Source organism: Eschrichtius robustus, chromosome 1 (genome assembly GCF_028021215.1).
Source record: "Eschrichtius robustus isolate mEscRob2 chromosome 1, mEscRob2.pri, whole genome shotgun sequence".
Taxonomy (NCBI): Eukaryota; Metazoa; Chordata; class Mammalia; order Artiodactyla; family Eschrichtiidae; genus Eschrichtius; species Eschrichtius robustus.
The window spans coordinates 49,918,204-50,494,919 of record NC_090824.1 but is presented as its reverse complement, the minus strand read 5'-3'; the positions used below and the strand labels follow the sequence as shown (position 1 = coordinate 50,494,919).

Genomic DNA, 576,716 nt, shown 5'->3' with positions numbered 1-576,716 from the left:
AGAAGTTTGTTTCTTCTCTGGATATGCTCCAATTAACAAGCCCAGATGGCCTAGCCACGGGGATCAACCCTCTTCAGCACCCCTCAGTGCCTTCCCTCGGTACACTGAAAGCTTTAAAAAGTCTCCTGCCTTCAGTTTCCACAAAGTTCAGTTCAGTTCACAGTGCATCCTCTTCCCCATCACAATAGTTTGTTACTGAACACAATCTATCCTTGCCTCCTTAACTAGTGTCCGAACTGGTTTGTCTCTGACAAGGCCAGAATGGTGACGTGGCTGATGTGGTTTTAGGAATGAGGGTAATCATGTTCTATTTGAAATTATTTTCTTTCTGTGATATAAACCCCTTCTCTGTCATCTTTTTACTTTTACCTTTTACTTCAGTAAAATTTAGTAGAAGTACAAATGACCTTTAAGAGTGGGTTTTGAAAGAAAATACAATGTGCTTCTATGTTTCAGGTCTGGGGTGATGTGAAATAGCATGCTCCATGGGCAGAGGATCCATAAACCTGTAAATGGAATTGCTCCAGTAGCAGTAGGAGTTTAAAGCCAGAGGTGACTATGAGATTATAGCCCTAAGAATTCACAGAAATCTTGGAGAGGGCTTTGGCATTCCACTGCAGGTGGAAAGGGAGTTTCTGGGACAAAGGACCACCAGGTTCCATACGTTAATAACAACAACGAGAGCTGGTCTCAGCACCCCCAGAGCTAACGTGTCATTGCTAGGGACACAGGGTGCCATCTGGAGATGGACCCCACCTCACCCCTGGAAATGGAGGTCAAGGCCAGTGCTCAAGAGGGGTTACTACTACTGCTACTACCATTTATGAGCACCTACTTTACACCAGAGCTGTCCTGGGGGCCATCTGCTTTTCTGCCTTCAGTCCTGATCGCCTCCACACCCCACCGCCAATCCAAAGTAAAAGTTCTGATAATCAAGTTACATTATTTACTCCCCTGCTTAAGACCCTTTGGCCTTACAGTTAAAGTTCAGACTCTTTAGCATGACAAGGCTTCAAGATTGACTATTCTTGGCTGCTCCCTGCAAGCATTCTACACTCATAGGGAACTATTTATACAACTTGTAAGAAAAACTTGTGTCTCCCTTTGTGCGCCCCCCATGCCCAATAGATCGTGTATTTCCTTTCCACTTTTCTGCTGTATTTTGTCCACGTTTCTACTATGCCACTTTTCATCCCACACTGACTGCATGCATTTCTTTACATCTTTCCCTCTAACGGGACTTTGAAGTCCCTGTGGTAGAACTAAGTCTTATTCATCTTAAAATTCATTTTGTTTATTCATTCAGTCAACAGATATTTATTATCTACATATTTAGTATTTCTTTAGTATCTACTACTACAAGGCTCTGAGGAATCAATTATACTTGATTCCTTGAGCGTTTGTGTTTAACAGGGCCTCAATACCAACTATCTACAGCAAGCAGGCACTTAATAAATATATACCAAATAAATGAATAAATTAACTTGTCTGAGTGGTGGGCAGCCACGTTCTCTTCAAAGGGTAACTCTGGACAAGTGCATTTATAGACGCTGGTATAATTATTTTCTTCCCTCCTGGCCCTAGTTTTACTTCAGTACATCATTTAATAGCAAGAGTTAACCAGCTTTTTCTGGAAGGGGCCAGACAGTAAATATTTTCGGCAGTGGGAGCTTTCTGGTCTTTGTTGCAGCTACTCAGCTCTGTCTACTCAACTCTGTGGCTTACATCAGCTGCCATAGACAATACTTAAACGAATTAGGGTGGTTGTGTGGCAATAAAACTTTATGTACAGATGCTGAAATATGGATTTCTATCATTTTCATGAGTAATATCATTCTTCTTTGAATTTTTTTCAACCATTCAAAAACGTAGAACTGTTCTTAGCTTGTGGGTGCTACAAAAGCAGGCAGTGGAAAGATTTGGCCTGCAGGGCCGTAGTTTGCTGGCATACGTTTTAGAAAATTCTTAATTGAAAAAAAAATGTATATATATACATATATATACATGTATCTTTACATATATATTTAAAGACCTCTCTCTCTCTCTCTCTCTCTCTCTCTGGGTAACTATCTCTGCTAGAGGTTGAATGGAAAAGGCAAACCCTCACAAAGCATTAATGTATTAACATATTGATTTAAGTCACAGCAGCATCAAGCCCATGGACCAGAAGTCCACTGAGCCACTGGATAAGGTACACAGGTTGTTCCGCCCACACAACACAATCGCAAGGGACACGAAATCAGCGGGTGGCAGTGTTGCGGGGAAGCCAAGGCACCTCCCTGCCCACTCAGACCTCAAGCATCCCTAACTGGCGACGCCGCCCCAGGCTCGGCTTCCCGGGCGGGCTTCGGCACGGCGCAGCCGCACTGGTGCCGCCTTCCCACCAATCTCGACCCTCGACGCGTTCCGTTCGTGCGTGGAGGAGCCGGGCGGGAGGAAAGGCCGCTCCGTGGGTAGGGGGCTGCAGCGCGCCGAGCGGCTGGGCCCAGCGACGGCGCGGATGGCGGACTCGCAGCTGTTCTGCGTGGCCGAGGAGCGCAGCGGCCACTGCGCAGTGGTGGACGGAAACTTCCTCTACGTGTGGGGGGGCTACGTGGTAAGGGGAAGAGGCGGGACGGGGCGGACTCGCGCCGGGAGCCCGCCCGGCTTCTCGGCCAGAGTGGCCGCCGAGCACCCGCCCACACCCGGCCCCGACGCGGGGGCAGGTCCGCGGCCCAGGCCGGCGCCCCCGGCGCCCCCCGCGCCCCGCCCGGCCCTCCGCCGTCGGCCGCTCTCCCGCCGCGCCAGGGCTTGACGCCGCGCCTCCGTTGCTTCCACTAGGAATCTAGCCTTCAAACCCCAGTCCGGGGCTCTTCCCACTCTCCAGTTCCCCCGGTCCTCGCAGCTGGCCGATAACCCGGCTTACCCAGCACTCAGTCGGTTACTGCGCGATTGATGATCATTTTTAACTGCTTGCGCAGACTCAAAAAAGCCCACCGAGGATGCCGTGCTATATTATTTTGTAAATATTTCCTTATTCCCGCGGCGCGATCCGAAATATCGAAATCACTGAAGCATTTACGTGTTTCTAAGTAATTTTTAGTGGCATGCCTTTACCAAGGGATAATTACGAAATTTTTTCGAGTTTCAAAACAGACTTGTACTAGCAACAATATACTTAAGAGTATTATGCTTTAAAATTCTTACTACAGTGGAGGTTTGAATATGTGTATTTGTTTTGTCTCTATAATCGTAGGATAATAGAGTCAAGGATTCTAAAGATGGAAAACAACCCATTTAGTGTACAGATTAAAAAAAAAAAAAAAAGCGAGCCATCTGGAGTTCTACTGGATGTAGAACCTACATTTTTCTGACTGACTCGATGCTATTATGTGACAGATGTAACATGACTGAACCACTCACTGAAATAAAGAACATACTGTATATGTTAAATGATTCTCAGATCCAAGTTGGTTTTTGTTGTTGTTTTGTTTGTGTGTTTATTTTTAATTTGATTCAGTATCAGGATGAGAAAATCAGAACTCACATTTGAGTGCCTACTATACGTGGCATGTGCTAGGAAATCTCATATCCTTAATCTTGTATAATCCTTACCATATCTTGTGAGGTAAGTAATGTCCCCATTTTAAAAATAAGGAAGATGAATCAGTAAGAGTAAATAATTTGAATGACCGTTTGACCTCAAGGGCAGCAGATTCCAACATAGGTATATTGGATTTCCAAAGGCTATTTTTTCTATGATAAACATAAATTCGGTGACTATGCTCTCTTAAGGTCTAATATTTCTACCATTTGTTCTTGATGAAAAAGTAGTCTAGATATAATGATGGTTTTTGCAGAAGAAATATTTTGATTGTTTTTGAGCTCTGCCACTTGAAGATGTACAGGTGTCAAACTTCATCTGCTATATTGATTCTTAATATTGTAAAAGTGAAATGAAAAAAAAATCTCACTTAAAATAGTAATCTGTAATATCTTATATCTTGTGACAGTATAGATTTCGGTTGGGCCCATAACTGAAATGTCTGAATTTTTTATATCTCATTTTAATCTTGAAAATTGTGTAATTGATAAGATTTCAGGTCTTCAGGTGGCAGTCAGTGAATAGAAATACTTCCTACTACTGATTGATCCAATGAGTAAATGCTCTATGAACCACCCTGGAAAGTACCACACAGATTTAGATCAAGTCTACTACTTTTTAAATTCCAGGGGTTGTCAGCGCTTAAAATATGTCTAAGGCATAAGCGGAAGGAAAGGGAGAGTAGGAGGCAGAAAAGAAGACATGGCATATCGTGAGAAAAAATAGAATCCTTCCCACAATTGTTTTATTCAGATCCTTCTGAACAGCTAAAAGGCCCTGGAATCTGGAGGTAATCCAGTAGTCAGCAGTTAAGAATAATGGTCAGATGATTCCAGATTGTATGTTCCAAGCACAATTTTCCTCCTCATTAACACAATGTGTGTTAAAATTGACACATGTATATCCTAAAACTTGAATGACCAACATATATCTGTCTAAATTACTTATTACTCTATCGTTGAGCATTTTCTAAAGGGCATTGTATCTGAAAACAGCCCTGCCTCTAGAGGTAAGAGCAGCAAAGCTGAAAAAAGTAAGTAGTAAATTATAATTGGGGCCAGAATATTCTCTTGCTCCTAGTTCTTCCATGTCCTTTCGACATTACTGAAATTCATACAAACTTTAGTATTGCAACTAGGAGCATTTAAAAGTTGTGAGTAGTTTTTTCCAAATTTTGGAGAAGCACAGTGTTTTAGCATCCTTACAGATGATATGCTTTCTTCTTACTGTTTAATCATATGAACAGTTTTATTTCCCTAACACAATTGATATTAATACATTTTGCCCTAAACTTTTCCTTATAGAAACTAGCAGCTGAATATGTTTAACTATATATTTCTGTTTTGAATAGGACTTAAAGGGAAGAAGAATCAATTTAGAAAATGTCTGAAAAGAATGAAGGTTTATACTACCAGATATTAAAACATATTATGATACTTTTAAATCAGTGGTCCTGATGCACGTTGAGAAAGCATGATGGAGTGGAGAAGAAATAACATAAACAGCCAAGCATATAAGAGTATTTTGTATATAAAAGGTAGCATTTCAATTCTGGAAAAACAATTGCTTATTCAATAAATGGTCCTGGGACAGCTGGAGGAAAATGATAGTGGAGTTTTAGGATTGACAAATGTAGAGAAGTTAAGCTATATGATACCAAATAAAATATGTGACTTTTGTAAAATCTTGAGTTGGGAAAAGAAAAACTGAATTGGGAAAAAAACTATAAGGGAAAAAGATTGGTAGACCAAAAATTTTTTTAATGTAAGTGAAAATTGCTTAATCATCTTAGAGCAGTCAAGATCAAAGTTTTAAAAAATTAAAATCTGTGCTTTTTAAACATCATAAAATAAGAAGGCAAATGACAAACTGGGGAAGGTATTTGCAACATTTATGATAGACAAAGGTCCTGTAAAATTAAAGATGAATATTTCCCTTGAAAAATGAGCAATGGATATGCACAGCAGTTTACAAAAGAAGAAATAAAAATAGAATATGAATCAAAGAAACCCAGCTGAAAATAATGAATTTTCTCTTTTCCAATTTACAAATATTAAAAAGAATTTTTGAGAAGAGCATGGGGAAATGAATTACTCATGCACTGGTAACCTTTTTTTTTTTTTTTTTTTAAAGAACAACCAACCCACAGGTTTTTAAAATTTATTTATTTTTATTTATTTATGGCTGTGTTGGGTCTTCGTTTCTGTGCGAGGGCTTCCTCTAGTTGCAGCAAGCGGGGGCCACTCTTCATCGTGGTGCGCGGGCTTCTCACTATCGCGGCCTCTCTTGTTGCGGAGCACAGGCTCCAGACGCGCAGGCTCAGTAGGTGTGGCTCACGGGCCCAGTTGCTCCGCGGCATGTGGGATCTTCCCACACCGGGGCTCGAACCCGTGTCCCCTGCATTGGCAGACAGATTCTCAACCACTGCGCCACCGGGGAAGCCCTGGTAACCTTTTCTGAAGAGAAATTTAGCAATGTGTATTAAAAGCCTTAAGTGTGTATTTCTTTAACTTAATAGTTCACTTTATATATTCATAGATGGTGACACAGACCATCCATATTATGTGGAAGACATTTATTCTTTTCAGATGCCCAGCATTTGAATCCCCTTCCTCTTGTAGTACCCCCCACTAAGCGAGTCTTGTTGGAGTATTTATTTTAGTTGTCTGAGTACCTCCTACCTACCTTCATAGAATGTATATTCTATAAAGATGGGGATTTTGTTCCCTATTGTGTCTCCAGTGTCCAGAATTGGGCATGGCTCATGGTAGGTGCCCAATATAAAAGAACCTGAGTGCCAGGTATTTTTCAGCTTCCCTTGCAGCTAGGTTGTGAGCAAGTAACTTAGATGCTGTTTGTTAGATGTATGTGTGCTAGATTTGGGCTCAGGAATAAACCTGTAAAAATCAAGACCTAAAGAGGATTCTTAGCGAGCAGTAGAAGTTGTAGGAAGATAAGGTCCCTGGCATAAAAGGCAGTGCTACAAGCTGCAGTTTGATGCTCACCAGTGACTGGGGCAGTTCGTGCATCAGACTGGTTCTCTGGAAGGGTTTCAGGCCTTGCTCCTCTCCACATAGATCAGAGGCTGGTCCTCCAGCTTCCTTGATGATTCCGTGAGCTACCTAATATTCATTTCTTAAAGTTTTATTCTTTAATTTTAAAATTTGAAATGTATGTACAAAAGAGTATGTAAAATAACTGTCGTGTTTAACTTCCAGATTAAAAAATCAGCTAGAATCAGTACCTTAGAAGCTTCCTGTTTATCCTTCACTGATTATATTTTTCCTCCCACCCTCACAGGGTACCACTATCTTGATTTCTTTTTTTTAAATTATTATTATTTTTAATCAGTCATCAGTTTTATACACATCACTGTATACATATCAATACCAATCGCCCAATTCAGCACACCACCATCCCTACCCCACAGCAGTTTTCCCCCCTTGGTGTCCATACGTTTGTTCTCTACATCTGTGTCTCAACTTCTGCCCTGCAAACCGGTTCATCTGTACCATTTTTCTAGGTTCCACATACATGAGTTAATATACGATATCTGTTTTTCTCTTTCTGACTTACTTCACTCTGTATGACAGTCTCTAGATCCATCCACGTCTCAACAAATGACTCAATTTCGTTCCTTTTTATGGCTGAGTAATATTCCATTGTATATATGTACCATATCTTCTTTATCCATTCGTCTGTCGACGGGCATTTAGGTTGCTTCCATGACCTAGCTACTGTAAATAGTGCTGCAATGAACATTGGGGTGCATGTGTCTTTTTGAATTATGGTTTTCTCTGGGTATACGCCCACTAGTGGGATTGCTGGATCATATGGTAAATCTACTTTTAGTTTTTTAAGGAACCTCCATACTGTTCTCTATAGTGGCTGTATCAATTTACATTCCCACCAACAGTGCAAGAGGGTTCCCTTTTCTCCACACCCTCTCCAGCATTTGTTGTTTGTAGATTTTCTGATGATGCCCATTCTAACTGGTGTGAGGGGATACCTCATTGTAGTTTTGATTTGCATTTCTCTAATAATTAGTGACGTTGAGCAGCTTTTCATGTGCTTCTTGGCCATCTGTATGTCTTCTTTGGAGAAATGTCTATTTAGGTCTTCTGCCCATTTTTGGATTGGGTTGTTTGTTTCTTTAATATTGAGCTGAATGAGCTGTTTATATATTTTGGAGATTAATCCTTTGTCCGTTGATTCGTTTGCAAATATTTTCTCCCATTCTCAGGGTTGTCTTTTCGTCTTGTTTATGGTTTCCTTTGCTGTGCAAAAGCTTTGAAGTTTCATTAGGTCCCATTTGTTTATTTTTGTTTTTATTTCCATTACTCTAGGAGGTGGATCAAAAAAGATCTTGCTGTGATTGATGTCAAAGAGTGTTCTTCCTATGTTTTCCACTAAGAGTTTTATAGTGTCCGGTCTTACATTTAGGTCTCGAATCCATTTTGAGTTTGTTTTTGTGTATGGTGTTAGGGAGTGTTCTAATTTCATTCTTTTACATGTAGCTGTCCAGTTTTCCCAGCACCACTTATTGAAGAGACTGTCTTTTCTCCATTGTATATCTTTGCCTCCTTTGTCATAGATTAGTTGACCATAGGTGCGTGGGTTTATCTTTGGGCTTTCTATCTTGTACCATTGATCTATGTTTCTGTTTTTGTGCCAGTACCATATTGTCTTGATTACTGTAGCTTTGTAGTATAGTCTGAAGTCAGGGAGTCTGATTCCTCCAGCTGCGTTTTTTTCCCCTCCAGACTGCTTTGGCTATTCGGGGTCTTTTGTGTCGCCACACAAATTTTAAGATGATTTGTTCTAGTTCCGTAAAAAATGCCATTGGTAATTTGATAGGGATTGCATTGAATCTGTAGATTGCTTTGGGTAGTATAGTCATTTTCACAATATTGATTCTTCCAATCCAAGAACATGGTATATCTCTCCATCTGTTGGTATCATCTTTAATTTCTTTCCTCAGTGTCTTATAGTTTTCTGCATACAGGTCTTTTGTCTCCCCAGGTAGGTTTATTCCTAGGTATTTTATTCTTTTTGTTGCAATGGTAAATGGGAGTGTTTCCATAATTTCTCTTTCAGATTTTTCATCATTAGTGTGTAGGAATGCAAGAGATTTCTGTGCATTAATTTTGTATCCTGCAACTTTACCAAATTCATTGATTAGCTCTAGTAGTTTTCTGGTGGCATTTTTAGGATTCTCTATGTATAGTATCATGTCATCTGCAAACAGTGACAGTTTTACTTCTTCTTTTCCAATTTGTATTCCTTTTATTTCTTTTTCTTCTCTGATTGCCGTGGCTAGGACTTCCAGAACTATGTTGAATAATAGTGGTGAGAGTGGACATCCTTGTCTCGTTCCTGATCTTAGAGGAGATGCTTTCAGTTTTTCACCATTGAGAATGATGTTTGCTGTGGGTTTGTCATATATGGCCTTTATTATGTTGAGGTAGGTTCCCTCTATGCCCACTTTCTGGAGAGTTTTTATCATAAATGGGTGTTGAATTTTGTCAAAAGCTTTTTCTGCATCTATTGAGATGATCATATGGTTTTTTTTCTTCAATTTGTTAATATGGTGTATCACATTGATTGATTTGCGTATATTGAAGAATCCTTGCATCCCTGGGATAAATCCCACTTGATCGTGGTGTACGATCCTTTTAATGTGCTGTTGGATTCTGTTTGCTAGTATTTTGTTGAGGATTTTTGCATCTATATTCATCAGTGATATTGGTCTGTAATTTTCTTTTTTTGTAGTATCTTTGTCTGGTTTTGGTATCGGGGTGATGGTGGCCTCATAGAATGAGTTTGAGAGTGTTCCTTCCTCTGCAATTTTTCGGAAGAGTTTGAGAAGGATGGGTGTTAGCTCTTCTCTAAATGTTTGATAGAATTCACCTGTGAAGCCATCTGGTCCTGGACTTTTGTTTGTTGGAAGATTTTTAATCACAGTTTCAATTTCATTGCTTGTGATTGGTCTGTTCATATTTTCTGTTTCTTCCTGGTTCAGTCTTGGAAGGTTATACCTTTCTAAGAATCTGTCCATTTCTTCCAGGTTGTCCATTTTATTGGCATAAAGTTGCTTGTAGTAGTCTCTTAGGATGTTTTGTATTTCTGCAGTGTCTGTTGTAACTTCTCCTTTTTCATTTCTAATTTTATTGATTTGAGTCCTCTCCCTCTTTTTCTTGATGAGTCTGGCTAATGGCTTATCAATTTTGTTTATCTTCTCAATGAACCAGCTTTTAGTTTTATTGATCTTTGCTATTGTTTTCTTTGTTTCTATTTCATTTATTTCTGCTCTGATCTTTATGATTTCTTTCCTTCTGCTAACTTTGGGTTTTGTTTGTTCTTCTTTCTCTAGTTCCTTTAGGTGTAAGGTTAGATTGTTTACTTGAGATTTTTCTTGTTTCTTTCGGTAAGCTTGTATAGCTATAAACTTCCCTCTTAGAACTGCTTTTGCTGCATCCCATAGGTTTTGGGTCGTCGTGTTTTCATTGTCATTTGTCTCGAGGTATTTTTTCATTTCCTCTTTGATTTCTTCAGTGATCTCTTGGTTATTTAGTAACGTTTAGCCTCCATGTGTTTGTGTGTTTTACGTTTTTTTCCCTGTAATTCATTTCTAATCTCATCGCGTTGTGGTCAGAAAAGATGCTTGATATGATTTCAATTTTCTTAAATTTACTGAGGCTTGATTTGTGACCCAAGATGTGATCTATCCTGGAGAATGTTCCATGCGCACTTGAGAAGAAGGTGTAATCTGCTGTTTTTGGATGGAATGTCCTATAAATATCAATTAAATCTCTCTGGTCTGTTGTGTCATTTAAAGCTTCTGTTTCCTTATTTATTTTCATTTTGGATGATCTGTCCATTGGTGTAAGTGAGGTGTTAAAGTCCCCCACTATTATTGTGTTACTGTCGATTTCCTCTTTTATAGCTGTTAGCAGTTGCCTTATGTATTCAGGTGCTCCTATGTTGGGTGCATATATATATTTATAATTGTTATATCTTCTTCTTGGATTGATCCCTTCATCATTATGTAGTGTCCTTCCTTGTCTCTTGTAACATTCTTTATTTTAAAGTCTATTTTTTCTGATACGAGTATAGCTACTCCAGCTTTCTTTTGATTTCCATTTGCATGGAATATCTTTTTCCATCCCCTCACTTTCAGTCTGTATGTGTCCCTAGGTCTGAAGTGGGTCTCTTGTAGACAGCATATATATGGGTCTTGTTTTTGTATCCATTCAGCAAGCCTGTGTCTTTTGGTTGGAGCATTTAATCCATTCACGTTTAAGGTAATTATCGATATGTATGTTCCTATGACCGTTTTCTTAATTGTTTTGGGTTTGTTTTTGTAGGACCTTTTCTTCTCTTGTGTTTCCCACTTAGAGAAGTTCCTTTAGCATTTGTTGTAGAGCTGGTTTGGTGGTGCTGAATTCTCTTAGCTTTTGCTTGTCTGTAAAGCTTTTGATTTCTCCATCAAATCTAAATGAGATCCTTGCCGGGTAGAGTAATCTTGGTTGTAGGTTCTTCGCTTTCATCACTTTAAGTATATCATGCCACTCCCTTCTGGCTTGTAGAGTTTCTGCTGAGAAATCAGCTGTTAACCTTATGGGAGTTCCCTTGTATGTTATTTGTCATTTTTCCCTTGCTGCTTTCAATAATTTTTCTTTGTCTTTAATTTTTGCCAATTTGATTACTATGTGTCTCGGCGTGTTTCTCCTTGGGTTTATCCTGTATGGGACTCGCTTGGCTTCCTGGACTTGGGTAGCTATTTCCTTTCCCATGTTAGGGAAGTTTTCGTCTATAATCTCTTCAAATATTTTCTCTGGTCCTTTCTCTCTCTCTTCTCCTTCTGGGACCCCTGTAATGCGAATGTTGTTGCATTTGATGTTGTCCCAGAGGTCTCTCAGGCTGTCTTCATTTCTTTTCATTCTTTTTTCTTTAGTCTGTTCCGCAGCATTGAATTCCACCATTCTGTCTTCCAGGTCACTTATCCGTTCTTCTGCCTCAGTTATTCTGCTATTGATTCCTTCTAGTGTAGTTTTCATTTCAGTTATTGTATTGTTCATCTCTGTTTGTTTGTTCTTTAATTCTTCTAGGTCTTTGTTAAACATTTCTTGCATCTTCTCGATCTTTGCCTCCATTCTTTTTCCGAGGTCCTGGATCATCTTCACTATCATTATTCTGAATTCTTTTTCTGGAAGGTTGCCTATCTCCACTTCATTTAGTTGTTTTTCTGGGGTTTTATCTTGTTCTTTCATCTGGTATATAGCCCTCTGCCTTTTCATCTTGTCTCTCTTTCTGTGAATGTGGTTTTTGTTCCACAGGCTGCAGGATTGTAGTTTTTCTTGCTTCTGCTGTCTGCCCTCTGGTGGTTGAGGCTATCTAAGAGGCTTGATGGGAGGCTCTGGTGGTGGGTAGAGCTGACTGTTGCTGTGGTGGTCAGAGCTCAGTAAACTTGATTTCTTATTAATCACTATTTTCTTTATAGTTTTATCACACATGCATCTGTCTCTAAACAATATATTATTTGGTTTTTGAATCAGAGCATGTGTTTTCTTTCATGACTTAATTCTTTTAGTTAACATTATGTTTTTTAGATTCACACATTACTTGTATTCAGCTGGTGTGCACTTGCATGGCTGTACCTGTGTTTACTTGGTGTTTATTCTGTTTGGTCAGTTTCTGTGCTGTCCAGTTATTAAATATTTTGAAAATCATCCCTGGATGCATTCATTTGATGTGTGTCCTGTATAATATTCTATTGTGTGAATTTACGGCAATTTCCTTATCTATTCCACTATTGATGAATATTTGAATGCTTCAGGGTTTTTTTGGATTGTAAGCAATGCTACAGTGAGCATTCTTGGTAACATGTCTCCTATTATACACACAGCAGGACATGTACACTCCCTAGGGCATATACAAAGGAATGGAATGCTGGGTTGCCTGTTGCACACATCTCCAAATTTACTTGGGAATGTCAGTGTTGCCAAAATATTTGTGTCAATCTACACTACCACCAGCCCCCTCCTTGCTCCACATCCTTGACAACATTTGATGCCATCTGGCCTTAAAGTTTTTGCCAATCCAGTGAGTGTGACATGATATTTCATTGTGTTTTTTGTTTACTTTCCATGATTATAGCGGAGTGTATTTTCATAGCCTTATGAACTATTTGTGTTTTCTCTTCTGTAAAAATGCTGGTTCCTGTCTTTTGCTCATTTGTCTATTGAGTTGTCTTTTACTGATTTATAGGAATACTTTAATTATATAGTTATATGAGTTGAATATGTCTTCTCAGTTTGTAGCTTATCTTTGCAATTTCTTGATGATTATCCTTTGTTCAACGGAAGTTTTTAATTTTTATGTAATTTCTGTCTTTTCCTTAATGCTTTGTGCTTTCTGCATCTTTAGAAATCTTTCCCAGTGTGGAGATCGTAAAGTCTCCTGTATTGTCTTCTAAATGATTTTTGGTTTTGCCTTCCATGTTTAAATCTTTTTTTTTTAATCTGAATTTTTTATTTGGTTGGTTTAAGGTAGGGATCCAATTTCATTATATTTTCAGTGTGGATAACCAGTTGTTCTTATGTCATATATTAAATAGTCCCCTCTTTCCCTACTAACATGCAAACTCAGTCTGTTACACATCCAGTTTCCATGTATGTGTGGTCTGTTTCTAAGTTCTTTATTCTGTGCAGTTTGTCTGATTATTTATTCTTGTGACAGAACCTCAGTATCTAAATTACAACAGCTTTACTAGAAGTCTAAATGTTGGGTGGTAAAAGCCCCATCCCCACCCTATCTTGTTCTCGTTCTTCAGGAATATTTTGGTTATTTAGGGCCTTTTGTTCTTTTGTATGAATTTTCTTTACTATTTTTCAATAATAGTAAAATATATAAAACATTTAATTTGCCATTTTAACCAGGTTAGTGTACAGTTCAGTGGCATTAATTACATTCACAATGTTGTGCAGTGTTACCACTATCTAGTTCCAAAACTCATTACTCCAAACAGAAACTCTCCCTCCTTCCTTATCCCAGTCCCTGCTAACTTCTAATCATTCTGTCTTTATGTATTTGCATTTTCCTAGATATTTCATATAAATGGAATCATACAATATTTGTCTTTTTGAGTCTGGCTTATTTTATTTAGCATAATATTTTCAAGGTTCACTGTGTTGCAGTATGTATCAGAACTTCCTTCCTTTTTATGGTGAATACGATTACACTGTATGCATATACCACATTTTGTTTATCCGTTCATCTGTTGTTGGGACACTTGGGTTGTTGCCACCTTTTGTGTATTGTGAATAGTCCTGATATGAATATTGGCATACAAGTATCGGAGCCCCTATTTTTTATTCTTTTGGGTACCTAGGAGTGGAATTCCTGGGTCAGATGGTTATTCTACATTCAACTTTTAGAACTGCTAAATTGTTTTCCATAGCGCTTGTTCATTTGTATAAACTTTAGAATCAGATTGTCGAATAAAGTACCATATTGAGATTTTATGTTACTGTACTCAATCTTTAGATCATTTGAGGGTGATAAACATGTTATGAAATTGAGACTTCAAAGCCAGGTATATAGTATGTCTCTCTATGCCGGACTTCTTGATGTCTTTCAATAGAGTTTTATAATATCTTCATAGGGATCTTGTATATCTTTTGTTGGGTTTATTCTTGGCTTCTTTGTATTTTTTATTGTTTTTTAAAGACTAAATTTCTTTTTAAAAAATTTCTTGATTGTTTCTGGTGTTTTGAAATGCAGTTGACTTGAATATTTTTGATTCTGGCAAGCTTTCTTATATTAATTTTTGAAATTCATCTGTTAATTATCTTTTTATTTTCTATGTAGAGTCATGTAATCTACAGATGATGACAGTTTTGTTTCTTGCATCCCAATCTTTATTCCTTTTTTTTCCTTTTCTTTACTCCACTGGTGGACCTGAAGTACAATGTTAAATAGAAGCCAATTTTTTCTTGCTCCTAATCTCAGAGTGATTGTTTTCAACTATTAACCATTAAGTTTGATGATTGCTTTAGGGTTTTGCTTGTTTGTTTGTTTGTAGATGGCCTTTTTCAAATTAATGACATGTCCTTCTACCTGATTTTCAATTTATGAATGTTGAGTTTTCAAGAGTGATTTTTTTGCATCATACTGAGATAATTGTTTTTTCTTCTTTGATCTCTTACTATGATGACTATACAAAAAATAAGTAATATTTGTAATATTAAACCAATGTTCCATTCCTTGGATTAAGTACAAGTTAGTGTAATATATTACCCTTTTTATACATCACTGGATCCTATTTACTAATTACTTTTTTAGCAATTTTACATCTATGTTCAAAAGTGGATTGGGTAGTGTTCCTTCTTTTATATTCTGGAATAGATTTTTTGGAAGATTGAATTATTGGTTCTTTGAGTGTTTGTAAGAACTCATCTTTAAAGCCATCTGGGTTTGGTACTTTGTGGAGGAGGTTTTAAATCTCTGATTCAATCTATTTAAAGCTGTGGAATTATTCACATTTTCCATTTTTTCTTGAGTCAAGTTTCCTCACTCCCACCTCCAGCCCCAGGAGTCTATCCATTTCATTTAGGTTTTAAAATTTATTGGTATAAACTCAAGTTGTTCATAATACTATTTATTCTCTGTAGTAGCTATAGATATGGCCCCTTTTTCATTCCTAGAATTGTCAAATGGTGCCTTCCTTTCCTCCCCGCCACCCACCTTGAATAGTCTTGCCACAGGTTTATCAGCCTTCAGAAACACCAATTTTTGGTCTACTTGATCCTCTCTGTTGTTTTTAAAATTTTCATTAATATCTGCTCCTTCTTATTTCTTCCTACTTTCTATGGGTTTATTATGCTGTTATTTCTTGAATTTCTGACGTTGGATGCTCAACTCATTCTTTTTGAGACTTTTTAATTCTTTAATGTAAGTATATAAAGCTATACATTTTCTTCTAAATACCTCTTTAGCTGTATTCTTCAAGTTTTGATAAGCAGTATTTTGTCATTTTAGTTCTAATATTTTATACTTTCCATTATTATTTATTATTTGACCCATAAGTTGTTTAGGAAAATAATTTAAATTTCTAACAATATGCTGTTTTTATAGTTACCTTTCTGTTATTAATGTCTAACTTAATTGTGTTAATATTCAGAGAGTGTGGTCTCTACTTATCTAATACCAGTCCTTTGGAAAATGTTGAGGCTTGCTTTAAGGACTAGCATGTAATCAGTTTTCATAAATATACTCTTTGTTCTCATTAAGAATATATATTCTAATTATATATGTACATATACATGCATGGATAGGTATATATATACACAGACACTTCACGGGAGTGTTTTATATGTGTACATTTTATTAATCTTGCTAGTTGTGTTCAAATCTCCTATATCCTTTTTTTATTATTTTACTTCCTGTTCTATTAATAACTGTAACAGATATTACAATTAAAAACTCCCACTCTAACTGTAGATTTGTTAGTTTCCCCTTATGATCCTGTCAGATTTTACTTTATATATGTATATCTTTAGGCTACCTTTTTGGGTGTATATGAATCCAGAATTCAGAACTGTTATAGCTTTCTGGTTAATAGAACATTTTATAATTTTGTAATGATCCTCTTTATCTGTAGTAATGTTATTTGCCTTAAAATCTATTTTGCTGGTGTTAATATGGCTACACTAGTTTTCTTTTGGTTAGTATTTGCATGGCATATCTTCTGATGGAAACTTTGTGTATCTTTATATTTTAGATATGTCTTATAACCTGAAAATAGCTGGATTTTATTTTTATCTAGTCTGACATATCTAGAGAGTTTAGCCTATTTCTACTGAAAGTAATTCTGATACACTTTTTTCGTCAGATGTGTTTTATATTTGCCCCCCTTCATTTCTCCTCCTCCTCCTTCTTTAACTTTGTCATTTTGAAAATGTTTTGAGTTTTTTGTTATCTTTCCTTTTTTTTTCTCTTTGCTTGTATAGAAATTAGATGATTTATTTCTAGTCATCTAGTAGATACTCTATTTCAGCATGAATGCTTCACAAAGTTCAAAGTTAATAATTTTACTTCTTTCCACAGGGTTCAAATACTTCACAAACTTTTAAATCTGAGCACCCTCTTCCCTAGTTAGTCCTATCCTGTTCCCCCAACCCCCGCCTTAAATTAGGCATCAAAAAAAACTTAGCCTTTTTTATGTTTAAATCTACCCACACACTTTACCAGTATCTTGTCACACTATTGCTTGTTGCATTTCAGATGTTTAATTTTGATCATTTGTCTTTTGCCTGAAGTACAACATCTATTAGAATTTCTTAAAGTGAGGGTCTGTTATTGGCCAGCTGTCTCAGTTTTTGTTTGAAAATTTCTTTATTTTACCTCGGTTCTTAAAAGATATTTTTACTGAGTATAGAATTCTAGGTGGACAGTTACTTTCATTAAGCACATTGGCTAATATGATTTAGTCTTGAGTTGTTGCTAATGAGAAGTCAGTCATTAGTTGCCATTCATTTGAAGATGATCTTTCTTTTCTCTGGCAGCTTTTGAGAGTGTATCTTTTTCTTTGATATACAGTTTTACTATGATGTATCTAGGTATGGATTTCTGTTTATTTACCCTGCTTGGAACTTGTTAGGACTTCCTAGATCTCAGGATTGATGACTTTCAACAATTTTGCAAAACTCTCAGGCTTTGTCTCTTCAAATATTGCCTCTTCCTCATTCTCTCTATTACATCCTAATGTAATTCTGATTAGACTTAGTTCTTCTCTCTCTTCCTCCATGTCTCTTCTTTTTTATATATTCCATCTCTCTGGGCTATGTTTCTGGATGAATCAGTTCACTAGTTCTCTTTTTTTAGGGTGACCTTGACAAAAGCAGTTTTAGTGGAATGAGTCTGGATTGATTAGTCTGGACTGATGAAATAATGAGAGGTGAAGCAATGGAGACTTCTACTATAGTTAACTCAGTATGGAAACTTTGTTGTGAAGGGAGCAGAGAAATAAGATAAAGAGTTATGGGAGAGTTGGGTTTTTTTTTGTTTTTTAAAGATGAGTCATACTAAGGCATGTTTAGGTATTGATAGGAGTGATCTAGTAGAGAGGGAAACTTGATGTTGTAGAAGAGAAGGGATAATTTAGGAGTGAAATTGCTGAGAAAGTAAGAAGGAAACTGAAAGAAGACTGGAGCGTAATGACTAAAGGCAAGAAGAACTTTGGAGGGATAGCAGGTACCATATAGCACAGAATCATAAGGATTTTAGACTATCCTGAAAGCAACAGGGAAGCATTGAAGGGACTTTAGCAGAATAGTAACAGAATCCATTTTCATACTGTTTCTGTTGTAAAGGTGTACGCGTGAGACTACTAGAGCCTGATGCCATTAAACTTTAGAATCAAGCAATTATAATCTCCCTTTCTTAACATTTATTTACTTAGCCATGTAATATGGTTTCCTCAGTCAGACATGAGTGGAAGTTTCCTTGGAATTAATATAATGGTTTTCTGCTGTGTGTGTGTGGGAGAGAGAGAGTGTGCGTGTGAGAGAGAGTGTGTGTAAGAGAGAGAGAGAGAGACAGAGACAGAGGCATAGACAGACCTGGTAGCCAAGATACTATTTTAAAAATTTAACTAACATAGCAATGAGAAAATTAGCTAACTCTGCTTAGCGTGTTAATAATTTATGTATCATATAGTCTTAGAAATTCTTAAACTGACATCTTTTACAACTAGCTATTTTTGAGTTATTTTATAGATTCTAAGTAATCATGATAGATTTATGTAAGGATTTGTTTTAACCCCTAAGTTTTTAAACTTAACATAAAGAAAATTATTATTCTATTCTTAGTTTTCTTTTCATCATAAATATCAGAATGTACTATTCTGTTTATGTTATCGGCTTCTTTAGAGATTATTCAGATTCTGCGTTGTCATTTTGACTAGCTAAATTTATCTTGATCCTTAGATTCTATATTTAATGAATATCTAACACTATGCTTGCACATAGTAGGCACTCAAAAAATATGTTTAGTGAATCAAGGTATATGATACAGTGCTCTTAATTATACTTTAAGTTTCCTTTCTTAACTCCTTCCCTTCACCCAAAATATATTGCCCTTTTTTGATACTCCTTTTCTTCCTGGCTTCACATTCTTCAGTATTCTGCTGTAATGTTATTGTTTTGCTATTTTCTCTTACTTGAAATTCCTTGTAAGGTTTAACTACCCTGAGTCTCTTCTTGAGACTCATGTACTTGCTATCTTGTATTCTAACCCTTATTGTTTGCCCACTTTCTCTTAGAGAATGTCTGTCTTCCCCTTCCCTTTTGATCTATCTTTATTTCTGTTGAAAAAGTCATCTTTGAGGCTGTTTATGGTTTTGTGTTTTGTACTATTTCCATTGCAGTTTTCCCATCCTGAGGAACTATTTAGTTGTTACTTTGTAATTAATAAACATAATTTTATGTATTCTGTGTTTTTAGTCTATTGAAGACAATGAAGTATATTTGCCTAATGATGAGATTTGGACCTATGAGATTGATAGTGGGTTGTGGTAAGTAACTTTAAACTGTAGACTGTCCAGTCTTAATATCTGTTATAACTGCTGTCATCGCCCACAGGGAGTCTGAGACCATACTTAGAACGTGCTGCAACATTATATTGTCTCCCTTTCCTTTTCTTTCAATGCTTTATTCTCTCTGGCTGTTTCTTTCCCCAACTCGCTTCCTCTCTCCATTCTTTGTCCTCTACTATTCCTCTCAAGACTAAGGCTGTTTCTGAAGACTTTGCTTTGTTCTACTAACTAATTCCCAATTCTGGCGACATGTGAAGATTTTGTAACTTTTTCTTCCCCAGTAGGTTGAAAAATCTTTACCATGAATCTTCTTACAGTTTTTACAGTATTGGCTACCATTACATCTTAATTGTAATTGTCAGTGACAGTTTTCATTGAAAAAGTGCTCATGGAGTGCAAAGGGAATCTTAATTTGCTTTTCTGGAAAGTTATGGAATTCCACGTTATTCTTGCTGCAGGACGATGCACCTCATGGAAGGAGAACTCCCTACCTCCATGTCAGGAAGTTGCGGTGCTTGCATTAATGGAAAGCTATACGTTTTCGGAGGATATGATGACAAAGGATACAGCAATCGAGTAATTTTTTTTTTCAATTCAGAGCGCAGAAAAATGTAATGTTTAATGTGTCACTCCATCTCACAAGTTTACGAATGTATTTTACAAAGAAGACATATGTAGAGAAGCTTGAGCTTATGATGATAAGGTTTGAAAGATAGGGTGAAAATGCAGCATCATGCTTTCTTCTGCCGTGTCTTTCTGCTTCAGAATTAACTACGTACTTAGTTGATATTCATAGGACAAGAGCATGATGGGAAAAGATCCATTTCAGTATTTTTCATATATCATTTTTGCTTCTAAAACATAGTTCCATTTTCATTAACTCTACAATTAAAATTTTTACCTTTTAAAAATGAAAAAGTAATATTATTAATTTTGGATCACATATCCCTGTGACATATGTTTAATTTTCCAATGTCCTGTCTGCTAATGGTGTTCTCCTCTTTTAAAAGCTTTATTTTGTTAATTTGCGAACAAGAGATGGAACCTATGTTTGGGAAAAACTCACCAACTTTGAAGGTCAACCACCCACACCACGTGATAAACTTTCCTGCTGGGTATATAAAGACAGGTAATGCAGCAAAACCATCTCATTAACTGCACTCAAGTAAGGATTACAGCTTGTGACCAAAATAGAGAAAACTTGAAAGTCTGAAATTTTTTTCAAGATAGTTACAAACTTGTTTTGACACTGATGTTAAAGGCAGTTTTGAACCTGGATAAGAGCCAGGTCATAAGAATAAACATGGTGGAAGCAGCTATTTGGTTTTTAAAAATTCGTTACTTTATTAATTTTCTGAATCGTTAATACAGTTACATGGTTCAAAAATCAAAACCATATTAAAAAGGATACAATGAAAAGTCTGGCTCCCACTCCTGTCCCCATCCATCCTGTTCCCACCCTCCACATGCACAAATGGCTACTTTTATTAATATCTTTTGTATTTTTATAGCAGTGGTTCTCAAACTTGTCTGCCAGAGAAATAATCTGGGGATCTTTTAAAAGCTCTGAAGCCCAGGTGATACCCCAGAACTAATCAAATTACAATCACTGGGGGTATGATTTTTTTAAGCTCCTCAGGTGATTCCAAGTGCAGGCAAGTTTGGGAACAACTGCCATCCCTGTGACTTTGTGCAGATAGAAGCAAATACATAGGTACGTGCTCTTCTCTTCCTCCTCCTTACACAAATATCGGTGTACTCCGTACACTATTCTTCACCCTGCTGCTTCCTTTTTTTTTTTTTGAGGGGGCCATGCCACACAGCATATGGGAATTGTAGTTCCCTGACCAGGGATCGAACCCGCACCCCCTGCATTGGAAGTGCGGTGTCTCAACCACTGGACTTCTTTTAGTCAACAGTATACCATGGGGAACTTTAATCTTTCTGTATCTCTAGTTAGAAAGCTTGATTTTGTTTCTGTTTTTACAGTTGCATAGTATTCTCCTGTGTGGATATACCAAGTTTATTTAAACTTTCCCATATAGATGACGCAACACTTAGATTAAATGAATATATTTGTGTATATATACATATGATTGCAGATCTATTTGTTGGATAAAATTCCAGAATTTGATTTCTGGTCAAAGGATAATACATTTATAATTGTGATAAATGTTTATTTTGCTAAGGTTGCTGTAACAGAGTTCTATAAACTGAATAAACAACAGAAATGTATTGTCTCATAGTTCTGGAGGCTAGAAGTCTGAGATCAAGGTGTCAGCAGGGTTGGTTCGTTCTCTGGGTTTTGAGAAAGAATCTGTTTTATGCCTGTCCCCAGCTTCTGGTGATTTGTTGGCAACCTTTGGTGTGTTGAAGCAACACTCTGATCTCTGCCTTCATAGTCACATACCATTCTCTCTGTGTGCTTGTCTGTCTCCAAATTTTCCCTTTTTGTAAGAATACCAGTCATATTGGATTAGGACCTACCCTCATGACTTCATTTTAACTTGATTGCCTCTATAAGGACCCTGTCTCTAAATAAGGTCATATTCTTTTTTTATTATTCTTATGTTTTTATTTCTAGAAAATATAATTGTTTTGCCTTCTTAATTGCAGTAATTCCTACTCTGCTTTATTCAATATTCAGTTTATTTTTAAAAAATCTCTTTTTAAACTGCAGGGGGCACTTATAATAATTAAGATGGAGGGTGTTAAGTTTCAAAGAACAATCAGTTTAAATAATACACATTTATATTTTGAATACAAAAGGCAGACATTAAAATTTGACAGAATATTTTATAATTCTCAAAAAGCATATCAGAATTCCAGAGGGTAAGGAATAAGATTATCTTGGTCATGAAAAGGTACATGGATCAAAATACTCTCTAGAATATGAGAATTTGGAAAGGAAAATCTTAAACCTTTGAATTGTGGATTAATCAGATTTAAAGAGAAACCAACTATGATTATGCTGTTGTTGCTTTCTCTGGCCCTACAAATTGATAACCATTAGTACTCTGCTTTGAGTAGCCAGTAATGTCACATTCTAAATACAGGGGCTTAGGACTTCTATATATGAATTTTGTGGGGGACACAATTCAATCCATAACATTGGATTTTGCCAACTTTTCCTCCAATAAAGTTGTGCTGTTTTGTGTTGTCAATAATGGAGTGCCTCTTTGTCCCCAGCCTTGCCAAGAATTTGCAGGCAAACTTAGATGTTTTTGGCCAAATTTTTAGGTGAGATGTGATGCCTCAGTCTTATTTTAATTTTCATATATTTAAGGGCAATTTTTATTTCTTTTTCTCTGAACTGAAAAATAAATCCTTTGCTAATTATTTTTTATTTGATTGATCCTTTGCTAATTATTTTTTATTTATTTTATTTGATACTCTTGATTTCTAGGAGTTATTTATGTATAAAGAGATTAGTGTTTGACTGTGATATATGAAAATATTTTTTCCAGGTTGTCATTTGTCTTTTGACTTTGCATAAAGTGTGTTTTGCGTGTATTAAACAGCTTCTTAAAGCTGTTATTTAGGTAAATTTATCACTAATTTCTTTTCTGGCTTCTTGACTTTGAGTCAATTGCAAAGGTTTTTTCCACTCCAAGATTATAAACTAATTCTCACATACTTTCCTCTAGTACTTTTGTTGTTTTTAGAAACCTGGGAGGGCTTCCCTGACAGTCCAGTGGTAAGGACTCCACACTTTCACTGCTGAGGGCACGGGTTTGATCCCTGGTCAGGGAACTAAGATCCTGCAAGCTGTGTGGCACAGCCAAAAAAAAAAGAACCAGTAAAAACCTGTGAATGGTATGAGATATGAATCCAAGTTTATCTTTTATTATTTAGTTTTTAAATTTTATAACTGGTGGTTTGTACCTATTCATCCCTTCACTATTTCACCCATCCCCCACCCTTCCCCTCTAGCAACCACTAGTTCGTTCTCTGTATCTGTTGTTTCATATTTGTTCTTTGTTTTGATTTTTACATTCTACACATAAGTGAAAACATGCAGTATTTGTTTTTCTCTGATTTATTTCACTTAGCATAATATCTTGAGTCCATCCATGTTGTCACAAATGGCAAAATTTCATTCTTTTTTATGGCTGAGTAATATTTCATTGTGTGTGTGTGTGTGTGTGTGTGTGTGTACATACATACACACCACATCTTCTTTATCCATTCATCTGTTGATGGACACAGGTTGCTTCCATATCTTGGCTATTGTAAATAATGCTGCAATGAACATTGGGTGTATATATCTTTCTGAATAAGTGTTTTCATTTTATTTGGTTAAATAGGAGTGGCATTGCTGGATGGTATGGTAGTTCTATTTTTAATTATTTGAGGAACTTCCATACTGTTTTCTATAGTGGTTGTATCAATTTACATTCCCACCAACAATGCATGAAGGTTTCCTTTTCTCCACATCTGTGCCAACACTTGTTATTTCTTGTCCTTTTGATAATAGCCATTCTGACAGGTATAAGGTGACATCTCATTGTGGTTTGGGTTTGCATTTCCCTGACGATTAGCGACACTGAGCATCTTTTCATGTGCCTGTTGGACATCTGTATGTGTTCTTTGGAAAAATGTCTGTTCAGGTCTTTTCCCCATGTTTTAACTGGGTTGTTTTTTTTAACTGATACTGAGTTGTTTGAGTTCTTTATATATTTTGTGTATTAGCCCCTAGTGGACATATCATTTGCAAATATCTTCTCCCATTCAGTAGGTTGCCTTTTTGTTTTATTGACGGTTTCTTTTGCTGTACAAAAGCTTTTTAGTTTGTTGTGGTCCCATTTGCTTATTTTTGCTTTTGTTGCCCTTGCCAGAGAAGACAGATCCAAAAACATATTGCTAAGGCTGATTTCAAAGAGTGTACTGCCTAAGTTTTCTTCTAGGGGTTTTATAGTATCAAGTCTTACGCTTAAGTCTTTAATGCATTTTGAGTTTATTTTTGTATATAGTGTGAGAAAATGGTCTAGTTTCATTCTTTTATAGGTAGCTGTAAGTTTTCCCAACACCACTTATTGAAGAGACTGTCTTTTCTCCATTGTATATTCTTTTTTTTTAAAGAGTATAGTAGATTTTTGTCTTTTTTTTAAATTTAATTAATTAATTAATTTATTTATTTTTGGCTTTGTTGGGTCTTCGTTTCTGTGCAAGGGCTTTCTCTAGTTGCGGCAAGTGGGGGCCACTCTTCATCACAGTGCGCGGGCCTTTCACTGTCGCAGCCTCTCGTTGCGGGGCACAAGCTCCAGACGCGCAGGCTCAGTAGTTGTGGCTCACAGGCCTAGTTGCTCCGTGGCATGTGGGATCTTCCCAGACCAGGGCTTGAACCCGTGTCCCCTGCACTGGCAGGCAGATTCTCAACCACTGCGCCACCAGGGAAGCCCCTGTATATTCTTATGTTGTAGATTAACTGAGCATACGTGCATGGGTTTACTTCTGGGCTCTCTATTCTGTTTCATTGATCTATGTGTCTATTTTTGTACCAGTACCTTACTGTTTTTATTACTGTAGCTTTGTAGTATAGTTTGAAACCAGGGACCATGATACATTTAGCTTTGTTCTTCTTTCTCAAGATTATTTTGGCTATTTGGAGTCTTTTGTGGTTCCATAAAAATTTTAGGATTATTTGTTCTAGCTCTGTGAAAAAAATGCCATCAGTATTTTGATAAGGATTGCATTGAATCTATAGATTGCTTTGGGTAGTATGGACATTTTAACAATATTAATTCTTCCAATCCATGAACATGAAATATCTTTCCACTTATTCATGTCATCTTCAATTTCTTTCATCAGTGCCTTATAGTTTTCATAGTACAGGTCTTTCACCTTTTTGGTTAAATTTATTCCTAGGTATTTTATTCATTTTGATGCAATTGTAAATGGAATTATTTTCTTGATTTCTGTCTCTGATAGTTCATTATTAGTGTATAGAAATGCAACCGATTTATGTCTATTAATTTTGTGTCCTGTAACTTTATTGAATTCATTTATTAGTTTTTATAGTTTTTTGGTGGACTCTTTAGAGTATTCTATATATAGAATCATGTCATCTGCAAATAGTGACAGTTTTATTCCTTCCCTTCCAATTTGGATGCTTTTTATTTCTTTTTCTTCTCTGATTGCTGTGGCTAGGATTTCCAATATTAAGTAAAAATGGGGGCATCCTTGTATTGTTCCTGATCTTAGAGGAAACGCTTTCAGCTTTTCACCATTGACTATGATGTTAGCTGTGAGTTTGTCAAAAATGGCCTTTATTGTGTTGATGTATGTTCCTTGTCCACCCACTTTGTTGAGAGTTTTTGTAATGAATCGATGTTGGATTTTGTCAAATGCTTTTTCTGTAGCTATTGAGTTGATTGCATGATTTTTATCCTTCATTTTGTTACTGTGGTGTGTCATGTTGATTGATTTGTGGATACTGAGCCATCCTTGCATTTCTGGGATAAATCCCACTTGATCATTGTGTATGATCCTTTTAACGTATTGTTGAATTCAGTTTGCTAGTGTTTTGTTGAAGATTTGTGTATCTATGTTCACCAGGGATATTGGCCTGTAAGTTTCTTTTTTTGTAGTGTCTTTTTCTGATTTTGGTGTCAAGGTAATGCTGGCCTTGTAGAATGGGTTTGGAAATTTTCTCTCCTCTTCAATTTTTTTGGAATAATTTGAGAAGGATAGGTGTTAAATCTTCTTTGAAGGTATGATAGAATTCATTTGTGAAGCCATCTGGTCCTGGACTTTTGTTTTTTGGGAGTTTTTTTGATTACTGATCAATTTTATTGCTAGTAGTCAGTCTGTTCAGATTTTCTGTTTCTTCCTCATTCAGTCTTGGGAGATTGTATGTGGCTAGGAGTTTATCCAGTTCTAGGTTGTTCATTTTTTTGGCTTATAATTGTTCATAGTAATCTCTTATGATTTGTATTTCTGTGGTGTTGGTTGTAACTTCTCTTTTATTTCTGATTTTATTTACTTGGGTCTTCTCTCTTTCTTTATTGATGAGTCTGACTAAAAAATTTTCAATTTTGTGTATCTTTACAAAGAACCAGCTCTTATTTTCATTGATCTTTTCTATTAGTTTTTTAAATCTCTATTTTATTTATTTCTTCTCTGATCTTTGTTATTTCTTTCCTTCTGCTGACTTTGGACCTTGTTTGTTCTTCTTTTTCTAATTCTTTTAGGTGAGTCATATGGTAATTCTATGGTCAACATTTTTTTTAATTTAATTTAATTTATTTTTAATTTATTTATTTTTGGCTGTGTTGGGTCTTCGTTGCTGCGTGCAGGCTTTCTCTAGTTGTGACGAGCGGGGGCTACTCTTCATTGTGGTGCACAGGGTTCTCGTTGTGGTGGCTTCTCTTGTTGTGGAGCACAGGCTCTAGGCGCGCGGGCTTCAGTTGTTGTGGCTCATGGGCTCTAAAGCGTAGGCTCAGTAGTTGTGGCACATGGGCTTAGTTGCTCTGCGGCATGTGGGATCTTCCCGGACCAGGGCTCGAACCCGTGTCCCCTGCATTGGCAGGTGGATTCTTAACCACTGCACCACCAGGGAAGCCCCTATGTTCAACATTTTGAGGAGAACCAAACTGTTTTCCACAGTAACTATGCCATGTTATATTCCCACTATAAACGTTCCAGTTTTCTACAGTCTCACCAACTCTTGCTATTTTCTTTTGTTTTTTGTTTGTTTGTTTGTTTTATAATTGCCATTGTAACGGGTGTGAAGTGGTATCCATTGTGGTTTTGATTTGTATTTCCCCAGTGACTAATGATGTTGACCATCTTTTCCAGTGCTTATTGGCCGTTTGTATATCTTCTTTGGAGAAATGTCTATTCTAGTCCTTTGCCCATTTTTTAAAAATTGGATTGTTTTATCTTTTTGTTATTGAGTTGTAGGAATTCTTTACATATTTGGATAGTAAACCCTTATCAGATATATGTAGTTTTCTTGTTGTGTTTTTGTCTGGCTTCAGTTTCAGGATAATGCTGACCTCATTGAATGAATTAGGAAGTGTTCCCTCCTTCTCAGTATTTTTAAATGTTAGAGAAGGGTTGGTATTAATTCTTCTTGAAATATTTGATATAATTCACCACTGAAGCCATCTGGTCCTGGACTTTTCTTTGTTGGGAGGTTTTTGGATTACTGATTCAGTCTCTTTACTTATTATATGTTTATTCAGATTTTTTATTTCTTCATGAGCCCCTTTTGGAAGTGTGTGTCTTTCCAGGAATTTTTCTATTTCATCTAGTTTATACAGTCTGTTGGTATGCAGTTTTTTGGTATTCTCTTATGATCTTTTTATTTCTGTCATGTTAACAGCAATGTCCCCTCTGTCACTCCTAATTTTAGTAATTTGAATTTTCTCTACTTTTTTTTTAGTCAACCTAGCTAAAGATTTGTCAATTTTGTTGATATTTTCAAAGACCCAACTTTTGGTTTTGTTGTTTCTCTCTATTGTTTTTCTATTCACCATTTTGCTTATTTCCCCTTTAATTTTTATTATTTCCTTCTGTTATCTATGGGTTTAGTTTGCTTCTCTTTCTAGTTCCTTGATGTGTACAGTTATATTATTGGTATGAGATCTTTCTTTTTAAATTTGTGGGCATTTATAGCTATAAGATTCCCTCTGAGCACCACCTTCACAGTATTCCATAAGTTTTGTTTTATTCTGTTTGCATTTTCAGTCATTTCAAGGTAATTTCTAACTTTCCTTGTGATTTTTTTCACTCATGGGGTTGACAGATTTTTTTCTTTCTTTCAGCACTTTAATGACTTTATTACATTGCCTTTTGGCCTCCATTCTTCTGGTGAGAAATTCACTCATTTGTATTTATCCAGCTTGGAGTGTGCTGAGCTTCTGGGGCTGGTGGATGTAAATCTTTCATCAGTTTTAGGAAGTTCTTATTAATTAACAAATATTTCTTCTACCCATTTATTTGTCTCTTCTCCTTCTGGGACTCCTATTATATGCACATTAGATCATATGATATTGTTATACAGAGCTTGGGCTCTCTTCCCTGCCCCCCACTCTTTTATTCTCTTTGTTTTAATTTGGATACTTTTTTTGACCAATTGACTTATCTTCAAGTTCATCTTTTCCATTGCTATGTCCAGTTTCCTGTTATGACTATCTAATGAATTTCTTTATTTCTGACATCTTATTTTCCAATTTTTTGCATTTTCATTTCATTCTTTTTCATGGTTCCATGTCTGTGCCAAAATTACCTAGTTCTTCCTGCACATTGTCCACCTTTTACAAACTAGTCTGTTACTATTTCTACCATAGTTATTTTAAAGGCCATGTCTAATAATTCTAATATCTGGGCCACCTTGGAGTCAGCTTATATTGACTCTTTCCTCTCTTGATCATGGGTCACTTTTTTTGCCTTTTCTTATACCTTGTAATTTCTTCATCATTTGACAGACATTCTGTACGAAAGAACAGTAAAGATGGGAATAAACAATATTTCTTTCCAGAAAAGGACATGCCCTTTTTTCCTTTTTCAGGTTGCTAGAGTGGGATTTAAGTCAGTCTAATCTATAGTTGATCTGTGTTTGGACTTTGTTGCAGCTTTAGTTTGATTCAGTTTAACCACTGGCTTCAAATGTTCTGATGCAGGACCAAGACTTTCCTTTGCTACAGCCCAATGTTTGAGCACTAGAGATTGTCTAGAGATTTTGAACAGTGCTTCACAGCTGAGTACCTACTTCTCAGAACTGTGGGAGATCTCTCCTTGTTTCATAGCCTACCTGCGTTGCTAGGGAGTTCTGTTTGCTCTCCAATCCCACTTTATACTTTCTGCACCTTGAGAGATCTCTTTCAGCATTGCACCTCCCCCACCTGGCCTTTTGAGGGCACCCTCCCTGTATGCTATAATGGCTTGGCATGCCTCTGAGGTGTTTCTGTCAGATCTCCTGCCCAGATCCCAAACTTTAGAGTTGATAGCTCAGATTGCCTCAAGGAGAGTTGCTCAGCTCTTCTCTGCTTCCAGCTCTTGGTGACTGACCCTGAGCCCTCCCTGAAGACTATGTGAAAAAGTTGTTGAGTAGGTTCAAGCTCCCTCTGTGGCTGAGTTTCTTAAGATTCTAATTTGCTATGCCAGCCTACATGTGACTGTAAAAATTTTGGGTGGCTTCTTTTACAAACCCAGTCTGTGCTGGATTCTTTCTCCTCCTGCTGTTACATCAGGGATGAAAGCAGCCATGGGCCTCTTCTCTCCTACTGGGAGCTCATTACTTTCTGGAATTAGTTCATTTAGGTCTCTTTGTTCCCATAGCTCTTTGATTTTTTTTTAAACTATGGTTTTGTAGTTTATATGGCTTGTTTAGGTTGTGAGAGAAATGATGTCTTCCAACTTTCTGTGAACAGACTGAAAGTAGAACTCCTAAAGTGTGTCCTTTGTTTTGTTTTTCAGATTAATATATTTTGGTGGCTATGGGTGTAGGAGACACAATGAACTCCAAGATTGTTTTGATGTTCATGATGCATCTTGGGTAAGAGAGTAATCCCTGTTTACATTTTCCTCTAAGTTAGTGTCACGTTACAGTCTTCAGAAATAATGAGCCCAGTTTTTCTCATTTTAATTTGCTGTAATTGATATTATGAAAAAAAATGTATTTTTTCTCTTTTGAATTTGGGTTCAGTTGCAGGAGGTTCTGTCACCTAATTATATCAGCCTTCATGGCTACTGGCAGAGTAATGTCTTTTCTGATGCCATTAATCACTTATAGCTGCTTCTGTTAGACAACTAGTGGCTTTAGCACAACTTGGAAATACTTTGTTCATAGGTAACCGCAGTGGCTATTGCTGACATACACCTCCTTTTAGGTACGTCCACCAGAACTATTCATAGCTCAGTCTGGCTTCTGTATGAGAGTGAGTAAGTTGGTAGTCATATTACTTTTTCTATTTATTCTTACTGGTTAGAGAATAAACTATTATTAATGAAAGAACTCATGACTTATAAAAATGAAATCTTTTAAAAGACAACTTTAAAAACCATTGATCTCACCACCAAGATACACAGTAGCTCTTCAGTTTTACCTTCGACTAGCATGTATTATTATTGTACTTTATTAATGTAAAGGTATATGTACATTTCATGTATATCTCTTTGTATATGGGTATTTAAAAATTCTCCATAGTCTTTATTTAGACTATGTGTGAAATTAATATATGCTAATTAATAAAACTGAATGGTTTTTAAGTGCTAAAAATGGTTTACATGGTTTTTGAGTTTTTAAAATGAAATATCTTTAAAGTTTTGCTACTTACAGTATTACTGATAATTTTTAGTAATATAACTTCCCATTAATTATGTCTACTCATCAGTGAAATCTCTCATTTTTTTCTCCTCTAGTACAGTTAGGCTAATGATCATGTCCTAAAGTTTATGGTGTACAGGTAGATTTTTTCATTTAGATTCTAAACTAAGTAAATTATTTAGTTTATTTGACTTGTTTGACAAGTCCTGACAAAAATGAATGATATATTCCTGACATATAACATAAAACTGGTACAGAGGTAAGCTAGAGTAGTGGTAGAGGATTTTAGCAATGCAGAAGATGCTAAATACAGTCTAACTGCTAAATCTTTGCCTTGCCAATAGTTTGGTCTTCCTAGAAGACAAGAGAGTGAGCATAAGTTTGATGCGTAAGAACAAGGTGCTTGGTTAAGTAGAATTGATTGGAAGTCTTTGGAAAAAGGAACCATTGTTCCCTAAAGTTTCTAACAGCAGTGATTAGGAATTCTGAACCTGTACTTTAGGAAAAGAGATTTCCAAATGTAAATATCATTCTGTTCTCTGCAATTTTAAAAGAGATATTCCTTTGAGAGAAGTGGAAGATTGTCAACAAGTAAAGTCATGACTCATGCAAGCAATACTACGAGAAGGAAAGTTGCCAGGTGATGCTGCTATGGCCTAGGGACCACACTTTGTGAGCCACTGGTGTATGCATTAGCTTTACGACTGTGGTTACACTGGTGTATGCGTTAGCTTTATGACTGTAGTTACCCTGGTGTACGCATTAGCTTTATGACTATGGTCACACTGAACTCTATTTCTGTAAAAGTGCCTATTATTTCACCAGTGAATATACCGTGAAACTATAATACTAATCTAAAAATTATAAAAGCTTTCAAAAATATTTTTTAAATTTCTGTTTTAGGAAGAGCAGATATTCTGGGGTTGGCATAACGATGTTCACATATTTGACACAAAGACACAGAGTTGGCTTCAACCAGAAATTAAAGTAAGTATTGTAAAAAGTTACCTTTATGTTTGTGTACTCATTAATACTTTTAAAATCTATTTCTTTTACTGGGTTATTGGATTTTAGTAATTGAGTTTGTTATCATATACAAAGGGGTTCTCTTATGAGAACTGTTATTAGTACTTTTTTTTAATCACATATTTTTCTCCAGGCTAACTAAGGTTTTCTAGAAAAATCTAAAGAGGTGCCATCATCATTCTTTACCCACAAGTGTAATGCCCTGATTTAATGAAGTCTTTTTTAAAAAGTCCTTTCGTAACAAAGTCCATGATTTTAAAAAGCCCATGTTTCATAAACCCTTGCAATCTTAATACTCTTTCATCTGCTCATGAACAAACACAAATTCACATTAGTTTAAGCCATTAAAGAATTCTCACATAGCTGGGAAGCGTATTTTGAAGTGGTTCACACAGTGGAAGGAGCTACAGGGACCAGGACCTTAGGAACTGGAGCAAGTTATCCAACACCATCACAATATTTGCATCTCTCTGTCGGTTTCTCCCTGCTTCTCTGTGTGCCAGCTTCATTCTGTCTACTGCAGACTGTCCAGCTCATTTAGAAGGGAATATGGCCCCTGGCTACACCAGATCTTTCTATTGGTGCTGTATTCTGTCAATGTCTATATCTTTGTCCTAGAAAAGGACTCTGGCTCTACTTAGGCATGTTCCTACTCTATATCAGTCCCTGCTGCCAAGGGGATGACTGGCCAGGTCTGAGTCTCAGGTCTGTCCCTAGGGGAGCAAGGTATTGTGATTGGTCAGCTCACCGGAACTGTGCAGAATAGAATGCTGAACAGGCAAAACCAAATTTCTGTCACTAACATGCACGTATGACTAAAATTCCTTGCAGTGCAGCTTCTGTAGATGGTAGTGAGGGAGGTTCTGTGCAAAATAGCAAGTGTTACAAGGTTTGACCCTTCTCAGCATCCTCTTTTTCCAAGCAGTGCTTTTCAGGTTTCCAGTGCTCTTCTGTTCTCTTCTAATTTTGGAACTGATCAACTATCAGTCGATCATATTTGTTGATTGAATTTTCCTGCAGTCAGCATTTTATTTTATTTTATTTTATTTATTTATTTTTAACATCTTTATTGGAGTATAATTGCTTTACAATGGTGTGTTACTTTCTGCTTTATAACAAAGTGAATCAGTTATACATATACTTGTGTTCCCATATCTCTTCCCTCTTGCATCTCCCTCCCTCCCACCTTCCCTATCCCACCCCTCTAGGTGGTCACAAAGCGCGGAGCTGATCTCCCTGTGCTATGCAGCTGCTTCCCACTAGCTATCTATTTTACATTTGGTAGTGTATATATGTCCATTTTTTTTTTTCCTTAGATTCCATATATATGTGTTAGCATACTGTATTTGTTTTTCTCTTTCTGACTTACTTCACTCTGTATGACAGACTCTAACTCCATCCACCTCACTACAAATAACTCAATCAGTCAGCATTTTAATGTTAAGATTTGTGTATTAATGAAATAAAAGCATCTTATCTCTGTTAAAATAATTTCGTGTCAGCAAGCAGGTGGAGAGAAATATTATTGAGACTGGATCTACTGAAACTCATCCTGGATCTCTTTCAGGCCTCTTAACGCTCTGCTCCCTTAGAGAATAAGCAAGAGTCTGGAGCTACTGCAGGCATATTTTTAGAATGTGCTCCTTGGAATAAGTGAACTGAGGTAGCTTATAATTAGTTCTTTGGACTTCAGGTCTTTCTGTTGTGACTCCTTCTCTCTCTCCTTACCTTAATCCATACCCCTTCCCCCCTTCTGCACCAGCAGCCTAACAGGCACTGGCACTCTTTCAGTTAGTGTTTAACAGTATTTTCACTGTGATTTCTCTGATTATTTCTTCAAATAAGTTCTTACATTGTTTATATTATATCTGAAGGGTTTTTTTTAATTTATTTTTTATTTTTGGTTGCATTGGGTCTTCGTTGCTGCGCACGGACTTTCTCTAGTTGTGGCGAGCGGGGGCTACTCTTCATTGCGGTGCGCGGGCTTCTCATTGCGGTGGCTTCTCTTGTTGTGGATCACGGGCTCTAGGTGCACGGGCTCAGTAGTTGTGGCACATGGGCTTAGTTGCTCCACGGCATGTGGGATCTTCCCAGACCAGGGCTCGAACCCATGTCCCCTGCACTGGCAGGCGGATTCTTAAGCACTGCGCCACCAGGGAAGCCCCTATAGCTGAAGGTTTTTCTGATGCGGTTGCAGCTAGAATTTGTTCCCTTTATTTTTTAGAGACATTCTTAAATTAATTAATTGTTCCTAAATATCTGCAGCAAAAGGAAAGGTAACATGGTAGAGTGTAAGAGTTATTGCTGTTGAAGTTGAAGAAACTGGTTGAAAAGAACTATGTACTTTTAGATAAGCCATATAATGTCATCTGTTAAATGGAAAGTTGAAAGTGTTTTCCTACATGGGACTTTTAACCCTATGAGAACAGTAGAGTATAATAGTGGTCTTTGGGTTATTTTCAGTATTTCAAACGACCTAATAAGCACTGTGCGTTATTTATGCAGTTAGCCACACAGGCTAATGCAAATGCCATTACTTTGTTTCTGTTTGGACTGGTATGAACTCAGTTTATTCAGAAGCTTTGGTTGGATATTAAATGTATTTCATAAATTAAAAAGGAGAAAGTCAATATTTATTTCATAATGAATGTGTATATAGTAGAAGAATTTTTCCAGAATTTCAGATCAGGGATGGGACAATAAAACTTTTGTTTTGTTGGAAGTGTTGGGAACTGCAGCACAAATGGTTCTCTCATTTATTTAAGTGTTATATAGGTAATATCTGAATTATTTCTTACCATGTTGACCTCATAATTATTCAAGTAAAAAAGTCTAGGAGGTTATGATATTGGATGTAGTGCTTAAATTTCCTGTGCCCACATTCGGTAGCCAATGAGCTGAAAATGTTGGGTTCTTTCAGAACTTGGAATTAAATACATACACGAAGGTACCCACCATGAACACATGGAAATTATGCAGAAAGTTCTTCCTTCAGGGGCTTCTCTGGTGGCGCAGTGGTTGGGAATCCGCCTGCCAATGCAGGGCTACACGGGTTCGTGCCCCGGTCCGGGAGGATCCCACATGCCGCGGAGCGGCTAGGCCCGTGAGCCACAACTACTGAGCCTGCGCGTCTGGAGCCTGTGCTCCGCAACAGGAGAGGCCGCGACAGTGAGAGGCCCGCGTGCCGCGATGAAGAGTGGCCCCCGCTCGCTGCAACTGGAGGAAGCCCTCACACAGAAACGAAGACCCAACACAGTCAAAAATAAATAAATTAATTAATTTAAAAAAAATTCTTCCTTCAAATCTTATTCATTAATCTACCCATTATACCCTCTCTTTTCCCACCAACCCCAAACTTCTCTGAAGAAAAGATCTGCTATATTTATTCAAAGTAAAAGTATAAAGAAGTATTATCAGTTAATGTGAAGAGTTTTAGTAAGAGATAAACACTGGCTTAAGCCAAGAGTGAAGTTCTTATTGTGGAATTTGAAGCATCAAGAGTTTTGGGGGGGCAGATTGATTTTTTTTTAAGTCTCTGAGATCATCACACAGTGTACTGCTCACTCATATTAATATTAACTCTGTGTGTGTTTGTCTCTGTGTGTGTGTATGAGTGAGAGAGAGAGAGGGAGAGAGAAGAGAGAGAGGAAAAGGGAGGGAAGGAGGGCGTGGGATGGGCAAGGGAGAGAAAGAAAATGTTTTTAAATATAATTTTTTAATCTTTATATTTTAAGCTAAAATTTATGTGAAAATTTTTTTCTTTTTTTTATACATTTATTTATTTATTTTGGCTGCGTTGGGTCTTCATTGCTGTGTGCGGGTTTTCTCTAGTTGGGGCGAGTGGGGGCTACTCTTCGTTGCAGTGCACGGGCTTCTCATTGCGGTGGCTTCTCTTGTTGCGGAGTACGGGCTCTAGGCGCCCGGGCTCAATAGTGTGACGCATGGGCTTAGTTGCTCCACGGCATGTGGGATCTTCCCGGACCAGGGCTTGAACCCATGTCCCTGAGCTGGCAGGCGGATTCCCAACCACCACTGCGCCACCGGGGAAGTCCCTATGTGAAATCTTATTTTGCCAAATAGTGTCAGGCATTTAAGAAAAACGCTTTAAAAAGTAAAGATCAGGGACTTCCCTGGTGGTCCACTGGTTAAGAATCTGCCTTCCAATGCAGGGGACGTGGGTTCAATCCCTGTTTTGCTGTGGGGCAGCTAAGCCCTCGCACCACAACTACTGAGCCCGCATGCCTCAACTAGGGAGCCCGCATGCCACAATGAAAGATCCTGCATGCTGCAACTAAGACCCAACACAGCCAAAATAATAATAATAATAATAATAATAAATCAGTCAATATTGTAAAAAAAAAAGTAAAAATCAGGGTGAATAAATGTAATTCCTTAGGAATAGTATTTGTCTATAATTATTACTATTGAGAACGAACTTTTGCATTAAGGTTTTGAATTAAGTTACATAGGTAATGGTAACTTAGCAGTCAAGTATTTCTCATACTGAGCATAGGAATGTGACTTCATTATAGATGTTTCAAACCTTTGCGCTCCATTTTCTGATCTCTGCTTGCAGGGTGGTGTTCCACCGCAGCCACGAGCCGCGCATACGTGTGCAGTTCTCGGAAATAAGGGCTATATCTTTGGCGGACGTGTTTTGGTTAGTGTTTTTTATGAAAATGGTCTTTAATGTTTGATGCTTCTTACAAAAATTGATCTTTTGAGTTTGTGGAACAGCTGAACATTCAAATAGTCTAGAGATTAAAATGCCATTCAATAATAACTTTTTAAAATCTTCTATTCCCCAAACGGACCATACATGAGTAATCACAGATGATTATAAATCATATTTTAATGGGGGAGAATCCTTCACTTCAGTGATTTATCAGAAAAGTTTAATTTCTTATTGTCTAAATCTTGTTAGTTTAAACTCATTTTTTCCTTTCTCCCTTGATACATTAATTTGGTAGCTCTATGCTAACTTTATTAATACTTAGCATTGTTTCCCAATATATAAACTTCTGATGTTAAGTAAAATAGAGTTAATCTATTTTTAATCTGAATTTATTTTAAAACCAAAATTTTAGCCCATGAAATATGTAAAACACTGACCAATTTCATACACTTTTGTTTTAGCAAACTAGGATGAATGATTTGCACTATCTAAACTTAGATACCTGGACCTGGTCTGGAAGGTAAGTTCGAAATTTAAGTGTGTTTTAATCTGTAGGCATTTGTGTGTGTGTGTGTGTGTGTGTGTGTCTGCCTGCACAGACGTGTGCACACATGCATGGTATAATCCAAACTTGGATCTGTAAAACTGAACTGATATTTTCTTCCCCTTCAGATTGTTTGCCTAAGCAAGGGATATATAGATTTCAATATAGCGTTCATTCTTTAACTAGACTATATAAAACATGAGAACACTAGCAGTTGAAAATTGATTATGTAAAAGTACTGGTTTTATACTACATATTCTTGAGGACTGGTCAGTGGAACAAATGACGTTTTAATGGGTTCATCACAGGTCAACAGATAACCGAGTGAGTCAAAGTCAGATTTTATTGCTCATAATATATATTTAGCAATAGAATAAATATATTTAGCTATCAATTCAGCTGTTCATGTAATGAGTTGGAATCAGACCTATATATTATGCCAAAGTATAAATACTATTAAAAATAAAACCCCAAAAGTGCTAGAAGAAAATATAGCAGATTATCTTTAAAATCTTGGCATGGAAAAAGCTTTTATAAAGATGATATAACCCAAAATTCATAAATTAAAAGACTGATTGATAAGACCATTTAAGAATTAAATATTTCTGTGTAGAAATATATACCACAAAAAGTTGAAAAGCAAATTGGAAAATGCAAACAAAAAACAAACTAGAAGTAATATTTACAGTATTTCTAACCAAAAGGGCTGAGATTCATAAGAACTCAGAAAATCAGTAAGAAAAAGACAAACAAGCCAATAAAAGTGAACAAAGAACATGAATGAGCAACTCATAGAAGAAATACAAATATGCAGAAATTATTTTTAAAAGATGTCCAACTTCATAAATTATTAAAGAAATTGAAATAAAAATAATAGTTTTCACTTACCGGATAAAAATAATTACAAATGACCAGTTTGTGCTAGGTTGTAACACAATTAGTGGGAGTTTAAATGGGTATAATTTTCTGGAAGGTAGTCTGGTAATATGTTTAAAATATAAAATGGAATTTCTACTTTGATCCAGAATTCCTCCTAAGACAAAAATTGGACAAGTGTTTATATGTGTGTGCATATATGTACGTGTGTGTGCACACACAACAAAGATGTTTATTGCAACATTATTTATAAGAGCAAAAACATGACATCAGCCCTCATGTCCGTAAGTGGGGGTTGTTTAAATCATGGTGCATTTGCCCAATGAGCTGCCATGCTTCCATTACCAAAGGACACTATGCTTCATGGAAATATTCTGCAACATACTAGTTAAATGAAAAAAATTGACTGAACAGAGTATATGATCCTATTTGTATATTTTTAATAAATGTCTTTATATGTGCATTAAAGTTAGGAAAGATATATACCAAATTATTAATGTTTCTTATTGCTGGAGGACAGGATTATAGGAGAACTGTCCTTTTTAAAAACTATTTTTGTGGTTGTTGAATGTTTTGTAACCCAAATGTTTTTTATAGTTAACAAAAACAGTAAAAATATTTCCATTTTGGAAAAAATAAATTACGTCTTCTACCAACGGCCCATGTTATTCTGGAGCATTCCGGAATGTTGGAGAATGGTGTGATCTCACCTCCTAAATTAGTTAAAGTTTTGTGCTTATGGTTTTGTTTTGTTTTGTTTGGCTGCACCATACGGCATGTGGGATCTTAGTTCCCCAACCAGGGATCAAACCCGTGCCCACTGCAGTGGAAGCACGGAGTCTTAACCACTAGACGGCCAGAGAAGTCCCTGTGCTTATGTTTTTATTTCTGTTTTTATTTTAAGAATATGACAATATTTGTTTGAAATCTTTAGAGGTTTATCCTGGATCCGGAGTGGCTTGCATACTTTTATTTTGAAGTTAGAGTAGCATTTTCAGGAAATTCTACAATCAATAGACCAAAGTAAACAGCAGCAGCAACAACAAAATCCCATAATATCCTTAAGGAAGTCAGCTGAAAATACAAAATTAAATGTGAAACAACAGTAAAAAATGACAGACATGAAACTATTTATGTTAAAAACCTGAGGAAGTTTTACTCATTAACTAACAGGGAAGCCAAATCCAGCCTCTGAACACTGACACCAAATTAAATCTCAGAGACAGAGTTTTGGGTGAAGTAAAAAAGAATAGCTTTATTGCTTTGCTAGGCAAAGGGAGCCACAGCAAGCTAATGCCCTCAGAACTGTGTGTCCCAACCAGGGGGAGCCTGTGAGGAGTCTTATAGTCCAGGGGCGGGGTTGCTGATAAGGATCCGGGTATGTGCAGGGCCCACATTCCTTCAATCCAGAGGTCATCTGGCGTCAGGTGGTGATGGGCAAACTGTGACCTTCTCTGGAATGAAAAATGCTTCATCATGTAGTTAACATCTTGCATTTGGTGGGGGTTTCAGTTCAGCAGAAGAGCTCAAAGATATTATGTGTATCCCTTGAGGCAGAACCAGGACCCTGCCCCAAGGCTGCACTGTTGTTTCTTGGCTGCTCCTCCCTTGTGTCTGCATCCTCTCCCTTCCCTGATTAGCAGCTGTTTGAACCTGCCCTTTGGAACTCAGGGAAGGGGACACAGAAAGGCTTTTGTGCCCAGGAGCCCCACCAGGTCCGGCTTGGTTTCAATAGGAATGATGTTCAGTATGCATTGTGAATAACTGGGAATTGACTTTTTAACTTTCAGTCTGTGTTCTGGCCAAGTGGGATAGACATTAAATGGAAAGAAACTGTGTAAATTCATCAAGAATTTAAGAATGTTTTTAAAATATTCTTGTAGGTAGGATTAGTAGAATCTAAATTTTTTATACTAGGGAGGGCAGTTTTTTCTTTTGAGATCTGAGATGATCAAAAAACTTTTATTTTGACTAACACAGTACCTAGAGTCTTCTATTTTTTTCCCTCACCACAGGATTCCAATTAATGGAGAAAACCCCAAACATCGGTCATGGCATACTTTAACACCAATAGCTGATGATACACTTTTCCTATTTGGTGGACTAAGTGCAGACAATATTCCGTTAAGTAAGTTGATTAAAGTTTAGCCTACAGTTAACATTTTATTCTTTTTTTACTTGATTGTATTTGATACTTAAGGTATTTTTACTTTTCTGATTTTCTGGTTTACCTTTATCACCAACTATGTGGTTGCATCATGAATTAGAAGTAGAAGGCCCCTTTCCTTCCGTACCCTTGCCTGTCTAAGTTCTCCTGTTTCCTAGTGTAGGGAAAGGAAGAGTGGTTGAACCTAGAGGAATTAAAGACCCTTTCAACTATAGTATTTCTGATTTTGTGTCTTCCTAATTTTTGATCCAGATGCTTATACTATAGGCTAGAATGGGGATCAGAAGAGGAACCTTTCCCAGGAAGCTCTAGAAATACAAGGTGGGAAGGCCAGTTGCTTCTCTTTTTGTTCCAGAACTATAAAGGAAAGTGCTTAGCTAGAGTTTTTTAACTCCTGTTACTGCTCATCCCAATGGCTGTGAGTTTTGTAAGACAGTTTTTCTTTCACTAGTATAATTGTGGCACCAAGAAAGACAAGTGACCAAGAATATCCACTTAGTTTGACAAGTGTCTTGTAATTTAATGCAGAAGTTTTCTATGGCTAGAGACATTTTTCTTAAGAAACTTTATATACCATTAAAACCATTTATATAATTTTATATAGGATCTAAAAACAACTGTTCGTTTTTCAACAAAAATTTATTGAGCATCAACTGTGTATCTGGCAGTCTTCTGGCCAAGAAATGCCAGATGCTGGTTGGAGGAACAGCAGTTCCTCTAGGGGATGTTAGTTACTGTAGATTATTATACTTCTCTAATTTTGGGGGTTTTTAATTAAAAAGGATTTGGAATCTAATTTAAAAACTAACATCTATACATCTTAAATATATACAGTATTGTATGTCAATTATATCTCAATAAAACTGGAAGAAAAAAAACCTAAAATCTATCCATTTCACTAGGAGTTGTTTAATAGCGTATCTTCATGAGCTCTACTGTTTCAAATTCCTATTTGCTTTTTTTCATCATTGAACTATGGAGAATTAAATGTCCTAACTCCTAGTCTAGTCAGTTTCCTCCCTCAAAGATTCAGCTGAAGAAATGGTCATATGGGTATCAGACGATACCGAGAAATTACTTTTAGTTTTGTTGACTGTGACGGTGGCATTGTGGTTAAGTGATAATTACATGGTGGCTGTGTAAAAAATGTCCAATTTTTTTTAGTAATGCTCACTGAAATATGGAGAAAATGATAAGAGCTAGGATTTGTTTTAGAAGAATTCAGCAACAAGAATAACAAACAGATAAATGGAGCACATATGGTAAAATCTTAATAGTTGTTGAATCTGGGTTATGTGAAGGTTCATTGTCGTGTTCACTTGGCTTTCGTACATGTTTGAGAATTTTTATGATAAAATATGCACATGCACAAAAAATAGTCATATAAATGTAGCATGATAAATTTGGGGAAAAAATTAAAATTTCATCCCAAAGACCTAATCTTAATTTCTGAACTGTCATAATATTGCAGGCGATGGTTGGATTCATAATGTCTTAACAAATTGTTGGAAACAGCTTACACATTTACCTAAAACAAAACCCAGGTAAGTCTAGAAGTTGACAAATAAGTAAAATAGTTAAGAATTTTAAAGTATTAAAATGTAGCACTGAATTTATAGTGTTTGCCGTTAAAACCAGAAACCCTCAGGAAGGATATCTTTCAAATAAGCGTGATGTTACCCAAATAATTTAACTGTAATTCTAATTATATCTGATTGTAGAAAGGAACTATTCAGTCTCTATCCATATTTGTATATTTGAAAATTTTATTCTTTTAGGTAAATGTATAATCTTGCCTGATAAATGTGAAAAGGCTAGGAAATTGAAAGTATGATATGATGTTAATATTTTTAATAAGTAGACAAGAATGGGGTTGGCTTTAGTAGTAGTTATTTAGGTTTGGAAGAGGTTTAGAGCAATTTAATGAGGAAATTGCTTTCATGTTGATCAAGTAGATGACAGATTATTATTTTTCTTTATTAACTGTACGATGTATTCATTAATGTAAATTTCTTAAAAAAGAAAACAGTTGTTTGTGGTATATTATAGAGAAAAAACTGTAGAAAAATATACTATTATTAGACTGCAAAGAAAATCACATTCGTACTGTATTTTTTTCTTATTTGACTGAATAGTATGATAAAGATATATTCATAAGAGATTCAAATTCAGTACCTTATAATCATTATGGTCAGTAATTTTATTATTTTTCATGCCATGTATTTCAGAATTTTTTTACTATAGATTATTTATATTATTGTGAAGTCAATGATATAGTAACGCATAAGTTAATGATATGCATTTCAGACATTTAATAACAAGTAACTTACTTGAGAAAAAGGCCTGAAAATATTTATATGTAAATATATATATCATTGTGTATATCTATATTAATATGCACAATACATTTAGAGTTTATCATAACTACATGTGTGATTCTTATATTTTCATGTATAAAAATTCAGTGGAATGTATTATTTTAGCAATTCTGGATCTTTTGAAATATATTGTTTAATTTAAAGAGTTTTATATTAAATTCAGGAGCCCAGTGTTCTGGTCCTTGCTCAGCTACCACTTAGCTTTTTGGCTTTGGGAAAGTCACTTAAAGAAACTGAGCATCAATTTCTTCATCTGCGAAATGAGGGAGTTGGACTAGATGAGCTCTTAGTTCTCTTGCAGTTGTTTGATTGTGTGAATGAATTAATTATAGACCAAAGTGGTAGTAATATGTTTAATTTTCAGTTGCTCCTATTTTATACTTCAATCCTTAATGAGTAATCAGAGGCATAGAACTATTATCAATAATATACTAGTTAGAACTGAGCTATGTAAAGAGATTTCTTTGAATTCAGCTGATGTGTCATGTAAATCATATGCTTTATTAGAATGTTTAGGTAATAAGTTTAGAGCAGCTGTGAGAGGACATAAACTACCTGTCTGTAGAAAAAACATCAGGTTGCAAGCTAGATGTCACCAAAATCAAGGCAGGAAAGGCTTTCCAGTGTTCCTCGATGATGAAGTCCAGGCCAGAGTTTCCCTAAGGCAGATAAGACAGAGGCAGATCTATCTTCAGGTCTGAGGTGAGGAGGAGAACAGGTGGGATACAGTTTAGTGTAAGGAGAACATATATATGTGTATATATACTAATTTTTTTTGAAAGTAAGAATTTACTTAACATCTAAATGTATATTGTGCAAACTTTTCCAAGTTATAATTTGAAATGTAAGCTGCCCAATTCTCCTCTTGTAATTCTATGGAAAGTTTCTTAACTTTGGTACTATTGACATTTTGGACCAAATTATTCTTTGTTGTTGGGGGTATCCTGTGCATGTGTAGAAGCATCTCTGGCCTTTACCCAGTAGATGCCAGTAGTACTGTGCCCACTCCCCCCGCCCTCCCCCAACACACACCTGGAATTGTGGCAATCAAAAATATCTCCAGATATTGTCAAATGTCCCCCTGGGGGCAAAATCGTCCCTGGTTGAGAACCACCGTCCTACAATGTAACACTCTCTTCTCCAGGTGTCATCTTAGATAAAACTGTGCTTGGGTGAATAGCCGTCTATGTAGCCATATCTGATCGCCTATATAGGTGGCTGTCAGCAAGGTCCCTTTTTTGTGTGTCTGTAAAAGATGTCCCATAAGGTGTTGATATATAGAGCCTTAGGCATTGTTGGATCCATGAGTATTTCCAAGGTTACACATGGCTTTCTGTCCTGGAAATTAAGCTATTCCTTCCTATGAGGGAATTTGTTATACTCGATCTCCTTCCCTCAGTCCCTCCTCCAATCCCCATCCCCAACCCCACAGCATAAGCTGGGGGTTGCTGAAGATCTGTGTCAATTTATGTTCTAACATACAAGTTAGAGAATTGGGCAGAGTATTTCACAAACAAAATTTCTAATGACTCAGTCCTATTCTGGGTCCCAAGTGCATTTGTCCTTGAATATGTCATGATTGTTTGAGAAAACTATTTTAACAAATTGTGCATAAGCCCACTGTTTGCATTTGTGGAAATTAAATTAAAAGGATTAATGTACTAAAAATAAGTTATGTGGTAATAAAAGACGTGATAATATGTAATTGTTTGGGGCATCCGATGCTTCAACAATTTGGTCTATTAAGAAAAGTGGGACTTCCCTGGCGGTCCAGTGGTTAAGACTCCACACTCCCAATGCAGGGGGCATGGGTTCGGGGAACTAAGATCCCACATGCTGCACAGTGCGGCCAAAAAAAAAAAAAAAGCAATCAAGTACTCTCAGAGTCAAAGCAATGATTCTGTAAAACTTTTAATTTATTTTCTAAAATTGAGAAATTTATGTGTACTTTTTTTCAGACCCACAGAAACATTAAATTTTATAAAACTATAACGTTATTTTTGGTAAATAATGTGAAATTAGAGATGGATATGAGCTATCAGACCATTTCCAAAACAGCATTAGATGCTCTGCTTCTTTATGAAATAATTTGTTTATTTAATCACTGAGTAAATTATGCTAGTATTTTGTGTTTGCTTTTGTTAATCAGAAGTTGTTGAGCACCTACTGGATGCAGAACAACCTATTAAGCATTTTTAAGAATATAAAATTAGATTACCCAAATTCCAGTGGTGTGCTGGTAAACAGTTAACAACCGCTCTCCAGGAAAAACAAAACCAAAAAAAAAAAAAAAGCCCTAGTTTGTGGCATTTGCTAATTTGCACCATGGCCAATGTGATATTGAACATGGAGTTGATAGGCACAGTCGGCTTTACACCACTGGGGCCGTTTTTGACCTTAAGGACCTTATATATAGTCTTCGTAGGGAGTTAGGAGACAAATTACATCAAACAATTGAAGTAGTATATAGAGCAATTTGTCTTCAAATGTGAGTTAGGAGATTATAAAATAAGCACATAAATGTTGAAACGTGCTGAACAGAGAGGGTAACAGAGCCAATTTGGGTGGTATTTGGAACACTTCCTGGGGATTTTGAGCCTGTTTTTAAGGCTCTGAGAGAAAGACTTCTCATTTTAAGCCCAAGAAGCAGGGTGAACGAACAAAAGCCTAGAAAGTGGTACAAGCTTTTCTCTTAGGGAATAAATGGACTTGGCTGAAATAGAGGGTTCATTTGGGGAAAGGCAAGAATTAAAATTTATGGGAGAAAAAATAGCTATTGATCATAAATTTTAGGCTGAGAAAAGTGGCAGAGATGCTTCCTGATCAGGAAATGTCCATGGTTAAAAACAATAAATATTTGAAAAATATTATTTATCAGCTATAGGTAGCTGGAAGAGATTAGAGACAGAGAAATAAGGAACGTGTGTGGTATTCTGTACCCAGGGTGATAAGTAGTGTGACAATATAAATGTAAAGAGAATGACCAATTGGATTTGTCCGGTGGTGGGGACCAGAGAACAGGGAAGGAAGTCAAAATGCTGAGAACAGCACCATGGCAGAAAGCAATAAGAAAACTGTTTCTGCAATAGGCTGATCAGTTCTTTTTTAAATTGTTTTATTTCATGATAATATCTGTGAGATAAAGAGGTTAGAAAAAGGTCGGAGGATATAATAAGAAAGAGTTATTGGGAGGCCTCTCTTTCATTGAAACAATGTGATTTAATGAAACCTAGAATCTAATTCTCTAATAATTCTAGAGAAATCTTTAAAATCTAACCCCTTTGAGGATATGACAAAGGCTCAAGTTCAATCATACCCCTTTTGAAATAGATTAAATTTTAGAGTGTGCAATTTAAAATTGGTTTATATGTAATGTACAGTTTCTTCCTTGATAGTATTTCACTGTTTATAATTTTCAATCATAGGTTATGGCACACAGCCTGTTTGGGAAAAGAAAATGAAATAATGGTATTTGGTGGGAGCAAAGATGATTTACTTTCCTTGGATACAGTAAGAAAATTTCATATCTAAATATTTCCTCTGAGTAATTGTGTTATTCAAACTAAATGGCTGTTCAAAAAGATTGTTGATATTCCCACATTGAAAACTATGGAAGGGCATGAAATGTTACACTGTTGTACGATTAATCTTTAGAATGAGTGGCTTTTGTGAAGCATTTCAGGATATTTGGGGTTTACAAATCAAAATAGGTCTATTAACTTCATTAGTCAAATTATTAAGAAGAGCTTCTAAAGGATGACTCTTCGTTTCTCTTTGACCGTCCCCGTAGTCCCGAGCGTTGATAATTTTATTGAATTAAAATATTTGTACACAATATTTGGTGCATAAAAAGACTATATATAAAGTATATGTGAACTACTAAGTATAATAATAAGTACTTGTGAAATTTGCTACCTAACTTGATAACTAGAACATTACTAATGCTAGCTTCTCCCCTCAAGAGGAAACTACTTTAGAATGTTTAAAGTGTATTTTTTAATTTTATGTGCCTTTTGCCACTGCTTCACCCCTGTTTTACATTTGAGTTTAAAGCATTCTAATTTTAAAATCTGATAAAACTAAAGTGAAAGGAATAAACGAGTAGCATTTGGAAAGTATTGTTCTTCCACTCCTTGCACCTTGGGAAATTCAGAGAGATGGCCACACTTATATTCTGTACATGATGGGCCAGGAGCTCAGGATTGCTCGCTCTGGTTTGCATAGGACACTTGGGAATGGCAGACGCTGAGCCGTCAGGGATGGGCTACAATGAGACAGAGCCCACCAGAGGGCCCCAGTGCCCTTTCACCTCTTCAGGCCTCGTTATCTCCAGAGTTGTTCCTATGGAGTGGTGAACCCTGAGATAAGGTGGCTTTTCTCCAGGGAATTTGGTTTATTTTAAGGTTCTGAGGCCTCCAACTTAAATGTTATGTGTAGTGAAAGTTTTAGAACTTTCTTTGGCTGAGGATTCAGTGCTTCAATAAAAAATTAAAACCACAACTTTACTTAAAAAGCAACTTTTGTGGTTTGTCTTCTTTTTCTTGGCACTAGAAATCTTTATTTAGGCTACAAAGTCTATCATTAAAATATGAATTCTGATTAAAATCATAATCATAAATTATGAAATTCTAAAGACCTATTTGAAAGTATTAGAAAAATTTTCTGCTGACTTCTCCACATTAACTTTTAGATGAGAGAGTCATTATTGAAAAAATCTTCTGGATCTGTGATTTTCAAATTAGGAATTCCCAGGGAATCTGTCACCTGGAAAAGGGGGACAGAATAAAGAGATTTTAAAATGAGTCATTTGGAAGAAAAAAGTCCTGCTTAAAACCCAAAAAACTTGAAAACCACTACTATTCTCATTTTGAAACCACTGTCTTAAAGGGAAAACATGTTTCTGATTTTAAAATTTGCAGTTATATAGGCTGTGGTTAGGTAGAAGTTTGGTCACTGAAAAAATGGTAACCATGTATCTAAAGTTTGTGTAGCTAGCAGGTATGTGTATATTTGTGTGTGTGTGTATGTGTGTGTGAATAGTTAGAGATTTATTTGCTGCTTTACATAATTTCTTTTACATTTATAAAATAAAATTATTCAATTATTAATGTATTTTATTTTTATCGAAAGTCTTGATAACTCCTTTTTTATGTTGATTAGGGTCATTGTAATGATTTATTGATCTTTCAAACACAGCCTTATTCACTACTCAGGTAAGAAAATTCATTACTTTAAAATATATATGTTATTAATGTATGATAATTTCTTCTTCCTTTTTGGGAAACGTTATAATATTTTTCAGGTAGATTATTACTTGAATTTAAGTTTACATCTTCCTAAGAGTATAATAAAATTTGTAATGATGAACCATATACCAATGTGATTTTTAAAAATTAAAATATACAGTATAGTCACATTTTTGTTTTGTTTGTAAAACTGAATTTAGTTCATGTAGGAATGTTAAACATACTGTATTTCCTTGATTCTAGGCCTGACTTTTTTCATATTTTAACTTTTCTGAAATCAGAGTGTGTCTCGTAATAGACACACATATATATGAATTTAGTTTAGTAGATTTTCTTTTTTTAACCCCAAAGTTGTTATTAAATCGGTGGTATGACTTACAGTGTATTAGCTGATATGCTTTTAATTTAAAAGGAATATATACAAAGTTTAGTGGGTGGATTGTGGAGCAAGCCCCTATTTCTGCCTGTGAGAGTCAGGAGGAAGGTTTCGAGTGAAGAAGAAGTTGTCTAGTGAACAGGTGTGGGTATTTTATGCAGCAGGGATAACAGGGGTGAAGGCATGGGACAGAGGGAGGGAGGGGAAGAGAGAGAGAGAGAGAGAGAGAGAGAGAGAGAGAGGAGCTTACATGCTCTGTGTCAAGGAGTGTACTCTAACTTCTAGACTTTCCACAGCTTTAACCACTTGAAAACCATAGCTCAAACTGGACATTCCTGAAGTCTTTCTTAGCCACTCCTTCTGTAACTGCTGTGGTTCCCAAACTTGTCTGGACATCAGAATCCCATGGGGAACTTCAAGAAATATTGATGCCTGTGTTTCATCCCCACAGATTGTGATTTGATTGGTCTGGGGTACGGTCTGTACTTTGAGAATTTTGAAAGTACCGAAGGTAATTCCACTGTGCAAAGTTTAGAAGTAACTGGTGGAATGATTTATCCTGCCTTGTATTGTTACTTAACTTTTGTTGTGAACATAACCACTTTCCTTAAGTAGATTATAAGTTCTTGATATGCAGGGATCAATAAATATAATATTTGGGTGCCTACTATGGGAAGGCACTGTGCTATGAAATGAAAAGCCATGACCTTTCCCTGAAATTGCTAAGAATATAGAAGGCAGGCTTTCAAACAACTATTATAGAAAAATAAAATTGCTTTAAGTGGAACATATACAAAGTTCGTAAGAATACTGGAGAAGAAGGCCCTTGGTTAAGATAGCAAAGGTTAGGGAAGTCTGCAGAGGAAGAAGAGTCTGAGACAAGAATTTGCTGTGAACAAGCAGTGCAAAGGTGTTAGTGCAAGATATATATATCTTGCACTAACATGCTTACATATATATATATATATATAGGCATGGTGTTCTGGAAACTGAATTCCTGAGTATTCCTGGGACATAAGTATGAGGTGGGGAATTGTAAGAAATGAGGCTGGATAAGAAATCAGAAACTGTATGTCATCTAACACCTGTGTCTCTCACGCACAAGAGTTTACGTTATCTTGTAGGAGGTCAGGAAGCATTGAAAAATTTGGAGCAGAGGAATAAGATGATCATATTATAAGTTATAAAATTTTTTTGGCAACAGCGTAGGTGAGAAATTGGAGGGATAAGTGACTGTGTTAGGAAAGTTAGTAGAGACTGTTGCATTGATCAGGAACAAAGTGAGGGTCTGATTTAGAAAGTGGCAGCGGGGCTGGAGAAGGGAGGGAGGTAGAGATATTTAGCAGGCTGAATGGACTTGGTAGTTGAATGGACGCTAAGGGAAAGAAGAGGGAAGAATTAGTGATAGAGTATGGAGAAGGCATTGGGTTTGCAGGTGGGATGGGGTAGAAATGATGAACTTGGTTTGGGGCATATCGAGCTTGAAGTGCTTGTGGGACTTGCGACAGAGCTTTCCATTAAATAGTTACTAACTGAATAAATGGGGCAAGGTCCAGGCTAGACATAAAGATTTAAGAATCACTGGGGTGTGAATGGGTATGGGTTCGCTCTGCCCAGGAAGAGTTTTGAGAGTAAGGGTGAAGCCAACAGCTGAGCATTAAGAACTCATAACATTTGAAGTGAAGGTAGAGGACAAGGAGGCACAAGAGAGTGACCAGAGTTAAAGGTGAAGCAGGAGATAACGGGAGCACGAAAACTGAGGCAGGAGAGAACTGAAGATAGAGCATCTGCTTACTGTAAGGGGGTCGCGGAACATCTGGAGTGACAAGTGCCGCGGAGCTTGGCAACACTAAGACGTTGGTAAGGTAAAGGGGGAAGCCAGGATGACTTCTGGGGACGAGTGCCACGACCCGGGAAGGAGTGAGCATATTTGTTTCTGTGCTCAGGGAAGAAGCCATCGGGGACTCAGTTGTTGGAAACAGAATAAATGAAGGGAAAATGAATGGAGTAAGCTCTCGAGGAGGTCGATTTTAGCAAACAGGTAATAGAATTATCCCTTGACTGGAGGAAGGGATAATCATAATGGCGAAAGAAGGAAGTATAGCTATAAAAATAGATGAATTTCGTGGTTGGGGGCAGGGCACTGAGAAGGTTTTGGCTGATGGTGAGGTCGTCTGATAAGGAGGAGGAGAGGTAAGGTTATGAACTTAAGAAGGGCGATGAAGACGTGACGTAGCTGCTGAGGTGACGGGGAGCGGAATGCTGCCGAGGGATGTGTAACATCGTAGTGCCGAGCACTCAGGAGGGCTCAGCGGAGATGGAACAAAGTCGGTATGCAGCGGGCCACGTCTGCAGAAATGTGGTTTTCTCCAACAGCACTAAGAAGCCAGGTTGCAAGCGCAGAAAGGAGATGGTTGAGTTTATCCGTGGTTGGAGTTTAGCCAGGATGGCGTAACAGAGGGACAGTGAAGAAGGAGGTGAGAACGTGCTGGCAGGAGAATGAAGTGCATGCGGACAGGCCGGATAGGGAAGAAGGTTACCACCGGAGGGGTCTTATTATTTGGAGAACCGGGAAGAGTCAAAGGAGTAAAGGGGTGCAAGAGTGAAAAAGATACAGGCGTACGGTCCAAGAGGAGGGTGCGGAAGTTTAAGATTTCCGAGGTGGAGCTGTCCTGAGTAAGGTCATAAGAGTGAAAAGGGTTTTCCACACAGATGCTAAAATCAGTCAGGAGACAAGACTGTGATGAGTCCAGGGCCAAAATCCTCAGCGATGGGGGAGAATGAGCAGGAGGTTAACAGATGGCGACACCCGACGGCAAAATGATCGCAGCCTGGAAGCAGCAGTGAGCAGCGAGGAGAATACGGACTAATAATATTGGCTCCTGACTGTGAAAACAGAGCTGAGGGGAAATTTGTCCTCTTTTCTCCAGAAGGCTGCACACAAAGCAATTTTCTTAGATTTCACTTAAAGCAAAGACAGAAAGTCACAGGAAAGCAGGGGTGTTTGTAGACACAGCCGGCGTTCCAAAAAGCAGAAAGGAGAGGTTTGGAAGGGGAGATAAGCAGTGATAGGGAAGATGAACCAGTATAGAAATGAGAGGAAGAGCAACGACAGACTGCACGTGGCTGCCTTTGAGGCTGGGACTCAGGGCGGCTGTCAGTCAGACCAGTGCAGTCGTTTCTGGAGGGGGTACGGGGAGGGCCGGGTCACAGGGCATAAAATGGACGCCAGGTGCTGCATCTTGGGGTGATGGAAGAAGAAGCAGCTCGCAGAGAGGAGTAAATTGTTATTGGGCTGGAAGGATGTGTGAAAAGGGGTCTGCTTCAGACTAACCTGCTTCAAAATTAAGTCTGAATCTTTTTTACTTAAAGAACATTATGCATGGTAAGTTGTACCTGGATTTTGGTCAGATATGGTCCCCATGCTATAAAAATATACAATTACTGTGGTGCTCTGGAAAGAATATATATCCTGTCATGTTCCAAACAATACCAGGGGAGTACATAATCGTGTAAAATTTTTATAGTTTTATTTTTTGTATTACTTACCTATAAATATTTTATAAGTTCAGGTTCAAAAACTAATAATTCTGTTGTGTTTTGTTTACAGGTCATGCCTTGACTGCATTGGTAAAAATGCTATAATTTTAGAAAGTCAGATATCTTTATTACCTCCTAAACTTCTCCAACAAGTACTCAAAAAAATAACATTTTGGACTGCAGTTAATCACCGAGAAGAACAAAGAGCCCAAAAAGAAGAAACAGAAAATAAGTATCAGTGGATCAGTAGCAATTAAGTTGTGATATACTCTACGTATTTAATATGTTTAAACATTTTAATCAGACTGTATACTTACCCCCCAGATTGGAGGCTTTATTTAGAAGATAAAATCTGAAACAAAAATTGTATGTTAAACTGATTGTATGGCATGAGATATATAGGAAGAAGATGTTAATGGCAGATTAATTTGTATTTTATTTGTAAATTAACATAAATTAATTTCCTTATAAGCTGCAGAAAAAAAAATCTACTTTCTGAAAGTAAGTATAATTGTAAGAGACTTTAACTCACTGTGTCTTCTTTACTGGAAAGATTATACAAATTTGAGGAGAATAAGAAATTACCCCAAGGACTTTAGAGATTCCCCAACCTAAAGATAGATAGATATATAAAAACACCTCATATCAACTTTCAGAAAGAATAGATTTTTCTCAAGTCACTTTAAAATTACATAAAGCTTCCCATTAAATGACTCAGTTATTTAAAGAACTTCTCCTTAAATAACTAATACAGCTGGCCAAAATGATAAAATAGGCAAGCACTGCTATGCGATTAAATATTGAACTCCTACCCTCTTAGCACTTATCTAGTAAAGTATTCTTCCTCACCTTTGAGTAGGGGAATAAATGTCTTCAATTGTTTTTCTGTTACCTCTAAGTTGTTAGTTTGTCCCATTTTATATGTATATAAAGACCATGTTTGAAAGTGTCTAAAGTGGAGATTTATTTGTCATACAGGCTTTGAAATATTGAGAGGCAGTATAGTTATTAACTTTAGAGACACCTGAAGATACATTTTGCCTTAGGGGAATACTTCTAAAGTAACTTTCAGTGAATTATGAAATGGGATGATAACCTAGTAATTTGCCTTCCTAGAAACCCCTCCTTTTGGCCCACACCATTCTACAGAGTTGGTGCTCAAGACCCAGGATATTCAAAATATGTTATCTTCCCATTTCTTTTCAGTATTAACTGCCTATAAAGAAATGGAACATGAATATTTATCTTTATGTCCTTTAAATAGTACTTTTGCCATGGTTAAGAAGTTGTTCACATATCACAGTTGTACCCATCCATTGAATTACTAATAACAAGGAATTACTAAGAATTTGGTATATAAAATTACTGTCTACCATGCCACCATACACGTTGACTCTGAAATTTAAAATGTTGGAGTAAATATATTTCTGTGTTGAAGTGCATGTATAATTTATAATGAAAATTACAGTAGTTTATAGATCTCACTACATTGTAGAGATATATTTTATATATATGTACTGTATTTTAGACGTGCAAAGCTTCTATTTATGTATTGAAATATTTTGTGTTTACATTTTATTTATTATACAAACTATATAGAATTACTATTTTCCTAGTTTTGTTAGTGTGAACCAGTCATTAGAATTGATTGTGCAAACAATATTTCAGTGTAAGTTTTCATTTTTTCTTACTATCTTCAGGCTGAATAACAGATTTAGAAAGTGAATCTCATAGGTAATATGGGTCTTAGAAGTAATTATTTTATTACTATGAACTTCAGTATTCGGCATTCTATAAGGAACAAATATCAAAACATATTAGACAGTGATAGATGACACTGAGTGGGATGAACACTTTTTAAAATGGCTTCTGGGTTGTGTGAATGGCTTCTCTAGCCTCTTAGAGAAGCACTGCTGTTTTTAAATGGTTTACCTAAACACTAAAAGTTAGATTAACCCCCTCAAAACACACACTCTTCGTTTAGGCTTCAAGAGAATGAAAATCTATATATTATTTATGGCACACAAAACCGGTACTCTTCTTATTTGACTTAATAGATTGTACTGCTTCAAAAAGTTATATGTCCTGAGGTAGCCCCATAGTAGGAGTGGCAGGGAATTCTAATCTGATCTTCAATTTCCAAAACTTGGCTTATAGCAGGGCTTCCCTGCTATTAGGAGATGTAGAAATTCTGCGAGCTGGCAAAGCCAGTTTTGAAGATCCCTAGTCAAGCAGTATTCATTCCTCACTTCTTAGCACTTATGGTTTACTATCAACTTCTGTGTTGTTGACCTGTGCAGTGTATAGGAACCCAAGGCAACATCAGCCTCATAACTTTCTCTCTTAACTCTCCCTTACGGGTTCTTTGTTTGAAAGATGACTCTAGAGGGTTGACTTTTTTTTTTTTTTTCAGGTGGTTCACAAAATAGGTTTCCAGTCTGATTCTCAAGGAAAAAGAATTTCTGGCCATCTTTATTATGTGTATCAGGATATTCTTCCAGTTGTCAGGAAGGATTCTTTTGAGGTATTACCATTTTTAGAATGATATATAGTAAATGGCATATCAAAGTTAGTGTACATTTTTTACAGATCGTATCTTTGCATAAGCACCTTTTAAAAAATTATTAGCCTTTTGATAGAAGCTTAAAAATATTCTTTAGAACTTCATACTGTCAGCCCAGGAACAAAGTGATGTTTTCACCAATACATTATTTATATGTATGTATGTGTGAGAGAGAAATAAAATAAACTCACTAAGATAGAATAATTTTCAGGGTAGTACATAGTGTCTGAAAAATTAAAATTTTGATTTCAGAACACTTCACAGGAAAAGAAACAGTTTTAAGAAACAAATAGTACCCCATTCCCACTTTTTTTTGGTGCCTGTTTTTTCATTGTATTAATGTGATTCTATATGAATTTCTAGTTTGATGAAGTTTTCAAACGGTCCAGCATGTGGGTGCAGCAAGAACATTTTTAAAATCACCCAAGTAATGGACTGAATGTTTGTATCCCCACAAAATTCATATGTTGAAACCCTAATCCTCAATGTGATGGTTTTTGGAGGTGGTGTCTTTGGGAGGTAATTAGGTTTAGATGAGGTCATGAGGGTGGGGACCCCATGATGGGATTAGTGTACTTAGAAGAAGAAGAAGAGACCAGAGCTCTCCTACTCTGTCTCTATCACATGAAGATGCAATGAGAAGGCACCCGTCTGCAAGGCAGGAAGAGGGCTCTCATTAAGAACCAAGTCTGTCAGCACCTTGATCTTGGACTTCCCAGCCTCTAGAACTGTGAGAAATAAATGTCTGTTGTTTAAGCCATCCAGTCTATGGTATTTTGTTATAGCTGCCTGAGCTAAGACACGTCTGAGGTCCACAGTTTACATTAGAGTTCAGTCTTGGTGGTGTACATTTTATGGGTTTAGACAAATGTGTAGTAACATGTATCTACCTTTATAGCAGCAGTCCCCAACCTTTTTGGCACCAGGGACCAGTTGGTTTCGTGGAAGACAATTTTTCCACAGATGGGGGGGTGGGGTGGGATGGTTCAGGCGGTAATGTGAGTGATGCGGAGCAGCAGATGAAGCTTGGCTCGCTCACCAGCCACTCACCTCCTGCTGTGCGGACTGGTACTGCTCTGTGGCCCGGGGGTTGGGGACCGCTGCTTTATGGTATCATACAGACTAGTTGCACTGCCTAAAAATCCTACATGCTCTGCCCATTCATTCCTCCCTCCCCGCTAAACCCTGGCAACCATGGATATCTTATTGTCTTCATAGTTTTGTCTTTTCCATAATGTTATATAGTTAGAATTACACAGTATGTACCCTTTTCAGATTGGCTTATTTCATTAGTGATATGCATTTAAGTTTCTTCCATGTCTTTTCATGGCTTGAGAAGATGGCTCATTTCTTTTCAGCACTGAATAATATTCCATTGTCTCAATGTACCACAGTAACTTTTTTACAATTTTCTGTATAGACAATTGTGTGTCTATGATTTGTCATGAACAAAAGCGGTTTTATTTCTTCCTTCCCAACCTTTTGTTTCCTCTTCCTGTCTTACTGCATTAGCTAGGTCATCCGGTAGGATGTTGAAAAGTTGTGGTGAGAGGGGATCCTTCCCTTGTTCCTGATCTTAGTAAGAAAGCCTCTAGTTTCTCATCATTAAGGATAATATATATTTTAAAATTTATTTATTTAATTTATTTATTTTTGGCTGTGTTGTGTCTTCATTGCTGCGCGCGGGCTTTCTCTAGTTGCAGCGAGTGGGGGCTACTCTTAGTTGCAGTACGTGGGCTTTTCGTTGTGGTGGCTTCTCTTGTTGCAGAGTGCAGGCTTCAGTAGTTGTGGCACGTGGGCTCAGTAGTTGTGGCTCTCAGGCTCTAGAGCGCAGGCTCAGTAGTTGTGGCGCACGGGCTTAGTTGCTTCACGGCATGTGGGATCTTCCCGGACCAGGGCTTGAACCTGTGTCCCCTGCATTGGCAGGCAGATTCTTAACCACTGCACCACCAGGGAAGCCCAAGGATAATATTAATTGTAGGTTTTTTTGTAGATGTTCCTTATCAAGTTAAGGAAGTTCCTCTCTATTCCTAGTTTGCTGAGAGCTTTTTTTTTTCTGTTATCAGGAATAGGTGTTGGATATTGTTAAATGCTTTTTCTTCATCTATTAATGTAATCATGTGATTTTTCTTCTTTAGCTTGTTGATACGGTGGATTACATTGGTTGATTTTTTAAAAATTAATTTATTTACTTATTTATTTTTGGCTGCGTTGGGTCTTCGCTCCTGCGTGTGGGCTTTTCTCTAGTTGCAGTGAGTGGGGGCCACTCCTTGCCACGGTGCACGGGCTTCTCATTGCAGTGGCTTCTCTTGTTGTGGAGCACAGGCTCTAGGCATGCGAGCTTCAGTAGTTGGGGCACGTGGGCTCAGTAGTTGTGGCTCGCAGGCTCTAGAGCACAGGCTGAGCAGTTGTGGCGCACGGGCTTAGCTGCTCTGTGACACGTGGGATCTTCCTGGACCAGGGCTCCAACCCGTGTCCCCTGCATTGGCAGGCAGATTCCCAACCACTGCGCCACAGGGAAGTCCCACGCTGGTTGATTTTTGCATGTTGAATCAGCCTTGTATACCTGGGATAAGTCCCACTTGGTTGTGGTATATAATTCTTTTTTAATTTTTTGGATTTGATTTGCTAATATTTTGTTGAGGATTTTGGCATATATGTTCATGAGAGATATTGGTCTGTTGTTTTCTTGTGATGTCTTTGTCTGGTTTTGGTATTAGGGTAATACTGGTTTCAGAATGGGTTAGGCAGTATTCTCTCTGCTTCTGTCTTCTCAAAGAGATTGTAGATAATTTCTTCCTTAAATGTGTGTTAGAATTTATCCATGGACCCATCTGGGCCTGTTACTTTCTGTTTTGGAAGGCTGTTATTGATTCAATTTCTTTAATAGATATAGGCCTGTTCAGATTATCTATTGATTCTTATATGAGTTTTGGCAGATTGTGTCTTTCAAGGAATCGGACCATTTCATCTAGTTTATCAAATATATAGGCATAGAGTTCTTCATAATATTTCTTTATTATCTTTTTAATGTCCATGGGATCTATAGTGATGTCCCCTGTTTCATTTCTGATATTAGTAATTTGTGTCTTCTTTTTTTCTTAGTTAGCCTGGCTAGAGGTTTATTGACTTCATTATCTATTCAAAGGACCAGCTTTTGGTTTTATTGCTTTTCTCTATTGATTTCCTGTTTTCAGTTTCATTGGTTTCTTTCTTTTCATCATTTCATTATTTTTCTTCCTCTTATTTTGGATTTAATTTGTTCCTCTTTTTCTAGTTTTCCAAGATGTAAACTTAGGTGATTTATTTTAGATCTTTCTTCTTCTCTAATATACGCACTCACTGTTATGAATTTCTCAGTACTGTTTTTACCCACCCCGCAAATTTTGATAAGTTGTAAACACAGGGGCAGTGGCTAGGGAAGAAATTACATACTCCGAAAATTTTAGTGAGAAAAGCCTTTTGATGTTGTTGTTTGAAGTATTCTACATAATGGTCCGGCGTGAAGATGGGGGAGGGAGAGGATAATAAAGCACACTCCTCTCACCAAATACATCCAAGTGTAGAGGCACCGTTAGATTAGGCATTTAAGATGCAGTCGAGTCTAACCCCGTTTTACAGGTGAGGAATCAAATTTAGATTAGAATGATTCTTAATTTTCTCTTGACCTAATTGAAAAGTATCATATTAAATGTAAGCGAAAACAGTATCTGTGTGAAAAGGATTCATTTTCCTCCCTGAAGGCTTGGGTGGTGAAGGTTTCTGAAAAGTGTCATATTAATTGTAAGCGGAAACAGTATCTGTGTGAACACGATTCATTTTCCTCCCTGAAGGCTTGGGTGGTGAAGGTTTCTGAGACACTTTTTGAGCAGTTTTCCAAACTGGGTGGAGGATGCAACAGTAAATTAAGATTTCAGCTGAACCAAAAGACCTTATCGAGAGGAGATGTCGTGAACCTCTCTGCAGGCACAGTCGGGGTGGCACGCAATCCCAGAAATGCCACGCGCACCCAGCGGCACCTCCGCCGGGAAGCCGCCCAGCAATAGGGCTGGGACCACCTGGGAGAGGAGAGGAGAGGAGCCACCCCCACCCCATGTCATCGGGAAGACAGGGCACTGACTCTGGAGACCCTGAGACCAGAAACTTACTAGTTAAGCAATTTGCTACCCCTTTCCCGGCTGTGAACCCTTTGAGAACATCCCTCAATCAAACAAGGCCTTCTGGGAAGAAACATTTTTTGCGAGAATCTGGCTAATTCAGCATATCCTTGTAGTGAAGGGAGGCGCGGAGTGTGCGTGGAAGTGCCTCCAGCTTCTGCGCCCAGACTTCGGCGGGCGAAGAAGAGGGCGGGGCGCCCCGGAGCCGGGCCGTCCGGGAGAAGGCGGCGGGACGACCCTGCGCTGGGGGAGCTGATCGTCGGCCGCGCTTCCGGAGCTGGGCGGGCGGCGTCAGCGGAACGGGCGGTTCCTGCCTCGGCGTAAACAAAGGCAGTCTGCGGCGAGAAGCGAGCTGGAGGTGGGGCGGAAGGGCTGGAAGCAGGTACCGGCCCGAGGCGGACCCCTGCCCGTCCTGCTCCCGGCTCTGAGCCCTCGCCGCCCCCCGCCCGCGACCCCCGCCAGCCGGCGAGAGGCCGTCCTCGGTGAGGCGGGCCGGGAGGACGCGAGCGCGGGCGGCGGGGAGCGGCTCTAAAGCCGTGCCTTTCGCCGTCGCCGCCTCGCCTCGCGCCACCGTGCGTCTCCTTCCTTTTCCTTTGTCTTTTCCTCCGTCGCGGGTGCGGGGATTGTCGGTGAGCCGAAGTGCAGCCTCAAGATGGCCGATGGCTACGAGGACCTGCGGGAGGACGAGCTCCCGGGGCCGGCCTATGAGGGCTACGAGTCCGCGGAGCTCGCCTGCCCCGCTGAGCGCAGCGGCCACGTAGCCGTCAGCGACGGGCGCCACATGTTCGTCTGGGGCGGCTACAAGGTCAGTGGGTGGCCGGGCCGCGGCGGGCGTCGCTCGGCTGTTACTGGGTCGGGGGCGGCGGGCCGGCGGGAGGACCAGAGCGGCCGACCCGATCGCCTCCCGCGCCCCAACGTCGCGACTCCGCCCATTGGTCCCTTGTCCTCCGCGAGTGTGGGAATCTTCCCACGGGTCTCCCTACCGTCCCAAGCCTCCTGGTCTGTTGTCACGCCCGCCTTCTGCTTACAAAGCCCGCTCCCCGCCCCGCGCTGCTCGCGGCCGCCCAGCGCGCTCTGTTTGACATCCGGGCGTTATCTGGGGAGGGCACGGCGGGCGGTGCAGGACCGCGAAACGTGTTTTATTTAAAAGGGTTGGGGGTGTATAAGGTAACGGTGTGTGAGATCACTCTTATCCTTTATCAGGTCTACCTAGGAGCACATTACCCTGTGGAGCCGGGCTCAGGTGGCCCACTGATACCGTGGCCCACTTATGGGGAGACGGCAGTGTAGGAAAATGCCTCGGAATTCCCAAAGGCCGCAGGAATCGTCTTATTGAACCTTCCCGCCTGTTCAGGTGTCCCAGCTACATCCCAGTGTTATTGGAACGCTTTAGGGCTATTTTCCTTTTGGTTTCAGCTGAGAAAGGATGTTTTTCACAAGAAATCCCTATTAAGAAAATTAATGGAAAAGCTCTAGAAGTAACCAAAAAAATCAACAGGAACAACTTTTAACTACGGAGTGCGGCTCTTTGACCCCTACTCGTGAACAATATGATTAGTTACCAGTTTAGAGCATTTACTTGCATTTCTTCTCTTTTCCTCTGTCTGGAAATCCTACCCAAGTGTCTCCTATTTAAACCTTCTCACTAGTTCTGCCCTTTGCTTTTAGAGGTTCCCAGTAGCACTCCACATTCTAGAATCGTCTTATTTTCATTTGCTGGGGTGGTTCTGATCTATTCCTACCGAAAATATTCTTTTTAGTCTCTTTTGGTTTTAAAAATGATCTCCCCCCATCCCCATTTGCTTGAAATCTAGTCCGCTACACCTGTACCTTCCATGACTTGGAAGCACTTCTTGATTCTGGTAGTAGATTTTAGCTTATGGTACAGTTGATCATAGTTGACCGTCTTTGAGATGACTCTCAAAAGATAGATGGGATAAAGCTTTCCTGATTACTTCATTTGGTTCCTTTTTGCCAGTCCTAATTAATCTGGAATGTTTTCCCCAGCCTCCAATGAATGTGTTCAGAGGAGAGTATTTGGTAGGAGGAAGGTGGCCAGTATGTGGTGACCTTAATTAAAACGTAAGTAATTCCCTTGGAGAAAAGTAAACCTGTTAGTCTTCAGCCTAAACTACTTTATTCGTAATTCTATTTGTAAAACTCAGCAGTGTTGAGGGAATGGGACTTTTCACAAAGAAGGAAGGTGGGCAGAAGGAGGGTTGTCAGGGTGGAAGATTTCTGAAGCTGATTTGTGGAGGGCCTGGATGCCTAGGGCTGAGGCCAGGTGGAGAAGCATGATCAATGAAGTAAGTTGGTGGTTCCAAAACAGGCCATCCTCCCCATTTTGGCTAGAACCCTAAGAGTACCACAAACAGGCAGCCCTTGGAGATTGTTTTGATGGCAATAAACCTTAGCTTCCTACACAGAAGTCAGTTTTCCTCCTCCCACCAGCCTGATGTATTCCAGGTCAGCCTGCTATCTTGCTTCCAGCCTTTCCTTTCCTAAGTGGTGGAGTGGAAAGAGAAATGTTTACATGGCCAGCTGTTCTATTCTCTGTAATACTCAAGCTTGTAAGACTCTGACACCCATTTCAGTGAACTGCAACAGTTTACTGTATATCGACATTGTTCAGAAAGTGGCCAGGGTGGTTCAAAGGCTGGAGAGCTCAGGCAGTGGCTGAAGCTGGAAATGCAGGGAAAGGAGGCGGGAATTCTGGTTCCACCATTCCTTGCTAAGCAGCCTTGGGCAAATTACCTTCCTCTCTGAAAAACCTGTGCCAGCTATTTGTTACGGTGGTTGTGAGGATTAAATAAAGCACTCCATGGACAGCACTTAGCTAGTTCTGGCATATGGTAAGCTCAGTCTGTTACCTGAAGGGAACTGGATCAGAACAAGGAACAAAATTTTGCACAAGGACTTAATATTTTCAGTTCTGCCCTCTCTGCTTCTTGGTGGAGAATGGATGGGTGAAAGGGGAGAATGGCTAGAATACTCTACATCACCTGTTAGTGATCAGGTACTTTTTTTTTTTTTTTCTAATTTATCTATTTTATTTATTTATTTTTGGCTGCATTGGGTCTTCGTTGCTGCGCGTGGGCTTTCTCTAGTTGCGGCGAGCGGGCACTACTCTTTGTTACAGTGCGCGGGCTTCTCTTGTTGCGGAGCACGGGCTTTAGGCACGCGGGCTTTAGTTGTCGCTCGCGGGCTCTAGAGCGCAGGCTCAGTAGTTGTGGCACACGGGCTTAGCTGCTCCATGGCATGTGGGATCTTCCTGGACCAGGGATCGAACCCATGTCCCCTGCATTGGCAGGCGGACTCGTAAAACAACTGCGCCATGAGGGAAGCCCCAAGGATCAGGTACGTTCAAGGCAGACCTTTCTTTAGCGTGCTGACCATGGCACAGGTAATCTCCCATGAAGTCATGCAAGTGAGATTTGGTGCATGGACTATTCAGGATAAAGTGGCCTTAGAGATTACCTGAAGATCTCTTAACTTCCTGCACCATTACAACTGCTGTATCAAAAATTTGTCTATATTAAGCATTACCTTGAGTATGTGGCATGGTGCTGGGAGGATTGTGCATTTGATAGAACTGTTATAACCTATTTAACTTTTCATAACTCTCAGTATCTCAAATAAGATATACAATATGTATACAACATATATAAAATATACAATAGTGCCTCTTTAGAATACAAATTATTTTTTATATTTGCAATTTTTTTTTGTTTCTTTGTTTTTTCTTAGAGTAATCAAGTCAGAGGATTATATGACTTTTATCTGCCTAGAGAAGAACTCTGGATCTACAACATGGAGACTGGAAGATGGTAACTGTGGATATTATGAGGGGGAATAAAAAATCCAAAAAAGGTTGCAAACAAAAACATACTCTGTAAAACCCACACTAATGAATAAAAATACTTTAATTAAAGATGCTAAGCTATCTATATATTCTGAAAACAGTGTTCTGCTAGTTTAGCTTAGCTGCTAAGCTTAGATGCTTTTGCATCTCTTTAGTAGTTCAGTAATTACTAGATGCTTTTATGACCTTGAAGAAATTTCTATTCAGAGCTGTGTCAAGTATTATAGTAATATTAAAGAGGTAGAGGCTTCAAATCCTGGAATGGAAATATAATAAAAGTTCCATATATTTTTTTTTTTCAAGATGTTGTCTTTGTTGTGTGCTATCTTGAATGAGAAAAGAATTTCCAGATTGTATCTGCTAGAAATAAAGGTAGTATTCTATTTTAATGAGCTCTAATATTAAAATTTCTATGCAAATCCCTTTGAAATAGTACGTTTTGCCTAAAAAACAAAATTAACTTAAATTTGCATACAAACTGTGGATATTCTGAAAGGACCTTTTGCCAGTTTCATACCAGTATTACTCGAGTATGTTCTTAGCAGAATTAATGTGATTCTCAAAATACTGGGTTGGCCGTGTTTAGGGACTTATAAAGTAGTTTTCCCCATGGTTTGCTTTGTGAAAACTTTGTGCATTACATTCTTTAGCATATTAGAGATCTCAGAACTAGGAGAATAGTAGTTCCACTTGATTTAAAAGGTCAACTAAAAATAAACCAGGATTATTTTTGCACATAGCCAGTCAGTGTTAATCTAGCTGTTTGATGATCTTTTTCTAGAGAATTGGACATTTATAATAGTATTCCTTTAATATGGAAATTCTAATATTTTCTTTTAACAATTCAGCCCCATAAGGAATTTTACAAATTAAGCCTATCAAAACAAAGCTTGGGAATTCCTTGACGGTCCAGTGGTTAGGACTCTGCACTTCCACTGCAGGGGGCACGGGTTCAATCCCTGGTTGGGGAATTAAAATCCTGTGTGTCGCATGGCACAGCCAAAAACAAATAAAAAACTTAAAGCTTAGTTAGCATAGATGAAGTGATATTCTGAGCAAAAGACCTTGAGTGTCGTATTAATATTCTGAATCTTAGAATTACTAGCTTTTTGATTCAGATTCACTTTTAGATTCAGAATGAGTTAAAACATGTAAAGAGCACTCAGAGGAGAGACTGGCCTATAGTAGGCACTACCTGAGTGTTGGGAGTATTACATAAGGTCCGAAACAGATTCGTTTGAATGGCTAAAAGGTGACTGAATTAAAAACACCTATTAATCTGTCAGGACTGAGATACTGAAGTGTTTTTTCTTTTGGGTTCTTGGCCCACTCAAAAACAAAAAGCCATCATTTATGGCCAAGTAAGTAGAAAAGCAAACAATTTAGTTTGAGAAATGTAAGATGGTTTGCTCCTAGAATAATAAAATGACACGTAGGCTTTTAGAACCTCCCATGCTGCCATGTGTAGTACCTGCTGGCACAGCCTGTGGAATGAGTGAAAGGGATGAGTTCATTCTTTTAAGTAACTTTAGAGCTAGAAGAGACCCTCGACATAGCTACTCAGCCCGCTTATTTTTTCTTTTATTGTGGGAATAGAATTAGAAGAATGAATAGATTTTTGCATTTCTTCCTTTTTGGGAAATGTATTTACATTCAGTTTTTTCCCCCTTAGGAAAAAAATTAACACTGAGGGTGATGTTCCTCCTTCTATGTCAGGAAGCTGTGCTGTGTGTGTAGACAGGGTGCTGTACTTGTTTGGAGGACACCATTCAAGAGGCAATACGAATAAGGTTAGTGTTTCTAAGGATTATGGTTTAAGGCAACTTTGTTCTTTTTCAGACAACTTCAGATTTCTAAGGTTAGCCCATACTTATTCTTGTTCCAGTTAAAAAATACATGTACTTGATTATGGTATGAATGTGCATTTTAGTATTTTTGTCTACCAGCCGGTATTTACCTGGGCCTTCTGTAAAATCAGCTTTGGTTGGTAAGGTGTGTGCAGTAACTTCCTAGGTTGTTTTTCTTTGTGTTCTTTGCAGCTACTTGTTCTTTCAGAACCCTGGAGTATTAGATGAGTATTAGTAAACTAAATGAAAACATGCAGTTAAGGGGGGGGCAGGGTAAAATTTAACAGGCCACAACTCAAAAAGCCATAAGGAGAAATTAACACTGACAGATTTTATATACTAACATTCCTATAACATGGCACCATAAGATACTGTTGTTCAGACTTAGTCTGCATCTTTACCAAATAGGAAAAAGGTATCAGTTTTTCTCTCCGGCCAGTAAGAGACAGATGCAGTCAGAAAGGTGCATGTGATATAGATAGACTCTTAAAAATTCATTTATTTGGCAACTTAGTAAGCACCTTAATGCTGAGCACTTGCTTAGACATGGAGACAGAGATGAATGACACCGTCCCCGCCTCTAGGAGCTCACATTCTAGAAGGGACACATATAAGTAAACGATTTCAGTAGCATATCATAAAGAGAAACACAGAGTCAGCTCGTAGTAATGGCTCAGTAAAAATTGTTGAAACTGAAAAAGAATCCTTACCACTGTGTTTGGTAGGACAGAGGAACAGAAAAATGAAGTCTTCACCGAAGAGGTGATGCTTGAATAGGATCATACAATTGGAAGGGGTAGCCAAGATATAAGTACCAAGATGCAGAGGTATAAGCAAATATCTTGTTCATGGACATGCCAAGTGATTTGCTGTAGATGAGCATATGGCTGAAGTGGTTTCAAATTTCAAACTGCGCTTCTAGAACTCCAGGGATTTCTTTGAGATGCCTTGGGATGTGTGAGAGAAGCACATGGTGTTGGGCAGGCTCCAGACTGCCCCTTCCTCCTCCACTTTAACAAGTGTAGCTCCACTTTTATTTTTATCTAATTTATCTATTCATTCACAGTTCACCTTAGGGTTCACTTTAAGTGAATAGTGTTGCACGTTCTGTGGGTCTGGACAAATATAATGAGATATATCCATCATTATAATGTCATATGAAGTATTTCACTGCTCATAAAAATTTCTGTACTCCGTGTATTCATCTCTCCTCTCCCCCCAAACTTCTGGCAACCATCGATCTTTTTATTGTCTCCATAGTTCTGCCTTTTCCAGATGGCATAATTGGAATCTATTTTTCTTTTCTTTTTCCTTGAAAAGAGAGGTTCAAAGCCTTTATGTCTGTAAGACCATTCATGGCCCATGCATGAGTGGACCTGACAGGCTCTAGGTGGCAAACTTCCCCGCTAAATACTGTAGCTTTTCTTCCAATATTGAGCCCTGTCCCACTGGTCCTGCCTAGCAGCCGCGTGGAGGTGCAGGGGGACATGTGTTGGGTATTTGCTCATAGGAAGGCCACAAGTTTTGTGCCTCTTGTCACAATGAACCCAGATTCCTGTTGGGTATGCTGTAAACAGAGGAGCCATTTCTTCAGGCCCTTATTTTTATATTTAGGCTTTTGCTAAAGATTTTGTTTGAAGAAAGGGTTCCGTGCCTAAAAGGTTTTGTGAGGCGCTACTGTAGGCTGTAGTTGAGCCATGTATTTTTCAGGGCCAAGGGGGAGAAAACTAAGTTTGACACAACATGAGGAAGCTTGGGAAAAAGAGAAGCTGTGGCTTTAGGGGAGTGGTCAGAGAAATGGTAGCAGTTAACTGACTAGAGTTGAGGAAAGGAAGCTTTAGGAGTCTAAGTAAAAAAAAAAAAAAAAAAAAAAAAAGATTTATTTAAATACCTGGATGTGAAAGACAGACGAATACTTAATCTTTTCAGATTTATCCTTAGCTCCTAGAGTTAAGTAGGCACTTAAGACATGTTTGTTAAATTGAATTTGAAGATGAATTACTAAGTCTGATTTTTTGGTAATACCATCCTGATACCTGTAAATTAGATCAGTACAACTCAAAGTGCCTATCTAAGGCCAAGAATGTAAATCAACACGCGTTCTATTCCTTCATCAAAAAAGTGTGGTATGGGAAAAAAATAAGCTGAACTAAACAGGGTACACAGTGACTTAGGTAATTTACATTCTGGCAGAAATTTCTTATCTAGACTCAGACCAGTAACACTTCGCAGACTAGCAGCCAGTCTGCAGTTACACTTTCAGTAGTACTGAATTAGATGACATTCTTACTAGCATGAATGCAATAAAATTAAATGCCAAGGTTGAATTTCTTTCATGTAACCAAATCTAACTGAAATCATTGCTTCTGACAGTTCTACATGCTGGATTCAAGGTCTACAGACCGAGTATTACACTGGGAAAGAATTGACTGCCAAGGAATTCCTCCATCATCAAAGGACAAACTCGGTGTCTGGGTATATAAAAACAAGTGAGTTAGCAGCACTATAGGTTTGGGTTTTTATGTGGAAAGTGCTTTGCCATCCAAGTATCATTAACCAATAACCATTGTAACAGTAGAACACGCCTTCGAGCGCCTATGAGGATTAAGTGAATTGATGGTAAAGCACCTAAGACATAAATGTTAACCGTATTAGCCATTATTATTTGAATAAGTAGTTTTATATACTCAAGTGTGCCTTCTCAACTCATGGATAAGACAAAATAAAAAAAAATCTCTTGTATCCTGTGGATGTTTGACTTTTTAATGTCTTGGTTTTTTATCAAACAGGTTAATATTTTTTGGAGGGTATGGATATTTACCTGAAGATAAAGTATTGGGAACTTTTGAATTTGATGAAACATCTTTTTGGGTAAATGAAGTTTCGTATTTGCATATGGCCTACTTAGTCTGTTGAAATAATACACTTTGTTTGCTATTAGCTTTGTTCATTTTGCTCTGTTAATAAGCCAGACAAAGGCTATATGATTTTACAAGCATTACTTGTAAAATAACTCAGATTCTTATTTATTTTCTGTAGAATTCAAGTCATCCAAGAGGATGGAATGATCATGTACATATTTTAGACACTGAAACATTTGTCTGGAGCCAGCCTATAACTACTGTGAGTTACTGAAGAATAATGAATTATTAAAGCAAGGCTGCTTAGACGAGAAGGAGAGTTGGCAGGTGGTGTAAAATTGACAGTTCGTTATTCTCCAAGGAGTCTAAAACTCAAAAAAGTTTAATGAATGTATAGACTAGCCCAGCATCTATTATCTAATAGCTGTTAAAGTGGTATTGTTTGTAATTAAATAAATGACCTAGTGCTGGATTGGAATTTTAAGTTACTCAAATATTAGATTTCTTTTTCCTCTGACACAGATGTCATATAATATGCTAGCTTTTGTTTTAAAAGATAAAAGTAAAGCAAGCAAGCATTCTATTGTATTAACTATCCCCTTCAGTAATGTAACTCAGAAACTCCCAGTTTGCTAGTCAGCCTTCAGTACTGCTGTCTACTGTAAGTTTGCACTTCAGCTTAAAAGCTCAAGTGTCTTGCACGTTCTTATCCCACATCCAGAGTAGACTCTTTCTGGTATTTACAAAATGTTCACTTATTTATTAAATTGCTTTTATGACTTTACTAGGGTAAAGCACCTTCACCTCGTGCTGCCCATGCCTGTGCAACTGTTGGAAACAAAGGCTTTGTGTTTGGAGGCAGATATCGAGTGAGTATATAAAACAGTTTCAATGATTTGCTTTTGAATTACTCAAAATGATAACTAGTTAATTATCCTTTTCTAGGATGCTAGAATGAATGATCTTCACTATCTTAATCTGGATACATGGGAGTGGAATGAATTGTAGGTATCATTTTAGATAATTATTTAGAAAGTTTTTCAAAGAAATTTCAATGGATTTTTCCCTTACTCTATTATTAGTATATAATGTACTTGCTTACATTTTCTGTAACTATGAATTTAAGTAAACATAATCACCAAATCCTTAAAGAAGGAATTTTAAAATTTTCAGTTCCCATAACTATGCCTGGCACATAGCATGTGCTCAGTGTTTACTGAAAAGATCTAAAGTTGACTCTTCCTTCAAAGAAAGTAGTCCATTCTAAAGCATGTAGTTAATACCAAGAAGCCTCTTTAAAGTCTCTTTTCAAAATTCCATATAAATTTTTAAAGAAAACTTCTTTAGTATTTCTCTGCATTAAATACAGTAGCGGCTTTTAAATGTAGATATTGTAACTTAGCTATTATTTTCAGAATTCCACAAGGCATATGCCCAGTTGGCCGATCTTGGCACTCAATAACACCAGTTTCTTCAGATCATCTCTTTCTCTTTGGAGGATTTACCACTGATAAACAGCCACTAAGTAAGTACTTTAAAAACATTAAGAAGTTATTATATATCATTCATAAGTAATATATGAATAGCTGAAAAAAATCAGTATTTTAAATTTATCAGGAGGCTATAGGGTTGGTTAGAAGGTTTGCTATTAATTTTGATCCTATAACATACCTATAATTGGTTTCATATGACACATCCATTGGTCCAGTAAAAAAATGACCTGGAACACTTTGCCCTGCTAAAGGGCTGTAACATGCAAAGGGCTTACTTGGTTAATTGCAGGAAAAGAAAGGAAATATACTTTCTGTATCTACTCAAAATCTGATTTATTAGTGTTCTTACTAAAGCTATGCTCTTTAAATATCAATGTCACGTTAACAGAATAACATACTTCATAGCTCTTTTTCTTTGCTTCAATCAGGTGATGCTTGGACTTACTGCATCAGTAAAAACGAATGGATACAGTTTAATCATCCCTATACTGAAAAACCAAGGTATGAACTATTTAAAAGCTAATTCTTGTGCTGAATGAATGAGGTCCATAGAGATGTACAAGACTGCTAATGATTGAGGAAATTTGATTGGCTGCATTCAGTTCATCATTCTTATTATAAGAACCCTAGCATTCACTAAGGTTTAACATCGTAGCTTTTGGAAGAAGAGAAAACCAATGTTATCCTAGTATCAGTGCTTTCTTTTTTATCATCTGTGTTTGAAAAATAGGGCTGGATTTTGATTTTTGCTTCATCATAAAATTACTGACATTGTTAAAATTTATACTCAAGCTCTTGCTCTTTAGTCAAGTGAGTTGAACTGTTTCTAGGTTTTTCATTAAAAAAACAAAAAGGAACTGGAAAGGAGAGAATTTCAAAACCCTAAAGAATGTTTATGGCAGTGGGGGGGAGGGGCTGGGGGGGAGAATCAAGAACTTTAAATCAGATTTGCAGTTGTGCTGTATAACAAAGATCAAGAAGTCAAATCATCCAAAAAGAGCCTATTAAAACACTGATAGTTATTTTTCTTGTTAATCTCGAAAAGAACTGTTACAAAGACTGCTAAAGGAAATGATGCAGTCAAAGTTGGTGTTCAAAGCACATTTGGATAATGTCAGCCTGCATTTTTCCCCACACCTCTGACCTAAGTACAGTCATGCTGCTAAGACGTCATTTGGCACAAATATTCTTTCCATAGAGTTATCAGGCCTGAAGAGACTTTGTTCACTCAGGCAGAGTCAGCATCCCTCAGATGTTTTGTGTGAGGCCAACTGGTCCTGCCTATGAAAAGAGGAAAAGAAGCAGAGGGCATATACCACTAATCCCCCGTAAGACTTTTATTGCTAACAAAAACCTAGAGAACAGTTCAGTTCAGATTCCTCATTTCATAAATTAGGAATGGACCAGAAAGATAAAATGGTAACATCCAGATAAAACAGACATTGATTTTTCTAGCTTTTGCTATGTTTCCTTGAGATAACTGCATCTCACCATTATGTTTTGGGCTGCACTAAAGATCTTTAGTCTTTATTTCATCATCTCTATTCTGTAGTATAAATGATCAGTTTGGTGTTCAGGGTGACTTCAAACTCAGGTTTTTGTTTTAAATGTAGATTATGGCATACAGCTTGTGCCAGTGATGAAGGAGAAGTCATTGTGTTTGGTGGGTGTGCCAATAACCTTCTCGTCCATCACAGGGCTGTAAGTACACTACCCTTTATTAAAGGACACTTCATAATATTGCTGAAGCTTTCTTGTGAAGTACTTTTAATATATTCTTCATGTCTGTTTTTCAGGCACACAGTAATGAAATACTTATATTTTCAGTTCAACCAAAATCTCTTGTAAGGTAAGTAACTTTTTACTTGGTACTTACTTTAAATTGTGTTTCTTAAACACTTTAAATTAGTGCTCTTGAAAAAACAGGTTTATGGATAATTTAAGGGCAATAGCAAGCCTTCACTGATAAAACTATCCAGTTCCTATGAAAATCTTTAAAGTGCTTTTTCTTTTTTGGTAGTTCTTCAAGTGAATGTACTTCTAAACCGTAAAGTGAAATTATTTTTTTCTTTCTTTGTCCACTTTCAGGCTAAGCTTAGAAGCAGTCATTTGCTTTAAAGAAATGTTAGCCAGCTCGTGGAACTGCCTTCCAAAACACTTACTTCACAGTGTTAATCAGAGGTTCGGTAGTAACAACACTTCTGGATCTTAAGGCTTCATAGACAGTGCCTCTGATCACTTGCATGGACAGCAATTCTGTAAACATCAGAGTGACATTGTTTATATAATTATGTGCATTGTTGTAGTTTGCAGCTTTTTAGTTTTAGTGTGCATGTGAATGGCCTAGAGAACCTATTTTTGTGTCTAAAGTTTACAATAAATGTATTTAACACCAGTAACTGTCTTCTATTAAAACAAAAGTAAGTTAATACTTGGGCTTTTTACCCCAAAAAATGGTTATTATATTTCCTATTTGGTAACATCAGGATATATACCTGTAGAAACATTATACTAATTATCCTTACCATTATCAAAATGGTGGTTATTTTTTAAAGAAAGACATGACTATTTCAGATTTTTTTTTAATGGCACAGTAGTCTATTATGTTGTATTTACAACACTAGGCTACATAAAGGTTTTTGTTTTTAACAGTAACTTCAAAAGGAAAAATATTCTCGATAAGGTTAAGCAGGTAAAAGAAACCTTGGAAGGACCAACAGCTGTTTAGTACTTTTTGACCTTAATGCTTCGGCATAGGGGCTGGGGCAAGTGCTCATGTTGACTCTAGGCAGCTGTTATCTAATTAATTGTTTTAAAAGTAACAGTTTTGTAGCTCATAAGGAATGGAAATAATGTATGACTTTATTCTCCATTCTGTTAGGAGACAGACAGAAGAAGAAAGCTGGGTCAGGAGTCTTTAGTGGTAAGCCTAAAAGTGCACTTATGATATTATAGGTTAAGATACTCTGTAACATGCTACTGATAATTACTAGAAGTGAAAAATAAATTGGTACAGAGCTGAATGAGATTACAAGGAAGAAATTAAGATGAAAAGTAAAGGTGTATAAATGCATGGAAATTATCAACACCAATTTCTTCTAGGTGTTGTTATCTCTTAAGCTGAGTCATGGAAATGATTGATTTGTATTTAAAATCTGGTCTAATATGGGTAAAGGCAGAAGAAAGTCTACTCTTTCACTGCTAGGGTTTTCAAGACTTACTTAATCCTAAATGTTTAACCACCCCCAATCCCCACCACCACCAGGAAAAAAACTTGTGATTGGCCTGTAATAGATACACGTTATATACAGTAAACTACCAAGTCAATAGTCTAAGCAGTTGAGCCACTTCACTATTCCATTTCTTTACAGCATGAAATGAATACTTAATATTAACCTCCCAAATTTCAAGAAAATGTAGGAGGGTAACTACAGATGTATACAATTAATTAGCATTTAGCTGTCCACAGGTATTTTAGGAAATCCTATCATAGACAGACACTGTTTCCTCTCTATAAAACTGGAAAAAAAACAACAATAAGTCCTTTTGGCGAATACAAGGCAACGTTTAGTTCATTTTTAAATGCGGAAGTCTTGTTACATGATGTTTTCATCTCTGAACTTCCAAAAGGCTATACAAAATTGACTCTTCTCAAATATTTTAGGATTTCATTTCAGCTATTTTCTTTTTACATTCAGAAGATTGGGTGCAGACACTTTCACTTTGCCAGGAATGTTTCTTGATAAATCCGTGTCCTAAAAAAAAGAATTGTTGAGTATCTTCACAATCATATTTTCTTTTATGACAATTATATGTCCTCTGCTGTCAAAAGAATGGCATTTCTAAAATTTTCACCCAATATGATTTTACTTGTTTTATATTGCTTCTAGTAAGACCGCATTTTCTACCAAAATAACAGCTGCAGGGTTCCATCTACTAACAAAGCAATAACTAACTGCTAACATTTTTAATTGCACCACCAATCTCCAGAGGTTTCTAGAGGAATACTTTACCTTTACACTGCGGAATAAGTCTTTTTCTCTTGCTGTTGCTTCCTTGGAATGCATGAAACTATTCAAGGCTGTTTTTGCAGCTGTAAATAGAAAATAGAAAAATCTACTTCTGTTCAGTCAAGAAATGTTTAAACATAATTCAAAAAAAGATTTTAAATACCTTTTCCCTTTTTCTGAATTCCAGGAGTAAGTTTCACTTTGTATCTTTAAAAAGGAATTGCATGTGTTACTAAATAGAGATTACAAAACGATTCATGAGTCAGTGCTGTGGCAGCAGTTTGAGTAAACTCATGATGACTTACTTATAGTTTGTCATGGTGTTGTATGGGGCACATATTGGAATGGCAAACAGGAGTACATCTTCAGGATGTGGCTGCCCCGTCAAAGAGTCAAACAGATTTTCCTAAAAAGGGAAAATAAAAACGATTATAAAAATAATTTATACCAGTCCTAAAAGAGGAAACTCTAATAAAACACTGTCAGAATCAACATATTTTATCATTTTCTGATAAACAGTCTTACACCCTTCGGAGCAATAAAGCAGAGCTTAATGACGATTTTTCAAATGGCACCTATTGAAACATTTAAGAGAAAGGGAGAAACAACTTGTTGGAGACATTTTTGGTTGTCACAACTGAAGCGAGGTTGGGGGAGGAACTAGAGTACGACTGACATCTGCTAGTGGGTAGATGCCAGGGATGGGACAACTCCCCACAACAAAGAATTACCTCCTCCAAAATGTTAATAGTGCCAAAGTTGGGAAACCCTGGGCTAGAACAGTCTTCTCTCATGCCTGTCCTTAAGGAGAAATTCTATGGCTTCTTAGAGTTCCCGTTTTGTGGACTGAATTCAAGATTACCCATATTTATTTAACAACAGGAGTAAATTTAGATTTAGGACAAAACACTTGGTACAGTTGGTGCTTACTATATGCAGTGAACGTTTCTAAACACTTTATGTATATTATCTTAATTCTCAAAACAACTCTCTCAGTAGGGGCAATTATTATCCCCATTTTTCAGATGAGAAAACTGAGGCGTATAGAATGTTTCCAAGGTTGTAGTTATATGTAGTAAAGTTGGGATTCAAACCCAGAATGTGTGACTCCAGAGCTTGTAGTCTTTTCTTAGTGTTTTAAGTTTTAATTAGTTAGAAGTTGTGTGTCAGGTATTCTGGGAACTGGATTGCAGTTAGTGTTGTAGTAGGAACCCCAATACAAAATCATACCTCATTTCCCTGTTGCTCCAGATCTTGCTCTTCCTGTTCCAAATATATAAAATTTTAAGTCAGTTATAACTTAAATTGAAATTCCAAACCATTAAAAACTATGAGGAGAAAGAACAAGTGATAAATAAGACTGTGAGTAAATTAATATGTGTATCTAATATAGCAGAAAGCAATGCCATTCAAAGAGAAAAGAGACTGTTTCCCTAAAGTTTCAAAAAAAAGACTTCCACAGACTATATGCTAAAGTAGTGAATGCTATTAGGACAATTTAAAGTGACAAATAAGCTTGATAGGTTTGCCAGGGGGAAAGAAAATGGAGAATTCTGGTGAACAGAACTTTTATTTGCTAGTCTCTGTTCAACAGTTTTAGGATGAATTTTTCACATGTTACGATAAGCTTAATTTTATTTGCTTATTCACATTAAAAAAAATCTATCTGAAGATAATCTATTATTGATGAAAGAACATTCATAATTAACACCTCTGAATATCTGAATCTAGGGTTTACAGAATAGTATAAAAATTTGAGGACAAAAATGAGTTTTAATATTACTAAACAACACTGTTCAGGGAAAAAAGAAAACAGTATCACTTAGCATCCCTGTAAGCACTACCTGCACTGAATAGAGCACACAATTACAACCAAAGCTTTAACTGCCATAAATAAAAATACAAAGTGAAACAATTTTTTTTACAAATTGATAAAACAATAAATCCTTTGTTCAGAATTTCAATAAGATATATATATTCATGCAAGAAGATATACGTAAGGGGGGGCTTCCCTGGTGGCGCAGTGGTTAAGAATCCGCCTGCCAATGCAGGGGACACGGGTTCGAGCCCTGGTCCGGGAAGATCCCGCATGCCGCGGAGCGGCTGGGCCCGTCTGCCACAACTGCTGAGCCTGCGCTCTGGAGCCTGCGAGCCGCAACTACTGATCCTGCATGCCACAACTACTGAGGCCTGCGCACCTAGAGCCCGTGCTCTGCAACAGGAGAGGACACCTCAGTGAGGGGCCCGCGCACCGCGGCGAAGAGTGGCCCCTGCTCGCCGCAGCTGGAGGGGACCCGCATGCAGCAGCAAAGACCCAACGCAGCCAAAAATAAATAAATTAAATAAATAAGAAAAAAAAAAAAAGCTAATCAGAATTAAAAGATATACGTAAGGCTGGGCTTTTGTATTCAGTTGATAGAACAATTAGGCAACTATATTAACTGGAAAAATTGTTAACATCTCACACTGTAGCTAGGTTCAACATCATGTAGGATACTATAACATATATATATTCTTATAGAAAAACCTAGAAAAGTGCAAATTCCTTTCCCACTCATCATCAAGATAATCCTAATTATCTGTTTTATTTTAACTAAGTTCCCACCAGAATCTAGCCTCTCCATAAAATTTTCTAATGGCTTATGATAAACTCTTTATGAGCTATCAACACTACCATTTTTATGCTTATATACTGCAATTTTAGTCTTTTAGGTTGTATTTCTAAGATGACTTTCCATTAAGAATAGCGTTAACCACTCATCCTGGTTTTAGCACTGTAAATCCCATGTCCTGGGAACCCTGGGATGGTTGGTCACCCTAATTAAGAAGCAAAAGCCCACATGTGTGGTAGCCTTACCTTGTCATCATGTGGATCATCTACAGCCAAGTCTTGTAACTCATGAGTTGTAACTTCAAAGGATGGAGTTTCTTTCTTTATGCTGTCTGAAACTCTTGGTCCACCTTTAGGTTTCTGGGGCTGTTTCTTCACTGGTTCATCCTTTATTTTACCTTTCTTCCCCTTCTTCCCTTTTTCTTCTTTGTTTGAACCTGCAGACTTCAATTCATAGAGGGAAAAACAGTTAATGTTGTCAGTATTTTAACAAAGTATTGAATGTAAAGCATATGATAGGCAGTGGTCTGGATGCCCTTGAAAAACAAAAGAAGAAAATGTTTTTAGATGTTATTTACCCCTAGCAATTTCATGATGAGCTCACGTTCTTCTTCATCTTGGTCCTTGTACTTTTCCTTCATTTTTTTCATTTTACTCTACAAAATAAAAAAATTTTGGTTGGAAAAATTCAGCAGTAAAAAAATGTCAACACATGTTTTGTAAAGAGAAGGTGCTACTTTATTTCTGTCAAAGTTGCTTATTGAGTAAGGCACCATTATAACAAACAACATGAAGTCTATAAAGATGGATAAACCATAGTCCTCACCCTCAAACAATTTACCATCTGGCGGAAAAAGAAGATACACAGAAGAGTAAGGACAAATTAATGCAAAATATTCTAAATACAAACAAGTTTACTTTTAAGATAATTTAGAGAAAGGAGACATTTTTTTCACCTTGAGCAAGAATTGTAGGGAAGAAATAAAGCACAACTAAAAGATGCATAGTACCTGGGAATACATGAACAGCAAGATTATAAGGTAAAGACAGAGCAGAGTAGTAACAGCAAGTCATCGCACTTGGTTGGCATCAGGATACACATATAGAGGAAGAACAGGAAATAAGGCAGCAAAGCTTAGCTGGGTATTTATTGTAGAGGCTATCTAATACTTCGAATTTTACCAGTTAAACTACTGATTCTGTACTCTGGGTACACATCCAACTCACCTGAGCAGTTTTTAAAACTACAAACATACAGGCTTCACCTTCAAAGACTTTTTATCTTGACTAGTCTTAGCTAGGGCCCAAATAACAAATTTTTTAAATTTTAAAGATTGCTTTAAACAAGACACACAAAAACCCACTAACTATGAAAGACTGATAAATCAGACTTCATTAAAATTAACTAATGCTGCTCATCAAAAAACACTACTACAGGGACCTCCCTGGCCGTCCAGTGGTTGGGACTTTGCCTTCCAATGCAGGGAGTGTGGGTTCGATCCCTGGCAGAGAGCTGAGATCCCACATGCCTCTGGGCCAAAAGACCAAAACATAAAACAGAAGCAATATTGTAACAAATTCAATAAAGACAAAAAAAAAAAAAAAAAGTCCACATCAAAAAAAACCCACTACTACAGAAGTGAAAATGCAAGTCTTGAAACATGAAAAGTAGTTACAATACATATAACCAAGAAAAGACTTGTATTCAGGATTTCAAAGAACTCCTATAAATCAACGAGAAAGCTGGACAACCCAACTTTTTAAAGCCAAATTAAGTTTCAGTATACACACACTTGAATGACTTAAAAAACGCTAACAATACCAAATGTTAGTGATGACGTGAAGCAACTGGAACTCTGATACACTGCTTGATGTGAAATTGGTCCAAGTACTCTGGAAAACTGTTTGGTAATATCTACTAAAGCCAAACACAATATGTGCGCTATAACCCAGCATTTCCACTCCTAGCTATACACAACAGAAATGCACACTTGCGAACCTAAAAGATACATGTCTTCGATTATCAACAATACAGCAGACAGAAATTGTGGCAGATCCATCATTGGAATGCTATTTAGCAATGCAAGCGAACTACTGTTACACACAACAACATGGATGAGTCACAAGGTTGAGTGAAAGATGCCAGACCAAAGAATATATACAGTATGATTGCTTTTTTACATAAAGTTCAAAAACAGGCAAAATAATCTACAGTGATTAAAGAATAATGTTTTTCTCTGGTGGGGATACTATTTATAGAAAGGGACAAGGGTGAGCCCTCTGGAGTAATATAAACATTCAAGTGTCTTATTCTGAGTGGTGGTTTCACAGATATTTGTGCATATAAAAACTGAGCTAAAAACAAGATTTGTGCATTTTACTATGTGTACATTACACCTCAAAAAACAAAAAACCCCAAGAATAAAATAAACACTATTACCAATAAATTGAACCAAGAAATGGAAAACCCAATAAAAAGAACAGTTTCTTGGAAAATATAACTTAGGAAAACCAACTTTGAAAAAACCAGAAAACCTGAATGATAATCACTAAAAAAAATTAGTTAGAACTTAAAAACCTACCCATATATCCCTAAATATCAGGCCCGGCTTTATAAGCAATTGCTAAAAAAATTTCAAGGAACAATCTCCATTTTACACAAAGTACTAGAGAGCAGAAAAAGGGAAAAGTATCAAACTTACTTTATGAAGCTGGTATCACCTAGATACCAAAAACAGGCAAGGACAGTATTAGGGGCCAGTTTAAGAGATTTTCTTAAGTAATTTACCACACTAACTCATGAAGGGAGAAAAATAATACATGCAGAAAAACCATTCAATAAAATTTAACTCATCATTATTAAAAGTAGCCCTTTGTAAAGGGTATTTATCAGCAACCCACAAGAAACATCCTACAATGTTAAAGATCTCAGAAATAGTCCCTTTAATGTATAACAAAGAAGCACACTACTGTTACTTTTATGTAACACTCTACTGATGTTTGAGCCAGTACAAGGTGAGAAAAATAATAATAGATGTTAGGATTAGAAGAGAAGAAAAGCCGTTATCTGTAGACAGTGACTGCCTGAATCTCATCTGTAGATGAAATATTAAATATTCAGTGAGATTGCCTAATACTAGATCTACACATGAAAATTGTCTTTCCATATACCAGTAACTAATAACCATGAAGTGGAAGTTTTAAAAATACAACATTTACTGGACTTCCCTGGTGGCACAGCGGTTAAGAATCCACCTGCCAATGCAGGGGACATGGGTTCGAGCCCTGGTCCGGGAAGATACCACGTGCCGTGGAGCAACTAAGCCCATGCGCCACAACTGCTGAAGCCCGCGTGCCTAAAGCCCATGCTCTGCAACAAGAGAAGCCGCCACAATGAGAAGCCCGTGCACCACAATGAAGAGCAAACCCCGTTTGCTGCAACTAGAGAAAGCCCGTGCGCAGCAAGGAAGACCCAACGCAGCCAAAAAATAAAAATATACCATTTACAAAAAGTAAGACAATTATAAGTAGGAAGGGATAGGATGTACAAGACTCCAAAAGGAAATATATCTTTATTGAAGAATATAAAATATTATGTACTTATGGTCCACATTCGCGAACAGTTAGACTCAATATGGTAAAGATGATAGTTCTCCACAAAATAATCTAAAAATTTAATGTATTTTAGTAAAAATTCCATCAGGATTCACCTTGGAACTTATCTGCAGAATATTTCATTGTATAAATGCACCATGTTATTTTTTGTTATTTTATATTATTAGGCATTTATGATTTTCAGATTTTTTGCAATTATAAACATCAACTTATGAGAATTCCCTGGTGGTCCAATGGTTAGGACTGTGCGCTTTCACTGCCAAGGGCTCAGGTTTGATCCCTGGTGGGGAACGAAGATCCCACCAGCCGTGTGGCGCAGCCAAAAAAAAAAAAAAAAAAAAAAAAAAATCAACTTGATGAATATCCTTAGTGCATACATATGATTTTTTTAGGATAAATTTCTAAAAATAAGAATTGCTGAGTGAGTCAGAGGACAAATGCATTGTTAAGGACTCTTTTTTTTAAAGCATTTATTTATTTACTTATGTGGCTGCTTTGGGTCTTAGTTGTGGCACGCAGGATCTTCACTGTGGTATGCGAGGTCTTTCATTGCGGTGCACGGGCTCTCTAGTTGTGGCGAGCAGGCTGTAGAGTACGCAGGCTCAGTAGTTGCAGTGCGCAGGCTTAGTTGCCCCGTGGCATGTGGGATTGTAGTTCCCCAACCAGGAATCAAACCCACGTACCCTGCATTGGAAGGCAGATTCTTAACCACTGGACCACCAGGGAAGTCCTGAATTGTTAGGACTCTTGCTGGAAATTCCCATGGTATATATTCAAACTTTTATTGAATGACTGAACACACATTATCTATTAATTTGATGGGTGAAAAAATTCCCCTTGTTGACATAAGCATTTCTCTGATCCCTGCTCCCCCAACCCCCAATCTGTCATTTGTCTTTCAATTTTATTGATGGTTCTTTTCTCCACCTGATATTTACTTCAATATTTTTAAACACATGACTAGCCACTAATTTTTAATGTTTCATACCCTCCCAATCTGTAATAATACTTTATCAAATACTAAATTTTAAAATACACAATTTATGGTTCTATGTGTAGATTTTATTCTGCCTCACTTTTCTATCTGGCTGTTCCTATGTTAACACATACTGTTTTAATAATTCTAACAGTAAACGTTTTACTACCTAGTAGGGAAATCGTTCCTTGATCTTCTTTTTCAAGATTTTCTGGGACTTCCCTGGTGGTGCAGTGGTTAGGAGTCCGCCTGCCAATGCAGGGGATTTGGGTTCGAGCCCTGGTCCAGGAGGATCCCACATGCCGTGGAGCAGCTGAGCCAGTGAGCCACAACTACTGAAGCCCACATGCCTAGAGCCGGTGCTCCACAACAAAGACAAGCCACCGTGATGAGAAGCACGAGCACCGCAACGAAGTGTGGCCCCCACTCGCTGCAGCTAGAGAAAGCCTGCGTGCGGCAATGAAGACCCAACAGAGCCGAAAATAAATAAATAAATAAATAATTGTATTTTAAAAAAAAAGATTTTCTTAGCTATTCTCTGGTATTTACTCTTTCAAATGAACTTCAGAATTACTTTATCAAGTTAATTAAAATCTCAATTCTTTTTTGAATGACTTCATGTTGAATTTACATATTAATATGAATTGATTTCTTCCCTTCCATATGTATAGTATATCCTTTCACTTATATGAAGCCCACTGGAAAAAAACATAGGAAATTCTGACTACTATGGATGGAAGAAAGATAAAACATGATCTTTACTAAGATTTCAAAGGAATTTAATTTTCCTAAATATATACCTATACATCAGCTCACAATCTCTTTACACTGCTACAACATTTTTTAAAGTACAGTCTATACCCACTACCTCTTCCTTCATTCCTTACCTTTATAAAATATGTAAGAACTGTAACCAAAATTGCATTAATAACTGAAAAAGAAATTACTGAGTTAAATTATCAGTGGAGACCAGCATTGCCAGTTATTAGCTGAGTGTCTCTGGCAAATAAATCACAATCTCCTCTTACTCTTCTACATAACATGAAAGCTTCTGTACAGATGATCTTAAAAGAACAGGACAGTGATCTCTATGCTCCCTAAACACTATCTTTTCAACTAATTTTCAAAAGAAGTCACACAGGATTATTCTTTTGTCTACATCTTCTGTTTCATTTACACCTCAGAACTTCATTTGTGAATCATGTAGTACTAACTTTAACAGCTCACCCCAAAGTTGTATTACCTTTTGTCCTCGTTTCATTGGCTGCACAGCCGGGACATTTTTGCTGGTGTTCTGATGAGTTTCAATGTGTAGAACATTTTCTTTTTCTTTGTCCTTTCCTTCTATCATTTCTAAATCCCCTGAGTCACTTGGAAGCTTTTTTTTCTTCATTTCCCTAAATATAAATGAAATGGAAACATCTAAGAATTTCATATTCTTAGTACCCTAAAAAAATTACATGGGGAGGGGAACATGTGCAATATATAAGAGATCAAGGCTTCTGCTTAATTTGTTATCACCAGGCTGCAGTATACAAGAAGTGCAAGTCATTATACAAGAAAAAGCTGAAAATTTTTCTCTCATGCATTTATCATTCTTTCTGTCATCCAGGCTCAAAATACTGTCATCCTTGACTTATCCTGATTCAGTAGCCACATTTAGTCCCTCAACACTTTGATGGCCAGGCACTGGGATTTGTAGTCTTCGTATCAACATGGCCTTGGCATACGTTAGGTATTCAATAAAACATTTGTGGATTGGTTAGCAGAATAAATGGATTTAAAAAATAAGCAGATTAAAGAGGAAAGGAAAATTCTATTACTGTGATATTTTTCATGTGCGATCTCTTCTATTCCCAATGCCACTGCCCTAAGTCCAGGTCCTTATCACTTGCCACCCAGACTTCCTCCATATTTCCCCCATAATCTGTTCTACATGAACTTCTAGATTATTTTTCCATAACTGTTTACCTATGTCACACTCCCATTCAAAGTCTTCCAAAAGTCCTCCTCACATCACTTTCAGGATAAGTCCAAAACACTTAGCTTGTCATCCTAGGTTCTCCACCTTTAGTCCAATCTCACTTTGCCAATCTTATCTGCCAGTTCACAAACATGAATATTCTGTTCCTTTCACCTCAATCTATCTATCATTTCCCCAAAGCACTTCGAATATTACATCCAAATACCCACCACCTCCTCCCCTTTGATCATACTAATTCTCCTTGGAGTCTCTGACCTTCTTACCTTCATTTGCCTAAGATCCTACTATATCTTCAAGGTATAAACTTCTGATGTTATTTCCCAAAACAACTGAACTCAAAGTAAATTCTTACTCCAGAACTACTGTATCACTTTCAGATAACACTATTTATAGATTTATGGCTATTTCCTGAATCCAGGACTCAAAAGCTTCTTGATGGCATGAACTTTATATTTTACCTCTTTGTGTACTCAGTATCTAGCATAATACCATGTATTCAGAGAGTTTTCTGTAATTGTTTCTAATGATTATCTTTCTCAAACAAAAGAGTTTATTATCCACTTCAATCTAGGGCCTCTTTCTGGAGTGCTTTACTAGCTGTAGTCTTTTTCACCCTACAGTAGTTGTCTCAGTTGTCCCTTTCATTCTGCCTCTATCTTTTTCTGTTCGCCTTCTGAGCCCTACTATATTAGAGAAAAAGAAAAGACAAGGAAAAAACCACAAGTCTTCTTCTTACATAAAAATTTCCTAATTTCAGTACAGGAATGCCTCAGAGATATTGCAGATTCTGTTCCAGACCACTGCAACAAAGTGAATATCACAGTAAAGCGAGTCATGAATTTTTTGGTTTCCCAGTGCATATAAAGTTATGCCTACACTCTACTGCAGTCTATTAAGTGTGCAAAGCAATATGTCTTAAAAAAAGCAATGTATATACCTTAATTTAAAAACACTTTATTGCTAAAAAATGCTTACCACCATCTGAGCCTTCAGTGAGTCGTAATCTTTTTATAATAGTAATATCAAAGATCACTGATCACAGATCACCATAACAAATATAATAATAATGAAAAAGTTTGAAATATTGCAAGAATTCCAAAATACGACCCAGAGACATGAAGTGAACAAATGCTGTTGGAAAAATGGTGCCAACAGATTTGCTCCATGTGGGGTTGCCATAAACCTTCAATTTGTAAAAAACACAATATCTGCAAAGCACAATAAAATGAGGTATGCCTGTATTCCTGTTTATTTCTGTCAATATTATCCTAGAATCAGCCTGTCTAATACACTGCAATTATTATTGTACATATTTATGTAATAAAAGGTCTGTCTTGTGTTACTTGACCTATCTCACTGATTACAGTGGAAGACTGGGGCCCTAAAACAGAAAAACCTGTTAGAGCTGAATATGAAAAACTAAACAAAATTTATGCTAAGTCTTGGTAATTTTAGTAAGGGAGATCTTTATAACAGCCAAGTGATCTGTCATAACTGAATTGTTAATTAAAAAAAAAAATGGATGCTTTTCAGTTAAATAACACAAATATATTTACCTTCTTTCCTTGGCTGACAAATGCCTCCGGCTCTGCAATTTACTGTCGCTCTATTAAAATTAAAACAAAAAACAAGCAAATACAAACAATAACATTGCCACTGTTAATTTTTCAAAAGCTAAAATTAAAAAGTAGAAAATTATTTATTGAGAAGGACATGATGTTCTTCATAAAACTGAAAAAAACCTTTACCATATTAGAAGATTCCTCTTTTGAAGCCAATTTCTGGAGAGACCTATGGAAACAAACAGAAAGAGAAGTCCACTACCCTATAAAAGGCATTCATTTACAAAGTCCCAAAACATTCCCATATCATATGCTTAGTTAATTATCAGCAATCCTACAAATTTTCAAATTTGGTAAAATTAGAAAAAATATAATCAAACTGCTCATCTCCTCACTTTAAAATATATTTTTAAATAGCTGACATGTATTGGACACTTACTATGTACCAGGCACTGCTAGATGCTTTACATTCATGTAACCTTCAAAACCCTATGAAGGGGGGTACCATTCTCTTTTCACCAAGAAGAAAACTGAAGCTTAGACATAGAGTCACTTGCCCAAGGACATACTCTAAGATTCAATACTGGTCTGACTCCTAAGCCTTTCCTAACTACTCCAATAATAAAGCTTTTATAGCTATGGTATTGTTTACCTGGTGATCAGTAAGACATTAAAGACTAAGACAACTTTTTTTTTTTTTGTAATGTAACTGCTTTTATTATTAGCATTTATAACCATTTACTTGTTTCTATTTTGACCTAGTTTGGCCACTTTTATATGTATTGTGTTTTTCTACCCTGGGTCCTGGGAATTTCTTAAGAGATCTACCCCCCTATCAAATGGTGAAAAGATAGTAAGCTCGTAGGACAATGGAGGGTAAAAGCACTGAAGTCAGTCTTGGTATTATTTGTATAAGGATTAACTCTTCATCACTCCCAGCTTACAAGATAAAACTTAAAATTACAGTTTTTAAATTACCTTTGGGATTGAAGGTGGGACAAGTCAATGGAAGTATCAGGATAATGTAATGTCTCTTCCCCTTCATCCTTCATTTCACCAACAGGTTCCTGATGTTTTACCACCTCCTCAGATTCTCCTTCATCTTCAGAGCTTTCTTCCTGAATTAGTTCATTTAGCTCATCACCACCACTCTGAATAGTAATATCCCCTTGGTCAACCTGAGTCACAAGTTCCACTTCCACAGGAGTTTCATGTAATTCCTCTTTATCTTCTTCACTGCTACTGTCACCTCCATCTGCTGAATTACCATAAGGAAAGTCAGGAGTGCTATCACCACAACAAAGTTAGACGATTTCCTTGAAAACTTCATAAAAATATTCAATTCACTCCCTCTTTCTCCAAAAGATCACCAGAAAAATGCCTGATCTTCCCCAAAAGTTACTCTGACTTAGACAAAAGGATACTCTGTATCAGGAATTGTTTGGAATAAATTATCTCCAAGATCCTTTACTACAATACATTTCTTAGACATTGCGACCATTTCTACAATGAAAACTACAGCTTGTCTTTGTTAAGTATTTCCAGAAAGGAGGAAAATAGAAGTAGTTATATAAATTCTGCCACTTTTATTATAATTTGCACATGAGAACTGAAATGAGATAAAACAAGTTACATAACTGGCACACAGCAAGTGTTCACACTTTTGCAAAAGGAACACGGTTCTAGTAGTAATAATATGGTCTAGTTACCTCACCTATAAAATAAGATGCCACCAACCATCTGACACGGATGGTTGTGAGAATTCAATAAAAAATAATGTAAATAAAGTATACATGTCACGAACATGGTGAAAATTCAAAAAAATAGAATCATGTACAATAGCAGTTGTAAGTGAAACAATGAAATATTACTCCTAAAAAGGAATGACTCTAGGAGATGTAAAAATAACTTAGAGGGCATACATTCCCTAGTTCCTTTAGGTAGGTAGGTAAATTTATTTCAGCAACCACAGCTGCTCTCTATTTGAAGCAAATACATTATTAAATCAAGCTAAATTCTCATAAGAAATTGTACTTGTTATAAACTCATCTTTGTATTGCCTCTAATTCCTAAACCCAAAAGTAAATGCTCACTTATATATACCCGAGTCTATCTCTGTTAAACACATTTATGTACTACTCATTAAATACTGGGGAAGTTTTATAATATAAACATCTATTCAAGTATTAGTTATGGATCTAATTAAACACTTTATAATTCACTAGAATTAGTGTATTTAACATTTCCAAAACCAAAATTCAATAAAGTTGACAGGAAGTTGGGGTTTTTTGGGAAATTTTAATTACCCCAAAAGACACGATCTTCTAAGTAAGAATTTAGAAGCAAAACTAAACAACAGAAAACATTATAAGCTACTTTATTAAAATCTGTAAACTACCTAGTTGTTCCATTTCTTCTGATATGAGTTCACTTGTGCAAATCGCCAGTGTCTCCATGTCTTCATCCTGCACTCTGACTTTTCGTTCACCCCGATGTCTCCAAATACAAGACTCATCTACCTATGGAAACAGTTCTTTTCACTAGTGGAACTTTAGGTTAAGACTAATGAAAATCAGAAAAAAAATAATGAAGAAGCTGAAGAGTACCTTAAAGAGGAAGCTAAATCCCATCATTAGATGTGAGGGAGGAAGGAAATTCTTTTTTCCTACAAAAGATAATGTACATAAGTGTTTTAAAAATACTGTTTTCTCCATTTTATGCTTGTAAGATATCTGCCACAATGGTCACATTTGTTCTGTCTTTTCTCTGTCATGAAGGAACATTTCCCATTTACAGAGTTTGGCATTATATACAGGAACAGGAATTAAGAAAGAAAAAATATGAATGCTTGCTCTCATCATCTGGGTTAGTCAGATCCTGAATAATCTATTTTTAGAAAAAAGGTCATGCTATACTTTCTTACCCTTATAAATGTAAACTATATGAAAGTACACTGTCATCAATAAAAATATATATGGAGATGACATGTCAAATGCTAAATTTGCCACACCACAGCAAAATTTTCCTTATTTAATAACAGACTTCATATATGAAGTCAGAATAGTTAGTTTCTGTTCTGAGAATATTAGTAGATGGTCCTCAAACCTGTCTCCATAATCCACTGGCAAGTCATTACCTCTTATCATGAAGCTTCCTGTTGTCAAATATTCTCCAGTTGGTGCTGTTTTAGACACCTGAGGAACACAATAATACATTATACTCTTGTCTTAAGAAATATGTTTTTTTTAATTTTCACCTGAGAAAGTACAGCCATATTGAAGTAAACAGTACTACATCCTGAAAAGTTTATAATTTAGCAAAAATTCTTAACACTGAAGGGCTAGCTCTTCAAAGATACATGTATCTTTGTCCATAACAAAGAAAAGAAATAATGAAGAATACACTACATCAATCATTTTCAAATGCCATGGACTAGAGCCACAACTGATCCACATTTCCTCTAATGTGAGACATAATAAGAAAAACAAGGATAGTTTAATAAGCTCATCATAAAGGTATAAAACCATATTTACTATATTTATTACATTAAATCCTTTCCTGAGATACTTTTTTTTGGTAATAACATAACCTTTCATCTTAGTAAATAAAGATAATAGCATATTTTAAAAAATATCTTCTAATTTGGCAAAATAGGAAGTGAGCAACGTAACTCCACAATTTAAAAAAATTTTACACATCTGTGAAACACCCAAATCTGAGAGTATCTTTACTAGTAATAGTTATGCAAGGGATTAAAAGCACACTAAAAAAACCTATTCATAAAAGAATTAAAGCCACTTCTACAATAGTACCAAGGCAGAAAATATAATCCCAGAAGTGATATTAATTTCCCAAGGACACAATATCACAACGTAGCAGAAAATAATAAATATAAACAGATATAATATGAAACTAAATCTAAGGGAGGATAATAGTATTGAACTCTTTTTACCTTGCTGTATAGCTTTAAGACTTTGTAAAAGTTTATCATTATCAATTATAATTCTTGAGAACGTGAAATGAATAGCAATGTGAAGTCATATATGGAATGAAGTATCATCAAAAAAATAGCATTAACCACAAAGAAGGACAATCACTAAAACCAAGTGTATAGAAAAAAACCACTGGATATACCTACTTTACAGGAAGGGCCAAAGAGAATTCAGAAAATTTCAACAAAGGTGAACAGGAGAGAGACTTTTTAGGTCAGTACGCCAGTCATAACTGGAACAGTCTTTATCCCATATAATTACATGGATCACCCTCAAATCTTACCTTTCCAGAAAGGCCTTCCCTGACACTACATTCAAAATGGTAGCCTCTATCACTCTCTATCTCCTTACTCTGCTTTAAAAATAAACTTTGTTACCTGCCACTACATATCTATTTTTCAACACCAAAATGTCAACTCCATCACAAGGTACTTTGTCTGCCTTGTTCAATTCTATATCCTCACAATTTGGAACACAGTTGCTCTTACTAAATTAAGAAAAAGGACCACAGCCCTTATTACCTGATGATGGTACACCCACCAAGCACTAGTGATAACTCGTGCATCCCAAGCAGCACTGTAGCAAAGTGCCATTGTGCCAGCTTCAGTCAAGGTCCGAGGGGGAATTGGTTCTCCTGTAATAACAATACTACAACGCTTCAGTACCAAAGTACAGACTTTCTAGAGCAAGACATGGAAACCACATGCAGCATAACAGGTTCACTCCTCTTATATTTTAAATAATAATACCACACTTTAATTTCAGTATTACAAGAAGTTACTATTTTTATTAAAAATGTATTTACAGGGCTTCCCTGGTGGTGCAGTGGTTAAGAATCTGCCTGCCAATGCAGGGAACACGGGTTTGATCCCTGGTCTGGGAAGATCCCACATGCCACGGAGCAACTAAGCCCATGCACCACAACTAATGAGCCTGCACTCTAGAGCCTGCAAGCCACAACTACTGAGCCCGTGTGCCAGAACTACTGAATCCCACACGCCTAGAGCCCATGCTCCGCAACGAGAAGCCACCGCAATGAGAAGCCTGTGCACTGCAATGAAGAGTAGCCCCCGCTCGCTGCAACTAGAGAAAGCCCGCGCACAGCAACGAAGACCCAACGCAGCCAAAAATAAATAAATAAAATAAATTTTAAAAAAAAATGTATTTACACAGCAGGTTTTTAAATGGTCTAAGTAAATGAAACAAGTCAGAGAAGAAATATCCTCACTTTTATCAGTAATTCTAACTTCATTCCAGATAATTTAGAAAAATCTATTCAAAGGTTGAAGACTTCCAGAATTACTATATATTGCCTAATTTGTCAAAATGAAGAGCATATTAATATACCCCTACAGTAAGAATTCAAATATTTTAAAATTGGGATATAATCCACATACCATAAAATTCACTCTTTTAAAGTGTACAATTCAGTGGGTTTTAGTATAGTCATAAAGCTATGCAATCATTACCATTAATTTCAGAACATTTTCATCATCCCCAAAAGAAATCCTGTATCTATTAATAGTCACTCTTCATTTTCCCAGCCGCTGGCAATCACTAATCTACTTTCTGTCTCTAAAGATTTGCCTATTTTGGAATTTCATATACATGGAATCATACATACCTGGCTTCTTTCACTTAGCATGTTTTCAAGGTTCATTCATGTGAGAGCATATGTCAGTACTTCATTTCTTTTTAAGTCTGAATAATATTCTATTATATGGATACACCACATTTTGTTTATTAATCAATGGATCGACATACAGGTTGTTTCCATTTCTTGGCTATTATAATGCTATTATGAATATCTGCAAATAAGTTTGGACATATGTTTTCAATTATCTTGGAATACCTAGGAGTGGAATTGCTGGGTCACATGGTAAAATCTATGTTTAACTTTCTCAGAAACTATGAAACTATTTCCTATAGCAGCTAGATCATTGTCCATTCCCACCTGCAGTGTATAAGGGTTCCAATCTCTCCACAACCTCACCAACTGTTACTGTTTGTTTTTTTGTTTTTTGTTTTTTTGGCCGCCCTGTGTGGCTTGTGGGATTTTAGTTCCCCGACCAGGGATTGAACCCGAGCCCTCGGCAGTGACAGTGTGGAGTCCTAACCACTGGACCGCCAGGGAATTCCCACTGTTTTTTTATTTCAACTATTCTTGTGGGTGTGAAGTGGTATTTCTCTGTGATTTTGATTTGCTTTTCCCTAACAGACAAATAATGCTGAGCATCTTATCATGTGCTTGTTGGCCTTTTGTATATCTTTGGAGAAATGTCTATTTCACATTTTAAAAATTTTGTTCATTTTAAAATTGCCTTTCTATTGTTGAGTCAGAAGAGTTCTAGAGTTCTTTGGATATTGGTCCTTTATCAGATAAATGACTTGCAGATATTTCCTCCCATTCTGTGGATTGTCTTTTCACTTTGATAGAGTCCTCTGAATTAAAGTTTTAGTTTTGCTTAAGTCTGATTTGTTTTTTCTTCGGTTGCTTATGCTTTTGGTGTCATATCTAAAAAATGACTTCCTGGTCCAAGATTATGAAGTTTTACACCTTATTTTCTTCTAACAGTCTTATAGTTTTAGCTCTTAAATTTAGGCCTTTGATGCATTTAATTTTTATAAATGGTATGAAGCAGGGGTCTAACTTCATTCTTTGGCACATGGATATTAGTTGCATCAGCCTTATTTGCTGAAAAAATTATTCTATCCCCACTGAATGGCCTTGGCACCCTTGCTGAAAATCAACTGACCATAAACAAGGAATCTCAATTCTCTTCATTAATCTATCAGTCCATCCTCACACCAATACCACACTGTCCTGATACCACACTGACTGTTGTTTTGTAGGAGGTTTTGAAATCAGGAAGTTGGAGTCCTCCAATTTTGTTCTCCGTTTTCAAGAATGATTTGGCTAATCTGGGTACTCTGCATTTCCACATGAATTTTAGTATGAGCTTTGTCCATCTCTGCAAAAACAGGCAGCTGGAATTTTGAGAGGAACTGCACGTATCTGTACATTAATGTGGGAAGTACTGCCGTCAGAACAATATTAAGACTTCTAATTCATAAACATTGGAAGTGCTCCCCTTTATTTAGGTCTTCTTTAATTTCTTTCAATGATGTTTTGTAGTTCAGTGTGTATGTCTTGCATTTCTTTTTGGTAAATTTATTACTAAATATTTTATTCTTTTGTAATGCTGTTATAAGTAGATGTTTTATTAATTTCCTTTTAATATTGCTCATTGCTAGTATATAAAAATACAACTTTTATATATTGACCTTATATCCTAGACGTTGCTGAACTTGTTTATTAACTAATAATTTTTAGTAGATTGCTTAAGGTTTAAATATATAAGATTATGTCATTTGCAAACAGAGATAGTTTTATCTGTCCCTTACCAATTTGGATATTTTAAACTTTTTATTGCCTAATGGCCTACTTAGAACCTCCATACAATGTTGAGTAAAAGTGTGGCAAGAACAGATGTGCTTATCTTGTTCCTGATCTTGGGGGAAAAGCTCTCAGTCTTTCACCATTAAGCATGATTTTTAGCTGTGGATTTTTTCATAGATGTTCTTTACCAACTTGAGGAAGTTTCCATCTATTCTTAGTTTGTTGAGTGTTTTTATCACAAATGAGTACTGGATTATTACCAAAGGCTTTTTCTGCATCAATTGAGATCATCATGTGGTTTTTGTCCTTTATTTTACTAACACACTGTATTACATTAATTTTCGTATGTTAAACCAACTTTGCATTCCTGGGAATAAATCCCACTTTATCATGTGTATAATCCTTGTAATATGCTGCTGGAGTCAGTTTCCTAATATTTTGTTGAGGATTTTTGTGTCTATATTCATAAATGATATTGGTCTGTAGTTTTCTTTCCTGTGATATCTTCGTCTGGTTTTGTTATTAGGGTAATACCAGCCCTATAGAATGAGTTAACAAGTTCCTCTCTCTTTTATCTTTTGGAAGTTTATGAAGGATTGATGTTCAGTCTTCTTTAAAAGTTCTGTAGATTTTAGGAATTTGAATCTTATTGTTTTGGTTAGTCTAGCTAAAGGTTTATCAGTTTTATCGATCTTTTCAAAGAACTAACTTTGGTTTTGCTGATTTTTCTCTACTGTCTTTCTAGTCTCTGTTTTATTTCCACTCTAATCTTTACCATTTCCCTTCCTTTCCTTACTATGGGTTATCTGCTTTTCTTTTTCTAAATCTTAATGTGTACAGTTTTGTTATTGACTTCAAATCATTCCTCTTTTTTATTATAGGTAGTACAGCTATAAATCCCTCTCTGAGCACTGCCTTAGTTGCATCTCATAAGTCTCAATAAATTTGTTTTCATTTTATTCATCTCAAAGTATTTTCTAACACCCCCTGTGATCTCCTCTTTGATCCACTGGTTATTTATGAGTGTGTTGTTTATTTCCACACATTTGTGAATTTTCTAAATTTTCTTCTATTAGTGGTTTCTAATTTCACTCCATTATGGTCAGAAAATTTACTTTACATGATTCATTAGTTTTAAATTAACTGAGACTTATTTTATAGACTATCATATGGTCCACCCTGGAGAATGTTCCATGTGCACTTGAGAAGAATGAGTAATCTAGTGTTGTGAGGTAGAGTGTACTAGATATGTGTAGAATCTAGGTAACCTGAGTGTTGTTCAAGTCTTCTATTTCCTTGTTGATCTTATAGCTAGTTATTCTATCCATGATTGAAAGTTAGGTACTGATGTCTTGAACTACTATTATTAAATTGTCTATTTCTCCCTTCAATTCTGTCAGATTTTGCTTCATGTATTCTACAGCTCTGTTGTTGTATGCATATATGTTTATTTATTATTTTATAAATTCATTTATTTATTTATTTTTGGCTGTGTTGGGTCTTCATTGCTGCACGCAGGCCTTCTCTAGTTGTGCGAGTGGGGGCTACTCTTCATTGTGGTGCGTGGGCTTCTCATGCCAGTGGCTTCTCTTGTTGCAGAGCACGGGCTCTAGGCATGCAGGCTTCAGTAGTTGTGGCACATGGACTCAGTAGCTGTGTCTCGCAGGCTCTAGAGCGCAGGCTCAGTAGTTGTGGTGCACGGGCTTAGTTGCTCTGCGGCATGTGGGATCTTCCTGGACCAGGGCTCGAACCCGTGTCCCCTGTACTGGCAGGCGGATTCTTAACCACTGCACCACCAGGGAAGTTACAGATGCATATATGTTTATAACTGTTACATCTTATTGATGGATTGACACTTTTATCATTATAAAGTGTCCTTCTTTATCTGTATTAGTGATTTTTCTCTTATACTAAAAATATTTTAAACAAAATAATTAAAGTTATGAATAATAGAAATATATTACCTGTTGGATTCTTAATTACACAGCTAGTTGCTCCATGAAGGTCAGCATGTACATAAATGTCCCCTTTAAAACAAATAAGAAATAATACTTTAAGTCCTGTTTCTTTGTTTTTAAGTTGAAATTGTTTATTTACTTATTGTTTAATGGGTTCAAAATCCAAAAGGTATAAGAAGACATATAAAGAAAAGTCTATCTCCCACCCCTGGGAGATTTCTCATAGGCCTCCTCAGAGGAAAGCAATGCTAATAAGGCAGATTACAAAAATATTCACAGTTCTTCTCCCTCCCTCTATCCACACCTCTTTGCTCTATGACCTTGAAGCTTCTCCCATCAAGAGGTGGAGTCCACTTCCCCATCCCTCAAATGTAGGCCGACCCCTTGACCTGCCTTGGCCAGCAGAATGTGGCAGATGTGACCAAATGCCAGTTCCCAGCCTAGGCCTTGAGAGGGGCTGTATGCTTCCTCTTTTTCTCTCAGAAATTTGCTGAGTTACCATATAAGCAAGCCCAGGCTAGCCTGATGATGGGTGAGAGACACACAGAGATGAGTCATCCTAGCAAGTGCAAAGGTCCTGAGGACCATAGATGGTTGACAAATATGACAAACAGCCAGGAAGCCAGACTGAAGGAAAGTAAGAAATGAGGCTAGAGAAGAAGTCAGGAGCCTTGTAAGCCACAATGAGGACTTCTAGTTTTATTCTGAAGTGTGTGATAGCAACAAATGAATAAATGAGCAAACAGATGAATGCAGGAATGAATGGTCAACTAGGGAAAAGTAAAGTGCATGGTTTCTAACAGAAAAATGAGCAGCCATTGTTTGCCATGGATAGTTCATCTGGGATTTGAAACTCAAAGAAGAGCAAAGCCCATACAGTTCCATGAAAGGCTCAGCTCACAATGAACAAAGTTAGAGAAGACAGAGACCAAGCCCTGGGTACCATGTAACCTAACCCTGTTGCTTTCTTTCCTGGTTCTGGATCCTCAAAGGACATCAGATTAGCTCTGACACTGATTATTGATTTCTGATACCCACACTGAGGGTTCACACAGTGAAGTGGTGGTTATCAGCAAACAAAAACAAATGAGAGGCCTTACAACACAGCGCTTAAGTCCTGCTTCTAAAAGTGAAAAACGGTCACAAACTTCAGCACTGAAAAATTAAGCTTTTAAGAATTTGATCTACAGTGACTTTGGAGGATTGAAAGCTATTTTCTTAATGTAGTAGAAAATCAAAAATCTAATACTACAGATTAGCTCGGCATTACTACTTTAGGGATATTCACTTAAAATGTGAATCAAGTATCAAAGCACATATTCAACAAACCATAAACCATGAAATTCTTCCTACCAATTAAATCTGTCAAACAAAGGAGTACAAGATAAAAATCTACACCTAATATTGAGATAACCGATCCAGTTACTTAAAAGAAAATTCTTCAGAATTTTACCTACCTGGTGTCAAGTATCTTTTCACAATTATTTCATTCTGTTGCTGATCTCGTCCACCAATAATTAGATAGTTCTCTGAGCTAATGAACCAGAGGAATTTCTCAAACCTACCAAATTTTAAAGAAAAAAGTTAACATTTCTTTCCCTTCATGGTTGCCTGAATTCACACCCTTAACAAACAAAATAAAACAGAAAGCTCTCCTACCTGTGAAGGTTAAGACAACTTGATGGCTTAATTTCTTAAGACATCAAGCTGAATTTTACTGAAAACTTGCAATACAAATTGTCCTAGCATATTCTTAAGACAGTCTCAGTAGAAAACAATTAAATTTTATGTTTAAAAAATATGTTCTCTCTTTATCTCCCTCCCATATAGACAGCCTTCTTAAACTGACGTTATAACAATGAATTACAAAAAGCAAAAGCATGAAATGTCACATGGTCCCTAGGTTTAGCTTTCTTTCAGTGGGGCACTGGATAGGCTTTGGGACCACTGATGAGAAAGAAAAGTTGTTTTCCCATTCTGTCCTCAATTAATCAACTGAATGTTTACATATATGATATTCTTTACAGTTTAAAAAAAATACTAAAAACCAAAAATTGCTGTCAGAAGTGTAAAATTATAACTTTTCTCAAGAAACAAATTAACTTGGGTTTTCGTGATTAATACATACCACCACGATAAAAAGTAAAGAGTGTATATTTGTATGACATTTAGAAAATGAGATGAACATAAATATTTCCTATTTTACATATGACTCGCAAGATAATTTTTTTATGATTTAACCTAGAATTTTAAAATTTCTGGTTAAAGATGATAGATTGAGCACAGGCATTAAATGAAACTTCCTCATAGCTCCCAAAATATAATAGCAAAAGGATTCTATTCCTATTTTCTAACCTGATTTTTTATTGAGTAATACATATACATGGTTCAAAACATGTTTTAATTACATAAAAAAGTATAGTGAGAGATCCTACATCTCTTCAGTTCCCACAGCTACTACTAACCAATGGGCCATTAGCTTCCTGTATCCCTCTCCAGAGTTTCTTTACACATACAAAAGCTAAAATAAAATGCTTATTCTAAACCTTTTCTCTTTTTCAGACACAACACACTGTTCTGCATATTTTTTTCTTTTTTCACTTAAAAATATATTTTCCTCATTGCTGAATGGATGTACTATACTGATTTAACCACCTCCCTATTGATGGTAAAGAGGTTTGCAAAAAGACATAGACCCACAAGGACAAAAAGAATGTGAAAGATAAATCAAGGATGTATTTTGTAATCATCCTAGCAGAGGAATGCGTAACTAACAGGCCAAAAAAAAAAAAGCCAACTAATCAAAAGAAAGCAACAAGGAAGACAAAAAAGAACACAGAACAAATAAGACACATTGAAAGCTAGTAGTAAGATGGTTAGATTTAAACCCAAATATATCAGAAATTATATTAAATATAAATGTAGTCAATTCTCCAGGTAAAATGCAAAGACTGTCAGACTGGGGAAAAAACAATGATATATATACTCCTTTAAAATATAAGGCTATAAAAAGGTTGAAATACAATGATGGAAAAAGATAATACCATGCAAATACTAACCAAAAAACAGTTTATACAGTTTTAACATCTCACAGAGATGGAAAAAAATAGATATAAGTTAAAAGGACATTTCATTAAAATTAATAAAAGGCTCAATTCACTGAGATGATATAACAGTTCTATATTTCTATCACCTAATTACATAGCCTCACATATATAAAGCAAAAGTGCAGAAGTAAAAGGAGAAACAGATAATCCAAACTGTATATTTAACACACTTCTCTCAGTAACTGGGAAAACAAGCATTAAAAAGAATTATAAAGGGACTTCCCCGGTGGCACAGTGGTTAAGAATCCGCCTGCCAATGCAGGGGACACGGGTTCGAGCCCTGGTCCGGGAAGATCCCACATACCACGGAGCAACTAAGCCCATGAGCCACAACTGCTGAGCCTACGCTCTAGAGCCTGTGAGCCACAACTACTGAGCCCGCGTGCCACAACTACTGAGCCCGCATGCCTAGAGCCCGTGCTCCGCAACAAGATAAGCCACCGCAATGAGACGCCCGCACACTGCAACGAAGAGTAGCCCCCGCTTGCCGCAACTAGAGAGAGCCTGTGTGCAGCAACGAAGACCCGACGGAGACAAAATAAATAATTAAAAAAAAAAAAAAAAGAATTATAAAGGTGCCAAAGATTTGAACTTGATTGATAAACATGACCTGATATTTAGAGAAATGCACTCAGTAACTGTAGAAAAGACACTCTTTTCAACTATATATGAAACATTTATAAATAAAGCTGTCCATAAATAGACTGGGCCATAAAGCAAGTTTCAACAACAAACAACAAATGACTGAGATAATTCAGAATATCACCTCTTTTACGCAAATTAAGCTAAAAATCAGTAACAAAAAGATAACCAAAAACCCCCATGTGTTTGGAAAGTAATATACTTCTAAATAATGCATGAGTGAAGAAATCACCATGGAAATTAGAATATATCTTGACATGAAAGATAATGAAAATACTAAACGACAAAACTTTTTAGATACAGTTAAAGCCATGCTGAGGGAAATTTATTGCCTTACATATATTAGAAAAGAGGCCGGGAGAAGGGGGAAATCAATGAACTAAGCTTCTGTCTCAAGAAGTCAGAAAGGGAAATGCAAATAAATCCCAAAGAAAAGTAGAAGGATGAAAATAATTATTAAAATAGAAAGCACACATATAATACTGGAGATCAATAGTCAAAAACTGGTTCTTTAATGATATTAATACTACTGAAAATCCTCTGGTCAGATTAATCAAGAAAGAGAGAGGCACAAATAATTCTTGAATGAAAAGGGAGAAGTAATTAATGATTCTAGGGATGTTAAAAACTTAAGTGGAGGGACCTCCCTAGTGGTCTAGTGGTTAAGACTCCATGCTTCCACTGCAGAGGGACCGGGTTTGATCCCTGGTCAGGGAACTAAGATCCCACATGCCATGCGGCATGGCCAAAAAAAGTTAAGTGGAATATTATAAACTTTTTGCCAATAAATTTCAAACTTTGGACAAAATAGACAAAGTCTTAGAAAAACATTGCTAACCAAAACTAGAAAATCTGAGTAGTCCTTTTATCTACTAAAGAATTTGAATCTGTAATGAAAAACTTTCCCATAAAGAAAACTCCCGGTGACTTCCATCAACATTTAAGGACAATTGATAAAGGAACACTTTCCAATTTGTTTTACGAGATAATATAACCTTGTACCAACAGTTAACAAAAACATTATGAGAAATGAAAATTACAGGTCAATCATATTCATCAATAAGATGTCAGAGAGAGAAAGAAAAGAAAAGAAAAAAGCAACAAAATTTTGAAAGCTGGAAAATAAATGAACAAGTGAGCAGACTCAAGAAGCTGAATCCTGAGCTGACGGTGCAAAAAGCCAAGAGACAAATAGACTTACACTGTATGACCCATAAAGAGCACAGGTACTGCTAGAAATAGGGTTTAAGATGAGGTTTAAAAACAGAAGTACTGGCTGAAAATCTGATCAAGAAGTAAGCACTTCCCTAGATCTTTCCAGCTCTGAACATGGTGGTAACTGCCCCTTCAACACTCTAACAGAAAGTCAGAAATTAATTCTCTAAAAAGGGTACAAAGAGGATCTCTGGACTAGGGGAAATGTATCACAGTTGTAAGTAGGGGTAATATATGTAAAATAGGGCAATTAAGTAGACATATGAAATACTGGATACTAAGACTCTCCAGCTTATTATTTCCACTGAGCTCCCAAAATGGTGATAGCCAGGTCTTCACTTTACAAATAGAAGAGAAAGAAGCTTTTGTGGGAAATGAGACCAGCCGAAAAGGCAAAAAGCTAAAGACTTCAAGAGTTCCACAGATGGCCCACACAGATCATTTTACAAGTCCAACAACCCACAAAGAACTTCCAATCAGCATTTTAATGTTCTGCTATAAAAAGTGAGTAGACAGTCAAGGATCACCAGACGTACACAAGTGAACACTGGAGACAAAACCAACAAATAGAAAAAAGAAACTTGGAGAAGACAGACCTGCAAGAAAAGGATACTAAATAAAATGTAATACATCAAAACTATTCTCAGTTATAAAGAAACTAGAGCAGTAAGTTTTTTTAAAGTAACATTCAAAAAACCAAAAACAGCTTAAAATTAAAACATGATAGGAAGAAATAAAAGATTAAAAAATTCAATGGAAGGATTGAAAGATAAAGTTGAGAAAATCTCAGAATACAGAACAAAAAGTTGAAAAACAGAAAATGCAAAGCAATAGGACTGCTAAGGGGGGGTGTCCCATATGTAAAACATGAGACTTCTAGAAAGAAAAAGAAAACAAAACAAAAAACCAGACAGAAGGTAGGCAATTTTCTAAGAAATAGTTCAAGAAAATTTCTCCAAACCGTGTTTCCAATTTAAAAGGCCCACAAAGTATCCAGCATAATGGATAAAAACATCGTCACCAACCTACATTCCTGTGAAATTTTGGAAAACTGAGAGGAAGAAAAAAAAGATCTAGAAGCTTACAGAAAGGCAAAAACAAGTTTCCTATTAAAATAGCAACTATCAAAATGACAGCAAACTCAAGATCAAATCTGGAAGTTAATACAATGGACAATGCCTTTTTAAAAGTCTGAGGGAAACATATATTCAAATTAGAATTCTATACCCATCCAAACTGTTATGAGTAAAATAATTTTTTTATACATTGGACACCTCAAAAACTTTACCTCTACATACCCCTTCTCATGAAGCTTCTAGAGCACATAGTCCATAACCAAAGAAAAAGGAAGTTTGAGATTCAGGACAGAAGATACAACACAGAGAGAGGTTAAAGAGAAGTTCCAGGATAATAATAAAAGGAGATCTTAAAATGCTTACAGTAACCAATCTAGAACAAAGTACGTCAAAAAGCTCCAGGAAAGACTTCTGCAAGAAGATGATACTGATAAAATTCCAATGTGTTTGAACACACTTGGAAGCGAATTTGGACATGACTAATAACAAGAACAAAAATAAAAAGAAAGCAAATGAAACAATTATTAACTTCAGGGAAGATAAAATACTGAGCAGGAAAGGAAAATACTATATGATCCAGCTCTGATCACAACTTAAATATTCATAATAATGTTAACACAGAACATCAGTCTTGACAGAATTATGCTGTAAGTATATTGAGAAGCCAGGTGATGTGTGTGTATGTAATGGAGCACAAATGGAAAGAATAAAACCTTCATCTTTCCATAGTGGGAAGTTATTAATAGAGTGTAAAACAGAAAAAATAAGAAGCAGCAATATATTACTAAGAGAAATGGAGGTATATACCAAAAGATTCAGCTAAAAGAGCTAAAAGTTTCCTTGGGAGAGGAGGCAATAGGAGTAGGGATAAAAGTTTGTGGGGTTACTGGTTTTTTAACAAGCTTTGTAGAACTGCTTGATTTTCTAAATAATGTGTATGTATAATTTTGATAGAAAGAAAAAATGTATTTTAAAAAGGTCGAATACTTACCAATATACTTTTCTTGCTTTTTGAATAGAGGTAACTGTCTGGACTTCTTTTAAGGTTTGCTTTGTTTTCTTTTCTGCTGATTTGAATGCCTATTTATAAGAAAAGAGTTTTTAAGTAATCTGTTGAAAATTTACTTAAATAACACCAAGTAAATGACAGGGGAAGAAATGGGTTTTTAAATGTCACAAATGGCACTATCTATACACACACACCATACACACATGAAAGTAATAAAATGGGGACTTTCCTGGTGGTGCAGTGGTTAAGAATCCGCCTGCCAATGCAGGGGACACGGGTTCGATCCCTGGTCCAGGAAGATCCCACATGCTGTGGAGCCACTAAGCCTGTGCACCACAACTACTGAGCCTGTGCTCTGAAGTCCATGAGCCACAACTACTGAGCCCACACCACAACTACTGAAGCCCGTGCGCCTAGAGCCCATGCTCCACAACAAGAGAAGCCACCGCAATGAGAAGCCCACGCACCGCAACGAAGAGTAGCCCCCACTCGCCACAACTAGAGAAAGCAAATCAACGACGACCCAACACAGCCATAAATAAATAAATAAATAAATAAATTTTTTTAATAAAATGAAAAAATTTTGGCCTTAAATATTAAAATGATTTGTATACAAATATCTGCTCAAGACCTACAAATGAAAAAGAGTTCATCTGTTTACCAAATACTCAGTGCCACCATGTAATAGGCTTTGGGCTACATGTCAGAGACACAACAATGAACAAGACAAAGTTTCTACTTCCTACCCCACTGGGGTCTAGGAGAAGAGACATATATAAAATACATAATTATTCAAATAAACATGGTAAATGTTTCAAAGGATGCTACGAGAGTACAACAAGGGAACCTAATTTATAACTTCATATGGTCAAAGAAGGTTATTTCTGAGGAAATGGCATTTAGGCTAAAGCCTGAAGGATTAATGGAATTATCAAGGCAAAGAATACAAAGAGCGCACTGTAAGCAGAAGGAAAAGGCCAGCGTGACCAGCAAGTATGATCACAGGGTAAATGAGGTTGGAGAGGCAGATAGAGCTAAGTCATGAAGACCACTCTTTTTTTTTTTTTTTTTAATTTTATTTATTCATTTATTTATTTATTTATGGCTGTGTTGGGTCTTCGTTTCTGTGTGAGGGCTTTCTCCAGTTGCGGCAAGTGGGGGCCACTCTTCATCGCGGTGAGCAGGCCTCTCACCATCGTGGCCTCTCCCGTTGCGGAGCACAGGCTCCAGACGCGCAGGCTCAGCAATTGTGGCTCATGGGCCTAGTCGCTCCCCGGCATGTGGGATCTTCCCAGACCAGGGCTCGAACCCGTGTCCCCTGCATTGGCAGGCAGATTCTCAACCACTGCGCCACCAGGGAAGCCCGAAGACCACTCATTTAACAGATATTAACGTGACTATGTTTCAGGCAATATTCTAGGGACTGGGACACAGCAATGAATAAAACAGATAAAGATCCTACTTTCATGCAATCTACATTCTAGAGGGAAGACAGATAAACATATGTTGGGATGGGTGTTTTTAAAAAAGAAAAACAAGAGTAAAAAGGGAGTGATTGAGGTAGTATTATTTTTACTATGAGTGGTCAAGAAAGGCCTCTCTGATAGTCTTACTTAAGTAGACACATGAATGATGAGGGGGATCAAACCATGAAAAATCTGAGGGGAGAACATTCTTGGCAGAAAGAGCAAGTGCAAAGGCCCTGAGAAGGCAGTATGGGCCACTGATGTAGGAACAGCTTAAGATCCCACTGTAGCTGGAAACAGTGTGTAACAAGAGGAGTATGGGTGATGTGACCAGAGGGAAGCAGATAGGCCTCCCGACCTGATCCAGGCTTTAAGGTGTCTTGAGTAAGATGGGAAGAAACTGGAAGATGTTGAACAGAGAGAAATGACTTCATTTTTTTATTTAAAAGGATTGACTGGATATGAGAAGAGTCCAGGATGACTCCAACATTTTTTTAAAATTAAGTAATTTATTTATTTATTTATTTATTTTTGGCTGTGTTGGGTCTTCGTTTCTGTTCGAGGGCTTTCTCTAATTGTGGCAAGCGGGGGCCACTCTTCATCGCGGTGTGCGGGCCTCTCACTATCGCAGCCTCTCTTGTTGCGGAGCACAGGCTCCACACGCGCAGGCTCAGTAATTGTGGCTCATGGGCCCAGGTGCTCTGCAGCATGTGGGATCTTCCCAGACCAGGGCTTGAACCCGTGTCCCCTGCATTGGCAGGCAGATTCTCAACCACTGCGCCACCAGGGAAGCCCCAACATTTTTAACTTGAGCAAAAAAGGGAAAATTACTGAGATAGAGACCTGGGGAAGAGAGGGTTAGGGGAGAAAATAAATACTGGAAATACACACATTTAAAGCAAAATTAAGTTTGAAAGGTATTTCTGAATTTGAAAACCTCATTTAAAGAGAAGAAATAATTAAGTCCATTAAATTAATAAAGCAGAGAAAAACAATTAACGTTCACTCTAAGAAATATTAAGTACCTTCTCAGCAGCTTCAACAGTCTTCTGTGTTTTCTTAGCAGCATATCTCTTGTGATCATAATACCTAGAAAAATATATCTTTTAATTGTAGATAAAATCTTCATTCTTTAGTTTTCTATTTATGTTATTTCTAATTTTACAGACTCACAAATCATCAAGAACAACTTTAAATACTTTTAAAAAAGTATTTCACCTCAAAGAATATACAGTCAAAATAATGATAGTTCTTATCCTTAATGCCCTAACAGATTTATTGCAGATAATATTTTACCTAAAATTTATACTTATGGGAATTCCCTGGTGGTCCAGTGGTTAGGACTCTGCGCTTCCAATGCAGGGGGCACAGGTTCAAACCCTGGTCAGGGAACTAAGACCCCACATGCCGTGCAGCGTGGCAAATAAATAAATAAATAAATAAAATAAAATAAATACTTAAATTTATGACTTACTTTTTGGCATTGGCATATGCTGACAAGCTGAGATCAACATCAATAAGCAATGGCCTATTTTTCTGAGGCTTTTGCAGTTGTTTATTCTTTTGCTTTTTCTTTTTTCCTTTTGGTGGTTCGGTTTCATTTTTCTCAGTACTGATGTCACCATCAACATCATCATCTTCCTCCTCTGATAACAAGTATGGATTTCTATTAAAAATATTCAATAGTATTTCACTAATGTCAATGACATCACTTTTTTATTTGCAATTTTTTTTCTCACGGAAATTATAAATGGTTTACAGTACTTAAATAGTTGCATTATTTTAATGTAAATTAATTTTTTTCTGTATTTTCAAAGATAAATTTCCAAATAAAAAAAATTTTAATGAATACAGTGGAAAATTAAATAGCAAAATAAAGACAAGCACTAACTGCTTAACTAAGAATCAAACTTACCTTAGTAGCATTGTAACATGATTTGTTTGTAGTTTTAGTTCTTTGATTGCATTTGCAACAGGGTCTCCTTGAGCTTGGGCTTCTTTCACAATTAACCCGATTTCTGTCCAGTCTATCTGGTTGGCTAAAGCACTTCGAACAACCTGAATGGCTCTGTCAACTATTTGTAGGTTCATTTCTATAAGCTCTCCTTTAAGTTTGTCTATTTCCTTATGAAATAAACCAAAAACATTTGTTACAATGCCAAAGTTACCGTTTTTGAAAAAGTATCTGAAAAAGCTAAACATAATACCTGAGCCTGCTGAAGAGCTTCTAATCTGTTTTCGTGATCCTTTCGGACATTGTCTAATTTCTTCAATGCTTGTTTTTCCTTTTGTTGACAAAACAGAGTTTTTAAAAATTAGATTTATTCTACCTTCTGTACCTTCTCTCTTTTACCTCCTGAAACTCACTATCCCACCCCTACTTCTGCCCCCTCAATGTTGTTACCTAACTAGCTAAAGTTCCCCATAGTCCATCTCCCCAGGTCTATCCTACCCCAAAGTGTTTCATGCTCCAAAATTACCTCTCCTGACCATCTACATCCCATTCCCTATATAGGAAGGTATTTTGATTACAGGTTACATTGTATGTAAGATATGCCCCTACTGCCCTTGCATTATTCAAGCAGGCAGAATTCAAGACATTTTTCCCTATGGCATTAAAGTTTGGGGGAATGCATTTTTAGCATTAATCCCTAAAATAGCTTCCTTTTATTTTATTGCTGCTTTTAATTTTCTCAGCATTATTTCTAGTATTTTACAAAGTATTCTTTTTCCTAAATTAACAACACAAAGGCTCATGGTAGTTATGTGAACTTTTATACAGTCAGCCCTCCGTACCTGCAGATACAAAACCTGCAGATATGGGAGGCTAACTGTATTCACTGTACTACACCATTTTATATAAGGGACTTGAATATCCTTGGATTTTGGTACCCACAGGGGCTCCTGGAACAATCCACTGCAGACACCGAGGGATGGCTGTATAGCATTCTATCACATGGAACTTACATATTAAGGTTACTGATGTGGGGCTAATTTTGTAACACTAGTAATAGCATCACCAATTAGTGAATGTTTGCAGGCTGGACGTAATATTAAAAATATTTAAGTTATAAGAATGGTGACTATTAAAAGAACACACAGTGATTACTAAAATAATTCACGGGTATTCTGATGTACATAAAAACATGGGGTTCAATGTTACTCTTAAATATCTGTTTACTTGCTAAAGTGCTGCCACCATGTGGCAATCACACTATGTAACTCATGTGACCCACTTGCTTTGAAATTCCGCTCTTGTTAATTTTTTACAACCGAGGTGGGGAGGATACAGAGATTCACATAATTTCAAGTTTTTGCACACATATTTTAAGATTCTATGAATATTTTTGAAAAATCGCATCAAGAGCGACTTTGGCCATTTTCTAAAACTGTTCTGCAGTAAAAGCTCCCCAAACATGGTCAAATGTGCTGGGAAAACAAAACACAGCATATTAAACCCTCCTTGTGGAGTCATGATACATGCAACGCATATTAAAGGCCTAGTTCAAAAGCCCACTTTAAAAAAGAAAACAGTTTAGTGATAAACAAATATATGCTTATTTGTATAGAGAAAACTATTCCCTCTCCTTTGGCCTATTTAAAAATCTCCTTTTTGAAACACTATTCCCTTTACAGCAAAGTTTGAGAAGCTCTGGGTTGTTGTAATAAAGCAAATCATACCAGGGAATAAATAACAGGCCTCCTTCCCACTGTATTTTCTGGTTTAGAGAATATTTGATATTCTAATGGAGCAAATGAGCGTATTTTTTTTTAAACACTGATAGTTCCCCTGGACCTTTATTACTATACCAAGGGATCAGGGCATTCCCAAACTACTTCTAAAAGGCTGCCCATTCCTGGATGACAGCATCACCTACCCAGCAAACCACACTCAAGGCTAGCTGGTTTATATAAATGTTTTTAATAACACCATACCTGTTGTAAAGCTTTTAAATCTATTTTCTGACCTTCTATCTTGGAATAAAATTCATCTACGGCCTTATCAAAAAAAGAAAAAGACAATCAACTAGCTGGAAAAAAAACACACAAACATGGTCTCTGCTTCAACTTGCATACACAGAATTCTAGGGTCCATTTTGTTTCATAACACCACGCAAAGAACTTGAGTAGATTTCCAGTAAATGTATTATACAGCTAAGCAGTCAGGAATCAAATTAAGTTCAAATCTTTGGTCCTTCATCTTGAAATAAAGAGGCAACAAACATTTCCACTAGGTTGTATCTGTGACTGCACTGGTTTTTAATGTCCAGATTCATAATGATTGTAAAGCAGAAATATTTTCAATTTCTCAATCAAAGCAAGTTGATATTAATTTAACAACTCACATCATGCTAACTGGTCAAAAAACAGAATCAGAAAACCCACCTTGTCAAATGATTCAAATTCTATATATGGACATTGTGAATGTTGAGAAAACAAGAAAGGATGAAATTCCTCATACCTGTAAAACATATTTACCAAGAACATTAATAGGGACTTCCCTGGTGGTGCAGTGGTTAAGAATCCGCCTGCCAATGCAGGGGACACGGGTTCGATCCCTGGTCCAGGAAGATCCCACATGCCACAGAACAACTAAGCCCGTGCGCCACAACTACTGAGCCTGCGCTCTGGAGCCTGCGAGACACAACTAATGAGCCGTGTGCCACAACTACTGAAGCCCGCACGCCTAGAGCCTGTGCTCCACAACAAGAGAAGCCACCGGGATGAGAAGCCCACGCACCGCCATAAAGAGTAGCCCCCGCTCGCCGCAACTAGAGAAAGCCCACGCACAGCAACAAAGACCCAATGCAGCCAAAAATAAATAAATCTATTTTAAAAAAAAGAAAAAGAACAGAACATTAATAAACACCCAAAGCAAATTGACCCATGCCTACATACTTACGTGAGTATGTCTTCGGTTGGTTTATCTACTTCCAGGCTTGGTTTTATTTCTCTTTTCTGAATGATATACCCCTACAAAAATCCAACATTAAAACTAATTTCTATTCATAATTAACAGATTTACTTTCCTTGAATGATATTAATTGTATTAACTTACAAAATTATTCTAGTTATAAACAATCAGCATTTGTCTGATTGTATCATTTCTCAAAGTGATGTTTTTAAGACTCAGTAAGTACCATTAGAAAATACTGACTTATTCATATGAACAAGAAAAAAACAGGGAATAAAGAAAATGAAAACTAATGATTTGATAAAGTGGTGAGATTATACATGTGCATTTCGCTTTTTTCTTTCCATTTTTCAGATGTTCTGCAACTTAAAAAAGCCAAAAGCACTTTACTTCCAGCAGAAAAATCTTCGGTTCACTTTGCCGGTAGGAAATTTTAATTCATTTTAATAACTGGGTGCAGGGTATATTTGGAGTGAATTTAGCTGTAATGAATCAGAACCTTTCCTGAACGTTTTTTGTAAGTAAAGTTATACTTTGAATAGGGAAGAAAAACAAGATATGAGGTAACTCAGAGGATATTTAATAATTAAAAAGATGTTAATCAGTAAATTTTTGGAAAGTGCTGGCAAATTAAGATGTGCTTCTCTATCTAAAATCAACCTAAGAGGAAATATTTTCAAGTTCCTCAACTTTTCAGGAGTGCCAATATCGACTTGACCCAGTACTTTGTAGAAGATTTAAGGAACAGAACAAAAATCAGAAACCAACAGCAATTAAAAAAAACTACCCTAGAATAAGCATATTACAGGTGTTAAATTTCCAAATTACAACAAAAAATTTACATATACTGATCCTTCAATGAACATTTAAATCCTAAAACTCTAAATACGTAAAATATCAACAATATACAATAAGTATATGTGGCACCACCTTTCCACTGAAGTTGGATGTTGTTTTCATATACTCTTCTGCTTTCTGAAGACAAACAAGTACTTTTTCAATATCTAATAGGGGAATAAGAAAGGAAAAAAGGAGTGCCAATCAACTGTCCATAACTATTATTAAACATCTATGTAGAAAACAGAAAGTGCTTATGAAATAATGCAAGTTGTTCAAGAAAATTAAATATAGTTATTTCATGTTTATAATCAGTTTATTAAATAAGAATATATTTTGGCCAGCTTGTTGTCCCAATAGCTTTTATTGAATCCATCTTTCCCCTCATGATATGAAAGCCACTTTGTTCATATGCTAAATTCCCATATATATTTGGGCTTGTTTCTGAATTCTTTATTCTGTGTATTCCTTCTCCCAAAACTTAACTTTTAATTACTATAGCTTCATAATACATTTTAATTTATGAAAAGATTATACTCCATCATTACTATTATTTTCCAGAGTTTTCCTGAACATTTTTGTATGCTTTTTATTGCACATATCAGATTCATTTAAAAAAGGAAGTGCAATAGCAAAAATAACAATACCACCTGTCGGCATTTCGAACAGGATTGCACTAAATTCATGTATTTCAGAAACTAAATCATTCACTTCAAACACTCAATTTGTATTTTTAAATGCACAAAAAAATTTTACATTTGTGCATTTGTGCATCATAAAAATGATCCCTAAACCTTAAAAAGTGATATAAATCCCAAAATATAAATATCAAGAATGAAGACCAAAGCTTCCATTTTCCTTATATTTCCTCTAATTTTCTATTATCCTAATCTGGAAGTTAATTTAGGTTCCCTTAAGTAGTTACAAAAGCCTAATTCATTATAAAGTCACACCACAGCACTTACAGAATTAAAATGCATAAATAATGCTACTTCTAGAAGCCCCTCAGGTTCTGAGTCTGAAGGTGAATAATTCAACTCCTTCAAGCCTTGTACCAGAGACTATCTCAAGTGCAGTAACCCCTTCCAAAATTTAGGGGGAGGGAGAGAGAATATTCTAAAATCAGAAGGTAATAAGGTAGGTCAAGAGATTAAACTGCATGTTACTACGGATAAAGCGTCACATTAAGAGTAGGAAGTCAGGAATACCATATGGATAGAACACTAATAGGTCAAATGTTTTTAAGTCTAGAACTACCCACGCACTTATTACTTTTTCCAGAAATAATTTTCATAGGTTTAAAAAAATGAAATAAAAATGGGCAAAACTTGTAGCATGCACACATACCCTTACTTTCAAATTTTTCATCCACTTTGACATTGCCAGAGAATCCATTTTCTATAAGACAGTGTTCAATGAGAGCTGGTCCACAGGCTATAAAAGCAGAGGGTATTATTTGTAGTATTTTCCTATAAAATTTCACATTCAAATTACTAACGTATATCCCAATATAAATGATCTACTCAATAAGAGTAGCCAGTGAAAATAACAATTAGTTTACCTATTTTGAAATGTTATTAGAAATGACAGTTCAAGTATTTATAAAAATTTGAGACTACAATAAAATTGTAGAAGTCAGTGCAAAAGTTATGGGAATTTAATGGAATTTAGCCACGTACAAAAAGGATTATAAACCAGGAATGAAAGGTTGGTTTAGCATCCAAAAACTGGTTGATGTAACACATCATATTAACAGAATAAAGAAATAGAAAAATCCAAACTTACAAATTTTACACATGCTATACTAACAGATGGAAAGTTTTAAAGATAACTTTTTTAATGCATTCTAAACAGTAACTCCTGTAGTAATCAATGGTACCTGCCTTCTCATATGTCCTCCCCAGATTCCTTAGTATAGGGATAGGTGATGATTTTCTCAAGTGTAAAAGTTGATTAGATTATCTTTACCTTGGTTATCAGCAGCACCTGGCAGACCCTGGAAAGCCCTGAGACTCACCAATAAAAAACAAAAAGCAAAACAAAGAAAACCCAACCAAGCTAAGTGACTATTAAACCAAAAAGACAGACACTGAAAAAAACAAAAAAACAAAAAAAAGATTTCTTAGAAAACTACAGCTGGCGCTCAAGTGCTAGACAACATAGTTTGTTTACATAACTGTATTGCTTTCAAATAAGACATAACATAAAGGTCAAAGTTCATATGGTATAACAAATTTCTCTTTCCTTGAAAATAAACACTTAATTCACTCAAAAGATCATTTTAAACTCCTTTCTACATTTATCAAGTTGTTCTAATTTTCTACTAGAACTAGATTTCAATGTGTTACATATATTTCTAAGAAACCATATTATCTTACAAACACTTCATTGCTCTATATAGGATTACTCACGAAGTAATGGGTTAAGAACTCTCTTCAGTAGTTCACCCTTAGGTGCACTGGCTATTATTTCAGTCAATCTGTGAAACAAAATTGACACACTCCTTACTATCTTATATTTAATAAACCCTACAGCCATATTCATATCCACAGTACTTTCATATGCATCAATTTGCCTGATCTTCAAAATACCCTAAAATATAAAAGGAGTTAGTTCACTTTATAGGTTAAAAAAAAAAAAAAGGATCATAAAAGTAATTTATCTAAGTTTAGTAGGTTCCTGAACAGCAGACTGGGACTTGAAACCAAGTTTTCCAAGGAACATCAATACTTTTTCAACTAAGTCATACTGCTTATCGTCAGCATGCCCATACATGACATGAAAGACACATTTTTATGCAACAGTTAAATGTAGTTTGTGGAGACTGGTGATATATGGGTTTTTAAAAAAATTTTACTGTAGTTGATTCACAATGTTGTGTTAGTTTCAGGTGTACAGCAAAGTGAATCAGTTATACATATATCAATACATATATCCACTCTTTTTTTTTCAGATTCTTTTCCCATATAGGCCATTACAGAGTATTGAGCAGAGTTCCCTGTGCTATGTAGCATGTTCTTACTAGTTATCTATTTTATATACAGTAGTGTGTATATGTCAATCCCAGTCTCGCAAGTTATCCCTCCCTGGTGCTATATCTTAACACCTGAAATGGCTTTACCTAATTAAACATTTAGAAAGAACTCAAGGATGCTGTGGGCCACAGTATTCCCCCCCAAATCAGCATCAACCTCACGTGCAAACTTGTTAGAAATGTAAGTTCCTGGGATCTACACCAGATCTACTTAAAACCTGGCAGGGGCGGGGGGATCTATATTTTACCAAGCCCTCTAGGTGATTCTGATGCATTCTAAACTTTGAAAACCACTGCTGTAGCCTATTAGCAAAGCCTTCCAGCCAGAAGAGTACAGTTATAGTCAGCACCTTATCCCACCATACTCCTATTTTTTAGCTAAACCAGAGTTCCCATCTCCTTTTGCGCTCTGCCAAGATATCCATTTGTCTTCTCACAGAACAGCTAATAAATTCCCCCACTTTACCAAGAAATCATAAACATCTGAAGTAACACCAAACTTAGATTAAAAAAACATACATTTGCTACTCCCAAATAAGGCTTAATTGCTTACATCTAAGCGCACACTTATGTAGTTCAAGCAGCCCAAATTTATTTTATGCAAGTAAACAAAATATTTTCTTATGTGACAGTTCTTTCATATTCTGACATATGATCTATTTTACTGTGTAATACAATATGAAATGAGTTAACAGACAAACATGTTACCTTTCCAAGGTAAGCAAAGGTTCAGCAGCTCTAGCATGATCAACTGGATAGTGTTCACGAACAGCAAATTTAACATCATCTGACTCATCAGTTCGAAATCTTAGGATATTTAAAATTAGGTACTCATAATCTGTAAGAACAATGTTCCCCTGTAATAGAATAAAATATAATTTAATGCTTTTCCCAAATCATTCTTAAATCTTCTTAAAAACTGAGAAAGAAAATGTAGTCTCTTAAAAACCCAATCAAGGCTATATAGAAATGAAGTTACAAACACAAAGCATTTGAGTTGCATCTAAACAGTGCTCCTTGCACTTGCCCAGCACAGACTATGAAATAAAATAAATCTAAACACCCCAAGTTTGAAACATAATGAAGGAATCTAGAGCAACTTTAAACTCATTGTCTGGTGGTTCTGCAGAGGTCACTATTAGAAGCAAAATAATCAATTAACACCTTGATGACCACCAATTGAACTTAATGTTGCACTTGGTTGAGGCAAATCTACAAACACTGTGGCTTATTAAGGAAAACAACATATATTTCAGAAGCCAAACACAGAGCTATTTATACTTTCACCTGCAATTTGTCTTTGAATAGCAATTAGTTATACGGAAACATCAATAAAGGTCGTTATACACTTTGACCAAGGAATTCCACACTTGGTTATGTGGCCTAGTGTAATAACTCAATAAAACCAAAAGCTACATGCTTAAACTGCATCTTATTTACAATAGAAAAAAACTGCAAACAGCCTAAATGTAAAAATTGGAGATATTGAGAAATAAATTATACCAATATGACAAAATATTTAAAAGCTGTTAACTTAAGAAGACTATGTAGGACTTACCTGGTGGTGCAGTGGTTAAGAATCTGCCTGCCAATGCAGGGGACACAGGTTCGAGCCCTGGTCCAGGAAGATCCCACATGCCGCGAAGCAACTAAGCCCACGTGCCACAACTACAGCCCGCGCGCCTAGAGCCTGTGCTCCGCAACAAGAGAAGCCACCAGAATTGAGAAGCCCGCACACCGCAATGAAGAGTAGCCCCTGCTCGATGCAACTAGAGAAAGCCTGTGCACAGCAACGAAGACCCAACACAACCAAAAATAAATAAATAAATAAAATTGATTCTTTGAAAAAAGACTATGTAAAAAAAGTAGGAAGATGTTTATAATGTTAAGTAAAAACTAGGAAGACAAAAAAATCCTCTATCCTGGGAAGTAAAAGGCAAATGTATCCTGGGAAGTGGAAGGCAAACACAAGGAAAAATTAAAATACTTATTAGAGAGTGAGGATTAAAAAGTCTTTTTAAAACTTAATATTGTTAAATAATCTTTTCAATAAAAAACAGGGGAGAAACCTAATGAAAATAAAACTGCCCAAAAAACACAAACTTCCAAATTTATTATAGACAGTGAAGGTTGTTGTATAATTAAAATACAAAGAAGCATCCATGAAAATAAATGGTCACAAATGCCTTAGCAAGTACTTACAAGGTGGTCCCAGAAGACGGTGGGAACAGCCCCAATCTCATGAAGAATAACAGGTTGCAAGATAATGTTAACTAGATGGGGCCACCATTCACCTCGATCACAAATATACAGGCATACCTCGACGTTATTGCAGGTTTGGTTCCAGACCACCGAAATAAAGCAAATATTGCAATAAAGCAAGTCACACGAATTTTTTGGTTTCCCAGTGCATATAAAAGTTATGTTTACACTATATTGTAATGTATAATAATATAATGTAAAATATAATGTATAATAACACAATGTATAATATAGTGTATAAAGATAATAATATACTTTAAAAAACAAGGTACGTACCTTAATTTAAAAATACTTTATTGTTAAGAACTGCTAACCATCATCTGAGCTTTCAGTGAGTTGTTCGTAGTAACATTAAAGATCACTGATCACAGATAACCATAAAAATATAATAGTAATGAAAAAGTTTGAAATATTGTGAGAATTTAAAAAATGTGACAGAGACATAAAGTGAGCAAATGCTGTTGGAAAAATGGCACTGACAGCAAAAAATTACTTGATGCAGGACTGCCACAAACCTTCAATTTGTAAAAAATGCAGTATATGAGAAGCATAAAGCAAAGCTCAGTAAAATGAGGAATGCCTGTAGATAACCTGAAGTTACTAGGTGTTGAAAGAGTAGGACCTACTGCTAAAGGTTCTAACTTCAAAGAAATCATGCATTTAGAAATTTAAACATTTAACTTAAAGAACAGAAATGTTAACTGGAGAAGGAAAGTAGGAGACTTGGATAGAAGTCCATATAGTGTCTGATTGGTTCATAAAGGTGTGACTTGAAAAACAGACCTGGCCATAGGACCCGGCACATAGAAAGTGCTCAATAAATGTTTGTTGAATCAAATTGTGCAGTTATCAAGAACATCTGGAAGATTCCAGTAAGGCAGTTACTTCCCTCAGAGGGCTTTCTTTAAACCAAGGTTTCCCAAAAGTATTCTGTTAAGAACCACTACTCCCATTAAAAAGAAAAAAATTCCGTGATCTAATAAGTTTTGGAAATTCTATGTAACATATCCTTCCCTAGGGGATGTACACATCACACGATCATATTAAAGGCACTGGTAAGTCCTAGAGTTAAAAAAATTTTTTTACCTTATTTATTCTCAAGGTTCTTCAAATTTTTATGACTAGGGGAACCATTTTTCTAGGCTATTATCATATGGAAGTGGTGTCGAGGAACTTACTTGGGGAGATACTGCACTTGTCTCTGATGTACTCAATAATCCATTTTCTAATCTTACTTTCTCCAGAGTCTTTCTTACTGGAACCTTCTTTTCACAAATTAATAAACTGACTTTCTTAAGTGAGTCTGAATAGCAACAGCCTCTTTACCCAAGGTCTGATCAACTCTAGATAATCCATACATCAAAATTCCAGACATGAAGGCTAGAAGCTGAGACCCTGGTACAAAGACAGGAGAGAGCAATCTTCAAGATCTACTGTAAGAATCAAGCAACATACTTCTCTTAAATACCACAGTGAGTACTGAAAATTCCCAAGCACATACTCTCATATATAAATCCTGAATATCTATTCCAAACTCATCATTAAGTGGACCTCTGGAACCTAGACAGTACACATGCCAATTGCGCAGAGCCTTCAAAACAGAAAGACCCTAAATGCAAGGGGGTATCCTGGATTGAATCCTGGAACAGAAAAAAGAACATGAGTAGAAAAACTGGTGAAACCCAAATGAAGTCTGTAGTTTAATTAGCAGTAATGTACCAATGTGAATTTCTCAGTTTTGACAAATGTACCATGGTTATATAAGATGATAACATTAAGAGAAACTAAGTGAAGGGTATACAGGAATTTTCTTTATTATCTTTGCAACTTTTCTACAAATCTAGTATTACTATAAAATAAAAAAATTATTTAAATTTTTAAATGATAATAAAGACTTTTTTATTCTGTGGAAAGAAATTTTACATCATTAAGTGCTAAGTTTAAATTGAAAAAGGAAAAAAAGAAAAAAAAGGAAAGGCCCATGTCTGATATATAACTTAAACTTCACAATGAGTTAAACCTAAGGCAGCCTGCAATTAGTTACATTCTAGAGATTTCTTCCCCCCCCAATGAAAAAAACCTTCTCTTGTTTTTTAATTGGGGTGGGCGGGAGTGGGGGAAAGGGATCATAAATAGAACACCAAACATAACAGTGGTTACTTTGGGATGAGGAACTGGTTGGGCCAGGGGTGATAAGACCTTCAATTTTAATTCTACAAACTTTTCTATATACTGAGAATGTATTCGTGTACTACTTGTATAAACATTTTTAATTTAAATGGTAGTCTAGATAATTCTAACTATTGTCCTACTGAGAAAAAGAAAAACTGGACAAAATACAAAGCAAGTCTCTTAAGAAACAAAAAATGCAAACAGGCAGTAAACATTTATAGGATCAAAATCTAGGAGAGGAAAACTCAGAAAGGTGAGCTCCACACTTAGAGCTACTACTTCCCTAGGATTATTTATCTAACAGTTAAGAATCAGCTGACAGGCTGGGAAGCTGAGCATGAATTTTGATAGGCTCACAGGACAACTAAGGAGAATAAAAATTTGAGTTCAGGGTCCAAGTGAAAGGGGTAGGGGCTAAGGGGATTTATCCCTGATAAGTTCAGCTATGAATACTGACCCCAAAAGGCTGCATCCCAGGAGAAGGAGTGAATTGGAAATTTTCCAGCTTTCCCACACCCAGCTCCTAATCAATTCAATTCTTGATTGGAGTAAGGTAATATGGGATTACTTGTGTACTTAGCTACCTGTCTAAAGCAAATATCCTCTCTAAAGGAAGATAACATCATTCCAGGTCTCACGGTTTATCTATGACTTTTCCTACTCAATGCCTGGCACACAATAAAGTAATCAGGCACGGGAGGAGACAAGACAATGTAATTATAGTTAAAAGAACAACGGACTATAAAACAGACATCAGAGGAATCAGATAATAGAGCAATTACAAATGGTTCCAAATGATTCTTGTCTGATAGCAATAAAATTAGTGAATTGGAAGATAGATCAAAAGAAAATATGACTGAATTTTCCCATACTGATGAAAAACACCAACTCACAGATTCCAGAAGCACTGTGAACCCCAGAAGGTAATTACAAAGGAAAATCAACTAGACATATCATAGCAAACTACTGAAAATCAAAGACAAAGAGAAAAAAATTTAAAGCACCCAGATAAAAAGGAGAGATTACCTTCAAAGGAGCAACAGTATGACTGACACTGGTTTCAACAGAAACAGTGGTCACCAGAAAACAATATACTATTTTTATAACTGCCAAAAAGTTATCCAACTAATTAATGAGAGAACTAGATGACAAAACTGGTTCTAAGAGAAATGAAGTAAGTGGACTACTTAGAGTGGGTGAGAAAAGAATGATTGTGTAAGATTGCCAATGTAGGGCAATAAAACTGCAACCTCTGGGGATATCTTTTCTCTGGACAGAGATAATTTGAATCTCTACTAGATGAAATTAATTTTCATTGCTATCAGGCAAGAATTATTTGCATTGCTATCAGTTTTCTATAAGTTAAAGTCCACCCTTAACGAGTTGTAAAAGAGCCTAATCAAGAGTAAATAGCAGGGTCTTCCCTGGTGGCACAGTGGTTAAGAATCCGCCTGCGAATTCAGGGGATATGGATTCTATCCCTGGTCTGGGAAGATTCAACATGCCGTGGAGCAATGAAGCCTGTGAGCCACAACTACTGAACCCGCGTGCCGCAACTACTGAAGCCCTCACGCCTAGAGCCCGCGCTCCGCAACAAGAGAAGCCATCGCAATGAGAAGCCCGCCCACCGCAAGGAACAGTAGTCTCCGCTCGCCACAACTAGAGAAAAGCCCATGCGCAGCAACGAAGACCCAACGCAGCCAAAAAAAAAAAAAATACACATCCCTAGAATCCCCAGGAGTGCTGGCTAGACAACGCTAGACAACACCTGGCAGGATACTAAAATGACATTTTGTCCTTTTTGTCTCTTTTCAAATTTTGGGTAATTTTTAACAGTCTCCTCTCATGATTACAACATCTCAAATTATTCTTGATTACACATATACACAGAAAAAGCTACTTTGTTTCTTGGGCTGATTTATTTACACAAGTGCAGCAAGAAATGTTAGATAACATATATAAACCTCCTTGAACTATAGACAGCAAATCTAGAGCCACATGGTATCAAGCAGTTACTGAAGCCTTATTAATCACTGCTGCCTGAAGAATTCATAAGAAATTCGGAATTATATCTTCAATAGCCTCTATTATTCCAGAGACGTAAAAATTACTATTTGCTTCTAACTCAAAGCTATGGAAACCAAAAAAAGAAAAGAAAAAATCGCTACTGGTTTTGTCTGTGGTGCACCTATAAATGTAAGTAAATTCTTCTCTACGTGAAGTCACACAAATCTACAAGAAGTGACCTTCCTTACTTCCTGCAGGCTAGGATCCTATATGCCACAGATAAGGTACAAGACTAGGTTCTCAGGAGGGCTTTGTGGACACTGGCTTTACATATGAAGTATAACCTTTGTTCCTTAATGGTGAGCTTTTCACACCTAACTGAATGAGATTTATTCTCAAATGTGACACTCTAGGTTTGACCTTGGCTACACAATCAATTTGCCTAATTGTAACCTGGTAAAAAGGACAAATTCTTATTGAACCTATGCAAATAGACACATTGTCTTGAGCAGTAAAACAATCTCAGTAAAAGGCAAGTGTTCCTAAATTCTAAGGGACCAAAGAGAGCAGACTACCATTTAAAGAATGTATCACTCCAACTAGCACTAGTATAGTTACTAAATTACAGGTCAGAAGGGCTTTATCATATAACTATTATAAAAATAATATCAACAACATTCTGAAAAAAATAACCACAATTAGATTCTCCCCAGTTTATTCAGTCCTGTGTAATCAATTCTGATTGTCCTAGATCATAGGTTAACACTCTATTTTCATGAAGGCATCTGCTTCTAGACTAAAAAGAATCTTAAAAATCCTAACTTGACATCCCTGATACAGTCTGGCATCTGTCCAAGCAATATTAGCTCAGACAATATGAATCTATTATTTAAGAGCAGGGGTCAGCAAACTTTTCCCATAAAAGGCAAGATAATAAATGTTTTAGGGTTTGTGGGCCACATATGGTTTCTGTTGCATATTCTTCTTTCTTTTTAAAGAGCTCTTTTAAAATGTATTGTAAAAACCATTCTTAAACTCACAGGCTTTACAAAAAGGGGCCACAGGCTGTAGTTTATCAACTCCTATTTAAGACTATCTGGTATGTCCTTTTCACCAAGGTTCTGAGACTGCCTTCTTTGTTAAAGACCCGATTTATAATGACAAAATTATGGAGATGGAACAAATTAGTAGTTGCCAGGGTGCAGGGATGGGAGGAAGAGGGGTGGGTGTTACTACAAAGGGGTACCACAAGGAAGATCTCTGTGGTAATGGAAGAATTCTGTATCTTGAATGCAGTGGTGGTGGTACATGAATCTACAAACATGGTAAAATGCATTGAATTATATGCATACATTGTACCAATACTGATTTCCTGATTTTGTTATTGTAATATAATTATGTAACATGTAACAACTGAGGGGAACTGGGTGAAGGGTACACCAGACCTCTCTGTTCTATCTTTGCAACTTCCTGTGAATCTATAATCATTTCAAAACAAAAAAGGTTTTAAAAAGGTTATCATACTAATTTTTTTTTTAATTGACCACTACCTGAGACCACATACAAAAATCAATTCCAGGAGAGCAGCCGCTGCAGCTGTAGCTGCTGCTGCCTGCAGGGGACGGGGACAGAAAGATGGGTAAAGGAATTAGTGGCAAAGAGAAGTGCATAGACAATTAAAGACAAGTGCAAGGATCAGCGGGTGGTCTTGCTGTCCCGGGCCCACATCCAGGTCAATAACTAATACAGGTATGTCCACTTCTGATAGTTCACTAAAGTGCACACTTACAATGTATGTGTCATATATCTAACAAAAACCTTAAAATGATTAAAAGCATGTGGTAAAAAACTGATAAGAAAGAAAAAAAACAAACAGCTCAATATTATTTTTTAAAAATTACACATTCTATTATTCGGGTCTCCCTTATTTAACCAATCTCTTATTCAAAGAAATTTAGCTTTGAATAATGGAGTAGCTTGGAGTCTAGCTAGAGGTGAAAAATTCCACACATGAGGAACAATTAGGGACCAATTTCCACTTAAGAGCTGTGATAAGTCCAGCCCAAGTGACTCATGCAAGAAATAAATGGGAACATTTAAGAGATGACAATCACAGAGAAATGGAGAAAAAGCAAAAAACAACGAACAATAAAAAAACAAAGACATTTAGCTTCCTTCCAAGTTTTAACTATTATAAACACTATAAAGACTATCCTTGGTATGATCCTTCCCGAGCACTTGTCTCAAACATTTCTTATGATAAATTGCTAGAAGTGGAATTCCTGTGTCAAAGGTTATGCACATAAACTTTAAAAATCATGTTATATACTGTCAAACAATCTTCCAAAAATAATGTTCTAACCTACCCTTGTTCCCGTACATCCTTTTTTTTTTTTTTTTAATTCTCTCTCTTTTTTTTTTTTTTTTTTTGGCCACACCACACAGCTTGCAGTATCTCAGTTCCCTGACCAAGGACTGAACCCAGGCCACGGCAGTGAAAGCCCAGAATCCTAACCACTAGGTCACCAGGGAACTCCCTGTACATTCTTGATAATACTGGTTATTGTCAAACTTTCCAATCATTTATATATTGACAGAGAAAGAAAAAAAGGGGAGGAAGAAAAATATCATTTTTATCTTTCAGTAATCTGTTAATATATACAGTATTCATGCTTTCATAAGCCATTTGTATTATTCTTTTTTGAATTGTGTAATCAAGCACTTTATCCATTTTTCCACTTGAACGGTTTGTGAAAACTACGTATTAGGATTATGAGCATTTTATTTACCATACAAGTTAAAATATTTTTCCCCAGTTTTTCACTTTTGATATATGTATCAACAGTTCATGGTGTTTTCTGCCTTACACAGTTAAATTGCCTTACACAGCTTTAAAATTAAGCAGTCATATCTATCAATATTTGTTTTCACTGTTAGGCTTAAAAGTCTTTTTCATCCCAAATTCATACATCTTAATCCATATTTTCACCTAGTACTTCTATGGTTTCACTTTTTATATTTAAATTTTTGATGCAAATGGAATTTATTTTGCTGTAGGTAGCTCATGAAACATTTCCCAGATATAACAGGTAACTACATGGAAGGATTAAGAGGCAAGAAGCAAGAATGGTGAGGCCATCAGTAGTCTTCCTCTTATGACTGATGACACTGAAAACATGGCAATGTCCCTGAGTCTCAACTGCAGTCTTATTTATGACAAAACTATCTGACAATTTGCTGGTTGTACCACTCTAGTCCTGAAATGTAAAGTAGTAGATAATTTCTTCAGTTCTCAGATCTTCATCTCCTACATTCAAATGCTGTTTTATTATTGTTTTTGTTCTTTTTCTTTTTTTTTTTTTTTTTTTTCTGGCCATGCCACATGGCATACAGGATCTCAGTTCCCAGACCAGGGATTAAACCTGCGCCCCCTGCAGCGGAAGCACAGAGTCTTAACCACTGGACCGCCAGGGAAGTCCCTCACATGCTATTTTAAATGGCTACAGTCTGCCTAAATTCTGGCCTCCAGATAAAAAGGAAGATTAATGCAAAATTACATTTTACTTGTGTTGCACTTTATGATCCTAGCGTATCAATGGCCTTTGAGCAGAAAAAAATGTTCCCTGCCCATGTCTGACAGCACTATTACATGAATAATTAACAATATAATGAATTCTCCTCACCCCATCCCTCAAATTTAACTTACCCTGTCATAGAGCTCAATGATTAAGTGATAAGCAGCTTCATCACTTCCAAATTGAAAATCTACAATTCTATCCACACCAAGCTGTTTTGCACTGACTAATCTCCGACTCTTCAAATGTTTTCGGCACTAGCAAGAAAGAGAAGAAAAAAGGCATTTATATAGTAAAAGTGAATTCCTAATCATTTGGTATTGGTTTATAATTAAGTTTCTTCTTTTCATTTCCATCAAGAATAACATCTTAAGACTAACGGATGAAACAGTATAGTCAAAATTAAAACTTACAGAATCATAATCAGAGGAAACAATTTTATTTCAGACAACTCTGACTGCTAACTCTGCAACAGTATTTTATATCCAATTTTTAAGTAGACAATAAAAGACCTACAGGGAAGTTTACATTGTTGCTTTATACCACTGCTAAATAAATCCATTCTTATCCTGACGACCTCACACAAAGCTGTAACTTTTTTTTAAGCCTCTTCTTACTGAAATTTTTTAAGTATCCCAAATTTCCTTTCGTGTGTTTGTGTTCAAGATTAACTAGTGGTTTCCACTAATCTTTCACTTCAAATACAAATTCTGAACCAGGAGCTTACTGGAATTCTATAAATTAGTCCTCCAACTTACAACCAATTACCCTCTATTCCCACAAACTTTATTAATAAAACCCAAACAGAATTTTTCTGGTACTATCTCCAGGCTTTTGAACAACCTAGCTCAAATACAAATGTAGTAACTCCTATCCTTTATCAAATCCCATTATTCTTATCCCTAGTCATAATGTTCTTGTTCTTATAAACAATTAAAATAAAATTAACATGTAAAACCCAAAGACAATTTACTTGGTAAATACCTACTGTTTTATATTACATGTACAAATATTTATGTATGACATGGACCAAAAACAAGACGACTCTGTAACTCCTAAAAAAAAATTGCTACAATTGTTTCTAAATTTGAATTTGAAAGATCCCATAGTCAAGACCAGAAAGAAAGAATGCTTTCTTTTCTTCAAGCCTCAAATCCAAAACAAATTTTACAGAGAATTTAACCTAAAACCATCTTTAAAAAAAATAAAGGAGAAGAAGAAGAATATACAGGGTCATTCTTAGAATTAATGCCAATTCTTTCATAACTAAGAAGAGTTCTTCTCCAGATCTATAGTTCAAATTGACTAAAATTCTCATTTTATGTATTCAGGCAGAATTATATACTCACATATATTCAGGCAGATGTAAGACTTTTCAACCTTCATAGAATAATCTCTCCCTCCTAAATTCAATAGTTCTCATTTAAAAGTGGCCTATATTAATTTTGAGTTAAACAGTGACCTACATTCAGGGCTGTCTTTAAATCTCCAGGTGAAAATCATAATCAATTCCCCCAGTAATATTTTGAGAAAAATAAAGTTAAAATGAAGATAAAAGGCATCCTTGAATGGAACAGAAGTCCACACCATGGAATGGTGAAAAAGGGAAAATTATCATGAGTATAGATGGACATATAATACATACGTAAAACTTGTTTTTTCTTTATTTCCCTACTAGCAGCTTGGTGAAAACAAGCTTCTGTCAGTGCCACAAAGCTACAGCTGACATCCCCAAATGTGAGAATTAGGAACAATCACTGTGATTTACCACGTACTAAACATGACCCTGCCTGTAACATACAGCAGTAACAGCTCTTTTAGTTATTTATAAAGTACTTAACATTGTCTGCTCCATTGAATTTTTATAAACATTTGGATTGACATGTACACCTAACTCATTAAATTCTAAGTTTTTTTTTTTTTTGAGTGTCTGACCTCCTATTGATGTAGCCTCGTTTGGGGATGTTTACACAGTCCCAGTATCATACATCTTATTATCTGTTATATCATATGTAAAACTGAAACAATATTTGTTTTTCATATCCAAGTTATTAAACAACTTAAATGAAGTATGCATTATTCTTTGAAAAGTACTATACAAATATAAAGTGTCATTATTATTAAGGACAATCCCCAAAATAGAACCATTTTGGGTTACTATTAAGTAAATTAAACTTTTAAGAATTTGATAATTTTGTGACAGGCCTTGTGATTTGGGAAACACTTACCTAACGTGTAATCCAAAACAGATTCTAAGTTGCTGGGGATAAGGATCTTCTCTGTAAAGCCTCTAATGAAATAACACAATGCCAAAACAAATAAATTTCTGAAGGAAAGTGAGGAGGAGAGGAAGAAGGAAATTAATACATATGGAGCCCTATTATGTGTCAGGCATTGTGTTAGGTGCTTTACATGTAACTTCAATTAATCCTCACCAAAAACCCCATGAGGGAGGCATTATCTACATTTCACATTTAAAGAAACAAGTTCCAAGAGGTTAAGTAAAATTTCCAGGTTATAAAATTATTCAGCAGCAAAACCATTAATTCAAAGTTAGGTATATTTGACTCTAATGTCTTTCCTCTGCATCATGAGCTTTTCAGTATATCTGTTGTGTCAATAAGCGAAAGGGTAATACATCCACAAATGCGGGATCTCAGTTTTAATAGTACAAACAAAAAGAGAAGCGAAAAGTAAAAAGATATGGTTGGTAGCATACTAATGTCACTGAGTATTCCAACAAAATACAGATTGGTAGCTGAAAAGTGAGCTGTGGAAGACAAGGCTAGGGAAGGAGGGAGGAGGGCAAATTACAGAAAGCCAAGAATGCTGGGGTATAGGATATGGATTCAGCAATTAGAGAATCATAAAAGGTGGGATAACTAATGACAATGATGCTTTAGAAAAATCAATGTTGGTCTAACACAGAATTGTTTTGATAGTGAGAAGAGTAGTAGAGTTAAATGGCTATAATGTCCAGCATTATAAAAGCTTGAACTAGAACGGTAACTGTGGGAACATAAAGATGTGGCGCACAAAGTGGCGTGAAGGGTAAAAGGGAGAAGTTAATAAACATCTCCTTTATTCATCCAGTATCTATCAACTACTCTATTTTATCTCTATTTTATTTATAACAAGTGAAGAAAAACCCGTTTATAATTTCAATTGTTAGTGACCAATCTCAGGGCCTTAAAATTTAGCTTCAAGTATAACTTAAAACTTACCTTCATAGCAAAACTAGACGGCATCATATTCTTAGGCCATTCAAATTCTGTCGTGTGAATTCGTATGCCAGATTCAAGTAAAAGTGTAGCTTTAAAGTCTGGTCTGTAGAAGAAAAAAGTCAAAAATTTTTTAGGGCAGCACTAACTCAGGTTAAAAAAAACAAACAAGCTCATATTTAATTATACAAAAGATAAAACAAGCCTATAAAATGCTCTTACTTTTGAAGACGAATAAGATAGGTCTTATTATCCACATCGTAAACATTGTTTACTCTCATTCCTAGCAAGCTGCAAAGAGAAAGGAGACATGTAACAAATCATACTACCATTTGAAACATAAAACTTCACACAATTTAAAGCTGTAGGCGGAAGTAGAGACGGCGAAAGGGGGGATCTTTGACTCTAAAGATACGGAGTCAACCAGTGCGCAGTCTGAAGGCCATCAGACATTGAGCCCAAACCTTGAGTTTAACTATTTAAAAACGAAAGTGGTCTATCAGCTCTAGGAACACTATACAATGCCTTGAGTCTTTTAAGTGATCCAATATATATTTTAGGAAATACAGTAAAATCTAACCCACTTAATTATAAAAGAAAATATGTAAACGAGGCCCGAGAAATATGACAAAGCTCACACAGCTGAATAATACAAAGCAGATTAGAATGCAGACCTCAGGCCAAATCTGCTACCTCCGGCTAAAAAGGCGATGCTGCCTTTCTTTGCGGTGAGGAGGAGCGTCTAACAAACCAAGCCTCTGGTCTGGAAACCTCTGAAGCAAATGACTACACTGGCGTCCTCCACCTGGCGTCTCGTCTTTTACTAAACGTTTGCTGCCAGACCCGGGCGACTCAGGCCCACAGGCCGAGAGCCCCGCCAAAGCCAGACGCCAAGACCTGGCGAGACTAGCAGCCCACGAGAGCAGGGAGTGGGGCACGCGACCGCCGGGGTCCCCCCGGTATCCTGAGGGCCACGGAAAGATGTCACGCGCTCGCCCACTCAGGCCTAGCCAGGTCCACAGAAGAACAGGACCGGGGGGGCCCAGGGAAAACATAAGGCCGTTCTTGTTTCCACGGTGGGGCCATGGCCTCTGCCTCCTGCACCACCCGCACGAGCCTGGTCACCCGTCATACAGTACCGGGCATTCAGCTCCGCGAGTACCGCGCGGAGGTCAACGGTGCTAAAGCGGGTCTTCATGGCGAGGCTTCACGCTCTTTACCACTTTCCTCCACCGCCGGCCTGACTCAACGCCGCTACTCTTATGCGCAGGCGCACTTGGCGGATCTACGGCCGCGCAGAAGACCCAATATTCCTTGAAGCGAACTGCTTTGCGTCACTTTTGTGCAGTGTTCGGCTGTCAAGTCCGTCGTCAGCTCCCTTTTCGTTGTACCAAAACAATTCGAAATAGATCCAAACTATTCTCTTGAAACTGCATTCCTTCCTGGAAAGCTTATGGACTAGGCCGGTTACTTTGCTCCCTTGCGTTTCGGGACTTAAGCCAGCCTCCACAGTGACCCCTGCGGGTCATAACAATTTACGAGAAGCGCACTGGGAGGATTTCCCCAGATGGGGCTCTGTGTACAGGAGCAACGACCCCTTTCCCTGACGTGCACAGTGTTGAAATTTAACGAAGTGGACTATTTCATACACCCTACAGTTACCCTCAATGATCAAGGCAAATCAACCCTCAAAAAGGAGTTCCTATTCTGACGTCTTGCTCTCCGAAGAGCATTTTGTGGTGCACTGTGGGATTCTCATCCAATCTAGGTATTGGGATCCCCTGGGCTCAGCATAGTACCTGGTATACAATAGGGGCTCCATAAATGCTTGGCAACCTGAATATTCAATTGTTTCGCTAGGTAATGGTGAAGTAAGATTAAAAATAAAAACAAGACAATATTGCCCTGCCAAAGGAATTCACGATGCAGTGGGAAATTAGTCGTGCAAGAATGTAAACATGGTACTTTTTGTTGTGATATATACGTGGGAAGAAAGCCTATTTTAAGATAAGAACTCAAAAGAGACCGGGTCTCGCTATGTTGCCCAGGCTGGAGTGCAGTGGCTATTCACAGGCGCGATCCCACTACTGATCAGCACGGGAGTTTTGACCTGCTCCGTTTCCGACCTGGGCCGGTTCACCCCTCCTTAGGCAACCTGGTGGTCCCCCACTCCCGGGAGGTCACCATATTGATGCCGAACTTAGTGCGGACACCCGATCGGCATAGCGCACTACAGCCCAGAACTCCTGGGCTCAAGCGATCCTCCTGCCTCAGCCTCCCGTGTAGCTGGGACTACAGGCGCGCGCCACCGCGCCCGGCAAGGAATCCGGACCTAGGAGGATTCTAGAGCCTATGGGCTACAAGTCGTGGCAATCAGAATTCCCACCAGCAGATGGCGACTCTAAGTAAAAAGGGCTCGGTTGACATTTCAGAAGAAACAATTGTAGACGCTAAGGGGACTACTGTAGCAGGTACAGCGCAGAATTAATGCGACATATGGCACAGAAAATCATGCAGAATAGCTCAAAATATGGAATCAACCATTTGGAGGGTTTAGGAAAGGCTGGGAACCAAGTCGACTGTAGTGCAAACAGTAAAAGCGAGAGGTTTAACTGTACATAAACAATGCTAAGGTTCTTATGTTGGCTCTGAAGCCATTACCCAAATAATGCCTAAATATTTTGCATAAAAGCAACCCATGTATAAACTCCACATTGAAAGGGACAACACTCCGATGCTTCTTTATAAACAAAAACTGAAATACTTCATAGCAAAACTCCCACTTTAGGGCCCTAAACCTATGAGATAGGAGCAGGATACTAATTTAAGTTATACTTGAGACAGTCAGCCACTTGACCAACCCACACATTGCTTCTGCTTTGTCTGTCAAGGAAAATGAGCAACAGAAGTAAAATGCAAGAAAATACATAAGGGGGAGAAGGAGATGAAGATAAGTGTAAAAATGATAAAGAAACTATCATTTACTATTGAATTCTATCATTTCTGGGTTTTGGAATAATTTCTCTACTTTGAAAAAATTCTGAACCAGGGATACTTAAGGACTTGTGGGAAAAATAAGAGGCAACAGGAAATGGGAAAATCATCTTCCAATTTTCAAAGAGAAGATAAAGGTGAATATCTGAAATCCAAACAGGTGCCCTGGGCATTTGTCCCAACCAAAAAGTTAGAGGTAATTATTAATGGATGCCTTATGGGCATCTAGAGCTGTGATTCTCAAGTCTTAGTGTGATTCACTGATTACTATGGAGATAATCAAAGCAAATTCCTGGACACCACACCAGGAGATTTTGAATCATTCCTTAACTTTGGCTCAAGGTATCTGCATTTGAAAGTGCCAAGATGAAAGGGACCTGGAGCGCATACTTGGAAGTTTACTGATCTCTAGAAGATGAAGTGGTCAATGATGAAGTGTCAATCATTAGGAACCAATATAGTTTCATTCAGAATAAGATATAATTTATTAATTTTACTTTCCACTCATAGAAATATTCGATGCGTAGCGTCAGGGGGGGAAATCTCGCCTTCTATCCATTTTGAGTTCTTGTGGCTGGACTAATAATAAAATTGATGCTAGACAAATTAACAGGGGAAAAAAACCCCAAATTTTAATTAATGCACATGGAGGTCTCTTAGAAATGGGACCTAAGAAGTGGCCAAAGCACGCAGCTTTTATACTTTTTAGACAAATAAATAAATTTGTAAGGAATTGACAGGACAAGAAAACTTAGGTTTTGGGCGCTAATTAGTGAAGAATCTAAACAGAATATGGGCTTGGGTAGTAAATTAAAGAAGTAACAATGTTCATTTATATAGACTTCTCAGCCTGAATTCCCTATCTCTGGTGATAAAGGTATCCTTCTACTTTCAGATGCAGGGAATGTACCTTCCACATGAGAGATTATTTCCTGCTTTCAGGGAAAAGGAGGGTGAGAGTATCTCTCTTGTGTTGACCATTTCTTAAGTAACTGTAATTCAAAATAATCAATATGCCTTTGGGGCACATTTTGGGGCAGCCTACCCTGGCCCAGAGGACACTCCTTTCCCCACAACGGTGAGAAATAAATTTGTGAGGGGATCCTCAGCACCCTTGAAGAGCTCTGTGATCACGTTTCTCTGCAGGCCAGAACTTACAGTGGGAACTGCTGCCACTGAATTGGGAAGCCTGAATGCAAGGGGAGTAACTGGAGCCTGAGGGGCAGAGTCCAATGGCAGCACCCCATGTCCAGAGGCAAGCTGGGTGTGATTATCATAGTGGGCAGCAGAGTCAAAGCAGCAATCAGAGTAGTCTGACTCATGGAGACCGATGGTGCTGGCTATTTGATCATGGTGTTCCTAGAAGTGAAATGTATGGGAAGCTTACTAAATTCTTACATGGTCTGTATAAGCAAAAGAGTTGTAGCTCAAGTGAAAAAAAATGATAAAAACAGAGTCATAGTCTTTCACTCAGTTCTCAGACTTGAGCCAGTTTACAGAACCAGAACCCCTTGTATGAAAGGAAATCTGGCTCCCCTTGAGGAAGGACACTGCCAAAAATGCATACTGTTAATCTCTCTCCCAGACATCCCCAAAGGGATCTACGGCCTTTTACCAGGATAACTGTGCACTGGGGAAAAGGAAATGATCAGGCTTTGGGGGGATTACTGGACACTGGCTCTGAACTGACGCTAATTCCAGGAGACTCCAAACATCGCTGCGGTCCAGTCAAGAGTAGGGGCTTATGGAGGTCAGGAGGTGGTCAATGGAGTTTCAGCTCTGATCTGTCTCACAGTGGGCCCAGTGGGTCCTCAAATGCATCATGTGGGTATTTCCCCAGTGCTGGAAATCATAAGTGGAATACCCGTACTCAGCAACTAGCAGAATCCCCATGCAGGTTTCCTGATCTGTAGAATGAGGGCAATTATGGGGGAAAGGCCAAGTGGAAGCCACTAAAACTGTCTCTATGTAGGGAAATAGTAAACCAAAAGCAATACTGCATTCCTGGAAGGACTGAAGAGATTACTGCCACCATCAAGGACTTGGAAGATGCAGGGGTGGTGATCCCCACCACATACCATTCAACTCACCTATTTGTCCTGTGTAGAAGACAGATGGATCTTGGAGAATAACAGTGCATTGTTGTAAGGTTAACAGGGTGGTGACTCCAATGAGAGTTGTTATACCAGATGTGGTTTCATTGCTTGAGCAAATTAACACATCCCCTGGTCCCTGCTATGCAGCTGTTGATCTGGCAATGTCTTTTTCTCCATCTCTATTAGAAGGACCACCAGAAGCAGTTGACTTTCAGCTGGCAAGGCCAGAAATACACCTTCACTGTCCTACTTCAGGAGTATCAACTCTCCAGCCCTATATCATAATTTAGTTCACAGGGACCTTGATCATCTTTCCCTTCTACAAGATATCACACTGGTCCATTACACTGATGACACCATGCTGATTGGACCTAGGGAAAAGAAGTAGCAACTACTCTATACTTATTGGTAAGACATTTGTGTGTCAGAAGGAGGAAATAAATCTGACAAAAATTCAGAGAACTGCCTCAGAGAAATTTCTAGGGATCCAGTGGTGTGGTATATGTCAAGATACCCCTTTTAACGTGAAGTTTAAGTAGTTGCATTTGGCCCCTTTACAACCAAAAAAGAGGTACAACACCTAGTGGGCCTCTTTGGATTTTGGAGACAATATATTCTTCATTTGGGTGTATTACTGTGGCCCATTTACTGAGGGACCCAAAGAGCTGCTAATTTTGAGTAGGGTCCATACCAGGAGAAGGCTCTGTAGCAGGTCCAGGCTGCCATGCCAGCTGCTCTGCCACTTGGACCATATGATCCAGCAGATCCAATGGAGCTTGCAGTGGCAGTGGCAGACAGGGATGCAGTTTGTAGCGTTTGGCCGGCCCCTATAGGTGAAGCACAGTGTAGGTCCTTAGAATTTTGAAACAAAGCCCTGCCATCCTCTGTGGATAACTGCTCTCCTTTTAAGAAACAGTGTTTGGCCTGCTACAGGGCCTTAGGAGAGACTGAATGCTTAACCATAGGCCACCAAAATTATCATGCAACCTGAGCTGCCCATCATGAACTAAGTGTTACCTGACCACCGTGCCATAAAGTTGAGGATGTACAATAGCCCTCCATCATCAAATGGAAGTGGTAGATATGAGATCAGACCCAAGCAGGTCCTGAAGGCACAAATAAGTTATATGAAGAAGTGGTCCAAATGCCCATGTTCCCCACTCCTTCTATACCACCTTCTCTCTCCCAGCCTGCACCTATGGCCTCATGTGGAGTTCCCTACAATCAGTTGACAGAGGAAGAGAAGCCTTGCACCTGGTGTATAGATAGTTCTGTATGTTATGCAGGCACCACCCTAAAGTGGACAGCTGCAGCACTATTGCCCCTTTCTGGGACATCCTTGAAGGGATGTGGTGAAGGAAATCCTCCCAGTGGGCAGAACTTTGAGCAGTGTACCTGGTTGTTCATTTTGCTTAAGGAGAAATGACCAGCTATTCAATTATATACCAATTCATGGGCTGTGGCCAATTGTTTGGCTAGATGGTCAGGGACCTGGAAGGAACATAATTTGAAAATTGGTGATGATGAAGTCTGGGAGAGGTATGTGGATAGACCTATCAGAATGGGTGAAGAATGTGAAGGTATTTGTGTCCCATATGAATGCTCACCAAAGAGTGGTCTAAGCAGAGAAGGATTTTAATAATCAAGTGGATAAGATGACCAACTTATTCTGTGGATACTAACCAGCCTCCTTCCCCAGCCACCTCTGTCATCATCCAAAGGGCTTATGAACAAAGTGGCCATGGTGGCGGATGGAGCTTTTGCATGGGCTCAGCAACATGGACTTCCCCTCACCAAGGCAGACCTTGTGCCAGCCAGTGCCAAGTGCCCAATTGGCCAACAGCAGAGACCAACACTGAGTCCTGGACATGGCACCCATCCCCAGGGTGGCAGGTTGATTACATTGGACCTCTTCCATCATGGAAGGGGCAAGGTTTTCTTGTTATTGGATTAGACATATATTTTGGGTGCAGATCTGCCTACCCTATATGCAATGCTTCTGCCAAAACTACCATCCATGGGCTTACAGAATGCATTTTCCACCATCATGGTATTTCACACAACATTGCTTCTAATCAAGGAACTCACTTCACAGCAAATGAAGTGTAGCAATGGGCCCGTGCTCATGGATTTCACTGGTTTTACCATTTTCCCCCACCATCCTGAAGCAGCTGACTTGATAAAACGATAGCATGACCTTTCAAAGATTCAGTTACAACACAGCTGGGTGCCAATACTTTGCAGGGCTGAGGCAAGGTTCTCCAGGAGGTTGTATGTGCTCTGACTCAGTGTCCAATATACGGTGCTGTTTCGCCCATAGCCAATATTCATGAGTCCAGGAATAAAGGGCTGGAAATGGGAGTGGCACCACTCACTATTACCCCCTAGTAACTCTCTAGCAAAAAATTTGCTTCCTGTTCCTCATGGTCTTGTAATCTGTTGGCCTAGAGGTCTCAGTTCTAAGGGGAGAAATGCTTCTTCCAGGAGACAATGATCATTCCATTGAACTAAAAGTTTAGACTGCTGCCTAGTCACTTTGGGCTCTTCATGCCTCTGAATCAAAGGCAAAGAAGGGAGTTACTACACGGGCTGCAGTGATTTGTCCTGACTACTAAGGAGAAATCTGATTGCTACTCCACAATGAAGGAAGGAAGACTGTGCCAAGAATATAAGAGATCCCTTAGGGCAAATCTTACTGCTGAACTGAGGAGTGGGGAACGGTAACAGAGAAAATGAAATGCCACAGAGCTCTGGTACTGAAATTCTGCAGTTTTTTGTCTTCATTAAACATTTCCCTGCTTGCTGTAAGTTTTTAAACCTAGATTCTAAAGTTCTGAAAAAGGTGATTCTGACAGTTTTTGCCAGCTTATTCATTGCTTCTGAGAGGAACGGACAGAGCCTGGGAGTTCCCTACTGCACAATATTCCAGTCTGGCAAATTTTTACAAGTTTTTTTAAATTCATTTATTTATTTACTAGCCATAAATTGAGCTCCTGGCATTGTTTTATATTACGTATTTTAGTCTCTTATAAAGTCAGCATTAGGCATCAGTGTTATTTGGCTTTCTCAATAGAAGTCTGAGATCTAGAATAAGAGATGAGATATTCCAGTCCTATGCTTAGATGATAAACCAGAGATAGAATACTATGCTCTGTATTGGGGATCATACTTTCCAAGAAAGATACACAAACTGGACAAGCAGAAAGGTGAAATGAGATTGAAATCATGCAATGTAAGAAATGGTTGAGGTGTTGATTGAAACCATGCAATGTAAGAAATGGCTGAGGTGTTGATGGGTAGAAATGTTTGATTTGTTATCTGTAACCCCTAGGGTTATAGTTACTACTAATGAGAGAAGATTTCAGGGAAGTAAATTGTCTTAATACAATGAAGAACTTCCTAGAAGTCAACACTGTTCAAAGAAGGAATAGCTATTTAGAGATGCATACACAGGTGGTAAAACCATAAAGTATGACAAGATAATGTCACAAAGTCAGAATAGTGGTTACGTACAAGAGCGAAGGGTATTTGGGTATGGGCTTCTAGGATGCTAGCAAGTTCTATTTCTGAATACCAGTTATATAGTTGGTCACTTTATAAACACTTTAAACTTTACATTACATTTGTGTCTTTATCTATGACATATCTCACAAAAGTTAAGAAAAAAAAAAAGGTAATGGATACATGTGATGGGGTTTTAAAATGGTCACAAATTCTTTTTTTTCTTTGGCCACACAGCACTGCATCTTAGTTCCCCAACCAGGGATTGAACCCGTGCCCCCTGCAATGGAAGCACAGAGTCTTAACCACTGGACCACTAGGGAAGCCCTGGCCACAAATTCTTTCACACCCATAGAGTAGGTTCTGTTTTCTCCACACCTTTGAATCTAGGCTGGCCTGTGACTGCTTTAACTAATAAAGCACAGCAGACAGAAGTGATGCTATGCTATTTCTGTCTCTAGCCTTTAAGAGGACTGGTAACTTCCAACTTGGTCTCTTGAAGCCCGAGTCGCTATGTAAGAAATCTCACAACCTGCCACAGAGAGGCCTTACGACTACATGGAGTGGGAGATGGGCCTGACTGAATGCAGTTTTACAGCCAAGTCTGCCAAGGTACCAGGCATGTGAATTAAGGCATCTTGGACCCTCCAGATTAGATCAGCCATCAGCTGAATACCACCAAGTGACCACAATCAATATCACCTGGAACAGAATAATAGTCTAGCAGAGCTTTGCCCAAATTCCTGACACTCAAAATAATGAGATATAAAATAGTCGTTATTTCAAACAAGTAAGCTTTGGAGTAGTTTGTTGTTCACTGTCTTAGTTCCTTCAGCCTTCTATAACAAAAATACCATAGTCTGGGTGGCTTAAACGAGGAACACTTTATTCTCACAATTCTGGAGACTGGGAAGTCCACGATCAGGATGCCCACAGATGTGATGCCTGGTGAAGACCTGCTTCCTGGTTCACAGACAGCTGTCTTCTTGCTGTGACCTCACGTGGTGGAAGGGGCAAAGGTGCTCTCTAGGGTTTCTTTTATAAGGGCACTTAATCCCATTCATCAGGACTCCACCTTCATGACCTAATCACCTCCCAAAGACACCACATCCAAATACTATCACATTGGGGATTGGTTTCAACATATGGAATTTTGAGGGGGCACAAATATTTGATCTATAGTATACCCTATAGATAATACAAACAATAGGCAAATTTAAGCAAAAAAAATGTTTTAAAAAGAACGTGTTCTAATATTAATAGTAAAGCAAAGTAGAGTTAAGAACAAAAATGCATTGTTTTGGAGAGAGCAAGCATTATTTTTTAATCAGGGATGTGTGTACTCCAAAGATAAAAGAGTCCTAAACAGTAATGTCATTATATATATGTCTTTGGAATGGGTGAGACCCTTCAAAGCAAAACACCAAAAGCAGAAACCATAAAGGATAAGGTTTAGTAAGTTTGAAAACAAAAAATTTTAAGTTGCTGTATGTCTAAAATATTCCACCATTAACAAAATTAAAGGCTTAAAAAAAAAGTATGGTCAACTGCATGATATATTGAACTTCTTTCATGGATGTTGTAGGAAATTGTAAAGTATAACCAAGTATTGGGTGGATGGTTAAATTATGTATTCCGTAATGGTGTTGAGTAAATGCCAAACAAAGTGCATTTGTAATAGTGGCCTTCTGAAAACCATGCTTTAACCCAGGAGAGAGTTTTGGTATTGGATATTTCAGGCATTCAGGCAGGCTAATGAATTAGATATACTCTGCAGGGATCATGAGAACTTAAGTCACTTTACGTGGCCCATTTTTAAATGACTGTTGCCCCTACCTCCCACTAGACCTGAAGCTCTACAAAGGCAATGGCTTGGACTATATTATTTCTGATTATCTAGTATCAACATAGGATCTCGTAAATATTTGGCACATAACTTTTTAAAAATGGATGGATGAATAAATGAATGGATGGATGGATAGATGAATAGATGATGAATTGCTAAAATATTATGCTTTAAAGAAAGACACACACACACGAAAAAGATTGAGGCTGAAAACTTGCTGAACATGAAAAGTTCAAAAAAAAAAGTACAAGCATTTTAAGGAAGACAGTTACTGGAATGATTCCTTTCTGATCTCACAAGTTTTTTCAGGTACAGACTAACCTTGTATCTGTTTTCTATTGCTGCTGTAACAAATTACCACAAATTGAGTGGCTTAAGCAACGCAAATGTATTATCTTACAACTCTGAAGGTCAGAAGTCCCAAATAGGTCAGCATGGATGCAGTTGTTCTGGAAGCTCTAGGGAAGAATCTGTTTCCTTGCCTTTTCCAGCTTCCAGAGGCTGTTAACATTCCTTGATTGGCAACCCTGCATGGCTCCAATCTCTGCTTCCAGGCCACATCTCCTTCTCTGACCCTCTTGCCTCCCTCCTATAAGGATCCTTGTAATTACATTGGGCCCAATGGGATAATCCAGGATAATCTCCCCATCTCAAGATTCTTAATTTACTCACATTTGTAAAATCCCTCTCACCTCCTAAGGTAACCTATCAACAGGTTCTAGGTATTAGGAAGTTCACTTCTTTGTAGGGGAGGGGCATTATCCTGCCTACCACGCCCCAGTTCCGCAAAGCTGAGAAGTTCTCTCAGAGGGTGGAAAACACCAAAGGTACGGGTAGGAACCCCAGGGCTAACAAAGGTGGCTACTCAAATGCAGTCCTTACATCCACAGCTAAGTCATTCTGGGTCAAATTCAGGGATCTATTTAGTGAAAAACAAATGAGACATGTCAGAAGTATTTTGCTTCCCATTTTTTGGGTGAAGTGGGGTAAAGATTTAAAAAATAAAAAAGCATCCCTATATGTTAATATTCAGTGAAAATGCACTCATTTGGAGGTGACTTTTACATTCTTGAAAAATTGTCCTGAATAATTGGACAATGACTTATTCCACATAGTTGTAGAGGGCAGACCCAGAATCAACCGGGGGTCTGTGCAACTCAAGAAGGGCCTTTTCTAACAGTTATGTTTGTTCCAATGGAATGAGTCGCCTAAAAAAAAATTGAATACAATTAGTTTTATGAAAAGCTTACTACATTGTCCCCTTTCCTCTTCATTTTAGAAGTTGTGAAAGTCTGTGTTCAGAGCCTTTAAATGCCCAATAGATTATCAGATTAATTTTAAGACTGATGTGAATGCTTGATCAATTTCCACTGCCCCTAAAAGGCCTAAATTTAAAAAGGAATCCTCTAAGACAGCGGTCCCCAACCTTTTTGGCACCAGGGACCGGTTTCGAGGAAGATAATTTTTCCACGGACCGGGGTGGGGGGCGAGTGTGTGGCGGGATGGTTCAGGCGGTAATGCGAGTGACGGGGAGCGATGGGGGGCAGCAGATGAAGCTTCGCTCGCTCGCCCGCCGCTCACCTCCTGCTGTGCGGCCGGGTTCCTAACAGGCTGCGAACCGCTACCGGTCCGCGGTCCGGGGGTTGGGGACCCCTGCTCTAAGACAGTTCTTTCATGAAGATGAAATTACTACCGCAGACCACCAAAAACTTCTGGCAATTTTAAAGATTCTCTTCGCTCATACCTTATTTACTTATTTCTTTTAAAAGCGAGATAAAGATAACACTTGCTTTACACAGCTCAGTGGAGGGCTCTCAGGCGTTGCTCTCATCAACTGAGTTCCAGACCCAAACCCACCCAATGTTCGAATTGCCTGCACTTCAATTCCACCTCTGTTAGCTGTTGGCAATTCGAGAACCAAGGGGAGCGACAGGCTGACGGCATTCTGCCACGCTGCCCCGTTACCTCGGCTTTCACAGGGACGTCTGGGCTCCACTTAGGTTGCTTTTTCCCCTACAAGGAGGGAGTATCCGGGTTCCCCGTCGGAAGGTCAGCCCTATCTGTAAATGGGCAGAATGTAAGGATTCGGATAAAAGCCAGATCTTCCGCCAGCAACAGCTAAAAGCAAAAACCTTGACAGGAGAGTGGTGAATGAAGGTGACAGGAGGTGGGGAGGGAAGGTCCGGGTTAGGTAAGGGAAATGGCGATAACAAAGTAGCAAACTGGACAGCCGTGGGAAGAACTTAGGAAATCTGGCCTCGGAGGTGAACTTTTTGCACTGAGGCCGGGCAGCCATTTTCTCCAACAGGTTGTCAGAAAACGAGCATCCCCTGCTGGCTTCGAGGGTGATAACAGCTTTTTGCAAAGACGTTTTGACGATTCTCCAGTAGGGGTCAGCGATGAGGTGGCTACAACTATCCGGGTATCCAACTTACCCGGTGAGCCTTAACTGTAAAGGAACGTAAAATAGGAGACTAGCGTAAAACAGTGGGAAGAGAGAGCCAGTAATAAAGACCAGTTATATCTCGTCAACTTTTAATGCACACATTAGTGAACTACTGAACTCGTAAAAAGTATGAATCTGGAAAAAGGCAAACATTTGTTATTTGTTTAGGGGAAATACACGGATTTAGAAGACACAGGATTTCCTTAAATGAGGGAGGGGCAAACAAAAGAGACGGGGTCTCGCTATGTTGCCCAGGCTGGAGTGCAGTGGCTATTCACAGGCGCGATCCCACTACTGATCAGCACGGGAGTTTTGACCTGCTCCGTTTCCGACCTGGGCCGGTTCACCCCTCCTTAGGCAACCTGGTGGTCCCCCGCTCCCGGGAGGTCACCATATTGATGCCGAACTTAGTGCGGACACCCGATCGGCATAGCGCACTACAGCCCAGAACTCCTGGGCTCAAGCGATCCTCCTGCCTCAGCCTCCCGAGTAGCTGGGACTACAGGCGCGCGCCACCGCGCCCGGCGATGAGAGCCGCGGCAACGAGATACTAGAGGTTGTGGCGTGGTGACGTCACCTGGGGGCGGGGCGAGGCCGAGGCCGTAGCGGGGTAAGACACGCCCAACGCAAGGTGGCCTCGAGGCTGATGATCGTGTGATGTCATCGGGGCGGGGTTGTCATCCTGCCTTGGTGGTTTGCGAGCAAGGAACAAGCTACTTTCCCTGTTCCGGCCTCGGCTCCTGGTGTTTAGCTTGGAACACTGGTCGGTTTGCGCTTAATGGTCGTAGGCGTTGCGTCCGGACACGCAGCGAGCACAAAAGGAAAAGCAATACTTTGGTCCCTCAGCATTGCCTTTCTTCAGCAGGCCTTAAATACGTGCTGCATGTTGGGGGGACGTTATTCACGAGGGAACCGAACCATCTGTCCCTAAATCTCCCATTGTTCACAGCAAGCATTTAGGAGGTGCCTTCGCTGTACGAAGGAGTGTAACCCACAGTAGCGGAGGTTGGGGTCCGCAAAAGTGCTGGAGGCCAGCTCAGTTTTCACTGTTGGAACGAAGGGAACGTGCGGGAGCCGTCTGTTTTCGCTGTCCCCACGTGTTCGTTGCCCATTACTGTTGGGGGAAAAAAATCTAGTATCTGAGTAGACTGTGCAAAAATTACGATTTGGCAGCCTGAAGTCTTTTTGAAACAAGACTAGGTTAGGAAGGCATAAAGAGGAAGAAGGAAAAAGAATTTCCAGCCATGGTAGATCTGCAATCAGCTGACCTTTTCTGTCTCCTACCGGCAATGTTTTCCATCCCCCTTCTCTCTTAGAAACTGGTCCAAACTTCCCCCTCAACCTCCTCTCTTGCAGCAGGTAACTCTTGCAGCAGGTCCCTCCTTTATGTTGATGGATAAATTAAAGGTCATCAGAAAAAACTCAACTCCTTGTTACTCTGCCCTTCTCTGAAATTCATCTTTACATCTTCAAGGGAGGGCAACTCTGTTGTCTCTTCCTATCTTAGACCCAGTAGGTCGAAATTCCTCCATCAATCATTTCCACACCCATCTTCTCTTTCTCTCCCTCTCTCTCTCTTATATAAAGAGATTCTGAGCTTTCTTTCAACTCTCTTCTTTGACCTTGTCTCTCTTTCCAAATAAAATCTGTTGTTTTCATAGCGGCACTTCCTGAAAGCATGTTCTACAATTACTACATTCACTTCCTAACATTCTATCTTCAGACCACAGCCCACCAACCCACTGAAATTATTCTAAAGCTACCATATCTAAGCCTCCTAATTGGCAGTTCTAAGGGACTCTTTCAGACTTGTGTGACATAATTTACGCCCCCCCCCCCAGCCCCAACTGAACCACTTGTGACCACTACCTCCTCCCCGAAGGTTTCTTCTCCCTGGTTCTTGTTAACAGCCTCTGCTGGGTCCTTGAAAGCTCTGCTGATCTTTCTGCCCACTGTTTAAATATTGTTCTCTGTAGTTCCTTCGTAAACCTTCTGTGTAGTCTTGCCATGCTCTTCATGAGTGACCTCATCAATTCTCAAGGCTCTCAAAACTATAGGTCCAATGTGATGCTCTTTCCAGAGCTCCAGATCTGTGTTTCAAGCTGCCTACTAGGTGTCACGCTGAAATTATTCAAAACTTCAAATTCAACATGTGCAAACAAAATTGATCATCTTCTGATCCCTTCCTCCAAATGGTGTCTAACCATTCCTGTATTCTCACTCTCCACCAATACATTTAGTTGGTCACTTCAGAACTCTCTGAGTCATTCTTCACCACTGTTTGATTCATTTAACACCAGATATTTATTTATTGTCTATCCAATGACGGGCAGTGTGCTAGGCGATGGAGATGTAGTGGTGAAGAAAAGGGACACAGTGGGGCGACAGAGAACAACATAGAGAAAAAAAAAGTAATTACAAGTTGTGTTAAGTGCCGCAAAGGAAACGAAGTGCTGAGATAAAAACAATAATGGCAGGAAAAGGGAAAGGGACCTACTTTAGAGAAAGCAGTCATGTAAGCAGATAGGGTAGGGGGTCCCTAGAGAAAGAGAACCAGGCATGGCTTTCTTGACATAAGAGAAGCCATTTTTGATCTAAGCCATTTTGTGATCCAAGCCTGGCCATGATGCTTATCCTTGAACAGGTCTCTAATGAATGATCTTAAGGGAAAAAAAGAATGAAGGAACAAGTGTCTGTTATCAGGCAAGAGAAGTAACAATAGCAAAGATAATATATGATTTATAAAGACTCCCAGTTCTGTTTCAGCGGTAAAGATTAGCCTGAAGTGCTCAACTACCAGATCAACTGGAACCTAAGGGATGATGATGTTGACCTTTTCAGACCCTCATTACTTCAATCAACTAAAGCTTAGACTCTGTCTACCTTTGCCCCAATTCTCTGCTGAACTCTCCTCTGCCCAAGCCCCTTCATGATTATGCATTTATCCTTAGCTTAAAATTTCCCCAATTTTGCAGTTCCGGGGGTGGGGGACACACTGCTTTGGGAAAGATCCCTGGTGTTCTCCTTACTTTCTGCAGGTAATTAATTCTTCCTTCTCCCAATCTTTGGCTTGGTTGTGTGTTTTGGCTCAACACCCACCAAGAGGCCAACCGAGTTTTTGGGTAACAGCCAGATAAGCCTCCTTGAGGAGGCATCATTTAAACTGGGAACTGAAGAATGGGGCGTCAGTTAAGGTACTTCAATTGCAAGCAATAAGGACTGTTTGTAAACTGAAGTAAGCAAACTTCTCTTAAGAAGGAATTAATTGGAAAGAAATGGGAGTGTGAAATAAAATTGATATTTTATGGCAAGACAAGAAAAATTTAAACATAAAAAATTCTTCTCTGCCCTTTGGCCTCTTCTCTCTCCTGCCACTGTGCGTAGTGTATCTGCATCATGCATTGACCAAACCTTCCCCATCAGCAGGAATACCTGCCCAACCATAAACAGCAACATTCTCCTAGCATCAACAAGACGACTCCTTAAAAGATAACATTCCTTCTTGCTCTTTTAAGGGGTCACCTGACCTACCACGATGACATTTAGATCTGGATTATGTAAACTGTCAATAATACGTCATTTGATGTACAGCCTCTGTCTCAAAAAAAAACTTATATAACTGTGCTTTTACTTCTAATGGATAGAACAGTTCTCAGAGCTTTCTGACATGCTCTTCCTGGGTTATAATCCTCAAATTTGGCTTGATAAAACTTTCCAATTCTTTCTTAGCTCGACTGATTAATTTTTTTGTTGACAGGAGAAATGTGGCAGACTGATAGTTGTCCCCCCAAATCTGTTTTTCCCTTTTACTAATAAATTTTTAGTTGGGCACATGAAGCCCAGGTTAAAGACCACATTTCCCAGTTTCTCTTACAACCAAGTGTTGTCAAGTTCTCACCAATAGAATATGCATGAAAGTAATATGTGCCACTTCTGCCTCACTTGCTTAAAAGATAAATCAGTTGTCCTCCAGTTCTGCTCTTTTGCCCTTCTCCAGAGCTAGATGGCGCCAATGCAAACCCCTGTCAGTGCCCAAGCTTTAACCATGCAAATGAGGAAAATATCCTAGGGTATGGTAGAGCATTAAGAGGAAAGAAACCAGGGTCCATGGATAACTCAATGGAGCTGAACCACCCTGCCAGCCTGGGCCACTTCTACCTCCAGACTGTTACGTGAGAAATAAGCTCCTGTAACCAAGCAAGACCCTATCGGGCCTTCCCAGGACAGACCCTCCCCCCGCCCCCCCCACCATGTCCTCTGCCTGCCTCTTGTTTGTAGAAAAACTTTAGCCTCCTAGGCCATCCCCAAGGACCAAATAATAAATTTAATCAGAGAAGCGAGAAAATGCAAAAACAAAGGAAAACAGTCAAGCAGACAAAATAATAATAGTTTAGCTATTAAATAAAGTCAAGGACCTTTAGTTCCTCCTCAAGGGCTAGAGATAATATTCTGAACCCTATCCTTTGAGCTGTTTTGCAGATACTGAAATCCCCACCAGGTGGAAGAAGTTAACTGTATGCTGCCCACAAGAACGTAGACCCCAGATGGCTGGGATCAGAAGGTTGATGATGGTGACGCCTGATTACCTCACCACCAACCAATCAGAAGAATGTCCATGAGCTGATCACACACCCTGCAACACTCTTGCTCACCCTGTCTTTAAAAACCTTTCCCTGAAAGCCACTGGAGAGTTTGGGCCTTTTTAGCATTAGCTGCCTAGACTCTTTGCTTGGTGCCTGCAATAAACACCACACTTTCTTTCACCACAACCCAATGTCAATACATTGGCTTTACTGCACTCAGTTGAGTGGACCCAAGTTTGGTTTGGTAATGCTGCTATTTCATTTAAATCACTATATTTGGGGTTTCTATTATTGCAGCATACTCTGTACTCTGATTTAGGGAAGCTCACAGAGGAAAACCCTGGCTAACCAAAACTCAGAAAGGGCAGGAACTGAAAGAGTTCCAGGCATCTCCAGGACACCCCAATGGGATGAATCAGCCTCAACCTCCCGTAAGGAGACTGATTTTCTATTTTGAGTCCTGTATCCTCCTACAATCTCTTTTTATATTCATATCCATGTTTTCATTATAATTATGTTGTAAATAAAACTTTTATGTTCTGCTTTTCAAATTTGTCACTATACTTTTAGTGGCAGTATAAGTTTCTCAATTTGACATAAAATTTATGATTTAAATTAAACCACTGTCAGTTACACTAACCACCATTTCATCATTCTATATTTTTCACCTGTATTGTTTTATGAATTAGTGATGTGCATAATATCCAGTGCTAAGTTAATTATGCACAAGCTTGAATCAGTGCTTGCTTTTTTTATGTTCTGTCACTTTTCTTCCAGCTTTATTGAGGTATGATTTTCAAATAAAATTGTAAGATATTTAAAGTGTACAATGTAATGAATTGTGTATATTGTGAAAGGATTCCTGCCATCAAGTTAATTAACACATCCATCACCTCACATGTTTACTTTTTTTTTGGTGAGAACATTTAAGTTGTACTCTCTTAGCAAATTTCAATTATACAACACAATGTTATCAACTATAATCACCATTTTATACGTTAGATCCTCCGACCTTATTCATCGCATAACTGAATGTTTTCACTCTTTTACCAACCTCTCCCTATTTCTGTCACTCACCTGCCCCTGGCAACCGTTTTCTATTCTCTGTTTCTATGAGTTCAACTTTTTTTTTTTTTTAATTCCACATATAAATGCGACCACACAGTATTTTTCTTTCTCTGGCTTATTTCACTTAGCATAATGCTCTCCAGTTTCATCCATGTCACAAATGACAGGATTTCCTTCTTTTTAAAGGCTGAATAATATTCCAGTGTGTGTGTGTGTTTTCTTGATCCATTCATCTGTTAGTGGACACTTCGGTTGTTTCCATACCCTGTTTATTGTGAATAATGCTGTAATGAACATGGGAGTACAGATGTCTCTTCCAGGTGATGATTTGTTTCCTTTGGATATACACCCTGAAGCGGAATTGCTGGATCATGTGGTAATTCTACTCTGACTTTCTTGAGACACCTCCATACTGTTTTCCTGAGTAGCTGAACCAGTTTACATCCCCACCAACGGTGCACAAGGTTTCCCTTTTCTCCACATCCCCGCCAGCTTTTATCTAGGTTTTTTAACAGTGCAGAAAACAAGGTTATGGTCTGGCTGTCTGGGGTTTTGCTTTTTCAAAACATAAACCTAGTGACAGTTAATTTTGAGGCACTAAATGTTGGAATAGATTCTGCATTCATTCCAAATGGTTATGTCTCAATCTGTCTACGGAACTCCCCTCATGGAGCTCAAGCCACTTATAAATTAGTCCTTCGGGGGAACGTTAAACGAGAAAGAGCATGGGCTCTGACGCAGAAGCTTTCTGCCCCGGGCGGGGGAGAAGGCTTGTGGGCAAGCGGGGTCCGGGCTTGCAGCCTCAGCAACTATCAGGCAGGGCCTCACAGCCCGGAGAGAACACCTGAGGAGGAGATCCGACGCGGCCGAAGAAAAGAAGACGGAAAGACCACCAATCAAAGAGGGGAAGAACGCGCCCAGGGGACTGCCGCCGGCGCTGACCCCCAGGCAAGCCCCTCCCACTACTGAGGAATGGGAGAGGAGCCTGGGCGGGAGAGCTCCACTGGAGCGGGGAAGGCGGGGCCTCCCAGTGGGAAGGCGGGGCCACCGGGAGAGAGAGAGGCGGGACCACCAGGGGAGGAGAGGAGAGGCGACGGGGGCCTGGGGAAGGTGGGGACACCGGGGCGGTGGGTGGAGGGGAAGGGGGCGAGAGGCGGGGCCACCAGGGGAAGGAGAGGCGGGGCTTTTCGAGGACCGAGAGGCAGGACCGGCAGGGGAAGAGAGGGGAACCGCCAGGGGGCAAGGCGGACAAGGTACCAACTGAGACGTCGGTCCCTTGGATCTCAGTCCAGTCCTGGGCTGCGTCCTCCCAAAGAAGGCTCCCGAGCCCCGCGCTGTGGCAGATTTGTTCGCGGGCCCCTTACGGCCGCGGGATCCTTTGCTGCTGCGGGCAGGATTTTCATTATGATAGGTTATTTGCATTTCACAGACATGCCCCTGTGGGCTGACCCTGATTCTATTACATTTAATAAACGAACCATGGATTAACGAGAATTAACGCTTTGACGTAATAAACATTACGTCTTGGCCACACTCTGCTTGGAGGAAAAGCCTTTAATATAATTAATACACAATATCTCACAATATCTATCGTCGACCCAGAAACTCATTTCTTGTGGCAGGTTTTCAAATATCAGAATAAATCATGACAGTGGACACAGTTACTTATACGGTGTCACGCTGCTAGACCTATAAATATAAGTTAAACTTGTGGGGTCATTTTCCTCAATTTGAATGTTTTGACTTTCAACCGACAGTTCTGCTGAAGTGTTTTAATGTTTAAGAACTTAGTAGAACTCCATTATAGCATGGCTATTTGTTACATTGATTCTGATCTGACGTGGAATAAATCACGTCCCCAAACCAAAACTTAATACATAAAAATCCCGATATTTAACAACCTTTATCGCAGCTATCGATTCTATCTCTTTACACCAGTGTGACAAAAGCTTTCTGCTGTATTTAATTTATCCGTTTTTAAAGTATTAGAATGAATTAGAATGTTTCATTTTCATCAGATAAAGTTTGAAAGAGTGCTTCCTTTGTTTGAGGACCCTGTAGACTTAGCCTAATGTCACGCCCTGCCAGAATAATTGGCAAATTGATTTGCTTTTTCGTAAATTTCAAGTCTCAAGGTTAATTACTTATCGAGGTTAATATATTTGAACAGCCTGGCTTTTGATAGAAAAACAAATACTTTAAACTGCATACAGCTTATACTGACTAAGGTGAGAGGGGATCAAGATAACATTCTTTGTTTAAATCATTCATTCACACATCCAACAATTAACCATTGAGCACCTGCTATGGGCTAGGTGTCCTGAAGGGTCAACTATTATTTAATATTGGGGATAAAGGTTAGCTTTGAGAATAAAAGTGTAAACAGAGAATCAAGGAAGTTGCTTGACGTGATACAAATAGTCTAAGATATAGGTTTATGTCTATTCACCTTGGACCCTGAGGAAAGGGCATAATTTCTAAGAGAAGAATGATTGGAAAAGTTCTGATCTTGCATGACTGCTGGCCTCTGGGTATGACTAATATAAAAATCCTAGGGCTTTCCCTATGTAGAGGTGGTGAGGAGGGTAAAATCTTCCCCTTGAATCAGTGGAAGATCACTGAGGCTTTCTGAGGTTCAAATGGCAACAAACTTTCACTTTTATCTTGGAGGGGGAAATTTTAAACTTTTTGAGTGTGGTTTAGACAACTTCCTATTACTTGTTGAGATTTTATGATGTGATGGTTGAATATATAGCACCATGGTGCTTGCTAGGGGATGCTTTATAAATACATTATGTTATCAGAAGTCACATTGTTAATAATTAAATCATATTGTGTTACACCAAGTTTTCTGTGTATGGCAATTTATGATCAAAGTGATTTGTAGTTTCCACAGGGGTTGCTTTTAGGGCTAATGCACCCTGAAAGTAGCCCTATTTATACAGAGAGTACTGAAGGCACAGGCTGCTTGTGCCTGTTCAAATGAACCCCCTTGCTGTACAATGGCAGAGCTCTAATTCATTTTGTGGCCCAGCTCATTTCCCAAGGGGCCATGGCCTGGCATGTGGCAAGAAACGAAGAAAGACAAAACCACTACATATTAGTTGCAATATTCTGTAAAAGGAGACTATAGTCACCATGTTGTATGGATAAACAATATTACACATTACAAAAAGGGTATTTATATAATCAAAACAAATGTATACAAATGATGAGTTATTATTTATCATTATTAAAATGAATATTATTGCTCTTGTACCGTAATATAATAATAATATAAACTAGAAGAGTGATTTATCCTTTGTGACAAAACATTTATTAAACTTTTAAGCCCCTTTAGGCTTTCATTCATTCATTCTTTCCTCTGTCATTAATCATTAAGGAAATGCAATCAAAACCACAATGAGATACCACTTCATACCTACTAGGATTGCTATAATTTAAAAAAAAAACTGGATAAGAACAAGTGTTGGCAAGAATGTGGGGTGCTCTTGTTGGTGGGAATGAAAAATGGTGCTGTGAAAAATGGTTTGGCAGTTCTTCAAAAAGTTAAACATACAATTACTGTATGGTCCAGTGATTCCACCCCTAGGTATATACCCAAAAGAATTGAAAACGAGAAGTCAGTTACGTGTATATGGATATTTGTTGCAGCATTATTCACAACAGCCAAAAGGTGGAAACAACCCAAGTGTCCCAATGGAAGACTGGGTGAACAAAATGTGGTATTATGGAATATTACTCACCCATAAAGAGAAATAAAGTTCTGATACATGCTACACCATAAATGAACCTTGAAAATATTATGCTAAATAAAATATGCCAGGCACAAAAGGACGTATATTGTAGTAGTCCACTTATATGAAATAACTAGAAAAGGCAAATACATAGAGACAGAAAGTAGAGAGAGGCTGAGGGGAGCAGAGAATGAAGGGTTATTGCTTAATGGATATAGAGTTTCTGTATTGGGGTGATGAAAAAGTTTGGGAAATAGTGCTATAAATTTCCCTTTCAGCACTGCTTTAGCTGTTGTCCTCCAAATTTTTATACATTGTATTTTCATTTTCATTCATTTCCATGTATTTTTTTTTCCCTGAAGACTTACTCTTTGACCCACGGATTATTCAGAAGTGTGCTGTTTAGTCTCCAAGGGTTTTGAGATTTTCCTGTTATCTTTCTATTATTAATTTCTAGTTTGATTTCACTGTGGATAGAGAATATACTCTGTATGATATACAGTTCTTTAAAATTTGTTTTATGGCCCAGGATATGGCACTTGATAAGAGTGTGTATTCTGGGACTTCCCTCGTGGTCCAGTAGTTAAGAATCCGCCTGCCAACGCAGGAGACACAGGTTCGATTCCTGGTCTGGGAAGATCCCACATGCCATGGAGCAACTAAGCCGGTGAGTCACAGCTACTGAGCCTGCGCTCTAGAGTCCACAAGCCACAACTACTGAGCCCGTGTGCCACAACTACTGAAGTCCGCACACCTAGAGCCTGTGCTCCACAACAAGAGAAGCCACCACAATGAGAAGCTCGTGCACCGCAACAAAGAGTAGCCCCTGCTCGCCACAACTAGAGAAAGCCCACGCACAGCAACAAAGACCCAACGCAGCGAAAAATAAAAATATATAAATAATAAAAATAAATTATTAAAAAATTTTTAAAAAAGAGTGTGTATTCTGTGGTGTTAGGTGAAATGTTCTATAAATGTTGATTATCTTGTTGGTTGATGCCACTGTTGAGTTTTTCTATAAACTTGTTGATTTTCTGTCTAGTTTGTTCTATCAATTATTGCAAGAGAGGTATTGAAGTCTCCAACTATAATTGTGGATTCATCTATTTCTTCTTTAAGTTTTTGCTTCACACATTTATGTTCCTTTGTTATTGTTTATAATTGTTTCTAATGCTTCCTCAGCAGACATTTAGAACCAAATCAGACAGTGTGATAAAGTTTTGCTGCAGTCATCAAACATAATTTAGAAAACTCAAAGAAGAGAAGGAAAAACTATTGTATTTACCTATATTTTTACTTACAATGTTCTTTCTTCCTTCCTGATATTCCAAGATTCTTTTTTAAAAAATTCTTTCCTTTCTGTTCGAGAACTTCCAACTTCTTTTGGCCATATTTTAGGAAAGTTCTGTTGGTGAAATTCTCTTAATTTTCCTTTATCTGAGAATGTTTTGATTTTCCCTTCATTCTCAAAAGATATTTTCACTGGACATAGGATTCTGGGTTGACAGTTCTTCTCTTTTGGCACTTAAAACATGTCATGCCACTTCCTCCTGGCCTCTATGGTTTTGGATAAGAAATCCACTGTCATTTAAATTGTTTTTTCCCCTTGTCGGTAAGGTGCTGTTTTTCTCTGGTTTTGTTCAATATGTTTTCTTTGTCTTTAGTTTTCAGAAGCTTGACTATAATGCATCTTGATGTGGGTCTCCTCAGATATATGCTATTTGGAGGTTTGTTCAGCTTCTTAAATCTGTAGGTTTATGTCTTTTGCCAAATTTGGGAAGTTTTTAGCCATTATTTCTTTGAGAACTTTTTCAGCCTACCCTCTTTCTCCTCTCCTTCTGTGAGTCCAATGATATGAACATTAGAAGTTTTGTTATAGTCACACAGGTTTCTGAGTCTCTTCTCATTTTTTTTTTTTAAATTCTATTTGCTCCCTGTTGTTCAGATCAGGTAATTTCTATTGTTATATCTTCCAGTCGACTGATTCTTTTCTCTGTTCCTTCTATTCTGTTTTGGGTCCACCCATTGAGTTTTTAAATTTCAGTTATTACATTTCTTCAGCTCTAAAATTTCCATTTCGTTCTTCCTTATATCTTCTATATCTTTGTTGAGATTTCCTATTTCTTTGGTGAGACTCTCTATTTTTTCAGTTGTTTCAAGTGTGTCCACAACTGTTCATCGAAGCATTTTTATGATGGCTGCTGTAAAATCTTTGTCAGATAATTCTAATATCTTTGTCATAGTGGTGTTGGCATTTATTGATTCCCTTTTTTCATTCAGTCTGAGATCTTCGTTTGAGAATTTGATGATTTTTTGGAGAATAATCTGTAATTTTTGGTTGAGATCTGAATATTTTGAGCATTATAAGACTTTGGATCTTATTTACCCTTCTGTTTTAGCTGGCTTCTTCTAGCACCTCTCCAACAGGAAAGTGGAGCACCACCTCATTACTGCCAGGTGGGAACAGAAGTCCAGGTTCCTCATTAGGCCTCTGTTGACAGCCTAGGGGGATGGCTCCTTGTTACTGCTGGGTGTGTGGTGGGGATTACTGGCTTCCCACTAAGCCTCCAGTGATACCTCCCTGCTGGAAGGGGTAGAAGTGCCTCATTACTGCTTCCCACATGGTTTTCACTGATACCACACCACGAGGGGTGAGCAGCGTTGGGGATGAAGCTAGTAATGGTGGAAGAGGGTGCTGGCCTCCATATGGTGAAGATCCTGACTCTCCAGTAGGCCCCCTCTGATACCACCCCAGCAGAAAGGAGAAGGCATACCTCCTTACTGCCTAGTGGAGGCGGAAGTCCAGGCTTCCCATGTGGTCTCCAATGACAACAAGGGCTTGGGTGGGGCTCATCACCTCCTGATGGGGATGAAAGGCCCCGTTCCCTACTCTGCCTAGTGGGGAGGCAGGAGATTGGGACACCTCGTTAAGAGCCTGGCAAGGGTGAAAGTCTAGGCTGCTCACCTGGCCCTGGCTACCATGGGTGAAGGTGGGGCTACAGTATTTTTCTTTGGGTTTTAGCTGGAGTAAAGTGGCTATTTTCTAAAGGTTTTCTGTCTTGCTAGGTTGCCCCTTTCCTAATCCTTTTTTTAAGGAGAGCAAGCTTTCCTTGAGGCTTTTTGGCATTTCCAGGTTTCCAGCTTCTTGAGCTCTAAGTCTGGGATAGATATGGCAAAAAGAAAACCCAGAGAACTCACCACCATGTCATTCCTTGGGCCTCTAGGTCTCTAGTCAGTCTGCCTTCTTCCCTCCATTTTCAGAGTCTTCTTTTTTTTTATTTTTATTTTTTTTTTTAATTTTTTTTAAATAAATTTATTTATTTATTTTTGGCTGCGTTGGGTCTTCGTTGCTGTGCGCGGGCTTCCTCTAGTTGAGGCGAGCAGGGGCTACTCTTCGTTGTGCACGGGCTTCTCATTGCTGTGGCTTCTCTTGTTGCGGAGCACAGGCTCTAGGCACGCGGGCTCAGTAGTTGTGGCGCACGGGCTTAGTTGCTCTGCAGCATGTGGGATCTTCCTGGACCAGGGCTCGAACCCGTGTCCCCTGCATTGGCAGGCAGATTCTTAACCACTGCACCACCAGGGAAGTCCCAGAGTCTTCTTATGCTTGTTTTATATGTAATGTCCAGGATTTTTAGTTGTACTTAGAAGGAGGAATTGGAAAAAGTATGTCTACTCCGTCTTCCTGGAAGCAGACTGTATTAACTTTTTTTGGTTTTTTTTTTTTGGCTGTACCACATGGCTTGTGGGATCTTAGTTCCCCGACCAGGGATTGAACCTGGGCCACAGCAGTGAAAGCACCAAGTCCTAACCACTGGACCGCCAGGGAACTCCCCCAGATTTTATTAATTTTTATGATTACCTTCTATTCAGGGCAAATGATATTGATTGAAAAGTTCTCCAGCAATTCTGTGATGTCTCTTTTCCTCCCACATTAAGAGAATTATTGCTATAGCATAACGGAATGTATTAAATTATTCTAAGATCTCTATAAAGGAATTCAGGAATAGGTCAAAAGACCAGGTCACAGAACAGTTTAGAGCTTTTCATAAATTAATTAGATTTATCAATAGTCCACTCCTACCTACTCTAATTCTAATGTTGGTTTTATTATGTAATAGTGATGGTAGTATATAATTATTTTATATTAGGTATTATTATATCAGATATGATTCTCCATGAAGCATTAAAGTCTGTGACTTTGATATATTTATGTTATTTGATTGTTAAAATTTTGTTTTGCTTACACACTACATTGATATGTTTTGTAAAGCTATAACTTGTATTTGTAAGTAACAGAAGCCTACTGGAGCTTGCTTTAGCAAAAAGAAAGGTAATTTTATATAAAGATACAGGTACTTCATGAAACTCAAGGGTTGGTATGGAGACAGACTCCAGGAAGGGCCTGGAACTGTGCAGTGGAGCCCGAGGAATAATCTGTTTTGTCTCTACTTCTCTCTGAACGTCTGCTTTTTCTTTCTCCCCAAAGACTAACTCTGTCTGCCACGCAGTACTCAAAAGCAGAATATGGCTGTGACACAGTCCCTAGTTAGGAGGATATGGACCCGCTGGGAAGAGACATACTGATATGGTCTTCCTTCCGATCTGATTTTAAATTCTTAGGAATAAGAATCTGATTAGCAAATTAGGATAATGAGTCTATCTGTGGTCCAGCTGGTATGGCCAGAGATGTATGTGTGGAAGGGTCACATGGAAAAACCAGTAGGACTGACAGGAGTCTACTCCCGCGCTCTTGTGGATGGGGATGGCCATTTCCAAAGACAGCCTAAAAGTGACCAATAAACTGGGTATCTTGTTCTATTCCTAGAATCTTTGACATGCGGTTAACAATGTATCTATATGGAAATTGTTATAAAGTCCCAGGTTAACCTTATATAACCAATATTACTACTGTGAATGTAAGTTGAATTCATGACTTATGTTTATTATAACGTTTAAAAGATATAATAAGCAGCAGAAAGACCCATTTTTACATTTGGAAATAAAGTCGAACATCAGAAACTGCTTCAAAGGCTCTAGAACTTTCCTTTTCCAGCAACAATCTAGTCAATTTGGGAAGTCAGCACACAGGGTAGCAGGTTTTCCCATGGTGAAGACAGCATAGGAAATGCCGCCCTAGTTCACAAGAGAGAGTCACAGCACCATTGACCCTGGTTTATTAAATTGTCATGTTACCCCTGAAGCCAGTCTTTAGCTCAGCAGACTTAACGTTATTTAACTATTATTTGTGGACATATAATCCAGGAGGTGTCTTTCTAAGCCTTTTGGAATATAAATCTTTCTTGCTTGAAATGGAAACAAACTCATAAATTTTGCCCAGCTAAGCCATTGTTAAACTGGTTATAGTGTAACATTTACCTAGGATTTTACAACCATTTCCACACTCATAAATCTTGGTCATTGTGTTCAGAACTGTATATTAGAGTAGGAGCAACTACAGACAAGAATATACTGATGGTCCAAAGGTACTGAATAGCAAAAACTGTTCCACTGTTTATTCTTGGTGCACATAAAGCAATATTAAAAAAAGAAAAGGTTTTGGAGGAGGAAATCTCATATAAATCTACCTGGTTATGCTTTTCTAAGGAATTCTTCCTTTCAACCCAAAACTGGGTTTTGGATTAGGTTAGGGTATCAGTTTACAACATTGCCAAGCTCTGCTTTTCAATACAATCCTTTTCTTTTTTCCTTCCTTCCTCCCTATCTCCCTTCCTTTTTTCTTTCTATCTTCCTTCCTTTCTTCTTCTTTCCTACTCACTTTTTCATTCATTCATTTATTCTCTTTGAAACAGCACTATGTGGCATTTAAAACCATTTAATTATTTGGTTTCTAATCTATAAACAGTTGTAAATTTACTGACTTACCAACTGTTTCTTGAGATTTGAAATACTGATTCTTTTCTCTGGATTCGGTAACATGGAAAGTCCACTTTTCTTTTACCACCAACCTAATCATGCGGAGCATCTCCTTGAGAAGCTGAATCTCCAACCAGCAAGTCAGAAACTAAGGCAGATCAAATGCAAAATCCCATGCTAGAGGCAAGGAGTAATACACAGAGCTAAAACTGCATGATGCCTTAAATTAGTAAATCTACTTGTTTAGTACCATTGTGACGCATTCACCAATTAGGGGTCACTGTTTTGCTTAGATGCCGTTCTCTTCCTGTATCTCTAACAATAAGGGAAAACAAAACCAGAAACAAAACAAGACAAAGCAAAAGACAAAACCTATAAATTAGGAAATTTAAAGCTGGAATGACTATAAAGACAGGACAAGGATTTTAGCCCTCAGATCTTTGGCGTCCCTTGAATGTCTTCCTCAAGGGCACGCTGTGCACCAATACACTGCTATACAGTATGTTATTGTACGATAACAACATAGCTGCATAACTGATAGCACAGGGCCCAACAACTGTTACTGCACACACCACACGCACTGTTGTTTTATTACTTAATTACAAGGTTTGGAGTACTCAGTCAATTAAGCAGTCTGAACGATTTAGCCTCTCTGTTCTAAACAAAAGTCTTTTTCAGAGAATCAATATTGTAAACTAACTATCTGTCAGTTTAGGCCAAAGTATCCTGCTTTAGCTTAAAAACACTCTTCTGATATTGAAAATTAAATTTCTGAGATTATATGCTTCTTAACAGGGGATGTTATGAATAGTTCCAGGATATGAAATGTTTCTCACTCCAACAATTTTAGTGATTCAAATGGTCGATTTGAAAACAACACATTCATAAATTTCCATGAGAAGGAACATAATTTTAACAGATTAGAAATAATGATGATTCTATAATTTTACGTGTATGATTATTTTCAAATGACCATCTAATGGGAAAATTACTAATACAATCAGATGTTCAATTCGTACAATGTTGGTAAAAGATTTTATTTTGAATTCTTTAAATTAAAATGTGTATTATTCAGGGTTCTTATTCACAGTCAAGAAAAACCGACCCTGATTAACTTGAGCAGAAAATAATTTTATTGGAAATGTATCAAGAGGGCCCACAGAATTGTCAGGAAGGCTGTAGAGATAGGGTAGAAAAGACACTGCTAGGACTATGTCATAGAATTGATGGCTTTAGACATGTCCTGCTTGTGCTTTCACTGTGACACTTGTTGCCATTGGCACTTCTGCCATTGGATATCTGCCACCAAGCTGCTGGACTCAGTCACTCTGGACACTTGTCCCAGCAACTGTGGAATTTTGAATCTCTCAAAATTCAAAGCCTCGACTAGGACATTGATTAGTTAATTGGTTGAGCCCAGTTCACTTACCCAAACCCTAGCTACCAGGGAAATAGGAAAAGGAATATCTATTTGGCCCCCTTCATCTTTCCTTCTACCTAAATTGTGATTCAGTCAAATAGGAGAGGTGTTTGCATACTGGGCAGCCAAATGGGAAGTATCTACAGACAAGTTTTAGTCTAGAGCTTATGGCTTTGGTCGTCCTATGGTTGCCAAGTGTCCTGTCTTACTTTCTCTTCATTTAATGGTGTTGGCTAGTTGATAGGGCTCTATTAATAATTCAATAAATTTAGCTATAATTATAGTATATTTTCAGAACACTTTTCTTTGCAAGAATTTAGAAATAGTTATGCCTCTGTCTGACAGGTCTAATGCCTTGGTAACTTATAATGGATTATTGTGATTAAAGTTTTTGCACTACACTATGCAAAAATTTGTGTGTATGGGTATACATCTTGGGGATGAGGAATAAGAAAATAAGTAAAGTTCAGAATTCATAGAATTTTTGATGTGAAGGGAAGTTAGCGATTAGTTCAGTGCTTCTCAATCTTAGCTACACATTAGAATCACTCAGGGAGCCTTAAAAAAATACTGGTGGGTAGAACCTCTATCACAGATATTTTGACTTAATTAACCCGGGGTGGGCTCAAGAATTTATAGTCTAAAAATGCCCCAGCTGATTTTAATGTGCAGCCAGAGCTGAAAACCATTGATCTAGTCCAGCTTCCAGAGTTCACACAATAGCGAAAAGAACACCAGACTTGGATCAAAAAAGTGTTAATTCAAATCTCCTCTGTACCATTTATAGATCTTAAGAAAGTTGCTTACTCTCTAAGTGCCTCGGCTCCTTCAACTGAAAAGGAGAATAACATATACTGCCCTAATCAATTAAGAGAGATTTCTCTATTGCAGGAACAGAGAAATTGATGATCAATGAGGATGAACAAATTACCCAAGTTAAACCTAAGTAAAGAAGTATTGGGAGTAAGTTAAGGATGTAATTTAGCTTTTTCTATTCACTTGTGCCACTAGACTATGTTGCCCCAGTGTTTATTTTTATGGTCTGAAGCCATAACTATTAAACAATTTGCTAAAATATCAACTGTAATTCAAACTTTTCTTTTAGTTCTATCTTTTCCACTTTTAATATTGCTGAAAATGAGATGAAGTCTTCATACTCAGGCATAGCTAAAGTAATTATCAAGGTTTTGATTGGGATATCAGTTTTTTTTATGGTTAAAGAGGAAGAACTAGAAAGTGGTTCCTCAGTGACACAGGGAGAGGAAGAGGGAGTGAACTATCATTTTGGTTCCCACCCTCACTGTGTGGTCAGAATTTCCCTGGCCCTGCATGGGATAGAAAGAAATATATGACAGAGTCATACAGAGTGAGTGATTTTTTAAAAGCTATAGGAATTCAGAAATAGGGGTAAATAGCATGGGGTGCTATTGTTAAGGAAGACATTTATTTATTCTTAAAGTGGAAAGCTAAGTCATTTTATGAAAGTAAATATTATTCTTAAAAGATGGTGTTTTAGTCAGGATTATAATAAACATATGTGGCTGTTGAACAGATTAGAAATTATGAAATGGTGTTTTCTAAAAGAGAAGCCTGGTTTGAAAGCAAGCTGGAGAAATCTCTTTATTTGCAGGCTTTGAGTTGAAAAGCAGAGATCCATTTTTCTACAGCAGTTAGTCTTTGGAGTTTCATCTGTGTCTATAATTTAAAACAGTGAAACAGAATGCAAACTGAGAAATCTAATACTTTGTTTCATAAATGTAAATTTTAGTTTATTTGTAAAATTTCACTGAATGACTAATATTTTTAGAATTGAAATTTACTTTTTGAATTGTTAATTGTTTCAAGAAAGTGTCAAGAAAACAAAATATTTCATCAGTGGTATGATTTAGTAGTCCCCTAAATTGTTACTTTTTGCAGATAGTTTGGTTTTATTGAAATGCACTGTTTAAAAAATTTTGTATACATACAAAGTTAAAATTTTTCACTGTATTTATATTCTGGCCATTATTATTTGTTTTATGATCATTACTTAAAAATAATCTATTGTATAATTTATTGTATGAAGAGCCACTATAAGATATGCCACTGTATGAAAATCTTGATTAACCTATTACTGCAAACTGCAGATAAAATAGTATGTGCCTTTCCTTTTTTGTTTTGTCTCATCTGTGGTATAAAAGGTAATCATTCATTCAAATAACGACTGAATTCCTGATACCTGCATGCTGTCACTGAGGACATTATGTGGACAAGGCAAAGTCTCTGCCTCCATGTATTCTTGTAGAAGATGAATGGAAGTTGGCTTTCAAAAATGAACTTTTTTAGCCCTAGCACAGTGTCAGTGCCAGGTAGATGCTAGTGCTTCAAGTTGCTTCCATTTTTAATTATATCACACCTTTCACTGAAAAATAAATCCAAGTCCAGCAGATCAATCTTCCATCTAGTTGGAAAAATTGGAATCTGCGCTGAGAAAACTATTATTATGTTGGAATGAAGCAAAATACAGTACTCACTGCCACATATAAAAAAATTCCTTCCTCAAATATAATAATAATTACTATAGCACTTTATTTATTTATTAATATAATCTTTTTTTTTATATGTGATTTTTTTTTTTAACTTTTGGGCTTATTTATTTATTTATTTTATTTATGGCTGTGTTGGGTCTTCATTTCTGTGTGAAGGCTTTCTCTAGTTGCGGCAAGTGGGGGCCACTCTTCCTCGCGGTGCACGGGCCTCTCATTATCGCGGCCTCTCTTGTTGCGGAGCACAGGCTCCAGAAGCGCAGGCTCAGTAATTGTGGCTCACGGGCCTAGTTGCCCCGCGGCACGTGGGATCTTCCCAGACCAGGGCTCGAACCCGTGTCCCCTGCATTGGCAGGCAGATTCTCAACCACTGCGCCACCAGGGAAGCCCTATAGCACTTTATTTATAGTTATAAAGCATTTTAAGAAATACAGGGACCCTTGAACAATAGGGGAGTTGGGGGGCTCACCTCAATGTAGTCCAAATTCTGAGGATAACTTCTTAGTTGGTCCCCCACATCCCAGGTTCCACATCCGTGGATTCAACCAACCCGGACTGTGTAACAACGTAGTACATATTTATTGAAAAAAAGCCAAGTACAAGTGGATCTGTGCAGTTCAAACCCGTGTTGTTCAAGAGTCAACGGTACCATAATCGAGCTTCCGAACAACTGTGTGAAGTACTCAGGGAGAGAGCATAATTTGGGGGTTAAGAGGATGAGCTGTAGATTCACCATTTAATCTCAACTCTGTGACTTTCAAAAAATTATTCAACCTCTTTGACCCTCAGTTTCCACTAATACTCAAAGCTACCTCACATGGTTGCTGTGCAGATTAAAGTAAAATATTTAAAGTAATTTAGTACAGTGTTTATGATAACCATCAATAAACAGTGACTATTTTCATTCGAGATGATATTCTTCATCTCGTTCAACAGATAAAAAAATGAAGTTTACAAAGACTGCAAGGAAAGGATTCACAGCTATAAAACGGAGGGGTAACACTCTGAACCCCAATCTTCTGACTCCAAATCCTTCTTTCAGTTTTAAGACAGGGCTTACATATTAAGGCAGATGGTAAGTAAATTAAATCATTGCCAGTATATTAATAACTTAAGTAAATTTACTTCAGGCTGAAGTTTGTAAGGTTATCATTTAACCAATCTACCATTATCAAACTTTCTTAAATTGTGACATAAAAAGTATGTTACCTTATGTTACTACAGCATCTTCTTAAAAAAAAAACACACACACACTATTTTCCTGTTTTTCCTCCCTTTGGTTTTTTTACATTTCAAGCTTTCACCTTTTTTGAACTTTAAGTCTAACTTTACCACTAACGATTCGATACAAAAAGGTTGAAGTTTTCTAGAAACATTATTTAACCCTCAAATGGGGTTTGCGGACAGAAAGGTCAGTGTTACACTCAGTTTACACAGGGGGTAACTCAGTAAGGTTAAATGTCCAAATCCAGGCGACAGAAGTAGTCTTTCTGATTCCAAATCCTACGCTAAAATTATATCGTCGAGGCTCCTTAAAGTTAAGAATGAGTGGCTGGGTGAGAAGCTACTACTAATCATACTAAAAGGAGATGATATTTAAATATTAAAAATGACCACCTTCTAAAAAGTTGAAAAAGCGGCAAGGCACGGGAACTTTTGATAATACTGTAATTTTTAAGAAACGTGGACTGGTCCTGACGAGATGTGTAAGATAGGGCTCCAATGTCCAAAAGACGGGCTTCAGAGCAAACCCAAGCCCAGTAAAAGCGCCGCACTGACTGGCAGATTCCACGCGAACCACTAGCCTCCCACGTGTCTTTCAGGAAACGCACAGAGCACGAGGGATAAAGGAAGCCAAAGAAGGCTGGGGGAAAGGTAAAAACTGCGGCTAGGGCTTCCCTGGGAGACTGAGGGCACACGAAGGCTGGGGCGGGCTGGAGGGAACTCGCGGAACATCTGGCGGGCACCGGGATCCGAGAACAGGCCTGGAAGCCGCACAGGGGAGGCGTTCGTCAGGGGAACGGGCGGTCCGCGGGCCCCACACCGTGGAGCTCCGCAGTGGATCGGCTCCTCTGGTTTGAATGGGGGCGGAGGAGGAGAGAGTGCGGAAGAGGAATGCAGAGAGTGGACGAGACGCTAGAGCAGCGACAGGTGGCCGCGCGGGAGAGTCCGAGATTCGCGGGGGTGGGGGCTAGCCGCACCTGCGAGCCCTCTGAGCCGCCGTAGCCCCGCCCCCCCGCGCGTGGCGCCCCGACGCTTAGCGCGCGGGCCGCTCTCTTTACAGAGGTCGCTCTTGGCCGAACGGGCGGCCTCTGCGCGCCTGCGTGGTCGGGAGGGGAAGTGAGGCGGTTTCCTCGGCGCCTTTTCCGGCGGCGGCGGCGGCGGCGGCGGCAGCAGAGCTGGGAGGAGGCGGTGGAGGCCGGAGGGAGCCCGCGCGCGGGGCGGCGGCTGGAGGTAACCTCCTGGGCTGAGCTGGCAAGGCGGGCCCCCTCGGTCTCCGCTCTTCTCTGGGGCTCTAGCAGTAACTCCCTTTTCCCTCTCTCTGTGTCTGCAGGCAGCGCACCGAGTTCCCGCGAGGATCAATGACCTGACGGGGCGCCGGAGCCGTGCTGCCTCTCGGGTGGCCTGGGTCGGTGGTGAGCGTGGTGCTCGCGGACCGGGAGCCGGGCCGAAGGGCCGCAGTCTCCCGCGGCGGAGCGAGGAGAAGGCGGAGGAGCGGGAACCGCGGCGGTGCTCGCGCGGCGCCTGCGGGGGGAAGGGCAGTTCCGGGCCGGGCCGCGCCTCAGCAGGGCGGCGGCTCTCCCGGCGCAGACTCAGCGCCCCGGCGGCCGCGGCGACTGGAGGAATCAAGTTGTGCGGTGGGTGATGCCCGAGTGAGCGACGGGTCCGGGCCTCTACCCCGAGCAGGCGACTCCCACGCAGGCCGCACGGGCGCCCTCGCGATTGGGAGGCTCCGTTTCGGTTTCGCGGCGGCGGCGGCGTTGTTGGCGGAGGGGACCCGGGACACCTGAATGCCCCCGGCCCCGGCTCCTCCGACGCGATGGGGAAAGTGCTATCTAAGATCTTCGGGAACAAGGAAATGCGGATCCTCATGTTGGGCCTGGACGCAGCCGGCAAGACAACCATCCTGTACAAGTTGAAGCTGGGCCAGTCGGTGACCACCATCCCCACCGTGGGTTTCAACGTGGAGACCGTGACTTACAAAAACGTCAAGTTCAACGTGTGGGATGTGGGCGGCCAGGACAAGATCCGGCCGCTCTGGCGGCATTACTACACCGGGACCCAGGGTCTGATCTTCGTAGTGGACTGCGCCGACCGCGACCGCATCGACGAGGCCCGCCAGGAGCTGCACCGCATTATCAATGACCGGGAGATGAGGGACGCCATAATCCTCATCTTCGCCAACAAGCAGGACCTGCCCGATGCCATGAAACCCCACGAGATCCAGGAGAAACTGGGCCTGACCCGGATTCGGGACAGGAACTGGTATGTGCAGCCCTCCTGTGCCACCTCGGGGGACGGACTCTATGAGGGGCTCACATGGTTAACCTCTAACTACAAATCCTAATGAGCCTTCTCCGCCCATCCCCCGGAAGGAGAGAAATCAAAAACCCATTCATAGGATTATCGCCACCATCACCTCTTTCAATTGCCACTTTCTCTTCTTTGAATTTGAACTCTGGAGTTACAGTTCTGCGGTTTGGGGGAGGGGGTTAGGGCTTTTCTTTTTTGTTTCTTCTCTTTTTTTTTTTCTTTGCTTTGCGTTAGGATGCTCTGATCTGACTTTTTTGACATGAACACAAAGTGCTAGATGCTCTTGTTGACTTCCAGCAAATGGGATGGGGGAAATATAGCGGTTCTTGGTAAATTCCTTTATAATAATGGTTTGATTTTTTTATTTCGAGAGAATCTTCTTTTCCAATGTATGCTTTTTTCCTTTTTGCCCAGTTTCCTTATCACTTGCTGTAGATGGCTTATTTTGCATTCATGCAGACTGTGTTGCAAGTCTGTTTCATCTAGTAAACTGAAAATTATTGCTTAATCAAACTGCCGTTTGTCTTTTATATTTAAGGCTTTTTTCCCCTCCCTTATGAGTTCTGACTTTAACTTAGTAAATTCAAATGTGACATTTTATATCTAAGACCAGTATAGTAAACAGCCCACAGTGGCAAATAATGAGTAATATCATTGTAATATGTTCCAGTTGCACATCACTGTGTTAAACAGGTAATGTAAGAAGTTCTTTGAAATTTCAGCTCTTAAGTTCTGAAACATACATCATGCATGAGTAAGGATAAAACTCAAGTTCCCCGTTACATAGCTAACTTACACTGCATAAAACTATGAAAATGTAACCTGTCAAGGACACAGATTTTTTTTTTTTCACTGCGAAGTTAGCAACTTTGCTGTGTTTTCCCTCTTTTTTAACTTTAAAAATAGACTTTTCCAGAAAATGGAGCAATAATGGTGTATGCCACACACAGATGAAATATTTGTAGATATTTTAAGTGACTTTTGGGCAAAACTGGAATATATACTTTTACCATGTTTCAAATGTCTAAGACCGGTAGTTTTTAAATTACTAGAATGTTTACTTTATTCATTTATAAAGCATTTAACAGTTCAAATTACATGCACCTTTTACCTAGTTGGAAAAAAAAATTCGTGTTTCCACATTACAGCAATTGATTAAGCTGAAGATATAAGTCTTTTTTTTTTTTTTAATAGATGAGTGATCCATATCTCCATTAATTAGAACACTGGAAAAGATGTTTTATGAAAAAGGTATTCTGTTTGATTAACTCATGCTAATAGTCAGATATCCTGTTGGTTCAATAATACACTATCTCCTTTGAGGAAGGAAATGTGATGAATGAATGATGTGTAGACTTGAGGAATGACAAAAGGGGAAGTAGGATGCAGAGGAAGAACCTACAGATGACAATGAATGTAAACTTATTTTCCTTCAAGGGTAAGCAGTGTGCTCACTGGTGATATCCAGATCCTAACAAGATTACTTGCTTAGCTGGTTAGGACCAGTAACTAGATTATTGAGACCACTATGATAATACTTTGAACCAAATGTTAATGCTTGATACAGAATTGTGTAGCAGCGTCTGGTTCTTATATAGCCTTAAGGATTCATTTTAGAGATCCTCAAGGAATTAAACTTAGGGAATTCAGAAATGTAGACTGCAAAGGCAGTATACAGGAAAAGGTGGAGTGGGTTTTGTTTATGAGGGTGTCTGAAAACTAAAATTGAACGGGATATCATGGTATATGATTGGACAGTATTGGTCCTTCATGCTTTGGCCATATTGTATAATGGAGCTTTTACCAAAGATGTATGAGAAGTATAAGGCTATAGAAAGTTAACTCTTCAAAGTAAAACTCTTGACAAACATTTTACTTAAAACAGATGAGAAAAGGTGCTATGTTGTAGGCTCCTAATGGTGCAGAGGGATTTTTGAATTCAAACGCAACTAAAGTATAAAGTTCTCAGTTTCACTTTCGTAGAAGTATCTCTAGAAATGAAGCTGACACACATCTAAGAACATTTTAGTTGCTTTTAAAATTCCCATAGCTCCATCATAAATTTAATTACTAGTGTTTTAAACGATTACATATTAAGGTACATAAACATGGGTTATATAAATATCAATGTTATAGTAACATCCTTAAGCGACAAGCACAAAGGTATAAATGCCTAAACTGGAGGAAACTTGAAACCCTCATGTTAATTCTTAAATGTAGTATTTCTAACTTGTGACAGACAGATTGGTAGGCAGCCATTTTTTGTTTGTCTTAAAATAACTGGGGGCATAGTTAAAATTTTATACATCAAGTGATTGCTATGGAATGTTGCAGGTGAGATGTGGTTATTTTTAGTTTATTTGAAATGTCTTAACTGAAGGTGGGGGGAGGAGGGAAAGCAAATATTTGAAATTTGGAAAACCTTAAACCTTTTGCTAAGAAACTGTAATTTTCACTTACATTTTCTTTAAGGATATAAAAGGTTGATAATTGATGTAGTTAAATTGAATCATAACCATTGATGATCATGGGGCAGGTAATTATAGCCTGCAAAAAAAGTTACAATCTAAGAAGTTAAGAAATAAGATCCTGAAGTTTTTGTTTAATTGCATCAATTTCTGTATTTTATGTGAATTTATAAACTGAAGTAAGTTTTCAATGAGGTTAATCTTGTCTAATATAAGTAAATGAGTCTGTAGACTGTGATCTCCCCAAACGAAAAAGTACAGTACTTGGAATTGTGTTCTTTATGGTTGTAGTGTTGGTAAAGCACTAATATGCAGAAAATAAAGGAATTACACAGTGCAGTTTCTCACGTTACGTTACTCGTTTGAACTAGATTAAGTGGGACGTGTGGTGTGTTGGGCCATGTTATTCTCCAGGGATATATGGTATAAAGTAACAGTTTGGGAGTCACCTTGCTTTTATATGAAGAAAAAAGGGAATCTGTTTGTTTCTTATAATCCTGGCTATATAGGAGGTTTTGCCCTGATTTAGTTCCACCAAATTTAATCTGATTTTATAACTTAGGACACAAAAGCAGTTGGAAATTTTTTAAAAATGAAGGTTCTATAGCAGTTTTTATTATGCTACTGTTTTTTCAGAAATCACAACCTTAGAGTTTTTAGGACAGAACTGTGTCTCTAAAGAATTGGCCTACGGAGTAGTCTTAACCCTTGACAATTGACTTTTGGATTTTAGAAAGTTTGTCTTTCAGAAACCAAGGTTGCTTGTCTGATAAGAATGGCAGAATTGTAGCCATTTAGAAAATAAAATAGTAGATGAAGAATAACTTGTTGGATAAAGGGGTTTTTAAACACATTTCCTTCCTTGTAGGCCTCCTTCTTGGATTAGCAATTTTTGTAGTTTGATTTTAGAATATCTTAGTGTGATCTCTAGTATGATTTAACTCCCACATTAATGTTATTAATGGCTATCAAGTATCAATTTACCAGAGATAGCAGTAGAAGATATTTTACACTTTAGTGAGTTATGTTTTAATACAATTTAGAAATATAGTAGCCATAATCTGAATGGTGGTGGAGCTTACTAAATTCCCAAAGTTATTTCCTCTATACCTTGCCAAGTATATATATGGATTATGATAAGGCAAATCTTTCCTTATAGGTAAAAATTGTTAAACCACATATAGCAATTAAAAATAACTTGTCTAATCACTGAGCCTAATGTATTTGGAGTATAGTATTCAATAGAATCTAGCCTTTTGCTTTGTTTATATTGAATGGTAAAAGACAAAGTAGGAAAGATTTGCAATTACAATATTACAAAATTTATAAAACGGGAATGTTGGGAGATGGAGTGATAGAAGAGGCAAAGTAACTTTTCCCTCCCCGCTTTGCTAAACTTGAAAGTTGCCAGACTAGATTAGTGAGTTGAATGGTCAGGGAATAAATACATACAGGTGAGGTCAAAGAGGCAGAACAGGTCTGTAGAGGGGTTTAGGACTAACAGTTGAAATTTGTTATTAAATAAGCCAAAGTAATGGTAAACTTCCAGGGAATTAGTCTAGAAATAACTTACTTTGTGGGACAGGAAGAAAATAGGTTTGAACTTTTCCCCCCTTTATTTAAAATGTTTCATGACTACTTGAAACAAAAAAAAAGGTATTTGTCAGTCTTCTTGAATACCTTTCCACTTGTCTTCATTTAGATATACAGTTGACCCTTGAATAACATGGGTTTGAACTATGTGGATATAAGTGGGTCCACTTATACATGGATTTTTTATTTTCCAGTAGTAAACACTACAGTATTACACAGCCTGGGGTTGGTTGAATTAGTGGGTGCTGTACAACTACAAAGTTATGTGAGGATTTGGATTTTCGATTTTGCAGAGGGTCAGCGCTCCTAACCTCCGAGTTGTTCAAGGATCAACTATATTTCCTCCATGGTATTTGTTTCATAAGTGTGAGGGTAGGTTTATTTATTGAGAGCCTACTGATGTGCCTGGCACTGTTCTAGGGACAGGAGATACATCAGTGAAAAAAAAAATCTGCCTTCATGGAACTTATATTGGTGTTGGGGGGTTGGAGTGAGAAATAAAAACGTTAGGTAATATACTATGTATTACATAGTATGTTATATATATAGGGAGACTGATAGACATGTATTCAGAGAAGTCCTCATTGAGAAGGTAACATTTGAGCACATATTTGAGGGAAGAAAAGTTAGTATCAGTGAAATTGATATAGTAACAAAAAGATAGTATGTATAGTGTAAAGCTGGGGTGGGGAAACTGTGGCCAAGGGCAAATCTGGCTACACTTGTTTTTTGTTTTTGTTTTTCTAAAGTCTATTCAATTTGTTACAATATTGCTTCTGTTTTATGTTTTGGTATTTTGGCCCTGAGGCATGTGGGATCTTAGCTCCCCAACCAGGGATCAAACCTGCACCCCCTGCATTGGAAGGTGAAGTCTTAACCACTGGACCGCCAGGGAAGTCCCTATACTTGTTTTTATAGGGACTAAGTTAAGAATGGTTTTTTACATTTTAAAGGATTTTTAAAAGACTGCTCAAAAAAACAACTGTGAATATGTGACAGAGACAGTATTTATCCTGAAAAGCCTGAAATATTTACTTATCTGGCTGTTGATTGAAAATGTTTCTTGACTCCAGATCTAAAGCCCAATTTTTATTTATTTATTTTGGCCACACCAGGCAGCTTGCGGGATCTTAGTCCTCCAACCAGGGATTGAACCCACGCCCTTGGCAGTGAAAGCGCGGAGGCCTAACCACTGGACCTCCAGGGAATGCCTGCCACAGTCTTACCACGTTTGAACAGTTAGTGAGACTTTGAGACTTATATTTGAATAGTCTAACCTGGATTTTTTTCCCCCTAGATAAGTTTAAATATGTGAAATCAGTAGTTTTTCAGTATCAGTTTTAACATTCTTAAAAATTTTGTGAATAATTTCATTAAAAGTGTTTCCTTTATTTTTATGGTGGTTTTACTGGTCTTTGGATATAAGTTAAAACATGCTTTTCTGTTCAACGTGCCCTTTCCTCCAGAGAACCTAGATTAGTTTGGAATAGTTTCAGGTACCATCATTGAACTGTGGCTTTTATTCAGTTGGTACTACTGTAATCGAGGCCTGAGTCCAGTACTTTTTATTATGAAACTTTGTAAGATGAAGTGTTTTATTGAATTGGAAACTAATATGATGCGTGATATTTGGTTTCTTCTTGTATTATTCCTCTAACCAATATAAACTAGGAAAAATAATTTCACACATGAATTACTTCTTGCATAGAGAGTTGTCCTATACTACTTACATAGTAGGATTTGGGAATCCATAACTATCTTAAAAGAGAACCTAAAACAAATTAGGAGTTATGGAAGTAAGTTTTATGGAGGACATTTACAAGTGAGCTTTAAAAAATAAAAATAATTCTTGTTCATAGAAAGATTTATGTGAAACTGATTATTCTGTTTCCAATTACATCTGAATAGACTGGCCTGAGAAGGTTATAGCATGAGAGGGCAAAAACCAAATTTGTTAAAGGTGTTATAGAAGCAAGGATCTGGACCTTTGAAGTTTATTCTAATATGGCAAACCAAAGTGCTTTCTCTCCATATCTTTTTATTTCTAGAAGTTAGTTTTGTGAACAAGTCCTAGGTTGGAGCTAGGTGAGCCTGAAGAGATCAAATTGGGAAACATTCTAAGAAGAATAAGAATTAGCATTTTTTGAATGTTTGCCATGTGCCAGGCATTGTTCTAAGTATTTCATGCATATTTTCTTAATCCTCACAACACCTTGGAAGAAAGGGCTCCCGTTTGATAGTTGAGAAAACTGAGACTTAGAGAGGTGTATGTTAATAAGTAGCAGAGCCAGACTTTGGACTCAGGTAGTCTGTACTATACTGGGACTGTGAACCATTGGTTAATAATGTACTTAAAATTTTGTGTGGTTTGTTTACAAAAGGCTTACTCTGAGTAATATCCCAAATTTTCTTATTCGATCATCAACAGATTTTGAGTCTCTGTATAATTTGAGTCTTTCTGTATAGCAGAGAACATGATATTGTATTAGACTTCACTTGAGAAAATTTTTTTTTTCTGTAAAAATGACATGTGACTACCTGATAGGTTGTGAATTTTACAGATCATCGTGAAAAATAGGAAAAGTTTTCACTGAGCTGATTATTTGTATGGTTATATATAGACTCCTTTTGATTTAAGAAAGTTTTAGAAAATTCAGAGTGCACAATTTATATTGTCTCTACCTGATAAATTCATAACTACAGACATTTCAGTTATTGTTTAATAAGTGAATTTTTTGCTTTTTAGATCTCATTACAGCTCACTTTTTTGTAAGTGACAGCAAGAGCCTAGAGTCCAGGGTTAGCGAGGGTGTTTTAATCATGTATTTCGTAATTTAAGCTGGGACTTAAGGATAAAAGTTGATAATTTTGGTAAAATGCAAAATGCCTTATTTAACAATCCTATTTTATTTCTCAGTAATTTCTATACGAGGTGAAATTTAAGGCTAGGTAAGACATACATATGAAATGTTCAAAGTAAGTAATCAAGTCTATCAAATACTAGACTTAGAAGAGAGATATATTGTAGACTGGAGTGGGCTGGAGAAGGCCAGTGGGAATTGAATTGGATGAACCTACAAAGTCAGAGGAATAACAGTATTACTACTTAACTGCATGCTCATTGCGTGCTAGGCACTGTTTTAAGTGCATGCATGCATTATCTTATTTAAAATGTGTGAGCAAGGGTAGTAATCTACATATAGTATTTGGGAGATAGAGAACAGACTTGTCTGACTAGGGTTGCCAGATTTAGCAAATAAAAATACAGAGCACCCAGTTAAATTTCAATTTCATGTAAACATTAATTTTTCAGGACAGGTATATCCCAAACAGTAGACTAAAATTGTTGTTTGTCTGAAATTCCAATTCAACTGGGTGACCTATATTTTATCTGCCATCCTATGTCTGACTGGAGTGGTAGGAGAGGAGGTAAGTTTCAAAATGGAAATTAAAAATGGAATTTTTAGAATGCCTCAAGAACTAGACCAAGTAGTTTGGATATTATTTTCTGTATCATGGAAGCCACTGAATTTTAAAAATATTTGTATAGTGAGAGGTAGTCATAGTGTTTAGGAATATTAATCTAGTAGCTTTGTACAGAATCATGTATCAGGGTCATGGATAGAGGCTGGAAGAAAGAAGGCCTTTCAAGAGACTGTTAATTCAGTTGAGAGAACAAAGACCAAGTATAGCATTAAAGAAAATGAGAAACACAAAAAAAAAGAAAAAAAATTTTTTTTTTTTTTTGCTGCTTTGGGTCTTCATTGCTACACTTTCTCTAGTTGCGGCGAGTGGGGGCTACTTTTTGTTGTGGTGCACGGGCTTCTCATTGTGGTGGCTTCTCTTGTTGCGGAGCACGGGCTCTAGGAGCGGGGGCTTTAGTAGTTGCAGCACGTGGGCTCAGTAGTTCCAGCGCATGGGCTCAGTAGTTGTGGCTCGCAGACTCTAGAGCATAGGCTCAGTAGTTGTGGCGCGCTGGCTTAGTTGCTCCACGGCATGTGGGATCTTCCCGGACCAGGGATAGAACCCATGTCCCCTGCATTGGCAGGCGGATTCTTAACCACTGCGCCACCAGGGAAGTCCCAGAAAAAAATATTTTAAAAGAAAAAAATGAGAAACAGTGAGATAAAATAAAATTGGTGGACATACATTAATGTGAAGGGAGAAAGAATTCAAGATTGTGATCCTTAATTTTTATGTAAAAGATAATGGTAGCACCACTGATAGAAAGAAACCAGGATATATAGCAGCTTTGAATAGAAACACTTGGATAATTGGGTAAGGTATCTCATTTGCAATCTTGAAAAGAGATTGAATCTGTTAATACTCTCTTTTGTAACTATTCTCTCTTAGAGCAGTGCTGTCCAATATATATATATTGCAAAGCACATATGTAATTTAAAATATTTAATATGTAATTTAAAACGTAGTCACATTTTAAAAAGTAAAAAAAAGTAAAAAAACAGGTGAAATCAGTTTTAATAATATTTTTTTAACCCAATGTATCAAATATATTATTTCAATGTCACCGGTATAAAATAATTATTAATGAGATATTTCACATTCTTTGTTTCACACAAAATCTTCAAAATCCAAGTGTATACAAAATTATATACTTAAAGCACATCTCAATTAGGACTAGGCACATTCCAGTGCTCAATAACTTCATGTGGTTAGTGGCTATCATATTGGACAGTTTGTTTTTAAAGGATGGTCATTTCTTCCTGATACCATGCCTACAATTTCAGTAACTGCATTAGAGGATACCAGTTAAGATCATTGAGATACGATGAACTTTTTAGGCCAGAGATTGGCAAACTATGATCTATGAGCCAAATCTGGCCCACTACCTGTTTTTGTAAATGAAGTTTTATTGGAACGTAATCATGGTCATTTATTTGTGTGCAGTCAGTCTATGGCTGCTTTTGCACAGTGACAGCAGGTTGAGTAGTTAGGACAGAGACCATATGGCCCACAAAGCCTAAAACGTTTACTATCTGGTCCTTTACAGAAGTTTGCCAACATCTTTCTAGGTCCCATACTAGTTCCAAGAATAAAACCCATACTTTATACATTTAAATGAGTTTTCAGAAAGAAATAATATTGAAACAGTTAAAAGATAATGTATATGTTGATTCATTTATTCACCAAGCATTCATCTACTAGGTTCCAGACACGGCACTAGGCCCCAGAGCAGGAATAAATAAATGTCCTTAATCTTCAAGAAGGTCACAGTCTAGTTGAAAAATAGAGACATGTACACAGATAATTACAAAGATGTGCTATAATAGACGGTGCATTGACTGCACACCAGTGAGGCACCTTCCTCTGACTGGGGAATGGAAGGCTTCGGAAGAAGAGGACCATCTGAGGTCAGTTTTAAAGGATGAGTAGGAATTATTCAGATAAACAAGAGGTGGTTGACATTTGAGGCAGAACAGTTATGTGCAAAAGCCAGAAAGTGTTAACATAGCACCACCAGGAATTTACGGTTTATTATGCCTGGAGTTTAGGGTGGACTGGTGTGAGATGAAGATAGAAAGATGATGAGGGGCTGGATCGTGAAGTGCCTTTGGTTTTTTAAGGACTTTGGATCCTGTAATTTGGGTACTAGGAAACCTTGTGGGATTTTTAAGCATGAAATTGCATGAGATTTACACTTTAGGGAGCTCACCAAATACTGTGTAAAGGATGAGTATAAAGATCCTAGGCAGGAAACCCACTGTACAGACAAGATGAGATAGAATTCCCTAGTTGAAGCAATGGGTATGGTGGTGGAGAGGAGAGGATACATTTGAGAAATACTTGAATGATATTTTGCGAAGTATGTTCCGTGGCACACTGATCACAGAAGATAATCCTTGGACGAAAGGCTGCCAAGCTATTTGGGAAACGCTTCATATTGTATCTGCATTTGGGATTCACAAGGCACTTTAGCAGTATACTGAAGATTCTTAGAAGTCCTGCCTTAACCCAGCATTTCCCAAACTCATTTGATCACCAAACCCTAATATTTAAACAAACAAACAAACCAATAAGGGTTCCAAGGACTATGGTTTGGGAAACACTATTTTAGAGACAGAATAAACAAATTTGGGCCAACCGAATGAGAGGGAACAAGGGGGAATGTCTGCATGATTGACTGCTAATGAAGGTTATAATTATAGAAATATAGAGGGAAAAGAGCAAGTTTAAGGGGAGGAAGGAGATGACATACCCAATTTTGACAGCAAGTTTTAGACACCTATGGCATGAACGTTTACATGGCGGTATCCAGTCTATATCCAGATAGGACATCTAGTCTACAGATAGAGGTTTAGAAGTTAGCTTGTAAATGGCTTTTGAAACCATAGATGCTAGTGAGATTTCCTGGGAGTGAGAAGAATAAAGGGCAGAGGATGGAACACCTCCCTGGGGAACACCAATGTTTAAGGGGTGCGTAGAAGAAGAGGGTGTTAACAGAGAAGACTGAGAAGACAAGGAACAGAATATCAGTGATGTCATATCCTCCAGGGAGATCAAGAAAGCTGAAGTACAAAGTAAGTTCTTTGGAATTGACATTAGAAAGTCATTGAGATCGTCCTTAGATAAGTTTGAGAGAAGTGGTCAGAAACTAGTTTGTAACAAAAAAGACAGGATGTAGTAGAGAAGCTGTTGATAGAAGTGGTCCAAAAAACTGGAGATGAAGGGATGATAACACTTTAATACAAGAGGGTCATTTAATTTTCAAAACATTATTCAGATAAGTAGGTATTGATTATTGAGGGTGCAGTGAGGAATGAAGAACGTGTGCTCCCTACCACCCATTTCCTAGAGGGAAAGGAAAACTGAAAAAAAGAATCCATTTGAAAAATGTTCATCTGAATTCCTTTAAGCTACTTTTTTTGTTGTTGTTGTTGCTTAGTTAGACCTCTCTTCTTAGAAATGCCTACAGTGACCATGCCCAAGTAATTCTAGTCCCACTATAATTAAAGATGTGATGGTGGCACCCCTATCTCACAAATGTGGAAAGTAAGCCATGGTGGCTATGACCTGTCCAGTAAATCACAGCAATTAGTGATATGGCTGAGACTAGACACAAAATTTATTTGTATTTATCAATCATATAGCCATGGACTGAAATTTAAAAGAATTTCTAAAATGCAGGCATCATGATTAACCTAATCCCAGAGTTACCAATATACTATGAAACTTCTCTTAAGATTTGCAAACTGACACAATACTTTCTGTCAGCAACAGTTCAGGATATTTCTTCCGCAGTGATTTAGGAGTTAGAGGGGGAAATTCTACAAGATGACAAAATGGTGTATAGTATTAAATAATAGCATATGTTATTGAATAATTATTGTGTGTCTGCCAGTGTGCTGCAGGCTTTAAATGTTACCCCCACAACAGACTAGCAAAATAGGTGGTATTATCTCTCATTTTACAGGTAAGAAACTTAATGGACAAAATTTAAGTAACTTGTCCATGATACCACAGCTATTAAATGGGAGAGCCGATAATTCATACCCAAGTCTTACTGACCTCAAAGCAACAGCCTTTAGGAAGGGAAGGTTCTAACAAACTGCAATAAAATTTTTTTTTTTTTAACATGGAACCCAGTAAGACACGGTGGCAGTGATCCAGGGGAACTGTCTGTCATTAGGCCAATTTATCAGGTGATTGTGGGTGCTTCTGGGGACAAAGCAATATTTTGGAGGGACAGGGACTTGTTTGAAGTGTATGAGGAAGGTGCTTCCCTCCAATGAATGAAAGAGTTGGCAATTTTAAATAACTCCCAAACATTCTTCTTTATATATCCACTAGCACCTGAGGGCCTGGTTGACAAGGAAGGCTTTGGGGTAGGGGGTGGAGCACAGATGGTGAGGAGGAAGAGGCATTCTTCTCTATCTTGCGTTAGATAAGGTGACATCAACTGAGTTTGAACTATATCTCTATATGCCCTCGATTAGGGGATGGTTTGCAAGCTGTTCTTTTTCAACAGCAGCGTCAGTACACATGGTTTCTGAGCTCTGTTGTAGCTGGCCAGATACCATCTTGCCCTTACTTGGAGAGGATGAGCCGGATGTATTCTGTTTTGGGCGTGTGTAGACGTGCCTTTGGTGCATTCATGTTTAATTCTCTTCATTTGTCTTTGTGGGTCTGGACTTTGCGTTAGGTAAGCTCATGAACATATTCATAAGGAACTCAACATTTGAGGTATATAAATATTTAAAGAATACATGGAAAAACAAAACGAAGCACAAGCTTATTTTCAAAGGGTTGTGCGGGGTAGCAGAAAGATACGCATTTTAATGAAATCATTTTTGTGCCAGTGACATTTCTAAGAGGTGGAAAAAACACCTCTGAATTTTTTCAAAAACTTTTGGAAAAATCCACATAGCATGTTTGAGTTTGAGTCACTGTTGATTGAATTATGTAATAGGAGTTCAATATCAAATGTGTATAAAAGCTTGTAGAAAGACTTAGTTTATTTCAAAGATTATGATGTGATAGCACAAGAAAGCTAGCTCTATAGTGTCAGAGGTTTATTTCCACCCTGTACTGCGTTAAAATTGAAAAGGGGAGGGGAAGGCAAGGCAGTGTTAAAGCCAGGAGGTTGAATCATCTAAGGAAATGAGTCAGTGGCTATGAACCATAACTTTCCTTTTTCTGAGGCTTTGACTTTGAGAACTTAATGTTGAATTATTTTAAAAAATCTTCTTCCTTGCTATAAGTCAATTTAAAATACAAGCTTTTTTAAAAACAAGAACTCTTTTAATGTTAGTATTTGGGATGCATTCATTTTTTTCAACACATATTTAGGGATATTAAAAGTAGTAGTTATATATTTCAAACTAAGAAAATATGTAGCGATCTGGTAGTAGGGCATTATGTCAGTATCTTTGTATTTATATTTAGCTCTAGGTAACCAACAGTGATTCTTAATCAACTTTTAAAACAAGATTTTTGAGGTTAATAACTGATGACTCATTTATAGACTCAACAGGACAAACCTGGGAAGCTGGTAGCTATTGACACATAGTATTTCTATTTGATACACTTGAGTTTTTTCGTAAGCCATGAATTATTTCCTAGGAACCTTGAGCCTACAGCTGAAATGAACACATTGCATTATGGCTTATTTTTGAAATTTAAAAAATCTGAGCTGTAATTATCAAGTTTGGGGGTAAAGATAGGTAGGTATCGCAAAGTAAACACTAGTACTGGTATATGAAAATTTCTCACCCTTTTGTGTTTGATTGCTTATCTTTATGATTTGAATTCTTTTTATAAGATTGAATTGTATTTTTTATTCTCTCCAATTCATAGATAATATTGATTTACGGTAATGAATGAAGGCATTTCATACAGGAACCTAGTATTTAGAAACCTACTAGAGGAATCTTAAGTCTTATTTTTTGTCATTGAGACAAACTTGAGTTATAGAACAAAAATTAAGGGCTTCCCTGGTGGCGCAGTGGTTGAGAATCTGCCGGCCAATGCAGGGGACACGGGTTCGAGCCCTGGTCTGGGAAGACCCCACATGCCGCGGAGCAACTGGGCCCGTGCGCCACAACTACTGAGCCTGCGCGTCTGGAGCCTGTGCTCCGCAACAAGAGAAGCCGCGACAGTGAGAGGCCCGCGCGCTGCGATGAAGAGTGGCCCCCACTTGCCACAACTAGAGAAAGCCCTCGCACAGAAACAAAGACCCAAAACAGCCAAAAATAAAATAACTAACTAAATAAATTTTTTTTAAAAATTAAATTTTTATTCTTTTTTTTTACTTAAATAGAGACATATTGGAGAAAATATTTTAAATAAATGTTAACAGGTACTCTTATTATTTGTTAGAAATTTCATTGAATGGAGTATAGTTTTTATTTTATTTTTTTAAATTAAAAAAATTTTAATTACTTCTTTTTGGAGTATAGATTTTAGACTAGCACAGCAAATTTTCTAAATTACATCCTGGGTAACTAATCTTCCTGTATAGTATGTATGGTTATTATTATAGTTATTGTTTCCATATGCTTAGACATGTTAATGTTTCTTTTTCCACACCTTTGGCAATTTCTAGGCTGTGGTGGTTTTCTTTTTGTTTGTTTTTGTTTGTTTTTTTCTTGATGCACATCCCATCCTAATAAAACCTAAAGTATGTTGCCTGCTGGTACACCTCAGAGTGCATGTTGCCTTCCAGATCATCAAAATAGTGACTTAGGAAACTGTGTGACTTTTGGATTCTGGATTACAGTGTTAGAAATACTAGTGGAATTAGGCTCTGGAAACATCCTGTGTATATGTTGCGAATACCATTCATAGCATGGAGGGAGGACTGAAGGTGGAAGAGATGCTCCTCTCCTCAAGTAGGTTATATAAGACAATTCCTACCTTTTCATAGGCATTTTTAGGACAGGGTAGATTTGGGGAAAGAGCATGGGGTTTTGAGTCAGACAGACCCAGGTTTGCATCTCAGCCCTGCTACTCAGTAGCTAAGTGACACTGGAAAATTTATCTCTTTGTCTGTTTCCTTTTCTAAACATGGGACTGGCAATGTTCCCCCAGCAGGATTTTATCATTAAAAGCGGTAATTTAGGAGAAAGTCACTAGCATAACATCTGGTATGGTAAGCACTCAATAGATGTTAGCTCTATTTTCCCTTTTCCCTCTAATTTAATAATTAAAAAATTAAAACAGAAATAAAATTCAAAATTTATGCTAGCATCATCGAAATACTTAAAGATGAAATTATGTGACTAGGATTTGTATTAAAATAACTTCGGGGACTTCCCTGGTGGCGCAGTGGTTAAGAATCCGCCTGCCAATGCAGGGGATACGGGTTTGAGCCCTGGTCCGGGAAGATCCCACGTGCCGCGGAGCCACAACTACTGAGTCCACGTGCCTAGAGCCTGTGCTCCGCAACCAGAGAAGCCACCAGAATGAGAAGCCCGCGCACTACAACAGAGTAGCCCCCGCTCGTCGCAACTAGAGAAAGCCCGCACGCAGCAACGAAAACCCAACGCAGCCAAAAATAAATAAATAAATAAATTTTAAAAATAAAATAAAATAACCTGGGAGTGGGGAGTGTGTTTATAGGTGAAACCATATTGACCATCAGTTGGTAATTGTTGAAGCTGAGTGAATGGGTACATGGGTGTCCATCATTGGTATGTTTGAAATTATCCATAATAAAGTGTTTAAAAAATTATGCTGTATGCAAAAAAATAGTCAGTGAGCAAAGACTTTCTCAAGGTGCTGAGGAGCCAACTGTTGTACCTTTTTAAAGATGATGATTGAGAATAGGCATTATTGATTTATGAATGGTGGTAGTTTTTTCCCTTCAACTATGCAAAATGTGTAGCCCCCAATTCTTTGCCTAAGAGGAAGCAATGTCGAGAGGGAAGTCTGAAAATATCCTGAAGAGGTTTAAATGCTTTTGTCTAATTATCTGAGTCACTCTTCAGGGTGGAGGTTCTGTGGCATGGCTCTCAGCCAACATAATTTTCAGCTGGAAAAAAAGAGTAGTTGGGCCAGGAAACACAGTGACCAAAGTGACTGCTATGACATTAAAACCAGCTTTATATGCAGACATTTTCTCTGTTATCTCAGGATAATAATGGGTATGTAACGGTGTTTCCTCTTCTGCACCATATTAAATTTTCTAAGAATGAATGTATACTGAGTTACAAACATAATAGAAAAAATTCCAGAGAGTGAACAAGTGTGGACCACTTAGTCATATGGATGTGGCTGTTCTGTACAGCACTGAGATGTAGAAGAAAAAAAAAAAGTATGACTTTTTTGTGTTTAATGATTGTTTCTAGGCACATTCATTACCGCAGAAAGCTAAAGATCTACTTTTTAAACATCTCTTCAAATCTTTTGGGGTGAATCCTAAAGACTAATGTATTTGAGAAATACAGAATTGCTGTTAATATACTTAAACAATTGGCATTCATAATATAGGAATATAATTAGATTAATGTTCTTAGTATTCCAATCAAGTTTGATGTTCTTGATTATTAATTAAAGACTTAACTTTTAAAGAACAAAATTAGAAGTCAAGTGCCAATTTAGAGAGAACAGGGAGTTTCACTTTCCTGTTATGCATTTATAAAGTAATTGTTTATTTCTTAAAGCTTTCCCTGAGGATGTTGGTATTCTTACCATAACCTGGTATAGTAAATTGATATTTAAATAACTTTCCGTAAAGTCTCAATTCAGGAATTATGACCATTCAACAATGACAACCTCTCCGTAGAATATTGCTATGAAAGAGGTATAAGCCAAGTGCTATGGGCACCCAAAGTGTTGGGGGTAGTGAGGGAAGGAAGAAACCTGGAAGGGAACTAACATTTATTGGAAATTTACTATTGTGGGTACCACGTTTTTAAATGTACTTAATTTGCCTTGCAAGAACTGCTTGAAGTTACTGGAAATTAACAGCAGTCATTCCAGAGTCAGACTGCCTGGATTCCCACCCTGGCAAGTAATAGCGCATACTACTATGCGACCTTGGGCAGAATTGCATAGGACATAATCATACTAAAAAAATTTATTTTTTTATCTGAAATTTAAATTTTTTGGAGTGGCCTTTATTTTATCTGACAATCATACCACAGGGGATTAAATTAGTAAAATCTTAGAAATTACCTAGAACCGTACAGGTGCATGTAAGTACTTAATAAATGTTAGTCTTCACTTTTGGAATCATCTCGTTTTATAAATGATGGGAAACGCAAGTTAAATAATTTGCATTTTGCTCTATAGATAAGAAGTAGTTTATCTGGAATGTAAAATGCTGCAGCCACTTTGGTAAGACAGTTTGGCAGTTCCTCAAAATGGTAAACGTAGAGTTACCATATGACCTGGCTACTAAATCCAGCCCACACTGTAGGGGAGCAGATTAAACAGGGTTGTAAATACCAGGAGGTGGGGAACATTGAGGGCCTCCTTAGAGGATGCCTACCACGCATGGAATGGTCATCTGTCCAAATCAGGACAGAGAATACTTCAGTACTCTACTGTGAGGGGTCGCCCATCTCTTTTTAGAGGGAAAGCAAAATGTTAATATATAAAAATTCAATAACTTAGAACTCTCTTTTTAGTTGCAGTAAAGGAGAACTAAATACTTACAGAATAACTTAAACACATCGCTATTGAAGAACTGAAACTCTCCCTTTAACTAATGTGTTTTAATTGTTGGTTCTCCTAGACTCCGTGAACTTCAGAGAGAATAGCTTCTGCAAAAAGCTGTAATTGGTGGAAGATATGTGTGTCTACATATCTTAGCTGACTGTTTATTAGATTCATGTTGGAACTATCAAGTAAATGTTAATTTTTGTGCATAAAAAGACTCACATGAATTTATTAGCTATTAAGGGTAACTTATTGTTTGAAAATAAATAGTGGGAGCATGCCATGTATATAGATTTGGAATTTTTTTCTGCAGCAAAAAACAACAAACAAACAAAGACAGGCAACTGTAGCCTAAACAATTAAGGGCTTATTTTCTCATATAGTTTAAGTCTAGAGGTAGGCAATCCTGGCCTGGTGTGGCCTAGGGATGGAATCAAGGACCTCACAATCTGTGTTTTACCAGGCTGTGATACTAAACGGACTGAATTGTTTGTTTATGATCCCGTGATGGTTGCTGCAGTTCTGGGTACCTGTGCCCATTTCTAAGGCAAGAAGGAGAAGGGAGCAGTACTGTTGGCCAGAACCGTGTCACGTGGTCTCTCCTAGTTCCAAAGGAGGCTCAGAAAACAAGCACTGAACTTTTCCAGCCTCTCTAGTGGAAGAAGACAAGGATGAAACAGGTTGAGAATGGGTTCTGAGTTAGCTTTATCAAAGGGAAATGGTCAAAAAGTTGAGAAATACTGCTTGAAATGTTCAACGGGATTTGGATAAACTGAGAAGAGGAAATTAGAGATTAGGGGTACAGCATGAACCAAGGATGGAATGAACACTGGGGGTTGGTTCCCAGGACACTGAGGAGCCTAGCCCTGTAAGGTGGAGAATAATGTTGAGAAGTGATGGAAATTGAGTGTGGGGCTTAGCTTGGCTGTAGTCATGAATGGGGCACCTCTAAAGGGTTTTGAGCAGAGGAATAATATATGAAGAAAGGGATGAGAAATATTTGGCAATATGAATTATAAGGAAGTGAGCTGGAAGGTAAGGAAGCCAGGAAACTGCTGTGATATTACAGTTGTGAAATGCCAATTACTAAGGTTGAAACATATCTAATTCCAATATTTAACCATTTTTGACAGACAATACCATTAGATTCATGCATGTTGGTGGCCATGGTTGTGATGTCCAAATGGAAAAGTCTGGTAATAAATGACGATAGAGAACACAGATTTTCTAAGAGTAGAGTGTCGGAGAAAAAATGTGAATATCTAGATAAAAGTAGATACTTTCCATCCTATATTTCCTGGATGATTTCATTTCTTTTCATTGCTGAAGCTGTCACTTGCTGATGGCTTTAACCCCCATATTTATTTCTAAGCTCCACATTCTTATATTCAACTGTTCACAGGGTATCTGCCCTCAGATATCCCAGTGGACTCTTCCAACTCACCATGTCAAAATAGATACGTTTTTTTCTTCGTTTCCTTTGCCTCGTCTCTCTCATACTTGCCTCATATTCTTTGTTTCATTTAGTGATATCATATCCAACCAGCTGATTATGCTAAAAACTTGCCTTTGATTGATTCCTCTCTTTACCCCCTACATTCTTTCTTATAGAGCTGATCAGTGCTCTTGAATCCACCGTTCCTCTCCATCTCCCACTGCCATTCTGTTAGTTTAGGCTTTCATCATTCCTCACCTGGATTATTGAAATGCTTTTTACCTGCTTGGGTCTTAGCAAAGGAACATCCAGATTGCTACCAAAGGGATTTTTAAAGAATACAAATATGGGGCGTCCCTGGTGGCGCAGTGGTTGAGAATCTGCCTGCCAATGCAGGGGACACGGGTTCAAGCCCTGGTCTGGGAAGATCCCACATGCCGCGGAGCGGCTGGGCCCGTGAGCCACAATTGCTGAGCCTGCGCGTCTGGAGCCTGTGCTCCGCAACAAGAGAGGCCGCGATAGTGAGAGGCCCGAGCACCGCGAGGAAGAGTGGCCCCCGCTTGCCGCAACTAGAGAAGCCCCTCGCACAGAAACGAAGACCCAACACAGCCATAAATAAATAAATAAATAAAATTTAAAATACAAATATGACCTTGTCTCTTTCTTGCTTAACCCCTTTTAATGGCTTTCAATACATAATGAATAAAATTAACTTACTGGTAGTAAGTAGAAACTTGTTACCAGGGCTTAGAAGAACTCTCCATAGCACTCACTTTATCTCCAGCCTCACTTCCTTCTACCTCCTTGAGCTCCCCTAAGTTCTTCACACCAAACATCTTGTCCTTTTCCAAACATGCTATGCTGTGTCTTTCCCCTCATTGTCTCCTTAGCTTGAAATTCTCATATCCACCTTTGAACATTTTGGTCATTCTTTAACAATATCTCCTTCTGTGAAAACTTCTCAGATGTCAGTCACGCCCTTCTTTCTGCTCCCATGATTCGCATTAACCTTTAGTGGAACACTTACAACATTATATTGTTGTTACTCAAGTGTTTTTCGCTGGTTCATAGACAATGTGTTCTTGGTATGTCCTGGTGTGTAGTATAGTTGGTGCTCAATACGTGTTCGGTGCATTGCCATGGATGTGGATAAGTTGTCCCCAGGAGAAAGTTTAGGATGGGGCACCAAGGACCAATCCAAAGAGAATGCCCATACTTAGAGGATGGGGAAGAAAACAACAAACGGAGGATCCGTCAGTGAGATTAGGCAAGAACCATGCATTTACCATGTTATAGAGCACTGCACTGGTGTAAGGAAGTATGCTGGCGTGTTAAGTGAACGATATGTTTGTTTTGGCTTAGCTTTGTCTCCAGGTTACATCCAGTCCAGAGAGCTGAAGCAGAAATTTTCTCTGTTGCTTTGATTTGTAGTTTCAAAACAACTCTTGTAAATACTGTTCTCTTTTCTTACAGACACTCAACCTATGGGTTTTTGTACTGAAGTATGAATTAATTTTAATTTGGTGAGGAGACATACAGAGGGAAAATGTCTGAATCTAAAAATCCCAGAGATAAGTTCCTTCCTAGGCCTTCACCAAGTTGACACAGCCCCTCCCTCATGTTTTGAAATCAGACACACTCTCTGGGGATGTTATTGTCCATGCTCACTGTTGGTCTCCTGGCTAATCTCAGCTCCCAGAAAATGAAAGCGAGTACCAAACATGGTGTTCAATCTCTTCTTATGCTCACCAACCACAGAAGTGACATTATTATATAACAATCTAGAGGCAAAACTAACAACAACTATGCTCCAAATATTAATGCCCAATTGTTTGTTACCTAGTGCTTACACTCCACTATATGTTAAAAAAAAAAATCCTTGCTTTTTTGTGTGTGATTTTGTGGTCTCTTGATTCACTTAAATATGCATACTACAGCAACACCTACATTGAATGTTTACTTAGTTGTCCTATTCCACCTGTTATTTAGGTGATCACTATGTCCATATATTCTGTTCTGTGTTTCATTTTTCACTTCCTATGGCCTTGACTCCTGAGATTTGCCATATTCCTATTCCTCTATTCCTCTTGGGTTTGTGCCATATGTGTTCGATTATTTCCTAATCCAATTTTCCAAGTCATAGCCTCATCAAACTGCTTCTTCTTTCACTAGCCTGTCTTACTGCCAACATCTGCTCTTGATCACCTGCCAACTACTCACAGTAGATCCTGGCTTATTTAATGTACCCAAAGTCACCCTCTTGAATTTTTTTCTTAATTTCTTTTCATTCTTTCAAATTTTCCTCTTTGAATTTGACCTTCTCTAGTCTCTCATTAAGGCTTTAAAATTATGAAAGTGAGCCATGGATGAAAAATTTGTAAAATACAAAAACAATGGGAGGCGGAGAGGAAAATAATCTCTAGTTTCACCACCCAAAGAAAACGACTAAAATAGATATTTCTAGTGTTTTTCAATTTTTTCTTAGTATGAAAATATATTTCCCCATGTTATAAACTCTTAAACATAATTTGTAAGGGTACTATGTATTCTACTTTTAAGATTACAATGTCATTTTTTTCTGTTAGAATACTGACTTAAAAAAAAAAAAAAGACCACTGACATAACACCAAATTGCTTTCTAAGAGGATTAAACCAATTTATTTTCCCAAAAATAGTATGTTAGTGCCAATAACCTTGCATTTTCCCCAGAATTGATTATTATTACACTAACTTGACAGGCAAAATTTTCTCTTTAAAGGTTATCAAGAGCCCTGAAAAACAGCACCAAAGAACTCTTATAGCTCAGAGTCAGAATTTAGGAGTTAAAGGGAGCTATGGAAATCATCTAGTCCATTTTCCTCATCATTCAAATGAAGAAAAGGATCTCCAATTGATTTGCCCAATGTCATAGGCAAATGATAGAGCTGGGGCTAGAGTTTAGGTTTCTTGAGATGAGGAACATTTTTTTCCATTCTGTTCCTTAAAGTGGTACTGCTTTGAATACAGTTTATAGGATGTTTGATATTGCTTTGAATACAGTTTATAGGATGGATTAGCATACAAAAAACTTTTATAGTTGTTTCCCCCCCCCCACCCTAAATTTCCAGGAGTAGTTTATCACTTAGAATTGTTCGGCTATAAATAAAAAGTTACCCAAGTAACACTGGCTTAAACTCATCTTACATAACAAGAATTGTGGTATATTTGTTACTTAATGCTGCATAACAAATCATCCCTAAAACTTCATGGATTAAACAATAATATATATATATGTTTAACATCTTTATTGGAGTATAATTGCTTTACATTGTTGTGTTAGTTGCTGCTGTATAACCAAGTGAATCAGCTATATGTATACATATATCTCCATATCCCCTCCCCCTTGCGTCTCCCTCCCACCCTCCCTATCCCACCCCTCTAGGTAGTCACAAAGCACGGAGCTGATCTCCCTGTGCTATGCTATGCAGCTGCTTTTCACTAGCTATCTATTTTACATTTGGTAGTGTACATATGTCAATGACACTCTCTCACTTCGTCTCAGCTTACCCTTCCCCCTCCCTGTGTCCTCAAGTCTGTTCTCTATGTCTGCATCTTTATTCCTTCCTGCCCCTAGGCTCTTCAGAACCATTTTTTTTTTAGATTCCATATATATGTGTTAGCATATGGTATTTGTTTTTCTCTTTCTGACTTACTTTACTCTGTATGACAGACTCTAGGTCCATCCTCCTCACTACAAATAACTCAATTTCATTTCTTTGTATGGCTGAGTAATATTCCATTGTATATATGTGCCACATCTCCTTTATCCATTCATCTTTTGATGGACACTTAGGTTGCTTCCATGTCCTGGCTATTGCAAGGTCTTTTTTGACCCACCTCCTAGAGAAATGGAAATAAAAACAGAAATAAACAAATGGGACCTAATGAAACTTAAAACCTTTTGCACAGCAAAGGAAACCATAAACAAGATGAAAAGACAACCCTCAGAATGGGAGAAAGTATTTGCAAACAAAGCAACGGACAAAGGATTAATCTCCAAAATATACAAGCAGTTCATGCAGCTCAATATCAAAAAAACAAACAACCCAATCCAAAAATGGGCAGAAGGGCTTCCCTCGTGGCGCAGTGGTTAAGAATCCACCTGCCGGGCTTCCCTGGTGGCGCAGTGGTTAAGAATCCACCTGCCAATGCAGGGAACACGGGTTCGATCCCTGGTCTGGGAAGATCCCACATGCCGCGGAACAACTAAGTCCGTGTGCCAAAACTACTGAGCCTGCGTTCTAGAGCCTGCATGCCACAACTACTGAAGCCCGCGTAGCTAGAGCCCATGCTCCACAACAAGAGAAGCCACCACAATGAGAAACCCATGCCCCTCAACAAAGAGTAGCCGTGCTCTCCACAACTAGAGAAAGTCTGTGCGCAGTAACGAAGACCCAACGCAACCAAAAATAAATAAACAAATAGAAAATATGAAAGGAAAAAAAAAGAATCTGCCTGCCAATGCAGGGGACATGGGTTTGAACCCTAGTCTGGGAAGATCCCACATGCCACGGAACAACTAAGTCCGTGCGCCACAACTACTGAGCCTGCGTTCTAGATCCCGCACACCTAGAACCCGTGCTTCTCAACAAGAGAAGCCACTGCAATGAGAAGCCAGTGCACCGCAGCAAAGAGTAGCCCCCGTTCACCTCAACTAGAGAAAAACCCGGGTGCAGCACCAAAGACCCAGTGCAGCCAAAATAAATAAATAAATAAAATAAATAAATTTAAAGAAAAAAAATGGACAGAAGACCTAAATAGACATTTCTCCAAAGAAGATATACAGATTGCCAACAAACACATGAAAGGATGCTCAACATCACTAATCATTAGAGAAAGGCAAATCAAAACTACAATGAGATATCACCTCACATCATCAAAAAATCTACAAACAATAAATGCTGGAGAGGGTGTGGAGAAAAGGGAACCCTCCTGCACTGTTGGTGGGAGTGTAAATTGATACAGCCACTATGGAGAACAGTATGGAGGTTCCTTAAAAAACTAAAAATAGAACTATCATATGTCCCAGCAATCCCACTACTGGGCATATACCCTGAGAAAACCACAATTCAACAATAATAATTTATTCTTGCTCATGATTTCTATAGTTCAAGAATTCAGGACTAGCTTGGCTAGGTAATTCTGTCTTAAGGTCTTTGATGAGATAACCGTCAGCTCTCATGGTTGTAGCCATCTGATGGCTTGACTGGTGCTGGAGGATATACTTCCAAGGTGGCTCACTTTCATGATTGGTAAATTGGTGATGGCTGTTGGCAGGAATCCTCATTTTCTCTCCACATGGGCTTCTGCACAAAGCTCCTTAAATGTTTTCAAAGGTTGGCTGCTAGCTTTTCCCAGAGTGAGCAATCCAAGAGAGCAAAGCAGAAGCTGTGAGGCCTTTTACGATCCAGCATCAGAAGTCAAACAGTATCACTTCTGCTCTATTCTATTGATCACACAGGCCAGCCCTGATTCATTGTGGGAAGGTACTACTCAAAGGTATGAATACCAGGAGTTGAGGGTCACTGGGGATCAACCTGGCCACCACAGTAGGAAATCCACAGGTAATATGGAGATTCAGGTATGTTATCATGGATCCAAGCTCTTTTTCATCTTGCCAGTCTCCCATCCCTAGTTATGAACCTTTGTCCTATGGTTAAAATGTGGCTCTGGTACTGCCAAGTGTTACTTTTAGGTACTAGAATGGAAAGTGGGGGAGGAGAAATAGGAAGTTCAGCACACTGCATTCCCTCACACCATATACGAAAATAAACTCAAAATGGTTTATAGACCTAAATTTAAGACCTGAAACCATAAAAGTCCTAGAAGAGAACATAGATGGAACACTCTGACATAAATCATAGCAATATTTTCTTGGGTCAGTCTCCTAAGGCAAAAGAAATAAGAGAAAAAGTAAACAAATGGGACCTAATTAAACTTAAAACTTTTGCACAGAAAAGGAAACCATCAACAAAATGAAAAGACAACCTAAGGAATGAGTTCGTATATTTGCAAATGATGTGACCAACAAGGGGTTAACATTCAAAATATACAAAGAGTACATACAACTCAATATCAAAAAAATAAATAATGCAATCAAAAAATGGGCAGAAGACTTGAATAGACATTTTTCCAAAGATGACATACAGATGGCAAACAGGCACATGAAAAGATGCTCAACATCACTAATTTTTAGAGAAATGCAAATTGAAACCACAATGAGGGACTTCCCTGGTGGTGCAGTAGTTAAGAATCCACCTGCCAATGCAGGGTACACTGGTTCGAGCCCTGGTCCAGGAAGATCCCACATGCCGTGGAGTAACTAATCCCGTGCGCCACAGCTACTGAGCCCACGTGCCACAACTACTGAAGCCCACGTGCCTGGAGCCTGTGCTCCACAACAAGAGAAGCCACTGCAACAAGAAGCCCGTGCACCACAACGAAGAGTAGCCCTCACTAGCCGCAACTGGAGAAAGCCTGTGTGCAGCAACGAAGACCCAACACAGCTGAGAGAGAGAGAGAAAGAGAGAGAGAGGGAGGAAGAAAGAAAGAAACAAAGAAAGAAAGAAACTGCAATGAGATATCACCTCACAGCTGTCAGGATGTCTACCATCAAAAAGTCTACAAATAACAAATGTCAAAGAGGGTGAGGAGAAAAGGGCACGTTTTTGATGGGAGTGTAAACTGGCACAGCCATTATGGAAAACAGTATAGAGGTTCGTTAAAAAACTAAAAATAGAACTACCATATGGTCCAGCAATTCTACTCCTGGGCATATATCCAGAAAAAACAAAAACACTAATTTGAAAAGATACATGAATCCCAATGATCAAAGGAGCACTATTTACAACAACCAAGACATAGAAGCAACCCAAGTGCTCACCAACAGACGACTGGATTAAGAAAATGTGATATATATATATATATATATATATATATATAATGGAATATTACTCAGCCATGAAAAAGAATGAAATAATGCCATTTGCAGCAATGTGGATGGACCTAGAGTATACCATGCTTAGTGAAATAAGTCAGAGAAAGACAAATACTATTCACTTATATGTGGAATCTAAAAAATGATGTAAATGAATGTATATACAAAACAGACACAGAGTCACAGACATAGAAAACAAACTTGTGATTACCAAAGGGGAGAGGAAACGGGGGAGGGACACATTAGGGGTATGGGATTAATAGATACAAACTATTATATATAAAATAGAGAAACAAAAAGGATATACTGCATAGCACAGGGAATTATACCTTGTATAATTGTATCTATTACAATTGCATAATTGTATACAATTACAATTGTATCTTGTAATAACCTATAATGGAATATAATCTGCAAAAATTACTGAATCACTATTTTGTACACCTGAAACTAACACGATATTGTAAGTCAACTATACTTCAATTAAAAAAAAAATACAGCACACTTTTACCTGTGTCCTATTGGTTAAACTGTGTCATGTGACCACACCAAGCTGCCAAGACAACTAGGAAATTGAGTTTTTAACTTTTATACCTTCTTCAGTAGAGGCAGGCAAGGGAGAAGGGTGTTGGAAATGTTGGCTGGTCAGCCAGCATGCAGTGTTTGCCACCAGTAGCTTTTGTCATCATAGTAAGGTGGTGATAATATTTAATACTGAAGGAGTGCCTTAAGTATTATGCATACTTATAATCAATTAAGAAAGAATTTTTCAAATAATAACACTTCCCTCTCAGAATTTTTGAGAGCAAAGTGATTAAAGGCTTAACTTGGAAAGAACTAAAAAGATAATTGGATATACAAAATAATGCTGACTTCTAAACGGTTTTATGTTTAGGTTTCTACTATACCAGATTTATGGTATTCTACATGTGTTTTAGTGTTATCCTAGCATCATAAAAAACATTTTCTATTTTAATGTAAATGTTACGCTGCACATGAATAACTGCATAATGCTTATATTTATGTCATATTTTCTTCTCTACCAGTAATATCTTAGTCAACATTTACTGTTGACTGCAATATCAAAATGGCCATTGCCCTTGGGAATTTATAATCTAGTTGGGGAGGTCGTAGGATCATCTGTGAAAACGCATAAGCAAAGGAAATATTACACATAATTTTTTGGGAAAAGATAAGAGTATAATGTTTCAATAAATAAATATGAATAATTTGAAATTAATTTAATATGCATCAATTCTTTGAATTAAAGGGATCAATTCAGATAAGACAGAGACTATGAGGCAGAGGGAAAAAAATAGAAAAGGTGATTTGCATGATCTCAGTTCTAGTATGAGAGGTAATGCTCAGAGTCTCTGCTGCACTTCATTTCTTGGGGTTGTTCTGGAGTCATAACCTCTTATATGCCTTTGGATTGCATTGAGGGATGTTATATTTAAAAGGGCAATTTGATACACAATGTATATTTATCATAGAACACACAGTTGAGAGTATGTACTACAGAATCACTCAGGGTCTTCTATGTGAGAACCTGCAGGAGAGATTCCTTATGCCCAGTATCAGGATAAACTCCTTGTCCTGAACAGCTAATAAGTTTTTACCATAAGGACAGCATAAATCCTGTAACTGGTCATGTTTTCCTCTTTGTTTTGGCCACTAAGATGCTCAGAGTCTGATGAAGTGAACCACCTTCAATAATTACAAAGCACTTACTTCATGCATTTATTTCTTGGTACTAATACTTCCTGGACTCATCATAACTATGGATGCTTGTTCTTTCTTTACTCTGATTTTTGTGTTTGCTTTTTCATCTTAAATGGATTTTAGTCACCTGCAAATATTTTTTGGAATAGGAAGAATATTTTAATTAAAAAATAAAATTGCTTACACACCCTCCAAAAGGCTAAAACTAAAATGATTGACAATACCAAATGGTGGTGGTAATGTGGAGCAACTGGAATGCTCAAATATTGTGGGTGGGAATGTAAAATGTACAGCCTTTTTGGAAAAGGTCTGGCAGTTTCTTATAAAACTAAACATAGCTACTTGGGTCCCAGAAAAAAGGAAAACATATTAATAAAATGTTCAGAGCAGCTTTATCTATAATGGAAATAGCCTATATATCCATTAATATGAGAATGGAATAACACACTGTGGTATTAGCAGAATGCAACTCAGCAATATAAAATAAATCACTGATATATAAAACAACATGGGTGAATCTCAAAAACATTATGCTGAGAAAAAGAAACCATACACAAAAGAGTACATACTTTATGATTCCATTTATGTGAAATTCTAGAACAAGCAAAACTAATCTATGGTGGGAAAAGTCAGAATATTTATAGCTTCTAAGGGCATGGAAGTGTGGATTAACTGGGATGGGGCATGAGGGAACTTTTGGGGGTAATATTAATGTTCTATATTTTGATAGAGGTTGGGTTACACAGGTGTATGCACTTGTTAAAACTCAGTAAGTATATGCATTTGTTGAAACTCAGCAAACATTAAAGTGTGTATTCGTTGTATATAAATTTTACATAAAAACTATAAACAAATACTGAATTCTAGTTAATAATAGGGAGGAAGTATTTAGGGGGAAGTGTACTGTTGTCTATAATTTTAAAAAATGCATTAACGGGAGTTCCCTGGTGGTCTAGTGGTCAGGACTCGGCACTGCAGTGGCCTGGGTTCAATCCCTGGTTGGGGAACTGAGATCCCACAAACCGTGCATAGCGGCCAAAAAAAAAAGAAAAAGCATCAAAAAATAAAATGGATTAATGATGCTAGAGGGATGGATAAGATGATAAAGCAAGTATAATAAAATAGAAATGGTTGAATCAAGGCAGCAGGTACATAGGTGTTCATCACAAAATTCTTTCAACTTTGCTGTTTGTTTAAAATTTTCATAAGATTTTTTTGGGGGTGGGGGTGGAATGCCCTTACACTTTCTTTAATTTGCTCTGGCTGGATGTATCCTTTCCTATTAATATCTCACATAAATGTTCAAACATTTCCTCTCAGGGGGAATGTGTCATACTTTTCAAAATTCATATTATGTCTCATTTAATCGATTTCTCAGGAAATCAATGAGTGGCCCTCAACCTAGATATAACCCACTTAAAAAATTAGGTAAATGGTGGTATATTTTGACACATTTTGCCTTGTTCATGATGGATATTCCCAGGGATGTCAGGTATGGAGCCAAATGTGTGCCCTACCCAGGATTCAGGATTTTCCACCTCTCTTATGATCTTGAAATAAACTCAGCCTTATTGACTTTTTAAAAAGATTGAGAAAAATTCCTGTTATGTTAGCAGAAAACCTGGTACATCAATAATACTTGTGCCAACACACATCAAGTTTGTCCTCTTTTCACTTAACTAGTTTGGAATTCAATAGCTTAATAGACCAGGAGTGTGGGTTGCGGGGCATCTTTATCCCAGAAAAGGCCAAATTAAGCTAGAGCCATTCTAGTTCGTTCTGAATCCGAGGTTTTGTGTTGATTTAGCACATAATGACAGCCAAGGTGGGCAAACAGAAAGATCAGTCAGTTGGGATGGCTGAGGTGCCCATTGACTGGGAGGAAATGGAGGATGGCAAAGAGAGACCAGCTGATGGAGGTGGCAGGCTCTTTTCTAAATCAGATTTAAATTCCTCTTATGGCTACTTCCAAGGAGAAGAAATGTAGCTGATGAAAATCATGTGCTTCAAAGCAGGTGGACTTTGCCAAATAAAGAAACTCTTGAGTGATGGAGATGTAATGCATAATAAAGAAGTGCTTTAAGCTGCAGATATCGCATTGTCCGATTTTAAGTGTTTAAAAAACCCTCACAAACCACAGTATTCTTTTTTTCATAAAAAGGCTTTTGTGTTGGCCACCACTAGCCTGTGCTTTGGGTTCAGTATTCCAGAAGGATTTCTCCTCCCCCTGCCCCCCTTCACTGAGTGCCCACTACAAGCCAGGCACTGATCCAGGCGCAGGCAACGTGGTGGTGCCATAACAGGCCAAATCCTGCTCGTCTGGAGTTTAATCTAATGAGGGAAGACAGTGAATAAAGAAATGAACAAATGGATATTTTGGAAGAGTGAAATGCTTCCACTGAATTGTCATGGGAGGCCTTCAGAGGAGGTACCATTTGAACTAAGACCCAAACATGGAGGAGGAATCAGCCTTGGGGAGATCTGGGAACAAAGTGTTTAAGGAGGACTCAGCTAGTGTAAAGACCCTGAGTGGGGAGACGAGCCAGCATGTTCCCACTATGCAGCTTTGAGATTGGGAGAGAGATCATTTTTTTTTAATTAATTTATTTTATTTATCTATTTTTGGCTGTGTTGGGTCTCCGCTGCCGCGTGCGGGCTTTCTCTAGTTGTGGCGAACGGGGCTACTCTTTGTTTCGGCGCTCGGGCTTCTCATTGCAGTGGCCTCTCTGGTTGCGGAGCATGGGCTCTAGGTACGCGGGCTTCAGTAGTTGTTGCTCGCGGGCTCCAGCGCGCAGGCTCAGTAGTTGTGGCGCACGGGCTTAGCTGCTCCGTGGCATGTGGGATCCTCCCGGACCAGGGATCGAACCCGTGTCACCTGCATTGACAGGCGGACTCTCAACCACTGCACCACCAGGCAAGTCCCATGAGAGAAATCATTTTTGTCACATTAAGGAAGTATTCATCTATTCCTACTCTAGGGAGAGTTTTTAATCAAGAGGTGATACTGCATTTTTATCAAATCCTTTTATAGCATCTATCGAGATGATCATACATATGATTTTTCTCCCTATAGCTATTAATATGGTGAGTTATATTAACAGGTTTTCTAATATTAAACCAAACCTGCATTCCTAGAAGGAAACCCACTTGGTGTATTATCATTTTAATGCGGTACTGGATTCTGTTTGCGGACACTCAATTTAGGCTTTTTGGCATTGATAATCATCAATAACATTGGTCTGTAGTTGGGTTTTTTTGGTGCTATCTTTGTCATATTTTGGCATCAGTGTTGTCTTAATTGATATTATTACAAAGTAACACTATTAATAATATTATAAATTATTAATTGCAGTTAATATATTAATTATTATAAATTAATACACAAAATAATAATAGTAATAGCAATATTACAAAGTAAGAATTTACTTTGTAAATTATTAATAATAATTTTCTTTATTTTTCTAAGCAAGGGAGCAGTTTAAATAGTATTTCAATATCTTTAATAATTTAATATTGCGGTTCTCAGCTTTGGCTAAATATTGGAATCACTTGGGGAGCTTAAAAATTACTGCTGTCGCCCAGAGATATAGATTTAATTGGTCTGGGGCACAGCCTGGGCATCTAAATTTTTCAAAAGCTTCCCTGTTGATTGTAACATGTGCTTTTTGAGTGGGAGAGCTGTTTGACCACTTTCTCTATTTCTTTTCTACAGTTGGTCTGTTTAGGTTTTCTGTCTCTTCTTGGGAAGTTAGTTAAATTACACTTTCTTAGGTAAGTATTCACATCATCAAGATTTTCAAATTTATTTGAAAGATTGAGCAAAGTCAACTTTCATGAGTGTTTTAATTTCTTCTGTATCTGTGACTATTTTCCCTTATGTTTCATTTATTTTGTGTATTCTAGATTTCTCTTTTCCCCTTGATCTGTTAGACAAGATTTTATTTGCCTTTTTTTGTTTATTTGTCTTTTTTTAATAAAATTATCTACTTATTTATTCATTCATTTATTTATTTTATTTTTGGCTGCGTTGGGTCTTCGTTGCTGCGCACGGGCTTTTCTCTAGTTGTGGCGAGTGGGGGCTACTCTTCATTGTGGTGCGCGACCTTCTCATTGCCGTGGCTTCTCTTGTTGAGGAGCACAAGCTCTAGGTGTGCGGGCTTCAGTAGTTGTTGCACGCAGGCATCAGTAGTTGTGGCTCACGGGCTCTAGAGCGCAGGCTCAGTAGTTGTGGCGCAGGGGCTTAGCTGCTCTGTGGCATGTGGGATCTTCCTGGACCAGGGCTCGAACCCATGTCTCCTGCATTGGCAGGCGGATTCTTAACCACTGCACCACAAGGGAAGCCCTTTTTGTTTGTTTTTAAAGCAACAGTTCTTGAGATTTATTTCTACGTTTTCTCTGGTTTTTAATTCACTAATCTCTACTTTTATCTTTATTGCTTAATTCTGTTTTCCTTAGAAAAGAAACAAACAAAAATAAATAAACCTAACACATTGAGTTGTCAGAGTTTAAAGTTTTTGTCTTTTCTTTCCTTTTTATTTAGGCATAGCTGTTATCAAAGTCTATGAGATTCCTTGGGACCACAGTTTTAGTTGTACCTCTAAGATCTGATTAGTAGTGTTTTTATTATTGCTTTGTTTCAGGTATTCTGAAATGTCAATTTTTATTTCCTCTTTGATTCAAGAGTTTTCTATTAAGGACGATTAATACTATCCTTAATCTTCTATTTCTTTAGCCAATATCTGTTAATTCTCTACTGTGAACACTGATGAGATTATTATACTGTACATCCTCTTTATCTCCCTTCCCTTTCTTCTTCCACCTAGTTTTAGTTAAATTATCTACTATCTATATTATATTATTATAAAAAGATTATATCATTTTTGGGGGTAACAATTATCCCTATATTCTCATTAACTGATTTCTCAGTTTAAAGAAATCCTGTGGCCCCCAGCTAGAAAAAATGGAGAAATTAATATTCTTTACCTCCTACCTTTTTCCATTTCCCTCTCAACTTTTTTATTCACATTGTTTCCCCTTTGGCAGAGTTTTTAGCATTTACATTCGGTTCTATAACCAGAATTCCCACTTTTGTTTTAGTTCTAGTCCCACAACTAAATAGATTTAGGGCTCACAGGTGGTTCTTTGCTGCAGTTTTTCCGTTTATGTCTTGGTTGACTGAAATTTGTCCTCTGATAGTTTCTTCAGAAAGAGCTCTTGGAAACAGTATTTCCTGAGTGTCTGCATATTCAAAACTGCTTACTGCCTTTAGAAGTGAATGACAGTTTGGAATATATAATTTCTTTCTAGGAGAAATTTCCAGGTATTGCTACACTCTCTAATATTGAACGTTGTCACAGAGAAATCTGGGGCTAATTTGATTTTTCTCCCTTATAAATGTCTTGATTCCTCCCTTTAACCCCCAACCCCCTTGGCTGATCAAATAATATTTATTTTAAAATCTTTAAATTTCAAAGTTTGGTAAACATTCTGAGTCAAGATTTTTGTGGGATATGCTATGCAATTTCAATTTGTAAATTCGTCTTCTTTTCTTACAGGAAAGTTTTCTTGAAATATATCTTTAACTGTCTGTTCTCTTCCATTATTCATGTTGTTGTCCTCAGGTCCTTTTATTTTGTGAATAGTGAATGCCTACTCCTGCTCTGATATTTATAAAGTTCTCTCTGAACATTTTGGTCTTTGTTTACATTTCAATTTGTACCTTTTTCACATTTCTGATCGCTATGTTCCATACTGTATCTTTTTACCCTTACCCTGCTTCTGGTTTTGCATACATTTCTACCATGGTTTTATTTTTTCTTTTTCATTCACTTCTTTCCTGAGCTCTGTCAGCTTACGTTTCAGCTCCTTCAGTCATCTCACTCCCCACTTCTCTGAGTGTTGTTTCTTTATTTCATGCTTGCTTTCTGAAAACAATTGCTCCATTACATTTTTTAAAAATTTAAGGCAGGGCTTCCCTGGTGGTGCAGTGGTTAAGAATCTGCCTGCCAATGCAGGGAACATGGGTTTGAGCCCTGGCCCGGGAAGATCCCACATGCCGTGGAGCAACTACGCCCGTGCACCACAACTGTTGAGCCTGCACTCTAGAGCCCAAGAGCCACAACTGCTGAGCCTGCACTCTAGAGCCCAAGAGCCACAACTGCTGAGCCAGCGTGCCACAGCTACTGAAGCTTGTGTACCTAGAGCCCGTGTTCCGCAACAAGAGAAGCCACCGCAATGAGAAGCCCGCACATCGCAAGGAAGAGTAGCCCTCACTCACCGCAACTAGAGAAAACCCACGCGCAGCAACAAAGACCCAATGCAGCCAAAAATAAATAAAATAAAATAAATAAATTTATAAAAAAAAAAAATTTAAGGCAAAATATGTGTTCAGAATTTTCATCTGCTCTGAGGTACCATTTTCATGGTGACTATTCATCAGCATTTGTTTTTCTGTTCATTTTTCATTTTTTCCCTTATATCTTTGTTGGTTCCTTTTTCATTCCTCATCTTTGAGTGAGGAGAATTTTTCCTACATTAAATATTTATTTATAGGAAATAAATAAATTTATTTATTTATTTAGAAATAAATAAATATATAAATATTTATTTATTTGTGAAGAGGCCAAGGACACCTTCTATATCATGGAGAATTTTTCTTTTGACCCAGGGTTTTGCATGTGAGATATTTTAGCCTTTTCTCCTCCCCAGCCAGTGAAGATAGGCAGTGCAGAGCTGTTCACAGTGTAGTCTCTTTTCTCTCCTTATGAACATATGACTTCCTGTGAATATGGCTTGTTTGTGGGATTCTAGTTTAGTTCTACCTTCTCTGCTACTCAAAACCAAACTAGGTTGAGACTTCCCTGATGGTCCAGTGGTTGGGACTCTGTGCTTCCACTGCAGGGGACATGGGTTCAATCCCTGGTCAGGGAACTAAGATCCCACATGCCACAGGGTGCAGCCAATAAATAAATAAATAAATAAATAAAAATAATAGTTAAAAAAAAAAACCAACTAGGTCCAGGGAAACTCACGCTACCAGCCTACCCATCTGTATTCGACAGCTAGAATTCCCATAACAAAGTACCACAGATCAGGTGGCTTAAAACAACATAAATGTATTGTGCCACAGTTCTGGAGGCTAGAAGTTTGAAATCAAGGTGTTGGCAGGGTTGGCTCCTTCCAGAGGCTCTGAGGGAGAATCCGTCCCATGCCTCCATACTAGCTCCTCGTGGCTGCCAGCAACCCTGGTGTTTCTTGGCTGGTAAATGCATCACTCCAATCTCTGTCTTCATGTTCACATGGCTTTCTCCTCTCTGTGTCTCTGTGTCCAAACTTCTGTCTTATAAAGACACCAGTCATTGCATTAGGGTGCACCCTAATCTAGTATGACCTCATTTTACCTTGATTATGTCTGCAAACTCTATTTCCAAATAAGGTCACATTCATAGGTACCAGAGGTTAGGAATTCAGCGTATCTTTTGGAGAGACACAATTCAACCCATAACACCACCTTACTTCCATTGTTGTACAAACGGAGCTATTGATTTTTCACCTCAGTATGTGCATCTCATTGGTTGCACTATTAGGCTCTTTCTGAGATATGTAGCCTTGGGTGCCCTCTCTCAGCTTCCTTTCATGTCTTTGCTCGAACTCCACTGCTTTTGTATCCCTTCCACCTATTTTGTGGTTAAATTGAAAACAGGTTTTTTTTTTTTAAGATGAGATTTTTATTTCAGTTTCTCCTTTCCTTTGTTTTTTGTTGGGTGGTTTTTGAGACATGATGGAAATGCCAATTTTATGTGACATCTTCCAACTGGAAATGACTTGGGTCTCCCTCATTTTTTTAGGGATCACTGACATACTGAATTGAACAAGAAAAGAATGTACATTATTTTTAGTACTTGTTTCAGTAAAATAGTCTTCTAGTATCCTAGTCTCAGCCTAGCATGCCAGTTCTACCAACACTGACTCATAGGTAGGAACTAATAGAATTTACTTACATCGAGACTTAAAAATCTTTCATAAGGATTATATTGAGCTGATATGCAATTGTCATTATTTTTACTTTTATATAACAATCAGTGTCACACGTCTTTATATGATAATTAGAAAGTTAATTTTTATTTTTCTCAGTATTTAACAAGTCTGTGTTGTATCTTTAGAACAATGTAGTGCTGAACAATTTTTTAAGGTTTAAATTATTTTTGCTCTAGTTGAACCATTCTAACAATAAACATTTTAAGAAACCTAAAACTATTCTGTCAAAAAAAAAAAAAACACACCTATTTTGTCAACTTAGGGGATTCATTTATAGGAATAACCACCTCTTCTATATGTAAAATACTTTAAAAATTCTTAGCCCCCAAATATTCCTGGAATCTGCTGATTTATTGAGATTCATTCTTGGAATACTTTCTACTATGGTCTATTAAATACTTGATGCCATTAAATGCTAATAACATGCCTGGCTTTTCAAGTCTCTCCAAGCTTGTCAATTTTGAATTATTACCACTTCAGCTTCAGTGTGATTCTTCTGAATGGCAGAGTCAGCAGTCACATTCTGCTAGGTAATGGATGCACTCAACATACAGAACTGCTCAGAATTACAGAACATATGAAGCAGCTCATTTTAACCATTTCTTTGCTCATGACTATGAGAGGTAAAATATAGTTACATAAATGATTTTTGCTGGGATTGGCATTTGGGGAAAACATTTGTCTGCTTTTTAAATAACAACATTCCTGGGCTACCATTAACCTAATCATATGAGAATCAATGTAGCACAGTGTGTAAGAATGTGGACTTGGAACCCAGTTGCTTGGGTTCAGATCTTGGTTCTACAAGCTGTGTGAGCTCAGGCAAGTATCTTAACCTCTCTGTGCCTCAGTTTCTTTAACTGTAAAATGAGGGTTGGTGTTGAATCAAATGGTTTAACATACATAAAGCCCTTGGAACTGTGCCTGGTCCTTCTTAAGCCCTGTATGAATGTTAGCTATCATGATGAGCATTAGTTATTTTATTCAGGTACTCCTGGACCTGCAGCCAAACTAGCAGAGTAGCAGTTACTGACCAAATAATTACACTGAGAATTACTAGCCTGGTGCTTAGTAGGTGCTCAGAAACCACTGTTGAAACAAGTCAATGACTAGAGAAGTTGTATTTGAAGGAGGGACACCAAACTTGAACCCTTACCTCAATATCTGCCAGACAGAAAGTTGCGTTCAAGAGAGAAAGCACCTCAAATTTCCAAGAACAGTGTGTCTGGCACATGGGTGCTCTGTAGCTATCAGGAATCTGAATAGTTAACGACACTATTTCAGAATGGGAATGTTTAAACTCCTCATTCCAACTACAGAGAAGGAAGGGTAAGTTCCTGAAAACCAAGGAATGGAGAGTTTCTAAAAGGAACAAATCAACTGGTGACTCTGTAAGCAAAAAAAAAATTGTTGGCCCAGGAAATAAGCACCCGGAAAAAATGAAAGAGATTAAGTAATAAGATTAAGCTACTGTATCTGATCAGTTCTACGATTATTTTAACTCTTGTGAGTAAACCTTTTCCCTTCTTTTTTAGGAAGAACTTATGAGTTTTTAATAATTAAACATTCTAGGCAAGGTGTTTGGCTTCCACTTCTGTCTGTGTGGAAAAGGCTGAGTGAGGTGTGCTGCCTGTGTCTGTGCGTCCCCTCTAAGGCCCGCACCCTGCCCACAGACCTCAACTCACTACTCCTCGTGAGATGTTTCAGTTTTCTTGAGGGAGGACCAAGACCTATAAAGCTATTTTGCTGCAGGTAACAGGAGGCCTTGAGATCAGATGGAAAATAAAAGGCCTGTTTAATAGACCAGGTGGTGCTATGAAAAGAACAAAGGCTTTGGAGGTAAAGAGTGATCTTCCAATCCAGGCTCCAGGACTTACAAGCTGGGTGATTTTAGGCAAGTTACTTAACCCCTCTGAACCACATTTTTCCTATCTGTAAAATGGGGTTAATATTACCTTCTAAGTCTGTTGTAAGGATTAAAGATAATCTATGTAAAATGCTAGGTACAAAGCAGGCCCTAAACTATTAGGGTTTTTCTCACTATTAACTGAAGACAGAAGCATCTGACCTGATTCTCTTTAAGCCAGCTTGATATTTCCTGTCTCCAGCAGTGAGGTGAAAACTAGAAATAAGACAAAATTTTATATACATAGAGATTCTATTCAAGGTCTCTATGCATTATAGAATAATGGAGGATCTAAATTTTTAGAAAATCATCTATTTTATCAAAAGATCAAAACAATATGGCCACTTGCTCACAACGAAACAAATGAGTTTTGATGTTAGCTGAGTAGCAATATAAAGTCAGATTTAGACGCTAAGGGTGGAAACTATCTTCTTTAGGGTTCCCGGAAACAGCTGCTCTGGTGTGGTGTGCACAGGAAGTGCTGAAAGTGCTTGTAAAGTATTTTACTAAAGTGCCCTTTATACATATTTATACACACTTTTTTTATAACTCATTTCTGTACCTTTGAGAATGAATCTTAAGAGAAACAAATGTAGTCAAGCAAATCCTTTGCTAGGATTGTCAAGGCTAGGCTTGAACATTGATTCATCCTTTGTCATTGTCAAGAACTCCTGGTGCTGTACAAACAAGCAAGCCTGGGTAGGCAAAAAGAGGTGAGGGAAGTAAACAACCATGTGAATTCCTGTTGTGTGGGGCCTGGACTTCAAGTAATTTTCGTCTACCTATGTTTTAATTTTCTTTCATGAATATGCTTTTAAACTTTTAAACCCTGATCTTTCCCCTCCAATCATGGATATACAAGCACATATGCATCGCCCACCCACCTCCTCAATACACACACACACACACACACACACACACACACTACACACTACAAAAGAGTGTGAATACCACCAGGCAAGAGTCATTGATGTCACCTTGGAGGCTGGCTACCAGAGTTCTACAAAGTTTGATACAAAAATATCATGTTTTTTTAAAAAATATCTGTAGAGTAGAGATGGAAGTAAGGGGTGTGTGGGGGGAGATTGCCTTCTTTTCCTGAGATAACCATTTATGCTTACATTTGATACAGATTTTCTCCCTCCTCTACTTTTTCTCACTACCCGTCCCAGTTTCTAAAATGCTTTCCCTACTCTTCTTATTCTTGTTCTAGTCTTCTTGGATCTGTGGGCAAATAAAAATATATGGGTGCTGATGAAGGGACTGAGGTGCCCTTCTTTCTTTTTTTGAGGTGCCCTTGTCTAAGTTAAACATTTAAGTTTCAGGGAAGGATTTCTCTGGAATGATATCTAAAATAAAACATTTACAAATTGGATAGTGTTTAAAATAAGGATGTACAACTGGCTCATCACAGAAAGAAACCGAACTCATTATCTATGTAATAAAGACATTTGGGCCTTAAGCGCTATATGACACATTATGAAGTTAGATATATTAGATGTGATTCCTGGCTTCAAAACCACCACCTAGGGAAGAGCCAAGATGAACTGAGATATTTTTAAGGACAGTTTGATGATTGCATATTCATAAAAAAGAATATCTACTTAATCCCCACATAAGCTTTTTAGTAGATTCACATGTTTGCCAACGCTGCAGGGCTGTACAATGCCCCCAGTGCACAGGAGGACCCACTTCATGTGATGTTGGTGCCCTTCAGGGTCCATAGAAGGTGGGCTCCTTGCTCTGAGGGCTGGCTGTGAATCAGGCAATGAAGAGCCGTGGGAAGGGTGGGCGCTGGGGACATCTAGAGTTCCCGTGGCTCCTTCTTTAATAGCTTTTCAGGCTCCTTCTAACTCTCCCAGTCAGCTCTCACTGTTTTCTGGGCTTGGCCTCCACCTCACAGTTACTTCTAGGTTTTCATTCCTTTGGAATTGCTGTGGACCAGGAAGCAAAATAACCAAGCATATTTCATTTAAGTCTAAAAATGGATATTAATACTATTGATAAAATGAATAATTTAATGCTGCTCGGGCAATATTAAATGATCCTAGCCACTAGGATCCCCTGGGATCTGGCTGTGGGTTGGAGGAGGTCCAGTGGTGGATAGGTCACAGTAGAAGAGCTTTACGTTAACTCAGTTAAAATGCTGACCTGCTAGTACTGAGTTACTTGTGCAGAGAAACTCCAGTGGAAGCCTCATTGGGGCGTTCCAAGAGGGCAAATGGCTGCTCCCTGGTGTGTGGGTTAGGGATGGTAAGAAGGGTCTGTGGATTCAGTCATTGGCAAAGACTTCAGCCTACCAGCTGGGTGACCTTGAGCAGATTATTTAACCTCTTGAAGCCTTAATACCCCTTCTTTAAAATAGGAGAGAAAAAGTACACAGCACATAAGGTTTTTGTAAGGATTAATGAAAAATTCATGTAAGGTGCTCAGCACACTGCCTGGCATACAATAAGCTTTCAAATGCTAGCGCTTATTATAAAAACACAAGCACACAGCTTGGATCCTCACTGTATTTCACCATGGGGTTTCATTTTCAAAAGCTAGGACACTTTAAAATGAGAATCTTCTCTTTTTTCCACCAATTAAAACCTCTTGGTTAAAGAACAATGATAGAGCAAGAATGGGTCTTACGGAATAGCACTTAGGATATGATTATGGGATGGAATGTTTTCATGTAGGCATACATCAAAGGCTCGAAGGCTTTGGCGGGTATGTGTTAATATAGGAAGTGTCCCTTTAATAGTTAGATTCTGACCTGAGTTTAAAGGGCTGGAGGGGAAGATATGGAGAATTTTAGGCAAAGGCCACAAAAGGAAGGAAGATAATCATCTAAATAAGTTAGGCAGAAACTGGGGAGGGGATGAGATTAGGTGTTTATTAGTAGGGAGGCTTTCAGGGAAAGAACCGCATCCTATGTAGCTTAAGCAAACGTGGGACTTGATTAGCTCATGGAAGTGAAATCCAGGCTCCAGGCAGGGCTGGATGCAAGGCTCAGACGGTGTGGTATGGGAAGGCCCCCGCCTCCACCTGGTAGATAGATTCTCTCCAGTGGTAAGCAAGACTCACATTCTTTTAGCTCAGTGCAGGGAGAAAGACTTATCTGAGAACCCAGATTTCAAGAGGTTTGGCTCGACCTGGGTCACAGGTCCAACTTTATCCCAGTCACTGTGGCCTTGGAGAAATTGGGTGCTCTGGGTGGAGGTGGGGGGGAGGTCAGCTGACTGAACCACATGGATGGGTTCACCACCACCAAGAGGAGCTTTGCTCCCAGGAAACAGGGCAAAGGTGCTGGGCAGGCGAGAGGAACATGGCCCCAGCTGGTAGTGCTTGGCCTAACCTCCCCTCACCATCTGCCAGTACCCCATGGGCATCCATACCTTCTGCTTCAGCTTGACACCAGCCCCCTGAGCCAACGAGACCCCCTGAGGTGACTGTGAAGTCACATGGGTTCCTGGAAACCCCATCATATAGCAGATAGTTGTCAAGAGGACTAAGTGTAGACAGTTTCTTTGTTCCAAGAGATTTGGAGCTATGACAGAATTCGCTGAATACGAGATCAACGGAGGGAAGAGTGGGTTGAGGTTATTGCTCAGGGGATATTAAATAAGCGCAGCCGCTGGGACCATGTGGGATACAACCGCGGGTTGGAGGGAGTCCAGAGCTGGGTAGTTTAGAGTAGACAAGTTGTGAGTTAACCCAGGTAAAATGCTGATCTGCTAGCACTGAGTTACATGTGCAGTCTCGTTTCTACTGTCCTTCCCATGTACCATACGTGGTCTTCAGTTCAATGGAATATTATTCTCTCTAGTAGAACAATCTCAAGGACATTTTTGAGAGCTGTTTATTTACATTAAGAATTAGCACACATCCTGTTCTTGATATGCATGCTTCAAAGGTTTCTGGGTGAGGAGGCACATGCGGCTGGGGCATGGACCAGAGGAAAGAACAAGCACAGGTTACTAGAATGCTTTAGAAATCCTTTTCTGCTTCAGATAAGAGGCTAATTAAATTTGGGGTTGGCTACTGGAAAAGTGCCAATTATGGAAACGAGCGTCTGTTGATCACACTTTGCTTCAGATGCTTGGCTCCTGACTAGAGCCGTGTTGGGGAGAAAGCGGGGAGCCGTGCTAGCACCACACACAGGCGTGGTAGGAGGAGTGATTCATCATATTTACTTTCAGGCTTTCATCTTGTAACAAGATTAATTCAGTAGAATTCAACTTCCAGAGAAAAATGGACCATTTATTGTTTTAGATTCAGGCTTAGGCACAGCAGGTGGATTTTCCAAATTGCCTCATCTGACATTTCCTAGAAATGTAAGCTAACATGATTCCATTTCTTGGCAACTGGAAAGTTATATTTGAACATTCTACAAGCCAGTTGGCAGGACTGTGAATTTCAAACACTTAACTATCTTGCTTGAGCTTGAGCCTGATTTTGTCAAGTGATTTGCAACTGTGTGACAGTCCTTTTTTAGGTCTGGAAATCATCTCAGAAAATTTAAATCATTTGCCAAAGGTCACTGAATAATATACACGTTAGAGCTGGGGACTGGTGAATATTGATTAGAATCCAGTTCTCTTATATCTTGAAGTCACTTGTAGAAAGTGACTGTCATTTGTGACGTGTGTAACTTTGTTTGCACATGGAGTAAGTGAAGATTTTTGACACCCATCTTCTCCTGCTGGCTTTTCCCCCTAGTACTTCTAGGGCTTGCTTACTATGGTGTCTGCTCTTACCATAAATGAGCATGGAAAGCTACAAATCACATTTACTTTTCTTCTAGAAGCACATGCTCCTGCTGTGTTGGGCAGATTCAGCAGGTAAATCCACTTTGACAACAGTAATACCATATTCCAGGTAATGATGTCCTTTGATCTTTTCAATTGGAAATGGTAGGCCTAAGCAAATTAAATCCAAGCAAGTACCATCAGTTAATGACTTCTTAATTATTAGATGTCTCATCTTCACCAGTTGTCTCTAAGATACCATATTAATTCACTATTTTAATATATTTGTCCATACTCCTTTGGGGGTTTCTTTTTTTTTTTTTTTTGTAATTCATGTATTTTATTTTTTATTTTTGGGAGCTTAAAATTACTTCATTTTATTCCAGATTGCATCAAAGCATAAACACACAAAGTATTGCCTTTATAGCATAAAGGAAATCTATCAATAAAATTTAAACTCTCAAGTTAACCTTCAAACTCCTCCAGAAAGAATCAGATATGGAAATGCAAGTAATACCACAATAATGTGCATATGAATTGCTATTAAATTTTTTTTTACTATGGTAGTATATATATATTTTATTTTTTTATACAGTAGGTTATTATTAGTTATCTATTTTATACAAATTAGTGTATATATGTCAATCTGGGGGTTTCTTTATTCAATAATCTTTTAGGTTATTCTTTAGTGTTTTGCTTGTTTGTTTTTATGGGTGTCACAGATTTCCCCCGTATTCCTCTATATCTTTGGGATTATTTAACATATGTAGTCTTTTCTTGTTTATAGAATTTCTTTCTTTTTTAAAAAAAATATTTATTTATTTATTTGGCAGTGCCGGGTCTTAGTTGTGGCACGTGGGATCTTCGTTGCCTCATGCGGGATCTTCGTTGCGGCATGTGGGATCTAGTTCCCTGACCAGGGATCGAACCTGGGCCCCCCTGCATGGGGGAGCGCAGCATCTTAGCCACTGGACCATCAGGGAAGTACTAGAATTTCTGATATTTGAAAATAACTCAGGTAGATAAAATTCAGGCATTTTCTGGGGGTGTGGGTTTGAGAAGAGATGAGACAGTGGATGAGTTTGGATTTAGACTTATTTATTTAGGTGCCTCTGGTACACCCAGGTGGATATGACCGGTATGCACTTAGAAATGGTTTGGAACTCAGACAAGAGTTCGAGGCTAAAGGTAGATCTTTGGAATTATCAGTTTTTAAGTAATATGTGACTCCATGAGAATAGATGTAAACATCCAAAGGAGAAAGTGTAAGTGGGATAAAAGCTAGTATTAAGGGCAATCAGTGTGGTATGAGTGGCAGGTGAAGAGACAGGAAGACAGTGGATTCAAGGAGATTGGCAGAGAGGAGGTGAGAAGTAGTACTGAGAGGTGTTTTAGGATGGAGAGCGTTGACCACGTTTCTCAGGGAGAAGAGGGAGAGGAAGAATTACTGGCAAGGGAGAAAATGAAGAAGGAAGAGGATGGGGTCTGTTGATGGTTTGAGGTTTCCAGGTGGTGGGGATACTCTCAGAAGCACCATGTGGGTCTTGGAGGGGGGTACACATTCCTTCAGCTAGAAGGAAGGAGGTGAGTGAAAATGCAAGTTAGGAAGTAGAAAGGAGAGAAATGGAGGGAGATATCAGTCCTGATGCCCTTTCCCTTCTTTATGAAGCAGGAGGCTGGGTGATCTGCTGAGCAGGAAGGGAACGCTGGTAAAGTTTGGGAGCATCTTTACAAATCAAAATATGTAGGGTACCTAGATCTTGTTGAACTCATATATTACATTTCCATTTTGGAATCAAAGTCATTTTTCACTTCCTTCTGAACCTCGTAACATCATGATCAAGAGACAACAACTTATAACAAAAGCCATGGAAGCATGAGGGTCCCAGCACTGCTTGTAAAACTCACCCTGGGAATTTCTGACCAGCTGAAGGCTTGCCCTCAGATGTGCACCTTGGTCTAATACAGCAAATCTACATAGATCTGATTGATGGCTGAGTAATTTATGTCTTAACTAACCCCATAAATTGACTCACTCTTTGAGATTGTTCTATCTTCTTTGGAGATGGAGTAAAAACTCCTTGGGGTAGGGAGGTCCCCTGAGAAATGTTAGTGTTCCTGAAGTAATAATAGGCTAGAAAGCCTTTTATTGTGGGATGAGTGTGACAGCTAAGAAATGGAAAGAAATAAATGTGAGTCACACAAAAACCTCATTCCATGACCTTCAGCCCTTGTCAATCGTATTTAAGAAAATGCTGTGAGGAACTTCAATATTAGATATTTTATTTATATTTTATATAATATTTATAATTGCTATATACTTTGGTTTCACCTGGGATGAAAAATCAGCCGCACGTCGTTTCACTTTCCTCCTCCGTTTTAACATACTTGCTGTCGCATGAGGCAGAATCTCCTTTAGCAGAATGATCAGCCCTGAGGAAAGGGAGTGGAGAGGACATACAGGCTTCTGTGTCTCAGTGGAGCCCTTAGAATTTTCAAATTTGCTCTATTTTCCTTCAGGACTCTACCTTTGCCCTGGGTTTCCCACTTGGGAGCCTAAAGTGGAGTAAGCCCAGAGCAGGCTCCCTGCCCCCATGTATCCACAGAACTCGGCAAAAGCTTGCCTTGTCTTGTCCGGGCTTCCCACCCCACCTCAGGGCTGGGTACAAAGCAGCTGTCCAAACCTGAGGGAGGGCTGGCTAGAACCTGTTCACTGTTGGCCAGTGGGCAACTCTGAGGCCACTGGTGCTGTGGCTCTCAAGGCCCTGCGAATAGGCACACTCAGTTACACACAGGTTGGGGAAGGTGGAGGGAAGCACAGCCTGGGGTGACTTAGCCCTCCCTTCGGCCCAGCTGACAACACAAGACCCTCACGTACGGAGTGAACCGAGTGAAAAAGTTAAGGAAAATTGGAACAGGAAGCATTGGAAAGATTTTGCCTTCACTTGAAATTTCCCAGCTTTTCTTTTTAAAAGAAAATTAATGAATTAGCATCCGTTAAGCATTGGTATTCACGGCTTATAAATACTTTCTAAGACTTTGTAGCGCTCACTGTAGGTGTGTAGCATAGCTGTAGTTTTGAACAGTGCCCTTAGACCTCACTTAGTTTTTCCCTTTCCAGAGGGTGTGTTCCCCTCTCACATCATAATGAACCTCTTGAAAAAAGGTTGAAAAAAGGAGATTCTTTGGTCAGACACAGATCCTGAGGCTTTTGTCCTCCAGCACTGACAGATGTGAGAGGTCTCGACCTCTAACAGAGGCTTTGTCTACTCACTACTTCCACCAGTCCAAAGCTGGCGAAGCAGCCAGGAGCAATCATAGATGTGGGGACGCTATGTCCCCAGCCGTTGCCGTGACCCCTTGGACAGACTCTTCCTCTTGTGCGTGTGCATCTTCCTTCCCGTTTTTTTGTTTTGTTTTGTTTTTTAAATTGAAGTAGAGTTGATTTACAATATCGTGTTAGTTTCAGGTGTACAGCACAGCAATTCAGTTATAAATATATATTCTTCTTCAGACTCTCTTCCCTTATAGATTGTTACAAAATATTGAGTATAGTTCCTTGTGCTATACAGTGGGTCCTTGCTGGTTATCTATTTTATATATAGTAGTGTGTATATGTTAATCCCAACCTCCTAATTTATCCCTCCCCTCCCTTCCTTCCCGTTTTTATCAAGTGTTTTCTGTTTTCTCCTGAATCTTCAAACACAGTTTGTGTCTTATTTACTGTTGGATGTATCGAGGATAGTGTTTTCCTGCCTCTGAAGAGCTTAAAAATCAGGCCATATTCCTATTTTTCTGAGAATTTAGTTCTGCCTCTAAGTAGGGAGATGAAAATACTTTCTAATTCTATAGTCCTTAAGCTTATCTTCCCTCGTAACTTTACCAGGTAGCCAACAGGACTCATGTGCATCAGGGTAGAGGTAAGAGGGGAGAGATAAAGTGAAAATGTTGTTCTGAATGTGGGTGCTTGGCAGGTCTCTCTGTCCCTGAGCCGGGGAATTGCTATAGTAATCTAAAATCAACAGGAGAAGCGATCCAGGGCCAAGTACAGGGCAGCAATCAGGGTCATGGGTTGCAAGTTGATCCGGGAGTGAAATTATGAGCCTGCGTAAAGCTTTTACAGGGCTTGATTCCAGGAAATAAGGCAAATATATTTCCAAGGTAGTTCATTTAAAGCTGGAGCTTTCAAAACTTTCACACCCTTTTGTTCTCCCTAAGTGGCTGGGAATGTAGTGGCCCTTGGGCTAGTTTCTTTTCTGCTCAGCGTCCCCCTTTCCATCTGGAGGCAACGCCACATTGTGTGTCAAGGTGCAGTGCTCCGCCCTGTATCAAGGGTGAGTCCCCCTCCCTACCCCAGACATTCGGGGAAGGAACCAGTCTCAGCCAGTCAGACCCTCCTCTCTGGGACTTTGAATATCAAGGGAGTGAAGCAAAGATTCAAAGATCGTTCAGAAACCACTTGTGGAGATGATGTCGTGCTGCGGGCAGCAGTGGAGTACTAGCAGGGGCAGACAGTCCTGTGGCATGACCTTGGCTGTGGTCCCTACTGCCCATCCTCTCTTGGTGTCCAGCCCGTTTCCTGAGCCTTGGCCTCCAGCCCTCCCATTCATCCTATGAACTCTTCAATATCCTCCCAATACACTCCAGCTGAGAAAAAGTGAGCACAGCTGTCTTCTGTTGCTTGCCATCAAGCATTAGATTGGGCCATCTGATGTTCCGGTCCTCAAATGCAAAGACGTGTTTTTGGTGCTGCTAGTTGGTCTCTGTCTAGAATGGTCTGGCACCATGTGTGCTGTGCCCCTCCACAGGAGAGCCGCTGTACTTAGAGATTTTAAGACAAGTCTAGAGTCAAGGGTTTCTGGCATGTTACCAAAGTGGACACAACTAACTTAATGTAGAGAGGAATTTCACTGAGTAAGAGCCCTAAATAGTCAATGTTTGCAGGTGTGACTCCCAGGCCACAGACCTAGGTGGCAAAGGATACTGAGTTTTTTCATGTATTTAAATCAACTTAATTTCAACCTCACCTTCTCCTACATAGCAAAAAGGAAATGTATCCACAGGCGTACCTGACTGCCCCCCTCACCCCCTCACCCCAAAGGGTTGTTTGGAAGCCCCGGGTCTCATAGTGCCAAGATATAGGGGAAGGCCCTCTGGTCTTCAGTCCCTGGACTGTATTGGTGTCCTCTGAGACACCCACTGCCCTGGCAAGTACAGTTCCTTCAAACCTACTGGCTCTGTTTTTTTCCCCTGTGGCACTTGAAACCTGGGGACCTTTGGCAAGGCTACTGCCTAGAGTTCTATCTCTTTAGGTGTAGTATAAAGCTGAGCCTTTGAACATTTGGTCACCTCCTTAGGGCACTATTATGGAGATGGCTCTGGGCCCTGATGCGTGAGGAGCCCATAGACCTCTGTCCTTGCCTCCTGTCTCCTGGAATCTTTTAGTTTGACGAACATTCCACTTTCTTCATGTTTCCCTTACAGGTCCCCCCAACTCCCCTACCATACACGCACCCCACAAATTAATCAATGGTTTAAGCTTTTGAAAACAAAAGTCAAGAAGGAAAATATATTGCAGGCAACTTGTGCTTTATGCTCTGCCGCAAGCATCCTTGGAGACAAGGAAGCACAGAAACCTGTTCTTTGCTCAAATGGTAGAAGGGAGAGAGGAGTCATTGCATGGGGTGGGAGGGGAATAAAAACAAATTAACAGGTTAAAGAAAAGTCTTGTCAATAGCATTTAAAATTAATGAGGGGAGAAAGAAAACGGAAGTGCTGAAATGCTATCAGCTGCCAAATAGAAGGGTTAATTGGCTTTGTATTTGGTGTCACTATCTTCTGTGATTCCTTAAAGTTTCATAAGTGATGCAACCTCATCTCTAAGCTATTCTGGTATGAATAATGTCACTCCCTCCTTTACCCCTCTAACTTTTTAGAGTAAGGAATGAGGAGTGTTTCTTGTCTACATTCTGTAAATCAAGTCAGCAATTCTAGCTCTAATTAATATGGGACTTCTACTCCAGCTGGAAACAAATATTTGTGTAACAAATGAAAGAGCATGTAATCCACAATCAAGCGTCTTACTGAGCCCCTTGTTCCAGCTGCTTCTCTGAATAGAGTCCACTTAATTATTATAGTCTCCAATCCTGGGTGGCAAGGCAGCTTAGGTGAGGTATCTCTGCTGGTGTGTGAGCCTAGTAATTTACTGATACATTTAAAACAAGCATATGCTAAAATTTTTTATTCATTATAGATGCTGATTCCAAGAAGCAAAGGATCCACATTTTGGGAATTTACAGGTCTAATTCATTCCACACATATGAAAGCTGGATTCTGGTAAAATTGATGAATCACTAGATGAGGGAAGGTCAGGTCTTCTTAAACCCATAACCATGATTGACTTTGAGTCACAGAAACTCTGATGCAAATGGGCTTAAACAATAGGGGTATTTATTGTTTCATTTAAAAGGCCAGAGATGGGTTGGTTCTAGAATTGGTTAATCCAGTGGCTCGGTGACATCATGGGAGACCTAGGTTCTATCCAACTTTCCTCTCTGCCACCCTCTAGGCATCGGCTCCTCCTTTATGGTCCCAAGACAGCTGAAGCACTTCTAAGCACCGAATCCCAGCAGGATTTCCAGAGTCAGAGGGAAGGAATGGTTACTTCTTGCCTGTCACTCCTTATTAGCAAGAGAATTTCTCCCAGAACTATGCCCCCACCCAGCAGATTTTTTCTCATGTCTCATTGGCTACAATTGAATCGAGAACACCGCCTCAGGGCTTGACCCATGGTGCCCTTTCCGTGGCACCTGGCCATGGGGACCAAATTTGGGTTTTCTCAAGAGAGGAAGAGATAGGTTTAGTCGGGTGACCAGCAATGTATATCATGCCAGCTTATCCCCCATGAGCTAATAAATGGCTTGTAAATATGTCTTCTGGAATGTAGTTAGAAGTAAATATATGATGTTAATAATACTCTATTAACTGCTTTTTTTTGGGGGGGGCCTCAATTTTAGTTCCCCAACCAGGGATTGAACCCGGGCCCCCAGCAGTGAGAGCACAGAGTCCTAACCAGTGGACGGCCAGGGAATTCCCTACACTATTAACTGCTAAATGTTTCATTTGAACTTTCATCAGCTTTTGGAAGACACAAAATAATTTTTAGCGAGCACCTTTAAGGATCTAATCCAGATCATTTTCACTTATTTCAGAGATGTCTTAGGAGTCAGGGAGATGTTATACGATTTGGAGGCTCCTACTTCTTGAGAGTCATCCTGAATGCTAAGATGTCTTCCCCAGCTCCTCGTCAGACTCATCCAGTCATTGTCTCCACATCTTGGCCCTTTGCTCTTTGCTATGCTCTGTACACACCTGCTCCTCTAGAGAGGGCATCTACTTATGTGATGCTCCTATCACAACCATGTGAATCATGCCCCAATTTACACTTTGGTTCTTTCTTCCAGGTGCTAACCTCACATTTCCATATGACTGGTGGATATTTCCAATTGCATATATTGCGAGTAAGTCAAACTCAGCACACTTAATATCATCATACCTTCCCTCATCATCTGCAATTTTATTCCTATCATTTAATGAAGGTCAACCAACTCAAATTCCATCTTCTTTGTGAAGAACTTTCTGATTGTCATCCGTCCAATGAAACAATATGTATCAAGTGCCTGTCGTGGGCTTGACCTATCGTAGACCCAAGTATAAGGTGTTGAGCAAGCCCCCATGGAGCATATGTTCCTGTGCGGTGATATATCAGATAATGAGTGACCAATCATCTCAGCTAGAGCTGATCTCTTATCTCTGATCTTCTAAAACTTTCATTGTCTATATAATAAAGATACAGTGATAACAAAGGTGTACCTTGGAGAGAATTTGGACAGGGTGCTGTTCTAAGTGCTTAAAACGTAATAACTCTTTTAACCTTCACAACAACCCTGCGAGGTGGCACTGTTTGCCCTACCATTTTTACAGAGGACGAAACTAAGACACAGAGAGGTTAAGAAACTCACTCAGGTTTACAAAGCTAGTAAGTGATGAGTTTGCTTCCTTGAAAGCCAGGAAAGTAAAATTAGAATAAATTCTATTTTGAGTAAAAATAAAATATTGAAACTGAATGTGATTTTTAATACACCTACTTTTTCATTTTCAATATTTCCTCAACCACATCGATGTCCCAGAAAAAAAATAACAGTTAAAAAATACAATGAAACATCTATGTAGGGACACACATTTTTTTTCTTTTGCTTTGGGCTCTAGTATGACTTGACACAGGATTGTTGGAGCCTGTCTGTATTTAAACTTTTGCTATTTTGTGCATCATGTGTTTTCTGTATTAATTTTGATTTTTTTAAATATTGCATTAAAATATTATTTATCTTGATCACCAAGTTTTTGGCACCCTTGTAAATTTTGTGCCCAAGGTAAGTGTCTCACTCTAATCCTGGCCTTGAGTGGTAGAGCTGGGATTCAAACTGAGGCGACCTGGTTCCAGGTCTGTACTTTTAACCATTGCACAGCTCATGTCCTAGAATTGTTGATTTTTGTATCTATATCTACATACCACTGCTCTTTCCAATTAAACTAAAAATGCCTCGAGGGCATAGACCATTTGTCATACTGCCTTCCTGGATTCCTAAAGCATCTGGCATGGTGTTTGTTTGGCACATAGGGTGCCTGATAAAGGTTGGCTGAAAGAGGGCTAAAATTTACCATCACCACCAGCTACTTTTACCACAATTTGTAGTTTTGCTTTCTTTACTGCAATTTCCCTCTTATATACTGTATTTTAATTTTATAAAAATAATTAACTGAATAACCCATTTCATATAAAGATAATGAATGAACACATGTTAACAAAAACATTATGAAAATAAAATGCTTTCTTCAAACTAGTATTTTCTTTTTAGTGAAACTTTCTGCATTTTTCAGAAATATATGGCCTTTGGGAAGAACGTAAGTTTTAGTTTTGTAAGCAAACAGATGAGTATAGTAAAGAGAAGGTAGAATGTTCATTGACATAATTATCAGCTCTTTGGTTACAATGTAGCAGTTTCTGAAGTACAACAGTTCTGTGATTTATGCTTCCCTACAAACTAGAGCTCTGCTCATTACCTCTTACACCCGGCTGGGGATCCGCTTCACCTGTGGGTGTACCCTTCTCAGTGTAGTAATGACACGCCTGGGTGGTTATATTTTCTCCAGCACTACTTCTGGGAATGACAGGAAGAGATGAGTATTTTCTCTCCTGCCACTGAACTTAGAAATGTGGCTTTTTTTTGGAAGACGGAATCAATAATGAACGCAGCGATTTCTTCATTATACAAAAGCCGTTGACTTGTTTTTCTGTACTTTAACATCCTCTGAGCACGTTTTAGCAGCTTTTGAATTTTATCTTTGCGTATTCTACAGTTACCAAAATTCTATAGTATACTATACTAAGGTATAGTATATTCTATACTTTACTATAGTAAATATAGAATTCTATACTTTCTAGTTTATTTACTGATCTTACAAAAGAGCCTTTCCAGAGCAGAGCCAGGCAAATTGTCACTTGCTTGACATTTGGGAATCATATGGATGCTCTCTTATGCTCTGGGGTTCTGCAGGGAATACAATAGTGTACTCAGGCTAACTCGGAAATCATACTGTTATATGATGCAGTATGAAACACTGTGTAATTACCAAAATTCTGCGGCTATTAATATTTGCCTAATTTTACGAGGACACAAGGTGTGAGGAGAACTGGATGGAATTGTGAGTTTGTGCTAAAGGCAGTTTTACTGAATGTCATCCTCCCCATCAGATCCGTGCCCTGAAAACCTTGCTCTATCTTTGGTGCACACACAACCTCATGCATTTTAGGGGAAGAAGATATGCTCCTGGAGAGCATATTATTTTCTCGGCATAGCCTTTAGCTACTCCAGGGGCACATCCGTGTTCATCACTTAGACCAGCGTAGACTGTAACGGATGGCGACAAACTTAAAGCTTAACCAAGACTCAAGTCCACTGTAACTTCTATTTTAATAACCTGAGCAGAGAAAACAGTTTAGTAGGTCATCTGAGTGAAACTGGCGAGAGACAGTTTCCAAATACATGAAGGAGAGCAGCAAGAAGAGTTGGTACAAAATGAGAAAAACAGTTACAAAGGGTGGACAGTGGTAGGGCCCAGTGCCTAAGTCCTGGTGTGGATGTTACCTCTCTGAGTTCTCAGGAAAGGCAGGAACCTTTTGGAAATAAGGCAGCCAGACATCTATCTGAGGTTAAGCCCAGCTTAGACCAGGCACAGCAGAAGTCGACAAGCATCCTTTCTACTCCTGCATCGAGGCTGGTTCTATGTACCACGGCAGCGCGCTTGAAATTTAGAGACATGAGGGTTTAGAGTTCACTTCTAGTCTTAGATTTAGATGTCAAATGGCTAAGAAAGTAACAACTGGGGAGGTCTGGAAGGATGAGATTCAAGAAACAAGAACTGGGGGTCCGATCGCACCGGCGCGGGAGCCATGGCGTCGTTCAGGCCGCCGTCGCTGCTCTTGGCAGCTCTTGCTGCTGGTGGAGCGGCGCAGGCCGGCTTCCACTTCCGCCGGGCTGCCGGCCCCTGCGCGGGAACCAGCTCACCCAGTTGGGGCGCAAGACATACCCCCGGCCTCATGAGCACCTGTCCCCATCGGATCTGCCCAAGAGCTGGGACTGGCGCAACGCGGATGGGGTCAACTACGCCGGGGTCACCAGGAGCCAGCACATCCCCCAGGACGGCGGCACCAGCGCCACTACCGACCGGAGCCCCAACAAGCGCAAGGGGGCGTGGCCTTCAGCGCAGCACGTCATCGACGGCGGCAGCGCCGGCTCCTGGGAGGCGGGCGACCACCTGCAGGGGTGGGAGCACGCCCGCCCGCGCCGCATCCCCGACGAGACCCGCAACAACGACCAGGCCAAGGACCAAGAGTGTGACAAGTTTAACCAGTGCGGAACATGCACCGAATTCAAAGAGCGCCGTGTCATCCAGAACTACACCCTTTGGAAAGTTGGCGACTACGGCTCCGTCTCCGGGAGGGAAAAGGTGATGGCGGAAATCTACACAAACGGTCCCATCAGGGGCGGTACGATGGCAACAGAAAAGATGGCTAACTACACTGGAGGCATCTATGCTGAATACCATGACAAGGCCTACATAAACCACATCATTTCCGTGGCCGGGTGGGGTGTCAGCGATGGGATGGAGCACTGACTTGTCCGGAATTCATGGGGCGAACCATGGGGCGAGGGAGGCTGGATGATAGTGACCAGCACCTACAAAGGTGGGAAGGGTGCCGATTACAACCTTGCTATTGAGGAGAACTGCACATGTGGGAACCCCATCGTTTAAGGCAGACGTCTCCAAAGAGCAGTTCTTAAAGAAATGATCTCATGAGCCATAACCAGAGGGGATCCCATCATCATGGGCACTGGGTTGGTACTGCCATGGTTCGAAAGACCTGGGGGTTAATGTTCAAGTATCTGACGCCTGGTAACGGCACTGAGCACGGAGGAGAGACACCCATCAAAATGCCTCCTGGGCTGAAAGAGCGTTCCCAGGGGAGAGTCTGAGGGGGGACGACTTAGCACCTGCACAGGACTGCTTCCTGTCGTGATGACGGCACCGAACCATCTACCTGGAGAAGAGTGATCACCAGACAGTGAATGATGTGACCTACATTTTCTTCAATAGATGATTTGGCAGCTATGGTTTGTGATGTATTTAAGAGGTAAAACAGTTCAGACTTATCACCAGTTCCTTTGTCACCTTGAAATCAATGGTGGGGTAGTGGGGGGAGATGGCAATTTCAAGATGCCAAGGGATGAATAAAATACACACTTCAAGAAGGAAGAGGGAGGGAGGAAGGGAGGGAGAGGGAGAGGGAGGGAGGGAGGAAAGAAGGAAGGAAGGGAGGAAGGAAAGAAGGAAAGGAAAGAAAAAGAAAAAAAAAAAAAAGAAACAGGAACTAAGAGCCCATCATGGGGAAGGGTGTTGGCCCCAGGACTGGAGACATGGGCTTGATTAGACACAATGCTGCCCACATGGAGCTGTGGTCTGTCCGGGATTATGTGTCTTACATTCCAGCCCACTGTAGGTTTCCAAGATTGGATGGGGTTGGATAAAGCGCAAGTACACTTTCAGAACCACGTGCTAATATGTGTGGAAATAATAACTAGAAAAGTCTGCAGTGATAGGACTCTGTTTTCTTCCCCTACTTTAGTGGTATTGCCCACACTTCAAATAACCTTTGTATTACGCGTCTTCCGTGCCGTGTTTCTTCAATACCTGCCTTGGCTTCTCTCCTGCTGAGCTCTGCTCTACCACACACTTTTGCCTCCCTAGAGAGCTAATTATAAGCCTGTATTTTAGTGCCTACTTACAACGAAAGCTTGTGTCAAAAGCAGCACATATCTATATAGAAATTGCAAAGAGTGTAAGTCCAGAACAGTGATGAAGAAATGCCCTTGGATATGTTCACCAAGTAATGATTCAAAGAAGTTGAAATTGGTCTGGTCAGGTTAGTGCTGGCAACTGGATGCCTAATAAGTGTTTATTGACAATAATCATCATGATAGTGATAAAATGACCTGATGCAAGTTTATCTGGGATGTTTTCTACCTATAAAAAAGGGCAGAGGAACTTCTATGCTCATCAAGATCAGAGCTTAGGCTACTTCAGCCTTGTGGGTAAGTTTACACCTTTGCAGGCCCATAATGTTTTTCACTAGTCCTTCCATCTTGAGAAATAATGTTTCTGATGTAATAGTAGCTTAGAATATTTGAGCATTAGGTCTTAAGTGACTTTTAATCACAGGCTTTCTTGCTAACGTTACAATCTCTTTTAGGCCTTTGGTCTCTTGAGCCAGTTCTGCATAGCTGGGATGCTATTATCACTTTCTCTTCTCTATTTCAAGGGTATGAGGTAAAAGGGGGAAAAAAAGTAGAAATAGGAATAGTTTAAGTGTGCATTTACATCTTGGATTTCGAAGAGGAAACTCAGATCTTCCAAATTGTCTTTTATCATCTATTCAAGGTCTAGAGTACTATAGAAGTTCCCCTCCCCTTAAAACAAAACAAAAACTTTTTTCAGAGCTTCCATGCACTTTTGTGTTTATAGATGGAAATATCTGTGGGACTACACATTTTCAAGCCTTACTGCAGATCCCTAGTTTTAGTGGGATTATACAAAACCTGGTATTGTTGAAAACGCTCCTTCTGTCTTCCATTCTTGAAACAGGGTTGAGCATTTTATCAAATTGATAGCAAGGGAGTGTTTTACCTGCTTGACTTAGTCTTACTATTTTATTTCAGTACAGTGTGTCTACACCCTGCTGGGTGTGGAGGCCATGACTCACCTGGAGAGAGGATGTTGTTCTCTGGGCGCATCCAGGGTGTTGCAGGGTGACTGAGGCACTTCTCATTTGGGCTTGGTGCCATTTTGTTCCTTCCCTTGTTCTCGCTTGGATATTTACTTGGCTACTTGCTCCCAAGGAGAACCAGTCCGTTGAGTATTCAAATATTAACTCCTCTTTCTACACAAGTGGCCAAGCAAGATTTTACTGGAAATGTAGCCTGGTGCCTGAGGAAAGATGGGGGTGGGGAGAAGAGAGATTGAGGTTAAAAGGCAAAGGGACCTGCAGAAAATAGCTTTTCTGTCTGATTACAAGTTTTATGACACTTTTCCATTGTCCATAATCTTTGTGCACAAGATTAAGAAAACATTTAGTGAGAATAACCTCACGTTAATCAATTTGTGCCAGGAAGCTTCCTCTTCGTGCTTCAGCACCATCCGCTTGGCCCATTAGAGCTCAGAGAGGGACCTGACCCCTGGTGATCTGACTCCTGTGAGTCGCATTTTGTACATAATACCTCCTCCCTTCACCATCTCTCAGTCTAAATAGTTGCCCAGAACTCTAGTGGTTACAGGCCAGGTACAGCTGTGGGGAGAAGCTATCTAGGTGGAAACAGCTGCACTCAGGTGAAGGGTGGAAGCTGTACACCAGGCACCCGGTTCCTCCTGAGGCTGTCAATGCTCTCCTTGTTCTCAGAGGCTCACTCACCCCTCTGTCCTTCTCTTTCCCTCCTGTGGGCACTTCCGGAGCTGACTAGCTTGAGTACATTTCTTACCCAAAGCTTTTTCTCTCTTTTAAAAAATATAATGTGACTAGTTTATCAAGAGTTATATCCAAGAGTGTTCAAATCGGGTATTTGGGGTAGTTAGTCCCAAACCCAACTGTATATCAGAAACATGGGAGCAGGGAAGAGGGAGAAGTTGGTTTAGAAATACACATTCCAAAACAACAAAGTCCTACTGTATAGCACTGGGAACTATATTCAATGTCCTGTGATAAACCATAATGGAAAAGAATATGAAAAAGAATGTATGTGTGTATAACTGAATCACTTTGCTGTTCAGCAGAAATTAACACAACATTGTAAATCAACTATACTTCAATAAAAAAAAAAAAAAAGAAAGAAACACACATTCCAGGACTAGATAGTTTTATTGGAGAATTCTACCAAAAATTTAAAGAATTAACACTACTCTTTCTCAAAATCTTCCCAAAAATTGAACAGAAGGGAACACTTCTTAACTCATTCTATGAGGCCAGCATTACCCTGATACCAAAGCCAGGAAAAGGCACAACAAGGAAAGAAAACTATAGACCAGGACCCATTAAGAATATAGATTTAAATAAAAATACTAGCAAATCAAATTCAGCTTCATATTAAAAGGATTATATACCATGACCAAATAGAATTTACTCATGGAATGCAAGGATAGTTCAGTATTTAAAAATCAATCACTAGGGACTTCCCTGGTGGCGCAGTGGTTAAGAATCTGCCTGCCAATGCGGGGGTCACGGGTTTGAGCCCTGGTTTGGGAAAGTGCCACATGCCATGGAGCAACTAAGCCCATGCGCCACAACTACTGAGCCTGTTTTCTAGAGCCTGCAAGCCACAACTACTGAGTCCGTGAGCCGCAACTACTGAAGCCCGCATGCCTAGAGCCCGTGCTCTGCAACAAGAGAAGACAACGCAATGAGGAGCCTGCACACTGCAACGAAGAGTAGCCCCTGCTCGCTGCAACTAGAGAAAGCCCACGCACAGCAACGAAGACCCAACATAGCCAAAAATAAATAAAATAAAATAAGTAAATTAAAAAAAAAAGTCAATCACTATAAGAACAAACGTATGGACACCAAGAGGGGAAGTGGCTGGGGTGGGGGTGGGGGTGGGGGTGGGGGTGTGTGTTGGTGGTGGGATGAATTGGGAGATTGGGATTGACATATATACACTAATATGTATAAAACATAACTAATAAGAACCTACTGTATAAAAAATAAATAGAATTCAAAATTTCAAAATAAATAAATTAATTTAAAAAAATCAATCACTATAATATACCACATTAATACAATAAAGAAAAAAACCCACAGAATCATTTCAATTGATGCAGAAAACCATTTGACAAATTCAACACTCAATGACAAAACTAGAAACAGAAGGAAACTTCCTCAACATTATAAAGGCCATATATGAAAAATCCTCAGCTAATATCATAATCAATGGTGAAAGACTGAGAGGTTTTCTCTTAAGATTAGGAAAAAAAGAAGGGTGTCCGCTTCCTTCAACATTATATTGGAAGTTCTAGCCAGAGAAATTGGGCAATAGGAAAAAAGGCATCCAAATTGGAAAGAAAAGAGTAAAATTATCTCTGTTCACAGATGACAGAATCTTTTATGTAAAAAATCCTAAGGATTACACACACACACACACAACAGCTAGAGTTAATTAACAAAATGTAGCAGTTGCAGGTTACAAAATAACACAAAAAAATCAGTTACATTTCTATACACTAGCAATGAAAAATCTGAAATGGAAATTAAGACAATCATTCCATTTATCAGGGTGTCAAAAAGAATATAGTACACAGGAATACATTTTTAATCAAGGAGGCTAAATACTTGAACATTGAAAATTACAAAACATTGCTGAAAGAAATTAAAGAACACTTAAATAAATGGAAAGACATCCTGAGTTCATGTACTGGAAGACTTTATATTGTTAAGAGGAAAATACTACCCAAATTGCTCTACACATTCAATGCAATCTCTTTCAAAATCCCAACAGCAGTTTTTTTTTTTCAGAATAGAAAAATCTATTTTAAAATTCATATGGAATCTCAAAGGACCTGGAATAGTCAAAACAACGTTTCAAAAGAAGAACAGAGTTGGAGGTCTCACACTTTCTGATTCTGAAACTTACTACAAAGCTACAGTAATCAAAGCAGTGTGGTATTGGCATAAGGATGGACATATAGACCAGTGGGATAGAATAGAGATCCTAGAAACAAACCCTTGTATATGTGATCAAATGATTTATGACAAGGGTGCCAAGACCATGCGATAGGGAAAGGACAATCTTTTCAACAAATGGTACTGGGAAAACTAGATATCCACATGCAAAAGAAAGAAATTGGACACTTTCCTTATACTATATACAAAAATCCATTTTGTTTAGAAACAAAGACCTAAACTTAAGAGCTAAATTATAAAACTCTTAGAAGAAAACACAGGAGAAAATCTTCATAACATTGGACTTGGTTATGATTTCTTGGATATGACACCAAAAGCACAGGCAAGAAAAGAAAAAATAGACAGACTGGACTTCAACAAAATTAAAAACTTTATTGCATCGAAGGACACTCTGAAGAGAGTAAAAAGACAACCCACAGCATGGGAAAAATATTTGCAAGTCTGATAAGGAGTTAGTTAATATTCAGAGTATATTAAAAACTCCTATAACTCAGCAGCAAAAAAACAAAACAAAACCTAATTTTAAAATGGGCACATTAAATGGTGTCTGTATTTTAAAAAATAAAAAATAAAAAAATAAAATGGGGGCTTCCCTGGTGGCGCAGTGGTTGAGAATCTGCCTGCCAATGCAGGGGACACGGGTTCGAGCCCTGGTCTGGGAAGATCCCACATGCCGCAGAGCAACTAGGCCCGTGAGCCACAATTACTGAGCCTGCGCGTCTGGAGCCTGTGCTCCGCAACAGGAGAGGCCACAATGGTGAGAGGCCCGTGCACCGCAATGAAGAGTGGCCCCCGCTTGCCGAACTAGAGAAAGCCCTCGCACAGAAACAAAGACCCAATGCAGCCAAAAATAAATAAATAAATAAAATTTTTTAAAAATTTAAAAAATAAATAAATAAAATGGGCAAAGGACTTGAACAGACATTTCTCCAAAGAAGATATACATATGGCCAATAAGCACATGAAAAGATGCATGAAGATCATTAGTCATGAGGAAAATGCAAATCAAAACCACAAAGAGATATCACTCCACACCCCTTAGGATGGCTATTACCCAAAACAAAACAAAATAAAACAACAAAAAACAAACAAAAACTCAAAATGAAAAAACAAACAAAATAACAAGTGTTGACATAATTGTAGAAAAATTGGAACTCTCGTGCATTGCTGACGGGAATGTAAAAAGGTGTGCTGTTGTGGAAACCAGTTTAATGGTTCTTCAAAAAGTTAAACATAGCATTACATGTGACCCAGCAATTCCACTCCTTGGTATATACCCAAAATAACTGAAAGCAGGCACTGAACCAGAAACTTGTATACCAATGTTTGTAGCAACATTATTCACAGTAGCCGAAAAGTACAAACAACCCTACTGTTTTACCAAGAGATGAATGGATAAAGAAAATGTGCTTTATACATACAATGGATATTGTTTAGCCATAAAGAGGAATGAAATTCTAATACGTGTTATAAGGTAAATGTACTTGAAAACATTATGCTAAATAAAATAACAAAAGGACAAATATCATATGATTCAATTTATATGAGGTACCTGGAAAGTAGAATAGAGATTACCAGGAGCTGGGCGGGGCAGGGGGAGGGAGAAATGGAGAGTTATTTTTAAACCCTTGCAGAGTTTCTGTTTGGGATGATAAAAATGTTTCAGGAATGGATAGTAGTGATGATGGCACAACGCTGTGAGTGTATTAGTGCCACTAAATTGTACATATAAAAATGGTTTAAGTGGTAAATTTTATATTATGAATATTTTATCATAGTTTAAAAAAAAAAACCTTTTTTTAAGGAAATACACATACCAGGGCCCCATTCTTGAAGAACTGAGAGGCTGATGTGGTAAATATGGGGTGAGAACCTGGAATCTGTATTTTCTTTTAAATGCCTTCTTGTCTTTCTCAGGCATAGACAGGTTGGGAATTTAGGATTTAATCTCTGTCAACTCTTTCCAAGGGGACTGATGCCATTCTGTGAGGAAATGTTCACCAGTCTATGAGGAATACGTGTTTTTCATGGATCTAAATGTATTAAACTTAAAATGCTGCTTTTAAAATCTGAGATTGTCATGATCACATTGTTTTGGTATTGAGGTGCCCACTCATTTATGGTGGCAAGAGTCAGGTTGTTTTTTAAAATGTCTGTACTTGGGTAAAATAAAAATGAGCAATTCTTTGTTGGGTTCCCCCCCAAATTGTGAAATTTTAATGGTTTGTTAAATTCCAGAGGCTGGAAACCTTCGCTCCAGATGCTAGCCGTTTGAAAATATGGTAACAGAGACTGCTCCTGCTATTTATTCGTACAATAAGAAATTGAAAGGATCTATACATTTTTCTGTTGTTCGTAGGATCCTTGAGCAAAAAATGGCAGAGTTGAAACTGACAGTACTAAGATGTTATTTCTCCTGCTGCGTGTTGCAATGTTCTTCCTCCATAGGTGGAGATGGGGCCGGGAGGGTAGAGAATAGTATAACTCTTCCCAGAGAAGAGTTGCCTTCTGGCCCCCCCACTTGCCCTTGAAGGCCCCCCACCCTGCCTCGCCTCCCTGAGTTTGGGGGCTGAGGAAGGGCAGGGGCCGAGGAACAGCCGTTGCTAAGGGATGCCTTTGCGTTCCAGAGGACTGCGTCTGACGGGAATGCAGAGTCTGTGGGAGCCACACCCACCCCGCCCTTTAGGCAGATCAGTTAATTATTGAAAAGTGCTTGGGAAGCACAAAGGGCTGGAGAGAGTCCATGTGCTGTTGCTGAGGCCTGTGTGGGAGCTGGCATTTCTGAGACACTGAGGCTCCGCCGGGAGTCTGTGCAACAAGAAACAGTTCTTCGCTGTCGTGGTGCAGGCTTCTCAGGATCTGTCCCAGGAAACAGACAGACGGTTCCAGGGAATTCTTACACGGTGCATTCTATCTCCAGAGAGAAGTTAAGTTTCTTTTGTGATAGGATTTGTAAGATATTTAGATAAATGAGCCACATCAGATTTCAGTTTTGTTTTCTTGTTTTAAATTTTGTTTGTTTTAAAAGTTTACATTCAGGTCATTTATACATAAACAAGATCATATAATATGTTCTGTCCTGTGGCTTACTTTTTTTTTTTTTTTTTTTTAACTTAACAATGTACCCTGGAGTTCTTTCTGTGTTAGTACATAGAGGCTTCCCTCATTTTCTTTAACAGCTGCGTTCTTTCCTGATTGTGGGTACATAGATGTTTGCCATTTTTCAGCATCACAAACAATATTACAGCAAACATACTTGGACCCAAATTTGTGTGCTTATGCATAAATATTCTGAAGGATATATTCCTAGAAGTAGAATTTCTGGACCAAAAGGCATGCACATTTGAATTTGGGGTAAATAATACTAAAGCTTCTCCCCGAAAATTCTGTTCTGATTTACAAAGACACCAAAATACTCATCAACACTGAACATTATCAATTAAAAAAAAAAAAAAATCGCTAACATTACATGCAGAAAAATTCGTGTCATTTAAAATTGCATTTATCTGATTTACCAGTTTTATTGTGCATCTTTTCATATGCCTGTTGACCATTTGGATTTGGGGGAGCATTTTCTTGTAGTATAAAAATACAGAAAAGTACACAAGTCATAAGTGTACTACTGAAAGAATTAACACAGCCTGAGCTCTTCTTGTAACCACCACCCATGTCGAGAAATTGAATATTATCAGACCTTTTCCCACCTCCCCCAAAGAAATCACTATCCTGTAATATACCTCCTATAGATTAGTTGTGCTTGTTTTTGAACTTCATAAAATGGAATCATACAACATGCACTCTTATGTCTAGCTTCCTTCATTCAACATTATGAGTCATTCATGTACTTGCTCCTAGCTGTAATATATTAATTTACATTGCTTATTATATTCCACTATGTGAATATACCACAATTTATTGATTGATGGACATTTGGGTTCTTTCCACCTTTCAGCTATTAGCAAATATTGATGCTATGAACATTCTTGTGCATGTCTTTTAGAATACATGTGCATACATTTCTGTTGTGTATATATCTAGGAATGAAATTTTGGGGTCATGAGTAGTATTATCAAACTGGCTAATTGTGAATTTCCTATGACTATTCCTTGTATGTTAATTATTAGGTGGTTTGTATGTGTTCTGTTTATTCTGGATGTTAATTCTTCGTTACAGCTATTGTAAATATTTTTTCCTGGTCTTTATTTATATTGACTTTGAGTTCACAAAGTTTAAAATTTTTATTCAGTCAATGCTATAAATCTTTTTCTTTATGGTTTCTGAGTTTTATATCTTGCTTAGAAAGTCCTTCCCTATCTCAAGATTGTAAAATATTCTCTCATGTTTCCTTTTAATACTCATTTTGATTTTCACATTAGGCTTTTTAGTCAGTCTGGAATTTATGAGGGTGAGAGACAGAGGCTAATTTATTATCCAACACTTAGGGCATGAATAAAATTATACCATTTGCTGCCTAGATTTTTAAATATTTATTTTTTTTGAATTTCAAGACAGGTGATAACATCAAAGAGCTAAGAAACTGTCAAAAATTTAAAAAAAAAATTTTTTTTTTTACTTTGGAATAGTTTCCCCTAATTTACGCCTCAGTTAGATCTTAAATGGGGCAAATGTTCTGTATCAGTGGTTGGCACCCCAAATGCCATGCATATAAATGGTCGATAACTAGTTATTCATTTACTGTGTATTTATGTAATTTAAAAGTGTGGTTCTCATGGACTTTTGTGTCTAATAAGGAGGAAGACTCCACTCTGGAATCTTCAAGCTAGCCTGATGCACACTGAATCTGGGTTCTCGGGCCAGGAAAACCACAGCTGCTTCTTCCCTCCTAAAGCCCCAGCTCCTCTCAATCTGAGTAGACGCCCCCAAATAGGTTATGTGCTCTGAGTCCATCCTCAGTATAGAAAGGGGTCCAGTTTGAACTTTATCACACATCCCCAGGGTCAGCTTTTGTTTTTCGACATGACTTCCTCAAGCAAGGCTGCCCGCTTAAGGGAAACTATTTTCTTGACCAGCTGGATGATGGGTGTAGGGTCACATAGGGGAGAAGTGTGTTTGAGCTCAGTCTGTTCTCCCCCGTGGCCTGACACGGCGCATCGGCTCCTTGCCGTGTCTGTTAACTAGTGGTGCTCAGCATGGGCTTGTCTGGTTGTTCGCAGACCTTCCAGCTGCTCGTGATGTGAGCCGGTTTTGTTCTGTTTGCCCCTCCTCTTTGAAACCTTTTTCCTTACACATGTTTGGGAAGGCTGATTACTTGGGATTTAGTTAACATGTTATAGAGCTGGAGCTTGAGCTGGGATGAGGAGAAGAAACATCCCCCTAGCTTGACAAAGAGCTTGGTTTCAGGCTGGTGAACTGCACATTCCACGGTGAACCACCTGAGCTGGTTTGCTTGGAATCTGCTCTGCTGGCCAAGCTCCAAAAATATAATCAAAAGTGGCCTGAAATCACTCATTTTGCCACTTGCATTCTCAGCTTCACAGCGTAAGGATTTGGCTGGTGCCTATCCTGAAAGCATGGAATTTTCTACCGTTTGTGACACATGGCATTATGTGTGTATGCGTGTGCGCATGTGCAGTGTGCACAGGCTTGTCTGAACAAGTATGTTTTCAGCTGAACTATTTATACCTACACACAGGCAGTGATTAAAGATCACAGTGTATGGCAGGTTTTCTTTGATTTCCAGAATCGCCTATCTGGATTTGTAGGTTAGTGTCTTTGGAGAAATGCGATGAAGCATCTTGCATGTGCGTGCAACTGATCCCCTAGGTAAAGGACCTTGCCTTGGAAATATCTGAGGATAATTTACTTAGAAGAAGTCAGTGTGCTATTTTTTGGAGGAACAGGTGTATTTGACCACACATTGGGGGAAGTGAAGACCTGAGCTCTGAGGAAGTCAAGTGTGAGGCCCTCAGAGGAGGTTATTTATATCAGAGTGATGTGTATTGAAAGCTGAAGACTTTCATTCCACCAGCATCACAGAACTAATTTAGAGAAGAGGAAGGGCATGCATTTTGCCTTGTTAAATATCTACTGTACTGAGAGTTTCTGGTGTGGGTCAGACTTCTCATGATCCAAGCACAGGCTCTGTTGCAGAAGAAAGGGTGCTTACACGCTCTTGCTTCAGCTACTTCGTGGATAAAATGGCTCACTTTCCATTGGTTGATAGATGTGTGACTTGATTCTTGCTTCCTTTCCTGAGATGGTCCCCCCCCCAACCCCGCATGTGAGCAGCCTGGTGTGCATGTATCGGGGGGAGGGGAGAAAGGACCTTAACATAATCTCTCAGCTCTAAATAAGAACATTGGACTCTAACAACCACCCAAAACAATACATTGGAAACTCTTGTGTTCACTATTGTAATAAATGAAGTCTCATATAACTAGCTTCCATTTTTCTCTCTCTTGAATTGTAAAGTCCCCTCCCTCACCCCTGCCACTCGGGCTCTTTCGGTTATGGGAAACGAATGTGTTTCAGGACCATCATGTCAGAATTATGAGGAAGAAATTGGCAGTGGAACAAACTATGCGACATGCTTGACAAGAACTGAGAAACAATACATCTCAGATTTTCTGAGGCAGTCTTCCTTTCGTTCAGAAATATGACCCAGAAGCCACAGAAAGGGAAGCACCTTTGTAGCACCATTAGGGTCACAAAGAGTTAGTCTTTATTAAGGAACCAACAGAGGATATTTCTGCACAGAAAGATGAGGTGCCTGTAGGAGGAGAACGTAGTCCTGCTTACACGAGGAGTAGGTGGAAATTGAAAAAAGAGAACTTGTGATCATTTGCTTCAAATGAGACCAACGTGCCGAACTCCCAGAAGGATGGAGCAGGAAGGAAAGGCGAGGTGGTAGGAAACATGAGCACGTTTACATAAATGTTCAGCTCCTTCTGGGCTTGCCTAATCCCCGTCCTTTGGAGTTTGCCTTTTACGAGGGTAAACATGGTTTAATAGTGAGCAAATATTCGTTCACATAATTAAAACCTGTTGAGTTGAACAGGAAACGTCCAAGGGAAATCTGCAGGTGCCTGCAAGCAAGGGTGACTCTGGAAGGATCTTGGTATGTCGGTGCCTTCTCTCCCAAGGTGAGTGTCCCTGGAATTAAGCCACCAACGACAGGAGAGGAAACAGGCAGCTTGTAAAAAATTGGAGCAGCGTGGAAAGGTTCTGAACTGATTAATAAGCTGCTAGCCCTGGGGAGGGTGTAAAAGGCATCTGGGATATTTGCATTTTTGTTTACTGAAGGGAGGAAAGCATCTCACAACTCTCTGCCGCTCTAATTCATTCAGGACATGATATATTTCCAAGACTGCTGCCATCTCAGGGTTTGAATCTGTTTTCAGTTTCACTCCAGGTTTCGCCACACATGTATATTTTTAAAAAAAAGATGGTTCCAATACAACTTAAGAAAGAAAAGCCAGCCTGACTTCTAAAATCCAATTTTGCCCCCTGGATGTGTTTTCTTCCTGGAGGGGGCCATGTGATCTCTCCCCTCCTCACCATGCTGCATTCTCCTCGTTCCAAGGCCTGGTCACAGCCAGACTGAAGCCCTTATCCTCAGGCTGTCGGTGGTGAATGAGAGGTATGCCTTGCTCAGCTCTAGAGTGGAGACAAATGGCTGTGTAACTCACCGTAATCCATGGCAAGAAATGATACATGCCGTGAGAGGAAAATAAAGTGCTGATGGAAAATTAATCTCATTAAGGAGATTTGTTTGTGGTGACATTTGAAATGAGCCTGAAAAATGAGGATTTTGACAGATGGCAAAGAGTGTCACTGGTATTATTATGGTATTAACGTTCAATAATATCTAAATGAAGCTGAATCTGTTCAGAACTCCAGAAGATTTTGTGAGGCCCGGTCTGGGCACACTGTTCTGCTGGCAGTAGCACCCCAACTATCCTCTGGAGGACCATCTCTCTCCCATTCTCAACCTAAGTGGTTTGAATGGGGCTGACCCCACCTCCTGGCTCTTGGTATGTGACCCAGACTAGCCAATAAGAGAACCACATTCCCTTAGCACAGTCATTGGTTCAGGGGTGAGCATGTGACCCAAGTTGGTCCAATCCTGGAGCTTTTTCAGGAACCACTGAGGAAAAGCCATCCTCTTTCTGCTCGGGTTGCTGAGCTGGTGGGTTGGTATTTAGGAGCTGCAAGGGGCCTGTTTTGTTACCACAGAGGGAGAACCTGAGAAATGGAGAGATTCCTGAGCACCTGGAGCCAGCTGTGCCTGAAACTCTACTTTGGACTTTTTAGTCACTCAAGGCAATAAATTCACTTTTTAATAAGCCATTTTGTGCTTTTCTCTTGCAAACAAAAATGTCCCAACCAATACAGAAAATTTTAGATAGACTGCTTAAACAAACAAACAAAAAACCCCAGTGGAGCAAGGGGAGTTGCAGATTCACAGAGCAGTTTCCTAGCAAAAAGAAATCTTCCTGTTGCTAACATTTCCAGGTCCCAGTGACTAAGAATTTGGAGACTTTATTCTTAACCCCCCTGGTCTGAGACTGCTCACCAATCTGACTGACTCCTGTGTGCTAGATATTTTTCCATGAATCAGAAATGAAATGTGCAGCACTGTAGCCACAAAGCAATGAAAACAGCTCATTTGCCTTTCGTGTCTCTCCAAACAAAAAGCTTTGTTTTTTCTGGGTCACACGTTGTAAGTGAAGAGTCATAATGATAATCCTGTTTGGATTTATTAACAGTTGAATAGACTATTGAGAAAAGATTTGTTAATCATCAGAAGCAAATTCACCATAGAAGCATTGCAGACAGAGTGGGACAATTGCCTTGAGCCAACTAAATCTCTGCCCCTTCAGGGAAAACTCTTGGATGTTTGAATTAAGTGCCACATCTGGAAATGCAGAAAGATACTTGCTTCTATTGAGTGCTTCCTATGTCCTTGGTACGAAGAATGGTATTTTGCCTACATTCTCTCTCAATTTCATCAACTCTATGAGGTAGGTCCTAATCCTGTTCTATAGGTGGGGAATGAGACAGAAACTACCAGTTGCTACCCAACATCCATCCTCTCCTTGTTCCTTACAGAAAGGTAACCCCAAGCAGTTACTGCTTCTACTTCAAAGTTTATGATCCATGGGCAATTACTACAGACATTTATCATTTTGCAAACATTTTATCATGTCACTCCTGCAGCTGTGGATGGCCATGTGATTGCTTCTGGCTAGTGAGACTTGAGTAGAAGTCTTCCGGGGATCTCTGGGAAAGTGTTGCTGTCCTTATATGGACATTGCCCCTTCCTCCTTGTTCCTTCCTTCTCCCTGCTTGGAACGTGGGTATGAGGCTGGTGGTGGAGCAGCCATGTTGTGACCTTGAGGCAACCATAAGGAGGACAGCCATATCCTAAGGGTGGTGAAGGAGGACTATAGAAGGAAACTGGGATATTCTGACATTGTAAAGCCACTCTTTCTGCCCCAGAAGACCTACTTTCAGACTTGTTGTGTGAAAAAATTAACCATTATTTGGTTAACCCAATGAGGTTGGGTTTCTGCTACAGACAACTGAATTCTATCCCCAACTGACAGGGGAAACTGAGCTAAAGAAGTTTAAGGGACTTGCTCACATTTCCATATAAAGTGGTGTCTTAAAGCTGAATGAGACATAGTACCCAGCCTTAAAGAATCCAAGCCTAGTTTGGGAGGCAGATACATAAATAATTATAGTATAATGCCATTAGTGTAATGATGTGATTTGCCTAGGGTATCATGGACACCTACAAAAAAAAAAGAGAGAGAGAGAGTCAGATGTGGAACAGGAGTTAGCCAGGCAAAGGATAGAGGTGGGAAAAGAGATTACAGCTTGAATAAAAGGTATGGAAGTGAGACGCAGCGTAGCATACGCAGGGAGCCACAAGCTGCTTTGAGTTGTTGGAGTTCAAAGTATGAGGCAGGCAGTGGTGAGAAATGCAGCTGGAGGGGTGTTTCATTTTGCTATTGCTGCATAATAAGCCACCCCCAAAACTTAGTGGCTTAAAACTACATTTTATCATTTCTCATAATTCTTCAGTCTGAGCTGAGTTCAGCTGTGTGGTTCTTCTGTTCATGGAGTATCTGTTGGGGTTGGACTATCCAAGAAAACTTCTCAACTTCCAAGTTTGGTGCCTGGCTGGAGTAAATGGAAGAGCTAGGGCTGGCTGGGCCTCTCTCTCCCTCTCTCCCTCCCTGGCCTCTTCATGTGGCTAGCCAGGTCTTCCTCACAGCATGATGATCTCAGGGTACGTGGCAGATGGCTTCCAATTGCGAGGAAGAGGAAGCTTCCAGCGCATTTAGGGTCTGCGTTCAGAAGTACCAGAACATTACTTCCACTGCACTCTGTTGATCAAAGCAAGTCGCAAGACCAGCCCTGAGTCAGGGAGAGGAAATAGCTTGTACTTCTTGATGGGAGGAGCAGTTTGCACATACAGGGAGAGATGAATTAATAGTGGTCCTCTTCGGAGACTACCTACCACAGAGGTTAGAAGGGTACAGATGTGGAACAACCTTGTCTGCTTCTCAGGGAGGTTGATGTGAACACCAGACCTGGGGGGTTTGCCCTGCTTCATATTTGGGATCAGAAAGGAAAACACCTCTCAAACTGCCCCAACTTATCAGAGTGAAGCAGACAGAGTAGTGTGATTAGGCAGAGGAAGGGATGGAGCTTGGCTTCTTTAAACCCCCTTCAGTTCCCATATCTTATGCGAGATGGTCGAGTTGAGAATCAGAGAGCCTACTCTGGGGTCTGCAGTGGTGAAGGGCAGGGGGAGCCCACAGCAAAGCCTGGACCTCTCAGGCCATGGGCTGGAGGGGAGGATGGCGTAGCACCCCTGGAGTCAGAGTTGCAGGGGAAGCTGAACAGGCTGAGTCCAGCCACCCCACAGCGGGAATCAGTGAGGATCTGGAGGACGTGGTATGGATTTGAGCACGTTGCCTTCTACCCTCCCAATCCCCACCCATAGGGTCACAAAAGACAACACCCCTCCCACCCAGTGAATTACTCAGGCATCGCATTGGAGAGCAGCAAGGAGAAGGAGAGATGACCTGAGAGCCTGAGAATGTGCCCGAAGGGACAACTTTTTAAACAGTCTCTTCATAGCATTTTCTGGACTTCACTGAAATCTAACCAGCAAGAGAGGCTCATAAGGAAGAATGACAAGTTATAATGAAATAAAGAAGCCATGTTAAGGAAAATTACAAAGACATCATAGGAATAATGGCAGTTACCTCTGCGGGAAAGGAGGGAGAGGAGGGCTCCGTGGGGAGCTTCGGCTGTTTTAGAGATAAGGCTGTATCTCTAAAGTTAGGGGGTGGATATGGGTGTTGTTCTATTCTTTATGCCTCTTTGTGGGTTTTAAATAGTTCGTAATGTAACTTTTAAAAAAGCTGCCATTCTGAACAGAATTGTGAGCCGCCAATGCCAAGTTTAGGTTGTGAACATATTGCATGGGAGTGGGGAACGTAGAAAGAGGCTTGAAATGGAATCAGATTTGCTTGTTTGAAAAATCATCCGGGCCGGATTTGAGGAGGACAAGAGTTGAGACAGGGAGGCCAAGGAGGAGGCTGCCGCTCCCATCCCCTGGAAGGTGGAAGGTGGCCTGTAGCCTCAGGTGGTAGTTAGGGTGGCTTAGGAGTCAAGCTGGCAATGAGGGCTTGGTAATTGACAAGATGGGGGAGGGTGGCTGGGTGGGCAAGGTTTCTGGTGTGAGCGAGCAGAGACCCCCACCCCCACCGGCTGAGATAAGAGAATCCAGGTGGAGGGCATCTTTAGATGGAAAGGTGAAGAGTTCGCTCAGGACAGGTCGGGTTTGAGATGCCTGTGGGATGTCCTGGTGGAGGGTGGACGCATGAGTCTGGGCCCCAGGGGAGAGATCTGGGAAACCCCAGCACTAAGGCAGATTGGAGCTGGAGAGGTAGGTGAGATACCCTGATGGGGGGCTAGTAGGAGAGTAGCAAAGAGGATCCAGGACAGATGAGCGAAGCAGCCACACAGCCAGAGAAAGGGAAGCTCCAGCGGTTCCCAGCTCCGCAGACACGCCCTCACCATCCCCTCTGGTAAGCAGAAAGAACCACCCCACCCCCACCAGATGCTCTGGCAGGTCCCCCTCTTTGGCCTCCCCCTGGGCGGCCCCACCCTTCCTTCCCCTGCGCATCCCATTCTCTACTTGCTGTTCACGTTTGCCTGCCTGGGGGATCGCTTTCCTTTCCCTCCAGAATTATTAAAAGGGCCAGAGAGAAAGGCTCCTTCCACAACCAGATCTGGATTGAGATTCTCACCCAGGCAGCAGAAGGCCCAGCCACCCCCTGGACCCGTCTCCTTCAAGGACAGAGCCCAGAAAGAGCCGATCCCGGAGCCTCCTCGGAAGTAGGGGCCTGGTGGAGGAAGAGTATATAAGACGGGCTACAGACTAGTCGGCCCCTTCCCTTCAGTCTCCCCTCTCCCTTTAGTTTCTGTTATGATAAACGCAAGACAGTGTCAGCCTTTGTTTGTCCCCATTGACAACCTAAGCATCCTCTTTTCTACCCAGCCCCTGTCTTTTAGAACTGGAAATCTCTGTTTCTTACAATTTGAATTTCGATTTGAAGTTTAGACTCTGATTGGGGCAGGGGTGGCTCTGAGCTGTAGGAAAAAAAGTGTTTCTGTCTTAAATTGGAATTAAGAGAATTTTGGAAAAGTCAAAAAAACAAAGTTGCATTTCAGAAATATCAGTCTCGCAAAGCATTTCTCCAAAAACATAGATTTCAATTGCGGTATGAAAGTATATTGGAGGGAATGTAGAGGGTTTTGCTTTTCTAAAAGCAACCCGGGCTTCCCTGGTGGCGCAGTGGTTGAGAATCTGCCTACCAATGCAGGGGACATGGGTTCGAGCCCTGGTCTGGGAAGATCCCACATGCCGCGGAGCAACTAGGCCCGTGAGCCACAACTACTGAGCCTGCGCGTCTGGAGCCTGTGCTCCGCAACAAGAGAGGCCGCAATAATGAGAGGCCCGCGCACCGCGAGGAAGAGTGGCCCCCGCTTGCCACAACTAGAGAAAGCCCTCGCACAGAAACGAAGACCCAACACAACCATAAATAATAAATAAAAAGTAAAAAAAAAAAAAGACAAAACTGTAGTTCCCAGAGGCTCTCATTAAAAAAATAAAAAAAAAAAAAGCAACCCTATGGTCAAAAGTAATACAGCTATGAAATAAGATAATCAAAAAAGGAAAGTTTTCATACAGAAAACATTTTAATGAGTCAGTTTCATGCCAACTCTCGTAGCATCAATCTACTCGGAGATCTCAGAATTGCTTTCAGAGTGATTTACTTACCAGCCCTTTGGAACTCACTTGTATAAACGATAACCTTCTGCTCTAAAATATATGCCAAGAAGCACAGGTGTGTGCAAGTAAGCAATCTCTAGTCTCATGATCTTTCTTTTCACCCAGTAATTGGCTTTTCATAGAACTGTGCAGGAGGTATCAAAAGGTCCATTGGTTCATTCCTCTGCCCCCAGACTGAACATCCGCCATCTCAGAGAGCAGGCAGCCATTCCCTCTCAAGCACTCCTCTAGAAACCTGCTCATGGCTTTGGTTTTTGGTTTCCTTTCCTTGAGCATCTGATCTTTTTTGCTGTGCCTTCTAGCTCTTGGGACCCCCACTGCCATCACTCTTATTGTGGGCTTGTCCTTGGGGGATGGTAGCCCTGCCCCAGTCCTTCCTTCTGTCCTCCTTCCCGGCCAGGATCAGTCACCTGGGGAAAGGGTGTGCTGCTGGTGCTTTTCCCAGGTAATATATTTGCATTTTAATAGGAGTCTCCTGGGAGAAAAAGTGTTAACTTCCAGGCATTAAAACAAGCTTCTTCTTCTGCTGCTGCTGCTCTGTGTGCGTGTGTTTGTGTGTGTGTGTGTGTGTGTGTGTGTGTGTGTGTGTGTGATGGGAAGGAGAGAGAAGAAGAAGACGACAAGGAGAAGGAAGAGAGTGGCTGCCATTTATCAATGCAGCAAGAACACAGAGAATACCCAGAGATGACCACTGCTAATATCTTGGTATATATCCTCCCAAGCACCTAGTGTTACAGATATGAATAAACATCCTTATCTCTAGCAGTCAAATTTAGACACTTTTATAAACCTGGAAAGTTGTACACATCGTTTCTATATGTCCCATTTAGTAACACGTACACTCCTGTTCCAGTAATCCCACTTCTAGGAATTTATCCTAAAGAAAAAACTAGAACGATAAGAATAACATTAGCTCTTATGTATTGAATTTTAATTGTGTACCAAGGTTTGGTGGATTTGGCATAGAGATGTATTTTTTCGGAAGGAAATGAAAGTAGGGGAGGTAGAAAAAGTGGGACTGTGGGTGTGGAATAACTGAAGAGGGTGTAATTTGAGAGCTTTTGCAGGAGAGTAAGTGGGACAGGAAATCTCCGGGCTGAGTTGGGAAGCCCGCTTTGGGGTGCTTTGAATGCTACTGGTAGATATTCAGTCAATATCTTTCCCCCTCTTTTTTATTCCCACAGCTATGTACTTTAGTCCCAGGAGTTTTTTTTTTTTTTAAATCTGGACTTTCAATTCCAGAATGAGTAATTGTGTATAAAGTGGGTCACAAGGAAGTGATAACTAATGCACAGACTGTTTTAACTGCTGAATCAGAAATCTCTATGCTACATTATGAAATATGCAGGAAGGAAAATAAGCAGATGATAGGAATGGAAGGAATCCTAAAATAATATTTTCACAAACAAATTCTGACCCAACATACACCTGAGGGGTCAGTGGAGGGGAGCTGCAATGATATGCACTCCTGAGCGTTGAAGCACTGAAGTAAAATTGCCAAACTAGATAGCGTTCCAAAACGACATAAGACCTTCTGAGGCACATGACCACTCAAACCCACAGCCTGAGAGGCCATGGCAATGTCTTGGGGGCATCTTCGTCACTCTGCTTCCTAGCACAGGCAGGCAGGGCGTAAAGAAAGCAAAGACAGACAAAACGAAACTCACACGGAATTTAAAAATCTGTTCTGGGGGCTTCCCTGGTGGCGCAGTGGTTGAGAATCTGCCTGCCAATGCAGGGGACACGGGTTCGAGCCCTGGTCTGGGAAGATCCTGCATGCCGCGGAGCAACGAGGCCCGTGAGCCACAACTACTGAGCCTGCGCGTCTGGAGCCTGTGCTCCGCAACAAGAGAGGCCGCGATGGTGAGAGGCCCGCGCACCGCGATGAAGAGTGGCCCCCACTTGCCGCAACTAGAAAGAGCCCTCGCACAGAAACGAAGACCCAACACAGCCATAAATGAATAAAATAAATAAATAAAAATAGTGTTAAAAAAAAAATCTGTTCTATTTGCTCTTCCTAAAACAAACAAACAAAACCCATCTTTTTGGTTTAATTTGTTTCATAGATTTTTCTTTTCCTTGTGGTAAAATACACACAACATAAAAATTACCATTTTAACTATGTTTAAGTGTACGATTCAGTGGCATTAAGTACCTTCACAATGTTGTGCCGCCGTCACCACTATTTCCAGAACGTTTTCATCAACCGGAACAGAAACTCTGTACCCAATAAGCAACAACTTCCCATCCCCACTTCCCCAGTCCTTGGGAACCATCATTTTACTTTCCATCTCTATAAATTTGCCTATTCCAGGGACCTCATATAAAGGGAATAATACAATATTTGTCGTTTGGGACAAAAATAATACAGTACTTGTCCTTTTTCACTTAGCATAATATATTCAAGATTCTCCCATGTTGTAGCATGTATCAGAATTTTCTTCATCTTTATGGCTGAATAACATTTCATTGTATACACTTACTACATTTTGTTTATCCCTTCATAGGCTGGGGGACAGTTGGGTTGTTCCACCTTTGGCCATTGTAAATAATGCTGCTACGAGCACTTGTGTGCAATATCTGGTTCAGTCCCTATTTTCAGTTCTTTAGGAATGGAATTGCTGAATCATATGGTAATTCTGTGTTTAATTTCTGAGGAACCACAAACTGTTCTCCATAGCAGCCTCACCATTTTACAGTCCCACCAGCACACACAAGGGTTCCATTTTTTCCACATCCTGCCAGCACTTGCTGATTTCCGTTTTTTTCAAAAATAATAGCCATCCTAATGGGTGTGAAATGGTATTTCATTTGGTTTGGAGAGATATTTAAACAGAAATCATACCGAGGACACATATTATATATAATTTCATATACTTTAGGTTTGGAACCGAAACTAAGAATCATAACATATACTGAAAATAATACTTAGGATATTTGTAACTCATCTTATCGTGCACAGTATCTTTTGGTTTATTCTATTTTTGGTGTAAAGTTCTAAATTGCCCTCCTATAGTCTCATCTTATGCACTGCTTGATTTTTCTTCCTGACACAAGTTTCTTTCTTTTTTTCTGGTAAGTTTTTTAAAAATTTTATTTATTTTTGGCTGCATTGGGTCTTCGTTGCTGCGCATGGACTTTCTTTAGTTGCAGCGAGCAGGGGCTACTCTTCGTTGCGGTGTGCAGGCTTCTCATAGCGGTGGCTTCTCGTGTTGTGGAGCACGGGCTCTAGGCACGCAGGCTCAGTAGTTGTGGCTCGCGGGCCCTAGAGCGCAGGCTCAGTAGTTGTGGCGCAGGGGCTTAGTTGCTCCGCGGTATGTGGGATCCTCCCGGACCAGGGCTCAAACCCGTGTCCCCTGCATTGGCAGGCGGATTCTTAACCACTGCGCCACCAGGGAAGTCCCCTGACACAGGTTTCAAATTTTATCTAATGTTCTAAAAATAATTTGTGTACATGACATTCAAAGATGTGTTAATCTCTGATGATGATTGTTATTACTTCTGGTATCCTATTGCACCAGTTTCCAAGGTTGAACAGATTCTCTGGATTCCATTGTTAAGTTATGCAGCATTTTATAGTCATAAGGAACAAAGATAAGAAGCTGTTTCTTTGAAGTTGACCTGTGGTCTTTTCTTAAAACGCTTATTATAGTCAAACGACAGACCTAATGTATTGAAATACTCTGTGTTAAATCTTGATTTTGGGGGGGCATAACCAACACATCTGATAAAGAGAGACCTTTCATGAATACTTGGTTAATACGAATTTGAGGGCCTGCTATGAGCCAGCCATTTTTCTGGGTGCTGGATACATACTGGTGACTAAACAGACCTCATGGCATGTGGTAGATGTTTCCAGAAAGAGATAGGCCTATTGTTTTTACTGCCTTCTTGACAAATAACTTAAGGGATAGCTCATAGTTCAGGGATAAATGTGGCCCAGGACTAAGTTGTACTTACTGAATTGACTTTTACCTGGTTTTCCCAAAAGGATTTGAGTTATCTTATAAAAGATACATGTAATAATTTTAATATACAGAAAGGTAGACTCCAGATCAAGAAGTAAGGAAGGTAGCAACATACATGCCCTAAGTTGCATATGTCTGACACAATTACTATTACCTAATTACTATGTTTGATACAAACTCTAGGGATGCATTTGCTTGGAGAAAAACAACATTGACTTCAATAAGTAGAGGCTCATTCATCTCATATAACAAGCCTGAAGTTATGCAATCCAGGGCTGGCACAGTAATTCTCTATCAGGACCCAGGTTCATCATCTTTCTGCCCTGCCATCCTTAGCATGCAGACCTGTGTCCTCATGCTGTCACCACGTGGTCCCCAAATGGTTGCTGTACCTCAGGGCAGGAAGAAAGGAGAAGGGCCACGGGGCAAGAGCTTTCTCCTACTTTTCTTTTTTATCCAACCAAGAAAAATGAAGGGCCTGAGGTTTCATCCTGTTTGCAAGCTAAGAAGTTAGCCTGCCATGGTTTCATGGTTGCTGGCACAAGTCACAAGACTCCTAGGTCAGAGGCAGCCAGCACTATTACTCAGTACACAGCAAGCAGCACGATTTGCGGTAGTTCTCCTCACCCTCAAGTCCCATAGGGGTGATACAGATAGGCCCACAGGAATGCCGGTGCACTCAGTGGGTTGCCTCACGGGAGAGGAACCTTGAACTCAGGGACCCCAAATCTTACACAATTGGCAGTAGGCAGGCCTGCCCTTTGCTCTGGAGTGAAACACCATCCCTGTCTTCCAAGGTTCTAAGCAAGCCTCCCCTTCGCTCTGGAGAGACGGCATCTCTATCTTCCAAGGCTGTATGCTATCCAAGCATCCTTGGGAAGATACTCTGTTGCTATCAGTAAGTGTCTCTGCTTGCAAGGTATACAGAAATGAGAGAGACCACAGAGAACTGTCTCCCAACAATATCCGCCCCAGGGACTTCTGCCTATCGTTACTGCCCAGAACCGTATCACCTGGCCACCTCTGACTGCTAGGGAGGCTGTGAAACTGGGTCTTCTGGCTGGACACACTGCTGCTCTAAATAAAATGGTGGTTCTGTTCATAAGGAAAGGCAAGCGCAGATGGAGCTTCGCAAGAGCAGGGCAAAAACGGTGCCCGTGGGCTTCCCTGGTGGCGCAGTGGTTGAGGGTCTGCCTGCCGGTGCAGGGGACACGGGTTCGAGCCCTGGTCTGGGAGGATCCCGCGTGCTGCGGAGCGGCTGGGCCCGTGGGCCACAATTACTGAGCCTGCGCGTCTGGAGCCTGGGCTCCGCAGCGGGAGAGGCCGCGGTGGTGGGGGGCCCGCGCACCGCGATGAAGGGTGGCCCCAGCTTGCCGCGGCTGGGGAGGGCCCTCGCACGGAGGCGGGGACCCAGCACAGCCATAAATAAATAAATAAATAGATAAATAAATAAATTTAAAAAAACAAAACAAAACCGTGCCCGTGTGTTTTTAGTTGTGTGACCAATATCTTTTTCCCATTGTATAACACATTTTATGACACTTCATTTATTGGTCCTGCAGGAAATAATTTGTACAACTTAGAAGAAAACTCCCAGTCAAGTACCATTCTGCAAATTTCAAGCAAACTATTGGTAGTTTAGTGCAGAATTTTAATGTCATAACTGCATAATATCTAAGTGTATAGGCCAATCACTCCTTAGAACTCTCCCTGTTTAAACAAAAAATCTGTATTCGTTATTTTTACCGACCATTTTTAGGGGGTGAGAATAACAATTCTTTTAAGAAAATGTTTATGTCATGAAATTTCTCCCAATCTTCTAGTATCTGTAGCTTAAGGAACAGGTTCTACTTTGCACACAGATAGGTGTTTGGTAAGAGGTTGATAAATATACCTTTTCTGGTTTCATTTATTTTAAGAGAATTTTTTCACCTCATGACAGTCATTTGGGGCTGACAGTGTTACCATGGTAACCACGCTCCGCAATGCTGGTTGCTGGTGAATATTGATCCTCAGCACCTCAGCACCTTTCACTACAGTGCTCACTCCCTTATGGGAAGGGAAGCCTTGCTCACAGCATATTTAGGTCAAGGAACCCACGCCCAGTGGCAGTTGGTACTATAACAGAAACCTACTGGCTTTTCCTCCCAGGAACCAGTCTAAAGACTCCATCGAGTACCCTAGCTCAACCCATATCATCATGGCTTACATTTCCATTGTAACAAATAGAGGCAAAACTTCTTTGTTTCCTTTTCGGCTGCACTGTGAGAGCTCAGAAGCTCAGTCAATGCAACGCCTAATGCACTGAGAGAAAATTTCGGTCGTGAATGGACACGCCTTCCCTAGAGGCAGAGAAGTTTGCAAACTACTTTTCAAATCTCTCGTTGTATGATTGTGAAATAAAAATGCTTCTTTCCTGAGCGGGAAGGAGAGCTTTTACTCTGGGTGGTACCCTGGGAATCTAATGATGGAGAACCGTCCAGGGCCGTCCTGCAGATGATGACTGTCAAGGCTCTGGCGGGGTGATCTCAGATGGGGTTGACCTCTCTTCTCCACAAACCGGGGAGAGCCTCTCCCCTTCAGCAGGGTTTTGTGTATGAGAAGCGGGGGTGGGGAGTGGAGCTTGTTAGAGAAAGCAGCTTTGAAAACTTCATTCTCCTTGCCAAGAACTAATGGACTGTCTTCAACGTGCATGAAATCTGTTCGGCATGGTGACCAGGGGAGCCAAAATGAGGCCTCCACAGACCTAATTTGGCATCAGCCTACATCTGTGTGAGAAGGTCTGGATGTGTTTATTTTATTCTCTGCTGTAACTAAGAAAAAAACCAACAAAAACCCTGCGAAGGTTCATTGAGACAACAGTTGGTCACAAAAAAGGAATTTGAACCAAGATAACGCTGGTTACATTTTATCCACATGTTCCTGAAGCCTGCACTAACGGTTGAATACATAGCCTTTCACCATTAGATTAAAAAGTAACCAAATCAGCATAGTCTTTAGGAAATTAAAAGAATCTACATACACACACATAGATGTCTTTTGATATCTCAGGAACCACTGATGGAATGAAAGGATTCCTAGACCACGTGAGACATTTCACTCTCTTATCATCTTTGTCCCGTGTTGGGAGAGGCAAACGTGTGTTGGAGTGGAAATCCAGGGAGAAACTTCTCCCCTGTCAGTTGCAGTGACAGCCAGCCTTTGTGGAGCTCTATGAGCCAGGCACTGTTCCTCAGCACTTTCCAGTAGGATTTCGCTGAATGCTGGTTAACAGCCATTTCAGGTGAATGCAATCATAATCCCCACTTTACTGTTGTGGCAACTGAAGCACAGAGAAGTTAAGTGACTTGCCCAACGTCACACAGCTAGTTGTACAGGACCTATGCCTCTTGTGTAAAATGATATGCACACCCGCCCCCCCCCCCACCCCAGCTTTGTGGCTCAAGGTCCTCGGAGCAAAATACTACAGCAGGAAGGGGAGAGGAAATCTGGCTGTGGTATACTGGAGGGGAAAAAACAAGGGAGGCTCTTAAAGTCTAGGCAAGGCAATGTCTCCAAGGACAGTGCAGTTTCTCATCAGTGACCTATTGGTCAGACTCCCCAGTCTCAGAGGCCTGTCCGGGGTTTCGGTGCTGCCAGGGTGACATTGCTCAACCGCCTGTAGGGGAGCTGCAGCCCTGGAAAGAAGCCCAGGCTGTAGGGCTGCCGGTATCTGGCTGGTCTTCTACTCCAAGATAGAGGAGAATGTCATTCCTTGGTAAATTTTCTTTCAAATGACCTTTCTGAGATAAGCCCTATCCATATCAGCATCTGCCTTCCTCAATATGTCCTCTCCTGCACCAAAAAGACACGTCCTCTGGGATCCAACCAGTTCCCCTGACATCCTTGGGTACTGGTGACCACGCTTCTAGGGGAGTGAAGTCTCTCCCAGCATTGCTTTTCCGTGGAGATCCTGTCACGCTGATGGTGGTATGACACCTGAGTACAGACTGGCTTTTCAGCAAGATGCATTTCTTTTTAGTTTATGCTGCCAGTTTTCCCTGGAGAATCAAGTTCTGTTTAATCCAAATGGGAAATGTTTGGAATGGTGATGTCACTGGCTGTCATTGGAAATTAAAAAGCAGAGGGGACATATGCCAACACCTTCCCTTGGAATTTCTTTACCTGACCTTTCAATATAGTAACAGAGTGTCTTAGATCTCAAATCTTTTCACCGTTTATCACTTGGTCGTCAAGATGATGAATGCTTCTGGCCCTAAAATATGCATTATTACAATTCTTTGGTTTAAAAATATATGGATAGCTTTAATAAAAGGGATGACTGGATCAATTAAACTTTCTAAATCCAAAGTCAAGCCCTCTTGGCCAAACCTATAATATTGTGTCTCATAGGTTTAGTTTTAAACCAAGGATTTAAAGTGTAACCTATCTGTTCCTCTGTAGAATTTAACTTAAAAAAAAAATACAATTGGAGATAATTTTTCACATCTGCCTAATGATGTTGCTATTTGAAAAGACATAAGAGAATGTACATTTTTGAGTTACAATAGCTTTCAGTTTATAATTAAAATCAAAATGGGAAAATTTAATTTTATATGAGGACTCAAGGCAACACATTTTTTTTAGCATTATCAGACATTGATTTATTTTTTCTTATTTTTCTCTGCTTTTGTGCAGGTGATGTACGGAGGAGCAGATGTGTTTCCTCTAGCAAGGCAATAATTCACTTCATTATTATTGTTTGATTTGCCTTGTGTGTGCTGTTCGTTGCTAACTGAGGCCTGCAATGCTGTCCGTGGGATGTGAAATGTACTAGAACGGGTCAGAAGGCCTTGGGAGAACTGAAAAAGAAGTCATTGCCCTGGCCTCAGTCACCTGTCCCCAGACAAAATCGCACCCTGTCATCCATGAAGATTTGCAAACCAGCCCCCACTCAGCTGCTATTTTTGACCATAGTCCTTGCTGCCCTAGGCTCCTACCCATGGGACCGAGAACGTTAATGTCAAAAAGAAGTTAGAAACTGATATTGAAGAGCAGACCTGTGTTGGAAAGAACATAGTTCAAGGGAGACTGGTGAATGAAGAAGGGTAAGTACGAATGGGGTCTGACTAGATAGAGCATGACAGAGAAGAAGGTCAAGTGTGCTATGAGTTAAACTGAAGCCAAGATTCTAATGAAAGACTAAAGTGTTCTCATTTATTTATTTATTGGCTCAAAAAGTGCTTCTCAACTGGATAAATCAGAAGATCCTGGTCAGAAGATCCTTGGCAGGTGGAGGGCAGGGTGGAGGGGGGACCAACTTGGGATGTTAAGGGTCTGCAGAGAGAGTAATTGCAGCTTGAACCAGGGGGTCTCTTTGGAGGAGCAGGTACCGACCGACAGAACTGAACACCGGAGGTGGTGGTGGTGGGATGAACTGGGAGATTGGGATTGACATATATACACTAATATGTATAAAACAGATAACTAATAAGAACCCGCTGTATTAAAAATAAAATAAAATAAAATTCAAAAAAAAAGAACTGAACACCGAAGCCAGGCTTGGTTGTTAAGTGGGGTGGGGCAGAAACTGCTAGTTGCCTACCCAGTATCTACTCTCCCCTTTTCCCTTCATAACACAACCAAGATTTTAAACTGGATGACAATGTGCCCAGCTGGAAGGTTACATTTGTCAGCCACATTTGCAGCTGGGTTGGCCATTGAGATACAAGCAGAAGTTGTTGGGTTGATCTTCTGTGAAGACGCCTTAAGAGGGGCTAGACTACTGACGTAATCTTTTTTTTTTTTTCCCTTCTCCTTCCTGTGCCTTCATGGAACAGGACGATCAATGTGATGGCTGGAGCTCTAGCTGCCACATTGGACCATGAAGTGAATTCAAGATGGAAGCCATATGCTAAGTATGGCAGAACAAAAAGATAGAGGAAACCTGGAACTTTGATGACACTGTAGCTCCCATACCAGCCAGAATCCAGCCTTATTTTGTATGAGAGAGAAATAAGCTTCTATCTGATTGAAACCACTGTTATTTCCTCCTTCACTTGGGACATCACAAGCCTAGGGAATCTTTGGAAGGCTTTGAGCAGAAAGTGAAGAATTAGGGATTTTATTTGTTTGTTTTTTGGTATGTTTATTTTTTTAAGTTAAATTAGCTGTAAAATAAAGGTGATAAAACTTGACAAAATAGTCTCTGAGCTCAATCATAAAAGGAATCAAGGGGTTATATATTATTGTATTATGTATTCATTTGGCTTAAACAAAAAGAGGCTTTGTTTGCTTATGTAATTGAGAAGACCAGAGGTTGGGTGGGCTTAGGTAAGGCCAGATGTAGTAGCTGGACAAGCCAATGAAGACCCAGTGTCTTTCCATTTCTTCTTAGTCTCCCATGGTTTTATTCTTAGACTGTCCCACCTAATGATCACAAAAGCAAAATCTACTTATATCTGGACCAGGTGGCCATCCCCAAGCCAATCACTGTGGCTAGGGTAGCTAGGACAATGGAACCGACTGGATGGCTTGAACAGACCGAGGTCCGCCCAGAGAACTGCAATTAGGTTAATCCCTCCCAAATGCATGGCTGGGAAGTATGGGGCCCTGCTAGGAAGGGGAAAAAAGAAATGCATATGGAAAGGCCACCATGTGCTCTATATCGCTCCTGGTTATCCTTCTCAAGTAGTGTTATTTCAAGGGCTTCAGTTTTTTAAAAGGCAAAGGTCTTTTGCTTCCAAATTCATTTTTATTAGCCTGAAAGCCAGTATTGGACTTAATGGTTGGGAGTAAGGCATGGGATTGCCAGAGAAACTGTTATTCTTACTTTCATTCATTAATTCAACACTAAACATGTCTTGGGTGCTGGTTACGTGTCATACAGTCAGTAGGCCTTGCCTGAGAGGATGAGCACATATTAAGCCATGAGGATCAGTGGCAGAAGCACACAGGGAGGCAGACTCTTTAGGAAGGTCAGGAAGCAAGTATGAGGGCATGGGAAATAGGATGGGGAAGACTGGCTGTAACTAGGAGTTGGGCATCAGGTGACGCCCAGAGAGAGTGGACTTGCGTGGTCCCTCAGCACGGCCCTGGGTAGATTGCTGGTTCTGTGCGCCTGAGAGAGGGAAAAGCAGGATGGGGGGTGCATATGGGGGCTTCATGCTGTGCCTGTTTTGCAGTCTTACCAGTGCTGGATTTTGACTGGGGTTCTGAATCCTCCTGGTTAGGGAGTCTCTGGGAGGAGGATGGATAGAGTTAGCGGTTCTTAACTAGGGTTTTGGGAATGTTTGGGGGATAAAGTGCTAGGAAATGAGGGTGAAATCCCTGAAACTCCCAGGAAGAATCTCTGCCAATCCAGCTAGGCTGCTGCTCTCCTGACCCTGGAACAGCTTCTTGGGGGTTTTCAGTTTATCACGACACAATTCTTTTTTCCTGCAAGAGTTAGAGAATAAGGGCTCCGTAACCCAAAATAGTTCACAGCATGGTATTGTCTCTATTTAAAATCATCTCCCAAGGGGTTCAGCTAACAATGTACATGTCAAATTATGTCACGCCCATTAGCTGCTCTAATTTGGTCAGGCTGGGTCAGGCAGTCCCTGAACTGACGGAGCTGTGAACATCCCAGCAGACAGTCACAGCTGCAGCGCCCAAGCTGCCCTTGGCTTGAGCTGCATCAGGGCGTGACATCCCACTAGCAAGTACAAGGCAGTGTCACATGGAGGGTTAACCTCATGATGACAGTGACCTGTCATCCAGCCCCTTTATCAGAGCTTTGCCCCTGGAGACTGGAGTATGTGGGTTTGAATCACGGCTCCGTCACTTAGCAGCTACGTGATCTTGGGCAAGTTAACTTTTCTGAGCCTCATTTTCCACGTCTGTAAAACGGGAATACTCATAACACTTCACTTATAGGGCTGTAGTGAGGATTAAATGCATGTGAAGTGTTTGGCAGAGTGCCTGGCACTTAATAACAACTCAATGCCAGCTATTTACTACTAGTAGTAGTATCTAATTTTTTTAATCTTGTTTAGTCCTTCAAAACTGGGGCTCCTCCCAAGATCACCCACAGGAAATATTTCACCAGCCCTCCAGAGACCAGGAGAAGACGAGCAGCCCTTCCTGGAGGGCATGCCGGGTAGCTAGAGGAGTCACAGTGGTATTCTGACATAGAACTATTTAAAATGTGGCAAGAGTGGCCTTGACTTTAAGACTAGCTCTGTGTGGGTACGGAAGACTTCTTTCTCTGCCTAGGGGATCACAGGGTGCCTTTGTGTGGTCATGCAATAGGTCTGCAGAGCTCCAATGAGGCAGACGTAAGGGTGCCGCCATTCTCTCCATTTTCTATAGAGGTAAACTGAGGCACAGAGAAGTCTATACACACATGCACAGTTCTTTCCCTGACCTCTCAAAGGACAAGTGAAACTGGGGTAATTATAGAGCCAGAAGCAGAATCTCCTACCCAGATGACATGAGACTGTGGCATCTGAGTCATAAACCACAGTGGGAGCCAATATTTGGGAAACTATCTGGGGTTACCTCACATGCACAAAGACTATGCTTCTTAGCCTTTTCCTTACCCAAACCCTCTGGGGTCGTCTGGCGTTCCCTTCATGGGTACCTCCAGGAGGTGGTGTGTTGTAGAAAAAGCCCTGGATTATATTCAAGAGACCCGTACTTTAAGCCCAATCCTGCCAAACCAGCTGTGTGACCTTGGAAAAGTTACTTAACCCAGGATTGTACTTCAGAAACAGAAGTGAAGGGTTTGGACGATACCAGTGGTTTCCCAAACCTGACTGGTCCGCAGAATCACTGTGTGTGTTTTGGGGGGTAGGCTGCGGAGGTGGGATCTGGAGCCTCAGAATCTGGGGTTTGTGTTCTAGGTGATTCTGAAGATCAGTCACCGTTGGGAACCCTGGAGCAGATGCTATCCAAGATGCCTCGCGGGGCTCCGGTGTTTTCTGACTCCAAAGCCCCCTTAAGCATATTCTGCGCAGCTCCACACAACTCAGCCCAGAGGAGACGGCGGCCCTCCACGTGAAGCCCTGTGAGCGAGTCGGCGTGTACCCCGGGGAGCAGACAGCCCGGCACAGCACGCGGCTTGTGTGGCGTGTGGGAGAGGGCTCCAGGGCCGTGCCTGTTTCTTAGCTGGTTCTGCTTCGGAGTCAGTGAATTGGCCTCGCCTGGGGCCAGCGGGACCTTGGCCCAGACTGTGACTGTCCACCGCCTTGCTCCTGACGGCCCGGCCCTTCTTGCCATTGTGCTGTAGTGTGGAACACCCAACACGCCTGCCCCAAGTCCGAGGAGCACGTCAGGAACCCCACAAGCCTGCCTTGCGTCCTTGAGGCCGGCACCCTTCATGTGAGATTTTGAAAGCAGTCATGTGTCTCCAGCTGTCCCAGAGTCACAAAAAGTCCCTGTTCTAATGAGGAGCTGTGGAATGCTAAGGCTAAAGCTGCCTTGAGCTCTTCTTTCACAAGTTTCAATCGTGGGTTAATCCTGACATTCTTTGGCTTTAGTAAATGGGGAGGCGCCTTTTGTGTTTGTGTGAGGGCAGGGGCAGGAATACATCGTGGCTCTGGGGGCCAACTTTGATCCAGAAGTGTGTGTCTAGACTGCTTCTGAGTGGCAGGGAGAACAGGGGTGCGGTGGTCCATGGCAGGACCCTCCCTGCCTGCAGGGCACCCAAGCAGGAGGGGGGATGCACGGGTACGTGTGTAGGGGGGAGCCGGTGTGCCTCAGCTAACGGGGTCGGCCAGCACCTGCTCTCGCCTGCTGTTGCCATGCACCAATGACAGCCTAATGTTGCCAACACTTCTGCTTCTTTAGAGAAGTCAGAAGTCTCCATGTTACCCGAATTCTCCCAATTTTAACACGACGACACCTTGAATTTACAAAATTCCTCAGACCAAGCAAATCACAACTTCTAGCCACAGTCCGAGACTCTGAGTAGAAAACCTGGCTCAGAGGACTGGTCTGGCTGTGCTCCAATATTCTATTCCCAAAAAAGCAGAACCCCCAAAGGAGGCTATTAAGTCTTAAGAGCTAAATCCATCTCCTTGGTGATTTCCTTGGTTGGAGGGGAAGGAAGTTCTCTGGCTTTCTAAGACCCTCGAAATCCCCTTTCTTTACTGCTCTGTAACACCCCACTGCAGGGCCAGGGATCGGCAGTGCTCACCTGCCCTCCGCCTCTGTCTGCCCCTGCTCCCAACAACCCCTAATAACATAGCCCACTCCCTGGACTTCCTTGGGTGTGACACCCAGTGTACAGACAGTAACACCATCTCCTCTCCCACCTAGAAAAACATCCAAACCCAAGTAACATGGGAGTAACTTATGACATGGACAACCTCGACGTTTCATTTAGTTTTTAAAGGTTAATCACTTATGCACTTTGTTACTCTAGCAGAAACAATTTATTCATGACACACGTCCCAGTAGATGAGTAGTGGCTCCAGAATTTCTATGTGGGAAAATCTTGGGGGTGGCATTTTGTTGGGAGCAAGGAATAGCTAAAGGATTTCTTCTGAAGCTACATTATATATCAAACTCTCTTTATCCTTAAATTGCACATTTATCTAAAAAACAAAGGAAACCTCCAGAAGCCAGGCTTTGGCCCTGCCATTGTGGCTGGTCAGGACACATGCAAGAGCAACAATGTAGGTAGAGACACCCCTCCTTGATAGGTAGAGGGATGGGCAGGACGAAGTCCCAGAACAACCCAGGTGCAGCATACGCCCCTAGCGCTCAACAAAATATTCAACTTGTGGCCATCACCAAAAAGCCTAAGAATAATAAATGCTGGAGAGGATGTGGAGAAAAGGGAACCCTCGTACACTGTTGGTGGGAATGTAAATTGGTGCAGCCACTGTGGAAAACAGTATGGTTCCTTAAGAAACTACCACATGATCCAACAATTTCACTCCTGGGTATATACCTGGAAAAAACAAAAACTCTAATTCAAAAAGATACACGCACCCCGACATGCAAAGCAGCGCTATTTACAATAGCCAATACATGGAAGCAACTCAAGTGCCCATCAACAGAAGATTGGCTTAAGATGTGGTATATATACACAGTGGAATATTACTCAAGTAGCCATAAAAAAGAATGAAATATTGCCATTTGCAGCAACATGGATGGACCTAGAGAATATCATTCTTAGTGAAGTAAGTTAGACCAAGAAAAATACTATATGATATCATTTACGTGTGGAATATAAAAAATAAAACAAATGAATTTATGTACAAAACAGAAACAGACTAAAGCACAGAAAACAAACTTATGGTTTACCAAAGGGGAGAGTGAAGGAGGGAGGGAGGGACAAATTAGCAGTATGGGATTAACAGATACAAACTACTATACATAAAATAGATAAGCAACAAGGGTTTACTATATAGCACAGGGAATTATACCCAATATCCTGTAATAACCTATAATGGAATATAATCTGCAAAAAAAACAAACTCAAATCACTTTGTTGTATACCTGAAACTAACACGATACCATAAATCAACTATACTTCAATTAAAAAAATAATTATAAGAAGATATTCAATTTGGAGGCTGAGGATTTTGAGCCTAATCCCTGAAAGTGTCCTGGACCAAGATGATGTATTCTTACCACCAGGCTGAGCCATTCTGGATAAAACCAAACCCACTCCTTGGCAAAGGTCAGTGGTAATGTCAGTAACATCTCAGACACCTACTCCCATGGGCTCCTTCTGCCAGGCAGCCAGATGGCTCATTATGACCAAATCGCAGCCCTCCAGGTCCAGTCCCCTGGCTTGTTGACAGCAGATGGCCTGGGGGACAGGGACTCCCCATTGCTCAGAGTGGATCCCAGGGGATCCTGCCCTTGAATCCCTTCTTGGGATCAGCAAACTCAAGGACGATCAGCGAAAAGTTTACTTTGATGTGACTTCTAAACTAACTCTAGACAAGTAGAATAAAATGAAATACTCATTACTTGCCAGGAAGTGGTTGAATTCTTTCTGTCACCATAATGCTACTATTTGCTATGATTTCAAGTAAGGGATCCAAGTATACCTGAGAGGGTTTCAATATTTAAAAACAAACAAACAAACTAGTGACCCTTCACTAAATTGGTGGTTGTCATCACACTTAATAACTGCCTCATCAGCAACTGGCAGGAACTCGAGCCGTTCTTGCTTAAATTTGTCTGTTCATAGACGGTTGGACTGAGCTTTTTTTCTCTGACTTTTTAAGCAGTAGTAACTCAACAATGAAGAAGCATGTGAGGCTTGTAGCTTATGTTTCTCCCCAGGAACAAAGAAATATGGTAGCACATGCACACAGGTATAGACATACACACACGTGTGGGCCTTCAGAATTATGCACAATTAATATTTTTTAGTTGGAGAGCATGTTTGGGGGACGAGGGGGCCAGAAAGTCGCTTCTGCAGAGGGGGTCGTCCGTCCTGTGGCTTCCTCTGTCCTAAGTCTCCTCGCTGCAGTCACCCCTGCAGTCACTGTGCTCCGCCCACCTCACCCAGCTCACCCACAGCACTCCCTCCTCTGCCGCCCTCGGGCCTGGCTGGCCAGGAAGTCCAGCCACAGCAGAGACCCCGAGCTGAGCATCTTCAATGGCCCCGAAGGCCAGAGGCACTTGGTGACATCCAGGGCAGGTCTGAGGCTTGGGGCCACTTCACAACAGGACCATCTTTCTGCTTCTCATTTCCGTTTAGAACTCCATTGGATTTCTTTGTCTCAAATGCCCTCAAATGTCTGCAGGTTTCCCGAAAGTTCGTCTGGTTTGCTAGGTCTTAGTCTGCTAAGCACAGATGATAAGACAGTGGATGAGACAAGAGGTTTGGTAACATCAGTTCTTGGCGATACGAGATGAAGACGATATATGTGCAATTTCTCAACATGTATGTGGCCTAAACACTTACACGTGAAGCATCTTGAGAACAGAGAGTGACTTCTTTAATCTTTTAATTTTTTTTTTGAAGGAATGACAGTAACCTAACAAATACATCTTCTGAGAACAGTTACTGTTTTCCAGGCATTATCACAAGACCACGAGGTTCAATGTCAGAGAGCCCCTGCCTTCTAGAGTTTTACAGTTTCAGTGGAAAGAGATTCTTGCTAAAAAGTAATAACCCAAATTACTCTTGCTTCTCATGTCCTGGTTGTTATATCCCAGCGTAAGCAGCAGCCTGCCAAGGCGGGTAACCATCACAGAGCCATGGGATTAGCATGGTCCACAACTTCCTGCAATCAAAGATCCTCAAAGATTTGGAGGGAACATAAATTATTTTTTTAAAATTAAAATAACCACAGACCTATTCTGGAATAGCATACAAAAATCATATAGCCCTCCCATCCCCAACTGTAACTCCTCTTCCACCCATGTCTCCTCAGTGGAAAAGGGGCTGCTGCTTAAGATAGGGATGCAGGAGGGATAGAGGGCAGGTGGAGAAGAGGGAGGACGCAGGGGCAGCCAGAGGGCCAGCCAGAAAGAGGGCAGAGGCATCAAAGAGGCGTAAACCACAGAGAGCATCCCTGCCGAGGGGAGCTTAGGGGCCTTGCTGTACAGGCCCAGGGGCCCGCTGTTAGAGGGAGGCACACAGAAATGTCTCTGGGGACCTCGTAAACTTCAGCAGCTATTCATTTTGTTTCAGAAGCAGGGAGAGACATTCACCAAGAGCTTCAGACCCGGAGCAGACAGGGCCTTTGAAGCAAGCCAGCTCTTCTCAGCTGCGGCCTTGTCAGCTTTGAGGTTCGCATCCACTCTCCCCAGGAAGTGGGGAGGCTCTCGAGTGCCTGAAGCAGAGAAGTTCTGTAGAACAGAAAGAGCCGAGGGAAGCACGCCATGCCCTCTAGCATGTCAGCCTGGCAGGAAGTGCTGTGGAGTAACTTTGGTTTTAGTTGGAAACCTTCTGTCATGTTCCCGTTGGGGCAGCGGGCGGGGAGTGTGGTTAGATTTCCTCCTTCCTTGCAGTGGACAGGGATGGTGGCGTGGGGAGGGGGGATGGAGCAATGGACAAGTGACCTTGAGAGGAGGTGGAGGTCACCGCAGAGGGCTTTACATTCACAGAAACGTTTCTGCTGTGGGGAAGAGCGAGGGGCATAGCCTGTGGAACAGGCCACTGGAGGAGGTTCCAGAGGAGGGGCCTGCTCAGGCCTCCTGACTTGTGGCTTTAATTACCCAGTTAGTCATTGCTTTACTGTCATCCAAGTTTAAGAAGCTTGACTGTGACCTGTGAGCAAAAAAAGTCGCCCAGGCCAAAAAAAACCCTAGCCACTCCGTGCGGTCCAGCACACTGAGAGTCAGGAGGCTCGGAGCCCACCAGCCCTGGGGAAGTGCAGGCCACCTACCTTTTCATTTCTTTTCTTTCTTTAGAGCTGGGATCTTGAACACAAGGCCTCAGGCACGGGCCAGGCCAGTTAAACTGGAAACATTTAGGAGCCAAGAGCTTGTAGCTGCTCGGAGAGGTTTGCTAGCACAGAGCACCCTCGGGAAACAGAACCCAGATTTCCAAGCCTGGGAGGCTGCAGCTGAAGTGCTGGGACCCTGACAGGTGCTGGGCTGCTCACCCAATTTTTCACGGGCAGAGGCAGATCCCCGCTGGCCCTGGCCTGGGAGGAATGGGCGTGCTTGGGTTGCATCCTCCTGGAACGGAAGAGGCAGGGTTTTGCCCCCCGACCTTGGAGCACAGCCTGAAGCTCAGCACACAGCTCTGGCTTCCATTATGAGAAACCTGAGCCTGGGATCTGACACTCTGCTCTTTGTCTTTTGCACTCACAGCTCAGTGAGTCTCCTGGCTTCAGCTTCTCTCCTGAGTACCTGACAGCTGGTGCTTTACTGTGACTCACAGCCATTGTATCTGCTGGGCTTGTATTTCCAGCATCTCACCAGCGTGGCTGGGACCCATCTCCCAGGCAAGGCTTTCCACGCAGAGGCTGCCAGGCCAGCAGGAGAGGAGACCTCCAGCCCACCTGTCAGCATTTGAATAATTTCGTGCACACGTACTTCTCTTCCAATCACCGGGGCTATTTCAGCTTCCTTGAACCACGCCAGCCAAAGGCGCTGGCAACCTTCTCTCTCTCAGGCAGGACGCATCCCCTTGAGCACTCTGGGAGCCCCGCCACGCTGGTTTCTTGGTGAGGTCATCTTTACAGTGGTTTCCAGACACTCTGGCCTCCTTCCTGGTAGCTTCACACGTTCTGGTTTGCCAGAGTTCTGAAGGTGTTCAATTCAGTCAAAACGTAAGGGCCTTCTGAGCACTCAGCTCTGTGCTTCACACTGCGGAGGATACAAAAGTCCCTGGGGGTGGCTAAGAGTTGTCCGAGGTGTGTCCACCCAAAGGGAGACCCACAGAGAAAGAATTCCACTGTCAATTAGATTGGGGCATCTTGATCATTCAAAACACCTATTTTTATATTAAGGTTTCTGAGAAGTCCTTTTCTCAGAAACTCTGCTGCCTATTTTTTGAACCCGCCATTTCCCAAAATCATCCTGATATTGACCATGGACTCCTTTCATATCATTCCTACTGACATCTCAAGGAACTAATTAATGTCTTTTGGAATATAGTTTAGGAAATGATTTAACTGGTTTTCAACCTAATGATGCATAATCTCTAAGGAGTATTTGGACACAGGTGGTGGCATTTTGAGTTGTTACAAAGAGAGGGAGGTGCTTCAGCATTAATGCATTTGTGTGTGTGTGTGTGTGTGTGTGCGTGTGCGTGTGTGTGACGCTACACTTCCTGCCGTGCAGCGCCAGCCTCACTAAGCCAAGAACAGCCCTGTTGGACAAGTGCTCAGCCCTGAGCTTCCAAACCCCCTCTGCAGGTTCAAAGCCCTCCGGGCTATCTGCTTGGGCCCCTGGTTCCTTGCTTCGTCTTGTTGGGATGCCTGCATGGCGTTCCTGGAGAGAGTTCACTCTTGGCCTTTCGTGAGTCTGGCAGAAGCAAGCGGAGTGCAGGGCTCCACAGTTCCATCTACTCTGGAGAGGAAAAAAGGGTGTTCAAGGGGGTTTATCCCTGGGGGATAAAAAGGAAGGGGCTCGCCTTCCTGAAAATCCTTTCGCCTCACCTCACCTGCCAGGGAAAAGGGTGCCCCCGTGCCTCAAGCCTGAGCGGAAACACCTGGCGCTTAGCCAAGGTCAGGTGACTTGAAAAGGAATGTGAGAAGGGCGGGTGCAGCCCTCCATCCTTCCGGGGTAAAGGAGACACCAACGTCCACAATCTGCAACTCAGAGTCGGGGGATTCGGTCTGTCCCCGCTCCTGTCAAAACAGAAAACGCCCGTGGCAACCGGCTAGTGTTGCCTGAAACCGCAGAGTGTGTGTTTCACAAAACAAGGGTGGCTCATTGATAGTCCCCCAGGGAGATTCTGGCCCCGTGCCCGCGAGGCTGCAGGTCGTCCCTGGGGCCGGCCGGCGGAGCTCTGCCGCGCTGGGGCGTTTCCGGCACCGCTGCCCCCGCGGGGTGGAGTCGCGGGGCGGCGGCGGCGCCCGGGAGCCGCGCAGGCTTTGCCGCCGCTGGAGCGAGCAGGAGAGGAGACCCGCAAGCAATCTGACTTGTGATAGAGAAGTGTGATCGCCGTCCTCCTCCTGTCCTACACACAACGAAAGAAGCAACGCCTGTAAATTCGCTCCTTGAGGACAAGCCCCATTTCTGCTCCCCTCATCCGTCTGTAAATATGCATGATTGGGTGGTGTTTTCTGGAGCAGTCACAACGATCCTCTCCCAGTAAATTGCTTCTGGGCCTGTTCTCCCCTTCCTCTTTCTCTCTCAGAATTACTGTGGGTGATAAGGGAGGGGGCCGGGATCGGGGGTTTTTTGTGTCTTTCTTTTTTTTAATTTAAAAAACGACCTTTAGCGCAAAGTCCTGCCAAATGTACAGTCCAAAAGCCCCATTTTATAGACGAGGACACCGAGAACCAGTGCAATCAAATTTAAGGTCACCCTGCTGGCGAGCTGCCCAGCCAGGTAGAGAGCCCTGGTGCCCCGCACCTTGAGCATTTGGCCTCCCAATTCTCTATCATTTTCCCCTCTTTAATACCCAATGAAGCAAAATGTGGTTGATGTTTCTCCCTGTTAAAAATAATGATTAAAACTTGCAGAGGGGAAGGGGAGGGGCAAAAGAACCTTTCATATTCAATGAAAGCAGTGTTTTAATGAGCCCATCTGAGGGTCATCTGGCTCTCCAGCGGAAGGTAACTTGGACTATTTACTATTAATTAGAGTCCAGGCATGCATACTACTGTAAAATTAGATGAGGCTATGTAGAAACTGTTAAAATGTAAATGACTTTTTAGTAGAGATGCAAATGATTTCTATCTGGTAGGAAAAAATAACCCCAAAGGTTATAGTTTTGTTGCCCCTGTAGGACATTAAACAAACAGTTTTGTATCTAACTTTGCATTCTTACTTCAGCATTCCTTTTTGTTCTCCGAGTGCACAAAATCTTTGTTCCTATATCCTCTAAAAACCAGCTTTGTCACCCCTCTACATTCTCTACTAACATAAATGAAATCATGGGCACATGTTCACCATCTCTGTCAAGGCTCATGTTCCTCTTCCGCTATAGTCCCCACCAATCCACGATCCGCTTGAAAGGCACACTGAACACCCAGTGTTGATTCTTTGACCCAAGTGGGGCACACACATGGCATGAGGGGGACCTAGGGATATGTGTTCACCAACTTTGCAGAGTAAAAGAAATCTCTATGATTGTCGGAAACACACCAGAATTGTCAAAAGTACACAAACTCAACACGTTACTCCAAGTAGTCTCTGCCCTTCTCCTCTCACACTTTAATCATACAGTGTCTATGATCAGGGGCTGGAGGCTCCAGCCCTCAGGACACCTGCTACACCTACAGTCCCTGCAAAGAACTTCTGCCCACACACAGAGTCATACCCATGAACCCGCCACCCTGGGCCCTGCACCTGGTCCAAGCAGCCGCCCGCTTCTGGTTGGCCAGCCAGTGAAGGCTCAGCCCAGTGACCAATGAGATCCTCTGTCTTGGCAAACTTTACAAGGAGACTTAGAGGGAACACTTGCTAGTAAAGGAGACAGAGACAAAGCAGGCATTTGAGGTCCTGAAGCAGTAATCGTGCAAATAAGCAACAGGTAGAACAGGGGCAGAGAAGGAGTCCCGGAGTTGCCTCACTGACAAAGCATGAAGGCAAGGATGGATGGAGCCTGCTGCTCAGCTGGCAAGATGACAGAGTGTCAGTTTTTTAGGGCTGTGTTTGATCTTGAAAGACCTCTTGGTTCCTGAACTACATCTGGGGCTCTGTTGGACTCCACGCAGGTTCTGTGTGGTTTGTCCTGGGTCACCATTAGACCTGTCGTTTGGTCTATGGCCCTTACTTCCTTATCTATGGGTGGCCTTAAATTTATTTATTTTATTTACTTTTGGCTTCATTGGGTCTTTGTTGCTGCACGCAGGCTTTCTCGAGTTGTGGTGAGCGGGGCCTACTCTTCATTGCGGTGCACGGGCTCTAGGCGCACAGGCTTCCGTAGTTGTGGCACTCGGGCTCAGTAGTTGTGGCTCGCTGGCTTAGTTGCTCCACGGCACGTGGGATCTTCCCAGGCCAGGGCTCGAACCTGTGTCCCCTGCATTGGCAGGAGGATTCTTAACCACTGCACCACCAGGGAAGCCCTACGTGTGGCCTTAAAATAAACCCTATAATGTTTAAGGGAACTTAGTGGATCTCTGTTCCTTCCAATCTAAGACATGACTCACTTTCTCACCTTTTCGAATAACTTAATAAGTTAAATAATAATGCAGACTCTTTATTATCTTTTGTTCAGCCAACTCTCTCCAGATTCATCAAGGATTTTCTAGGAAAGAGCAAGGTTCCCTGCTTAGAGCTGCCCTTCCCCTCTGCCTCTCTCCATTTATTTCTGCTGGGTTATTCATTCAGTCATTCATTCTCTCCACAAGCACACATGGATTCTAAAACGAACAGGGCAACATCCATGCTTTGAAGGAGCTCACAATCTTGCAAGTACAGCGTTATAAGTGGGGTCAGTGCAGTGGTAAAGAGAAGGAAGGGTGCTGCATGCATCCCAAGGTGGGGGCACTGGAAGCTGGGGCATCAAGGTTGGGGTGAGGAAGGCTACTCCTTTGCTCCATGGTCTGTACTGGCTGCTTTTCCTCCTGGCTATCCCACAAATGCTGGCTTTCATGCCTCTGGCCTGGAACCACCTGTAAGCAAAGCTATACATTCAACTTGGATTAATTAAATGGTGGCCTCAGCAAATTTCTAGTGCTGCTTCTGATGCTTTTGTGTTATATCATTAATACTTGTTACCATGCGCTGTTTGTTATGCTTAACCCTGCAGCTTAGATTCTATTAGTCTGTAACGTTTAAATGTTGAGAGGCTTCTGGTCTTGATTTTTAAAAATCAGGATTATTTCTAATTTATTCCATGAGAACATAGCTTCTCTCCTCTAGGTTGGACCTGGGAGGGTCCACAGTCTTAATTTTTCTGAGAGATGACCATAATTTTAACTGACTTTAGGAAATGTTGTAAGAAAAGGTTGTGCTGTGAGCTCATAGACCTGATCCTCAATTCTTAGCCCCAAACTGCAGAAAAACTTAAATTCCCAATCTAGTTTCTAAGTGCAGGTGTCCAGGCACCTAAGATGGCAGGGAGAAGGGAAAAGGAGGTGACTTTTTCTAGGGATGGGCCTCTCAGGCTTGGCTCAGCCCCTGCTCTCCCTGGGGGCCACACTCAGCCAGGCCCAAGCTGGCAGGTGAGAGGGGCAGCCTTGGGGCAGGAGCATGTGGGTAAGTGAACCAGCCCGTGTTCTGGAGCACAGAGGTCTGCAGAGGCAGTGGTGCTGCCGCCCTGGCCATTTGCCACTCTCCCACGAGGACCAGCTTCTGTGCTGGTGACCTAAGGGCAGATTTGGTCATTTTATTGGGGGGCGGTAGGTGGTCACAATGATGAAAAGTCCCTGCAACCCTGTGCACGTCCCCTAAAGGGCAGGTCTAAGTCTCGGCTTGCCCCTCGGCTAGGCCAGCCAAGAGAATGCCTGTTTCAGAAGGCGACAGTGACAGAGAATGACGTTAGGGATGGGGTCAGCGGTTGCCTTTCTGATCCTTACATCCGTAAACGTGGGCTGGGGAGACTTTCCGAAGCAGACAGCGCACTTCTGGAGGTGGGGGCCACAGCGCTTTCCTTGAGATGGGGCATCTAGGTATTTCCCTGAAGCCTCCAGTCCCCGGGCAGGGTTGGGGGAGGCGGTGGTTGTGATGCTGACAGCTGCGCTCCCTGCGTAGCTAGTGCGGTGAGACCTACTTGCCCATCTTGCTGGGCCGGCTCTGCGGGGAGCTGGGGTTCCCCCTGGACACATCAGCACAGGATCCTCACCCCACCGAACTGCTCTTTACATCCCGCTCTTGGGTCCACGGAGATCGGCCGTCATTTAAAACAAGCAATTAGGATTCAGAAGACAGGCTTATACCTTGTTCCAAGGCCGCTGCCCCACCCTCCTAGCAGCATAGGCGGTCCGGCCCGTCAATCAGCAGTGCGTTCGGGGATAGGCCCAGGCCCAAGTCAGTCATAGAGTTAGTCCCAGGATTTTTACTGAAACCGTTGGAAAGGAGGATGTGGCCTTCCGAAGGGCTGACTAGGCTGGAACTAGGTGACCCTGTGGCTCCTGGTGGCCTTCTTGCCACCGCCTGGGGTGGGGGAATCCTTGTAGAGGAGAGCAAAGCTGAGAGAGTCCTTAGGACGCAGTTTAAACCCCTGAGGGGCTTCCCTGGTGGCGCAGTGGTTGAGAATCTGCCTGCCAACGCAGGGGACACGGGTTCGAGCCCTGGTCTGGGAAGATCCCACATGCCGCGGAGCAACTAGGCCCGTGAGCCACAACTACTGAGCCTGCGCGTCTGGAGCCTGTGCTCCGCAACAAGAGAGGCCGCGATAGTGAGAGGCCCGCGCACCGCGATGAAGAGTGGCCCCCGCTCGCCGCAACTAGAGAAAGCCCTCGCACAGAAATGAAGACCCAACACAGCCAAATAAATAAATAAATAATAACGAAAACAAAAACAAAAAAACCCCGAATCCAGCTGCGTGTGGAGCCCCTGGACTTTCTAGTTAGATGAGCTGATAAATTATTAATTACTTTGTGTTTAGGTCCGTTTGAATTGGAATTTATTTCACTCTCAGTTTAAAGAGACCTGACTGCTGGCTGGCTGATGTGTAAACTGATTTCTAGCAATTGGAGATGATGTGTTTCTTTAGGTAAAGGAGAGAAAAAAGATGCAGGGGGAAGGAATAACAGAAACCCGGGTGGAGAGGCGGGAGTCTGTAAAATGCTGCCTTTTTCTCACTGCTTATTAAAACCCTTCCCCTCCCTCCCTCATAACCATGTAATCTGCCTCTACTGTGCTTTTCGCAACACACTCTTGCAAAGGAGACTCTGAGAGACTTGCTCTGGTCATGCAGAATTTTTGGACCCTAGTGAGGTTTTCTCCCCAAGGATCCCTTGTATGAATCCTTCCTGAGATTGTTTTGAGCTGATGGCAGCGGCCAGGGGGGGAATGGAGATCTGGATCCCCCCTATGACTTGGAAAATAATTCTTGGAGTAAGTGTTCGACTTCCAGAAGTCTTCAAACCTTCAGTGGGACAAGCAGCCTCATGCCCTAACCCAGTGCCAGTGAGACTTAGATTCAGTTTGTAATGACCCCACCCTCCACCCCCCGAACGGTTAAAACCAGACAAATCTATTTCTTTCTTGTGTAAAGGAAGTCTGGACTTAGGCTTCAGGAAGTTGTCAAGAACCCAGTATCTATTTATGGCGCCTTCTCACCATCCTCAGCATTCGGCCTATTCCTCCCATTATCCTTCCCCTGCTCCCCCTTTCCCTCCCACCCCAACACATCACGTTCACTTACATCATTGCCCAGAGACGCGCCCAACAGGGGAGGCTGAAAGACACCCTTTACTCTGTGTGCCTGCTAAATACTGGGGGGTCCACTCCTGAGGAAGAAAGGTAAAATGGATACTGGGGGACACTAGGAGTCTCTGCCGTACAGGTTACCCTATGATGGGACAGAGCAAAACCCCTTACAGGAACTGCTCCACTTCTCAGGATGCCAATGAGGGTGAAACCGAGTGTCCCTAAAACCAAGTTCCCCTGCCGAGTTTCTAATTAACCTGTCTCTCCAAAACCTTATTTTCTTTCCTGACCCTCTGTCAGGGAACTGTTGACTGAAACCACCTGCCTTCACCAGGCCCGCTTGCCTGAGTTGTCTCACAACAGCAGGTCCCAGTAAGGAGCATGGCGCAGCTGCCAAAAACTAACCGGGAGAATTCGGGAGGGGCCAAAAGAGGGAGGAGACCACCAGCCTCGCAGAGTCCTTCTCGCTGGAATCCATCTTGGCTGAGAGATGCGTACACCACCAGGAAGGACCCTGAGTCACACTTGGGCCAAACGAGATGACTGGCCAGAGACAACCTGGAAACTAACCCTGTTACCATAAAGCCTGAGACTGGGAGCCACGTGGCAGAGCAGTTCTCCTGGGTTCCCTTACCCTGCTGCCCTCTGCCTGGGCAACAATTTCTAGTAAAATCTCTTGCTTTGTCAGTACATGTGTCTCCTCGGACAATTCATTTCCAAGTGTTAGACAAGAGCCCACTCTTAGGCTCTGGAAGGAGTCCCCCTTCCTGCAACACCTCCCCTGTTCCCCTCAGGGTTGAGGAGTATCAAAGAAAAGGGGGGATTGGAGGAGAGCAGGACCCTGTGGAGCCTTCCCAGGTACAAAAGCCCCTCCATGTTCCCCATGTCTTATTTTTAGAAAAAGGATTTATAGTCTCCTAGGCCTTCCCTGGGCTCCAAAAAGCAGGCATAAGGAGTGAGGGAATGCAGAAACAAAGGAAAAGTAGTCAAGCGAGAAAAGTAAAACAGAGTCCTAGTTCCTCCTCAGGGGACATACATAACAACCTGACACATACCTTTGAGTTGTTTTACAGAAACTAAGACCCCCCCACCCAGGTGGAAGATGGTAACTACGGCTGAAACCCCAGACTGGTTGGAACCAGAAGGTTGATGATGGAGATGCCTGGAACACCACCCTGTTACCTCACCACCAACCAATCAGAAGAAAGTCATGTACACTGCAGCCCTCCCCACAGACGTCACCTAAAAAACCCTTCCCTGAAAGCCATTGGGGAGTTAGGGTCTTTTGAGCATGAGCTGCCCTTTCTCCTTGCTTGGTGCCTGCAATAAATGACGTACTTTCCTTCACCACAACCTGGTGTCAGTAAATTGGCTTTTCTGCTTGGCAAGCAGACTCAAGTTCAGTTTGGTAACAAGGACTGCTGGGAAAAAGAATAATTCATTCCATTTGCATCAGTTGTGTGTGTAACAGCCTCCTGTTACAAATGCTAAGGAATGGCCTGGGACCACCTGGGGAAACCTTCCCCATCATTATGTGTCTTGACCATTCAGGGGTCACTGTCCTTAGGGAATAACGACTCAAATCCCATCTCAGTTTCTCAAGCACAGCTGGACTTATAATGGTATTAGATCCACAGAAACATCTCAGGAAATTTCCAGGGAGCCAGAGAACAGGCAAAGGAGCTGTGTCCCTACTTGACCCCATCTCAGCTGAGATTACACAATAGCAGCTTTCTTAGTGAAAAAAATTAAGTGGGAAGAATTTCTTGATGTATTTCACTACCATTTGATATGAATAAGTGAACTGTGGAATTCCACGCAAGGCTGTTGGATCCCAGAGCTCCTTCTGCACCTTAGGAGAGCTATGGCCACACTGGCAGGTCATTCACAACCAGGCAACTAACTATCTCAGGGAAGAAACCCAACCTCCTCATTCACTGCTTAACATTTGCAAAGTGCTTAAAATGCTGGTTGGCACTTGGTAGAGGCTCAGTAAATATTAATAAAATATGGGCCTGAGTACTTCGGGGTGAGAAAAGCACTTATTATCGTCATCATTACTATTTTTTAAAATATTTATTACACATCTATTATGTATAAGGGACAGCTCTAAGAGCCATGGAGAGTCACAGAGATGAAAAAGATGCCATCCTTGCCCTCAAGGAGTTTACTGTCTAATAGGGAAGATAAGAATTGCGTTTTCAGGGAGATCAGCTCGGTGCTTTGTGACCACCTAGAGGGGTGGGATAGGGAGGGTGGGAGGGAGACGCAAGAGGGAGGGGATATGGGGATATATGTATACGTATAGCTGATTCACTTTGTTATAAAGCAGAAACTAACACTACCATTGTAACGCAAATATACTCCAATAAAGATGTTAAAAAAAAAAAAAGAATTGTGTTTTATTTCATGACTGTTTATTTCATGTCAATTACCAAAACAAAATAAAAAATAATCAAAAGAAGCTGGGGTCCTGCTTCCTGAATTTGTAATTGTTAAGTGTCTTTGAAGAAGCTGGTTTCTAAATCCCCACGTCTGTCTCCTGGAAGAGATGGTGAGGATTCAATGTACTTCACGTGGGTCAGGGCTTGGGGAGTTGCAGGTAGACACTCGGAAACAGCAGCAATGGTGTCTTCTGTTTGCCCCGTCACCTCCCACTCCCTAGCTGAGCCTCTGCCTCAGTTTACCCCTTTCCAAGTTGAGAACAGCTACATGTGTTTCTTCCCAGCTCCCTCCATCCCTTGCACTCTGTGCTGATGAGAGCAGTGATAGCTGTGAAGCATGTGGAGCTTCCCAAGAGCTGGTTTGACATCAAACCTTTCTTGGGAATGTAGGCGTGAAACAGCTGGCTTTTCAAAATGGCTGTTTCAGCGGCTAGGAGACCTCTCCGGACTGCATTTCCGGCGCCCGGCCTCATGGCAGACAAGAAACTGGTGGTCGTGTTTGGAGCCACAGGGGACACGGGTTCGAGCCCTGGTCTGGGAAGATCCCACGTGCCGCGGAGCAACTAGGCCCGTGAGCCACAACTACTGAGCCTGCGCGTCTGGAGCCTGTGCTCCGCAGCAAGAGAGGCCGCGATAGTGAGAGGCCCGCGCACCGCGATGAAGAGTGGCCCCCGCTTGCCACAATTAGAGAAAGCCCTCGCACAGAAGCGAAGACCCAACACAGCCATAAATAAATAAATAAATAAATAAAAATTGTATAACTTAAAAAAACAAACAAAAAAAATGGCTGTTTCATTTTGCATTAATCTTTACACGAGCTCTTCCCAGCTGACATGATAAGGGAGGGGACAGAGGGCAGCATAAAATGCCCATGGGAGAGGAAAACAAGATGCCAGAAGACCTGGGGAAAGACCAGCGATTCCCAGAGCCCATTCCTCTGCCACCAGACAGCTCTTTGATCTCTGGGCACCATGTCCTCCCGGTCTTTACGTTGGGCAGTACTATCCCTACCCTGGGGCCACGTTCGTCCCCACTGCACAGCAGGTGTATGTGCCCGGCAAACCATAGCCTACATCAACAGGGGCTTCAAAATCATCCACATTTATATTTGATTCATTCATTGGCTCATTTATTCATTCTCTGTTTATTCGGCATTTACTGAGCACCAGTAGGTGCTGTCTGGAAATCTTGCCTCCATTTGCCACCAGGAAGAGTATGTATTCGTACTGACCTTTCTGTACAATTAGTTTCATTTCCCAAGAGTGGTTTTGAACTTGAAAGTAGATGTTACTCACAACCTTTTCTGAAAGCTATGTCTCAAGTTCTCAGGGAGGGGCCCACTTCTCCAAAGAAGTCTTACGCATCCTGGCTCAGGTGAACCCCTGTCTCCCTGCACAGCCTCCTGGGCATTCAGGAGACCCAGAGTTATCTTTGCACAGTCCCGGGTTGTCCCCAGGGAAATCAGAGCTGCTTGGCTGCAACTAACAAGGACTCTTTGTGTAGATGCGGCTGAGTCACCTGACAGGTCTGAAATATAACTTCCTCCTCTGGGGCCAGGGGAACTGAATCTGAAAGACTAGAAGAATGGGTCAAAATGAAGATAAGACTTTAAGGGAATCAAAGTAAAGTGTTGTACTTAGTGGTTAAAAGGAAAAAAATGACGAAAGAAGAAGGAATTCCGTCTCGATGGTGTTGCATGTGAAAACTGCCTAGAGATTTTGTTTGACTGCAAGCTCAGTGTAAACCAAGGTCTGATCTAGCAGCTGGAAGCCCGAACAACCGTTGACAGGGTTGGCAGAGTCACAGTGTCTAGAGAGGGAGGCGGGAGCCCTGTCACAGGGCAGGGCCATATCTGAAATGCTTAGGCTCAGTTCTGGGTCCACACTTTAAGAGACACTTAAACATATTGGAAGGATCTCTCAGGAGGATGGTATTTGTGTGAAACCACACCATGTGAGAAACCATTGATGTTCAGTCTATTTATGGACTTGATTTATGGACTCGAAAACCGTCAAACAGTTGATTGGTCAGGTGGAAAGGGAGCCTGGAGAACTGAAGAAAGGCTACAGCTTCTTCAGATCACCACTTCCAGCCCCTTCACATCAATTTTTGATCTGCATCTTCCTCCATCCTTTCATTCTCTCCTGTCTCAGAAGAACTGTTCCTCTTCCATTTTGGAGGTTGACCTCATCCTCTCCCATCTCCACTAGGACATACCCTGCCAATTACCACCCCTGCCAGAATCTTTAATTTTTCCTTTTCCACTGGCTGCTTCCCATGAGCCTGCAAATGTGAGAAAGACGGTGATCCGGGTACCTACTATGTGCCAGGTGCATGGTGATTTACCTGCCTTATCTTGGTTAATCCTCACACCAACCCAGTGAAGTAGGAGATATCCTTTCCATTTGTAGATGAGGAAACTGAGGCTTCAGGGAATTCAGTGACATTCATTCCCAAGCTCAAGCAATTGCCAAGTGATGAAACTAGGGCTCACTCCAGGTTCATCTGCCTCTAATACTCTGAACCTCACTTGTACTCAGGCTGTTGAAAACTCTCCTCCCCTTCCCAGCCAAATTCCTGTAAAGAAGTTCCTTTTCCTGTGTCTCCTTCCTCCTCTCCCATTCACTCCTCAGCCTGCCAGCAGTCTGCTTTCTGCATTCACCCTCTGCAGAAACAGCCCCTACAAAGATCATCTGACACGTAACAGTCAATCCCAGTAACCTTTCCTCAGTTCCTCAGTTCTCATTCTAGCCAGCCCTTCTGCAGCCTTTGACATTACCGAGCATGCACCCCTTTCTCCCTTCTTCTGTGTCTGGCTGAGCTGATCCATTCCCACCACTTCACCCCTCATCCTAGGTCCCTCCTTCCAAGTGTCACTAGTTATTTTAAAGGATCTGAGGACTCAGCTGAAGTTGGAAACCAGGAAACTGGGTGTGAGATTTCCCTGGTAGGGGTAAGGGTAAGACATGGGGTGCAAAGAATTGAACATGCTGGAAAGCATAGTTCCAATGGTCTAACTCTCCTCACACCACTATCGGGTGAAGTTAGAGGGGGTGGGGAAGTTATAGAGCAGAAGCAAAAGGACCAGGAAGAGGGACTGGTATAGTCTCAAAAAGCAGGGAAAGCTGGCAGGGCAGAAGGCAACGCTTAGGGAGTGAGATGGTGAAGTTCAAGGAGAAAGCAGGCTGAGACCCTGGGAAAAGGTGACCATGACACAGAGCAGGTGAATATTGCTGGAATTACAGGAACTTTGCTGGAATGTCAAGGAATTAAGAAGCTAGATTTTTGGCTGGCTCCACCTAGACTCTGACATGCCCCCAAATCATGGCAGGAGGTGGGCTGAACTTCCCTGACTGGTATCTGCATCCCCTGTGAAGCTGTGTCCTCAGCAGCAACAGTGTTTGTATCCCTGGGGCCCATCTGCAGTTTTCCATGAGCTCAGTGTTCCTGCTCCAGTAAAGGAGGGGCATAAATCCAGTGCTGTGCTGAGTGGCACCACTCCAGGTGTGCCCTTCACGCGCAACTCCCACCGGGGGCCTGAAACCGCTCCAACAGCACAGGGCTCAGCGTGCAGAAGCACTTAATGAACAAACAGATGAATGAATGAATGCATTTCCTGTGCCTCTTACTCCAATTCAGTTCAGCAGCCTTCGTGGAGCATTTATTGAAGCCAGGCCCTGTGTGAGGGGTTTAGACAGATCATAATGAGAGAAGGGAGCAGAGCAGCAGCCTGCTGCCCAGGTGCTAATATCCTTGCTGATTCTAGATTAGGGTAAAACCTTAGAGGGTTCCAAATGCTGCCTTAATCTCTCTCTTCTGGGCTCAGCATTTGCAAATCCCAGAAATTCTTTAGCCTGATAAATGAGAGGTCTGCCTTGGTGAGACCAGTCAAGAATATCTGGCCTATCAGGTAGCGGGCCACGCCCCCCCCAGAGTCACCAGGTGAATGAAGTTAAATGTGTGTGCCCTGGACAGAGCAGCTGCTGGGTCGTCAAGGGAAGCCTCTGGAGGCTGCATCCAAGAAAGCCCCTCTAGATTCTCCACATGGCGTGGCGGGGCATTCACTGCTCATCTCCTTTGCTTCCTCTCTCATCTAATTTTATTCTGAAAGGAGTCTGAGGATCTCTTCTCATTTTCACATAGAAACAATCCCTGTCTCTAAAAACCCTTGGAGTGTTTCTTGAGAATTACCTCTTGGCTCTTTTTGTCTGCACCAACAAGAGCTAGAGCGTACAAGAGGCTTCTCCTCCTAATTTCCAGAAGAAGAGTGCGGGAAAAGAGTCTTCCAAGGAGAGCCCCAAATCCCTACTTGCTTTTCCCACATTAAAGTAGCCATTTCCCCTTACTCTGTCCTGTTCTAAGTGGTGATGTTTCAGTGGAGCAGGGCTGATGATTCAGCTAGACAGAAGTAGAGGTCTTGGATGGCTGCCGCCATGGACCTGCCCTCAGAGACTTCCAGAAAAGCTTCTCTCTGTCACTTGCCAGGTTGGCCCTGAATGTTCTTGCTGTAGGCCCTGGGCACCCAGGTTCCAGCTACAGGAGCTATGAAAACCTAAGTAACACTGGAGCATCCAACTGCTGTGGGTTTACCTTTGGCTGGCAGACCTCCTCCATCAGTACCACACCCCCTGCCCCCATACAGAAAAAGTACAGCCTGGGGGCAAGAAGCCAAAGGGAGGAGGTTAGGACAGTGGTGAGGAATGGATTGATCCATAGGACTATGGGAATCCCTTTACACAGAGCCAGCTTTGACGTGTGGGTGGAGCAGGGAACGCTTTGCCAGAGGTGGAACCCCAGACCTGGAGTCCCAGGACATTGGTTCTATTTAGATTCCATGGGGAGACCCTGGAACTGGACTGCTATGGTGATAACTCGCAACCCTGGGGACACGTTCGCTTGCAGATGTGTTGCACAATATTGTAAAAAAAAAAACAAAAAAAACTGATCCAACGTTTATGGACTCGGAGAGTCACAGATTTATAGCTTCTTTTAGAGAAAAGAAAAAAATCAAGGATATTCTATACTGGGCTCTTGTGGCAAAATGGTCTATGCTGGTTACACAGAGCGCAGGCCTGACAGTTCTTCACTCTCCCCTCCACGCCCGAGACGTCCCTCACATGCAGCCAGGGGCTACTGACCCTGAACTTGCACTGCTGTTTTTCTCACAGTCGAGGAAGATTTCTCAATGTTCCCTTTGCCATTAAAAGTGATTTTTCCACGCTGGACCGCCAGGCTCCTGCTGGCATTTGAATTTGGAGCCCCTGACCTAAGGCACCTAAGGACTGTAGGAGCCACGGGAACGGCTGTTCCAGCCTGCAGGACTCTCCCCTGCTCCCCTTGCTGCTGGTCTCCCCGTATCCTTGCCTGTTGCCCTCATTCTCTTTCAGCAGACATCCTTTGCCACGTGGTGAGGATCATGGCCACCAGAAGCCCCAATTTAGAAATCCCAGTAGAAAAAAGAGCTTCTTTTCTCTACTTCTGAAAATCAATCCCAGGAAAGAATGCTGGCCTCACGTGGGTTGTGTGTTTTAGAGATGCAAGATGTTTTCTTTTGAATCCAGCACTTAAGTAACTGGTCATTGTTCTAAGCAGGTCACAAACAGTAACTTATCCCTGTTTAAAAAAAAAAAAAAGCCTATGATTTAGGTTCCATTAATACCTCCGATGCAAATGAAGAAACTGAGGTACAGATAAGTTAAGCTGCTTTCCCAAGGCCACACAGCTATTAATTGGTAGAACCAGAATTTGAAACAAGGCAGTTTGGCTCCAGAGTCCATACTTGTACCCCCATGCTATGGTTATACCCTCCAGCTATGGTTATACCCCATGCTATGTGTGTACACCCACGCTATGGCTGTACCCCATGCTATGGCTGTGCACGTTTTCACTGCACAACTCAAGGGGAGCAAATCCTGGAGTTACACAGAGCGTGATGCACATAGGCAGCAAGAAAGGCCAGCACGTCCCCTGAGCCAATTGCTGTTGTCAGGTGGCTGGGAGACTGCTGGTGGCTCATATTTGGTGGGTATGGGAGGTGGGTACTATGACTGACAGCCCCCCTGTACCACATCTACTGGGGGGAGACGTGGTTCAGGTAGACAGTGGTAACGTATGACCACCTCAGGGGCATCTAGAGCAGTCCTGGTTACAGCACCTGCCTGTCTTTCTGCTCTCTACTATTGTCTGAGTTGTGAAATGGACCCTGAGAGGGATATTCTGACTCAGGGTCTCTTTTGGAAAAAAAAAAAAAAAAAGGAATTATAGATTCAATTAACTAAACAATAAAAGATAAACAGAAATAGCTCAAAGTCAATAACACAAAAAAGGCTTAAAACTTTCATAATCACTCTTTACATGCTCTGAGCTCTTCTAACTCCACTTTTCAGTTGAGAGACCCCATACAAGTTACCTAACCTTTCTTAATCTCAGTTTCTTCATCTGTAAATTGGGGAGGTAAGGCCTGTCTTCCAAGGTTGTCAGTCTTTGATGAGATAAGCAACCATCTAACATGGTTCATGGCATGTGGAAGGCTCTAGAAAATGTTGGCCATTAAAGAGTTAATTCTCACCCTGGCTCTCATGGGCAAGTGTCATTCAGAGCCCTCTGCTCTCACTTTCGACCACATCTAGTGTGTCTCTCTGAGACTTACACAGACCCTGCCACCTCCCCTAGTTTAGCTTTGGTTTCTCAGGATAAGACATGAGACCCTGTCCCTGTTAAGGATGCTTGCAAAGGGCAGAGAGAGGGTTGTGTGCTGGGGCTGGGGGGACTTGGTGCAAGTGAGCGAAGGAATACCAAGTGTCCTCATGATGAAATGTGATGGGTGATAAATGAGATGCTATGAAAGAAGAAGGAACAGAAAGGCGGTGGGAGCACAACTTCAAAACAGATAAAACTCTTTGCCTGTTAAACATTCTTTAACATTTTCGAGTTAAAGGAAACTTAGAGATGATCCAATTGAGGGCTTATTCAAACTTCCTTAAACAAATAAAATCTTGGGACTTCCTTGGTGGTCCAGTGGTTAAGACTCTGCGCTTCCACTGCCAGGGACAGAGGTTCGATCCCTGGTTGGGGAACTAAGATCCCACGTGCCACGCTGTGTGGCCACCACACCCCGCCTCCCGCAAAAAAAAAATATTACACAGAATCCAAATCTGCAAAACAGACAAAGGCAAGGCGCCCTGGATGAAGTGAGGGTGAGGATGGGGAGTGGTTACATCGGCCGCCCCCTTGCCCTCGATGCAGGGCTCCTAAGAACAAAGTTTGAAAACCAGATCCGAATCCATCCAGGAATCCAACACCACCACCGATATCCGTTCTACCTGCATGCCACAAACGCATGATCTATTTCATTACCCACCAAAACTTAGTGTCTTAAGTAACAACCAGCTTATTTGCTCATGATTCTGTGGGTCAGCCATCGGGGCTGAGCTCAGCAAGGGGCTTCTCCTGGGGTTTCTTTTGCAGCTGCCATCGAGATACTTGGCGGGGGTTGCGGTGGGAGGCGCTAGACAGTCTGACCTAAGACGACCTCGCACCCACGGCTGGTGATCGGTGCAGGCTGCTGGCTGGGCCTCTCTCTGTACCTGGCTCCTCCTCCTAGGAGCTCTGAGACTTCATCTGTAGCACTGAGTTCTAAGGGGGCGAGAATAAAAGCTAAAAGACCTCGAGGGGTGAGCCAGGGAGTCGCGTAACATCACTTTGCCGCGTCCTACTGGCCAAAGCAAGTCACAAGACCAGCTAGACTCATTGAAAAGAGTTATCTACACAGGAAGGGAGGATTTTGGGGCTATTTTTTGCAATCTACCACATCTCCTCATTTTCTATAACCTTTTTTTAGTAAACTTGGCATGTGTCTGGCGCACAAAGATGACAACTCATAGTATGTGTGGGAGAATGTGCAAAGCCTGCTATTTCCCCACTCATTATTCATTCTCCGTTTCTCTCTTATTGACAGAACCCCAGGTCTTTTTTTCAGGGTGACCATGTGCCCAGGTACAAATATTTGCCTTCCCAGATTCCCTCATAGCTGGGGTGACCACGTGACCCAGTTCCGGCCCATGAATGTAACTAGAAATCCCCCGGGTAGGGCCTCCAGGAGAGCTGTTGTTTTCTTGGTAAAAGGGAACAGGCTCTGTGTCCCTTGCCTTTTGCCTTTTGCCTCTCCCCCTTCCTGTCTCATTCCTGCCTGGATCCCGTATGCAACACTCAGGCATGGAACAGCCATCTGGAGACCACGAGAATGTCATGAAGATGGCAGAATAGGAGCACAGAAGAAGCCTGATCTCCGATGACACCAAGGGGCCTCTGATCTAGTCCTGGAGGCCCTACCTCTGCCTTTCTTGTCACCTGAGAAAAATAATCCCTACTTGGTTACATCACAGTTAGAGCCGTGGATTCTACTACTGAAACAGGTAGTGACGAGGAGATGAGACTGGGAAGAGGGCAGAAGGCTGTCCGTGAAGGGTCATGACTGTTAGGAAGACCTGGCAGCTGCTGTGAACACTGAAATGAGTTTCTGTCTTTTGTTACGTGCATGTGTGTTCGTGTGTATTCGCTCTGCGTGCGTCTGGATATATGTGTGTTTGGGTGTGGCGGGTGAATGTGTGCATGGAAGGAAATGCTATAGTCGTGGCAAAATTTAAAATCAAACTGGAGTCCAGATTTTGAAAGGCTGAAGTAACAATGTCGAAAGTGAAACAGTTTAATGGTGATGACTATAAACCTTGTACTTAAAAAGATGTCAGGATAGGAGAGCGTAGTTTCACAGCCTGGGGGTTTGAGTTGACCGCAAAGGCTGAGAATGAGCTCACAGAGTGAACTGCAAGTGCCAGGAGCTCTGGCTCACCCTCCGGCTGCGATGATTATCTAAGATCCAGAGCAGAGAGCAGGCGGCCCAGCCTCTGCTCGGTCAGAGCACTGGGAGCCAGCAGCATGTCCATCCCAGGAGCGGTGGATGGAGCCCAGCCAGAGATCTGGGAAAGCTTAACTCGGACAAGAGAAGACATGGAGGGGCCTGATAGGATAATAACTATAATATGTCATCTATCACTGTCTATAAACCACACGTAAAACTGAGTGTCTTAAACCAACAATAGCCATTCATTTGCTCACAATTCTGCAATCTGGGTTGGAGAGATTTTCTCTGCCCCATGTGGTGCAGTGGCGTGGCCTGGGCTCACTGATGCGTTCGCAGCCCGCTGGCAGGTTGACGGGGGTTGGAGGGGCCGTGATTGCTTCACTCACGCCTCTGTCACCTTAACTGAAATGGTTGGAATGGCTGTGGACTGGCACCCCATTCCAATGGTTGGAATGGCTGTGGACTGGCACCCCTCAAGCTCTTTCATCCTCCTTCTCCACAAGACCTCTCATCCTCAAGGAGGCTAGCCTGGGCATCATGGGTTCTCAGGACAGCAAGACAGTGAAAGTGGTTGCTGCAAGGCTTTTAATGCCCAGGACTGGAATTTTTGTCACATTGTACTGAACCAAGCACATCACAAGACCAGCCCAGATATAATGTGGAAAGGGACCAGGCAACAGTGTGAATTCAGGAGTGTGATTCACTGGGGACTATTTTGTAACAGTCTATCAAAATAAATATTATCTATTATTTCTATAGACTTTATAGTTCACACAGGATATTTACTTGCACTATCTTAATTGATCCTTATCACTAAGTTGAGAGATGGTCAGTGGTGTGCTGGTGAAACAAAAAATAAACCAACAAAAAACCCTGAGTTACATATACCATTTGCCAATTTCCATGGTGTAAATACTCCCCCCGTGGCTCATTTTAAGCGACCAACATGAGATCACTGGGCACAGCGGTAAGAGGAGACACACTCAATATCTGGTTCCAGCATACCACTGTATACAGTGGGTACCACCCCTACGTGCAGATGAGGTTAGGGGACTTTCTCAAAATCACACATAACCAATAGTGGCAGACCTGGGACTCAACCCAGATCCAGACTGTACGCTTTGGCTACAACATCACCCTGCCTCATAGCAATTTTCTTCAGACATCTGAAGGCTGCTATGGAGAAGAAGTAGCTCTAGCCTAGATTGCCCCAGAAGGCAAAATAAGAGTCAACATGAGTAAGTTTCAGAGAGGCAGACTTCAGTATAAGAAAGTCAATATGAAAATAGATTCCGCCATAATAGAGCCATCCAAAGAGAATGAACTGCTTTGCGCTATAGGGTTGTCCCTATCATAAAGTGTCTTCCAGAGGCCAGGTCTTTGAAGATTTCTGAACTAGGGGAGAGGCTGAACTAGATGTCCTGTAAGACCCCATTTATGTCTTAGATTCTGGTTTTAAGCATGCTCCAAACTCCCAAATCTGGAATCACTTAATGTCCTTTTGAGACCAAAGAAGGCAAGGGAAGGGAAGGGAAGAGAAGAGAAGGGAAGAAAGAAAGAAGGTGAGTGTTAAATCTGGTAGGAGCTTGGCCAGATGAGGAGTCCCAGTCCTGGAGAGCTATATCCAGAGTTGGGAAATGGGTCTTCATTAGGGTGGCCCTGGTCCAAGGGACAGAGCCATATGACTCATGATACAGAAACACAATATTTACTTTATCCCAAGTCAATTCAAATGGCAGCAGACAGCTCCAGACCTTTTGTCTGAAATGTCAGGACAGATGTTCTCAGTGTAGTAGAATGCACTGAGAACAGCCTGATATTGCCAGGCTGTTTCAATAATGCTCTTTCTTTCCAAACAGGCTTAACTAATTTTTCTCAGAAGGAGAGCTTGCTGAGGACTTAGCATTTTGTCTCTTTGGCTTAACCAGAACCCAACTGCTCCTCCACCTGGCTGCGTTGCCCCAACTCTGCAGGAGTATAGATGATCTGCTTGAGGGTCTGACAGTCTTAGACAATTCCCCCTCAGCCCTGGGGGCTTCCTGAAGCAATTAAAATTTCTGGTTTTATAATGAGAACCACAAAACTGGAAGCTTTCCCGAAGAAACAGCTCAAAACTTGAGGAATAAATCTCAGCATTTGGGAATAAACACCTGGGATGTCTCCTGGAATGATTCAAGTGTCACCAACCATGCCAAGAAATTACATGGGTAATCATACAGCCTGGGAGCTTCCAGAGAATGCCCAAGACAGTTACTGAAGTAGAATAACTCATCTCTGAGAACATGTCTTTCAGCTCAAAAACTGCAAAAGTCCATGCATCTGGTTCTGAGGAACTGTTATTCCCCTGTGCTGAACCCAAAGAAAGGAAGGCAAGTTGATCGAGTGAAGCCTGGCCCTGCTCTTTCAGCAGGTAGCTCCCCAAACTGGGACCAGCCCCATCAAAGACTTTCAAGGACACTTTCACATCAAGGTTCCCAGTCTCAACAAAATATTAGCAAACTGAATCCAACAACTCATAAAAAGGATCATACACCATGATCAAGTTGGATTCATCCCAGGGTCACAAGGATGGTTCATTATATACAAATCAATCAATGTGATACACCACATCAACAAAAGAAAAGACAAAAACCACAGGATCATCTCAATAGATGCAGAAAAATCATTTGATAAAAGTCAACAACCATCTATGAAAAAAACCCTTACCAAAATGGGTATAGAGGGAACATATCTCAACAAAATAAAAGCTATTTATGACAAACCACAGCCAACATAATACTCAGTGGTGAAAAGCTAAAAAAGCCTTCCCACGTCAAGGTTCCCAGGGTGCCTACTGGGTGACATGCTCCCCAAAGTCCAGTGGAGCCATCACGCATGGGTAGAAGGGTCTGTAATGGCTGGGCAAGATGTGAAATATGAAGCAATGATGGTCCCAATAGCTGCTCCCCTGGAGACAGGTACGGGGGCGGCTGCACTCCACTCTGAAATACATTTAGACAATAAGGAACCATCATCTATTTACACACAAACCAGCACCACCTGGAAACTAGGGGAGCCCTCTCCCCAGGCGCAGAGTACCCTCAGTTATCTCTGTTTGGCTCTTGCACAGAAATAGGTCTAAAAACCTCAGGGAAACAGGGCAGCAGCCATTAAATTAGAGCTTCCCATTCCCATTTCCTTGCTCCACAAATGGTAGGATTTGCATCCACCCTGGGCTTAGAGCCAGCTCGGGCCTTAGGCCCTGGGGCTGCTTCATGAGACCCAGGTTCCTTTCTCTTCCTACTCTTTCCCTTCTTCACTCTTCTCCTCACCAACCTCAAATGACTAGAATTGCAGACCTTACAGAACTTAAAGACCATGCTAGTTCAAACACCTGACTTTACAGGAAAGGCCCAGAGAGGAGGAGCAGAGATGCTGACTTGTGAAAGACACTTGACTAGTTGATATAAGAGTTCCTCATTAGCCAGTTCACACCATGAACTTTTTCAGTGCATGACCCTCTTCCCTGCTTCTCTCTTTCCCAAGAGGGCCCCTGGGATCCCTGCAGCCTGGTATTCACATGCTGGCAGAGCCCCTTCTCGCACTGGGTCGAGGTTGGTCTATATGACCAAGAGCATATAGCAGACATGTTAGGAAAGTAAATCCTAAGGGTTCTCATCACAAGAAAAAAATTTTTTTTTCTATTTCTCTAATTTTGTACTATATGAAATGATGGATGTTCAGTAAACGTCCTATGATATTCACTTCATGATGGATGTAAATCAAATCATTATGCTATACACCTCAAACTTACACAGTGCTGGATGTCAATTATATTTTAATAGAACTGGAAGAAAAAAAAAAGAATATAGCAGATAAGATGGGACTCACTCCTGGGATTAGGTTATAAACGACAGTGGCTTCTGCCTTGGGCTCTCACTCTCTTCGATCACTCGCTCTGGGGGAAACATCATGAGGACACTCAGACAGGCTATGAGACGCTCACATTGTGAGGAACTGAAGTCTCTGGCAAACAGCCAGTGAGGAATGAAGGCCAGCTGACAAGCACATGGCTGAGCTTACAAGCAGACCCTTCCCCAGTTGAGCCTTCAGATGACTGCAGCGACATGAGAGAGGCCATGAGCCAGATCCACCATCTGAGCCACTCCTGAAATCCTAACTCACAGAAGCTGTGAGATGATAAATGTTCGTTCTTTCAGCTGCTAAGTTTAAGAGTAATTTGTTACGCAGGATTAGAAAAAAACGCTGGGCTCTTTTTTTCTTGGCTGTTTTCTTTTCCCCTTCCAGAGAAAGAGATGAAGGCAAATCCCAGCTTACCAGTCAACAGGGCCTTGTCCTACACCACTTTAAGACAGGAAACTGTGGAGACTTCCCAGGTGGTCCAGTGGTTAAGACTCTGCGCTTCCACGGCAGGGGGCACGGGTGCCATCCATGGTCGGGGAAGTTCCGCATGCTGCGTGGTACAGCCCCCACAAAATAATAATAACAAAATAAAATAAAACTGCTCTAAAAATGAAGTATATTAAGAGATGAGACTGGCAAATCAGGAAAAAAAAGAGGAAGCTTCCCTGGAGGCCTGGGGCAAGAGCCTCATGGGCACAGGACTAAGTGTCTTTCCAGGCCTAAGTGAAAGAATTTCTGTTGGTGGGCTGCTAGAAAGCACTAGCTCCTTTTATAGAAGTTTTGAGCATGTGGCCATTGCAAATGCTAACCACATACAATGCATTATGTATAAACCTGACAAAGCTGTAGAAATGGAGTTCTTTGTTGGCGACTGCTTTGTAGCCCAAGGGTTCTCCCTCAAGTTAAAGGTGATTTCCCAGGATTCTAGCTGGGATGGAGTTTCCATGTGATGTTTTCAGAGGCTGCAGCAAAGACAGAGCCTGCACTCCATATGTCCTTCCCACCCCCATCCACTCCCATGGTAGACCAGCCCAACCCTGTCTGCCACATACACACCACCAAGAGAAGAGGCTCTTTTTTTTTTTTTTTTTAATATTTATTTTATATCTGGTCACCTTCATAAGTTTTTCTTTTCTTTTCTTTCTTTCTTTCTATTTATTTGGCTGCATCAGGTCTTAGTTGCGGCACGCGAGATCTTCATTGCAGCACGTGGGCTTTTGTGCTCTAGTTGTGGTGCTCGGGCTCTAGAGTGCACAGGCTCAGTAGCTGTGGCACGCAGGCTTAGTTGCCTCGCAGCACGTGGGATCTTAGTTCCCCGACCAGGGATCGAACCTGTGTCCCCTGCATTGGAAGGCGGATTCTTAACCACTGGACCACCAGGGAAGTCTGGAGAGGAGGCTCTTTGAGAGGGGCCTGAGCCAAAAGCATCCTACAAATGCATATATTCAACAGAATATGGTCACAAGTGCTCTTTCTGACAGACTCACTCATTGGAGGGTCCAAAACTGCAGGGTTCTTAAGCAACAGGCTGTATCCTATGCACTCTATCCTATGTGCTCAGAGGTGAACTTTGTCTTGTTTTCTCTCCAGAAAACCTATAGCTGGAAGCAAAACGGGCTTTCCAGTGCCCAGCATTCGTTTCCTAAAATATAGCTAAACTAGGTTAATGCTTTTTTTTTTTGCCCTTGAAGTGCAGATTCAGAGCCTCTGGGAAGCTTCTTAACTTCTTGTTTGAAAGATCCAACAAGAATACAGCTGTCACCTTCCTTTAGGGAGGGGTTTCAATTCAGCACCGTGGAAGCAGATAAGCCAGAGGGGTGGGCTTGATTGGCTCTCCCGGATCAGTTAGAGACAGTGGTGGGGGCAGTGCCCACTCTGCAATGGCATGGTGTCTTACTGTACAAAACAGTGCCAAGTTCATTTGGTATGGCTGGGGCAGGGCTGGAGGCGCTCTCAGGACCTATTATACGTGAGCCAAACACCTCATCTCGCCAGCTGTTCCTTGGTCTTCTAAAGGAGACCAGGAAGTAGAAGAAAATGAAGAAGATGGAGCCAGAAGTCGGAGCCAGAAGTCTGTTTCCAACAACAGAACAATGGGTGCCATTGTGCTTCTCATATGGCAGCAACTGCTCTCAAAGAGCATATAATAGAATTACACACACACTGTTACCATCATGAGAACCTCCCCATGGGAACTTCCGGATGCAGTCTTTTGGAGTCTGAGGGATCTGAGAAGACCATTCCAGTAAAAGAGAGATCCTATAGAAAAGTTGGGGAGTGGCCAGTTCTTGGGTGACCTCTCCAAGCAAGAGAAAATGCAAACATGTGCTTTAGTGGCTTCCCCCAAAACCAATGCAAATCTTTCTTAATGCAAAAGCCGTGCTGTCCCCTTAGTATTAAAGATAGTCCTGGTCTTGCTTCTGGAAAGCTTATGAGGACAGAGGCTAAACGGTTACCAAACTCACAGAAAAGGAAGAGCTCCTCAGAGTTAGGAAATTATCACTTTACGTGGTTTCTTGTCCCTTGCCTTGAACTGTGCTCAAACCAAACTCTGCAATGTCTCCAAATGGGCGCTCCTGGGTATGTGCTGTGATTCTGGGACTTCTCAGAGGAAAGCTGAGGTGGAATCACAGAGACGACGTGGCATGCTAACAAGAGCATGTCATTTGAGTCCTGCCTCAGAACGTTCCGGAGCTTCTTCCCAGCCTCTGTTTCATCTGCTTTATGGAGATAATACATACTTTATGAGGTTTTTTTAGTGAGATATTAATGAGACAATATACATGAATGAGGTTTGAAAAGTGAAAAATAATCTCTGGATTCCATTTAACTGTGTGCAATCTACCACGTTAATAGTCCAGTCGTCCCAGGGTCAGTAGGGGAGGCCTTGCGATGTGCCCCACCCCATGTGAGACTTCATGCCAGGCCTGCCTGAGAGCCCTGCTCGATCAGATGATGAGAAATCTCTGGTGGGCCAACTTAGTCATCCTGGGACCTCCATAAGGCGGTGGAGTGATGCTTCTGGAAGATCTTTGTTTTAGTCCCTCCTCTTCCTTCCGTCCATCTAGTATTGCTTTCTCTCTACAAATGTGGTATCTGTGTTCCATTTCTCACAACCTGTGATGTTTACAGATCAAAAGACCAGTTTCCAAAAACTCACTGGCCCAACTAGACCTGACCCCAATCCGAAGTGCCTACTGGAACTTACTAGCTAGATGCCCACCCTACTTTAAATTAAATTAAAAAAAATTTTTTTTAATATTTATTTATTTTATTATTTATTTATTTGGCTGCACCGGGTCTTATTTGCGGCATGCGAACTCTTAGTTGCAGCATGCATGCGGGATCTAGTTCCCCAACCAGGGATAGAACCCAGGCTCCCTGCATTGGGAACGTGGAGTCTTACCCACTGGACCACCTGGGAAGGCCCTTAAATTAAATTTTTTAAAAAGGATATCTTTCAAAATGGTTCCAATTCTCAACTGTGATAAGCTATTAAATAAAGGGTTTATGTATTTATTTATTTACTCTTTACTCTTCTTTATTCCCTATTCCAATCTGTTACCAAAACCTTGTACATCTTCCTTCAAAATGGCTCTTAAAGTCCCCTCATTCTTTCCAGGTCTTCTCCTGCTATCCTGCCTAAGTCTTTCTTCTCTGATATCTGGATTCCTGTCTCTATTTCTTAGCACATCTTCACCTCCAGCTCTCTCTCTCCCATTTATCTGCACACAACTTGATCTTTGTATAAGTCAGGCTAGGCTATGCTATGCTGCAGTAACAAATGGCTCCAAAAATCTCAGTGGCTTCACACAAGAGAGGGTTATGTCTTATTTACATTATGCATATATCCATCATGGACTTGCTCTGGCTCTGCTCCAAGTTGTTTTCATGCTGCGACCCAAGCCGATGGAGCGTTCCCTATTTGGGACAGTGACGTTCTCAATGCAAAGGGAAAACAGAACATGGAGAACCATGGTTCAGTTATCAAAGCTTTTGCCTAGAAATGACATACATTCATTTTACTCACATTTCATTGGCAAAAGCGTCACATGTCCAAGTCTGCCGTCATCTGGGGAGGGATGGATGATCCTTCCATACGGAGGGGAAACATAACTGTGAATACTGCTACAATTTGCCACAGCGCTCACTTCAGCTTTCTCCTTCCCTCTCATGACTCAAATACCGTGTGTTGAAACTCCAGCCATCTCACTGCCCTGGGAAGCCTACTCTCTCTAGCTCAGAGTGATTTCTCTTTTCTACGGCCTTTGGTTGACTTTATAACCAATAGCCTCCATACTGGATTTGTTTTAGGTGTCTATCTGCACATAACACTTTAGGTGGTCTTGCGATCCACTATTCCTGGCCACAGCTGACTGGACTTTCAGGGATGGCAAGTGATCCAAGGATAACCAAATCTTTAATGCACTGTGGTGACCTAAAACGGAAGGAAATCCGAAAAAGAGGGGATATATGTATATGTATAGCTGATTCATTTTGCTGTACGGTAGAAACTGACACAACATTGTAAAGCAACTATACTCCAATAAAAATGAATTTAAAAAAAAAGGATAACCAAATCTAGGCTCACAGAGTTCTAGAGGCTGGGCCAATCAAATGTAGAAAGAACCACCAAGCAACTACCAAATACAGGAAGACTATACTGCTTGGGATGGTAGTTAGGGCTAAAAGGATGCCTTGAGGTGGAATCAGAACAGGTGGAAGCTATGGGTAAGCTGGGTTGGGACAGAACTGAAACTGAACTCATTAGAGAGAGGAGCAGGGGCCAGATGCAGGGAAAGCGCAGGGACACCATGAGAGGGGGCTGGGCCCTTCCATGAGAGCGGCGGAGAAGGCTCACCAGGCCTTAGCGCCAACCACATGGATTTTTTACAATCCATCCCTATTTCCTTGAGACAATTTGAGGGGTCTCTGTGTTTATTACCAGCAAATCCTGAATAAAGCCACTTTGAGTTTAGAGAAACATCAGTTGTCAACTTGTTTCGCACGAGTTTAGTTTGATCTTCCCATTTAGACTTTAGGTCCCTAAAAAGCAAGGCACACATTTGTGTTCTCCACAAGCCTGGCACAGTGCAGGCCACCATATGTGTTCTACAAATGGCTTTCCCTCAATTTCCACATACCTTTGGCTCATTATCATGATCATCTTCTTTGTAGCCAACGCTATAAATCAACCCAAAGCAGTATTGTTGAATAAATGAGAAAGGAAATACAAATTGCCTTATGCAGGAAACAATCTCCATGCCCACTTAGCACAGACTTCTTGGACCTTCACAATCAGTGTGCCGTGGACCATGGGCCACAGAGTGAACTTTTCAGAATCGCATAGCCCAGCCTCTTATTCAGGTGCCTCAGGGTGAATGGCTGGGGCCCAGATTCAGCCTCTTAAAAATGGGGTTCACATCTGCTTGCAGTGAGGGGTAAATAGTAAAACTGAAGGACTTTCAGCAGGACAAGAAGCAATACAGATGCTTCGTAGCTACAGGTCCTCACTCTGCTTCACAAAATGCCCCATGTGCCCAAAGCAGCCTCAGCCTAGACCATGGTGACAGGAGACGGTATCAGTGGGCGGACCGGGGGAGCCAGCCATGGTTACTTGGCTGGCCAGCCTACTTCTGCAGAGCCTTTTGATGTCCTCTGTTCCCCTTCCCCCACCCCTTCTGCCTTCCAATCCCCCAGGTGGAAAGCAAAGTGTGTGTGTGACCGGGGAGACAGGGGCAGGAGAGACCGCAAACAGTTCTTTCATGTGTGTGTTTGTACACACAGAAGAATCATTCAACAGAGAAAGACTTCAGTGGGGGTCTGAAAAGACTGCAGAACTTGCAAGATTCTTACCCATCTAGATATTGATTTTCTGCCAGGAAAATGAAAAAATACAGAGATGATAGATAGATAGATAGATAGGTATTCACAAACAGACCTTGCCAGTTGGTGTCAGCCCTTCCCCCTTGGGAAGTATCCCTGTTTAACATGACTCCCAGGGGGAGAGCAGAAAAGCCTCTTCCTCTGATCTCACTCCGTGTGCCAGCGGCTGCCTGCCTGCAGCGGGAAAGAGGACTCCCCGGGCTTCTCTGTTGAGAGGAGTGACCAAGGGAGACTCCAGCTGCTCTTAATGTCTTCCTACCCCGATGTGAGGCAGCAGGGCAATCGTCTGAGACCAGTGGCTGTCACCAAACGCATTTGTTACTGGCACTTAGGGGACCTCGTATCAGTTGCTAGGGTTGCCCTAACCAAGTACCACAAACTGTGTGGCTTAAACAACCGAAATTTATTATCTCAAAGTTCTGGAAGTTAGAAGGCTGAGATGAAGGCGTCACAGGGTTGGTTTCTTCTGAAGGCTGTGAGAAGCTCTGCACGGCGGCTGATGAGGTTCATCCAAGGAGTGATTATTGCTTACTGAAAACTGAAGGCTGTGAGGGAGAATTGGTCCCATGCCTCTCTTCTGGCTTACGGTGGGTGGCTGGCAGTCTTTGGAGTTCCTTGGCTTGTAGAAATCACCCCTCTCTCTGACTTCATCTCCACCTGGTGTTCTCCCTATGTGCTTGTCTGCCTCCAAATTTCCCCTTTTTATGAGGACACAAGTCATACTGGGTTAGGACCCACTCTAATGACTTCATTTTAACTTGATTACTTCTGCAAAGATCCTACCTCCAAATAAGGTCACATTCTGAGATACCAGGGGTTTAGGACTTCAACATAGTTTTTGGTGGAAGGGATCTAATTCAACGCACACCAGGCCTCACTCATCTGCCCCCACAGGCCGAGGGCCGAGGTCTGCACTCACCCTGGCCAGCACGCCCAGTTTATAACCAGACACATAGACCTTCTCCCTTTGAATCTCAACCTCTTGGACTCAGCCAGCCAGAGGCTGGGGAAACAGACCAATTAAAGCTTGCACAGCCTGAAAAACTCAATGCAGGGAGGCACTGTTAATCATTCTCGTGGTTTCTCCAAGTTAGTGCAAGTTCTCAGCTTTGCCTGATTATTCTAACTCTTCACACCTCCTTGGGAAGGGGCGCAGGAGCACGGAAGGCTGGCTGTCTCCCTGGCCTGCCTGTGACTCTCTGCACTGGGACTCTTGCCAGGCAGCCACGAAGGGAAGGTAGCAGGAGCTCCGAGAACCTTTGGGCTGTGGGCTTGTCATTCATGGAAGCAGAAACACCGAGGTCAGGCCTAGCTTTGGTGTGAGAGTCAGGAAGTAGAGGAGGTGCACGGAGCGAAGAGCAGACAACGGGTCAAGGAAGGGGGTGAAGGGGGCTGGGAAACGAGATACTATTATCATAGACTTCTCCATAAAATAGATAATTTGTGGGTAGTGTATACAAATGATCTCTTCATTAGGCTGGAAGGCAGGTGTGTGTAATAGCTGGGATTATATCTGGCTTTGTATAGCAGAAAATCCCAAAGTAATAGAGACTTTGTGAAGATTGACCTTCATTTCTCCTGTCCGTAAAAGGAGTCTGGAGATAGGCAATACAGGGCCGGTATGGCAATCCCGTGGTCATCAGGAAACCAGGCTGCACTTAAGACATTGCATCCCCAACCTTAGCATGTCTCCTCTTGGTCCCTGATAGCTCTTCAGCCTCCAGTCATCACATCCAGATTCCAGGTAACAGAAAAAAGGCCTCTCAGAGACCCCACACGTTACTTTTGCTTACACCTCATTGGCCGGAACTTAGTAAGGTGGCCATATAATATTTTCTCTGGGTCGCTATGTACCTAGCAAAAACTGGGAATGTGTTATTAAGAAAAGAGGAAGGAATGTTGGAGGGCAAAGAGTGGTCTCCACCATCACACTGTACATTAAGGGAAGACAGTTATCGTCTAAATTCCCAAACTCACCCTTGAGAAAGAAATATTTCTGAAGCATAAATTCTTTGTGTCCCATAAGATCTCCCCTTCCCGCCCCACATTCCACTGCATTTGAATCATCCCTCAGGTCTCAGCTTCAACCTCAGTCCCTCAAGGAACCCTCCCCGGACTCCTCAGCCTGCATTAGCCTCTTGTCTTATGCTCCTGTTACACCTTGTGCTTCTCCTTCAAAGCCCTTTGCACCCTAGGCATTATTGAATTAGCTGAAGTTACTTGTGTAAGGACCACCTTGCCTGTAAATTAGACTGTCAGCTCCAGGAAGGCAGGAGCTCTGCCTTGCCCACCATCATTTCCATAGCTGGTGTAGGGGAGGAAGCGCTTCCTTCTACCCTTTTAGGTTCTGGAGTTGGACCTAAGACTTAAGCTGACATAAGACAGATTAACAGGAGAAAAGCATATAATTTTATGTACTATTTTTACACATACACAGGAATCTTCAAAAGGAAAATGAAGACCTGAAGAAGCCATTGGGCCCTGAAGCTCATGCACCTTTTTAAACAAAGAACAATACGGTGTGGGGATGTGACAAGACGAAGGGGCTTGGCTGGGGCAGTAAATTGTGAGCCAGTGACTAGGAAATATATGGAGGATAAGTGTCATTTTAGTAGGTTTTTTGGTACAGGTCCATTTGCGCATCTTCTCCCAGTCTCTGGTGATAAGAACGTTCTACTCTTCCTGGTGCAGGGAGGGCACCTTTCTCGGGGGAAAATTTTGTGACCTGCTTTTAGGTAGAAAGAGGGCCGTCAGAGAGCCCTTCCTGCATCTGCCGTTTCTCAGGTGACTTCAGCTCAAATTAATCAATACAAGCGGCACATTTTGGGGTGGCATGTTCTGAACCCCTTCACAGACCCTCAATAACTATTTGTTAACTGACTGACTGAGTGATTAGAATGCTAGGGAGGCCCTAGACTCAAGGCTATTTCCAATGGGACTTTTCTCTAACTGACCCCACTGGCTGAGACCAGGGAAGACCAGCTCCTCCTGTGCGGTCCACCTGCCAGGGTTTGGGCAACCAGAGCGCCCCCGCCGAGGTCTGGGAGGGATGGGGTCAGGGCTGTCAGACCAGCCTCTCTGAGGAGGACTCCCACGCCAAACTCCGCTTTACGAAGCCCGCGCTAGCCAGAAGCACACCCAGGAGGGCAGGGGAACAGAAACTGCTGCAGTGTGGGTGAGATTTAGATCTGAAAATGGAACCTGCTGCCCAGTGTTTGAGGAGAAAAAGTAGGTCACCATCTTCCCCTTGGTCTGGCCTGACGCCATCCCCGGCTCTAAAGGGGAAGGAAGGGTTGTGTGATCTCTGGTGTCACAGGCTGTGGGCAAATTTGGTCACACTCAGCTTTGTGAGAACTATGTGTCCCACCCCGGCCATTCTTAAGACTCCCTAAAAAAATCAAGAAACCATCAGCCCGGGCTGTTCAGCCTTGAGGTCTTGGATAGAGAGTCTTCCTGAAGCCAGCTTTTTGAGGAGTCCATTTTCCCACCACCCAAGCCAAAAGGCAGGACCCAGCATCCAGAATGGCTCCCAAACCCTCCATTTTAAACTTGTGCCATTAAGGAAGGAGCAATCTGTGCTCTGGCCTGGGAGCACAGGTTTTTGTTTTTTTGTTTTTTTTTTATTTGATTGATTGATTGATTGCTATGTTGGGTCTTCGTTTCTGTGCGAGGGCTTTCTCCAGTTGCGGCAAGCGGGGGCCACTCTTCATCGCGGTGCGCGGGCCTCTCACTATCGCGGCCTCTCTTGTTGCGGAGCACAGGCTCCAGACGCGCAGGCTCAGTAGTTGTGGCTCACGGGCCTAGTTGCTCCGCGGCATGTGGGATCTTCCCAGACCAGGGCTCGAACCCGCGTCCCCTGCATTAGCAGGCAGACTTTCAACCACTGCGCCACCAGGGAAGCCCCCAGCACAGGGTTTTAAAGGAGAGAACGAGAAAGAGAGAGAGAGGTGGGAACCCTGAGAGGGCTTACACTGACTTACGCTGACCAGCAGCCCTGAGCACACAGCTGCCTCCGAGCCCCCCAGCCCCGGGAGAGGTGAGACCAGGATGGAGAAATGAAGACTTGTCTCCAACTTGACAGGCCCCAAACCCCCCCTGCCTCCTGTCCTTCCACGTTCACCAGGAAGAAATTTAGTCATCACGGTCCGGGCCTCCTTCAACCACTCCTTCTGACCAAGAAGCGGAAAGTGATGCTCGCCCTGGGTGTGACGTGGGGATTTTCTCGGGCAGGGCTGAGAGGATTCGGTGCTGTCTCCTCCTCCTTCGGGAGGGCTGATGATTAAATAGTCAAGAATTTTGTGAGCCAGTTATGAAACCATTAGTAACTTGAAACCTGCCATGGTGGGAGTATTGACACTGTGGAAATTGGCAAATACTACAAATTAGGGTTTTTGGGTCCCCCGCCCCACAGAGAGCTGCTTTACCTGCCACACACTCATATGGGAGGAGCTCTGAGAGGGCTGGAGATGGCAGGGGAGGACCAAGGGTTGACCAGCGCTAAGGGCGATTGGTGTTTTCCTGACCTCTTCGTGATGTCATCCTTGGACATTTTCTTGGGGTCAGTGTTTTTTTCTGTGGGAACACCTATGAATGCCACTCCTGTTCCATCAGGGGACGTGAAGAAGTCTATTTTCAGTCGCCCCTATGCTAAAGGACTCCAAGAGCACAACTTCCAAGGATGGGGGGCCCATTTTCTGGCAGAAAGAGGAGAGAAGGAAGAGCTGGGGTGGCACCTTTCATAGTAACAAGTCAGTGGAAAAGTAGATACGGGCAGACTGATGATCAAAGGTTGGCTTCCTTCAAATCCCCTGATAGAATCAGCAATCCAAGCCTGCCAATTAAGGCCCCAGGTGATGTTTCTTATGTAAGTAGATCCCTCTGCTTCAGATTTCATTTTCAGAGGTCCCAAAAGTTTGAAAGGGAAACATTATTTTCACGAAAAGGATAATAAAGGAGACCAGGATTGGTATAAAGAAATGTTCTTAAATTTCACCATGTTGGTCAACCTGGGGAAGGAGGCGCTTCCGGGAAAACAGATTTCTAGGACTTTCTCTGAGAAATTTAGAATCTGGAGGTCTGCAGAGGGGGCAAAGCACCAGCCTTTTTAACACCCCCTACTTCTACCCCATGATTCTGCTGCTGGTGGCCTGAGGACCACACTTTGAGAAACTGGTCCCAAGAGGGTCCTCAGGAGGTGTTTTGTAGATGGAGTGACCCCTGAGCAGGACTGTCCTCTCTACCTGGATCAGCCACCTGCAGCTAGAATCACCCAGGGCCACGCCCAGCACAGGGGAGCTTCCCTAGCCAGGCTCCTTCTCTGGGAATCAAAGGATGACAGTGAACTTGATTCTCGGCACAAATGCAAAGAAATCCTTCCCCCATGGACTCAGAGTACCCTCCGAGAACTATTGAAAGCGCCTTAAGAGTTTAGATTATAAGGCCAGCAAAACTTATCTCAGTAACTCAAATCCACTTGCAAAGATGAGGTGGAAAGGGGCTGTGGCATCCCACAGGTGGTCTCACTCCAGAGAGAGGCTACTGATCCACAGTGGTCCCCCTCCGCCACCCCTGTACACCACCCCCAGGAAGACATCTCATCCCCCATCCAGACAATTCAGCCCTGCCATGATGCCAGAAGGCATCATGGTAATGGAGAGAAAGAAAAGATGCCAGTCTTCACCTCTGCACACGGCACACCATCTCCTCTGAGGAGACTTCTACTGCAGCCCTGCCTCAGCTGTACTCTTTATATTTCTAAGCCACTTCCTGTTTCCATTTCTAGGTCGTAAGCCAGCCTTACAGTTGGTGAGACTCACTCACCCAGGAGGCCCAGCTATTATCTCCCCTCAGAGACCATGACTGCCCCTCGGGGAGGGTTCAGAGGGTGCCACTTGGAAAACACATGAATTGTCCTGGGCTTTTCAGAATGCCGAGGCCCAGAAGCTTGGCCTGCCTGGAAAATCTCTGACTTGTTTGGTTTGCGTTTCTCTGCTGTGCTGATGCCCATGTGCTCAGTTCCCTGGAGGGACTGGGTGCGTACACTTTGTGAAGACTCTTTGCAAAGACCTCGTTGGAAACCTTGCTTTTCCAGACAGTCATCAGGCAACAGCTAGCAGTCCCTAAGGAAGATGTGAAAAAGAAGCCATTCACAAGCATTCTCTTTTAGAAACCATATTTCAAAACAAGGAGGAAACCACAGCTCAGACGTGCCCTGGTGTTCAGCAATGTGGGTTCACTTGAAGAGAGACAAGCACAGACTTTGCACAATTCTATTGCCTTCCCTCTATGATTTCTAAGCAGTTTACTCATGACATCCACCACTCACTCAGGAGATTATTCTGGAGGAACACTGAGTGCTAAGGACAAGCCACTGGATGATTTGGTCAAGGTCAGTGTGTCAAGTCAACATCCGGCTGTTATTTTCACCTCCCAGTTCCGTTCTCTAACCTTTTTATTCTGCGAAAATGTATCATGAGCTGGAAACACCTGAGATGGCACAGAAAATGCAGAGCTTCAATCTTTTCCCCGTGCCCCTGAGTGAGCCAGGCATTCAGGGATGGTACTGGGACTTGGGGCAGGGTCCCTGCCAGGGTCACCTATATTGCAAACAACTGCACACCACACCTTCTTCTACAGCAGGGAGGGGAAGGGGAGAGGGAAGAACAGGCAGGAAGACCCAGAAGCTCAGGCCAGCCTGTAACTGAGCAGGACCCTATGGGGCCTTCTTGGGACAGACCCCTCCCCCATACCCTTTGCTGTAGCTCCTCTCTGAAGTACCTAGATAATAGTATCTGATACACATTTCTTGCGCTGTTTTATAGATGCTAAAATCCCCACCAAATGGAAGAAATTTACTACTTGATGACCATGAGCACATAGCCCCCAGACCTACTAACGCCTAAGCATTGATAATGTGACACCGCCCTGTTATCACACCATCAACCAATCAGAGAATTGTGCACGAGCTACTCATGTACCCTGTGACTCCCCTGCCTCACCTGGCCTTTCCTGAAAACCACCTGGGAGTTCAGGTGTTCTGAGCACTAGCTGCCCTGGACCCCTTGCTTGGTTCCCTGTGATGAATGCTGCACTTTTCTTCACCACAACCCGGTGTCAGTAGGTTGGCTTTACTGCGCGCATGGGTGAGCAGATCTGAGTTTGGTTCAGTAACAAGCCTAGGAGATAGGGATGCAGGCTGCTCTCCCGAAAGCAGTCAGGAATGTAGTCCTGTCTCTCCCGAGGGTATGGGCCTGATCGCAGTGAGATTATCTCCAAAGAGAGAAACAGGTGCAGAGAAGCAACAAAGCCACATATTGATCTATAGAAAACCAAACACACAAAAAATGTCATCCTCTTAATAATGGAGGATGTAAGGAAATAGGAATTCTCATATCCTGTGGCAGAAATATAAATTGGAAAAACTTGGTTGGTTGGCAAGTTTGAGGCAGAGACCATACTCTGTGTTCATCAAACTCTGTGTTTTCCTCCTGGACACACACAAAGACTACATTTCCCAGCCTCCCTTGCAGTTAGGAATGGTCATTTGACTGAGTTCTGGACAAAGGGAAGGTGGCAGAGGAAGTGATATGAGTCACTTCCAAGTCTGGCCCTAAAACCACCTGTGCAATTCTCCACGCAATTGCTTGTGCTCGCTCTCTTTCTCCCTCCTTTTCTCCCTCTCCCTCTGCCTATTGGCTGAAATCAGAACATCCAGGGAAGAACTCCAAGGTCCTGGCAAATGGGGAGCCATCATATGAACAAATCCTGTTTCTGGATGACTGAGCAGAGCTCCCTCCACCTCCAACCACATAACTTACACTGAACTGCAACTTAAGAGAGAAATAAATCTTTATTGTGTTAAGCCACTGAGATTGGGGGGTATTTGTTACAACATTTAGCCTATTCTGACTGATGTAGTATCAAAAGCCTTAAATATATCCATAAGTGTTGACCTAGCGATTATATTCTGTGGAACATGTCCTAAGGAAATAATTAAGAGTAGTCACGACAGTGTTGATTATAATAGCAAAAAAAAAAAAAAATTGTAAACAACATTCATAATGAAGACCAAAGCCTGAGACCTAATAGAAGATTCATTAAATAAATAATACAGCTCTGCAAAGACAGACACAATATCATTGAAGTGCATTTCTTGATATGAAAAACCTTCAAGATATAGTGCTCTGTTAAAAAGAGCAAGTAACATAACAATATAACCATTTATATATGAATATATATGCATAGAAAAAAGTCTGGAAATATACCAATATAGCAGTGATTATTTCTGGTATTAGGATTACAGGTGGCTCTTTTTTTTTTCTGCAGTTTTATGCTTTTTCTGCAATTAGCATGTATTTCTTGAGCTAAAAAAAAATTTTTTTTTAAAGTAGCCTGCCGGAAATGGATGTGTCTCCTTTGAACTTGAAGGCTGGCCTTGCTCTCCCTGTGTATAAGTGTATTATGTGCAAAGAAAAAAACCTAGTTCCTTTGGATCCTCTGCTGGTCAGAGGCTAAAACCCTACCATCCCTAAGGTTAAACATCTGTTTTATCTTCACCACGGGGAGCAATGCCCAAGTAGTTCCCGTGGCTTCCAGGTTCAGTTATGCTGACAGACTGCCCTGGCTTTAAAGAAGAAAGTGTCCTTTTTTCTCTTTCTTTTTTTTTTTTTTTAACATCTTTATTGGAGTATAACTGCTTTACAATGTTGTGCTAGTTTCTGCTGTATAACAAAGTGAATCAGCTATATGTATACATATATCCCCATATCCCCTCCCTCTTGCGTCTCCCTCCCACCCTCCCTATCCCACCCATCTAGGTGGTCACAAAGCACCAAGCTGGTCTCCCCGTGCTATGCAGCTGCTTCCCACTAGCTATCTATTTTACATTTGGTAGTGTATATAAGTTCATGCCACTCTCTCACTTTGTCCCAGCTTACCCTTCCCCCGCCCGGTGTCCTCAAGTCCATTCTCTACGTCTGCATCTTTATTCCTGTCCTGCCCTTAGGTGCTTCAGAACCTTTTTTTTGTTTGTTTGTTTTAGATTCCATATATATGTGACAGATGAATGGATAAAGAAGATGTGGCACATATATACAATGGACTATTACTCAGCCATAAAAAGAAATGAAATTTAGTTATTTGTAGTGAGGTGGACGGACCTAGAGTCTGTCATACAGAGTGAAGGAAGTGTCTTTTGATCACAGTGTTTTCCAGGATTTCCTCAGAGAGTTGATGGGCCTCAAAACTCTCTTCTTTTGGGTCCCAATTTGGATGATTTTGGAAAACTGCGGCCACAGATCCTCTCTCCCTCGAGACGAGCTGGGTGATGCAGACCCTGCCCACGTTGCAGAGAGCAGGGCAAGAAATTACACTCTAACCATAGGTCTTTATTTCGAAATCCAGCAGCTTTGCCACAAGATAAACTCAAGAGCCCCGAAGCCTTGGTGCCCTGACCTACAAGATCAAAGAGTCTCATGCAATCTCTCCTAGTGAACTTTGAACACAAAGTAAGGCTGCAGGTTTTTGTTTTGGCCCTCCAACCACATGATCATGCCAGAATTAAGTTGGAACTCCAATCTTTTTTTCCTCCCAGATGACTCCCTGCCCTTTTCAACAGACCCTCGCACAGAGAGAATAAGCCACTGAGGTTTCCCGTTGTGGAAACTTCTTAGTGTTCTGTGGTGGGACCATATATTAACACAACCCCTGTAGAAGTTTTGTGTGTAGTAGGACAAAGCTATTTTAGTTGAACTTAATGTCTTTTTGGCAAATTACATGTCCCCCAAGTGAAGACATATAAGGAAGGAATGACTTATTTTTGACATGAGATCCTGATGGGCTGTGTTGGGAAAATGGGCTCCCACCTGGAGCAAATGAAGACCAAAGCCTGGGACCTGAGAGAGCCAACAAGAACACCTTCATAATTCTTTTCCATTCTTTCCCACAACTCAAATCCTCCCTGCCTTTCAAGGCCTGACCAAAGAAAGTACCCACAAAGGCCTCCGTGGGTAGGTCAGCCCAGACCAATGTCTTTTCTGCTCCAAATCCCTTTCTAGTGAAAAGGCTCTGCGGTGCAACATACAACCCAAATGCTGAGAGCTCTGAGTGAACACCTTCTGGGCCAATGCAGTCACATTCACAACAGTGCCCAGCTTACCACTGCTCGGGGTTCCCACCCACTCAGGTCTCAGCCCCTTGAAGATTCCCCTTCCCCCGGGTATTGGGAACCCAGCAGAATGGTAGTTAAGCACACAGGCATTGGAGCTGAAGTGCTGTGTGATCTTGGGCAAGAGGTTAACTTTCTCTGGGTCTCACTATCCTCTGTGCCTGGTTCCTCATGTATGACATGGTCTTAATAGTTGTGAGAATTAAATGAGGGAACTCATGTAAGACACTTCACACGAAAAACTTAGTGCTTCCATTTTTTAAAGTGGCCCCCAGGTTCTTTGACACACCCCCCAACCAGAGATGGTGCTCTAGGTCCCCTCTCCTGGAATCTGGTCTCTGAAACTGCCTGACCAATAGGACATAGGTGAGAGCTGCCCCATGCCTTCAGAAGCGTAGGCAAGGCTTGAGCCCCGCCTTGCTCTTGGAACGCAGAGACCACACTGTGAGTGAGCCTGGCCACCCAGAGGGGTGTGTTCTGGTGGAAAGCCCAGCCAACAGTCAGCGTAAAGCTGACTCCAGGTGCAGCCATCATCTGACCATAACCTTGGAAATCGGAGATCAGAAGCCCTGAGCAAGAACGGCCTTGCTGATTCCAGTCAGCCCCCAGAACCACAAGTGATAAGAGGAAAAATAAATTCTAAGTCACTCAATGCTCCGGCTATTAGTTGCTTTGAAGCCTTTACTTGTTGCTTGCAGGAGGTCTCAGACTGGTTCAGGAGTGATCCTGACCCTCACTCACCTTTCTTCCCTCGGCAGCCGGACCCTCAGTCATGCTGCTTCTTCCTCCCCAGCTTTGCACCGTCAGGTGTGCCCTTCCCCCCGACATGTTTGTAGGTCTCTGAACCCAGCTGCGGACCAAATTCAACTTTTCTTTCCAGAGGAGACTTCTCAGCTCCCAAGTAATTCAGTACATTCAAAGAATTGTCTGGTAGGAAGGATACTGCCCAGCTCCGAGACAGAACAGCCTCGGACATTCACATGCTGCCTTGTTCTCTTCACTATATTTTCCGTGTGTGTTAGCTATTGTTTTATCAAAAGGAATGTAAGTTTCTTGAGGGCAGGGACCGTGTTTTAATTTTATTTTTGGAGCAATTTTAATTTTTGAGCGAATTGTAAGTTTTTGAGAAAACGGTGATCATAGCTAACTGGAACGAGATGAGACTGTGAAAAGCCTAAGTCCATGACGATTCTCAAAAGGGACAAGGCGTCAAGTGTGCTGGAGAAACGTCACACTGCCCAGTGTGAGTCTATCGGTGCCCAAAGTGTCAGTAAATGAAACTGGTATATGGGGATAAGTCATTCATTTGTTAAAACAGGGTGAAGGTGGCTCTTATAGATGAAGAGTCCACAGGTCGGAGGATTTCAATTGTTTCAGTGCTGTCTCCTTATTGGGTCATTCAAGTCATTTGCTGTAGTCTGTCTGAGATGCAAGAAATATTTTACCTGCTGAGTTGGTAGCTTCAAAAGTCTTGCCATTTAGGTCTGGTACTAGATTGCAGGAAGTGTTAGGCCTGAAGGATAGTCAGTGGCTGGGTTGGGGACTGGGGGGACGATGGTGGGCCTGGGGGGTGTTATGCACCCTGCACGATGGCTCATCTATAAACTCAATGCGGAAGCAGGTGCATGATGTTTCCTGCTCTGTGTAACCATCTCCATGCGTTTCCCTATCAACTGCCAACCAAGAAGCTTAACGTGCTCTGTGACTGTGGCCTGTGGTCTATCACATGCCTCCCCCCCGGGACTACACTGACCGTACCCACCTCCAGGTCGGGTGGCGGTGTCCTCTCTGTGCTCTGGCAGCTTTCCGTGCTTATTTTTATCCCAACCCTTACTCTGCTGTGCCGTGTCTGTGTACACACCTCCCCTCCCAACAGACTATGAGCTTCTGGAGGGTCTTGACAGTCATTTGTTTTCCTCTTCCTGTTCCTTAGCAGTAGCAGGATCTCCTTAATAAGGTTTTAAATGAATAAGTAAGTGAATGAGTGAATAAATGAAAGAAATAAGTTTCCACTATTTCCTTACGGGTTTCAACCAGCACAGGCTACCTGCTTCTTCCCAAATGTGCCCTGTGTTTCCCTGTCTCTGAGGGGACTATGTCTTATGTTTCTGGAAGCCTTCCCAGTGCACACAGTAGTGTAGCAGCAAGACTGGCTGCATAATTTGTATGGCCCAGTGAAAAATGAAAAAATGTGCAGTCACAGTCTCTGCGGGGCCCATACTTCAAAAATTGTTAAGAATTTCAAACTGGTGAGAGCAGAACATTAAACCAAGCACAGGGTCCTTCTAAGCGCTGCGCCCTGTATGACTGCACAGTCACACATCCACGAAACTGGCCTGTGTTAGCAGCTGTTGTTTGCATCAGCCGTCCACGCCACGCCACGCCCCTCCCTGTGGTAATGGCAGCTTTCGTTTCTATGCGGCTTGTACGGGACAGATGCCACCACTGCTACCTCAGAGGCAGGCATGAGGCACAGGTCTGGCCAATGAGAGCGCTGCATCCTCCTGGTCGTGATTGGTTCAGGGAAGGACACGTGACCCAAGCACAACCAATGAGAACCATACCTCAGAATTTTGCTGTAGGAGAAAATGAATCTTTTTGCTGGTGCTACTAAGTCCGCAGGAAGTAAGCCTGGAGCCCTTGCGGGTTGCTAATTGGGGAACTCCTGCCTGAGACAGAGCTGATCTTAAAAAATCAGAGCTGAGAAGATGGGGCACTGAGGGAAGAGATTCTTGCCAGCATCATTTAAGCAGCTGATTGAGTTGACCTTCTGGACTTCTCCTTTTTTCATTTGTATAAACCACTAAATTTCCTTCTTGGCCTAAATCAGCTTACCTTGGGTTTCAGTCACTTGTAATCAAAACGGTCCTGACTAATGGGTCATGCTTAATAAATACCTTTCAGTGCGAGTAATAGACCTGCAGGGCTTGAAGGAATCCATTGTTTAGTTCTATCACCCGTTCTTTGCTTTGTTCCATTTGACTTGAGAATCAGGGCAAGAAATAGAATAGCCCAGGGAGACTGTGACTGCATTATTAAAACGAGAATTTAATAGTATGTTAAGAACGTATCTCTTACTCATTCATGTTCATTGTTTTGTGTGTAGGAGACAAGAATGAGGAATGTGAGGTGGAAGGCCTTTTTGCTTTGGAGATTTGAAAACAAAGTTTTCATGTTAATCATGCTTCACTTTCATACTACGAAAGAATAATAATAAAGTTTATTGTTTCAAAGGATTTGAAAAGATGCCACTCAAGCCAGTTCCCCTTTCCACAGACTGCTAGGGTGCCTGTCCAGGTAGGTAACTCCGACCAGCCATGCCAACCCTTCCTGTAAAGCCAAGCTCTGCAGAGCACACAAGTCCAGGCGAGCCCTGCCCTCTGACCCCAGGACTCAGCCTGCCCACACCTCCCCTCTCTGCTCAGAGGGGCTGTGCCTAAGCCGGCAGGCCTGCTGGGTGTTTCCTGACTTGGGCCTAACCACGCCCCAGCGGCATCCTTTCGCATTTCTTTTGGAATCCTGAGCAAATCCTCAGATTGCCGACTCTACTGCCAACAGCAAACATTATCTATCCTCTGGCTGTGTTGGCAGGAAAACCAAATTTTTATACCTCCAGGCTGGCCAGAATCTTGAGACCAGTCACCTTCCCTCATGATCTCATCCCGGTCATCCTCCATTTCCCCCCAGAGTGAAAGCCTCATCTGTGCTCTGCTCGACTCTCAGGCCAGCAGAGCTTTCTGACACCCCCTCCGCGCTCCCCCATTCCCCCCCCCCCCGCCCCGTCTCCCACTGCAGCCTTCCCTGACAACCCCTTCTTTTGGGTTGTCCTCCTCTGTTCCATTGTGAACGGCCTCTCCATCCTACTCCGGTGGGCAGACTCTTCACTGACTCCTTTTTGCCTTGGTTGACACTGTAATAGATCTTTCCAAGGAAACCACCTTCCCCCCATGGGCCTCCTACAATTCTCAATTGGAAACTTCCAGGGCCTCTCCCCACTGCTAGTCCTGCCATCATCCTGGGAGAGTTGAATTTTCTTCTGGGTGTCCTAGCCTTAAGTTATCCACCTCCTCAACTTCAGGGACCTTTGCCCTCTCACCACTTCAACCATGACCATATCCTGTATGTTCTCAAAACTCAGGACTGAAATGTTAAACTCCAATATCCCTAAACTTGGTTACCAGCATTCACAATGTCAAACATCAACATTTTTGCTTCACTGAGACTTCTGGTCAATGGTCCACTCCATTTCCCCCAAACTCATGCATTCAACAAATATCTACTGAGTCTATGCATGTGCCAGGTATGCCAGGCAAAGCTGGTGAAGCTTCATTGTAGTGGGAAGATGTTTCAGTTATCCCCTGCTGCATAACAAACCCGCAAAATTAGTGACTTCAGACAACGAGGACTTATTGTGTCTCAGAATTCTCTGGTCAGGAACTGGTCAGGGCTAGGTTAGGCAGCTCTTCTACCTCCGTGGGTGTCAGCTGGTATCACTCACTCATGTACACTCAGGCAACACTACATGTCTGGCACTTCCATCCTCCTCCATATGGAAGCCTGAGTTCCTCACAGCATGGTGGTCCAGGGCAGTCAGCCTCGTTACATGGCAGCCAGCTTCCGAGAGTAAAAGTGGAAGCTGACACGTCTCTGAAAACTTAGGCCCAGAACTTGGACAGCATCCTTTCTGCTGCATTCTGTCAGTCAAAGCAAGTAATAAGAAGTCCAGATTCAATGAAAGGAGAATCAGACCCCACCTCGTGATCAGTGTACATACAATGAGAGAAAGAATTGATGGTGGCCATTTTTGGAGATTATTGACTACAGAGGAGGGAGATAATAGATATGTGGACAAATAAACAGAGAAATGCCTGAGAGTAATGAGAGCTGCTCAGAGAATTGAAACAGAGCAATCTGTGCTCCTGTAGATTTGAGGGGATTTTCAAGGAGAGCCTCTCTGAGGAAGTGCTATTTAAATTACAGCTGGAAAGGCAAGGATTGCCAGCCATGTGAGGATCCTGGCAGGAGGAAGAGCTGGCACAAAAGCTCTAAATGGGAATGAGCCGGGCATGTTTTAGGAACAGAAAAAAGGGCCAGGTGTTAGGAGTGTGGACAATGACAGACTGTGTGACTGGAAACGAGGTTGGGCTGGTAGGAAAGGCCAGATCAAATGCACTGGGGTAAGGAGGTTGGATTTTCTTTCAGGAGCAGTCAATGGAAAGCCACGGAAGGGTTTTAAGCAGAGAAGGGACAGATACATCGTTAAAAGGTCACTCTGGCTGCCCTGTGGGGAACAGGTTGTGAAGTACAAGCGTGGAAGTAGCAAGACTGGTCAGGGGCTACTGTGGAGCCCAGGACCAGGAGATGGTGGCTCGTTTGGCTGCCGGATGTAGGGAGGAGAAGAATGGAGATTTGTTTGGGGGTTGGGCTGTCAGGAAGAGCCAAGACTTGTCTTGGTTCAAGTCCCATTTCATGCCTGGGTGATCACCGCAAAACCTCCTGCCTGTTCCTCACCAACGCACCCCACAGCCGGCTGTCACAGTTAAGTGCCCCTCCTTAAACGGCATCTTAGTGTTTTTAAGATATTTTAAATTGCGTATCTTTGCATATAAGCCAGCCCTTCATCATAGGTTCTACTCCCCACGTAGGCTCGTTTCCAGTCCCTGTTCCACACCTGCTCTTTGCTCCAGCCCTATCTGATCATTCACTGTTCCCTGATCACATCCTAGTTCGTGATCTGGTGCCCGGCAGGTGCTTTCTTCTTCCTAGAACGCATCTTCTCCCCTACCTCTATTCATCATCTACCTAACGTCTACTCCACCTTCAAAATCTAACAGATGTCACCTCTTCCAATAAGCCTTCCTTAAAAACGCCGGTTAATTTATATTTCTGTGCACTCAAGGCACCACGGATAGCCACCTCCTTGTCTATCTTTCAACTGAGTGTGGGTCCTGAAGGAATGGAACTTAGCGCAGCGCTCCCTAAGTGAAGGGAGTGAGAAATTTAGGAGAGCTGACGCTATCCTATTTGGCATGATTTGCCCTTGGAGTCAGAAAATGTGCATTACAAGGTCAAATCACAGCAGAAAGATAGATGTGATAGATCCTTTTTACTGAGTTTCTCCTTCTCTCAGACCAATTCTGGGAGGTTAGACTCACCACTTGAAAGAGGGGAGAACTTATGTTCCTCTGTGCTCAAGATTCTTGGGAAGAGTCTGCTCTCTGTACACACAATGTATCAACATCGCTGTTGATAATAGTACTGACGTCTGGCAAAATTAGTGCTCAGATTGCCTTTCCCCTGGGGAAGTCTGAAAAGCCTACTGCTGCCAACATGAAGTTCACTGTGATGTTTAATGGTAAATACACTACAGTTGCTGACTTCCAAATCTATACCCAGACCTGGTCCTTGCACTGAACTTCAGACTCTGAAATCCGAGTGCCCGATGGACTTCTCTTCCTGGATGGCCCCCAAACTTGGCAGGTCTAAAATGAAACTCATCACCTCTCTTACTCCTGGATACCCAAGACTGGGGATCTAGCAGTAACTCTCGGATGAGTCACCCATGAATATCTGCCTTCATCCTCTTCTTCCTTCTGATTGCCAGCATCCTGGTCCAAGGCCTCAGCTTCTCTGGCCTGTACAACCACCAGCCTTCACCAGCCTCCCTGCTCCCGGCCCGTACTCCTCTGGTTTTCAGGGGATCCACCTGAAATGCAAATTCGATCTTGTCCCTCCCCCATCTGAAACCCTTTAATTGCCCAACACAGGTTAGCAAACTTTAGTTTGCATCTGAATCATTTTGAGAGCTTCTTTATAATGCAGATTTGAGCCCCTAACCAGAAGAAACCAGGATCTGCTGTGTGAAGCCAAAGGATGAACATTCTTAACACTCTTAGTGCCCAGGGATTCAGGTAGAGGGCGGGTGGATCCACCCCAAGAGTGTGATTCATGGGAGGAATCCAAGCTCCTCATTCACTTTACCAGGCGCTTCCAGCATCCCCAGCCTTCTTAAGTGAGGTTGTAGCCACCTCCTTGACTCATGCACCCCCTCCTCCACACACCCTGCTCTCCAAGGTACTTCTCATCTTTGACCTTTGTTATATCTTGCCTGTTTCCAGGAATGTCCTCTCTGAATGACTCCTCTTTTCAACGAGTTAATGAAACGGAGTCCCCCTAAAACTGAGTTCCCCTGCCAAGTTTATGATTAACCTCTCTATCCAAAACTTCATTCCCTTTCTTGTCCCGCCCCTGTTCCCCTCAGGATTGAGGAGTATCAAAGAAAAGGGGGCATTGAAACCGAGCAGGATCCTGCGGGGCCCTCCCAGATACGAAAGCCCCTCCGTGTTCCCCACTTCTTGTTTACAGAAAAAGACTTTATAATCTCCTAAGCTTTCCCGGAGTTCCAAAGAGCAGACATAAGCAGTTACTAATTAGGGAAGTAAGGGAATGCAGAAACAAAGGAAAGCAGTCAAGCAAGAAAAGCAATGATACTTTAAACAATAGTTCAGCGATAACACAGAGTCCTAGCTCCTCTTCAAGGGATATACAGTCTGACTCATATCTTTGAGTTGTTCTACAGAAACTAAGACCCCCCCCCCCCCCACAACCCAGGTGGAGGATGGTGTCTGCATGCTGACCACGAGCTTGTAGACCCCAGACTGGTTGGAAACTGAAGGTTAATGATTGAGATTTCCTAAACATTGCCCCGTTACCTCCCCACTAACCAATCAGAAGAGTCATGTACCCTGCAACCCTCCCCGCAGATGTTGCCTTTAAAAACCCTTCCCTGAAAGCCATTGTGAGCTCTGGTCTTTTGAACATGAGCTGCATGTTCTCTTTGCTTGGCGCCTGCAGTAAATGCTGTACTTTGACCACAACCCAGGGTCAGTAAATTGGCTTTGCTCTGCAGCAGGCGAGCAGACCCAAGGTCAGTTCGGTAACAGTAACTCTTACCTTTGTAACTTTCCTACTCAAGGCTTCAGCACCACCTAAGAGCTGGTAAGAAGAGCAGAATTGCAGGCCCCCCCCCCCGCCCAGCCCTACTGGCTCAGACCCCAGGTGATTCCTATGCACTTCAGAGAAGAAGCACAACTTTATAACTTGGCTCAAGAAGCACGTCTTCCAGGAAGCCTTCCTAGATTGACACACTCCCATCAAGCATTCCTCCAAACTAGCACTGGGCATGACTACCATGTACTTGTAACAGTTCATAAGTTAGGACTCCCACAGTCCAGTGGCAGAGAACTGTTATATTTAAAGTGTTGCCCAAAGAGGAATTTCAATCCCCCAAGTATCCCCAAAGTCAGGGGAACACCCCTGTCTTGGTACCTCTCTCCCCTTTCTTCTCTGCCGGTGGTGGTCCCGAAACGCCCAGGTCCCCTGCCTCACCCGGCCTCTTGGGTGATGCAGTTCTTCTGCTTTTCTCCTGAGAACCTGGCCATGTGGCATGGTCTCCTCTCCCCTCAGAGAGCGGAGCAGGCAGAAGGAGTGAAAGAGACTGTGCCCAGTTCTCTTGGTGGGTTCAGAGCCCCAGGCTGCAGTAGAAATGCTTCTCTATGTATCTGCCCACCCCTCCTCCATCTTTGAACAGCGAGTGTCCTGGTCATTGCCGAACACCTGACGTGTTCTTCACAGAACATGGGAAGAGAGATGGCCTGGGAGCCAGAGGCCTGTTCTCACAAGCGGCTCTGCCACTGACTGGTATGTCACCTTGGGCAGCCCTTGTACCTCTCCGAACCTCTAGTTCTTGGTCTGTAAAAGATGAATAATAATACTTGCCTGATCTACCTCACTCTGTTAGGGGAAACACTGACTCAAACCGCCCACCCTGGCCAGGCACCACAGTAACCATCTGCATGAGTTATTATACGACAGGAGGTCCTGGTAAGAACACAGAACTAACAAGCCACCACCAACAGGAAGAATTCGGGAAAGGTCAAAAGGGGCGAGGAGATGTCAGTCCATATGTCCTACCAACCTCCCAGAATCCTCATTGCAGGAATCTGTCTTGGCTGAGTGATACGTGTGTCACCAGGAAGGACCCTGAGTCAGAATGATTGGCCAGAGACAACCCGGAAACTAACCCCATCACCATAAAACTGCGAGCCATGTGGCAAAGCAGTCCTCCTGGGTTCCCTTACCCTCCTGCTCTCTGCCTGGGCGCCCCTTCCCAATAAAGCCTCTTGCATTGTCAGCACGTGTGTCTCCTCGGACAATTCATTTCTGAGTGTTAGACAAGAGCCCACTCTTGGGATCTGAAGGGGTCCCCCTTCCTGCAACACCTGCTTCCATGAGGTGTTTCTACTGAGCCATGACTGTGTCTGGGTGTGCACGCACACGTGCGCGCGTGCACACACACACACTCACACACTGTCACTCCCTCTCCCTGCTGTTCATCGGCCCAAACCCAACAGAGCAAAGCCCCAGTCTTTCCATCATCCTTCCATGCCGCCATAATGGTGCCCATGAATGTCCAGGCTGATACTCTCCAGAGCATCAACAATGCCAAAAAGAAAGGCAAAACCAGGTTCTTTTAAGGTCATGCTCCGCAGTCATGGCCCGGTTTCTAACTGTGATGATGAAGCATGGTTACACTGGCAATTTTGAAATCACTGTTGGTCACAGAGCCGGGAACATTTTTATGAACCTCACGGGCACATTAAGCAAGTGTGGGTGGAGCCCCAGATCTGACGTGCAACTCAAAGATTGAGAACAATGGCAGTGAAACCAAGCAAGGCCCTGTGGGGCCCTTCTGGGTACAAAAGCCTTTGTGTCTCCCATTTCTTGTTTGTAGGGAAAGGCTTCTGCCTCCTATACCTTCCCTGTGTTCCAAGGGGCAGATTCAAACAGTTGCTAATCAGGGAAGGGAGAGAATGCAGAAGCAAAGAGCAGTCAAAAAACAATAGTGCAGTTTGACTGCACTAGGTAAATAGAGTTCTAGTTCCTCCTCAAGGAATGTACACAACAACATATCTCTGACATTTTCTGCAGGAACTAAGGCTCCCACCCAAGAGGAGGATGGTAACTTCAGGCTGAGCACAAGATTCCTGGAGCACCGCCCTGTTACCTCACCACAAACCAATCAGAGGACGGTCACACACCCTGCAGCCTTCACCCCAAATTTTACCTATAAAAACATCTCCCTGAAAACCATCAGGGAGTTCAGCATTTTTAAGCACGAGCCACCTGTTCTCCTTGCTTGGCCCTGCAATAAACCTTTCTCTGTTCCAAACTCCAATTGTTTGGCTTCACTATGCATCAGGCACATGAATGTGCATTTGGTAACAGCAGGACCATCTGTCCCTATCCCTTTGGTTTCACTGTAGTGATGACCTCAGTTGGCATCACTGATGAAAACACACAGGAGGAAAAATCCTGGGATTCTTCTTCTAGGGATGTAACACTTACATACAAATAAAATGTCCCAATGGACACGAGAGATGGAGAGAGAGAGAGAGCAAAGCCCGGGTCAGCTGTCTGCCAGCTGCCGCTCTGAGTCTCAGCCAGAGCCCTGGACAAGGGGGAACTCAATCCCTTGGCATCCACATGAGTGTCTAGACTGGAGATTGTCCTTCTGGGGCAGGTAGGGCCACCAGTACACGTGGAAGTTCTCACTGAGGAGGGTCCCGCAGCCATTAGCATGCACAGAGGGACACTGCCTTCAGGGAGCATTGCCCAGCAGAACCCAGGCTTGCTCTAGCAGAAGAGTGAGGGGCTGTGGCCCCAGAGCTACGGTGCTCACCTGAGACGTCTATGCTACCTGTTTTATCTTTTGCCTGCTGAGTGCAGGGCTAGAGGGTGCTATAAGCTGGTAGGGGGCCAGAAAACACAGGTTTTACTTTTGGAATGGTTAGTACTCTTAGGCAGAAATGAGATTTGAAACTGGACTACTCCTCTCCTCCTCCCCTGCCCCGTTTTATTAACAACAACGTTTGTGACATACCTACTATGTGCCTGGCAGGGTATTAGGCACTTGAGTTAGGTAGTCTTCTCACAGAGTTGAAACTGAGGCCCAGGACCTCACGTGATTGCCAGAACCTAAAGCAGAACCGAAGCCTTTGACCCCCAACTCCACGTCCCTCACCCTGGTGTACTTTCCCACAGCATTCTCAGTAAGCACCAGTCAGAGGGACCATCTGTAGTCAAAGGAATTTGAGAATGTCTGCATGCTGTGTCCCCGTTGGTTTCAGGATGCTGTGAGTTGAAAAACACGGAACACCCAAGGCCTGAACAAGGAAGAAACAAACCCAAAGAGTCAACGCAACAGCTTAATCTCACACCAGTGATAGAGATCAGCATCTCTGGATGGTCTCGGCTTTCTCCTCATGACCCCAACACGACTGCAGCAGCTCCAAGCTCACCTCTTCCTGTGATAATGTCCAAAGACTGGAACAGGCAAGTACTGTCTTGTGTTCTGTTCTGAGAGCAAGGAACACCTTCCTGGAAGTCCCCAAGCCTTACCGCCTGTGGTCAGGGCTGCATCACATGCTCATGCTTAATAAAGCAAACACCATCCAGGGGAATGGCTCAGACCAACCAGCATTCCTCCCTGGGACTGCGCGGGGAAGTGTATTGAGTAGGAAATCAACAGGTTCTTTCAAACCCTTCTTGGAGAGCCACATTGCACATGCGTATATTTAAGGCTCTTAAGTATATTTCTTTCTTATATTAAGAAACCCACTTTACTTCATTGAACCCAATGCTTCCCAAACTTATTTTTCCTGGGAGTTCTTATTCACCTCCTGCAGGCATGCTGAGAAAAGCTGAGTCCCACCTTGCTGTTTATTCTCAGTTAAAGGACTGTCCTGAGCTCTCTGAGCACAGCCTTGGACCCAGACAGCACTCCATGCAAATGCTGGGGGACAAAAAGGACTGCTCAGGAATTTGAAGGAGAGAGTTTCCTTTGGCCCAATTAACAGGAAATAAAGGCAGGCGTTTTCTGTTTTTGGCAGGCTTCTTTTCTTTTTGGCCATTCCAAATTAATAGGTTTAAGGCATTACTTTTAGTTGAATTTCTTACCACTAAACTGGCCACCAGGGAGGGAGCAAATGACAGCTTTTAATAATGATTAAAGAAGGACCGCTGGTTAGGCCGAGCCAGAACTGCATCAGCACCAGCAAAGCCTGCGAAAATGCTATCCTCAGTGCTTCCCAAGGCCGCTTCTCTGAAGCCAACAGCCCCCCCCCCCACCCCCCGCCCGGGGCCTGGCGGGCGGGCGTCGAGCTCACCAGGTGCTCAGCTTTGCAAACCTCTCCTTTCTCTCCTCCTCCCTAACCCTCCTGTCTCCCCACCCCCACTTCTCCTCTGTGCCTCTTCCCTTGTTTTTCGACATCTCTAAGCAATTTACAAAAAGGAGACCTTGAGGTTTCTTTGTCACTGATATTTGAATGAAAGTAGCAACCCAGCCATAGCCTCTGCTTAGGAGAACAGCCTGGTCCTGCCTTCCTGCAGGTCCTCAGAGCCACAGAGACAGGGCAGGGGTCGGACAGGTGGGAAGGCCACTCTTTACCTTCGAGATAGCCAAGGCTCAGGTTGATTTCACAGATAGAACTACCGTTTCTCCTTTCATCCCTGGCCCTCCTGTGGGCTCACCTTTGTTCCCATTCTTGTATGTGGGTTTTAAGAGGCAAGGCCATCGTGCTGGACATGGGAGGGAAGGACAGGCACCCTCAGCCTTTGCTGGCTTCCTCAGGCAAGACGTCCTGCAAGCTGACAAGCCGAGGCCTCTGGGCTAGTGTCTGCTGGAAAAGATTGGGTGGGAGAGGTCCATCTTGCTAGGAGGACAGAGGAGACCTCGCTTCATTCTACCTGGTTCAGCCAGATACAAGAACAACGCAACCAAGTACCATTTGCAAAAGTGAGGTTCCCGAGACCCAGGGTTAGAGGCAGGTCTCCGACGGACCCGGCACTGGCTTTTGCAGTCTTCCTCCCCGCTACAGTATGTGTCTTCCTTCTCTGTGGCTTTGATGGCTGCTTGGTTGAACCTTTCCACTCCCTGGACTCTCGTTTCCTTGATGTCTTTGTCTCCCGATTCTTTGACCCTATGTCCGAAAAACGTCTCCCATCCACCCACTTCTCTCCATTTCCACGGCCTCTGCCAGAGTTTAGTCCCCATCATATCTTGCCTGAACTGGTCAGCCACACTTCCACTCTTCACAACCCACTCTTCACACCACAGCCAGTGTGACCTTAAAATGTCACTCACCTGCTTGGGACCCTCTGGTGGTTTCTCACTGGTCAAAGACCAAATTCCAAAATCTTTACAGTGACCCACAGATGCTGGCATTATGTGGCCCCTGCCCCTCATCTGCTTCCCACTGCTCGCTGGGATGGGTCATGCTGGCTGCCGGTCAGTTTTGAGCAGGGCTGGCTTCAAGGGTCTGAGACCCGTGCAGCCCTGTGGTCGCCATCTTGACATTCTTAGTAATTATCTTGGGTTTCTTTGTTTTTTTGGTTGCGTCGCACGGCTTGCAGGATCTCGTTTCCCTGACCAGGTACTGAACCCAGGCACAGCAGCGAAAGCCTGGAATCCTAACCACTAGGCCACCAGGGAACTCCCAGTAATAATCTTTGAATTTGTGTTTTACAAGTGAAGTCTGATGGGACAACGGAGCGTACCCTTTGCACGGGGCTTAGAGCCTCAGCTCTCCTCCGGTCCTACCTCCTGCCGCGCCCTTGCTCCCTGGATCCCCGGTCCCACCTGGCCTCCCCTTCCTCCCTGTGGCCACTGCCTCCCTCCGCCAGGAGCAGTGATCAGTGCACTGGCAGGCGAGGCCCACGTTCTGCTGTCGCCCTTCACTGCGGGGCAGTGTGGCAGGGAGGGCTGGAGACAGGCAGCCGATGTGATGTCATCTCCACCCACGCTGGCAGTCCCACAGCACATTTAACGGGTGATAACAGGGGTCTCTCTCCCTGTCTGGATCCAGGTATCAAGCATGTCCTGGGACAGAGGTTGTGCTTCTTTGGGATCTCCCACCTGCTGTGGGTTGGGGAGGGGCGCCCCCAGGGAGGGGAGATTGACTGACCCACCCCTGGCTGGGGGCCTGCATTTTCCCCTGCACTGGGCTTAGCAAATTCCATAGCCAGCTCTGCCTCTGAGATTCTCTGGGCTGCTGCCCAGACCGCCCTTTCCATGGATGATTCTTTTTTGTTTTTAATTAATTAATTTATTTTCGGCTGCATTGGGTCTTTGTTGCTGCGCACAGGCTTTCTCTAGTTGCGGCGAGCGGGGGCTACTCTTCGTTGCAGTGCGTGGGCTTCTCATTGCAGTGGCTTCTCTTGTTGCGGAGCACGGGCTCTAGGCATGCGGGCTTCAGTAGTTGTGGCTCATGGGCTCTAGAGCGCAGGCTCAGTAGTTGTAGCACGTGGGCTTCGGTAGTTGTAGCACGTGGGCTTCAGTAGTTGTGGCTCCCAGGCTCTAGAGAGCAGGCTCAGTAGTTGTGGCACACAGGCTTAGTTGCTCCGCGGCATGTGGGATCTTCCCAGACGAGGGATCGAACTCGTGTCCCCTGCATTGGCAGGCAGATTCTTAACCACTGTGCCACCAGGGAAGTCCCCATGGATGATTCTTTCTCATCCTTCAGGTCTCAGCTCACAGATCACCTCCTCAGATCATCCTGCCCTGCTCCTCCTATCCAAAGTAGGTCAAACCTGTTATCCTCTCTTTGCTTTCTTCATATCACACTTTGAAGGAATTGCCTGGTTCACAGGGCTTGCACATTTCTTAGGGTAATTGATACATGCCTTTAAACCACTCATTTGCACAGAGGGGACCTCCAGGGAGGCAAAGTAAGTGAGAAGATGTGTATGGCTCTGAGGTGACTGATGGACTTGAGTTCCCTTCCCAGCCCTACACTTGCCGTTGCCTCTCCCACCTTCTCTGATTCCTCACGGTGGACATAGGGAACGTCCTGGCAATTATTTATCTCAAGAAAAAAAAAAAAAAGAATGATTCCCTTTCTCTGTTTCTGTTCAGTCGCTCTCTCTTCACCTGGGAAGAGAGCAGAATGGGAGCAGGAGGACTTAAGAAAAGGTATAAGAAGTCCTTTGTTTTAAAATAGCAGAAAATTGCTGCTTGGTATTTTCCCCAATTTTATTTATTGAAAAATCTGACTCCTGCTCCTCTTGAGTTCGAGACGGACAATGGAAAGGCTTGGAGCCATCCTATAATAGAATCTAGCATGCATTCAATCAGGAGGTCTTTTTGGAGCACCTCAGGGGCATAGCCTAGGCACTGATTAACCAGGAAGTCACTGGCCTTAATGCACAAGCAGGATGTGCAAGCCCCCTACTACATGAGTCAATGCCTGTTTAGTTGCTGTTATGGACTGAATGTTTGTATTTCCCCGAAATTCATATGTTGAGGCCCTAACTTCTAATGTGATGGTATTTGGAGATGGGACCTTTGCAAGGTAATTAGGGTTAGAAGAGGACATGAGGGTGGGGCTGTGGTCCAATGAAATTAGTGCCCTTATAAGAAAAGGCACTGGAGGGAATTCCTGGCAGTCGAGTGGTTAGGACTCAGTGCTTTCACTGCCATGACTTGGGTTCAATCCCTGGTTGGGGAACTAAGATCCCACAAGCCACGCAGGGGGGGAAAAAAGACACAGGAGAGTTCTCTCTCTTCCTCTTTCTCTTTCTCTCCCTCCCTTCCTCTGTGTGTGTGTGGTGTACAAGAAGGCAGCATTCTGCAAGCCAGGAAGAGTACCCTTTCCAGAAGCTCTCTCAAGAACTGACTTGACCAGCACTATGATATTGGACTTCTCAGTACTCCAGAACTGTGAGAAAAGTAATTTCTGTTGTTAAAGCCACCCAGTCTATGGAATTTTCTTATGGCAGCCTGAGCTAAGACTGTTGGGTAGCTGGGAGTTGCCATTGGGGGGTACATGGGGACTTGGGGCAGTGGCTAGTCACCAATTGGTACAGAAATATTTCAGTATATCTTAACAGTTGGTACAAGTATACTGTAATGGACCAGCACTGTTTGTGGAGTTGACATTACAGAAGAGGTAGACAATATAAAACATAAGCAAAATAAATAGTATGTCCATGGTTTTATGTGTTATGAAGATTAAAAAAAAAGGCAGAGGAGAGGATTAGGAAACACCATGGAAGAGGGAGATTTCTATTTTATGTTGTAGGATGGAGTAAAGAGAAGGAAAATGGCACGTTCCTGTCCTTTAAGGGCACTTTCCAGAAGTTACACACTACACTTAAAGCCTATTGCTCAAAACTTAGTCACACAGCCACACCTTGCTGCAAGAGAAGATGGGAAATGCAGACGTCATTCTGAAAAGCCATGTGCTCAGCTATTGTGGGGAAGTGGGGTTCCATTACTGAACATGCAGAGAATGGATATTGGGGAACAACCAGCCACAGCATGGTTGGTTACATGACCAGAATAACATGACCAGATTGTATGTAGAAAGACAATTTTCACAGATCTGTTGGGAGACAGTTCTCCATGGGTCTCTTACATTTGTGGGTGTCCTATAAAGAGGCACCAGCTGCCTTTGTTCTGGACTGTCTTTGCAAGGATGTTTGTATAGCGAATAGTCTTGGAAGACAGAGACATTGTCTCCCCATAGAACAAAGTGCAGGCATGCTGAGTGTCCAGTATGATAAAGATAATGTTTCCTTTTGCAGAAGAGGTCAGGACCTATGGACCATTATAAAATATTCGGGTTGCCTAAGCTCAGGCTTCCTCCCCTGTAACGTAACCCACTGCAGTCTCAGTTGTCACCTGGCTCTCTTTGCATTGACCTGTGGGAACTGGAGCTCAGGAAATCCCCATAAAAACATGTACTTATTTAGCCATTCCCAGGTATGGAAGGAAAATGATAGCTTATAATAAAGAAATCTGGCTGATACCACCTTTACAAGGGGATCAAACAACACAACCAATAATGGGACAAATTGACATCATGAGCCCCTAATGTAACGCCCTGAGAAGACCCAACACTACCTCTGCTGCTTTCTTGTTAACAAATATATAGCTTGATTCTAATCATGAGGAAAAACTAATCCAAACCGAGGGACAGGCCATAAAAATATCAACATCATGAAATACAGAAAAGGACAGGGGAACTCTTCAACCACAGGGGACTCAACAGATGGGTGAGAGAGACCCTGGCTAGTTGTGAGGCCATCAATGACTTCGCGAAGGCTGCTTATGCTACCTGTTGCAAAGCACACTGGAAATTGCTGGGCAAATATTTGAACAGCATTTCAGTCCTAAACCCGTAATGGCCTGAGCCTCCCAGTTGCAGGGCCTCCTGCCTGGTGCCGGCAGTCATGTCAGCGTCTCCTTCAAACCCAGCCACAGCCGGGGGCCATCGAGCCACTCAAAGCTCAAGTCTGGCTTTCCAGAAATAGCCACCAGCCTAGAAATGTGTCACTAGGGGAAAGAGGGGAAGGAAAATATAACCAAAGGCCCAGGGTACAGGCAGCCTCTCCTCTCTTTCTCTCCAGAAAACAGAGGGCTCCCCTTTCCTTACTCTGATCCTTTCTCATTCTTGTTCTCTGTTCAGGGGAACTTGAGTCCGTGGTTAATCCTTGAGATCCAGAATGAGTCAGACATGGGTTTGGATTCCAGATTCTCCATCTACCAAATGAGAATAATAATGCACCTTCCTCCTGGGAGTAAGTGAATGTCGGCGAGATAATGCACAGCGCGTGGCATGTGGGGGGCGGGAGACCAGGGTCAGCTGTTCTCCCCCAGGAGTGTCTGAACAAGGTCAGAGGTGGACATCTCCAGTCCCTGTGCCTCTCGGACCACCCTTGGGAGACTTCCAGTCACAGAGCAGGGGAGATGGGCCTCCAATCGGACGCCCCAGGATGCTATAGGGAGGGGGGCTGGAGGAGGGGGGGCCTGGGACTTCACTTGTGTAAGCTGCACACTCAAAATAAGCCCAGGCAGAAGACTCTGGGAATTTCCTACCATCCTCACTGTAGATGTCCTATTTATAAAGCTGAGGGACGGCAGCCGTTGCTTCACAGCCACTCAGCATGTGGAGACAGGCCACAACAGGAAATGAGGGGCACACCCAGAAACAGGGCCTCACCCTCACACAGGCCTGGGGGATGCCCTGGGTCCAGCCTGGCTGTTCCACTCTTGGAAACACCTTGATAGGCTCAGGGCATTTGCGTTTCCGGACCAGGCTTTCCCTCTCTCATCCCACTGACTCTTTTTCTGGCTTCTTTGCTCTAAAATAGCCTGCTTTGTTTTGGCGTTATAAACTTCCAAGGGAAGTCTGGCTTCTTCACGGCTTGCTTACAAGCAGTGCCAGGCCGTCTCCCTCCAAGACCCAAAGGATCAGGCATCGGATCGGATCTGAGGGCATCTGTCTGCTTCTCTGCATGAACACACCAGCCTGGATGCCTCTGCTTATCACGATCTCTGTGTGAAAAAAGCAAGTTCTAGGAGCGATTCCTTAAGGTCAGAGGTGTGGGCCCTGAAAGGCAGTGAAGGGGCACAAAGGGGGGCAGAGGTCAGCCAAAACCAGCTAGCTGCACTTGCCCATTCATCAGCCCATCCTGGGGAAGCCCTGGCAGGAGGGGCGGGGAGGGGGCCCCCTCACCTCCTGATTTTACAGTTATTCCACCAGCAACTGAAATTGGGGTCACCAACCACAGCTGCGAACCAAGGCCTCCCCATCCTGCCCCCAGCAGCCCCATCAAATGCTGTGCAGGGCAGAAGGCAGCCCCATTTCCCCACCTTGCGGGCGAGCAGAGAAGTTTCCAAACCAAAGCAACCTTACTACTAAGCCACAGTTACTCATCAAGCAAGGCAAACCAGCTGCCTGGTTAAAACATTCAACTCCTGACCCTCCCTCAGTGAACTTCTGTTCAGGACCAAGTGTAGGGACCCCAATTCAGCGTGCCTTGTGGATCTAGCTGTGACTCGTGGGAGTTCTGGGGATGTAGGAGGTCCAGACCCTGGGAGTTCCCAGGCCCCACAGCTTTGGGTGTTAGGGTCACAGCAGCACAGGTGACAAGGGCCGCATGGGGTGGGGCCTCTATCAGTTGGTTGGCATGGGCTGGTGCTGGGAGGGGCTGCAGGTGCTCAAGCCCATCTCCCCAGGTGCTCCAGCTCCTCCCCCAGCCCCATGTCAGGTGACCAAAGGATCCCAGGGATTCTTTGGGTGACACTGTTGGATGGTGGGTGTGTGGTCCACCTACTCTTCTGGAACTGAAGATTCTTTTACTGTCTACTGTCCCTGATATTTCCCCAGACCAACCCCCGCCCCATCAAAGTCCCCCTCAAGAGAGTCTTTCCCTTTTCTCTATCTTCCTCCTCCTTTCCAAACACCTCCCTCTCTCTTTCTGGTAGCATCCCCTCCCCTCCCCTTTCCTGTTACCAGAGAACTTTAGGCCACCCTTTCTCCCATCATGGTGGCCAATGGCCTGACTACAAGTCTCTGAAGCTGTGGAGACCCTACATGTTCACATCACAGAGGTCTGGCCCCTCCCTGTAGGAGGGAGAAGAGGAAACATTTTCCCTCCTTCTACTGAGTCATCCCCTCAACCCCCGCCACACCCTTACCACAGATATTAAATGGCAGGGGGGGCTTCTTACTGCAGCAGTGGAAAAACAAAATGTCAACTTAGAAAAAAACAAAGGCTCAAACAAATTAGAACTAATAAGGCTCAGTATGTTTGCCAGACACAAGATTTCCCTGCACAAATCAACAGCATCTCTCTCCCGGCTACAAGAGCCACTAGGAAATATTACTAAACAGATACCGTTTACAACAGCAACAGGAAGGAATCCCCCAGCGGTCCAGTGGTTAGGACTCTGTGCTTCCATCCCTAGTCGGGAAATTAAGATCCCACAAGCTGCCCAGCCAAAGAACAACAACGGCAACAGGAATTACAAAATATCTCGGGGTTAACCAAGAACATACAAAACTGCTATACAAAAATTTTTAATTCTAATAAAGGAAGCAGAAAATGACCTGAGTAAATAGAGCACATTCCATGCTTTTGGACTGGATGCCCGAATATAGGATGACTTGTCTTGGATGATTCTATAAAGACCTAATTGAATTCACGGTTAACCTACAAATTCAGTGCACTCCCACTCAAAACTCCAGTTGGATTTCTTTTTGAGGAATAATAAATAAATAAACAAACAAATAAATAATAATCTTTCTAAAAGAAGAGTAGAGAAGGGAGACTTGCTCAATCAAACACACTGCAGACGCATAGCAGTACAGCATGGTACTGGCTCAGTGACACACAGACCAGTGGGGCAGAGTAGAAAACACGGCAACACATCCGTGGACTGTATGTGTACACATACATATCGAAATGTCACATAAAAGCACACCTTCTCAATGGATTTAGCCCCAAGTTAAGGTTTTGTTGGGATCTTCTGCTACCATTGTAACAAGTAGACCTGAGGAACAGCCTTGATAACAGTACCTTGAGGTCCCTGCATGACTCAAAATGAACTACATGAAACTGGCTCTGTGGAGAGGACAGCCCTTAATGTCCTACAGGCTTAACTTTCTAGAGCTGCCCCCCAAAGTCAGCAGCAGCAACAAGATGCTGGACGTAAGAAGCCACGGAGGCATACAGAGCTGAGGCAGGGCAGCACACAAAGCCACAGGGTGTCAGCTCTCCCCACATGAAATGCATTGTTCCGCTAATGAGAAGGTGAGCTCCACCTGCCAGAGGAGCTGGAGGCCGAGCCGAAAAGGAGGTGGATTGAGTCTGAGCCAAAAGACAGATTCCACAAAGCAGCCCCATTCTGAGGGTCCAGCAACTTTTACTCCAGCTAATCCATTCAGCTCTCCTGTAACCCTAAAAGCATCAACAACTTTAAGAAAAATATGGCATCAAAAGAAAATCTCATATCTTGTGTTTCCATTCTTTTTACCTGTCACTCATTTAGTATTTCTAGGAAATAACATCCTTTTCCCTCTGTTTTAGGCAGGATTAATCTAGGTTGTACTGTGGTAGCAAACAAGCCCCAAATCACAGAGGCTTATATCTTGATAACTGTTGAAGTTAAAGTAATGGGTATAGCAGGTTCAACATCCTATTGTCTCTGCTTTCATATGTTTGAAATTTTCCATAATAAACATTTTTTATTTAATCTCAAAACAACAAAACAACAAAAATTTGTTTCTTGCTCCTACTACACACCCATCATGGATCAGTCAGCTCTCTACTCCCACTTTGTCCTCGCTGAGAGGCACAGACTAGTGAGCTTCTGCTATCCGGGGTACTGCTGGTTACATGGCGGAGGAAAAGAACCGTGGGAGGAAAAGAACCATGGGGGAGTCGTCTGATGGTGCTTAAGGCTTTTGCCCGGCAAGTGAAACATATCACGCTATCGACATTTCATTGATAAGGCAAGTCACACGGCCACGCTTAACTTCAGTGGCTTAGGAAAATACGGCCCACCTATATGCTCAGTAGAAGGAGACCTGGAAATACTTGGTGAACAGCACTAACGATTACCACAGCTCTGAAGACGTGAATCTAGGAATTAAAGGCCAAAAGGTGCTCTGATACACCATAGTTTTTACCAACGGATTTCAACACCGCCCTGCCAACCCTCGCCGCCCAAATGCTCGGCCTTCTCACTTGTGATAAACCACTCAAAATTATACCAAGACTGGGAGTTCCACAATGTCAGGGACAGTTTATCTGTCTTTACCTCTCCAACACAGAGCACCTGTTTTGTCTTTACCAGGTGCTAAATTCAGATTTGCTGAACTGAAGAGACAGTGGAGACAAGCAGTGTGAACAACCAGGAATTCCCTTACAGAAGCTATTTCTCACCTTTGTTCTTACTTTTAACAAATTCTGTCTTAGGACATTCCCAGGCGGAGCAGGGAGGGGCTGCTGCTTTTCTAGGCCACTGGGTTACTGAGGTGGTCCTAGGTGGCCAGTCTTTCTCGGCCAAGAGCCCTGAGCTTGAACTCACCAATGTCAATCCCGAGATCCTTTCAACCTCGGGATCATCCCACCCAAAAGCCCGCATCTTATAGGTGAGGAAACGGAACCTCCGAGAAAGTAATGATTTCTATTTGCTGTAAGTGTCTACGGCCTGCAGTGCACCCGGCGGTCCCACAGATCTGTCTCTTGCTTCAACAGTGTTTGGGTGGAACACACCCGTAGATGCCCCTTCTGCCAGCCCCCGGCCACCCTCCAACTTCTTTTCCAGTCGCAACCTTTGGAACCAACCAATTAGACATCCTCTGCCCACCTCCCCGGACCAGCCAACACCATTTTTTGAGCTTAGCTCCTTATTGCCGATCAACCATGAGCCCCTGGATTCATCAGAATTATTCCGCCAAGGTGGAGGCCGCCGTCAACCACCTGGTCAACACACATCTGTGGGCGTCCCACACCTACCTCTCCCCGGGCGTCTGTTTCGACTGCGACGATGTGGCTCTGGAGGGCCTGGGCCACTTCTTCCTCGAGTTGGCAGAGGAGAAGCGCAAGGGCACTGAGCATCTGTTGAAGATGCCAAACCAGCTCAGTGGCTGTGCCCTCTTCCAGGATGTGCAGAAGCTGTTCCAAAGATGAGTGAGGTAAAACCCAGACGTCATGGAAGCCACCACGGTCGTGGAGAAGAACCTGAACCCGGTCCTTTGGGATCTGCATGCCCCGGGTTCTGCCACGCAGACTCCCAGCTCTGACTTCCTGGAGAGCTGCAAACTAGATGAGCCGGTGAAACTCATCAAGAAGATGGGCGGCCACCTGACTGACCTCCCGGGCTGGCGGGCCCCAGTTGGGGGCTGGGCGAGGAGCTCTTCAAAAGGCTCACCCTTAAGCACAACTAACTCGGAGCCTCCGGAGCCCAGCAGCCTTTGAGGAGCCCCTCTGCATCACCCTGGTGTCCGGGCTTCTGCCTGAGCCTCTCTCTGCAGCCACTGGGCAGCTTTTTAACCCAAGCCCTGGACCAAATGGAAACAATTAAAATAAAAAGTCTATGACCTAAGTCCCTTCGCTTTAGCATTCTTCAAAATGCCTGTGATTGAACTGACTTCGCAACCCCAGTCTGGTGTTCTCTGTCTGCCATATTGTATCCAGCCACGCTGTAAATTGCCACGTGTTCAGCAAATGTAAAATTAACAGAGAGAGAGAGAGAGAGAGAGAGAGAGAGAGAGAGAGAGAGTTGTTTGTATAATGCAGGCAATTCTGCCTGCTATTCCACTCAATGAAGGGCTATGAATCTGCTGTTCCCGGTGGGTCTTGGTTCCCGCCTCCTTCTCATTGTGTAAGAACTAGTCAGGCTTTGTGTAGCTCTAGCACAGCCCCTAGACGCAGGCCAATCCTTCATCTGGGGCTCCACTGAAGAGACAGTATTCTGTCCCAACACTGGAGGGGAAGCTGGTCTTGTTGCACTTAGTGAGAAATAGTGTCATGGTCTCTACCACGGCAACTTCTGACTGGATTTCCAAGGGTCATTTGGATCATCCTCTCAGTCTTTAGAACCTGAGTTGGGTGTGATGTGCTCTACTGTGATCATTGCCAGCACAGGGTATGGGCTGCCAGGAAAGAACCCATTCAGAACAGCACATGTGTTCAATTACCCCTTGGTGAGCTCTCACTGGAGCATCTTATGGGCAAGGGAGTGTGGAGAGAATGAAACCTTGAACAAACCTATACATCACTGGACTATAAAAATCATTAAAATATTGACAGATTTAAAGCCTTAATGACCCAGCAAAGATGGGAAATACGCTTAAGTGCAGATCTCAGTCATTAAAAATACATTTTGCATGCCACATTTACCTCCCTTGAAAATGGGGGGAAAATACATTTAGGGCGAGATTGCCACAGCTCCCCGAGAGGGTGGGTTAGAAAAGCGAGTGACAATTCTCATCAAGTGCCCAATGAGGTGAAAGCTCTCAGGAGCTGGGGTGGTCTTTCTGTGGAGGCTGGTGGCTCTGTCACCATCAAAGCTGCAGCCAATTCACCACTCCAGAGACTCCTGAACTGTGCAAGATGCAGGCAGCACTTTCCCGAGAGACATCAGCTCACAGGGAAAGATGCCAGAAAGGGTCTGGCTTGGCAAAAGCATCAAGAGGTAAGGCAGCTGGAGAAAGGTATATGGCAAGACACACTTAGCAACTGGAGCAACTTACCAGAGACACCAAATTAGTCTCCTTCCAAAGCATGTTTCTTTTTTCTTACCAGAACTTAGTTTCTGTATTAGTTTGCTAGGGCTACTGTAACAAAGTACCAGAGACTGGTGGCTTAAACAACAGACATTTATTTTCTCACTATAATGGAGGCTAGAAGTCCAAGGTCAAGGTGCGGGCAGGGTTGGTTTCCTCTGAGGCCTCTCTCCTTGCCTTGCAGACAACCGCCTTCTCCCTGTGTCTTCACATCACCTTCCCTCTGCCTGTCTGTGTCCAGATCTCTTTTTATAAGGACACTAGTTGTGTTGGATTAGGGCCCATCCTAAAGACCTCATTTTAACTTAATTACCTCTTTAAAGACCCGGTTTCCAAATTGGTCACATTCTAAGGAACTGGGGGTTAGGACTTCAACATATAAATTTAGCGGGACACAAGTCAAACCATAACAGTTGCTAAATGATTATAATACCTCCAAAAGGAGGCTTGGGGAACAGTTGTTTTGTTTTACAGAGAAAAGTAAAAGTTCATAGCGTATGGAGTGGCTTCTGCCTTTTTAAGTTATTTGATTCAGTGAAACTCCAACTCACAAGGACTCCCATCGGCAGGGACAGTGAGGAGGAAATGGCCGGGCCGTTAGCCACGAACCAGTTTAGTGATCTTCAGCTAATAACACACCCCTCCCAAACCTCAGTTTCCTCTTCTGTGAAACAAAGGAGTTAAGTGGGGAGCTGGATGTGGTGACTGGCACCCAACCCACTTCTTCGAGCTGTCCTGTGCGGTAGAGACAAGAAAGCGGAAAACTGCACTTCTCAGATTCCTTTCCAGCTAGAGTTCTGGTTATGAATCAGGTTCCCCCCAATAAGATGCTGTGGTATGAGACTGGGGGACAAAAATGAAGGGAGACCGCCTTCCTGTTGCTGTTTCTACCGGCCTGGCCAATCAACTGAATGGAAAGGAGGTGTGGAGGCTGGAGTTAGCACTCCAGCATCCCACGCCCCCGCTGAGGGCACCAGAACAGTTGTGGGGATGCGGCCGCAGCAGGGGAGTACCCCAGGAGTCTCTCCCGAAGACATGCTGGCAAAATATGAAAAACGTGCACAGGTGTGTTCACTGCTGCACTGTTGTAACAGCAAAGGACTAGTTACAACCCCAGTGGCCGTGAATAGGAAACTGGTTGAATAAACTACTATATCCACACACATGATGGAACGTTCTGCAGCTCTGTAAAGGAAGAAAAAATATTTCCAAACACTGCTGTGGAGTCATCTTCAGGACGTATAGTTGAACGAAAAAAGCAAAGTGGACAAAAAGGTATACTGTTTAGAAAGTGGGATGGGGTGGGTAGCGATGTATATTTAAAAGAAATCTTGGAAGAATAAAAAACAAAAAAGAAGGAGTCCTAAAGACCTCCTTTAACGCTAAAAATAGTGTGACTAAGATGTCAGGTCCTGACCTCTGGTAGTGAATGTAGAAACACAGGGACAAGCGCCCTGGCCTGTTTCTCCCACCCAGTTAGGTGAGAGGTGAGAAGGAAGCCTGCGGGAGGGAAATGAGCATTGGCTGAGCATCTGTCATTTATAGCACCTGGGCCAGGCGCTTCAAATGTATTTTCTCCTTTAATCGTTTACAGTTTCACTTTGAGGTCGGTATTTTTATTACCCCCATTTTATAGATAAGGAAAGGAGAGCCAAGAGAAGTTAAGCAACTTGACCAAATTCAGGAAGCAAGTAAAGTGCCAGAAATAGGGCTTTACACCCAGGCCTTCGGGATCCCAGCTATAGATTCTCTCTCTTGCTGGGTCCTGGATGGAGCTCTTAGGCTGTGGCCACAGGGAGGTAATGCTTCCCTAGGACCCCGGTTTCTGTCTCCTTCCTTCACGCCCTCCCAGAGAGAGGCACCAGGCCTGGCTGCAAGGGAGGGTCCGGGGGAGGGAGGGAGTGCCTCTAAGCCACTGGCTTTCAATTTGATTGCATATGAAAATCACCTGAGGTGCTTTCAAAATTACTGATGCTTGGGTCCTACTCTCAGAGATTCTGGTTTAATACGTATGGGTTGCAGCCTAGGCACGGGGTTTTTAGAAGCTCCCCAGGTAATCCTAATGTGCAGCAAAGTTTGAGAACCAGGGCTCTGAGCTCTTGCTGTTTTCATGTGTAGTAATGTCCAGAATCATTAGCATCACCTGGGCATTTGTTAGAACTGAGCGCTCTCTGGGCCCACACTGGACCTACTGAATCAGAAACTTGTGGGGAGGGGGGAGTGAAGGGAAGGGGGGAGTGAAGGGAAGGGGGCCAGTGATCTGTATTTCCACAAGCCTTCCACTCAATTCTCTGTGCCCTAAAGCTTGAGAATCACCGCTCTAAGCAGCAAGCTAGAGACAGATCCTCAGGCGCCACGGTTTGCTTTGTCAACTGTCACACAATCGCTATGTTATTACCAAGTAAGATAAATTTGATGGTCCCAGGCAATGAGACTGTGCAGGTTTTTCCCCCAAGAACAAAACTTCAAGGCATGTGAGAATGCTTTTCAATGAGATTTGGAATCAACTGGAACTCAGGGTAGCTTCTGAGAAGGGGAGCAGCATTATCAAAATATGACGCTACTCAGCTACTGTGAACCAAAAGCTGCCAAAGCGAGTGTCAGCAGCCGAGGGAGAACATGGCCCTCAGGGGCAGACGGACCAGGCTGGACGGCCGAGGTCACCCAGCACATGGCAACCTCACCTGCCAAGGCTTCTCCACCTGAATGGTGTATTAATTTCCTAGGGCTGCTGTAACAAATTAATAAACTTCATGACTTAAAACAACAGACTTCTATTCTTTCACTGTTCTGGAGGACAGGAGTCTGAAATCAAGGTATCGGCAGGGCTGGCTCCTCCTGGAAGGTTTAAGAGAGAATCTGTTCCATGCTTCTCTCCTGGCTTCTCGTCGCGGCGGGCAACCCTTGGGGTTCCTTCGTTTGTAGACAAATTGCTCCAATCTCTGCCTCTGTCTTCACATGACCTTCCCCTCTGGGTCTCAAATTTTCCCTCTCCTTTCTCTTATAAGGACCATCACTGGATTCAGGGGCCACCCTAAGTCCAGGATGATCTTATCTCAAAATCCTTCACTTAGTCACATCTGCAAAGATTGTTTCCAAATAAGGTCACACTCACAGGTGTGTGTGTGGGGTGGTTACGTTAGGATTTGAATGTGTCTTTGTGGGGCTGCAATTCAACCCACTACAAATGGGAAACAAATTCCGCTTTCTCACAGCAGCCTTCCCTAAGGCTGATTCTGAGCAGAGAGATTACCTGAGGAACCTCTGTTTCCCTCAGGGCAAACGTGGTGGGCCTGGAGTTCAGCACTACTGACTGTCTGCACAGAGTTCTCCATCAGACAGTTGCTTTCTTGCGAGCTCACCAAGGCCTTGTCGCAGAGCCGAGATCTCTCTGTGCTACTGCATAAAGGAGGAACTGAGGCTCAGGGACTTGCCGAGCTCCCAGAGCTGGAAGGGGTGGTCCCCCAACTCTAACTGCGCTGCCCCTTCTGTTGGCATCAGCTGCTGTCAGGAGTCGTGACTTAGGCCGATTGTCTTCAGCAAAGTAGGGGGCTGGGGATTTCTTACCTGAGACCAGTGGTGTAATCAAGATCCAGCCTTGGGACTTCCCTGGTGGTCCAGCAGTTAAGACTCTGCCCTTCCACTGTAGGGGGCGCAGGTTCGGTCCCTGTCCGGGAACTAAGATCCCACGTGCCCCGTGGTATGGACAAAAAGTTAAAAAAAAAAAAAAGATTCAGTCTCGTGCCAGCCAGCTTATCACCAGAAGCTCCTGGCAGACGGTCTGGTCACTTCTTTCTCTCTCTCAGTTTCCCATGACCTCCTTCAATGCCAGTTCTACAAACACAGAGAGCCTTGTGCCTGTCAGGCCCTTGGCCTCTGGGAGGAACTCAGTAAATGTGAATAGAATGATTTTTTTGTTTGTTTTTGGCTCCAGCTCAGCAGGAAACCTGTTTGATATACATAGTCGAATAAAATACACCTATTTCCATGAACTTAACCATCCAGGGGACCCACAGACACACTCTGATGTACAGTGAAGCAGAAGCAGTGGGTTCTGACACCAGTCTCCCTGCTCTTGTCAACTCAAAAATGGATGAAAATCTGTAACCAAGCAGCCAGGAGACTGGCGTGGGTGCTGTTACCTTCAGGTCTGATTTTCCATGGGTTCCGTGTGGTCTGGTCAGGGATGTGTTAGCTTCATCTTTAGGGCCTTCCTTACTGAGCCCAGCAGTCTCAGGTTTGCTTGCTCACCTTAGCCACGGCTGCTGCAGCCTCTTCTAGGAATTCAGAGTCACGTGCGGCCTGAACGACCCCGGCCTCTCCCAGCTCAGGACTCCTGCCTTCCTGTCCTCCGTTGCCAGCTCTCAGCCCTTGGGTTTCCAGCCATCAGCGTGACTATCCCACCATCACGTTAAACTCTGCAATTAAAAAATCAACCTATCTTCCCCTTCTGAATAGTTCCCCTTTCTAACTTTTTCCATCTGCTTAATGGCACCACCTGGAAAGCAGACATCACTGCTCGGCCCTCTCCTCCCCTCTCCCCGCTATAGTCAAATCTCCTACCACAGGACAGGAGGTGGGGTACAGAGGTGGGTAGACAAGGAAGGGAACAAACATTTTTGAGCACTCACCACGATGAGACAGGCCAGGGGCTGGATGCTAGCTCACGGATCTTCTCAGTAATCCGGTGAGGTGGGGACAGTGTTACTGCCCTAATTTCACAGGTGAAAAACCGAGGCTCAGAACGATTCCGGGTCTTGGGGCCACGCAGCGGTGAGGTGATCAGACCCGGCCCGTGCTCTTGGCACTCTGCAGTGATGCTCAGCCTGATTTATGCTTCCTCTCGTGACTCCCTAACTGCTGCTTCTCTCCTGCTTTTGCCAGCGCTGCCTAGTCCGGGCCTTTACCATCTCCTTCCTGAATAGCAGTGACAGCTTCCCAGCTATTCTCTGCATCTACTTTTTTCTGCAGCAATCTGCCTGTGTCCAACGCTTTCTATTTCTTTCACGTCTCCCATAGTGCCTGGTCCAGGAGTGGATGTGGGGTAGACACTCAGCATATCTTGTAATAGAATGCTCTGGGCCTGGTGCAACAGGAAACTTATTTTCTAGCACCTAAATATGAGTCTTGATTAGGCTAGGCACCACCTGCTGGTACCTTGAGAGGTGCAGACTAGGTTAGTAATGCAGTTGACTTGTTACCATTCTTAGTAACGAAGGATGAGGATGGAACTTACACGGAACAGTATGGAGATTCCTTAAAAAACTAAAAATAGAGTTGCCGTATGATCCAGTGATCCCACTCCTGGGCATATATCCAGAGAAAAACTCTAATTTGAAAAGATACATGCACCCCAATGTTCACAGCAGCACTATTTACACTAGCCAAGACATGGAAGCAACCTAAATGTCCATCAACAGATGAATGGATAAAGAAGATGTGATATATAAATATACAATGGAATATTACTCAGCCGTAGAAGAGAATGAAATAATGCCATTTGCAGCAACATGGATGGACCTAGAGATTATCACACTAAGTGAAGTCGGACAGAGAAAGACAAACGTCATATGATATCACTTATATGTGGAATCTAAAAAAATGATACAAATGATCTTATTTATGAAATAGAAATAGACTCACAGACATAGAACACAAAGATGGTTATCAAAGGGGAAGGGGGGAGACAAATTAGAAGTTTGTGATTAACATATAAACAATACTATATATAAAATAGATAAACAATAAGGATCTACTGTATAGCACAGGAAACTGTATTCAATATCTTGTAATAACCTATAATGGAAAAGAATCTGGAAAAGAATATATATGTGTGTGTGTGTGTGTGTATGTGTGTGTATATATATATACTGAATCACTTTGCTGTACACCTGAAACTAACAAAATATTGTAAATTAACTATACTTCAATTTAAAAAATGGTTAAAAAAAAAGATGTACATTTCAGAGGGGAATGGATTTTATAGAGATGAGTTCTATGTGCTTATCTGATGTAATCAGGAACGTGTACAAGCTTGCATCATATATATTCTGTTTACCAACCTGGGTGTAGACAGAAGAGTATGGTGTTAGGAGGTCCCAGTGAAATATGGTAGATATCCTGCACTAGTGACCACTTGCCAGTTACCAGACACGAAAACCACACCTGATCCTTCTTCTTTGCATGAGAGTGTCACTGCCGGGGTCCACCCTCCCGACCACTAAGCAATTAAAAATATTTTGATAAATGAGCCCATTCCATTTCCTATCACTATTCACCATCATCTGACTTACCTGTCATACCACACAGCAAAGCTGTATTTTATATGAAAATCTAGTCAAATAACAAGGGCGCTAGACCCAGCCTTTCAAATTCCTTCTCACTGAGAGCGAGTTAGTACAAACTTTTTGTAGGGTAATTTGGAAATAGTGATTAAAATTTAAACACAAATATCCTTTGACCTAACAGTTCCACTCCTAGGATTCCCCCCCAACCCCAGCCCCATGGATAATAATGACAACAACAAAAACAAAACCAAGCCAAAACAAAAATACACCCGTGTGTGTAAACATTTCTTTCAGCATTATTTGTAAGAGCATAGGATTAGACACAATTAAAATGTTCTTTAATAGATGATGGTTAAATAAATTCTGATACATCCAAAAATGAAATTTTATGAAGTCATGAGAAAGAATGAGGTAAATTTTTACGTGATAATATTGAATAAGGAATATGCTACAAGACACATTAAGTGTAAAAGGTGCAGAGGAGTGGGTATAGCGTGTATAGCAGGTGTAGTATGTAGTATGCTTCCTTGTACGTAAAAAGGATATCAAAGCATTCACTTACTTATTCAAATTAAATTACTGGTAAGTGCCTCTTTCTCCATGTATTTACTTCTATTGAGTTTATTATAGATTTTTGAAGACTTATCATGTAACTTACCTTGTTCTAAGAAGCCCTGGTGCCATCATCTCTGAATCAAAATGACGAGAAAGGGGATTAAGATCTAGCTGCCTCCTTATACCCCCAAGGAAAAGATGGAATAGATTGGGTCTCATCTCATCTCTTCATTAGCCTCCTCACTGAAATATCCTGCTCCTTTTAAGCTGGTATTGGTGGGTTCTTGGGGGTGGGTTCATGTAAGTGTCCTTTTGAAAAATCTATACTACTGAGCCTGGTGCTGGTCTCTTAAGCCATCTGTGGAAATGAAAAGCAGAGTTGGGTTCTGATTTTCATCCAGTAGTGTAAAGTAAGGGGTGAACACTGGAGATTATACATAAAAAAAATCCCACCTATGTTTCCAGGGCATTTCCAGACTAACAGTATGGTGGAGGCAGCTGGACGAGAGCATTCGGGACCACAGGATTCAGCTCCATACATTTAACCTTGGAATAGTAATGGGATGAAAAGTATATGCTCATGAGGAATGTCAAATAGTTCCTGGTGTCTTGGGTTTGGTACTTTAACTCTCTCAAGGCAGTAGAATATAGTGGGTAAGAGCAAGTCTCTGCAGCCGGATTCCAGGGTTTGGAACTGGTGATGCCATTTATTAGCTATTTGACCTTGAATAAGTTACTCTCTGGTCTTAGTTTTCTAATCTATAAAATGGGCATAATTCTAGCACCTACTGCCTAAGGTTTTCATGATGATTAAAAAAGTAAACACAGGCAAAATACATACCAAGTACTTAACCAATGTTACTACATCCTTAAAAGCTAATCTATTTCAGAAAAAAAATCATAGTTCTGCACAGTAAGCATTAAAAGCTTCAAACTCCTCACTGCCCGTCCCCTATCCAAGCTCCCCGAGGCCATGAACTAAAATAACAGACTTGATCTTTGTCTCCTAAATTCAACAGAGCAGTAATATTCCTAAGCAGTGTTGTCTACTGCAATGCAAATTAATGTAAACTATTCACTTTATCTCAAAATCATTTTAGAATCCCACAGTCATTAATTTCAAACCCAGACTTGCCTTTGTACATAATTATTAGTTCTTCTCTCAGGAGTCGGGACTGTAGCACTTTCATTTACAAAAAGTTTAGGTGCCCGCCTTGGTGGTGGTGGTGACAGCAGCGGTGGTGTCTGAAAGAGTCCAACAGAGCACTTGAGTTGATGTGTTAGAAATTCCCATTTGCTGCTGCAGAAAAGAGATACCATCTCAATGGAGTTTCTAGGCTGAGTGTATGGAAGTTTCCCTACCTTGGTGGCAGGACCGGGGGGTCCAGAAAAGGAGGTCGCTGTAGGATCCTGAGCAAGCCCTCACCTGTCTGGACCTGAGTTTCATCATCTTTAAAACAAAGAGATTGAATTAAATGGTGTAGTGGTTCTTTCCAGTCCAAAGACCCTGCGTAGATATGAACCCTGTCTTAGGAAGCTGGGCTCTTTTTTTTTAAACTATACTAAAATAATCCCCTCTGACCCCAAAATTGCCACCACACACGTAAATATACAGACACGGTGAAATAATAATAACAGCTCCCATTTATTGAGTGCTCAGTGCCAAGTGCTTTATATACATCATTACACGAAAGCTCACAATAAACTTTTGAGGTAGCTATTAATTTTTCAGAAACCCAGAGAGGCCACGGTGAAGGCCAAAGTGGGAGCCTAGATTCTTCTCTGTAAAAGAGGAACCTGAGCTGGATGACTGAGGCCCCTTCCAGCTCTAGACCATTCTATATGTCTAGATTCATCGCATTCTCAAGCCTCCCAAGTCAGCCACACTTGAGGTGGTAGTCCTAGGACTGGGCAACTCCTGTGGGGCTCTTCCTGAGGTACAAAGTGTGAATCGGCACCATCATCCTTGGATTTCTACTTTTTGAATCTGTTTTGTGTTGGCCGTGCTGGTTTTACGAAGCAGCACAAAAGGAGCTCTCTTAGGGCCCTTGAGAGCCTCTACGGCAGACAGAGGTGCTATGCTGTACATTTGATTCCAAACCGCCTCCCTTCGTCTCAAAAACTCAGCCCCCTCCAGTTTCACTCAGGAGAGAGATTCCGTTGAGTTCCCCTCCTGTGGGTTTTCAGCCTGTGTCAGGCCGCTGGGCAAGGCTGAACCAGAGCTCAGAGTGACGTGACCTCACTTTCGGTGTCTGGTTTCAAAGCACATATTTAAGTCTCTGATTCTACTGCAGCTGTACATTTTCTGAGCCTTTATCTTCCATCCCTGCCTTAAGCATTTCGATCTACCCAGCCAAGCTCCCTCCCTCTCCCTCACACACATATTCTCATTCGTTCTTGATCTCTTTGAAAATATTTCATAGTGGAAAATAAACACATCAAAATTAAGACGGTTCCCTGTGACAAGGAAGCATACACAGAAGTGAAACCAGAGTTCTTAAAACCTCAGTCGTTAAGAAATGTCTTTGGAACCATCCTCCTCTTTACAGGGCTGAGAGCTACAATAAATAGAACTCATCAGAGACTCAGACATACTCAGAATGAGAAACGCACATATTATTACGAGCAGCTGCATTCGTCTGAGTTCTTGGAGGGATGTGGGGGAAGACTGCATTCATTCACTGCTCTGGAAAAGCTTGATGCCATCAGCACCCAAAGGAGCAAGTTCCCAGCGCCGAGTGTGGTACCCACCAGACAGGAGCATCCGCAACAGCGGGTCCAGCCTCTCCAGGGAGCTGGGGGCACTGGGCCTCCTTACCCAACAGCTGGGGCAGCAAGGGGCCGGACACAACCTGTCAGAGGTGGGCGGGGCCGTGTGGGCGGACTTCCTGAGCAGCTCCCCACCCTGCCCCCGTTTCCCCCTCCTCCCCGCCCCCCAAATCCTCCAAAGAAAAGAGTTAAGGGCCCGAAGTCTGTGGCCTGCCCTGGGGGTTGGAGAGGGGCAGGGCCCAGCCAGGCACCTGCAGTCCCCTCACCAGCCCCTCAGGGACTAAAATCCTGCCATCTGCGAAAGGAAGGCACTACTTTATTTCCAGTTGGGCCATTCCTTGGGTGCGGCTTTCCTTTTGGATGGTTTTTTAGCAAAGAGAAATACAGAACACCCAGCTAAATTTGAATTTCAGATAACAAATACGTTTTTGCATAAATATGTCCCCAGTACTGCAAGGGGCATACTTATACTAAAACATTTTTTTGTTATTTATCTGAAATTCAAATAGAACTGGGTGCCCTGTATTTTATCTGGCAACCATACCCCTTTCCAGTCTTCACAGGGAGTGTTTTTTCTTGCTATGTGCTCTCAAGCAGATATTCGTTCAGTTCTGATTCTCCTGGGATTCCTGATGAAAAAGCAGAACCTTCAGGCCACATCTACTGAATAAAATTTCCAGGGATAGGACCCAGAAATATACATTTTATCAAGTTGTTATCTAGGTGATTCTGATGCACATTTGTACTAGTTGTTTATCGCTTCCACACAAATCTCCCTAAAACACAGAGGCTGAAAACAACCAACATTGATTATCTCACAGTTCATATGGGTCAGGAATTTGGGATTGATTTAGCTTTGTGATTCTGGCTAAGCGTCTCTCATGATGCTGAAATCAAGGTGTTGGTTCAGGCTGCAAACATCTCTAGACTGCACTGGTGCTGGAGAATCTGCTGCCAAGCTCAGGTCCTTTCTGGCTATTAGCTGGAAACATCAGTTCTTCACCACATGGGCTGCTGGCTTTTCCCAGAGCTAGGGATCAGAGAGAGAGAGACACACACACACACACACACACACAGAGACTCCTCAAGACAAATCCAAATCCAGAGTAAACTCAAGGGGAGAGAATTACACAAGATCATCCACACCAAGAGGCAGGAATCACTGGGGACCGTCTTAGAGGCTGTCTACCAACATATTCAAGTTTGAGAATTACTATTACAAATTAGTCCTCAACAAACTGTAACCAAAACCACATTTTAAAAATGGGAGCCAATGTCTTTCTTTACTTACTTTTTTCCTGTTTCCATCCCTCCTCCCCATACACCCCTTGGGATTTGAGACAACGAGGAAGTAAGAAAAAATGAGGAAGAAAAAGTGGTCAAAATGACGACCTTAGGAGAACAGCAAAATGTTAAATTTTTAAATGCTTGCAAATATTGAGTAGGAGGAAATTATATGCCAATCCCATGCATATATAGCTGTGTCCTCCTAAAACATCTTAGCACTCAATGTGACTCTTGAAGAATCTCCTATGAGGACTTCTGGAGACATAATACATAAGGTGACCAGTTGTCTCAATTTGCCCAGGGCTGTCCCATGTCCTGGAAAACGCTTCAGTCTCAGGCAAATTGAGATGGTTGTTCATCTTCTCAACGTGGCGCCAACAAGAAAGCACATCAATCACTCTGCCCCTGTCTACAGACTGAGTGGATCCACCTTGTGATTAAGTGGAGAGCGTAGGCTTTGAGCTAGAAGCCCACCAATGTGTGCCCTCAGCTGTGACCTTAAGCCATCTCACCTAGAAGACAGGCCCCATAAATCTGCTTTAGTGAAGCTTGAGTATAACGATGCCCATGGAAGTGCCTTGTAAACCAAAAGGTGCTGCATAGATGCTCTTTACTGCTCTTTTGAAGAGAAGACCTTGATCCTAGCATGAAAGGTGGGACGAAAAACGTCACCCCTTTACACTCGTGCAACTAAATGTGACATTTTCTCTTTCAATTAGGTGGATGTACTGACCTCCAGAAAAGGTGAACACAGCCCACAAAAGCCCCAGGACACACCTTTAATCTTCATTTTAATTTGCTGTTTAATCCCCAAAATGATTTACACAGTTCCCTCCAGAAAATGCTACACTACCAAAAAGGACAGTTGTCTCTATTGTATCCTCAATGACAAGTTTCCCAGAAAATCTGTGTGAAGTCTTGATAGAAAAGACATGATTCATTTTTCACAGCTCCAAGGGTGTGATTCCCTTCTCTTGGGAGAAAACCTGTCACCAGTGGCACTCCTTCCCTCACCCTCCTCCACTTCCATTCCTCCAGACTTGGGAGACTTTTTTTGCTGGTGAGAAAGGCAGTAGCCTGTAAATTGTGTTGAAGTGTTCATTCCTTCCCTTTTTTTCTTCTGCCTTTACCAGTTCTGGGCAGGCCTGCACATTTATATGATGCCAAGTCTCAAAATCAAAATAGGCAATGCCATTTTGAACTGACTCTAGTTTTCTTTGAGGTGGGCCAGTTAGAAAGAATGGCCATGATTTGTGTTTTGTCCACTGTTCTCCTCCACCCACCCCTGTACCCCGGCTGTGCGTCCCAGGCACCCAACAAAGAAGCTGGACTGATTATGATGCAGAAGAAAGCCAATCTGGTCTGGTCTCTTTCCTGCCACTTTGCAGCCATATAACCTAGAACCTCTGTGAGTCTCAAGGGGAAGAATGATATCTGGCCTTCCTGCAGCATGGGGTAGTTTGCAAGGATCAAATCAGATTAATGTAAATGAAAGATGTTTGAAAATCTTAAGAGTGCCATATAAACATAAGGTGTTTAGTTTTTATTAGAGTCCTTCCTTCGACATGCTTCAGGTATCTGGCCAGCTGAGTATTCCTACAGTATTATAATTTGCATTAATAGATGAGAATTTCTACTTACTGACCTTAGCAAGCTTACCTAATAATTATAATAATTTTAACACTGCCACAAAGTTGTTGCTTTACGGTTTCTGTTTTATAGATTTAACGCTTAAGAGGCTGATTTTTTTTTTTTTTTGGCCACGTTGGGCCTTTATTGCTGTGCGCGGGCTTGCTCTAGTTGAAGTGAGCGGGGTCTACTCTTCGTTACGGCGTGCGGGCTTCTCGTTGCGGTGGCTTCTCTTGCTGCAGAGCATGGACTCCAGGCACGCGGGCTTTGGTAGTTGCAGTGTGTGGGCTCAGTAGCTGTGGTGCATGGGCTCTACGGTGTGCAGGCTTCAGTAGTTGTAGCGCGCAGGCTCAGTAGTTGTGGCATATGGGCTTAGTTGCTCCATGGCATGTGGGATTGAACCTGTGCTCCTGCAATGGCAGGTGGATTCTTAACCACTGCACAACCAGGGAAGTCCCAAGAGCCTGATTTTTGCCCTGCACTTCAGACCAGTCTCCAAGGTGTGTCCTTTCCTTGATATTCAAGATGGTGATACTTCAGTTTATGAAGTATTTAGCTTTTCATTTTATACCATCTCTACATATAGACTATTTTAAAAATCTATTTTTGAAGTCATCAGTTCTACTGCAATAAAATTTTTTTTTTAAATGAGCAATGCTTAAGCAAACCTTAATCAAGTACCATAATTAAATAAGGGATTATAAACACATTTTCCCCCTGGTTCATTAAGTTGCAATGCAAGCTTATAGTTAATATATAATTAAAACATTTACAGCCATATCAAAAGAAATGACAAAAGAAAAAAAAATGTTCACCTACAACCCTACTAGCCTGATACAACAAGTGAATAGTCTGAAAATGAAACTAAGTAAATTGTTTCACTACAGCATTTTTCTTCTGAAGGAGAAAGGATGGGAGAGTCAGGCTCAAAGACTCAACCTTATTCAGGGCATTTGGGGAGTACTTACATAGGGTAAGCGCCATGCATAAGCTCTCTCAGAAAAATCCTTGCTTTTTCTGGGCAAAGACATTGTGAGGGTTAATTTTATGTGTAAACTTGGCTGGGCCACGGTGCCCAGATATTTGTTCAAACATTATTCTGGATGTTTCTCTGAGGGTGTTTTTGGATGAGATTAACATTTAAATTGGTGGACTTTCAGAAAAAAAGATTCCCCTCCCTAATATAGGTGGGCTTCACCAATCAGTTGAAGGCCTAAAGAGAACAAAAGATTTGGGGGGGCTCCCAACTGAGTCCCTCAACTTCTCCCAGCCTTGATTTCCTCATCTGAAAAACTGAAAGCACTCTGTAAACTATATAATACTGTATAATGTCTGGTGTTATATTTATCATATTTCCTAAACTCATAGTAGTAGCTAACAATTGAGAACATCATATGTGCCAGGCTCTGTGTCAAGCACATATATTATTTCATTTACTCCATCCAACAACCCATGTGGTGGATAGCAGTATTGATCCCATTTTACAAATGAAGAAACTGAGGCATGGAGAAGTTAAGCCACTTGCCTTAGGTCACACAGGTGGGACGTAGCAGAGCTGGGACTTGTACCTAGATCTATCAGAATTTAGGGAATGTTCTCCCTAATGATTAGCTCTGTGACCAGGGGGAGTTATTTAACTGCTTTAAGCTCTGACATCCTTGTATGTACCATGGGATACCTGTCCATCTCCTCATCCTGGTGTGAGAATTCAGGGAATCACATTTGGGGAGGCATCCAGCACAGTGTCTGGCGTGCGCTCACAGTGCAACAAGAATTTCCACTCTAGACCCCCAGGTCCCGCACTGCCAGCCCCTGTGCACAGAGGACAGTTGGATCATACAGGCAGGGAAGCAGCCAGATTTGCTGGAAATCAATGACCAATCTGCCACATTTATCAAAATCTTGTTTTAAAAATGTTCTTCCTGAAGAGTCAGTGAATTTGAACAAATTCTTTGCTTTTTATGTTAAGACTTTTAATATGTTACATGAATATCTTCTTCTTGAATATGTTTATGAGAAATCTAATTCACTCTATAACTCAAACGTTTTTGGCAAATCAAACATTCTTTAAAATACTAATGAAATGCATCTCATATTTAAAAATATAAGATTACTACGTTAGTTTGCTAGGGCTGCCATAACAAAGTAGCAGAGACGGGGTGGCTAAAACAATAGAAATTTATTTTCTCACAGTAATGGAGGCTAGAAGTCCAAGATCAAGGTGCCAGCAGGGTTGGTTTCTTCTGAGGCCTCTCTCCTTGGCTTGCAGACAGCCGCCTTCTCCTTGTGTCTTCACATCATCTTCCCTCTTTATTCGTCTGTGTCCTAATCTCTTCTTATAAAGACACCAGTCATATTTGGTTAGGGTCCACCCTAATGGCCTCATTTCAACTTAATTGTCTCTTTAAAGGCTCTATCTCCAAATACAGTCACATTCTGAGGTACTAGGTGTTAGGACCTCAACATACGAATTTTGGAGGTACACAATTCAGCCCCAAACAAATATGTATTTATTAACTATATTCAGATTAAAAACAAATTCCTATTTATTGGACATCTTCAGAATCACTGACTATGCATAAAGAATATATTTATATTCACTGACTATATTTGAGAAAAATATATGCATGAATATATTCATACAGAGAGACTCTTTGAAACAAGCTTTCAGTACACTGGTTTATTTTGGTACATTTGACAAGTTGGCCATATGGTGAAATGATACTTTATTCAGTAGTCTCTCTGAGAATTAACAATTGGGCATATTGATCCAGAGCTGATATAAAGCCTGTATGAACCACAATCTACTGGGACCTCCCCACCCCCGAGAGTATCACACTGTTACCTGAAAGAGAAAAGCACCCAAAGCCACGATCACCTCCTGAAACAAGGGCAGCAGGTGGCTGACAGGAGGCCAGGAAGGGGTGTTCTGCGGGAGGAAGGAGTGGGGGGACCTCCAAACCCGGGCAAGGTCAGTTCAGCAAAGTGCTCCCCTGGGAGCCTCCAGATCCTGGTACATGGGATGGGCTGGGGGAGCGAGAGAAGGGTGACCCTAGAGTTAACTCCTGTTTCTCAACTTTGCATTTCTTTCTCCCCTTTCTCCAGATCTCCCCCAATCAGGCCACAGGGGCAGTTCTGTGTCACAGATGCCACTTCCAAGTCACCCCAGTAAGGGATCCTTTAGCAGCTTAAGCTCCTTAATGCGGAGGCCCAAGTCCCCTGTTTCATTCGGTTAACAGTAAAAACCCAGGACATTAGTGGTGAACCTCTTTCCCCCCACATCCATGTCCAAATTTAGCTACATCTTCCCTCCTCCCTCCTTCCCTTCTCTTCCTTCCTTCCATTAGTCTTTTTGAAGAGTTGACCCTCTTCTTTCCAGAATCAGTTTACCTGCCTGTGCTCTGCATCTCACTCCTCCCCTGTGGGCTCCTCCACTTCCCCCCCGCCCCCTCAAGCCCCCCTTTATCTTCAGCCACAATCTCTCCTCTCTCATCCTTTTGTACAAGCCTTCTTTCAACCCTGACTCTCCCCTCATTCCCACCAAACTCTATGAAGTAAGCTGCTGCTTTCACTTTCTCCACTCTGTCACTTTTATTCATATCTCATTTTTGTATTCCCTCCAGGACCTACCACAAGCATCATAGGCGCTCAAGAAAAGATAGTTGGGTTAATGGAATATTCTTCGAGTGAAATGTGCAAGGACCATGAAGGGTGTAAAGAAGACTGTTCTTGTCTTCAAGGAGGGGGCCAAGGAGTTAGTGAGACAAGGTAGAAACATGAAAAAAATGTCACCAGAGCCACACTGGAAACAAACAGAAGAGAATCTTTAAAATGGAGGCATCAGGAGAGGAGCACCCTTGTGTGTTCACGGAGGGCTTCCGTGAGTGCGAACCAATGAAGTCACAGTGAGCAGCAAGGACCAAAGGGACCCCCAGCCACCCTGCTACAGCTGGGGGTCACAGAGAATGAAGGCACATTGTAAGGACTGGGGACAGTCTTGTGGAGAAGGACAGTGTCCCTGGCGGGAGGAAGGCAGTAGAGAATGCATGGGATGCAGGCATAGGCCAGCATCAGGCTTCGGGGCTCTGAGGACCCAAATGGCAGGCTTCCCAAGGCTGGGCAGCTTTAAGTCAGGCCCGGGAGCCCCACAAGCCAAGTAGTGTCTACAGCCTGCCTGGGCAGACCTGCTACCCTAGATTCTTTCAAGAACAATGAAATAAGGCAGCGTTGAGTTGAGGAGTCCTTTCATTTGATAGGCTGGAGGAGTCGAGGGAAACACATTTGCAAAACCAGGCCAGTCATCTATGCTCTCCGAGTGAGAGTAACAATAACCACAAGAAGTATCTGTAAAATGCTCGGCACGCTCTGGGCCCCGTCCTAGAGTACTCACTGCTTTTAGGAACCTCCTCCTTTCCACGACAGCAAGCAACTCACAACCCACGGGTATCCCCAGCACCTGCCACAAGCCTGGCCCGTTGAACACAAATGAGGAGAGATGGTGACTTTTGTCTCTGTATGTCTGCTGTGACGAGAGAGTGAGGCGGACGATTGATAAGATCTGGCCCAAGATCAACCAGGGTGTGAAAAGAAGAAAGACTGAGAGACCAAGGGGAATTGGTCTGTCTCTCCTCCCTTTTGTGGACCTTTGGCTAAGACCCCTGCTCATCAGAGATGAAGTAGATCCCCTCTGTTTATTTTAGAATGGCACACACTTGGCCGAGAAGGGGGAAAACGGATCAAGCTCAAGCCTTTTGTCAGACGTAAGCACCAAACACAGTAACTCGTACCTCCATCCAGCCTTCAGGTCGACATTGGGCTCTCACACCCATTTTCCTGTTTGAGCATCCTAAGGACTCTGTGAGTGGGCAAAACAAATGTCACCACCACCATCACCATCCCCATCTGACAGATGAAGAAACAAACTCAGACCGAGGGAACTGCCCGAGGACTCAGAGCTAGTCAACAGCAGAGGCAGGAGTTCAGCCTTCACCCTCAGACTTCTGTTGAGCCCAGGACATCTCCACCAAACACTGCCGAGGCACATCTTTAACCAGGAGAGGGACAGGGTGACCTGAGGGGGTCTGGGTGGCCACTGTCCTAATACTTGGCCACCAGTCAACACTTGGCATTGATTGTTTGGAAAGGTGGTAGCAAAACTCCCTGGGAACTCACAGCTGAGTCCAGAGAGTTGTGGGAACTCTCCTGTGCTCAGAGAAGTGTTTCCGGGGAGATCTGCCAGCTGGAGCCACTTTGTCCCCAGCCCTACCAGGGGAGGCTGAGCAGGCCAGAGCCCTGGGCTCTTTACAGAAGCCCACTCTCTTTTTTTTAGATTCCATATATATATGTGTTAGCATACGGTATTTGTTTTCCTCTTTCAGGCTTTTATCCGTTAATTACAAACCTACTTACAGCCTCCACCCTTCGACACGCACACACACACCATCATACTCTCTGCTCACATTTCACAGGCTTGGGCACAGATCCTTATCTAAAGCAAAGCTCTGAATTGCTAAGTGGCACTATTAGCTATTAGCTTGGGTCTTATGTTAGCCCTGATCACATTAAGCATGATCACATAAGGTAGGACTTACATCGAATGTGACAGTCCCAAGCCCACCCATATGCAACGCCAACATTTAATCTGGTTTCCTATTGGTTGGTAATTTAATTTTGCTACAACTGCAGCCAATCATCTGTCAATCATCAAAGCTGCCTTTAAAATTAACCCAAGTCTCTATTGTGGGAATAATAAGTGAATGGTTGTCTTACGTCTTTCATAAATTAGCCCTTATGAGTCAGGGATCATTCTGGAAACTTAAATTCATGGTCTTTAGATTTTTTTTTTTTCTCGACTTGGTTTTAGGATGCTGTATAGTCACAACATAAGGACCTCAGGTATCCCATACAAGTCACAATTAATTTTAAAAACTACCCTACCAATTTATTTGGAATAACATGATGTGAGTATAAACTGTATTGACAGTTTCAAATCTGGTGATAATTAAAAAAAAAAAAATTAGGTTCACTTCAATCTTTCCAAATACCTTGACTGTTCATGACTGTTCATGACTGTTCATTTTACTAAAGTTCAGTAAAATGTTTATTGCATGTAACATGTGCACCCCAAGGGTCAGCTCTGCCTCCATTCCAGAGCCCTGCTCTAGCATATACCAGGAAGGGGAGGTTTTATTTTGCATCACTCTCTGTGGCCCATGCAGCCCTGGGACCCGCCCTGGCCCTTCCAGCTCTGCCCTGTCCAGCTGGTGAGCTCTGCCGGGCCTTCCAGACCCACCTCCATGCAGAGGATGCAGCTCCCTTCCTGTGGGTACCCCTGCAGGGTGAAGGTGGGGCAAGTATGTTTCTTACACTGGCCTCTTCACTTTCTGCCACCACGTATAGGCTCGACCCAGGTACGAGACTCTCCCGAAAGCTGCGTAACTAAAGGGAGTTAAAATAAAAGAGGTAAAAAATGAAAACTTCACACTAAATGTAGGCTTTTCCTGTAACCCATGAGAAGCAGCAAGGAAGTTTTTTAACCTTTCTTAGATGACACCTGCTGCTCCTAGTCTTGCTTTCCAGATCTCAGACCTCACTTAATACATGCTGTAATTATCCCTCCACTTTTCAGGCAGCCCCCCTAACCACAGGGGTTAGTCCTACCCCAGAATCCACTCTCTCTGAAGCAATTCGTTTTCTCAACAATTCATTTTCTCAATGCCAAGTAACAACCCCATGATGGGGATGGAGCGGGGGAAGCTTGAACATTTTCCGGGTGCAAAGGCAGTGGGTTTGCTCTTTTGTAACACAGTTAAACCGCTCTCACAATGGGTTTTTATTTCTTCACTTTTGCTTTCTGAGTAGTTTTATGATGTTTACTTCTGTAGTTTCATAGGTTAAGATTTCCACAGTATGATCAGCAACCAACACTATTCTAGGAAGCTTGTAAATCAACTGCTAGGATGATTCGGCTGGTATTATGGACAAAATGAAGACTTAAAAAGCAGACTACTTCTTGGGAAAAGTAGTGGTTGAGAAGGATCATAAGATAGGGGTAGGGTTTGAAAGGCAGAAAAGTTTGAAGGACCTACCAGTTAGGACCTGCTCCACGGCAGGGAAGAGAAACCCAACCTCAAACCAGCAGAACAAAGTTAACTAGGTTATACAACTGGGAGTCGAGGGGGTGCAGCTGGCTTCAGGCAAAGTTGGTTTCAGAGGCTCAAACTGAATCATCAAGACAGTGTTCTGATTTCTCTCTTTGCACCTAGGTTCTGCTTTCGTCTGTGTTGATTTTTATTTTGGGGCAGCTCAAGTCTTACTTTTATCCTTAGCATTAGCTACCCTGGAAAAGAGGAAGTGCCTCTTACCCAGGAGGGCTCCGTGGGGTTAGTGTCGGTCATGTGACACCCACCCCTAAACTGTGGTGGGGGACATGAGGCTGTTTGGCTGCGCTTGGTCATGGGGCAGGCAGAGGGGTCAGTGCAGTGGGTTCCCAGAAGGAGGTTTAGTCTTCATCAGTCAGTTGGGAGAACGTCTGATGGAGGACAGAAGTCATTGCTACAAATATCCACTACACAAAAAGATCATGCTTCTTAACAGAAGCAATGAAGCACACCGTGTACATCCAGAAAAGTCAGTTCTGGTGAGAGAGCAAGAAGGAAGCAAAAGGAGATACACTGAAGAGGGTATCAAATACCCAGCATGGGAGTTTCTGCTTCACCTGGCAGCCTCTGGGGAGGTTTTTGAGCAGGACGTTGAACAGTTTGGAACTCCAAGTCAGGAGAGTGCTCCTGCACCACTGTTTGCACAGGTGTGTGGGGAGGTATTGCAAGTGGGAGACATTACAGGAGCATAAATTAGAGGTAATGAGGCCTGGCCTTGGGCGACAGCAGTAAAAAGAGGAAGGGGAGGAAGACAGGACAAAAATACTGCTGGTTGGGGGAGCAGAGGAAGCTATTAGGCAGGCAGCTGAAGAGGCGAGGCCAGAGCTTAGGAGAGGGGTCAGAGTCAGAGGGCCAGAGAGTGGGAACCTACAATCGGCTTGTGGTTAGAATCAAGAGAATTGCAAGATCTCCCCTGTGACTTCTTACTCCCTTCCTGTGATGAAGGCAGAGTCTAAAGAGAAGGTGAAGAAGTCAGGTGGGAGTAAAAGTAAATGACAGGCATGCTGCTATACTGGGAAGCCCGCCTTTCTGACAATAGAGGCTTTTGTTTTTTCTGGCCCAGGCTATGTGTTGTTTACTTAGGATGACTTCTATCACACCTCTAGTTTGCAAGAGATTATCAGTCTGAACTCTCAGAGCAAATAATTTGAGGCTTATGCTGGGGAGATGCGTTCTTTCCTACCCTTGTCCACATATATTATCTAGTTTAACTATCACCACAGTGCTATCCAGTAGATGTCATTCTCACTTTACAGAGAGGGACACTAACATTCAGAGAAACTAACTTGCTCAAGGACATACAGCTAGATTTGGTGGTAGTCAAGTGAGCCATTTTCTCCTTGGGAGAAAAACAGAATGTTCATGCTTGGGTGCATAAAGGGAAGGTGAGTGGATTTAGAACAGATCTGGGGCCGTCTTCCAGAGCTAATTTGGAATTTTGTTCCTACCAGCCACACTAAGCCTCCACTGTTCTCTCTTCCTTGGAATCTAAGGTTAACAACCAGACACTTATTTCAGACAGAGAGTAACAGACTGAATGTGGGTGTCAGAGATATGCTGGAGAGTGAAAGGAGTTTTGAACGACAAAAATTTTTTAAAAATCCTTGTGGCAAGATTTAGAAAGACGATAGCTATTTTAAAAGTACATTGTACCTATGTTCATAAATGTCACTGAAACCTAAAGGCATTCTCTGGTTAAACATTTATTATTTGTGGGAGTGTGAAACTTGTTTTTCCTGTTTTTACGTTTCAAGAAACCAGGCCTATGTTCAATGTCCATTACATGCCATGAGATTATCCTTTACACTCACTTGGAATGTAAATATCAAGCTTCTCCATCTAAGTTTTGGATAAAACATGCCATTTATTTTGGTGCGCCCCAATATGCAACTGTACTGTGCATGCAGTACAAGCAGGTTTTCAGGACACATTCCTAAAAGAACAAGGTCAGGTACTGAATGTAGATACATGGGAGTGTGTGTATTATATACACATAACTCTGGCAATGATTTATCAAAGCACCAATGAGCCAACACATGAACCTGGAACTCAAGACTGTTAAATGCCTGGACTTCGGAAGATTAACAACTTGGAATAAAAGCTAACTTTTAAAAAATTACTCAAGAGTTTTTAAAAGCATTGACCCGTCAAGGGTTTAACAGACTGCCAGCGGTACTTCATTAGAGCTAATGACGTGAAGGAAATCTGGTAAGTACTCAACATTTAACCCTGTAAGGTCTGCATCTAGAACAGCTCTTTTTCAAAAGCCTTAATTTTGTTTTGCAAAGAAGAAATATCATTGTTTCTAACCTTGTGAATATTAAAAAGTGTGAACTTATCCTTCACCAAAGTAAGTTAGTGTATTACAGGTAAGCAATAGATGTTTCTAAAAATTAAGACCAGCTATCTAGTGTTCATGACAATCTTTTCCATCAACTGCAAACGAAAAGATCTTGAAAGTTTATATGCAGTTAAGCACTTGTGCTATTTTACTCTGGCTGACGGAGAAGCAGACACAATTCACGGTTCTGACTCTCATTCTTATCTGTTGGTACATAGTCAGCCTGAGGGATTAGTTAAACTAAGCTCCTGCAACCCATCATATATACTGATTACATGGTAAAAGACGGTTTATCCAGGAGGCAACTGCTACACAAGTACTTTATAGTCACCTTGCTCTTTTAGAATGAACACATCTAAACTCTGAAAGTAATTATGCAGATACATCAAGCCCCAGACTTCAGAAAAATGACCTGATGCCACTTATCTACTACTTATCTGGTCTCAGTTTAATACAGATAAGAACCACAGAAGGAAAAATTCGCTAAGGGTCCAGGATGGTGGAATCTTGGAGCTCCAGCCAGCAAGCCCAGGCTCTGTTATTTGGAAATGAGGATCTCCTCTGTTTTTGTTGGCCTCTGAATGCTCATGGCACTTGCTTTAAAACCATAAAAATGAACAGCGAACAAAGGTTTTCCTTCCACTGTATCTTTTTCTTCTTTCTAAACTGCTTACTTGTTCAACTAACAGCACTGTGCACGTGTTCTCAGGCTCCTCCCACCCCAGGTGCCGTTCCCACCGTGATGAAGCAGTGATGTTCATAAGGGCTCTATACTCTAAAAAAGACGCCCAGATTTCGCACTGCAACACAGACTCGCATTATTACATTTTCCCATCCCCTGATGTAAAGTCAGTCCATCTCTAGTATAATCACAACATTTATTGAAGGCTTACTGTGTGCCAGATATTCCATGTACTAAACTGATTTAATCCCCATGGCAAACTATGAGGCAATTTATTATGATCCTCACCTCACATAGGAGGAAACTGAGGCACAGAGTCACAGAGCTAAGTAAATGGCGGAACTGGGATTTAAATCCAGATAATCTGGTCTCAAGGCTTGTGCTCTGATAGTTTTCAGAATGCTCGTGAGAAAAACATTATCATAGAGATAATTTGCTCTAACATATTTTAAAACCTATTATTTGAAAACTATGTTATTAATAATGAATTACGTAAAATGTATCTCACAGTTGATGGACTCACTAGATCTTTACCAGAACTTCAACACAAAAGGACCTAAGACAATGTCTTAAATGACCCCAAATACCTAACAGTTTTAACCTAACTGGTGAAAATGGTTTCAGAATTTGTTTTCCTACCCAAAATCATTTAAAGTGAAAACTCTGTCTTTCCATTACCTGATTAATTTTCAGTAAAATTTTGTTGCCACAAACTTTTTCTAATTCAAATATAGCCTGAAGGTCTCTACGGTATGAAAACTGAATATTCTACTTTAAAAATGTTTATTATCAGTGAATCAAAAACTCTTTCAAATCCTGATGTTCCTTGAGGAAAAATTAAAACTGAAAGTCAAATATCAGTTATAGAACTGTGATATAGCCAAAGACAGAGCTTCAGTCTTTTGATGTAAAAGCTACTTACCACTCTAGTGAAGAAGGTATGCTGGTTTGAAAAACTAATTGAAATTAATTAGAAGTTTCAAGTACCTCAGATGTAAGATCATGCATTATATAAAAGGTACTTTCAAGGTGAATTTAATTTTTAGAACTTTGCAATGTCTGTCTCTCACGGAAGATACCAATAGCAGAGAAATGGTTTATGAATTGCAATGTATGCAGCTATATGAATGACAGTCAAAACTTCAAAAGGATATCAAAATGCAATAAAAAGACAAATCAAATACAATTTTATAAGAAAAAAATCCCTTTTCACTTACACTATTGTTATGGCCTGAATGTCTGTACTCCCCCCACTCCCCCATTCATATACTGAAACTTAGTCCCTCAGTGTGATGGTATTTGGAGGTGGGGCATTTGGGAGACGAGTAGGTCAAGAGGGTGAAGCTCTCATAAGTGGGATTTGTGCCCTATAAAAGATCCCAGGGAGTCCCTTCTCCCTTCTGTCCTGTGAGGTTACAATAATACAGCGGCCTATGAGGAAGTTGGCAACTTGATCTTGCATTGCCCAGCCTCCCAGGACTGTGAGAAATAAATTTGTTAAATAAATTTGTTGTTTACAAGCCACCCAGTCTATGGTATTTCGTTATAGCAGCCCAAACGAACTAAGACAACCACATAATATTCTGAAAGCAACTCATGATATACCTATTTATTTATTTATTCGTTTATTCTTTAAAATCTAATTTACTTCACCTTTAAAATGCAAGTGTGATTCCATTTGAAAATGTTCTATTTTAACAACTTCCTGTCTATAAACTGTTTAAAGACAAAGTCAAGCAATGCCATCTACAGGGAACCTTAGGAACAACAGTCATATTTCTATGACCCATACTTTTCTTTAAATGAATACAATGTCTGTAGTCTGAGTTAACACTGTATGTGACATCATTTAACAAGGAAACTAGGTATGCTGTGTAAAAAGCCCTACTAACAGTCATTCTGGATTATTAATACTTCTTAAAATAATTTTAAATAACCTAACTTCACTCCCAAATTCACCAAACATATGATCCGTGGACCCTTGGTTATGAACTGCAGAAGGTTAAGATTTAAAGCTACGTAACCTTAAAAGACTTCAAAGTTATAACTGATATATAGTCACTGGAGGCTACACCTGTAACAATTTTCTTTTCCCAGCTCTTGAATTCCCCCTTACTCTTGAATAGCATCACCTTTACCCTCTCGGCCAGATTCTCTAAATTTTCAGATATTTAGTTTCTAAAACTCAGCCCTGTTTATTTTAAAACCTATTTCATAGAAAATGCCACATCGGATTCAAAGCTCTTTCCCTCCCTTTAAAGTACAGACCCACTTTAATCACAGATGGTTTTTATACTTCTCTTTCCTTTTCTTTGCTCTCTTCTTGGAAGTAGATGCTAGAAGAGGTTTCTTTACTGCAGTAGTTCTCAATTTAGGCTAAACATTAAAACCATCCGGAGCCCTTCACCAAAAATACCATGCCTCTGGTTTAACCGGACTGGGACGGGACCTGGACATGGTTTGCTTGCTTTTAGTTTTCCACGTACAGCTAGTTTGAGAAGCACCGCCTTACTGGGGGGGTGGCTTTCTAATTGGCCATCACTGCACTGTGGTAAGCGGCTTATGGGTTTCGTTGTGCACAGCGGCAACCCCCACTCGCCTGGAGGACCAGAGGCCCATTCCTGAGCAGTTCCTCCTGGCCCTGGCAGTCCACTGAGATTTCAAAGTTGCCTATGTTCTGGCAGATCCCCGGACAGTGGCATCACGCCTCACTCACCTGCTGCACCACCTGCCTTTTAACCTCCCCAGGTTGCTGCAGAAGTCCTCGGGCCGCACGATCCATCTCTAACGCCTCTTGGCCTGACAGTCCCCACAGTGCCTCTCCAATTCCATTCCCATGCTCTGGGATTAAACGGGTGTGTTCATCTGCTGAGTAAAGACAAACCCAACCAGGTGGAAAAGGTGCTGGTCTCCCCTTCTGGGAGGCATCCTGGGTCTTGAATTTTTCCCTCAGGTCTCCCTCCTGTGGTTTCTGAGTACAGACGCACTCTGTTCCCTCCCTCATGAGAGCTCAAAGGACTAAATCCCTTTCCCCAACACTGCACTTCTCCAAAAGAAGACCTCTCCCAGGCCTCCCCAGGTGTCTGTGGGATGGTGGTTAGTGACAGCAGGTGTTATCTGACCTGGCGCCCCTCAGTAAGCCCTGCAGTGCTTACTGGTCCTAATCACCGTGGTTCTCTGATCCTAGAATGTGGGGATGGGCACCTTTTAACCTCTGCTTTGGCCTTATTCCAGAATAAGAAAATAAAACTCACTTGACTTTCTGTTACAAATTACTTAATTCTGTAGTCAGTACCATTAGGTCAGTTCCCCAGAAACAGATGGCAATGAATGTATGTAAGTGACTTATTAAGGAGGTGGTAAGTAAGGGAGTGGGAATAGGACATGAAAGAAGAGGAAGCACACACAGGCAAGGGTGTGATTCTGGCTAAGTTGCAAAGAGGCTGACTTCAGCCCAACCCCTCCAGGAAGTTTTGGTGTATGGTCACCTGTCTGAGGTAAAGGAGCTGGGCTTTCATTACAGGACTGTCAAGGGCACTTCAGGCAAGACCCACAGCGACTCTTCTAGAAGTACAGTGAAAACGGGAGGAGGGTGAAAGGTATCTGAGGAATCTGGATGGACTACTATTGCTGGTAAATGTTAAACTAATTTCTACAAGTTCTATAATGTTAAGAAACAAGCCATATACTCTCGTTTCTCTTCATATCGCATAAATCTTTCGCCTTTTACTAAAGATTTCCGTGGAGGGAAACAACTGAGTCTTACAATAATTTTTTGAGGCCTTGTTTTGGCAAGGCTGCCTAACTGTGGTAAGAATGAAAGAATTATTATCTTTTCAAAAGAATTATTACGTTTTCATCTCTAACAGCAAGATGACTTGCAAGTGTTTGTTTGGCTATTTATGTGGGTGTATTAAAGTGAAAAAAATTTTCTAGAAATCTGTGTCCCATTAGGTGTAGTTTTAGGTGTTTCTGGGTTTTTTTGTTCTTTAATCTCTGGTGGGGGTTACAGAGTTACATGTCTTGCAGATGATATGCAAATAAAAGCTTTATTGGGGCTTTCCTGGTGGTCCAGTGGATAAGACTCTGTGGTCCCCGTACAGGATACCCAGTTTCAATCCAGCTGGATCCTGCATGCATACATGCCAGAACTAAGAAGCCTTAAATAAGCCCACATTCTGCAACCAAGACCCAGTGCAGCCTAAAGAAACACTGAAGTAAAAGAAAAAAAATTATCATTAAATAAATAAATAAATAAATAAATAAATAAATAATAAAAAAGAAACAAGCCAGAAAGTGGTCATTTGTTCTAAGACTTCACTAGTAATACCTGGTATTATCTGTAACTAAGAAAGTATCATATACTTAGGTTACACTAACTGCTTAGTAAGCTGCTTAATGAAATGCTAAGAGCAGTTTGAAAAAAAAAAAAAACCCAGCAGAACAAACATTAAAGATTGAAGCAAGCCTGAAGGAAAAAACTGTTCTCTTGATGTTAATCTTTAATTTCTCTAGGGCTGCTTTTGCTCTTTCTGGAAACCAGTCACCTTCTTTAAATGTTCATTTTCTCAAAAGCTATTTCTGAAACATTCTCAAAGTCACAGGATCTCAAAAACAATGTTTATTTTAACACATAAATTGTGCCACCTAGCACCAATGTCTGTTAAGTACCAGAATTCCATCTGGTTACCATTACACTTTGGAACCATGCGACTGAAGTCCTGATAGATCAGTCTGTGAACAGATGATTCTCATGAGAACATAAAACAGAGACCACACAGAATCAAAATCATTTGATAAATGTATACAGAACTACATTTGTAGTCATTTAAATACTTTTCTCTGTTTCATGTAAACAAGTTAACACCAGTGACTTTAGCCGCATTTTCCTGGAAGCTATACATGAGGAAAAGTGCATGAGCCACATAAATGCAAGAGCCTGAAGCTGGACTTTTTATTTTCACTCTATTCTCAAGTAAACAATTTTGTAAAGATACCTTTTCCTCCCTCCCAATCTCCCGATACCTTACTTTCATCTTTATCAACTGACTACGGTATAATCTACTATCTAACTCACATAGTAAATTATACTGTAGTCAGTATGGTGAAGGAAAAGCATAGAACTTGGCCACAAAACAGTATTTTCATTTTTTTTTTTAAAGTAAAAGAACACAAGTATTAAAGTTATCTTAAAAGCAATGAAGTGGAAGATACAGTAAAAACCACTGCATAAATACGTTAAAATAAAAACCTTCTTTTAAATTTATCTTGAAGACAAGCTAAAATTTATTGATTTGAATTTAAACATTATTAAATAGTAATTGATATCTCTCTTTAGAAACCGGATCAACTTATCTCTAGTTTCCTGAAAATACACCAAGTCAACCATGCTACTTCACTATTTTTGACAGACTTTAGGCTAACCTCAGTACCTATTTTTATTTGAGCAGTGACTGAAACATGTTTCTTTTAAGCAGAACTTGATGCCGAACTAAAAGTAAACTAAGTTGGATTTCAGGCCCATTGGCAGGTAGGCAGTCAGTCAATCATTTTTCGTACTGCAGGCAGCCCGTGGTGGTTGTCTACATATCGGATCCCTAAGGACATGCTGGAAAAATCTGTGAACACAATCTTCCCATGCTGTATTCACATGCTCCATTCACAATGTTAGCTTACCCACGTTGTTAGAGGCTTGGGTAAGATGACTAGATTTCACGACGGAAATTTCTATAAGAAAAAAATGGAAACCGTAAAACACTGATCTCTTATCATAAATTAAGTATTTACCGGGTACTTAATACCAGGTAATATTCCTAGTAATGGCTAATGCAATTCAAATGAACAGCCATGCATAATGTTTAGAGATGGTCTTTGCTGATGCCTAAAGTACAAGCAACCAAAGAAAAAACAGATACACTGGACATCATCAAAATTAAAAACCTCTGTGCTTCCAAGGACATACTATCAAGAAAACGAAAGGACAACCCACAGAATGGGAGAAAGTATTTGGAAGTCATATATCTGGCTAAGGGTCTAGTATACAGGATATATAAAGAAAGTTTACAACCCAACAGTGAAAAGACAACTCAATTTTAAAATAGGCAAAGGATTTCTGTAAAGATGTACAAAAGGTCAGTAAAAAAAAGATACTCAACATCATTAGTCATTAGGGAAATAAAACCCACTTCATACCTACTAAGATGACTACAATAAAAAAGATGGACAACAATAAGTATTAGTGAGAATGTGGAGAAACTGGGACCTGCAGACATTGCTGGTGAGAAAGGAAAATGGTAATAGTAGCTTTGGAACAGTTTGGCAAGTCCTCAAAAAGTTAAATGTAGAGTTTCCGTATGACCTAGCAATTCTACTCTGGGTATACATACACTGGAGAGATTTGAAACATGTGCCACACAAAAATTCTTACATGAATATTCACAGCAGCATTATTCCCTAGAGCCAAAAAGTGGAAACAACAGAAATGCCCATCAACTGATGAATGGATGGATAAGATGTGGTATATCTATACAAAGGAATATTATTCAACTATAAAACAGGGATGCACCTTGAAAACACTGCAGAATGAAAGAAGCCGGACACAGGAAGCCACATAATGTGTGATTCCATCTGTATGAAATGTTCAGAATAGGCAAATCCACAGAGATACAGATTGGTGGTTGTCAGGGGCTGGGGGAGGCAGGAAAAAGAAGTAATTGCTAACAGGTATGGGGTTTCTTTTTGGGGTGATGAAAATGTTTAAAAAGTGGTGATGGTTGTCCAATTCTGTGAATATACTAAAAATCGCTGAAGTGTAAACTCTAAAAGGGTAAACTTTATAGTATGTAAGTTATATCAAGTTAAAGAAACAAATGATTCTCTGCAGAAAAAAAAGCCTTCATATTTAGGAAACACAACATCTTTATGCCTCAAAAAAAAAAAATCTACTTTTAAAACTATACAACAGCTTCAGCTAAAACTGGATCCCTTAAGGCATAAAACATTTTTAATTTATCTTTTTGTCTCTAGCGCCATGCTACATAATAATTGATCTGAATTACTAATCCTACTGCTCTTCTTTCCTTATAGTCTCAACACCTAGTCTTGACTCCAAAAATTACACATTATTTGCTTTTGGCTAGAATTCACATAATCAAAAAACTTCATCACAAAGTCAAAGGAAAGATAATAGAAACAAATGGAACTAAGTAAATTTAGCACTCTCAATTCATAAAACTGATCTTGCCCCTGCCTTATACCAGTCACATATATAGAAGGTGCTGGAGTACAAAAATGGATGAGATACAATTCTACCTTTCTACAGGTTCAAATTCTAGGCATTGGAGAGGCAACGTGCATAAAATGTAATTAGTATAACAGGTAAAGGAAGCAACCAAAAAGGGGAACATATATAAATTCTACTTAACTGAATGCATTTTTCTTTATTGGACAGATCTGCCTTTTTATAGTTTACTTGGACCATTAAAAAACATATGAATGGTTGGATAGAGTTCACGAAGGACAGAACTGGCATTTTAAAACCTCTAACAGGTAACAGAAATTTATAAATAGTTAAGTTCCTTGTCTGAGGTAATGCCCAATTATAAAGCTATATAATTTACAGCTAGAAAAGACCTTTACAAAAGAGGCCTGCCTTATTTTAGGTTGAAAAACCTGAGGCCAGGTAGGTTAGGCAATCTTAACGCTGAGAGTTAGTGCCCGAGTCCAGTGATCATCAAAGCTGTTTCCCCACATGAAAATTAACATCTACATCACACACAAGCTCAGAGACAGTGTCCAGCTAATGAAATCGCTTCAGAGGATGAAAAGCCAAATACGTATTTACCGATTTTTTCTTTCTGATGTATAAAATGTGAATATCTTCACTTCGATATTCTTCATCATGTTTTTCCAAAGGGATTTTTTCAAAGTCAAAGTCTAGTTGAAGAAGCTATAAATTTAAAAAAGATATACTTTATAGTTAATAATATGAACTATCATCTGGTGACAGAAATCAGAATGGTGGTTACCTTTGGAGTACTGACTGGGGAGGGGCACATGAAAAACTGAGCTAAGCACTTGATACATGTGCATTTTACATGTTTTAACTCAACTGAAGTTGATTAATAAAATAAAATTTTCAATTATACATTATTTCAAAAGTTCATTAACGTTCTTCATATTCAAGAAAAACATAAAAAACCATTTCATTTTATATCTGAGGCAGAGTCATGAAGAGTCACTTTACCCAAAGTAACCCTTTCAGAGGATAAAACTGCAGGGCTAATCAGATGTACCCTTATGAGGAGTCACTTGTAATGTGGTGGATTTTTGCCCATAAAAAGGGCTTGGGTGACCACTGGAGGAAGATGGGCGAAAGATAAATGGGATTCTATGTACCACTTCTGCAACTTCCTGTGGGTCTTTAATTCTTTCAAAAGAAAAAAAAAAAAAGAAAAACCTCAAAATAGGTAGGATACACTGGTCAAAGCTATCATAAAAATACAGTAGAAAACACTAAAATAAAAAGATACCACATATCATGTTTCTATGATGTAATCTCCAAAAATAATATATACATCGTTAACACGTTCCTAAAAGCCAGCAACGTGTTTAATAAAGAAACGCTGAAAACTTTCTCAGGAAAGACAAGGGTGTCACATTATTATTTTACATTGTTTTACAGATCGACAAGTTAGAAAAGAAAAATAAATAAATAATCAGAAAAGATGAAAAAGGCGGTGGGGAGGGAGGTTGGTGGTTATTAGAATGGTGTGCTATGAAGGATCCTCTCCTTGGGTTCATACAAGCAGAATGTTTTCCCTACTCAAAATTACCACAATACACTTGAACACAAAGTCACATACAGCCTCTCTGAAGGGTAATCACTACAAAGATAGATCTAGTAGAGTACTCACCTCAAAATATTTTTTCTCGATTTCTGGATTTTTTCCCATTGTTCGTTGTTCATAACAACATATAATACAAGTCTCAGATCCACTGAGATCTTTTAGGGTTTTCAACAGTGGCTCCAAAGACTGTTCAAAAAGGAATATGATTTTTGTTTATGACTTTTAAAAATTTATATGTTTCCTATAAAAGGGAGTAGGGGAGGTGGAGGGAGTAATTATAACTTCCCTACAATTCATCCATCTTGGAATCAATCCAAACAAGTAAACGTAGTTACAGCTCTGTAACTGATGATTAGTAAACTCTTAACTAATCAATCATCATATTAATTTCAGTTTCCAGAGAAAGGATTCAAGTGACTGCATTTTGGAGTCCCCATGGGTAAACAAATGGAATTGACGGCACTCTTAAAATTTAATTTAATCTAATTTACCTTGGGATTTAAACAATCAACAATTTACCTACAAAAGCAAGTCCAACCCTAACTAGAACATAAGTTGGTTCAATGCTCATTATTGAAAAAAATGATGCCCACAACACTACACAAACTGATATTCTAGAAAAAATCATTCTATAAATATAATAAATCTTGCCACAGAACAATGAATTCTTTACGATGCAACTTAATTATTAATGTCATGATTAACACATTCATCAGAAAAAAAAGAAGAAATCTTAGTCTTTTACAGGAGATCCAAATGGCAAAATCCTTCAAAAATTTTACAGACACCTCTCGCAAAATGCACATATCACTTTTCTCAATATGCTTCATGGGGCCTCTATGTTAATCATGAGTGTATATATGTAGCTCCTGGTGACCTTTATTTTCTCTTTACTGTGTCATCAACTATGGAACAAATATCCTGCATTCAGAGATGTAAAAATGCGAAGAAATGCGTGCTTTAGAATCCACCAAATACGGTTTAAATCTTCTAAAGGAAGAGCCTTCACTATTAAATACTCACCTCTTCATAGTATATGCAGTCGGCCATCAGGATGTAGTCTGGAGGAGAAGGAAAGTCTTCTATTTCTTCCCCCCTTAAAAATGTCAACCAATATTTTAAACTGTTGTTTCACTAATTTAAAATATTCCTGTTTTACCTGTTTTACAAACAAAACCCAGAAAGTCCCCTTCGTATTAACCATGCTTTTAGTGTAACACAATTTAAAGCAAACTACAAATAGTTATCTTAAAACAAGCTGAAAGGCCATACAAACCATTTCAGTACCTTGGCCTGAACAGAACCAGTGACAAGATGCTTGTTCATATTAATATTCATCTTCAGCAAGTCTTGCAATTCCTCTAGGTCGGTGACTATGACATCTGCCCTATAAAATAACGTTGACTGAGGTGTAGGCACAAGGATGGGAAGCCAGTAACCGGGGTTTCCTGCAAAGCGGCGTCCCCTCCCGCCAAGCTCTTACCCGAAGGTAGCAGCCATGAGCCCCACGGCCCCGGTGCCAGAGCCCAGCTCCAGCACCGACCGCCGGCTCAGCGCGTGGGCCCCATCGCCGGAAAACTCGGGCGTTTCCAGGTATTTAGAAAGGACGATGGCAGCGTCCCAAACAACGCAACCCACGCCGCCGGAGCCGTACTGCTGTAGTCGTAACACCGTGCCATCTCGCTTCTCCAAAACTCGCACAAAGTTCCGCAGTTGGTCCTCCCCGGAGGACTCCAGAGGAGCCGCCATCGCCGCCCGGCAACACTGAGTGTCGAGCGCAGCGACGTCACACCCACACGACCGCCCTGGGCCCCGCCTTGCAAGGGGCCCGGCGCCTCCAGGAGGCGGAGTTGGCGCCATAGCGCGTGCGCAAAGGCACAAAGCCCGGAAAGCGGCGTTTCACCAGCGTGGCCCAGCCGCAGGCCAAGGCTTCCCCTGCGCGCGGAACCGCCTCTTTCTCCCCTAAATTACAAGTCTGCCTCAACGAACGGGCAGTTTAAATTACTTTTCCGGACAAAGCCAACCTGAGTGTTTTTATCTAGTTGGAGGTTGATTCACACTGGGTTTTTTTTGGTTTTTTTATTACTGGCCTTAAATCAAGGCAGCTTCCAAGATCCTACCAAGGATGGCTATAATCCTGCTTACAGAGAATTCCTAACATGCTCCTAATTTTTCATCTGAATGCGTAAAAATGGTTGCAAGAAGCTTGTGACTGCGTTTAACGGTGAAGACAAAGTTATCCCTCTGACGTTTACACCACTTAAATTCTTTGGGATTATGGAACTTAAATTGCACAAATTATTGAAAATGTGTGTATATATTACTTCTACAGAACTCAACAATCTTACCCCCCTTGTTCCTTATAATGAAAACACATATTTTAAACGTCTTTTAAAAATTAAGACTGGGGTGATTTATTAATCTTGTTAGGAACTCTGATACAAAGCACAGTAAAAGGCCACAGACCAGTAAATAAACAATGTGGCTTTTGGCTACTTTACAACTGCTGCTACGGCACTAAGAGGAAAACACGCTTTTTCATCACTTAGAATGAAGGAGTACAAATGGCAAATAAAAGTTTTAATCACGTCTCTGATTAAAAATTTAATAAAGCTTTAAGTGTCTGCTGGTTTAAATATTACCAATCTAAAAAAATACTTTAAAAATTTTTAGTTAACACGAGATTTATAGAGAAAGTTACTTGGTTTCGAAGGCAATGCAGTTTTTTCCTATGCCATAAGAAACTTATCCTCCGGCTTTATGAATTAGTAAAGTAGCAGACTGTATTATAGGCCTTGAGTCACATAAATTTATATAGGTTATTAGCATTATCTTTAAATGTACAATATAAACAAAACTGTACATGTATGGCATATTAACTTTGTTTTCCAAAACAACAGGCAGCTCGTTAGCTAAAGACACCATAGTCTGCAAAAACAAAAAGGCACATCTGTATAAGATATATGCCCTTTTTTCCTCTATGATTGGGTTAGGTAGTCTGTTTACATTTCGACAAAACAATAAACACAGTGCATTCTATTATTTTTGTTCTGTTTTTCACTTTTGTCTTCAGCAGCAAATTCTGGATTTTAAGACATGGCATTAAAGAGTTTAAGAACAGTGGGTGTTATTCACGATCTTCCTAAATGTAAAAACTAGACGTAAAAACTAGAAGATGGTCAAAGAGGCTTAAAAATCAGTATCACCACACACCCCCTATATGTGTATAAATTTACTGCCTTAAAAAGTCATCTGTTACTCAAATTTGAAAAATTCCACAAATGCACTATCCCCTTTCAGTGCAATCAATGTCACTTTAAACCATATTTTAGCAGAGTCTACAGTGCAAATATAAATTCTTTATACTGGCCTTTGGGCAGCACTGAGGATCCAAGACAAGGCAATGCTACTGATCACCTGAGGATAATGGTAAAGGACTTCTGTATTTTTATTTTTCCAATTTTTAAAAGCTTATTTGATCAGTAGCATTTTTGTAAGAGCATTATTTTTAAAAAGTACTAAAATACTATGCCTCTTTTGAATAAATTAAAAAAAACTTTACAAATACCATTCCAGTGTCAATGACTACATATGGCTAGGGTCATTGAGGAGTTTCTGCATTTTCTAGCAAAGGCAGTCTATACAATGGGGGGTGCGAAAGCTCCCGTTTGTAAGTCTTTGGTGGCAGTTTTGGTAGGTGAGGGCTTGAATTCTGCCTTGGTGGAACAGGGGGAGCTTGAGGATGAGCAAGATTATTTTGACTAGAACTGAGCACATAGCATCGACGTGGTACCCTTGGAGAGGGTGTGCTAGGAGGAGTGTTTGGAGAATTTGGACACGTACTAACGTCTCTGAACCAGTCTGGATCTCTGTGAAGACGTCCCAGCGGAGGTGGCTGAAGAGTAAACGGACAGTTTATAAAGTGTTCTGGAGGCCGAAGGGGAACTGGTGGAGGGGTATCGGGAAGAGGATCTCTCGGCGGCGGCGGTGGTGGACTATGCAGAGGCCCGTCAAATGCACCAGTAGGAGCAGGAACTCTGGGTTTTACCTTTGGAGGAGGAGGCTGTCTTGGCGGAATAGCAGGGGGGCCATCATCAGATTTCATAGTTCCCTCAAAAACAAAAAGATTAAATTATACCTCTGTTCTCCTGAAAAATCTGTGAGAAAAAGTTTTAAAAAGACTAAAGAATTCTTATGTGTTAAGTTAAATCCAGAGCCTCAAAATAGGTTAATCTGGTTTAATGATCAGATTTATGAGTAAATTACTCCCAGTTTCACTCAGGGCCCAGTTTAATATTTTGATATGTGAGATGTTTTAATTGAAATCTTATAAAGCCTCAGATTATCTTGCTTTATATATACAGTTTATAAATGTGTGGTTTTATTTATAATAATGGGCAAGTGATGTAAAAAGAATATATAGCTTTGTAGACATGAAAGGACATGAAAGGACAAGAGGACTTAACATCCAGCTTCTGCTTTTTGGCCATTTACTTCTACGATCCCCAGTGAGGCTCAGTGGTGGTTCTCAAAGTGTGAGCCAGGGATCAGCAACATCAACACGAGTAGGGAACTTGTTAGAAATGCAAATTCCTGGGCCCCACCCCAGACCTACTGAATCAGAAACTCTGGCCATCTGGTTTTAACAAGCCTTCCAGGTGCTTCTGATGCAACCTAAAGTTTGAGAAGCACCAGGTGAAAGTTTGGAGAATGGTTTGAATACTACAGTTCTTTCCATCTCCACCAGAAATAAAAGTATTTCTTCTGAGCATCTGTGAATCTGCCCAGCCTCTTTTTTTAGAAAAATTATTATGAGGATTAAACAACTATTTAAGGTATTTTCTAAATAAAACAACCTAAATATTTAAAAACCATAATGGGTGACCAAATTGTAATTGACAGACTCTTCATAAGAACAAGCCCTATTTTGAAGATTCACAACTTTGAATAAGTTGAGGCAAACCTAAGTCCTGTTGACTACCTTGGAATTTGATTTTTTGTTTTTGTTTTTTGGCCACGAGGAGGAGCATGCAGGATCTATAGTTCCCTAACCAAGGATGGAACCTGTGCCCCTGCAGTGGAAGCCCGGAGGTAACCACTGGACCACCAGGGAATTCCTTACCTTGGAATTTGAAGCATCATGATCAAATTTTTTTCGAGGAGGAAGTGGAGGAGGAATCAGTGGCTCTTCACTTAGTTTATGTAAACTACCACACGAACTAAAGAAAGACTCTGGGGGTAAAAAAGATTAGTTTAACCACAAGTCACAATGCAATCATAAGACAAAACTTTACTTCAATCTGTGATCACCTCTGCTATGGTATCTGTCAGACTGTACTGTAGCTGACTGTTGGTTTAGCTATCCTCTCCATTAAGGTGTAAGCTTTTTGAGGGCAGTGTGTATTTATTTTCATATCTGTAGCATGTAACACAGTGGTAGCGCCTGGCACATACTAGGTACTACTGCTAAATGAAAATATACTATTCAATTAAGATTAATAAGGAGATTCTGCTCCCTGAAAAGCCTTTTGTTTGTATAAACTGTACTAACTTCCAGAGAAAGATCATCCATAAACAGAGACCATGCTTTTTTTTTCCCCCCGAAATGAACATTATTTTTACTTAAGTTCTTTTAACATCATGTTAACTTACATAAACATGCAGTGTAGACGACTGGTTTTAGACAACAGTCAAAAATTAAATCCTTAGCTAATCAACAGTATTCTCAGTGTAAAATACCATGAATTTTTTGAAGCAGCTAATATTGGATACATTTCTACACAGGTAATAAAACCTCCATATAGGAGACCATAGGGTAGGGTTGTATCACAGGACTCTTCTATTTGCAAGTCTTTCATTGATAATGGAAACAATACACAACTGCATTAAAGGAAATTTACAAAATAATACAGTATTAGAGGAAAAACTACCCATAAACATGCCAACCAGACATAGAATAAGAACGATTTTCATGTTCATTTCTTTTGTCTTTTTCATATGGTTAAAAAAATACCTGTAATTATGGACCAACTTCCTATTTTATATCTCCACACACAGTTGTTATAAAGATAGTGATCATATCTTGTTTATCATTGTACTGAGATTGGGTTTATAGGAGCTAGTTGGGAAAGAAGTTGGTGAGTTTAATTTTAAACACACTGAATTTGTGTGAACTGCTTATGGGACATCCAAGTAAAGATGTCACGCATTACTCCATGTCAAAAATTGCTGTCCTGATCACGTGACTCTGCAGTCACCTCAGGGTGTCTTGATGGCTCACAGTGCCAGTAGCAGAAACAAAAAGTATGCCTAGGGGGGGTTGGCAGATGGTGTGAGGAGGTTAGGTAGAGCACTACCTGCTGTGAATATGTTCCTTTTGCTTGCCCAGCAAACTTTGCCTTGTCTTTGTCTCTTGGTGATGGTGAATTCATCCCATATGGTTTAGTCAGCCAATTCTGCCCAGGGCACCCCAATTCCAGTCAAGAAGTGGACAAAGGACTCGCTGTCTTAACTTGATCAGACTTTTATCTGCCTCTCTTTTATGCATACAGCTGTGTGCTTCAGTGAAAGCTGATCTCACCCCTTAGCTCCAGAGGTGGGGCCTGATTAGACCATTCCCTCAGCCAGCGTAACTGGCTGTCGACACATGAACTAATTCAGACTACTGAAATTTGAAAGGAGGTTTGCAAGAGGCTACTGAAAAGGAAGTTCCTTGCTCTTTTGGAAAAGCGGTCTGTCAGCCTTTCTCTGTACCTTTCTTTCTCACTTGACTGAACAAGAAAGCACATAACCAATACTCCTGCCACCACTCTTATGACCTTGAGGAAAAACAGCCTCAGATAAAGCTGATAATCTGGACAAAACAATGAAGAGTCAAAAAGAAATCTGGTCTTTAATAACATCATTAAAGTTATCATTATCAGTTATCATTAATAACTGAATCAACCAGTCCTAAAGCAGCCTTCCTCCAGACTTCCAGCTATCTGAGTCAGAATGCTTTCTTATTGTTTAAGGCAAACTTAGTTGAGTCTTCTCTTCCTCACAGAAACACACACGCTCATGGAAGCAGAAAATATTTTAATGATAATGGGATAGCTGTGAAAGTTTCTGAGTCTGACTCTACAGTCAGCCCACTTAAACACTTAAACACAGAATGTTTCTCCATAGGAGGCACTCAGTAACCCTTGTTGAAGTGTGAAGTTCAACTTCAATTTTATTTTCTATTAAGAGCACTTCTCCACAAGATTATACAGGTTTTGTGAGCATTTTAAATAACCTTAGTATTCCAAACCAGTGAATGTAGGATAATTTACTTAACAATTTCTGTAATGTTAGCTAGCTATGTAAGTTACTTCCAATTTTTTATCATTCACTCGTCCATCCACTCAGCAAGTATTTATTGTGCATCTGCTATAGTGCCAGCACTCTTCTAGGCACTAGCGATACAGCAGTGAACAGGAAGCAAAAATTCACGTCCTTCTGGAGCTTATGTTCTAGGTTGATAAGAGAGAATAAACATGATAATTAAGTAAAAAGTATAATGGCTATAAGTTAAAAGAAGAAATATTAGGTAGGGAAGGGGGAGCAATTTCAAAGAGGGTGATCAGGGAAGGCCTCACTCAGGTAACACCGAGCAAAAGCCTGAAGGAGGCAAGGGAGCATGCCATGAGGCCAGAAGGGTGAAGAGCACTCCAAGCGGAGGGAACAGCAAGAGCAGAAGTCCTGATGTGGGAATCTGTCTATTTTGTTCAGGAGGCAGAGTAGCTGGAGCAGAGTAAACAACAGGAGAGAAGAGTAGGTGATGAAGTCTGATAGATCAAAGAAGGCCAAACTGCATAGGACCTTATGGGTCCTTTTGAAGGAGTTTTGGCTTTTACTCTAAGATGGAAAGCCACTGGCTTTAAGTATAGGTGAGAAGAGTCTAACCTACATGCTAAAAGGACCTAGTTGCTGTATTGAAAACAGACTAAAGTGTGGAAGGTGGGAAGTTAGGATGCTACTATAATAAACCAGGTAAGTGATGGTGGTCGCTTGGACCAAGGTGGCAGCAGTAAAGAAATGGTTAGATCCTGGATATATTCTGAAAGTAAATAAGACCTGTTGATGGATCACGTTTGGGGTATGAGAAAAAGAAAGAAGTAACGATAACTCTAATATTTTCAGCCTCAGCAATTAGACAAATGTGGTCATGACTGAGAAGAGGCGGCGATGGGAAGAACAACTTTAGAGGAGATGATATCCAAATAGAGACTTCGAACAGGTCACTGAATACATGAGCCTAAAGGTCAAGAGACAGGCTCTGGGCAGAGAAAAAAAATTGGGGAATTATCATCATATAGACGATATAACAGTGAACGAGACACCAAGTGAGTGAGAAGAAAAGAGATTCAGAGACTTAGGGCCTTCCAATGTTAATAGGTTGGGAAAATGACGAGAAACCAGCAAGAGAGACTAAGGAGCTAAAAGTAAAGTAGAAAAACCACGGGAGCAGGATGAACAATGTGATCTTCATGTACGCGACTTCTTCACAAAAATTTTTTGGTATTCGGTATTAATGAAGGCAGAGACTTTGTCTTTCTAGTTTGCTGTTGAATCCTTAGTACTTGGCAGAGTAGCTGGTACAAAGTACTCAATTCTCTATTGAATGAATAACTAAAGGGTGTGAACATTTTTTTGGTTTGATATGTTGTTTTCAGATTTCTTTCCAAAAGGATCATACTAATGTATCAATTTACAAGGGATAAGTAATATATGAGTATCTTTTAACATAGGCTTGCTCATACTTTGATGTAAACTGTCTATTCATGCCCATTGTTAATGCAGTCTTGCTGTTTTTCCCATTGTATGTGAGCACTTTTCATACTTTCATTTCTTCCAGGATTTTAAGATGTTTAGAATTTTATGCAGTTATTCTCAATATTTTCTATTAAAATTCAAAACATGATTTTCTTTATCATATGGAAAATGTATTTTACTACCACCCAGAATAATGTCTAGAACTCCTGGTTCTCAAATGGCATAGTGTTATGGGTTGAACTGTGTCCCCCCCACAGAAGTTATGTTGAAGCCCTAACCCCAGCACCTATGAATGTGGACCGTATTTATAAATATAGTCTTTACAGATATGTAATCAAGTTAGGATGAAAGTGAGCCCAAATTCTGTATGACTGGTGTCTTTATAAAAACAGGAGATGAGAAAATGAGATACAAGGAGAAGATGGCCATGTGACAACAAAGACAGAGATTAAAGTGATGTATCTACCAACCAAAGGATGCCAAGGATTGCCAGCAAATGCCAGAAGAGGTAAGGAAAGATTCTCCCTTACAGGTTTCAGAGGGAGCACAGCCCTGCCACCCTGATTTTCAGACTTCTAGCCTCCAGAACTGGACTTTAAGCCACTCAGTTTGTGGTACCTTGTTACAGAAGCACTAGAAACTAATATATGTAGTAAAAACATCTCCACTGCTGAACAACCAGGAAAATAAGAAACATGCACAAACTTCAATGAAGCCAGGAAACATGTGGATCCTGAAGCTTCAATGCATGAAGGTGGACTACAATGTACATGAAGGAGACAAATGGAGGAAGATGAAACCCAAATGTCTATAGTGACTGGGACTGACAAACAGCAGCAGATTTGCCCCCAGAGAACCAAAGGAGGGATCAGGAATTAAAGGCACTTGGTATAATGGAAGGCATGGACGTGAAAACAGAAGATATGATTACGTCTATACAAGGACCAGTGAGAACCCCCAAATCCTATTCTCCACTTAGTGAGGCCAGGCAATTACCACATTCCCACCACTGCAGGAGACTGAGGGTTTTATTCTCTGGAGAATCTAAACTTCAGACTTGGGAACAGTAGTCTGTGCTGAAAACACAGATTTTCATACTAAATGCAGAGATCTCCCAGGAAGAAGATTCAAAGATCTTTCTTTGGAGAAACTAAACACTCTTAGAGAAAACGCCTCATAGATTCTGAAATTTGGGGACTTCCTAAGCAAAAAAAATTCTCATCACTCTATCAATCTAACAGTGAAACCTACAAGGCAACAAGCTTTGCCCACGGATATCGCACTTCCCATCAGTTTATATTGCCTCACTCTAAAATATGAACAGAAAGCTAAGGATCCCAGACAAGAAAGAAAAACCTCCAATATGAAAGACAACAGACCACAACTAATAGAAGAAAGAAACTCAGAAAAGAAACCATACCAGAAACAAAATTAATTTTTTTCAAAAATTGAATAATGAAACCAGACTAGGATGATATAAAAATGGCATGATCAGAGGGAATTTAGAAAGAATTCTTAGAAATTCAAAATCATGATAGATGAAAAAAAAAATAGAAAAGCTGGGCAATAAAGTAAGGAAATCTCCCAGAAAACAGAACACATAAACAAAGAGATGGACAAGAGGAGATAAAAAAAAAATCAGCGGATGAATCTAGGGTGTACAATATGGAAAAGAAGCTCCAAAAAGGGACTCAGAGAACATGGCAGGGGAGAAATTATTTAAACAACGATACAAGGAACACTTTCTAGAAATCAAAGACGTGAATCTCTAAATTTAAAGGGCTCATTATAGACAGCAAAATGAAAGAAGAAAAAAAGACCCACATCAAAGCAGATCATTGTGAATGTATAGATCATTAGGAATAAACAGAAGATCCTAAAAGTTTCTTGAATTTAATGTGGCAGAGACTGCCAATTGTCCCCCAGTGCACCTGTCCCTTTCTTCCTTTTAGTAATAGGATCCCATGAATTTTAGCAAGACAAAAGGCTGCCTAGTTACAGACAACATTTCTTAGCCTCCCTTGCAGCTGTGTCCATGGGACTAAGTTTTGGCCAATGGGATGAGAGCAGGAGTGATACCTGCAACTCCCAGATCACGTTTTTGTAACAAAGCTCCTTGCCCTCCGTGTTCCTGCTGGCAGAAAAATGGTAACAACTCAAATCAGTTGTTCAAGACTCAGAGATGGAAGCCAAATTTTGAGAATGCTGGATTGCCCTGCTAGCCTGAAAACCTTATAGAGCAGAGTTGTTTACTTGCTCTGGCTATTTTGAGAAGTAAACTTCTATTTCATGTAAGACACTGTATTTTTGGGTCTCTTTGCTACAGCAAGTAAACCCCAGTTTTCAAAAAAAGGATTAAGAATGTAGCATCACTGACAGAAGGATTTTTGTCTATTTTGTTCAGTGCCACTTCTCTCACACCTACAACAGTACCTGCATATAATAGGCATTTAAAGATTATGCATGAATAATTTATGAGTGAATGATATTAGACTTCTAAACAGCAAGTATGAAAGCTAGAAGACAGTGGGAAACTGTCTTCAAGATTCTGACTGAAAATGATTTAAAATTCCATACCCAGCCAAACTTTTTTTTTTTGGCCGCACCATGAAGCTTGTGAAATCTTAGTTCCCTGACCAGGGATTGAACCTGGGGCCTTGGCAGTGAAAGTGTGGAGTGGACTGCTGGGGAATTCCCCCAGCCAAACTAATAACAACTAAATGTATAAATACATTTTCAGAAATGCAAGAACTTAAAAATTTATATCCTATGTATGCTTTCTCAGGGAGCTACTAAAGATGTACCCCTACCAAAATAAGGAAGCATATCAAGAAAGAAGACAAGGAATCCAAAAAACAAGAATCCAACACAAGAGAGATGAAGGGAATTTCTAGTATGACAACAAAAGAAAGTTCTAGGATTTGAGCTGGGTCAGAGGCCAAGACAGCAACCAGTCCCAACTGGAGCAGGACAAAAGAGCATCAGGAAGGAAGTTTCCAAGTTAAAAAGCACACACACACAAAACCCCCAAAACAAAAAAACCTAGATAACTTCCCTAAATGGTCTGACTTTAAGGAAAACTGTGCTGTAAAAGGGTGTGGGAAGATGTAGCAATAGATGTTTAAAAAACTAACAAACAAACAAAAATCCTAAACATTAATGAAGCTATTATTAACTTCAGGAAACAGAGCTGTACAAGAAAGGAAGCATGATCAGAGTATACACTCCTTGACTTGGCAGTGAATAATATTTTCCCCAAATGCGCTAAGTATATTAGGTAAAGGGTGAAATCTTCATCTACCATAATAGGAAATCAGTAAACACTGTCTAAAATAAATGATTCTAGAGAGAGAAAAATATAAAAACATCATTTAAAAATGTGGAAGAACCACTGGAAAACAAGGGGTGGGGAGTCATCGGGTAGAACTGTTGTTAATTTCATCTTAAGTGTTTTAAGCACTATTTGCCTTTTAAAACTCTATGCATATATCACCTTGATAAAAATTTAAAAATTAAAATAAAGTACAGAATTAAACATTTAAAACAAAAACTTTACTTTTCTCACAAGACAGAAACTCTCTTGCTACTATCTAAATGATTTACATTTTACTATGACAGAAGCAGAAGTCCTCTAGATTGGGAGAATTATTCCTGAAGCTGCTGTGTCCCTTTGGGTTATTTTGTTTTAAACAAATGACCATAGGAAGAAAGGTGACAGTATTTTACTTAAAATGCTGCTTTAACTAAAAAAAGCTCATGAGAAGAAATAAGTGATCAAGGCTAGCCTGGGAACCTGATGAACATTTAGTATTATTCCTATAGGAAATGAATTGGAAGGAGTGGGGAAGAGGAGAGGCAACTGATATGAAATCACTGTTCATCCTGTGCCAAGTAATGTGCTAGCTGCTTCTAAATAGTTATCTCATCTGACCCTTAACAAATTGGATATGCTAAGTAATTTGTTCAATGTCATACAGCCCCTAGAACATAGATAGGTTGTAAAATGATGAAAATAAACTGTAGTAAAGTTTAAATAGTACACAGTTGAAAGAAAATAATTTGATTTATTTATAAGAATTTCATTCATTTCTTAAAATTTTAAAATGTTGCTAAAACCCAAAATATTCATATACAAATTTTATCAATTCAATTATTATCTTTATAGTCATTTCATTAGAATCGACTCAAATTCTTACTTACTTGAATGAGGCAAGAGGACTGGAGCAAAGATGCTATTGCTTCCTATTGGAATGAGAAATATCAATTTGAAAAGGAAGGTAATATGTACGGTTATATTTTTAAAATATGTTTGCATAAAGTAACATACGTAATAACACACACAGAGTTCAGAATTTTATCATCATCTTTGGCCATGTTAGTTTTTAAAGAATGAACCTGGTATTCTTTGTACCTGGAATGTTTTTCCTTTCTTAGTATAAGTAGTTCCCTCTCTAACACAGTCTCTTTTTAAATTTCCTTCACAAAACTTATCTGCTTTGTTTTCTTTTTCACTGTCTACTGCTCCCCTTTAGAGTAGCTTTGGGGCTCAAAAGGTTCTAAATAAATCTTTGTTGAATGAATAAATTAGAAAATAATATGCATAAACAATGCACAAATAATGCTTTACTCCCATGTTAATCACTATTTTCACATATAGATGTCACTTTTCACACTAATATAGTTTGCAAAGGATTCTACAGTTTCCTAATTAAAATGATGAAAAGAATTAACTGAAACACAAGATTCCTTTTTTTGCCAAATAGTTTACATCAAATACATACCACAGGAACTGTTGAGATCCACATCTAAAAACACACTAAGGTCTGAAGAAGCAGATACTGGTGGAGTAGATGGTGTATTTGGAGAGGTTGGTGCTGACACTGTTGATTCAAGTTCTGTTTCAGCAATCCGACTAAAGCTTATTTTACATGGTTCTCTTTCTAATGGTGTTGGATGACCTCGTAAAGTACCTGAGGTAGAGCCATGCCGGCCTGTATTAGGCCTTATTCCAGGAGATTTTAAAGAGAAAGTTGATTTCCTAGGCTAGGAAAAGCAAATATAATTACGATTACAAACTTGCATGTACTTTATTTATTATGACTTAGTATTACCTTATTAATTCTTAGCATACAGTTAAGAGAGTACAGTAGTAAATCCCAGTCTGCAAGGACAGTCTGTAACATTCCAGTGGAACGCTTTGGGATTTACTTGGCTTAATTTTAACATTGACTCGAATACTGTATAAGTAAACCTCTTTTCATACTACAGAAATAAAATACTGCAAAATCTGTGTGAAAACAACTGTTTGCTCCCCAAACACTTGAACCTAAACTTCTTCAAATTACTGATATCAATTTTACAAATATTCACTGTAGACATAATATATGCAACATATTATGCTAGGTGCTTTAGAAAAAAAAGACCTTTTTTCCCCCCTCCCTAATAATAAATGACCAACCTCCACAATGATACTTTAGAGTCTTTGGAAAAAATTGCTATCATTATCTCCCACCTTCAACCTCTACTCCCTTTTAAAACTTCTCCCAGTGGTAGACTAATGAAAAAACATGAACTCAGATTCAGGTAACTTGAGTTAAAACCTCAAGTGTGCCCATATCTAGCTATGCAGCCTTGAAAAAAGTTATTTATCTCCTTCGAGCCTCAGTTTTTATGTCTGTAAAATGAGAGTAAGATCAATATCATACAATTGTTGTGGAGATGAGGTAACATGAAACTACCTGGCTCGAAGTTGGTGTATCACAAATGTTTTTACTTCCTTCCACACCTTGCTTCACTGTCAGCTACTTAGAATTGGTCTTCCACTACTTCTGTTGTCACTGCAAACCCCAGGAATAAAAGGAACTACTGTATAGCAGCAAATTTTAGCGAGAGAGGTGGGTTCCAGTGGTAACTACGGACAATGGTGCTCTTATGGCAGGAGCGAGGGTCAAGTCAGAAGAACTATGATATCTCTCCTTACTCCTTCCCAGGTCTTTTCATTTCCTGTTCCATTAGCTACCTGCCATTGAGGTTCTCACGTTCTCACAGCTTTTCCCCTTATACTAGGAAGGATCAAAAATGGACAGATAAACAAGTGGTACTAAGATAAAGGATAAACCGGATTTTATCAAAATGCTAACTTTTCCCCTACAGTATATATAATTTTAGAAATAGTATAAACACTGCAAAACAAAACACTTAAAAACAGCTATTCGAGGACTCCCCTGGTGGTGCAGTGGTTAAGAATCCGCCTGCCAATGCAGGGGACACGGGTTCGAGCCCTGGTCCGGGAAGATCCCACTTGCTGCAGAGCAACTAAGCCCGCGCGCCACAACTACTGAGCCCGTGTGCCACAACTACTGAAGCCCACGCGCCTAGAGCCCATGTTCCGCAACAAGAGAAGCCACCGCAATGAGAAGCCCGCACACCGCAATGAAGAGCAGCCCCCGTTCACCGCAACTAGAGAAAGCCCGCATGCAGCAACGAAGACGTAACGCAGACAAAAATAAATACATAAATTTATTAAAAAACAAAAAAACCAGCTATTCGAGCAAAGTACAGTTTTAATGGAAATAGTCTGTTGAACACTAAAGACAACATTGCTTTAAAAAACAAATTTTTCCAAAACTGTAATGGACTTACAAATCGAGGTGGCTGTTTGCAGTTTCGGGGTTCAATTTCTAGTGACTTGTTGAACAAATAATCTGTAAACTCTTTTTCAGAAGCATTTCCCATGGGGTTAAGGTTTTCAAAGAACCTCTGGAATTAAACAGATATCCATGAGTACATATTTTAGATTTTATTAAAACGTTTACTTCATCAGTTTAATACAAAAATATCATCAACAAATTAACAGACCCTAATGTCTGAAAAGTCCTCAAGAATTGCTGATTCCAATCTCTCTATTTTCGGATAAAAGTATAAAGTTTTTATGGAAGTTGTATATTCCAGTCTTAAAGTTCTTTTAAGAAGATGAACAGATTTTTCACTTATTACCATCTTAATGGCTCAGTATCCCTCAGTTAACATTCCTACTCATTATAACAACAAAATGATCATCAGTAATAAGCTGTCAAAAGTGTTTAAAACAGAACTATAGTTATAATCCACAATGAAACTTTGATGATCAGAAAAAAAGAGATAAATTGGACTAAAGTGTATTCAAAAGTAATTTCAAGAACAATTATATAAACATATCTATGTTAGCCTCTAGCAAAGTACTTTTTTGTCTTTACTAAAAAAATATTTTCCGGGGCTTCCCTGGTGGCGCAGTGGTTGAGAATCTGCCTGCCAATGCAGGGGACACGGGTTCGAGCCCTGGTCCGGGAAGATCCCACATGCCGCGGAGCAACTAGGCCCGTGAGCCACAACTACTGCGCCTGCGCGTCTGGAGCCTGTGCTCCACAACAAGAGAGGCCGCGATAGTGAGAGGCCCACGCACCGCGATGAAGAGTGGCCCCTGCTTGCCACAACTAGAGAAAGCCCTCGCACAGAAACGAAGACCCAACACAGCCAAAAAAATTAATTAATTAATTAATTAATAAAAATATTTTCCAAGCTTACACGTTGTTTTATAAATTAGTTTATTTATAAATATTTATTTATATACTAGTTTATAAAATAGACATATATTAAAATTTTGTTTTTCATCTTTATTGGAGTATAATAGCTTTACAGTGTTGTGTTAGTTTCTGCTGTACAACAAAGTGAATCAGCTATATGTATACATATATCCCCATATCCCCTCCCTCTTGAGCCTCCCTCCCACCCTCCCTATCCCACTCCTCTAGGTGGTCACAAACAGTGCAGGAGGGTTCCCTTTTCTCCACACCCTCTCCAGAATTTATTGCCTGTAGATTTTTTTGTGATGGCCATTCTGACTGGTGTGAAGAGATACCTCATTGTGGTTTTGATTTGCATTTTTCTAATGATTAGTGATGTTGAGCATCTTTTCATGTGTTTGTTGGCAGTCTGTATGTCTTCTGTGGAGAAATGTCTATTTAGGTCTTCTGCCCATTTTTGGATTGGGTTGTTTGTTTTTTTGATATTGAGCTGCATGAGCTGCTTATAAAATATGTTTTTAAGTAAAAAATTTAGATGATTTAACAAAGTACAAAAAGAAAAATAAAGAGTAATCTCACCAACCAGAGATCTCACTGTTAACATTTTACTATTGGAATATCCTTCCAATGTTTTAACTCTGTGCGTGAATATATGCACATATACATATATTGCAATTTTTTTCCTGCAAAATTGGGATCACAACATAGCTATTTTTAGCCTTTTGAAAGTATTCAATTCATTTTTTTCTGTATGGTTTATTTACTTTAAATAATACAAATTTTAACTATATCATACTTCACCAGATGGATGTTCCAGAATTTATTTCACCGATTTCCATATAGGTAGTAACCCACATAGGTGTTTTCTAATTCTTTGCTATTATAGTAATAATTATTATTAACAACTCCTTGTGCATAAAGTTTTCTGTGCATTTCTGATGACTTCCTTAGAAAAATTTCTTAGAAGCAAATTACTGGATTTAGCTTTATTTAATTTTGAAGTAGCTTAGAAGCATATATAAAAATAAGTTCTGGGGTTTAGCTTTAGCAGTAGGCAAAATGAGCTTTAGAATTTCTAGTATAAAATTCTTCCATTTTTCAGGCATTCTGCCAATTTCAAGAAAATAATATTACTCCTTTAACAATATTGAAACAATTTATTCTTATATTCAGGTTAGCTAAATTAAATCAAATGGACCAACAGTAATTTAAAGACTTTTATAAAGTTATAATCGTGATTTTCTCATCCTTTGCTCTATTTTTTAAAATACTATTTAGTTTGGTTAACTATGCTTTGAAAGTGATTAGCTACTTTATTTACTTTTTAAACTTACTTTGAGTCAATCATAAAGAAAGCATTCTCTGCCCCTAATCCACAAAAGAATGCTTTAAACAACAGTAGGATGTCTAGATCGGATCACAGAAACCTACTAGGAATTACTGAGATATGAATGCTAAAATTACTATTTTAATTATACCCAACTACAATGTAACATTATTTCTGGGAGGAAATACAGTGTGAACTCTAATCTGGGCTTCAAGAACATTTCTTTTTTTTTTTTGGCTATACCACGCAGCTTGTGGGATCTTAGTTCCCCAACCCGGGATTGAACCCAGGCCCTCATCTGTGAGACCACAGAGTCTTAACCACTGGACCGCCAGGAAATTCCCTCAAGAACAATTCTTTAGCCCTATGAAGCATCACATCACAGAGGGTTCGCTAAATAGTGAGAGAAGGGGATGAAATAGGTGACAATTTTCTTTAGAGCAAGTATCTGTCTGTATTTTCATAATGGTGTATTCTTCAGGTCATTTTTTCTTAGGACTTTAGGGTTCTTTGCTTTGAACTTGGAACAAAGAATAGTTACCATCTTACAATTTAGGAGGATGGGAATGATAGTGACCATTTTCACTCAACATGCCCAACCTGCAGACTACATCTGAAAGTGTAGCACAATTTTTAATGTGAAAGGTGAACTTATTCTGATAGTTATCATATGTTCTGAATTTCAAATAAGTATAATACAATAAAACTCACTTACTATAAACATAATACCATAATTTACTCTAATTTAGAAGATATTTCACACCTTATAGTACCACAGAATCAGTATTATGAACTATTGCTCAAAACAGAATACCAAGTGAGAAAATGTTTTAAAAAAATCATTTTTTACTATGCATATATACACACCACTCTCCCAAACCCTTCCCCTATTTAAACGCAATGTTCTTATAAAGGGATTAATTACTTAATGTTACACTGGCACATATAAAATATCTAAAATGTCTATCAATCAATGATAGTACTGGTAGTGGATTTTCTTTTTACTGTGTGGACATCAGAAAGCTTCTCTCATTCCACTTTGTCATTCATTTTTTGAAAGTGTTACTTAAACCAGTTGCACAAAGAAACAACAATGTCAAGACAAAGTGCCTAATAATATTAATAACTGCAGACTGTTAGTGCAGAATATCTAATATTCACCACTTCTATCTATTGATAAATTAACTCATTATTTTCATAGCAAAATAAAGATCATAATGTATGGTTATGGCATATCTTAGAGAGGGCAGAGGATTTAACATGTTCTCTTTTTAAAGAAAAGCAAAGAAAATATTTACCCTCATTTCTGGTTCTATCCGTAAACAGTAAGGTTGATTCTGATATTGCTGAATTTCTCCAGTAATTTCAGCTACTTTCCTCCTCTTACTGAAATTGATTAAATCTTTCCCTTTCTTTTTTAAAAAATCATTATTCCCTTCTTCAGTCTTCAGAATATTTGTTAAATATATTCCTAGTAAAAAAAAAAGTATTTGAAGAACAGTTTTAAAATTGGTTACTTAACCATTTGGGAAAACAATTGATCTAGTAAAGTCAAAAGACATCCTATAATACAGCAGTTCTTACTACTAAAATCTCTGATATATTTAATAATCAATTTTACATTAAGAATTTTTTTACATGGATGGAAACCATTTAAAATTGAAAGAAAATTAGGGTTTATAAAGAGCTTAATTTGCCATTTCTTAGTCTAACAGCCTAAAATAAAAGGGAGGAATCATTCACAAAGTCTAAATTGTAAGTGTTAAATCTATTCTAACCATTTTAATATTTACTTATAAATCTTTAATGCCAATGATCTTAAATGATTACTGATCAATAAATTAATTTTAAGCCAATTCTGGTTAATAAGACTACAAATTTATAAACTAATTCTGCCCTCCCAAAGCCCGTAAATTAAATAGAAAAGAATTATTCTTCAGTTTTGGACAGGAAGAAAATCTTCAGTTCCTCTTTCATGCAAAATTACTGATTCATTTAAATCAGTGGCTCTCAGCTGGGGGCAATTTTGTCCCCCAGAGGACAGATATCTGGGAATGCCTGGAGACATTTTTGGTGCATGCTATGGTTTGAATGTTTGAATGTTCAACATTCATACATTGAAATCTTAATGCCCAGTGTGATATAGAATGAGGAGGTTATTAGGCCTTTGAGAGGTGCCCTCATGAATGAGACTACTGGTCTTAGAGATCCCACAGAGCTCCTTACAACTCTACGAGGTAATTACTAGAATCTTCACTTTATAGATAGAGTTTACATACAGAGTTTAGGTTTTATTTATCAATATAGACGGCTAATAAAAGCAGATGTGCTCAGATATAAAATCAGGACAATCTGCTTCTAGAGGCTGGTCTCTTTTCACCATATAACAAACTCTCCCTCAAAATATAAATCCATTTTTAGTAACTTACCAAAAAAAGGCACACAAGGTGGATTGATTGACTTAAGTTTCACTAGATATTTTTTAAAATGATCTTGACTTAATTCCACAGCTTCATCCAAAATTTTCCTTTTTCTTTCCTGCAATGCCTTTAAAATATATAAACTGAGCATAATTTGTTTTTTTACAATTCAATCATATTTTATAGATGCAGAGCTTTCAATTTTAAAATTTTGCAAATATTTGAAAAACAATTTTTAAAATTAAGAGATGAGTAGTATTTTTATCTGCACTTGCTGGAAATGATTTCTTATCTATAAATATAAAACTTTAAAACTTAGTTTTTTCTAATATAAATTAGAGGATTAAACAATAAAAAAATCTTCCACAGGACATTATCAGTTATAATCCTGATTAGCCAGAGTTTCAAGTTATAGCTGTTGGAGAAAAATATAATCCCATGGCATTCAAATATTTTTCCACTGAAAGGTCTTTTGGGGCTAAGGGTAATAAGGTTTTGGTAAAGAGGAGAAGGCTGTGGGAGAGAGACAAGAACTGAAAAAAAATGTAGTAAACCAAGTAAGCAGTCATTTATTTTATATTTCCTTATTACATTTTTTAATTAAAAATGAATTATTTTATTTTTAACCTGATAGATACACACACACACACAAATTGACAGCAAACATTATACTTGATGGAAAACCATTCAACTCATTTCATTTTTTTTTTTTTTTAAAGATTTTTTTGACGTGGACCACATTCAAAGTCTTTACCGAATTTGCTACAACATTGCTTCCGTTCCACGCCCCGGCCCTTTGGCTGTGAGGCATGCGGGACCCCAGCTCCCCTACCAGGGACCAAACACTCACCCCCCCGCCCCCACACACTGGAAGGCGAAGTCCCAACTACTGGACTGCCAGGGAAGTCCCTCAACTCATTTCCTTTAACTTAAGGAAAAAGCAAAGGTGACTGCATTGTAATTTTTATTCAGTACTATACAGAAGTCCTAACTAGAATGGACAAGAAAAATGAATAAAAGACTAGGGATTGAAAAGAAAAACTGTCAGTATTCACAGAGGAAATGATTGTCTGTGAAGACATGAAGTAAATCTATAAATAGAATGTTAATGAGAGAATGTAGCAATATTGCTGGATATAAAACCAATAGGCAAAAATCAACTGCATTTCTAGATATCATCAACAAAGAAAACAAGATTATTAAAATATTCTAATATAAATCTAACAAAACAGATGTGAGATCTTCATCAAGAAAACCATAAACTTTATTAAATAAATAAATGGAGAGATACACCATGTTCATAGTTGGGAAGACTCATTATTGTAAAATTGTCAGTTCTTCATAACTGATTTATAGAACCAGTATGATTCTTACCAAAACCCCAACCTTTAAAATAATTAAACTTAAAATGATTCTAAAATTTATATAATAGCAAGGGGTCAAGAGTAAGTCACTCTTGGGAATTTCCTGGCAGGCCAGTGCTTAGGACTCGGCGCTTCCACTGCCAGGGCCCAGGTTCAATCCCTGGTCAGAGAACTAAAAAAAAAAAAAAAAGTAAGTCACTCTTGAAAAAGAATGATTGGTTGGGACTTGCCCTACTATACTGTATCAAGAACTAGTATAAAATTATGGTAATTTAAACATGTGGCACTAGCACAGTAATAATCAAATACATCAAAGGAACAGGATAGAGGGACCAAAAACAGGCCCACACATTTATGGATACTCAACTTACGATACAGCTGACACTATAGGTCAATGGAGAAAGAATGGACTTTCAATAAATGTGTGAGATCAACTGGCTAGCCAAATGGAAATTAGATTCCATACTCAAAACTCATTTCCAGCTGGATTAAGGACTTAATGAGAAAGATAAAACATTAAGGTAACAGAGGAGGATCTATTATACAAGACACCAAAAAGCACAAATTACAAAGGAAAAAATAAGTAAATGTGACATTAAGAATTTTTGTTCATCAAAAGACATCATAAAAAAAGGTAAAAATAGAAGCTTCAATCTGGAAAAAGATATTTACAACACACATAACTGACAAAGGATTAAAATCCAGTATATGAGAGAACTCATACAAATTCATTAGAAAAACTCAACCAAAAAAGTAAAAAATTTCCACAATATAAAGAGCCAATAAACATCTTAAAAGAGGTTCAAACTCATTAGAAATTAGGGAATTATAAACCCACACCACAAGACTAGAAAAATAAAAGAGAACTGACAATATCAAGTGTTAGCGAGAATGTGGAACAACCAGAACTCAAGCTTCTGGTGGGAGTATAAACTGGTACGATTAATACTTGAGAAAACAATTCAGCATTATCTATTCTATCATCCAATAATTCTACTCCTAGGTATACAACTTAAGAGAAATTTGTGCATGTAAGCACCAGGATAGATGCAGAAAATGTTTATGGCAATATTACTGATAATAGTGCCACACTAGAAACAATCCAAATGACCATTAGCTAACTAACTAACAAACAAATAAATAAGCAAATAAAGAAAGAAATTTTGGTAAAGTTATTTCTATAATACGATACAGCTATAAACAAAGAATGAACTATAGTTAAAAGAAACAACATGGATGAATTTTAGGAATGTAATGTTGAGTAAAAAAATGTCTTAGAAGAATTATATTCATATATAATTAAGAAACATGAAAAATGAAACAATGTTTAGAGATACAAATAGTAAAACTATAGAAAAAAGCAAGAGAATGATAAGCACAAGATTCAGCATAGGAGTTGGCTCTGAAGGCGCAAGGAAGGAGATGGATTGGGAGGGGTTCTTAAACTGGATGCCAGGTAAACAGGTATTCTTTGTATTTTTATTCTTTATACCATATACCTATTTTTATAAATATTGTTGAATATAAATATTCAACACTTTAAGAAACTAAAGCTTAACTTCTCAAAATGAATACACTGCTTCAGAGTTTTCAAAATGAGAATTGAAATTATTAGTCTATTAGATAATTTGGCAATATTTGACTATTAATATCTTTAATATAAGTAAGTCCATACAAATCAATAACATGCAAACACTCAAATAGAAAAATACACACATAAAATCAGTCTAACCCTCCACTCCCCTCTAATCACAACCCACAGTAAGAACCAATGTGAAGAGAAGAGTATGTATCCTTCCACACTCTTCTCAATGCTTGTGCAACTCACTTACACGTTTACAGTTTGTTCTGTTTTGTTCCATCAAAATGAAATCATATTAATTTTTCTAAAGATTTTTTAAATGGCTTTTCCCCTAAATGTCACAACTATTCTTCCAAGACAATATACACAGATTCTATTCACTTTTTTTCTGTAGCTAACCAATATTCTACGCCATAGGTATAGGATAACATACTCAATCATTCTCCTACTGATGGACACAGGTTGTTTCTAGTTTTCTGCTACTACAATTAATGCTGCAGAAACTAGACCTTTGTACCTTAACTTTATAGTCCACTGCTTTTATTTCTGGGTCCAAAAGTATCTGTACTTTAACATATACTGCCAGATTACTTTCTAGTAACATTGTAAAAGTTCACATTCCCAAAGGCAAATGTATTTGCATGGCTGAGTCTCTAACTTTTCTATACTTTCTATATCTTCCGAATTTTCAATGATAAACACTAGGCATACACAATTTTATAATTAAAAAAAACTAAGTTCTAGAAAGCATTCTCTCCACGTTATTCTTTCTTTGACTCTATATCACAGGTGACTAAAGTAATTTGTACATTTATATTTAAAATTCTTTGTCATTTATTTGAAACAATCAATGTACCACTGAAAAAACCCATTTGGAACTTCATTACATTTAGGTAAGCATATTAAACAGTCACAAAATTCATATTCTTTGATGAATTCTAGGCTCACTAATATATATTGATAGATTTTCTAATATTGTGATAGCACTGTGTTTAAGGAGTAAGATGGATTTATAAAGGATTTACTCAAAAAGATCAGTGGTAGAAGGAATCTCTTTCACATTAATTTTTCTCCCCCCAAAAGGATGAACTATTTAAGCCTAAAACTTACCTCAAAGGTATGATCTAGTCTATAGACTGATACTGAATTTACTGCACTGACGATCTCTAATACACCATTGAAATTATTCAGATCTTGAAAAACTTGCAGAATTTCTATAATTCTACTTAGTACTGCCACCCGTTCCTCAAAATTTTCTGCTTCAACAATGCACCTAACCAAAAAAAAAAAGAAAACAGAAAATCATGGCTTAGAAAGCAAGTTCCTTGTTTCACATAGAAACGAAGAAATATATTTTCAGCCAGAATTTCTGCTTATATATGACTTAATATTATAGAAGTATAACATTAAGAAGTAATAAGACAAAGTAAGTAAAAACTTACTTTTCAAACCAGAGAGTGAGATTTGTGGTGTGGCGAATCATTTTTAATAAATTTGGAGAATTTATTTCTTTATCTTCTTTGGTCCATACACTCCCTACAAGTTCAGAAGGTTGAACTTTCCTGTGGAAGCAAAAATCAATGCACTTAACCTACAAAGGATTAGTATCAAAATTATTTAAAGGTCTCCTAAAACTTAATAAGAAAAAGACGAGTCTAAAAGATAAATGAACAAACATAGAAGCAGGTAATTCACAGAGAAACAGAACTGAATAGCCACGAACATGAAAAAATACTTTAACTCTTACTCAGGGAAAAGAATATTAAACCACAAGGAAATCCCATTTTATTCCTATCACACTAACAGAAGTGTAATACCATATGGGTAAAAACGTGGATAAAAAGGGAACTCTCCATCACTGATGTGCAAGTAAAAGTTGATACAACCATTTCGTAAAATAATTTGGCAATATCTCATAATACTGAAAATATACATACTAGATCACCCAGCAATTTTACACCTAGGTATATATTCTAGATACACCAGTTTATAAGAAAACATTTTTAAGAATGTTCAGTCAAGCACTGTTTGCAAGAGTGAAAAATCCCAAACAACCTAAAGGCTCCTCATCAAGAGACTGGATAAATTGTGGAGTATTCATACAATGGAATACAATATAGCAATTAAAATAAGCAAACTAGAGCTATACTCAGCAACTTGAACAAATGCTAGAATCAATTTAAGTAAAAAACAAGTCACAGAATGATACATCAGTATAAACAGCCTTAAAATGTGCAAAATAATGCTACATATTGTTTATGAATGTGTGTATGTATATAAATTATAAAGACATACATAGGAATAGTAAATATCAAATACAAGATAGTGGTTATCCTTTGGAAGAAAGAAGAGAAATGGGATTAGAGAGAATTACACAAAGGGTTTCAATTTTATTTGTAATGCTTTTGTTGCTGATGAGCCCTCATTGTATTATCTTTTATATTTTTTTAATACCTGAAATACTTAATAAAAAATCAGATGGAAGAGCAGATTAAATTACTGTATACAGTGATTCAGGATTACATCTAATTTTTAAAAAATTGACCATTGGCATTGCCATCACTGTCCTACAGACTTGGCTATTATAATGATAAAAAAGTTCAGTAGATTTGAGTGTAAATGGGTACTTTGAACAGTCTTAGAAGTAAGTTTTTTTAAGTGGTTCTATTATTTCACCAGAAATTAGTTTACAAAGAGTGTCAGTATTTTACGTATGGTAGCCTTGTTCCATAATACACATATCACTTAACAAACGTATTTCTACGTTCTGAAAGTAGGTCCACATAGAGCTAAGTGCTCCCTTATTCCTGACATCCATTCATGTAACACTGTAAGGAAAAACCTGATTCTGTACTATTTGCTTTATCTAAGGAATAAGTCCCTTCATTCCCACCTATCACAAATCCCACAGTAAAGAAGCAACTTAAGTGCCCATCAACAGATGAATGGATAAAGAATTTGTGAGATACACACACACACACACACACACACACACACAAATATCACTCAGCCATAAAAAAGAATGAAATTCTGCCATTTACAACAACATGGATGAACCTAGAGGATATTATGCTAAGTGACAGAAGTCAAAGAAAGACAAATACTGTATGTTATCACTTATATATGGAATCTAAAAAATATAACAAACAAATGAATATAACAAACAGACTCAGATATAGAGAACAAACTAGTGGTTACCAGTAGGGAGAGAGAAGGGAGAGGGGCAAATTAGGGGGACGGAATTAAGAGGTAACAAAGTACTATGTATAAAATAAATAAACTACAAAGATATATAGCACAGGTAATATAGCCAATATTTTATAGTAACTTTAAATAAAATAGCCACAAAAATATTGAATCACTATAGTGTACACCTGAAACTAATATAATATTGTGTATCAACTATACTTCAATTTAAAAAACTGTGTTTTCCTACAATATCAACAAAAACCACCTGAACTCCAAATTACTTAAAATATAACATGACAATCTGAATGAGATGGTAACAAACTCTGATGTGTGTGTAAATTCTGAACAGCACAGTCAGGGCAAATCAGAAACCCAATTCTAAAGAAGGTAAAGTATTATATCTGGTGTCTTCCCACATTCTCCATTTACACTAAACTTTATATATTCTTGCTTTTCCCTGTGTAATCCCAGTTTTTAAAAAAAAACAATGGCTGCTAATCAGGATAACTTCTTAAGGGTGTTTGTATTTTAAAAGCGGCTCCTGAATGCAGAAAAGTTTTTGATGGAATGATAGTGGTAGGGGTTTATTTTCTGGCTGGGGCTGGTAGGTGGCGATTACCTATAAGGCTTGTACTCTTTTTTTTTTTTTGCAAGGCCTCTACTCTTCACAGGAGCCTGGGTTGTAAATGAAAGAAGAAAGCTTAAATTATGAGGTAGGAGAGGACAGAAAGAGGCTAATGTACCGGGAAGGACAGTGGTTTAAAAAAAATGACAGAGGAAGAAGTTGATAAAGCAAGTTGAAAAGAGAAAAAACTGTGGTTAGGAAGGTATGAGATGTGTGAGTTAGTAATTCTGGAATAAAATTTGGAGTGACGACAGGTTCAGAATATGACCATAGGAAATGTCTGATTTGGAGTAAAGAATGACATTGGAAGTGATAAAGCCATGAAGCTAAAAGATTAGGTTGTAAATGGGTGATCTGTGTGGATACAGGGGCAGGAACTGCTTTGTATATAAAGACAAATGATGGGATACAGATAAAAGTAAATAGTCAAGCATATTTCTAGTGATCCTTATAAACAAAAGAAAATGGTTCAGAAGTTTTAAGTATGGTTCATCATCACACTACTTCAAAAATATACTTTTCTTTAAAGTGAGTATTGACTTCAAATAGCTGAAGTATTTGAGACTCCTTAAAAGAAGTGAAGAAATCTTTACTCCTCTAAGAATTTTGTTATTCATTTGCCTTGCAAACCTAACCCAGTCAAGCCCCACATTAAAATTCTGATTACATATTGAAAAAAAATTTTTGATTACATATTTGAAAAAAAAAGAAGAAAGCTTATCTCACTCAATATTCTATTTACTTAGCTGCCCAGAGCCTAGCATCCATACTGACTGTCTTAACTGAACCAACTCAAACTAAAGCAATATGAGAAGTACTAGGAATAGGAGCTGGGTGACTGTCTAAAGTGGTTGCTATTGCACTGCATTAGTCTTCTCTCTGCCACTCCTCTTGTGAAGGATTGCTAGGACCTAATCTAGGCCTGAAGAGCAATAATTTATGACTTTCACCTGCAGAACAGACTATAGTTAAAAACTGTGCTATGAACTTTCTTCCCAACCCACAAGAATGGATGAAGTATTTTTAAGCACACATGAATAATTTTCAAAATGTTCTGAAAATAGATGGAACTGTTCAAAGTTCTTGAAAACAGAGCAGCGAATTAATGTTAATTGTCTACCTGTAGAGATCGGATTCCAAAAGTGTCAGCTGACGTGCAATTTCTATTGGATGAAGTGTCATGAGATCAAACGTTTCAAACTGTCCTAGTCTGCTGATATGCCATTCAATTGGTGGAGGTGGACTTTCAAAGGTAATATTATGGCTTATTCCATTTGCCTGAGCTTGTTTCTTCCTCTTGATGATCTTAGCAATTGACTCTACCCATTTCTTCATAGCTTTCCCTAGAAAAAGAACACAAACAAAAATGCCCTTTACTTGACAGATATAACTGCAAATCTTCATATAATCTGTAACTTTCATGCACCTTCAACAACTATCAACTCATAGCCACTTTTTGTTTCATCTAACCCCACTCATGTCTGCCCTCTACTCCTTATGTTATTTCAAAGCAAATCTATCATATAATTTCATTCATATTTGAGTATATCTAAAAGTCAAAAACTTTAAAATCACCATAATACAATTATCACATATAAAAATGACAATATCTTCTTAATATCATCAAATATCTAGTTAGTATTCACATTTCCCTGATTGTCTCATGTTTTATTACAGTTAGTTTGTATGAAATAGGATCTGAACAAGATCTACATATTGCATTGAGTCAGTATGTGTCAAGTCTCCTTTCATCTACAGGTTCCCCTTTCATCTCTCATTTTTGCTTGCAATTTATTTGTTGAAATTCAATCACTTGTGGAGTTTCCCAAGTCTGAATTTTGCCAATTCCATCTCTGTGGTATCATTTGCCATGTTTCTCTGTCCCTCTATTTTCTGTAAATCAACACATACAGATTTGATCTGGTCCAGGATAAACTTTTGACATGAATACTTGCAAGACTATTTCTGATAAGAGGCATATAACGTCTCTCTTTTTATGATGTTACTAGGAGTTGAGAAATGGTAATATTCTAATTCTATCATTCCTTCTTCACTTATTAGTTGCAATGCTTCTTTAAAAACTTTCCCTCATCAACTATTTAGTTATCTTGAGGTATAACTTGTATAGGAAAGGCCTTTAAACAAAATCATTTACTTGCTTTATTCTAATATGTGTGTGTATTTTAGAAGCTTCTTAGATCACATATACTCTAGTGTCTTCATTAAGAACATTAAGTTAAAAATTAACTTAGTACTATAAACAATTTTAAAGCACACATGATAAAAATGTGTTTTAAACATCTCAAAACTGGAACAAAGGAATCACATTCTCTATTTAAAGTAAAATTTGCCTTAAAGAACAAGTAGGAGATGAAAGAAGCTAGACTTAATTACGGTATTCTTAATTAATGCCTTATACTATCAGAGAAAACATGAATTTTCTTGATTCAACAGCATACATTTGATATGTACATTTGTTTAATGTTCACCACCTGGAGTTTCATTTCATGGGCTGTGTTCTGAAACTTCATGGGCTGTGTTCTGAAACTCCTATCTTTCAGGTGTCAAAAATACACCAAAAACTTTTCCAGGGGAAGTAAATATTACTTAAGAAGCTGTTAACCATTCAAAACTGAAGAATAAGATTAAGGAGGATACGAAAACGGATTAAATTACACAAATATTTAATTATTTAAAGGAATGGCAACCATGAGATGAGATAACATTAAAGGGCTTAAATTTACTAAAGAGGACTTTTGACTTCTTAAGAAAAAAAGATTCTCCTAAAAAACTTCAAAAGGCAAGATTTTAACACTTCAGGTGGTTCTAAACACATGTGAGCTCCATAGAGTCTATTAAAATTATTCCAAATGTTATTTCTGCCTTTTAAAAATGAAAAATAGTTTAGCTTCTTAAATTGAAAGTCATATAAATTTTTAAAAAAACTCATATGAGACAGAAGATTCAACCAAATCTTCAAATAATATACCTCTTACACTTGAAATGAAGGATTCTAGTCTTTCAAGCAACTCCAAGTCTCTTTCAAAGTCATAAAAATGGTGTTCAACCCAGTGCCGAAACACATTTAAGATCCTGACAAAATGAAAAGAAACACATTTTAGTGAAACCCAAGCATTCAATTATACTTCTTTCACTTCTCTAATGCCATGGTGATACTTTTATATACTAGGGCCAATATAACACTCAAAAGAGTCTCTATAATTTCTATTTAACTAATACCTTAAGTGCTTCAGTAATATGAACTGTTTATTATTCAAAAATTATACTTTAAAAAATTTATAAGCATAAAAATCATGGCTTCTATACTTAATTATCCATTTATGTTCTGGAAAAGTACTTTTTCTTTATTTATATGTAGAAAAACTCATACTCTGTACAATACAAAAGCAACTTTTAAGTTCTTCAATTATAAAAGGATTTTTTTAAAAGCCTAAAATTTGATATATTTTCCACATAAAATGGAAAACCAACTAAGATGTAGTGTATTTGGTTCTAAATTCAAGCGCTATCAATCAAATTCCTATGTAATTTACAGGTAGGTTCACATTCTTTTATTTCAAAAGACAAAAATATTTCTGACAGAGAGCTATTTTGTTTTACAGTACCTCAAAAATAATTACTTACAGAGATTTAAGCAATAGAGATTTAAGCAATCTATACAAATAAAACATTCCATTCTCCACCACAAAGATGCAGATAGTGTATATTAACTACATTAGCATTTTTCCTTCATTATTTCAATGAATATTTCTAGTTTATCTTCCCACCCACTGCCCGTGACCCCAGCAACTGTCAGACAATAGTTTTTCTCCCAGACTAAGAAACTATTTTAAATTACTAATGGTATCTGTAATAAAACAACCTTAAGTGCCTGGTTAGCTCAGTGGCTTAGAGAGTATTTCAAATGATCACAAAATTGTTAGCTTCTAGGCTAACACTAGTTTTCAAATAACTCTGCTTCCATCCTTTCTACTTCCTAGTTTCTACAGAATCCAATGTAATTTAAAAATTATTGTATCATGTGAAAGAAAAAAAATATCTCATCATCAGATACCACCAAAATTAAGAAAAGTAAGATAATCCAAAGACGGGGAGAAAATATGTGTAAAACACTTATCTGACAAAAGACTGGCATCCAATCCTACTCAATACACTACTACAACTCCATAATGAAAAGACAAACAACTCAATAAAAAATAGGCAGAAGATTTTAATAGTCTTGACCAAATAAATACGAATAGCCAATAACAGACAATAAAAAGTTCTCAAAATTGCATCATTGGAAAAATACTAATTAAAATCATAAAGAGATATCACTATACCCCACCTGTTCGGCTAAGGTATGAACACTGACATCACTAAATACTGGTAAGGATAAGGAACAACTGGAACTCTCATACATTGTTGGTGAGAGTATAATATTGCACAATTACTTTGGGAAAAGATTTGGCAGTTTCTTTTAAAATTAAGCACACACCTACCCTATGACCCAGCCTCCCACTTTGAGTTATTTACAAAAGATATATGAAAAAGTATGTTCACGAAAGACTTATAAACTTCATAGCAGCTTTAATCACAATGATCAAAAACTGAAAAGAACCCAGGTGTCCTTCAGTGGGAAAGTGAATAAACAAATTGTGGTATATTCATATAATAGCATGCCATCTCAGCAATAAAATAGAACAAACACTGATACAAGCAACAACATACTCAAAAGCATGTTGAGTGAAAGAAGTCAGACACAAAAGAGTATATAATACACAAATCCATTTATATGAAAGTATAAAACAGGTAAAAGTAATCTATATAGGAAATTGAAAGCTGCTTTGGGCAATGAGAACAAAAATTGATTAGAATGGGCATGAGGGAACTTTGTCGGGTGATAGTAACATCTTATACACCTTGACAGGAGTGTGGATTATAGAGATGTATTTGTTAAAAATTCAAAGTACACTCAAGATGTGTGTGTTTCATTATATACACATTTTACAACAACAGGATAAACAAATACTGAACTGTTAATTATATACAAACTGAAGCATTTAAAGAGAAATGTACTTTGAAACATGTCCCCCAAATTAGATGATTAATGGACCAAGAGAAGAATGATAAATCCATAGATCTGTGATAAAATAAGGATAGTAAACTGTTAACAGTAGATGTAGGTGGTAGATTCCTAGGTGGTACGGTTCACTGTAAAATTCTATCACCTTTGCGTTATGTAAAAATTTTGTAATACAATGTTGGAAAAAGTTACTATCATTATAAAAATTACTATTATTGCTAAAAATCCTTCAATGCTTATAGGCCAAGTTTAATAATTTGGCATGGATTTCAAGGCCACTGACAACTCCGCCCATTCCATGTAGTTAATCTCATCTACTATATTACCTGCAATACAATTCACTCCTCTTGAGTCATTTTCCTTACCTATTTCCTCTGCACACTACCCTCATTTCTGCCTTCCTGCATTTGTTCATACTATTTCTCACGACTCTGAATACCAACAATCACCTTTCTGCCTATCTATCTAAATCCTACATATCCTTTTCGGATATGGGAGCAATTTCAGATTTTACCTCTTCCAAAATGTTTTCCCTAAATTTTCCTGAAATTTTATGAGGATGCATCTTTCTAAGCCACTTAAACACTTGAACATTTAAAGTAGAATAACATACAACTGTTTCATGTATCTCTTTTCCCCAATAAAACCGTGGCATCACAGTGGCAAAGAGGATATTCTGTGCTCTTTTTTTGTTTGTTTGGCAGCGCTGCGCAGCATGCAGGATCTTAGTTCCCAAACCAGGGATCGAGCCTGTGCCCCCTGCGATGGTAGCATGGAGTCTTAACCACTGCACCGCCAGGGAAGTCCCTCTATGCTATTTCTGTATTCACTATAGTTACAGGTACAGGGCTGAGAACACAGAAAATGCGCAGAAATAAATACTTAAAGAACATATATGACTGAGGGCCTAATATTATATTCTGCTCTAATATAGCCACCTCATAAATGTGTGCCTCATGTCAAGGGGCTTAATTTGAGTGTGGATTAGTACAAATGCATCACAGCTAGTAGAAAAAGATTAATTACTTCTTTATTGTTCAGGGGTAAATAATCTCATCTTCTTACGCAAAGAATGACATATTAAAAGTTTTGCCTGAGAGACATACACTTGGGAGCACTATCATTCCTCTAAAACTGCATTTATTTGTGGCAATTATCCTGGAAAATAAGCAGTTAATACACTCGGTTTCAAAATGTCAATTTATTCGTTACCATTAATCAAGGAAACTTAACACTTACAGGGAAAGAAAAAATATTTAGATCATACACAATTAATAAGATATCTCAGTTTTCCCATGGAAAAAGGTAGATAATACTTTGGTTTTCACTTGGACTATAAATAAGCCTAATCAAAGGAGCTTCCAATTTTCAGTGCTCAGTGAACACTGAAACAAACAAGCACTGGCTTAGGAAGTCAGATATGGGTCCTCTCCTGTCACTCCCTTCATTTGACCTATCTCAAATTACTTTATCCTGTTAAGTTTCAATTTTCTCTTATACAAAGTGGAAATAGCAATTGTGTTGTGAGGACGAGATTAAAAAGATAAAGCACTTAGGCACACAGAGTTAACCTAACAACCGGCAGATGTTATTATCAGGTACATTTTTAGAAATTATTAAACAGATAACCAATAAGGACCTACTGTATAGCACAGGGAACTATACTAACTATCTTGTAATAACCTATGATGGAAAAGAATCTAAAAAAGAAAAAATATATATATAAAAAACTGAATCACTTTGTTGTACACCTGAAACTAGCACAAGACTGTACATCAACTATACTTCAGTAAAAATTTTTTTAAAAAGAAAAAGCATGAAAAAAAAGAAATTATTGAAATGACACTTTTTAGACAAGTAACAAATGTCTATGTATCTTGTGGGGAAAGAGTACGGAAAGAACTAGAACTTTCATAAATATTATAAATGGTAAAAAAAGCCCAGAATTACTAAATGATCACAATGAGACAACGAAGAAAAAAAGGGGAGGGGGGGATTGACAGTAGGCAAAATTCATATGAAATTTTATAATTTTTATTTATTAGGTACCCTGGTCTGTAAGCATAACATATCACATGCTAGAGATATCTGATGCATATAACACGGTATATCTTAATAATTAAATTTCTTCAGGGAATTAAGAGTAGCTTCACATAAAAAGAACTTTGGAAGTTTAACTTAAACTGCTATGAAATGAATAATACCTACATCTGAATTAAGAGGTAAAAACTTTTGTGCTAACTATATATTGAAAATTGAATGGCACATAAAAAATGTAATATTCAGGCCAAACCTAAGTTGTACTGGTTGGACGTATTCCTTGCGAAACCTTTTAAGGTCTGCACTGATTGGCTGCTCGCCTTTCTCTACTGCCAATTTATCTGCTTCAGTAGGTTCTGGCTCTGGAATTTCAAATCTAAGAAGAAAAGCAAAATGAGAGAAATTTTTTGTTGTTCATACAGAAATGAGAAAGAGTTCAAAATACAGCAGAAAAAATATTTTAACTAAGCAACCTTCTTTACTACCATTTATGTGAAAAGTGCAATTACTGATAAACTTCTCTTAAAGTATTACATACTACAAAAAACTGCCCTTTGCCTATAGTACTAAGTACTTATATTCTTACTTTTATCAAAAAAAAGTTTAATAACTAGCATTGACCAACATAGGAAAGGTCAGTGGAAAAGATCCAAGAAAGAATCTATAAAGAGTATGACCTCTTTAAAGAACATAACAGAGATACCTTATCTAATAATCTGTCCTTAATATTTATTTTATTAAAATGAAAGTAAACATAAATTTCCTAAAATAAATGAATATAAATCCAAAGAGAAGTCCCACACTGAACTTTAAATATTATTTAAAAAACGTAACTAAGTGAAAAAGGTAAAAAAATCAAAGTTAAAAAAAAAACCTTCCCCAACCATAGGAAATATAGCTAAAATAGAAGTCTAACATGTGCTTTCCTTATTTTGGACATGGAAAGGCAGCTAAGTAAATCTTCATAGCACATTACACTAACTCAGTCTGCTATACTTAGTTTCATGGAACAACATAATGATAGAGGTCCAGATAAAATTCTGGCAGTAAGTTTGAAAATGTAAAACAAAAATTATTTTGAAGTCCAGATACTATAATTTAACCTATAAAGCATTTAAAGTACCACTAACATACTCAGTAAAAAAAAAAGTCAATCCAAAACTTAATTTAAAAAAATTAATCATAATAAGGAAATTTTAATTTTTTCAGGTCTAATAATGATACTGTATTATGCTTTTAATAAGGATACTTATCTTTTAGAAATACCAAATGGGAATATTTACAGATGAAATATGTTGCCAAGGATTTACTTCAAAATAATCCTGGAATTAGGGTGTTCAAGTCAGTACGGAAACAGATGAAACATGAGTTGATAATTATTGAAGTTGGATGATTGATAGATGGGGTTTATTATATTCTATTTACTCTTGTTTATGTTTAAAAATTTGCCACAATAAAAAGTTTGTTTCAGAAGTAAAAAGTCTCTTTCAACGAAGTACTGTTTTATTGCATAGAAAAAATTTCATTAAAATTCATAGTTTTTTTATCCTGTAAAAATGGGTCTCTCTGATTACCACTATAAATATTGCTAAGATCTGAAAAGATCTGTTATAAACAGCGATTTCAGTAAGTATGCTGCTTGAAGAGAATAGTAATACTGCAAATTTAATGTCAAATAAATTATGTTCAAAAACTACCTGAGTACATACTAGATACCTAGCACTTTGCAAGGTACAAAACAGTTAACTTTTTAAAAAATGTAAATATAAGTGAAATATTTTCCTTACCGTTCAATCAGTAAGCTTAGCAATTCCTGTGGTTTACAAAATGAACGATACGTAGTAAGAAAAGTGCGAACAAAATTAGGATCTGAAAAGGTAGAGCATAAAACAGGTTGCATATTCAATTTATTCAGTTTAATTAACTCAAAGTACCATATTTTGGAGGGCTTCCTTCCTTACATACCTGCATACATGTGATATGTTAACCTTTCAATTAATTTCACCACAGTTCCTCCTTTAATAATGGGGATTCCACTTCTACTTTGCAAGCTGTCTTCAAAAACAATGTTTTCCTCAGAGTCTTTTACCACAAAACGATACACTTCAGGACTCGGTAATCTAAGTGGTTGTTCATTTTCTTCCTTCAATAATACTGAATCTAGCATTCGATCTAGAGTACTACGATAATGAAGAGAAATAAGTGCTGCCATCCAATTATTTTTCTCTTCAGCAGACTTAGCAGCAAATATTATGCTGTTTTCATCTTTGGATACTAATTCAAAAGCATGTTTGCACTCGCAAGTATCTTCTTTATCACATATTTGTATTTTCCTCATGACAAATTTTTCTTTTAATCTGTATTCTGCACTACTGTATCCTGGAAGGCGTGACTGGCTATGATTGGGTTTGCAGCTAATCATTAAGCCATCAAAGAGAAAAATATGCCGTTCGTGTTTAGCACCAATTCTTGTCAATGGGCCTTCCATAATAAATTCATTACAACACTGTCCAATATCTTTGCCTTCCCATCCATCTATGTTCTTCTGAATTTCATTCATTTTTTTAATAGCCAGGTGCTTGCTTCTTAATTGACGATTATAAAAAGGGCAAACAGGATCCCTAAAAAAACAGCAACAACAACAAAAAAAACCCAGATAAATTTAGCTTATTCAAATGGCTAAGCAACCTTAATTGCCTTAGGTATGAACTACCTCAAATCAAGTGACAAAAATATTAAATAACTAAACACTAGATTTTGCACACAGCATTTACTCTCTTCTAACTTCGCCACTAAATAATACATGCCTCAATTTCATTATTGTGAAAGAGAAATAGTAGAGGCTCTATATATCATTCTTAATGCCATAAGAATTAAAATGAAAATAACACTAAATTTCTTATATAAATGATACAAAACTTATTGAAGGTATCTTTAAAAAATTTTATTAAATATATCTTAACAATATGACAATGCCAATTTTAAAAGACTAAAGGACAAAAGAAAAATGTAAAACAAAACTATAACTTTCAAGAATGCAACTATCACTGTAAGCAACACTTCTTTAGAAAACCAGACATCAGACATAAGAGAAGTATTCCATAAGCATTCATATTTTCAACAGTTTGGAATTACCCAGGTCGGCGTCTAGGTGAATACTGCTTGTAAATTCGGTCCATACTACCTTGGAGATTCATGAGAGCAGTAATAGCTTGGTTCAAACATTCTCTGTCTTCATGCTCTTCACTACATGCTTTCAATTGCTAAGAAAAACCAAAAAGAAAAATTAAACCTGCATTGGTCAATTCTTTCCCTTTCTCATAATTAGAGGAAGCAGCAACAAATATTATGAACTCTCAAAAGAATTTTAAATACACTTAATAAAAACAACTATAATTTTATATAATTATGCATACCTCCTGATCCTTCAAACCAGCCCTTTTTCTACATATGTAAATATAACACAGATATTACTACCATTGCAATCAGAAAAAAAAAAAGCAACTGTGATAACTATTTGGACATTTTCCAGATATATCAAAATAGTTTAAAATATGCAAAGCATGAAGCTTACAAGTTACTTTTATTTATGAGTAACTATGAACAGAGAAAAGATAAACACGTATTACTTCACATTCTCTAATGACTAAATTCTTAAGTTTTAGAGATTTCTAAAAGCTTGCATATCTTTGTTATACAACACAATCGAGCATGCTAACTTTAGCAATTCAATCTACCATAAACTTTCCTACAAACAGCATCACACAAAGATTCAACTGATATTTTTTACATCGTAAAATTCAACTATTCTAGTAAACATCAAGAAACCATGAGTTAATTTCCTATCTTACTAATCTTAAAAATAAGATTTATAATTACAAATTGTGTTATTAATCCTAACAACTCTGGCTTTATTTCACTTAACCAAAAACTTCTCCCATAGCTCAGTTTCAAAATGGAAGAAAATTCATCTTATAATAAATAATTCAGATTGGATGATGCGTCAGTGTTTTAATTTGTTTGACAGAAGAATTCAAAGTGGAGCATTATACAGAGATTATGTAGATACAAATACAAATTTATGTGAGAATACATGAGAATATGGAAAAATTATGTGAGAATATGGAAAACTTACAATTGCTTCAGAAAATTTTTTAAAATTTAAGTGTATTTCATGATCTTAAACTACCTCACTAGAAATTTTATGACAAATTTTCCTTATATTCCAAGAACAATCTGAAAACCATTCAGCAATGGTTCCCTTTCCTCAGCAAGGAACTGAATGGATACTGTTGAAGTACTAGATCCATTAACTTTCATTTATACGTCTAGAAATTATTCTCTAAAAAAAAAAAATTATTCTCTATATAGAGCACAGAGCCATCTGATATTTTTTAAGATACATATAGAAGTCTTGCTATCAAAGATTTGCAATATAAATAATTTAAGTGACTAACATCAGAAATAAAACCTTCATCTCTAGATTTAAGAAACAGAAAATTGAAAAGATAAGGAAAAAGAGACAAAAAACCACAGGAAGTTTGAAAAATGATCTGCACTCGATCGTTCTGACTTCTGAAGGTGAAAATTACTACCAAATCACTTATTTTGCTGTTTGAAAGACTTCTTACAAAAAGATTCTTTTCAGCTCCACTCTAAAATACTTCCTTAGTAAATATGGACACTGATGATATAAAATGCTTAATTACAGGTTTTTTATTCTTATTGCTTTTGTTGATCCAAATTTCCAAATTATCACTAATAACGAGATTCTACCAAAATGAGAACTGCTTTTCAATTTAGGTGTATGAGGATACTAAATTTCTACTGTCTACTTGGTCTTAAGTCTGATCAAACTCTTCCACATAAATGGCCTTGTCATTTCTAAATATCCATGAAGAATTACAGGCTGTCAAAGAGAAACAAAACTTCACGATGATTTCTTGGTGATACAAGTATACAAAACAATGGCTTTCTTTGGCATAAACGTAGTCCAATAATTTGCTAAACGTTTCTTGAATTTTTGGCAGTGAGATTCAACAAACATCAGACTAATGAATATCCAAGCTAATTCTCTATAGATGTTTGAGAGAATGCATTCTTACAGTGACATGGAAATTACCACACTGAACTGCCTTGCAAGTTAAGTCATGCTCTTTCACACTGCTACCGCTTTCTACCTATCTGCCTCTGCTCCTCCTTACCTGCCTGGTGAATTCAGCCTCTATGATACAGTTCAAATGCCTCCTCCCTATGAAGCTCTTTCCTTTTTTCTCCCCCCTTAAGTTTTTTCTTTTGAAATATCATATTTGTAGAAAAGTTATAAAAATAATACAAGTAACTGCTGTATACTCTTGAGTCACCAGTTTTTTTTTTTTTAATAAATTTATTTTTGGCTGCGTTGGGTCTTCTTTGCTGCGCGCGGGCTTTCTCTAGTTGTGGCGAGCGGGGGCTACTCTTCCTTGCAGTGCGCGGGCTTCTCATTGCGGTCGCTTCTCTTGTTGTGGAGCACGGGCTCTAGGCGTGTGGGCTTCAGTAGTTGCAGCACGTGGGCTCAGTAGTTGTGGCACGCGGGCTCTAGAGCGCAGGCTCAGTAGTTGTGGCACACGGGCTTATTTGCTCCACGGCCTGTGGGATCTTCCCGGACCAGGGCTCAAACCCATGTCCCCTGCATTGGCAGGCGGACTCTTAACCACTGCGCCACCAGGGAAGCCCTGAGTCACCAGTTTTTAACACTTTGCCACACAGGCTTCATCATTCTGTGTGTGAGTGTATGTGCATTTTCCCCCTGAACTATCTGAGAGTAGTTTGTGATACAGTCCTCTCATTTCCTTGCTGAGGAAGGTGAACCATTGCTAAATGGTTCTGAGATTCTTTTTGGAATATCAGGAAAATTCAAATATATCACAAACTACTCTCAAATAGTGTTATTCCCCTTTACTCCTTTGATATTTCAGCAATGTGTCTTAGAACAAAAATTCTTTTACAGTATAGTGATCAACTTCAGGAAATTTAACATTAGTAATGTTCTGTAATCTAATTTACAGTGCATATCCAATTTAGTTAATGTCCCAATCCTGTCCTTTAGTACAATTTCCCAATACAGGATCCAGTCAGTGTGTACTTAGCTATCATGTTTCTACTGTCTCTTTTAATCTGTAGTAGTTCCTCAGCATATGCCTTTTATGGCTCCCCCAATTAAATAACACCAACACACCAGAACAGTAGGATAAACCTCTGCATACCCAACACTCATATAAATTTTTTTCTAACTTTCCTAGACAGAGGTTAGTTACTCCTGACTCAGTAATCCCACAGAACTACTTCTATTAGGCACTTACTATATTGTAATTATTTGTCTGATGTTCATCTTCTTTACTAAACCATGAACTCCTTAAAGCTTGGGGATATATTTTATTCATGTTTAGTACAGTACCCACAAATGGTAGGTACCCAATAGGGTAATCAGAAAGAGTGACTGTTGTATAAGTACTTATAATTTTGTTAAGTGTTCAGACAAATAACGACAAGGAGCATTTATTAAGCTCTTATTCTTTGCAAGCTCTTTTATGCATTAGCTTATTTAATGTCTGTTACAACTCTGTAAGATAGGTACTATTATTATACACATGTCACAGATGAAGAAACTGAGACACCCAAGATGAGTGGCAGAGTCTATATTCAAACACAGGAACTCTGACTCCAGGGTCCAGGCTTTTTGCCATACTACTACACTGCCTCTCTCCAATGACACAGAACACAATTATGCAAAATACTGAACTATGACAAAATCTGGTGAACGCAAGTTAAAGGGGATCCCCTCTATCTTAAAAACAAACTGGGTGATTACACAGTTTAAGAAATAAAATGAAGTAAGTGTGCTTTGGAAAAGAGGTCAAAGAGAATAAATGCCCTTGCAATATATACTTAAACTAAGTAATAAAGTGGAAGTGATCTTTCATTAATGTGTAGTACCTTATGAATTTGACTGAAGAATATATTCCTTGCTTACCTGATAATCATTATTCTCCTTAGCTGTGTATATGTGTATCCTGCCCAAGATTTTACACTTCACGTAAGTTTTTTCTTAACTCTATGAGACTTCACTGAAATACTTACCATGCTTCTCTTGAATTTCTATAAAATGCTGTATCTGTTATAGACATGTGTGCCTAAAACAAGGGAAATTATAATAAATTATGAATTTGTCTCTAATTCATTATTCTGGGAATTCAGTTTAGATGTGAAATAATATATGTGATCAATTCTCTTTTGATAGTAATAAACTTCTCTCTAGATTTTCATAAAAATAGAATTTTAGTAATTTGGTGGGAAATTCAGCTCATTAAAACCTACCACTTTTCTTTATGTGATTTTTTAAAATGTGTATTTTCTTCCTTTAGATGTCCTTGAGTGATGTTTCAGTACTGAAAGAGTAAATATTATGCAGTAAAATATTCCTCATCGTTTTCTTCAAGAGTCAGAACATTTCTTTCAATAGACATTATCTCAAGTTCTTGATGTTATAAATACATTTACACACATAAGCACACACAGGAATGCAAAGAAACTGACAGAGTAATTGTTACATAATGTTAACAATTAGCAAATCTAGATGAAGGGAGTTCACTATACCATTTTTGTAACTTTTTTTCTATGTTTTTCAAAGTAAAAGGTTAAAAAAAAGTATTACTAAAGAAACAATTTCAATTGTCTCATTGAAATATTGGCTTACCTTTCCCAATGAACCTCATTAAAGTCATTAATAATAGGTCTTCCTGTTAAGCGTTAAACTAAATTAAGATGGATTAAGTTCTCTTGAGAGGAGAATTTTTATTCTTTCCATTACTAAATTTCCAGAGAATGACCAGAGTTGGAGAGTAAAAGAATATTACTTAGCTTTGAATAAATCAATTCCTAAGTGAGAGTCAGTATGTTCTTAGTAACAGAAGGATAAACACATATTTTTTTCTTAGAATGTAAGAAGTATATTATAAAGATACTTATAAATCAGGAAATGACTTTGTTATTTCTTTTTCCTCTTACATAAGGATTGAAATATATATTAAGGAAAAAATCTAAAACTTATCTGAGAAAAATAAAGAAAATGAAAGTAGTTTATGATTAACCCCAGAGGGGCTTAAATTGGAAAAGGCCAAAAAAAGAAACGTATTACCTATAAAATGAACTTTAAAGTATTGCTATAAATAATAATAATCTAGGACTTCCCTGGTGGCGCAGTGGTTAAGAATCCGCTGGGTTCGTGCCCTGGTCCAGGAAGATCCCACATGCTGCGGAGCAACTAAGCCCATGAGCCACAACTACTGAAGCCCGTGCGCTTAGAGCCGGTGCTCCACAACAAGAGAAGCCACCGCAATGAGAAGGCCGCGCACCGCAACGAAGAGTAGCCCCTGCTCGCTGCATCTAGAGAAAGCCCACGCGCAGCAACGAAGACCCAACACAGCCAAAAATAAATAAATAAACAAGCAAACAAACAAAGATTTTAAAAAATAATAATCCAACAACATACTGTAAAATAATTTCAGGAAAACTATATATGATATCCCATAATTTCTCATTATGTAGTTGTTTTTCTATCTTGCTTATCATAAACTCTGATTCTGGGAAATAAAACTCAAATAATATTTAAATACTATGTCCTCAAATAAATCTCCCTTGGTATATGACTGAGGCAGATATTTCAAATTAAAACTGGCTTAAAACTGCTCCAGGACTGCGTTTTCTATTCCCAAAAGAATATGACAGCCTTAAGTCACACTGGTTCGAGCCTTCTTTTTTTTTGTTTTTAATTTTTATTTTTTTTATTTATATTTATTTTTGGCTGTATTGGGTCTTCGTTTCTGCGCGAGGGCTTTCTCTAGTTGCGGCAAGTGGGGGCCACTCTTCATCGCGGTGCACGGGCCTCTCACTGTCGCGGCCTCTCTTGTTGCGGAGCACAAGCTCCAAACACGCAGGCTCAGTAGTCGTGGCTCACGGGCCTAGTTGCTCCGCGGCATGTGGGATCTTCCCAGACCAGGGCTCGAACCCGTGTCCCCTGCAATGGCAGGCAGATTCTCAACTGCTGCGCTACCAGGGAAGCCCACAAGCCTTCTTTTATAGGTTCTCATCCCAAAGTAAGTTCAACATGAAATGAAATTTCCTTTGGATGAGTACTTGAGCCCAAACAGTATCACAAAAAGGCAATCAACAGAATGAGAGAGTATTTACAAATGACAGATCTGATAAGGTACTAATATTCAGAATACATAAAGAACTCCTATAATACAACCATAAAAATACAAACAACCCAAATTAAAAATGGGCAAAAGACTTGAATAGACATTACTCCAAAGAAGATATACGAATGGCCAACAAGCAAATGAAAAGATGCTCACTGTCACTAATAGGGAAATGCAAGTCAAAACCACAATGAGCTACCACCTCACATCCATTAGGATGGCTACTATCAAAAAACAAAAAAACTGGGCTTCCCTGGTGGCGCAGTGGTTAAGAGTCTGCCTGCCAATGCAGGGGACACGGGTTCATGCCCCGGTCCAGGAAGATCCCACATGCCACGGAGCGGCTAGGCCCGTGAGCCACAACTGCTGAGCCTGCGCGTCTGGAGCCTGTGCTCCGCAACGGGAGAGGCCCGCGCACCGCAATGAAGAGTGGCCCCCGCTCGCCGCAACTGGAGAAAGCCCTTGCACAGAAACGAAGACCCACCACAGCCTAAATAAATAAATTAATTAATTAATTAAAAAAAAAAAAAAAAAAGAAGGAAGCCTACCTGAGTGCTTCTACTAAAAAAAAACAAAAAAACAAAAAAACTGAAAATAACAACTGCTGGCAAGGATATGGAGAAATTGGAACACGCGTGTACTGTTGGTGGGAATATAAAATGGTATAAAGCTGCTATGAAATATTGTACAGTGCTTCCTCAAAAAATTAAAAATAGAATTACCCTATGCTCCAGCAATTCCACTTCTGGGTATACATCCAAAAGAATTGAAAGCAGAGTCTCGAGGACATATTTGTTCACCAATATCTGTAGCAGTATTATTTACAATAGCCAAAAAGTAGAAGCAACCCAAGTGTCCGACACTGGCTGTACAGAAATATACTTAACTCTACTGAACCGTACACTTAAAATGGTTAAGATGGTAAATTTCATGTTATGCTTTACCACAATTAAAAACAAAATGTTATTAAAAGGAACAGTATCACAGTCAGAACAGATATAAAAGTAAAAAGTAGTTTCTAATCTGACCATGTGATAATCCTCTCTGCTTCTGTCTAGAATTAGTCCTTATTTTGTGTTTTTCAAAATGCATGTCATAATCTATTGAATTATGACATGAACGAATCCTTTTTTTTAAGATGAAAGAAACAGAATAGAACAGAATATAGTGCATGAATATATTGCATGAAATGCTAAGTAGTGTTTCAAAAAACTTTTTGTTTCTTGTGTGTACACGCGCATGTATACAGCATCACTGTGATGTTAAATGTATTTTTCTTTCTTTTTTTTTTTTTTTTTGTCATATACCATTACCATTGCATCCTTTATTCACCAACACTCCCAATATAGCACTCAAGACACTCCTCTGCAATTTAAAATTTTGGGAACTATTCAATTATTCACTTACATTTTTCATAGGCTTTTCTATTTGGGAAAACAGTAAGTTAATTCATATTGAGATGTATTTTAACATATAACCAAAGTGCCTGATATATTGTATTCTAAAAACTTTGTGTTTAAACAGTGTAAGTGTAATATAAGTGTCTATGCATATATAATAATTTAATATACAAACATAAATTAACATACATAAATATATGTACATACATGGAAATTGATATAACTCATAAAACATGACTAATTAGCAACCTTAATATTGCCCATGTAACAAAACTGTAATTAAGGAAACATAAGTGAAATTTCCAGTGTAGCCCTCCTAACAAAATATGGAGCATAAGTTTAAACACAGCCCTTTAAGCTGGGTACCATCTAAGGATGTTTGCAGGTATTCTTTCCACTCATCACCCTCACTCTCCTCACCCCAAGCCTCAAAAATTGAGAAAGAAATGCCAAAATTTTCAGTGCCTTTAACCATGTATATATCTCTATTTTTTTTTTACTCTAGGCAATGAAAAATGTTAAGAACGTGTCTTCACTTATACTACTTTGAACTGACTGGAAGTAAAATGTGACAGTGTGAGAAATGCACTAAATGTACAACTCACATGAATGTATTTCTGACTATGGATCATTCCCACTGTATAACATACAGACTGATTCCCACAGGACAATAATGCTATAAATAAGTGGGTCACTCTCTAGAATACCTAGGTCCTTCTGATCCCACTAATTGAGTCATATACTTACCAAGAATCAGTAGTACATGTTTCTAAATATGTATGACACTTGTGCTTACGCTGTAATTATGTAATTTAATTACTATATAAGTTAAAGAAATAAGAGTATAAAAAATATTTATATGAAAACTCAAATCAAATAATTTTAAAGCAAGTCTTTTTAAAAAAGTATAGGGAGATTGGTTCAAGATGGTGGAGTAGAAGGACATGCTCTCACTCCCTCTTTCGAGAACACCGGAATCACAACTAACTGCTGAACAATCATGACAGGAAGACACTGGAACTCACCAAAAAAGATACCCCACATCCAAAGACAAAGGAGAAGCCACAATGAGACGGTAGGAGGGGCGCTATCACAATAAAATCAAATCCCATAACTGCTGGGTGGGTGACTCACAAACTGGAGAACACTTATACCAGAGAAGTCCACCCACTGGAGTAAAGGTTCTGAGCCACATGTCAGGCTTCCCAACCTGGGGGCTTGGCAACGGGAGGAGGAATTCCTAGAGAATCAGACTTTGAAGGCTAGCAGGATTTGATTGCAGGACTTCGGCAGGACTGGGGGAAACAGAGACTCCACTCTTGGAGGGCACGCACAAAGTAGTGTGTGCATCGGGACCCAGGGGAAGGAGCAGTAACCCCACTGAAGACTGAACCAGACCTACCTGCTAGTGTTGGAGGGTCTCTTGCAGAGGCAGGGGGCAACTGTGGCTCACCAAGGGACAAGAACACTGGCAGCAGAAGTTCTGGGAAGTACTCCTTGGCGTGAGCCCTCCCAGAGTCTGCCATTAGACCCACCAAAGAGCCCGGGTAGGCTCCAGTGTTGGGTTGCCTCAGGCCAAACAACCAACAGGGACGGGACCCAGCCCTACCCATCAGCAGACAAGCGGATTAAAGTTTTACTGAGCTCTGCCCACCAGAGCAACAGCCAGCTCTATCATCCCCCAGTCCCTCCCATCAGGAAACTTCCACAAGCCTCTTAGATAGCCTCATCCACCAGAGGGCAGACAGCAGAAGCAAGAACTACAATCCTGCAGCCTGCGGAACAAAATCCACGTTCACAGAAAGAGAGACAAGATGAAAAGGCAGAGGGCTATGTACCAGATGAAGGAACAAGATAAAACCCCAGAGAAACAACTAAATGAAATGGAGAGAAGCAATCTTCCAGAAAAAGAATTCAGAATAATGATAGTGAAGATGATCCAGGACCTCGGAGAAAGAATGGAGGCAAAGATCGAGAAGATGCAAGAAATGTTTAACAAAGACCTAGAAGAAAAGAACAAACAAACAGAGATGAACAGTACAATAACTGAAATGAAAAATGCACTAGAAGGAATCAATAGCAGAATAACTGAGGCAGAAGAACGGATAACTGACCTGGAAGACAGAATGGTGGAATTCAATGCTGCGGAACAGACTAAAGAAAAAAGAATGAAAAGAAATGAAGACAGCCTAAGAGACCTCTGAGACAACATTAAACGCAACAACATTGGCATTATAGGGGTCCCAGAAGGAGAAGAGAGAGAGAAAGGACCAGAGAAAATATCTGAAGAGATTATAGTCGAAAACTTCCCTAACATGGGAAAGGAAATAGCCACCCAAGTCCAGGAAGCGCAGAGAGTCCCATACAGAATAAACCCAAGGAGAAACACGCCGAGACACATAGTAATCAAAGTGGCAAAAATTAAAGACAAAGAAAAATTATTGAAAGCAGCAAGGGAAAAATGACAAATAACATACAAGGGAACTCCCATAAGGTTAACAGCTGATTTCTCAGCAGAAACTCTACAAGCTAGAAGGGAGTGGCATGATATACTTAAAGTGATGAAAGGGAAGAAACTACAACCAAGATTACTCTACCCGGCAAGGATCTCATTCAGATTCCATGGAGAAATCAAAAGCTTTACAGACAAGCAAAAGCTAAGAGAATTCAGCACCACCAAACCAGCTCTACAACAAATGCTAAAGGAACTTCTCTAAGTGGGAAACACAAGAGAAGAAAAGGACCTACAAAAACAAACCCCCCAAAATTAAGAAAATGGTAATAGGAACATACATATCGATAATTACCTTTAATGTGAATGGATTAAATGCTCACACCAAAAGACACAGGCTTTCTGAATGGATACAAAAACAACACCCATATATATGCTGTCTACAAGAGACCCACTTCAGACCTAGGGACACATACAGACTGAATGTGAGGGGATGGAAAAAGATATTCCATGCAAATGTAAATCAAAAGAAAGCTGGAGTAGCAATACTCATATCAGATAAAATAGATTTTAAAATAAAGAATGTTACAAGAGACAAGGAAGAACACTACGTAACAATCAAGGGATCAACCCAAGAAGAAGATATAACAATTATAAATATATATGCACCCAACATAGGAGTACCTCAATACATAAGGCAACTGCTAACAGCTCTAAAAGAGGAAATCGACAGTAACACAATAATAGTGGGGGACTTTAACACCTCACTTACACCAAAGGACAGATCATCCAAACAGAAAATTAATAAGGAAACACAAGCTTTAAATGACACAATAGACCAGATAGATTTAATTGATGTTTATAGGACATTCCATCCAAAAACAGCAGATTACACTTTCTTCTCAAGTGTGCATGGAACATTCTCGAGGATAGATCACATCTTGGGTCACAAATCAAGCCTCAGTAAATTTAAGAAAACTGAAATCATACCAAGCATCTTTTCTGACCACAACACTGTGAGATAAGAAATCAATTACAGAGAAAAAAACATAAAAAACACAAACACGCACCTATGGTCAACTAATCTATGACAACAAGGATATACAGTGGAGAAAAACCAGTCTCTTCAATAAGTGGTGCTGGGAAAACGGGGCAGCTACATGTAAAAGAATGAAATGAGAACACTCCCTAACACCATACACAAAAATAAACTCAAAATGGATTAGAGACCTAAATGTAAGACTGGGCACTATAAAACTCTTAGAGGAAAACATAGGAAGAACACTCTTTGACATAAATCACAGCAAGATCTTTTTTGAACCACCTCCTAGAGTAATGGAAATAAAAACAACAATAAACAAATGGGACCTAATGAAACTTCAAAGCTTTTGCACAGCAAAGGAAACCATAAACAAGACGAAAAGACAACCATCAGAAGGGGAGAAAATATTTGCAAATGAATCATCAGACAAAGGATTAATCTCCAAAATATAAAAACAGCTCATGCAGCTCCATATTAAAAAAACAAACAACCCAATCCAAAAATGGGCAGGAGACCTAAATAGACATTTCTCCAAAGAAGACATACAGATGGCCAAGAAGCACATGAAAAGCTGCTCAACATCACTAATTATTAGAGAAATGCAAATCAAAACTACAATGAGGTATTACCTCACACCTGTTAGAATGGGCATCATCAGAAAATCTACAAACAGCAAATGCTGGAGAGGGTGTGGGGAAAAGGGAACCCTCTTGCACTGTTGGTGGGAATGTAAATTGATACAGCCACTATGGAGAACAGTATGGAGGTTTCTTAAAGAACTAAGAATAGAATTACCATATGACCCAGCAATCCCACTACTGGGCATATACCCAGAGAAAAACATAATTCAAAAAGACACATGCACCCCAATGTTCATTGCAGCACTATTTACAATAGCCAGGTCATGGAAGCAACCTAAATGCCCATCGACAGACGAATGGATAAAGAAGATGTGGTACATATATACAATGGCATATTACTCAGCCATAAAAAGAAATGAAATTGGGTCATTTGTAGAGATGTGGATGCATCTAGAGTCTGTCATACAGAGCGAAGTCAGAAAGAGAAAAACAAATATCGTATATTAACGCGTATATGTGGAACCTAGAAAATGGTACAGATGAATCGGTTTGCAGGGCAGAAATAGAGACACAGATGCAGAGAACAAACGTATGGACACCAAGGGGGGAAAGAGGTGGGGGGTTGGGTGGTGGTGGTGTGATGAATTGGGAGATTGGGATTGACATGTATACACTGATGTGTATAAAATGGATGACTAGTAAGAAAAGAAAGAAAGAAAGAAAGAAAAAGGTATAGGGAAGATCATCGTAAAAGATTTGGAAAAATTATAAATACTTAAAAGATATCTGCACTCAGATTGCTTTACAAGCATCTTCAAGTTTATGTACCATCTAAAAGAAATGGAAAATAGACATCATAGAAGATACCTTTTGTACTTAAGCAAGATTCATACTCAAAGAAAAAGTTTTACACCAAGTCAACAGATTAGCATATAAATACATATAAATGTTCATTTGTAGGGGTTTTGTGTGTATTTATTAAAATAAAATGTGCATACTTCTTTGTTATGATTCTTTGCCTTATTTTTAATTAACTGACCAACTACTAGTCCCAGTCACAATGGCTAAGAGTACTTGGAGTCCAGTAATTAACTGGTAGTAAAAGTAGCTGTGGCCTCAGGATGAGTCAGGGCATCATAGTCAATGTCTGATTTTAGATTCAGATCTCAGAGATTTTAAAAACCAATCTTCCAGATAGGAGAAAAAAATAAGCTTCAATTACAGTCAAGCCGGGATTTTTAAATGTTGGCAAATATTAGAAGGCAACTCGAAGACTAATGATAGGACTTCCAATTAGACATGAACATTCTCTAAAAAATTTCAGGAATCTAAATATACATCTGGGGCTGCTAATGTATTACTCGTACGAAGCCTACACACGTAGATCTCATCAGTGAAACTAAACTCTTAGAAAAAATATGGAATATACTCAGTTTTAATTAATGCACAACAACAAGAAAAACAAACAGAAATATGAAATGCAAACACAAGTCACAGTAGAGAAGATATTTACAATGGCAAAAGACTTGAATAACCCTATAAAAGGTTATCCAAAAGGCCAATAAACATATACCCAAGCACATTAATAATCAAGAAAATACAAATCAAAACCACCACATACCATTATAAATATACCATATGACAGAACTTTTAAAATATGAAAATATGCATAAAGAGAGACATCACCTGCATTCTGGTAGGAGTATAAACTGTAAAACCCACTTTGGAAAACTGCTTGACATCATCTATTAAATCTGAAAATATGCACACTCTATGACCAAGCAATTCCAACCCCGAGTATATACTCTAGAGACACAAAATGCATGCACATGTGTACCAAGAGATATAAAAAGAATGTCCATAGCAAGTGTTATCAGTAATAGCAAAAAACTGTTGTTCAACCAGGAAAGGATAAATAAATCATGGTTTATTCAAACAATGGGAGAAAATTAAACTAGAACAACATACAACCACATCAATGAATCATACAAATATAACTTTGAAAGGAGATAAAAGACACAAAATAATGTATATAATTTGATCCAATTGATTAAAAAGTTCAGAAACAGGCTACATATATTTCTAGTGACATACACATAGGTGTTTAAATTGTAAAGAAAAGCAAAATGTAATTACCATTAAAGTCAGGGTAGTGGTTTCCCTCTGGTGTGTTTAAGCATTACATTTATTATAAAACATGTTTATGTTTTTATACTTTTCTCTATGTATATATCATAATAAAGTTTATACTACATACTAGAACTTTAGGAATTCAATATATTTTTATGTGTACTGATCTTTAAAAAGAGTTCAAGTTTTACCATAATTTTATTTTTTAATTTGTTGCTTGGCTTCTAGCTATTACACTGCATACTGCATGCGGAAAAGGTGTCAACTTTAAAAGCGTTTTTCTTGACAAGTTATAGCAAGATGGAAGTTTAGAACAATGCTATACATAAAAGTTATTAATTACTTATATAAAGTAAGAGTTAAACCATTGTTGCTGTGTGTCTCCAAAATATAATTTTTAAAAAGTCAACTTTTTTATTATGTTATTACTTTGAGAATTTATATTATCAAATGATAAATATACATTTTCCTCTTATCTACCACTTGGAAATGATATGAAGATAAAAAATATAGGCGTTTCTCTATGGTCTGTGGAAAGAAGGGAGACATTTAAGATACTTTACTTTTATGAATAAAAAGTATGGAAAACAACATCAGATTTTAAAAAAGGTTTTAAGCCTCATAAATGCAAGTATTTTTTTGCCTCAGGAAGCTTTCATCTTACCTTTAATAATTCAAAATAGTGCCAACAATGATATACTGGCACCAGCATAAGGCGTGGAAGGACATAACGAACTGCCTCTTTAAAACCATCAGCAATGGACTGCAAAGCAAAAAGACAAAAAACAGTATATCTCTGATATCAAGGTTATATAACAGCAGTGCCTAACAGAAGCAGATTTTAAGAATACAAGTTACAGGGAATTCCCTGGAGGTCCAGTGGTTAGGACTCAGCACTTTAACTGCCAGAGCCCCAGGTTCAATCCCTGGTCGGGGGGAACTAAGAACCCACGAGCTGTGCAGTGCGCCGCCCCCCTGCCCCAAAAAAAAGAACACAAGATACAGATTATCAAAACTATAATAGGAAGAATGTTCTATATTGAAATTGAAGGGCTATAAATCAAGTTTTTTCCTCCTTTAAGTTATCAGATAATTTAATATATACATTTCATCTTTCACGGCTAAAATAACTTTAACAATAGTCTTCTCAGCTCTTCTTCAAAAGTTTTGGCTTCCACATATCCTAAAGGAATGCTGAAAAGCTGTGTACTGTCTCACACATTTTTATGTCAATTTTATTAAAAATGTTTTGGGGGATGTGGTACATTGTAGATGTGATTTAAATATATTTCACCAAACAATGATCAAATAAATTTCAGATTTCGCTCATTTAATTTATGAAAAATGTCTGTTATATAACTTAATTGATAAAGCCAATCTTCACTGTCAAAATAAATAGCCAGATCAGACTAAATTTCTGCAAAAAGTCTGACTTCATTCTTAACTTGAAATACACATGTTAATGTCACAGTCTTACATACACCAAGCATCTGGAAGAACCTCTAACATAAAACATGCAGGTATGAAAACTTTACAAGCCTCACCTCTCCTTTATCACAATGTCCAATGAATGATGAAGTACTTTTTAAAAAAGGTAATATTCACCCTTGTTACAACCTTCTCATTTCTTAATTTTTAGATAGACATGACAAGACAAAGGTAGATATGACATTTCAGCTACCAAGAGTTAACACAATCACCCCATCCCCTGCTTTTGGAACCCTTTTTGCTTTGCACTCAATAAACTCTCCTTCAGGACCAATCCTTTTTTTTTTTTTTTTCTTTTCCCTGGCTGGTACCCTGGAGGTTTTTACACCTTGGATCAATGCATAATGGAAAATTCAATATGACAAGAAGTAATGTGTAAGAAAAACTGGAAGAGAATGCAACAACACAAACAAGGTTAGACTAGAAACGAATTAGTTTCTAGTCCTTAAAGATATCTGTACCCTTATATTGCCTGGAAAATCTTAGTGTATAGCTAGGGTTAGGTATATCCCAGTTTTGAAAACTAATAGTCTGCAGAATAAATGATTTTCTAAAATTTATAAGGCATTTAAAAGTTACTCATGTTGATTTTAAATGTCATTAAGGCTGACTTATTTAAAGTGGTATTTCTCATCAGGTAAATACAGACAGAAGCAATATACAAAGTGAAGAAAGAGTTCGAGATGCTGCTTTTAAAATATATACTCATAGGTAAACACTCCCATAACTCTCACCTATTGTTAACTCAAGTAAACTACAATTTGTTCAATAGACTTTTACCAGGATATGCAGAAATTAATTTCTTTTATCATTTAAGATAGTGATACAGATTATGCTAGATATAATTTTATATATTTTATATACAGTGCTTTAAGTGGAACCAAGATGAAACTTTAAAATTAGCCTACAAAAATCATTTGTATTGTTAATTAACACTGAAATGGCTACTAAAGTGCATTCTAAAATATTAATGCAATGTGTTTATAGTGTAAGGAGTCCTCTAAAAACAACACAAGCTAATGTCCGACCGTTTAATATGTGCCAAATGTGCTTAGTGTATTCCTGTTTAATTTTCATAACCGTAAGAGGTATACATTATCATCATCATTTTACAAATGAGCAAACTGATTCTCAGAGATTAAGTGACTTGATCAGGGTAAGACAACTATTAATTGGCTCAAAGCCAGAAGTTCTGACTCCAAAGCTCATATTCTTAAAGTGTGCCTACATCTTCTAAAGAAGTTTTGTTGTGTTTTTTTTTTTAATAAAAAACTTTTATTAAAGTTTTTTGAAAAAACATTACTTTTTCATTTTACAAATGAAGAGTCTGTTTTAAGTTAATACAGTACAAGTGAGTTTGGCCTGAAAAGGGTTTTTATATCTAACTCTGAATTTCACTGAATATCTGGAACAACAGCTTAAATAATTGGGTCTTAAATTCAAATTTCAAATCCCATTCAAATCCCATTCAAATCCCATAGTAAGAATTACTAATAAAATAAGAGTAAAACAAGAAATGTTGTGAGTGCTTTTGATGAGTATGCAAAGATTTTATAAGCAGATTTTCCCATTTAACTGATGCCTACTTCATGGTTTATATGAATATATAAGATTTAAAGAATTATTCCTTCAATTAAGTAAATTTTGAGAATTAAGTGTAACTTTTATTCCAAGTTGACAAGTTTTTTAGTAGAGTAGAAGTAGAAGATGATAATAATGGGAATTCACAGTAAAGGAGGGAGGCAGGTAAGTTCAGTTTTGAACATTTATATTTGAAGTTCTCGTGGGATATTCAAATGAATTAGTTCAAAGGGCAGCTGGTTATACGAAAGTATATACATACACACACATACATCCCCTGTTCAAAAGAAAGTTATGACTTGAGAATACAAATAGGAAGTCACCAGCATATAGGTGAAAGCAAAGGGCATGGATAAAGTCACCCAAGGACAGCACAGAGGAACAGAACAGCAGGGGCTGCTAACAGAAGTTGGGTAACACCTGCAACTAAGGAGACTGAGAAGAAACCAGAGAAGATGAAAATTAGGTGTAAGTAGTATCATAGGAGTCAAAAAGGACAACAGAGGTACAAATAAATACTACAGACATAAATATGAAATCAAAATATCTACAGGATTTGGTGGTTAAGTTCACTGTCAAGGGCAGTTTTTAGTGTTACATCCTGATTAGAACACAGATGGTAGCAGTTTGATGGAGAATGATAAAAAGTAATATGAAGACAACTGGCTACAAATGGAAAAAACAAAAAGGGGAAGAGCTACAGTGACAAAGATTTATTTATTCGCTTGTTTTAGGACAATAAAGATTTGACCATATTCATATGCTAAGGGAGAAGAGCCAGTCTAAATGCAGGAAGTAGTAGTCAAGGATCATCAATGCCAATGTTACCTTCATTAAGCGTTGAGAGAGTAAAAATATAATTTTGTCCCTCTCCACTTACTCTCACTTTGCCTAACTGCATTACTGAACCAAGTAACTTGTGTACTCTCCATTAATATATCTATCTCCTTTAAATGACAGGCCTGATAGAGTAATCTGTAAGAATATATGTGAGGATATTCTCCACTCTTTATGATTTTGGTTCTATCTCCTGTAGGGAATAAGATCCTGAAATAGCTCTCCATATTCATCTCTACATCTCAGATCCAGAATGTGCCAGATTTTTCTAGTCAATCAGTATTTGTCATGGTATTCTATAAAAGATTTCCACATTAAGGACAAATTGAAAGAACTCAAGACAGAAAACAGAAAACAACCTAGAACAGGCTTACAATTAACAGATTTTGAAGGATTGGTGAAATATTTCTTTAGTTGCTTTATAAAAAATAACATTCAATTTAAGTTTACCTGAAAGTGTAGAGCCACTGCAGGTCTGGCCATCAACTTACTGAAATGTTCATTAAATTTTGGTGAAAGAATATCCTGTGATAATGTTTCATAAGGATCAAATGCTTGTTCCTATTTTTTTTTAAAAAGGAAAATGTGTTAGGTTTAAAAGAACATCTTTTCTACTAATATGGCACAGATTACTTAATGGCAAATTTTTATTTAAGGCCTCCATTAGGTTTCAGAATTTTTTTTATTTCAGGGACAAATAATAACTATGGCTGTAACTTGGCAATTCTTAATAAATGTAAGTAATGACCTTGGGCAATGGATGACAAGAAGCTACTGGTCGTAAGTTAGGTCACTGACTTGTGGTCACAAGTATCAAACTATTAAAATGCATACGCACATTTACCCCAGATAAACAAAAGGTGTAGTTATTAGTAAAATAAGGCCGGGATTTGAAATTTCAGTTAGGTTCACCTAGGTTGAAAGGACTTTACACTGAGGATACTTTCAAAGGAAACAAAAAGTGATATTCCCGCTGTTTTATCCACTCTCCACTTTTTCAAAATTAGAAAAAGAAAGTAAAGACTAACATACAGTAAACTAACAAAACAGAAACTGCCCATATTTTGTCCATGTTTATATTGAAATAAATTCCTATTATTTTATAATAATCAACATCCCCAATGTTTAGCTAGAACTAAGATTTGTTTCATTTTTGTATGTTAAAAATGCAGTTAAGTATGTTTTTCAGAAAATAACAAGTGTTGGCAAGGATGCAGAGAAATTGGAACCCTTGTCCACTGCCAGTGGGAACTGCAAAATGCTGTAGCCCCTGTGGAAAACAGTTTGGCAGTTCCTTAAAAAGCTAAACAAAGAATTACCATATGACCCAGCAATTCTAATCCTAGGTATATACCCCAAAGAACTGAAAACAGTGACTCAAACAGATACTCATATGCCAGTGTTCACTGCAGCATTATTCACGATAGCCAAAAAGGTGGAAAAAGCACAAGAGTCCATCAACAAATAAATGGATAAACAAAATGTTATATACACACAATGGAACAGTATTTAGTCACAGAAAGAGATAGAGTTCTGATACATGCTATGACATGGATGAACCTTGAAAACATTATGCTAAGTGAAATAAGCAGACACAAGAGAATATTGTAATGATTCTACCTTTATCAAATATCTAGAATCAGCAAATTCACAGAGACAGAAATAGATTAGAGGTTACCAGGGGTTGTGTGGGAGGGAAGAATAGGGAGTTATTACTTAATGAGTAGAGCTTCTGTTTGGGGTGATTAAACAGTTCTGGAAATAGATAGTGGTAATGGTGGTATACTACTATGAATTTAATTAATGCTGTTAAACTGTACGCTTAAAATGGTTAAAATGGCAAATTTCGTTATATGTTTACCACAAAAATAAAATAAAAATTAGAAAATACATTTTTGAATACATGTTTTTGAACCATCATATCTTTAAGAGTACAACAAGCAACCAGACTACAAATTAATATGCTAAGATATCACAATATTAAAAAACTTTCTAATAAGAGCAAGCCTGAATATCTTCGTTAGGCATCAGTAACTGAGTATTTCTATACTATCAGTTCCATTGTCTACAAAATGGATGTAATTAAAGTGACTTACATTTTCAGAAAAATTAGGAAGAGATTATAAAACTAGCAAATTTACATGATATCTGAAGAAAGCACTTCAGAAGAAATAAAAATGGCCAATGAGTATGAAAAGATGTATAACATCATTAGTTTAAAAAAAAAAAGCAAAATCAAAGAACAATGAAATATTGTTTTTTCCTACTAGACTAGCAAAAATTAATGGGATAATAACAAAAATTAATGGGATAGTGAAGATATGGGTAAAAAGAGGGTCTGCATATACTGGAACTTATCTGGAAGTAAATTTGGCAAAATGTTTCAAAGTTCTAAAAATGTACCTAGTCTTTAGTACCACGATTCCATTTCTAGGACTACATCCTAAAATAATTACTAGGCTATGAAGGCATTATATAAATATGTTTGTTACAGTATTGTTTACAATAACAAAAAGAACTGAAATAACCTACATGCTTAATAATAATAGTTAAAATGTAGTGTCTCCATAGAACATGGTACTTTCAGACTTTAAAAGCTGTGTTGAAGTATATTTATTAGCATGGAAAATGTTCAAGATATTGAGTGAAAAAAAGCAGGTTATAAAATAGTGAGATCCTATTTTTGTAAATATACATAGGTTTGTATGAATATGTGGACAAATGTTCATAGGGATAAATAAATCTTATAAAGATAACTAATCTCTATGTATTGTAAAATGAAGTTATTTTTGTCTTATTATATTCATCTATATTTTTCTGAATATTTTTACAATGAGCTACATTACTTTTATAATCATTTGAAGCACAAAAATATGATTTGCACTTTGGGAAAAAAATATAAACTTCCTTTTTCATTTTTGGAAATTAAGACAAAAATCCACAAAAGCTAAACAGCTATGGTCAATAAAATTTATTTTCTTTCACCTTAAATGCACTTGCCATTAAAAAAAAAATCTTAAACATTACTAGTCTATCAACTTTTGCTATAAATATTATCATAATTACACTATAAAGTGTCACTATAAAGACAATGTAATTTTAGTTTGCTATTGGTTAAATCGTAAGTATTTTTTATAGCAGCCAGCAGTGTCTTCTAATTTTCACAAATAATATCTTACTAAATATCTTAATACAGCACTTAGGACTTTAATGAGAAAACAGTTTTGTAAACCTACCTCTGCCAAATCTTCAAAACAGCTTCCAGCTAAGGGATGAGGGCTGCTTTCATCAGTCATTTCAACTGTGTCTTCAATTAAACCTAAAAGTTTCACGGTCAATTCATGTATATCTAAAATGTTACTGAAAATCTTTTCAATATCCTAAAAAAAAAGGAAGGTTAAGTAAGGCATGTCAGTTTGAGAATTTCATTTAAGAATTACTAAATATAAGTAATGTAAGTGTTAAGGATGTTATTTTCACCCAATAACATACCAGTATATTTCAAGACATAAAATATTGAATATATTTCAAATTATAGCAAAAGTCAATTATGAATAAAGAAGAGAAATAAAAAAACCTCTTGGATTAGATTTAGAATTACTGAACAGAACTATATAGAATCTATATTTTCCAGTAAATTTACTGTAAATCTCATATGGTGGATGATTCTAAGCAACTCTTTACATAAAGCATTCTGGCATTTGAGTATTTTAAAATTGGCTAAGTGCTATAAGTCTTGATCAAGGTCTCACAGAGCTGGTTAATGACAAAAGCTGGGATCAAAATGAAGATCTGACTCCTAATCCAGACACAAACTGGTTTCACAATACGTGGCCTGTCTCTTGAATTTGAGGAGGAATTAAAGATTTCATTCAAGCTCTCAGGTGTGAATTTTATCTGGTTTAAAACATGTTAAGTCCTCTGGAAACAAAAAGACCATATGACTATGATTATCCAGGTTATGGCCAACTATTATTCACTCTGCATTTTGTAATGGAAGCATCACAGATTAGGGAACCTGACAGACCTGAGCTTGGATCCTGGCCCCACTACTTGCTAGATGAGTGACCCTGGATTAGGACAATAATGACAATAATAACAGCTTACATTTCTTGTTATTATGTTCCAGGCACTACTTATAAGTATTGATTACTTGACATGTAATTTCATAACAGCCTTATTAGATAGATACTATCATCATCCTCATTTTACGAATGAGGAAACAGGAACAGAGCAGTTAAGTAATTTGCCCAGGGTCACACAGTTGGTATATTAATACCTACCCATAAAGTTCTTAAGAGGATTAAATGAGATGATTTCTACAAAATGCTCCTGGCATATATTAGGCCTTCCACAAATGTGAGCTTTCTGAAAACATAGGAGTAGGGCCCAAAGGAGTAAATTAAGATCAAGAGTCATTCATTCTTTTATCAAATATTTACTGAGTTCTATGCTCTGACCTTAGATGGCCTTTATTTCAAAAGTTTACACTCTCAACTATGCTGAAAAAATATAGTAGATATAGAGATAGAGAAAAGGGATTCTTTCTCTTAACCCTTCAGTATTATAATAAAAATTTTCTATCAAATCAGCACAAATTCAGTGAAAAGAGACCCATAAAAATTAATTCCTGAGGAATGAAAACTGATGGGATGCAGAAAAGGCAAAGAGGATAATATTAGCTACCAGCAATTGTTATTAGCTAACAGCATTTGTTAAGCTTTTAATTCTTTACACCACTATAGACAAAACCCAATTATACTGTGGTATAAAAGAACCAAAATTCAAGTTCAACCTCCATAACTAACTTATCATAACTATTTTATGTCAATTTCCTCACCAGTAAGGTAGAAATGATAATACCTGTCCTACCTATCTCAGAGAATTGTTAAGGGTCACATAAAATAGGAGAGTACTTTAAAAAACATAAAATGTTGACTACTTAAGGCAGTGTGTCCAGTAGGAGTTATTATCAAATGTTAAACTAAATATGCATATTTTAAAAAAGGATAAAAGCCAATTAAAAACACCTTAAATTATCAGTGAAATTAATTCTTCTGGAAAAGAATGAAAAAGCTAAATCAGGGACTTCCCTGGCAGTCCAGTGGCTAAGACTCCGTGCTTCCAATGCAGGGGGCCGGGTTCAATCCCTGGTCAGGGAACTAGATCCCACATGCCGCAACTAAGAGTTCACATGCCACAACTTAAGATCCCACATGCTGCAACTAAAAGATCCCACATGCCACAACGAAGACCCGGTGCAGCCAAATAAATAGATAAATATTTTAAAAAGAAAAAAAAGCTAAATCAGTTCCTAATCTTAAGCACTCAGCCAGCTGTGTCTGAGCATCACTCCTATTCACTCATGTAATAGTTATTTGGGGGAGGAAGTCAGGAAGTAAGAGAAAAGCCAAATATTCAAAGTGAAAAACACTCAGGGACTTCCCTGGTGGCACAGTGGTTAAGAATCCGCCTGCCAATGCAGGGGACACGGGTTTAAGCCCTGGTCCGGGAAGATCCTACATGCTGCGGAGCAAATAAGCCCATGTGCCACAACTACAGAGACTGCACTCTAGAGCCCACGAGCCACAACTACTGAAGCCCATGCACCTAGAGCCCGTGCTCCTCAACAAGAGAAGCCACCACAATAAGAAGCCTGTGCACCACAACAAAGAGTAGCCCCCGCTCGCCGCAACTAGAGAAAGCCTGCACGCGGCAACGAAGACCCAACACAGCCAAAAATAAAAAATATAAATAAATAAAAATTTTAAAAATCATTAAAAAAATAAAGTGAAAGACACTCAGACATCTAAGAAAAAACAGATCACGTGAGAAATGAAGGAAAGAAAAATAAATCTAAATTTTAAAAAACCCCACAAAACAGTACTTGTCTAGCTAGATTCCTTAGAGTGGACTTCAGAACCTAGAGAGGTAGGGAAAACATGGACAAGTCTCCCTGGATCCCCATCCTACTCACCCCATTCCTACGCTGTCTTCCAACAGCAGAGCTCTGCCTTTGCTTATTTGATATTCTGTATAAACTTTCATTCTTCAAAAGTTCCACTAGTAAAACTTTAAACTACACTCTAAAGTACTTACCAAAAGACAGGAAAAAGCATAAGTCTTTCTTTTCTAGACCATACATTTCTTTCACCATCTTCAAATGAATGACTATAAATCTCAAATACTGCACAGTAGAAAAAGATTTTTAATTTTTTTAATTTTTTTTTTTTTGGCTGCATTGGGTCTCCGTTGCTGCGTGCGGGTTTTCTCTAGTTGCGGCGAGCGGGGGCTACTCTTCATTGTGGTGCACAGGCCTCTCGTTGCGGTGGCTTTTCTTGTTGCGGAGCACGGGCTCTAGGGCGCGTGGGCTCAGTAGCTGTGGCATGCAGGCTCACTAGTTGTGGCTCGCGGGCTCTAGAGCGCAGGCTCAGTAGTTGTGGCACACGAGCTTAGTTGCTCCGCAGCATGTGGGATCTTCCTGGACCAGGGCTCGAACCCATGTCCCTTGCACTGGCAGGTGGATTCTTAACCACTGAGCCACCAGGGAAGCCCGAAAAAGATTTTATTCCAGTGTAATCCCCCTAATTTTGTGTCTAATTTTCATTGTCACTGCACTTATTATATTAGTATAACAATTCACATATTAAAAACCCCACAATATCCCCAGTGTTCATAGCAGCATTATTTACAACTGCCAAGATATGGAAGCAATGTAAGTGTCCCTCAAAAGATGAATGGATAAAGAAGATGTGGTATATATACACAATGGAATACTACTCAGCCATAAGAAAAAGAATGAAATATTGCCATTTGCAGCAACATGGATGGACTTGGAGGGCTAAATGAATTAAGTCAGACAGAGAAAGACAAATATCAATTATATGTGGAATCTAAAAAATACAACAAACTAGTGAATATAACAAAAAAGAAGCAGACTCACAAATAAAGAGAACAAATTAGTGGTTACCAGAAGGTGTGGGTGGCAATATAGGGGTGAGGGAGTGGGAGGTAAAAACTACTGGGTGTAAGACAGGCTACAAGGACGTACAGCAAGTCCCCTACATACAAACGAGTTCCGTTCCGAGAGCAGGTTCGTAAGTCCAATTTGTTCATAAGTCCAACAAAGTCAGCCTAGGTACCCAACTAACACAATCGGCTATACAGTACGGTACTGTAATAGGCTTATAATACTTTTCACACAAATAACACATAAAAAACAAACACAAAATATAAAGAAAACATTTTTAATCTTACAGTACAGTACCTTGAAAAGTACAGTAGTACAGTACAACAGCTGGCATACAGGGGCATGTTTGCATCTTTGAAAGTTCGCAACTTGAAAGTATGTATGTAGGGGACTTACCATATTGTACAACATGGGGAATATAGCCAATATTTTATAATAACTATAAATGGAGTATAACCTTTAAAATTTGTGAATCACTATGTTGTAAACCTGTAATTCATATAATATTGTATATCAACTATAGTTCAACAAAAAATGTGAAAAAAATTAAAAATAGACAAAGCTAAACAACCCCACAATACTAAATAATACAATATTTTGTTTACATACTCATAAAGTATATGAAGTTACTGTTTATGGTTTTAAGCTACTATATGACTTTTTGGGGTAGACAGAATTTCAAACCCAAAAGGTACTTACAGAAGGTTTAAACAGCTTTCTGTCAGAAAGAAAAGCTTCTCGAAACACTTTTATGATCATATTTAGTTCCCGTAGATACTGTCTTTCTTCTGCAATTTCAGTTCTGACAAGGTCATAGTAGTTTAATTCACCTGAAGAACTAGGTTCATCTTCACAAAGAGAAACCAAGCCTATGTCATCCTGATCAAACATGTCCATCAAAACCTAAGAAATATAAATCAGTAATGGATAAACTTATTTTCCTTACTATTATAAGACCATCTCAAAGTACTTGGAATTAAAACGTTATTAAACAATGAGAGTTGTGTGTATTACAGGCTAAAATTTTAAGAGAAAATCCAAAATAAAAGAAATATGAAAAGTTGAAGTGAGATAACGTTCAAATAAAACTGGATATGGAGAAATAAATATTTATGAAAATAAGATAAATCTAACAGTGAAATATATATATACATATATGTACAGATATACATGTATGTCTGTGTGTATATAAATAAAGGTACATACGCACACATAAACATAAAATATATAATAGCAAAAAGAGCACACATTTGGAGAACAACAATCTGAACCAAAATTCCAGTTCTACCACTTACCTGTGATTACAGACAAGTTATTTATTCTTTTGAAAGTCAGATCCCTTATATGTAAAATATAACTGATGAAAGAATTCAATGAAGTAATGGACATAAAACGCATACTATTACATCTGGCAAACAGTAGGCATTCAAAATGGTAGTTCTTTGTCCTACTGTAAGGATGCTTATATGCACTTGAGTAGAGTTTAAAGGAGAAAAGTAAAATGATACGCAAAATATATTAACAGCGTGATGCTTTTCTGATGCATATTTACTACATCAACAACTGCTATTAAGTTCATTTGTTAAAATCAAGCATCCCCTGGGACTTCCCCTGGTGGTCCAGTGGTAAAGAATTCGTCTTACAATGCAGGGGATGCAGGTTCCATCCCCGGTCAGGGAACTAAGACCCCACATGCCGCAACTGCTGAGCTTGCCCGCCTCAACTAGAGCCCACGTGCTCTGGAACCCGCGCACCATAGCTACAGAGCCTGTGCGTCACAACTAGAGAGAGAAAACCTGCGCACCACAACGAAAGATCCCACATGCCTCAATGAAAATCCCGTGTGCCACAACTAAGACCCAACGCAGCCAAAAATAAATAAAAATAAATATAAATAATAAATAAATCTTAAAAAAAAAAATCAAGCACCCCACAGATGCTTAAATTGCTATAGTGACAATTTCCCCTTTCAGAAAATAGTAAAGATTGCTACTATGGATTTAAGTCAACCAACAGGCAAGAACTAGCTGTATATCAAAAGCCAATAGGAAAAAGGTGACCATACTTTTTAGAATTAAAAATAGTTTAAAAAGAAAAGAAAAATTGGACCTACTTAATTATATACTCCAGACTGACTGAAAACTACTTTCTTAGAGTTTAGGAAAAAAGAAAAGGCACAATTCCAAAAAGGAAGCTCCAAAAAGTAAAACAATTTCAAGGGGATGAGAGGAAATTCTAACAATACAATATGAGATATTCATTCATTCATTCATTCTCAAAAACATCTATTGATCACCAGAAATTGTGCCAGATGTTGGTAAGACACAGCAGTAAGCAAAATAAACATGAACCCTGCCCTCCTGATCTTCTTTTAAATCTAACTCAAAAATATTTCTTAAATCTGGTCAATCCTCTCCATTCCCCTCCACACTTCAAATCAGACTATTAAGCAATCACATCTATTAAAAGGTCTTGCAATATGATCTCCCTGCCACTGGTTTCTTCCCAACCCCATTTTCAAAATTATGTTCCTAAAACCAAATTTGTGTCATACCCTACCTCAAAACGATACTGGATTTCATTGCTTTCAGCACTCAATTCTAATTTCATGAAGATAAAGGCCATTCACAATCTAATCCCAGCCCACTTCCCTAGCCTCATCTCCTGTGATACTTTAAAATCCATCTTCTCCTCATTGCCCCCCCCTCCATGAAACTCACCCTCCTGCCATCATCACCTCTGATTCCCAGCCACATTAGACCTCTGAAGAAACCATTGGGGCTGCACACAGAATTAGCTAATGAAATCTGATTTTAAGCAGACACGCAAAAGAACAGAAGGTATGACACAGAACAGTCTTCTCTTCCCCACCAGAGATATTTTTAAAGTAGTCTGTACTTGCTCTAATTCCTTACTTCTCAAGCTCACTACTCTATTGAAACTGCTCTCGCTAATGACCTTTGAATATCTTTTTGTTTTCTCTAGTTATCAACACAGCTGACCAGAACTTCTTAAAACTTTCTCTTCCCTTGGCTTCTCATACACCATTCTGTCAGTGAGGCCTCCTTCTCTACTACTCACTTTCTCCAACATCCACTGCAGGGTTCCATTTTTGGAACTGTTTTGGTCACACAACACCCAAAATCCCGAATGTAAATGCTATAGGAGTCAGGTAGATAATATCATGTTAATACATAAGAAGAGGTGATGGGGAGTGCGGCAAACTAGAAGGTGCATGCACCTAAAGAAGAAAGGCACTGTTCAATGCCAGCTATTCTGTCAGGCCTTTTGATTTTCTTTTTTCAAGAAGAGTCTGGAATCTAGATTTTTATGAAGAATTTTCATATCTGTAAATATAAACAGACTGCAAATAATTCAAAATTTTAAGAAGTAAACCTGGAGTCCCTATTCACTAGCAGGCCACCAGTCTGAAACATCTACTATACTTCCTCCTGAGTGAGCTCATCTTCTTAAACGATGTTCAGTTACTAGATAATAACTCCCTAAACATTTATCTCAGCATCTCTCTGGACCCTAGGCAGGTGTTACCAGAAGCTTGCTAGATATCTCTGTCTGACAAACCTATACATGTACACTCTACTTCAGAATCACTAATCGCAGCATCATCTCCTTGGCTTTCATAGCTAGAAAACTTGTCACTACCCTAGACTTAACACTTCTCCAACTTCCACACCAAATCAGTCCCCAAATCCTGTTAACTCCAACTCAGAAACAGCTCTTAAATCTCGTCAGTTCCTTCTATTCTCCTGTCTAGAATGTCTTCTCTTACTTCTCTTTCCTTCCAACTCTCACATTTATTCATCTGATAAATCCCTAGCCATTTTCATCACTTAGCTAAAATATAATTGTCTTTGTATAGCTTTTCCCAACTCTCCCTGAACTCTATCAAAATCTTTTCCATTGGCTTCAGTCCTCCATTAGCAATCCTCTCTCTTTTCTATATAAGCACCTAACTTATATTGACATTTCTAAGGATAAGAGCCATGATTTCACCTTAAAATCCACAGCATTTGATACACAGTAAATGCACAAAAGATACTTGCTTAAAGAGTATATATGTAGGGCTTCCCTGGTGGCGCAGTGGTTAAGAATCTGTCTGCCAATGCAGGAGACATGGGTTCGAGCTCTGGTCCGGGAAGACCCCACATGCCGCGGAGCAACTAAGCCAATGTGCCACAGCTACTGAGCCTGCGCGCCACAACTACTGAAGCCTGCGTGCCTAGAACCCATGCTGTGCAACAAGAGAAGCCACCGCAATGAGAAGCCCGCTCACCGCAACAAAGAGTAGCCCCTGCTCGCCGCAACTAGAGAAAGCCCACACGCAGCAACGAAGACCCAACGCAGCCATAAATAAATAAATAAATAAATTTCTATTAAAAAAAAAAGAGCATATATGCATTTTATGTTTGTAAACTGTTAGAATTGCAATGAAAGGCTAAAGCCCAAGTGAGTTAAAAATCAGAATAAATGTTAGGACAATAAAAGCATTTTTTGGTCATGTTCACAACAAGAATAATAAAGGAGAATTGGTTCTTGGAACAGATGGAGTAATATTACAACAAGAGAAAAAATACAGAAGAACTCAACTTCTATAACATCTGGGCTCACAGAAATAAACTTCTTCAGAGCAGCTCTGTGCTCTGTTACTCTCTCTTGCCTTTCTTAAACATCAATTTTCCTCTTAAGCATGTATGTTCTATTTTTCCAGTCTGAGTATCATTTTCCTTAACAGTGACAAGTATATTAGGGGTTGAGCTCTAAAATTCCTTCCTATGACCATCTAACTATTCTCAGCAATCTCTGATGTGCCAGAATACATCATATAGTCAAATGCCTCTTTTATTTTTAAGTGTAGAAAAAAGGTTGGTTCTCAAGTTCTCTATCAAATTATACGACCTTGTCTAGGAAATTACACAGATCCTTAGAAAGCATTTATTTGAATAGTTTATTAAACAGATGGTTTGTGAGCTCTTGAAATAGTGATCACAGGAAATCAGTTTAGATTTACTAAGACCACACCATGTCACACTAATCTCATTAATCCATTCACATGACTAGTCCCACAAATAAAGTCATCTGTATCTTAGCTAAACCTATGACAGTCTCTCATGACAAACTTGGAATCACAGTAGAAAAGGATGGGCAGGGGACTTCCCTGGTGATCCAGTGGTTAAGACTCTGCACTCCCAATGCAGGGGGCCCGGGTTCGATCCCTGCTCAGGGAACTAGATCCAGCATGCCACAACTAAGAGCCTGCATGCGGCAACAAAGATCCCACGTGCTGCAAGTAAGACCTGGCTCAGCCAAATAAATAAATAAATAAATGTTAAAAAAAAAAAAAAGAAAAGAAAAGGATGGGCAAACTACAGCCCATAGGCCACAGTGAGCCTACTGCCCTTTATATAAATAAAGTTTTACTAGAATACAGCCCACACTCATTGGTTTATGGCTTCCTTTCTGCTACAAAGGCAAAGATGAGTAGTTCTAAGAAAGACGTGTAGCCTACAAAGCCTAAAATATTCAGCCACCCATCTGGTCCTTTACAGGTAAAGTCTGCTGACCCCTGAATTAGACAAAGAGGTAAAACAGTAGCTGATGAAAAGGCCATAGTGAAAAAAAGTGGTAATTTATTAACCTGGAACAATGCCTCGAATAACATACGTGAGAGGGGCTTCCCTGGTGGCACAGTGGTTGAGAATCTGCCTGCCAATGCAGGGGACACGGGTTCGAGCCCTGGTCTGGGAAGATCCCACATGCCGTGGAGCAACTAGACCCGTGAGCCACAATTACTGAGCCTGCGCGTCTGAAGCCTGTGCTCCGCAGCAAGAGAGGCCACGATAGTGAGAGGCCCGCGCACCGCGATGAAGAGTGGCCCCCACTTGCTGCAACTAGAGAAAGCCCTCACACAGAAACGAAGACCCAACACAGCCATAAATAAATAAATAAATAAACAAAATTTTAAAAAAATTGTTAAGGATGTACCTCACATATCTTATTTAAAAAAACAAAAAAAAAGTGAGAAATCTCATCTCTTAAACTTTTCCAATATTTTTAACAAATAATTCCAACTAAAACAAACTAGGTTTCTCAGACTGGCATATATTACAAAAAGCTGGTATGATATCTACAATGATGAATGACAAAATTCGATTTTTATAATATCTTGATATGCTAGAGCATAGTCTCAGTAACATTACAAAGTTTTATAGAGAAAAACTTGAGTTCAAACTTAGATGAAAAAAATATCAACAGCACAAGCTGTAAGAAATCAAAGATATAAGAGTATCTCATGTGGAAAGTCCCAGGGAGCTGAGACATCTGCAAACTCATTAAGTAAACAGAGTCATATGTGTGCTCAAAAAAGTTAATGCTGAAATTATAAAAGAACACCATATAGAATAAAGGAGGTGAGCCTTTCATTGTACTGTATTGGTCAGACCAAATCTAGACTGCTGTCTTTAGTTTTAGAAATCACAGTGTAAGAGCAATGCAATAATGAGATCTGAAAATCATGTCACAAAAAGATTGGTTTTCAAAGTCTCAAAAGGTAAAAATTTAGTACATGGAAAAAAGCTTTAAATAACAGAATGACTTATTCTGAAAAACAGTTTGGTCTTATCTAACGTAGTCCAGAAGAGAGACTAGAATTAGTGAATGAAATTGAACAGGAAATTCAGATGCAAACTATTGTATATAGTATGGATAAACAAGGTCATACTGTAGAGCACAGGGAACTATTGATATATTCAATATCCTGTGATAAACCTGTGTGGATTTGGTCTCGTAATTCTGAGACTGTGTAATTGTTTAGAATTTAACTACTTTCGCCTTTAAAAAGAGTCATGGAAAAGGTAACTGACTCAGATATGGAATAAAGTCTCTCCTTCCCACAGTCCCTCAATAATCCTGTTTGATTAATCCAAGGCCACTGTTTGAGGGCAGGGGGAGGGGAGGAATAGCGCAAATAAGGTAGGAATCCCTACACGAGGGTGTGAGGAAAAGCTGAGGGGGCCCATCTCAGCGTGCTAGCTCCTGAGAGGAGTAGGGAGGGTGTTTACTGGGGGGGCGGGGGCTCACAACCTGGCACAAGATGTCAGAGATCATTCAGAGTAAAGAGACTATCCATATGATAGGGCAGCTTGATTCAGGGTGCTGGAGCCCTAGTGGATAAGGAGGGTATTTGCATGGGAAGGTGGTCCAGCAGCAGCAGTGGTGCAACATGGGATTGTCAGAACTTGAGTGGAGTAAGGAGAATGTATACAAAGAAGAAGGGTTTCTATGCCAAAATAGGGTGCCTACACCAGCGGGGGGAGAGAGGCCTGCTGGGAGACTGGTCACATACAGAAGGATTGATCAAATAAATAAATATATTAAGAAAAACAGGAGCCAGGTTTCTCACTATCAGATAAGGGAGTTACAAGAGTAAAAAGGGGAGGTTAAAATGAATCCTGTGGTATTGAACGTGGATTGAAGAGATCTGTGAACTTATATAAAGATAGATGAGAAATAAATATAGATGTGTATGTATATATGTATACACACACAAACACACACACACACTCCCTAATTCTGGCCTCTAAGAGACCAGAGCAGTGACACTCCAATTTCAATTAGCTCATCTAGCACCAAGATCTTGGTTTCTAAATACCATTCTCCACTAAAAGGAACCAGGATTTTTTAGAAAACAACTAATTCCAGGCTTGAGCAGCAGGTAAAGAACAAGTTGAACCTGGAGCATCTTGTGTCAAAAGAAAGTGTTCAAAGAATGATAGGGACAGAGGAGCCCAATTGAAGGAACCAGGATTTTTTAGAAAACAACTAATTCCAGGCTTGAGCAGCAGGTAAAGAACAAGTTGAACCTGGAGCATCTTGTGTCAAAATAAAGTGTTCAAAGAATGACAGGGACAGAGAAGCCAAATTGAAGGAGTTCCCATTGGCCAAATGTGAGACAATTTGAATATTAAATAATGAAGTAACAGGTTGTGTTCCACTGAATAAGAATCAATGAGTCCATATTAAAATAAACAAAATAAATAAATTTAAAGTGTGATGAGGAACACGATATTTACATAGCCTTAAAATATTCCACAAAATATTTATTAATTACAAAAGGGAAAGGAGTCCTTTAAAGTAGAGAAGCCTAGAGGACGAACCCTTAATCAAGTGATCAAAGTGACCATCACTAGTAATGGGACACAGTGAAATTGTATGTCGTGTAAGAAAATGCAATGAGAAGAACTCCTATGATATTCCTGCCACAGATCCATAACCTAAATCTTATCAAGAGAAAACATCAGAAAAAACTAAAGGAAGGGGCATTTTAAACATTAACAGGTATAATCCTTAAAAACATCAAGGTCATAAAAGTTAAGAGAAGAATGAAGAACTGTTCCAGAATGAACAAGGAGAAAAAAGATACATGACTACTAGACACAACACATGATTCTGAACTGGATCATTTTGCTCTAAAGGACATCACTGGGACAAGTGGCAAAACCTGAAAGGGGTCTAAGGATTACATAATATAACGTATCCACATTCATTTCCTGGATTTTGATTGTCATACCGTGGTTATACAGGAAAATGTTTTTGTTTGTAGGACACACTAAACTATGTTGGCAACCTACTCTCAAGGGGTTTAGGGCACAGGGGAGCATTTTTATTGTACATACAACTTTTCTAAAAGTCTGAGCTAGAAACAAAGTTAAAAAAAACATGTAATCATTTTTTTCATTTTTTCAGAAGTCAAAATAGAAATAACAAGGAATTTCTACTATAAAATTTAAGTGAAAAATCATTTTTGAGACTACGGCATAGTACAATCACTCTCAATCATAACTGCACATCAGAATCACCTGTGATAGTTTCAAAAATTTTGAAAATACTGAGGCTTAGAGGCCCATCCCAGGCCAAGTAAATCAGCTCTGGGGGTGAATGCAGCCATCGGTATTCTCTACAAGCTTTCTGGTAATTCTGATGTGCAAAGTGGAGAACCACTGGCATGTGCCAGGTCCTGGGGTAATTCACCCTTAGAGGTCTAGTTCAGGTACCTTCTCTATGAAATGTCCCTGGTCCCCCCTTTGCCAGAGTTAATCACTTTCTCCACCACCTTTGATTTATTTGTATAATAGTTTTAATTACATTGTGCTGCAATTATTTGGTTATAATACTTTTATTTCCCACTAAAATAAACTCCTTCTAACACAGGGATTGCTGATTTGTTCACTGTTGTATTTTCAATGCTCAGGACAGTGACTGACACATAAGAGGTACTCAAAAATGTTGATTTAAAAAGAAAAAAAAGGAGGGAAAGTGGAAAGGGAAGAAAAGGAGGAGAGAGGAAAAGAAAGAAAAGACTCAATTTCTTTCCTCAGTAGCTTACAGCCAGGAAGAAAGAAGATAAGTAACAAAAAATTATCAAAAGGAAGTAACTTTGGCATTGCAAAGTCTTCTTCTCTCTACCTGTGCCCCATGACCCATGTTGTGAAATCAAAGCATGTTTTTCAAAATTACTTCTTAAACATATCTAAATATTTTGTATTTATTCTCTTTCTTAAAATACAAAACTCAAACTACTCTTCTTAAACTGGTTTGAGGCTTTGGATGTTTTTTCCTATAGGTAAAAAATTCTTGCTGGAAAAAAGATTCTCACCCTGTCACATGCTAAAAAACCTGAAAATATCATTGTTAGTCTGTAAAGCCACCATTTTTCTGTCTTCCAACACCAGGAACTATAAAAATCACTAATATAATCATGTATTAAAAAACAGAGGTATAAGTGATAAATAGTCTCTATCATTCAGGTTAAGTTTAAATACCTTTTAACACTTACCTTATCTGCACACATTGACACTTTAATGTCCTGTTGGGATATTTCATAATGTCGGATATTAAAAACATAATTACCAGCCAATTTCAAAATATCAGCTGAGATATACTCTAGTACAGCCACAATATATAGGGACACATGGTAGTCCACTTTGTACCCTAAAACTTCCTGTGGAAAAAATAAACAATTTAATTCCAAAAAATGGCAGCACTGTCAAGTAGCAGTTAAGCACTTAAAAATTTTATTTAACATTCTTGCTTATAAAGAACTTTCTATAAACCAAATGTCTAAACTCAAAGGTACCACAGGATATAAAATGAGCTGTTGGCTCAGTATCAGGGTTTCTTTTTCTCTCTCTCTTTTTTAAAGAGACACCTAAACTAACAAATCTGCCTTTAGTATCAAACAAGAAGAGATGGTTGATTCTAAGACAGAAATCTTGGACTGGACTTCCCTGAAAACCTCTTGATACATTATCCAAATCCCATCTGACAAGTATCTGCTATCTTCAAGGATCTTGCTTTAATTAATATCCCCAAATTACAATGGTTTTTACTAAGTGGAGGATGTGTGTATGTGTATGTGTGTTGGGTGGGGGGAGGGGGAGTCTTGAAATTTCTACCAAATGGTATTCAAATCCATGTACGCCAATTATTTTCTATAGACTAAATAATATTCCCTAGACAACTTTTCCAACGTACAGAAAAATATCTGTGATAAATACAGATTAATTTAAAAACAGTTCTGAACTCACAGGAGCTTTTGCATTATATATTTTATTAATCAACAAAAAGCTGGAAGTCAATCAGGAGTAGCAATCATTAGAAGATGCCACAAAGATGCATTATTTCTTATCATTAACCTTTAATATTATTTGAAAAGCAATCTGATTTCATCAAAGCATACTTCTTTTTGTTTTGTACACATATTAAGAAACGTATATATGTATGTATGTGTATAAACAAGTGTACACACATTCAAGTGCACATACACAATAAGACCATGCTATATAAATACACAAATACTATATAAAGTATTATTTGTTAAAAATAACCTCCCCAATGTTTTTTTGTGTGTTTTTTGTTTGTTTGCTTGTTCGTTCTACCTTCAATGAAGGATGGATTTTGTCCACAGGCAGTAAGAGAGGATTTCTCCGTTTTCGTTTCTCTATGGCAGACTGTGCATCAGCAATAGCCCATTTATCAATTGGATGAGGAAACGTCTTTTGAACTCGTTCCTGTTCAGATCACAGCAGAACTACTGTTAATAGAAGTGCTCATAAACAGAAAATTCACACAAAATTAAACTTTATCATCATCCATAACACCAGCAGTTAATAGTAACGTAACATATTCTGATTCCTGCAATAAATGAAATTTGTTTAAAAAAAAAAGATCAACATGCTATCAAGATTTTTCCACATAATTCCCATGGGTGAGGAAAAAGGTGAAGTTTAAACAGAAAGCTTTAAGTATAAGCATAATTAAGATAAAATGGAAAAAGGAAAAAGTAATAATATTAGGGGAGATTGAAGCAAACATGAAATACTCTATCAGTGATTTTAAGGTCAAGGTTTCTAGGGTTAAAACTGTTTACCTAGCAGAAGTTAACTCATTATTAATAATTATTATGCAGTCTCTCTCCTGCTAATCTCAGAGCTTTATAGAGAAGAATTTTAAAAGAAGAAATATCATGTACCTCTTAAAGGATCAAGTGTGTGGCAGAGCTCAGAAAGGTTTAAAGAAATGTATCTCTTGGCAAAAACAATCCAAGCCTTTTATGTTACTATTTTGTTCATCTAATCTTAAATATAACCAGTAATTGGCATGAATAATGAGAAGTAATGATAGCTGAATGAAACTCCAATTTAGCAGGATTTCCTATTTTTAAAATTATATTCTCAGCTTCTAACATATTTAGCTTCTGAAAAGTATACTTTTATTATATTTACTTATGTCCAATTCTTACAGCAGAGAACAGGGAAACAAATGCTTTAATTCCCAGAGTCCCTGAAAATCTTAATAGATTACTCCAAATTAAGATTATCCTTTACACTGGAAGTTGTTGCCTTGTTATAGAAACAATCTTCAAAAGAAAGGTGATATAAACAGTATAATGCCAAAGTAACTTTTAAAAGCTATACTGACAGTTATTTCTAAAAATCTAGAAATACTCCCATGCAACTGAGCCAAAACAAGTATTTCAGCACTGAATTACACACGATCTTTTAGAGGTATGTATATGTATATATATTTTTTAATCAATGAGTAAAATGTTTATTCTATACTAGTCCTTTATTGAGGTAATATTTATATGCAGTAAAATGCACAGATCTTAAGTGCACCATTGAATGAGTTTTGAAAAATGCTTACACCTGTGTAACCATCACCCTAATCAAGATTACAGAAAATTTCTATCATCTTAATCTCACCCTTCATAGGCAGCCAGCAGCCACAATCCTGATTTCTATCACCATTACTTTTAGCTATTTCTGATTTTCATATAACTGGAATCATATAATACATACTCTCTGGGGTATGTCTCATTTTGCTCTATATGATATCTGTGGATTGTAGCTATGTTATTGCATATATCAATAGTTCATTCTTTCATTTTACAACACTACTAAGTAGTATTCCATTTTATGAATCTATCACAATTTGTTTTCCCATTCTCTTGTAGATGGAAATTTTAGTTGTTTCTAATTTTTGCCTATTATGAATAAAACTGCTTGGATATTCATGTAAAAGTCTCTTTGTGAAGATATATTTCCATTTCTCTAGGGTTAAATACCCAGGGGTAAAATTGCTGGGTCATAGGCTAGATATATATTTAACTATAAGAAACTGCAAAACAATTTTTCAAAGTACTTATGCCATTTTATACTCCCACTAGCAATGTATAAGAGTTCTAGTTGCTCTACATCTCATCAATATTCCATGTTATCAGTCTTTAATTTTATCCCTTTTAGTGGGTGTGAAATAGTATCTCATCGTAGTTTTAATCTCTATTTCCCTGATGAATTATGAGTTTGAGTACCTTTTCATATGCTTATTGGCCATAAGTATATCTTCTTTTATTAAGTGTCTGTTCAAGATTTTTGCCCACTTGGGTGAGCAGGGTATCTTTTTATTACTGACTTGTAGGAGTTTTTGTTTGTTTGTTTGTTTGTTTTAACATATTCTGGATACAAGCCCTTTGTAAGGAATACATATTGAAACATTTTCTCCTAGTCTGTGACTTATACCTTTTTTATTTTCACATCAATTTTATTTTTTGATATTTACAGTGTTTTGAGTCCTCTGTAAAAAAACATTTAACACTAGCTTATATTCTCCTGCATTTTCTTCTAGAAACTTTACAGTTTCAGCATTTATGTTTAAGACTATAATATATCTTGAACTAATTTTTGTGTGAGATAGTTTTCAAGGGTTTTTCCCACCATAAATTTATCCAGTTGTTTTAGCACTTTTTTTGCTGAAAAACTTTCCTTTCCTCATCGAATTGCCTTGACATCTTTGACAAGAATGAACCGACCATATATCCCCCATTATGATTTCAATGGTTTTAGCTTCCATAATAATTTAGAATGATATAGATTTAGATATAAAAATTAATTTGTACAGTGGTTCAATGACTTTTTGAAATAACAAGATAATTTTTACCTCCACATCTTGAACAGTCCTTGGTTGGGCCATGCATAATTTATTAAGCAGCTGAAAAATCAGCTCTTCAATATAATAGAGAGACTCTTCATTAGCTGAGAGATTGGGATGTACTTGCTCCTGAACCTTTAAAAAAAAAAAGTTCTCAATTTAAGTACAGGCAAAATGATATTTATTAAACAAAAGTCAGAGAATCTTATATATAATTTATAGTATTTTACCAGAATGGTCACTCAAATACAGATATAAAACACAAAAAATGAAGAAAAACTGTATTTGTTGGTCTCTGTAAACTCTTAACTCAGAGTAGTGGTTCTTAATCTTTTCTAGACTCTGAAAATAAGCTGAAAGTCACTGGCCCCTCTCATCCTTACCACCAAAAAAGCATATGCACATAAAATATTCTATACAATTTCAAAGGAAGCATGGATACCCTGAAGTTAATTAATAAACCTACTATGTACCAAGATCCCAATCAGGGAAGACATCAATCACTCTCACAAAAGTCCTGAGGCTGCTAAATTTCTGTGATAAGAGGAGAGGCAGCCATCTGTGATAACTTACGTGATAACCTTGTACAAGGTTTGGGTTTTGCCCTTCCTGTGACAATTATAATCCTAATGTCTTCTCTCCCCTTTGAGTAGAGCTACTGCAGTGCCTCAGTGGCTTGCCTACAGGCTTCAGTGGATTACATGTGACAGTGAAGCCCAGGTGCTAGGGGTGGGGTGGAGGAAGCTGTCAGCTACGTGTAGGCCGGTGGTGGAGCTGAAGGCACAATCTGCCCCGTCCCTGCTTCCCCACGGAGGTCGGGCAGAGGTGCCCTGCTCCAAGTTGCATTTTCCCTTCCCCAGAAACAATGCCATTCTTGCTCCCATTCCTCCACATCCCCCTCTGGCTCAGTTGAAAGCCATGCCACTCTGTTTACAGATAAAAAGTTCAGGTGCTTTTGGCCACTGGTCTTGGATCTGCCTTCTCTTTCCAGTGGTGAGATCCCACTCCAGAGGCGTTTTCTGAGAAAGGTGGTTGGGGCTGGTGGCTATCACTGAAAAGTGACGCCAGTGCTGTACCGCCTAAGTGAGTCAGATGCTGCTCTGCAGGCTGGGCATGGTATCAACCAACCCCACTCCCCCAGGTAGGCAAGGCACAGGACCCTCTTCACTTGGCCTGCCGACTCCATTACAAAACCATTTTCCTACAGTTCAAAAGCAAGCCACCCCCACCCCTTGCCCTTGTCCAAAGGGCAGAGCATTTTAGTAAGATCTACTTTGTACATCTCTAGCAATAGTTAAGTCCCTGACGTTGGGGCCAAATTCTTATTGTGAGACATACATATCCATCCGGCCTTCCCCAACTGTTCCTCCCAAATCTACTTTCGCTTTGGATCTGGGCCGGGTACCAAACAGAAGACTCTTCTTTGATCATCAGCTACTGCTTGAAGCCTGTTTTCTACAAGGACTCCAAAGGCTGAAGTCTCCCAGGGCACAACATGAGGACAAATTTCTCATCAGATAAACGTGGGCTCAAGGAGCTTTCCTTTGTTAGTATCTTCCTCAGACCCTGTTTTCCCACTGTATTCCTCTGACCCCCTTTTCAGTCAACAGGTGAAGTTCTCCCAGCCCACAGAGGCAGTAACATCATCTTTTGCGTCTCCTCTCCTTTGGCCATCTTGGGAAGCAAAATATTATTTTTTAGCCCAGGCTTCACAGCCACTCTTCGTGGGCAGCCCCCATCTGGACTCCAGACCCTGGCCTAGGTGAAGTCAGAGGCTTTCTGACAGATTTCTGAATGGATATTACAGGGATGGAGGGGCTCCCCAACCTGCTGTAGGGAATAGCCTGAGAAGACATGTGTTTGGAATCTTAATATTTTGGCACATGGCTATGTCCATTTTAAGATCTCTGGTGGGTTTGAGATATTTAGGTGTGGATTAAAGGGACAAGGAGTCTTTTCCTTAGCTAAAGTGTTCAAATACTGTTTTGAACAGTGACAGCTGTTCTTTATTGCCAGCCCTTCTGGGCATCTCACCGCCACACCACCTTCTCTAGTGTTAACAGGATCTCTGGTCTTAGAAGCCTGCCTTCAGTTCCGAGCTACCCCAAGTAACTGACTGGCCTTGGTATTGGCTGCAACCTTGTTAGAACCACACAGGTTCCACCCTCACCTGGCCGGCCTGGTTACTTGGGCCAGTGGGTGCAAGTGACCCTTCCAAGGAACAGGTGTTGATGACTTCAGCATTCAGGGACCCTTTGTTCCCCCTTACCTAGAACCCTTAGACTACTCCTTCTATTCTCTTCTCCCTGGAAGCCTCTTTCCAAGAGCCCTATTTTTTAGAGCTGAACTGCACAGATTATAGCTGCTATCATATTTAGTCAAGGAAGAGAGAAAGAAGGCTCTCAGGCACTAACTTTCAACTTCTCTCAAGCCAAACCAGTTTAAAATGGAAACTCTAGCAGAATGAACTGGATTTCCATTTTCTCATGTCTACCTGTCTTCCCCCTATACTCTAAAGTTACCTGTTTCTAGCAAAATAGAAGGGAAGGAGAGGCACGCCTAGCAATACTTCCCCCCTCCTCCCCCATGCCCTTCTTTGAAGGCCTCAGCTCAGCTGTTCAGGCCACATCTCTCCTCCCCAAGCTCTTCTCGCTCAGCATCCTGAATATTCCTCAGCAGATTCATCTTGTGGGCTCAGATTCCGGATTCTCAGTTGAAGGCAAGGAGCCAGATTCTCCAGCTCCCTGCAGGCACCGCAGGAACACTTAGGGAGAGGAGGCTGGCTGGGGGCCTAGGAATGTATGTGCCTGTCTGCCTCCCTGGCAGGCTGGGGAAGGGTGCAAGGCTCATCGCACTGAACCACAGGAAAGGCTCACAACCAGTAGCAGTATCTTCCAGGTAGGACTATCCTGGAAATAAGTGCGTGTGAGATTGAGAAATTTCTCAGAGTAGGTTTTTTCCACAGCTGTTGTAGGACTGCACATTTTAGACCAATCTTGTCCAGTACTTTTCCTGTCTTAACTTTTGTATTTTTTTGTTAAGCCAACAAGCCAAGAATTTGGCCCTACGGGGATCCATGTGGTAGGCAATAGCTGCTCTTTGGCCAAGGCCTTCATAAAGGATTCGGTCATCCCATTATCTGTTCCCTAGCCCCACACCCAGGTGAAGACCACGGGGAGGGAAGAATTTTGAGGTCAGTACAAACCAAGTAAGTCTGTAAATTAAAGCTGTTAGTTTTCCTCTGGGAGGGCATTTTGCATCAGGCCTGGGCTATGTGCAGAATCAAACCTGGCTGTGAGTTAGGATAGGCACCATTTGGGCTTCCCTGGTGGTGCAGTGGTTAGGAATCCGCCTGCCAATGCAGGGGACACAGGTTCGAGCTCTGGTCAGGGAAGACCCCACATGCTGTGGATCAACTAAGCCTGTGCGCCACAACTACTGAGCCTGCGCTCTAGAGCCCACGAGCCACAACTACTGAGCCCACGTGCCACAACTACTGAAACCCACGTGCCTAGAGCCCGTGTTCCACAACAAGAGAAGCCCCTGCAATGAGAAGTCCGCACACTTGCAACGAAGAGTAGCCCCCACTTGCTGCAACTAGAGAAAAGCCGCGCACAGCAACAAAGAACCAAAGCAGCCAAAAATAAATTAAAAAAAAAAAAAAAGAATAGGCACCATTAAATTTGGGGCCCAGGACACTGGGAGAAAGGATTGTGTAGTATGTCATAAAGGTCTTCAGTGCGTCTGGGCCCACCTTACTACTTCTGGGCCAGCCTGACTGCTGATGTCCACATTAGCACACACTTGAACCCCTCTGCTAAACTCTAGCCCTGCTCCCTTATGTAGGTCAGATGTTTGGCCTCTGGGTTTGGGAAGAGAAAACTGCCATGCCGAGAACTCTCAGGCCCTGGAGTTGGGTATTGGCTCTTTTAGCCAGCTTTTGTGGGAACTGTCTTTGATTGAACCACTAAAGAAGCAAAGGGGGTATGTATGAGGTTCCAGCTACCCAAGACAGACCAGATGTCCCTCAAAAACAGCTTGGGTTCCCAGCTACAGACTCTACGAAAGTGAATCAAACCTTTTACCTCACTTTTTTTCTTTCCAAATTTATTTGCTTTTAAGAACTATAAACTTCTGGCTATTGTTTTTCTTGTTCTTGGGGCCCCTGGGTAGACAGACACAGCTTGATGATTTCAGAGCAGATACAGGCCAAGAAACCAAGGCACTGAGTGCTGAGTCCAGACAAATGATACTTATATACACATCCAAATTTGAAGAGAAAATGTGTTTCTTTAGGTTTCAAACACTGTAATAGATATAAAACAAAAATAAAAACCTGCTGCAAAGTTAATAAATAAAATAAACTTACTAGAAGTCTGTGAACACTAGGTCATGAACCCTAGCAACAGAGGTATCCCTGAATAACCATACTACTTTATACGTTACAGAGGTGCTCTATGAAGTAGGTGCTAGTCAGATTTCTTTTACAATGGTATATGCTGCTTTCTGTTGCCACACAGCTGTGCTGAGCCTCTTTTGTTGTTAAATTTCTTTTTTTTTTTGGCCGCACCGCATAGCATGCGGGATCTTAGGACCCCACCAGGGAGCAAACCTGCACCCCCTGCAGTGGAAGCACGGAGTCTTAACCACTGGACTGCCAGGGAAGTCCCTGTTGTTAAATTTCTTAAAATTAGAATCTAGTAATCTGTCCTAAAAAATAATCCAGTCAAACTGAATATGAGGAAAAAGAAGGTAAAAAATAGTGCCTAGCGTTATAGTAGGTGTCATGTAAATATCTGTTGAAAGAATGATTAATAGAAAAGTATTGTTCTAATGCATGGTATTAGAAGGATATCAATGCCACTGACATAAAAAGTAAGAAAAAATTTTGAATAGTCTCATAGTTATTTTGGAAAACTGATGCGGTAGTTAAAAATCTTCCCACAAAGAAAACAGCATTAAGGTGACCACTTCATCTAAATTCTCAAAATTAAGCATAAAATTGTTCATTATAGCCTCTTGCATTTTTAAGTTCATAGAAACTTCACTGAAGTCTTTTCTTTCATTAATATCAGTTATTTGTGTGTCCATTCTTTTCTTGATCAGTCTCTCAGGGGTTTATCAATTTTATTAATCTTTTCAAGAACCAACTTTTGGCTTTGTTGATGCTCTCCATTTTATGTTTGTTTTATATTTCATTTATATGTTTCATCTTCATTTTTTCTTCTGCTATTTATTCTTTTTTTCTAACTTCTTGGGATGGATACTTATTTTCAACCTTTCTTCTTTTGCAATATGTATATTTTGTCTAAGAACTACTTTTGTAAAAAACCCACAGATTTTTATATGGAATACTTTTGCAGTCATCCATTTCAAACTAACTTCTAATTTCCATTATGGTTTCTTCTTTAACTTTGGAATTTAGAAGTATACTTCTTAATTTCTAAACACACAAGGTTTTTTTTTTCACGTTACCTTTATCGATTTCTAGAATAATCACATTGTGGTCAGAAAACATACTTTCTATGATTTCAATTTTTTTGAAATATGTTAAGACTTGCTTTTATAGCTCATTGCATGGCCTAGATGGCTTCACTGACAAACTCATCAAACATTCAAGGAAGAAATGCAACAATCTTAAGCAAGCTTTCTCGAAAATAAGTAAAAAAGTAGACTTCTCAAGTTATTTTGAGGCTAGCCTTGATATAAAAACTCAAAAAGATGAAAAGTACAGCTCGTTTTCACTCATGAACCTAGAAACAAAAGCTTAAATAAACTATTAGCTAACTTAATTCTGTAATATATTTTAAAAAATTATACAACATGACCAAGCTGGATTTATCCTAGGAATGTTAAGTTGGCTTAATGTTGGAAAATCATGCAAAGTAATTCACCATGTTAACAGATTAAGAGAGAAAAATAATATGATCTTAAACAGATGTAGAAAAAGCATATAAAATTTTGAATATTCATACATAATCAAATCTCTTAATGAACTTCCTGAATTTGGTAAAAGATATCTACAAAAAAGCTACAAGAAACATCATAGTTAATGGTAAAACACTGAAAGCTTTCCTTTTGAGATTAGGAAAAAGGCAAAGATACTAGCTATTATGATTTCTATTCCACATTGTACTGGAGGTCCTGGCCAGTGAAGTACAGCAAGAAAAATGAAACTATAAGAATTAGAAAAGAAGAAACAAATTTGCAGATGATTTGATTGCCCACTGTGATAGCTAATTTGATGTGTCAACTTCTGGGCCACCGGGTACCCAGATATCTGGTTAAATATTATTTCTGAGGGTGTCTCTGAGGGTGTTTGTGGATGAGATTAACATTTGAACTGGTAGACTGAGTAAAGCAGATTGCCCTCTCCAGAGTGGGTGGACCTCATGCAATCCACTGAAGGCCTGAATAGAAGAAAAGGCTGGGTAAGAAATAATTCTCTCTCTCTGCCTGACAGCCCAGGTTTTTGGTCTTCTTTTGCTTTTGGACTAGCACTTGGACTAGAATTACACCATCAGTTCTCCTGGGTCTCCAGCTTACTGACTGCAGACTTGCACTTCTCTGCCTCTATAAGAGTGTGTGTGTGTGTGTGTGTGTGTGTGTGTGTGTGTGTATTTCTGTTTCTCTAAAGATTCCAGACTAATACACCCATGAAGGAAAATAAAAATATTGTACACATAAATTATTTCAATTCATAAAAATAAAATGTTATTTCTATGTAACAGCAACAAAGTTAGAAAATAAAATTTTAAAATAATATCACTTATAATAGAATAAACATTATACCATGTATTTTGGAATAAATCTTAGATAGGAAGTACAAGACTCCTAGGGAGAAAACCAGACTCTGAGAAAAATTAAAGATCTAAATAAATGAAATAAAATACCATGTTCATGAATTATCAGACTTAATATTGTAAATATATCAATTCTCCTCAAACTGGTCCATGGAGTTAATAAAATCACAGTCAAAACCAAACAGTATGTTTGGTTAAAATTGAAAAGATAATTTCAAAACTTATATAGAAATACAAAAAGCTAAGAAATCAGTCATATACTCTTAAAGAAATATAAGTACTTGCTCCAATTATTATTGGAATTTATTACAAAGCTACAGTATTTAATAATGTGATACTGATATAATGATAGACAAACAGATGAACAGAACAGAACAGAGAGTACAGAAACAAGCCCACAGATATACAGACCCTTGATGTATAACAAAGGTGACATTATGGGCAGGGGGAAGATTGTTGAGGGACGCTGGGGCAAGTGGATGAATAGTGAACAACTGGATACCCATATGGAGAAGAATGAAATCAACTCTTATTCACACTTGATACAAAAATCAATTTTAGTTGATTTTAGACCTATTAAATAGACCTAATAAAGTTCTGATAATATAAAACAAGATAATAGATAATTATCTTAATGACCTCAGGACAGAAAAGGATTTACTAAACACAACACAAAAATTACTACCCAAAGTGTAATAATACCAAGTGTTGGTGATTACGTAGAAAAATGGGAACTCTCACACACTGCCAATGGCATGCAAAATGGCTCTATCACTTTGGAAAACTTTGCCATCATCTACTAAAGTTCAAGATAAGCATACCCTATGATCCAGTAATTCTACTACTCAATATTTTATATTCTTTAAAGCTCTACAGTCCAATACAGTAGACACTAGCCTCATGTGGCTACTGAGCACCTGAAATGTAGCTCTACTGAACTGGAGATGGGCTATAAGAGTAAAATGTATACCAGACATCAAAGATCTAGCACACACAAAAAATGTCAAATATTTCAATAATTTTTATGTTGACTATATGCTGAAATGATTAGATTTATTGGGTTAAATACATTATTTAAATCAATTTCATCTGTGTCTTCTTATGTTTTTAATGTGGCTATGAGAAAAGTTTAAATTACATATGTGGCTAATATTATATTTCAATTGGACAGCACTGCTCTAGAGCAATAAGCACAAACGTTTACCAGAAGACATGTACAAGAAGGCTCATAAAAAACATTATTGGTGGACTTCCCTCGTGGTGCAGTGGTTAAGAATCCACCTGCCAGAGCAGGGGACATGGGTTCGAGTCCTGGTCTGGAAAACCCCCATGCTGCGGAGCAACTAAGCCCATGCGCCACAACTACTGAGCCTGTGCTCTAGAGCCCATGCTCCACAACAAGAGAAGCCACCACAATGAGAAGCCCGCACACCACAACAAAGAGTAGCCCCTGCTCGCCCCAACTATAGAAAGCCTACAAATTGGAAGGAATTGAGAAGGAATACAAATTGGAAAAGAAGAAATAAAATCGTCACTATTTGCTGATGACATGATACTATACATAGAAAATCCTAAAGATGTCACCAGAAAACTACTACAAGTAATCAATGAATTTGGTAAGGTTGCAGGATACAAAACTAACGCACAGAAATCTCTGGCATTCCTATACACCAACAACGAAAAATCAGAAAGAAATTAAGGAAACACTCCCATTTACCATTGCAATAGAAAGAATAAAATACCTAAGAATAAACCTGCCTAAGGAGGCGAAAGACTTGTACTCAGAAAACTATAAAACACTGATGAAAGGAATCAAAGATGACATAAACAGATGGAGAAATATACCATGTTCTTAGATTGGAAGAATCAATATTGTGAAAATGACTATACTACCCAAAGCAATCTACAGAGTCAATGCAATCCCTATCAAACTACCAATGGCATTCTTCACAGAATTAGAACAAAAAAATCTTACAATTCGTATGGAAACACAAAAGACCCCGAATAGCCAAAACAATCTTGAGAAAGAAAAACAGAGTTGGAGGAATCAGGCTCCCCAACTTCAAACTATACCATAAAGTTACAGTAATCAAGACAGTATGGTACTGGCACAAAAACAAAAATACAGATCAATGGTACAGGACAGAATGCCCAGAGATAAACCCATGCACATATGGTCACCTAATTTACGACAAAGGAGGCAAGAACATACAATGGAGAAAAGACAGCCTCTTCAATAAGTGGTGCTGGGAAAACTGGACAGCTACATGTAAAAGAATGAAATTAGAACACTACCTAACACCATACACAAAAATAAACTCAAAATGGATTAAAGACTTAAATGTAAGACCAGACACTATAAAACTTTTAGAGGAAAACATAGGAAAAACATTCTTTGACATAAATCAGAGCAAGATCTTTTTTGACCCACCTCCTAGAGTAACAGAAATAAAAACAAATGGGACTAAAACTTAAAAGCTTTTGCACAGCAAAGGAAACCATAAACAAGACAAAAAGACAACCCTCAGAATGGGAGAAAATATTTGCAAATGAAACAACAGACAAAGGAGTAATCTCCAAAATATACAAACAGCTCATGGAGCTCAATATCAAAAAAACCAAACAATCCAGTTAAAAAATGGGCTGAAGACCTAAACAGACATTTCACCAAGGAAGACACACAGATGGCCAAGAGGCACATGAAAAGATGCTCAACATCACTAATTATTAGAGAAGTGCAAATCAAAACTGCAGTGAGTTATCACCTCACGCCAGTCAGAATGGCCATTATCAAAAAAGCTAGAAACAATAAATGCTGGAAAGGGTGTGGTGAAAAGGGAACTCTCCTACACTGTTGGTGGGAATGTAAATTGATACAACCACTATGGAAAACAGTATGGAGGTTCCTTAAAAAACTAAAATTAGAACTACCATATGACCCAGCAATCCCACTACTGGGCATATACCCTGAGAAAACCATAATTCAAAAAGAGACATGCACCACAATGTTCACTGCAGCACTATTTACAATAGCCAGGACATGGAAGCAACCTAAGTGTCCATCTACAGATGAATCGATAAAGAAGATGTGGCACATATATATAATGGAGTATTACTCAGCCATAAAAAGAAATGAAACTGAGTTATTTGTAGTGAGGTGGATAGACCTAGAGTCTGTCATACAGAGTGAAGTAAGTCAGAAAAAGAAAAAAAATACCGTATGCTAACGCATATGTATGGAATCTTAAAAAAAAAAAAAGTGGTACTGATGAACCTAGTCGCAGGGCAGGAATAAAGAGGTAGACATAGAGAATGGACTTGATGACATGGGGAGGGAGCACGAAGCTGGGGCGAAGTGAGAGTAGCATCGACATATATACACTACCGAATGTACAATAGTTGGCTGGTGGGAAGCAGCAGCATAGCACAGGGAGATCAGCTCGGTGCTTTGCGATGACCTAGAAGGGTGGAATAGGGAGGATGGGAGGGAGGCTCAAGAGGGAGGGGACATGGGGACATGTGTATGCATATGGCTGATTCGCTTTGTTGTGCAACAGAAACTAACACGGTGTTGTGAAGCAATTATACTCCAATAAAGATCTATTTAAAAAACAAAGAACTACAGTGATGACAGTTCTGGAAAAAAAAAAAAAAAAGAAACAAAGGAACCAATACAGAAGAAAAGCCAAAGGAATGCCCAGGATGAAGTAAGGGAAAATTATAAGATGAGAGCTGTACAACACGCATAAAGGTCACCAGTCTGATTAGAGCAGATCAGAAGGCTCTAAGAGAAGCTATCTCAAGAAGATGAAATTATCAGGGTACCTGATGGACCTAAAACTCTTGAGAGGATATTTAAACAACTGGTAGAGAGTTTGAGCTTAAATTAATAAATGCATAGAAAATACACAAACAAGAAAACAAGACAATTATTAACTTCAGTAAAAGTAAAGGGTTAGGTAGTAAGGAAAAAGTAGTTTAACTATAAATAACATATAGTATAGTATATGGTCATTATTTATGGTCATAATACTATAAACTCTGAATACTGATCCAACCAAAATTAAGATATAACCATGGGGTGGGAGGAGAGACAGGAAGTATATGTGGTTGGAGGGGGAATGTATATGTGTATTGAAAAATATTAAATCCTTACCTTCCAGAGTAGGAAATCAACAGATAATGCCCAAAACAGAAAAGTCATAAGTAGCAACGGAAGCACTTTTTTTCCTTAGAGACACAGAATACTGAAATGAATCACTTTGAAAAATTAAAGGGGCTGCCTCTAGGAAGCAAAAAATGTTGTGAATAGTGAGGAGGTAATGCTCTTTATCATAACAAGCCTTATAGAGCTATTTATCTTTTTTTTCCCATGAATAATTTTGATAAAATACAAAGAAATTTACAAGGAAACATGATAAGTAGGGAAGTGAGAAAGAGGAAGGACACATGAAACTGGAGACAGTAAGTAAAAACTACTTTTTGAAGAAGTCTGGATAAGAAGAGTTTAAATAAGGCAATTCGAAATTCATATAGGACTAACATCCAAAAAACCTGGCTTTATATTTTTTTAGAAATTCCAAATAGATTTGGGAGAAATAAATATTTCCTCTTACAACCTGCACTTCTTTCATATAACAAGAGGAAACTTAATTACATCCTACCATGTATTTCTATTAGATCAACAAGGACATTTTTAAAAATATAAAATAAACATTTATATTGGAAGTTCAGCTTGGAGTTCATAAGGCTGTTTGTTATAACATCCTTCCATAAAAGCCAAGGGCCCTAATCAGTAAAAATGACTGTGCATGAGAATTAAGATAATGTCTAATGGATTTTTTTCTATGATTATGATTTTAGTAAATAACCTACAAAGCAACCTTAACACTGAGCATCTGAGTTTCTTATGCTAAACTTGTTAAACTGAAAATATGAAAAGTCATAAAAACAAATATAGTGTTAAAATCCCAGCCATAAATAATAAGGACATCAAGATGACAATGAAAGATAACCATATTTTGTACTTTCACAGTATTTACTATCTCAGCACCCTGAGAGACAGTCAACATAAAATTACCACATCAGAACAAACTAATTTTTCAGATTTTTCTGAAAGACTGGTCAGAAAAAGAGCAATTAAAATAATTTTCAATCTTTAACAGTAGATTAACAAGTCAGACCTGTATTTTAGTTACACCATATTTTCAAATTGCCAGAAGGTACTTCCTTATACACACACTGTAAACAGAATAGTCATAATACTATAGATTCATGCATAGATGCATATAAAAGCATTAAACTTTATTTTTAATTGATAAACACTAGGTTTGACAAATTTCGGAAATGCTATTTCCTAATATACATATTTTTTCAGTTCTCCATACTCACAATCAAACACAAAAATCTTGCTAGTGCACTTGTTCAATCAACTAACATTTGCGTTTCTGGTACAATGTAGAAATAAATCCCTCTGGATGCACAGTCTGTTCATTTACTTAGGTCAAAATCTTTATTCTACTGGTAAGATTTCTGCAAGGATGCAAGTGCCTCAAACACCAATTAAGAATACTGGAAGTTTTGTTTGTTTTAAGAGTTAAAATTCAATTTAAAAAGAAAAAGCAAATTTCATCCTAAAGATATACTAACTACTATAAAATATTGCTCATAGAAATTTTTTTTTAATGTCTGAAACATTTATATTAACATATTTCCATACATATTTCCATACAAATACAAATATAAGATTTTTAGAAATTTCATGTAATGTCTGAAACATTTATATTAACATATTTCCATACAAATAACCCAATGAAAGTTTAGTATTAGTTGTTCTGTTTGTTTTTTTATACTGCAGGTTCTTATTAGGCATCAATTTTATACACATCACTGTATACATGTCAATCCCAATCGCCCAATTCAGCACACCACCATCCCCACCTCACCGCAGTTTTCCCCCGTTGGTGCCCATATGTCCATTCTCTACATCTGTGTCTCAACTTCTGCCCTGCAAACTGGCTCATCTGTACCATTTTTCTAGGTTCCACATACATGCATTAATATACGATATTTGTTTTTCTCTTTCTGACTTACTTCACTCTGTATGACAGTCTCTAGATCCATCCACGTCTCAACAAATGACTCAATTTCGTTCCTTTTTATGGCTGAGTAATATTCCATTCTATATATGTACCACAACTTCTTTATCCATTCGTCTGCTGATGGGCATTTAGGTTGCTTCCATGACCTGGCTATTGTAAATAGTGCTGCAATGAACATTCGGGTGCATGTGTCTTTTTGAATTACGGTTTTCTCTGGGTATATGCCCAGTAGTGGGATTGCTGGGTCATATGGTAATTCTATTTTTAGTTTTTTAAGGAACCTCCATATTGTTCTCCATAGTGGCTGTATCAATTTACATTCCCACCAACAGTGCAAGAGGGTTCCCTTTTCTCCACACCCTCTCCAGCGTTTGTTGTTTGTAGATTTTCTGATGATGCCCATTCTAACAGGAGTGAGGTGATACCTCATTGTAGTTTTGATTTGCATTTCTCTAATAATTAGTGATGTTGAGCATCTTTTCATGTGCTTCGTGGCTGTCTGTATGTCTTCTTTGGAGAAATGTCTATTTAGGTCTTCTGCCCATTTTTGAATTGGGGTGTTTGTTTCTTTGATATTGAGCTGAATGAGCTGTTTATATATTTTGGAGATTAATCCTTTGTCCGTTGATTCATTTGCAAATATTTTCTCCCATTCTGAGGGCTGTCTTTTCGTCTTGTTTATGGTTTCCTTTGCTGTGCAAAAGCTTTGAAGTTTCATTAGGTCCCACTTGTTTATTTTTGTTTTTATTTCCATTACTCTAGGAGGTGGATCAAAAAAGATCTTGCTGTGATTTATGTCAAAGAGTGTTCTTCCTATGTTTTCCTCTAAGAGTTTTATAGTGTCCAGTCTTATATTTAGGTCTCTAATCCACTTTGAGTTTATTTTTGTGTATGGTGTTAGGGAGTATTCTAATTTCATTCTTTTACATGTAGCTGTCCAGTTTTCCCAGCACCACTTATTGAAGAGACTGTCTTTTCTCCATTGTATATCTTTGCCTCCTTTGTCATAGATTAGTTGACCATAGGTGCGTGGGTTAATCTCTGGGCTTTCTATCTTGTTCCATTGATCTATGTTTCTGTTTTTGTGCCAGTACCATACTGTTTTGATTACTGTAGCTGTGTAGTATAGTCTGAAGTCAGGGAGTCTGATTCCTCCAGCTCCATTTTTTTGCCTCAAGACTGCTTTGGCTATTCGGGGTCTTTTGTGTCTCCATACAAATTTTAAGATGATTTGTTCTAGCTCCGTAAAAAATGCCATTGGTAATTTGATAGGGATTGCATTGAATCTGTAGATTGCTTTGGGTAGTATACTCATTTTCACAATGTTGATTCTTCCAATCCAAGAACATGGTATATCTCTCCATCTGTTGGTATCATCTTTAATTTCTTTCATCAGTGTCTTATAGTTTTCTGCATACAGGTCTTTTGTCTCCCTAGGTAGGTTTATTCCTAGGTATTTTATTCTTTTTGTTGCCATGGTAAATGGGAGTGTTTCCATAATTTCTCTTTCAGATTTTTCATCATTAGTGTATAGGAATGCAAGAGATTTCTGTGCATTAATTTTGTATCCTGCAAATTTACCATATTCATTAATTAGCTCTAGCAGTTTTCTGGTGGTAGTTTTAGGATTCTCTATGTATAGTATCATGTCATCTGCAAACAGTGACAGTTTTACTTCTTCTTTTCCAATTTGTATTCCTTTTATTTCTTTTTCTTCTCTGATTGCCGTGGCTAGGACTTCCAGAACTATGTTGAATAATAGTGGTGAGAGTGGACATCCTTGTCTCGTTCCTGATCTTAGAGGAAATGCTTTCAGTTTTTCACCATTGAGAATGATGTTTGCTGTGGGTTTGTCATATATGGCCTTTATTATGTTGAGGTAGGTTCCCTCTATGCCCACTTTCTGGAGAGTTTTTATCAGAAATGGGTGTTGAATTTTGTCAAAAGCTTTTTCTGCATCTATTGAGATGATCATATGGTTTTTATTCTTCAATTTGTTAATATGGTGTATCACATTGATTTGCGTATGTTGAAGAATCCTTGCATCCCTGGGATAAATCCCACTTGATCGTGGTGTATGATCCTTTTAATGTGTTGTTGGATTCTGTTTGCTAGTATTTTGTTGAGGATTTTTGCATCTATATTCATCAGTGATATTGGTCTGTAATTTTCTTTTTTTGTAGTGTCTTTGTCTGGTTTTGGTATCAGGGTGATGGTGGCCTCACAGAATGAGTTTGGGAGTGTTCCTTCCTCTGCAATCTTTTGGAAGAGTTTGAGAAGGATGGGTGTTAGCTCTTCTCTAAATGTTTGATAGAATTCACCTGTGAAGCCATCTGGTCCTGGACTTTTGTTTGTTGGAAGATTTTTAATCACAGTTTCAATTTCATTACTTGTGATTGATTGGTCTGTTCATATTTTCTATTTCTTCCTGATTCAGCCTTGGAAGGTTATACCTTTCTAAGAATTTGTCCATTTCTTCCAGGTTGTCCATTTTATTGGCATAAAGTTGCTTGTAGTAGTCTCTTAGGATGCTTTGTATTTCTGCGGTGTCTGTTGTAACTTCTCCTTTTTCATTTCTGATTTTATTGATTTGAGTCCTCTCCCTCTTTTTGAGTCCTCTCCCCCTTGATGAGTCTGGCTAATGGCTTATCAATTTTGTTTATCTTCTCAAAGAACCAACTTTTAGTTTTATTGATCTTTGCTATTGTTTTCTTTGTTTCTATTTCATTTATTTCTGCTCTGATCTTTATGATTTCTTTCGTTGAACTAACTTTGGGTTTTGTTTGTTCTTCTTTCTCTAGTTTCTTTAGGTGTAAGGTTAGATTGTTTACTTGAGATTTTTCTTGTTTCTTTAGGTAGGCTTGTATAGCTATAAACTTCCCTCTTAGAACCGCTTTTGCTGCATCCCATAGGTTTTGGGTCGTCGTGTTTTCATTGTCATTTGTCTCTAGGTATTTTTTTATTTCCTCTTTGATTTCTTCAGTGATCTCTTGGTTATTTAGTAACGTATTGTTTAGCCTCCATGTGTTTGTCTTTTTTACGTTTTTTTCCCTGTAATTCATTTCTAATCTCATAGCGTTGTGGTCAGAAAAGATGCTTGATATGATTTCAATTTTCTTAAATTTACTGAGGCTTGATTTGTGACCCAAGATGTGATCTATCCTGGAGAATGTTCCGTGCACACTTGAGAAGAACGTGTAATCTGCTGTTTTTGGATGGAATGTCCTATATATATCAATTAAATCTATCTGGTCTATTGTGTCATTTAAAGCTTCTGTTTCCTTATTTATTTTCATTTTGGATGATCTGTCCATTGGTGTAAGTGAAGTGTTAAAGTCCCCCACTATTATTGTGTTACTGTCGATTTCCTCTTTTATAGCTGTTAGCAGTTGCCTTATGTATTGAGGTGCTCCTATGTTGGGTGCATATATATTTATAATTGTTATATCTTCTTCTTGGATTGATCCCTGGATCATTATGTAGTGTCCTTCCTTGTCTCTTGTAACATTCTTTATTTTAAAGTCTATTTTATCTGATATGAGTATAGCTACTCCAGCTTTCTTTTGATTTCCATTTGCACGGAATATCTTTTTCCATCCCCTCACTTTCAGTCTGTATGTGTCCCTAGGTCTGAAGTGGGTCTCTTGTAGACAGCATATATATGGGTCTTGTTTTTGTATCCATTCAGCCAGTCTATGTCTTTTGGTTGGGGCATTTAATCCATTCACGTTTAAGGTAATTATCGATATGTATGTTCCTATGACCATTTTCTTAATTGTTTTGGGTTTGTTTTTGTAGGTCCTTTTCTTCTCTTGTGTTTCCCACTTAGAGAAGTTCCTTTAGCATTTGTTGTAGAGCTGGTTTGGTGGTGCTGAATTCTCGTGGCTTTTGCTTGTCTGTAAAGCTTTTGATTTCTCCATCAAATCTAAATGAGATCCTTGCCGGGTAGAGTAATCTTGGTTGTAGGTTCTTCCCTTTCATCACTTTAAGTATATCATGCCACTCCCTTCTGGCTTGTAGAGTTTCTGCTGAGAAATCAGCTGTTAACCTTATGGGAGTTCCCTTGTATGTTATTTGTCATTTTTCCCTTGCTGCTTTCAATAATTTTTCTTTGTCTTTAATTTTTGCCACTTTGATTACTATGTGTCTCGGCGTGTTTCTCCTTGGGTTTATTCTGTATGGGACTCTCTGCGCTTCCTGGACTTGGGTGGCTATTTCCTTTCCCATGTTAGGGAAGTTTTCGACTATAATCTCTTCAAATATTTTCTCTGGTCCTTTCTCTCTCTCTTCTCCTTCTGGGACCCCTATAATGCGAATGTTGTTGCGTTTAATGTTGTCCCATAGGTCTCTTAGGCTGTCTTCATTTCTTTTCATTCTTTTTTCTTTAGTCTGTTCCGCAGCAGTGAATTCCACCATTCTGTCTTCCAGGTCACTTATCCGTTCTTCTGCCTCAGTTATTCTGCTATTGATTCCTTCTAGTGTAGCTTTCGTTTCAGTTATTGTATTGGTCATCTCTGTTTGTTTGTTCTTTAATTCTTCTAGGTCTTTGTTAATCATTTCTTGCATCTTCTCCATCTTTGCCTCCATTCTTATTCCAAGGTCCTGGATCATCTTCACTATCATTATTCTGAATTCTTTTTCTGGAAGGTTGCCTATCTCCACTTCATTTAGTTGTTTTTCTGGGGTTTTTTCTTGTTCCTTCATCTGGTACATAGCCCCCTGCCTTTTCATCTTCTCTATCTTTCTGTAACTGTGGTTTTTGGTCCACAGGCTGCAGGATTGTAGTTTTTCTTGCTTCTGTTGTCTGCCCTCTGGTGGTTGAGGCTATCTAAGAGGCTTGATGGGAGGCTCTGGTGGTGGGTAGAGCTGACTGTTGCTGTGGCGGTCAGAGCTCAGTAAAACCTTAATCCACTTGACTGTTGATGGGTGGGGCTGGGTTCCCTCCCTGTTGCTGTGGCGGTCAGAGCTCAGTAAAACCTTAATCCACTTGACTGTTGATGGGTGGGGCTGGGTTCCCTCCCTGTTGGTTGTTTTGCCTGAGGCAACCCAACACTGGAGCCTACCTGTGCTCTTTGGTGGGGTTAATGGCAGACTCTGGGAGGGCTCACGCCAAGGAGAACTTCCCAGAACCTCTGCTGCCAGTGTCCTTATCCCCACGGTGAAACAGAGCCACCACTCGCCTCTGCAGGAGACCCCCCAACACCAGCAGGTAGGTCTGGTTCAGTCTCCCCCAGGGTCACTGCTCCTTCCCCTGGGTCCCGATGCACACATTACTTTGTGTGTGCCCTCCAAGAGTGGGGTCTCTGTTTCCCCCAGTCCTGTCAAAGTCCTGCAATCAATTCCCACTAGGCTTCAAAGTCTGATTCTCTAGGAATTCCTCCTCCCGTAGCCGGACCCCCAGGTTGGGAAGCCTGACGTGGGGCTCAGAACCTTCACTCCAGTGGGTGGACTTCTGTGGTATAGGTGTTCGCCAGTCTGTGAGCCACCCACCCAGCAGTTATGGGATTTGATTTTACTCTGATTGCGCCCCTCCTACCGTCTCACTGTGGCTTCTCCTCTGTCCTTGGACGTGGGGTATCCTCCTTGGTGAAGTCCAGGGTCTTCCTGTCAATGATTGTCCAGCAGCCAGTTGTGATTCTGGTGCTCTCGCAAGAGGGAGTGAGAGCACGTCCTTCTACTCCGCCATCTTGGTTAATCCTCTCGTGAACTTGTTTTTGTCTGGGCTGAGACGAAAGTATGTAGTGGCCTTGTTTGGTATCACTCTGTCATGGTCTCAGAGTGGCCTTCTGTGATGTCGTTGTTCTGTGAGATTATGTCCAACAGCGCAATAACATGGCCTAGTTGTGAATGCCAGGCCACCAAACAACACTGAGGACTAGCTATGTCAGACCAATTCCCCGATGTCAAGAGCATTGCTTTGCTTTCTCATTGGTAATCTCCAGGAGTGGTTCAGAGCTTCATTTAGAATCTACAGTATTGCAGGCTTCCACTGTATGCCAACACTCTTCAGAATTGGAGATTCTTTTATATTGTCGCTCATAGAAATTTTTAAAAACCTAAATAAATGAAAATTTAAACTGTATAGGTTTAAAGACTCAATATTGTTAAGATGTCAATTTCCCTCAAATAATCTATAAATTCAACACAATCCCTATCAAAATTCCAGGGTTTTTTTGGTAGAAATTGACAAGCTAATTTTTAAATTCCTATGGACAGGCTATACAAAGGTCTTAGAATAACCAAAACAACTCTGAAAAAGAACAAAGTTGAAAGGCTAAAACTACCTGATTCCAAGATTTTTTATAAAGCTACAGTAATCAAAATAGTGTGGTATTGATGTAGAGATAGGAAAAAAGGGACTCCCCTACCAGTCCAGTGGTTAGGACTTCGCCCTTCCACTGCAGGGGGCGTAGGTTTGATTCTTAGTCAGGGAACTAAGATCCTGCATGCTGCATGGCCAAATAAATAAATAATAAAATAAATAAATTTTTAAAAGATAGGAAAAAAGACCAATGCAACAGAATAGAGAATCCAGAAATAAAAACACAAATATAGACAAATGATTTTTTTGCTCGTTCATGCAAATTTTATTTATTTTTTAACATTTTTATTGGAGTATAATTGCTTTACAATGGTGTGTTAGTTTCTGCTTTATAACAAAGTGAATCAGCTATACATATACATATATCCCCATATCTCCTCCCTCTTGTGTCTCCCTCCTACCTTCCCTATTCCACCCCTCTAGGTGGTCACAAAGCATCGAGCTGATCTCCCTGTGCTATGTGGCTGCTTCCCACTAGCTATCTATTTTACATTTGGTAGTATATATAAGTCCATGCCACTCTCTCACTTCGTCCCAGCTTACCCTTCCCCCTCCCCGTGTCCTCAAGTCCATTCTCTACGCCTGCTAGACAAATGATTTTGATAAAGGTGCAAAGGCCTTTAGCAAAGGAGAAAGGATAGCTTTTGCAATAAATGATGGTAGAACAATCAGATAACCATATACAAAAAAACCAAACATAACAGATACAAAATTATCTCATCATATATAAAAATTAACTCAAATAGATCATAGATCTAAATGTAAAACCTAGAACTATAAAACTTCTGGAAGAAAAAATAGACGAAAAAATTTGTCACCTTAGGTTGACCAAAGATTTCTTAGACACTAAAGGCACAGTCTGTAAAAAAGCAAATGGATAAACTGAACTTTATAAAAATTTAAAACTTTTGCTCTTCAAAAGATAATATTAAGAGTGAATTGAATATAATCAGTGAATCAATAAACTAATAACATTTTATAGTAATAAAACAATATATTTTGGTCTTTCTTTTAAGAACTGAGGAGATTTTCTCCATAGGAATAATTTAATTCTTTAATTTTAAACTATATTAATGTGTACACTGAATGCTCTAAGTTGAAGCCATCATTCTCAATTAAATAACACTACTATGACAATACTTGAACTAAATTTTAAAATAAAAATTAGCATTTTTTTCTTGGTAAATAAGCTATAACTCTGTCAGAAATTATTAACTAAATGTGTATTAATGTATTAGCTATACTTTTTAAGGTGAAGTTGCTATAGTGTTTAATGTATATATAGAAAGTGAGAAGAAATGAATAAGTTGCAGATTAGACAGAATTTAGAATTAGGTTAGTTTCGAAAAATGAAGTTGTCATATATGGGTTCTAGCACATCTCACCATAAAAATTATGGAGATCATATAATTGTAACCTGGTTAATTTGGGATGATGGATATTTTGGACTAATAGTGACAACATAAATACATTTTAGGACTAGTATACATGTGGCATATGGATTCGTGGGAAGAATGAAAACCTAAACTATATAGTTTATAATCCATAACTATTTTATAGTATTCAAAGATAAGGTATCATTACTGATAGTATTAAATACAGTTACCATGAACATTGATGGTTCAAAACATTTTACTGGATTATGCAATGTTAACCCAGAATTTGTTTTGATCCTTGGATGTATATATATATATAATAATGCCAACTAACTTTATTTACTTTCTTGTTTACAAGTGGGGTTGTTTCTAAAAATTATTTTGTTAAAAAAATCCCAATAAAGATTTACTGCTATTTTTAAAGAGGTAATATTAAGAGAATAAAAAACTACAGACTGAAAGAAAATCTTTGTATATAAAGGATTTATAGTTGGATACATAAAGAACCCTCAAAAGTCAACAATAAGAAATCAAACAACTTAACAAAAAAGGGCAAGGGATCTGAACAAACAGTTCACCAAAGAAGATATATGGATGGCAAATAAGGACAGGAGAGATGCTTGACATCATTAATCATCAGGGAAATGCAAATTAAAACAAGATACCAATATAATAGCCCTATTAGGATGGCTAGAAATAAATTTAAATACCAAGCGCTGGCAGGAAGAACTGGAATTCTCATATGTTGCTGCTGGGAATGTAAAACTGTACAACAGTTCAAATAGAAAACAGTGTGACAGTTACTTAAAAAGTTAAACACACACCTACTATCTGATCCAGTCACTCTTTGGTAATTACCCAAGAGAAAAGGAAATATATGGCCATACAAAGACATGTATACAAATGTTTACAGCAGCTTTATTTTTAACAGCCAAGATGTGAAAACCAAATGTACATCAACAAGTGAATGGATAAAAAAAAAAAAGAGTGGGGACTTCCCTGGTGGTCCAGTGGTAAAGAATCCGCCTTAATGCAGGGGATGTGGGTTCGATCCCTTGTTAGGGAACTAAGATCCCACATGCCTCGGGGCAACTAAGCCCACGTGCCACAACTACTGAGCTCTAGCGCCTCAACTAGAGCCTGCGCGCCGCAAACTACAGAGCCCACGCGCCCTGGAGCCTGTGTGCCACAACTAGAGAAGAGAAAACCCGCACGTCACAACTAGAGAGAAGCCCGGGCACCACAACGAAGAGCCTGCACACCGCAACAAAAGATCCTGCATGCCTCAACGAAGATCCTGCATGCTGCAACTAAGACTGCACGCGGCCAAAAATAAATTAAATAAATAAATAAATAAATAAATAAATAAATGATAAATAAATCTTTAAAAAAAAAAGTGGTATATCCACACAATGGAATGCTACTGAACAATAAAAAGGAATGAACTATTGATGTATGCAACAACATGGATGGATCTCAAAATAATTATGTTGAGTGAAAAAAGCCAGGCAAAAAAAAGAATATATACTGTGTGATTCCATTACCAAAAAACTCTAGAAAAAGCAATCTATAGTGATAGGGAGCAAATCAGTGATTGCTTGTGGATTAGAGGTCAGGAGGGATGGGAGGGAGAATTATAGAGCGTCAAGAGGAAATCTATGGGCTGAAGGATATACTATCTTTATTATGAATGTTTCACTTAATATACATACATAAAAACTTATCAAACTGTACACTTTAAATATGTGCAGTTTACTGTATGTTAATTCTCAAATAAGTTATATAAAATAATATAAAAATTAATATTCTGAGGTAGCATTTTTCTGATCAGGGTGTATAATCAAGAATTGAAATCACAGTTGTACACTATAAACTCATTAAGGTCAGGAACTATTTCTTCTGTTTTTGGTCTCTTCCTATTTCCCCACTCCTTTATTCCTAACACAAAGGTAATTTAGCACCATGCTTTGCATAAAGAAAGCACTCAGTAAACAGCTAAATAAATAATAATAAATAACAGCTGCTAAATAAATTCATGGTAGCAAACAGATTCCCTGGACTTGCTGAAATTTGGAGACTGGGAAAAATTAAGAACTCCATTAACTTTGGTTTTATTTCATTGGATATGTACCTGAAGACTCAGTTATCCCATATAACATTATAAATGAGGGGATTCCCACTGTATGTTCCTCTATTCCCACTGTCTATTAATAGTCACTTCCCACTTAGATTTAGTGTTCTTAATTAGGTGCTTTCTTGACAGGTTTTCAAGGTGGATTTATTTATTTATTTTTAAATTTATTTTATTTATTTACTTTTGGCTGCGTTGGGTCTTCCTTACTGCGCGCGGGCTTTCTCTAGTTGCGGCGAGCAGGGGCTATTCTTCGTTGCGGTGCGCGGGCTTCTCAGTGCAGTGGCTTCTCTTGTTGCAGAGCACAGGCTCTAGGTGCGCGGGCTTCAGTAGTTGGCACACGGGCTCAGTAGTTGTGGCCTGCAGGCTCCAGAGCGCAGGCTCAGTAGTTGTGGCGCACGGGCTTAGTTGCTCCGCGGCATGTGGGATCTTCCCGGACCAGGGATCGAACGTGTGTCCCCTGCACTGGCAGGCCGATTCTTAACCACTGTACCACCAGGTAAGTCCCCAAGGTGGGTTTATTTAAAATGCAGAAAGTACAGGCCAGGAATCTCATTCTATTTAGCTTAATATTAGGTAAGGGCTTACCATAAAACAATCAAAACATACAAGAAAGACTATTAGCTGAAACTGAAAGTTTTCTCATTAAAATTTTCTTTGATTGGAATGAAATGGCAAATGAACTGTAAGTACCTTCCCACACAATCAGGCCAAGAAAGTACAGGCTAGATCAATGGTTCCCAACTTGTTCCAGTGGCAGAGCATTTGGACGTCACAGTGCTCTTAGAAGAATATAAAATATTAAGATACTTACACTTCATCATAGTAAGCAAGAAGAATGTTAATAAAAATGACTATAAAACTTAAAAACTATAGGCACATGTTTGTAAGTAAAAACAAAATGTATCATAAGCAGTTCTCCCTGTACAACCTCTATATCTCTTGTCAATTTACTTTACAATCTTGCACTACTCATTAGCAAATAAACTGCAGCACGTACCACAGACGTAAGAAAAACTTAGGAGAAAAAAATAAAATTGAAAAAAATTAATAGTGGCTTTTTCCCTTGTGACCTGGGGAAAAGATCACTATTACTAAATATGTTTTATTCAGTCAAAGTTTAAGACTCCCTGGGCCAAATACCCATGTCCTTCAGCATACTACCAAAACTACCATATGCACTCTTTCTTCAAGTAGATCTGCCGGCAAGGTGCTTGCACTCAAGGAGTAAATAAAGCAGGTTCTCCTTTCCTACCTCTCCACAACTGCCCTCCTCCCACTTAACTGAAGAAAGGCAGATCTCCTACTTATCCTGAATCTTATTATGGTGCATTGCTCTGCAGTGCAATCAATCAATCAATCAATCAATCAATAAATAAATAAATAAATAAATTCTATGACACAAAACAAGGAGACAATGATAAATATTTTTCATTTAACGTTGCTTCTTCTATCCCCTAGCCTACTGTCAAAAAATACACTATAATGTGGGGAAAAGCTCATGAGAACAAAGAAAAGAAAGCATATTTAAAAAGTACTAAATAGGACTTCCCTGGCAGTCCAGTGGTTAAGACCCCGCGCTTCCACTGCAGGGGGTGTGGGTTTGATCCCTGGTCAGGGAACTAAGATCCCGCATGCTGCACAGAGCAGCCATAAATAAATAAACAAACAAACAAAACTAAATACAGGCAACATCACCTTATTTCATTCAGGAGAAAAAATTCAAAGCAAGTTTTCACACCTTATCTATCTTTCTATCTTACAATTAGAATTGAAGTGAGATGGTTGGCATGTGACATGTATTAACACATTCATTTGAATTGAAAAATAAAGTCAGACTTTGTCTGAACAAGAGAAATACAATAGGCTGGTTGGCTTGACAACTAAATTGACTTTACCAATTAGGTTATGTGGGGATATTTTCCATAAAATAGTGAGTGTGGTAGGCAGAATTCTAAGGTGGCTGGCTCCCAAGATTCCCACCCCTGGTATACATGCCCTGTACACTCCTCTCCCCTTGAATGTGGGCAGGACCTGTGAATATGATGAGATATCACTCCTATGATAATATTACCGTATATGGCAAAGGTGACTAAGGTCTGTAATCAGTTGATTTTGAGTTAATCAAAAGGGAGATTATCCTGGGTGGGCCAGACCTAAATCAGGTGAGTCCTTCAAAAGAAGGTCTAGAAGTGTGAGACAACTGACAGCAGCAGATGCAGTTCTGCTGGCCTTGAAGAAGCAAACTGACATATTATAGGGAGGGTCATATGGCAAGGAATGGCAGCAGCCTCTGGGAGCTGAGGGCCTCAGACAGGCAACTGAAAGGAAATGAGTTCTGATAAGAACCACATAAGCTTGGGAGAAGACCCCGAGCCTCAGATGAGTCTGCAGCCCAAGCCAAAACCTTGATTTCAGCCCATGGGACCCAAAGCAGAGAATCCAGCTAAGCCATGTCTGGACTTCTAACTTACAGTAACTGTGAGATAATAAATGTGTGTTGTGTTAAGCCACCAAGTTTTTGATAAGTTGTTATGCAGCAACAGAAAATTAATACAATAAGCTAGATCTACAGCTCCAAGGATTCAATGAAAATATATTTAAAGAGTGTGATAAGGTAAAATACATCTTATGAGTAAATAGTCATGGCTAAGGTATATTGAAGTTAATACTATTTTTATTTTCCCAATCTTTCTTGGATATATTGGACTAAACAAGGTACTTCTAAATAAAAAAAGTGAAAAAGTAGCAGTAATAATAATTAGTCATTTGACTAGTCCTAGAAAATCTAGAAAATGAAAAAGTGAATAACTTTAAAGACCAGGTAACACGTCATTTTTCAAGTCAGGTGCTTTATGACTATTATTTTTCAAATTTCATGACATTTATGTTCTTTTGACCAACTAAGTACTACTAATAACTCAACCCAAAAGGAAGTTTTAAAGCTTTATGGTCATTGGGGAAATTTTTAAAAATTCAGTATATAGACATTTTTGTTGTTGCAAAAAAGTATAAATACAAAGGAGGGATCAATCAAAGACTTTTAAACATAGAAGTAAATATTATATTAGAATATAATTATGTGGGGAAACTAGAATGAAAAGTTCACAGAGAAAAAAGAACAATGTAAATTTCCAACCATTAAAAAAGCACTTTGTCATGTATATTTTAAAAGGATGAACAGTATGTATTTCATTGGGTACATTTTTTTTTAAATTACCTTACCCTTTTATTTTTTTAACATCTTTATTGGAGTATAATTGCTTTACAATGGTGTGTTAGTTTCTGCTTTATAACAAAGTGAATCAGCTATACGTATACATATATCCCCATATCTCCCCCCTGTTGTCTCCCTCCCATCCTCCCTATCCCACCCCTCTAGGTGGTCACAAAGCACCGAGCTGATCTCCCTGTGCTATGCAGCTGCTTCCCACTGGTGATCTATTTTACAATTTGGTAGTGTATATTGGGTACATTTAAAAGACTAATGGGACTATTTTATTTTATTTTTATTTTTAATTAATTAATTTATTTATTTATGGCTGTGTTGGGTCTTCGTTTCTGTGCGAGGGCTTTCTCTAGTTGTGGCAAGCGGGGGCCACTCTTCATCGCGGTGCGCGGGCCTCTCACTATCGTGGCCTCTCTTGTTGCGGAGCACAGGCTCCAGACGCGCAGGCTCAGTAATTGTGGCTCACGGGCCCAGTTGCTCCGTGGCATGTGGGATCTTCCCAGACCAGGGCTCGAACCCGTGTCCCCTGCATTGGCAGGCAGATTCTCAACCACTGTGCCACCAGGGAAGCCCCTATTTTATTTTAAAACATCAGTATTTAGAAAACATATAAAACTGTATCTTCTGAAACTATTTAAACTTGAAGATGAAAATTTTTAGATGTCAACATAAAAATGTACAAATTTTTCAAAATTCTTTTGGGATACATAGCAAAAAAGTTAGAAAACTCCTTTTAAGAGAACGAATCAAGACTCGGTGTTGATTAGACATGAACCTGGTGTGAGAGGGAAGGAACAGATGATGCCTAAGTTCCTAGGTTTCTGGCTTGAGAACTGAGTACTGTATCATTTATACTGGAGACATAAGTTTAGGGAAGATGATAATAAGCTTGGATTGGGACATGCTGTGAACATTTACATATGAATGTCCAGGAAGCAGGAGGTGCAGATAGGCTGCAAGAGAAGGCCTCTTCAAGAAGATGATGTTTGTCTGAAGACTTACAGGAGGTAAAAGGGCCATTCATGTTTTTATCTGCAGGAAGGTTGTTCTAGGCAGAAGAAACTCCAAGTACAATGCAAAAGCCCTGAGACTAGAACATATCTATGTGTTGGAGGTACGAGGAAGCCAGTGTGGTGCAGGAGTAGAGCAAAAAAAGGTCAGCAGTAAATGAGGTCAGTTAGGTAAAAGGAGAAGCGGGGGGAAATACCAGACTGCAGAGGGCCTAACAGGCCACTGGGAGGACTTCGACTTTTATTCTGAGAAGCACTGAACAAGGTTTGAGCAAAGGAGTGACATGATCCCACTTATCTCTACTGTGTTGAGAAAAGACTGAATGGGGCAAGGGTAGAAGAGAGGAGACCAAGTTAAGAGGCTACTCTGATACTCGCAAAGTGTTCCCAGGTGGTACAAGTGGAAGAGTGAGAAATGGTGACTGAATATTGCTATAGTGTGAAGTAGAGCTAGAAGGATTTGCTGACAGATTAGATATGGGTTATAAAAGAAAGAATTCAAGAATAACTCGATATTTTGAGCAACTAGAATGATGGAGTAGCCATTTACTAATGTTGGAAATATTACAAAAGGAGCAAGTTTTCAGGGGAAGAGAAAGAGCTCAGTATTAGTTGAGATGCCTATCACACATCTTTGTGGAAGTGTTAAGAAAGAAACTGGATATCCAAGCTCAGGAGAGACACCTGAGCCAGAATTATAAATTGGAAACCATCAGATAGAGATGAAATGTGAAGCAATGAGGCTGGGTGGGATCTCCAAGAAATCTACTGTAAATAGAAACAGGAGTCCAAAGACTAAGCTCCAGGGAGGTCAGGATGATGTAGATGGGAAGATGAGGAGATCAACAAAGGAGAAGAACTAGGAGGAATAGTCAGAGAGGGAGAAAACCAGCAGCGTTTGGTGTCCTGGAAGCCAAATGAGGAAAAGATTTCAAAAAGGAGGAAAAGATAAACTATTAAATGCTGCTAATGGGTCAATTAAGAAAAAATTACAAAGTGCTATGTAAGTAAAAAGTAGCATTTGAGTTTACAAAGTGTTTTAATGAAGAAAACTGGGGTAATGAAAACTTTACTTGGAGATCATAGTATTGCTCATATCTAGATCTTGATGTTATTTTCATTGTGTTGCGTACACATTAAAATGTGAAGTGTATAACACTTTACACATTTCAAAAGCTTTCTACTTACTATATGTTCTTATGTAAAAAAAAGAAAAGAGGGACTTCCCTGGTGGCGCAGTGGTTAAGAATCCACCTGCCAATGCAGGGGACATGGGTTCAAGCCCTGGTCCGGGAAGATCCCATATGTCGCGGAGCAACTAAGCCCGTGTGCCACAACTGCTGAGCCTGTGCTCTAGAGCCCGCGAGCCACAACTACTGAGCTCCCGTGCTGCAACTACTGAAGCCCGCGCACCTAGAGCCCGTGCTCCGCAGCAGGAGAGGCCACCACAATGAGAAGCCCACACATAGCAATGAAGAGCAGCACCCGCTTGCCGCAACTAGAGAAAGCCCGCACACAGCAACAAAGACCCAACGCAGCCAAAAAATTAATAAATTAATAAATTAATTTAAAAAAAAAAGAATTTTAGGTTGTTAATTTTTAACACGACTCCATGAGACAATGCTAAATCCATTACTTCCATTAAAATTCCTTCCTGATTCAACTATGCAGGCTAACAGAGGATATAATCAAACTACTGCTCCCTTGAAAGAAAGGCCATGGTTAATATAAAAGATATACACTTGATTTATGTCAAGTGGTAACAAGTAATGCTTTGGATACTCAGCATAAAACACTTTAATGGAATATTATTGCTCCAAATATACCATACCAAAATTAAACTGAAAACAGAAGAAGACTACTAAATCATGGCTGAGAGGAAGCTAAATGCAGCAAGTTAAAACGCATTCCTAACGCTCATCCAGTTCTGGCTGAACCCCTTGGGTCAGTTTGGGGCATTATTAGTTTGGAATAATTCCAAATGACTCCCTAGAGTTCTACTATTATATTCAGTGGCTTTAGGAAATCCAGAACAGGTCTCATGTCACAAAAATCATAGTTTCTCCTATTCCTTTTAGTTGGAGTTATCTTTTCAAAGAAGCAAGTTTGAGCAAGTTCATCTAATTAATTTGTCACATAAATAACCCTATAGGCCTTCCTATTCACAGGTAGAGACCTTAACCTGGGTCTACACTAGAGTCTCTCAACTAGCTCATCTCCTTTTTTTAAAAAAAATTTATTTACTTATTTATTTTTGGCTGTGTTGGGTCTTCATTGCTGCACACAGGCTTGCTGCGTTGCACAGGCTTCTCACTGTGGTGGCTTCTCTTGTGAAGCATGTGCTCTAGGCGCACGGGCTTCAGTAGTTGTGGCACACGGGCTCAGTTGCTGTGGCTTGCAGACTCTAGAGCAAAGGCTGGGTAGTTGTGGCACACAGGCTTAGGTGCTCCGCGGCATGTGGGATCTTCCCAGACCAGGGCTCGAACCCATGTCCCCTGCATTGGCAGGCAGACTCTTAACCACTGCGCCACCAGGGAAGACCTCATCTCCTTTTCACTTGGTCTTGGTTCTTTAAACCAAGTCATGTTCCTACCTTTCCCTAGGGCTCAAATCCTTTCTCCCCCTTTCTTTGTTTTGTTAATTTCTATTGATCTTTCAGATAATTAACTTCTTTACTGTCTGTCTCTCCCAGGCCTCTCTGCCACAGCCATTTAGAATGGAAGCTTTATGAGAGCAAGGCCTTGCTACAACCTCAGTATCAAGAATAGCACCTGGCACACAGGAGGCACTCAATAAATATTTGAATATATCCTCCAGAACTCAGCATGAAATTTACTTCCTTAAAGAAGCCTTCCTTGACCTTCTTATGTCAGTAACACCAATTTCATTTTCTCAAAGGACCCCCATGCTTTTCTTCTGGGCCCCAGGAAAGATCCAGCACAATCTTCTAAAATAGTTCCAAGAGATATTAGTACAAAGGCATAAACACTAGAATCTTTCAGATTTCACAAAAGCATTTCTGAATCAAAACCCTCAACCTTCTTCCCCCCCTGCCATAGACTGCTATTAATTAACTCAAAACATTCACACCTCTTGAATTTTAACAGATATCTAAGAGCAAACTGTAATGGTTGAGGTGGGACGTCGATATTTAACCTGAATGAAATTAGACTCAGGAACAAGGTAATACTACCAATTCTTTCTAGCTCTCTGTGACATTTGTAACTACAGATAATAAGACAACAGACATTTTCTCTTCCTTGGCTAGCCTGGTGAATAATGCCTTACAGAAAAGGCATCTACCACGGAAATACCAGGGACTAAAAAACCTGCTAAAATGATTTTAAGGCATGTTTCCCATATATAGAATGCCTACACTGATTTTTCTCAGCATACAATCGAATAGCACATGCACAAAGTACCACAGGCATTTCAAAGACACAGGTAATAAGCTGCATTTACAAATATATCCCACACTCTTTTTTCCTGCAAGTAATATGATAGCTTCAATCTTCCCAGGGAGTAGTGATGAAGACATTTATGTATCTGGCTCTTTTAGGAAAGATACATAATTTAGCGGTAATGTTAACAATGCATGTGTTATCCATTACTGGTGTCATTTCGCTCTACTTTACCCTTTGTAGTTCTGTATGTACTTAAATGTCCTGGTGAAGTTCTGTTTTAACAGTTAAAGAACAACAGCACAACAAAACAAACAGTTAAAGAACACATTTCTATTTCCAAAATTATTTTTCCTTAAATCTATTTCTCAATGCTCGTGTTTCTTCTAGTGAAGTGAATATTTAATGCTGGTTTAAAAAAATCCCTTGTGTTTTCAGTCAGTAATAGTAACTTTGTCAAATATATGTATTTTTTGGTTTCCAGAAAAATCAGCCAAAACTTGAAAATAAGCAAAAGAGATAACTAGGTGTTCTTCAATGCAGTGCTATGCTTGAACCTTTGATTACTTTCTACTGACTGGGCTATTTTACAAATTGATCAGATTAACTTAGAGATTTTTGTCTGGTACAGAGGCAAAATCTAATCAGCAGGAAAGACAATCCCAAACTTACTGCTTATGTTCTTGTAGGACATTAACAAATTTTGTGTCCAACCCCAAAATCTTACTTTAATATTCTTTTATTAAGTTGCCTATAAATATCTACCTCCTCCAATTTTCATTTGAAGTGGGTCTAAGATCTCATGAGTTCCCTCATTAAGTAGTAAGTTGAATCAAAATTACTGATACATGTTCGTTCACATTGGTATGAGAGTTGTGACTTTACCTTTCTGAAAATTATATTTTAACAGTTTTGGAGGTTCCATCAAGATGCCCAAGTGAACTAACCTCACAGAGTTAATTAAACAACCTTGTTCTTTTCACACACAGAGATATTCCTTACAAAACTTTGAGCTCATAACTGCTATCTCATTTACATAAACCAAAACCTCAAAGTTTATAATTTTCAGTCTAAGTGGTAAACACCTTTAGAGCAAGGCCTTTACTTTTATTCATGTTTGTATTCTTAGGATCCAGCTTGGTGCCAAGTACCTAAAATGTGTTCAATAAATGTTAAATGAAACTAGCGTACACATGTTTGATGGCAACACCAACTGGAGGAGAAAAATCTTAGTAGTCTAATACTATTGCTGCTTCTACTATTAATCCTAGCAGTCTTTGTAACAATCTGGTCAGCTGGAAGAAGGAAACCAAATTCTAGATGCCTTGAATGTGAAGACAGAGCCTCCCCATAAGTGGTAGGAATCCCTTGTACAAAGACAAGGGTGGCAAGTATAGACCAGAATTTAACTCATCCTTCAAAGAAAGAGTGAACCTTGAGCTCTTTAAGAACTAAAACTCTTAGCAAGCACTACAAACCTACATGTCGCAATACCACAAATACCACAAAACTGAACATAATCTGAATTATGAACACCAAAAACATAAAAAATGTCATCCATGGGAATATACCTCAATTCTAGAATAACAGTAAATTAATCAATTAAATAGAAACTGCTTCTTGAATTCACCTCAAAAGACCAGATATTCTTTGCTGTATTTATTCCATAAGCAAAGGATATACAAGAACTGTGGAATAAGAAAATAGAGATCTACAAGGCATCTGAGTTCCAAGAAAACAAGCACAACATATAAATGCAAAATACCAGACTCAAAGCAATGGACTAGGATTGGATGCTAACGCTGGCTTTGTTTCCAGGCTAACCTGAAGATATAAAACTGTATTTGTGCATGACGGATTATTAGGGTCAAAGCTACCTACTGAATAAGTTATGCAACACATACTCAAATTCTATTTGCTACCAGAAAATACTAGTAGGTGGAGACCTACTTCACACTGCCAACAATACAGGCTTACCTGATAACTGTACTCACACTTCTTTCTATGTGGTGGAAGATTTAATTACTATCTAAGCATTTCCCCCTTTGCTTTTCATTATCACCACTCAGCACACTTTCCATTTCTTTCCCTCTCCTTATAGAATCGGGTTGCCCACAGAAGGAAGGTCAATTTAATACTTTTAACACCTAATATACTTGTGAAATGATAACTGTCTAGCTGCTCCTAGCCACCTCCACCAAATTCTTTAAAAAGATACTAGCTGATGTTTGGCCCAAGGGAGGCAGTATCTCTTCATAAGAATTATGAAAATAATGGCAAATCTGAAACTCTGAATGCACGAGGAAAATGTTTTTAACTTAATATACTACTTCCTTTCACTTGTAGAAATTTAATGTATGAAGATTTATTTTCCAAGGGCAGTCTTTTAAATTAATGTTTATTCTTTCTTTATTATTTTAAAATTTATTCTTGGTTATTTTCCACAAAAGGTAGAAGGGACTAAGTTTGCATCACTGGCAAGGAAAACCCACGCTCAGTAGGTATGGTATCTTCTCCTGCACCCATTTACACTCTTTAAATGTTTTGACCTTACAAAAGGTTTTATTATAAAAATGATAGTATGATTATTACCTAAATGCAGACGAAAACTGACACCATCTACAGGAGAGATGCACCCTAGTGATGCACCCAAACGTAAAACATTCATTTTTATGAGCTGCTCCTTTTTCGTCCCCCTAAAATGATTCTAAGTGCTAAACTGCACTCAGTGAAGAAACTGACCAAATGCTACAAGGGAAATCTCTCGTAAACAGGGGGGACGCCTTTTGCAGGAAGGGAGGAGGCACTTTAAATTGACCTCAAGAATTGTTAAAAGCAATATCATGTCTCACTGACATTTCTCGAGAAACATACCCATCTTACAAAAAAAAAGTTACCACCTCTTAAGTGAGTGGACACCCTTCACGAGCAAATCGCCTAAGGGAACAGCCCCAAGGAACTTAATTAAAAGTAATTACCCAGGCTAGAAATGTGCTTTTGTTTTAGAAACTGTCTAAATACCAGCGGGATTTTCTCTTGCCCGAATCCAGCCTGAGGACAACAAATTGGTCAACAGCGGAAGTCGCCTGACGAAATGACTGCAACGTGAAATCCAGTTTTATGATCATAACAAAACCTTCCTTCCGGGGCCAAGCAAGAACTTGAGAAAACGTCCTTTTGGACGCAGCAGGCAATCACGCGCCCCCATCGCCGGCCGGAGAGAAAGTGCTGGGCCTGCGGGCCCCGAGCGCGGGGAGGGCGTGTAGCTCCCCGTAAGAGCGTCCGAGGGGCCGCGGCCCGCGCACCCCGCCCGCCTGCCTCCCGCCTCAGCCCGGGCACCTCCCTAGGGGCCCCGAGGCCGCACGGGCACCAGCACTGACCTTCCGCAGGGCCGAGACCAACAGTCCCCGCCATTTCGGACTGTTCTCTTCGCTGAAGAACTCGTACGGCTGCGGCGCCTGCTGCATGGCCCCGGCGGCAGCGCCTCCGCATCGGGGGCGGCCCGCGGGCCGAAACGGGCCGGGCCGGTGGCCTGACAGGCAGGGCGCGGGCCGCCTCGCCTCGCCGGCCGCCGCCGCCTCCTGCCCGGGCCGCGGCTACGGCCGAGGCGGCTCGGAGGCGGCGCCGGCGGGCGGGCGGGGGCTCCGGGGGCGGCTTCCTCGGCCCCGCGGCCTCGCCTAGTGCAGCGTCCGCAGAGGAAGCGCGGCGGCCCGTGAACCCGGACGGCCCCCGGCTGCGACCGAAGCGGCGGCCTCCTTTCCCGGCGGCGCTGGCCCGCTTCTCGGGCGGCTCCTCCTCCTTTGTCTGGGTTCGCAACCCGGCGGGGGTACAGCTGGCCTCTCCCCTGCTCGGACTCCCGCTACGGCCGCGGCAGGCAGAGAGCGGCGGCGGCGGCTTGTCTCCTCATCGCCTCATCTCCGCCCTCCCAACCGGCAACGCCGCCCTGCCCGGCCCACCCGAGTCACCTCCAGAGGGCCCTGGGGACAGGCCGGGCGCGCGCGTCGGGCGAGAGAGCCACACTGGCGCGCACACTGTTGGCCACCACCACCGCCGCCGCCCCTTCAGCAGCCGCGCACAGCGCCCCAGGGCCGCCGCCAAACTCCGGGTCCCAGCAACCGCGGCTCAGCCAGCCCCCTCCGCCCCGCGCTCATTATCCAGTATAGCTGGAGCAGCCCCGCACGGAGCATGCGCGCCGCGGAGCTGGCAAACGGGCTGGCCGGGAGCGGAGGCCTCCTCGCGGGAGTGCGCGTCTCCTGGGCGCTTGCTGGGTGCACGTTCCAGACAGACTCCGCAACTCACTAACTGCGTTTTACACACACTCTCCCTCCTCTCGATCTTCCCGAGACAATCCTGACTCGATGCTACTCCTCGAGCCCCAGGACTCCGTCATGGGAAGCAGTATAGGGATTTGTAGAGAAAGGGGCTTTCCGGCTGGACAAGATATTTAATGTATTTGTGTTCTACACGGCTATTCTGTATATGTAACTATTTCATAGCGTGGTGCTGTGGGGACTGAAGGAAGTGAGGAGTGGGAAGCCCTTAGCACACAGTAGGGCAAAAAAAGGCAGATGGCAACGTTAATCAAGCTTGAACTTAAAAGGTCTTTCACTTGCATGAGCCCCTATGTGTTCACAAAAATTTCATACCGTTTTGGTAAAGCTTTCCATATTTTTGCATTGTTTTCTTAATGGTGTCCTCCAAACTGTGGCGGTGTGGAGGTGTCAGGCGCCACAAAAACCTGGATCCGCCCTTGGGACCAGCCATACTCATTAGCAACCCAAAAAAGATCCCCAGACCTTAAGCTTTCCTGAGTTGAAAACTCTGGAAACTTTATCATTAACGTAAATTTCATCCCACTAAAGACGCTGAGAATATACATGAATTACAATACATTGTTGCCAGCCACTAGCAGTGAGGAAGGGAAAGGAAGAACAGGGTGCCAAAAAAAAAAAAAGTCTGTGCCACGCTTCAGTTCCAGATCAGTAGCAGAGCAATTATCCTACCTTAAAACAAGCACCATTTTGTCATTTTGGCAAAATCATAATGGCAGAGTTGGAAAACTTAGTATCCACTCAACCATTTTTCTAATCCAAGTATCCACTGAATCAAGAATCTTTTCTAATAGATAAGCAACAAGGATATACTGTACAGCACGGGGAAATATAGCCAGTGTTTTCTAATAAGTTTAAGTGGAGCATAATATATAAAAAATATTGAATCATTGTGTTATACACCTGAAACTAATATAATATTGTAAATCAGAAATACTTCAATTAAAAAAAATATCTCTAATAAATGGCCACATCCACATTCCCACGTACAATACTTGGGATAAAGGTAGGATAGGGAAATGCTTGTATGTCTCCAATCTTTCCATCAGTGAGGGCAAAGATCTTGGCTTATATAGAGTGTATTTACTTTCCTCTCTCTTCCTGAACTCCAGCTATAAACTGCTAGGCTGTCAAACTACTGGACTGTGATTGTATTTTCTTGTAGGAGAGTAAAGTTGTTAATAGGAAGTTTCATTCTTGGCTAAGGAGGTTAGAAGCCTTCTCTGGGTCAAATCAGGTCTGAAGACACATTTTGTTTAACCAAAGCTATATTTAAATTTTTTAAACTGTTGTTAATATTTTAAAATTAAGAGATTTCATATAAAAATTTGGATTTTCAGCTTCTCTTGACAAAGATCTGGCAACACTGGGCCCTGATGCTTCCTGCAGGGGAATAATCAGCAGGCAGTGGGGTAGTGGCTGCCTCTTTAGAAAAATATGCCATCCCGTTTCCAGTTGGCTATACTCCCCAGCTGGCACTCTTCACCCTTTTATGTAACCTGCCTAGTCTCTACAGGCATCTAAGTTGTGATCTCTGGGCTAGGCAAACAGAAATGTGATCCACGTGCATGTGGAAGATAATCCAAGAATGACACCAGTAAAAAGTTTCCCAACCAGACAAATGGGCCACCTAGAAAAACATGTTGGATCCATACTGTATACTCTACACTAGGCTAAAGCCAAGATGTGTCAAATATTTAAATGTAAAAAATAAAACCATAAAATAATCTGTTTATAACTTTGGAGTACAAAGACCTTTCTACTATGATATAAAATGTAGATTGATAAATTCTATTTTTAAAAATGTATACCAAAGAAAAACACCACAAGGTAAGCCAAAAGGCAAATAACAAACTGGAAAAAATATTTGCAACTCATTTCCTACACAATCTCCCTAACATCTAAAGGAATTCCTGCAAATTAATAAGACTAAAACTTAATAAGAAAAAAAAGATAAAGGATATGAAAAGGAAATATAAATGTCTCAAACATATTGAAGATGCGCAACTTCACTCATATTACAAAAATCGCAAATTTAAATAATACTGATTTTTCACCTGTTAGAATAGCACAGATCAGAAAGTTTGATTATATACTATGTTGGTGAGAATATGGGGAAACCGGTACTCAGATTATTGGTGAGATTGGTAAATTGGTTCAATCTCCATCAAGGGCAACTTGACAACATCCAAGTTGCAAAGGCACATACCCTTTGACCCAATAAATTCTAAGAATATGTCCTGTAGGTATGCTTGCTCATATGTGAAATGGCTTTGCACAGTATTATTCATTACGGTATTGTTTGTTACAGCAAAACAACAACAAAAAAACACCCTAGAAATAAACAATTTAAATAATCATCAGTAGGAATAAGGGACTGGTTCAACAAATAATAAATCCAGAGAATGGAACCTATAAAGTCATTTAAAAAGAACCAGAAAAAAAAAAAAAAGAACCAGGCCACTGTGTTCAGGCCACTTGAACATTCTCCAAGATACACCACAAAGCGAAAAGAGCAGGATGTATAATACAGTATGCAGAGTATGCTACCACTTGTGTAAAAAAAAAAATGGAGACAGTATTTTATTATATATAAATATTTCTGCAAGGCTGCACAAGATATTGACAAGTTTTGTTGCCTTGGGGATGAGAACTGGGGGGCTAGAGGAGAGAGGGAGACTTTCCACTGTGTACTTTTTTATGACTTTTGAATTTTCAACTATATGAATGTTGTACTTATTCAAAACATTAATTAAAAGCTGTTTTTTTAAATGAAAAACTCCAACCTCATTAGAAACACATGCTTCAAGTGTTGAAAAATAGAAGTATTAAACACACTGATACCATGAGAGAGAGGGCCTAGGGATATATAACAAAAACTCAATCATAAATTTGAGTTAAAATTAATATGCTATCATACTAAGAATCTGATAGTAATTTTACGTATCTTTAGAATTTATTTTTTAAATTTTTTATTGAAGTATAGTTCATTTACAATGTCGTGTAAGTTTCCATTGTACAGCACGGCGATTCAGTTATACACACACACACATTATTATATATATATATATATATATATATATATATATTCTTTTTAAGATTATTTTGCCTTATACGTTATTACATAATATTGAGTACAGTTCCCTGTGCTATACAGTAGGTCCTTGTAGATTATCTATTTTATACATAGTAGTGTGTATATGTTAATCCCAGTCTCCCAGTTTATCCCTCCTCCCACCTCCTTTCCCCTTTAGTAACCATAAGTTTGTTTTCTGTGTCTGTCTCTGTTTTGGAAGTAAGTTAGTTTGTGTCTTTTTTTTTTTCTTTTAGATTCCACATATAAGCGGTATCTTATGATATTTGTCTTTCTCTGTCTGGCTTACTTCACTTAGTGTGATAATCTCTAGGTCCATCCATGTTGCTGCAAATGGCTTTATTTCAGTCTTTTTTATGGCTAACATTCCATTGTATATATATACGATATCTTCTTTATCCATTTTTCTGTTGGTGGCCATTTAGGTTGCTTATATCTCTTGGCTATTGTAAATAGTGCTGCATTGAACATTGGGATGCATGTATCTTTTCGAATTATGGTTTTCTCTGGATATATGCCCAGGAGTAGGGTTGCTGGATCATATGGTAGCTCTGTGTTTAGTTTTTTAAGGAACCTCCATACTGTTCTCCATAGTGGCTGCACCAATTTACATCCCCACCAACAGTGTAGGAGGGTTCCTATTTCTCCACACCCTCTCCTGCATTTGTTATTTGTAGACTTTTTGGTGATGGCCATTCTGACCGGTGTGAGGTGATACCTCATTGTAATTTTACTTGCCTTTTTAGAATTTAGAATGGCTTTAAGGAGATAACTTGAATGACCCAAGCACATCTCAAATTTTAAAAGGCAGTAAAAATTTTACCACTAATATTCTCTCACTGAAAAACATTTTCAAGGAGGACTTAACATTTCTCCCATTTACTCTCTCCTACTTCCTCCATTTATTTAAAGCTACAAGTGCTGCCAGTCAGTAGCAAACCAAAGCAATGCCACAGGAAACAATAAATGTTGTTGTCACTCACTTCCATGGTCCGTTGCTGTAGCTAACTCTGGTCCTCTTAACAGTCCACCTACTGGAAAGAAATTGGAGCAGGCACTCAAGACAGATCATTTGCCCTATAACCCATATGGGAGGCTCATGCCCAGAACCCCAACCCCGTGTAAGAGGTAGCATACCAAAAATGTCTTCCCGAGAGGAACAATAATTTTGTATGAAATTCCAAAAGATTGATTTACTTATTGCCCTCCTCCCCATGGAAAAAGCACTGTGTATTGGTATGTTATATACATTCTACTATGGAACAGAAATAATGTTCCCTGGTACTCTGGGCATGAAGATGACACTGAGGTCAGCCAGATATTGCTACCACTACCAAATGGAAAGCCATTTTTTGTAAGTAGGAAAGTGCTCCACTTTTTTTTTTTTTTGGCTGCGCTGGGTCTTCATTGCCGCACGCAGGCTTTCTCTAGCTGCAGAGAGTGGGGGCCACACTTCGTTGCGGTGCTCAAGCTTCTTATTGCGGTGGCTTCTCTTGTTGCGGAGCACGGGCTCTAGGCGCGTGGGCTTCAGTAGTTGCGGCACACGGTCTTTGTTGCTCCGTGGCATGTGGGATCTTCCTGGACCAGGGATCGAACCTGTGTCCCCTGCATTGGCAGGCAGATTCTTAACCACTGCGCCACCAGGGAAGTCCCTAGTGTTCCACTTTTTACCCAAAATATAAACTACTCTACCTCATTTTTACATTATACACAAATACAAGCTTTTTTTTTGATTGGCTGCTATTTAAAGCCTATTGATAGTTCAAAATCTATATGAATCAGAGTTTTAAAAAAATCCTTATTTCTCCATATCCCTGTGTCATATTAACCACCATCCAGTACCCACATTAAATGGATGATACACTAAAGGTTCTCTTCAGTACTAGATAAGCACAAACCACTGGACCCCTAGAAAACGGTCTTGAAGGATCTCTATGGTTAAAACAGAAAAAAACAGGGGAAAGCTCAAACACAGTTCCCCAATACCACAAATCATGCAGCCAAGGTTCCCACATTTGGGGAAATTGCAGGGGTCAGCACATCCGGAGTGCAATGCATGAGCTGCACCCTGGGAAAACCACCTTCATGATCATGGTATATCCCCTCCCAGGTAAGTATCGAATCAGAGTTTTTATGAAACTAAAAATTATGTTCACAACACCAAAGCTCATTAAAATATTTTTAATATTAATATACAATTCTTCTCTCTTAGAAATACACAAAACTTTTAAATATTATAGCATTATTCCACAACAAAACTCTATTGACATAAATAAAAACGTTTTACAAATAGAATAATCTACACATTCAAAACGCTTTCAATAATTTTTTCACTTGTATTTTTTGGGGTAAAGACCCAAATGGAATGGGGGTTGCTTTAATTAGGGTAGTTATTTTTATAACTTCAGTCTTTCACAGCTTAGTGTATATGCAATCTTACTGTTAATGAAATAGAGAATTGTAATATTTTCCATCTCTTAATAGTCTTGCAATGAAACAGAAAATACCCTGTGTATCACATTTCTTGGAGGAATCAGTTGTTATGAAGAACCATTAGGGCTTGTTTCCTCTGTGAATACTTTCCAACTGCTTTCAGTGTTCTCATCCCAAGTGTTGAAGAACTGTCTAATCTATTCACCTGAGATGTGCTATTCTGTAACACGAGCTGATGATGTGTAGCCTTTCAAATTAATTGATGAGGTAGCTCAATCAATGTAATCATTGGCTTGAAGTGAAAAGGAAGAAAACTGGTAAGTTTTGCTATCAACCAAAATGCTCATCTTTCTAACTCATCCATCACACAGTTTTGGAGAGACGAGAGGAAAGAAAAAATGAAGACTGGAAGATTAATCCAGAGAGAGTATATGTGAGGGAATGGATGAAAATTTCTCACCTAAATGGTGGTTCTGCAATAAGTTTCCCCATATTATACCATATTTTCATTTATATTTCTATTTTCCAACATTCTGAATTGCAAGAATCATTTCAACAGATACCACACACACACACATATATATATAGTACATAGTATACAGTATGGCACTGGGCAACAATTTAAAATACTCATGAAGTACACATGATTGTAAGGCACTTTTGCGGTGTACAAAAGTGAATGCCTCAAAATTAGGTATTTCCCCAAAATGAAGAAATATCCTCATAAAGGTTTATAGGATTCTGGAAAAGTCAAGTAGGCATGAATCATTAGTGATCTTGGCCAACATTTGAGAACCTTGGTATGACTGAAGAACAGAGATATAAGAGATAAATACTATTTTAAATTACAAAGTTCTGTATGTCAGTGTCAGGATTCTAAGTTCTTTTAGTTTCTCAACCACAGAAGACTGAAGAGTAAGTAAAATACTCAGGGTGGACTGCTGTTTAGATTTAGGGATGACATCAGACCAAGTCAATTATAAAGAAACTGGGAATAATAAATGCTTTGAGTTTCTTCTGCAAAGTTATTTCTTACAAATGTAGCTAAGATAGAATCTTATTCAAACTACTTCAAAATGTGAAATTTCATGTATTTGAATCAACAATTTCAAATTCCCAAATACAAATACTGTTGCTCTAAATGATGTGAGCTTTTCTATGACTCTTCAAAATTAAAAGGTTTGCAACCTACAATATATTTTCTTGTCTAGGAAAGATAAAAAAGCTTAGATATTATAAAGCCAAAAAGTTAAGAGAATAATCACTTTTTCATGCTGTAGTTCCCAGAAATTCCAAAAAAGCCAAATCTCTAGATCATGGTTGGTGAGGACAGGTCATTAACAAAGTCAAGAATCCAGGACAGATACAACTGTACCTTTTTAAAGAGCATGGACTTTAAAAAATTATTATTTCCACATTACATAATTTAAAAAATTCAGTGGTTATCTAAATGGTATACCTAAAAATGACATTTTAAACCATTTTTCTTAAATGAAACTTAAAGAATGTAGTTAGTACATTCTTGTTGCTGAATGTGGAGATTAAAATGCATACCTAGCTCCTTTCATTATTTACAATTTAAATCTTTGTTGTACTTCATCTGCAATCATTCCAGAAATTGCAAGGGAAGAAGTGGCAGCAGGGGAAGGTGCATTTCTCACATGAAGAATGCGATTTCCAATAACCCCAACTCCTCCATCAAATACAAAATCTTCTACGAGATTTCCATCTCTATCCAGGGCTTGGGCTCTTACTCCAGCTGGACCTCTGCAAAAGCAAGAGTGGTAGTCATCTGACTAGAAACGACAGGACACTTTACATACGTGTCAGTGGTTTCAAAGTATTCTTAAAGCAATGAAGTCTTTATTCTTCTAAATGCACAATTATGTGAAAACCCAATAGGTTTGTGTTTAGCCAAAGGCTGCCAGTTGTAGCCTGTCAAGCATATATCCTTACCCTAAAATACACAAATGGGTTCTTTCCAAAAGTAGCAGATAAACCCATATTTAATTAGAATAGATGTATTTTTATTTAAATTTACAAAACGAATTTATTATAAAATCAGTCACTAGAATAGAAAGCAAGATAATACAAAGTAAAGAAAGCAAGAATTATGTGTGTCAGCTACATTCCTACATGCGCTACAGAATTCTAAGTATTTTTATGTTTTGTTTTGGTTGTACACTATTAAAAGGTATGGAAAAAAATATTTGCAAATGGCAGCAAATTCTGGCTTTGTAGTTTGTTTTGATTTTTAACGGTTTAGCATTTAATATAAGGATAACCTTCAATTAATTAAAGAGAAATGACACACTCTCTTAATTAAAGGAAAAGCACAAAAATGAATTAACAGCATGTTAATACAGTAAGAGCCTTTAACATTAAAAGTTCTGTTTTACAACATTTGAGTTTACAAATTAGATTTTTTTTTTTTTTTTTTTAGTTTAAAAAATAAAGTTTAGGGCTTCCCTGGTGGCGCAGTGGTTGAGAATCTGTCTGCCAATGCAGGGGACACGGGTTCGAGCCCTGGTCTGGGAAGATCCCACATGCCGCGGAGCGACTAAGCCCGTGAGCCACAATTGCTGAGCCTGCGCGTCTGGAGCCTGTGCTCCGCAACGGGAGAGGCCACGATAGTGAGAGGCCTGCGCACCACGATGAAGAGTGGCCCCCACTTGCCGCAACTAGAGAAAGCCCTCACACAGAAACGAAGACCCAACACAACCATAAATAAATAAATAAATAAAATTTTAAAAAATAAGTAAATAAATAAAGTTTACAGATAAAATCTGGATAAAATATTTTTGGAGTCCAAAAGCGCCTCCTCTGAAACTGCTTAAGAAAACCCAGTTTGCAAACAGCTGCCTTATACACACCAGCAAGACTCAAGAAATCAGGCAACAATATTAAACAATTTTTATTGATTCTGGGCCGATGCAGATAAGCACTTGAGGAAGATACAAAGAACAATACGAGAGCACTGCCCTCTAAGACCTCAGCCTGGCTGAGGAGAGATCATGATAATAATAGCTATTTTTTTACCAAGTGCTTACTCCATGCTAGGAATTCTCTCATTTAATCCTCACAACAACTCTAAGAGGCTGATACTGTTCATATTTAACAGCAAAGAAAATAGAGAGATTAAGTAACTTGCCTGAAGTTACATAGCTATACAGTTCATCTGTAGAGAGATAAATAAGAATTACAACAACAGGGGTGAAAGGTTCTGTAATAAAAGTAATCTGTAATATAGAAGGCTGCAGGGAATCTGGACAGGAGATTTTTGAGCTGTAAGGATTTCCAAGTAAGAATCAGATACAACACTTACAGCACAAAAAGACAGAATGGGACTGAAGCTGAAATTTCTTAGGGTAAGGATACATAACAGCCTATTAGCCAGTGTATGGTCTATTTTGTACATTCTGTGTTTGTAGCTTCTCTCAACCAATCAAAACAGCATTTCTCCTCTCTTTTCTTGGATAATGCCCCTGTTGCTGTTGTGAGCATCTCTATGAGTTTTCTTGTCCTTCTCCTTTTATCTCACAGAAAGCCACCATGTAGGGGACACACAGTGGCATGACTGGCTACTGATGTTGAGTGTTCAAAATAAAAACTTTCCTCTCCATGAAGGTTTAGTTAGTATATTCTCCTTACTCTTTCTAAGCAAACAGAAGTTAATACTGATTAACTACAGTTAAAAATGTGTCTATATTTATTTATTCCTCTTACAAACACCAACTATGTTCTCGACATCCCCTACACTCCTGCCCAAGTATTCAAAACCTATAATCCAAACTGTAAAAAAAATATAGAAGATTAACTTTTTCTAAGAAACTCACTTTAGTTCAAACTAAAGTAACTATTTAACATGGCATGTTTAAATTACCAAATTCTTCATGCTCCCTATTCAGCACTTAATGAAATTTCAGGGTTTTTCTTTGCATGATTACATATAGGCATTCCCCCTCAGAATATCTCAGCTTGAGATGAATATTATAATTTTGAAATTTCAGGTAAAATAAACCATAAACATCTTCAGGGCCAGAACTGAATCTTATACAACAGCCCTATTTTGCCCCCATGTCTAGATTTGTGTACACAGGAAGTATTCAATAGGGACAGAAAATTTTAATTATTTAACTCTCAATACTTTTAAATTCTATTTTAATAGCTGAAAGAACAAATGATTCAGCAAATTTAATATTTGTGAATTTAGCTATATTTAACTGTTTAATGCTATTTGTAGCCACATATTTTGCCGTATTTGTAGCTAAATTTAATAGAAATGCAAGCCCTAGACCCTTAAATATGTCTAGAAACCACAGGTAAATATGTAACTAACGGCACTCATTCTTCTGAGAAGTGTTGTATTTATTGCTTTATTATTCTGTGGCAGGCATAATCCTGTGGGCTAGAAAACAGCTATGACAGGCTACAACTGACATCTTTGGCCAGTTCCAAATAGGACAATTTAGTATTTTATAAAACTCACATGGGATCTACTGTTAATCTAAAAACAGAAGTTCACAGGAGCATATTTAAATTGGGAGTGGTGATATAGGGCAAGTCAACCATTCCATCTTAATTTCCAAATGTGAAGGAAGTGTATTTTTGTTATTAATATTCAACCAAACTGGATTGCAACAAGAGAACATGGTTTTTCCATGCCCAGTTTTTGAATTTTGTTGACAAACTGGTTTAGGGCTTAGATCATTTTGAGCCTTTGTAAATGTTCTGTGAGGGCTTGAATAACATGAGTATTCTATAACGGGGGTGACGGAGTTCTATGCATCCCTTAAATCAAGTGGTTTTGTTTGTTTGTTTGTTTTTTAAGTTTTTGGCCGTGCCGCGTGGCACGTGGGATGTTAGTTCCTTGGAAGCACAGAGTCTTAACCACTGGACTGCCAGGGAAGTCCCTAAATCAAGTGTTTTAATTGTGTTATTCAAATCTAATTTTTTTTTTTTTTTTGGCCATGCCGAGTGCCTTGTGGGGATCTTAGCTTCCCGACCATGGATTGAACCTGGACCCCAGCAGTGAACCCAGTCCTAACCACTGGACGACCAGGGAATTCCCCTCAAATCTAATATTTTATCTGCTTGAGCTATCGTCTATCAACAGACATGTCTTAAAATCACCCACCACAATTGTAGATTTGATTTCTGCTTCCAGTTATGTCAGTTTTTGTTCTCTGTATTTCATAGCTCTGTTATCATATGCAACAAGTTTATAGTGACCCTCCTTATTTCTAACAATAATTTTTTACCTTAAAGTGTCTTTTATCTAAAATGAACCTAGGACTCATCTTTCTTTGAATAAGCATTTGCCTAACACATAGGTGGATTTTTAAAATCCAACCTGATAATCTCTGTCTTAACTGTTAAGCACATTTGCATTTATTATAATTTCTGATATTTGATTTCTACTATATTATTTTATGCTATTTAACCTGATTTTTTTTCTGAAGTTTTCCCACCTCCTTTCTTGACTTACTGAGTTTTCTACATTCTTTTTTCTTCCTCTACTATTTGGAAGTTATATAATCTATTTACATTCTTCTATTTAGTTTTTTAATTCAGATGGGACTCACTGTGCATCTTGAATTTTATGTCTTTTTGTCCATTCCAGAAAATTCTCAAATACTTCTCTTCAAAGTATTGCCTCTTCTCAACTTCTCTGGAACTCCTATGAGATGTAGGCTGGAATCTTCTCATCTTCTCCATGTCTTAATTTGCACATGATGCATCTTTAGCTTACAACATTGTTCTCTAAATTCTTCAGATTTACCTTCCAATTTACTAATTTTCTCTTAAGGGAGGTCCAACCAGCTGTCTAACTTAATCATTTGAGTTTTAAAATTTAAGAACTATATTTTTCATTTCTAGAAATTCTGATTACTTGGTTTCTAAATTTGCCTAGGGTATTTTTAAAATTACTATTCTTTTTCAGTTGTTTTCATTCCCTTTTTTTAAAAATTCATTTGAGCATACTTATTTTATGGTTTCTAATATTACTATTACCCAAAGTTGTTAGAGGTCTAATTCTAGTATTTATTCTATCTGCTTACTCTCACTTATAGTGCTTTGGAACTTTTGCTGGTGAGTTCCTATTCAGCAGGGGGTGTTGGGTTGAAATTATGTCCCTCCACAGAGGTTTTATATTTGCTTCTATCAGACACTCCAGGTGTATAACCATTCTAGGAACACCTTTTTTTTTTTTAATGGAAAATCTTAAACATGTACAAAAGTAAAATGAACAGTATAAGGAACTCCCATGTATGTATCACCCAGTTTCAGTAATAATCAACACACAGCCAATCTTGTTTCATCTATATCCCCACTCTGTCTACCTCTCTCCACTGGATTATTTTAAAGCAAACCCCAGACGGCATATCATTTCACTTCAATGTATATTTCTCTTAAAAGGATTCTTAATACTAATACAAAACTACTAACTGCTTAGTATCAACCATATTCAGTGTGTGGTCAAATTACCTTGATTTTCACTCACTCTAATCTGTTTAAAGTGAGAGAGTGAGAGGGAGAAGTGTTAGTCTGAAGCAGGATCCAAATAAGAATGGATCTACTTTTTAAGCTAGATCCATTTCTCAGCTTAAAGTTCCTAGATCAAACTAGTGGTACAAATTGAAACTCCAAGTACTTGTGAGGGAAGGCCCAGGGTTCTAGATTTTTAGGAGATTTTTTTTTTCTAGACTTCCTTTTCACTGAGGGTATAGCCCTTCCACAGTCCCTGGTTTTACAAAGGGATCTCAGTTCCAACTTTTTACCCTTTACAGATCCAGGGCTTCCTTTCCAGCACTTGAGTAGCAATTAAAATATAAGTCCCTAATGTTTTATATCTTGATTTGTGTGGTGGATACATGAGTTTATACAATTTCCAAACTTCACTGAGCACCCAAGATCTGCATATTTTATTGTCTGTAAATCACATATCAATTAAAAACAAAACTCAGTTATATTTACATCAAAATCAGAAAATCCTCCCCACCTTTCCAGGTCAGCATCAGCACTAATTCCTCTTAGTTCTTGGGTATTCAACTTCCTCTCTGTTTTCGTTTCTGGGATGCCCTTATTTTCTTGCACTCTCAGCTATAAGTATTTCAAGGGATTTATATTGTATTTTCTCCAGACTCTCTTATTAGTATTTTGTAGTGTGAGGGTTACCAAATTCTCTAGACTAGTAGCTCTCACACAGGGGAGATTTTGCCCCCTAGAGGGTATTTGGCAATGTCTGGAGACATTTTTGGTTGTCATACTAGGGGAGTACTGCTGGCATCTAGTGGGTAGAGTCCAGGGATGCTGCTAAACGTTCTACAGTGAACTGGACAGTCCCCCACAATAAAGAATTATTTGGCCCCAAATGTCAACAGTACCAAGAATGAGAAACCCTTTTTTGCAAAAGGGTCTAGATCACCTTTATTGCAGGATTTTTGGCTTTTACCCTCGCATTTCACAATAGTGTAGTCTTTAGCTATCACTTACAATGAAAACATCTTGCCTGAAAATTTACTACAGAATTCCCCCAAGAAGATATTTTCAAAATGAAGTGTGGGAAAAAGAGGGGATCTTGGCAAATATGTCGTCATATTTTACATCCTTACAATGCTAACAGATACAAACTACTGTTAGATTACCATGTCAAAATTAATCACAGAACAAATTAAAGGACTTTAGAGCTAAAATTAGGAACCTTAGAGATCATCATTTAATAATGAGAAGTTTGTATACCTAATGCATACATTTGACAGGTTATAACTTTACATTCCAATCTAATGTTCACTGGTAAGTTATTGCCCAGGATACTCTGGCTGGGCAATGAGAAGTCAAACTGGATCCCCTTTGGTAGCTACTGCAACTAAAGGACACCATCTTGAGCTAAACATCCCACTAAAAGTGTTGCTTTGGTTCTTTTTTACTACCCAGAACTGCCTAATATGCTTCTTCCCCAATATTAATGATAGAGCACTTATGGTGTTATACTGGTTGCAAACAGGACTTGGGCTTCAAAATGTGGGGAAGTCTATTGATCTTACTTTTTTGTATTATTATTATTTAAGATTCTAGGCATATAACAAGGTACAGAGAATAACATAATGAACACCAATTTTTTTTTTTTTACCAAACAGCTTAAGAAATAAGCATTATAGATATGACAGAAGCCCCCTGTCAAACTCTCTGCATCCCATCCTCTTGTCTCCCCGGAGACAAACACTCTCCTTAATTAGGTGTTTATCACTCTCATGTTTGTTTTTATTTTCACATTACATGTGCAATCCATATACATACACAGTATAAACATATAAATGGTATCAAACATATCTTCTACAATTTTCTTTTTGTTACTGATAATTTCCTGCATCTAAGAGCTACAGGAATCAAATGGAATTGCTGAATGTGTTCAGCTTCTCTATCTTCAGAGAGAAACTCATCTGTGACTGGGTTGAATTTGTCCCCAAATGCACCTGCCTACAGTGTTGTGTGCCCTTTTCTACTACCTGGTAATGAAACTGGTAACTGAAATTCACACCTTTCCACCCAGAGACAAGAGTATTCACCAAAACCCACAAGCCCCAAGGGTCAGTTCTACCACGTGAAATCCACTGGTCTAAAGAGTTTTCCTCAGGCTTCTACAAAAGAGTGGTAATCAAATCTGGGTAGTGAATTCACTGCAACTATTTATACACAGAATTCACTATGCCCACCTATTGTGTTTTCCAAGGAATATTAACAGCAGTAAAAGATACTAGATTTGACCAATCTATTTTCAGATATACAACATAACAAGTCTGCTAAAGCAGACCACTGAAAACATAAAAGCCTTCATTTATAGGTGAGTGAAAGAACATAAAGCCTAGATATTTTTATCCCTTCTATTTCAGAAGGTGAGTAGAGGGGTGAGAGAGATAAGAGTTAAAAACATTAGCTGGGTTTTAATAGTTCTTCTAAGGATTCAAAGAGGCTGGTCTGAGAATGATACATGAGAATCAGATTTAGACCAGGAGGCTCCCCTGAGGGAGACAGCTGACCTGATTATTGCTCTCTTCCCAGATACAGAGTCGAGCTGCTGATATTTTACACCAGGCAAGTTCAGCAGCTGTTACTGAGCAGACAGACACTTAGTGCTCTAGAGATTCATTGCGGGATGGATTCAGGGAGGAGAGGATCTCAAAGACCACTGCTGATTAGGCCTAACAAATGGCTGGTTCAGGGAAAAAGATGAACACCCTAAAAATACCACCAAAAAGAAAATAGGCTTGTGTGGTATTTAGGACAAGGTATAGATCAAGTCCAGAAAGCCTTTTATCTTTAAGAAAAAAACATTTTTTTTAAAGTAATCCTTCCTTTGCCCCACACCCCCATAGCAAGGACTTAGACTGATTGCTACCATACTATTTCCCACTTCTGTTCTGCAAATAGTCCTTGAGGGAAGTAGGATCCAAGAAAGAACAAAATAAGTAGAGAGGAAGCAAGGTAAGATGCCAGGTATGAGTGTGTTTCTAAAAGCTTTTAAGAATCAATCAAAGTATAATGTTTTAATATGCTTATTACCTAATTAGGTAACATGGTGATCAATAATCTTATACAGAATTAAAAGTCAGAAGGCTTTGGAATCACAAGAGTAAGTGGCCAGGGAGATTAAAAAAACTTCAGGTGAGATGTTCATCATGAGTGATAGCTAGACACAAAGGTGAAGGTGGCATCATAACACAACTGCAATGGAGATTTCAGCTTAATGCTGTAAGGTAGTCCAGATAACCATAAATGGACCTAGTTCAAGCACTAAGAGCCATGATGCAGCAATGCCCAAACTGCAAGGGGAATGAACAGCTTGTTGGGAAAGAGAGAGCACACAAAAATTCAGTGGACACACTGATTGAAAGTGTGCTTACAAATCACCAAGTCAGACCCACTTCCCAAGTTCACCTAGGACATGACTGTATTTACAACCCTTACGGCTTTTCCTTACCTAAGTATGTCACTGACAGTAATTTCAGGGATAAACTTTTGAAGGTGCTTCACTGTTGCACTGAGAAAACAGGCTTTGTACATTTCATTAACTCCATAGGAAAAGTTCTGGAACACCAGTTTAATCAAGCCACTGAAAGCAAAGAAAATAAAATCTTTATGAGAGAAAGGAATTCTTTATTATCATACAACACCTTTACAACTATTAGATTTGGGGGTGGGGTGTGGCAGCACAGAAATCTATGCAAAGTCAGAAAAACCACATATTAAAAGAAAATCAGCTTTTGGCCTACATAAGAAGGAAACTTCATCAAAGGGATACCTTCCAAACTCTAAAAGTAAACACCATTCAAACTCAAATTCCCAGGGAATGCTGGTTTCAAACTAGGATAAAGCCTGCCAACATCAAGGCTTTCTAATGCAATGTTACATGCTTTCAAAACACACCTAAAGGGCTTCCCTGGTGGCGCAGTGGTTGAGAATCTGCCTGCCAATGCAGGGGACGCGGGTTCGAGCCCTGGTCTGGGAAGATCCCACATGCCGCGGAGCAGCTCGGCCCGTGAGCCACGATTGCTGGGCCTGCGCGTCTGGAGCCTGTGCTCGGCAACGAGAGGCCGCGATGGTGAGAGGCCTACGCACCGCGATGGAGAGTGGCCCCCACTTGCCACAACTGGAGAAAGCCCTCGCACAGAAACGAAGACCCAACACAGCCATACATACATACATCAATAAAAAGAATGTAAGCAGACAAAAATAGCATTAAAAAAAAGATTAAAAAAAACAAACAAACCATAATTGTAAAAAAAAAAAAAAAAAAAAAAAACACACCTAAAAGGCATTACAGATCTTTAAATCATGGCATTAAACATGTGGGACATTTACCCTACTTTTCTTTAGTCAGCCAGAGGTAAGATGCTCTAGTAGTGATTCTCAAGTGAGACTCTGGGGAACCTATGCACATCTGTATTTTTACAAGCATACGTGCTAGGAAGCCACATCCTAAACCTGTTTCAGAATCTGTGCAGGGTAAAACTCAAGTATAGCTTTAAAAGCTTTCTAGTGATTTTGATGATGTGAAACCCTCTAGAGAGCAACAGTGCTAAAAGGACAAAACATTTCACTGAGTTATTTCTTACAATAGTAAACAATCTGCATTCCAGGTCAACACAGCAGTATTGTTAGTCTTCCACAAAAAGAAACAATCTTGCTTATCAGCAGTTTCTCCAGAGGTTTTCAAAATCATGGTGACTGGCCTGAAATGATCTTATCAAAGTAAACCATCTACTGATTTTGAGAGAAACTTGTTTTTTTTCAAGCTCAGCTAGAAGGTTAGCAAAACAAGATCTGGATTCTCAGATGTGTGATCGCTCTTGGCTCTTGGTCTTGTTCTTTTTAACCAAGACATCACCCTGGCTCATCAGAGTGTTCTTGAACTAGTTAAAATGTTATGCTTATTCCACAAAGCTCTTAATTTGGATTAATTAAAAAACCAATATACCAATCACAAATATGAAGATTTATCCAATAAACAGAATATCGAGAAAGAAAAAATTCCCATATTAAAAATAAAAGCACATAAAATCATTTTTTTTAAGGAAATAAAGTTACCTCTTGATAATTATATCCATAATATCTCTGGCACTGAAGTCAAAGGGTCTGTAACCCTCTCGTTTAAAGGCAAGAACTGCATTCGGCCCTAGCCAAATACTGCCGTCCATCCTTGGTGTGAAGTGAACTCCTAGGAAAGGAAATCGGCTATCTGGGACCTATGGATTTAACAGAGCAAAGAACTATTAGCCCCATTTCATACTGCATTTTATTACACATGCAAACATTCAACTGGTAATATAAAACACTTTCTTCCCATGCATCTGATTTGCATTACTTTTGATCTGTACTCAGATAATACTTTTCTATTTACATGCTTCTGCCTAGAAATGCCACACAGGAAACCCGATGCTATGACAATAAGGCACATTGTCCCATCTATTCCTCTTTCTGGGTAAAGAAAAAAAACAACTGTCCTACTTTAGGTTATTCCCCGCCTCCACCCTCCCCAAGTAGGGATATATGTGGGTGGCAAATAAAATCAGAGCTGCTGGAAAAAAACACACCTTCATAGCACAGGCTTTTGTAAAGTGGGAATGCAATACTTGGAACAGATGAAATGGAAGTTTTGGCAAGGTCAAAAACATTAAATAGCTGAATACTGGTTGTTCAACCTAGTAGTTCCAGACAGGAGAATGAGCTTTTCATTTAAACGGCTCTGTCTTCTCTACACCATGAAACTACAGAGTGGCCAAATCCCCTTTTCTGCACTTATAGACAGTGAACTGAGAAAGAGGGTTGGCATCTGGGCATGCTACAAGGAAAAGTTCTGTTATGAGTACGCCTTCCACCAGAGAAGTGGAAGAATTGGGTTCTTTCTTCACAGGCCTTCCCATGGTGCACTCAAGCTTTCCTGTACTTGTGGGCAAGTCATTATAATTTAATGACTATGATATTGGAATAAAGATTTGGGGATTCAACCACAAGAGAAACAGGTGGAATGACTGCACCAAAAGCCCTTCAAAATATCTTACTTCTCACCCTGGGAAAAGTTTTTGTTTCATTCCCCTTTTTGCCCACAACCATCTTGAGAAGGCAGAAGCATCACTACCTACTGGATAAATATTCCCTTTTACAAGATAGCGTTTTTCTGGTTTCAAGAGCAGGTAATCTCCCCGGAATGGTACAATTCGCGGATTGGGATTGCAGCCACTCAACTCGGAAATACGGTCTGAGTAAAGTCCTGCACATGTCACAACATATTGACATCGAACCTCCTCTCCCTAGTGCAAGAGAAAAGAATAGTGACTTGTGGGAAGTAGAAAGATTAGGTGGAGCAGGGGGAGAGGGAGAGGGCGGATAGATGATAGAAAAAACAATAAGGGCACAGATATGGACTTCTTTCTTTTTATTCCTTTTAAAAGAGAAAATTAAATACAAGTATCAGCAAAATAAGTTCTTCAGCATTTAGGTGGCAGGTAGGAACTTAGGGCAGTGGCACACAAGAGGATGTACCTTAAATTTTGTACTTTAATCTAGAGATATACTGGTTGACCTAGTGAGGATACCTAACAAGCCACACACACATACACCCGGATTTTACTAAGACCTAGCACGGAACTTAACTACTTGTTGCATGAAGTAGCAAACTTCATTTAGGTGGCCCCAACCAATTTGGCTTCCTTTGTATTTCAGATAGCTTCTCCTGTCTTACCTAGGAGTAATTGATCTTGTTACTCGATAACCTTGCACAATTCCAACTGTAACCTACCCACCAACCAATTTCTGCTTCCTGATCAGTATCTACTTTGCAAACAGGCTACTTTCAAAAACTCATTCATTCAACCCACATTTACTGAGAACGCACACTACAGTCAAGGTTTGCTTTAATGACTAGGAGACTGCTAATCTTAGGCTGTGTTTTCTCATAAATTTTATTTTGTGATTATCATCTGCATATTTTTAGCTTTACTCTGCCAGGGTTAGCCAATTTGCAACTCTATTTCCTAAATGATTTCATTTAACTCTAATTCACCACCACACTCTAATTTCTATCGCTTTATTTCTAACAGAGGAGACAACTAACACCTTCTTGCTTCAGGTAATTCGTTCCTACATCTCCTTCCCCGAGGACCTATTTCTGAAGCCTTGGAGTTCTTACCTGCCTCAACGGTTTTTCTTTCTTTGTAGCCCTTACTGATTCAGCCTTATTTTATCTCTGTGTGCATCCTATTTTTGCTAAGCTACCAAGATAAGCATCTTTTCAAGAGTTATACAAGTCACACTGATGATAAAAATCAGATGAAACTTCTTTGTAGTGAATTCAAATTAGCTAGACTAAACCATGAAAGTTTTAAGATGCTTGAAGTCAAAGGACCATGTCAACAAAAACAAAAGTAGGTTGGTATCTTTCCTGTTCATCTAGAGTTATATACCAGAAGTACAAAAAAATTCTTTATGTGATATAAATCTTCTAGTTAATGTTTTAAAGGTCAGCAACTCTTTGTTCTTACAACATAAAATGAAGAGGAGCTTTATAAATGTAAAGATAAGAGAATTTATAGAATGGTACCAGAATGCAATAACCTAGAAGTTCTCTCTTAAAAGCTCAAGGAACAATTCTGAAGAAAAAAATGATTAAAAACTGTCATACATCTCTGAAATCAGTTTATGCTATACACGAAACAATTATTAAATTCAATAACACATTAATTTCACACCCAAAATGGAAATTTTGAATTTACATTGAATTATTTGTTCAAACATAAATTTCTTTAAAAAAATAAACTATGCATTACTATTGCTATTTCATAAGTGAAAGACTTTTTCCCCATATGCAATCTATAAATCTTTAGTTTGCAAATCCTCTCCCCAAAAGTTTATTTTAAAAATTCATTTTCTTTTAACCTGTCATAAAAGCATAGATGTTCAACTTGATAAGTTGACTCAAACTTTTATTTTTTCATTTTTTTAAAACAATTCCAGTTATTTATTTTTTTAATTTATTTTTAATTTTTTTAAAGATTTAAGTTTACCTGATTTTTGGCTGTGCTGGGTCTTCGTTGCTGCACGCGGGCTTTCTCTAGTTGCAGCGAGCGGGGGCTACTCTTCGTTGCGGTGTATGGGCTTCTCATTGCGGTGGCTTCTCTTGTGGAGAACGGGCTCTAGGTGAGCAGGCTTCAGTAGTTGTGGCTCACAGGCTCTAGAGCACAGGCTCAGTAGTTGTGGTGCACGAGCTTAGTTGCTCCGCGGCGTGTGGGATCGTCCTGAACCAGGGATCGAACCCATGTCCCCTGCATTGGCAGGCGGATTCTTATCCACTGTGCCACGAGGGAAGTTCCTCAACATTTTAAATTACATTTTATAATTTAAAATATATATTAATATTATATTTTAAATTTTAAATTATATTATTTAACTATACTAAAAGAAAATGTCAAAATAAAAGCAACAACTATAGCAAATGTGGGTGAAATACATAACCACTGGTAACCCATAGGCCCCTGCATATCTTGCATCACATGATGCTGTACTCTAGTGAAAATGTTCCTTAGATGAGGGCAGGGGCAGAAGCAGACTTTTAATCTTTTTTTTTTTTTTTAGCTTTATAAAAGTTTTTAGTAAACGTTTCCATCAGTTTATTTTATATACTACTTAAAAACAAAAAATCACAGGTTTAATATTAATGCTTTAAAGTATTATACACCAAAGAAAGCCAATTTTCATTCATGCTGCAAATTGGTCTGTGTTTTCTTTACTCCTGTTTACCAGATAATCTTCAATAATTTCTGCAAAGAGACTTCTCTTCAACAGAGTATAAGTAAGAGGTAAAAGCTGGCAGGTAACTTTATGACAATAGTCTGAACCATAACAAGGAAGTCCATTCCCACTTAAGCCCCATCCCATAATCCCATTCATCACTAGCAAACTGCACAAAAGTCATCGCTGAATGAGAGCAAAAGCTTTTAGTCTCTCCTCATCACTTTGTACTTCAACAATTGTCTTGCAAATTCCCTTGAAGTTGGCATCTGTTTCAGGGAGCTCTCCGTACTCAGCATCATTTTCATCTACTGGGACGACTAAGCCTGCATCATGAAAAGTCTTTGTCTTGACTTTCTTATCTCTACGTTTCATCTTCATGGTTCTCTGTTCCAATGAGTAACCCAGTGCTCTGGCCGCTTCTGTGCAGTTTTCATCTATGTTTTTCAAGAGACTAGTTTTCTTTTTATGTTACTTAAGTTTTTCATCAAAACAAATTTGACTGCAGCAAACACATTATCTCCATTTTGATCAATTATACAATTTTTCTTTGCTCCATCTGTACCAGCATATACAGGAGGTTCATCAGGAGACTCCCTGAAATACCCCATGTGGAACTGAATTTTATTATCTCCAGTAATAACAGTCTGGAACTCAGGAAGGTCATAGTAAAATCTCCAGTGAAGGTTAACATTGGGCTTGCTAATTTTTTGTTCATTTTATACTTCGCAAAGACCCACTAATCGAAGGCCAAGGCTTGCAGAAAAGTGAATCAGCCGACTTCTCAGGATCAAGTTCTTCACAGAAATTCCAGAAGTGATAGAAATCTTCAGGCAGGGCTTCCCTGGTGGCGCAGTGGTTAAGTGGTTAAGAATCCGCCTGCCAATGCAGGGGACACGGGTTCGATCCCTGGTCTGGGAAGATCCCACATGCCGCGGAGCAACTAAGCCCGTGCGCCACAACTACTGAGCCTGTGCTCTAGAGCCTGCGAGCCACAACTACTGAACCCACGTGCCACAACTACTGAAGCCTGCACGCCTAGAGCCCATGCTCCATAACAAGAGAAGCCACCGCAATGAGCAGCCCACGCACCACAATGAAGAGTAGCCCCCGCTCACCTCAACTAGAGAAAGCCTGAGTGCAGCAACAAAGACCCAACACAGCCAAAAATAAATAAATAAAATAATTTATATATAAAAAAAGAAATCTTCAGGCAGAGAAAGCTTATGATGATTTTCTACTTCTTTTCTAAAGTCACTGGAGACATCAGCTTTACAGGATTTACTCCTCCTTCACATCAAATGTTTTTTCACACTGTTGCTCCTCCACACCAGGCCTGCACTTCCCACCGCTGCCAACCATTCTGCTTTTTCATCCTTTTTTGAATGGAGACCCTGGTTGCTCTGCCACTTGGGCCACATGATCCAGCAGCTCTGATGGTAACTGAAGTGTGTGGCCGATAGTGATATTTTATGGAGACTGTGGTAGGCCCCTAGAGGTGGAATCACAGTACAGAACCTTAGGATTTTGGAGGAAAGTTATACCATCCTCTGCAGGTAATTAGCCTCCTTTTGAGAAAGTGCTTCTGCCTTTGACTCAACACCCGACCACAGGTCACCAAGTAACCATGTGAACTACCCATTATGAACTAGGTATTGTCTGACTCACCAAGCCGTAAAATTGGGTGTGTACACAGCACTCTGCCATCAAGAGGAAGTGGAATATACAAGATAAGGGTTGTATAGGTCCTGTAGGCACACATAAGTTGTGCAGGCAAGTGGCTCAAATTCCCATGACCTCTACTGCTAAATCATCTCCTCCCTCTCAGCCTGCCCCCATGGCCCCATGTAAAGTTCTCTGTGATCGGCTGACCAAGGAAGAAAAAAATACAGGCCTGGTTTACAAATGGTTCTGCACAACATTCTGGCATCACTTGAAAATGAACAGCTACAGCACCAGAGCCCCAGTCGGGAGTGGCCCTGAGGAACTGTAGTGAAGGGAAATCCTCCCGGGGGCAGAACACTAAACGTCATACTTGGTTATTTATCTTACCTAGAAGGAGAGATGGCTAGAAGTATGGATTTACACTGTTTCATATGCAATGACTAATGGTTTGCTGGATGGTCAGAAAAGAGAGCTCTGGAGAAAAGGTATGCGAATGGACCTCTCCAAACAGGCTCAGATAAAAAAAGATATTTGAGTACTATATGAATGTTCACTAAAGAGTGATCATGGAAGAGGAAGATTTTAATAATCAGTAGACAAGATGACCTGCTCTGTGGACGTTAGCTAGCCTCTTTCCCCAGGCACCCTTGTCCTCACCCAATGGCTTCATGAACTAAATGTTTATGGCAGCAAGGAGGTAATGCAAGGGTTCAGCAACATGCACTTACTCACCAAAGCTGATCTGTTTACAGCCACTGCTGAATGTTCAGTCTGCCAACAGCGGAATCAACAGAGCCACTGATATGGTCCCTGGACCACTTCAATCAAAAACCAAAGGCAGCACTCAGTGCTCACTGGAATAGACACTTGCTCTGGATACAAATTTGTCTTCCCTGCCCACAATGCTTCTATGGAAACCACCATCTGTGAACTTATAGGGTGCCTTATTCACTGTTATGGTATTTTACTTAGAAGAATTACTTCTGATCAGTGAGATTATTTTACAGGAAATGAAGTATAACAATAGGCTCATGCTTGTGTAATGCACTGATTTTATCATTTTCCCCACAATCCTGAAGCTGCTGGGTGACAAAAAGTAGAATGGGCTTTTGAAGATTCAATAACAGCACTAGTTGGCTGGCAACACCTACAGGCCTGGGGCAATGTCTTCCAGGATTCTCTACATGCTCTAAACCAGTGACTAATATATGGTGTTGTTTCTCCCATAGCCAGGATTCACAGGCCTGGAAATCAAGAGGTAGAAAATGGGAGTAGCTCCTTACTATTACAGTAAAATTTTTTGCTTCCTATCCCTACAACTTTTGGCTCTGATGGTCTAGAGGTCTTAGTTCCCAAGGGAAAAACGCCTCCATTAGAGAATAAGCAATGGTTGCATTAAGTTAGAAATTGATACTGCAATACTTGGCCACTTCGGGTTCCCCCTGCCAGTGAATCAATAGGCAGAGGGGATTACTGTACTGAGTGGGGTAATTGATTCTGACTCTCAAGGAGAAACTGAGTTGCTACCACATAGAAGGCTCAGGGATGATAAAGAGGAGTACGTCTGGAATGTAGCTCTCCTGGGACATGTCTTAATTTTCCCATGTATTATTATAAAAGTTAATGGAAGGTACCACAACCCAAAACAGGCAGGGCTGCTAATGGCACAGACACTTCAGGAATGAAAGTTTGAGTTACCCCACCAAACTAGGAACCATGACCAGCTGAGATGCTTGCCAAGGGCAAAGGGACTATGGAATGAGTAGTGGAAGAAGGAAATTATAAATATCAGCTATGACCACATGACTGGCGACAGAAATGAGGAGTGTAGTGGCTATGGGTATTTCTTCCTTATTTTGAAATAAATATATTTGTCTATAAATTACCCAATTATTTCTTTATCCTCATTATGGACTGAATTGTGTCTTCCCCAAATTCATACGTTGAAGTCCTAATGCCCAACGAGACTGTATTTGGAGACAGGACGTGTAGGGAGGTAATTAAGGTTAAATAAGGTCACAAAAGCAGAGCCCTAATCTAATAGGAATGGTGTTCTTATAAGACAAAGAGATACCAGAGGTTGCTCTCTCCCGCTCTTTCTCTGCACATGTGCACACACAGAGAAAAGGCCACGTAAGGACATAGTGTGAAGGCAGTCGTCCACAAGCTGAGAAGAGAGATCTCATCAGAAGCCAACCCTGACGGCACCTTGACCCTAGATTTCTAGCCTCCAGAGCTGTGAAAAAATAAATTTCTGTTGTTAAAGCCACCCCGTCTGTGGTGTTCTGTTAAGGCAGCCCTAGACGACTGTCACTTCCCTATTGTGTAACACCTCAACTTCAGTACTATCGACATTTGGGGCCAGATACCTCTTTGTTCTGGGGGCCTGTCTCTCACACTGTAGGATGTTTAGCAGAATCCCTGGCCTCTACCCACTAAATGCCAGTAGCATTGCCCCCCTTCTACTAGATGTGACAATAAAAATGTCTCCAGACATTGCCAAATGTCTCCTAGGAGGAGAAACTGCCTCCAGTTGAGAACTACTGATTTAATATAAGACGCTTGAATTGTGGTTAACCTTTTATCTCAGTATTTAAGTTGCAGGATCTCAAAGGGGGAGAGTGACTCAGCTAGAAAAGAAATGAGCATTCATGATCAATAAAGTAGACTTCGTATCTTTTTTGGAGAGTAAGCATGTCTTCAGGTGTATGGAAGATAGTTGCACCTTGTGGATGGAAGCATAATTTTTCTACTCTCTTTATTTGGAAGTTAAATATGGTTATAAGGGGTGTGAACGGATGCCAAGTTGAAAAGGGATGGACTGCAGGGGGTTATACTGTGTCGATCTGGTTAAGCTGGGAACGACAATGCTTCCCTATACGGTTCCAGCTTAAAGCTGACCAAACAGGAATTGCATATGGTTTGGCAGGCAGAAGTACAGCAGCAGCCACTATTCTCTGAAGGCCATTCTAGTCCAATGAAGTGACAAACACCCACTGCAGAGTAAATTACAGCTCCACATTCAACTTCCCAACTACCGATCCTACTGATCAAGCACTGCTCCAGCCCACTGCTTGGGTAGAGACAGAGGCAAGAGCTCCCCATATCTCCTCATGAGCTTCCTGCTTGCATTCCCACTTCAGCAGCTAGACACACGTGGCTTCTCAGACAGGCTGGAGATGCCTCTGATCTACCAACTCCCCTTCTGAACCCGCACGTCCCCAGATCCTTTAAAAATTGTGTAAGGGGACTTCCCTGGTGGTCCAGTGGGGAAGACTCCACGCTCCCAATTCAGGGGGCCCAGGTTCGATCCCTGGTCAGGCAACTAGATCCCGCATGCATGCCACAACTAAGAGTCCGCATGCCACAGTGAAGATCCCGCGTGCCGCAACTAAGACCCAGCACAGCCAAAATAAATAAACAAATATGTTTAAAAATTGTGTAAGGCCTAATTCCTATAATATACTCATTGATGACTCTACTCTCCTGACTGAACTCTGACCATTCAGTGAACATACAGCTAACAAAATGCTTCTATGCCATTCAATAATTCTTGTTTTAGACTATGAGAAGATGAAGAAAAGCAGTCCATCTCTCACTGCACAACCTGCTCCCTGCCCCCAAAGTCTTCTCATTAGCAGACAGTTAATAAGTTAATGTAGATAAGTAGGCAGAGCAATAAAACTACCAGTTTTTATTACTCTAAGCGCTTATAATCCTATCCTTTGCTGGCACAATCACTTCATGAAGACATTTCCAAGTTGAAACCCTTCTTAGAATGAAAGCTGTTACACTGCTCTCAAAGGATTTCTCTCTGAATAACTTTTAACGTTAGGCAAATTTCACTCAATGACATAAAATACAGCACTGTGGTTAATTCAACTTTTTAAGAAAGGAGATGACAGTAGATAAGTAGATGAAAGTAGTTTTGCTTACGAATCTTTACCTTTGTATTCCTTATAACAATTGGGTATTTCATCCCTGAAAAAAAATTAGTGAAAGATTTATTTTTGGCAAAAGAAAGCCTACATTACATGAAATATTATTCTAGTAATAAATTTAAAGGATTGTCTCTGTCATAACCATTATTGCCCCCTACTTTTCATTCTAAAGTTTTTTACCAAGTAACAAGATTAAACTAGTTCATATTTGACAATATACAAAACGCTGGCATGTTTTTAGCATATTTTATTTTAATTCATTTAATCTATACTTATAAACCATGCCCACCCCAGCTCCAAAATAGGCAGTCCTAGCTTTTCCGTGAACTGCGATCCTAGAAAACAGGCTATAAAATGGATCATCATAAATCAGTATGCATCTTCCCACAGGACTAACGCTATGACACTTGTTGTTCAAGTCTTGGTTATCTGAATCCTTGCAGATTCTAAGTTGTACAGAGAAGCAAGAGTTATCACAACACAAAATTTCCAATGATGAACTATTTATAACATTAGTTCCCAATCAGATACATGTGATCTCAAAGACCTGTAAAGCATATGTACAGCAGGTAAAACATATGATCTACTTACTTATATCATAGATTTGATTGATGATGCTACCTAACAATCTCAATTATTTAACAATTTTGCTCATCATCTTAGAATTTAAAAGGACACTGGGAGAATGACTCAGATAGCCCAGATCTCCTTAAAACCCTGTCAAGGAAGAATGAACTGAGCACTACTTTTTTTCTCCTTCAAATTTCCCAACAACGAATTCAAGGCTTAAAAACTAATTCATTTGGTTTTAAACAAAAATTTGTCCCCAAAGCAAAACAAAACAAACTCTAAGTACAGGCTACAATGGAGGAACTGGGTGGGGTGGAGGGGGAGCTCAGAATGGCTGAGTCATGCCCTATCCCCAGACAGTCTGATTCAGTAAGACTGGGTGATGCTAAAATCTGCATTTTTAACAAGCATTCCCAGGGGATTCTGACTCTAACCTACTGGATAGGGAAGTGTTTGCGGGCTAATTTTCCATAAACAGCCTTGGCAGTTCGGGTTTTAGCACCAGTCAGAAGTGTCCCATCAGTGCCTAGTTCTACCAGCACAAGACTCACCAGAAGTCCCAGTTCTCCCATATCCGGTCTCACCCTCACCCCTTCTGTACCTGCCTCCAGCTCTGTGCCCTACTGTAGCCTAGCTTCTGGTGGCCCTCTTATCAGCGCTACCCTAGCCAAAAACAGTCCCGAGTTTGTTTAGAATTCAGTATTCAAAAGAAAAGACAAGGATAGCTTACCATCTTTACTTCTTGAAGGACTTTCTTTAGCCATTTCAATATCTTCTACTTCAAAATTGGTCAAAACACAGCCACCTGCTTCTTGGAAATCCTGGGCAAATGACAAAGCCACCTGCCGATAGTCCACAATGCCAGTATAAGGACAATCAATAGCCATTAGACCCTGGGACAGAATTGTGAAAAAGTCAAGACAATACAATTAAAAACCACTGAGCACAGGTTGTGCAATAAATCTGATTTTTGGCTGAATTTTTTTACTGTTTATATTGATGGATAACACACAATTAGCCTTTCCTGGCAAACATCTGATAGTCTTAAAGAAAAATAAAAGTGCTCAATTCAATGCCTAAATTTGAAATTGAATACATATATAATTTGTCTAACAGATAAAAGAAATAATACTAGCTAAATAAGAAAACCTCTATAGTCAGGAAATAATTCTCCTCCTTAGAGGAGTTAATTTTTCCAGGCTCTTCCAGCTGCTACAATGAGTTTTTCTGTTTTATTTATCCCTTACCATATCTGATTCTGATTCATATCTGATTCTGAATCAAATAGTGTATCACCAATTATATTTTAAACAAACTGTAGAGATTTTTCCCAGTTGTATATTATATGTCATGCACACTCAGTGAGAGCTCAGAGTTGTTCACAGTGTTTGCCGAGTGTTGATTTGATTTGCTGCAGAATCTATCTTCAAGACTACAGCTACTGAATGGAGATTTTATGTGGTTAATTCAAACTTTCTCTTCAGGTAATATGACAAATTAGTAGTCTGGGTCTTTTGTTGCTATGTTGGGGTGTGTGTGTGTGTTGTCACTCAAAACATGTTTAAACCCTATAAATGAATGATCTACAACCACACCTATTTAATTTTTTGGAATAAGTATTGAATGTGCATTGGCTTTTCTAATTCTGAAGAAAAGGAAACGAGTAGCATTTCACAAAGTATTGACTATATTTTGGTGAATCCTTGGAAATGGCACCATTTTCTGTTGCCTTATTGTATATAAGAGTATATCAGTTCTCCCAATCAATTGCCCCTAAGAGGGTAGCCTGGTTCCCAGGATAAATGGCGCCCAGAAGTTGAGCACGACAGGTAAATGCTGCTACCCTCCTGTTTGGCCAGGACTGCACTGTTGTTGCAGTTTTAAAATGATATCTGATAATATTATTTTAAATATCTCATCTGTATTCACTGCTCCACCTCTACCCCAGTGCATTTACCTGCTTGGCCTTTAAAAGCTTTTGACTTTGCCACCCATCCCTGACCAATGCTTCCAAATGGCCAGATGACACTAAAGGTGAAGGCTCACAAAATGCCTCACAGTCTCTTTTCACAAACTGAACATAACATTTGGCAAACTTCATCATTTTCCTGACAGCCTTGCTTCCAGAATATGACAGCATTTGCCAAGAACAGGAAATCATTCCTTCTGTTTCAATACAATCACACGTAAGATTTTACATTAGAACTTATATTGCCTGAAATCCCTAAATTCGCAGGTCAAATAAGTATAATTCAACTTCAAACTACAAATGGTATTTGGGGTACAATAACCTTGGAAGCTAACTTAGGATAATACTAAGAGTTTAGCCACAAAAAATAAGAGTTTAGTTACAAAAAACTTCCTTACGTAGCATAAAAACTATGTGACAAGTATGATAACAGGGTGATAAAAACATGCTGTAAAAGTGCTTCATATCAATATTTTTTTATAATCCCAAATATCCTCCTTAGTCATCTTATACCCCTATAACCCAGCACATGCCTGACACACAGAAGCACTCAACTATTTACTGACTGAATGAGCTGTCTTTAAACATACTAGATTCCTCCCCTGCCCCAGACCTTCCCTAACAAGTTTTCCTTCTTCCTTCCCTTTCTAGCCTTGGCTGTGACTGTCCTCATGAGATGTTGGTGTGCTCCGCCTATATGTGTAGTGGGGGGAAGGTGGAGCGAGTCACTGCTGCCCAGCAGTCGGACACTCTGCCCAGGGCAGGGTTGGGGGACAGGCTGACTGTGTCTGTCAGCCAGCAGGCTGGGCGTGCACTGTCCAGGTTAGCAGGTCAGAGCTTGAATCTGAGGTTATGGCAGGTCAGGTGGCTGGAAAAGAACCAGGCAAGCAGGTCAGGGAAAGTTGGGAGTTGGAAGTCAGTCAGGAGGCTAGAGGAACAAAGGAATGTGAGCCTGACCAATAGTGCTAAAGAAAAGGCAGACGGATCACCACAGCTAAGGTCAGAGGAAGCAGTCAGGATTTACCCATAGCAAGCACTGACAAGAGCTATCCTTCAAAGTCAAAGTTTACAGAGGCAGTTTAAAATTTTCCAAGATACTTCCCCTAGGGGCACTTAATTTTCTTCTTAAAGAGATCTGGTCCAAGAAGCCCTTTCAGAGTTCCCCTGGCAAACTGTTTCTTTCTGGAGGGCCTGGAAGAAACAAACGTGACCCTATACCATGGAAATTTTGCCACCCACTCTTGGTAGTGGTGGTGAAGTTGGGGGAAAAGGAAGGAATTTACTGAAGACACTTCCATGAAATAACCAGAGTATATTTTCTGCTATGCATTGCCACCCCTAAATATCAATACACCTAGACATTGATAACTATAATGTGGCATTCTATAAAGCAGATCACTACTGCAGAGGACTCAGAGAAAAGTAGGATATACCTCTTTTATAAGTTACACTATTTATTCATCTTTCAAGTGGGGGGTTCACTTCTGAAAAGATTTTCCTAGACTTTCAGACTAAGCTAAAAGCTCTCCCTTACCTTGGCACAAGACAGAGTATCAGTTGTATCAGAAAACTTATCACTGTATTAAAATTGTATTTTCTGCTATACTACAACTTCCTTCAGGATGACAACTATGTCTTACTCACCTTCACATCTGCAGTGCCCAACATAGTGTTTGGCACATAGTAAAGAAGAAAATGTCGGTTAAACTGAACAAAAACATATAAGTTCTGAGTCAGATCTGGGAGGAGGGAACTCTTTAGGAGCTGTACAACCTTGGAGAATTACCTTAACCAGTTTCTTTACTAATAAGACACAAAAATATGCATACATAATTTGATTATCTATACACACATACTTCATCTACCTCATTCCAAGACACGTGAGGATCACATGGTCAGGTACACAGAACAATATCCAGATTCATCCTTAACCTTTATGATTTATGAAGAGTTGTCCTGTTTTTTGTTTCTTTTTTAACAGTTAGGCATGATATAAAGAACCATGGGGTTTCCCTGGTGGCGCAGTGATTAAGAACTCACCTGCCAATGCAGGGGACACGGGTTCAAGCCCTGATCCGGGAAGATCCCACATGCTGTGGAGCAACTAAGCCCGTGCGCCACAACTACTGAGGCTGTGCTCTAGAGCCCGTGAGCCACAACTACTGAAGCCCACGTGCCTAGAGCCTGTGCTCTGCCAACAAGAGAAGCCGCCGCAATGAGAGAAGCCCTCGCACCACAACAAAGAGTAGCCCCTGCTCACTGCAACTGGAGAAAGCCCGCACACAGCAACGAAGACCCAATACAGCCAAAAACAAATAAATTGAATAAATAAATTTAAAAAAAAAGAACCATGGGTCCATGTTTCTATTTTTTTTCTACCTTTAAAGTGCTGACAAGGATACATGACAGACAACGATTGTTGTTCCAGATGATTAGCTGGAATCTTCCAAATACTCCAGATTTCAGTACTGCCACGAAACCAATAATCCTGTTTTCTAAACTCCATAATCAATATTGCTTTTATATCATGACTAAATCCACAGTGGGGTCAGGGGCTCATATGTCCTTTTATTTATTTATTTTTTTACACCAACCTTAAAGTGTGAAAGAGCTTTTCATTAGTACATAAAAAGAGAAACACATGTTAAAAATTAGCATGCCTTCCTGGGGGAGGTTATAAATTATTTTATTCTCAAATGGCAAGGTAATAATTGATACAGATCAGTGAGATTCTGACATCATAATTTCACAACCAAATCCCATCAAAATCACATAAAGCTATAAAACAGCAACAGGTTTAGCTGTTTTATATTCAGGAAGCGCTCAATAATTTTTGCAAAGCACTGTTTAGATGTGAGTTTAATTGCTTCATTTTTTTTTTTAATAGACTTGATTTTTTAGAGCAGTTTTAGGTTCACAGAAAAATTCAGCAGAAGGTACAGAGATTTCCCATATACTTCCTGCCCCCCATATGTACAGACTCCTAATCTCTTTATTTTATTTTATTTTTTATACAGCAGGTTCTTATTAGTTATCCATTTTATACATATTAGTGTATACATGTCAATCCCAATCTCCCAATTCATCACACCACCAGCCCCGCCGCCACTTTCCCCTCTTGGTGTCCATACGTTTGTTCTCTACATCTGTGTCTCAATTTCTGCCCTGCAAACCGGTTCATCTGTACAGTTTTTCTAGGTTCCACATATATGCGTTAAAATACGATATTTGTTTTTCACTTTCTGACTTACTTCACTCTGTATGACAGTCTCTGGATTCATCCACATCTCTACAAATGACCCAATTTCGTCTCATTTTTATGGCTGAGTAATATTCCATTGTATATATATGTACCACATCTTCTTTATCCATTCGTCTGTCGATGGGCATTTAGGTTGCTTCCATGTCTTGGCTATTGTAAATAGTGCTGCAATGAACACTGGGGTGCATGTGTCTTTTTTTTTGAATTTTATTTATTTTTTTATACAGCAGGTTCTTATTAGTCATCAATTTTATACACATCAGTGTATACATGTCAATCCCAATCGCCCAATTCATCACACCACCATCCCCACCACCCTGCAGCTTTCCCCCCTTGGTGTCTATACGTTTGTTCTCTACATCTGTGTCTCAACTTCTGCCCTGCAAACCGGTTCATCTGTACCATTTTTCTAGGTTCCACATACATGCGTTAATACACGATATTTGTTTTTCTCTTTCTGACTTACTTCACACTGTATGGCAGTCTCTAGATCCACCCACGTCTCAACAAATGACCCAATTTCGTTCCTTTTTATGGCTGAGTAATATTCCATTGTATATATGTACCACATCTTCTTTATCCATTTGTCTGTCGATGGGCCATTTAGGTTGCTTCCATGACCTGGCTACTGTAAATAGTGCTGCAATGAACATTGGGGTGCATGTGTCTTTTTGAATTATGGTTTTCTCTGGGTATATGCCCAGTAGTGGGACTGCTGGATCATATGGTAATTCTATTTTTAGTTCTTTAAGGAACCTCCATACTGTTCTCCATAGTGGCTGTATCAATTTACATTCCCACCAACAGTGCAAGAGGGTTCCCTTTTCTCCACACCCTCTCCAGCATTTGTTGTTTGTAGATCTTCTGAGGATACCCATTCTAACTGGTGTGAGGTGATACCGCATTGTAGTTTTGATTTGCATTTCTCTAATAATTAGTGATGTTGAGCAGCTTTTCATGTGCTTCTTGGCCATCTGTATGTCTTCTTTGGAGAAATGTCTATTTAGGTCTTCTGCCCATTTTTGGATTGGGTTGTTTGTTTTTTTAATATTGAGCTGCATGAGCTGTTTGTATATTTTGGAGGTTAATCCTCTGTCCGATGTTTTGTTTGCAAATATTTTCTCCCATTCTGAGGCTGTCTTTTCGTCTTGTTTGTAGTTTCCTTTGCTTTGCAAGAGCTTTTAAGTTTCATTAGGTCCCATTTGTTTATTTTTGTTTTTATTTCCATTACTCTAGGAGGTGGATCAAAAAAGATCTTGCTGTGATTTATGTCAAAGAATGTTCTTCCTATGTTTTCCTCTAAGAGTTTTATAGTGTCTGGTCTTACGTCTCTAATCCATTTTGAGTTTATTTTTGTATATGGTGTTAGGGAGTGTTCTAATTTCATTCTTTTACATGTAGCTGTCCAACTTTCCCAGCACCACTTATTGAAGAGACTGTCTTTACTCCATTGTATATCCTTGCCTCCTCTGTCATAGATTAGTTGACCATAGGTGTGTGGGTTTATCTCTGGGCTTTCCAACCTGTTCCATTGATCTATATTTCTGTTTTTGTGCCAGTACCATATTGTCTTGATTACTGTAGCTGTGTAGTATAGTCTGAAGTCAGGGAGTCTAATTCCTCCAGCTCTGTTTTTTTCCCTCAAGACTGCTTTGGCTATTCGGGGTCTTTTGTGTCTCCATACAAATTTTAAGATTTTTTGTTCTAGTTCTGTAAAAAACGCCATTGGTAATTTGATAGGGATTGCACTGAATCTGTAGATTGCTTTGGGTAGTATAGTCATTTTCACAATATTGATTCTGCCAATCCAAGAACATGGTATATCTCTCCATCTGTTTGTATCATCTTTAATTTCTTTCATCAGTGTCTTATAGTTTTCTGCATACAGGGCTTTTGTCTCCCTAGGTAGGTGTATTCTTAGGTATTTTATTCTTTTTGTTGCAGTGGTAAATGGGAGTGTTCCCTTAATTTCTCTTTCAGATTTTTCATCATTAGGGTATAGGAATGCAAGAGATTTCTGTGCATTAATTTTGTATCCTGCATCTTTACCAAATTTATTGATTAGCTCTAGTAGTTTTCTGGTGGCATCTTTAGGATTCTTTATGTATAGTATCATGTCATCTGCAACAGTGACACTTTTACTTCTTCTTTTCTAATTTCTTTTCCTTTTATTTCTTTTTCTTCTCTGATTGCTGTGGCTAGGACTTCCAAAACTATGTTGAATAATAGTGGTGAGAGTGGACATCCTTGTCTTGTTCCTGATCTTAGAGGAAATGCTTTCAGTTTTTCACCATTGAGAATGATGTTTGCTGTGGGTTTCTGTATATGGCCTTTATTCTGTTGAGGTAGGTTCCCTCTATGCCCACTTTCTGGAGAGTAATCATAAATGGGTGTTGAATTTTGTCAAAAGTTTTTTCTGCATCTATTGAGATAATCATATGGTTTTTATTCTTCAATCTGTTAATATGGTGTATCACACTGATTGATTTGCGTATATTGAAGAATCCTTGAATCCCTAGGATAAATCCCACTTGATCATGGTGTATGATCCTTTTAATGTGTTGTTGGATTCTGTTTGCTAGTATTTTGTTGAGGATTTTTGCACCTATATTCATTAGTGATATTGGTCTGTAATTTTCTTTTTTTGTAGTATCTTTGTCTGGTTTTGGTATCAGGGTGATGGATGGCCTCATAGAATGAGTTTGGGAGTGTTCCTTCCTCTGCAATTTTTGGGAAGAGTTTGAGAAGGATGGGTGTTAGCTCTTCTCTAAATGTTTGACAGAATTTACCTGTGAAGCCATCTGGTCCTGGACTTTTGTTTGTTGGAAGATTTTTAGTCACAGTTTCAATTTCATTACTTGTGATTGGTCTGTTCATATTTTCTATTTCTTCCTGGTTCAGTCTTGGAAGTTATACCTTTCTAAGAATTTGTCCATTTCTTCCAGGTTGTCCATTTTATTGGCATAGAGTTGCCTGTAGTAGTCTCTTAGGATGCTTTGTATTTCTGTGGTGTCTGTTGTAACTTCTCTTTTCTCATTTCTAATTTTATTGATTTGAGTCCTCTCCCTCTTTTTCTTGATGAGTCTGGCTAATGCTTTATCAATTCTGTTAATCTTCTCAAAGAACCAGCTTTTAGTTTTATTGATCTTTGCTATTGTTTTCTGTTTCTATTTCATTTATTTCTGCTCTGATCTTTATGATTTGTTTCCTTCTGCTGACTTTGGGTTTTGTTTGTTCTTCTTTCTCTAGTTCCTTTAGGTGTAACGTTAGATTGTTTATTTGAGATTTTTCTTGTTTCTTGAGGTAGGCTTGTATTGCTATAAACTTCCCTCTTAGAACTGCTTTTGCTGCATCCCATAGGTTTGGATCGTCGTGTTTTCATTGTCATTTGTCTCTAGGTATTTTTTGATTTCCTCTTTGATTTCTTTAGTGATCTCTTGGTTATTTAGTAATGTATTGTTTAGCCTCCATGTGTTTGTGTTTTTTATGTCTTTTTCCCTGTAATTGATTTCTAATCTCATAGCATTGTGGTCAGAAAAGATGCTTGATATGATTTCAATTTTCTTAAATTTACTGAGGCTTGATTTGTGACCCAAGATGTGATCTATCCTGGAGAATGTTCCGTGCTCATTTGAGAAGTGCAATCTGCTGTTTTTGGATGGAATGTCCTATAAACATCAATTAAATCTATCTGGTCTATTGTGTCATTTAAAGCTTGTGTTTCCTTATTAATTTTCTGTTTGCATGATCTGTCCATTGGTGTAAGTGAGGTGTTGAAGTCCCCCACTATTACTGTGCTACTGTCGATTTCCTCTTTTAGAGCTGTTAGCAGTTGTCTTATATATTGAGGTGCTCCTAAGTTGGGTGCATATATATTTATAATTGTTATATCTTCTTCTTGGATTGATCCCTTGATCATTATGTAGTGTCCTTCCTTGTCTCTTGTAACAGTCTTTATTTTAAAGTCTATTTTATCTGATATGAGTATTGCTACTCCAGCTTTCTTTTGATTTCCATTTGCATGGAATATCTTTTTCCATCCCCTCACTTTCAGTCTGTATGTGTCCCTAGGTCTGAAGTGGGTCTCTTGTACACAGCATATATATACATATATGGGTCTTGTTTTTGTATCCATTCAGCAAACCTGTGTCTTTTGGTTGGAGCATTTAATCCATTTACGTTTAACGTAATTATCAATATGTATGTTCCTATTACCATTTTCTTAATTTTGGGGGGTTTGTTTTTGTAGGTCTTTTTCTTCTCTTGTGTTTCCCACTTCGAGAAGTTTCTTTAGCATTTACTGTAGAGCTGGTTTGGTGGTGATGAATTCTCTTAGCTTTTGCTTGTCTGTAAAGCCTTTGATTTCTTCATCGAATCTGAATGAGATCCTTGCCAGGTAGAGCAATGTTGGTTGTAGGTTCTTCCCTTTCATCACTTTAAATGTCATGCCACTCCCCTTCTGGCTTGTAGAGTTCCTGCTGAGAAATCAGCTGTTAACCTTATGGGAGTTCCCTTGTATGTTATTTGTCATTTTTCCCTTGCTGCTTTCAATAATTTTTCTTTGTCTTTAATTTTTGCCAATTTTTTTGCCAATTTGATTATTATGTGTCTTGGCATGTTTCTCCTTGGGTTTATCCTGTATGGCACTCTCTGTGCTTCCTGGACTTGGGTGGCTATTTCCTTTCCCATGTTAGGGAAGTTTTCAACTATAATCTCTTCAAATATTTTCTCAGGTCCTTTCTCTTTTCTCCTTTTGGGACCCCTATAATGCAAATGTTGTTGCATTTAATGTTGTCCCAGAGGTCTCTTAGGCTGTCTTCATTTCTTTTCATTCTTTTTTCTTTATTCTGTTCCGCAGCAGTGAATTCCACCATCCTGTCTTCCAGGTCCCTTATCCATTCTTCTGCCTCAGTTATTCTGCTATTGATTCCTTCTAGTGTAGTTTCCATGTTAGTTATTGTATTGTTCATCTCTGTTTGTTTGTTCTTTAATTCTTCTAGGTCTTTGTTAAACATTTCTTGCATCTTCTCGATCTTTGCCTCCATTCTTTTTCCGAGGTCCTGGATCATCTTCACTATCATTATTCTGAATTCTTTTTCTGGAAGGTTGCCTATCTCCACTTCATTTAGTTGTTTTTCTGGGGTTTTATCTTGTTCCTTCATCTGGTACATAGCCCTCTGCCTTTTCATCTTGTCTCTCTTTCTGTGAATGTGGTTTTTGTTCCACAGGCTGCAGGATTGTAGTTCTTCTTGCTTCTGCTGTCTGCCCTCTGGTGGATGAGGCTATCTAAGAGGCTTGTGCAAGTTTCCTGATGGGAGCGACTGGTGGTGGGTAGAGCTGGCTATTGCTCTGGTGGGCAGAGCTCAGTAAAACTTTAATCTGCTTGTCTGCTGATGGGTGGGGCTGGTTTCCCTCCCTGTTGGTTGTTTGGCCTGAGGCGACCCAACACTGGAGCCTACCCGGGCTCTTTGGTGGGTCTAATGGTGGACTCTGGGAGGGCTCACGCCAAGGAGTACTTCTCAGAACTTCTGCTGTCAGTGTCCTTGTCCTCACGGTGAGCCACAGCCACCCCCCGCCTCTGCAGGAGACCCTCCAACACTAGCAGGTAGGTCTGGTTCAGTCTCCTGTGGGGTCACTGCTCCTTCCCCCGGGTCCCGATGCACACACTAGTTTGTGTGTGCCCTCCAAGAGTGGAGTCTCTGTTTCCCCCAGTCCTGTCGAAGTCCTGCAATCAAATCCCGCTAGCCTTCAAAGTCTGATTCTCTAGGAATTCCTCCTCCCATTGCTGGACCCCCAGGGAAGCCTGATGTGGGGCTCAGAACCTTCACTCTAGTGGGTGGACTTCTGTGGTATAAGTGTTCTCCAATTTGTGAGTCACCCACCCAGCAGTTATGGGATTTGAGTTTATTGTGATTGTGCCCCTCCTACCATCTCATTGTGGCTTCTCCTTTGTCTTTGGATGTGGGGTATCTTTTTTGGTGAGTTCCAGTGTCTTCCTGTCGATGATTGTTCCGCAGTTAGTTGTGATTCCAGTGCTCTCACAAGAGGAAGTGAGGGCACGTCCTTCTACTCTGCCATCTTGAACCAATCTCCTAATCTCTTTAATACTAGTATCTTTCCCCCTTAAGTATGGAATCAGTCTAAACAACCAGTTCTGCTATAGACTGAACGTCTGTGTGCCTCCAAAATTCATATGTTGAAACCTAATGACCCATGTGATGGTATTTGGAGGTGGGGCCTTTTGGAAGTGATTAGGTCATGAGGATGGAGGCTTCATTAATGGGATTAGTGCCTTTATAAAAGAGACTCCAGAGAGTTCCCTTACCCCTCATGCCATGTGAGAGCACAGCTGGAAGATGGTCTATGAACCAGGAAGTGGGTCCTCACCAGAAATCAAATCTTCCAGAGCCTTGATCTCAGACTTCCAGCCTCTAGAACTGTGAGAAATAAATATCTGACATTTATATGCTAACTGGTTCACGGTACTTTATTGCAGCAGCCCCAACTGACTAAGACAAGCTCTTATATGAGTTATTCACAACCCTGGTTTGAAGACATCCTAGGATCTCTCTACAATGTTTTTAAATAGCCTATTTTACTCTGCAGAGGAATTGATATGGCTTAAAGAAAATAAACAGAATAAAATAATGAGTTACAACCAAAGCATCAGGAAAAGGGGAAAATGTAAAGCAGGAGGAAAAGAACAAACATAACTAAGTTATCTTAACAGATTTCATGAAAAATCCCCAAGTATCTCAGACAAAACCAATTTGAATTCACTAGAATTACTGCTTAAATAAGCCCAAAATAACATCTACCACTTCTTGAGGATTAACATATGCTGGATGCCTTACATATATCACTGTATTTAATTCTCAGAACAACCTGCATTTTACAAATGAGTAGTCTGAAGTTTAGAACAATTTTAACCCACTCAAGGTAAACAGCTGTTAAATAGGCAGATATGAGATTTAAATTTATGTCTGTCTGGCTTCTCAGCCACCACATTCTGCTGCTCACCTTATATCAGATCCCACTTTATGGAAAAAAAAAAAGACAGAATATAGTGAGATAAAATAAAGAATAATATGTCAAAATTCCCTGAAGTCTAGAAATTACTAACCTATGATATTCAAGAGTAGCAGAAAGAAATCAGGTATTCTAAAAATAACTATAAATAAGTGGTGTTGGTGGTATCATGGTGAGCATAGCTGCCTTCCAAAAATAAATATAAATGGCTTTGACCTCCCACCTCAAGGCTCCCCTCTCTCCCATGTCCAGTTCCATCCTACGTACCAGAACTTGATTAACCTTCCTAAATTAGCACAGTTTGCATATCATTTTCTTGCCTAAATCCTTCAGTGGCTCCCTACTGTTTGATCAGGAGCTGGTAATCTTTTCTGTAAAGGGCCAGATAGTAAATATTTTTGCCCACGTGAGGCTTAGGATCTCTGTTTCAACTACTCGAGTTGGCTGTTTGGCACAAAAGCAGCCATAGACAACACATAAATGAATAAGTATGATTGTACTCCAATAAAAATTTATTTGTGGACACTGAAATTTGAGTTTCATATAATTTTCATGTGTCACAAAATATTATTCTTCTTTTAATTTTTTCAACCATTTAAAACAGCTTATAGGTCTTTAAAAACATGTGGTGGGCTGGATTTGGCCCACAGGCCATAGTTCGCCAATCCTGGCTTAAGACCATGTAGCATTTGCCCAAAGCCTGAAAGAAATAGCCAAAATTAGATATTCAGTGAAGGTGTCTTCTTTTTTTAAAAAAATCAGTCATTCATTCACCATCTCAGAGAGATAAGAAATACATGGGGAGAGGAAAAGGGAGAAGAAGACCTACTCCCAGAAGCCAAACACTTTGATTATTCTGACTGAGTCTGAGGGGAGGGAAAGGTGAGGTTTTCTGGAGTTGAAGATGCTATGACTTTCTCTGCAGGAAGAACTCATTTAACACTGTTTGGATTCCTAGTCTCCTGGGAACGTTATACTAATTAAGAAAATCAAATATTTTGATCTAACTTTAACTGCACAACTACAGATAACTTAAGGGAAAAAAATCTATTTCTATCTTGTCTTTTTGTGAAAGGATTTGAAGCACCCTGTAAAAACAAACAAACAAGAAACACATACAAAACAATATATGCTAGCATTAAATATTGAGCCAGAGAAGTATATGGGTTGGAAAGGAAGAAATAAGTTATTATTTGCAGACGACATGATTGTACATAGAAAATACAAAAGAATTGGGACTTCCCTGGTGGTCCAGTGGTTAAGACTCCACACTTCTACTGCGGGGGGCGTGGGTTCGATCCCTGGTTGGGGAACTAAGATCCCACATGCCATGTGGCGCAGCCAAAAAAAAAAAAAAAAAAGAATTTACAGACAAACTATTAGAATCAATAAGTGAATTCAACAACCAAGATGAATACATGGTCAAAAACCAATTTGATTTCCATATATCTGTAATGTATAAGTAGAAAATAAACTTTAAATAACAATACTATTTATGAGAGTATAAAAAATCAAATACCTAGAAATAATCTAAGAGACATGTAAGACCTCTACACTGAAAACTGTAATACATTTTTTTCAATAAATTAAAGATTCAGATAAATGGAGTTATCCATGTTCATGGATTGGAAGATTCAATATTGTAAAGATGTCAACCGTCTGCAAGTGGACCTACATAGTCAGTGCAATCTCAATCGAAATCACAACAGGTTATCTTGTGGACTTTAGCAAATTAATTCTAAAATGTATATGGAAATGCAAAGATCCAAAAATAGGCAATACAATGTTGAAGAAGAACAAAATTGAAGGACTTACTCAACCAGATGTCTAGACCTATTGAAAAGCTATAGTAACTAAGACATTATGGTAGTGGTACAAGAAGAGACAACAGAAAAGAGACTCCAGACATAGAGCCCACCTATATATAGTCACCTGATATCACAAAGGTAACACTGCAGTGCAGTGGGGAAATAATGGTTTTTTTGATAAATGGTGCTGGGCTAACTGGATATCTACATATGAGGGGAAAGAAGTGTACCTTGACCCCTATCTTATACCATAAACAAAAATCAATTCCAAATGGATGGTAGATCTAAATGCGAAAGATAAAACAACATAGCTTTTAGAAAAAAAGCGGAGAATATCTTCCTGATGCTGAAATAGGCAAAGATTTCTCAGAGTACAAAAAAGCACTAAGCATAAAAGACAAATATATGCATAAATTGATTGAATGATTACATTAAGACTAAGAATCTCTGTTCATCTAAAGACACTATTAAGAGTGAAAACACAAGCCGCAGAGTCATAAAAGATATCTATTGTGTGTGTGTGTGTGTGTATATATATATATACACACACACACATATATACAACAAAAGACACATATTCAGACTATATAATGAACTTATAAAATTAATAAGAATTAATAATCGTTAAGAAGGACAGTCAACCCAATAGAAAAATGGGCAAAGGACTTAGTTGTTTCACAAAAGAAAATATCCAAATGCCCAGTAAACATATCAAAAGGTGTACAATTTTATGAGTCAACAGGGAAACTATAATATTATACTACTACATAGCCACCAGAATGGCTAAAATGAAAACAACAAACAATATCAAGTGTTGGTGAGGATAAGGAGCAACTGTAACTCTCATACACTGCTGATAAGAGTATTATTTGGGACAAATGCTATGGAAAACTCTTTGGCAGTACCTGCCACAGCTAGATGTATATATAAATTATGACCATAATTTCCCTCCGAGGTACATCCCCAATGAAAGTGTGTACATGTGTTCACCAAAATAGATGTGCTAGAATGTTCTTAGTAGCACTATTTGCAAGAGCTCCAAATTGGAAACTACCCAAAACGCCCAACCACAGTATAAAGAACCATGCTATATTCATACAAAGGATTATTATACAGCAATGACAACAAATTATAACTACATGCAATAATATGGATGAATTTTATAAACAATACTGAATAAAAGAAGTCCAGACACAAACGAGCACATACTATATGATTCTACTTACATAAAATTCAAAAATCTATGATGTAAAAGAACAGTGGTCATCCTTAAGGGAAAGGTAGTGTCTAGGAGGGGGCATGAGGGGAATACTGAGAAGCTGGTAATGTTCTGTTTGTTGATCTGGATGCTGATCACACTTAACGAAAATTCATCAAGCTGTATACATTTATGATTTTGGATGTATGCTGTGATTCAATAAATAGTTCCAAAAAATCAGAGCATATAGAAAACAAAGGTGGAAAGATAAGATGAAACAAAGAGCAACGTTAGTACATGAAAATAAAAATGTATGCTTAATGCTCTAGATATTTGGCAAGAGTAGGGCACAAATGTGTTTCTGCTTAGAGCCAAGGCAAACAGGACAATACAATCAGTTAAAGAATTCACAGTGCCCATAGATAAAAACAAGCCAATTGTGCTCAGGAAAAACAAAATTATTCTTAGAACTGGAGTCTGAAATTTCTCCTGAGTGTTCTCAGAGAGATGTTGTTTGACAGTGAACCTATGTCCTCAACCACCTCCTTATAGTAGAGGCCTCAGTGAGTGACACAATGACTTTCTCCACAGGCTGATGCCATAAAACCAAAACACAATGCAAGGAGAGTAATCTGGGGTCAAGAAGTAGCATGGGGAGAGAAAAACACTACAGTGTAGGTGTACTACAATCTGATGGTCTGGAGAGATGTACAAGAATGAATGGTCTACATATCATCCAGGCTCTCTCCCTTAAATAGTGTTTCTCTAAAGCAAGCTTTTGATAAGCACTGCCTGACAGTGAGTTCAAGGTCACACTCGCTAAGACAGGTACCCACAGTCCAGCTATTGGAATATGTCATTAAAACACTGAGGAATGGGGAACAGGAGATATAGCGATTCATTGGAACAGTCAGTGGAATGAGAGTTGGACGGATAGCCTCCAAAAGGCTATCAAGGGAAGTTGATATGCAGAGTAACTATTATATTATTATTCGTGTTTCTATCACAAATACAAGAAAGAAGATCTGGTTTTCCCCACAGCATGTTTTAAGCCAGAAACTCTATAACCCACCCTCTTGAAACAGATCCAACATTGTAGCCACCTTCTGCAAAAATTTTTAGTGGCTACCTATGCCTACTGGATAAACTTCAAAGTTATCAGCATGGATATCAAGCCCTTTATGTGGGCGAATTCTGCCTTCCCAGTCTCATCTATTATCTCTTGCTACACACCCTATGATCCAACCACATCTCACCACTCAGTGGTTTCCAAACATGCCATAGAGTCTCAGACCTCCTCTTGCTTTTGCCTATGTTCTTCAGGACCTGGTAGTTTCTTGTAGGAAAAGAAGAAATCAGGTGTCCAGAGTTTGTGGCAAGGCCCTCTTGTGTCTGGCACCTTAATGCTTCTGTAACAGGATTACTTAACTGTCTCTATGATTCCTGCTTCCTATAAACTCACCCTCAGCCTCCATGTCACAGGACTGAGCCCTAACCCTGTGAGCCTGTGTGTGCGGTTAGTGAGTCACTTACCCTACAATATGGCTCCTTCTTTTTTATGTCCTCTTGCTGGATCAGCCTCAGGTCCTGGACACCATTCTGCAGGCCTCTCTCATACAGGGCCTGAAGTCTGGGAATTTCTTCTTGTTCAACAGCTACTATAAGCTTAAAAAGATAAAGAACATGAATAGAGTTAAATATATCATCAGCTATGATAGATAAAATCAATAGAAAATCATATATTAGTGTATGATTCAAATTGGGTTGATTTTTTAAAACTGTTTTTGCTTCATGTATCTACTTCTCCCTTTCTTCACGACTTCACTTTCTTCCTCCACCAAAAAAATTTGTCTTAAGACTGCATTAAAACAAAGGTGAGATGTAGCCTCAATTGTCACATCTGCTATCACAGTTGCTACATGCACCTTGGCCAGAAGTATCACCATCACTCCCTCAATCCCAGAGGGGAAAGAAGCACAGGTTGCTTAGTCTTTACATTAAAAACCAAACAAAAAACAAAAGCGAAACAAAACTAAACAAAAACCAGTACCTCAGAAAGACAGGCAATATTCAGTATAACGGAATATCACTAACAGAAAACTATTTTATTTTTTGGAATAAAGTACATTTCAAAGTATTTACTAATGCATTCTGTTGCAGAGGAGAAAAACAGAAAATCCATCAATACTCTTTTTCTATTTATTTCTGGGCAAAGTATCTGTTTGAGGTAGTTTCTTACTTAACAGCTACCAGCAAAGGAAAGCACAGATGATGTTCACAAGTACATTAGAATTCAAAAATCACTATTTCATAGCAAGGAGTCAACCGAGCTCCATAAAGTAATACTTCTAATCAAGGTGTAAAGGTTATTTAAATCAACAAATAACTAACCTTAAAAATATATGTGGAATCATAGGGTACTATCAAGAAAGTGAAAAGATAACCCACTGAATGGGAGAAAATACTTGCAAATCACTATCGCTGATAAGGCTCTAACATGCAGAATATATAAAGAACTCTTTAGAAACTCTGTACAGGCTTCCAAATATAAAATAAATAAGTCATAGGGATGTAATGTACAGCATGGTGACTATAGTTAATAATTGTGTATTGCATATTTGAAAGTTGCTAAGAAAGTAGATCTTAAAAGTCCTCATCACAAGAAAAAAAATTCTTTTTCTTACTGTGAATGGTGACAGATGTTAACTAGACTTATTGTGGTGATCATTTCACAATACATACAAATATCAAGTCATTGTGTTGTACACCTGAAACTAATATAATATTATATGTTAATCATACCTCAATTTAAAGAAATAAAAGGACTTCAAACTTGAAAAAAAAAAAAAAAAGAAGTTGGGGAGGGGCAGACACTCAGAGGCTCAAATCAGTGACTGAACCAGGAAAACTCTGAAATCAGGTCATTAAGTCACATTGACACCATTGTGGCCTGGAAGCAGCAATCTGTAAATTAATACCTGGAGCTGAGCTGAGATGGGTTAGAAGCAATGATGTGATTTGATGTGAAGAGGGAATATGAAGTAGTGTTCAGGGCTCCAGAAAGTAGGTGTTACAGAGCTCAAAATCATCCTATGGGTAGGCATGGGGCATGGTATGTTTCTCAAAGGTGGATGTTGTGGATGTTGTCTGGTTCCTTCGGCTTAAAGGATTAAAAAAAAAAAAAAAAAACCTCATAACTCAACCATAAAAACTGTAAATACAGTTTTATATCTTGCTTTTTTTACTTAACACTATATCAGGACCATTTTCCCACATCGTTAAAAAAAAAATCTTCATAGCATCTTTAATGGCGACAATGAACTTTTACTCTTAAAAATTACATGAAGAAGAGTTATAAGGAAATATTATGAACAGCTGTATGCAACAAATTAGATAATCTATATGAAATGGGAAAATTCTTAGAAAGACACAAACTTTTGAAACTGACTCAAGAAGAAAAAGAGTATCTGAATAGACCCATAACAAGAAACAGAATTAGTAACTGTAAAGGCTCAGGCCTCATGAATGCTACCAAATGTTTACAGAAGAATTAATACCAATTCTTCATAAACTCTTCCAAAAAACAGAAGAGAAAGGAACACTTCCTAATTCTATAAGGCCAGTTAACACTCAAACAAGACATAGATATCAAAAGAAAACAAAACTGCATATCAATATCCCTTATGACTATTGATATAAAAATTCTGAACAAAATACTAGTATATTGAATGCAGTGACATATAAAAAGGATTATATACCATGACCAAGAGGGATTTATTGCATGAATGCAAGATCTATTTAACAGCCAAAAGTCAATTAATGTAATAAATTCATATTAATAGAATACAGGACAAAAACCACATGACTGCCTCAAGAGACATAGAAAAGGCATTTGAGAAAATCCAACACCTTTTCATGATTAAAATCAACAAACTGCAGGTAAAAAGGAACTTCCTCAGTCTGATAAAGGGCATCTACAAAAAACCCACAGCTATCATTATACTTAATAGTGAAAGACTCAATGCTTTCTCCCTAAAATCAAGAACAACACAAAGATATCCACTTTCACTACTTCTATTCAACATTGTATTAGAGATTCTACCCAGGTAAGTTAGGCAAGAAAAAAAGTAAAACTATTTTATTTGCAGATGACATGATCCTGCATATAGAAAATCCTAAGGAATCCACACACACACACATACGAAAAACTATTAGACTAAAAAATGAGTTCACCAAAGTTGAAGGATAAAGATCAATATACAAAAATCAATCATATTCTATACATTAGCAATGAATAAACCAAACTGAAGTTAAGAAAACAATTCCCCTCACAAAAGCATCAGAAAGAATAAAATATCAAGGAATAAAATTACAAAAGAAGTGCAAGACCTGTAAAATGAAAAATTTTCTTAAATTGTTGAAAGAAATTAAAGAAGATCTAAATAAGTGGGAAGACATCCCAAGTTCATGGTTTGCAAAATTTAATACTGTTAAGATGGCAATACTCCCCAAACTGATCTATAGATTCAATATAATCTCTAACAAAAATCCCAGCTGCCTTTTTTTGGAGAAACTGACAAACTGACCCTAAAATTCATATGGAAATGCAAGGGACCCAGAATAGCCAAAACACTCTTGAAAAAGAACAAAGTTGGAGGACTCACACTTACTGATTTCAAAAAATAAAGAGCTACAGTAAACAAGATAGTGTGGTACTGGCATAACGATAGACACACACCAATGGAATGGAATTGAGAATCCTAAACAAACCTTCTTACATTTATGCTCAACTGATTTTCGATACAGGTGCCAAAACAATGTAGAAAGAATAGTTTTTTCAACAAATGGTGCTGGGACACCTGGATATCCACATGCAAAAGAATGAAGTTGGAACTCTTCCTCACACCATATACCAAAATTAATTAAAAAGTGAACCTACACTGGAGGAATACGTGTAGGGGTAGAAGCTCTGCTTCTGGTGATGGGGTCTGGGAAGGGGCAGTAGGCCATCTGCAAAGGTGGTAAGAAGCACCTGAAGCAGCCCAAGAAGCAGGCCAAGGAGATGGATGAGGATGATAAGGCATTCAAGCAGAAACAAAAAGAGAAGCAAAAGAAACTTGAGGAGCTAAAAGCAAAGGCTGCAGGGAAGGCCCTCCTGGCGACAGTTGGAATTAAGAAATCTGCCAAAAAGTAAGCTGTTCCTTGTGCCAAAGGCAATGGTGATCCTTAATTCCATTCCTGTTTAAATAACTGGATTCCCTGCCATAACATCTGTTGCCACCTATAGTTAGAACGAAGTGCTGTCTTGAAGCCTGCTGTACATTTAAGAACAAACTTTTGTTAAAGTTTAAAAAAATGAAATCATACAGTGGTTCATCTTCTCTTTAGTTCTTCTCATTCAGCCATTTCTACCTTAGCTGTGAGGTCAGAGTAAACCCAGCCCAGAATCCTGCCAAAGTCTGTTCTTCAGTCTTTGTTCTAGCTCCAATTCTATAACATTCAGAATTAAACCAACTCATTTGGGGGAAAAAAACGATCACAGATCTAAACATCAGAGCTAAGGCTTTGACATTAGAAGAAAATGTAGGGGCAAATTTTCATGATCTAAGGTTAGGCAATGATTTCTTAGATATGACACTAAAAGTATAAGCAACAAAAGAAAAAAAAAAAGATAAACTAGACTTCATCAAAATTGAAAGTTTCTGTGCTTCAAAGGATACCATCAAGAAGTAAAAAAGAAAATCTACAGAATGGGAGAAAATATCTAGTAATATTTAAAATACCATCATTACTATCACCATTATTTTATTTAAAAATATATATATTTTTAAATATTTTAATACTATTTTAGTAAATATCATATAGCTGATCAGGGATATTTATATATCCAGAATATATAAATAACACATACAACTCAACAATAAAAAGACAAATAACTCAATTTTAAAATGAGCAAAAGATTTGAATAGATATTTCTCCAAAGAAGATAAATGAATGGCCAATAAGTATATGAAAAGATGCTTAACATCGTTAATTACTATGTTTAATTACATAAAAACCACAATGATATAGCACTTCACATCCTCTAGGATAGCTAAAATGAAACAGACAATAACAGGTGTTGATGTGAGGATATTGGAATCCTTGTTAACTGCTGATGGGGATGTAAAATAGTACAGCACTTTGGAAAACAGTTTCGCACTTCCTCAAAATGTTAAACATGTAGTTACCATATGACCTAGCAACTCCACTCCTAGATATATACCTGACAGAAATGAAAACATATGTTCATACAAAAATTTGTATATAAATGTCCATAGCAGCATTACTCATAGTAGCCAAAAACTGGAAACAACCCAAATGTCCATCAACTGATAAATGGATAAACAAAATGTGGTATACCAATACAATGGAGTATAAAGAGGAATGAAGTACTGATTCATGCCACAAGATGAATGAACCTTGAAAACACTATGCTAAGTGAAAGAAGCCAATCACAAAAGACAACATATTGTATGATCCCATTTATATGAAACATCTAGATTTTGCAAATTACATGGATACAGAGAAAGGAAAGCCAGGCGTTTTTTAAGTAAACATTAAAGATTACTGAGAAAATGCTATTTATAAATAAGTCAAGGCCCTAGTAAAATGCCATACCTTGCCACATTGCTTGTAGGAAATTCCCTTCTGGTTACAGTACTCATAGATGAGGGCTGCGCCTTGTACACATAACTTAGCTTTCAGAGATTCAGGTTTATAATAAATTCCACTATGTATGACACCACTGTTATGTCCAGTCTGATGAATAGCTATGGAACAAGAGAAACAGGTTAAGAGAAAGTACATGACTCATTCAAAACTTAAGAAGTGGGGGAATACACTTACAGTTGAAGCTATTAGAGACCACTATTTAAAATTCTGCCTGAGTTTGTTCTTATAGTCAGAGCACTTCTAGCCTCCCATAGCAGCCAACCATGGCGTCTGTGTCACATCCCTCCAGCCCATCTCTGACTTCAGCTACAACTTTGGTGCACAAACCACCCCTCCTCACCACCAGCAAACCACTTCAAGGGTCCACTACAGCTCTCTGCCTTCTGCTCCAGGGCCTTTTCTAATATTTGGGGGCAGAGGGGCTCAACACCCTATGGACAATCCTCCACCAAAGGGACAGAAGCTGATGGACAAATGAGCACAATCCTGGGAAACATTAGGTAGCTCCTCGGAGGGCTCAGTGGAATTAAGCTCACAGCTGCAACCTGGATAACGCACCCTCACGAGGTTTTTCCTCCTTCCCTGTTTACTCTCCCCACCTCCTCACGCCTGCCTCCTCGGATAACCTTGAAAAAAACCACCGACACCCAAATCCTAGTCCTAGGCTCTGCTTTCTAAAGAATCCAAACTGGGACACTAACATTGACATTCAGCATGAAAGATGTAGAACTGACAAAATGAGCAGGTGCTCAGGTTAAGCAACACTAAGAACATACATACCTAAATCTCTCTCCTTTTCCAGAACACCAATGGAAAGAGCTGGATGTCGCAGGATGAGTGCTCTGGCAGAGGCAAGCCCCACAATTCCGCCACCAATAATGACTACATCAAATGAGCTTTAAGAGAAAGCCACCTTTAAAGTAATGCATGTTTACAATAGACTTTATCAAACTTCACATTTTCATCATCAGCTGACAATTAAAGTATTAATTAGTAACCATTAAAATCAAATGTTTATTGGGCTTTGTGATATTTGGCTTTATACTAACAAAGAAACCTTTAAAAGTCACATGCATGTATAATCAGCTACAGCCAGCAGGCAGAGTGGCTGGTTGCCCAAGCTGCTCTAAGTCTCTATAATACTCTGCCCAACCTGGCTACATCAGTGGTTACTCTGTTAACTATCACAATCTCTCCTCTACCATCTATTCTTTAAAAATTCAAGTGCAATATTCTTGAGGATAAGTTAACATTAAGTCTTTAACACCTAGTGTACAAAAATTTATAAATTTTTTTTTTCTGCTGAGAAGGAAACAGTCAGTGAGAACATCAAACTTAAGGAAATAAATGGTCCAGAAACGGGCTCAGAACCAGTTTTAGCCATAACTCTGATTACACAATCATTTAAAAAATTAGAAAGGGTATGTGTAGTCTATCTAAATCCAAAATGAGAAGCTTAAAAGATTACCATAAGCACTGATCTCATGGTGAACAAATCTAGGTTTTACAGGAACGTGGCCTATCTTGCTTCTTCCCCCCATTTATTTTTTTTCACCCCCTCCTGCATTATATTATTTTGATCTAAATCTTAAACATCATCTGTAAATATTTCAATATGTTATTTCTAAAAGGGCTCTTTAAAAACACACACACAATGTCATTATTCTAACCAAAAAATTCAGTTTTTAAATATCATCAACTATTCACAATAAAACTTTTAGAAGAAAACATAGGAGAAAATCTTTGGTATCTAGGGCTACTTGAAGAGTTCACACCAAAACCATGACCCATAAAAGAAAAAAAAATGATAAACTGGACTTCATCAAAATTAAAAACTTTTGCTCTGCAAAAGACTCTGCTAAGAGGATAAGAAGACAATGAACAAATTGGGAGAAAACACTTGCAAACCATATATCTGACAAAGGACTCATTTCTCAAATATATATTAAGAACTCTAAAAATAAACAAGTCAAGACTTCCCTGGTGGCGCAGTGGTTAAGAATCCACCTGCTAATGCAGGGGACATGGGTCCGAGCCCTGGTCTGGGAAGATCCCACATGCTGCAGAGCAACTAAAGCTGTGCACCATAACTACTGAGCCTGCGCTCTAGAGCCCGCGAGTCACAACTACTGAGCCCGCGTGCCACAACTCCTGAAGCCCACATGCCTAGAGCCCGTGCTCTGCAACAAGAGAAGCCACCGCAATGAGAAGCCTGCGCACCACAACGTAGAGTAGCCCCTACTCTCTGCAACTAGAGAAAGCCCGCACACAGCAACGAAGACCCAACGCAGCCATAAATAAATAAATAAATAAATTTATTAAAACAAACAAGTCATTTAGAGAATAGGCAAAAGATATGAACAAACATTTCATCAAAGAGGACAGATATATAGATGGCAAATAAGTACATGAAAATATATTCAATACCTTTAGTCATTAGGAAAATGTAAACTAAAACTACAATGAGGCATCACTACACCCCTATCAGAATGGCTTTTTAAAAAAAAAAAATGATAACACCAAACGCTGGTGAGGATGAGAGGAACTGGATCAACTCACACGTTACTGGTAGGAATGTAAAATAGTACAGCCACTCTGGAAAAACAGTATGGCAGTTTCTTAAAAAACTAAACATGTGCTTACTACATGTCTTAGCAACTGCACTCTTTGGCATTTATCCCAGAGAAATGAAAACTTACGTTCCTACAAAAATCTGTACATAAGTGTTCATAGCAGCTTTATTCATAATAGCCAAAAACTGAAACAGCCCAGATACCATTCAACTGGGGAGTGGTTAAACAAACTGCGATACATCCATATCATAGACCGCTACTCAGCAATTAAATGGAACCCACTATCAACACAGGCAACACCTTAGATGGATCACAAGGACATTATGCTGCATGAAAAAAGCCAATCTCAAAGGGTTACATACTGTGTGATTCCACTTATACAACCTTTTCAAACTGACAAAATTATAGAGCTGAAAAATAGATTCGTGGTTGCCAGAGGTTAGAAAGGGTGGAGAAATGGGATGTGAATATAAAGGGGTAGGTAACACAATCTCCGTATTGATGGAACATTTCTGTTTCTTAATTGTGGTGGCAGTTACACAAATTAACACATGTGGTTAAATTGCATAGTAACACACACACAAATGACTGCATGTAACAGCAAAGGAAATCATAAACAAAATGAAAAGACAATCCACAGAATGGAAGAAAATATTTGTAAATGATGCAATCAACAAGGGATTAGTCTCCAAAATTTAGAAAGAGCTCACGTGACTCAATATCAAAAAAACAAACAACTCCATCAAAAACTGGGCAGAAGATCTAAATAGACATTTCTCCAAAGGAGACATACAGATGGCCAACAGGCACAAGAAAAGATGCTCAACATCGCTAATTATTAGAGAAATGCAAATCAAAACTACAATGAGATATCACCTCATACCAGTCAGAATGGGCATCATCAAAAAATCTACAAACAATAACTGCTGGAGAGGGTGTGGAGAAAAGGGAACCTTCTTGCACTGTTGGTGGGAATATAATTTGGTACAGCCACTATGGAGAACAGTATGGAGGTTCCTTGAAAAACTAAAATAGAACTACCATATGACCCTGCAATCCCACTCCTGGGCATGTATCCAGAGAAAAACATGGTTCAAAAGAATACATGCACCCCAATGTTCACTGCAGCGCTGTTTACAATAGCGAGACATGGAAGCAACCCAAATGTCCATCAACAGATGAATGGATAGATGTGGTACATATATACAATGAAATACTACTCAGCCATTAAGAAGAATGAAATAATGTCATCTGCAGCAACATGGATGGACCTGGAGATTATCATACTAAGTGAAGTAAGTCAGACAGAGAAAGATAAATATCATATGATATTGCTTATATGCAGAATCTAAAAAAAATGATACAAATGAACTTATTTACAAAACAGAAACAGACTCACAGACTTAGAGAACAAACTTAGGGTTACCAGGGGGCAGGGTCGGGGGAGGGAGGGAGTTTGGGATTGACATGTACACACTGCTACATTTAAAACAGATAACCAACAAGGACCTTTTGTATAGCACTGGGAACATTGCTTAATATTCTGTAATAAGCTAAATGGGAAAAGAATTTGAAAAAGAATAGATACATGTATATGTATAACTGAATCACTTTGCTGTACACCTGAAACTAACACAACATTGTTAATCAACTATGCTCCAATATAAAATATAAATTAAAAAAAAACATGAATTCACTTGACATCAGATTTCTAAATTGTGACACTGAAATCAAGAAGTCAATGGAGCATTATTTTCAAGGAGAAAAAAAGGACTTCTAACCTAGAGTTAAACTATCTCTTTTATTTTTTTTTTTAATTTATTATTTAGTTGTTTTTATTTTTGGCTGTCTTAGGTGTTCGGTGCTACGCACGGGCCTTCTCTAGTTGCAGCGAGTGGGGGCTGCTCTTTGTTGTGGTGTGCGGGCTTCTCATTGTTGTGGCTTCTCTTGTTGTGCAGCACGGGCTCTAGGCGCCTGGGCTTCAGTAGTTGTGGCACACGGGGCTTAGTTTCTCCACGGCATGTGGGATCTTCCGCACCAGGGCTCAAACCCGTGTCTTTCAAACCGCGTGGATTCTTAACCACTGTACAACCAGGGAAGCCCAAACTATCCCATTTAAATATGAGGATTCTACAGTGGAGAAAAGACAGCCTCTTCAATAAGTGGTGCTGGGAAAACTGGACAGGTACATGTAAAAGTATGAAATTAGAACACTCCCTAACACCATACACAAAAATAAACTTAAAATGGATTAAAGACCTAAATGTAAGGCCAGACACTATCAAACTCTCAGAGGAAAACATAGGCAGAACACTCTATGACATAAATCACAGCAAGATCCTTTTTGACCCACCTCCTAGAAAAATGGAAATAAAAACACAAATAAACAAATGGGACCTAATGAAACTTAAAAGCTTTTGCACAGCAAAGGAAACCATAAACAAGACCAAAAGACAACCCTCAGAATGGGAGAAAATATTTGCAAATGAAGCAACTGACAAAGGATTAATCTCCAAGATTTACAAGCAGCTCATGCAGCTCAATAACAAAAAAACCAACAACCCAATCCAAAAATGGGCAGAAGATCTAAATAGACATTTCTCCAAAGAAGATATACAGATTGCCAACAGACACATGAAAGAATGCTCAACATCATTAATCATTAGAGAAATGCAAATCAAAACTACAATGAGATATCATCTCACACCGGTCAGAATGGCCATCATCAAAAAATCTAGAAACAATAAATACTGGAGAGGGTGTGGAGAAAAGGGAACACTCCTGCACTGTTGGTGGGAATGTAAATTGATACAGCCACTATGGAGAACAGTATGGAGGTTCCTTAAAAAACTAAAAATAGAACTACCATACGACCCAGCAATCCCACTACTGGGCATATACCCTGAGAAAACCATAATGCAAAAAGAGTCATGTACCAAAATGTTCATAGCAGCTCTATTTACAACAGCCAGGACATGGAAGCAACCTAAGTGTCCATCATCGGATGAATGGATAAAGAAGATGTGGCACATATATACAATGGAATATTACTCAGCCATAAAAAGAAGTGAAATGGAGGTATTTGTAATGAGGTGGATGGAGTTAGAGTCCGTCATACAGAGTGAAGTAAGTCAGAAAGAGAAAAACAAATACAGTATGCTAACATATATATATGGAATCTAAGAAAAAAGAAAAAAAAGAAGGTCATGAAGAACCTAGTGGCAAGACGGGGAATAAAGATGCAGACCTACTAGAGAATGGACTTGAGGATATGGGGAGGGGGAGGGGTAAGATGTGACAGGGTGAGAGAGTGGCATGGACATATATACACTACCAAATGTAAAATAGATAGCTAGTGGGAAGCAGCCGCATAGCACAGGGAGATCAGCTCGGTGCTTTGTGACCACCTAGAGGGGTGGGATAGGGAGGGTGGGAGGGAGGGAGACGCAAGAGGGAAGAGATATGGGAACACATGTATATGTATAACGGATTCACTTTGTTATAAAGCAGAAACTAACACACCATTGTAAAGCAATTATACTCCAATAAAGATGTTAAAAAATAAATAAATAAATAAATAAATAAATAAATATGAGGATTCAATAAAGATATTCTTGGGTAAACAAGGCTACAGGAACTTTAACATGCAAGAGACACTCCTAAAAATACTCCTGGACCAAAAATTAATGAGTTAAGTTATCAACTCAAGAAGTTAAATATAATAAAGAAAAACAAACATATAAACATGTATATATAATATATAAAACAAACATACATATAACAAAATATAATAAAGAAGAAAAATCTTTTATTTGAAAAGATTTATAATGTAGACAAACCTCTGGCAAGAGTAATGGGGGAAAAAGTGAGATGACACAAATAAATAAAAAAGAATAATAAAGAAAAAATACGTAAAGACACAACAAGGATCTTAAACATAATCAAAGAAAATCATGGAGATCTATATGCTAATAAATTTGATAACATAGATGAAACGGGGTGGGGGACTCCTCAGGCAAAATTACTGAGGCACAAAGAAATAGAAATTTTGAATCAATCACTATAAATTAAAATAGTCATCAAAAGCTTTCTACCTAAACACACACACACATAAATTTTACCAAACTTTCAAGGAACGGATAATCTCTATCATCAAAGATATTCCAGAAAAATTTAAAAGGCTGAAAACTCCCTAACTCATTTTATGAAGCACATATGAACCAGGTTCCAAAACCTGATAAGAAGTACAAAGAAGCATCTTCTATACCAGTAAGATCCAGCTTAAAGAATAATATAATTAAGATACTGTTTACAGTAGCAACAAAGCAATAAGGGAATCTAAGAATTAACCTAAGAAAAAAGAACTTCACAGAGAAAAATTTTAAACTCTATTAAATAACAAATGAGGGACTTTCCTGGTGGCGCAGTGGTTAATAATCCACCTGCCAATGCAGGGGACACGGGTTCCAGCCCTGGTCCAGGAAGATCCCACATGCCGCGGAGCAACTAAGCCCGTGTGCCACAACTACTGAAGCCCGCGCGCCTAGAGCCCGTGCTCCGCAACAAGAGAAGCCACCGCAATGAGAAGCCCCCGCACCGCAACAAAGAGTAGCCCCTGCTCTCTGCAACTAGAGAAAGCCCCTGCGCAGCAACGAAGACCCAATGCAGCCAAAAAATCAACAAATAAATAAACTTTAAATAACAAATGAGTATGCATAAATGAAGAGATATGTCAAGTTCATGGATGGGAAAACTCAAAATTATAAAGAAGTAAATCTCCCCCAAATCTATATACCTAATATAATTTCAATAATATTTTCAAAATAATATTTTAAGATACTAAATGTTATATAGAATAAAGGTCTATAAGTAGTAAAGCAATTTTTTAAAAAAAGTGCAAAACTTCTAAAACTGATGAAAATCTGAATAAGGCCGGTGGATTGTGCTAACGTCAATTTCCTGGTTTTGATACTGTTATTACAGTTATGTAAGGTGTTGCTGGGGTAAATTCGGTGAAGAAGGGTACATGAGAGCTCTCTGTTCTTTTGCAACTTCCTACGGATCTATAATCATTTCAAAATAAAAAGTATAAAAAGAAAAAATAAAAATAAAAAGTATAAACAAAACCTTCACTAACCTTACCTTTCTTCCCTTAAAAAAAGGTTCCCAAAAGAGCTGTCTACAAACCCCCACGAGGAATCACAAATCCTATCCCACTCTAATCCCCCTGCAAGCCACTAATACACAGCAGCCAGAATCAACTTCTGAAACATCAACATTTAATCACTTCTTTAAAACCCTTTAAAAGCCTCCCAGTGCTCTTAGAATAAAATTTCACGTGTAGTTAAAACAAAAACTGTGCTGTGATGTAGCCCCTCTCCGGTGTCATTCCACACCCTCTCTGTTCCGCTAAGCTCTAGTCACACTCATCTTGCCCACATTCTAGTTCCCGAAACAGCCAAGACCTTTCCAGCTTTGACACCTTCGCATAAACCATTCCCTCTACAAAGAGCAGAGAAAAACAGTAGTTGCGAATGTGGTCTCCAAACTTCAAATCACAGGACGCTGAATTCTGCAGGGTTTGATTAGAAACTAACTGAGCTGTTTCTCACAGGGGCAACTCTGTGCAGCATGCGTGTGCCAGGAACTGATTGATATAAGACCGGTTTTAGATCTTCCAAGTAACATCAGGAAGGCCAGCGAATAAACAGCATATTTGATTGCTTACAGTGTGTTAGGTCCTTTAATCCTCAAAACGACCACTTAACGCGAGAGACTAGGATCCTATTCACAACTGAGCCTTTAAGGAGCTTAAGTAACCCGCCCAGAGTTGAATAGGAAGTGGCGGGGTTGTATTCAAAGCCAGAACTGTTCCTGACCTCTACTCAACATTGCCTTTCTTATTCTTTTCCTCTCGCCCACAAACCTACAGATGATCCAGGCAGGTAGCTCCTGGCATCATAGGTTGGAGCCCGGGATTCAGAGAATCCCGACCCTCTCCCACGCCGAGGACAGGGAAGTAGCGCAGGGGCAGAGGTCCAGCACGAGGCACCTCTGAGAGAAGCAGCGCAGACCGCGGGGGGTCGGGCCAGCGGCTACTCACCTGGTGCTGGCTCTGCGGCCACCTTGGCACAACAGCCAGGGCTTCCCCGGCGCGGGCGCGCACGCCGCGGAGAAGCCCCCGGGAAACCCTCCGCGGGCGAGTCCGCAGACACTGCCTAGGTAACGTAGCGCCGGCACCATCGCCTGCGCCTCCTCCCCTGCCTCAAGCCCCAGAAGCCGGCCCTTGAGCCCTACACTGCCCAGGTCCAGGCGCTCTCTAGCCCCGCCCCCAAGCAGAGGCCAATGAGGGGCGCGCCTTCGCCCCACGTGAGAGCAGCCGCCAGTGACCAATGGACTCGCGCGGCGGAGGGCGAAGGGCAGGCCGGCGCCGCCGTAGACGCTGGGGACGCTAGCTCACTCTCTCCTTTTGACGCTGTGAGTAGAGGAGCTAGGCCCCGGGTGGGGCGGGTCTAGGGTGGGGGTTACCCCTCTGCCCTTTCCCTTCTCCCATCGCTAGGCTGACTGAAAATCTGGCCCGCCGAGTCGGGCGTCCTCGATCTTCACCGCCGAGCGGACTCGGGGCCGCGGGACAAAGTCGGGATGATTATGGTGAAAACTGTCGTTTGGGCAGGCCCAGCGGCCTCCCTTCCTCCCGCCAGGCCCCGCCCCTCTCGACCCCGCCCCGCGTCACTCGAGGCTCCGCCCCCCTCGACCCCCGCCCCCCTCAGCCCCGCCCCGCGTCACTCGAGGCTCCTTGCAGGGCACCGCGATCTCCAACCCGGCTCCCACCCAGTGGAGTGGCCACTGGAGAGCCGCTCGCTGTCCAGCCCTAGCCCTCTCCGGACGGAGGCTCTGTCATGGCAACGCCTGATAGCCTGCAGTCTTCTGGACTTTCGTATATGTGGCTCCTGGCGTGCCATTCATTCATTTATTGGTCCTGTAAATATTGAGCGCCTAGATGAACCAGACGGCTCGGTCTCTGACATCATTTAGCAATCTATTTCCTTTTTAAAAAAAGTCCTGGACCGAGATATACTTTTAAATATGCTGTGCGGGCCTGGGAACAGCGACTCACCTGTGCAGGTCACTTCACCCCTGTTTATCTGTAAAATGAGGGAAGTGGACCGTGTAATGTATGAACGACCTGTGTTAAATTACGTGATCCTTTATCACCATGCCTGTTTAACTAACATTTGTTCTCTCTGCTTGATGGAAGTTTTTTAATTTTTAGGGTCAGGACAGCTGAACAAAAATAGGATCATTTAACTTTATTGCTGGAAGGACTTATACTTGCCTGCGTGAACTTGGCTCCAGTTATTAGTCAGGTAGCTTGGGGAAGTCATTTCACCTCTTTGCCTCAGACCCTTCTCTGTGAACTAGGAGTAATAGCAGGATCTCCTTCATAGGACTTTTGTGTGGATTACACGAGATAAGGCTCATCAGATGTTAGCACAGTAAAGTGCTCGATAAAATGATGGCTTTTATTATGTTTATATGGTTTTATCACCTGGACAGTTGTACATATTTTCTTTATTTGCGAAAATAATGTGGAATGTTGCCTGCTTGTTCATCACAAATGAAAAAAATAAGAAATGGTTATTTTGTTAGTTCAGATTTTTAGTTTTAAGCTAATTGTAGATTCCCACGCAGTTCTAAGAAACAGTAGAGATCCTGTGTACCCTTTACCCAGTCTTCCCCAATGGTAACATCTTGTAAAGGATAGTACAATAACTCAACCAGGAAATTGACATTGACACAGCCCATGGATCTTATTCAGTTAACCGCAGTTTTACCTTTGTGCATGTATTTAGTTCTGTATAGTTTTTATCACATGTGTAGGTTTTTTTTTGGCCGCACCGTGGGGCTTTTGGGATCTTAGTGCCCTGACCAGGGATTGAACCCAAGCCCTTGGCAGTGAGAGCTCAGAGTCCTAACCACTGGACCGCCAGGGAATTCTGCATGTGTAGATTCTTGTATCCACCACAGGCAAGCTACAGCACAGTTCCATCACCACCAGGATTCCTCCGTTGTCCTTTTATAACTACACCTCTCTCCTGCAAGGCACCCTCTTCCCCATTCTAGTCTCCCTTTCTAAAATTTTGTTATGCCAAGAATGTTACATAAGCAGAATTATACAGTATGTAATTTTCTGGAATTGGCTTTTTCACTCAGCATAATCCCTTGAGATCCATCCAAATTGTTGCATGTATTGATAGTTCATTCTAATTGCTGAGAAGTATTTCATGGTATGGATGTACCACAGCATGTTTAACCATTCACCCACTGAAGGACATCTGAGTTACTTTTAGTTTTTAGCTATTTCAAATAAAGCTGCTATGAAAATTAGTGTACAGCTTTTTGTGCGAGCCTGTTTTTGTTTTTCTGGGATAAATGCCCAAGAGTCCAATTGCTGGGTCATATGATAAGCACATGTTTACTTTTGTAAGAAACTGCCAAACTGTTTTCCAAAGTGGCTGTACCATTTTACATTCCCACCAGCAATGTTGAGTGATCCAGTTCCTCTTCAGTGTCACCAACTTTTGGTACTATCACTATTTTTTATTTTAACCGTTGCATGGGATGTAGTTGATTTGTTACTAGGTTGAGTGCAGAATTATACAGTTCTAGGGTCTGTGGTCAGGCTTTCATGGGTCAGCCCAGAATAGTGACTTTTTTACTACTCTGTGATTTTGAGCATGTGCTTCTTAGTTTAGCAAAGTGAAAGAACTCAAAATACACATGCTCTTTTTATAAAATTTTCTCTGCTTACCTTCTCCCCTAGGCTTGACTGTACATTAATTTGTTTCATTTAGATAATTTCACATCAAGAGCTCACCTTACATTCATTCACCCTGTAATGTCTTTGGCTAGAGACATTTGTGTTCCAGCCACCACCCTCCTCAGCTAAGAATTCGTGTTCATCTTCCATCTAGGTCAGAACCTATGCGAAATTAGTTCAATGAGTGTCAAGTGATATTAGCCTAAGAGTGGCTTTTGGAACCTTTGCTTCTAATTCCTAAGCAATTGCTCTGCTGTTCTATTTCACTAGACTCTAGACACCTCAGGAATAAGAATTGGCATCAATAATGGATGAATTTGCAGTGAAGTGGGGTTATAATTTGGGGAAAAAAACCTCCCCAGTTCTGATACCACCCCACCTCTCTCTTCACACTTTTACTGCCCTCAAGAACGAGTTGGCTAGTTCAGTCTTTTTGACCACTAAAATAGCCAACGTTTTGAATAGCCCACCTAAGTAATTATGTTTAATATGTAAAAAAAGAACTTTCACTTTAAAACAAAAACTTGTTTATATGCAAATTGCGGGACTCTCCATATCCTATTTTGAGTCACACATTAGAGGTCTGGTCTTCTCCAAGTCGCAAACATAATAGCAACTTTTAGAAACTCTGTTACAAACTTATGGCTCTAAGCTGTGTTATGGTAGTAAGAAGAATTTTTAAAATAATTTTAATTCCTAAATTATTTATCACAGTGGTAGTTTAGTAGTGGTTATTTTTTAACTTGCATTTCACTTGTTTCTTTTAATTTATTAAAGCTAAATTATCAACTCACCGCCAGAGGTCTCCTCTTTCCCTCTAGAAAGCATTCTCAGAGGTAGCTGCTTGAATTCATCTAAAATTCCTAATATCAATTAACAAAGTAGCAGTTGAGAACGCAAAAACCTACCAATTAGTATTTTTAATTTTTCGCTAAATAAAAACTTAATTTTCATGTTTAAATTATTTTATATATAATATATAATATTCTTAGAGATCATAAGCTGAAGTAAATTTGGTTTAATCTTTCCCTGAAGCTGAAATACAAGGTGGGCCAAAATGAATCAAGTGAAAGTGCTTCAGTTTTCACAAACCTCTCTAATTTACCCGCTTAATGAGTTTCCCTGGTTTCTGCATGAAAATGTATCACCCATTGAAGATTATTAATTGCCAAATATTTATTAAACTTGCATTAGGGGATGGTGCTGTGCTAGGTGCTAAGGAAAATGGAAATGAATAATATGTGATTCTTGCTCTTCCTTTTGCCCTTCATACTTTTCTTTTTTCTGCCTAACTGGAAACTCTTAATCATCCTTTGAGACCCATCTCAGAAGACACCTCTAGTATGAAGCCTATCCCTCACTCCCTTCTCTAAGCTCTCACAGAACTTGTCCATACCTCCATTAAGACATCGTGTTGCATGTTATTCATTTGTTTATATGTCATCTATACATATATGGTACATATACTACACATTCTATGAGGACAGGAACCATGTTTTTCTCGGTCTCTCTCTCCTGTGTTGTTTTGTTTTGCTTCTGTCTTGCCATTGAATCTCTTGCACTAAGTATAGCAGACATTCAATATTTATTGAATGAATGGATGGATGGAGATGGCATTTGAGTAAGGTCTTGAGGTTGGGGAAGATTTCCATAGGATTCTGGGGGGCGGGGAGGGATGGTAAATGGAGGGAACAGCCTGAGATGAAGCCAGAAAGCCCAGATTTGTAAATAAGGTTGGCAGCCAAAGGAGTTACTGAGATGGGCACAGGTGGAGAGAGATTTAACCAAAAGCTGGAAAGGGCTGAGAATGTGGGAGGAAGTAGCAGGGGGAGAAGTTTGCAGTAATGAAGGCAGAGTGATGATGGAGGAAGGATAAAGAGGCTAGTAGATGACCCCAGGGTTCTGTCCTCAGACCTCAGCTCTCTTTGTTCTACAACCCGACATCCTTGGGCACTTCCTCAGCTCTAAGGTAGTTCCCACTCAGGCCTCTTTCTAGTCCTCTTCTTTTTCCTGAGTTCTAGAACCATCCAATGACTGAGGAAAGAGCCCTGGACTAATAAGAGAGAAAACTAGGTTCCAGCTTCAGCACTGCTAACAATTAGCCATGAAACATTGGACAAGTCCCTTTAAGCACATGCGTTTATTAATACCCCACCTTGTTCCAGAAAGGATTTAGGGTGTCAGCAAGTTACTTATTATCAGGGCTTCAGTTTCCTCATCTCTACATGACCCTCAATCTTGATGCTGCTGTCTGAGTAATATTCCTGAAGCATAGTTCTAACCATGCCAGTGCTCTATGCTAAAATTTCAGTGATTCCCAGCCACCTGCAGAAGACAAACTTTCTGGCTGATCATAGGAGACCCTTCCCGATGTGACTGTGCACATTGTCTCCCTCCTCTTCTCATGACCCCCATGTGCTGAGCCAACTGAACTACAACATGCCTTAAAGGTTCCTGCCTCAGCTTATCACCTGACCTACATTTTCCTGGCATCTTTGCCTATTGAAATCCTTGTGTGTCTTTAACTCGTTTGAGGTATTTTCCAGGTTCTATCATTTATTTTAACTACCTGGTAACTTGTTTTAGCTGACTCCACCCTGCATTAAGTTGTCAGCTCCTCAAAGGCAGAGACCATGTTTCATTTATCTTTGTTTTGCCCCCACCTGGCACACTATCAGAGAAACTTGAATTCAGATAAATCAGGTTGAGACCCAATTCCAAAATCGCTTTCTCAACTCATAGTTATGGGTTTTTACAGCTGGAAATCATCTGAGCAAATCATCTCATTTTACAAATGAGAAAACCAAGGGTCAGAGAGGTGAAGTTACTTGCCCCGTCTTTCCCAGCTGCCCTTGTACTGCTCTTGCTTTGCACTGTTCTGGGGACACTACTTGCAGCCTTGTGATAGGAAGATCTGTTTCCACGACTCCTCTCTTTTTCTGGATGTAAGTGTCTTAACCTTGACACATTGCTCCTTAGGTGATTTTAGTTTGTCATTTTGGTACTGGAAATGTAGATTGGGACTGGAGCTGGTTTCAGTAAATTTGTAGATGCACTGCCTGAATGGACACCAGGTGGCACCACGGCAGGCTGACTCCAATTGAGGAGTGAACAAGTAGAAAGAACAATGTCAAGGCTGGAAGGAACCATAGAGACCATTCAATTCAGCCTCTCATTTTTGCAGCAGAAGAAACCAAAAAACAGACAGGAGTAACTTGCTTAATAAGTATTGAGTGGCAAGTGAGTCATCAGCTTTATCAGCACAAGAGCACTGACTCTGAAGTTGTAAAGTCAGTTACTGTATGTATGGGACTCTGATTGCCAGCTGATGATCTAATATGAATACTGTTTTATGTGTCTAGGTCAAGTGATGCTGTTTGGAAAAATTTCCCGGCAGTTCTGTGGCTTAAAGAAACTCCCAAGGTCACGTGACTCCCGATACTTCTGGGGCTGGTTGAATGCAGTGTTTAATAAGTAAGTTACTCTAACTAAAGTGAAGAAACATGGGAATTGTTACAGCTTGATGAGTTCCCAGTAGCTAATTTGGTTATTTCTTGTGTTTCAAATGTTTTTTGTGTCGTGCGTGCAGTACGATCCTAACTTTCTCTTAAAGCAAATAAAACATACAAGCACTGAATAAAGATCAGAAAATAGATTACAGAATATTAACTGTCTGGGTTACAGGACTTCAGTGATTCTTCTCATTCATCCTTTCAATGCCTTTCAAGTTTTCTGAAATGAACATTTATTACTTTTGTAATCAGAAAAGCTCAGTAAATGTAATTTTAGAATATTTTATTCTATGGCTTCTTAAGGGATGTAGTTAACCTTTTGAATACTATCAAGGGAAATCAAGGTTTTAAAAAGTTAGTTGAGGGACTTCCCCGGTGGTGCAGTCGTTAAGAATCTGCCTGCTAGTACAGGGTACACGGGTTCGAGCCCTGGTCCGGGAAGATCCCACATGCCACGGAGCAACTAAGCCCGTGCGCCACAACTACTGAGCCTGCGCTCTAGAGCCCGCAAGCCACAACTACTGAGCCCACATGCCGCAACTACTGAAGCCCGTGCAGCCAGAGCCTGTGCTCTGCAACAAAGGGAAGCCACCGCAATGAGAAGCCCGCGCACCACAATGAAGAGTAGCCCCCGCTCGCCGCAACTAGAGAAAGCCTGCATACAGCAACGAAGACCCAACGCAGCCAAAAATAAATATATAAATTTATTTTAAAAAATAAAATAAAATAAAAAGTTGGTGACATGCTTAGAAATATTTTGAAACTGACAAAACTAACCTCCTTCTTGCTTAATATAGCATTAATACCACTAACTAGAGAAAAAAGCATATGTTAAAATTAATGAATATCACTTAATGACATTAATTTGAACAAAGGTTCAAAATTATTCCTTTTAATCTTTTGTCATTAATAAAAATGATAACCAAGTGTAGTCATTCATTCAAAACACAGATACTGAGTACCTCCTGGTGTGAAGCTATTGTGCCACATACGAATCAATGAAGACTCAATGTCTGCCTGATAAACTCACATAAGGATAACATGCCTTGACAGAGTTCACTTGAAAACAAAAACAAAAGCAAAAAAGGTAGCAGGTAGAGCCATTGAATGTTTTCTTTACATGGATTTCACTAATACTTTATCTCCCTCCTCATCATGTGAAGTGAAAAGTGGTTGCTCTTCTGTATTTACGTTGGTGAACATAGTTAAGAAGCTAGTGATTATAGTAAAAGCTACCTGCTTTTGTTCTCTTGCCAACAGAGTGGACCATGAACGCATCCGGGATGTTGGCCCTGACAGGGCGGCGTCCGAGTGGCTGCTGCGCTGTGGGGCTGTGGTGCGCTACCACGGCCAGGAGAGGTGGCAGAAGGATTACAACCACCTCCCAACAGGCCCCCTGGACAAATACAAGATCCAGGCAATTGATGCCACTGATTCTTGTATCATGAGCATTGGATTTGATCACATGGGTAACTCCCCTATCATTTGTTATGGGAAATGCAGGTGATTTGCAGTGACATTTGGTTGCAGTTGACTCACTATTATAGTCATAGGTGTGTCCTTTTTGCCTTTTTCAGTGCAATCCAGCTTGTTTCTTCCTGTGTATGATATTTATTTTTAAATTAAATAGAGGTTACAGATACCTTCCTCTCCTTTCTCCCTGCACTAAGCTTGTCTCTACATGCCTTTGTTCTGTGCTTTATTGACTTAAAATTCAAGGCCTTGTTTGTCAAATTATCTTTGTCAAACTTCTGTCATTGAGAAACACTCACTAATGTAGAAATAATTATATCCACACAGCTTCTGCTTGTGTGGGCATTTCTCTCCTCCAGTGCATTGGGCATCTGACTGCAGAATGGCCCTGTCCATCAGCACAACCTGTATAGTGAATACCTTGTATGGTTAATAGGGTGACTAACCGTTACTGTTTTCCTGGGGCTAAGAGGTTTCCTAGGACTTAGGACTTTCAATCCTAAAACTAGAACAATTCTGGACAAACTAGGATAGTTGATCATCTTAATGGTAAAGCAGGTTCTTAAACTGTACTTTTTTTCCCCCAGAAGGCCTACAGCATGTTGAAAAAATAAGGCTATGCAAGTGTCACTATATTGAGGATGACTGTTTGAAGAGACTTAGTCAACTTGAAAATTTACAAAAAAGCATGTTGGAAATGGAAATAATTTCATGTGGGAATATCACAGACAAAGGTATCATTGCTTTGCATCATTTAAGGTAGGTGGTCAGTGCCAAAATGGAAACTTGATAATGTTAAGGTGAATAATCGGAATTTAAAACAGTTGAGAGGTGGTGTCTTTTTTTTAATTCTGAAAAATAGAATTTATGAAAATGACTTAACTGTCAGCTATAATATTTTAAAACAGTTTAAATTATCACCCTTAATATGTTATGGTTGTATTGCATTTTTTAGGGAGCATCTTTTTAAAAAATTGACCTACATAAAGCACCTAGCATGGTTCCTGTTACAGAAAGCTTTCAATAAGCACTAGCTATTATACTTCCTCCCCATCTTTTAATTTCCCTTATGTTCTGCCAATAACCTCAGCATCACAGAAGTCTGAGAAATCTTAAACATTAGAACCAAAAGTACTAGATTGTTTATCTCTTACATTCGTTGAGGCTTTAAGGCTTCACCTTTTAATACACACTTGAGTTCCTTTAAGAACTTTCCCGATTTCTTTTCCTTTCTAGGTTAAGATTCATATTTTTAAAATTCAATTTACTTAAACTAAAAACAAAAACATGAAACCATTCACCCATTTCTCCCACTCCCCACCCCGTGCCTTTGGCAACCACCAATCTGTTCTGTGTATCTATGAGCTTGCTTATTTATTTTTAGCTTCCATATATAAGACATCATACAATATTTGTCTTTCTCTGACTTATTTCACTTAGCATAATGCCCTCAAGGTCCATCCAAGTTGTTGCCAATGCAGAATTTCATTTTTTTATGGCTGAAACTACATCATTGTATACATATACCACATTTTCTTTACCTAATCCATCAATGGACGCTTAGATTGTTTCTGTATCTTGACTATTGTAAATAATGCTGCAATGAACATGGGGGTACACATACCTTTTCGAGTTAGTGTTTTTGTTTTCTTCAGGTAAATACTGAAAAGTAGAATTGCTGGATCATATGGTAGTTCTGTTTTCAATTTTTTGAGGAACCTCCATGCTGTTTCACATATGACTGCACCAATTTACAATCCCACCAACAGTGCACAAGGACTCCCTTTTCTCCACATCCTCACCAACACTTATTTCTAGTCTTTTTGATAATGGCCATTCTAACAACAGTGTGAGGTGATATCTCATAGTGGTTTTGATTTGCATTTCCCTGATAATGATGTAGAGTATCTTTTCATGTACCTGTTCTCCATCTGTATGTCTTCTTTGGAAAAACGTCTATTCAGATATTTTGCCCATTTTAAAAATTGGATTGTTTGGGGTTTTTCCTATTGAGTTGTATGAGTTCTTTATACATTTTGGATATTAGTTCCTTATCAGATATATGATTTGCAAATATTTTCTCCCATTCAGTAGGTTGCCTTTTCATTTTGTTGATGGTTTCCTTTGCTGTACATAAGATTTTCAATTTGATGTAGTCCCACTTGTTTACTTTTGCTTTAGTTGTTTTTGCTTTTAGTGTCAGGTGCAAAAAATCATCACCATGACTGATGTCATATTTTATATTTAACATGCAAAGGAGTTCTATGCCATAATATACATAAAATATTTGGAAGAATTCAGCATTATTGATGTAATTCAGAACAACTAAACTGTCCAAGGTCTGGCTTAGTGCCTAGCATGAATTTCATTTAAAGTAGTACTCTAAGACTACCGGTCTAAAAGTCATTTTGAAAGTGTAGGATGATATGAACACATTCTGTGTGTAGCTTTTTTAAGTCAATAAAGCAAGTTTATTTTTAATGCTATAAGAGTAAAGGCCAAATTAAATTAACTTTTAAAAATTTCTCTGTTTGCAGAAACCTCAAGTATTTGTTTTTAAGTGATCTTCCTGGCGTAAAAGAAAAAGAAAAAATTTTCCAAGCCTTTAAAACATCACTGCCTTCTCTGGAACTAAAATTAGACTTGAAGTAAAATAATAATATTCAGTAAGTGCTTATTTCAATATAAAGTATCATGTGCAATTGTTGATCCTAAACAGCAACAAATATTACATAATCATCAACAGAACTATAAGAATGTTATACTACAACATTCTAGCAGAGTCCATCATGTAGAAAATAAACATTCAGATGTGATTCACTAAAGTTACTAAGTTAGAAGTGAGAATTTAGGTACATTAAACCATTTTAAGAAAAATGCAAACCAGGTACCATTTTAATTCTTATATATTCCTTATTTTATATCAATCCTATATAAATATCTGTTGACCTAGATACTTAAGAGTTCTTTAAAATGATTTAAATGTACAACAGATATTCTTTATTTTTTAACAGTAATTTGTTGCATTTTACTTTATTGAAGCATGTTACTATAAATATACAATTATGAAAAACTGAAACTGTCACTGAAACTGTCATATTCATTGATGGAGTCAATTATGCAAAGTAGTCAGTGGTTGCTGGGGCATTCATATTGCTTCCCAGGATTTGCATGCATTTGTCATGATCCTGCATTCCTGTGCTCTTTATACCATACATCCTTTCTCTGAATGAACAGTTTCTGGCTAATTTGTCTATTTTGTAGGCTTAGTCTAGTGTCTTATTAAAACTAGACATAAATACCTGGCTGGATTTAAATAGCTTTGCTGATTGCAATAGAACAGAGGAAACAATGATGAAGGCCAGCAGAGCTATACTTACTTTTTGCTTAAATTAAAAACCTGCTTCAAACAGAAAAATTTAACATGTCAATTAGAAACTAATTTGTATTCCCTCATATATGTTGGATAGTACTTCCCATGAGCTCAAGGGACATCATAAGTATAAGCACAAATTCACTTTACATCTAGAAAGCAGTGATAAAGAATATCATAAATAGGTATAAACAGATTTTTATTTTTACCTGCTTCAAATGGTCCTGATTCTATTATTAACTGTTAGTTATATGCCAACTTGTTTGTGGATTTCTGTATGTTTGGTTTGAATATTAATCTGTTGAATATAACCTTGACTGGAGATAATTTTAAAATAAACACTTTCTGTGATGCAGCATTAAAGTAGAAAAATGAATTTTAGTTGTGTTAGGAACCAGCTTATGTAAATAGCACGTACCATAAATGATATACTGTTTACTAATATAATTGCCACTGCCATTTTAAAAATCAGAAAATAGTAAATAAAAAAATGATAAGGATGTAGAACAGTCTCATGTGAAACAGTGGCGATTCCATGCTGAAGAAAAGATCACAGATATGGTTAAATTAAGTATAAGCACATATTTAATAGAACTCATTAGAAATAAATGACCACTTCTATCTCAGGCTTGTTTGATTACTATGTGATGAAGCAACTGATTGACCACAGGTTAGTCTGGAGCTACTTTTCTACTCTGAATGGTATTCCTTAAAACTACTGGATAAATTAGGCTGTTACAGTCATCTGCCTCGTCAGGTACACTGTTGGGGGTAAGGAAAAAAAGAAAAACACAAAATGTAAACTATTAGCAGAAGTTGGATGTCCTTCTTTGTCATTTGAATCAAGTCTACATAACAAGAATTAGATTACACTGTGACTAGTATTTAACCCGCTATCAGCTCTATGCAAGAAGCTACATACATTAGGAAGCCTCAGGATATCACTAAACTGTCTGGGGTAGCCAAAATTATTGAACAGATGCCAGAATTTGGTGGATTACTTAGCAGTAAGTGAATAAGGTCAAATGCTCTCATGAAGAAAATTAACATAGCAGTAAACTGAGAATGCAGAAGAAAGGTTTTGAAGATACAGTAAAATACATCTTCAAAAACCATGGCGGAGGACTGCTAGGAAATAGCAGCACATCAATCAAAAATGGGGCTGAGCAATAAGAAGCAGACATCAGCTTCATATTGCCCTTGTGTCCAGGGGACAAGGATGAAAAAGCTTTTTGAATAGGAGCAATAGGCCAAATCAAAGCTAGTTATATGTCATCATTTTAAGCATCACTGTACAAAGCTAGGAATTCTCAATAATGTCATTTTGGTCTATTTTCTTATTAGTTGTTAACTTTTAGTTGTTAGGTTGGTATATACACACACATATATATGTGTGTGCACTATAGATATACGCACATACACATACAGTGTAAAAAGATATTTCAGGGAAAACATCAGCTTATAACCTTATGTCTTTTATGACCCAAGTAAAAGCTCATAAGCAGTTTCTTCCAAAACCCAGATCACTATAGTCCTGCCAGTATCTCTGTCTCCAAGTCTGAGACTGAGCTGGAGAGAATGAAGTACTAATTACTTTCAGGCTGGCAGGCCCAGTTCCTGTGAAGCCTGTAGTTCTTGTTCTACCCCTGGGTCAGCTGCCAAGCTTCATGCCATTGTTTGCAAGGGGAATTGGGTGAACAAGTTTAGATGGATTATAGTAAATCCATCTTGTCTGCAAAAATGACTAAGATGCATCCTTTACTAAAGGTAAAGACCAACGTATATGTAAGAAATGTCTATAAACATATCATTAAATATATAAGCATGTAAATTACAGTCTTTTATGATCATCCATATGATTTTAAATATTTTAAACATCTCACATATTCAAAAAAGTTTCAATATATAAAAATCAAGAGCTAGAGCAAGCAGAAATGGAATTTTAAACATTTTGGTTTCGAGAACCTTAACTCTCCTTAAATACGATGAGAAAATCTGAAAAGGCAGGAGATAGGACTCAAAGCAACAGAGATCCAAGGAAACATATATGGGCATTCTGTAATCCGTTTTTTCACTTGTTGCATGTGGTATAATTGAAGCATAAACTTTTTTATCTCTAATTTTGCCGGAGGTATGGGCGAGTGCAGTAGATAGTTTATATTCTGTCCATAAACTCAGCTACTTAGATACAACAAAAATAAAAGTGAAGAAAATCCAAAGAAGTTTTTCCTTTCTGTTCTGGACACCATCGTCAATCAAGCATGGAACACTGCCTCTGGAATTTCCCTTCACGTCTTGCCAAGTGGCCTCCCCCAGTTAGTTACTTATGTTTTCTCCTGATGTTTTTTTCAACATTGTGATTTGTTTCCAATCAAATGTATGTTTTATTCAAATTAATGATCAATTTTTTTGTTATCAATCTCCAAGCTCTTTAAATGTTTGGAAAACGGTAGTTAAGTTTCTTGGTGTTACAGTAGTACTTCTTGTTGTCCAAAGCTGGGAGGGTGCTGCTGCTAGTCAGCTGAGGTAGGTACTGCAACTGAAAATATGAAACACAGAGTTACGTTCAACGCCGTACACTTTTTTCATTATTGATAACACATCGAAAAGAGGTAAACAACTTTTCCAGCACAGAAATACTTTTTTCTGCACAGAATCCAGGATCTGAGAAAGGACAAAATGTTTAAATTTGGTCTCTGCTCAGGGGCGGAATTGAAGGATTTGGAGCTCACCCCCTCCCATAAATTTGGTCTCTGCTTTTTCTTTTCAATATTTATTCTGTATTATAAAGCAAAACATGCACATTAAAGGAAATTTAGAGAATATGAAAAAGAAGGGAAAAATCTACATGTTAACATTACCGGAAAAAAGCATAGATTCATGGGGGTTAAGAGCTTGCTGGGACCTTAGGGATCATTTAAGCCAATATCTTGTCTTGTAGTGAAGAAAACTGATGTCTGGAGCACTTAGGTGATTTGCCCACCTACTACCTTAGTTAAAAAGGCAAAACTGCTCCTTTCACGCTGCCAGAAAATGTTTGAATTTATCGTCAATGTCAAATGAAAGTAAGGGAACACATATTTTTTTGTACAGTACTATATGGCCTTAGGTATCTGAAAAACAAGTACTTTTAAATCAAACAGTTGGGACCTACAAGCAACACACAAATTAGTTGGGTTCCCCTAGTCTTTCAAGTAAAAATACTTCCATCAAGAGCCTTTTTTTTTTTTTTTTTTTAAATTGGTGCCTATTTCAGTAGCATTTACGGGCAGGTGGCTCATCCTGAGGTTCTAGTCACAACTCTGCTACAAGTCTCACTTTCTGCCATTGACAATCCACTTTAAGTTTTTGTTTTTTGTTTTAATTTTTGGCTGCGTCAGGTCTGTTGCTGCGTGCAGGCTTTCTCTAGTTGCGGCGAGTGGGGGCTACTCTTCGTTGTGGTGCGCGGGCTTCTCATTGCGGTGGCTTCTCTTGTCGCAGAGCATGGGCTCTAGGTGTGTGGGCTTCAGTAGTTGTGGCACACAGGCTCAGCAGTTGTGGCTCACGGGCTCAGTAGTTGTGGCTCACGGGCTCTAGACTGCAGGCTCAGTAGTTGTGGTGCACGGGCTTAGTTGCTCCGCGGCATGTGGGATCTTCCCGGACCAGCGCTCTAACCCATGTCCCCTGCATTGGCAGGCAGATTCTTAACTGCTGCGCCACCAGGGAAGTCCCACTTTTTAAAGTTTTAATTCCAGTTTCTTTAAAAGAAGTGATGAGGTTTTCTAAAATCCCTTGTAAGTCAAGGGTTCTAAGATTCTTGAAATAAAGAAACAGCAAGATAAGGGGTAACTCTGAGGGGAAAGTCTATTTCCAGTCTGTTTTGCATTAAAAGCATTCTTAATTTCGTAACTCTGGTCTCTTAGGGCCCTGCGTTTCATGCTGTACCTGTTCATAATGGACTGTCCACCCTCTTCTCTCTTCCAAACCTCACAAACACCACCCAGGTGCCACTCAGCATACTGGGCAGAGGAGGCTGCAAAGGGAAGGACTAAGACAAGATAATTTATAGCTTAAGGGGTACCTGAGCAGATCCAGAAGCAACCAGGAGCAGCCAGCTCATCTTAACTGTGGTTCCAACTACAGTCCATCCTAAATTATTACGGCTTTTGGCTTATGACAAGACACTTAATGTAAGGCCATTCTGCCACTTTACACCAATCACAATTCTCCACAGGCTCCCAGAGTGCAGCTTGGATGCTGTGATCTGATTAAATGCACTGTTCTGCTGCTCTCACTGAAAGCACTCATCACCACATGTACACTAGCCAACTCTGATGATTAATGGATCAGGGAGGAAAACAGTTCCTTTTTTAGATAAACCTGGAATGTCAATCAATACTGAAGGTAAACACGATGACAGAGAGCTAACCGGGATAAATTTGATTTCGTTTTCCAAAGCATAAGAAGCACGCTTCTTGTCCCTGGCTGGGACCTATGCTCACGCACACCAAAAGCCCTGGCCCCTGGCTGGCAGCAGGGAGCTGCTGGGCAAGGTCACCTTTAGGATTCTGGGAGAAGGGCCCTTAGCAGGCAGATGTCTTTGGGACCCTGGTTGGTAGATCTTGTGACCTGTGTGTCCTCATGCAGGAATAAAGGTGCTGGAGCTGCAAGCCACAATTGCCACCTCAAGTACAGATTCAGACTCTCCACACCAGGTGGCAGGTATGAGCTTATTTGAAATTGCAACCTTGGATGCTTCTGTAAAGCAGTGCCCCATTTTTACCCGCGGCAGGTGCTTTTGGCTCTGTCTTAGGGTCTTCCTTGTTGATTTCTCATGCTCTTTTGCCAAATCCCCTATTTCTCTGATGCTGTCAAAATATGGATGCCGCAACAGCTGCTCACATGTCAGTCTCTCGGCAGGATTCATGTGGAGACAGCCCTGAAAGAACAGAAAATACCCTCTTCTTACTTCTTTAAAATTGCATTAACTTATTAAAGTCATTTTTTTCTTCTTTGAAAGATTAAACTCTTCAGTTGGGAACAAAAGGGGGGAAAAAGTAGGAAAAAACACACCAATCATGACTTTCGTTCCTTCCACAATCATTCATGGGTAACCACATAATGAATTAATAAATAGTTTCTAGGAATAGTAACAAAAAAAATCATTTTCTCCACCTTGTTCTGTTCTTGAGGCATTTGGTGCTCTGCCCTGAGGGAGTAGGATACGATTTTTGAGTTCACCTCAGTGTCTCACTAGAATAATCCACCTAACCCATTTGGTTCCTTGCCTGTACTTAGTAAAAAGTAGTTTTTTATTTAAAAATCACACATGGTAAAAATAAAATTTTATACAGCATGCAGCAGTCTCTCTCTAGCACTCTAGTTCTTCCATTCTCCCTTCTAAAATCAGTTATTTTAAGTATATTCTTCCAGAAATAGTCCATGCATTACAAGTATCTATGTGTATGTAAGGAGGGAGAGGCATAATATACATCTCTTTATGTTACATCATTCTTAACTATTTGCTTTGCCAGTAAATAGGCCAGAGAGCTCATACTTGGATACATTAAATCTCACAACTACATACCCCAAGGAACTGTCTCATTTTTTAAAATTATAAATGCATCAGTAAATGTTTTAAATACTTTTTGAAGTGGGTGGGACATTGTCTGTAACTTGCAAACATTTTAATTGGTACCTCATTTTACATAAGGGCTATTATATTTCTGAAAATGTGTATATAAATCAAGTTTTAAAATCAAAACCTATTTCCAATATACTAGGGAGTTGGCTATTTAAAAAGAATCCTATGGCTAAACATTTTTTTGAAGAAAAGGATCCTTTTGTAAAACAAACCACCCCAATCTTAAATTTCTATTTTGTGTTAATTTAGATTTCAAATACAGTTTATTTAAAGTGAAAAATACTTTCAGATGTTTTCACTGTTATGTGACCCATTTTTAAAAATGGAAAATATGTATACTTTTCAAAGGAGAAGAAGAATTCTGAAAGGAACACTTTTCAATCCATGGATTGACATACATCATTCAGATTCCCTAGTGATACAGCTGCCGTGTGCTTCCAGGTCTGTTGGAAGCCATGATTTTACCTTTAAGAGCCCCAGGGCAGGATAAGAGATGTTTGGAAATTTTAATTCAAGTGGTTCCTGTTAAAGGAAAGAAAACAGGGATTTTATTTACAGCATATATTCAAATATAAGGTTACCTCAGATTGAATTTCTTTTGAGTGAGAGAAGCATCTTCCTGGCACCTTCTTCGCCTCTTCCACCCTCTGCCCACCCCACCTCCCTGTGTCTGTTTCATAAGCTCCTTCTCTCCCCACCTCCAAATTGCTTTTCCAAATTTTCTTCTTAACCATTAACCCCCTTCACTTCCTGAAGAACTGATGCAGGTAGCAAATTGTGAGGGAATACCAATGAAAGAAAAAAAACCCAAAACACTCGTCAAGCTATTGTTATTTCCTTTTTTTTTCTGCCTCAACTTACATAACTTGCCTTGCCTTGGAATAACTTTTGGCATTTATCTTGGCATTTATAGAAAGGGGCTCTGATTATTGCACTTATTGACATTTACATAAAGGGAGCTACAAAATAGATTTTTTTTCCCTACCCAGAAAATGTTTCTTGGTTTTCTGGAATAAACACTGTCCTCTCCTCCCACAAGAGCCTGCTGTTTCCCTGATCATCCTACTATTTAAAGAGTCTCCTGAGCAGACAATTCATCAATCTCCCTTTGGCCCTTTAAGGCTATTTTGCTCCAGTCACTGGCAGGAGACAATCAGGAATAATAAACACTATAAAGTAGAAGGAATGCCTATGTCAGGCAGACAGACCAGTTAAAGAGATATACAGCTGATAAAGAGGCTAAAGAGGACGGGAGCTGAGAAATTAAGAGCTAGCCAAGCGGAGTCAAATAAATGACCAATTCCTGAGTGTGCAGTTATTCATCACTAATAAGAGTAAGAGATACGGAACTCGAAAACTGAGGCTCTTAAGACCAACCGGGAAAAAAAAATCCTAAAGCGGATTTGTATCAGCCTTTGAGAGCAGCCCTCTCCACCCCCATAGCTAAACTATTTCTCTTGCTATTTCTGTGTGTTGAATCTGAGCACCTCTGGGGATTGCCTTGACATTGGCTTGACATTGCTGACATTGAGCCCTGCTGTCTCAGCAAGGACGCCTGGGACGAGGCCGGCTGGTTGGCTGTGATAGGATGGGCCCATCCCGCCTGCTTAGCCGGTTTCCCTGCCCCAGAAGCAAGCAGGCCTCTCCCGGGCAGGGTTGCTGACCGGCAGAGGGACTGGGGCACAGATGTTCAACCAGCACAGCCCCCGCACTACTTCTTCCTGTGTTTCTGTCAACAGGAAATCCCCTGCAGCACAACCTCTGGGAAACCATAGGAAGCCTTTTACACTGATGAAACTGATGAAACCTGGGTTGTTTCGGAGGCTTCCCCGGTAGAAAAGCGAACAGGAAATCGCTAAGGGATATTTAGCGTGAAACTGGGAACGTCCAGGTCACAAGGGAGCCGGCTGGGTCACCTCCCATATGCCAGGTGTCATTCCTGCTTCTGCGGCCCCGCAGGCTCCCAGCTGCCCCACTTTTCCTATTCCTAGAGCTGCAGGAGCAGGGGTGGCGGGGAAGTGGGAGGTGGGAGACTTCACTGCAGGACAGGCCAAGAGGTTGGGAGAACAGACAGCTCCAGTGGAACTGGATGGAACTTCCATCTGGAAACTGAGCAATGGAGAAGGGTTAGTTTCAGTTTGAAAGTACCTTCCTTAGGCAGTAGGAACTCAGGATCTCACAGATCTTAACTGTGCTCAGAAATGTTTTTGAGTATAATACAGGCTCATTAGAAGACTTTCGAAAATATTAAAAAACCATAAAGAAAGAAACAAATCATCCCACCACAAAGAGACATTCACTGTTAATATTTTGGTATATATCTTTGCAGCCATTTATTTCACAAACGTAAAAATCTTTGCCTGATTTTCCAGAGGTTGTCATTATTATTTTATATTTATACATGTAAATATATGTTTTTATTAAATATTTATACATGTAAATGCATGTATTTATTAAATATTTATTAAAATTATGTCAAATTATATATACTGTTTTGTAACTTTTTTTTCATTTAGCAATATGTGGCGGACGTTTTTTTTTAGGTGATTACATATGACTCCATTTTTATTAGCTATGTGGTACTTCTATTGTACGGACATACCATAACTTATTTAATTAATTCCCTACTGATGGAACACTAAAGGAAATGATTTCTATTAAAGAATGTCATGAGAAATGCAAATCGAAACTACAATGAGTTATCACCTCACACCGGTTAGACTGGGTATCATCAGAAAATCTACAAACAATAAATACTGGAGAGGGTGTGGAGAAAAGGGAACCCTCTTGCACTGTTGGTGGGAATGTAAATTGATACAGCCACTATGGAGAACGGTATGGAGGTTCCTTAAAAAACTAAAAATAGAACTACCGTACGACCCAGCAATCCCACTACTGGGCATATACCCTGAGACAACACAATTCAAAAAGACACATGCACCCCAATGTTCATTGCAGCTCTATTTACAATAGCCAGGTCACTGAAGCAACCTAAATGTCCATCGACAGATGAATGGATAAAGAATATGTGGTACATATATACGATGGAATATTATTCAGCCATAAAAAGGAATGAAACTGGGTCATTTGTAGTGACGTGGATGGACCTAGAGACTGTCATACAGAGTGAAGTAAGTCAGAAAGAGAAAAATATCATATATTAACGCATATATGTGGAATCTAGAAAAATGGTACAGATGAACCGACTTGCAAGGCAGAAATAGAGACAGAGATGTAGAGAACAAACGTATGGACACCAAGGGGGAAAAGGGTGGGGGTGGGATGAACTGGGAGATTGGGATTGACATATATACACTAATATGTATAAAATAGATAACTAATGAGAACCTGCTGTATAGCACAGGGAACTCCACTTCGCTGTACAGTAGACACTAACACAACATTGTAAAACAACTATACACCAATTAAAAAAAAGAATGTCATATCTTTACGCCTTTGTCTAATAGTTTCATTGGAATAAATTCTTGAAAGTGGGTTAGGATATGCATGTTTGAAATTTTTTTCAATTTTTGAAAAAAAAGTGTTTCCCCACATTGGCCATAGAGGACAGGTATGAGAGTAAGGCTGGCCAAGCAAGTTCGTCACCGTTTTCCCCCAGTCTGGGAGTGAAAGCACAGTAGAGTAGGGGGTTTGGACAACGCTAGATTTTCCCTGGATGAGTCACTGTCTAAAAGTTAATTGGATCTGAGCTTCATAGCTTCCACTGCTGAAAATGATGAAGGACAGGTGATGCTGGGGCAGGTAGCTCTGCATTCCTGTCCAACATGCTGGCTAAGCTCTGCTATCAGCAATCTATAAATTAGCACTGAAGGCCATGATCTTGCTAGCCAATTTGCCCCAGTTTTCTTTTTTACTCTTAGACTGATCTTCCATTGCAAAGTGGACCATGGGGCTCAGGGTGGTGCATAGCTACCAAAACCTAGTTAGCCTGCAAGTCCTCATGTACATTCATCGAGTGAGAATGATCCCCCTTAAACACCCTGGTAACCTTAGCCCTGACGTGCAGAGCTCTTTCCAAAATGGGTCACTCACCATATCTTCAGGGTCTGGAATTTTTACCCCACTGAAGTACTGATTTGTGCTAAATACTTGATGGTGCCTTGGAATGAGGTCTCCTTTGGACAAGAAGAAAGAGAAAGGTAAAATTAGATAGGTTGTATATATTACAAAATACTGAGTATAGCTCCCTGAAATTAACACGATATTATAAATCAACTATACGTCAATAAAAATTTAAAAGAACAAAACCAAAAAAACCCACAGAAAATAAATAGAAAATAAAGTCTTTTTCATCCTCTCAAAAAAAAATTAGATCAGTTAGCAAGCACTGCTCTATAGTTTCCTTCCATTGGTGCTGTGTTGGTCAGTGCCTATACCTACAAAGGCTGCAATTTGCTTCTCCAATCAGAGAGAGAGGCACTGAGGGAACTTTCAACAAACTGTGCCGAGACCCACAGTGGGTGGAGTACTGTGTTAGGCACAGAGGAGGCATGAACGGAAACTGAAGGCTGCAACGTTCTTGTCCCTCAAAGGCTCACAAAGTGTTTAAGGAGTCCAAACCAAACAACTCAGAAGCGTGTGCGCACACACACACATACACACACTAACAAATAATGGCTTTTTTTAAATAGCAAAAGTATGTTGGAGAGGGTGTGGAGAAAAGGGAACCCTCTTGCACTGTTGGTGGGAATGTAAATTGATACAGCCACTATGGAGAACAGTATGGAGGTTCCTTAAAAAACTAAAAATAGAACTACCATATGACCCAGCAATCCCACTACTGGGCGTATACCCTGAGAAAACTATAATTCAAAAAGATACATGCACCCCAATGTGCACTGCAGCACTATTTACAATAGCCAGGTCATGGAAGCAACCTAAATGCCCATCAGCAGGAGAATGGATAAAGGAGATGTGGCACATATATACAATGGAATATTACTCAGCCATAAAAAGGAATGAAATTGGGTCATTTGTAGAGATGTGGGTGGATCTAGAGACTGTCATACAGAGTGAAGTAAGTCAGAAAGAGAAAAATAAATATCGTATATTAATGCATATTTGTGGAATCTAGAAAAATGGTACAGATGAACCATTTGCAGGGCAGAAATAGAGACACAGATGTAGAGAACAAATGTATGGACACCAAGGGGAGGAAGCGGCGGGGGGTGGTGGTGGTGGTGTGATGAATTGGGAGATTGGGATTGACATGTATACACCAATATGTATAAAATAGATAATAAGAACCTGCTACATAAAAAATAAATTAATTAAATTAAATTTTAAAAAATAGCAAAAGTGCAACAACCACAAATCAAAATCGTATTCACTGAATACTGATGGGTCGAGATAAAAGTGTATTGGCCTAGCGCTTGGAACAGCGCCTGACACGTAGCAAGCACTCAATAAATATCTGAGAAAGGAAGGGTTAGGGTTAGGAAAGGAGAAGAGAAAGGGAAGGAGGGAGGGAGGAAACAAAGCATGGAAGATCTAGCTAGAAGGAATATGTTTCCAAATTGGAACCACCTTTACTTGTTTTACCAAATAGCAATCACTTGGAAATCCCACTTTATGTACTGTTTAGAAGCACTTAAGATGTGAAGTAATAAAACAAAAGGAGCATTTCTATATTCTGGGGGATTATGTGAGGCTCACCTGCCCACATTTCAGCCAAATAAGCTAAAATCGCCCTCATGTAAAATTCCAGGGATATGACATCTGAAGAGGAATTTTGTTCAGAGAACAGACGGAGGTGCTCAGAAGGGCGCCCCTGGCACACCCAGGCCCACTTCCCAGAGCAGAGTGAACAGTGAAAGCCTGCCAGCCAGGGCCCCGGAAACGCTGCTATTGGACTGGGCTGGAGTTCCGACCCCAGGGTATCAAGTTGTCTAAATTCACCAGTTTGTCTCGGAACTCTACCTTCCACTCAAATCCAAAAACTGCCGTCCTTGCCCATTTTGGACGAGCAGCCAAAATATGCTCTCTAATGCCTTGTCCCAGGTCTCAGTGAGCTTCCTCATGAGCACATTGTCTGTACCCTAATAACCTTCTTCCACCAGAGAGCTGGGGGGTAGGACATGGACATAGTGCCCTAAAATCACTGGGAAAACACAGCAAAGGAAGGCTTAGTGCCCCTGGCAGGGCTCCAAGGTGACTTACGTGTCACTCAACAGAAGCTACCAGCAAATATTTACTGCCTACTGTGTGCAGATGTTGGTGGTGGATAAATAGAAATAAAAGACAGGATCTCAGCCTCAGGCAGCTTACAGTACCTTTGGAATGATGCAAGCACAAGACACAAGTACAAGACAAGACATGGCCACAGCAGATGCTACATGAGTTTCAAGGAAGAAAAGTTTGCTTTAAACTGGGAGTCATAGCTCAACTCCCTGACTTCTGAAGGGATCAATCACTGCTCACAGATCTCTTCATCTGTCCCTTCCTTCCCCCTTTTCTCCTCCCCCCTATTCCCCAAGAGTAGAAACAAAGGAAAGGACTTTGGGGTGGGGAAGTAAAACAAGAAGGGTGACATAAGAAGAACCAGGCTTTCTTCCTGACACTTAGAAGGTTGAGCATCTTCTAAATAGCATCTGAATAATGCAAACTAGCCTGACAGGCTGGAGTCAAGGACATCCAGAGAATGAATTACCACATCTTAATAAATGAAGCGAAACACAACAGCATTCTGTAAGCTGCTAGGCCCTTATAGAAATGTATGTTTTTATTGTTGTTATCATCATTATTCGGAGTTTAACTTGATCCAAACTATGTTGAAGAGAGAATCTTGTGTCTCTTTGGACAATTAGAACATACTCAAAATTGTTGATTCTTTTTCTTAAAACAAACCCGGACACCTTTCATGGAGCCATTTCATTGAGACTTTCCCTCTTTGTGACTGTAAAGGGCATTAGATGAGACTAGGAACTTCGCTCTGCCCAGCACTGACACGGGTAAAACTATCCAGTTTCCAAAAGGCGGGACAGAAACACCACTTACCCAAGGTTTTCCTAATCAGATAGAGCTGATCCACATCTGATTTTCCGGGCCACAGAGGCACTCCTGACAGCAGCTCAGCAAAGACACAGCCAATTGCCCAAACATCTACTGGGGGGCCGTACTGCATGTCCCCCACCAACAGCTCTGGGGAGCGGTACCACCTGGTGGCCACGTAGTCTGTGTAGTAGTCACTCGGTCCAGCTGGCCAGTGATGGGACATGGAAAACAGAGAGAGCAGTGCAAGCGAGGAATCAAAACCAGGAGGGGGAAGACCTGAGAAATCAAGCTTGTGTTCCATCTGTGGCTTTCCTAAATCAGTGGTTCAATACTGGTTGTACATTCAAATCACTTGGAATACAGTATTTTTAAAATTACTGGTGTTTGGGCACCCCCAGTCCAATTAAACCAGAATCCCTGGAGGGGTATCAGTATAGTTTTTATAGTTAGAGCTTATAGTTTCCCAGATGATTCTAATCTACAGCTGAGGTTGAAAACCACTCTTCTAAAATAGTAGTTCTAAAAAGTACTATTTTAGCAAAACATGGTAGAAACCAGGAGGGTAACATACTTTTTAATAAGCACTTTACTGTGGTAAAATTTACAGATAGCATACATTTTAAACCAGTGTATATCTACATGTTTCAATTAATTGCAGACGTGTAATTTATAGCAAGCTTATGCCCTAAATATACAGGAACCAGCTTTCTATAGCATTTAGATTCTTTATCATATTAAAAATCTTTCCAGCTTTGACACTTAACTAAAGAAAACTTCAATACTCACTCAAAAGCCGAGCGAATCCAAAGTCACAAAGCTTAATCACAGAATGTTTTGTGATAAGGATGTTTTCTGGCTTTACATCTCTGTGTATGCACTAATCACAAACATCAAACCAAAGCAGATTAAAAAGGAGCAACTATAACACAGGGACTAAATAAAACATATGAATATTTAGCAAATATTTGAGAAATTGTTTGAACCTCTCACTGGCCTTTTGGAAAACAGACTACAAAACAGCAGCCTAAAATAAACCTAGTACCATACCCATCATAGCCTGAGTCAGCCCAAACTCCTGAAGGGCCCCTAAAGACCAACAAGTGTGAAAGGCAAAATGAAAGTAGGGTAGCCAGATAAACAACAAATAATTTTTTAGTATAAGTATGCCCCACGCAATGTTAGGGACATATTTATACTGAAGTGTTATGATTGTTTACCTGAAATTCACATTTAACTGGGTGTCCTGTATTTAATCTGGCTACCTCAGGTGACAGGGAAAATGTTAAAAGGCTCTGGGTGAGGCCTGCAGCGTGGCTGCAGGAGCTGCAAGTTGGTGCCTAAGCAGAATTCACAATCCAGTTGTTTAACTGAGAACAGAACACATTCCGCCTGGTAAACAGGACAAGCCCTGGGCCTACTGAGATAAGCTGGGAAAGAGAAGGGCGGGAAGCAGCAGCTTGCCAAGAGACCTCCCTTCCAGCTCTGACATTCGTCCCCACCAGATAAATAAGAGCAGGCAGTGCTCACCCTCTGGGGAGTCGCTAGATGTCAGCTCCATCCCACACACATCCAGCCTTCTTTCTGTGCCTCCACCCCACGGGATGTAGCCCCCATGCCAGGGTTTAGACACAAATCACCTGTGGTTTCCAAACCACAGCTGACATTGCTTAACAGGGTGATGCTGGAAGAATGTTTAAGAATCTTCACATGATTTTCTTATTAAATAGCAATTTTTTGGCAAGGAACAAATCAACAACCTAATTAAAATTACACAAAAACAACCGTGGGGTCATCGTACTGTTCAGGTTCCTAATAACCTTCCCTTCTTCCAAGTGTTTTCCTCTCTGGAGGAGAACGCTGGAGCCTTCTGCAATCTGAGAGACCCTCTCTGGCTTGCGGCTGATACCCTGGGATGTTCTTGACTCTCTAGAATCTGGAGAGATGACAGAGTCTCCTCTTGGGCCTGGCCTAGTTCTCACTCCAAAGGATCTTCAGGGTGAGACCTCAGTGTGTTTCCCCATGGGTATTTATTATTCTGGAAAAACTGGGGGAAGACAGTTTCTGAATTATTTTATTACAAACTATCTGATTCTCAGCAATTAATGGCCCTGAGATCTCCACTTTTTTTACCACTGGCTTCAAATATTACTATAAATGGGTACACCCCTGAATATCATGATGACAGATGGTCAGAAGTACTTGTAAGCAAGAATGTGCTCTTATTCTGTTCTGGGAATTCTTTACAAGTTTCTACAACCCTCCCCCCATGCACATGTGGCCAAACAGCTTCAGGGGCTCTCCAGGGAACTGTGGTATGCGTTATATTTGTTCTTAGTGTCTCGGCTTTTCCCCACCAGGGCCTTTCTGCAGTCTCTCTTGCTCCTCCGTCCTAAAACCTGCTCTCAGGAAACCGCTAGACCTCACTCGCAGTACCTATAAGGTGTTCACGCTCCCTGCTACGCATGCATTTGGACAAGGATTGTAGCCGTGAGCTAGGTGGAGAATCAGCAGGGAGAAGTGCTGCCTACTCTCATATTTGCTTGTCTGGGAAGGCAGCTTCAGGAAAAAAAAAAAACCATTTAGAACAGCGTGAGGAAGGGGATTCAGCCCCACCAGTGAAATTGGACCCTGGCTGTTGTCAGGATGACATATTGCAGTAAATTGCCCTTGTGGCCAAAACGAAGCTCTGATGTTGGAGTCTGGCTTCTGTGTACGGGGACTGGGCCATGTTGTATTGGAAGGAACAGCAGGCTTCCCAGCATCTGTGAAGTCACACCACCTGGGCAGCGGTCCACTGTGCTTCCCGCCAGCCTTGCTGTGGCTGGGAGTGCTAGAGGTTTCCACTGGCTGCTTTGCTGTAGACTTGGCACCTCTATCTCACCAATGCAGACACTAGTACGTGTGCATTGCACTTGAGACTCCACGTACTGCACTCAACAAGCATGAGCCACCTGGGGTTCCCCTCCCCAGTTTCAGAGTATTTTGAGGGTTCCAGACCAACACGGACTCCAAGTGAATGGGATTCTACCTTAAATCTGAGCAGTTCCTAAGCAACATAAAAATAACTACTTTCTTAAAATCATAAAAATGCATCTTTAAAACCTGAACAAGAAGACCTAGTGAGGTTGGCATTTTTAGCATCTACTTACCCCAACCAGGCTTACGAAGATTTGGGTAAAAAATTCTATCCACAAAAGTATGATATAAACTTCGTACAAAGGCTCCACCTCAGCTTAAGGGCAGCCTTCTGGTTTTTAGAAGGAGATCATGAGACTTACATTGTGTTTATGGCAGAAATTTACGGCTTGCAATGTCTGCCAAGTTATGCTCTTCACAAGATGTTCTGGTACCCTATTAAAGAAAAAAAAAAAGCAACACAGACACATTCTTTAGTGTTGCCATGGAATTCAGCTCAAAAAAAGAAAAAAGCAAACCAAGACAGGCTTAAGTAGTGGAAAATCCTAGGTCACACATACAGTCATCCAACTCATGCGACAGGCATTCCAGGGGTCCAAAGTGTAGAGAACACGTGATCAGAACACTGCTGAATTCCAGGGACAGCAAGGTAACAACAATGTAACATCTACGTCTAGAGGGAGGGACCAGGAAGACCCACAGGGATTTCAACCAGTACTTAAGACCACCTACCTCAAATATCTGTGGCACCACTGGGAACCTGCCTGGTAACTTGAGCTCCGTCTCTATAAGGAGCTTTTTGTTGATGGCAAGTTATTAGTAAATATCAAGCATGAAAGATGCTGTTTATTTTTTCAAGTTGCCCCAACTGATGGCCTTGAAGCAGAACTCATCTTCCACAGGTGGGCACATGGTTTCTTCAGATTCCCTAGGCAGCACTTTTTTTTTTTTTTTTTTTTTTTTTATGCTTGCATTGGGTCTTCGTTGCTGCGTGCGGGCTCCCCTCTAGGCTTCACGGCACGTGGGATCTTCCCAGACCAGGGATTGAACCCGTGACCCCTGCATTGGCAGGCGGACTCCAAACCACTGCACCACCAGGGAAGCCCCAGCACTTTTTTTTTAAGGTAATGAGGATTTTACTCATGGTAAGGAAGAGGTTTACATTGCACACCAGGCAACAGAAGGTCAGAATAAGTAGACGCCCACGTAGGCATCTTGGTTCTTTCCTCACACCGCTCCTCTCTGGTAGCTGGCTGCATCCTGTTCACATCTCCCTGCCCCGTCCTCAATTACAGCATCTAAACCTCATGCCACTGCTCCCAGCACTTCCTCCCTGATTCTAAGCTTACATAACCAGGGCAACCAGTGGCCCCAGTAGGTCCTTTGTGTGAATCAGAAAACAGTGCCTGCTCTGAGAGCATTTTTTAAAAAAGTATTAGGCAATGAGCAAAACGACTACAGAGAGAGTACATTTATTTTCAAAGACCCCCGCCCACCAATTAGACTTAACTGTTTTTACAAATCAAACATTAAACAATGTTGTTGTGATCCTCAGCCAGAACTAATATGTACACCAGGGAGGAAACTCTGGAGTACTTGTGTCAAGGTGACCCAAAAAAGTCACTTCCAGCCTCCGGGAGGGGCTATGAGGCCACTGTTGTCACAGGCCAGATGTTCAGGAAATCCTTTCAAGCAGATAAGGGGAAGCTGGAACAGGGGACAATGTGGAGGAAATGAAGAGGCCACTTCCATGAAGAAGAGCTGGGACATTCCTGGGCTGAAGTAGCTGTTCTCCAAATTCCCTTCCTTATTCTAGCGACATAAAGGTACAGATGCCAGAAAATCTCACCTGTCTAGAAAGAAGGCGGCCTAGAAAAATACAACTAAGAAGAGGACATTTCAGGGGACGTGCTTTCCCCCAGCCTCCATTTTTTACCCAGAAAATAATAGAACATATTCTGATTATGTAATGAATTAAGTATTAATATAAAGTTATTCAGTACCAGGCAATTTTAGTCTCTAAGAACATTTCCCAAAAGAAATTACGCAAAAAGAGCATTTAAAAGTAAATTATAATAGCGTATCATTAGCGCTCCTCTAACACTAAGCACCTTGTTACACAGTTTTCAAACGTAAAAATTCTGTTCAAGCTACCTAGTGTCGTCTTGGGTCAGCTACTCACTCCACTTTTTTTTTTAATATATATTTTATTTATTTATTTATTATTTATTTATTTAGGCTGAGCCAGTCTCAGCTTCGGCACGCGGGATCCCCGTTGGGCATGCGTGATCTTTCAGTTGCGGCATGCAGACTTCTTAGTTGTGGCTTGCAGACTTCTTAGTTGCGGCATGCAGACTCTTAGTTGTGCGTGCATGAGGGATCTAGTTCCCCGACCAGGGATCAAACCTGGACCTACTGCATCGGGAGCACAGAGTCCCACCCACTGGACGACCAGGGAAGTCCCTCACTTCACTTCTTGATTACCCTGTTTCTGCTCTGGAATGCCAGGGCCTCAGATTCTACCTCTAAGACCCTTTTTAGCTGAGGATGATAGGAGCCAGGTTTTCCAGTGTTGGTGGAGGGAGTTACAGATATGGAAAGGAAGAAAAATAGAATCTATTCTGTGGCGCCTCACTGGGACTGGATACACACGTATGTACAGAGGGCGCTGTGCTGAAAAGGGTGCTATCTTATACACGTGCTCCAGAAAGCTTTTCTGCTTAGGACAACATCTGACGTAGTGGTTAAGGTGATGAGAAGTGGCCCAATTTGGACTATATTTTAAAAATAGGGTCTTCAGGATTTTCTGAGAGATTGGATGTGAGATTCAGAGAGAAATCAAGGAATGACACCAAGTAATTAGCCTAAGTTGCTGGTTTATGGTGGGGCCCTTTACTGTGGAGAACACTGGGGGAGAAGCCGGTTTCGGGGAGGGGAAGGGAGGGTGGCTGGGTGAGATGCTTCTCAGCCATACAAGGGAAGACTCTGGGAAAGGAGTCCTGAATTCAGAAGGAAGGTCCAGAAGGATAAATTTGGGAAGCATAAGCATAAGGATGGGATTTACAGGCCTAGGAGTGGATGAAGCCACTTAAGGAATGAATCCAGAAAAAAGAAAAGAAGGTCAAGCCCTGAGGCCCTGCAACATGTAGAGATCAGAAAGAGCAGGGGGACCCAGCAAGAGACTGGGGTTGAACACCAAGTGAACTGACACTCAAGAGAACACAGTGTCACTGAAGCCAACTGAAAAAAGTGCTTCAAAGGACTTCTGGGTTAAGATGGTGGATTAAACACACCCATCTATTTCACTCTCTCCTAAAACCTAACTAGAACGACACTGAAACTCAATCTAAATATAATAAGACATCATCTCACCCTCAGGCAGCTTATAGTATCTTTGGGAAAATAAAAGTACAAGACAAGACATGGTGACAGCAGGTGAGAGCTACAGCTGTCCCTCTGGAGCCCACTGAGCTGTGGTCCAGCTTGACGGAGGTACTCCCTCCAGGGAGGGTGGAATGGAATCCACCTTCCACTCGTGGGAAGAGGTGCAGGAGAAGTGCACTCCTGGGTCCTCCACCAGTGTGACCTCGCGGCACTCCTCCTGCCTGCTTTGGGGACTTTGTTTCACCCCCAGAAACATAAAAGCTTCCCAAGTGTTCGGCTCCAAGGAGGAGTAAGGGGGTATCATTAGAAATGTCTGTGGTCTAGATTTCTGTGTGACTGTACCATCATTTTAGCCAATTGGAGACAGAGATCCTTGGCCACACTAAGTAAGCAAACCCAGAAAGAGGAAGACCGGAGATCCAGGAAGTGGTGAATCAAACCATAGAGAAATTCCAAGACGGGATTCAAAGGATGACAGCAAAGGGAAGTCCCAGGAGGACAGCTGGTCAGCGGGCTTGGAGAACAACAAGCCAAACAGATGGAGAATGGAGGTCTAAAGGTAGGATATCACCAAGGGGGCAAAAAAATGAACTAATGGATTACCTGATGTGATTATCCTGTGGAAAAGTATACTGAGAGACTATTAAAAAGAGTGGGAAAAGTTAGCAATAGAATAAGCAAATTTAAAAAGCAAGGCAAATATAATTTGCAGAAAAAATACAAAAAGAAACCTTAGTATGGTAAAATGCTCAGCTATAAGTAATATTTACATAGGCATAATAATGGGAACAGTGGATGCTGAATTAATAAAACTTTAATGTAACTATTTGGGGGGAGAAGGGGAAGCAGAGGAAATAATGGTGTAAGAGAGCTAAATCCTCATCTATCAGAATAGTCTGTAGATAATGTCTAAAAATGTCTAAAAATTAATACATCAAGAAATAGCAGTACATCACTCTTTTTATTACATTACATTGCTAGATTTAATTTGCTAAGGTTTTTTACACCTAAGTTCACAAGGGATATTCATCTGTCATTTTCTTTCCTTGAAATGCCCTCATCTAGTTTTGGTATCAGGTTATAGTGGCCTCACAATATGATTTGGAAAGTATCTCTTCCTTCTGTATTTTCTGAAAGAGTTTGTGTAGGATTGCTATTATTTCTACCTTATATGTTTGAAGGAATTCATTCATCAAATATTTTAGTAATAGAAATCAAAGTAGCATGACTATAAGGAAAAAATATATATAAATCCACATCATTGGTGATAAAGTGAATTGGTTCAGTTTGACAAACCCTATGAGCCGATAATCCCATTTTGAGAACTTCTAAAGAAAAAGTGCAAAAGAAGAAAAATCTTCTTTTTGTAGGAAGATTTTGAGAGTAGAATCATTTATCAGACAAGACACTGAAAATGGCCTCAATGTTCAACAATGGAGGAACAGTTAGATGGTAATGTAACTAGATGTAACATCTTATAGTTAATAATAGATCTAAAAATTATACTGCAGCATATATAGAAATGCACATGAGGGGTTTCCCTGGCGGTCCAGTGGTTAAGACTCCATGCTTCCACTGCAGGGGGTGCAGGCTAGATCCCAGGTTGGGGAACTAAGATCCCGCATGCCTGCCGAGAGGAGAGGCAGGCGGGAGGGTGGGGAGTGGGGGAGAGAAATGCATATGAGAAAATATTAAGTGAAGAACAGAACTCGGGGGGAAAGTCATTTCATCACAGCAACACGGCGAATGTGGTGCTTCATCTGGAAGGGCAGCCAGCAGCCTGGCTCCTTTTACAATGGTCTTCAGGGTTTTCATATACAGACACTTAGTTTTGTCAGCACACCAAGACAGTATCCATTTCAAAGGGGCAGGTGAACATTACACAAATTTACTAGCCTGATATATAAAGCCAGAATGCTAATTTATTCATCCATCTTTAAATTCTGAGTGCCAGCTTATGCTCTCGTTGTAGGCAGTTCCATAGAGAAACTCAAGTTCTAATCAGAATGGTGTTTGATGAGCAAAGAGTTGGAATGAGAGAAAGTACACAGTTTGACTGGTTATTGCCTTTATGCTGAGACAGTTTAATTGCACCCATCTCCAAATTAGGAAGGTGTCCTCCTTAGATAAAACGTATGTAATCAGTCACATCTAACCAGCCCAGCAGCCTCCTATCCCTTTAAGGATGCTTTGCATATCTGCCCCGATGCATAATGTGTTGGTTTCACAAAGTAACTCCCAGAAAGCAATCTTCTGTCTCTCCTTCCAAGTTTTGGAAAGGATGGACTATGACCCTAATGTCCTGATAACAAAATTGAAATGAGCAGAGAGAAACCTAAACAACTGCTGTGTGAAAGTGAACAGATCAAACTGCATTTTAAACACATCTTCAGAAATAAGAGAGATGAGAGAGATGACAAAGAAAGACCATGGATCTCTTCCCAGGTTCTCAATACAGTAACGGTCCTTTCCACCACTGCTCCTCTGATATTTGTCACATTACAAGAAGTCAAACAATCAACATCCATTCAAGCTTCACTTCTACACAAGGCTACAACAAAGATGGGGACGAAAGGGCTGGCCAAGCTCCTACAGAAATAATATGTTCTTCGAAATTTATCCTATAGAAATATTTATGCAAGTGATTGTTTACTGTAGCCTTATTATTAGAGAAAAACTAGAAACAATCTAAATATTTATCAATGGGGGCGTTGAATAAAGAAACCATGGTATATTTGCACCATGGAATTCGATACCATTTTAAAAATATAAAAGTAGAGATGTATGTATGAATAGGGAGACAGCTCCCAAACACACTTAAAAAATGAACAGTATGTAGAGTTCAATCTCTTTAAATATATATATGCATAGAAAAATAATTAGAAAACCATTTCTCAAACTTTATTTCTATATGTTTCTATGTTGCTTGACATTTTTACAACAAACAGTGCATCACTTTAAAAAAGAGATTTTTAGGGTTTTAGAAAAGTTCTGGAATTCCATTGTCAGAAACTGAAAACTTGTAGTAATTCCCTTTACCCACCAGATGTTCTTTGAACAAACTATGTGAGAGTCAGAGGAAGATCTGGTGGTAATGGAATCTGCACAGGAAAAAAATGGGTGAAGTGTCTGGCTGCACTTAGGGGCAGAAAAATGAGAACACCTAAACCAGTTGTTTATGAAACTTTGACAGAGGAGAGACCAATAGTTAATAGAATAACAAGTACAAGGCCTATTCAGTCCTACAGAAGATAAGGAATATCCTTGTGTGAGAGCAAATATAAGCAACACGAACACAGCACTGGGAATTATAATGGACACGTATTTATGCCACTATAACAGGATATATTCTGGCATAAACTTGCTTGTTAGTAGCAACATGAATGTGAATCTTCTCCAAAAGCCTTCCAAACGAGTTCAAGAAGTTACCAACATCTTACAAGGAGATAAATTAGTATCCATTTCAGATTCAAAGTAGAGATAAGTCTTTGAGTCTGATTTAGCAGGAATTATTTTTAATAATTAAAACATTGCCAAAGTAATAAATGGAACATGGAGATATATAAAAAAACAAAGTGGAAAATATCTATACAATCATCACTCAGAGATAATCTCTATTAAAACGTGTATATTAATTACTTTTATTTTCTACCTATATATAAATTCTATGAAAGTGAAATTTTTTATTATAGCATTTTTTCTTCATTTTGCAACCACTCATGAACATTTCTCTATGTCAATGTTTGTTTTATCTTATAAGCATGATTCTTAGCAGCTCCACTGTATTCCATTGTAAAGACATACTATAATTTACTTAACCAATCCTCTATCATTGGACATTTCAGTTGTTTCCAATTTTTTTATTATAAACAATACTTTAACAATAGACACTTTTTAAACTAAATATTTACACACATACTCAATTATTTTCTTGTGGTAAATTAACAGAAGTAGACCCACTGCCAAACTGCCCTCTGGACACGTTGCTCTAGCAGTGTACTAATAATTTCCTTTGACAATATTAGGTTTTAGAAATTTTTAATCAAAGTAAGTATTTTTAAATGAAAAATAAAACATTGTTATGATTACTCTTCTTTAAAATCATCTTTAAGGATCAATTTATCAGTTTGCTGACTCAGTCACTCCACAACAAGTATTGAGAATATACCAAGTGCCAAGAATTAAGCTAAAAATTACTGGGGAGACACAGATGAGGAAGGCACAGCTCTTGCCCTTGAGGATTTTATAGTTTACTGGGCAAACATAAATAATTCCAGAAGATGTAATGGATACCAGAGCAAGGAACTACTGAGTCTCCTAAGGTAGATATCATAAGGAGGTCATCTTTAAGCTGTATCCAAGGGCAAGCAGGAGTTTGCCAGGCAGAGTACAGAAGGTAGGGCAACCCAGGTGTCCTAAAGCCTAGGATGCAAATGACTCCATGGGATTGGAAACTGGTGGGAAATGGGGTGATCTTGCAGAGTGAGTGAGATCTTGTATCCCATGCTAGGGGTTTTTACCACACCAGTAAGCTTTGAGGAGCTATTAAATGACTTATGTAGGGGAGTGGCATGATCCACTTTATATTTTAGAAATTTGTACCCAGAAGTATAGTGATCACAGGACTTTCTTGGGGTAAACGTGCAAACCCAGGGAGGACCAACCTGCCACCAGGCAGGAAAAACATCAGCATTAGCACATTATCTTCTGTCGATATTGTCTAACAGATCACATATGAAACTAAAAGAGAACTGCAGTCTTCTGAGCTCTAGGTATTAGATCATCAACTCATAACACTGTAGAGCTGGAAGTTCTCTTAAATTTTACCTGGTACTAAACTCTCATTTTTAGAGGTAAGGACACCTGTAAGCAACTTGCTAAAGGTCACACAGGTGATGCTGGCCCACTTTTACTGGGAATACACTCACAAAGTTTTATTTTATAGTATAGCTTTATTTTGTAGATCTCTACATTGAAACATAAAGTTTTCCTATGAATTTCAAAATCGTTGGTTGACAGAGTTAATAACATTTACTCCTTAATGATGACAAGCAAAATTCTGAAATAGCATTTAAAAGATCCGAGAATCCAAACAGTCAGGATAATGGAAAATAACTTTTATTTTTAAAACACATACACACACACACACACACACACACACACACACACATCCTTAAACTTCAAAGTAAATGCATATGATCTGACTTAGAATAAATCTTACTTTTCAAACTTGCTCAGTTATTAGTGTTCCTTAAGTCAATCTTATATTTGACAAACCATGGCACAGTGTCATTTGGAAATGAAGCTGCTTGTATTTAACCACACACATGTCTACCAGTCTTTCCCTTCTCTAACCCACCTCTATATTAAAGCATTTTCTGGAACATATATAACAGATTTTAGCCAGTGGAGTTAAAAAAAAATCTGCTTCCAAGACTCTAGTCACTCCTCATCCTGTCTTCTTATTCTTCTGCTTAAACTATATGCTAAAAAAGAACTGACTCCCAATTGCTTTCAACCCCCCACTAATCAGTGTTTCTAAGTGACTCAATCTAACATGATTAATCAAACTCCCTGCAACAACCCCCTAGTTCCACATAGCACGAGTAACTTATACTAGTAGGTTTAATTGAAGTGTCACTTGCAAGCTGTCAAAAGAGCAAATATCAACATAGTCAATGTTTTCTCCCTTGAACACATCATTTCTCTGTATCAATGACTTGCTGAAGGGAGGGAGGTGTCTGTTCTCTTGGCTCCCTCTGGCTGTGTAACTTAACAAGAAAAGCCTGTGCCATGGTCACTAACGAACCATGAACCTCTTTAATCCCATCTGCCCGGAGGTCATGGCAGATCATACATAACCACCACCACATGACAGAGCAAGCTCTTGGACAAGGCTTGAAAGCCTTGTTGAAAGAGCCTCAGCCTCCAGCCACTGGAGTGCGAATGTGAGCCAGGATGGGGTGCCATTCCATCACTCTGATCTCCAGTGCACTCTGCATATCGTCCTCAGCCAAAGTTGGGCTCCCAGGAACACAGCAAAAGACAGAGAAGAGGAGATATCCTTCCCTGTTCGACTTCTCTGGAGTCTCCTCACCTTGCAAGTCAAAGGCCACCTCCTCCAAGAAGTCTTCTTTGATTGACCCACTTTGAATCATATCTCCCAGGGCCTTCTAATCATTCTACCCTCTCCCTCTGGCACAGTGACTGGTTCCAGGAGTAGCTGCATCACCTGAGCTGAGCCAATCAGTCTTCTACTGGACTTTGTATGCAGACGCTACCTTCTTCTAGAACTTCCTTTCTTCTAGCATGGCTACACAGGTTGATAAAAGTCTGTGGCAATGCTTTCTATTTCACACTTTTCCCTTCCTACCTGCTTCCATCTCACAGCACACACGCATACCCTCCAAAATCAACCCTGTAAAGGAGACTCAACTCCAAGGCAGAATGAAGCCAACACAGAGAGGAAGAGTTGGGAGTCAGTGGTGCCGGGGAGAGGGAGAGAGAGAGAGAACGGCCCCACCTAAGGCACTGTGCCTTAAAGATGCCCAGCTGGGGAGTGGGTGGGAGCCAAAATCCAGCCTGCATTCTGCTCACCCTGGCAAGGAGCGAGCTTCAGAGGAAGGGATCTCACCCCCACCCCCGGCCTTTTTTTTTCCAAACAAAGGCTCTGTCTGCTCACCGAGCCTTCTGCTGCTGCACACAAAGGTGTTGCCTGTGCTAGAAATGTGTTATAAGATCAGCGGGACCTCCAGAGTCACCTCTCCAATCACAGCCACCACCACTTCCTTTTTCACCTACACGCGGCTTCAGTTGGGTTTTTTTGTCATTTGTAACCAAAAAAGTTCTGACCAATAGAGCAGACCAGATACCTGGGTTGCTTCAGATAAAACACCACGTTTGTTTTAGCCTTAAACTTCCTATTAGCCATTGTCCTTGACCTCTTCCTTTCAACCTCCAAGTCCTTATGCTTCCCTAGGCAGGCACGGAGTAACTAATATCCCTCCTTTTCTTTCCTAGAGACTGACATAGCATTTATGCAGAGATAATATACCAAAAAATCAAGTTCAACCGAATAATGTAGTTGCTGCTTTCTTCATGAAAATGATGAGTTATGATTTCTTTCTCAACATTTCCGGTAACCCCTCAGCAGCAGAGTATGCTGGCCAAACACTGGCTGTCCTTGTCTACTGTGAAAAAGGGTCATAACTCATTTTCCCTCGCAAACCCTAGGGTGTTTTGCTGTGTTTTGTTTGTAAACGACAGGTCACTCACCCTCTTTGGTGTTTGTCCAGCTCGTGGAGCACCGTGTGGTCACAGTATTCAAACACCAGGTGAAGCTTCCGCTTCCTCCTGAAGACTTCGATAAGGTTGACGAGGTTGGGATGCTTGAGTTGCTGAAAATACAAAAAGCAAGGTGTTAAAGTGGAAGTGTGAAAGACAGTTTTCTCTAATTTTGGCCCAATAGAAGAAAGTTATTTGTCCTTTAGAAAAATTCTTGTCTTGGATTGATGGAGGCTGTCGACAGCACTATCTTTCTTCTCTTTATGAGCTGTTCGTTAGCAGCCTGCAAGTGAAAAATGACCATGACCCTGGTGGTTAGTGAAGGTAAAGAGAGATATGAGAAGGCTGGGAAAAAAGAATGAAAATGTCCCCTCCTAAAGAGATCTCCCTGATCTCCCTAGACTGCTTCAGTGTCCCTCGTGGCCCCCCTGAAGTATGAATCTTTTGGAATCTTTCAAAACTACTAAGTAATTGTTCAGTTGATTGTTTAATGTCCTCTGCTGCCAACAGATATAATGGATACATTCTATAGGATATAAGAACCATGACAAACATCAGGGTCTGTGTTCTCTTGTTTACGCAGAATGATGTTGTATTCCCAGCATGGGACCTTGCACGTAATAGGCATTCGATCATTATTTGTGAATGAATGAGTAAATCAGGTTTCCTAGGCTGATGAAACCTTTGAAAAGAGAAAAATGAGGAAGACTCTCCAATCTGATATGCCTGAAGGAGTGTATCTAGAAAACACAGGCAGGAATGAATGTCGGTGTTGACAGAGATAAATCTTGTACTTACCTTTCTGGCCCCTCCTTGTCCATGATCTTACTGGAAACACTACAACTAAGCAAACTACTGTGAAGAGAGCAAAAATGGTTAACTTTCTTTAGGGCTTGAAGGCCTCCGGGCAGTGATCTAAGAGAGCAAAAGAGGAAGCCGAAAAGCTTCTTAAGGCCTAGTCTCAGAAATCAGGTGATATGACTTCTGCCTCATTCTAGTGGTCAAAGCAATCATGAGACCCCCCACCGCCCCAGATCCAGCCCAGGATGAAATACCACGAGGAGAGCAGGGCGCAGGTGTCCCAGCTGAGCTCAGCCCCTGCCAGCCCTCACCTAATTCGGCTACGTGGGCGAGCCCACGCAAGACCCCCTGAAGGAGCACGCAGCCAAGGCACAGCTGTGAGAAGTAAGAAATCATTCTTTTTTAAGCTACTAAGTTTTGAGGAGGTTTGTTAATGCAGCACTAGATAATAACCCTGTAGCAGAATCACCAGGGGAACTTTTGAAAACTGCAGATGCCCCAGCACCACCCCCAGAGATCCTGAATTGGTCTTGGACAGGGGCCCAGCCATCTGGTTTATTTCCCCAAATTCTCCAGGTGATTTGATATGTAGACAGAGGTATTAATCATAGGTAAACAGATATTTCATAAATGGTAAAAGACAGAAGGAGAAAAACTGAAGTTCTTGAACTGCACACTCTAGCACAATTGTATAGATAGTGAGAAGAGAAACAGTCATCAAGAGAAATACTAAAAAAGACAATTATTTTCTCATTTTCTTTGTAAAACCCCTCTATCTTCAAGATGTGAAATTCCTGCTCCAGCGATTACACTTGATGAAACAAATATAAAACAGCCAAGACACTCTAAAGCCCATTAGCCACATTTGGGCCTTAGAACAGAAGGCACTCCAGGCTATAAAGCCCCAGATTCACGTTCCCATAGCTGGAAACTTTTCGCCTGAACTAACACTTTCCAGATATAGGAGGACAGAACTGACTGCTGTTTTAAACCAAAGCATTGCATTGGCTCAGATGTCTCAAACAGAAAGCAAACAAGCAAGTTTAAAGGGGGTAAATAGCAGCTTTATGACAATTAGCGGAAAGCAGAGATTTTCCTACAGCCTCTGAAAGATAACTGTCCGAAGGCCCAGACATCAAATCTTAGATTCTTTTCATTTTCCATGTTCCATATGTAGTCCTCACATCTTCAGCCAACTTTTTTAGCAAAAGTACAAATGTATCAATTCTACCGAAACAAATACCTGGACCTTCTCAGATGCCAAGACTGGCACCTCCAACTTGTCACATCCATACCTGCAGTGATCACCAGGGGCACTGCTGCCTCAGGATAAAGCCCAAAGATCCTCTCAATTTGACCTCTGCTTACTTCTGCAGCCGCATCTCTTAAACCCTAGACACACTGAATTTCTCTCACTTCTTCAAAGGCTCACACCTCCTCTCGCTTCAGGACCTGTTCACCCAGTTCTCTCTCTGAAACACTCGCATCCTCCAGATGGCACTTTCTATGTCTGGCCCGCCTCTGCCCCACCCGACACCCTGGTATGAACTAAAAGAGCTATAACTCCGCAACCCAAGCATGGGGACCATGTGGCAGGTAAAGAGCATTGTCACAGCAGGATCCACTGAACCGAGCGAGACTGTAAATATTATATTACACCCATCTTCCTGTTACTGCACACCTTTTGAAAACCTAGATTCTAATAATTGCTGGATATTCTATTCAAATAACATAGAGATTCTCTCCAATTTTTGTGTATTATAAATAAGGTTTTGATGAACAAGCTACTAGCCAGCTGACCTTGACTTTGAATAATTTAATTTAATGTCTCTAGGCCTCAGTTTTCCATCTGTGAGAGCAGGAAGCTCAAGGGCTGCTGTGACAGCTTCATAACACAAAGCACATGAAACAGTGTCAGGCCACATTGTTCTCTCCAGGAAGCTTAACTGTTAATATTGTAATTGGGGGTTCAATCTATTTCTACTTAGGCTGACTTTCTCAATTCATTTTATTCAACAAGTATTTATCTATCTTAATGTGCTTAAGGCACTCTGCTAGTCCTAAGGATATAGAGACAAACAAAGCAAGTACTTGACCCTACTGTCAAGGAGCCTAGAACCTAGGAGGGGAGACAGATGTGGAACAAGTAACTACAGACGTGATAAGTGTTACAAAAAGCCCCCAGGAAAGGGTACCTGGCTCGAGGGTAGTGAGTGGCCCAGGGAAGATCTCCTTGGGGAAGGTGGCCATTTAAGAAGTTAGTTGGGCACCATTTAGAGTCCCAGGAGTACAACATAAAGCTCTAAACAGATATGGCTGAACTGCTTTCCAAAAGGATCAAACATACTTAAACCTCTGCCAGGAGTGTGGGAGTACTTTTCACCATACCACTGAGGCGCATATAGACATTTAAGGCTTGTGAGGTTTATCGTCAAATTCGAGGGCTTCCAATGCCTCTGGCAACATAGGAAGATGTCATGTGACACTTAAGCCACTTGTCTCTCCTATCCCCTGCCATGAGACAACCTTTATGTAGCTGCAAATAGCCAATGACTTATTTCTCAACTGATTTCCAGAAAATTCTTCATTTAGAAAACTCAATTGCTAAGCCTAAATTCTAATTAGGACTTACAAACGTTAAATTATAAATATTTTAAAATAAATTATTAACTCTCTGTAGGTAGCCAGGATTCTGGGTGACCTGAAAACACTCCAGAGCAGCAGATATCTGGGAGCCAGTCCCTGTCCTGGCTGTGTTCTTTGTTATATTATAACAAAGATGTGAGAGTGTCTGCTCAGCCTCTGGCATTGTTCAAGGCACTAGGGACACACTGGTGAATGGGACGGAGGACTCGGGCATTAAGCAAAGAAGTGCCATGAAGAGCCCTCCACATATAAAAGACTAGGCTGCCTTAGAGAAACTGTCCTTAGGAAGTGACTTTGAACTGAGTCCTGGAGGGTGAGAAAGGTCTGACCAGACCAAGGGAAGGGGTGGTGGTAGAGAGATGGTGGCTTTCCAGGCAGAGGACCGGCTCTGACCCAGGAGGGAACTTAGGCCACTTAAGGAACTGCAGGATGGTGTGGTTTGAGTGTCAAGCACATGGAACTGATGCCAGTGAGACAGGCAGAAGGCAGGTCCTGTGGGGCCTTGAAGGACATACTAAGAAATTTACGTTTCATCCTAAGTGCAATGGGAAGCTACCAGAAGTAATTTTTAGCAAGATGTGATAATTTACCATTTGGGTTTTTAAAAGCTCACTATGGTGGCAGGATACAGAATGGCTCAGAGGAGGCAATATGGTGAGAGGAGACCAGTGAAGAGCCTGTTGATAGCTGACAGCTTGGACCAGTGCCGAGGCAGGGGAGATGGCAAGAAAGGCACTGTTTGGAGAGAGATCTTATTATTAGAATAGTCCAGAGGTGGTGATGAACTGGAGGTGAGGCATGGAGGAGAGGGTGTCAAGAATGACCAAAGGTTTGTATAATGGGGGTGGATGGTGGTGCCATGACTCCGGGGAAGGGCAGGTTTTGGGGGGAAGGAACTACTGTTCTGGCATGTTGGGTTGACAGGGACTCCGAGATACCAATACAGTCATCAGGTCGGCTGGAGTTTGAGTTGAAGATAAAAGCCGGGGAGTCAGTGTGAGTGTAAGCAAAGCCATGGCTAGAAGTGATTGCCCAGAAGAGTGAGCGAGAAGGAAGAGGCCAAGGAACCCCAGCACCCAGATATGTGGTAGATGAGGAGGAAGCAGAGGAGGGGAAAGGGAAGAAGGTCCCCCAAGATAAGAGAGAAGACAGCAGAACGTGACACTACAGAGATATCGTGGAAGGAGGAAGTGGTCCACGGTGATGATGTGCTGAAGAGTCAAGTGGGAAGAAGCCTGAGAGGCGCCCGGGGGGGCGTCCCAAAGGGGTTCGTGTGACCTCACCGGAAGCAGCGTCAGTGCAGTGGTGAGATCAGGAGCCAGATGTGGCGGATTTAGCATCCCCAAACCGTACTCTTCTCTGTTGACTCCCCTGACCTCAGGGGAAGAGCTCAGAGGGACACCTCTGGTCCTGAATCCAGTCTGCAATTGGTAGCCTGGAGGTCTTGATCAAGGCTCCGATATTGTGAATGTTTGCATTGACGAAGGTTTGGATGTTTCTTCTTCAACCTTGAATGGGTTCCTTTAGGGGCATTGGGAGGAATTAGATGAGAGGAACCAAGCAACATGCTGGATGGACTGTCCACAGGCTTACTCAACATGCTTATTATACATAGGAGTCTTAATAGAACAGACTAAATTACCATATGTACTACGAAGATGGAGTTCAGGGCTCTTTTAATTCTAATTCCTTCCTGTTTATGAGTATGTGAAACCAAAGCCTCAGGCCTGGTCTCATTCCTCAGCACTCTGAATTGTGCTGGCTCAATCTTGAGGATGTCAGTGCCTCTTCCCAGGCCAGTCACCATCCTTCAGTTATTCTATACCTAGAAGCCTGGGCCGCCTCAGACTCAGATTTAGTGTCTCTTATATAAAGTTTCTGCCTTTGCTGCTGCTATTTTATTTTGGTCTCCTTTTTATTTTCTCTGCTTTTTGAACATGGATATTTCCTATTATGCTACGAAGCGAAGCATTTTCTCTGACATTAAAAAAAGAATGCTATTTTCATCCACTGAATTTAACCTGAGCCCTGCTTGGTTTCCCCCGCAGAGCTGAGAAGGCTACACATGCTTCTTGGGCAGCCGCCTCCACCTTGTCATCGGTCCTTTGTCCTCACTGCCCACCTATCCGTTGTGATAAGCTCAGGCTTCTACATCCTCTAAGGTCAAACGTTTGGCCTTAGCATTTTGAAGAATTTTTGACCCGGCTGCCAACATTTCAGATCAGGAAATGTTACTTTAAAACCCTGGTTACCAAGATCCTCTTGAAAACGCTGGCGATCTAGCAATCCTGCAGTCGGTGGCGTCAGTGGGTCGGGACTGAGAAGCAGCTGTCCACGTTAGATAAGGCTGGATACTTGAGTTCATTACAGTCCCAACACGCCCGACCACTCCCTGACACTAAGGCCAAGTGAAAGTTGCCCTTTATCATCACTCTCCAGTATTAATTTTCTTAAAGTTAAAAGTGACATATTTAATGTGCCCATATCTCTATCAAAAGTGGGAAAATGTACAAGCAATAGAAATAACTGCATATTTTAAGACAAATAAGAAAAAATATATTTGTTTGTGAGAGTGAATCATTTCTCCCACACCTGCCTGACCCCTGTAGGTACTGGGTTTGGGACCTCTACCCTAGGGACGCCTCAGCGCTCACACGTTTCGGGATTGACCAGTGTACAGACCATTACATCTGTGGTCTCTCCTATCCCTCAAGTGCTAAGGATTCTCTGGTCTCTGTTCTTTGTGCAGAGCATGGGGGGATATTTATCCTGTCTGTGCTTTAGAGGAAAACAGACCATTTTCTCAAGGATCATATCTTGTTTTCCTTTCAAAAACATTCTTCTTTTCCCACAAATTTGTGGTAAATAAAAAAAGAACAGGGATTAAAGTTTAGAAAGTTGAGAGCTGTCTTGGTAAAATGTTTTTCACAAGCCTTTACAATTTTTGAACTCGACTCTTGGTCTCAGTTACACAGATCCCTTTGCAAGAATCTTTTATCAGTTAACATTCACCCAGAATGGAGAAAAGTGATGTCCCCCTCCTTTATAATAATTAATCCTGGGTACTTCCCAAGGATTCCCAGATCAGCATATTATAACACTCTCAAGAACTTGAGACCCAGCAAGGTTTAGAGCTTGTCTAAACTAAGAAAGAATCAAGGTTCTTCATATTTCCTCTCGTTCTTCCTTCTCACCCAGATGAATGCTCTCAACTAAATCATGCAACTCAATGTAAGAGTTAATAGCAGCAGTACCCAATTTCGCTTTTGATTCAGAAAGAAAGCTCTAGATTTTACCTTTACCTCATTTAAGGACTTAGGACTTCGGAAGTACAAGTATGGTCCTGATAAAATGATACCAGTGAAGAATTCATATCATAAAAATGTCAGTTCTTCTGAAAAATATGTGGATGTAATGCAATTCCAATCAGAATACAAAAAGGATCTTTTTAACCAGATAAAATGGCTTTTATGTTCATATAGAACTATAACTGTTTTAAAATCATCAAGGAAAAAATTGGGTCAACTTGCTTTACCAAATGGTTAAATTTTCTATAAAGCACCTGTAATTGTCATCATCGTCATCATCATCAACAGCCCAGCAGACTACAGACACAGAAATGAACAAACAGAAGCAGTACCGAGTCTAGAATTAGATCCATATACGTAAGGGAAATTAACATATAACAAAGGTAGTATTTCAATATAGTTGAAAAATGTGCTTTATTTAATAATGAGTCTGGGAAAACTGGCTACTCATCGGGAAAATTAGAACCATATCTCATCACCCCATATACAGGAATAAATTTTACATACATTAAAACATTTGTAAACATTTAACATAAATATATTAAATGTTTTAATATAAAATAATATAAATAGTAGAAAAAATTTAGGAGAACTTTGTAGGACCTTAGCTTGGGGAGAAAGCATCCTAAAAACAACACAAGAGTTCCAGAAGAAAAAAAAACAAGATAGGTAAGTCTAGCTACATAAAAATAAAATAATGTTGGGAAGATGACAAAAGTTCTGAAGATGGTTGAACTGATGGTTGTATACCAATGTGAATTCACTTAATGCCACTGAAATGTACATTTAAAAATGGTTAAAATGGTACGTTTTATGATATGTGTATTTTACCATAATAAAAAAATAAAATAATGTTGGTTTGCAAGAGAAAAAACAACAACAACAAGTGCACTATAAACAATGTCAAAAGACAAATAATTGTCAGGGAAATATGTGTTAAAGTTATGACAAATAGAGAATGGTAGTCCTAATATTACAAAGAAGTTGTATGTACTATGAGGAAAAAGACAACCTAGTGGAAAAAATGGGCAAAAGCTATAAATAGGTAACATATACACAGAAAAGGAAATATAAACCATCAAGAGACATGAAAAGATACTTAATCTCACTAGTAGTAAGAGAAAGGCAAATCAGAGCAACAGCTTGGTGCGACTTTTTTTCCTAACATATAGGCAAACCTTCCAAAATTGGTAACATCCAGTGCTGCCCAGGGTACAGGGAAATGGATCTTCTCACACATGGCTGGTTAGAGTGCAAACTGCTACAACTTTTGGGGAAAGTTTAAGCAATATTTATCAAAATAATATACCCCAAAAACATGGGCAAAAAATCTGAGCAGACACCTCACCGAAGAAAATAAATAGATGGGAAATAAATATATGAAAAGATGATCAACATCTTTTTTCATTAGGGAATTGCAAATTACAAAAACAATGGGATACCATTACACACTTATTTGAATGGCTAAAGCTGACAACACCAAATGCTAGTGATGATACTGAACAATATGAACTCTCATTCATTGGTGGTGGAAATGCAAAATGGGACAGCCACTTTGGAAGACACTTTGACAGTTCCTTACAAAGCTAAACACAGTTGCACCATAAGGTCCAGCCATCCACTCCTAGGTGTTTACCCAAATGATTTGAAAACTTATATTCACACAAAAACCTGAACACGAATGTTTATAATCGCCAAAAACTGGAAGCAAACAAATTGTCTTCCTATAGGTAAATTGTGCTACATCCATAAAATGGAATATTATTCAGTGATAAAAAGAAATGAGCTATTAAGGCATGAAGAGGCATGTATGAAACAAATGCATATTGTTAGGTGAAAGAAGCCAGTCTAAAAAGACTAAATACTGTATGATTTCAATTATATGACACCCTGGAAAAGGCAAAACTATGGAGACGGTAAAAAGGTCAGTGTTGCCAGGGGTTCAAAGGATATGTGAGAGGGTTGAACAGATGAAACACACAGGATTTTTTAGGACGCTGAAACTATGCTGTGTGATACTGCAATGGTGGATATGTGACATTACACATTTGTCAAAACACATAGAACTTTACAGCACAAAGAGTGAACCTTAATGTATGCAAATTTAAAAAAATCATTTAGGAGGTTAGGGAATGCAGAATGTGACAAAAGAATCTAACTGTATTACAAATGAAACCACCGCACTGAAGAGGATTAGGGGAGGAAGTGCTGACCTAAGTAACTTTGGAAATGGGTAGACAGTGTAAGACAAAAGTCAAAAGGAACTACACATAAGCATTATACTCTTGTTGATAAAGCTGTTTCCCATGGGAGTAGGAATTAGCAATTCTGATAATGCTGTACATGCATGTTGGAATTGAACAATGAAGTAAATGAATGTCGGATAGGGAAGCCAGGTTCTCCCTGTTAGCGCAGGACTTTACATCTAAGCAAGGAGAGGAGGCTAGTGTAACTCATGATCCAATCCATGCACGGACTAGAGCCGGAGGCACCAGTATAAAGTCATGTTTAGTTTAAGATAGATACAGACACAAATAGGAATAACTACAGCTAAGTGTATACACACAGGTTAGTATGCACACATACATTACCTTGCTTCCTCAGCTGCGAGGGCCTAGAAACAACCACATCCAGTAGCAACAACTACTCCTAGTGTTCAGATCTTAGTCTCTAATACCATTCTCCAATAAAAGGAACCAGGGCTCCTTAAAGAAAATGGATGATTCCATATAGGGCGGGAAAACCCAAGATGAGGCTGAAGTATCTTGCAGTGCCAGAAAGGAAAGTGCTAAAACAAAAACAAAAACAAACCCTACATTGAAGGGGGTATGTCAAAGGGACACAAATATCCATAGGTCAATACTGAATGAATGAATGAATGGAGAGAATAAATAAATCTATGTAAGAGAATTCCAAATAATTTATGTAAATACTCTGTCATCAAGGAGGAGAACCTAACTCCCCACTCCTTAAGTGTGGGCTGCATATGGTGACTTCCTTCCAAAAGAGTACAGTGTGGAGAAGCCGAATAGGAGTAACTTTATAGTGAGAAAACAGTCAAACAGGTGATTCTCAACCAGGTGATTAAGATCAACATGAATAGTGACAGTATATACACTTGATGTGATTCGGTCTTCCTTCCCAAAACCCATAACCGCAGTCTAGCCATGAAAAAAAACCCAGACAAATTCCAATAGGGGGCAGCCTACAAAATACCTGACGAGTACTCCTCAAAAGTGTCACGGCCATCAAAAACATGGAAAGTCTGAAAGTGTCACAGCCAAGGGAAGCCTAGGGACACATGACAACTAAATGTAATGTGGTGTCCTAGATGGAATCCTGGAACAGAAATCCTTTGTCTCAGACTTTACTTCCTGGGAGATACACAGGCTAAGACAGGTGGTACCAGAAGTGACTCTAGCCAGTGGATCTTCAGAATGGGATTCTGGAACTGGATCAATCGTCAGGTGGATGGCAACAAGGACCCCTCTGCTGGTGGTAAGTGGGGTAAGAGAAGCCCTGGGGAGCTGCAGCAACACAATCACCAAGATTCCATTAGGCTGGTTTTGAATGAGGTGCAGGTTTGGCTCACGCAATGGCAGTGCACATGCGTGGTGTGGGGCAGTGGTGACTACAGGGATTATTGAATGAGCTGACTTTTGTTAACACCTTTATGTTGTTGAAAAAAGAAGAGAGAAGAATGACAGGTTTGCGTTAGCCACCGGTCAACTGCAGGAATCAGAAGGCCTCTAAGGCAGTATTTAGTTGCAGCTACTGAGCCAGGTATGGTTATCTCTCCTGGAGCAGATCTACACAGTCCCTGGTACTTGACATGGAACTACTAATCTGATGAATGTATTCTTTCAAATCCCTATCAGTACAGAGGATCAAACAGTTCACTTTTTGTGGACTGGATAACAGTTCACATTCACTGTCTTGCCCAAGGCCTAGGTTAACTCTCCTGTTCCCTGTTACAAAAAGCCCACAGGGACCTTGATCATCTTGACACTCCACAGAATATCAAGCTGGTCCACTTCATTGAGGACACCAAGCTAATCGGACCCCCTGCATGAGCAGGAAATGACAAGTACTCTGAATGCCCAATTAAGACACACGTCTGCCAGAGCGTGGGAGAAAACCCTCTGAGGCATGGCATATGGGTAATGTTCTAGGGGTCCGATGGCCTGGGGCAGGCTGAGACATCCCCTCTAAAGGAAAGGACAAATTGTTGCACCTTGTATCCTCCACCACTAAAAAGGGGGCATGGCACTTAGTGGTCCTCTTTAGATCTTGGAGGCAGTGTATATAGTCCTTGGGAATACTGCTCTGTTTAATTTACCAGGTGATTTGGAAGGCTGCCAATATTGAGTAGGACCCAAAGCAAGACAGAGCTTTACAGTGGGTCAAAGCTACACTACCACTCAGGCCATATGATGCTGTGTATCCAATCATGCTAGAGGTATCCAGCTCCTGACATGTCACTGAGCCCTAGTAGAGACTGAGCACCTGACCATGGGACATCAAGTAACTATGTGATCCAGAGCTGCCCACTGTGAAGTGGGTGATAGAGATCCACTGTCATAAGACTGCAGGGATGCAACAGCAATCCACTATACTATGGAAAGTATTCATTTGTTATCCGGTTTAAGCAGGTCTGGAGGGAACAAGCAAGTTACAAATAATAGGTGGCCTACTCTCCCCTGTCACCTAGTTGAAGACGGACTGCCAGTATACTTATAGCCCCACCTGGCAGAGCCTCAAAGGATGTGGTGAAAGGGAATCCTCCCCCTGAGCAGAGCTTCAAGCAGTGCACTGGACGGTTGACTCTGTACGGAGGAAGAAAGGACCTGAGACGTGCATGGACCTGTGGGCAGGGGCACATAGCTCGTCTAGTTGATTAAGAGTCCAGATGGAGCGAGACTGAAAGATCATTTGGAGAAGAGGCACAAACTGTACTTGTGGGAGTGAGCACAGACCTTGAGGATCTTTGGGCTTCATATTAATACCCACCAAAAGAGCATCTACTGCAGAGGAAGTACTGAGCAACCAGGCAGAGGATGTCTTTTCAGGGGTCAGCCTGCTTTGTCTTTGGCTGCCCCAACCCTTGTGTAATTGACCTATGAACAGAGTGGCCACAGCTGCAGGGATGGTGGTTATACGTGGCCCAGCAGCACTGGCTTTCTCTCCAATAGAAAAAACAGATACTGAGGCACTGATCTGCACTGTCCTTTAAGGAGACCAGCTGTCACTCGGAGCGGGTAGAGATTGTCCCTACTGGGACTGATACTAACTCTAGATATGGGTTTTGCCTCTTCCGCCAGCACCACAATCCGAGGGCTTTACTGGCATGGGAGTCCACACAACATCAGACCAGGGGCCCGTTTTACAGCAAAGGAGGCATGACAGTTAGCACATGGCCGTGGGATCCACTGGTTTTACTACCTACCTACCTCATCACCTACAACCAGCCAGCCTAATGGAATGGTGGGACCTGTACCCCGGCCCTTCAAGGGTATGTGCATTGAACCAGCAGCCACTACATGGTGCCGCGTCTTCAGTGGCTAATCCGTTGGTCTGGGAACGAGGAGTGGAAGAACTCTCTCTTTTGGCAAAGAAAAGCTGCCTTGATCCCACATTTTCTCCAAATGCCAAGAACCCCGTGGTAGACACCCTGGCTAATGGCTTAGTTTTGGGGATGGCTAGAAGAGGGGAGGAGTATCAAAAACCCTGGAATTACAGGTGAAGAGGTGAAGTTAATTTATTTTAGGTCGGCAACAGACAACACGGACAGAACAGAATGTGCCAGGCTGGTCCTCTGGCCAGAGACCTGGGCTGAGATCTCTTGCGGTTTCCTCTCAAGACCCAGCCCAGGATGTGGATGTACACAGCGGAGGCTTAAACTGTTTTACTGACTAATAAAGTATATGAAAAGTACTAGGAAAGAAGCAATAGTACAAACGAGATCAAAATGAGAATTAACAATGACACGGCCAAATATTCATGCAGCAACGTACTGATAGTTATAAAACAAATGATTAGTTTGGTTTTTAGGTTTTTGGTTTGGTTGATAGTGTCAGTTGGTTTAGAAACCCACCTTTCATTATTCTAACAAAAAGAGAAATGGAGTTCAAAGATTTTCAACAGGGCAGTTTTACATCAAAGCATTTTTACTACAGTGCTTTTTAAAGTTAATAAGTAACAAAGAAGATTAATAATTAGCAAGAAAATATGCCTGTTGAAAGCAAATTTGTGGCCTAAAACATCAATCCTGCCAAATAAAAAGGTGAATTAAAACATTAAAAAAATAAGAATGAAAGATACGAGCCTGGCCCGTTAAAAAATTTTTTTATTGCATGTAAAAAGTACTACTTTCTAGTGTGGTTTGAATATTTGATAATAACTATATGTAACATAGTTGTCTACCTATAAATCTTTTTTGCTGGAAATAAAATTAAGTGGCAAAGAAAGCAACAGAATATATTTCTTATCAATGTGCATTATAAAATCATTTATTCAGCCTCCTCCTGCTCTATGATGTTTTATTTTCTAGAGTAAGCTATGCGGCAGGATGTGTGTAAGGGCGTTTAGAGCACTGACAGATGATGGTATGAGCTTAATCTCCTTGCAAACTGGGTATTTTTAAAAAGGTAAAGAGCCAGCTTGTTGATTTCTGCTTCTTTTGTTCTTGAAGTATGAGCATGGCAGCTTTATTTCTTAGGAGGTCACTACACAGGGGGAACAATCTTTCTAGACAAATACACTGTGAGTTAAGCCAAAAAAATCCTCTAATAAACAAACAAAACAGTCTGTTACTATTTGCAGTTAGTATGTTATCTTGTAAAAATAAAATCAAACAGGTCTCCACTTGTCGAACAAATAGGGAGAGAGGATGATAACGGGTTTTGTTTGGTTTCTATCATTGTGGGCAAGGGAATGCTTCGCTTTGTCCTCCAACAGATAACCAGTTTCCATAAACTCCCAACACCTACATACATTAGCAATGAACCTCGAGGGGTCAGATCTGCCAGTCTCTAGTGAGAACATCTGCATACAATAAAAGCTGTATAATCGAAAGGTCCCAAACTGAGCCTGCAGGTCAAACATTGTCTGCTGATGTGTTTTGTTGGGGCTGAATGGTGTTAAAAAATTTTTTTTTAATTTCTTGTCAACATTTTAAAATCATATTGCATTCTCACTAAAAGTAACCAGGGCTCCTTGGAGAAATGGCTTATTCTAGAGCTGGGGCAGGATGAGCCTGGAACATTTCGTTATGCCCCACGGTAAAGAAGTACACAAGGAATGATAGGCATCTGTCAGACCAAGGAGCTGGGTCCAAGGAGCCCCAAATGGACAAATGTGTGACAATTTGAGAATCAAAAAGAATGACAGCGATGATTTGTAACACGTTGAATTTTTTAAAAATCCATAATTCACAGTGACACTAAAAACTGTGTGTATTGGGGGCAGGGGCATGGGTGAAAAAAGCTCTTTTTACAGAAAAATTATAACTAATGAATGTAGAAAGAATTTTTGAAATCACCATTTTACAATAACTCTTATTATAATTGATTCGGGCAAGGATCATTGGGTGACAGTTGTTGGGGAATAAGGCAGTCACACTGTTTCAAAGTATCACCCCACAGATTGCTTATTAATTATAAAGGGGAAAATGTTTCTTTACAGTTGAGGAATATGACAGACCCGTCTTAACCAAGAGATTAAAACTGAGAGCACCAATTACAGGACAAAATGATATCATGTATTTCCTGAAGAGAACTAGTGTGATGGACACAGCCTCATCCATGTGTATCCTTGCTGAAAACATTTACCCTGTATCAAATCATGTGGAAACAGTGAGACTTATGTTGAGGCACATTCTGCAAAGCAGTTGACCTGGACTCTTCAAAAATGTCAATACCATGAAAGACGGAAAAAAGAATTTAAAAGTTAGAGAACTGTTGGACAGCCACATGTAAATCAATGAAGTTAGAACACACCCTCTCACCACACACAAAAATAAACTCAAAATGGTTTTAAAGGCTTAAACATAAGACATGACATCATAAAACTCCTAGAAGAGAACATAGGCAAAACATTCTTTGACATAAATCATACCAACATTTTCTTAGGTCAGTCTCCCAAGGCAATAGAAATAAAAACAAAAATAAACAAATGGGACCTAATCAAACTTATAAGCTTTTGCATAGCAAAGGAAACCATAAACAAAAAGAAAAGACAACTGACAGAATGGGAGAAAATGTTTGCAAACAATGCGACCGACAAGGGCTTAATTTCCAAAATATATAAACAGCTCATACAACTCAATAACAAAAAAACAAACAACCCAATTGAAAAATGGGCATAAGACCTAAACAGACATTTCTCCAAAGAAGACATACAAATGGCCAACAGGCACATGAAAAGATGCTCAACATCACTAATTATTATAGAAATACAAATCAAAACTACATTGAGGTACCACCTCACACCAGTCAGAATGGCCATCACTAAAAAGTCTACAAATAATAAATGCTGGAGCGGGTGTGGAGAAAAGGGAACCCTCTTACACTGTTGGTGGGATGTAAGCTTGTGCAGCCACTCTGGCAAACAGTATGGAGGTTCCTCAGAAAACTAAAAATAGAATTACCATATGATCCAGCAATCCCACTTCTGGGCATATACCCAGACAAAACTATAATTCAAAAAGATACATGGACCCCTACGTTCATAGCAGCACTATTCACAATAGCCAAGACATGGAAACAACCTAAATGTCCATCAACAGATGAATGGATAAAGAAGATGTGGTACATATATACAATGGAATACTACTCTGTCATGAAAAGAACAAAATAATGTCATTTGCAGCACATGGATGCAACTAGAGATTATCATACTAAGTGAAGTAAGTCAGAAAGAGAAAGACAAATACTATATGATATCACTGATATGTGAAATCTAAAATATGACAAAATGAAGCTATCTATGAAAACAGAAACAGAATCACAGACATAGAGAACAGACTGGTGGTTGCCATGGGGGAGGGGGTTGGGGGAGGGAGGAGTGGTAGGTTGGGATTAGCAGATATAAGCTAGTATATATAGAATGGATAAACAACAAGGTCCTACTGTACAGCACAGAGAACTATATTCAGTACCCTATGATAAACCATAATGGAAAAGAATATTAAAAAAATGTGTATATATGTATAACTGAATCACTTTGCTGTACAGCAGTAATTAACACAACATTCTAAATCAACTATACTTCAATTTAAAAAAAAGTTAGAATACTGTTTTAGATTAAAGGAGACTATAGAAACATGGCAATTAAATGCAATGTATGCTCACTGATTAGATCCTGGATTAAAATATACACATACATACATACATATGTATATATACATATATACACACATATACATATATTCATTATAACATATATAATAATAATATATTATTGAGACAATATGAGAAATTTGAGCACAGACTGTATATTAAATAATAGCATTGAGTCAATGATACATTTCTTGAGTGTGGAAATCACGTTGTGGTACATAGAAAAATTTCTTTATTCTAGGAGATTCATGCTGCATACTTAGGAAAAATGTGTGTGCGTCAGCCAAAAAAGTATGTGTGTTTGTGTGTGTGTGTGTGTGTGACAGAGACAGAGATAGAAAAGAAATGAAGCAGAATTCTAACATTAGAATTAACTAGATTAGTGAATCTAGTTAAAGATATGTAGGTATTCATTGTATTATTCTTTCCTCTTGTGTGCATATATATTGAATTTTTTTTCAAAACAAGAGTTATGGGGGAAAACCCAGGAGATTTTACACAAAATTTTGATCTCTGGCTTTAAAAAAAAGACTCTGAAAGTCTAGTCCCCTTGCAGCCTGTGAGCTGGGTGGGCAGTGGCCACCCACTTCCCACAAGACAGTCTCCAGTTTGCCCTAGTCTCCACTGCTCCATCTTGTCTTGCATTCAGCCCACTCCACTCATTTATGTTACTACTGTGATTCCCCACAGACTTTTGAGTTTGTAATCCCACATAAACCATAACAGAGAATGCTGAACATGGCTAAAACAAGTTACAGAAATATGTTACTAATCTATTATATTTCAATAAGCCAATTAAGCAATATGAAGAAAAGGGACCTAGAAATGGCACCAATTAGCAACAGCAAGATTAAATTGTTAAAGATGTCACAGGATTTCCCCTGGAGACTTCTATGGAGTTGGTAAATGCTATTCAACTAATACGGGGGAAATATTCCTTCAACTAATACTAGGGGAGACGAAGCCTTCAGAAATTATGAAAATTCTGCTTAGATTCTAATGCTAGGGAGCATTTACATGGTACTCTGCTAGCATTCCATGGAATGGGGCCTTGACACAAGAGCACGTGGTATTAAGCACTGCATAAATGCTTTGAAAAACAGGGAACCTTGACAGTCCTGCTCCCCGCAGCACATTACCGTCACCGGGATGGTAATGTGCCCAGCAGTGTTTCTGGTCTGACATTTTGAAACGGGGGAGACCACGTGATGTGCTTCACCTCCAGCTCCTCCCCTTGGAACCCCACCTTTCTGCCTTCCCACCTGTGCCTGTCTCTCTCCTTTCTCTACTGCTCCTCCTGTCTCCTCCTCTCTCCTCTCTCCTTTGCTACTGCTCTTTTGGACCCTCTACTTTCCTGCCCTGGCATCCTCAAGGCTGCTTGACTGCTGTTCGGTGTTTGTCCCCAAAGCACTCTGCTACCCTCAGCAACGTCAGCAAAGCAATGCCAAACAGAGACATAAATCACGGCAATAAGGTGGGCCGGGTTCCAGCGGGCACTGGAGCTTTTGCCCAAGGTCACCCAACAGCTTTGAGCCGGATCAGAAACTGCAGTTCTTAACTGTGGCTCCTGTCCCCAAGCAGTCACACAGCCCACAGCCTCGCTGGAAGTTACTGAAAGTGAGGAGACAGTAGGAAAAAAGGGAATGCTCTGAACATTCAGTAGGGTACTACTATCCATGATTAATTACAGTCAAATGAGAGCATGTTTCTGGCACACAGTACACACTCAACATTCTCAACCTCCCATACCCCGTGGACCTTTTTGTTTTTTTTCATATTTGTCACTCAAAAGAGTCTTTTTACACATTTTTCCTAATCATCTCTCAATGAAATTTTAATTCCAAAAATATACTGTATATATGTATATGTACTATATGTATACCTGTGCTTTATACAATAAAAATGTGAGGACCCAACTCCTAAGAACCAATTTTCATCCTCCTGGGGGTGACACTGCTCTCATTAAGAGTGAATGAACTTTATTGTAATGTTTATAGTAAAGTTTTAAACAGACCTTTTCCCCCATGCTTATCCCCACCTTTGTTGGTAGCAAACCATAACTTTGTGCCTGCTAAAATAATCTATAGAGTTAAGGAACAAGAATTGGAAAAAACTGATATTCCAGTAAGAACCCCAGGCTTCCACGAAAGCCATGAGTCTCAGCACTAAGGCCCGCTGGAGGCAAGGGCGGGATAAACCCTGAGGACCAGTCTCTGGGAGACTTGAGAAAGAGTACAGTGGTGTACATGTTTGGTGTAACATGATGGTTCTGAGGTGTGGCAGCAGCCCGGCATGGACATGGGCACAGACAGAACTGTGTCGGTATCCAGCTCACTAACCCGGAGGCCATGACAAATCATTGACCATCCTACATCCATTAGTAAAACGGGATGACAATACACACCTCCTAAAGTTGTTATAAGTGTAGTTTGTGCATCCTAGGTAACAATCCTTGGCATTTCACCCAAGACCACTGAGTCACCAAATGGCAATATGATTCCTTCTCCTTGTTGTTGCTCTTGCTTGTCTCATCTTCTGGAAGGAGAATAGTCAAACTCTGACTGATGTTAGTCTGATCTACTCTAAGGCCCCTGTACCGTCTGCCTCGCTGCCCAACATCTGCCCAGGCACCTCATAGCTGCTGGCTGGAATTCTTTGATTCCTCTTCCAATAGTTCTACCATTTGCATCGCACAGAGAGAAGGTTCAGTAGCATAGAGGCTTGGGACCTTAGTAATACAATGATTCTGGGTTGGTTGGCTTGTGTTTGTTTTGAACCACACAGTTCTTTGCTTGCTGGACACACAGATATTCCCCAGGGGGCTGGGTTCAATTACAGCCACCTGCTTTATGCAGAAGCAGTACCCACTTCCCGCCACAGGCCTGTGATGCCAGACTTCTTGATTTAAGATGACTTCCTTTCAGGGACTGTCTCCCTCTCTCTCTCTGTAACCTGGCTTCTGTCATGACCGTGGCGCCTCCTATCCAAAATATCTTTATATGCCTGGGACTTCCTTGGTGGTCCTGTGGTTAAGAGTCCATGCTCCCAATGCAGGGGGCCCAGGTTCCATCCCTGGTCCAGGAACTAAGATCCCACATACTGCAACTAAGCACACATGCCGCAACTACTGAGCCCGCGCTCTAAAGCAGCGGCCCCCAACCTTTTCGGCACCAGGGACCGGTTTCGTGGAAGACAATTTTTCCACAAACCGGGAGTGGGGTGTGGGGTGTTTCTGGCGGTAATGCTGGCGATGGGGGAGCAGCAGATGAAGCTTTGCTTGCTCGCCCACTGCTCATCTCCTGCTGTGCGGCCCGGTTCCTAGGGGTCGGGGACCCCTGCTCCAGAGCCTGCACGCCGCAACTAGAGAAGCCCAAGCGCCGCAACAAAGACCCAGGACAGCCAAAATTAATTAATTAATTAATTAATTAATTAATTAGAAAAATATATCTTTCTATGCTTGAACCCTAGTTATGGAAAAGGGGTGAACACTTTCCCGAAGGGGTCATGGCTCACCACACAAATCAGATGTCGTACACCCTGCTAGAAGAAGTTCTAGGCCAACAGCTTTAAGACAGCTGTGGGTCCTGTTACCTAAAGACTAAGAAGAGTGTGTGGAAAGAACCTAGCAACATTCCAAATAAAAGAAGAGGTGGGGCTTCCCTGGTGGCGCAGTGGTTGAGAATGTGCCTGCCAATGCAGGGGACACGGGTTCGAGCCCTGGTCTGGGAAGATCCCACTTGCCGTGGAGCAACTAGGCCCGTGAGCCACAACTACTGAGCTTGCGCGTCTGGAGCCTGTGCTTCGCAACAAGAGAGGCCACGATAGTGAGAGGCCCGCGCACCGCGATGAAGAGTGGCCCCCGCTTGCCGCAACTAGAGACAGCCCTCGCACAGAAATGAAGACCCAACACAGCCAAAAATAAATAAATAAATTAATTAATTAATTAAAAAAAAAAAAAAAAGAAGACGTGGCCTAATCTCCTAGCTGGTCCATGAACTGGTCTTTTATTATAATAGTTATTTTGGGTCATGGTCTAGGTTGGTAACTCAAGGTCATGGCTACAGGAATTCTCTCCCTCCATTAGCATACGAATATACTTATTTCTCCATATTAAAAACAACTTCACAAACTCTCTCTTGATGCCACATCCTTCCAAGCACACACTGCCCCATTTCTCGGCTTCCTTTTATGATAAAACTCCTCAGAAGAGTTGCCTCTATCACTGTCTTCACTTTGCTCTTCTCATCCTCTCTTGAACCCTCTCTGATGAAGCTTTCGTTCCTACCACTCTACCCACATAGCTCTCATTAGTCTCAAATGACCCTCATATTTTCAAAGCCAATGGCTAATTCTAAGCCTGTACTAAAGGTGACCTTTGACACCATTGAGCATCCCCCTCATTCTTGAAACATTTTCTTCCCTCAGCTTTTTTTTTTTTTTTTTGCCACACCACACGGCTCATGGAATCTTAGCTCCCAGACCAGGGATCGAACCCGGGCCCCCTGCAGTGGAACTGCAGAGTCCTAACCACTGAACCATCAGGGAATTCCCTTCTCTCAGCTCTTAAGAACATTGCTCTTGGGATTGTCCTGCCTTGAAGATCACCCCTTCTTACCTCTTTTGCTGATTCCTCAGCTTCCTGACCTCCAGATGCTGGCGCTCCAGGGCTCAATCTTTGGTATTTGTCTCTCCATTCCCCATGGTGGTATCTCCAACCCGGACTTTTCCCTGAATGCCAGACTTGTGCATTTAATTGCCCACTTTACAGTGGGTTTACACCTCAAATATAACATATCCAAAACAGAACTTTTGACTTCCTTTCCCCCAGATTTGCACCTGGGTCTCCCTATCACAGTGAATGATCTCTTCATTCTTCCAGGTACTCAACTGAAGAACTTTGGAGTCATTCGTGATTCCTCAGCCAACCATCGGATTCCTATGTGCTCTTCTCTCAGAATAAATCTTGAATTTGACCACCTCCACTGCTGCCCCTCTGACCCAAACCCCATCACCTCACACCTGGATCACATTAGCAGTCTTCTAACAGATCTTCCTGCTCATGGAGCTGGAGTAACCAGCAGCTAGAGGAACCCTTCTAGGGTATAAGTCATGCCAGGGCACCCCTCTGCTCAAAACCCTCTGATGGCTCCCATCTCATTCAAAGTAAAATCCACAGTTCCTACCATGGCCCACAGGGCCCTCATATCTAACCCCCTCATCTCTCTAACTTCATCTCCTATGGCTCTCTTTCTCACTTCCTCTGCTCCAGCCACCCTCATCTCTTTGCTCCTCCTAGAACACACCCGAACACACCTAGAACACCTCACTTGATCTTGCCTTGGGGCCTCTGTCTTACTCTTCCCCTTGCTTGGAATGCTTTCCCCCTAAATAGCTTCAAGAGTCACTCCTTCACATTTCTGCTGGAATGTCTTCAAATGTCATTCATCAGGAAGGCTCTTCCTAACCACTCTATATAAAAAAGCAAGCCCCTCCATCACCTTTACCCCCTTATCCTGCTTCATTTTCACCACTTGACATATAATCATTTGTTTACTATTAGTCTCTCCTTATTTGTGAGGACAGGAGCCTAGAACAGTGTCTGGTACATGGCAGGAATTCTGTAAAAACTTGCCAAATGAACACATGTCAACTATCTTACACACAGGTGTCTCATCAAAAACACTGACTGAAAATATTGACTTCTTTCTTTTTTTTCCACAATGGAAAGTGAGCTTGAGAAAGGGTAGGATAGTTGCTTTGAGCTCAGGTATGGCAGTATAATTTTATTACTGTCACTAGAATGGTACTTAATGTTCTTAGAGTATGAGCTGACTAACTTTAACTGGAGCAATTGTTTATTCTTCTAAAAGCCTGGAAAACATAAGATTCAAATGAAAACATTAACGGGTTGACTGCAGTAGGACCTCTTGGTGAAGAGCGAATTACATTTAGTTTAGGGAGCAGTTTATTAGCACAAATACTGAATTTATCTCATAAAAATGTGTCACACTTTTTTCCCCAAATGGCATGAAGTAATGTTATTTGAAAAGTGTTTCAAATTTTCAGAAAAAATGTTTTCTAAAAATATTAGCAAAATAGGTTTCTTGATAATAATTATTATCCTTAAAATCATTTACCAATGTATAGTTACATCTTCATATATGCTTTCACATCAAGAATGAGAAACACTGTAGATGTGGTGCCTTAATAATTATGCAATTGACTGCTGGACAATTCACTCCCATGATCTTATCTGCTTAATGGAAACAACTGTAATTTTTAAAAGAGTTTGACAGCAACTATTGGGAGCTGCTTTAAATCATTAAATAAATGGTTTAAAAAACATACAAGCAATTCTCTGAGGACAGATACATGCCAAATTCTATAACATAAAATCCAGGGACTTCCCTGGTGGCGCAGTGGTTAAGAATCTGCCTGCCAATGCAGGGGACACGGGTTCGATCCCTGGTCCAGGAAGATCCCACATGCCGCGGAGCAACTAAGCCCATGTACCACAACTACTGAGCCCACGTGCCACAGCTACTTAAGCCCATGCACTCTAGGGCCCGCGTTCTGCAACTACAGAGCCCTCATGCTGCAACTACTGAAGTCTGCTCGCCTAGAGCCCGCACTCTGCAACAAGAGAAGCCACTGCAATAAGAAGCCCGTGCACCACGACGAAGAGTAGCCCCTGCTCGCTGTAACTAGAGAAAGCCCATGCGCAGCAACGAAGACCCAACGCAGCCAAAAAAAAAAAAAAAAAAATCCAAGGGACCATTCAGTTCTTTTGTGGTATTAGTATTTCGTTGTATCAGATAGATACTATAAGTAGGACATCATCTGATCTGGGGAGTCTCTTTGTTCGCAGACATAGTACTAACTTTCATGAAATTTAGGCTGCACAAAACAGATGATGTCTTCATTTTCATCAATGGATAGTGAAATGAGAAAAATAAGGGCAATGATCTCTCTCTCTGTCACACACACACACACACACACACACACACCTACACACTCATACACTCTCACACACCTGAGAAATGTATATATAGAGAGATGTTGTTTTAGTTGTCAACTACTCTCTCAGGAAGACTGCTTTTTTCCTAAAATTGGGTCTTTCCTAGTTTTTTTAAAATATTAAAACGTCCTTTCATTTATGAAGTGATGGTGATAACCCAGTCTCTTAAAATGCCGACCAATCTGTAAAAAAAAAAAAAAATTTTTTTGAAATTTTATTGGTCCATGAAATTCAAAAGTCTGCAAATGATAACTTTCTAAAAAAAAATCTTGGCTGGCTTCCCTCTTTTCACGTGAAAGCCAGATTCCTCAGCCTGGCATTCAAAGCCTTCTACATCTGGTCTTAATCTACCTTTCTTGCTTTCCTTATCATAATAAGAGCAGTCTGGGCCTCAGCCCTTGCTTGTTCTCACCTGCTAAGGTCACTGAGGTACCTTCAGCCTCAGTCTTCCTAGTTCTTGACCTTAGCAGGGGTCATTAACAGCCCCAGTTCTGTGAGGGGTGTGCAAGGAAAATCCTAGGAACTCACACTCACTGAGCCCCTGAGCCCTTGAACCTGGGCCCATGGAACTGTGCTTGGTTCCGGTTTAGTATTCCCCTTCCATGGGCCCTAGAGCTCTGCCTTGAATGCAGCTCAGATGGGGCCCTAAAACACTAGCTTAGACCTCAGCAGTTTCCTGTTCTCAGGGACAACAACATGTCCCCAAGGCAGGTTCCAAACCCCAAAGGCCACCTGGGACCAAGGTGCAGCTATGTGCTAATCATCACTTATCCCAGGGCCAGACCTGTTTTCCAAGAAATTCCTCACACCCCCTCCTAATGGACGCTGGCTTCCTTTCCTTCTCTTTTCTCCCAGGCCTGTTAGCCCAGCAGGCATCTTGGCTAAGACTTTGGGGTTATTACCTGTGTTCCTTCAATATACTGTTTTCCACGTATGCACCTCTTTTTTCCCTAGGAGAGACTGTCTGCCCTGAATGCCTTATCTCTTATTCCATGTCTCCCTAAACATTTCAAAGTCTAGTTCAAGCAAGCCTCCAAACACTTTATTTAGAGGGTTCATGACAGGCATAGAGAGACAAGGTGAATGACACAGGCCCTGCCCATTAGGAACCCAGTCTATTGGGTGTAAGAGCTGAGGGGAAATTCATCTTCCGCCAGTTAAGCATCTGAAAGGCAGGATGTACAACTTCACGTAAACATTGTTTTAGGTACAATGGGGTTCCATAAATATTTACTGAATAAATAAATGGAGAAAGTATGACTTCATTTAACAAACCCTCAATTCATTTATCCAGCAAATATTTAAGCACCCATTATGTGTTAGGAATATCACAGAATTCTGAAAAGTTAGGGCTTGAAGGGACAGGCTCTACTGATAATCTAGTCCCATCACCTGATACAGATCAGGGGAGTCTCAGCTGTGCACTTGATTTTGGAGAATGGAATGCTGTGTGCTTTGTAATCAGGCTCCTGTGCACTCAGCTGTATCCTTCAGAGGACATCAATATTCAGTTACTCAAGAGAACACATTTGACTTCCTAATTTATTGGCAACATCTACCCTTCCTAAGAGTTTATTTTGTTAACATCTTTTTTTCAATCCAACAATAACATTTATTGGTATTACATGCCAAGTGGTTGATACAGAGATCTAGAGGTGAGGTCCCCATCCTGACGGAACTGAATTAATTCAGGGACTAAACTTGTAAACACCGTATTGCTAAAGAATAGTGAGAGGTTTCAGAGAGGTGCTCGCAGGTGACCTTCAGAATCAGAAAAAGAGTCTCTCTCCACTAGAAATAGACTGGCTTTTCTTTGGAGTAAATGGGCCCTTTGAAATACAATTATCACCTTCTCCGCTAGCGAAAGCCTGAGAAAGTGAAAAACATCCATGGGCCCCGGAGAAACAGTGAGACCCTCTCTCTCCCTGTGTAGAGTGGGAGAGCAGGGCAACCAGGCGGTGGGATGGGCAAACACTGCTTGTCTCGCTCTTTCCTAGGGGAGTACTTCACAGGGGCTTTGGAAGTGTCTTCTCAGAATTGACAACATCCAGTTGGTAAAGAATGTCCTAGACCCAAATAAAGTCGTCCCCACCCACCCGTTTTAATTTATCCAAAGCCCTCCACTTCCCATTTGGGGTCCTTATCCAGAGATAACCCCACACACTCAATTCATGGGGAGAAGAAGACTTTTAGAGAGGCCTGGAGAAAATGGAGAAGCAAAGGTAAGAGAAAATCTCCTGGATGTTCCACTGAGCTCGCACGAGGTTGCTCTTTCCTTGTTGGATAGTTAGTTGTACTTGTCAGAACACAGAGGCCCTAACCAACCCCTACGGAGAAAGTTAATCTGTTGAAAGTTAACCCACACTGCATTCATTACAGGGCGCATTCTACGTAGGGTAGGATTTGGGTTTCATCTTCACAGAAATTCAGAAAAGAAGGAAAGATACTTTCCTTCTTCATTTCCATTCCAGGAAAAAAATACCTTCAGCTTATAATAAACAGCTCCCCTCCCCCCCCATATCATGGTCTCCAAGAGTTAACTGATGAACAGTCTTAAAGCAATCATTTCACTTTTTTGAGAAAAATCCTTCTTCTAGAGACAAGACGTTATATAGTTCAGCAGTAGATAAATGTGAGGCATAATGAAAACCTGTCAGCTTCCTAGCTGTTTGAAAACAGGTGAATGATTAATTCTCTTCATGGACTCAGAACATCAACAGAAGCTAGTCTAGAAGTTTAAAAATCATGGAAAGTTCCTGTACTATAAAAGTTGATGGCTTTTCATGAACCAGATCTACAGGTGACATGGGAAAGAAGCCACTGGGAAGAAAAATAAAATATCCCACAGCAAGTCTGAGAGTGAATACCATCGTTCCCTGCACTTATGTCTCCACTTTCTAATTCATTATATAATTGGTGACTCATGCACAGATGTCCCATTTGTGTCACTGAGGACAGAAGTCCGTGAAGGAAGAAGATGTGGCCACATCTCAAGGCATTTATTTCACATAACATGACTCACTTTCATTTTTTTAGTCCCTGAAAATTCACTTTAAAGAATCCATTACCAGGACTTCCCTGGTGGTGCAGTGGTTAAGAATCTGCCTGCCAATGCAGGGAACAGGGGTTTGATCCCTGGTCTGGGAAGATCCCACATGCAGCAGAGCAACTAAGCCCAAGCGCCAGAGCTACTGGGCCTGCGCTCTAGAGCCCGCGAGCCACAACTACTGAAGCCTGAGTGCCTAGAGCCAGTGCTCCACAACAAGAGAAGCCACTGCAAGGAGAAGCCCGTGCACCTCAATGAAGAGTAGCCCCTAGAGGGGTGGGATAGGGAGGGTGGGAGGGAGATGCAAGAGGGAGGGGATATGGGGATGTATGTATGCATATAGCTGATCCACTTTGTTATACAGCAGAAACTAACACAACATTGTAAAGCAATTATACTCCAGTAAAGATGTTAAAAAAAAAAGAGTAGCCCCCGCCGCAACTAGAGAAAGCCTGCGCTCAGCAATGAAGACCCAACACAGCCTAAATAAATAAATTAATTTTTAAAAAAATCCATTACCTTGAGCATGCGGATTTCTCGAAGGGCGATTTTCTTTATGACAGGGTCATCTTCTGATTCCAGAAACCTCTTGATGGCCACAATCTGACCCGTGTCCCTGTTTCTGCATTTGAAAACAACTCCATAGGATCCTTCGCCAATTTTCCCAATTTTTTCATACTTCTCCATCACAGAAGAATAAATCTTCTTTAAACGGATCTTCACATTGTTTGAAAATGTCGCTTATAAAATCTTGACATGAACACACTGCACTAGAGCTTCACTCAACGATGGGTCTTTGTCAAGGACCTAGGACAGAAGACGGCACTCGTTATAGAATTAGGAACCGACCCATTCCCTTAAAGCCTCGCCCCTCAGCCGTGGCCACTTGATCAAGGGTGACAGCCTGGAGTCAGCTGCCTTTGGTAACTCAAGTTTAATCGTCTGTTATATACCCTGCAAGTTAAAATGTAACCCGTCATCCTAAAACGAACTGAGTTGTAAGACAATCTATCTTTTTAATGGTAAGTTCATCCTATCTAAGACACATGAGGTGGCTGGAGGACCGGGAAGGGTAAGGGCTTCCCCAGTTCTGATATCGGGTTTCATTTCCCTTCGGCAAGAAGACACCGCCCGGCTCCCCGCGCGGGCGACAGTGGCGAGGCCCCGCCGGAGGGGAGAGCCCTGCGAGGCGCCCGCCCCGCGCCCCGCGCCTCCAGGGGCGGGCCCGGAGCTCTGTGGGAAGCAGGGCCGCGCCGTCCCGCCGCTGGGCGGGGCCACCTCTCCCGCCCCGCCGCTGCTGCGCGGCCGCGGGGAAACCCGCCAGCGCCGCCCCGGCTTCCCACCCGCGCCCCGGCCCGCGCCGCGCAGCCTCGAGCGGCGCCACGTGGCGGCCCGGCCCCCGCCTCCCTCACCGCCCAGGACTCACGGTGCCGCAGCTGTCGGGCCGGCCTAGCTCCTGCCTCGCCGACTCCCGCCCAGCTCGGTCGCGGCCGGCCGGCCCGCGATCCCTATGGGAACCGGCCCCCGCCCCGGCCTGGCCAGGGCGGGGCCGCAGCGCCCCTGCTTCCCTCCCGGACCCGGTCGCCGTCCTTGCTGCGGCGAAAGGCCCTGGTGGGCTGCCTCGGAGCCTGGGAGAAGCTGTTCTGGACGTGGGCCCGGGTCCCTGCACGTCCCTCTGCCGGGGAGAGGAGGCCTGCAAGATGGCAAACTCCAGCAGGTCGTGGAAAACGCAGCTCTGGCAGAGTCGGCCGGGAAGACGCCTGCGCTAGGAGCCCCTCACCCCACGCAGCCTGTACCACACCGTGTGATAACTGTGATTACTCCCCTGTATTCTCCGCGAGACTGAATGCCTTGAGGGCAGCTTCTGTGTCTGTCCTGGTCAGTGCTGTAGCAGCCAGTAATGAATGAATGAATGAATGAGAGAAAGGGGGAGAGGAAAAGAGGAAGTATGATGACAGTACGACGACTGAAATTGGTTAGAGTCTGCACGTACCCCCACTAGCTTGGGAGTTGTGGTGGGGCGGGGCGGTGCTTGACCGTTGACTTCCACTAGAGCTGGGCTTATAATGTGGGAGATGGAGGCTTACAGAGCCTGCCCTATCTTACGTTCCTTATTTACATCCTTCTCCCGACTGGCTCCTACTCGCTCAGGTCGGAGCACAATGGTGGAAAATTAACGGACTTGGAGGAAATCACTAAATAAGGTAATTTGCCACTGGGCAGATTGCCTCAGTACTTTATCATCTATCCCTTTCCATATGCCCAGCATTGAGATGGGTGTTGCCTGGAAGCAATAGCTGAGGAGAGAAAATTTGCATACTGCCTAGAAACGGGGACCAATCCTGTGCCAAGCAGCATGCCACTAAATGTAAATCAGGATAGGATTCAGGAAGGAGCTGGAGCTGGGAGGAGAGAGATTGGTGGCTGCCTTGAAAATGGAGTGGCATATAGATGGGGTCCAGGGATGGGCTGGAGGTGAACCTCCCAGAAATGGTTTGCAAATGGCGACCACTGATGTGTTTCTGTCTCTATAGTTATGCCTCTTCCAGTATGTTATATAAATGGAATTATACATTATGGCCTTTTGAGGCTAATCTTCTTTCACTTAGTATTAATGTATTTGAGATTCATCCATATTGTTGCATTTATCAGTAGTTTGTTCCTTTTTATTACTGAGTACTATTCCATTGTATGGATATTGTTTATCCACTCCCAGTTGAAGAACACTTGAGTTGTTTCCAGTTTTGGTGATTATAAACCAAGCCACTGTAAATATTCATGCATGGTCTTTTGTGTGAACATATGTTTTCATTTCTCTTGGGAAAATAATACCTAGGAGGAGTACTGCTGGGTCATATGTTAAGTATGTGTTACTGT

The 576,716-nt window shown here is 40.0% G+C and overlaps 9 protein-coding genes, 4 non-coding genes and 3 pseudogenes across 20 annotated transcripts; 8 read left to right on the top strand and 8 right to left on the bottom strand.

Annotated features, from left to right (window-relative positions):
- The first annotated feature begins 2,399 nt into the window (after nt 1-2,399).
- On the top strand, nt 2,400-51,701 carry KLHDC1 (kelch domain containing 1). Its single transcript, XM_068530188.1, has 13 exons — nt 2,400-2,596; nt 19,090-19,160; nt 19,640-19,757; nt 20,192-20,310; nt 29,607-29,685; nt 31,360-31,443; nt 36,059-36,142; nt 36,619-36,677; nt 39,593-39,705; nt 41,216-41,288; nt 45,548-45,632; nt 47,283-47,335; nt 51,355-51,701. The coding sequence occupies exons 1-13, from the start codon at nt 2,501-2,503 to the stop codon at nt 51,539-51,541; spliced, it is 1,221 nt and encodes a 406-aa protein (XP_068386289.1). The 5' UTR covers nt 2,400-2,500; the 3' UTR covers nt 51,542-51,701.
- A 6,478-nt stretch (nt 51,702-58,179) lies between these two features.
- On the top strand, nt 58,180-79,893 carry KLHDC2 (kelch domain containing 2). 3 transcript variants are annotated; one of them, XM_068545686.1, is made up of 14 exons: nt 58,180-58,809; nt 61,752-61,831; nt 63,539-63,656; nt 66,087-66,202; nt 66,503-66,584; nt 66,753-66,836; nt 67,363-67,443; nt 67,520-67,578; nt 67,990-68,099; nt 68,496-68,568; nt 69,681-69,768; nt 69,864-69,916; nt 70,949-70,990; nt 79,486-79,893. In XM_068545686.1, exons 1-13 carry the CDS (start codon nt 58,657-58,659, stop codon nt 70,986-70,988), a joined length of 1,137 nt encoding a protein of 378 aa, XP_068401787.1. In that variant the 5' UTR covers nt 58,180-58,656; the 3' UTR covers nt 70,989-70,990; nt 79,486-79,893. The 3 variants fall into 3 exon arrangements, with proteins under 3 accessions (XP_068401787.1, XP_068401782.1, XP_068401784.1); XM_068545681.1 differs by lacking the exons at nt 70,949-70,990; nt 79,486-79,893 and adding an exon at nt 70,156-70,480 and having other exon boundaries at nt 58,182-58,809; XM_068545683.1 differs by lacking the exons at nt 58,180-58,809; nt 70,949-70,990; nt 79,486-79,893 and adding exons at nt 58,818-61,361; nt 70,156-70,480.
- Nucleotides 65,201-65,326, bottom strand: LOC137752684 (small nucleolar RNA SNORA11). Its single transcript, XR_011071261.1, has one exon. It is a non-coding gene; the product is annotated as a small nucleolar RNA SNORA11 (small nucleolar RNA).
- On the bottom strand, nt 71,612-124,047 carry NEMF (nuclear export mediator factor). The gene is made up of 33 exons (XM_068545675.1): nt 123,853-124,047; nt 122,936-123,004; nt 122,717-122,819; nt 119,624-119,749; nt 110,185-110,333; nt 108,854-108,921; nt 107,790-107,876; nt 106,536-106,609; nt 105,594-105,664; nt 105,077-105,152; nt 104,627-104,689; nt 102,898-102,975; nt 102,606-102,814; nt 102,165-102,356; nt 101,716-101,779; nt 99,207-99,295; nt 93,633-93,736; nt 92,182-92,244; nt 87,339-87,451; nt 85,962-86,019; nt 85,432-85,490; nt 85,224-85,344; nt 83,804-84,080; nt 83,012-83,054; nt 82,820-82,869; nt 80,523-80,676; nt 75,267-75,344; nt 74,935-75,132; nt 73,308-73,340; nt 72,383-72,483; nt 72,241-72,284; nt 72,081-72,160; nt 71,612-71,822 (listed from the first exon to the last, which is right to left on the bottom strand). Exons 1-33 carry the CDS (start codon nt 123,909-123,911, stop codon nt 71,745-71,747), a joined length of 3,231 nt encoding a protein of 1,076 aa, XP_068401776.1. The 5' UTR covers nt 123,912-124,047; the 3' UTR covers nt 71,612-71,744.
- Nucleotides 102,010-102,082, top strand: TRNAG-UCC (transfer RNA glycine (anticodon UCC)). The gene has a single exon. It is a non-coding gene; the product is annotated as a tRNA-Gly (tRNA).
- A 32,606-nt stretch (nt 124,048-156,653) lies between the features above and the next one.
- Nucleotides 156,654-161,144, top strand: ARF6 (ARF GTPase 6). Of its 2 annotated transcripts, none has more exons than XM_068545669.1 (2): nt 156,654-156,678; nt 157,358-161,144. In XM_068545669.1, the coding sequence occupies exon 2, from the start codon at nt 157,844-157,846 to the stop codon at nt 158,369-158,371; it is 528 nt and encodes a 175-aa protein (XP_068401770.1). In that variant the 5' UTR covers nt 156,654-156,678; nt 157,358-157,843; the 3' UTR covers nt 158,372-161,144. The 2 variants fall into 2 exon arrangements, with proteins under 2 accessions (XP_068401770.1, XP_068401766.1); XM_068545665.1 differs by lacking the exon at nt 156,654-156,678 and adding an exon at nt 157,152-157,257.
- Nucleotides 161,145-210,842: 49,698 nt separating this feature from the next.
- Nucleotides 210,843-211,705, top strand: LOC137758751 (cathepsin Z pseudogene; annotated as a pseudogene).
- Nucleotides 211,706-309,393: 97,688 nt separating this feature from the next.
- On the top strand, nt 309,394-309,917 carry LOC137754393 (ferritin light chain pseudogene; annotated as a pseudogene).
- Nucleotides 309,918-337,653: 27,736 nt separating this feature from the next.
- On the top strand, nt 337,654-337,767 carry LOC137753187 (U5 spliceosomal RNA). Its single transcript, XR_011071409.1, has one exon. It is a non-coding gene; the product is annotated as a U5 spliceosomal RNA (small nuclear RNA).
- Nucleotides 337,768-338,490: 723 nt separating this feature from the next.
- Nucleotides 338,491-344,578, bottom strand: VCPKMT (valosin containing protein lysine methyltransferase). The gene is made up of 6 exons (XM_068529940.1): nt 344,301-344,578; nt 344,094-344,204; nt 343,841-343,913; nt 342,884-343,003; nt 341,812-341,916; nt 338,491-339,695 (listed from the first exon to the last, which is right to left on the bottom strand). The coding sequence occupies exons 1-6, from the start codon at nt 344,564-344,566 to the stop codon at nt 339,681-339,683; spliced, it is 690 nt and encodes a 229-aa protein (XP_068386041.1). The 5' UTR covers nt 344,567-344,578; the 3' UTR covers nt 338,491-339,680.
- A 650-nt stretch (nt 344,579-345,228) lies between these two features.
- Nucleotides 345,229-451,937, bottom strand: SOS2 (SOS Ras/Rho guanine nucleotide exchange factor 2). 2 transcript variants are annotated; one of them, XM_068545647.1, is made up of 23 exons: nt 451,788-451,937; nt 418,044-418,169; nt 415,484-415,615; nt 414,382-414,546; nt 405,228-405,431; nt 400,795-400,938; nt 398,009-398,119; nt 394,317-394,415; nt 379,944-380,071; nt 378,774-379,429; nt 378,596-378,677; nt 377,062-377,184; nt 372,672-372,775; nt 370,803-371,025; nt 367,311-367,430; nt 366,979-367,141; nt 362,932-363,049; nt 361,801-361,973; nt 358,256-358,372; nt 356,395-356,656; nt 355,814-355,855; nt 347,940-348,049; nt 345,229-346,928 (listed from the first exon to the last, which is right to left on the bottom strand). In XM_068545647.1, exons 1-23 carry the CDS (start codon nt 451,872-451,874, stop codon nt 346,419-346,421), a joined length of 3,999 nt encoding a protein of 1,332 aa, XP_068401748.1. In that variant the 5' UTR covers nt 451,875-451,937; the 3' UTR covers nt 345,229-346,418. The 2 variants fall into 2 exon arrangements, with proteins under 2 accessions (XP_068401748.1, XP_068401752.1); XM_068545651.1 differs by lacking the exons at nt 414,382-414,546; nt 415,484-415,615; nt 418,044-418,169; nt 451,788-451,937 and having other exon boundaries at nt 400,795-400,877; nt 405,228-405,280.
- Nucleotides 451,938-457,786: 5,849 nt separating this feature from the next.
- Nucleotides 457,787-457,950, bottom strand: LOC137750341 (U1 spliceosomal RNA). The gene has a single exon (XR_011070424.1). It is a non-coding gene; the product is annotated as a U1 spliceosomal RNA (small nuclear RNA).
- Nucleotides 457,951-458,115: 165 nt separating this feature from the next.
- L2HGDH (L-2-hydroxyglutarate dehydrogenase) lies at nt 458,116-510,881 on the bottom strand. 3 transcript variants are annotated; one of them, XM_068545616.1, is made up of 10 exons: nt 510,386-510,881; nt 502,490-502,605; nt 501,656-501,807; nt 496,529-496,660; nt 480,460-480,622; nt 479,165-479,199; nt 470,910-471,077; nt 469,855-470,012; nt 468,248-468,379; nt 458,117-460,032 (listed from the first exon to the last, which is right to left on the bottom strand). In XM_068545616.1, the coding sequence occupies exons 1-10, from the start codon at nt 510,523-510,525 to the stop codon at nt 459,837-459,839; spliced, it is 1,392 nt and encodes a 463-aa protein (XP_068401717.1). In that variant the 5' UTR covers nt 510,526-510,881; the 3' UTR covers nt 458,117-459,836. The 3 variants fall into 3 exon arrangements, with proteins under 3 accessions (XP_068401726.1, XP_068401717.1, XP_068401720.1); XM_068545619.1 differs by lacking the exon at nt 470,910-471,077; XM_068545625.1 differs by lacking the exons at nt 496,529-496,660; nt 501,656-501,807; nt 502,490-502,605; nt 510,386-510,881 and adding an exon at nt 491,286-491,501 and having other exon boundaries at nt 458,116-460,032.
- On the bottom strand, nt 473,475-475,000 carry LOC137765873 (histone PARylation factor 1-like; annotated as a pseudogene).
- On the top strand, nt 510,663-523,271 carry DMAC2L (distal membrane arm assembly component 2 like). 2 transcript variants are annotated; one of them, XM_068545638.1, is made up of 5 exons: nt 510,663-510,759; nt 516,466-516,577; nt 517,876-518,084; nt 518,679-518,847; nt 520,626-523,271. In XM_068545638.1, the coding sequence occupies exons 2-5, from the start codon at nt 516,474-516,476 to the stop codon at nt 520,738-520,740; spliced, it is 597 nt and encodes a 198-aa protein (XP_068401739.1). In that variant the 5' UTR covers nt 510,663-510,759; nt 516,466-516,473; the 3' UTR covers nt 520,741-523,271. The 2 variants fall into 2 exon arrangements, with proteins under 2 accessions (XP_068401739.1, XP_068401737.1); XM_068545636.1 differs by having other exon boundaries at nt 518,676-518,847.
- Nucleotides 523,272-523,495: 224 nt separating this feature from the next.
- Nucleotides 523,496-575,792, bottom strand: CDKL1 (cyclin dependent kinase like 1). The gene is made up of 10 exons (XM_068545630.1): nt 575,266-575,792; nt 574,359-574,646; nt 547,674-547,795; nt 537,377-537,449; nt 534,885-534,975; nt 534,102-534,302; nt 531,138-531,220; nt 527,550-527,606; nt 526,224-526,379; nt 523,496-524,000 (listed from the first exon to the last, which is right to left on the bottom strand). The coding sequence occupies exons 2-10, from the start codon at nt 574,524-574,526 to the stop codon at nt 523,893-523,895; spliced, it is 1,059 nt and encodes a 352-aa protein (XP_068401731.1). The 5' UTR covers nt 574,527-574,646; nt 575,266-575,792; the 3' UTR covers nt 523,496-523,892.
- Nucleotides 575,793-576,716: the final 924 nt, after the last annotated feature.

Bases quoted from the DNA above. Each gene is read 5' to 3' on its own strand.
- KLHDC1 (XM_068530188.1), top strand. From the start codon at position 2,501: ATGGCGGACTCGCAGCTGTTCTGCGTGGCCGAGGAGCGCAGCGGCCAC. The intron at 36,143-36,618 runs GTTAGTGTTTTT...CTTTTGTTTTAG, and splicing joins TCTTTGGCGGACGTGTTTTG to CAAACTAGGATGAATGATTT. The intron at 36,678-39,592 runs GTAAGTTCGAAA...CCCTCACCACAG, and splicing joins ACCTGGACCTGGTCTGGAAG to GATTCCAATTAATGGAGAAA.
- KLHDC2 (XM_068545681.1), top strand. From the start codon at position 58,657: ATGGCCGATGGCTACGAGGACCTGCGGGAGGACGAGCTCCCGGGGCCG. The intron at 61,832-63,538 runs GTAACTGTGGAT...TTTCCCCCTTAG, and splicing joins AACATGGAGACTGGAAGATG to GAAAAAAATTAACACTGAGG. The intron at 69,917-70,155 runs GTAAGTAACTTT...GTCCACTTTCAG, and splicing joins CAACCAAAATCTCTTGTAAG to GCTAAGCTTAGAAGCAGTCA.
- NEMF (XM_068545675.1), bottom strand. From the start codon at position 123,911: ATGAAGACCCGCTTTAGCACCGTTGACCTCCGCGCGGTACTCGCGGAG. The intron at 86,020-87,338 runs GTAATAAGGGCT...TGTGTTCCTCAG, and splicing joins GGTGGGTGTACCATCATCAG to GTGTCTAAAACAGCACCAAC. The intron at 71,823-72,080 runs GTAAAGTATTCC...TCTTTTTTTTAG, and splicing joins ACTTATTCCGCAGTGTAAAG to GACACGGATTTATCAAGAAA.
- ARF6 (XM_068545669.1), top strand. From the start codon at position 157,844: ATGGGGAAAGTGCTATCTAAGATCTTCGGGAACAAGGAAATGCGGATC.
- VCPKMT (XM_068529940.1), bottom strand. From the start codon at position 344,566: ATGGCGGCTCCTCTGGAGTCCTCCGGGGAGGACCAACTGCGGAACTTT. The intron at 344,205-344,300 runs GTAAGAGCTTGG...GTTATTTTATAG, and splicing joins CTCATGGCTGCTACCTTCGG to GGCAGATGTCATAGTCACCG. The intron at 343,004-343,840 runs GTGAGTATTTAA...CTTTTTGAACAG, and splicing joins ACTGCATATACTATGAAGAG to TCTTTGGAGCCACTGTTGAA.
- SOS2 (XM_068545647.1), bottom strand. From the start codon at position 451,874: ATGCAGCAGGCGCCGCAGCCGTACGAGTTCTTCAGCGAAGAGAACAGT. The intron at 418,170-451,787 runs GTCAGTGCTGGT...TTTTTTTTAAAG, and splicing joins TGGTCTCGGCCCTGCGGAAG to GTTCAGGAGCAAGTACATCC. The intron at 367,142-367,310 runs GTAAGTTTTTAC...TTTTTTGGTTAG, and splicing joins CTCACTCTCTGGTTTGAAAA to GTGCATTGTTGAAGCAGAAA.
- L2HGDH (XM_068545616.1), bottom strand. From the start codon at position 510,525: ATGGTGCCGGCGCTACGTTACCTAGGCAGTGTCTGCGGACTCGCCCGC. The intron at 496,661-501,655 runs GTATGGCATTTT...TATCTTTTTAAG, and splicing joins CCTACAAGCAATGTGGCAAG to CTTATAGTAGCTGTTGAACA. The intron at 460,033-468,247 runs GTAAGGAAAAGC...TTGCTTTTGCAG, and splicing joins ACTGTCAGTGACATACTTAG to AGGTCCAGCTGGAGTAAGAG.
- DMAC2L (XM_068545636.1), top strand. From the start codon at position 516,474: ATGCTGTTTGGAAAAATTTCCCGGCAGTTCTGTGGCTTAAAGAAACTC. The intron at 516,578-517,875 runs GTAAGTTACTCT...TCTTGCCAACAG, and splicing joins TTGAATGCAGTGTTTAATAA to AGTGGACCATGAACGCATCC. The intron at 518,085-518,675 runs GTAACTCCCCTA...TTTTTCCCCCAG, and splicing joins CATTGGATTTGATCACATGG to AAGGCCTACAGCATGTTGAA.
- CDKL1 (XM_068545630.1), bottom strand. From the start codon at position 574,526: ATGGAGAAGTATGAAAAAATTGGGAAAATTGGCGAAGGATCCTATGGA. The intron at 534,976-537,376 runs GTAAGTCTCATG...GTTTGTGATTAG, and splicing joins ATTTCTGCCATAAACACAAT to TGCATACACAGAGATGTAAA. The intron at 531,221-534,101 runs GTAAGTGGTGTT...TCTTGTCCAAAG, and splicing joins TCTGATTAGGAAAACCTTGG to GAGACCTCATTCCAAGGCAC.